We start from the raw sequence: 465,158 nt of genomic DNA, 5'->3' as shown, positions 1-465,158 counted from the left end.
CCCCTCCTTTCTCTACCCAGCAGAGGGACCCAAGGCGGCTTACAATGGCACATACAAAGTGCCTCAAAACATTTACTGCACTCCCTGCAAAGTACCAAGGCTCATATATTCATAGCTGTGAGTTGTAGAACATAGTTCAGGCATGGGCAAACTTTGGCCCTCCAGTTTTGGACTTCAACTCCCAGAAATCCCAGCCAGCTTAGCGGCTGTTAGAAATTGTGGGAGTTGAAGTCCAAAACATCTGGAGGGCCGAAGTTTGCCCATGCACGATATAGTTAAATAGTTTGCTCACAGACCCATTCACTTTCCTTGATTTCCTCAACCTTCTGCTCTCTTTCAAATCCAGGGACAGAGTACCTACTCAAGGCAGATTAAGCAAGTGGAAGATGACATACAGCAGTTACTTAAAAAAATCAATGAACTCACAGGTATGTGTTTATTAAGAGCATTAGCTAGGAGTTTAAAAATATGAACTTTCTGAATAATTGTGACTCCCTGTTTTTTCTTGTGTGTGACCTAAACGCTTGAGAGATGGAGCAAGCTTGGGACAAATGCCCCTCTCGCAAGCAGAGCAAGCATAGGGAGTGCCCATCGTTGTCCAGGAAATTGTTAGGACACTTTGCACAACGTTTGAAGGATGTTGTGACAGACATAGTGAGGCAGTAAGGCAATCCAAGACAGTCCTGGTCAAAAACAGAGAGGCAGAGGAGACAAAAAGTCCGAGTCAGGAAAGAGAAAAAGCGGAGTCAAACAGTCCGAGTGAAGTGCAAGAAAAAGGCAATCAGATCATAATCAAAGGCAGTCCGAGTCAAAAACAGAAAATCCAAACCAAGCTAGTCAGCAAAGGTTCTCCTGTTGCTGCTAAGGCGGCGGACGAAGAGAACTGGAGGCTGTAGCCCCTCCCACTAGCAACTTATACTATTGGAGGGGAGTGGGTGGGGCTACCACCAAAAAATGTTATTTGTCTTTCTAGAACAGGGGTCCTCAAACTTTTTAAACAGAGGGCCAGGTCACAGTCCCTCAAACGGTTGGAGGGCCGGATTATAATGTGAAAAAAGAAGAAGAATGAATTCCTATCCATACTGCACATATCTTATTTGTAGTGTTAAAAACACCTACAAACAATATAATAATTAAAATGAAGAACAATATAAACAAATATAAACTTATTAGTATTTCAATGGGAAGTGTGGCCCTGCTTTTGGCTGATGAGATAAGATTGTTGTTGTTGTTGTGTCCTTTCAAGTCATTTCAGACTTAGGTTGACCCTGAAGCGAGGGCCGGGTAAATGACCTTGGAGGGCTTAGTTTAAGGATCCCTGTTCTAGAAGGTTCTGAAGTTGCTCTTTTCGCAGGAATTACCATATGTGCGATTCACAGTGATCACGACAGGAAACCACAATTTTTCATCCTTAAGGATGTTTTAAAGGTTTCTAGAGCTTATTTGGCTCTTGAGCCAAACCTTTTAAAGTTTGTTTCTACATAATTATATTTATAGAACATAGGCCTGCTTTTATATACTCACCTGCTCCCATAAGGTTTGCCTAGTGCATATTCTATACCATATTATTCAGGATTAATATTATGTCGCATATCATGTGGGGTGGCTTTTCCTCTGGGTCCTGTATGCTTCTTTGCTGCAATGTATATAAGTAGAAATTGGGTTCTTTTTCTTCTTGTAGGCATTAAAGAGTCCGACACTGGCTTGGCTCCTCCTGCTCTCTGGGATCTAGCTGCAGATAAACAAACTCTTCAAAGTGAGCAGCCATTGCAAGTGGCAAGGTATGCATCTATGTCAGTTGGTCAGTCACAAGAGTAACGAATAGCATTCTGCCTTTCACACCTAATTGACAGTCTCAAGACTTTGATTTTTTTACAGTGATCTGGTGACTAGGAATTACTTTTATGCCTCATCTTAAAATAAATGTAATTTCCAAACATCAGCATTGCTGCAGCTGCCGCATACTGACACACAGTGGGTCCTTGGTCTTTGCTTGGGTCCCGTTATATACTGTTCTGTAGTAAAATAATATCCCTTGTATAAAATGGCAAAATCACGGTTTGCTTTTTGAATTTTGGGGGGTGGGGGATATTAAGAAATTGTGGATGGTTGAATCTATGGATATGGAGGACCAACTATATATATTTAACCATTTTAGTGATACTGATGATCATGTCTAGGTATTTGAGAATTACAGTTGAAAGTAATTTGGGTGTTATTTCCATGTTCTTGAAACAGGCAGTCCCTGGGTTACGAACAAGATAGATTCCGTAAGTTTGTTCTTAAGTTGAATTTGTGTGTAGGTCAGAATAGGTATATTTTTCAAAGTGTAACTCTAGTCATTTAAACCCAGGCAGTTAGTCAATGCAGGCCTTAATCTTTAGAATGGCATCTCCAAAATTAGTAAGTCATTCATTCATTCTTTCAGTCAATTCATTCATACCATATATCAAATCCACATTTATCATATCTGCACATTATATTTTTGTGACAATTTTCACCTCTGTTTTTAACTTGGAGTTGGATGTTTGTAACTCGGGACTGCCTACATTGTGGTTTTTTAGGGTAGAGTTTTCAGTTATAGTATCGCACAGCAAAAGAACAGAAATTTTTGTTTTGCTGAGTACATTCTTAGTTGGACTATAAATGCCACTTGGCTTGATATTCTAGAACGTACATTTCTACACTCTGGACTTATGGATGTCACTTGGCTTAATATTGATAGGTTCGATTTTCACTGGTTAAAAAATCCCTTTCTCTTCTGGTTAGATGCACAAAGATAATCAATGCAGATTCTGAGGACCCTAAGTACATCATCAACGTTAAGCAGTTTGCCAAGTTTGTGGTAGATCTTAGTGATCAAGTGGCTCCTACTGACATTGAAGAAGGGATGCGAGTTGGGTGAGTTTGAAACCAAGACTTTATTTTCCATACATTATGGAACAATAGCCGAGACTGTGTTTAGTAGCATACATGTTATATTTACTGTGCAGTGGGTGTTTTCAAATGCATTAGGTTATTATAGAGCATCAGAACAAAGAATCTATAGGTAGAATCAAAACATTTTCTAAATATATTAGAGAGGGTTATTCTAACCTTCAGTGGGAGTCCTACAGCTGGGATGCTGCCATTGAAAAGGCTTGGTTTGCCATGACTCTCTTTGCCGTGAAAGCAGAGTCTTTGAAGCGCATCACAATCCATGTGTAGGTTTAGGTATGAGGAGTCTGTCTCTCAAATAGGCTGGACCAGGATTTGGGATATAAATAGTAACTTGCATTTGGATCACAACAACAATGGCCTGAAGTATGAGAGAAAGTATTTCAGATAAACTGGGGCTGTATGTATGTGTGTATACAGTATTTTATTTATTTATTGCGGGGGTGGGGAGGGGTGGGGATTAAGGTCAAAGGTACAACTTAAGATCATAACATTTTTTTTACTCTTACTTACATTTGTTCTCTGCATCTCTTAGGTAGCTTTAAATTATACATTTTGGATTAGTTATCATCAACCATGTGAAAATTTTGTCCATTTCAGTTTGGGTTGTGTATCTAGGAGTGCTCTGCATTTTTATTCTGTCAGTCTTCATGTTGGATTGTGAGACTTTTTTTTTCATTTCACAGAAATATTTAGGCATAAACAGAGGCTGGATGGCCATCTGTCAGGGGTGATTTGAATGCAATATTCCTGCTTCTTGGCAGGGGGTTGGACTGGATGGCCCATGAGGTCTCTTCCAACTCTTTGATTCTATGATTCTATATTTCTTTTATTTATTATTATTTATTTAAAACATTTATATTCCGCCCTTCTCACCCCGAAGGGGACACAGAGCGGAGCACAGCATATATACGGCATATATTCAATGCCGGGACACAAATTCTTATATACATACATAAACATTAAAAACATTTATCAAAATATTAAAATACACCATTTAAAACCGTCCTAGTCATCCACGTCAAATCTAATTGGCCTGGTAATCTTTCCTATTGCTGCTTTATTGCCCTGTCCCGAAAGCCTGGTCCCACAGCCAAGTTTTTACCATCCTTCTAAAGGACAGGAAAGAGGGGGCCAAACTGATCTCCCCAGGAAGGGAGTTCCATAGTTGGGGAGCAATCACCGAGAAGGCCCTGTCTCTTGTCCCCACCAATCATGCCTGTGACAATGGCGGGACGGAAAGCAGGGCCTTCCCAGAGGATCTTAATCTTCCCGGAGAATCCGCAATGGTTCATAGGGGGAGATGCGTATGGACAGGTAATTTGGGCCGGGGCCGTTTAGGGCTTTATAGGCCAAAGACAGCACTTTGAATTGTGCCCAGTAGCAAACTGCCACTGTCCTCATTAATTGACAAATATCTCTGTTCATTTTTCATATATAGTTGCATACATTTACAGTTTTGTCAACTTTATAGGATACTGCCTGATGTTGAATCACTTCTCAGAAAGTTGGGAACTTTTCATATTCATGTTAAACAAATGTGATTTTTTAAAACCTTTTTTTTGCAGGGTTGACAGAAACAAGTATCAGATCCATATTCCACTACCTCCAAAGATTGACCCAACTGTAACTATGATGCAGGTGAGGATATTTGTTACTGTCTTATCTTTCCATTTTTAACTTTTCTCATCTGGTTCCTACTGTCTCGTGCTACTCTTCTTCCATAGAACATGTAAAACCTTTAATGTTGCAAGTAGTAAAAGCTGTTCATACTTCTGTTTTGTATTCCAGGTGGAGGAGAAACCTGATGTCACTTACAGTGATGTTGGAGGGTGCAAAGAACAGATTGAGAAGCTCAGAGAGGTGGTGGAAACACCCTTGCTTCATGTAAGTCTTCTAATGAATGTATATAAGTGCTTTATTTTCTTTATATCATTCTGTTTCCTTGGTCTCATAGCTTGTAAGGCAGCGTTTCTCAACCTGGGGATTGGGACCCCTGGAAGGGTCACGAGGAGGTGTCAGAGGGGTCTCCAAAGACCATCCAAAAACACAGTATTTTCTGTTGGTCGTGGGGATTCTGTTTGGGAAGTTTGGCCCAATTCTATCATTGGTGGGCTTCGGAGTGCTCTTTGATTGTAGGTGAGCTATAAATTCCCACAACTACAACTCCCAAATGTCAAGGTCTGTTTTCTCCAAACTCCGCCAATGTTCATATTTGGGTATATTGAGTAACAGTGCCAAGTTTGATCCAGATCCATCATTGTTTGAGTCCACAGTGCTCTCTGGATGTAGATGAACTATAACTCCAAAACTCAAAGTCGATACCCACCACATCCTTCCAGTTGATCGTGGGAGTTCTTCGTTCCAGGTTTGGTTCCATTCCATCATTGGTGGAGTTCAAAATGCTCTTTGGTTGTAGGTGAACTATAAATCCCAGCAACCACAACTTCCAAATGACAAAATCAATCTTCCTTCAACCCCACCAGTATTCAAATTTGGGGCGTATGGAGTATTTGTGCCTAAATTTGTTCCTGTGAATGAAAATACATCCTGCATATCAGATATTTATGTTATGATTCATAACAGTAGCAATGTTAAAAACTTGGCTGTTCCGTTGTGCCTTCTCAGACTAGGAATCCCCACCCCAAGTCCTAGTAGCACCTTAGCATAACTAATTGTCGCTGCACACTGCACTTTTAATCCCACGTGCCTCCTGCCATTTCAGCACTTTTAACCCTTGTACCCCAGTGCGCCGGCCGAACCAGTTTTAATAATGTCTTGATGTACTGCTATTGTTGTTATTTTGCTTATTGTTTGATTTGCTTAGCTATTGTGGTGTTATGCTATTTTGTTTATTGCTGATTTGCTTGCTATTGTGATGTTATGCTCTCTATTGTATTGTTGTTTTGAGGCTTCGGCCTGTGTAAGCCACATCGAGTCCTTCGGGAGATGCTAGCGGGGTACAAATAAAGATAATAATAATAATAATAATAATAATAATAATAATAATAATGTTACAGTTATGAACAAGCCACTAAAATAATTTTATGGTTGGGGGTCACCACAACATCAGGAACAGTATTAAGGGGTCGCGGCATTGGGAAGGTTGAGAAACACTGTTGTAAGGAGTTTTACAGATTACAAAATTAATTAGCAAAATCAGTTGAGTTTTTCTTCCAATTTTTTGAAGAAACTAAAAAAATCAGTAACCCAATTATTGCTGAATGGATCTGTTTTTGGAAACCATGTCAATTGTTTTGCTTGGTTAGATGAAGCTCTTTCTAGTTTTGCTTCCAATAGCAGTTTTATAAATCCCACTAGGCCAGGAGTGGGAACTCTTTGGACCTTTGGATGTTTTGAACTATAATTGACCTTATTATTGATCATGCTTATTGGGGATTCTGGGAGTTGGGGTCTAATACACCTAGAGGGTCAAAGGTTTCCCATCACTGCCATAGGCATTTGATGTGAACACAGCAGCTTTCTCCTGTCGTTTGTCTCAATACCACAGAAGTAGACTAAATATCAGGGACCAGTGTGACCCACTATTCTGCATTCTCCTCTGCCCCATACCCCTATTTTCTGCTTGTCCACTATGCCCTGCCTCATGTACAGAGGAAGAATTGTTGGAGGCTACAGACAATGCCATTGCTGTTGCCCGTTTTTGATAAAAAAAATTTAGCTGCCTGTGCTCTTTCTATTTTTATCAGTTTTATACTAATTTATGCAATGCTTATGATACGAAATAAATAAAGGGGAAAAATGTAACCTCTAGTATTCAGGGTATGGGATTTCATTGCCTTGTTCCACTGGTAGTAACATTCTCTCTCTTTTTCTGTGTGTGCATAAATATAAAAAGGTTTTCTATAGAGCTACTCTGCTCTCTACTCTACAATCTCCTAAAGACGGATTGAGGAATTCCCAGATTGTAGTCCAAAAAGTCACTTTTCTGAGCTCCCTCTCGGGCCCTTCTACACTGCCATATAATCCAGTTCAAATCAGATGATCTAGATTTTATATGGCAGTGTAAAAGAGGCCTTAGTTTGAGTAATAACCTCCTTAAAAATAAAAAAAAGTTTGCTAATAATGCACTAAACCACTGCTTCTCAAAGTATGGGTCTCAATCCCAAATGGGATCCTCTTAACTCAGTGTTGGAGTGGTGGAAAATTTGGCAACAGAAAATCTGTTAGCAAGAATGTGCAGTGTTTACAGTGGACTCTGCAGAAAATGCTTCATCTGTACTTGATAAAAAAAGAAAACCAGCCTGTTTGGTAGGCCTTGCAAATGCGAATTTGTTATCAGTAAATGTTTGATTTTATACTCATTTTATATACTTTTATACCTCAGGGTCATGTAAAAATTACCGGGGCAAATTAAAAAGGTTCGAGAAGTCCTGCACTAAAATGTTGTGATGCTGTGGCAGCCTTGGTCTACTTCATTCAAAACCTTTGGGGGCTTTTGGCCCCAGTGTTAGATGGTGACACACTGTTGCTGTGTGGGGTTTTAGACCTTGTGTTCAACTCTGTTATTTTTCTCTCCTCCTTCCCCAGCCAGAGCGATTTGTCAATCTTGGGATCGAGCCCCCCAAAGGAGTGCTTCTCTTTGGACCCCCAGGGACAGGCAAAACCCTCTGTGCCCGTGCTGTGGCCAATAGGACCGATGCCTGCTTCATCCGGGTGATTGGATCTGAGCTGGTGCAGAAATATGTGGGAGAGGTAATTATTTATTGCAGATTTGATGCCCCTGCACTGCGGGAGATCTAGGGTCTATTATATGTTTATGTGTACGAACCCACACGAACTCTTCGATCATCTGGAAGAGGCCCTGCTCACGCTCCCACCTCCTTCGCAGGTGCGATTGGTGGGGACGAGGGAGAGGGCCTTCTGTGTGGTGGCCCCCGACTCTGGAACTCACTTCCCAAGGACATCAGACATGCCCCAACTTTGGCAGTCTTTAGGAGCCTGAAAACGTGGCTGTTCCAGTGTGCCTTCCCAGAATAAGGAAAATTCTCAGCAATATGCCCTCAGAATGCACTTTACTACTGATGTAGGATTGACTGCGTTCCCTCATCTCTCTTTGAAAACCCTATACCAGTTATATCCTACCTTGCGTTTATTTTTTAATTTTAAACTTTTAGATTTGGTCTGGCCATAGTTTTTTAAATCTTTGTGTGTTACTGTTTATTGGTTATTGTTTATATTTGATTTATTTTAATTGTATTGTATTTGTTTATTGCTTTTATTGATGTACTGTTGGGCTTGGCCTCATGTAAACCGCTCCGAGTCCCTTGGGGAGATGGTGGCGGGGTATAAATAAAGTTTGAAATAAGAAACAACCTACAGAAAGCTTAGTAGGAGTTAGCATATAATGTGTGGCTGTTTTAAAAATATTTCTTAGTCGTGACTGCACTCATGTTGTGCAGGGAAGGGATTGCAACTAAACTGAGCTCCCAAGGTTACTTATGTCTGCTTTCTGGCAAATGTCATGGCCCTGTCAGGGTCATTTGGGGAAGTTTGTCTTATCTAAAAATAAATTTCTCCCTTTCTTTAAAATAGGGTGCCCGGATGGTTCGGGAACTCTTTGAAATGGCCAGAACTAAGAAAGCCTGTCTTATCTTCTTTGATGAAATAGATGCTATTGGAGGTTGGTATCATCATCCATATATTTGTTTTTATTCAGCTTCTTGGAAACACAGAATGTAGAAATACAAATAAAATAATCCTACCCAGTTCTTCCTTTCATCCTGCTACCTTTGTATCTTGATTTGCCTTTATTATGCTTCCACATTTAATATATGTTCATTAAACATGTCAGTACTTTTACAGATCCATTTATATCTAAAATATGAGATTAATTTTTTCCTGGATCATCATAAATATGTGAACATAGTATACAAGTCTTAACACAATGGGGTTTATCACCTCGGAAAGCACATGTGGAAAGGATGCTGTGATAAATTGCATACCTTTTAAGTCAGAGTAAGCTCAGGAAAGGGCCCAGGAAATTTGGCAGCCATTTTGTGTTATGCCTGGAAGGAGCAGCTATCTTAGGTTAGTCATTTCCTAGTAGAGGCGGAGCTTGGGAGCAGCCTGGAGGGAAATGTGGAGAGCTTGTAATTGGTTGGGAGAGTGGGTGGAGCTTAGCTTGAGTGCAGAGAAAAAAAAGCCTTGAAAGTGTGAGTTTTAAAATTCTGATAGGGAAATTCGTTCTGGGTGTTGAAGAGAGAGTTTCTGGTGTTTGAGGGAGTCAGATAGACTCTGGGTTTTGAGGAAGTTAGATTAGAGAAGTATTCAGAGAGCTATTAGAGAAAGAATAGCCGGAATACTGAAGAGGAACAGATGGTAGAGAAAGGGCTGTTTGAAGTTATAGGAATCTAGTCAGGAGAAAGTCTGCTAGTTTTCCTGAGGGAGTTAAGTTTAAGTGCAACCAAGAAGTGTTTTAAGAACTGAACTGTTTTTAAAGTAACCATACACTTCTATTCATTATTGCAACTGTTAAGCTTAAGTGCCTGTATTGTTAAAGTACTTACAAATAAACAACATTGTTCTGTGTTCAAACAATTGCCTCAGTGCGCCTCTAAAAAGAGAAGAATTTCTAAACAAGTTAGAGAAACAGATTATATACATTTGGTGGCAGCGAAGCCTTAAGATTCTCTATAGAATTTGCTGAGGTAATTCTATAGAGAATCTTAAGTCTTCGCTGCCACCAAATGTATATAATCTGTTTCTCTAACTTGTTTAGAAATTCTTTTCTTTTTAGAGGCACTTTAAATGGTGGCAGCGGCCTGAAGATTATTTTGCCTTTAACAAATTTAAGTTAAATGCCCTAAGTCTCTACAGATGCATTTGAAAACACCTCCACAAATAGGTTATCTGTCCATAGTCCTATTTCACAGATTGAAAGTAGACCAGGAAAAATGGTGGAGGTAGCAACTTGATCTGGTCACTGTGGTTGAGAAGTATTTTGCTTTCTGTAATAGCTAATTGTTCTTGTAAGACATTTTATTTCTTTAGGTCTTCTCCCTCATCTGTTATGTTTCAAACTGTTAAATTCTATTATAGTCTAGTAGACATTGAATACCTTTAAATCGTTCCCTATTGTTATATTTGACTTTTAGCTGTTTTTAGTCTGCATTGTTAAGCTAAATAAGCAGTTTGATTTTCTTTGACATCTTGTAGATGCCATTGGGCAGGATGGGGGCTTGAACTGCATCTTGCAAGTGATTCGCCTTTCAGAGGGACAATTGGCACAGCTTTTTGTTTGTTTCTCTACTGTCCCTTTTTAGGTGCTCGCTTTGACGATGGGGCTGGAGGAGACAATGAAGTCCAGCGCACAATGTTAGAACTGATAAACCAGCTTGATGGCTTTGACCCAAGAGGCAATATTAAAGTGTTGATGGCAACCAACAGACCAGATACCTTGGACCCTGCACTCATGCGGCCTGGAAGGCTGGACAGGAAGATTGAATTTAGCCTGCCAGATTTGGAGGTTAGGATGGCTTTGTTTTTTACTAAAGAATGCCAGTAGCAATACATTGGTATTTAAGTGAATGGTGTTGATATTTTTCTTTTCTGGTGTTTTGAGATGGGAAGAGTTCTCTGAGCTATATAGCTCTTACATGAGCATCTGTGAAACTGGATTGGATCAAATTGTTATTTTACATTAGGAGTAACCCTTTTCATCTGGGAGCTACCTTTCCTTAGATATGATCTTCCATGAGCTGTTGCCAGCAAGTGGGTGTCACATACATTATTTCTATGAGGGTCATTACCACCCTAAACAGCTTCTCTTTTTTAAGACCAGGTGACTGAGTGAATAGGCCCTTAAACTGAGATTATTTCTATTCTCTCACAAATACAGATTTTATTTTCTCTTATGGGGAGCTGGTGTGGCAAGACCAGTCTTCAGCCCCATTCACTTATCTAGAAAATTGGCAAGTGGCAATTTATGTTTTACTAGCCATCCCCTGCCACGCATTGCTGTGGGCCACTCTGGTGGTCATAGGGGTTCTGTGTGGGAGGTTTGGCCAATTCTATCATTGGTGGGGTTCAGAATGCTCTGTGATTGTAGGTGAACTATAAATCCCAGCAACTACAACTCCCAAATGTCAAGATTCTATTTCCCCCAAACTCCACCAGTGTTCACATTTGGGCATATTGGTTATTCATGTAGAGTTTGGTCCAGATCTATCATTGTTTGAGTCCACAGTGATCTCTGGATGTAGGTGAACTACAGCTCCAAAACCAAAGGACACTGCCCACCAAACTCTTCCAGTATTTTCTGTTGGCCATGGGAGAACTGTGTGCCAAGTTTGGTTCAATTCCATCGTTGCTGGGGTTCAGAATGCTCTTTGATTGTACGTGAACTATAAATCCCAGCAACTACAACTCCAAAATGACAAAATCATATTTTTTGAGTGAAGGACATACATTGGGTTGTTAGCTGTCTTGTGTCCAAATTTGGTGTCAATTCATCCAGTGGTTTTTGAGTTCTGTTAATCCCCCAAACGAACATTACATTTTTATTTATATAGATAATGTTGGCATCTCATGATGCTTTTGTGAGGCCGCTCTGAGTCCCCCACTTGGGGGTGAGAATGGCGGGGTATACATATAGGAAATTATTAATAATAAATATGCTCAGGCTGGTAGCTTACCAGCTATCTCTGCCTGGTGGACACAGGTGTCCCTCCCCAAAAAGGCAGCCAAGAAAATGGCTGAGGTTGTTTATTGCTCAGTGCCATCATTCCAAGAGAAGTCACAGTGCTGGGTATCTAGGTCTCTATAGACTAATTTGATTTACTACGTATTCATGATTGTACATTCCTCATGTTTTAGGATGAGTTCTCATATTTCTCCCCTGTTTTTTAGGGACGAACCCATATATTTAAGATACATGCTCGCTCAATGAGCGTTGAAAGGGACATACGATTTGAATTGTTGGCTCGTCTGTGTCCCAACAGCACTGGTAAGTCAAAGAGTTCTTGCCTCGCTCTCTCTCTGTTCCTTGTTTTGTGGTGTTAGTAGCTTCAGATGGCTCTTAAATGTTGTTGTTTTTTTCCTGACAAGGTGCTGAAATCCGCAGTGTTTGTACCGAAGCAGGTATGTTTGCCATCAGAGCAAGGCGGAAAATTGCCACTGAGAAGGACTTCTTGGAAGCTGTGAATAAAGTCATCAAGTCGTATGCCAAGTTTAGTGCTACCCCTCGATATATGACTTACAACTAATCCTGGGTCTCCCCAAGAAATCTCTTCATCATACTGATAAACCTTACGTAAAGTAATACCAAGATCAATACAGTGTGTGTATGTGTGATGTAACCGTAGTTGGACAAATTTAGAAATAAAAGAAACATTCCAAGTTGTGTGGTGGCAATTATTTGAAAGGTCACAAGGTTAGCTGTTTTGCATATTCAGTAGGGGATGCTAAATGATGCCTCCTGTTTTCAAAGTATAAACAGGTATTACCCTTCAGTAAATATTTCTAAATCTAATTTAAGCATCTTCACCTTGTTTGGGCATTGTACTCCTTTTCCATAAACTTTTGGGATATGCTGAAACAGCTCTGAAGCATGAACTGTTTTTCTTTGTGTTGATTTATTCACATTATGTCTGTTCCACAATAATAGTAGTACACATCAAGGGGATAAAAGGCATCAAAATGAGACATTTCCAGCAATAGACAGACTTTTGTCATCTCAATAATTCAATATACAACAGTTCTGAATGGCTTTTAATTTTGGATTTTTACACTTTAGACAGTGAATGACACATTTGTTTATAAAAAGAAACAAGTAGCACTGTAAGCAGGTAGTAGGCAAAGTACACTGTACATGGACACAAAAGGGCCATCAAAATCCATGTTACAAAATGTATCAAAAATCACCTGACTACATGTGCACACAATGCATCCCAGGGAAGGCCCAGGAATTCCTATCTGTTTCAAAAGTGTAGTCCTCTCAAATATAAAATGGAAAAATATTTCCTCTTTCCACTTCTATATAACAAAACAGCATCAGTACAAATGAAAACTAAATTGAATAAGTAGTCAAAGTTCTGCTTTCAGGAATCCACATTAATGTTTTATACTTTGTAAAACAGCTTTCTAAAGAGTTACTAAATAATTTTTTTTCACGTAATGGTCAAGGATACCAACGATGGATGATGATAGCATTGAGACTCCCAAGGGGGATTTTTGGTTTACACATACTGCTCTTTTTTAAAAAAAAGTAATACTAGTACATTGCAGGATTTAGCAAGATGATATTCCACTGATCCCTTCAGTTGGAATAATTTAAGATTATTCTCTTATTCAAAGCACTAGGTCTCAAAAGTAACTGCACTTTAGCTGGCTCATAACCATGGTCAGCATCCTGTCAGTGACATAAATGCAACTTTTGGCTGTGATGGGTAGAGGAATTGAGCACCTTAATGGTGCATCCACTTTCCTAAACATTCAATGGCCAGGGGAAGATAAGGAGCTGCCAGCTAGTTTATTTTTCCTGCAGCCACCCAAAGGAGAAAAACAAGTGTGGTCTGGCGTCCAGAAAACTGGCATCATCTACCTATAGTTGACTGTTCATCACCTTCCCTTGGCCATTGAACAACCATGGCTAAAACCTAACCAGATAATGGGGAGCTTACATGTGGGAGGGAAGGGGGATGAGATACTACAACATGTATTGCCCATCCATATGTGCTATTGCCTAAAATGACCTTTGTCTTAGGATAGCAGTTAAAAACAGCAATGAATGGCAAACAAAAAAGGTAGCTCTTTTTTATATGCCCCCCCCCAACAAAATATCTACAATAAATTTGCTGATCATTATCTGAAATGGATTTCTGTAAGTTAAATGTCAGATGATATAGGAGCTTGTTACTAACTCTGGTATATATGTTGCTGAATGTTATGTAGAGAGATACAAATTAAGGACCTCTTATCTGGAATTCCAAAATACAGGGTGTGGCAACATAACTTCCTTTTTTCAAAACTTAATAAAACCCATTGTATGAATTAGAATTTTTTTTTATAATGTAGGCGCATACCTAAAGTTTTGTTTTACGTAGTTTTGAAGATCAAATTAGGTAGGTGACGTCCCCCATTCTCCACACACTGAGTAAACCGATTTCTGGCGTTTGTCATGACTCTTGCCAGCATAGCAGGCGTTATGTTGGCAATTTCTTCCTGGATGTTGGTCTTCAAATTTTGTAGGGTCCATGGACGGTTCACAGAAACATGGGATTTCAAAAAACCCCATAGAAAAAAATCACAAGGGGCCAAATCTGGAGAGCGGGCTGGCGACGCCATATCCGCTCGAAAAGTAGGCCTCAACGGCAAAAGCACGCTCCTCAGTGTTCCAACGCATGATGGCGACTGAACTGTGTCAGGACAAAACTTTATACTCCCGCCTGTCGAATGAGACCACTAGCGCTCCGCTACATCTTCAACCGACTAAATTGGCAAATTTTTTAAAAGGAAGTTATGCTGCCTCACCCTGTAGTTCGACATCTTCCATACAAGTGGCTGAGATAGCGATCCTTCCTTTCTGATGATTTAATGTACTCAAGCTTTGTCCTATGTACAAAATTCTGAAAAATATAGTGTATAAAACTGCTTCCAGGCATGTGTATTAGGTGTATATGAAACAAATTAATTTTCTAGTTAGCCTTAGGTCCAGCTCGAAGACTGTGCATATCCAAGCTCTGAAAAATTCCAAAATGAGGCACACTTATTTGAAGCATTTTGGATAAGGGATGCTCAATCTGTACCCACCACTTTCTTGTGCAATGCTCCCCCATCTCAGCACAATGTACCCCCAAAGTCAAAGAACTTCCAAGGAAAAGCAAGTTAGTTGATGGGCGTGACCTCATGTAAGCTGCCCTTGGGGAGATGGAGGCGGGGTATAAATTATTATTATTATTATTATTATTATTATTATTATTATTATTATTATTATTGGGAGCATCTGCCCTTCGGCAGCTGGGTGGAAAGGGACATTTCTGACCCATTGGACTTTCAGTACAGAACATAATGCTAAAGGCCCTGGAGGATGAAGCCTCTTCCTATTTTTCCAAATGCACCTGGATGGTGACTGTACATCTCCCACATGCCCAGCCACTTCCTAGGAATGTGTTATATCCTTGACAAGCTGTGCCAAACAGCATGGTGAAGCTCAGCATAATAATGTTGGTGAAACTTTATGGCATGCCAGTGTTGCTGGTGGATTTTAGCCATGATATACATTTATGAGAGTGTATTAATGACATTTGGAAACTTTCACAGCATATTAAATAAAGACAATCCTATAAAGTTGCTCTAGTTCACAGAGGCGAGTTTACTGCCATTTGTTTCTTCAGCCTGGCAGCGACAGCTTCCTTTTGTTCACTCCCAGCTAGATAGAAGTCCATTTCAACAACTAACTTGCTTTACGTGGGAATGCTATCTTACATCTGACAAGCAAAAATAAATTCTCAATCAGGCTCATAATCCAGTGCATACATAAAACACACAAAATAGTACTCACACGCATCTTACTATTCAGCTTATAGTAATCTTGGGGCCTCTGCAGTGCAAATAACCTAGCTGCAAAAAGTTGTTCTTTATATATTTCTAAAAGCTATTATAAGTCATGTGGCACAAGCCTTTGTAAGTTAGTTTTAAATCCTTTAAGACAGCCTTTCCCAACTTGTTACTCCCTGCATGTGTTGCACTGCAATTCCCATAATTATTGTCGAAGACTTTCATGACCGGAATCACTGGGTTGTTGTAGGTTTTTCCAGGCTATATGGCCATGTTCTAGAGGCATTCTCTTCTGACGTTTCGCCTGCATCTATGGCAAGCATCCTCAGAGGTAGTGAGGTCTGTTGGTACTAGGAAAAAGGATTTATATATCTGTGGAATGACCAGGGTGGGACAAAGGACTCTTGTCTTTTGGAGCTAGGTGTGAATGTTTCAACTGACCACCTTGATTAGCATTTGATGGCCTGGCAGTGCCTGGGGCAATCTTTTGTTGAGAGGTGATTAGATGTCCTTGTTTGTTTCCTCTCTGTTGTTGTTGAACCACTTAAACCGGGCTCTACAGGCCAATGGATACTCCACCTCAGACATCAGAAGAGCTGCAAGACCGAGAACAAGCCACAAGAGCAAAGACAAAGATCCACCCAGAGGAAAAGTATTCTTGCCAGACATCAAGGGAACCACTGACTGCATAGGGAAGCTGATGAGGAAACACAACCTACAAACTATCTACAGATCCACCAAGAAAATCCAACAAATGCTACGTTCAGCAAAGGACAAGAGGGATCCTCTCACTTCTGCAGGAGTCTACCATGTACCATGCAGCTGTGGACAAGTCTACATAGGAACCACCAAACGCAGCATTGTCCAAACACGAATCAAGGAACATGAAAGGCACTGCAGACTACTTCAACCAGAGAAGTCAGCCAAAGCAGAGCACCTGATGAACCAACCTGGACACAGCATTTTATTTGAGAACACAGAAATGCTGGATCACTCTCACAACCACCATGCCAGACTACACAGAGAAGTCACTGAAATCCACAAGCATGTGGATAATTTCAAGAGAAAGGAGGAAACCATGTGAACAAAATGAACAAAATCTGGCTGCCAGTATTTAAAAACTCTAAAATTACAACAGCACAACAACAGAGAGGAAACAAACAAGTACATCTAATCACCTCTCAACAAAAGATTGCCCCAGGCACTGCCAGGCCATCAAATGCTAATCAAGGTGGTCAGTTGAAACATTCACACCTGGCTCCAACAGACAAGAGTTCTTTGTCCCACTCTGGCCATTCCACAGATATATAAACCCCTTTTCCTAGTGCCAACAAACCTCACTACCTCTGAGGATGCTTGCCATAGATGCAGGTGAAACGTCAGGAGAAAATGCCTCTAGAACATGGCCATATAGCTAGAAAAAACCTACAACAACCCATCCCCATAATTCCCAGTAAATTATCCATGGGATTCTGGGAGCTGTAATTCAACACAATAGGAAGGCACCAAATTGAAGGAGGGGTTTTAAGACACCTATACAGTACAAGCAGTCAGTAGTTGGTACAAAATTTCCAAATATCTGCTGTTCCCAGACAGGCATTTGGATATATTGTCAAGGAAGAGAGTAGGGACTATATTAGTACCACTTGTCTTAAATTAATATTTACTCTTTCCAGTAATATACTGTGCAGTATATTTTTTATTCATAGTGCACTATTATCTGCTGGCACATTTCTGAACAAAAAGGGGGGAAAAAGTCCAAAATATTTTTGGATACTGGCAGGAAAGGACATGCCTCCCCGATTCTATATAAACACTTGCACACTAGTTCAGGTTCCAAATGAATTCATTAAAAAACACATGTTTTGAAAGTATAAGGCCTCCAATTCCTCAGACTGTTCTGACAGAGTGCAAGCTGCTCCACATCTGTGTCATACCCGTAAGAGCGGCTAGTCTTAGGCAAATAAGAAAAGCTCTCAGAAGTCAGTGGATGCACCTCCATACCATTTAAGATGTAGACGTACAAATGACAGTGTCTAAAGGTGGCTGTAAGGCAGAGAGGCCTTTCAGTTGACTGGTGAGTACAGCATCATGGATACTGGGAAAGAGTAAGTCTTTTACGGCAGCTTTGTCCAAGAAGTGCAGTCTACAAAGGTTGTCCATAACAGATCCTGGGTGAGAAAGAAAAGAATTATAGGAGAATGCAGTTGACTGAACAAACTACACTGCGAGGGTTTGTGTTCTCTTGCCCTTGGCCAGCGGATGAGTGTATGTATATACAAAAGCTATGTCAATAAAGCTGGGGAAGGAAACATTTATGTAAATAAATGTTATTTGCACAGCACCTAATAAACGAATCCTTCTCTTCCCGTGCCTGCTGTGCTTATGTGTTCTGCAGGCTAAGATACTGCACACAGGATACGTGTGGGTGTTCATGATCATTTTGTTCATGACACATGCCTAAATCCTATTAGCCCTAACTAGAATAAAGTCACCAAGGCAAGGGATTTACCGAAGTATTGACTCACCATTTGACTACTTACTGCAGGGGTCCTCAAACTACGCCCCGAGGGCCGGATACGGCCCTCCAAGGTCATTTACTCGGCCCTCACTCAGAGTCAGCCTAAGTCTGAAATAACTTGAAAGCTCAAAACAACAACAATCTTATCAGCCAAATGCAGGCCCACACTTCCCATTGAAATATTAATAAGTTTATATTTGTTAAAATTGTTCTTAATTTTAATTATTGTATTGTTTTTTTTTAAATTGCACTACAAATAAGATATATGCAGTGTGCATAGGAATTCATTCATGTTTTGTTTTTGTTTTTTAATTATAATCCCACCCTCCAACAGTTTGAGGGACTGTGACCTGGCCTTCTGTTTAAGGTTAAGTTTGAGGACCTCTGACTTACTCTGAATACATCTACTCTAATTGGGACTAATCAACAGGATTCCAGGCACATAGTGACAAACTTCCTAACCTTCCAGCTTATTTGCCTTTCAGCCATTGAAGAAGGTGGTATTCAGCATAAATGTATACAAATGGCCAGTCTGGGTGAGTGACAACTGCCAATCAGCCAGCTTGAGAATAATGAGACGCCGATGATGTTGTAGTTCAGCATGATAGTAACGTTCCTACTACTGGGAAGCGCATTCGGGATATACTTAGCGCTCCAACGTCTGACGAGGAGTTCATGGGCTTTAATGGCAGTGATTGGTCTTCAAGTGAGGATGAAGGGGAACAGGATTTGGATTGGACCCGTGTGCAAGAAATCAGGGACATTTGTGCACAGCCTACTTCGAGTGAAGAGTTTGAGGGTTTCACGGGTGACTGGCAACCTGGGAGTTCCTGGCAAGACCTAAGTCTTGACAGACGCTGGCAAAGGTGGAGGGATGGGAATCTGGGTTCAGCTGCAGGGAATGGGGCAGCTGGGAGCGATGATGAAAGGGTGGGGTGCAGCTCATCTTCTGATGAGGAACTTTGAGATATAAGTGGGGTTTGTTTCTATGGGTCCTTTGCAGAAGGCAAAGTATCTTTTGGGGCGTAAATCTTTGTTTCTGCCACAATTCTCGAGCTTGGGTCCTTGGACTACAGATTCCTGTGTTCCTGTATTTCTGCATTTACCTCTTGAAACCCTGTAAGTGACGACTGCTACTCTCCCGCTTTTGACTCTGGACCGTTTGGACAACGCTTTTTGACTGTTAGACTGATTCATCTTGTTTGCTTCGTGCTTCGACCTTGGACTACCTCTGGACATTGCTTTTGTGCCTGTTCCAATTGTTTTTGAACGTTCTTTGGACTCTGTGTTTTTCAAGCGGATTGCTTCATGTCTTAGTTATACCGGATTATACATCAGGATAATCCGGATTATATTTTAGTTACTGTTTTTGCTCTACAATTGACACTAACTCTCAGTTGAAGCTTGAGACATTGAATTAAGTGTCTCAAAGTCTTTTTTGTGCACAATAAAACTGTGTTTGGACCTTCTACTCTGTGTTTGGCGTTACTAAGGCTTCTGGGTCTTGACAGATGATGTTTTCATTGGTTTGTGATGTCTTATACTGTTTAATGTTTTTTATCTATGTTATGTTTTATGTATACTGATTTGTTGGAAACCACCTTGAGTCGCCAATTGGCTGAGAAAGGCAGTATACAAATACAGTAAATAAATGAATAAATAAATAAATACATAAATCTCCCTCCACTAAAAAGCAAAAAGAAAAACCTTACCATTGCAGCCAGTTATGTACACCGAAACACCAATTTCTTCATATTCTTTTATAATCTACAACAGTTCGGAAGTAAATCAGCAGTTAATATTATTGTTTCCTGGTGTTACAGTATAAAATACAGACAAACAATGTTGGAAGCCACATTATTTTTCAAACATGAGCAGTTATGCTGGAAATAGAGGGGTCCACAAAAGAAATAAATAAGGACAAGCTATAGTGCTTAAAGGTCTCTAATGGCACACAACATCAGAAAGCCTTCCTGTGTGGAAATGAATGGGAGCTGGGCAAGAGAGTTTCCCACTGCCTTGGACCTTTCAACCTGGTACCTAGTTATTAAGAGCTTTCACCGAGATCTTACATCATGTACTAGTTAACAAATGTGTAACTAAGTATTGTCTCCTGGCCCAGCTCTCCAAACCTGCCTTAATAGCCAATAGCCACATTGAGCAAAGCAGCAATGAGGAATTGTGGGACGGGTCCTGTTTATGATTGCTGCAGGACTCCTGAACGAGAGGACTAGAAAGGTCACCTATTTTGTGCCTGACCACCAGCTGAAAAGACGATCACCCAATGCATCTGCTGGCTTTTAAGGTAGATTTGTGGGGCATTTATGATTGCAGCAATAGTGACACGATTATGAACATATAGTAACACTGAATACCAAGTTGCTAATGATTCCGTGACTCTAGGTTACAAATCCCTAATTGCAAGACAGGAAACCAGCCTTTATGTTTGATTTTGGTCTAGCAAGAAGATATCAAAAAAGGGTGGCATAAAGCAATAAGAGCAGGTACTACATACTGATTTCAAAGCTTTGACTCCAACAGAATCCACAAAGTTCACTGGGGAAAAATCCAAAATGATTGAATGAATGCTGGTCATTGGCTTCATAAAATGTTCAAGTTCATCTGGAGAGGAGTCTTGTGGAGCCGTTTCTGCAAATTTTCCATTGAGGGGTAATTCATCATTCATCACTTCATGTTTCACACTATTGTCCAGGTCATTAGTCTTAAACACAGGATAAACAAACACAAGGTTTACTTTTTGGGAGCATATACTTGTTTGATATGCTATCTTGACCCCATTCTATACACATTTCTGCCTGGAGATTTTTCACATTGGTATTTTCTCATTGGTGTGCAACAAAGATTAACTATCAGCTTTACAATGTAGTCCTAGACATGTGTGTTTAGCAGTATGCCAAGTAGGTAAGGAATGGATTGCAAATGATCTCCATCATATTCTTTCATTTCTATTTTGAACCACCTAAGCCCTAAACGGTTCTGGCCCAATTTACCTGTCCAAATGTGTCTCCCCTTAAGAACCATCAAGAACTCTAAGATCGTCTGGGGAGGCCCTGCTCTCGGTCCTGCCTTCGTCTCAAGTACGTTTGGCAGGGAAGAGAGACAGGGCCTTCTCAGTGGTGGCCCCTCGGCTATGGAACTACCTCCCTAGGGAGATTAGGTCTGCTCCCTCCCTCTTAACGTTTCGGAGGCAAGTTAAAACATGGCTGTTCGAGCAAGCGTTTACAAATGCAGAGTAGCTAATATAGGAAATCAAAGGATTTGACAATGGAACTGGACAATGCTTGATAATAATGAGATGCTAATGATGTTGCTTTTATTGCTTTTGTGGTGTTTTATATTGTTTAATGTTTTAATCTGTATTATGTTTTTATATGTATTGATTTGTTGGAAACCGCCTTGAGTTGCCAATTGGCCGAGAAAGGCGGTAAACAAATACAGTAAATAAATAAATAAATAAATAAACTATTTGATGATTCAAAGCTTAAAACAAGCACTCAGTCAAACAGTAACATACTAAAATGATTTTCTCAACCCAAAAGGTATTGGAAAATAAGCGTCATTTTGTGATGTAGAAAGTTGCTATTTTCCCATATGATCATTTTCATAATACCATGACATCTCTTCCCATCTGGACAAGAGTTGTCTGTATCAGTTTCAAGACAATTCTTATTCTAAAATAAACTTGTATATACAGGGTGAGGCAGCATAACTTCCTTTTTTAAAATGCACACCATTCAGATGGTTGAAGACGTAGCGGAGCGCTAGTGGTCTCATTCGAGAGGCGGGAGTATAAAGTTTTGTCCTGACACAGTTCAGTCACCATCATGTGTTGGAACAGTGAGGAGTGTACTTTTGCCATTGAGGCCTACTTTTCGAGCAGATTTGGAGTGGCCGGCCCGCTCTTCAGATTTGGCCCCTTGTAATTTTTTTTCTATGGGGTTTTTTGAAATCCCGTGTTTATGTGAACTGTCCAAGGACTCCACAAGATTTGAAGACCAACATCCAGGAAGAAATTGCCAACATAACGCCTGCTATGCTGGCAAGAGTCATGACAAACGCCAGAAATCGGTTTACTCGGTGTATGGACAATGGGGGACGTCACCTATTTAATTTGATCTTCAAAACTATGTAAAACAAAACTCTAGGTATGCACCTACATTATAAAAAAATTCTGATTCGTACAATGGGTTTTATTAAGTTTTGAAACAAGGAAGTTAGGCTGTCTCACCCTGTATCTTGTTTCCAAAGATCTGAAGCAAGGATGTATTTTTATGTATTTGTGCTTTATTTTCTGATGTCTATTTTGGGAAAAGCAAGAAAAGGAATGGCAATGGCAAACTGAAAAGTGTTTGATTTAACAGGGCTTTGAATGAAAACAACAGTGAGTTCTGTTGCGAAAAATAGTGCCTGTTCATAATGTATGTTCTACATTTTAAAATTTACAGTGGCTACAGGTTACAGGAATTATATCAAAAAATGACTGCACATTCTGTTTCCCACTTTTTTAAAAAGAGAAAACCATCTATCAATTAATCTCAGTTGCATTAAACACAGATCTAACTATGCCTATTTCAACAATATCTCTAAATGTATCACATAAACAATGAAACAAAAGCATAGCTTACATAGGGTGACTGACATTTTACTTACAGCAGTTATTTTCACCCAATTTATAGAGATCCTTTTAAGCCCCCCTAGGTTAATAACTACTGACAGAAAACAAAGTTAGAAGCCAATATTAGAAATAAGAGCCTTCCCTCCTCTTCCTTCTTTAATAGCAATTACAGAAATATTCAGACTGTCCTTAACCTTGGAGAATACTAATCAGAGCCCTATTTAGAAGGAGATTAAAGAAATTCTGGTTAACAAAAAGGATAGGGAGCTTACATCTCCATTGATTGCAGTTGTATGTGTATGCCAGGGGTCCTCAAACTTTTTAAACAGAGGGCCAGTTCACAGTCTCTCAAACTGTGGGAGAGCTGGATTATAATTAAAAAAAATATGAATGAATTCCTATGCACACTGCACATATCTTTTTTGTAGTGCAAAAACACCTGAAAACAATACAATTATTAAAATGAAGAACAATTTTAACAAATATAAATTTATTAGTACTTCAATGGGAAGTGTGCTTTTGGCTCATGATATAGGACTGTTGTTGTTGCGTGCTTTCAAGTCATTTCAGGCTTAGTTGACCCTGAGCGAGGGCCGGGTAAATGACCTTGGAGGACCATATTCGGCCCCCGGACCATAGTTTGAGGACCTCTGGTGTATGTGTTAGTGTGCTTGCCCATCTATATGGTGGTGGCAGAAAAAGTAACTCAAAAAGATTGCGGGAGGGAGAATACATTCTTAAGACTAGTTCTCAATGTTTTATCAGTTTCTAAGGAGCCAAACCCATATCTAGTCCATACACTTACCATCTTCATGACTGCAGTCTTCTTATGCTCACGTTTTAGTTCCTTGGCATGTCTTTTCTGTGCTTTTTTCCTTGCTGTCAATATGGCACAGGGATCAAGGCCAGTCTACCACAAAAAGAAAGGTGAACTCAGATAAGCACCATTTTGCAAAGGAATAACTGAGCTGCAAATTTGGAATGGAAAAGATTTTGCCATTATAAATTTTCTAGTATTTAAGGTGCTTTGGCTTTTTTGTCTGGCTTCTAAAATATCAGTGCAGAGAATTAAGAAAAATTAATTCACTAGCTAATATGAAAAAATAATGGGATTGTGATTTAGGGCAGAAAAAAGGAAGAGATTTTGCTTGATTGAAAAAAGTGCTTCTAAAAAAGGTAAAACTTCATTATAGAAGTGTTGGATGAACCAATTGTCATTCTCTCTTTAAGCACCAGATTAAAATCTAGAGCTCAGATCAGTGGTATGTTCTCGGTCTGCTGCCGTGACAGGTAACTTTCAAGTCTACCAAATCAGATTCTATGAATGCACGGAAAGCAACAAGTTTGGATACAAAGATGTGGATGTGAACAGTGCTACATTCAAGTAATTCAAGAATTAATGTTCAACTCAGATTAGCAGGATCAGAAGGCTTTGTGAACATAGCTTAATGTAGCTGGTTAAAACGGAAACACATGATCAACAGACTCACATTATGTGTCTGCAGCTTAGCTATTCCATTTCAGTCTGTTGGGTGAGAAACAGAGTATCTAGGTACCTTTAATCTTACAAGAACAATGAAACAAAACGACTCCACTGTAGAACATTAGCAAGTAGCTCAGATGAGAGTCCCACCAAATTCAACAAAACTTGAGCATAGGTAAGTATCACTGACCAACAAACATATTGGTTTCTGGGTATATTTGACCTGCTGATTTCAAAAATGGCACCCATTTTCCCTTATCAGTTGTAGCTTTTGAGATACAGAACATATGCCACCGACTCTGGAACTCACTACCTGGAGAAATTAGGAAAGCCCCTACCCTAGAAACATTTAAAAAGAACCTTAAAACCTGACTCTTCCGCTGCGCTTTTGATGAATAGGTCTACATCCTCACACTAGTGCATCAACATTTTGTCATTGGAGTACATGCCCCCCTCTTGTGGGAAAGCTTGATTCCGTAACCACCACTATAATGAGCCCTCCTCCGCAAATAATCTGTTTCTTTCTTATTTCACCTGAGTTTAATCAGTTTTTAATTAGTCTCTCTTTTAACCATTACGTGTAGCCCGCCCATTGTCATTGTGATTGTGCCCATTGTAATTTTATATTGCTATGTTTTCACATGTTCTATGTAATTATGTTGTTGTTGTTTATTGTTTGCATTTTCAGTTTTATTTTATTGTAATTTGTTGTTTGGGCTTGGCCTCATGTAAACTGCTCCAAGTCCCCATTGGGGAGATGGTTGTGGGCTATCAATAAAGTTTATTATTATTACTAGTCACCAGCTGTTTATTCATAAAAAACCATGACAATCATATCTGAAAAACGAGACCTAATGCAGTCCATCCAATGTAATTTTCTGAATTAACGCCCCAAATAACCCCAGAAACACTCTTAAATACAAAGACACCAAGATTTTTTTTTGTTGGGCTGTGTATTTATCGGAATGCAACATAAGAGGATTTTTCAACAGGACAAAAGATAGAAAGCATGTAATTCTCACCTTTTTCTTCAGTGCACTGATATATAAATCACTGTTGGCAAAATATAGTGATGCATTTGCTTGGAATATTTTGATTCCAGGGCATTCTTTCACCTAAGACATAAAGAGATTTTTTAAATAATAATAATAATATAAGCCCTCTCCCAGTGCCTGACATTACTGTTACATTGCTGGCCATAGGATTACTGGGAACTGACTGCAAGGCTGACCACAGGGTACATGGGTGTGTTACATGTTACTGGAACATGGTTACTAAATGCTTTGCTAAAGGTATATAAGCTCAACGGTCGTGCCATTAGGGCGTGGCAGCTTGGTATTGGCATACTACTGTGTATGCTGTCTGTCCGCCTTTTTTATTGCAGTTTGAAATAAACTGTGTTTTGCTCTAACTGTTTGGACTCCTGTGGTGATCCATAGCGACCTGGTAAGATCCCGGAGAGTCTAGGGACGGCGTTCCCTTACACTACAAGGCATTAGAACCAGCAGGATCATGCAAATCTCTTGGGAAGACAAGCGGACAAATATCAGTGTGCTGGAAGAAGCAAAGACCACCAGCATTGAAGCAATGGTCCTCCGCCGTCAACTCCGCTAGACTGGCCACGTTGTCTGGATGCCCAACCGACATCTCCCAAAGCAGCTGCTCTACTCCAAACTCAAGAACGGAAAACAGAATGTTGGTGGACAGGAAAAGAGATTTAAAGATGGGCTCAACCCAACCTTTAAAACTCTGGCATAGACAATGAGAACTGGGAAGCCCTGGACCTTGAGCGCTCCAGTTGGAGGTCAGCTGTGACCAGCAGTGCTGTAGAATTTGAAGAGGCACGAATGGAGGGCAAAAAAGAGAAATGTGCCAAGAGGAAAGAGCGTCAAGCCAAACCCGACCGGGACCGCCTTCCACCTGGAAACCAATGCTCTCACTGCGGGAGAACATGCAGATCAAAGATAGGGCTCCACAGTCACCTACGGACTCACCGCCAGTACACCGGTCTTGGAAGAGAATCCTACTCGGACAATGAGGGATCGCCTAAGTAAGTTAAAACTAGCAGCAGGAAAGTTTCAGCTTTCAATGCATTTATCATATAAACGTCTCACAGCAAATAAACTCTAGCACTGTGTCAAGAAAAATTCAATCCCAACTGATTTCCTGCTGTGAGTTTCTTCTTGTAAGGTATACAGGCAAACACACGGAAATTGGAGGTTCCTCAACCACAGTTTGAAATGATACCCTCCTTATTGAATATAGCTCTTCCTAAAAATTCATGATTCAACTATCTCTTTCTGCTATTTTTTAAGAAATAGCTTATCATTGGAACGATACTGGAATGGACTATGACTATGAGATTGACTATGACCCCAGGATTTGACGAAGCGGATTTTTAGCATAAGTACATGTTATGTAGTAGTCGTGTGTATGTACTGTCGTGATTTATTGTACACTGTCTTTTCTATGTTGTTGTTCACCGCCACGAGTCGCCCTAGGGCTGAGAGTGGCGGTCAATAAGTGCAAGTAATAAATAAATAAATAAATAAATAAATAAATAACATTTCCAGGAGGGAACTTTTTGTGATATCCTATGAGAAATAGCTTCTTCTTCTTACAACTGAAGTTTTCCTATTGTTCTTCCCTATCTTAATGCTTTCTTTGCTTTTCAGAGAGCACTGAAACACCTTTTATCTCCTCTTACCTCTTCATATTCTTCCATATCGCAGTAAATGTCTGTGTCAGGAATCTGGCCGAGAATTCTGTATTGTGGGCTGTAAAAATAGTCATCATATTAATAGGCTGCAAAAGCAATCTCTATGAAAGGTACCCTCTAGGATTTTACTTTGTCAAATGCCCTTTATCTAAAAATAGTCACTCCCAATATTCGTGCAAAACAGCCTGTAAATTACTTATGACAGCAGAAATAAACATGATTGGGAAGGTAAGAAAAATAGAAGGAATAGCAACTTAGCAGGCAGAAAATACGATGCATCCAAGATCCTTGCATGGTCCTTGGAAATGTTTACAAATAAATACTGTAACAACCTCCATGATGATGACAATGATAATGATGATGATCATCATCATGAGAGAAGACCTTTTCAGTAGCTGCCATTAATCTCTGGAACCCCCACCCAAGAGGGCTAGACTTGCTCCCTGTTTGTGGTCCTTCTCTTGGCAGTCTAATGCCTTTTTATTATTCTCATAGATTTTTGAAAACTGAAAGTTTATAAAGAAATGACATTTAAAAAAGGGTTGTACTATTGGAATTAATCAACTTTTCTTCAAATCATACCAATGCACATCTTAATGGTTAGGCCAAAACGTAGACCCCCCAAATCAAGTACTAAATGGTTAATAATCATATTGGTAAGTTTAACATATTCAATAGGAGCCGCAAGTGGTGCAATAGGTTAAACCCTTGTGCCGGCAGGACTGAAGACCAACACGTTGGACATTCGAATCCAGGGAGAGCGAGGATGAGCTCCCTCTGTCAGCTCCAGCTTCCCATGAGGGGGCATGAGAGAAGCCACCCACAAGGATGGTAAAACATCAAAACATCTGGGCATCCCCTGGCCAGCGTCCTTGCAGATTGCCAATTCTCTCACACCAGAAGTGACTTGCAGTTTCTCAAGTCGCTCCTAACACACACACACACACAAACCCAAACCAAACCATATTCAATGGGTGTACTCTGCAGTTAAAAATGACAGATTGACATTTTAACTGCATGTTTTCAATTATTTTTAAATGCTGCTAGTTTTATTTGATTTATGTTGAACCTGTAACTGTATTTTAATTTGTAAGCCTCAATTAACCCATTGGTAGGAAAATGCAGATTATAAATAAACAACAACATAATGATCATGGTGTAATAGTTTCAGTGTTGGACTATGATTCTGCCAACCAGGGTTTTATTCTCCTGTGTTCCTATGGAAACTTACTAGATAGCCACTGGTGTATCACATACTCTCAGCCCCAAAAAAACCCTGAGATAGATTTGCCTTAGGGTTGCTATAAATTGGTAATGACTTCAAAACACACAGCAACAACAACATAGACATTAAATGGCGAATTATGCCATAAGGAATCTGAAATTACAGCAAAATAAACTCCTACAACAAAATATTATATTGAAAAAATTTGCTGGATTGGGTAACAGTGTCCAAGTTTAGGCATATTTTTGGTGACTTAACATATACACACATTTTTTCAAATGTCTGGTACTTTTTGAGGGCTAGAATTGGGCAAGGACTTCAACTGTCGCAGGGCTCACCTGGGACTGCTCCATTCCTCATAAAGCAACCTTGTATATTCTGTTTACAAAGCTTTGTATATTCTGTTCTGGTCATGCTCAGCATTATTTTTAAAAATTTTAATTATTACATTTGGCCCAGCCATAGGTTTTTAATGCGTTGTTGTGCTATTGTTAATGTTTACTGCTGTTTTTTGTTTATGAGTTCCATATTGTTTTGTATTGCTGTTGTTGTTGTTTTTGCTGATGTATTGTGGGCTCGGCCTCATGTAAGCCGCACCGAGTCCCTTGGGGAGATGGTAGTGGGGTACAAATAAAGTATTATTATTATTATTATTATTATTATTATTATTGTCTCTGGTTTTTTGTGCATAACTGCTCAAGGGAAGATATGAGGGGTTTTCCCCTATTTATTGGTGGCATATAGTAATATAGTTTCCCACTTTTTTAAGGAATTAAGCCAAAAAAAATAAGCCAACAAGTTTCTTGCTGCAATAAGATTTCCACTTAGTCAGTGAGCATTTCCAGCCCTTGGTAAGATAAATAGCAAATGTTAAATACTAATTCAACATAGAATGAAAAAAGTCATGCATATAATATGTTTTCAAACATATAGCCTTGTACTGCTATGCAAACATTTGGTTGTTGCACAACTTTCCTTTGTGACATATTTCCAATTTCTCTTGTAGGGAATCAGTTTAATCTGAAAATAAATATTTAAACTTTGCCCTCACCTTTGTGTTCTGTACACGATGGTGATCATTGCAAAAGCAATTGCAGTGATCAAACCGTAGTCTAGTCCCAGAAAAACAGAGGCCAGAAAAGCTACAATCCAGATAGCCTAAACAAAACAAAACAAACAATATTCTGTCTTTGAACTGACTTCAACAAATCTTTACTTTGGATTAGTAAAGTACAAACATTCCGAATTTCTGTCATACCTTCAATAAAAATGAATGTTCTCATTTATTTATTTGTAGTGGGCAGAACAGGTGAGAATATAATAGGTCAGTACAATCTTTTGTATTTACAAAATCCTGTGACAAGTCTAAACTTGTAATGCAGACCAAGTGTGTATATTTGTACAGTTTGAGCAGAGGCCTGAATCTAATGTGAATTTCCAGGCAGAGCAGGCCCACTTAATTAATTTTTGAATGGTAAGTCAACACTTTAAAAAAATCATATTGATTCAGTGGGTTGGCTCTAAATAGGGCTATCAATGAAAATCATGTTGGGCTGGCTTGTGAGAAAATAAGAAGAAATTTGGAAGTCCCACCGTTGCAACCCAACACACACAATTGTTCTTTAAGTAGTAGAAAAAAATTTTTTTCTCCCCCCCCCCCCCCCCACACACAATCTCTCTTTCTTCATCTTTATTCCCAATGAAGGATTTCCCTATGTTCATCGATGTCTATGCAAAGAGAAGATAAATAGAAATATGGCTTCAGGCAGTTCTCTTCTCTGGCTTCTTAACACAAATTAGTCGGGGAACCTTGATTTGCCAAGAGACAAGCTTTGGTTAATGTTCCTGTATAGGCATGAATTATGTGTTACCCATTCATCCGGAGAGGAAATGAATCACCCATCATCACAGAATCCTTTTTTAAAAAATCCACTTACAGAAAATCAGAAAAGGATCCCTCTTTCCCACTTGCCAGCTCTTTCCACAATGTGCCTTGAAGTGATTACAATGTGTTCTAGATATTGTCCCACAGATAAAAATGCCCTGAACAACTTTGGCACCGGGTTGTTGTAGGTTTTTCAGGCTATATGGCCATGTTCTAGAAGCATTCTCTCCTGATGTTTTGCCTGCATCTACGGCAGGCATCCTCAGAGGTTGTGACCTCACAACCTCTGAGGATGCCTGCCGTAGATGCAGGCGAAATGTCAGGAGAGAATCTTCTAGCACATGGCCATATAGCTCGAAAAACCTACAACAACCCAGTGATTCCAGCCATGGAAGCCTTCCACAAAACTTTGGCATCTTTACTACCTAAAGATGTCATATGCATAAACAAACAATTCACATATTCACAGGTAGAAAGCCCCTACCCTAGAAACTTTTAAAAAGAACCTCAAAACCTGGGTCTTCCGTTGCGCTTTTGGTGACTAGGTATTCAATCCCACATTATCCCTCATGTGCAATGTTCTGTCACCGGAGTATACATTTCCCCCCCCCCCCCTCATGGGAAAGTTTGATTCCACATCTCCCACTATAATGAGCCCTCCTCCACAAATAATTTGTTTCTCTTTTATCTCAACCGATTTTTTAGGCAGTTTTATTTCATTCTTTTAATCATTACATGTAGCCCGCCCATTGTCACTGTGTTTGTGTTTATTGTAATTTTATATTGTTGTATATTCATATGTTTTATGTAATTATGTTGTTATTGTTTATTGTTCGTGTTTTCGGTTTGCGTTCGGTCATTCTTTATTGTAATTGTAAGCCGCTCCGAGTCCCCATTGGGGAGATGGTGGCGGGGTACAAATAAAGTTGATTATTATTATTATTATTATTATTATTATTATTATTATTATTATTATAGAAAGTATTGTTTAGTAAGACCAATGATATCTTCCACCATATTGTGGTCTTTTGCTTTAGGCAAAAGCTAAGACTCTCTTGCACATAGACCACATCTCCTCATCTAGATCTTAGATCTATCTGTTAAGTAATGCTGCTGCCATCATCATAACTGTTGCAAGTATTAGCCTGGATTTAACCTTTCTTTTGCAAGTCATATTTTTCTTTAACAGAGTTTTGTAGAGGAAAGTGGCAGTCAGGATTTAAAAAAAGGATCCTGTGATGATGGGTGAAGAAGTAGTTCTCTCTTGTGCAATATCTAACCCATCAACTGTTTCTGACAATAAAGGTCTCCCTAGGCTACCATTTGCCTTTGGTCCATTCTCAAGTTATCCAATTCTAGTGACATGGGAGGGGACAGAAATGCCATAGGAGACCATTTCCTACAAATGACGGCCATAGTAACTGATTACATAAATAGATATAAACCTGAAAAGCCTGTTAACAGTCTCACATTGTTCCTATCTGGGCCAAAAGTTATCCGTGGAAGGGGAGTGCCAAGGAAGACCAGACAAGGCACATAAACTTATCCTTCCTGGCTTTGTAGTTCTGAAGAAGAAGGGAATATCTCTTACAGAAATTCTGCTTACTGTATATTGTTGCCCTGTTCTTCATAACCTCTTTATAAAGACTTTTGCAACTGAACCTTTTCTTTTCAACATAGCAATGCAGAGTGAATGGTAAATAGCCTCGGAAGTTATGGAAAGAAACATTAAGCATGCATTTTGATCTGTATTATTAAAGTACTCACCAGTTCAATCTTGCTGGTCCTCCAGAAATGAAGAATATCTCCAAACTGTTTAAACATGCCTTTCAGGTTCACCATTACAATTGCTGCAAGCACAGCCTAGAAAAATATTTTGGGAATAATCTGATTTTCTTTATTCTGTTCAAACTCTGCTATTAAGAGGAAAAATCCCATGCCATATAACTAATATAGGATCTATCTAGATCAGGGGTCTTCAAACTTTTTAAACAGAGGGCCAGGCCACAGTCCCTCAAACTGTGGGAGGGCCGGATTATAATTTTAAAAAAATGAATGGATTCCTATGCACACTGCACATATCTTATTTATAGTGCAAAAAAAAAACCCACTTAAAAACAATACAAAAATTAAAATGAAGAACAATTTTAACAAATATAAACTTATTAGTATTTCAATGGAAAGTGTGGTCCTGATTTTGGCTGATGAGATAGTGTTGTTGTTGTTGTTGTTGTGTGCTTTCAAGTCATTTCACACTTAGGCTGACCATGAGTGAGGGCCGGATAAATGACCTTGGAGGGCCGTATTTGGCCCCCGGGCCTTAGTTTGAGGACCCCTGATCTAGATCATGTGTCCATACATATGCATTAAAAAAGGAAGTCAAAGCATAAATGTAAACATGCAGGCAGTCAAATGTCTCCCATTGATCTTTTGCCCTTTTTGCCATCTGTATCAAAAACCAATGTGATACCCTTATAATTATCACACTTTATTTCTCCAAGTACCTGTAGTTGGCTTTCTAAGTAATGTTTTTTTTTAAAAAATAAGTACTGTGGCACAGTCTACATTAAGCAATTATAAATCCAAACTTTTGTACAAGAGAAAGTTTGCATCTTTAATTCTTTTGCACTGGAATCAACAGAAGGTATAAACCACTGTACTATATTCATGTTCTATCTTCACAGAACTTCCCCCACCCTGTGATCCTGAACACAGAAATAATTGGGTTGTTGTAGTTTTTTTTGGGGGGGGGGGCTATATGGCCATGTTCTAGAGCAGGGGTTCTCAAACTTTTTAAACAGAGGGCCAGGTCACAGTCCCTCAAACCGTTGGAGGGCCAGATTATATTTTGGAAAAAAACATGAATGAATTCCTAAGAACACTGCACACATCTTATTTGTAGTGCAAAAAACACTTAAAAATACAATAATTAAAATAAAGAACAATTTTAACAAATATACTCTTATTGGTATTTCAATGGGAAGTGAGGGCCTACTTTTGGCTGATGAGATAGGATTGTTGTTGTTGCTGTGTGCTTTCAAGTCATTTCAGACTTAGGTTGACCCTGAGGGCCGGGTAAATGACCTTGGAGGGCCAGATTCAGCCCTCGGGCCTTAGTTTGAGGACCCCTGTTCCAGAGGCAGTCTCTCCTGACGTTTTGCATGCATCTATGGTAAGCATCTTCAGAGGTAGTGAGGATGTTTCTACCTCTGAGGATGCTTGCCATAGATGCAGGAGAAACGTCAGGAGAGAATGCCTCTAGACCATGGCCATATAGCACGAAAAAACCTACAACAACCCAGTGATTCCGGCCATGAAAGACTTTGACAATACACAGAAATAATTGTCGACTTTTAGAATGAAGATTTCTTCTAACAATGTGTTTTGACTGACTGGGCCTGGATTATTTATTTATTTATTTATTTAATTTATTTATCAGACTTTTATCCTGCCCTTTTCAGCCCGAAGGTGAGTCAGGGCAGCGTACAGACTAGCAACAATTAGATGCTGAACACACATAAATACATCGGTTAAAACAGGTTAAATCACATAATAAAATTCATATAAAAACAATTTAAAACTATAAAAATCAGTCACTTCTGGTTTTAACTCCAAGACAGCAACATTTTTTTTATTAAACTGTGTGAGTAAAATGCAAATTTATATAATTTTTTACATGTTCGTTCCTACATTTCTTCCTCCTAACCACCAGCAAATCAAGTACAAGGAACATGTATGATTTTATCCTGAAGGACACAGTATTCACCTAGTTAATGGCCTTCATAAAAGCTTCAATTTACTATCTTGTTGCTCCCTGTCTAATTTCTACAAGAGAACTGAGTAGTGCACCTGCTGTAAAGTCTTTACTTTCTTTCTTACTTTTATGTGTCCTGCTTTTTGTGTTTCTGTTTTCCCCCCAGAAAAATAATAAAGTCATGACCGGATTTCTGATGTTCTGGAAAACATCGTAATTCCTCCATGACAGTTCGAGGCCGAGGAGGAAACAAGATATGACACCAGGACATCTGGAAATACTTCTCATGGGAAAGGATTGATAAAAACTTTTGGGAGGAGGACTAGAAAGTCTTAAACTGAGTTGCGATAGATACGAGGGGTGTGTGTGCTGAAAAACGAGAACTTTCGGACAGACAGATCAATGACTTTTAGCTGGCTGTAGTAATATAGATAAATAAAAGCTATTTTCCAAGACTTCCCTTGTGAGAGGCCTACATTTACTAAAGAGGTTCTGTAGTTGCTTACAGACTTACATAAAAATTGAATTAACAAGCTTCCACTGATTCAGTTAAGAGTAACAACTGCTTTTAGAATTAGATCTGAATGCAAACATATAATTAAGGATTCCTTACCTGTGGCAAGGGTTCAAAGAGGTAACCAATGGCAACAATAACTAAGAAAACCATGATGGAGGACAGAGTGCCAGCAATCTGAATAAAAAAACATATTATTATTATTATTATTATTATTATTATCCCCTAAGGGAAGGTATGTAACCAGATGAGGATAAAATGAGATGGCCCTAATTGAGTAAAATGGATACACCATTCCCATCTTGGAAAGGCACATACCTGAGTCTTTCCCCCAGTGCCCTCTTGGACAAGACTCCGAGACATTGAGCAAGTGATAGCAAAGGTCTGGAAAAATGATCCTGTAGAGTTGCATATGCCTAATGCAATGAGTTCCTATGAAAAAGAAAATGCGATAATACATTAATTACACTGAATGCAATGAAAAAGTCTCACAGATTTAATTATACATATGAAGAATGGCTATACAGATGGAAAAATGCAACAAACTACTCTAACAATGATTTTTACAGAATATCTATGTGGTGTCTAAAATCAATTAGCACAAAAGCCCAATTTCCAAATCTTTATAAAGCAGCAGAGGTATGTATTGTGCTGTAGAATCTGCATCATAAGGATTATTTGCCTTGATCAGATGATTTGTATAAGCAATTCTTTCTTGCTAAGACAAACAGATATACAATGTTCTAGTTATCCGTAAACCAGATCAACAATTGGGTCACACAGTTTACAGAAAACCCACACACAGAGATAGGTATCTGCATAAAAACTCCAACCAAGTCAAAAAAGAAGCACCATTAAAGCCTTGGCAGACCATGCAAAAAGAAGAGAAGTCAGCCATAGCAGAGCACCCGATGAACCAACTTGGACACAGCATATTATTTGAGAACACAGAAATGGTGGACCACCCGAACAACCACTATGTTAGACTACACAGAGAAGCCATTGAAATCCACAAGCATGTGGACAATTTCAACAGAAAGGAGGAAACCATGAAAATGAACAAAACCTGGCTACCAGCATTAAAAAAAACCTCTAAAATTACAACAGCAAAACAACAGAGAGGAAACAATCAGGGACATCTAATACCTCTCAACAAAAGATTACCCCAGGCACCAACAAGCCACACCAAACAACTGCCAGGCCATCAAATGCTGATCAAGGTGGTCAGTTGAAACATTCACACCTAGCTCCAACAGACAAGAGTTCTTTGTCCCACCCTGGTCATTCCACAGATATATAAACCCATTTTCCTAGTTCCAACAGACCTCACTACGTCTGAGGATGCTTACCATAGATACAGGCGAAACGTCAGGAGAGAATGCCTCTAGAACATGGCCATATAGCCCGAAAAAACCTACAACAACCCAGTGATTCCAGCCATGAAAACCTTCGACAAGACATAGATACACAATATTCTCATTCTAAAGAAGTGGGCATAAAAGCAGCAGGAGGGCCTTTTTTCATATTCATGAGTCTTCAACTCACTGGAAGATGACCCACTAATTTCAATTGTATTTAAGCAAATGAAGAGATACATTTCTTCAGTCAAATGGGAATTACCTGATTTCCATCAACTCTATAGCCGTGTTTAAGAGCAAAGATTTTGGCCATTGAGATTGTCATGGAAAATCCAACAAGGGCTATTGCAACGGCATCCACAAATACTGTTCGGAAGAGGCTGATATCTGGTACCTGTGGGGGACGTAATCTGCAGCGATTAAAGAGAAAAGCAACTTCAATGCAGTGATCATATTACCTGATGTAGGCATAATAATGCAGGTGCAATTTTTTACTCTTACCCTTTAGGGATATTGCCAACAATATCTACTCCATACGTCTGGGATAAATTCATTCCGGCTGAAACTCCAGTGCCAATTACCACCTTGGAAAACAAAAACACAGGAGAAATTTTTAAAAAACCACACACACACACAGGTGACACTAGGAAACTAATCATATAAAAAATCTGGTCTAAATGCAAATTATAACTCATAGAATCAATGGATCTCATGTAAGTTTTGAATTACTAAGTCGCCATTGGTTCAGTGGATCTATTCTACTGAATGTAGGACTTTGTTTGTTTTATAGTGAAGACTATTTCAATGATAAGTAATAATCTTGGACTTACCACAATAATTTCCATAGGGATAGGAACAGGTAGCTTCTTCTTAAAGCGGCCATTGATTTCCTTACCACTCAGCAATAAAACCATGCAGATTAGTCCAACAACTAAAGCTGCGATGTTTGTTTTTGTGATGTTTGTGCACACAGCAATTAAACTCTGCAAGAGAACAAGCACAGAAAGTTTTCCCTCAAATGATACAGTCAAAAGAAGATGAAGAAGTGAATGATGATGGTGCAATGAAATATTGGATGCCACAAACATCTGTTTCCTATATATATATATATATATATATATATACACACAATCTTTATTCAGTGTTTTCCTAATAAAAGAAAGATTAGGCACAAGATTTAAAATCCAAGAAAGATAGAAAAACAAAGTAGAAAGAGAAGAGAGGAAGAGAAAGTAGAAAACGAGAAGTAAGAGAGAAAAGAAAGGAAAAAAACACCAGTTTTCTTTTTCTTCAGTCCGACTTCCGGGAAACTTCAAGGAGGGTATCTTCTTTTTCCTTCTTCTGTGGATTTTCCTTCCTTTTCTCTTTCATTTTTTTCCTTATTTTTGTAATTTATGGGGCGGTTCTATAATTATTCATATCCTTCTTTTTATTTCTTATTTTAAATAATCATTTATCAATGTCCAGTCTGTCTCTTTTTCTATTATCCCTTTATATTTTTGTAATGGATAGCTTAAATTACACCCATAATTTTCCTTTTCCTGTCATCAATTGTGGGTATTTCTTTTTTTTTTTTGCCATAATCTCGCATAACAAAGTCTACCAGAAATGTGGAAAGGAATAGAAGTCTGTCTATATTACTCTCAATTTTTTTGGTCTGAAATTCCCAATAGAAATATTTCAGGTTTAAGTGGTATATTAATCTTCAATATTTTGTGCAGACTTTCCTGTATTACTTCCCAGTAGCTTTTTGCTTTCTTACACTGCCACCACATATGATAGAAGGTTCCTTCCACTTCTCCACATTTCCAACATTTTGAGTTTATATTCTTATAATATCTCCCTAGTTTATGCAGTGTCATGTGCCATCTATTGAACATTTTTGTCCAATTTTCTTTTAGATCATAGGCACGCGTATATTTCAATTTCCTATATAAATATATTTCATACACACACACACACATTTCTAGACCATATTTCTGTAAAGGCAGGTTTGAGAGAAAATGGATCAGCATGGTGTTTTTTTTAGAAGCTGGAGTCAAGTGGGCTTCTAATTTCCCATGAAGAGAAAAAGTACAAAAAAATTGAGAAAAGCAGATAAATATATATATTTAGTTTGCACAGTTTATTCAGACCACAGAACGCAATTTACCATGGTACAAATGTTTAATACAGAAATTCTTGTTTTTTAAGATATATTACCCACCATGAGGAATGGTGGGTAAGAAATAAAATTATTATTATCCCACATTTAAACACATGGATAGCAAAATTCGACTTTAAATGTGCTGATCACAAGTATACACCAATACTGGAAACAAGAGAGAACTAGTAGGAGATCAGGTAGAGATTATTCTAAAACAAAGTATACCTTAAGTAGTATTAGAAGCAACAAAACATGTAGAGACAAAACTCTAAATTAGACTTTTATGAAATGGAGCAAGCTAATGACCTACCTGCTGCTGAGCTCTATTTAAAAATGTTAGTGACACATCAAGTAATTGAACCGAGACAACATTGCCAGCACCTAAAACACTGTAATTACCCTGCTCTTCATAATGATTTCAAGCCTTCTGAAACACCATTTCAGGAAGTCAAATCTGTTTAAAGGTACATAAACAGACCTGGAGACATAAAGCTACAAACAGATCTTCAGTGAACATAGTTTTAATTATGCAGCAGGGAATTTGTTGGATAACAGGTAGCAAGAAGGCTACTACTTCTTTCCTTAAAAATAGCTTTTCCTATTTGTTTTCTTGGTTGTAAGCCATAACAAAATGTCAAATATAACTATAAAAATCAAAAACAAATTGCTAATAAGTATATTGGCCTTGAGAAAACAGGACAGCTTCCCATAATATATTCTAGGGACGAGAACAAGCACTGCTAGCTCAGTAATCGCCCACATATAACATCTGAGAAATTCAGTCTGAGGTGATAGCCAAAAGAATTAGAATTCCCTTGTTGGATCAGACTAAAGATTACTATGCACCAGCTGTGAACAACCAGGTGTCCTTGAAAGTAGCTTTATTTTTATTTTATTGAGGATTAATCATTTTCTTTTCAAATGAGTTCAGAAAGCAGAAAGCAATATTAAAAGACCATCTGGTACTCTGAAGTATATTGCCTCTGAACACTGAGAATCCATATAGCTGTCATATCTAATCGCCAGAAACCGATCTATTCTCAGCGAATCTGGCTACTCATATTTTTGAAGCCATCTGTGGCAGTAGCCCTCACTAACATAGTGGAAGCAGAAGACTGACATTTTACAATGGACAAAATAATTTCAGAGCGCTGAAAAAGTTGTTTTGCTTTCAAAATAGGTCTACAAAGCTTCTCCCAGCCTGGCTAATAGCCATGCTGGCTGGGGATGACAACTCCAAAACTTCTGCCAGGCATCAGACACTGGTCTACACTATAAGCATAAAGTGGTTTTATCATCACAATTCATTTGCCTGGAAGGGTCTGCAAGAAACCGATCCCTGATTGGAGTTACTGAAGAACCTTGCAAAGCTATAATTCCTACAATTTTACTTGATTGATCAAATATGAAAAAAAAACCTTTGAAATTTCTGAGGATATAGACTGTGAATTTATACACTTGTATTTTTTATTTTTATTATTATTATTTATTCAGAAAAAATAAAAGAAAAAAATATATATAGCTACTCAAAAACAGAGCATACAAACAAGCTTTTAAAAGGTTCTATGATTTTAAAACTACACATCTACATTTAACCTACTAAAACTACAAACAATACAAACAAAAACCTTGTATTAAAAATAAAAACACCTGGAATATTGTCCAGCTCTGGGCTCCACAATTCAAGAGAGATATTGCCAAGTTGGAATGTGTCCAGAGGAGGGCGACTAAAATGATCAAGGGTCTGGAGAACAAGCGCTATGAGGAGCGGCTTAAGGAGCTGGGCATGTTTAGCCTGAAGAAGAAAAGGCTGGGAGGAGATATGATAGCCATGTATAAATATGTGAGAGGAAGCCACAGGGAGGAGGGAGCAAACTTGTTTTCTGCTTCCCTGGAGACTAGGACGCGGAACAATGGCTTCAAACTACAAGAGAGGAGATTTCATCTGAACATGAGGAAGAACTTCCTGACTGTGAGAGCCGTTCAGCAGTGGAACTCTCTACCCCGGAGTGTGGTGGATGCTCCTTCTTTGGAAGCTTTTAAACAGAGGCTGGATGGCCATCTGTCAGGGGTGATTTGAATGCAATATTCCTGCTTCTTGGCAGGGGCTTGGACTACACATTTGCTAAGCTAAGATACTCTATAAAAAGCAGGAACAGTCCTACCTGGTGTAAGTTCATTGTATAATTACTTACATAAAGAAAGGAGAGGGGTCCACTGAACCTTTTAGTCTTAACTCCAAGTAGGTACTTCAGCTGTGAAGTAAAGACATGAACAGCAGCTGCAGTGGTGAATCCTCGTACCAGGGGCTCCGTAAGATAAATGGCTACAAATCCAAACCGAAGAAGTCCTAAACACAACTAACAGAAGGAAGTCATGTTCTAAGATTTGTCTTTGAATCCACTTTAATTCAGCAGTATTGTTTTTTTCTCGATTAAAATATATCTATATTTCTCCTATTGTAAGACACTATTGATGTAAGACACACTCTAATTTTGGTATAAGACACACCCTAGTTTAAGTACTACCACATATAATACACATTCTTATACGCACACAATACATAGAATACAACAAAAATACATATAATACACTTGTAATTCTAAGACACATTTTAAGAGATGTTTATATAGGGAAAAGGTACATCTTAGAACTGAAGAAATACAGTAAATGTGTTACCTGTATGATCCCTGAAAGCAAGGTTACTGCAACAGCAACTTTCACCCTCATGTTATCTCTAGCTTCAAGGTTATCAGGATATGAGCTGTTGGTAGAGTTTGTGTTCATGATGTCAAACATTTCATCTGGTGCTTCTCTTACTGCAACTCCACCAATCATTAGGCTGATTACAGCAAATGTTCCTACAAGATAATTCATTTCAAGGAATTATAGAGAAGACTACAACTCTTCCAGATCTTACATGAGAAAAGATGAATTCTCAGTGCAGTGGGATGAGGGGAAGCTCGCGTGCAAAATGAAAACAGTAGAAACACACTTCCAAAGCCCTAGTTGCACATATTGATTGGAGGTGGGATGAGGACAAATCTAATTTCTACAGGGTTCATCCCTTTCTCATCACAAATTCATCCTAGCTCAGGATTATGTCAAAGGGGGCCCAATCTTGAGACATTTCTGCTGAATGGAAGGAATCTGAATCTATAGCAGGAATGGAGAACCTAGGGCTTTCCAGGCTCCATTCACCTTAGCAAGTAAGTCCATGACTTGACCATGGTGGTCCATGCCTTAGTTACCTTTAGACTGGATCACTGCAATTCACTCTCCGTGGGGCTACCCTTGAAGATGGCCTGGAAATTACAACTCGTTCAATGTGCAGCAGCCAGATTAATAACTGGGGCGAATTACAGGGAAAGGTCAACTCCCCTGTTTAAGGAGTTTCACTGGCTGCCGTTGGTCTTCCGGTCCCAATTCAAGGTGCAGGTTATCACCTACAAAGCCCTAAACGGTTTGGGACCCGCCTACTTTTGTGACCAGATCTCTCTCCATGAACCAGCCTGTGCTCTTAGATCCTCGGGGGAGGCTCCCCTTTTGCCCTTGACATTATCATAGGCTCATCTTGTAAGCACAAGGGAGACAGCCTTCTCCTCTATGTCTCCCTGACTCTGGAACTCATTGCCTGGTGAGATCGGAAGGCCCCCACCTTAGAGACTTTCAAGAGGGATCTCAAAACCTGACTTTTCCGATGCGTTTTTGGAGAGTAGCCGTATTATCATACACAGTTGCTCCCCCTCAATGGTTTTTGTCCCCAGAGTATATTTCCCCACCTGTATGAAGGTCTATATGACCCCGTTCCTTACGAGTTTCTCCCCCACAAACAATCTGCTCCATCCCTATCTCATCCTGATTTTAGTAGTTTTAGTATCTTAGTTTTATCTTGCACATGCTCATTGTTATGTTATTTTATTTTACTGTGTATGATTTTACTTTATCGTTTTTGTATTCATATGTTGTATGTATTTTACAGGGGTATTAAATAAAGATGATGATGATGATGATTACTATTATTATCATGATCAAGGATAACAGCAACTGTAGTCCAACAAGATGGAGATGACAACAGGTTCCCTCAGAAAAGCCACTTTATCTATGAATCCGAAAGTGTCTGAGTTTTGTAAAATACCTATGACAGACAGTGGTCAGAGTTAGGACTATTCTGTTTACCAAATTATTTCCTACAATAGATTATAATTCCAAAACATGCACTGAAGGCACTACCTAGGACCTGGTCTAATATTTTCTCTGATATCAATGAGAAGCTTTGAATTTCAGTAATGGATTACTTTAAATAAGGCCAAAGGTACCAATACTAATAACGCTCCTTCATGGTGTGGGCCTGACCCTGAGCTCCCGAAGGCAATGTCACAGGAACATGAGCTCTGACAGGTTCTTCCAAGTGGGAAAGGCCCTGCATATGGCTTCATTGACAGACTGCATGTCAAGCATCTGAGGACCACTCTGGCTAAGTACAAAGAATATCATCATAGTAAGGCTGTCTATCAAGTTTTCTAATTCACCACAGTAAAGTATGAATATGTTCACTGAGTGAAATAGTTGCAATCCGTATCAGTACATTTACTTAAACCAATGAAATTATAGATCTTCAAGGTATTAAAGATAATGTTGATGACTTATATAGTATCAGTGTGTTCAAAATGCAACATGAAAATCCACAAAATAACTACATAAGGTAGAGCAAAACTTGGTTTTCATACTGGCTTGTCTAAGTCCATCACTGACACTGTCATTTTGTGTTTGGAATTTTCTGGGATTAATTGGTGGCTCAAAGCAAGAGTTTAACTTCAGACTTGCTAGTTTATACTTCATTGTTCTAATCACAAAAACTTTCCTGGATTGATTAAAACCGAACTCATTGTACAGATGGAGAAATTAATAGTTATGGTATTATGGTATAGTCAAACAAAATGAGATTTACATTCAAAAATCCACAGATTACAATTTTTGTAGGTATGCTTTTGGAAGTGTTCGTGTATATGCTATAGATGTACCTCAGACGATATATATATATGTGTATGTGTGTGCGTATATGCACAATTTTATTGCAAAATTCAGAAAAGGCTTCCTGTAAAACGATGAAAGTTGGATAATACTCCTGATTCTCACCCAATTATACTTTGAAGACAAAATACAAAGCATTCATCTTAAATAAAATAATACTGATACTTTAAAAGGAATACCTATTGATATATGTCTAGACGTTCCAAAAAAAGTGTACAGAAAGACTGGATAAAATGAAGAATATAGCCCATAAACTGGGGGAACAGCTGCCAGCAATGCATATGCTAAACCTGGGAAGAAAATGCGGGGAGGGAGAGGGGAAAAGAGAAACAAAACATTAAACGGAAGAATTCAGACTCCAAACAAATTATCTAAAATGAAAATCGTTCATAAACTTACTTCATACAGTTCATAAAATTGTTCCTAAACTGGGAAGTCACAATTCACTGGCTGTTCTTGCAACACATCCTTAACCATGGACTTAATTTTTAGTTTTTCTGTGGACCCAGTGGACCCAGTCATTTTATAGTAAAGATAGTAGGCACAGGTTTACATTATCAGTGAAACTGAACCTTAATCTGAAATTTACCTGTTTTGAAACAATTCCTGAAGCAGGTATTTTTTCTTATGTCTGAATTCTTCCCTTCCCACCCCGAGACTTTACATAGCATATATCTGCCAAACACATTTTTTTGTATCTGAATTGAGGTTTGAGGTTTGAACCTAAGTTGTATATGGTCATGTTTACTTCCCTAGCAAGCATATTGGATTTCAAGTTTACTTTTAACAACCCCCGTTTGAATGAGCTCCCCCTCCGCAAATAACCTGCTTCTCCTTTATCTCACAGGAGTTTTTAATCAGTTTTAATTAGCTTTTCTTTTTATCATTACATGTAGCCTGCCCATTGTCACTGTGATTGTGTTTACTGTAATTTTATATCGTTATGCATTCATATGTTTTATGTAATTATGATGTTGTTTATTGTTTTCATTTTCGGTTTTATTTTGCTGTAATTTGTTGTTTGGGCTTGGCCTCATGTAAGCCGCCCCGAATCCCCATCGGGGAGATGGTGGTGGGATATAAATAAAGATTATTATTATTATTATTGAGATATTAGCTGTTTGATGCACGTCTTCACATACTTCTAGAATTTTCACATCTGTTTTGAGATAATTGTATATATTAAATCCTTGGCTGAGAGCAAAAATAGTCTTCCTGAAGTGGAAAGGCTTGACATAATTTTCATACAGTAGCACTTTCAAACAGCATAGATAGATTTGCTTATTGATTAGTCCTCTGACCATATCAACAGTAGAAGACAAAAGATGAGTATACAAAGACACAATAGACACAAATCCCTATCCTAACACTCTTGTAATGGTTAGCTAGTTTCTCTTCAGATTGTATAAATCTTTCCACCTTTCAAACAGGATTTTTCACAGGAAAACAAATGGAGCATCCCATGCAAATAATGTACTACTCTAAGTTAAAGAAGATTGACTATCAAAAGGATATGTGGCATTATACTTTCTGCATTTGAGCATGAGCTCACTGGTACAAAACTGTCTCTCATGGTTGTTCTAAAGATATTTTAAAAATTCCACTAACCTTGAGGAAGCTGCATGACTCCAGTACTTATCCCTGAGATAATGTCTCCCATTAAATACTCCCTCACTCGATAGCGGGGGAGCCATGTTAAAATTGGGAAAAAACTAAAGAGAACAGATCTTGCTTTCTTGGAAGAACATCTGAAAAGAGGGGGGAAATGCAAAATCAGGTGAAATACGCTCAAGATGTGTTTCTGTGGTGCAAGGCAAATGATACTCTTATCATAGAAAAGAATACCAGATCTATCAGCTCATTCTTCTTCATCATGGAACTCTCTAGATGTGGTGTTTTGCATCTTCTACCACAATCAGATTGATGATAAGAATAACTATGGTTCACAAAAAACCGGAGGGCAACAGGTTGAGAAAAACTACTATAAATTAAACGTGGCATTAACAACTCAATGTTAAACACGCTTATTCAGAAATACATCTTATTCATATCAGTGAAATTCACTCCCAGTGATGTTTACATAGGATTACAACCATATAGTGCAATCCCATGCATGTTTATGGAAACACAAGTTCCACCGTGTTATAATAGGAATTACTTTCAGGTACATAAAACTGTAGCTATGGTCATTCCTAATATTGATAGATTATACAAAGAAGACTGTAAATAAATAAATAAATGGAAAATTAGTATGGCATGCCCACTATACTGATATTTGCTTTTATTTGGAGGCAAAAGTAGTATGGAAGCTGGCATTCCTAACTTCTGTTGAATTTTGTTTTTAAAAAGCCTTAATATGGAAGACCTTATTTCATTTATCTTGTTTAGCATTTTTGCATATAACAGATTAGGAGCACAGAGAGGTTTGTTCAGTTTCTTAAAAACTGTAAGTTCTGTGGAAAATTATCTTTGTGGTTCAACAAATGAATGGAAATTGCCTGACGTTTGTTGTGCTTGTGGTATTGCTTCATGGCTATCCTGCACTATAGGTCACTGGAAGAAATAGGTGTGGCTGGGAAAGTGATGGTCCTGACCTTAGAGATTAGTCCAGCATGTTAAGCAATTGGTGTGACACAGAAGACAGAGTAACTCTGATCTCTCTCTTATCTCTCTGGTCTTTCTTCCCAGCTTGTTGACTCTACTACCCATGAATTGGTTTGAGAAGTGTTCTGATTAAGAAGTGTTGCAAGACTTCTTCATTTGTTTGCTTTGAAAGACAAGATCTGAAACATTTGAAGATCTTATCAGTGTTTTTGATGTTTGAGTAAGAACAACATGTAGTTCAAACTGCATGTGAAGAGAAGTTACAGTAGTTCATGGGTTAATGCAATAGAAGGGAGTAACATTGAAGGAATGCAAGCTATACAGTTTCCAGTATCAAATGGAAGAAAAGAGAATCGTGTATCTTTTTTTCCGCCATGATGTGACTGAGATCGGACATGCTTTTAAGGTTGTGCTATATATACTTTGTAATTAAAGCAAAAAATAACTGCTCTTTTTGGGAGCAGACTTTTGGAGTCTGTTTGAAGTGATTTACAAAACCTTTAAACCTTTAAGGACAGAGTTACTTTGAAGGTCGAAAAAGAGGAGGTAAAGCCGGCTGATTTATTCTCGCTATATCTCAATTTCCTGACAGACCTGAAGAGTGGGGATGTAATTTTCCATGGTGGAAAAAGAAAAATCACCTCCACATCTTCCTACCCTAGACTAGTTTCAACTAGTAAAATCACAGTTCTGGATTATAGTTCTTTTTGTGAAAGAAAAGGAAAATGTAGAACACAAGAAATTTAGATTATTTAATGAGGTCTATCACAATAGCTAAAATGTCCTACCGACAAGCATGTGCTATCTTCTGAGTGGGAGACAGAGGTGTCTTTTCCTTTTTGTGTAGCTGCTCCTGTAGGGTTCCTTGGTTATACACTCGCCTCTCCACACAATACCTATGATCTGAAGCATGGCATATTTCATCTTCTCCAGCATGTTCCATAGTACATTTCAGTGAAAAGAGACAGAAGAGCTGCTCCTGGAAGCTGCTATCAAAATAGACACACAAAAATAAGATAATTTAAGAATATATCACTTTGAGAGAAGACAACATATTTCAAAGCAATTGGTAACAACATCATTACATGTCCTCTATCCCTACCCCAACTACCCGCCATGCAAGACAAAAACAATTATGAATAGAACAAGGAAATGGAAGTACTGTGCTCAAGGTTCCCAATTCGATGGGACAGTTCCTTTCTCCACAGTAACTACAACAAACCACTGGTGCTGTGAAAGAGAAACCAGAAAAAGGAGAAAGTCAAGTAGAAGAAACTCCTTGCACCCTATTCAAATGAATTGCCCCTCCTCAGCTCAAGAGGCCATAATGAGACTAATTATTCTGTAAAAGAGACAGAAGTTGACGGAGAGAGGGCAAAGGCACCATCATACAATGGCCTAACTTCTGGCAGCACTTCTGTATCATGCAGTTAAAGTCAACTGTTTTATAAGGAAAAACAGTTTTCTTCTGATTCTGCTGAGATGCTTCCCACCCCAAGCCAAGTGATACTAATGGTTCTCAACCTGGGGTCCCCAGATGTTTATGGTCTACAACTCCCAGAAATCCCAGCCAGTTTACAAGTAACTTTCTTGTCCCTACTTGAAGTTCCATACTTTACACCGGCCTGCACTTTACACTGGCATACGTCTACCTCAACATGTGTTATGATAGTATTTCCTTCCCAGTTTACTGTATTGTTGCACTTTCCTGCGCTCCTGTAAAAATGTATTGCACTCACTGAATCTATACCTCAGCTATGTTTCTTTTAGCCGTATTGCTTTTATATTGCTTTCAATTGTGTTATTTGTTTTTATCTGATGTTTTAATTGGTTAAAGTGTTTTACATGTGTGTTTTATTTGTAATCTTGGGAGTGTCCCTTGTAAGCCGCCCCAAGTCCCCTAGGGGACATGGTTGGTGGGGTATAAAAATAAAGTTATTATTATTATATTATAGAATGAGTCACATTCCCTTGCTTTTTAGACTTTTGGCACAAATCAATCAGGTGCAATATAGCAATTCACAATGCTGTGTATGTGCACTTCTATATTTAGATTGTTTTCTCTGCAAGTTATAAGATGTTGGTTAAAAGGATTTTTTGTTGTTTCTTTGTCAGTGTTGATGTGGAGATTGTCTGGCTTGCCTACTCTGGAACATGCAACATATAATTGTACTTCTTTATGGCTCCCTTTCAAATCTATGATACTATATCCCTTTCAAATCCATGATACTATATCTCTCTGTGTGTGAATCATATATATATATCTATATCTATGGCTGGATAGCTCTTTGTCAGGAGGGCTTTGATTACGTTTTCTTGCCCTGGTGAAGGGAGTTGGATTGGATGGCCTTAAGTATTTTCTTGGTCATGGGGTTCTGTGTGGGAAGTTTGCCCCAATTCTGTCAGTCGTGGGGTTCAGGATGCCCTTTGATTGTAGGGGAACTATAAATCCCAGTAACTACAACTCCCAAATGTCAAGTCTATTTCCCCCAAACTCCACCAGTGTTCACATTTGGGCATATGGAGTATTCGTGCCCAGTTTGGTCCAGATCCATCATTGTTTGAGTCCACAGTGCTGTCTGGATGTAGGTGAACTACAACTCCCAAACTCAAGGTAATGCCCACCAAATCCTTCTAGTGTTTTCTGTTGGTCATGGGAGTCCTGTGTGCCAATTCCATCATTGGTGGAGTTCAGAATGATCTTTGATTGAAGGAAATTATAAATCCCAGCAACTACAACTCCCAAATGACTTTTTTTTAAAGTGATGGTCATTCCTTGGGTTAGTAGGTGTCTTGTGACCAAATTTGGCGGGATTCCTCCAGTGGTTTTTGAGTTATGTTAATCCCACAAACAAACATTACATTTTTATTTAAATAGATCACAGTTAAGTTTTTCATTCCTATAAAGTTTATTTTGAGTCACATGCATGATTTGGTAAGGAAGGATTTCCACCCATCTGTAATTCCCATAATGGAAAATATAAGCAATGAAAAACTTCTCTTGGACAATCTTTGTGCATAGTAGGAAAGACGCCACAGCTAGCAAAAGAGCTATAGCAAATATTCCTTATCAGTTAGATAAGAGCTACTGGATTTATATAAGAGCCTGAACACAAGAGACTTAAGTACTGCTTGCTCTTAAACCTGAGTGATAAAACTCAGGCTTCAAAAGGACTCACTATACTGCCATTATTACCTAAAACTATTAGAATAGACTGTATATTAAAGAATATTTTTTCTTGGCAATACACAGCTACAAATCACTACTGTGTATCTGAAACTCAAAAGTAAAAGAGCCTAAAGGCTGCTAGCTAAATATTCCCTTTTTTGACTAACAGTCCTGAATAACTGACTGGTATTCTATTAACAACATCTCTGGTTAGGTGATGGTCCCTTAATAGTTGAAGAAAATCTTTATTTTGGAATGAGGCGCCAATTAGAGGACGGAGAAAGTGACATTCTTCCACTTAAACAAGAAACAAATATAAATGTGAAGGATGGCAGCCAGCAATTTGGGAGATGGCAATATGGGGCACCAGGGCTTCTCTTGGGATCTGATGTATGCACCAGATCTTCTGCCACCACGTAAAAATAGCTCCATACATTTTGTTTTTATGTTAGTAACAGAGAGACAGTGGTTTGAGCATTGGACTATAACTCTAGAGACCATGGTTTGAATCCCTGCTCAGTCGTGGAAACCCACTGGGTAATCTTGGGCAAGCCTCAAAGGAAGGCAAAACCCGCCCTCCTGCCCCCACAAAACAAATTTTGCCAAGAAAACCCCATGATAGATTCACCTTAGGCTCAGTATGAATTGAAAACAACTTGAAGCCACATGCCAACAAGAAATGTTAGTAACTACTGAATATAGCACAAAAATATGGTAAGGTTCTACATATCTATCTTTAAGTGCAAACAAAACCTGGCTTTAGAATGCTCCGAGAGGTAGGAAGTGCTCAACAACATAGAGTAAAGAGTAAATCTATATAAATAAAAATGTAATGTTCGTTTGTGGGATTAACAGAACTCAAAAACAACTGGATGAATTGATACAAAATTTGGACACAAGACACCTATCAGACCAATGAGTGACCATCACTCATAAAAACACTGGAAAACACAACAGGAGAGACTTAAAAAGCCAAAAAAGCAAAATGACGCTACAGCGCATGTGTAGAAATTACTCCCCCCCCCCCCGGCAAACAAAACACAATAGCATATCTTTTCTGGACTACAGCTCCCAGCATCCCCTAGATCAGGGGATGATCCAAATGCACTGCTTCTAAGCTGCAAGCTTTCTTCTCCTGGGTTTTCTTTGAAGGCATCCCAATACCTACATATTTCCAATTTCCTGTTCCTAGATTGCAACTCCCAGCAATCCTCCAGATAGATAAGATAAATAGATTAGATAGAGATAGATAGGTAGGTAGGTAGATAGACTGATCAGGAGGGACTGCTGGGAGTTGCAGTCCAATAATGGGTAGAGAAGGAAGAAGGGAAAGAAAAGGGGAGGGAGTAAGGGAAGAGAAGGAAGGAAGGAGAGAATGAAAAAAAAAGGGAAGGAAGGAAAGAAAGAAAGGAGGAGAGAAAGAGGGAGGGTAAGTTGGCCACAGCAACGCGTGGTGGGTACAGCTAGTACAACATAAACCCTAGATTCTCAAATCATTCATATTTTTTTAAATCACATAAAATTCCTATAAAGTTTATTTTGTTATGCCCTGACATTTATCCTAGGTTATTGGGTCTAATTAGATCTAACTCAAAAACCGCACCTTAGGAAATTGCCTGGTGGCAGCATTTAGGATGTGCCATTTCATACTATAACATTTATTAAATAATTTTGTAAAAGGAGTTTGCTATTTTAGCACCTCAGCAGCACTGGAACTGGAATCATCGATATTGGAAGCATATTCAATATAAGCATGCCAATGACTTACAACAGCGTTTTCGTGTTAGAAAAGCCCTTCCCAATCCAATTCAAGCAATCTTCCAATCCTATTTCAGACAACGAGAAAGCGCAGAGGACTACCAGAACAGCCATAGCCATGTCATGCCCAAGTGTTTGTCTTTCCAATTCTTCTGTTCCAATTCCCAACAAACCTCTGTCAATCCATAGTGCCACAACCAGTGTGTCTGGCCATGCAAAATAAGGCAAACGGTCAGAGTATTAATACATTGGAAGTACACTGTACTTCCAAACCAAAGAAAGTGGGTGAAAAATAAATCTTACAGGAAACTTCCAGGTGCTTGCCTGAAAGCTACAATCTTCACCCTTCAGGTCACTGAAGAAGTTACCTGCTTTGATTGTTGGCCTTTCAATGAATGCTCTAGCAATTCCACCCCTCTTGTAACACAGGCTCTTCATTATGTAGCCTGAAAGACCTACGCCAATTATTCTGGGATTTGGGCCCAAGTTAACAACAGTTGTTTTCACAGGAAGAGAAGTTGAGTTATTATAAAATATAAGCTTTAAAACAGGGCCAGACAACATCAGTCTGTACACATGTTGTTGGGCTCCAAGTTAAGCAGCCCTGACCAGCACAGCCAATTGTGAGGAATGCTAGGAGTTGCAGTCCAACAATATATGGTGGGCTGCATGATCCCTACTTCTCCTTTAAAATGTAATGAGATCATAATCTTTTTGAGTCAATGTGTTCATGGCCGAAATCACTGTGAGTTTTCCAGGCTGCATGGCCATGTTCCAGAAGCATTCTCTCCTGATATTTCAGCCACATCTACGGCAGGCATCCTCAGAAGTTGTGAGGTCTGTTGGAAATTAGACAAGTGAGGTTTATATATCTGTGGAATGTCCAGGGTGGGAGAAAGAACTCTTGTCTGTTTGAGGCAAGGGTGAATATTACAATTGGCCACCTTGATTAGCATTGAATGACACTATCTTTATATACCTGGAAAAACCTAAGTAGAATATACTTCAGGTATGTCCATAGCTGTAGTGATTTTATGTTCTTCCATGGAAATGAATTTCTCCAATTAATTCCCATTAATATACAAACAAATTAAATTGAGATGTAGAGCAGACTTTCTTGCCCTGGTGAAGGGTCTTGGACTGGATGGTTTTAAGTATTTTCTGTCGGTCATGGGGGTTCTGTGTGGGAAGTTTGCCCCAATTCTGTCATTTGTGGGGTTCAGAATGCTCTTTGATTATAGGTGAACTATAAATCCCAGTAATTACAATTCCCAAATGTCAATGTCTGTTTCCCCCAAACTCCATCTGTGTTCATATTTGGGCATATGGAATATTTGTGCCAAGTTTGGTCCAGATCCATCATTGTTTGAGTCCACAGTGCTCTTGGGATGTAGCCGAACTACAGCTCCCAAACTCAAGGTCAATGCCCACCAAATCTTTCTACTGTTTTCTGTTAATCTTGGAAGTCCTGTGTGCTAAGTTTGGTTCAATTCCATCGTTAGTGAAGTTCAAAATGCACTTTGATTGTAGGTGAACTATAAATCCCAGCAACTACAACTCCCAAATGACAAAATCAATTTTTGGGGGGTGATGGTCACTCATTGGGTTGTTAGGCGTATTCTGTCCAAATTTGGTGTCAATTTGTCTCGTGGTTTTTGAGTTATGTTAATCCCACAAACGAACATTACATTTTTATTTATATAGATGAGAATACATGATTCAATAGGAAAAACAATTATGCTTGGTAAGATGGAAGGCAATACGAAAAGCGAAAGACTACGTTATAGGTAGATTCAATTTAAAAAGTTTGCCACACATCAAGCAGGGTTGTTGGTAACTGGGTGAGCTGGCATTCTTGCACTTACAATGTACCCATAAGATGAAGCTGACTTGACACTAACAACAAAACTAAATAACAATCTCATCAGCTTCTGTATGAGAATAGGAAGGGAACAAGATCTTGTTGTTTATCTCAGGCTGCAACATGTCTTGGACTAGCTCTGTCACATGAGTCACTTTAGGTCTGATATTTCAGTCAGCACTTTACCAATGAATTTGCACCTTGTGCTTAAGCACATATCTACATTCAACATATGTTCGACTATAAAGTTGCATTTTGATTAATTTTTTTGTCCCTGGATGTCCCAGTATACTTCCACAGTGCTTCTATTTGTTCTAAAGAAAGGAGCATTTTGAAAAGGTCACTAATGCCCATTTATGGATCACATGATTCTTACATGACAAGTTGATTAAACACTGCAATAAGAAGCACAGCAAAGTACTAAGCTTTTCCACAGTTCATTTAGGTAAGTGATGGCACCAGTTCTCAACACAAACGGCTTGCAGACTCCCCTGTGAGAGAAGTGCAACAGCTTTAATTTTTTGTCCTGACATTTCTGGAACATCAGGGGTCATTCCATGATGACATTGGCTTGAAGACTAACCTGACCAACCCATTTGGCTTGACAGGTTCATAAAGCAAATGAAGCTTTTAATCAATCTGACATCTCAGGGTCAATACTTGGGAGTTCACTGTCGAGATCATGTGGAGGTTATCTAGGTACGTGCCAATAACAAGATAGGAAGAAACATTTGGGTCAATGTCTCTAGCCACACTGATTTCTTGTTTCTGGATTAAAACAACAGATAAAGAAAATGGGCATACATTTCAGAGTATATCAGTTCCTAGAGCAAAGAGCTAGCATCTTTCCTCCAATTTCAGGATCATGCAATAAATACTTCCACAAAAGCATCCAACCACTTAGAGGTTTGGACCAAGGATAACAGTGGTTGTTCTGTGCAGGGGTTCTGGAATTCCTCTCAAGGTTAAGTATAACATCAATGAATCCAGGTGTGTCCTTCCTCTCTCTCCCTTGGAGTTATGTCACTATCCAAATATTGGTGCACAGAGGGAAGGCCAGGAAGAGTCCTTGATGAGTTTATTGTACTAAATTTGATGGACATGTTAGCACAGTGACAATCATTCTCCATAAAAACAGCTATGTGATTAACCTTCCCTCTATATAATCATTCTCCTATCAACAGCACTGTCACAGTAAATTTTAAACTATACTATTTGCTCAACTGAATAGAGTGTGCACTCCCTAAAGAAAATTTAACTTGTTTTATGAATAGGATAGCTAATATGGATTATTTATTTAAAACATTTACATTCCGCCCTTGTCACCCTGCAGGGGACTCAGGTCGGAGCACAACACATATATGGCAAACATTCAATGCCGGGACATAAAACCATAAATATATAAAAAACATTAAAATCACTTACATCCACTTTAAAATCAGTTGCTTAAAAATCACCTTAGGACACCATTTTATTGTTGTCTAATTGCACTGCCCCAAAGCCTTGGTCCCACAGTAAAGTCTTCACCATCCTTCTGAATAATATTGCCAGGAAGGGAATTCCATAATAGGGGGGCAATCGCTGAGGAGGCCATGTCTCCTGTCCCCGCCAAATGTGCCTGTGATGGTGGCGGGACCGAGAGTAGGACCTCCCCAGAAGATCTTAGTCTTCACAATGGTTCGTAAAGGGAGATGTGTTTGGACAGGTAAACTGGGCCGAGGCTGTTTAGGGCTTTATAGGCCAATGCCAGCACTTTGAATTGTGCCCGGTAGCAAACAGGCAGCCAGTGGAGCTGCCGTTAACATGGGAGTTTTGTGCTCCTTGTATGCTGCCCAGATATTAACCTGGCTGCCTCTCGTTGGACTATTTGAAGCTTCCGAATCATCTTCAAAGGCAACCCCACATAGTGCATGTTGCAGTAGTCTATCGTGGATGTAACGAGAGCGTCTAACCCCTAACTAGTCAAATTTGTGGCAAGTGAATTTAATCAGATTTGTACATATCGAATACATTTCCATAGTCTTACTGTTCTTCATCAATACGTGCATGCTTTTGCTGGATTTTCTGCATTCTCACATTAATAAGTTGTCCCTAAAATTTTAGCCTTGCTAGCCAATTTTGTGGCAAATCAATTTAATTCATCAGATTTATACAGATCTATATATTAAAAAATGCTCTGTGCATAATGAGTACCTTAAAAACAAAAGAACCAATAAACGAAATCACACCAAATTTGGCAACAAAACATCTCACAACACAAGGAGGGGCCATCACTTGAAAAATTATGGTTTTGTCATTTGGGAGTTGTAGTTGCTGGGATTTATAGTTCACCCACAATCAAAGAGCATTCTGAACTCCATCAACGATGGAATTGAACCAGACTTGGCACACAGAACTCCCATGACCAACAGAAAATACTGGAAGGGTTTAGTAGTCATTGACCTTGAGTTTGGGAGTTGGAGTTCACCTACATCCAGAGAGCACTGTGGACTCAAACAATGATGGATCTGGACCAAACTTAGCATAAGCACTCAATATGCCCAAATATGAACACAGATGGAGTTTGGGGGAAATAGACCTTGACATTTGGGAGTTGTAGTCACTGAGATTCACAGTTCACCTAAAATTAAAGAGCATTTGAACCCCACGATCAACAGAATCGGGGCAAACTTCCCACACAGACCAAAAGAAAATACTTAAGGCCATCCAATCCAACTCCCTTCATCAGGGCAAGAAAACGTAATCAAAGTTCTTCTGACAAAGAGCCATCCAGCCATAGATAGATACGATTCGCGCACACACAAATATAGTATCATAGATTTGAAAGGGACCCTTAAAGAAGGACAATGATATGTTGCATGTTCCAGGGTGGGCAAACCAGATACTCTCCACATCAATACTGACAAAGAAACAGCAAGAAATACTGTTTACCCACAAGCATAAAGAAATTACATATATGAGAAACCAACACTTTCTCATTACTTTATTTTCCAGATCAACAGACTGGGCCACAGCAATGTATGGCAGGAGACAGCTAGTAGGGTATAAATATACAGATAGGGTATAAATATACACTTTCATATTCTTACTGCTCTTCTTACTGCCCTTAAAATCAGCCTTGCTCAATACCGTTTCCTGGAATCAGCATATGCTTCAATACATGGATGAGTAATCTGTGGCACCCCAGATGTTGGACTGCAAGTTCTATCATGCCCACTCAGTAGATCCAATGCTCAACTTTCCCATCCTGGTTTCATGCCTTACAATCAAGGCTACTCAACTGACTATCTAAAGATTTTTCTGCACTCAAAACATGTACCAATCCAGTCCAATTTAACAAAGTAAACTTTCTATTGTGTGCACAGGCTGACCTTTGACAGAGTTGCCATTACATTCAAGAAACATCTAACAGGTTTCACTTTTATGCTCTGAGCTGATTTCCACAGAGCACTCTCAATATTTTGAAAATACTTTTTTAGGCTAACCAAAGGGCACAATATTTTCCTTCATTTTTCCATTGCTTTTAAAAGATAGATTTTAAGAAAACGGCATTTAAATGGCAGCAAAAATCTTCAAACACAGAAGAAAGCACAATCAATATTTGCTAGAGAAAGTTTGAAAGATAACTAGAAGAAACATTGAGAAAGAAATTGAATGTGGTGGTGAAGATAGCTTGTAAAATATTTCAAAGGCTTATAGTCATAAATGTTTGACTTAATTTTAGACTCAGTGACAAATGCAAGATACTCCACTTTGGCAGGAAAAACGAAATGCAAAGATACAGAATAGGGGACAATGCCTGGCTCGAGAGCAGTACGTGTGAAAAAGATCTTGGAGTCCTCGTGGACAAGTTAAACATGAGCCAACAATGTGATGTGGCGGCAAAAAAAGCCAATGGGATTTTGGCCTGTATCAATAGGAGCATAGTGTCTAGATCTAGGGAAGTAATGCTACCCCTCTATTCTGCTTTGGTTAGACCACATCTGGAATATTGTGTCCAATTCTGGGCACCACAATTCAAGAGAGATATTGACAAGCCGGAATGTGTCCAGAGGAGGGCGACTAAAATGATCAAGGGTCTGGAGAACAAGCCCTATGAGGAGCGGCTTAAGGAGCTGGGCATGTTTAGCCTGAAGAAGAGAAGGCTGAGAGGAGATATGATAGCCATGTATAAATATGTGAAAGGAAGCCACAGGGAGGAGGGAGCAAGCTTGTTTACTGCTTCCTTGGAGACTAGGACGCAAAACCATTGGCTTCAAACTACAATAAAGGAGATTCCATCTGAACATGAGGAAGAACTTCCTGATTGTGAGAGCCTTTCAGCAGTGGAACTCTCTGCCCTGGAGTGTGGTGGAGGCTCCTTCTTTGGAAGCTTTTAAACAGAGGCTGGATGGCCATCTGTCAGGGGTGATTTGAATGCAATATTCCTGCTTCTTGGCAGGGGGTTAGACTGGATGGCCCATGAGGTCTCTTCCAACTCTTTGATTCTATGTTTCTATTATTCTTGTTGGCAGGTTCTCCTTACATTTTTAGTTATGGCCACAAAACAGAGATGAGAGTCTCAGGTGTAGGGTTCCAAATGGAGACCCTTCATTTTTCTTCAGACAGTAAGTCAGTAAAACTGAACACTTGCCAGCCACTCCTCATTTGTACACCAGAACAGGCTGTAAATCTTATCCTTATGACAAAGCATGATGAAGCAAAGGTGATACAAGAACTGGAACAATTAGAAGAGGAAGTGAAGAAAACATTTTCAGAAAATGAAACCCAAAGGAAGAAGGCAGTGGTCAATGTAATCGGGTTAATGGGTAGGATCAAGAAAAGATCTCTAATGTTAGGTCAAGGACTTCTTGCCACATGCCAAGACAACGTAGTACTAAAAGCAGGTATTAAACTTACAACTTTTATGTGAGAAGGATGATTACATTCAGGCAACAGATAAATTGTTGGCTCCCTTTCAAAACAACTCCGGTTGTGATCAATAAACAGTGGGACAGACAGGAAGGCACCGTGTTTCCAAGGCTCTTCCTTGGGTTTTGTGAAACAGAACAATATATAAACCCATTTTCCTACTTCCAACAGAACTCACTACCTCTGAGGATGCTTGCCATAGATGCAGGCGAAACGTCAGGAGAAAATGCCTCCAGAACATGGCCATATAGCCCGGGAAAACCTACAACAACTTAGAACAATGTTACATCAAGCCGCGGTTCATAAACCAGTGTTGATCCCTGAAACATTGGCAGCCAGTCCTTAGTGAGTATCCAGAAAAGAAATAAATAACTGTAGGCAGTGGGCAAAACAAGGTAAGAGACACTCTGGCACATTTGGGGGGACGGGGGGACGGTGGACTGCTTGTCCTCCACATCAGAGTTGAGGAAGATTAAGAAAATACCAGCCTACAGCATGTTCAGAACAGAGGTTTTGCTTAGCTGGGCCCTCATAGAAACCATCCTAGTAGTTAAAAGCTAATTAAGCTAAAAGAACCAAAACAGTTTTGTTCTCCTGTACTTTGATGCTATTGCTTTAAGAGTTCCAAAATGTGACCCTTGTAAAATGTATAAAGTAGTAAAATTGTGAAAAAGCAGAGAAAGAAACCAAGCAAAATACTAATAAAAATAATGATAATTATAATAAAGATAATAAATGCTTGGTTAATAGATAATAAAATTGTCGTATTGTAGAATAGTAAAATAGTAAGTGGCAAAACTAGTAAAAATGGTAAGATCATCAAATTTATAAAATTACCTAATGCTAAAAGTTCCTAACAGATTTATATTATAAAATACAAAGGGGAGGGGGCTTTAAATGCTCAGCTAGAGAAGTCCTAGGTCTCACTAAACTACAAGTCCCAGAATCCTGCAGGAAGGAGGCATTCTCTTTGCCTACTTTCTCAGCTCAGGGCAGCCCAGACTCAGCACTACAATTTCATATTCGGATTTAAAATAAAGGACTGTTACTATGTAAAAACGGAAGCCCCTCCCACACTGCCATATAAAATCCAGATTATCTACTTTGAACTGGATTATATGGTAGTGTAGACTCATATAATCCAGTTCAAAACAGGTAATCTGGATGATGTGGTTTTTAAAAAAAATATTTTTTATTGGGTAAAGGTGATATACAGACTCCCACCCCCACCCATGAACCACCACCCATGACTTCTGACACCACTCAATGTGAAACTAATATCTCATAGAAACCTACCTCTTGTTGCTATTTTAAAGTCTACCTCTGTCTTCCTTTCTAGATATTCAAACGCAAGCCTCCATTTTTCTAATAAAATCTTCATTATTTCCTCCTCTAATGCTATTGGATAACTTGGCCATTTCTCCCTTCTCCATTTCTCCTTTTCTCCCTTCTATGATTTTGAATACATTTGAATACAGTCTAATAATTTTCCTCTCCAGTCCTTTATATCAATAGCTCCTTTTCTCCCTTCTATGATTTTGCTACTATTAGTCTTGCAGCTACAAAACCATATTGACAAATTTATGTATCTTCTTTACTTTTTTTGCCAAACAAACCAAAGAGGCACATTTATGGGTTTCTCTTAACCGTTTTAGTAATTATTTTGTTTGTTGATTACCTTTTGCCAAAAAGTTTGTACCAGCCTACAGGTCCACCAAGAGTAGAAGGTACCTTTATGTATTTTGCATCTCCAGGATTCCCACTAGTGGGTTTATCTATCTTGTTTATCACCTTGGGAGTCAAATAACTTCTATAGAACATTTTATACATGTTTTCTCTGATGGACCCAGCTATCGAAAATTTAAAACCTATTTTCCATAAATATTCCCATTTTTCCACCGGGACCAACTTTACTGGTTGTGCCAGAGTCTTTGCAGTTCGATTTTCAAATCCTCATATCGTGTCAGCTTTTCTAGTTGTTTTTCTTCAATCCTGCTTTCACCTGGGATTGCAACATCGACAATCCATACGTTGTTTTTTAACATGATCGTGAGGATCAGGAGTATTGTGCTCCAAAAACTCTGTCAGTCTGAATTCAGAAGTCCCAGAGGAGCTTGACGTGTTCATTCCATGTAACTTTTTCCAGCTTGTGATTCCATCAGTTCTTTGTCGCAGTCAGATGGTATTTGTGGCACAAGTCACAATGAATCATCTGAGCAACGGTGTTATGCCTCAGCTTGTAGTCTGTCTGCGTGATCTTCTTGCAGCAGCTGAGGATGCGATCTATTGTTTCATCTGCTTCCTTGCAGAGTCTACATTTGGGATCTGTCAACTTTTCAATTCTGGCTTTGATGGCATTTGTTTTAATGGCTTGTTCTTGGGCTGCCAGAATCAGGCCCTCCGTTTCTTTTTGCAAAGTTCCATTTGTGAGCACAGCCATGTTTTTTGTTGATTTGACTCTCAATTTTCGCCAGAATCTGTCCACGGAGAGCCTTCTTTTGCCAGTTTTCTCCTCTGGATTGTGTTTTTGCGGTATTCCCTCTTTGTCTTTTGCACTTGAAGTGGTTTACTACTATAGACTTCTCTCAATGTTGGCTCTTGACTGCTGTTCACATAATCTGCCAGTGCATGTTTCTCTTCTTGCACAGTATTATTATTTACGTATTCTACATCTACCTAACTGGCTATATCAGGTGTGGGGAAACTTGGGCCCTCCAGGTGTTTTGGACTTCAACTCCCACAATTCCTAACAGCCTCAGGCCCGCTTAAGCGGCTGAGGGGGAAAAGGAAGGGGCCTGAGGCTGTTAGGAATTGTGGGAGTTGAAGTCCAAAACACCTGGAGGGCCCAAATTTGCCCATGCCTGAGCTATGACATTGCTAGTGCGCACCACTCTCTCTTTTATTTTAATTCTGAGGGGAAAAAGGAGTCCTTCTTGTTTCATTTCCCCGCCTTGAAAGACCTGGGAAGGCCAGAAATACAGCAAAGCAGGTAAGCTCTGTCATGAGCCCACTCCTCCTGAGGAGAAAACTAGCGCCTCTGACTAAAACTGAAGGTAAAAAAAGAGGGATCGCGCGCGCACACGCACGCGCAGAAGCGTGTGTATGGAGGGGGTCTTCCTCGCCCTCCGCCGTTTCCCATTGGCTAGGGTCTTTCTCTCTCTCTCTCTCTCCCCTCACCCCCGCCCAAGATAGTAAAGATCCAAGGATGCCTTCACGCGCTGAGTCGCTCGTTCGCGCGCGCGCCGCCGGTCACGCGCCGCCGCTGCTCACCTTCTCCTCCAGCCTCGCGCCGGCCTTGAGGTCCGCTTTGGCAAGAAAAAGCCCGGTAGCAGCAACAGCAGCAGTTACACAGTAACCCGCCCTTCACCAGAGGAGTCCCCGCCTCGTCCCCAAAGCGGGCATTGCCAAGAATACAAGGGAGGCGGGGGGCGAGAGGAAGAGCGAAGGCAGCACCTAATCGGCTAAATGCTGTGCTTGCTGCAAGCGCTGCTGGGAGTGGTAGTTCCCGCCTCAATGCGCGCCATAGGCGAGGCGGGAATGTGGCACTACAAGCCCCAGCATGCAACGGGCCGCCTTGTTGCAGTTGCGCCTCGCTTGGATGAAAGAACGTCCCTCAGTCTCCTCGGCCTGGGGGATTTAATGATAGACAAGCGGCTGTTTTGGGCCCCATCTACATTCTATGGTCAGGGTAAATGGGGCCTTCCTCTTCCCGGCTTTTTCCTTTGGGCTTCGAGGCTACAAAGCAAACAACTCTTCCCCACCTAGACCAGTCTTTCCCAAACTCTGGTTGGACTTCATTCCCCAGAATCCCTGATCATTGGCCAAGGTAGCTGAGGTTTCTAGGAGTTGAAGTCCACAGCACCTGGCTGATCAGATACTGGGAATCACTGAATTTATTTATTTATTTCGTGTGCTTCTACCCCGCCCTTATCAACCCCCGAGGGGGGACTCAGGGCGGCTTACAAAAAGGCACAATTCAATGCCTACAAGAAATACACATACGTACAAAACAGCAGTTAAAAACAATTATCACAGTTAAAATAGTCGGTATATAACACAATCAATAAAACTAATCTCATGGTCAGCGTTCGTCTTTCAGAGTTCCACAATTCCATTCCACTTAGTCAATTCCTGTCCATCGTCAAGGTCATTTCTTTATCTGCCAGATTATCCGAATGCCTGGTCCCAAATCCATGTTTTCAATTTTTTCCTAAAGGCAAGGAGGGATGTCGCTGATCTAATTTCCCCGCGGAGTGAATTCCACAGGTGAGGGGCCACCACCGAGAAGGCCCTGCTCCTCGTCCCCGCCAGTCTCACTTGTGATAGATAGAGGCGGAGTCAAGAGCAGGGCCTCCCCAGACGATCTTAGACTCCGAGGTGGGACATAGAGGGAGATCTGTTCGGACAGATACACTGGGCCGGAACCATATAGGGTTTTGTAGGTCAAGACCAGCACTTTGAATTGTGTTCGGAATTGGATCGGCAGCCAGTGGAGCTGACACAACAGGGGGGTGGTATGCTCCCTGTATGATGCTCCTGTGAGTACTCTGGCTGCCTCCCGCTGGACTAGTTGGAGTTTCCGAACAGTCTTCAAAGGCAACCCCACGTAGAGTGCGTTGCAGTAATCTATTCGGGATGTAACAAGAGTGTGGACCACCATGGCCAGATCCAACTTCCCAAGGTATGGGCACTGCCATATAACACCCAGATCGCCTGCTTTATAGAATCATAGAATCAAAGAGTTGGAAGAGACCTCAGGGGCCATCCAGCCCAACCCCCTGCCAAGAAGCAGGAATATTGCATTCAAATCACCCCTGACAGATGGCCATCCAGCCTCTGCTTAAAAGCTTCCAAAGAAGGAGCCTCCACCACACTCCGGGGCAGAGAGTTCCACTGCTGAACGGCTCTCACAGTCAGGAAGTTCTTCCTCATGTTCAGATGGAATCTCCTCTCTTGTAGTTTGAAGCCATTGTTCCGCGTCCTAGTCTCCAAGGAAGCAGAAAACAAGCTTTGAGCTGGGTTACATGGCAGTGTAGATCACGCATGGGAAAATTTGGGTCTTCCAGATGTTTTGGACTTCAGCTCCCACAGTTCCTAATAGCCACTTTTTACACATTTACTTTGAAGAAGGTTAGAAGCAGAGTTGGACAGTCTTATCTTAAATTACAGTGTTATGTAAATATTCAAAAACATTTAATCTTCTGATGCCTCAGTTAATGTAATTTTATTGGTATCTGTTTTTATTTTGAAACTGACCAGTAGCTGTTGTATTTCCCACCCTAGGCTTATACTCGAGTCAATACATTTCCCCAGTTTTTGTGGTAAAATTAGGTGCCTCGGTTTATATTTGGGTCGGCTTATACTCGAGTATATACAGTATATAAAATCCACTGGATTAGAATGGACCTAAGGCCATAGACATGCCATAGACAAAAAGGACAACACCATTTTGTGAGTTAGTTTAACTTTGTCACCACCACCACTGAAATTGAAAGACAGATACAATGGAGGAAAGTTAGACATTGGTATGTCAAAGACATTGAATATGGCTTTTTAGACATTCTCACAGTAATATCTAAACTCTCCAAAAATAAAGAACAGGAATAAAGGCTACATTTATTCTCTTTTGTGATTTTGACCAGGGGAATAACTCTCAGAGGCAGGCATCATTTTATTTATTTATGTACGACATTTATATATAAGCCGCATCGAGTCCTCCGGGAGATGCTAGCGGGGTACAAATAAAGTAATAATAATAATAATAATAATAATAATAATAATAATAATATATGCCGTCCTTCTCACTCCGAAGGGGATTCAGAGCAGCTTATAAGATTTATATTCATATAATATATTATATTATTAGCATAGTACAATATCAGTATTATATATTACTATATTGTACTATACCATTATATTTTAATATTATTAGTAATATTACATGTAATATAAAATATATAATTATAATATCATATTATTAGTAGTATTATATTGTATTATATTATAATATTATAAATATTATATGTATATAGAATATATTATATTACATTATGAGCATAGCACAGGAGACAAGGTGGAACTGTCCCCTGGCCCCCTCTCTCTTCACTCTGGCCCAGAGAGGCAGATGTTGCTGGGGGGAGGACTCCCCAACTGGTGACATATGCAGGAGACAAGATGGAACTGTCCCCTGGCCCCCTCTCTTTTCATTCTGGCCCAGAGAGGCAGTTGGTGCTGTGGGGAGGACTCCCCAACTGGTGACATATGCAGTTGCCCCTGCCCTGCACCATTCTTAGCAAGGTCACTGGCAGTGTTCTCATTCTGAGCAAATGTCCGATGTGATTCTCATCTGTATTTCCAATCACTGGAAGTTTAATTAGAACAAATAATATATCTTTTGAAAATATTCCAATTGTCCTGTCCAAAATAATGAAAGGAACTAAGAGTTCAGGTTGGGTCACATGTATTTATATTAAACACACTAGATGTTATTATCCAAACATGAACTATGGACATTGCTCATTGGTTGTGTCCATCCTGTTCTAGGAAGAAATTTGTAAAGCCAAGTCAAACAACCTGCAACCTGTGTTACCATAGGGCAGCACTATGGCTTTGTTAACCTGTCAAAATGAAAGGAATAAGACATGCTTCTTATTTTCTAGAAGTTACAAAATTCTCTTTTTATATTTAATAAAATAAACATATCTATTCAATATTAATAGAAAATAGAGGCTAACCTTGCCACATCCTAATATCAGACGGTGATCCTAATCTGGATTGGGACTCTTTAGGTCTGGTTTGTTTTTTTATTAAATTTACTATGATCAATAAATGTACATACAGAAAATAGAGGCTAACCTTGCCACATCCTAATATCAGACGGTGATCCTAATCTGGATTGGGACTCTTTAGGTCTGGTTTGTTTGTTTTTATTAAATTTACTATGATCAATACATGTACATACAGGAAGTTCCCAACTTCAAGGTTGTTAAAGCGGTGAGAGTGTTCCTGAGCTTCACTTCTTTAATGGAAGTGTTGGTACCTGAGGAAGAATGAACATGGAAAGAACCAGGATAGGTCCCAACACCACGAAAAAAGAGTAGTTCAATACGTTTCAGCATACACTTTCTACTAATTTTATACTTATGTGATTGTGAATTTAAAAAAACTAGATCAGGTAATCCTTATGTACAAAAATGAAAACATATTTTAGACCAGGGGTCCACAAACTTTTTAAACCGAGGGCCAGGTCACAGTCCCTCAAACTGTTAGAGGACCAGATTATAATTTGGGGAAAAAATGAATGAATTCCTATGCACACTGCACATATCTTATTTGTAGTGCAAAACACTTAAAACAATACAATAATTAAAATGAAGAACATTTTAATAAATATAAACTTATTCGTATTTCAATGTGTGGGCCTGCTTTTGGCTGATGAGATAGGATTGTTGTTGTTATGTGCTTTCAAGTCGTTTCAGACTTAGGTTGACCCTGAGCGAGGGCCGGGTAAATGACCTTGGAGGGCTGTATCCGGCCCCCGGGCCTTAGTTTGAGGTCCCCTGTTTTAGAGACTAGTTGTAAACTTCTTCCAAAATGCACCCTGGCACAATTTTTGTTCTTCAACAACCTCCATTTTCCTTACGAGTTCATTTTGGTGGCAAAATGGATACAGCTAGGCTTTTTAAATACACCAGAGGTGTGGGGAAAGTACCGCATTTCACCACATAATAGTCATCTTTTTTAAAAAAAGGGGGGTGCAAGTATTATGTGTTGGAGATGGGTGAGGCCGTACTGGCAGCTGAGGAAAGCCTCCTAGTTCTCACACCTTCACCTGACCACTCACCTTTTCCTCGGAGCTACAAGGGCATTACTCAACTGGGAAGCCTGGTAGCTCAAAGGATCAGGTGTGTGGGCAGGGTGTATGACTATTATGCAAAGATTGATAAAAGATCAAAACTGGGAGTACAAAATCAATCAATCAATCAATCAATCAATCAATTAATTAACGACATTTATATGCCACCCTTCTCACCCTGAAGGGGAGCGGCTTACAAGGTATATATTACATACAATATATTATATTATTAGCATAGTACAATATCAGCATTAAACATTGCTATATTGCACCATACTACTATATCGTAATATTATTAGTAATATTACAAGTAATGTAAATATATAATTATATTATTATTATTATTATTATTATTATTATTATTATCATATTGCAGTGCATTATAATATTATAAATATTATATGTATATACAATGTATTATATTAAAATAGCACAGGAGAAAAGGGGTGTGTGACTATTTTGTAATGAAATACGGTGTTCCACGTTCCTTTCTGTCTTGCTCTTTACACCCACGGCTACAATAATATAATCTAGACTCAAACCACAGTTATCATAGTGAAAGGGTTTTAAAAATAAAATTTAAAAATATTTAAAACAGTTTTTAAAGCCTGCTACAGGATAAACTTGGCTCTTAACTGTTCCAATTTATTTTCTGTTGCTTGGCTGAAAGATGTTCTGCTTCTCTTGGCAAAACTATGTCTCTATTTATATTTTAAAATATTCTGTGGCATTTTATATTTTTGTAATTGGAGCATAATTACACAGGAAACTTGGAAATACACAAACAAACAAACCATGACTTGACGAATAAATGCAGCCAACTTCCTAGTTTCTTGGGCCAAGTTACAATTTATCAGCAGATAAGATTATCTTGTTTTATAGCACCCTTATTTTTTACAGTACTATCAATACGGGTATTATTACACTCTAGGAGCCAGTAGTATCACAGATATCACTGTTTATTGACCCTAGAGGAGGAAGAAAGACCACAAAGGTGCTGAGCAGAAGATAAGTGCCCAGGACACTTTTTGTGATACTAAATGTAAAACACAGACTCTTCTAAAAATGGGGCAAACTGTGTTGTGTGTCTTTGGCATTGAATGTTTGCCATATATGTGTACATTGTAATCCGCCCTGAGTCCCCTGCGGGGTGAGATGGGCGGAATATAAATACTGCAAATAAATAAATAAATAAATAAAAATAGATGAAAGCCAGCAACTACTGATTTGTCTGATCTATGCTAATGCTGGCTTTCATTTGCCAGCAATTACTTACATCTGAAGAAACCTAGAAGAAAGCAAGAAAAAGGCCAAGGATTAATGTAATACATTATTTAAAGCTGAAAGCCCCTTTTGCACTTATGTTTCCAAGAATGAATGCGTGCGTTAGACTTTAGGATGGAGCTGGGAAAGAAACCACAGCCAGGAGGGGGCACTGAACCAAATTTTTGGCATTTCTGACAAGCCCCAGGTATGGGGAGGGAAAGCAATCACTTATGAATGGAGGGCTTTTTTTGTTTTGAGAAAAAAGTTTGAAAGTGTTTTGGTATCCTTGCCAATTGAAAGGAAACTAAATTGAAATGCCCACCCATTATCCCTGATTGAGATTTTCCCACAAACCTCAAGTCATCAAAGCGCAACTGAACTCTAGCAACAGTAACACACTTCAAGTGGAAAAGGAAGTCCTTAATTATTTTTTGTGTTAACAAAAAGAAATACTTTCCAACAGGCAACAATAATAAAGGGACAATGTCACCTGATAAGGTCCATCAGAAGGTGCTGTTATCCGGGACTGTGGCGCAGCTTGCTGGGAGTCAGCTGCATTAAGATCACTATTGACCAAAAGGTCATGAGTTCGAAGCCTGCCTGGATCAGGGTGAGCTTCCGACCAATTTGTATAGCTTGCAGCCTGAAAGACAGTTGCATCTGTCAAGTAGGAAATTTAGGTACCGCTTACGCAGGGAGGCTAATTTACTACTCCATAAAAAAAATATCCAGCAAGCATACAAAAAATGAGGAAGTACTTCATCAGTGTCACAAATCGACGGTAAAGCGACAGCATCCCTGGTGGCCAGAATATCCTCATGAAAAAGCTGGAATGTTAAATAGCCTCTGTGTGTCTGTCTATATATGTTGTGTGTCCATGGCATTGAATGTTTGCCATGTACAGGGTGAGGCAGCATAACTTCCTTTTTCCAAACCTTAATAAAACCCATTGTATGAATCAGAAATTTTTATTTTTATTTATAATGTAGGCACATAAAGTTTTGTTTTACGTAGTTTTGAAGATCAAATTAGGTAGGTGACATCCCCCATTCTCCATTCTCCATACACTGAGTAAACCGATTTCTAGCGTTTGTCATTAGTCTTGCCAGCATAGCAGGCATTATGTTGGCATTTTCTTCCTGGATGTTGGTCTTCAAATCTTGTAGGGTCTTTGGATGGTTCACATAAACACGGGATTAAAAAAAAATCATAGAAAAAAAATTACAAGGGGCCAAATCTGGAGAGCGGGCATCAGCATAGCAGGCATTATGTTGGCAATTTCTTTCTGGATGTTGGTCTTCTAATCTTGTAGGGTCTTTTGATGGTTCACAGAAACACGGGATTTAAAAAAAAACATAGAAAAAAATTACAAGAGGCCAAATCTGGAGAACGGGCCGGCCACTCCAAATCCGCTCGAAAAGTAGGCCTCAATGGCAAAAACACGCTCCTTACTGTTCCAACACATGATGGCAACTGAACTGTATCAGAACAAAACTTTATACTCCCGCCTCTTGAACGAGACCACTAGCGCTCCGCTACGTCTTCAACCGATTGAATGGCACGCATTTAAAAAAAGGTAGTTATGCTGCCTCACCCTGTATATTTACATTGTAATTCACCCTGAGTCGCCTGCGGGGTGAGAAGGGCGGAATATAAATACTGTAAATATATAAATAATAATAAATTCTATAGCTGCAATTTACTTGCGTTGTGTATAAAGCTCCAAATTCATTTAGGTTTAAAAATCAGTCTCAGAGCAGACTCATTGTGAAAACTATTGATCTTAAATGTCTGTGAGGTGATTAAAATTCTTGATTACTCCCCATAATTAGCACTGAAAAAAAACGACACTTTTTTGGTTGACATTTTTATTGAAGCATGGAATTTCAGCTCAGTTCACTATAGAGTGAAACTTCTTTTATTCATGATAATAGACAGTTTAGGGCTGTTGGGGTCGCTGTTCTGTTGCTGGTGTTAGGCACAACATTATTAGAAACGAACATGACCCGCAATAGAAACAAACCACAAATAAACACGAAGAAACGTCCACTGTTTACAAATCACTCCATTACTACAGAGACCAAATGGCAGTTACTGTAAGTAAACCATCCACAGAAAAATTGTTTTAGTTTTGGACAGGGAAACGGGACTTTCTGTCTGGAGGGGGAGAAGGTTCATCCACAGCTGCTTAGTAGAAAAGGTTTAAATGTCAAGCATTTTTCTTGTCCACAAAACAACAATAACCGACAGACACATTAAAGAGTAAGAACAAATGAACATCTATGTTTTTCACAACAACTTTCTGCAGTTATTTTTTTTTGATTAGGCATTTGTCTGCTTTAAACTGTAAATAGCCCAAAAAATCAGCTGCAGACTGTTATAACAAGTCAATACAGTGCCAACATGTCAAGTTGTAGAAGAGAATACATAGAGGACGAACAATGATAACTTAATCATATAAAATATGATACAGAGCTGGCATACAGTGCATTTAAATATCTATGTGACAAAGATATTAATATTGTAGTTTCTGACATAAAATATGAAGAGTCTTTTGTGCTTAAATGTATGCGCATTTGTTTGTCATAAAAACAGAGCCGGTTGCTTACTTCCAATACTGCCACTGTAACTGGTATTACAACAGATCACAATTTTTCACAGACACATCAACATTAAAAACATTTACCTATGAGAAAATAAGTCACTTCTCATTAGATCACAGTGCGAAAAAAGTTGTGTAACGCTCTGTCTCGATGGAGGCTTTCGAAATTTTCATCAAGAAAAAAGTCCTGATAAACCAGACTGTAGTGCTAGATTGAAAAGAATGGAAAGCGACACATCACAGATCGGGAAGAAAAAGGAAAGAAATGTCTTGTTCTTCATGGGTTTCGCCTAAGTGACCTTCGTCTTCTGTTGTAGAAATGCCTGAGCCCATGTTGTCGTGAAAAATTCATCATGTAATTTTGTTTGCGAGTGCTGTTCAGTGGAAAGAAGGTGGAAGAAAACAACTTAAGGTCCTTTGGTATATGTGGCAACATCTGCAGCTTGAATTATTTTAATGCTATACATAGTGCCCTAAATGGCCATTTACATTCAGACAAATTATATATAATTCTTAATGTGAACTAGAAGCATTTCACATTCCTGTTGTTACCCATGGTGTCAGCCAATCCAGAGCCAGTCGGACTATTTTCGCTCCTATTCACATTAACAGCATTTAAGCATTGTACTGTTCGTTCCAGCATTGATTTTAATGAGGCCGGCATGCAAAGTTGGACCATACCGGCTATCTGTAGTGCAGACAATAAGCAACCATGGTTTTATTTTAATTACAATTCAGTTTAAGATAGCAAAAGCTTTATCTACATTAAGCATTGTCACTGGGTTGTTGTAGGTTTTCTAGGCTATATGGCCATGTTCTAGAAAACCTACAACAACCCAGTGATTCCAGCCATGAAAGCCTTCGACAATACATTAAGCATTGTCATGTTGTGCTTAGGTTATACTCAAGATTGCTTATAGATATACATACATGGGTTGAAGTACACTGGAGGATAAGCCAAGTTCTTAAAGTGATAATACTATGTAAGAAAATTTGAAATTTTTCTGCTCCTGATTTGAGAGTGTTATTCCCTGTTTAATTGTGTGGTACTTACTTTGAAAGTAGTTGTTATACTCCAGAAACTTTGTTTTTGTGGCTGCCACAAGCAATGTTGAATTGGGTTGCTGTGAGTTTTCTGGGCTCTATAGCCATATTCAACAACTTAAATCAATAAATAGTTTTCTAGAAAACATGCCACATCATCACGGGGTGTCTGCATCCTATACCACTGGAGAAATTACACTGTTTAGCCGGTATTGCATCACCTAACATCCGCCGGGAAGTAGCAAGAAATAGTGAAAGGACCAAGGCAGTGACATCTCCAGCTCATCCCCTATTTGGATATCAGGCAGCGCGTCAATGACTTAAATTAAGAAATAGTTTTCTAAGATCTACAGAGACACTCGCTGGAACACCCCAGCAAGCGAGAGTCCAAAAGTGGCAGGCTCAAACCCAGAACCTCAATCAATGGCTGATATCAAATGAAAGACTCCCCCCTGGGCACACAGAAAACTGGGCGACTTGGAAGGCGCTGAACAGACTGCGCTCTGACACCACGAGATGCAGAGCCAACCTTAAGAAATGGGGCTACAAAGTGGAATCCATGACATGTGAGTGCGGAGAAGAGCAAACCACAGACCACTTGCTGCAATGCAACCTGAGCCCTGCACAATGGAGGACCTTCTTGCGGCAACACCAGAGGCACTCCAAGTGGCCAGCTACTGGTCAAAGGACATTTTATCAACTACCAAGCTTCAAACTTTGTGTTTTGTTTGTTTGTTAAAAAATGCAATACAACTGTTTGGTTTGCTCCTGACACAATAAATAAATAAATAAATAAATAAATAAATAAGTCATATTCCAGAAGCATTCTCTCCTGGAACATTCTTCTGGAGCATGGCCATACTGCCCGGAAAACTCACAGCAACCCAGTGATTCCGGCCATGAAAGCTTTTGACAACACAATGTTGAATTGGATGAGATTCTTTGAGATATTTATTGAAAATCTATAGCAAAATATCCTGCAGGATGTCTCGCAAAAATATGGGGAAAGTTTATAAACTTTCCCCATGTTTTTATGGTAGAACCAATTAGGAAAAGACATTTATAACCCAGGAACAAAAATCATGTATAATGAGACAAAACACAAAACAAATGCTGATTACTGGACTGATAAACATATAATGGCCACAGGACACACACTAAGAAAAGACTATAGACCAGAGGTTTAGCACAGCTGGTAAATCATCAGCAATTATAAGATCTATCAACCAAAAAGGTTGCAAGTTCGAAGCCCCGAGTTGGCATGAGCTGCCAACTGTCAGCCTAGCTCATTGTTTACCTAAGCAATTTGAAAACAGCTTTAGCTCTGATTAGAGAAACTAGGTACCGCTAAAAAGCAGGGGAGATGTTTTACGATGCCATAAAGAAAAAAGATCAGAAAATGCTGGATGACCAAAAGGAAGGAAGAAGTCCTGACAGCTCTTCGTCATAGAGGATAGAGCAACAGCATCCTCTGGACTGGAGCCCAACCTTCCATGGCACCAAAAACAGTTGTGCACTGTTTCGAAACAAATCACCTCCTTCTCTTGTCTGTCTGTTTGTGTATTGTCTCTACAAAGTGGCACTGAATGTTTGTCGTGTATGTGTACTGTGATCCGCCCTGAGTCCCCTTCGGGGTGAGAAGGGCGGAATTATAAAGTATTATTATTATTATTATTATTATTATTATTATTATTATTATTATTATTCCTTTTCTAAACTCATAACCCATCAAGTTTGTTAATGAGGTAAAATTTTGCAACATTTTACTGTAACAGATCTTTGCAATTACAGGTAAATTCTTAACTCAGAGTTGGGGCTGTCCACAAAGATTTTAGATATTGGGTTGTTGTAGGTTTTTTCGGGCTATATGGCCATGGTCTAGAGGCATTCTCTCCTGATGTTTCGGCTGCATCTATGGCAAGCATCCTCAGAGGTAGTGAGGTCTGTTGGAACTAGGCATTGCTGTGTTTGGTGGTCCCTATGTAGACTTGTCCACGGCTGCATGGTATACGGTAGACTCCTTGGTGGGTCTGTAGATAGTTTGGATGTTGTGTTTACCCATCAGCTTTCCTATGCGGTCAGTGGTTCCCTTGATTTATGGCAAGAACACTATTCCTCTGAGAGTCAAGATCTTTGTCTTTACTCTCATGGCTTGTTCTTGGTCTTGCCACTCTTCTGATGTCTGAGGTGGAGTATCCATTGGCCTGTAGGTGGTTCAGTTTAGTGGTTCAGTTCATCTTGGAGGAGGTGGGGTTCGCACATTCTTTTTGCACGGTCTGCCAAGGCTTTAATGCCAAGGACAAGAGGGATCCTCTCACTTCTGTAGGAGTCTACCGTGTACCATGCAGCTGTGGACAAGTCTACATAGGGACCACCAAACACAGCATTGTCCAAACACAAATCAAGGAACATGAAAGGCACTGCAGACTACTTCAACCAGAGAAGTCAGCCATAGCAGAGCACCTGATAAATCAACCTGGACACAGCATATTATTTGAGAACACAGAAATGCTGGACCACTCTCACAACCACCATGTCAGATTACACAGAGAAACCATTGAAATCCACAAGCATGTGGACAATTTCAACAGAAAGGAGGAAACCATGAAAATGAACAAACTCTGGCTACCAGTATTGAAAACCTCTAAAATTACAACAGCAAAACAACAGAGGGGAAACAATCAGGGACATCTAATCACCTCTCAACAAAAGATTGCCCCAGGCACTGCCAGGCCATCAAATGCTAATCAAGGTGTTCAGTTGAAACACTCACACCAAGCTCCAGCAGACAAGAGTTCTTTGTCCCACCCTGGTCATTCCACAGATATATAAACCCATTTTCCTAGTTCCAACAGACCTCACTACCTCTGAGGATGCTTGCCATAGATGTAGGCGAAACATCAGGAGAGAATGCCTCTAGAACATGGCCATATCTCGAAAAAACCTACAACAACCCAGTGATTCCGGCCATGAAAGCCTTCGACAATACATTTTAGAAATTTCCTTCACTGTGACATCGTCGCACTTTAATGCTTTAATTTCAATTTATTTTGCTGCTTGAAGACAACAGATATAAAACCTGCCATGGTTGTCGCTCAGAGGTGGTGGCATTACATATATAAGCGAGCTCCCTTGTTATGGAGCCTCTTCTCCTCTAGATGGCATACAAACACTGCTACAGTGCTTTCCACCAGGTAGGCGCATGATTGGGATCTGTAGATGAAAAGGCCTGATGTCCCTGATATCTCTGAAGAGTGGGCAAAACCTATGCTTCATGATGGAGTCAAACAATGCGAGGCAAATACATCCCAAAATGCACATTTCTTCTTTATGCTATGGGAGGACACTCTGGTCATTGATGGCTATAGTGGAGAATGAAGGGCTCTCAAGGGTGCTGTTGGGATGAGAAGAAAATCTATTCCTTCCCAGTACAGAATAACTCATTCACTGCCTGCCTCCCAACAATGATGCCATGATGTGTGTTTAAAGAAAGACTGCATGTCTCATGGGGCTCCTTATAAGCCATAGGCTTTTCTTTCTAATGTTTGTTTTAGTCACTATCTTGGTGGGCAGTAGTTCTGTTTTTGAACATAAAAAGGAACATATTACTGTCTGCCACACATGAGCAATCTAAACTGGCCCTCGTGAACAAATCAAATGGGGAAACCGATAAATAAAAGATATAACCAGCAGCAATTTCACGATTGCAATGGCACATTCTCTAAGTCACCCCACAATCTCAAAGTTTGTAGGAGAGTGTATGAAGTATTGACTAGCTCATGTGTCATATTCATCCATTTAAGCACACACCTGAGGATGGGAGCAATTGGACAAAATAAAAATCAACACAGCTTTTCTCTGGAAAATACTTTTGAAAAGTTAAGTAGCTCATGTTGGCTAAAAAATTGCAGAGCAAAAAAATGGTATCATGTAAATTACAGAACAATTGTGTGACTGTAGAACTGTGGCCTGAAGTTTCACTTTTCTGTATCCAACAATAATATAATAATAATAATAATAATAATAATAATAATAATAAAACTTTATTTATACCCCGCCACCATCTCCCCAAGGGGACTTGGAGCGGCTTACATGAGGCCAAGCCCGACAACACATCAATAGAACAAAAAACAATAAGCAAAAGCAATACAATTAATATAACTCACATGTAAACAGTAACACCTCCAGCAAAGGGTCACCGCCTTGTTGTGGCGCTGGAGCTTGAGCACCTCAATGATGTCATGAGCGAAACCGTGAAGGGCCACCCAAGACGGGACGGTTGTGGCAGAGAGGTCAGACCAAGCGTGATCCCTGGGGAAGGCAACGGCAAACCACCCCAGTATCCTTGCCAAGAAAACTAAATGGACCAGTACAACCAGAGATATGTCGGTATGCCATTGGAAGATGGGACTCCCAGGTCGGAAGATGGCCAAAATGCTACTGGGGAGGAGCAGAGGATAAGTTCAACTAGCCCCAGATGTGATGACGCAGCTAGCTCAAAGCCGAAAGGAAGGCTAGCGGCCGACGGTACTGGAGGCGAACGACGAATCCGATGCTCTAAAGATCAACACACCATAGGAACCTGGAATGTAAGATCTATGAGCCAGGGCAAATTGAATGTTGTTATTGGTGAGATGTCAAGACTAAAGATAGACATTCTGGGGGTCAGCGAACTGAAATGGACTGGAATGGGCCACTTCACATCAGATGACCACCAGATCTACTACTGTGGACAAGAGGAACATAGAAGAAATGGAGTAGCCTTCATAATTAATAAGAAATTCGCTAAAGCAGTGCTTGGATACAACCCAAAAAATGACAGAATGATCTCAATTCGAGTGCAAGGAAAGCCTTTCAACATTACAGTGATCCAAATATATGCCCCAACCACAGCTGCTGAAGAAGCAGAAGTAGATCAGTTCTATGAGGATCTGCAGGACCTACTGGATAATACACCAAAAAGAGACATTATTTTCATTACAGGAGACTGGAATGCCAAGGTGGGAAGTCAAATGACAACTGGGATCACAGGCAAGCATGGTCTGGGAGAACAAAATGAAGCGGGACGCAGGCTGATAGAATTTTGCCAGGAAAACTCGCTGTGTATAACAAACACTCTCTTCCAACAACCTAAAAGACGGCTTTATACATGGACTTCACCAGATGGTCAGCACCGAAATCAGATTGACTACATCCTTTGCAGCCAAAGGTGGCGGACATCCATCCAGTCGGTGAAAACAAGACCTGGGGCTGACTGTAGCTCAGATCACGAACTTCTTATTGCTCAATTTAGAATAAAACTAAAGAGATCAGGGAAAATACACAGACCAGTTAGATATGATCTCACTAACATTCCTAGCGAATATACAGTGGAAGTGAAGAACAGATTTGAAGGGCTAGATTTAGTAAACAGAGTCCCAGAAGAACTATGGACAGAAGTCCGCGACATTGTTCAGGAGGCGGCAACAAAGTACGTCCCAAAGAAAAAGAAAACCAAGAAGGCAAAATGGTTGTCTGCTGAGACACTGGAAGTAGCCCAAGAAAGGAGGAAAGCAAAAGGAAACAGGGATAAGGGGAGATATGCCCAGTTAAATGCGCAATTCCAGAGGTTAGCCAGAAGAGACAAGGAACTATTTTTAAACAAGCAATGCATGGAAGTGGAAGAAGACAACAGAATAGGAAGGACAAGAGACCTCTTCCAGAAAATTAGAAACATTGGAGGTAAATTTCAGGCAAAAATTGGTATGATAAGAAACAAAGATGGCAGGGACCTAACAGAAGCTGAAGAGATCAAGAGAAGGTGGCGAGATTATACAGAAGATCTGTATAGGAAGGATAACAATATCAAGGACAGCTTTGACGGTGTGGTGAATGAATTAGAACCAGACATCCTGAGGAGTGAGGTTGAATGGGCCTTAAGAAGCATTGCTAACAACAAGGCAGCAGGAGACGACGGGATCCCAGCTGAACTGTTTAAAATCTTAAAAGATGATGCTGTCAAGGTGATGCATGCCATATGCCAGCAAATATGGAAAACACAAGAATGGCCATCAGACTGGAAAAAATCGACTTACATCCCCATACCAAAAAAGGGAAATGCGAAAGACTGCTCCAACTTCCGTACAGTGGCCCTTATTTCTCATGCCAGTAAGGTAATGCTCAAGATCCTGCAAGGAAGACTCCAGCAATACATGGAGAGAGAGTTGCCAGATGTTCAAGCTGGGTTTAGAAAAGGCAGAGGAACGAGAGACCAGATTGCCAATATCCGCTGGATAATGGAGAAAGGCAGGGAGTTTCAGAAAAACATCTACTTCTGCTTCATTGACTATTCTAAAGCCTTTGACTGTGTGGATCATAATAAATTGTGGCAAGTGCTTGGTGGGATGGGCATACCAAGCCACCTTGTCTCTCTCCTGAGGAATCTGTACAAGGACCAAGTCGCAACAGTAAGAACTGACCACGGAACAACAGACTGGTTCAAGATTGGGAAAGGCGTACGGCAAGGCTGCATACTCTCACCCAACCTTTTTAACTTGTATGCAGAACACATCATGCGATGTGCGGGGCTTGATGAATGCAAAGCTGGGGTGAAAATTGCTGGAAGAAACATTAACAACCTCAGATATGCAGATGACACCACTCTGATGGCTGAAAGCGAGGAGGAGCTGAGGAGCCTTCTAATCAAGGTGAAAGAAGAAAGCGCAAAAGCCGGGTTGCAGCTGAACGTCAAAAAAACCAAGATTATGGCAACAAGAATGATTGACAACTGGAAAATAGAGGGAGAAAATGTGGAGGCTGTGACAGACTTTGTATTTCTAGGTGCAAAGATTACTGCAGATGCAGACTGTAGCCAGGAAATCAGAAGACGCTTACTTCTTGGGAGGAGAGCAATGTCCAGTCTCGATAAAATAGTAAAGAGTAGAGACATCAGACTGGCAACAAAGATCCGCCTAGTCAAAGCCATGGTATTCCCTGTAGTAACCTACGGATGTGAGAGCTGGACCATAGGGAAGGCTGAGCGAAGGAAGATCGATGCTTTTGAGCTGTGGTGCTGGAGGAAAGTGCTGAGAGTGCCTTGGACTGCGAGAAGATCCAACCAGTCCATCCTCCAGGAAATAAAACCCGTCTGCTCACTGGAAGGAAGGATACTAGAGACAAAGTTGAAGTACTTTGGCCACATCATGAGGAGACAGCAAAGCCTAGAGAAAACAATTATGCTGGGGAAAGTGGAAGGCAAAAGGAAGAGGGGCCGACCTAGGGCAAGATGGATGGATGGCATCCTTGAAGTGACTGGACTGACCTTGAAGGAGCTGGGGGTGGTGACGGCCGACAGGGAGCTCTGGCGCGGGCTGGTCCACGAGGTCACGAAGAGTCGGAGACGACTGAACGAATGAACAACAACAAACAGTAACACACAAGGATTCAAAAAACCTATGGCTGGGCCAAATGTAATAATTTAAAATTTAAAAAATAAACGCTGGGCATGAACAGAGGAAGAATGTATCTGATAGAAGGGTTTTAAAAGAAATGAAGTGATAGCAACCCAACGAATAGTTAAAGTGCTTCTGAGGACATTTTGCTGGGGATTATTTCCTTATTTCCAAAATATGTTCCATCTTAAGAATTGTTGAGGTCCTTACGCTTCTACCAGAGGTTACCACCTTCCTAATGCCGCAACCCCTTAATGCAGTTCCTCATGTTATGGTGACCCCCCAACCATAAAATTATTTTTATTGCCACTTCATAACTCTAATTTATTACTGTTATGAATCATAACTGTCTGTCCAGTAAACATCTTCCCTGAATCTATAATTTGCGGATGGATCTGTGCATTGTATGTTTTTACCCTCTTTTCCATTCCGCTCCCTCACCCCTATTGTGCTTCAGTATTTATATTTTTAATGTATTAAATGTACTAAGTTTGTATGAAAATGTTTGTTTGACTTCTATTTCCTGTGCTGGTCTAGGACCGAAAGAAATGAATTGATGGATTTGATATGCAGGATGTATTCAAATCAAATCAAATCATTTATTTCGGTCATTGGATGGATTTGATATGCAGGATGTATTTTCATTCACTGGACCAAATTTAGCACAAATACCCAATACGCCCAAATTTGAATACTTGGTGAGGTTGGGGTGGTGGTGGTTTTGTCATTTGGGAGTTGCAGTTGCTGGGATTTATAGTTCACCTACAATCAAAGAGAATTCTGAACTCCACCAACAATGGAATTGAACCAATCTTGGAACACAAACACCACCACCCCTCATGATCAACAGAAAATACTTGAGAGATTTGGGAGTAATTGACAGTGATTTAGGAGAGATTTAGTTCACCTACATCCGGAGAGCACTGTGAATCTAAATAGCGATGGATCTAGACCAAATTTGGCACAAATACCTGATACGCCAAAATTTGAATACTGGTGGGGTTGGGGGGAGGAGTTGATTTTGTCATTTAGGAGTTGTAGCTGCTGAAATGTATAGTGAACCTACATTCAAAGAGCACTCTGAACCCAGCCCACAATGAATCCGCACCAAACTTGGCATTGAATACTGGTGAGGTTGGGGGGGGGGGGGGTCTCGAAATACATGTACTGAAAATACAGCATTTGCAAAGTTTTCCCTTTTTCTAAATGGATAACTTCAAGCCACACTTACATCTTTGAAGATGCAAAACATTTGGATCACCTCAAAGAATTAGGGTTCCTAATGCACGCAATAGCTCTTTTTGAGTATTACTACACACATTTAGTGTACTTATGCTCTGTTCTTCCTTTCAAAGGTTCATATTGTATGTGGTCCATAGGCACTCATCAGATTTAGCACTTAAACCACATTATGTAGCTTCTGGCCATTTACTAGGCCCTCTATATTTTGACGATACATAAATTGCCTTTCTGTCCCAACTATAAAAATGTCAGTAAAAGTGGAAATCTGGGAAAAATATTAGCCTGCAAGGAAGTAAACTAGAGTAATATCAAGGCCCCCATGTTATACCTAAAAAGCATTACTTGCATTTGGAACAATCCTTTCCCTAGAACGCCTTTATAATGAGACTAACATTAGGGCAGTGAGACAGAAGGGTGGCATTCTTATTTGGACTGCTGTTATTTTGCTAGTAAGTGCTATTGTAATTTTATATTGTTATGTATTCACATGTTTTATGTAATTATGATGCTGTTGTTTATTGTTTGCATTTTTGGTTTGCATTTTTGGTTTTACTCTCTTGTAATTTGTTGTTTGGGCTTGGCCTCATGTAAGCCGCCCCGAGTCCCCATCGGGGAGATGGTGGCGAGGTATAAATAAAGATTATTATTATTATTATTATTATTATTATTATTATTATTAAGTGTGAGGAGCTGATCCTGGTAAAATTAAGAAGGATATCCAGGCAGTAGGAAAAGAAAAAGGCCACATTACAGCTGAATTGACTTAATCAGAAAAACCACAAACTTGAGTCTGGAAACCCTGAGCAGGACTGCTTATGACACTTGGAGGTCTCTCATTCATAGAACTACCATGTCAAAGTAGACTTGACAACAAATACGGTGGTGGTTTTCAATACTGCAGCCTCCAATTTTTTTTTCCGTGTCAGAAGCGACTTGAGAAACTGCAAGTCGCTTCTGGTGTGGGAGAATTGGCTGTCTGCAAGGACGTTTTCCAGGGGACGCCTGGATGTTTTGATGCCTCCAAATAAACACCATCTTTAAGGGGAAACTGAAGTATCTTTTTCCTCAGATGAAATATTTCCTTTTGAGTGACATAATAAATTGCTGTATTTTCAAATAGATTATTTAAAAATAGCAACAAGTATCTTTCAGATGTTTCACTTGGAAGCAGATACAGCGCCACTGCTTAACTGTATTTTTTATTGTGTGTTTATTATGTTGTATTATTTTGGGCTTGGCCTCATGTTAGCTGGTGTCGAGTCCCCTTTGGGGAGATGGTGGCGGGTTATAAAGTGTATTATTATTATTATTATTATTATTATTATTATTATTATTATTATCAAATGAGATTCATTGGCTGATTCAAGAAACTGAGGATATCAAAGAGACATAGAGTGCTTGGCAGGCATCTCTGGACCATTCACTTATGGAGGTTCCACTACGCAGTAGATCAGCTCAGCCATCCAGGCTTGCTTTTGGTTGATGAATGGGAGCATGACACTCTTCATTTCCTTTCACGTATTATCCACGCAATGACTGGAAAGTTGGGGCCATGCTGCTAGGCCCACCCACATCCCTACCCTTTAGATGTCCATAGATAGAGAGAATAACCATAGAGAGAGGGGAAGTTATGCATAAGCTGTTGTAAAACACCTGATCCTGTCTGAGGGACAAGAAAGTAAGAGTGCTTTCTTTTCCCCAACTATTGAATGCGCCTATGGCATTTTGAATATGATATGTGTTCTTCCACAAACTGAACTCTCTGAGAATGAATAGTAAGCTTCAATTAATGTTTTTGAATGTGACTAACTTCTTGTTGCCTTTAAGAATAAAAAAGGATCAAAAGTTAAAGACAAGCTCCTTTCTATAACTTGACTAGCGGTCCTCTGCCATACATTGCTGTGGCCCAGTCTGTTGACCTGGAAAATAAAGTAATGAAAAAGTGTTTGTTTCTAATATATGTAATGTCTTTATGCTTGTGGGTAAACAGTATTTCTTGCTGTTTCTTTGCCAGTGTTGATGTGGAGAATGTCTGGTTTGCCTACTCTGGAACACGCAACGTATCATTGTATTTCTTTAGGGATCCCTTTCAAATCTTTGTCACTGCAGCTGTCATATACATATATGTGTGTATATGTGAATGGCTGGATGGCCCTTTGTCAGGAGGGCTTTGATTATGTTTTCTTGCCCTGGTAAAGGGAGTTGGACTGGATGGCCTTAAGACAGCATTCTCAACCTGGGAAGTCAAGACTCGGGGGGGGGGGGGGGGATCAGCAGGGGGGTGTCAGAAGGGTCACCAAAGGCCACCAGACAACACAGTATTTTCTGTTGGTCATGGGGGTTCTGTGTGGGATGTTTGCCCCAATTCCATCATTGGTGGGGTTCAGAATGCTCCTTGATTGTAGGTCAACTATAAATTCCATTAACTACTACTCCCAAATGTCAAGGTCTATTTCCCCCAAACTCCATCTGTGTTTATATTTGGGCATATTGAGTATCCATGCTAAGTTTGGTCCAGATCCATCATTGTTTGAGTCCAAAGCGCTCTCTAGATGTAGGTGAACTACAAGTTCAAAATTCAAGGTCAATGCCCACCAAACCCTTCTAGTGTTTTTTGTTGGTCAGGGGAGTCCCGTGTGCCAAGTTTGGTTCATTTCCATCATTAGTGGGGTTCAGAATGCTCTTTGATTATAAGTGAACAATAAATCCCAGCAATTACAATTCCCAAATGACAAAATCATAATTTTTGAGTGATGTTCACTCCTTGTGTTGTGAGACGTTTTGTTGCCAAATTTGGTGTGATTTCGTTTATTGGTTCTCTTTTTTTTAATGTACCCATTACACACAGAGCATTTATATATAAGAAGATATAGATAGTCATATTACACTGCTGAGTGTGAAGACCTTATGTTTGCCTTTTGGAAACGTTGTGAACATTTAAATGAGGGAACCATCCAAGAAAGCCCTTGAACACATATTGCAAAGGTCTGATTGGCTGCAAGACCATCAAACAACCCAGAATAACAGGATTATGTCTTTTAGGGGACTGAGCAATATGCACATCCTTGTTCAGGATACTCTCCAATAGCTTTCAGCTTGAAATCATCATGATCAACGTGAATAAAATGATAATTAAATATATATAATAGCTACACCAATAGTGCAATTACTTACCTTACTCTAGTGTAAAACCAATGACAGCAAATAATGAAATACAACACAAATTAGAAAATGTATTTCAATGCATGCAGCACTGTGATTAGTCATAAAAGCTTGATGAGGTTTAGAGGCAATATAGGATTTTTCATCTCTTTTGAAAATAAAAAATGAACAAATTACTTTCTGATTTTTAAAAAAGCTTTAAATGTTCATTTCATCATTATAATACTTTAAGAAGCATAAATGTAGTTCTAGATTCAATTCAACCTATATCACACTGAAAGTGGGCAAAATTTACAGGGCAGTTAGAATACGGCAATATTATAACAGTTTTTTTCCTGTGCTACAATATGCATCAGTCTTCCTAAACACATAAAATAGTAGTGAAGCAATGCAAGATGATTATCCAAATGAACACACTTTGTCACGGCTAGAAGATAATATCAAACAGTTCCACAAAAGAAAAAGTATATTTGCAACAAAAGAAAAAGCACAACTTATTTGTGCAAAAGAGAAAAGAAAAGAAATCATCTTAATCACAAAAAAGCATGAGGGTGATGATCATGGAAATAGTAATAACATGTCTATAAGCCCCAGTTCATAATATTATGGTTTCGGGTTAGGCTTCATGATAAAGTTACTACCACAAAAAAACAATGTTGAGGTACCTCTCTCTTTCATGTGCAATTCACATTTTAATAGGAGTAACAAAGGCAAAAGGAATAGGAGATCATGCCCCATCCTTCTGCCATTAATATAAATTTGATCAGAAACCAGTATTTCTTAATACACTTAGAAGGGGATCCCTCTATCCCGCCCACAAGGTTTTTTGAAGTGTGCATGCAGACAAGTGTGTGAGCTTGCAGAGTGCAGCAGGCAAGCTGGAGCTCTGATCAGGGAAGAACTGGCATGCAGTGGGTTGTTATTGTTTGTAGAGTAAACACAGGAATACAGAGAAAGTAAATTATTGGGTAAAAAGGATTGAATGTGTCTTCATCCTAAAACTGGGATTTTTTTGCTTCAACTGGGATTTTTGCCTCTATATAGTCTTCAAATCAACTAATCTATCAATAAAAGCAATGAATGAAAAATTTTCTGGTAAGTTCATCTGATGAGGAGATATTGGAAAAATAGATATTTATTTATGTATAAATTGTATGTACTTTACAAGCACTGAAATGTATAGAAAAATCAGGCTCTCTCTGTATCAGAAATCTAAGCTGCTGTCCAGGCACAGCAAGAGGGGGACATGTTATCTGAACATTCCAGAGACAGAGACTGGTACCGAGCCCAGCATCTAACTTCTAAGTAAGGAGCCTCATGACAGGTCAAAATAGGCCCCTTGATTGATGAATGTAAGCTGTATGCTGCTCTTCAAGAAAGAAATACACAGACATGCCTTTTATATGTTGGAAGATAGAATCTGATATTTCTGTGATGCTAAAGTGACGCAGAGAATGACGTCAATGTATGTAGAAGCATGTTCTTTGTTTGCCTGCAATTGAAGGGTATAAAAAGGCAGTCAACGCCTATATCGGGGTTCTGGATGCTTTTGGACATAGTTCCACTCCAGAGCCCCAGCTGGAAATAAAATCCGTGCTTTTGAGACCTCCGGAACTCTCTTTGTCTCTTTTCCTCAAACCTTCTCCCTGCCATTTCACATTCACTTTCAATTCACATTTAATTCAACGATTAACCGCCAAATTTAATTAAAACTACATGTGGAATGAATTATATTGTTCCTGGCCAGATTACTTGTAAGAAGTCATTACTTGTAGTTACTTAGAGAAGACATTACTTCTGACATTACTCATAGAAGACTTCCAGAAGACAAGCGCAACAGTTGTTGGATTAACAATTTCCCCCCATAAATTATAATACGACCTCATCACATAGAGGTCCTTAAGACAGGGAACAGAGGGGGAATCTGTTGGGCAGTCACAGTACTGCAGAATTGGAAGAGACTTCAAGGACCATCCAGTCCAAATCCCTTCTGCCAGACAATTCAAGTCCACCTGGCAGATGGCCACCCAACCTCTGTTTAAGAACCTCCAGGGACGTAGTCATTCGACTCCAAGGGACCCCATTCCACTGTCCATTCGGTCTCACTGTCAGGATGTTTCCCCTAAAGAGGAGACCTTTTTTTTGCAGTTTGAATCTATTGCTCCATGTCCTCAGAAACACTTTTTAAAAGCATTGTTCCGAAGAAGGTTCGCTAAGCTCACTCTACTGAGACTTTCAGATGGCACACTTTTCCATCCAGCTTTCTTTTCATCCTGAAATCACAAATTTGCTATCGCTTGCAGCTTAGTTTTTAAAAGTAAAAATACAAGAAACAAATGGAGCCTTGCAACAGAGAACTGCAGTATGTTCCCTCCTAATATACATGAGCTTTACCTAAGCTGAAAGGGCTGAGAAACAAAAGTAAACATCCAAGACAGAAACCCTGACCCTCAAGTCCCACTCTTATCTATTTTAGTTTTTGGCTATTTTCACTAGGGAGGAGTCAGAGATGCCATTTCGGTAGACAGACCTTTGTATCAACCGAAGAGATGTGAGTTATTTTCAAATGGGAGTCCAAACCTAGCTCCACCTCTGGCCTGTAGTATCAACTATGACTACCTTCCAGGACTACTATAAGATCTCTTTCTGCACAGCCCTCCAGCCTGAAACAGAAATACTACAGCAAACTACAAGGCAAGATTCTTGCCTACTAGTCTCTCAATGTGGGTATAAAAACAAATAATAGCACCGCAAGGGTGATGTAAATTACTAGTTCAGCTTTAGGCCTGAGGGTTGTATTGAATCACTAACAAGCCTGATCAGCAGTCTTCGTGCAAACTACCCTGCAGGTCTGTTTTAAGTAGTCTTTTTGTCCAGAGTCTACTATTGTGGAAACAATAAGCAGCATTTGCTTTGAAATTTGCATTAGCGCAGTTTAGTTGAATGCATTCAAAGCAAATAAGAGCTAGAGTAAAAAGGTGAAGAATTCTTCTCTATGTCATCTTGTTTGAAGGGTAAGGATTTGTCCCCAGTCCCAATTATATTACATTTTCCGGTTTTTCTATGAATTTCTATGGACAACTCCAATGTTTGCCCCCAAGGGCACTTAAAAATAGTGTCTTGGCATGAATCAGGAAATGATCTATTCACCCAATGAGACATTTGGCTCCACCCTTTTTTATGTTTTTCTTCTTTCTTTTCCAAGATATTCCATTTCATTTTCCAACCTCCAAATCAATTTTCTTTTGTGTTATCATTTCAATAATCAGTTAGCATTCAGTCCTAATTAAGCTGTTTGGGGAATTTCCTTCTTTAGTTTCCCCCCAAAAATGCTTTGTTTAATACTTTGGTTTCCCCCCTAAGCTTATTGATACCAAATGTAATATTATTATTATTAATAATAATAATAACTTTATTTGTACCCCGCTACCATCTCCCCAAGGGACTCGGTGCGGCTTACATGAGGCCAAGCCCAAACACAACAATACAAGCAATACAAATGTAGTCTGTGTATTGTTCATTTGAGCCACATAAGGAACAATAAAGTTAATATTCATATAAACAACCATATATTTATTGTGTAATTGAATGATTTTAATATATTTTATGATGCCCCTTATATTTTTGGCAAGCCACTTTGATGATCCCTGCAGTAAAAAATAAACAGATAAAAATAATAAAACAATTACATGAAATTAACTTTAGATAAAATGTGTCAACTGCTTTATTAATATCATCAATGAGCAGATGGAAGGGGAAATACAGAAAGAGATTATATTGAATTTTTTGGGAATACAAGAAAATCAAGTTAGATTAAAAGGAAAAAGTGGGGGGCAATATAAGAGATATGATTCTTTAAATTAAAAGGAAATAAAACTTGTGAAGATATTAAGGTAATAATCTAAAGATGAATGTATTACAATTGGTAAGAATTGGAATGCTAATCAAAATGGATACATTGTTGATATGAATATTACTAGTGGTTATGTATTAATTTTAAATACAGTGGTTTCTGTTTCGCAGAACCTAAAACACAAGTAGAACATTATATATGTGTGTGTGTGTGTGTGTGTGTGTGTGTGGTGTGTGTGTATACACATTGATAGTTCCCTTTGCTTGAGGAAAGGAAAAAGTCAGTTGTATTTTTAATATTTTCTTCTTTCCTGTATTTTTATTCTATGTTGGTAGGGATGGGGAGGAATTATGAGATGGGACATTATGGGAGTCTTATTTTAGAACTTATATTTGTTTTTCTTTTACTTTTAGTTGATTGTGAATTTGTAAAAATAAAAATAGTAGTAAAAAGTAACAAATCCCAACAGATTTTATGAAAAGAAATTTCTTCTGCTTTTATGTAAATGCTCTTTCTATTTCCCTTCTATTAATTCCTACACATGTGCCTCTTGTATGTACCCGGCTTTGCCTTGAATTTTCCCAACCACACATATTCTATTTTTTTTATTTGGAAGAGAAAAAGACCTTCTCAAATACAGTATTTTATTTATGTATTCCAAATGTGCAACTCTAGATGAGGTGCACCATGGCGGCCATAAATAAGGTCCATCCTCCTTCTGCTTCAAACATAAATTTTGATGTTATGGAGGCAGAGCCCAGCGAAGTGTGTAAAAGAAAAGGGAGGGGAGCCAAGCTTGAATAATAATTTAGTGTTGGATAAAGGCTATAAATTGTGGGAGCCATGGATGCCATGCAAGCAGGTGCCTTTCAGTGCAAAGGAGAACAAGGTTAACTAGTAATCTGAGCTGCTGCTGTCATCTTCATTCATTTAAATTAGGGCTGTCAACAGACAAAAGTGGGAGGTCTGAGTGTAAATTTTGTTGCTTCCTTTAAAACAGCTCAAAAGTAGCTTAATTGATGCATTAGTGAGATTGTTTAGTTATGGTAGATTTTGTCAGCTAAGTCATAGTCATTTTTCAAAACATAATTTTACACTTAATGGCTTGCTTCTGATTAATACGAGCAGTAAGTACCTGCCTCTTATCACCCACTGCAGCCCCATGATCTTCCTCCATCATCTAACCCAGGGGTTTTCAAACTTGTTTAACAGAGGGCCAGGTCACAGTCCCTCAAACTGTTGGAGGGCCGGATTATAATTTGAAAAAAAGCATGAATGAATTCCTATGCACACTGCACATATCTTATTTGTAGTGCAAAAACATTTAAAACAATACAATAATTAAAATGAAGAACAATTTTAACAAATATAAACTTATTAGTATTTCAATGGGAAGTGTGTCCCTGCTTTTGGCTGATGATATAGAATTGTTGTTGTTGTGTGCTTTCAAGTTGTTTTAGACTTAGATTGACCCAGAGCAAGGGCCGGGTAAATGACCTTGGAGGGTTGTATCCGGCCCTCGAGTCTTAGTTTGAGGACCCCTGATCTAACCCTTCAGAAGGATATACAGTGAAGCATTGGCATAGCTTGCTTTTTAGAATACAAATTCCATTGGCCATGTTGGCTTGAGGATATTCTGAGCTTTATTCCAAAAGACTATGGCATGAGCAGTGACTGGTACAAGTCAGGCAACCTCGGTTCCTTGTACCAAAGGGCCCTTCCACACAGCCATATAACCCAGAATATAAAGGCAGGAAATCCCACAATATCTTCTTTGAACTTGGTTATCTGAGTCAACTCTGCCATATATTCCAGTTCAAAGCAGATAATGTGGGATTTCCTGCCTTTATATTCTGGGTTATATGGCTGTGTGGATGGACCCTCAGTTAACAAAGTTGATGTGTTATTTCACATTATTTCTTTAATAGAAACTTTTGTCCCAGAGGCTGAAATAACACAGAAAGAACAGGTATGGGCCCCTCCACCACAAAAAAGGAGAGCAGTCCAACTTGTTTAACCAACCAGGCCAGGTAAGCCTTCGAATTTTCTAAAGAGCTCTTGTAGACTTTTTCCAAAATGAACCCATGGAAAATGTTTGATTTGATCAACCTTCATTTTTCTTATAATTTCCACTTTGCTGACCAAACATATACAAGATCTATGCTTTGTTTAACATGCTGGGTGTAACTGGTGAGGCAGGCTTATCAAGTCTCCTGTTTGCTCTTTGTGGGCCCTTCTACACTGCCATATGATCCAGATTATCTTCTTTGAACGGGATTATATGAGTCTACATGACCATATAATCAAGCTGAAAGCAGATAATATGGATTATATATGACAGTGCAGTAAGGGCCTCAGTTGCTGTTTTCCTTATCTGTTGTAGGCAGGCACACACAACTTCAGAATAGTTGGCTAGAGCAGAATCTCATTCTTTTCCAGTTCAAGCTCTATTGTCCTGTTTGGGATAGACTACCATATATTCCGGGGTACTAGATGACTTTTTAGGCATGTAAAACCTTATAAAATTTTGGGGGTCATCTAATATAAAATCAAAATAATAATAAAATTACAAAAATTACTCCTCCTCCTCCTCCTCCTCCGCTGCCTTGGCTCATGGCAGCCTCCGGGGCAGGCTCCCCATCCTTCCTCTCTTCCTGGCTGCTTTCCTTGCTCAGGCCCAGGCCTCTCCCTTGTTGGCACCCGGGACCCTGGGCTGCTTCCTGCGCTGCTCAGGCCGCTCTCCTTCTTCCTGGCCAGGCCTTTCTTAGAAGCGCCTCTTCTCCCGCAAGACAACGTTGTCTTGCGGGAGAAGAGGTGCTTCTTGCGAGGCCTGGCCAGGAAGGAGAGTGGCCTGAGCAGAAGGGCCTCCGACGCTGCTCAGGCCACTCTCCTTCTTCCTGGCCAGGCCTTTCGAGAAGCGCCTCTTCACCTGCGAGGCAACTTTGTCTCGTGGGAGAAGAGGAGCTTCTCGCGAGGCTTGGCGGGGCTGGGAGGCAGGGATGCCATGGCGGCGGAGTGGGGGCAGGAAGAAGGAGAGCGGCCTGAGCAGCGGAGTCTTCTTAAACGGTGAGTATATCCCCAACTTTGTGTGTCAAAGTTAAGGGGTCGTCTTATACCCCAGTTGTGTAGCACCCTGGAATATATGGTAGTTACTGCAAAACATGACTAAAAGTCCTGTGTGTTTCAAGCTCCGCTTTTCCATCCTCCCAATTCTGCCACAAAAAACATTTGAGGTAAACAGGAGGAAAAGCACTGGCAGGGTCTTGGCAGGCATAAAAATAATTTGTAAAAGAAAGCTTCTTTGTAGGAGGTTTTGTTAAGTGAGGTATGTCTGAACTTAGTTTTTGTATGAAACTTTTTCCAAGCTCAAGTCCATGCCAGGTATTTCCATCCATTGTTCTCCAATTTATTCTTTTGGTGCTTCATTTTCCCCCCTGTACTTCATTTCATGCCATTTCAAAGGGTTTGCTGCCCTTAAGAGGATTTTGGGGCTGCTGCAGTGGAGATGAAACAGAAGGAAATCTAAATCTAAGGTAGTGGTGCTAACCGAGCTCAGGTGAATTTTACCTATGATTAATTTCAGACTTAGCCAAAACTAATGGGACAGGGAGTAGTATCTGGACTACTATTTGAACATAGTGAGGAAAATATGGTAACAATTAATCCAATTAATATTTCAAGCCCTAATTTAAATGTGAATCAAGAAACGCATAGGTTAACAGCTGATCAAATTTGTGAGGCTGTAATCTAAGCTCCAGTTCCTATCAGGTTGACTCTACACGTTTTTCAATGAAATAACATTTGAACCTATCTATTGGGAAGGCACACCTCTCTCGGCCAACCACTGTAGCGATGAATCCCAGCCCGTCATGACACTAGAATTTCAGGAACTAAATTGTTAGAGAAAAAGGAGATCATCTTTCTGTGACGTAATAAAGCATACACTGATTATTTTGAGAGTGACACTGCTTTAGCGGGGGAAGAAAAATCAACAGGGCAAAGACATGTTTACTTTGTAAAACTATGGTAGGGGAATGAACATGATGCTTTCAGTCCATAGAAACCTGCTATAATGATCAATGCCCTGATAACTAAAATACACACACTCAAGGATAAGGCATTAGATAAGGCATCTGGAGCCCAAATTAAACATAATATTACTTTGCAGGAAATTACACAGCCTCACTGTTTTATAACTATGTCACAAGGGATGCAAATCATCTTGGCATGCCAGCTGAATTATTGACAGCATACATCCCTCTTATATTGTCAGGGCAAAGGCACTGATACATGAGCACACTAGCACTCAAAAGCCATTCAGATCCCATCCTTTCCCTCCTTTATTTCACATTAATGTCCAATGTATTCCTCTGCCTTACAGCTGGCCTCAAATTTTCCCACACCCTTTAAAATAAGAGCACTTGCTTACTAAATTGACCCTTTATTCAATGATGGAGTAAAAGGAATACTTCTCAAGATGGGGATAGTGGTGATGTGAAACAATGTTTTGATACTCACTGAACAACTTCTACGTGGTCCAGAGCCCATTGATCATGACCTGTGCCGTTGTGGCGGGGTTGCCACCAGCGAAGTAATACTCCTTTCATTCGTGCCTCCCTAAAGACAAGCCATTTCACACAGAGAAAAATAACATAAAGCATGAATTACACATTTGCCTTGAGGCGCTTTCTGTCCTCCTCAGACATTTGCTTTAATCATAAAAACAAAGCCTGGATGTAATAAAACATCTAGCTCTTGTGCTCCAATTTTTCTTATCTACATATCACAGTGCATTCTAAAAGAGGTATTCCAGTAAGTTTGAAATGTATTTGGCAATAAACAAAAAATAAAACAAAACAAAATAAAACTAAGCAAAAGCCAGACATATCATTTGAGCTATTATAGTTTTTTAAAAATTGGGTTGCACATAATAATAATAATAATAATAATAATAATAATAATAATCTTTATTTGCACCATCTCCCCAGCGGGAACTCGAGGCGGCTTACATGGGGCCAAGCCCAACAACACAGCAACAAAATAAAATCAGAACATAAACAACAACATAATCAATTACATAAAACATACACTATAAGAATATTACAACCCATATACAGTAAAATAAAACCATTAAAGACACAAAACAATGAGCGGGATGCATGTACAAATTAAAATATTGGGGATAAAAACAGGGAGTGAGATAGCAGTGGAGCAACTTATTTGTGAGGGAGAAACTCTTCCGAGATGGAGTCAAGAAAAAGGACCTTCGTATAAAGGGTGCACTGAAGACAAAATTGAGGGTAAATGGTGAGATGAGATTATATAGTTACTCTCCGAAAGCACAGCGGAAGAGCCAGGTTTTGAGATTCTTCTTAAAACTTTCTAAGGTGGGGGCTCACCTAATATCACCAGGCAGTGTATTCTATAGATGAGGAAAAGTCTCTCTCCCTTGTTCTCACAAGGCGGGACGGAGATAATGGTAGAGTTAAAAGGAGAGCCTCCCCCGAGGATCGGAGGGATCGGGCAGGTGAAGATGTTGGGTCACTCTCCTCCCAGTTAAGCCCATTTGTGTCTTTAAACCCTTCACACATTATTATTAAGCTATTTTTGTATGGACTATCTGCTGTAGTATTACTGTTACTTACAGTGGTACATTGTAAGATACTCTTTGGGCTTGTATGAAGTCCTTTGGTTGATGTTGTGCAATGACTTGCCATGTGATTCCATTATTTACACTGTACTGGAGCAAGACTGCTTTGTCCACAGTGTTCGGATCACTCAGATTGGTGTTGCAACTATCAGTTTGCGAAAGACTTCCAATTTGCAAAACAAACATTATTTTGCTGGGGTAAAAATACAAAGAGGGATAATGTTAAAAAGAGAGAAAATGCTTTACTTTCTGTTTAAAAGTTTGTGAATAACAATAACAATGATATAAATAATAACAACAACTTTATTTATCACCCACCCTATCTCCCTGAGGGGGACTCAGGGCAGTTCCCAACAACGGATGGCAAGCATTTAATGCCATAATACAAAATGAACTGGCTGGGATTTCTGGGAGTTGTAGGCCAAAACACCTGAGGACCACTGCTCTAGTGTGATAAGACTGGGTCCTATCTGAACTTGAAAGCTAAGCAGAGTCAGGACTAGTTAATATTTGGCAAGCAGAGGAGGCACCAAGGAATATCAGGTGCTTTAGACCAGAGCTTTTTTTAAAAAATCATTTTTATTAGTATTATTTCAAAATAACATAAAAAGAGGGGGAACAATCGGGTTGAAAGGAAAGTGGGAAATCAAGCGAGAAGTGGGTGGGCGGGTTAGATGAGAGAAAGGATATGGGGTGTGGGGAGGGGATAGATGGGGCGGGATGGGGGGGGGGGGGGTTGAAGGGACTTCCAGTTCATTCCATAGAGAGGTGACCTTTCTGTGGTAAGTTTTCTTGAGTCTCGCTGTCAAGCTGCCTCTTATGTCTTCCTTTTGTAACTTATTAGATATTGAGTTTCATTTTTGTCTGCAGATACAATTTAAGTGGTTTCCAATTGGTTTGAATCACTTCATTTTGATTTTTTAATAATTGTATCAGTTTGTCGATGTTCATGTACTCTGCTGTCTTGGAAAGCCAATCTTCAATTGAGGGAGGGTCCTTTTCTCTCCATTTCTGGGCTACTGATATTCTCGCCGCTGCCGACAAATAAAATATATTCTCTTCGTTTTCCCCTATCTCGAAATCAGTTATATTCAGTTATCTGACTGATTTAGACCAGAGCTTCTTAAACTTTTCTACTCGTGACTCCTTCTGGCCCAATAAATGTTTACATGATCCCAGGTATACAGGCATATAAAATAAGTATCAAAACCGAACATTTACTGATAACAAAACAGCATTTGAAAGATTCGCTAATCAGTCTGATTTTCTTTTTTTATGAAGCGCAATTGAAGCATCTTCTGCAGGGTCCACTGTAAACACTGAACAACAGATTCTTGTAAATATCTAAAACAGTTAGTAGGTGATGCCCAGAAATGTTTTCAGGACCCCAAGATTGAGCTAGGGGGACCTCATTTGGGGTCAGGACCCACAGTTGAAGAAGCTCTGCTGTAGACTACCTTTCAGAGGAGTGCAATACAACCCTATGAAATTAATGAGGTAATGATAAGTTGACAGGTGACTGGCACACATATACACAGAGCAAGCCTATTGTAACTTATCATTGGAGGGCATCATTAATCCCTCACACCCCCATTTCTCCTTCTCACACTATAGTATGAAATAGTTGGGTGGCAAGGGGTGCCCATCTATCCCTGATATGGTGTTTTGGGACCAGTCATCACACTCTGTTGACACTGACCCTCTGTGCTGTGAAACCTTTGATATCCCAAAGCTACAGTTCCCAAGGAGCAATTAAAACAGCTTCTTGCTTCTAATTAACATTTGAGAACCCTGTTTTTGTTGATCCTTTCACCACACTCCAAAATATATCTGATTTGCTATTTCTTCAACATGAGTTCAGAGTCACTTTCTCCCTTTTATTAATCTAGAAACCCTTTTCCCAATGACAATATAGACTGATTCAACCATTCCCTCACTTTGTCATACATCTCAGTTTTCAAACACAAGAATTCTACAACAACATTCACCACTGAGAAGGCCCTCTCTCTCATCCCCACCAATTGTACTTGTGACGGTGGTGGGAGCAAAAGGAGGTCCTCCTCGGAAGATCTTAGAATTCATGCCAGTTCATAGAAGGAGATGCGATCGCGAAGATAGGCAGGGCCCAAACTGTTTAGGGCTTTATAGGTCATGACTTGCACCTTGAATTTGGCTTGGCAACTTATTGGCAGACAATGAAGCTGTTTTAATAGGGGAGTTGTATGCTCCCTATAGTTTGCTCCAGTAAGGAGCCTGGCTGCTGCCAGTTGTACCAGTTGAAACTTCCAGGCCATCTTCAAGGGCAGCCCCATGTAGGTCACATTGCAATAGTCCAGTCTGGATGTAACCAAGGCATGGGCCACCCTAGGCCAAGTCAGACTTCATGAGGTATGGTCGCAGCTGGCACACAAGTTTGAGTTGTGCAAAGGCTCCCCTGGTCACAGCCAACACCTGAGCATCAAGTGACAGTGTTGAGTCCAGGAGGACCCCCAAGCTATGGACCCGCACTTTCAATGGGAGTGTAACCGCGTCGAGCACAGGTTGCCACCCAATACCCCGGTTGGCCCCATGACTGACTAGGAGAACCTCTGTATTTTTTGGATTAACCAAGAAAGGTGGGATAATAAATGTAACAGTAACACCTTTAATAATATTCAATAATAGATCAATGTTCTTGGCTGTCTTTAAGTGCAACATTTCAAATTCATAACATGAAATTACCTTGCTCGGGTCAAATCCAGGGGTTTAGTTACAGCTTGTCTTATTTGGCATCCATTGAAATACAGCGAATCTCCATGTGCATATGGTGCCAGCTGTCCACACCCATTTCCTATAACTCCACCCTGAATTGTTTCCCAGTTTATTTCCGTTACTCTTGCTGATTCAAAGTTGTCTTTGATATAACTGGGAAGGTCATGGCTGAAAACAGAGCAGTCATCACCTAAAAGGAATAAATGAAATTTATAATGCTGACAAGCATCAAGGCACTGTAACTGAAAATTTATGTTCATGTTTTAAGAACAGCCTGCACTACAGATGAAGTCCTTGAACCTGGGGAGAAGTAATGTGAAAGCTCAGAATGTGCTGTATGAAATACGGCCACTACGCTAAGGTCTTTCTCTCCTGACACTTTAGAAGTCTACACAAACACTCCTATACGATGTTTGTTTTCAAACACCATAAAGAGCCAAGTGGATTTTCACAATCTTTCTTTCCCAAGTTTTACCACCTTATAAAAACTAAGCTATAAATATATTATTTAAAAGGTAGTAGGCTAGACATCTTTCTTTGTTGCCCTGCAAATAGGGTTAAGAATATTGAATCATACTTGTTTTCATATTTTATTAAATGATGTTGTAGTTGCTAGTTAAATCTAGTAATTCGCAAAAGCATATCCTATATATCATAGCAAGAGTACTGTTGACATGCCATTGTTTATGTTAGCAGCAATTGGGGATAACGGTCAAAACCATGTTTTATTCCTAATAAATGAAAGCACTATATATACAAACAAGACATTTTATTATATTCAGAGCTCCCATGAATGCAGAAAAATTACTCCCTCATTCAATGAACTCTGACATTACTGATGTAAGAATTAATATATTGGGAAGTGGGGAAGAAATACCAAAGGTTTTGTTTCTTATTATTATGGCATTGGTAAGGGTGAAATCATAAATGTGACTTAAATCTGTATCTTGCTGTAAATACTTGGATATTTTTGGATTAGTAATGGGTGGCAGTGCCCTTCTCAGTTAAATAATGGAAACAGAAATGTTTTCATAAATATAAACTGCAAGCCAGTTTTAGGTTTGTAAGAAGTTGTAGAGATAATCTGATTTGCACAAAGAGATGCACATCAATTTCTCCTTTAAGTCAGGGATAGGGAACTTTTGTTCTTCTGGTTGCTGAAAAACTACTATTTCTATCAAGCGGTCAAGCTAGTTAATGCTGAAGAAGAATTTGCGGGAGTGGTATACATTAGTGTGGATCTAAACTAGCAATCCATGCCCTGTATTAGTGTGGAGTAGGGCCAACTATTTGTTTTTACAGTTATCTTCATATTGAGTTTAATCACAGAGCTTGGATTATTTCAGATTAGAACTAACTTTATTTTTATACACATTGTTTTCACTACACTCATCTTGGTACTGAGTTTCTTGAGTGTTTTTTGTTAATTTGTTTGGAGTTGATTTCATTTTTTTAATTATTTTTCAGCTAATTTGGCTCATTAATACTTGAAATATTTTGTCTAAAGGTTGGCCTTTATACATTTTGTCACTGGTGAGTAATATAAATTCATCATCTAAATTATGTAATACATTTATGTTGATGGTGGACATATTTTCTTCTTCTATTATCGATAGTTGTTATTCAGTTGGTTAGCTTGTTGGTACTAGATTTACTATATATGATTTATGAGGCTTTAGACAGATTTTCCCCTTCCCCATCCTTATTCATTTTCCCTCCTTCCCTCTTTCTCTGTTCTTTATCATTGGGGGATATCTTTGGTATATTTCCATTACCTTTTTGAATATTTTGAAATAGAGTATTTTGATATTATTACAAATAAACATGCATCATTTCTAAGTATATTACTATTTTTTAAATATAGTTTATTTGGAGCAATTTTTATGTTTGCATTCTTTTTGTGTGTGTGTGGTGAGGGTTGGAGTTCAACAACATGATAGACAAATAGTCCCTCTCGGTGTTTAGTTTACGGCGATGTGAAAAATAATTTTTGACAAGAAAGAGGTAATTTCTATGCTCATAATGAGACCTCTTCTCATACAAAGCCAGGTATAAGATGTCTTTGAACTGGGTTGCAGTTGGATTTTAATCTAGATAGTGCCTGTTTTTTTCACATACTGAACAGTCAACAGACTTTTAATTGCTTTTTTACTTTGTTTTGATTACTATACTTTTAAGAAAAGTATTTTGGGGGTGTAGATTGTTTTTATTGTTTCCGATTGAACTGATGTAAGTGAAATAGGATTAGATTGTTAAAACTGGAAGAGACCTTGGTATCCTTCATCGCAAATGCAAATGGCTCCAGTAGTGCAGTATCCATGGCCACTACAGAGTTTTGGACAAGCTTCTCCAATGTAGACGTGATCTATAGCCCAGCTTTGTTTTTCTGGTTCATCGCCTTTTTGAATCCATCGGAATTGAGTTGCACTACAAATAAAGCCAATTCAAAATGTCATGATTTAATTTTTTATAATATAGTGATGATTTTCATACATTTTATTATCACACCATAGACATTTAAGACAACAGGTCACCGTGGAAAGCTCATGCATTTCTGGGTGAAATTTCTCTGTTTTCTGTGCATGGCAGTTCTAATATTTCCAAATGTCTATTTCAAAAAGCTGTAGAATTTGCAGGACATTAAAACCACTTGCTTTGTTTTCCCCATCAATTCGTTATGTCATCTCAGTCTGGCAGAGATTGTCTGGTAGGCACTATTTATTTTTGCTAAGGCAAAACATTTCAAAAGTAATGTTTATTAAATACCATGCTAGACCAGACCAAAATATGATTTAAAAAATGTCTCTTCTTCTATGCTACTAACGTGCCAGCTAAACAGATGAAATTTTATAGCAACACAGTACAATGACCTTTTGATTACCTACCTGGATGAGACATGATCGGGCAGCTGGATAGTTATTCTCTTCCAAGTGGAGCTGTTGACAGAGTTATAGATGGAAGCTTCATGGAATTGAAATGGGGAACAGCCAACGCTATTAGAAGAGGATGGGAGACAATGTGTCTGGATGAGCTGCCACAAATCTGATCTGAAGGAAGAACAGGATGCAATATTGTTACGGCAGCTGAACACAGTAATAAAAAAGACAAGCATATACCGTAATAAAGGTCAAGGAGATCTCTGTGTTTTTAAAAATAACATTTTCCTGGTAAGGTTTTTTTTTCTTTAAAGAACGACAGAAGTTCTGTGCTCTTAACTCAAACATATATTTATTTCCCCTTTGACAATATGTAAAAGAATTGTTTAAAGCAGGGGTGGAGAAAGTGTAGTCCATAGTCCACAAAAAGTCTTTCAACTTCAAATTTGTAGCCCTTGGTGCTCCACGGGACATTGTTGGGTTTTTCCCTCAGGGCATTTTAGGCTCTAAAACAGGGGTCCTCAAACTTTTTAAACAGGGGGCCAGGTCACAATCACTCAAACTGTTGGAGGGACGGATTTTAATTTGAAAAAATAATTGAAAGAATTCCTATGCACACTGCACATATCTTATTTGTAGTACAAAAACACTTTAAAACAATACAATAATTAAAGTGAAGAACAATTTAAACAAATATAAACTTAATAGTATTTCAGTGGGAAGTGTGGAACTGCTTTTGACTAATGAGATAAGATTGTTGTTGTTGTTGTTGTGTGCTTTCAAGTAATTTAAGACTTAGGTTGACCCTGAGTGAGGGCCGGGTAAATGACCTTGGAGGGCCATATCCGGCCCCCGGGCCTTAGTTTGAGGACCCCTGCTCTAAAACAACCAAAGGAGATCAAAACTGCTGCAAAGTTTTGTCCTTTCGCTCTCCCTGATATCGTCTAGCCCAGTGGTTCTCAACCTGGGGTCCCCAGATGTTTTTGGCTTTCAACTCCCAGAAATCCTAACAGCTGGTCAACTGGCTGGGATTTCTGGGAGTTGTAGGCCAAAAACATCTGGGGACCCCAGGTTGAGAACCACTGGTCTAGCCCCACACTCACACTTAATGGCCAAAAATGGTTTTAAAATGAAAGCAGAAGTGACTGCATCGCTTCTGGTTTTGGCCTGCCATTATGTAGCAGTCCATTGAAAGTGCATAAAGTGAGGGGAGAACGCCTCTATCCCATCACAGTGGCACCCCACTGGCCTAGGAGAACTGGAAGGAAATTAATAAGAAATAAAGTTTTGTCTGAGAATTCTAAGCATGAGTTCCATGTGAATGTTCATGACTTGATTACTGCAATTACAAATGGCAACATTCATGTGTGAAATGGCCATCACAGACAAAACTGTCATATCATTTCATTTCCTATGCAAATTGGAGTGCTCCTCAATGGAGTCAGATCATATATACAGCAATAAGTAACTGAGTGATCAAACAATCTGTTTTTGTGTCTGAATCAGACTTTTCATCATATCTGATTGCCCATGTGACTCTAAATGCTTGAATGATCACATAGATTTAATTGTAATCATTCATCTAAGAACATTTTCAGATTCCACATATGCATGCCATGAAAAGTTATTAATTCAGTAATTCAGTTTATTTGTTTATACCATCATGTGAGGATTGCTCAGAATTTGCATGGTTTTAAAGGAATGTTTTAATAATTAATGTCTTAATTACTATTTAAACTGCAATTGTATTTATGAATTTGTTGATGCAGGCCCATAGGCCAGGATTTTGATTCGGGGGGGGGGGGATGAGTTTGATGGGGGGGGGCTGAGTCTGAGTGAAAGAGGGTCTACCCTAGCAAACATTTTGTATTGTTATTTATTTATTTATTTATTTATTTGCTTCATTTGCCCTCAGGCGACTCAGAGCGGTTAACAACCAGTTTCAACAACACAATACAAAATCATTAATCAATTAAAACAGTAGTATCAATTAATTAACACCAATATTGTTACCCCAATAGCCCCATGCATATGGGATATATTGAGCATGGTGATCAGATCATAATATGAATAAACATAACAGTTTAAATAATGCACCAGTAAGGCCTTGTCGCAGACCACCATGAGAATTTTGGTTGTTTTCGGGGGGGGGGGGCTGAAGCCCCCCAAGGCCTGTGTTGATGGCATCAAATCCTGTGCTGATGGCATCAAATGGTTGCCTACTGTAATCCGCCCTGAGTCCCCCTCAGGGGTGAGAAGGACAGGATACACATATGTGAAATAAATAAATAATAAGACATTATTTGTAACCCGCTCTATCACCCCTACGGGACTCAGGGCAGTTTCCATCAAAGTGGCAAACATTCAATGCCATAAAAACAGACAAAGAACAAATCAATCAATACAATAAATAAAGCAAGAAGAATATAAACAAAATTAAAAACAGAAATAAACATAATGTCACATTATGTCACAGTATGACATATACTTGAGGTATTTAATTGAGTGGATCAATATAAATGAATTTATCATTTACATATATTATGTTTGTATATATTTGACATAAATATAAAAAACAACAGGTTTTAAAAATGTTTTAATGCTTTAAAATTAATTCCCACTACACAATATTCTCCATTGTGAGAATCTTTTAAAAAATTACCTGGCATCCTTAGAGTATTCTAGCATTACAGAATGGAGATCTCCACAGGATGTTGCTTCACAGCCAACCACAATCTGTAACAGTTAGTAATAATTATTTTTTTCCTCCAATGTTAATATTCTCTTTTTTTGCCTCCTCCCTGACTGGGACCCCCCCCTCCCCCACAGTGCCCACTGAGAAGCTATTTATTATTTATTTATTTATTTATTCGCTTCATTTGTATACCGCTCTTCTCAGCCCTCAGGCGACTCAGAGCAGTTAATAACCAGTTTAAACAACACAATACAAAATCATTAATCAATTAAAACAGTAGTATCAATTAATTAACACCAAAATATTAATACAACAGTACAGCACCATAACAATCCATCACGTCTCATCAATAGAATCAGCATCCGAACTCATTGTCCATTATTCCATTCCAATAATCAATCAATTGCACTGCTTAGTTGAAAGCCTGTTCGAAAAGCCAGGTCTTCACACTCTTCCGGAATGCCCATAAAGAGGGGGCCAATCTGATGTCTGTAGGGAGGGCGTTCCACAGCCGAGGGGCCACTACTGAGAAGGCCCTGTCTCTCGTCCCCGCCAGGCGTGCTTGTGAAGCTGGCGGAACCGAGAGCAGGGCCTCCCCAGACGATCTTAACGTCCTAACTGGTTCATAGGAGGAGATGCGTTTGGACAGGTAGGTCAGGCCAGAACCGTTTAGGGCTTTAAAGGCTAAAGCCAGCACTTTGAATTGTGCCTGGTAGCAAATTGGCAGCCAGTGGAGCTGGCGCAACAGAGGAGTTGTGTGCTCCTTGAGTGCTGCTCCTGTTAGCATCCTGGCTGCTGATCGTTGGACCATTTTAAGCTTCCGAGCAGTCTTCAGAGGCAACCCCACGTAGAGAGCATTGCAGTAGTCTAAACGGGATGTAACCAGGGCGTGGACCACTGTGGCCAAGTCAGACTTTCCAAGGTACGGGCGCAGCTGGCGGTCTATTGCATGGACCGATCCAGACTAAAGGTGCATCTACACAGCAGAAGTAAAATGCAGTCTCATAATATACTGTCATGACTCAAAACTATGGAATCATGGTAATTGTGTTTTACAGGATCTTTGCCCCACCAAACTCCAATTTCCAGGATTCAAGAGCACTGAGCTGTGGCAGTTAATTCTGCCACATTAATTCTACAGTGGAGATGCACCCTAAAGCTTGTAACGTATTAGTTAATCACTGCCCTAGTAAAGGGATTATTTTGTATAATGCCAGTTCCACTTGTTAACAACATCATCGTAAACATCGCAAACAACAAGGGCTTCCATTTTGATTGGCAGAACCCATCAAGTTTGTTTTTTCCTCTAGGTAGTATTCTTTGAATATAGTAACACTATGCAGCATATTAAACCTTTACAATAAATATTTGAGAGAAATCTGAACTTGATATGCCATTAGACTTGGGGGCAAATCTTACTGAGTATTGGTTTAACACTTAATGAATAGAAGCTACTTCTTACTTTAAACTGTATCATATATCCTGGTTGTATAATGAGTTCCCGAGAGGACAGGATATTATGTGTCTGATCCTTCTTCTTATTTGGCCAGTAGAGATGAAATGACGGATTGCCGCAGAATCCCGCAGTCCTGACTGCATTTGGATAGAAACTCCAGTTTTCTTCATGCGAGATGCCTTCTATCAATATCAGTTAGACAAAATTAATTGGAAGTGTGGTAATGTTTGGGTAAATACTGCGCTTTTGCAAAATTTGACATTGTTGGAAAATACAAAGTTTAAATTATTCCATTCCATTCAGAATATGGTATGGATATCTATGTCTAGAAAACTTTCTTGTAGAATATTTATTCTTTGATCATGACTAATGACTGCTAAATGTTCTTCTACGATGTATGTGGGCAGAAATTTCAAAAACATTAGCTGAAAAAGTTTCCTGTTTATCACGCAAACTAAAATGCAATCATGGATTCCAACTTCCACCACCATCACCACATCAAGTTGAGGAAATGTATTTATTTATTTACTGTATTTGTATACCACCTTTCTCAGCCAATCGGCGAGTCAAGGCGGTTTCCAACAAATCATGTACATATAAAAACACAATACAGATTAAAACATTAAACAGTATAAAACACACAAAAGCAATAAAAACAACATCATTAGCGTCTCATTATTATCAAGCATTGTCCAGTTCCATTGTCAAATCATTCAATTTCCTATATTAGCTACTCTGCATTTGTAAATGCTTGCTCGAACAGCCATGTTTTAACTTGCCTCCAAAATGTTAAGAAGGAGGGAGCAGATCTGATCTCCCTAGGGAGGGTGTTCCATAGCCGAGGGGCCACCACTGAGAAGACCCTGTCTCTCGTCCCTGCCAAACGTACTTGTGACGAAGGCGGGACCAAGAACAGGGCCTCCCCAAATGTTTATCTATTTGACACTTACCATCATCAAACGTATCTACCAGCTGACTTGGGTTGATTTCTGCTCCTCCAATGAGAACATTATCTAGTGCCCACTGAGCACGATCAAAGCCTGAAACCACAATTCCATTGTTTATCACAAACGGCTGCCACCAACGCAGGCGGGTTGTATTGGTCAGTGCATCTTCTGGGAGCAATACGTAATCATGCCTTATGGAGATGTACTTTTGATAATCCATCTCATGAAGCAATGTCCAAGATATTCCTGTATCAGAAAAGAGTCAACGCAGAAGCAGGAAATTCATTAATATCTGATTTATACTGAAGCTGGACTTCAAATAGTAAATCCAAACACCTGGCACATTGTAATTCAGTGAGTCACTTTGAATTGGTCATAATTGTATCTGTCCTTTTAATAAGTCTAATTACCAGGAGTTCTTAAAATGAGCAAAGCAGAGACTATACACCACTTGCCTACCTTCATCTTGATTCTAAAATAGTGTATATGTGTTGGAGTTTGGCGTTTGATGCTTTCACAGCCTTATGACTTGTAGGAATGCTTTATTTTAACTATTTATTACTACTGAGGAATGTTAAGAATGTACCACAAAGGGCTATATAAGCCATGAAAAGTAAAGAAATACCCAAGTGATCAATATAAAAAATAAATATGACATCTCTGATTTTCCAGTTGAATAACTCTTGTCTCACAATAAGCAGTTCTTGATCATTTGACTAATTCTTAAAAATAAGCAAATAAAAAATGTCAGTGCAGCTAAGATCATTTCATCCAGGTTCCTTCTGGAATTCAGGAAAATATTGTTCAAAGAAAAGAATAATGTGGATATGAAAATATATTTCTGAACATGAAACAATTTTATTTGGAAGACATCCACAATATTTGGATAAGTACCAGATTTTCAATAAACCGACTTCTCTAGTCAGAATTATGCTTATGCATAGCATACTGCAGATTTAAGCTTTCCTGAGACTGTCTTTTTCATATTTTCAGCTATTATTTGTGTTGATACGGATATCAGGTACATGTACTGGATTAAGGGCTCCATACTGCAAATAACTTTAGGTGAATAGAACTTTCTGATAAATGCATATTCAGAGCAAGAGCTCAGCAATGTCCCGTCCCAGGCATGTAGCCGGGGGGGGGGGGGCTTGGGGGGCTTCAGCCCCCCCCCCGAAATTCTCATGGTGGTTCGCGAAAAGGCCTTACTGGTGCATTACTTAAACTGTTATGTTTATTCATATCATGATCTGATCACCATACTCAATATATCCCATATGCATGGGGGTATTGGGGTAATGATACAAAAGGTTTGCTAGGGTAGACCCTCTTTCACTCAGACTCAGCCCCCCCCCCCGAAACTCAGCCCCCCGAAACACCCCCTGAAAAAAATTCAGCCCCCCCCCCCGAAACAAAATCCTGTCTACGGGCCTGTCCCATCCTATAACTTAATAATAATAATAATAATAATAATAATAATAATAATAATAATCCATCTCCCCGATGGGGACTTGGAGCGGCTTACATGGGGCCAAGCCCAGACAACATAATACAGCAATAAAATCAAAGCATATACAACATACAACCACAACATTATCAAAATGACATGAAAGAAAAATAAAATAAAATAAACTTTCCAATAAACAAAATCACTATAGTGACGACAATGGGCGGGCCACATGTTCCGGATAAAAAACAGTTAACAAACTATGATGAGATAAGATAGGAGCAGGACGTTTATATGGAACTCAGAAAACACACAGAGTTGTGAGGCAGAACATCCTATTTGGAGGGCACGAACTCCATTAGCAGAAAACCCAGGAAGCCACAGGGAGGAGGGAGCAAGCTTGTTTTCTGCTTCCTTGGAGACTAGGACGCGGAACAATGGCTTCAAACTAAAAGAAAGGAGATTCCATCTGAACATTAGGAAGAACTTCCTGACTGTGAGAGCTGTTCAGCAGTGGAACTCTCTGCCCCGGAGTGTGGTGGAGGCTCCTTCTTTGGAAGCTTTTAAGCAGAGGCTGGATGGCCATCTGTCAGGGGTGATTTGAATGCAATATTCCTGCTTCTTGGCAGGGGGTTGGACTGGATGGCCCATGAGGTCTCTTCCAACTCTTTGATTCTATGATTCTATGAAAACGTTGAGGGGTGTAAAATATTATACTGTGCACCTACTCACCAAAGGCGCAGCGGAAAAGCCAGGTTTTGAGGTTCTTTTTAAATGTTTCTAGTGAAGGGGCTTTCCTGATCTCCCCAGGTAAAGAGTTCCAAAGTCGGGGGGCCACAGAAGAGAAGGCTCTCTCCCTTGTGCCCACAAGACAAGCTTGTGAGATTGGTACAAAACTTTGCCAGCGTTTTGTAATGTTAAGGTACATAAACATAAGCAAAAATATTTGTCCAGTTTCATTGAAACAGACACTTGCCTCCATCAGTTGAATAATCTAGCAGAACTCCTTCCTTCCGACATTTTGGTCTGTGACAAGTTGTCATATTGCTTTCACTCCCAATTCTTCCCCAATATTGTAAAAATCTGAATGAGAACATATTGGCAAGGAATTATAAAATGAACAACACTAAGAAAATATTTAGCATCATCCCCTGTCCAATAAAAATTAAATGTGTCTACAACAAGTACAGCTGATATGTATACAAGAACTATATCCCACAGAATAAAATGAGGACAGATTTGGAACTAAACTAAAATTATTATAATTACCGAACACAGCCATATCAGAATATGGATTATATGCCTATGAAAACAAAAAGCAACTTTTTCTCACTGTTCAGTGAACTGATTTATGCCTCAGTAAGACCAGCCTCCCTCCCTCCTTCTCAATTGGATGATTTAAAGGTGAAAGGGATGTTCCATTTCCTGTCCTCACGGCAATCTAGTTTGCTGCCCTGTCATTATTTAAAGACAATCTAAGTAGAAATGCATTAGCTCTATGCAATCTATTAAGCACCCTGACATACTTTGCACCCCGTAAATCCAAATCTTGAGTAACAGCCTGTCTCACGGCAGTGCCTCCAAAATACAGAGCCGTGTCTTCTGCAAGAATTCCACATTCCATGCAAGCAGTGCCTCCTTCCAGAGACATCCATAAATCTTGTCTAATTTCTTCATTGTCAAAGCGCTCCTTCAAGAAAGTCTGTTAAAGGAGAGTGGGATCACTAAAGAAATGTGTTTTGTAAGCAAGTAGTTAGCAAAATATGATTTCTCTCATAGTACACCAACAATAACTTTGCACATGAAATTGATTTTATTGGAATATAAATTTGCTTTCATTAAAGACAAAAAGTTGAAAATCATTCTCTATGGAAGTATATCTAGTTTTAAAAATATTTCCCAAAGTATTTTTGTTTAATGTATTTTTTACTACAATATGTACTAAACATGTATGTAGATTACCTTCAATGGCTGAGTCAAGTAGCAGTTGGGACCAGAGAAACCTGGATCACAGATACACTGTTCTTTTAGACAGTCTCCATGTCCTCTGCAGTTCTCTATACAACCAGGTCCAAGATAGAAATTGTCTATGGCCCATTGCATATCAGAATACTTCTGATAGAATCTAAACCGTACTGGGCTGAATGAAAGACATACAGAGAAACAGAAATCATTATACAGAACAAATAATATTATCACTATATATCTATCACCAGCAGTTAAGATAACTTAAATATTTTTCTGACAAATATGATTAAAACATGAATAGACCTGAACAAAAATTGACAATATTAGAGAAAGCACCCTCCCCAGTGCTGGAAACACGGTCCCCTTATGAGGAGAGGAAGGGATACATTTTGTCAAGGAACAGAAGTCTACCGGCAACTTTCATGAAGATATTTTGAAGACCTTATTTCCTTTTATCTTTGTTGTCTATTATATGGATCTTGAGAATGTGCTAAATCATAAAGTGTGTTAACGTGATCTCAAACATCCATCTGAACTGCTTGGCCACCTGGTCTGCCTCCAGCTTCGTGCCTTTTTTTTAAAGGACATGTTTGTGTGGTTAAATTCACCAGGCGACAGAGAGATTTATTTTCCCAGAGTTTTATGTACATAGGTAGACGGGGGGACACCTTGAGGGAAGGGCACAGCAAAACATAGGGTGAAATGACAGCTGCTACTTCTAGTAAGATTTGTAGCCCCCAGAGAAGGTGTCTAATTCACTCACAATCATGATGCACTTGTGCACAATGGCATCTATATATTAGGACACATATTCCATGCAACCAGGGGCATTTCTTTACCAATACATTCATATATAAGTACACCAGCCCTAGTTTTGTCTTACTCAACTGCTGAGTACGCCTGCCCTGTTTGGCATAGGTCTGCCCATGCAAAGCAGGTGAACATAGCATTGAATAAAACATGCAGAATAATCACAGGATGTCTTAAACCTACAGAATAATCACAGGATGTTTTAAACCTACACCTCTTGATAAACTCTACACACTAGCTGGCATTGCCCCCCCCCCCCCGATGTGCGATGGGAAGTTGCTGCTAAATGTGAGAGAAATAAGGCCGAACATTATGAAAGCCATCCACTACAAGGCGACCAGCCTCCTCCCAGTAGACTCAAATCAAGGAAAAGCTTTATGAGAACTACAACTCCTCTTGGCATCCCCCCAGCAACAGCAAGGGTATCCCTCTGGGAAGCTAGACCAGGAAATCCCAACTGGATGCCCCCCCCCCCCCGAGGTTCTTCCTCCAGGGGCAAACCAAGAATGGTCAACTTGGAAGTCCCTGAACAGCCTCAGAAGTGGAGTGGGCAGATCAAAAGACAACCTGGCAAAATGGCACTACCTAAAAGAATCCCACACCTTATGTGACTGTGGAGCAGAACAGGCAACTCCGCATCTGTATGTTTGTCCACTATGCTTTGCCTCATGTACAGAGGAAGAATTGTTGGAGGCTACAGACAATGCCATTGCTGTTGCCCATTTTTGGTCAAAAGATATTTAGCCACCTGCGCTTCTTCTATTTTTATCGGTTTTATACTAATTTATGCAATGCTTTTGATACAAAATAAATAAATAATTCCTAAATATATGGCACCAGAAACAGGAGGGAACTTCTAAATGTTGAGTTCATGAGAATCTCAGCTCTTTCAGGCCCCACTTTTATTATGAAATGGAATTTACAAGAAACAATGGCAATAATCTTTCAGTGAAGTGTGCATCACCCTAGGAATATTTTCGCACATTGTCAGTGTCTGTGGTGGAATGTAAAAGGTATTCCAGCAAGTTGGCATTAATCAGTTGTAAGATGTTCTAATATGGGGAAAGTCTGGTTAAACCACATACTGAGCATGAACCTGCAAGAGAGACTGAAGGTCGGTAATTCATTATTTAGCAGTGAAAATGGACAGGATTATACATTTTTAAAGTTGATTGACCTAATGTTTGCATTAGTTTATTAGAAAATCAAGATATTTACTGAGTAATAATCCTTTGATGAATGATCAAAATTTACAAAAGAGCAACTTTGTTGGACTTTCAGGCTGGGTAATGTTTTTAAACCAAGTAGAAAAAAGCAGGTGTTTGTACAACTGTAACTTCTGAATTAAAACAATCTTTTTTTCATGGCTCATAAGATTGTCTGTATGGGGTCAGGGATGGTGGCTTTTAGGTGGAAAGAGAGGTCTGTATTACAGGTTTGTACCAGGCCTCAGGTATGATATCTGGGTCTTGTTTGGGAGTGTAAAATTGTTTCTAAATAAAAGAACAGGAATTTCTTGTCTCAACACTAGAGAAAGGCATCCTATCCTGACCATTTAAAGGGGTTTTTCTTTCCCTGTATACAAAGAGACAGAATTATCACTCCATGAATCTTTTTGCAAGGTAAAAAGGATGTCTGTGTTATCGGAGGGCACCCTTATCTCATTTGCCCCCAGGAAACATTAACCGTTGGGCATCAGCCTGTGTTTGTGTTTCAGGATCCTGATGTGGGAAATGATGAGGGAAATGATGGTGCCAAGGCTGAGGTACAAGATGGAGATGATTTTCATACAGACAGTGGCAGAGATGCCCCAGTGCAAAGGGCAGTTTCTCATGAAAATATCCCTGCTGGGCCTAGCAATGATGGTTCATTCCCTCTCTCTGTGAGCTCTCAAGATTTGGGTTTGGAAAACAATCTGGCATCTGGGAATTCTAATGAGCAGCCAGATAGGGAGTTGAAGAATAGGTGGCTGGAGATCAGCCAGATTGACAGCAAACTCAGTGTTTACGTCGCTCTGAAAGGCTTTGTCTGATAAGGGGCAAGTGTGGGGGAAAGCGAAACCAATTTCTGGGTTTTGGGATAAAATATTTGCTTCAAGGGAAAACTGGTTAGACCAGGCATCATTTCTTCACTCTTTGTGTGGTGTGTTTTAAAGTCAGAGGGCTTTTCCCTGACCTGGAGTGCAACATTAACCCAGAAGGCTACCTGGCCTCTAGAACCAGAGCTGTTCCTCTCCCAAAACTTTGCCTATAAAACACACCCCGTCATATTAAATGTGGAGGAAAATTGGCAGCCTAGATACCATCTCATACTTACTTTCCAATTAGACTTTCAGGTAGTGAGTAGGTTATTCTTTTCCAGCCTTTTGTTGGAAAGAAGACAGATGGCTGTGATACAGTCCCAGAACATTTAGGGTTAGCAGGTAAGCACTGTGGTATTAGGTAGCTCCAACTCACTCCAAAGTCAGTAGAAAACTGCACATGGACTTGGTTCTGGGCAATCTTTTCTGAGGTTTTACATCCTACTGAAATCTAATAAGTGTAAAGAAAGAGAAAGAGTTGTTGTTTTGAAGCAATAAATATAATGTTGTGACTATGATGTATATTTCTAAGACAGTAAGCATTTTTATTCCAAAAAGGTGAAAATCTGAGGCATACAGAAGCTTTACCTAGGATTTTGTTGCATTCCAATGAGAAGAGAAAAAGAGAAACCTTTCTTCTGATTTAATAGAATGGTATCCTATCCCATAGTGTTTTTAATTTTACAGCCATCTCATGCAACACTGTTTAAGGTGTATATGTAAGCATACTACCATTACATCTACAATTGAAGCTTTCAAGCTGAATAGAATCAGTTTCTTTTAGAGAAGACAACACCTGAAGCTTGCAACTATTTTAGTTGAACAATCTGAAATCCGTAGTATGAATAATATTATATAATATTTTCTCACAAAGAGTATGTTTACAATGGCCCACTTCAATTTTCAAGCTAAAGTTGATGGATGGTTCTTGTCTACCAAGGGCTCTTTCTTTGTTCCCATTATCAGAAGTGGAAGTAAGATAAGAGCAAGAAGAGTCCCATATGGGCTGATGGTCTCTGGTTCTTTTTGTTTACTAGCTCTGTTGTTCACTGTTGCCCCTGTCCCCCAAATGTTCTCATAATGATGAATGCCTTCTGGGACAGGAGCACTGGAAGGGACCCAAGAGGGAAGCTCCTGTGCCCTAAATAAGGAATCACAGACTTGGAGAGTAGTCACATAATCTTAAGGTATTGCTCCCCTCAACGTTCTTGTCCTAGGAGTACACCCCCCCTTGTACGAAGGTCAGTCTATCACCCTGTCTCTCCATGAGTTCTCACTCACAAATAATTCTGCTCCTTTATCTCACCCTGAGTTATTTTTTTAAAAATCATTTTATGTACATGTGGCCTGCTCACTGTTATTATGTTTGGTTTTTTAAAAAAATGTTTTTTGTATATTGTTTATTGTATTCATATGTTTTGTACTTTATTGCGATATTGTTTATTTTATTGTAACTTGTATTTTATCTTATTGTAATTTGTTGTCTAGGCTTGGCCTCATGTAAGCCGCCCTGAGTCCCCATTGGGGGAGATGGTGGCGGGGTATAAATAAAGTTTATTATTATATTTATTATTACTGGCTGCTCTGAGTCTCCTTTGGGGGTGAGAAGGGCGGGATATAAATGAATAAATAAATACTGGGAAGCACATATTAAAATCTACACGCAAAAGGGAAAACAGGTCTTCACGTGCTTGTTTATGATTGCATTTTATAATTCAAACAGGTTTTTACTTATCCTATTTACAAAAAAAAAATGCTTTGGCCCTCATATTATTGATTGCTCTTATTCAAGGTGTACACTTTCAGTCTGTCAACAGCAGAAATTTCTAGAGCTGCTGACAATCTCTCTTGATATAACTGGACTGTTACACAACACATAGCCTTCTTTCCTCTAATTTTTAGTGTTTGTTATATTGTGTGAAAACTCATCAGTTGTCAGAACTAGAAAATAATGTAGCCTATCTTTAAAGCTGACCTTTGTCAATCTTTATTGCTAAAACATTGGCCTTTGTCGATGTTTATTGCATCTGCAGGAGTTTGTTCGTGCTGTGGCAGTGATGCACTGCTAAACGTGTCCAGCATTACTGTCCTCTGATGTTTGTCAATGTTTATTGACAAAGCTGGCTTTTGTCAATGTATATCGTTAGTCCTATTATTAGTTCTGATTTGAGTAGATAGTGGGATGTGCTGTTGCCTTGGAGTGTGGTAGTGTCCTTATTATAGGTTTTAAATAGAGACTGGATAGCATCTGTTGGGAGTAATTTAATTGTGCATTTCCACATAGCAGAATGGGGTTGGACTCATCCAACTCCATGATTCTATGGACTTTGAAAAGGTATTTTTGCATATGGTAGCAATATATGGTTAATTAAAAATATTTAAAAACCCAATGAGGATATTTGAGAACAGCCAAGAATAAATAGTTTATCAGGAATGCATCATGTTAGTCCAGTTTAGGCATTTGACCATTCTTGGAACATTCCATAGTGTTAAGGCAAGTAATCTTTCTTAAGGCTTTGTAAAGCAGAGTTTACCTTGAACTGCATAATCCAGTTTTCTGTAGGAGTCAGATCATGAGTGACAGCATAAACTTCTCTGCCATCATGGCTGCCACACATCATGACGCCGTCAGGAGAGTCACAGAATCTTTCAATCGAACAGTCATCATGGAATAGCCAATGCTCGTTCACTTAAGAAAATAAATAATTCAAAAATGCAATATTTGGTAATTAAAACAACTGATAGTATTAATTACTTGATTGTTGAAACATGACAGAATGTTGGACTTCATCATGCTAAGCAATGATCTTCAATTGAGTTCACCTTTGAAGGAAATTTTAGCTTTGCAATGGAACCCACATTTTCTTATCCTAGTTCCAGGACTATGCTGTGTGAGAGGGAAGGATAGAATTCTAGTACGTTTTAACATTTCTATATTGAGAAGAAATTCAACCAGTCAAGCATTTCCCATCATTGTATAAGCATACCGTATATACTCGAGTATAAGCCGACCCAAATATAAGCCGAGGCACCTAATTTTACCACAAAAAACTGGGGAAATGGATTGATTTGAATATAAGCTGAGGGTGGGAAATGCAGCATTTATGGGTCAATTTCAAAATAAAAATAGATACCAATAAAATTACATTAATTGAGGCATCAGTTGGTTAAATGTTTTGAATATGTACATAAAACTGTAATTCAACATAAGACTGTCCAACTCTGATTCAACCATTATTCTGACCTTCTTCAATGTAAATATGCTTATATATCCTTCCAATAATAATAAATAAAGTAAAATAATGATAATAATAGTAATAATAGAGTAAAATAATAAATGTAATAATAACAATCATAGAGTAATATAATAAATGTAACAATAACAATAATAAATAGAGTAAAATAATAAATGTAATAACAATAATAAAGTAAAACAACAACAACAAAGTAAAATAATAAATAACCTTGACTCGAGTATAAGCCGGGGGAGACTTTTTCAGCCTAAAAAAAGGACTGAAAAACTAGGTTTATACTCGAGTATACAGAGTATTTGTAAAAAATGTTGCTTTTCCAGTTTCTGAGAAAAGCCACAAAAGCCCTGAGAGAGACAACAACAATCTTGGTATCTCAAATGAACTCCTACCTGTTGTCCTGTCTTCCATAAACATATCAAAAGCAATCCTTCCCATGGGCCCAGCATCTGCAGGAGTGCGTTCGTGCTGTGGCAGTGGTGCACTGCTAAATGTGTCCAGCATTACTGTCCTCTGATCAGCTGACCCTGATATCAATACATTGTCAATGGCCCAGTCACTCTGATCTAAGCCATCATGCTTTGGCTGCCACCAGCGGAAACGGGTTCCTACTTCTTTGGCATCAGAAGGAAGGAGAATGTTCACAAAGCTGGAAGACAGCAATTAGATGAAGCCTTTTGAAACTTTATGCTTTCATCTTTTCACAAACTTTTTAAGTAATGAAAATGATTTTTAAAAATCCTGACAGATTTATTTGATCAAACCCAAAGAAAGCAGCGGTATTTCATGGATGTGGATACAAACATTTGGGCAATAGGTGAATTATTTGGTGTCTTACACATAAGGGGACTACTACAGAAATACCAGATCAGTCCTAGTTAGTATCTGGATGGGAGAGCACCAATGAAATATAACTGTCGGCTATATTTTAGAGGAAGGAACTGGAAGAACCACTTCTGAGTAGCCCTTGCCTAAGAAAATTATGTGAAATTTATGGGATTACTGTAGATCAACTTGAAGGCACACACACACACCTTGATGCTTATGATTTTGACAAATGCTGTCATAAAAGGAACATATATTCTGAGAAAAAAGTGGGGCATTACTTTTGAATGATCATCATAGATATGTTCTAGATAAACCTTGATAACTGTTGTGGATAATGATAATGGCATTGATAATAGTGCATGACTGTAATAATAAATACATAATAAAACTTTATTTATACCCCGCTCCATCTCCCCCAAGGGGACTCGGTGCAGCTTACATAAGGCCATGCCCATCAGTACAATACACAACAATATAACACAAGAACATAATAAAACCAAAAAATAAAATACATAAATGCAAACAATATAATAGCAACACAACAATGTAAAATCAGACATTAAAACACAAAAGATTTCACTGGGCAGGGCCAAATTCAGGATAAAATTTTAAAACACTGGGGGACAGGACAATGTCAAACATCGGGAGGGGGGATCCGGGGATGAGGAAGGATTTAATTGCATGAACCATAAATAAAGTGCTACTGAGGTCATTTAGTGCAAGGTTTTTGGTCAGGGAGTACCTTACATTGTACTCTGAGCTCAGAGCTGCCATGAAGTCTGTATGGTAAGGGGAAGGGCTGTATTTATAGTTAATTCACTCTTGTCTGAACAAACAATGATTTATTTATTACCCTGGCTTGCTGAACTGGTCATAAAATATTTCCATTAAGATGGTCCAGGTAATGCCGCCATTCACAGAGTATTCTAGGAGAACGCCTTGATTACGATTGTTGGGAGTTATCAGACATCCATACATGAAATAGAACTGGACAAATTCTGCATTAGTTAGGTTTAGATCCACTGTAACAAGCAAACGGCTGCATCCCTAGAGAAACAAAACAATGGACAAAAGGGTAATAATTGCTTAAAGAAAATAAACTCAACTTGTATTTATTTACTAGATTCCAAGTTTACTTGATATTTTTAATGCAACTAAGTCCAGGATTTAAAATGGGATGTATAAACCAAAATAAGAGGATGAGGAGAACATGCTACAAATACAATTTTCAATTTTGTAGTCGCCCTCCTCACTATTTGTATTGGTATGGACCCCATAGTAGAAATATCAATTCATGTCTTTCATATTCCAAATAATTGTAAGATTTCAATTTAGTTGCCTTCCATGATTTCAAAATTGATTAATTATTTATTTATTTATTTATTTACAGTATTTATATACCGCTATTCTCGCCCCTAGGGGGACTCAAAGCGGTTTACACATAGATAATGGCAAAAATTCAATGCCTTACAATAGTAAATCCACACTTTAAACATAAATCATATTAAAAACAGTACATTCCCAAATATCAAAACCAGTTATTAAAACCATAAAACAATCTCATCAGTCAAGTCGCCGTTCCAGTATTTGTCCCATTAAAAGCTGCAAAGATTTATTGTCCGAAGGCCTGGCCCCAGAAAGATGATTTAATTTTTTTTCTAAAGGTCAGGAGCGAGGGAGTAGATCTTACCTCCTTTGGGAGTGTGTTCCATAGGCGGGGGGCCACAGCCGAGAAGGCCCTGCTCCTCGTCCCCACCAGCTGCATTTGCGCTGTTGACGGGAGCGAGAGCAGGGCCTCCTCGGATGATCTTAAATTGCGAGGCGGGACATAGGGGCAGATGCATTCGGACAAGTAAGCTGGGCCCGAACTGTATAGAGCTTTATAGGTCAAACCCAGCACTTTGAATTGGGCTCAGAGATGGACTGGCAGCCAGTGGAGCTGGCATAACAGGGGGGTGGTATGCTCCCTGTATGCCGCCCCAGTTAGTAATCTGGCAGCCGCCTGCTGAACTTTACAAATGACATGATTACTAAGATGTTACTTTACATCTGGGGTCTGCAACACGTAGGACTAAGTACTCTGTTCATCAACTGATCACTTAGGACCACTGCAGATGCAATGCTTCAGGTGCTTTAATCATGATTTATCACTATTAATCCTCCAAAGCTGGTTTAAAACCATAACTGAAAATGATCCTTACTTAGCTTTGACTTATGACTTATCTAATCTAATATTACTCTTAATAAAGTGAGATGATAAGACCCAAATCTGCAGAATGGAGGAGTAAGAAAGAAGTAACTTGTTTCTCAAACTGTCTGTGAGGGCTTCACCAAAACTAAATAACTAGAAATGTAAAATCTGTAAAGGGCCAGCTGCATGATAACTATTAACAGGCCAAACACCCAGCCTGCACATGCTCAATGACTGTTAAATTTGTGTGAAATTTTCACATTTTGCACACCCTCTCTGTTTATAATGCTAATATGCGAATTTGTACTTCCTTTTATCTGAACTATACTTTGGAAATATAAAAAGAGCTTTGGTGTTATCCAAACAAAATACAAACCCCACTGAAATGAAGGGCCATTCCTGATGCCACAGCTCCACAGACAGTGCTCAGTTTCCCACCATTGACTGTTAACCAGTTTTGACCAGAAGGAGCACGATTGAAGTTATCTTTCAATTGGGTAGGAAGAGGTGTCTCTGGCTCATCACAGTACAGCCCACCCCAGTTTTCATCACACCTGTAAGTGACATCAAACAGATAGTTATGTTTTGAAAATATTTTGGATGCAATGATTCATTTACAGAAGGGGACTGTTTCAGCCACTATTCAAACACTCAAAATCTATATACAAAGAAAGGAAGAGGAATATGCATTGCTATGTCCTATAAGTGACCTTCCCATGTTCACTGGAAATGTCCAAACAGGAAGTGATATAGAACTCTACAACTATGTTCACTAAAATAAGATTACATTTTTTCAGACTTTCCTAGTAAACATAGCAAGTTTGAGGCTGCAGTAAAGTCTCTGTTTTCCTCCATGGATACAAATCCTGAATGTTCCAAAAGGTTCCTGTCTTGCGGAGAAATGAGTTTGTTGTTGTTCATTCGTTCAGTCATTTCCGACTCTTCATGACCTCATGGACTAGTCCATGTGAGAGCCCCCTGTCAGCCATCACCACCCCCAGCTTCTTCAAGGTCAATCCAGTCACTTCAAGGATGCCATCCATCCATCTTGCCCTTGGTCGGCCCCTCTTCCTTTTTCCTTCCATTTTCCCCAGCATAATTGTCTTCTCTAAGCTTTCTCTAAATGAGTTTACACAGCTCTTTTTTTCTTTGCATGAAAGAAGAAACAGTTATTCAATCAGGTATAATTGTGGTCTTAATTACACCAATACACTAAAAATATCCAAATTCATTATTTGGAAAATCCTTGTTTTAAGGTAAAAATAATTGATTTTCAGACAGTTATATGAGATGAGAGTAGAACATCAAGTTAAGCAAACCATTTTAAGGAAGATTTCTAAAACGATTCTCAAACTTATTCCTGTCACCACTTGGTGACTCCCTAAATGCTGCTATTTATTCATTTTCTCCAAAAGTCCCATAGAAGCCCTCAGATTTGTCTTTCATTTCCTGTTGCTATTGTGATACCTTGCCTGTGTCTCATTCTGCTTTGTAACTATTACAGTAAGCTGCCTAGTTCAACTTTTACTTGGCTTTCCTACACAAACAAATACAATTCACAATGACTGAACAGTAGAAGGAATGTTTCTTACATCATAAACGGCTGTATCTAACAAAATGGTGCCATACATGGTTGTTTAGGATGGCCAAAGCTCCCTTTTAAAAGAAAAAATATGTACTGTGAAGAAAAGTAATCTATAAATGACTTAGTTGAAGGGTTAGAAGGCATGATCGTCAAGTTTGCAGACAACACCAAATTGGGAGGGATAGCCAATACTCCAGAAGACAGGAGCAGAATTCAAAACAATCTTGACAGTTTGGAGAGATGGACCAAAACTAACAAAATGAAGTTCAATAGTGACAAATGCAAGATACTCCACTTTAGCAGGAAAAATGAAATGCAAAGATACAGAATGGGGGACAATGCCTGGCTCGAGAACAGTACATGTGAAAAAGATATTGGAGTCCTCGTGAACAACAAGTTAATCGTGAGCCAATAATGTGATGTGGCGGCAAAAAAAGCCAATGGGATTTTGGCCTGCATCAATAGGAGTCTAGTGTCTAGAACCAGGGAAGTCATGCTACCCCTCTATTCTGCCTTGGTTAGACCACACCTGGAATACTGTGTCCAATTCTGGGCACCACAATTGAAGAGAGATTTTGACAAGCTGGAATGTGTCCAGAGGAGGGTGACTAAAATGATCAAGGGTCTGGAGAACAAGCCCTATGAGGAGCGGCTTAAAGAGTTGGGTATGTTTAGCCTGAAGAAGAGAAGGCTGAAAGGAAACATGATAGCCATGTATAAATACGTGAGCAGAAGTCATAGGGAGGAGGGAGCAAGCTTGTTTTCTGCTGCCCTGGAGACTAGGACACAGAACAATGGCTTCAAACTACAAGAAAGGAGATTCCATCTGAACATGAGGAAGAACTTCCTGACTGTGAGAGCCATTCAGCAGTGGAACTCTCTGCCCTAGAGCGTGGTGGAGGCTCCTTCTTTGGAAGCTTTTAAAAAGAGGCTGGATGGCCATCTGTCACGGGTGCTTTGAATGCAATATTCCTGCTTCTTGGCAGGGGGATAGACTGGATGGCCCATGAGGTCTCTTCCAACTTTATGATTCTATGGATAGGTTTTGCCTGTTTATTTGAAATGACAAACTGGAATTTATTAAGGGTTGGCAGGTCTCAGAATGTGATCTGAGATTTCAAAGGAATAGGATGAATATTTTCAGCTTGTCATTAAATTTCCTGGTGTGCTCCTATGGGTATCAGATCCAATCTTTGGGGCATAAAGAACAAGAAGATTCTTCCCTAGTTTCCCATTAGCCATCTTTCATCAATATTAAGTGTGACTAGGCTCTGTCCATTCCTGCTAGGCTCTGTATGAGGCATCACCTTTCAACCTCCAAGTTTCTCCCCCTTAGCAGGATTTCTTCTACAAGGATGAAATACTTACATGCAATTCCCTTGAGAGCATCTTCCATGGCCACTGCACATATCTATACAGCCATCTCCTATGTAGACATTATCTATAGCCCATGTTTGCTGCTTGTCAAATGGAGCTGGCTGATACCAGCGGAAACGAGTTGCCTGGGACCTTTGAAAAAGGAAAAACACATGAAACAAATACCTCCAGAGTTAAACCATGACAAGCATCAATTTCCATATCCCAAAAGCTCAATTTATCAATAAATACAGGGCTTTCTCTGTAGCAGCACCATGACTGTAAATGTGATTCACTACATAAAGCTGATTCCATCTCAGCTGTCTTTCTGGGTTATGGTTAAAACATTTTCTCTGGCTACCAACATTGCTTTAAAACTGGCCTTTAAGTTTTTCTGCCCAGTTGTAAAACAAATAATTGCTTAACACATTTTACATGTTGTTCTGAGGGCCACAGTGGGTGTGGAAGAGATTAACATATACAACTAATGAATGAATAAATACATAAAATACATAACAATGTTCTTAAATATGTAAACAGTAGATGGCAGCATTCAACTTGCTAAGCTTCCATTCCAAGTGCTCTATGGCTTATTTATTTGCTGAATTTATAACATGTCACCACTATCTATGAAGAGTCAGTGAAACCTTTGATTAGAATAAGCTTGTCTTGCAAATCAAGAAAAAAAAGTTATGGTTCTATAGCAGTTTGATTTAAGTTAAAATTTTCAGACTAATTCCATAATAAGCCAATGAGTGTAATGTTCTCTGTGTAGCATCATGTGGCTTGGAGTCAGCTGCATTAAGATCACTACTGACCAAAAGGTCATGAGTTTGAAGCCAGCACGGGTCGAAGTGAGTTTCCGACCAATTTGTGTAGCTTGCTGTCAACCTTTGTAGCCCAAAAGACAGTTGCATTTGTCAAGTAGGAAATTTAGGTACCGCTTATGCGGGGAGGCTAATTTACGACACCATAAAAATCTCCAGTGAGCATGTAAAGAATGAGGAAGTACTTCATCAGTGTCACAAATGGACGGTGAAGTGACAGCTCTCCTGGTGGCCAGAATACCCTAATGAAAAAGCTGGAATGTTAAATAGCCTCTGTGTGTCTGTCTATATATGTTGTGTGTCTATGGCATTGAATGTTTGCCATGTATATGTACATTTTAATCTGCCCTGAGTCCCCTGCAGGATGAGAAGGGCGGAATATAAATACTGTAAACAAACAAACAAATAAACTTCTGTAGAGCAGACACTGTTTCATGTTCAGAGCAGTACGCTAAATCTGTTACATCAGATGCAATTTACCTGGAATAAGGAGGAAGTGGTAAAACAATCCTTGTCCATTTGTTGAATGTATCTGATACCAGAACCCTCTGAAGGTGATATTTACTGCATTCTACGTTAGTGGGAAGGCAGTCTCTCATTACTGGGTGCCAAGTCTGGCCAAGATCGACTGAGTACTCTAGCTCAATAGCTGAAAATATTGAAATGATTGAGTTAGTATTACAAATATACGATCAGAATGATCAAAAATATTCCAGCAATATAATACTACTACTACTACTACTACTAATAATAATAATAATAATCTTTGCATGAAAGAAGAAACAGTTATTCAATCAGGTATAATTGTGGCCTTAATTACACCAATACACTAAAAAATCTCCATATTCATTATTTGGAAAATCCTTGGTTTAAGGTAAAAATAACTGATTTTTAGACAGTTATAGGAGATGAGAGAAGTACATCAAGTTAAGCAAACCATTTTAAGGAAGATTTCTAAAACGATTCTCAAACTTATTCTTGTCACCACTTGGTAACTCCCTAAATGTTGCCATTTATTTATTTTCTTCAAAAGTCCCGTAGAAGCCCTCATCTTTATTTATACCCCGCCACCATCTCCCCCATGGGGACTCGGAGCCCGGCCAACATATTACATCAAAATAAAACCAAAACATAAACAACAAGCAACATCATCAAAATTACATTAAAAAACAGATGAATACAATAACAAAATAACATTACAATAAACACAATGGTAAAATGGTTAGTGTAGGTTTGTGTAAATTCAAATGCCCTACCTATGGCCTATGAATAAACACTTTGACACATATTTGTTATGCTTCCCACTTAAAGCAATGCCATGTGTAGCACTTGTAGTCATGGGGCTTTCAGTGGTGTATGCTTTATATGCAATGAACTGCTTTTGAAAAAAATGGGTACTTGGACATGTAACTGGCTGCACAGCTGAGTGTGCATTCTGCTGAAGGTAACACAAAGCAGACAGGCCATCTGCAATGGGATATAAGTTTTGATTGATCAAAGACAGATTAAAAACATTCAGGCTGATAAAAAAGAGAATGTCATGCTGAGAGATATGTAATTATTGAGTATAACACAGAGCTGATGGCGTAGTAAGCACATATTTTCAGTTCAAATTTCCACTCAACTACAAATCTTCAAGATGGCCTTAAGCAAAGCACTGCTATCTCCACTTGAGACCCTCCACTGATTCTAGCAAATGGATTGGTCATAGAATAGATTATGGAGACAATGTAGATGGAGGAGTTTAAACAATGCAGAAAGAATGTGAGGGAAAAGAAGAAAATATTTATTTGCAAAAACTCCTCTGGAAAGATATGATCTTACTAGGGCTAGGTCATGTATGCATTTGCATGTATCGATTTCTCATCACCAGTTAATTATATGAATTGTCTCACTTGTAAAAACTCTGTGCTTAAACAACAAAAGTGTTTGGGAGTGTCACTGTAGCATGGAAAGTTATGCATTAAATCTGTGATAACTCATTCACACTTGTAAATCATTACTTGTATCTGTGATCACAAAGTCATGAACATAGATGTGAGAATTGGCCTCTGGTAACTGCAGATCTAACTTGTCAGTTCTCAAGAACCTAACCTTTAATTTAACACTTAGACTGTAATCCTATATAGACTCTTCTAGAAGTGAGTCTCATTAAATTCAATGTGACATACTTATTAGACATGCATAGATTTGTACTGTTAATTGGTGAACAAGCTGACTGCACAGAAAGATTTACGATTAAAAACACTGTTTGGGAATGGAAGCCCTAAAAATACTATATACGACCAACATCATTGTGAATAATTTCATATAATTTTAAAACAAGCTAGTATGTATAATGTTAATATTATCTCCTTCTTCTAAATTTGACAACGACTCTTAATCAAAGATTTTAAGTGTTCTGATTAATGAAACTCCAAGTTAAAATAATGATTGGATGCAACCAAAATGAAGATGTACGTCAAGAAACAGATCAAGCACAGCTATTCTTAATATTACCAACTGTAATGAATTGCAGCTCTAAAATGAAGTGTAATGATTATGTTTTGGGCTAGTAGTTAATTTCTAGACTTAAATAGCTTCACTACTTATACGCAAATTGGCTAATCTACTTTAAGGATTTTCTTTAAGCCTCATTTCCATTTTTACACAGAATTTTAAAGTAATTGCCTGCCGTTAACTGACACACATGATCAAGTCTTGGTGTGGTTTAACTTAAATCAGCTCATGCTAGTATAATTTACTCCTAATTTAGAGAGGAACAAACATAATGTAAGGCAGAATTTTAATCTCTGGTGTTACAAGAAACACGATACACGCAACAAGATGTGGAACCAGTATCAGAACAGGATAATTACCTAGAAATGTCAAGCTGCTTTGTCCTAGATTTGTGTTACTCAGAATAAAGAATGGCACTCATGCAAGCAACCAATGATGTGTGAATGGAAGCTCTCATGCATCTATAGACATAATTAAGGGATACTAAATTCATTGCATGAAATATCTAGTTCTTGTATTAAAGGACAGGAGTTTTTTTTTGCTATTTTAATGTTTTAATGTTTTAGTGTGATTTAGAATATGATGTTTTAATGACTGTCTGTAATATTGATGTTAGAAACCGGCCTGAGTCCCTCGAACGGAGGTGAGAAGACCGGTATACACAACTGCTAAATAAATAAATAAATAAATAAATAAATAAATAAATTTTGTGTTAAAATTGGGATAAAAATATATAGAATTTGTAAAATTTACATGCATCTCAATTTACAGATCTTGGGTGAAGTCAAGCTAAACTGAAATGGATGAACAATGTACTACTTTATTTGTTCCCACCCCACCCACTCCACTCCACAAAGTAAAACTATAGACCAGGGGTCCTCAAACTAAGGCCCGGAGGCCAGATACAGCCCTCCAAGGTCATTTACCCAGCCCTCGCTCAGAGTCAACCTAAGTCTGAAACGACTTGAAAGCGCACAACAATCCTATCTCATTGAAATACTAATAAGTTTATATTTGTTAAAATGATTCTTCATTTTAATTATTGTATTGTTTTTAAGTGGTTTTTTTTTGCACTACAAATAAGATATGTGCAGTGTGCATAGGAATTCATTCATGTTTTTTTTTCAAATTGTAATCCGGCCCTCCAACAGTTTGGGGGACTGTGACCTGGCCCTCTGTTCAAAAAGTTTGAGGACCTCTGCTATAGACTGTTAATATAGGAAACTGAGGCAGTGTCATCTATGTCTGGGAATTAAAACACTTCTGAAATAGCTATGTCCTGGTTTCTATCATCACTTGAGACCTATCAACCTGGCCCACTGTATTTATTTATGCACAGTTCTTGCAATGTAACATGGAGTAAGCAAAATCTGAAAGAACAAACTAAACCACGCTTTCCTTGTAGAGCAAATATCTTTATAAATGTTGACTTTTTAATTTATGAGTCTAGTTGAATTAAAAACAAGCAATGACAGTGTTAAAAAATGAGAAGTATGTGATCTGTGCAGAAGATTTTACCATAGCAAGAGTCAGTGACAGAGCAAGAAGCAGCAAAATCTAGCTGAAGGAAGGAATCCTCATTGACAGCAATGTCAGTGGTTACAACATAGCGGGTGCTAGCTTTCTCAATGAAGACCAGGGCATCCCCAGTAGAGCCACACACTGGCATTTTTGTCCCTCCAGGATGGAGAAGCCATTTCTTGCTATCCAGGGTATTGAAATCATCTTCTAAGACTGTGTTCCCAGAGATATTTCCACCAATAAGAATCTGCAAAACAGACAAAAGAGTTTCATTTACTGCATTTTAAAGCAAATATAGAATAAATAAATGAATAAATAAATGAAACACATACAGTTCAGGACAAAGACATATTCAATACTTCATGGCACCATAAGTCAATTATGCATAATATTTAAACTCTTCCAAATATATCCGAGTGTACATTAGATACATCCAAAATATATTAATAATAATCCTGTAAAGTGTAAAATTCTATCCAGTTTTTCAAGAGTTTGATGCCATTTTATGTAGCAGTTTGTAATGATTTTATTTCATCTATATTTTATTCTAAAAAGGATCTCTATTATGGAATAGCAACCCCACAAAGTTGGTGTGTTATACAATGGTACCAAAATAGTCTGGTTATCCTCAAACATTTCACTTTATTGCATTGAGGTTTTGTGTTGGAATCACAGATGCCTTAAAGGGCCAGACTCAAGAGTCAGTTCCAAAACAGAGTTTATTGAAACAAAGGAGAAGGACACAGAGACACTTAAATGCAATGCCTCTGGTCAAAACTCAAATGTAATACCAGACCTGGTTCAAAAGGTAAACAGAAATATAATCCGGATTAACCGGATAAAAGAACCGAATCAAACACAGTACTCCGAGGTCACACAAAGAAGACACAGAATGCAACTGGTTAACAAAGAAGTGAAGCCACGGGGAGAGAAGCATAGTCAGTCAAAGTCCAGGGTCGCAGCAGGAGGAATCCAAAATAGCGATGCTGAACACAAAACAGGCAGTGACAAGTCCAGACAGTACCCAATGCACGAACGTTCACCAACACCTTGCCTTCTGCAAAGATCATCTCTGAACCCACTTTTATCTACACATCATCATCAGAAGATGAACCCACCACCGCCCCATCATTATCCCTTGCAGCTGTTCCCAACTCTTAACATGAATCCCTACGTCCATCCCTCCATCTTCTCCATTACCTGTCAAGACTTAGCTACCCCCAACATTCAGCTAGATTCCCCGATTGCCAGTCTTCACTCCCAGAGAACCCCATAAATGCATCACTAGATGTTGGCTCCACACAAACAGCTTGCACTTCTCTTATCTTAGTTCAATCCACAATGTCACCACCGTTTTCTCCACTCTGTGACCCATCATCCCCAGAGAATCCCTCAAATGAATCCTCATCTGTAGGTGCTGTAAGTATATCCCGGATCCTCTTTCTCTGCTGCTCCCTTTTGGCACCCATACTACTGTTTGCACCGTTACTCACAGGCTCTACTGCAACATTTTGGGTTTCATTTGGATTTCTTTTGCATTTTTATCTAGATTTATGAACTAATTTTGACCAAATAGTATATTTATATTTATAAGTTGACATCCTAAACATTATTGTCAAAGTTCTGAACTGATCAGCAAGCAGATGTTTTAATATTGGTTAAGAGCAAAGTGGTTTATGGTCATCAACTATAATTTCACACATAGAAATGTGAAAAATTTAATTTAACATAGGTTCTCTAAACCTACCTAATGATCTGTTCACAATATTCCAGAGCAGAGTTTCTCAAACACTGCTCCTCCAGATGTTTTGGACTTCAGCTCCCACAATTCCTAACAGCTGGTAAATTAGCTGGGATTTTTGGAAGCTGAAGTCCAAAACACCTGGAGGAGCAGAGTTTGAGAAACACTGTTCTAGAGAATCAAGAAACACTAGTATATTGCTTTTATACCCCTAAAATAATCCAGATCTTCCAAAAAATTGTAACTATTATACTGAGTAAAATACTCATGATTTTATTCTCACATTTGCTCATCTGTACATATGCTTCCAGGATTAAATGAACAGTGGGAAAATTCCTGATGTTATTATGATTTAAATTAAATCTAGCTTACTTCCCCCTCTGCCAATTTAATAAATTATTTATCTTTCTTTGTAATTTAGTTTAATATTGTTTATTCTCATAATAGCTAATTAACAATGAGTAATTATGAACTTTTGAACAATATTGTTTCCCCTTTAAGCAAATGAAAGAAAATAGTTTTTTTTTTCATTTCTGGCATTTCTTTCTACAGTACCATGAATTATATTTTGAAGCATCTTAACCCGAGGCAAATGGTTCAAAATTAAACATAACAATAAAAACAATATGAAAAGTAATTATTCTAAGCCTCACACAATGTGCCCAGATCCACACCCTTCATAAATATTGATTTTATGAAGTTTTATACCACTCCTTACTGTATACTGTGCTCCAAATCGAGGTACAAGAGTTGTTTGATTATAACTCCCAAGCCTGAAAATGCTTGGGAATCATGATGAACCAAATCCAACAATATCTGCAGAGCCCCAGGTTCCTCATTTCTACTTTGAATAAGAAGATCCTTTCACCTGGTCATGCTCAGCATTATTTTTTTAAAAAAAAATATTACATTTGGCCCAGCCATAGGTTTTAATGCGTTGTTGTGCTATTGTTAATGTTTACTGCTGTTTTTGTTTATGAGTTGCATATTGTTTTGTATTGCTATTGTTGTTTTTGCTGATGTATTGTGGGCTTGGCCTCATGTAAGCTGCACTGAGTCCCTTGGGGAGATGGTAGCAGGGTACAAATAAAGTATTATTATTATTATTATTATTATTATTATTATTATTGCATACAGCAATGTGATATGAGTACATATCAATTCAATCTATGGGAGTTCCCGGTGGCGCAGTGGGTTAAACCCCTGTGCCGGCAGGACTGGAGACTGACAGGTCGCAGGTTCAAATCCAGGGAGAGGCAGATGAGCTCCCTCTATCAGCTCCAGCTCTTCATGCGGGGACATGAAAGAAGCCTCCCACAAGGATGATAAAAACATCAAATCATCCGGGCGTCCCCTGGGCAACATCCTTGCAGACGGCCAATTCTCTCACACCAGAAGCGGCTTGCAGTTTCTCAAGTCACTCCTGACACGACCAAAAAAGCAAAAACAAAAAAACAAACCAAAATTCAATCTACAATTAGCACTGTCAATTTCAACCACTTGTTTGAGGAAAACAGAGTTCTTACTTTTCTAAGGATTATTGGGTTGCCAAAATTAGAATAAGTCTGAATACCTGATATCCAAGAAATGTCCATGTCTTGGGCAAGCATTGACCAGAACTGTTTTGGACAGCAGAGAATCTGTGCACGGCAGATTTTTCTTGAATTGGTCAATAACTCAGGGGAAACAGTATTTTACGTTGATGCTGTATTTATTTATAACAATCAAAAGCTTCACCTCTGCCCTGACCAGAGTTTTAATAAATAAAATAATTTTCTCTAGGGCAGTGGAAAGTTGAAGAAAAAAGATGCTCTCTTGAGACATAGTTACGTTGCATATAGAGGATCCCAAATTCAGTCTCCAGCAGCTCCCATTACAAGTCCCTTTATAGCCTGCTTGATACATTTGCTAAGCACTTTGAGAAGTTGCTTATACTTGCTTAAAACCTGATGACACAGTTACTGGAATATTTAGAAAGGTATCCAGCATGCCCTCTGGTCAATATTCTTGGTGTCAATTTTAGCTGTTGCAGCCTGATGGTGGACAAGATGGTTGATATGTTCCATTCCACTCAATGCAATCATGATGTGCATTTAATGGGCTGGATAAGGGCCAAAACTTGAAGCTGAATCCTGATAAAACATGAGATTTGTTGAGTGGTGCTTCTGAGATCTGGGAATTGGTATCCTACCTCCCCTGAATGGGTTGAATTTTCTCTGAAAGAGTAGGTATGCAGCTTGGGTCTATCTTTGTTTTTGTCACTGGATGCCCAAGTGGATTTTGTGGCTCAGAATGCTTGGGGCCCTTTGATTGGCTCTCCAGATATAAGGAATAAGTTAGCTAGAGTACTCCATCACTTGTAACTTTCCAATTAGACTACTGCCATGCAATCTACGTGGAGGCCATCTCTGAAGATAAGTCAATAGCTGCAGTGAGTGAAAGTGCAGCAGCTAGACTGCTGACAGAATATATAACCCTGGTTTTAAAGGTCACTCGTAATCAGGTGACTGAATATCCATCTATTTAAAAACATTCAAAACAACTCTGTGAGGTATGTCAAGCTGATAGAGAGTGATTAATTTGAAATAAGTATAGAAGGAAATGTTTCAAGTTTTTGCATTAAAATGTTTTGTGTGTGCAGAATAGAATGAATTTTGCACACATTAATAATAACAATAACAATAATAATAATAATAATAATAATAATAATAATACTTTATTTATACCCTACTCCATCTCCCCCAGGGGGACTCAGTGTGAGACCATGCCCAAAATACAGTAACACAATATAACACAAAAGCATAATAAAACCAGAAATAAAATACATAAAATGCAAAACCAATACAATAAATGAACAGCAAAAGCAAATCAAATACTAAAACACAAAGGATTAGGCTGGGCAGGGCCAAACTCAATGATAAAAATTTTAAAATGCTGGGATATAGGACAATATAAATTATCGGGAGGAGGATCTGGGGATAAGGAAGGATTTAATTGCACGAACCATAAAATAAAGTGGTTCTGAGGTCATTTTATGCAAAGTTTGGTCAGGGAGTATCTTACATTCAATCACTGAAGGCACATTGGAATAACCAGGATTTTAGGTTCCTCCTGAAGATTGCCAGCATGGGGGCTTGCCTAATGTCTCTGGGGAGTGAGTTCCAGAGCTGGGGGGGGGGGCACCACAGAGAAGGCCCTCTCTCTCATCCCCACAAGTCGCACTTGCGATGCAGGCGGGAGCGAGAGAAGGGCCTCTCTGGAAGATTGAAGAGGTCGTGTGGGTTCGTAGATAGAAATGTGGTTGCGCAGGTCCCAAACCATTCAGGGCTTTGTAGGTCAAAACTTGCACCTTGAATTGGGCCTGGAAAATAAACGGCAGCTCTCTGTAAGTCGCACCAGTTAAAAATCTGGCTGCCACCCGTTGGACCAATTGGAGTTTCCGGGCTGTCTTCAAGGGCAGCCCCACGTAGAATGCATTGCAATAGTCCAATCTAGAGGTAACTAAGGCATGGACCATCATGGCCAGATTCATTCTATTCTGCACACACAAAATGTTTTAATGCAAAAACTTGAAATCTAGGAGGACAACCAACCTGCATTTCTGTGATTTAAGGGGAGTGCAACCCCATCATTCTGCGTAAACTATTTTTGTACAATTTTAGAAGAAATACTTCACAAAAACTGCAAAAACACTTTAAAAAAATTCCAGAAATAAATCACCCCATGAAAAGCATTTTAAATTGTTCATTTTTGCAAGCAAGAATGAAATAATCAAAGAGTTACATCCCTGCATTCAATGCCTCCTACATTCTAACTACAACACCCCACTGACATAGTATATTTCCACAGAAAGTCATGACTGCCATCTCACCTGAAGTCATTATAGAAAGACAAACTGATTTTGCCCTTTAAAATGTGTATTGTTCTGCATATCACAAGAAAGGTGAGATGGTATTTTCAAACCAAATACTTTCCCCATTATATCTCGTGTAGTAAAATCTATACCATATATTTGCACTATCATGATATACACCTCTTCCTTTACAGTAGCCAACTAACTGACAATCAATCAGGAAACTGTTCAGCATTATGAGATTTGAATATTTTTACGAAGGGAAAAAAGAGAATCTGACACCAAGATATTATTTTTAGCAGTAGCTCCATGCTAGCTGGAATTTTTCTCATAATGTGGATTATTGTGCTACAGGTAACATTAAGAAAAACAATTGCATAAGCTATTTATGTCCCAAAAAAGAGTTACATACCTGATCAATTACCCATGGGCTGTAGAAATGTCCATTTTCAGATGGCTGCCACCAGCGCAGACGGGTAGAGGCAGAGCGAGCTTTTAAGGGGATTTCAAGGGCAATGTACCGTCCTACGTTGCTAGAATTGCTGAAGAGAAATTCTTGAAGAAGGTTCCAAGTGAGACCCCCATTAAGAGAATACTGTAGCAATACAGGTTGGCTTCTGGGATCTGGCACTGCTTTACCACACCCGAGCCTCATGAAGAATTGCACAAACCTAAAGTGTTAGAAGAGTTACAGTAATAGATTAATAACTGGAACAAATTATCGGTAACATCAATACAGTTATCAATCAAAAGAACCTTCAGGAAAATGTTATCCATAACTGCTGTAACGAATAATATTGAATTAGAGTATCATCATCATTCTGAGTATGGAAAGCAAAGATTCCATTGTTATGTGGCTCCCTTTTAAAGGTCAGAATATTAAGTAATTTACTCTTATGATTATTATGTATTTGCTCTATTCACCAAACCCACATCATAGAGTGGAACAAAACGACTTATTTATCCTTTAGGCATTTGCATAGAATCAATAAATAGATGGATATGTTTATATAATGCAAATCCCCCTATATTTAATCCTCAGTTGAAAAGTCAGTCTTAGCTCAGAGCTCAGATTATAAAAGGCAAAAACTCAGCCTTAGGCTACAATCATTTTTACTGCCATAAGAAAGAAAGAGAGAAAATAATCACAGTCACTCAAGTTTTCCAGGATTCATGATCTGCAAAATAGCGATTTGCAAAACACAAAAAGTGATAATAATGTTATGCCTTTAATGTTACTAAAGCATTCCTGAACCAGGAAGTTGGAATTTTATTGCAATAAAGACACAGTCGAATGCAATAAAGACACAGGCCAATGATAAACATTCAATACATGAACAACACAAGTGTGGATACTGAGAATGTATGTTAGCCAGGGTTTTCTAACTAGGTTTAATGTTGGTTTCTTTGTCAAACTGGATCCTTGGTTAGTTTTAACATATTTGACATTTGTCTCATGGTATATTTCCAAATTGGTCCTCAGGGTTGATCAAGCTTCCTTGTTGTAGCACAGCGTGATAGTAACGTTACTACCACTGGTAGAAGGGAGAAGAGGGCTACGCAGGTGTTGGAGGAGGAGCAGCAGCGAAAGTGGATTAGAGACATATTCATGGCTCCAACTGATTCTGAGTCCTTCAAGGGTTTCTCAGATTGTGAAATGGGGGAAGGAGAGGAAAACAGGGGAGTTAAGCGGGCTATTCAAGAACAAGAATCAGATGAGGAGATCCAAAGGAAGCGTATCCGTGATATACTTAGCGCTCCAACAAAAGATGAAGACTTTGTGGATTTTGAAAGGAGTGATGGAAATGGGAGTGACGATGGGGAGGAAGATGCTTTAGACTGGACCCGTGTGCAGGAGATTAGGGACATCTGTAATCAGCCTACATCCAGTGATGACTTTGAGGGGTTAGCAGAGGACTGGCAATCTGGGAACACTTGGGAAGACCTAAGTCTTGAAAGATGCTGGCAAAGGTGGAGAGATGGGAGGCATTGCTCAGCTGCAGGGAATGGAGCAGCTGAAATTGATGATGAAAGGGTGGGAAGCAGTTCATCCTCTGATGAGGAGTTATAGGATATAAGTTAGCTTGGTTTCAATGGGTCTTTGCAGAAGACAAAGTGTTTTATTGGGTTTGGATCTTTGTTACTGCCATTACTCTCAAGTTTGGGTCCTTGGACTACAGATTTCTGGGTTTCCGTGACTTCTGGCTGGAACTCCATAAGTGCTGACTTCAACTTCCCCTTTGACTCTGGACTGTGTTTTGATGACGACTTCGCTTTTTGGACTGCTTCATCTCATTTTGGACATGCCTGGACTTTGGACTGTTTTTGGACTTCGACTTTGCATGCTCCCACCTTGTTTTCTTGTGCTTTTTGGACCTTTTGAATTTCAAGCAGATTGCTGTAATTTTTTGTTATCCCAAATTATACTCCGGTATAATCCAGATTATATTTAAATTGAGTTTTTTGCTTAGCGGTTGCTATAGACTCTTAGTTTGTGATAGAGACACTGAGTTAAGTGTCTCTAAGCCTTTTTTGTGTTTAATAAACCTTTGTTTGGACCTTTTATACTGTGTTTGGCATTCTTGAGGCTTCTGGGTCTTGACATTCCTACTGTTCTGGTACAAAGTTACAAATAATGTTATCAAAACTCTTATCACTTTGAAAACAATGAAACATGCCAATGAAGTGAATGATTTCTTTTTAAATAACTAGCTGAAGAATTCTGGGAATATTTGTTTCTATTACTGTGTGTCTGCAGACATTTTACAAAGAAATGGAGAGAAAGAAAGTATAAAACTATAGCAGGTTTTTCAAAGAGAGTTGGTGATGATGGAGGTAAATGTCCAGATGTTGCCTGTCAAATAAGTCAATGAATGAAGTCTTCAAGGATATTGTTTGTTAGTTCTTATCACTACCGTGCACACGCTTTTCCACACAGCATGGATAGTATCAAGCACCCCATTCCAAAGAAATCTATTATGATTGAAGTAAAACAACATTGGGAAGCCATGTGGAGCAGCCTGTCTTTTGGGAATACGCTAGTTTTACTGCAAGAAAGCCCAGGAAAACTGTCCACAGTATTTTCACAGTATGTCCAAGAAGAAAGGTGACCATGTCTCTTTCCATGCTCATTGTTAAAAAATTACAAAGTTTTCTGTACAAATATGAGTCTAAAACTAAATTTCTGTAGAGAGCCAAAGCCACAGTTTAGTACCAAATACCATGTGTATAGTGTCACTTGAAATAAAAAAGCCTTTGTGAATTGTTTGCATTATGTTTTTTTGTTGTTGTTCATTCGTTCAGTCGTCTCCGACTCTTCGTGACCTCATGGACCAGCCCACGCCAGAGCTCCCTGTCGGCCGTTACCACCCCCAGCTCCCTCAAGGTCAGTCCAGTCACTTCAAGGATGCCATCCATCCATCTTGTCCTTGGTCGGCCCCTCTTCCTTTTGCCTTCCACTTTCCCCAGCATAATTGTCTTCTCTAGGCTTTCCTGTCTCCTCATGATGTGACCAAAGTACTTCAACTTTGTCTCTAGTATCTTTCCCTCCAGTGAGCATTATGTTTTTAACTGCGTACATATTATATGAAGGTCAATATTGTTAACTATTTGATCAAGTGTATAATGAAAGTGTATAATGAATGTATAAGTGTTCAATGAAAAAACAAAACAAAATTTAAGAAACACATACTTAGTTTGAGCCTATACATGAAATTTCTCATCATTTAAACATATTTCACATTCATCCTCACATATTTTTAGATTTGACGAGCATAAGCTTTGCATTCAATAGATCCCAAGTTCTGACTGTGACATCCTAGATATCAAGCTTGGGAAAGCCAATTGTTTGAATTTTTGGAGATCTGCTGCCAGGCAGAGCAAAAATACAAACAAAAATACTAGGCTACAAGACTCAGTGGTCTAACAGTGGAAGGCAAGTAGGAATTGAAGGGAAATTAATCATTATTCATTTTCAAGCTGAAAAATGAGTTTGCATGAAAACTGTGGGCATTGAATGGCCAAAAATAACTCTTTTTTCAATGCAACCCCCGGTTGGTTTACAGAAAGAGGGAACTGGCCCGTAGTGCTGGTGTGCCCCTGCTTTATCAGCACCGGCAAAACAAAGCGAGGGCCATGTGCAGCTGATCCAGGTGCAGGCCGGAGCAAACTCAATTGGCTGCCTGGCCAAAAAGCACAAGGTGTGGGGGCTCCTGGGAAAGAGAACCCCAAAGAGAGGATGACTGGTGAGGTTTGCCAGCCATCGCAACCTCCTTGCCTGGTAAGTCAGGCAGGGCATTACTAGTAGTACCTTTTTGGAAAAATATCTGAGCTGGTCATTGACTGTGATAAAGTATTTTTTAAAGTATCAATTAGTGTTTATTCATCAAAGTCAAAAGCAATACCATTTATGTATACATCAGAATGTATACTTAAAAGTGTTAATACAAAGATACTTAACTGAATAAACCATTTCATGACATGGCACTGAATGTATGGCAGTAGTTAAAAGGGGGGAAATAATAATAATAATATAAATAAATAAATTTTATTTATACTCCGCTACCATCTCCCCCAACGGGGACTCGGAGAGGCTTACATGGGGCCAAGCCTGAGCAACAGATTATAATTCAAAAAAATACAAAATTACAATAAAATAAACAATATAACATTAAAGTATAAAACATCAAAGCATATAAACAATATACATAGAACATAAAAACCGAACATAAAGACATAAAATGATTTAAAAACTCCAGGTGAGATAAAGGGGTAAAACTAATTGTAGGGAGAACTCATGGAGAGACAGGATAATAAACCTAAGTACAAGGGGGGGGGGGGGAACTCCTGGGACAAGAACGCTGAGGGAGCAATAGCATGAAGTTGTGTGACTACTCTCCGAAGACGCAACGGCAGAGCCAGGTCTTGAGACTCTTTTTAAAGGTTTCTAAAGTAGGGGGATTTGCAGAGCAGAGTGTATAATTAGCCTGACATGATGGCGTGAAACAGAATCACCCCATTTTTCACCTGATAACCCAAAGAACAGAAACATCGTAATAAAGTAAATTTGAACTTGAATTGGAAAGGTATGTTTCGAGAACCAATGTTTTTGTGTGAAAAATTGGGGGTTTCTTTACACAACCCTCCATAATTTTTTTACAAACAGAGAAACAGTATCTCCAGAAACACATCTGGGGATTCTGTACCAAAATAATGTATTTTTGCACATAACACAAATCTTGAATTAAAAATGTGTTTTTGAAAAGAGTTTTGTGTGTGTAAAAAGTGTTTTTGCACAAGATTTCATGATTTTTCACATACAAAACCTGTGTAAAAATTGTGCTGAAATATTGTCTCCCACAACTGGCAGAAAATTACAGATGTTATTAATCCTTGAACAGTAAGACAAAATAATCAAAACATAGGCAATTAATCTAGCAACACTTCAAAAAACATTTCATAATTGAGATATTGAGGTCACCAAAATGTTTCTTTATTTAACCAACATCCAAACCTTGCCCTCTTTGGTTGGCAATGAAGGTTATGAGAAACACAGGAGAAGAGGCAGCCCTTCTCAGTCTGAAACAAATATGCTGAGTATGAAATATTGGTTGGGATTTTGAGACACAATCAAGCTACAGCAAAACAAGAGGCATACCTGGCTGTCTTGGTTCTTTGCCTATGTACTATCTGATTTGTCTTGATTCAGATTGGACGCTTGCCTTCATGCATGTCCAAAAATGGGTAATTACCATCATTGTACAAGTACAACTTGCTACATACTAGGACAATTAACTATTATAAAAAAATAAAAATTTCTGCAAAATCAAAATTTTACTAAGTTTTTAAAAATAGTATCTATGGCGGTGTTTCTCAAGCACTTAATTTAAATGGATTCAGTGGAATTCCACTGTGGTTTGGTATGATTCCTTTTAATGTTGCCTCCTCATGCAAAAGCCACATTTTGTAGATGTTTCTCCCATGTCTCTAATGCCCAGCTTTGCTATGTTGCTCAGCATGCTTGAGTGACTGTGTTACCTTGATCCAATATTCTGGAATCACTGACCTAGATCAACACAGGAGTAGAACTAACTGAAACAGTCAAGACATTTTCCATATATTGTAAGTGCTATATAACTGGGGCTAGTTCACTAACTACATTACAACTATCTTCCATTCCGGTTTTGCTACACATTATATGCCTAGTTGTCCCTGATTATGGTAGTATGTTTTCTCTTCTTTTGTATCAAGTCATGTTCCTTTGCTTAGTGTCTCTAAACCACTGAAAACATACAATCATAGAATTGCTAGGTTGTGAAGATATGAAAAAGGGTAACTTTCTCCAACTCTTTGGCAATGAAGGAATCCACAGTAAAGAATCCTGACATATAATACATATAAATTTAGAAACATTCCACCATGAGAATGACTTTAAATCAATTATGACATTATAAGAGGATTATTCTATGCTTTGTTATCAAATGTTGTTAATTTCAGAATTTCTCTGAAAAATCTCATTACTCCAGGAATATTTATTTTTTGTGTTTCTGTATCTCTAAGAAAGAATTCTTCTTGTTTTGACGTGGGTAACATGAAAATGCAATGTAAGTGTTCACATGACATTATGTTTTTTGCAGTGGTTCATCTTAGAGTCATGGCTTATTGTTTCTCTGGTGAAATGAAATACGTATAAATTAAGCCCCATAGCACGAGATGTGAGTATGCCATAAAAAGACTCAATTTTAAGCCTTTAATGTTAATAATACCAGTTCAAAAGAGACAGAGTACATTAAAATGTAATTTCCATAGAGTGTTTAATCAGTTTTTCATTGCAAAATACTCACGGCGAGTTAATACACAAGTTGATGGAAAATAGAACCTTCAAAAAGGTCAAAAGATGGAAGTATGATTGTCAGCCATCCAGTGATTAGTAAACAATAATTTAATTTCAAACTCACTTGGGTTCTTTTGCTAGCTGAATGTTTTAGGCACATATCATCTTGCATTAAATATGTTTCAGGGAGATCCAAATAGATAAAATGTTATTTTTAATTTTTAAAAAGTGCCCTTTAAAAAATAACTTGGCTCCAATTAACTAATGACAGCTTGATTAGAATCTGCCAATGAAAGGTTGTAAACAAATGGATGCAATTCAAGACAATTTTCAGACACTACAGATCCAGAATGATGAATGAAGAGTTGCCCTGGCAATGTACATTGCAGCTTCACAAAAGGTTTACTATGAAGCTGCCTGCTTATAGAGCAGTTAGAATGAGATTAATATGCTATTTGTGTCCTAGACAATCTAGCATCCTAATCTTACAGTCCACTTTTTGCTGTAGTACAAAGATTTGTCAGAAATGACAGGTTATGGATCACAGGAATGGCACAAACCATGTTAATGCCTGAGGCCAAAAAACAAACAAACAAACAAACAAACAAACAAACAGAAACCAAAACCAATAACCTGAAGCAAAACCCCAAACCTACAAAGCACTACATAGCCCATGTAGACTCAAAACTTATAATATAAGAAATATATATATTTAAAATAATATAAGAAATATTTCTTGGGGTTTATTATCCTGCCCAACTGTAGGCTTCCTTTTACAGCATTTTATATTATCCAGCGAATGCCCATTGCTGTAAAATTCTCAGATTTAAATGAATTACTATCCTTACAGTACTGGCTAAAAGTATAGAATTAGAACTTGTAGCCTATTCTTGGCTTTCAAAATTCCATCACAACCAACTGTACTTGGTTTATTTGGGATAGCATATAAAAAGTCAATACACATGGTATTCGACATGCCAACAGTAGGCAAATTACCCTTTCAGTACCGCTCTGAATGAACAGGGTTTATTTCATTTTGGATATGACTCAGTCCCAGATTTATTCTAGCTCTCACGCTAAAAGTGGGGAACCTCTTTCTGATTGTTCAAATTTAAAAAGTTTTGGGGATCCATTTAAGAGTTGGGCCAAGTGGGACTAAAAATTCAAACAAACCAAAATTTAAAATGCTTGTTTCCAATAGCAATTATTTTATATCAGGTATATAAACATTGTAGAATGGGGAAAAATCCATGCAAAGCCTGGGAAGCCATGGGGAACAGGGCACAGCAGACAGAAAACCATTAAGGACCAGACTGGGATCAAAGAAAGGTCAGATTTGGCTTTTAATAATAAACTTTATTTATATTCCACTCTATCTCCCCAAAGGGACTCAGGGCGGATTCCAAACATAAAAGGCAAACATTCAAAGCCCAAATACAACAACAATACATCCATATTAACAAAATTGATACAACCCAACACATAAATACAAATTATAACTTAACAAACTAAAATTAAATAAAAACCACAGCCTGTTATAACAGACATAAGACAAAACATCAAACATCAAATGGAAACAATAATTTCCTGATTAATCATTGCTCAAGATATCTATTGGGCTGGTGGGGTGAGCAGGGCATGGATACGGATGGCACCTATTAATCAGAGGTATATTGGTAGTATTACCAACTACTATTCCTTCTCCTCCTAAGCCAGTGAACAAAGGTATGTCTTCAGCTGTTTTTGAAGCTGGGGAGGGAGGGGCCATCTTTAACTCCTTAGGAAGGGAGTTCCATAGGTGGGGGGCAGCCACGGAGAAGGCCCTTTCTCTCCCCACCAGCCGTGCTTGGGATGGGGTGGAACTGAGAGGAGGACCTCCTCCAATGACCGCAGTGTCCAGGTTGGTCTGTGGAGGGAGATGCTGTTTGTCTATACTCTTAACCCACAGATGAGTCTATACATATTCATCTCATATATGGAAAGCATATAATATCATTTTTTTCAACAAAGGACATTTACTTTCTCAGTCTTAAATTATAAACAAGAAGAAAATATTACCTAGCTTGTGACAGATCCAGATCTCGTGTCATCAGCATGCGCAATCCTTCCTCATTAAAGAAAAGATTGTTTCCTCCAGACAAGATCCCACATTTCCTGGATGGTTTCCCACCACTCACCAGCAAAAATCTATCAGATTCTAACTGACCTGTGTGCAAGAAACAATTATTTTGGGTTTATTCTATAACATTTCTGCCTGAATGATTAGACATAACATGAACAGATATTAGTAACACACTTCTCAACTGTAATATCAAATGCCTAAGTATCAAATGTAGTCCTTTAATTCAGATCAGGTAGGAGTCAGAACATAGTATCTAGCTCAAGTGTCAATTTGAAGATGCCCTCTTTCTCCATGTATTGTGTATTATTGTGAGATTCAAATGCCTTTCTTTTGCAGTTGTACATTGGAAAGAAATATACAATATTATGACATGTAGGCCTTTGGTTGACACCTTGTTCCACCACTAACAAGGGGCCTATTGGGTGACCACAATCAGAGATACAGGGTGGATTCTAAAAGAAACTTTATAAATAGGATTAGGGAATCCTTTTTGATGGAATGCTTGAAAGCCTGATGAAGGGCAGCAGCTGGGGCTGAATTAGTGTTGGTTTCGACTTGTTCCCATTGCTGAAGAGTCTAGCATGAGCAGTTTGTGTGGTCATATTTTGTTGAATACTAGGATGTTTACTGTATAATCTGAATGGAATGCTAATTAAGTACGAAATTTCACATTAAGACCTAATGTTCAAGGTACCTTTTTTGTAAGTGTAAATACAGAACAAACACCCCTCACAAAAATACGATTTCCATTGTCCAGTAAAAGCACACAGAAAGTACTCTCCAGTATATTTGAACTGCTCATTTTCTGACATTTCTGAAAAAAAAATCTTTCTCTTTTCAGCCCCTGACAGGTTCTAACAAATCTGCCTGGAGGAGAATGGTCCATCTATTTGCTTGCTGATATTAAAACATCAATTACCATACATCAAGGGAACCACTGGCTGCATAGGGAAGCTGATGAGGAAACACAACATACAAACCACCTACAGACCCACCAAGAAAATCCAACAAATGCTACGTTCAGCAAAGGACAAGAGGGATCCTCTCACTTCTGCAGGAGTCTACCGTATTCCATGCACCTGTGGACAAGTCTACATAGGGACCACCAAACGCAGCATCACCGAGACACGCATCAAGGAACATGAAAGGCAATGCAGACTACTTCAGTCAGAGAAGTCAGCCATAGCAGAGCACCTGATGAACCAACCTGGATACAGCATATTATTTGAGAACACAGAAGTGCTGGACTACTCTCACAACCACCATGTCAGACGACACAGAGAAGCCATTGAAATCCACAAGCATGTGGACAATTTCAACAGAAAGGAAGAAACCATGAAAATGAACAATACTGGCTACCAGTATTAAAAAACTCAAAAATTACAACAGCAAAACAACAGAGAGTAAACAATCAGGCACATCAAATCACTCTCAACAAAAGATTCCCCCCAGGCACTTCCAAGCCATTAAATGCTAATCAAGGTGGTCAGTTGAAACATTCACACCTAGCTGCAGCAGACAAAAATCCTTTGTCCCACCCTCGTCATTCCACAGATATATAAACCAATTTTCCTACTTCCAACAGACCTCACTACCTCTGAGGATGCCTGCCATAAATGCAGGTGAAACATCAGGAGAAAATGCCTCTAGAACATGGTCATATAGCCCGGAAGAACCTACAACAACCCAAAACATCAATTGCTGCAGAAGAGGAACTGGTACCTGGTAAGCATGGGAAGGGAACGGACTTGTACAGGATGCTGAACTGACAGAATAAGATTAAGATGGAGAGTGCCTCTTTGAATTTAATGTGAGACTAATATTAAGAAAAGAGGCAATTTGGTATGGATAAGACCATATTTCCTAATGGTGCAAAAGCAGAAAATAGATTGTCAATTAGGATACCTTCAAAATCATCCTTGAGAAAATCAGGGTTCTTGGTACTGATTTTACAGGTTGGTCCAGAATAGCCAGGATCACAGATGCATTTTGTCCCATTGACACAACTGCCATGTCCATTACACATTTCCTCACACTGTGGGCCTATATATACATTGTCAATAGCCCAGGTTACAGGTTGAGAACCAGTTGGATAAAATCCCTGGTACCATCTGAATCTCACCAATCTGAAAGAAAATAGTATAAAATTGGTTAGCTGCAATTTTATTGTAATGTGTATATATAAATTGTCCTGATGATTATTTGCTATAAACATGTTCGCAAGGAAATATAAATAATCATACCCCCCGATATTGAAACTGCATAACAAATGTTGGCTGAAAATGAACAAAGTTATGCAAGGAACAACAAAAAGCCCTAATCTCTTCCCATGACATTTGAAAGCATAGGTGTAAAACAGAGTTATTACACAAATTCAGCCCACGAAACTCCCCAAACAAAACCAATTAAGTGAGCTGAATTCAATTTACCATATCCTTTCCCATATCATCTAATCCCATGCCACTAAGGGAAGACACAAGAAATAACTATTTGTCCTATGCAGTTGTAGTTTTCACAATTAGCTTAAGCACAGTTAATGTAAGACAGTTGCAGTGGGATTGAGGATCTTGTCTGATTTCACAGCAAACAGATTTTGACTCAGTGTGGCTTCTGGGAGAGAATGAAGTAGTAGGAAAATTAATTATTCTACATTCACACTAGGGAGTTCATCCCTCGGTCTTTGGGCCTCCATGCACTTAGAAAATGGAGCCCCAAAGAAGTCCCACAGAGGCCACCACATGATGTGAGGACACTTCTGGTGGGACTTCATGGTGCTCTGTTTCCTAGGGACATTGAAAGGGAGCCCTAAAATCGTCTTCAGAAGTTCGATGTTACTATTGGGACTCAGCCTGTGTGTGAACCTAAGCCTGAATCTCTGATTGTATTGCCTAATGTTGATGCCAACGTTGATGTTAATGTTGATGGACCTAATTTGGATAGTGAGGCTGAAGTGATCAATGATGACGAGGCTCAAGATGGAGACACTTTGGGCAGTAAAAATCCTACAGGCTTTGATTTAGAGGCTTCAAGGGAAAAGTCAAGTTTTCATGAGAAAGTTTCTGTCAGAGTGAGAGAAGAAAATTCACTCCCTTTTCCTCCTTGCCTGAGCTTGCAAGATAACTTGACACCTGGTCGGGTCAACGATAATAGCTGCAGTTTGGAGATAAGCCAGAACCACAGGGAGGCACAATGTTTATGTAGGTCCGAGAGAATCCAACAACTGAAACCAAAGATTAGAGTTAGCCGGAATCAGTTTCTGGGATTTAAGAATGCACGTGAGGGAGATTTCCTCAGATTAAGCATAGTTTAGAATCAAGTACAAACCTCCTGGGTTTTCCAGTTTCCAGTGGTCTGGTCTCTAAGGGAATTTCTGGCTTCAAGTGAGATTAGCAAGGGCTAATCTGTTCATGGATTTCTACTGAGAGTTTTCTGGACATAACTGCTTTGGATTTCCTGCAAGATTTCTGGACATTGCTGTTTGCTGTTTCATTTTGGCCTTTTTACCTGTGGACTTCATTCTATTTTATATTCATCATTCAATAAAAAGGATTGCATTTTTCCTAAACCAAGGTGTGGTGTATTAATGACAAGAGGGCCCTGTCTCCTGATCTGGAGTGCAACAGTTACCCGACTCCAAGCAGCAGAATTCGGGGAATAGTAGGGAGAAGATGGGGGAATGCATGGTAAGCACATAGGATGGCTGGCCATCCCTGAAGAGTGGAAAGATGGGAGGGAATGGTGTAAGACAGTTCCCTTTATTTTCCCTGGTTTCCCTTTGCCTGTCTGATGAGGTCCTAGAAGACAGTCAAAGAGTAAACAGGAAAGCAAGCAAGCAAAAAATAATTATTAAACAACTCACCAAGAAATCTGTGGTATCTGTATGATTTTGATATATTATATGTCACAGACTGTTTCCTATCCGAAACTCTTTCCCAGAAGCATTGCTCAAAGGTTGGGAAAAACTATTGACAATCAAATAGCAGAGATGCAGAGCTAAAGGTTTTCACTCATTTAGGGGTTGATGATAACCAAAGGTGCATGTTCATATTTAAAAATTAAACCTTTTGTTTAATTATTCAAGAAATGTTTTTTTTTTTTTCAGATTTTGTTCCAGTTTTTCACATAAGATCAAATTGGCTGCTTTACTTTGCTCCTAAAGATGAGGCCACAAGCCCAATGGGAATGGTTTCTCTTGTTGCAGTTTCAAAGCTACTTATCACGATATACTTTAAAGATACAGGGTGCTTTCCATTAATTTTCTCAGCTGTCTAAAATAGATTATGAGTTTCCTGGTTGAGTAGTATTATGGACCACAGTTGAATTTTTTTTTGTCGTGTCAGGAGTGATGGCAAGTCGCTCCTGGTGTGAGAGAATTGGCCGTCTGCAAGGACATTGCCCAGGGGACGCCTGGATGATTTGATGTTTTTATCATCCTTGTGTCCCTGCATGAGGAGCTGGAGCTGATAGAGGGAGCTCATCCACCTCGCCCCAGTTTTGAACCTGCGACCTGTCGGTCTTCAGTCCTGCCGGCACAGGGGTTTAACCCACTGTGCCACCGGGGGCTCCACAGTTGAGATGAACCTTTGGCTTCCAGAAGGGTTTAGTTTAGTAATTCACCATATGTCTCTGAATTATACTGACATTTGGACATCACAGCTCCATGGCATTTTAAATATGACAACTGCTTAGTGATATTGTCCCATATGTATTATTTATTTATTTTCATGCATTTCTACCCCATCCTTCTCCCCCCAAAGGGGACTCATTAAGCATAGATTAAAACCAGATCCTATAAGACATTTTTGAGTTCGCTTATATATTTTATTTTAATGAAGAGTTAGAACCTACAACATAATGTTGCAGCATGAAATTCTAATATTCCCTTTTCTTGTCAGTGATCCATACCTTGAGCCAGGATACTCCATTCTACTCTTGTTTCCACATCTTTCCCACCAATAGTGGCCGCTGAGCATATTCAAGTTTCATTGGGTTGTTTTGAGGTCTTCCCCCCCACCACCAAGGGTCCCCTCTGCCCCATTTTTGCAAATTTTGCATTCTTCCCAACCTATTATTTATGAATGGGGGCATCTGGGCTACATAAACCACAGCACTAACGTCTTATTGTTATAAATATAGTAGGTAACATTCAGGATAGTTATAAAATCTCTTTTTCTGAAAAGAGAAAAAAAATGAAATAAAATCCAAAAACTATAAAATGAAGTAAAGCAACTTATGGTAAAGTTATGCATGCTCAAGAATCCCAACGAAACTGGGAGAAGTCTCTTTTTGAAATCAGTGCTGTAAAAATAAAAAATAGCATTACTTTTCTCTATCATAATATCAGTACAACTATTGAAAATGCTCTGTTCTTTTTGACAGTGGTTACTCAGGGAAAAAGTGTTCTCCAATAGTTCTTAATTCATGAGAAGGTTCAAATGGGAGTTCAGATGGGAGAAAGGGAATAAGTGTTATACACATCCTACAATGTACTACTGCTAATAACATGGGTTTTGTAGCAGTTGACATTTCCAAGCTGTCTTCTACAATTGACAGTTACCGAAGCATGTACAAAATTGGCTATATCCTTAAATTACAGTTTCATTCTGTTCTCATGAAAGTGGATAGTAGTTTTTTTTATCCGTATTTAATGTCAAATCTGACTCCCAAGCATGTTTCATTTCTTTGGAGTTGCCAGATTTAGCCTCTTTTAATACTCAATATAATTTTGATGCCTGTCCTTTTAAAGAAAATGTTACATATGCTATCAAATATAGCTAGAACTCTAGGTAGGCTTTCCATTCTACACAATTTAGCCCGAAAGGCATTTATGTATTTGCATTAATTGCAGCCATTGTGGTTTTTCAGGTTCTAATTTGATTTTAAATTGGTCAGATCATATAAGTTTATCCTTTGGAAATAAATTGATTATTCCGTACAATCCTCTTTCTTTCTATCCCTTAAACTGATTATATTTCTCTTCCTGCCATTTTATTGGAAAAAGCCTACCTTACAGTTCAAATGAGAGAGAACACACTAAAAGATATAAATAAATGGTATTATTATCCACTCAAGAATGAATACTGTAGTATCAAAATTATCCTGAAGAGGATGTAGAGTATTAGGAGATTGGAACCATGTCCAAAGATACTAAAGTTTTGGAAAGGGATCTTAACTTGGATAAGTCAAATAACAGGAGAAAAAGTCTACTTTAGAAGGGATTGCTGCTCATATCCTGATTTGAAGACAAAAATGAAAATCTACTAAAAAAGACTGTATGGTATTTCTGGTATGCACTACAAGGATAGATATAGCCAAAGTATGAAAGAATTAGAGAATTTATTGATAAAGAATTGGTTAAACAGAATGGCTTTATCTAAAAAATTAACATTCATAGATATAGGAGGTAGTTTTATCTTAAAAAATAACATACAAAGTAAGATTAGAGAGAGGAGAAATAAAAAAAAGAATTTGTTTGAGCTTATATGGAAATCATTTATCAGATTTATGTGCCAAAGCAATAGGAAATTTAAACCACCTTTAGATCAGGTGAGATTTTGGATAAATGACTAGGGGAAGATATGACTGGTACTAATAAAATAAAAAACAGACTCCCTCCCTTTTAAATCCATTAATTTTGATATACTCTTGTCTTGATGTTCTGGAAATGATGCCCTTGTGGGGTTTTAGAGTTTTAAAGTATTGAAGTTTTAGAGTTTTAAAGTTTTAAATCTCTCAACCCTTAGACCTGATGTGTTTGTGCGGGACTGTGTCCCTCTTCTCATGAGCTGGTCATTGACAGTAATAAAGGGAATTTGAATTTGAACTTGAACTTGAGGCTAATTTATTAGTAGGAGGATTCACAGTGAAGTAGTTTGTTAACGTCTGTGACTTGGAGGGGAGAAGGAGAGTGAATGTGATAAGGCAAGGCTGTAGATTGCGATTTGTTGTAGGGATATTATTTATATTGTAGAAATATATATCTATATATATACATGCTAATAAATATAAATATATAATTAATAGAATGATAAAAATATATACAAATGGAAGTGGATAGTAATTCAAACCTCATAGGTTTGACTTACGGTGCATCTACACTGTAGAATTAATACCGTTTGAGATCACTTTAACTGCCACAACTCAATGCGATGGAATCCTGTGAGTTTTAATTTTATAAGGTCTTTAGCCTTATCTGTCAAACTGTGATAGTGCCTCACCAAACTACAATTCCCATGCTTCCATAGTAATGAGCTGCGGCAGTTAAAGTGGTGTCAAACTACATTAAGTATACAATGTAGGTGCACCTTAAGTTCCATTGAGATTAACGGCACTTTATTAGAGTAATGGGATCTGATTTAGGTTGTTATGTGTGTTCTGAACACTTAATCTTGAAGCATACTGCAGTGAAATTAGTGTAATTTACTTTCAAATAACTATACTTACCACAACGATGTCTGCATGTGTGAAGCCATTGAATTGTGTTCTAACCAGTAATACAAAAAAAAAAAAGTATACAGAGAGATAAAAGCTAAGTGAACATTCAGACAATTACTTACCCACATAAGTGTAGCTTTCCAAAGTGTATGACCTCTCTTCTCCAGCCCTGGGTTGTTCCAGCATAATACGTGCTGCTTGGATGATGCTCAGTAGAGCAGAGAGAACTGAGGTAACTACTGCTACTATAACATAAAGGAAGAAGCAGGTGCCAGGTTGCCCCCAAATCTCGTGAGAATTCAAGTTTCACTGGGTCAGCAGATGAACTATCCGTGGTGCATCCAATATTAATCTGAAACAGAATAAAATAAAACCCCAAAGGCTGCATGGTCCAAATGTATGGTTGTTTAACCACTAGTTAACTATAAAAGATTGTTTTGTCAGTATGAGATTCAGAAATGATGTGACTCCAGAACATATATTCCCTTCCTCCCAATCATGGGTTGCTACAAGTCAGTGAAATAGTATCATATATTCTACAACAACAGAAAAGAAAGAGAAAATTGTGTAGGATTTCTTTGTGTATTTCTATTGGATAGATAGATGATACATGGATAGATAACCAGGGGCCTAAGCAAGAATAATCAAAAGATATTATAATGTTCTAATGTTAGACAAGAACTAACCACTGCATAATCTGAACCACTAGCAATCTTTTTTTTTTGTGAAATCTTGGGTAATAGTTAAAATGCCAAAGGACTAGGAAAACCCAAATATTGTCCCTTTCTTTAAAAAAGATAAAAATGAAGAACCAGGAAACTGCAGACCAGCCAATTTGATCTCAGTATCAGTAAAAATATGAAAATTAAAGGGGGAAAGTACATTTAAGCTATTTATTAGATAAATTACTACTTCTAGTAGAAATAAAATAACAAGATCCTTTATCCACTCATGGAGGAACTATAACCTTGTACATTCAGCCCTTCTTACTTTCTAAAGCAGGGGTCCTCAAACTAAGGCCCGCAGGCTGGGTACGGCCCTCCAAGATCATTTACCCGGCCCTCATTCAGGGTCAGCCTAAGTCTGAAACAACTTGAAAGCACACAACAACAACAACAACAATCCTATCTCATCAGCCAAAAGCAGGTCCACATTTCCCATTGAAATACTAATAAGTTTATATTTGTTAAAATTGTTCTTCATTTTAGTTATTGTATTGTTTTAAAGTTTTTTTGCACTACAAATAAGATATGTGCAATGTTTTTTTTAAACATAATCCGGCCCTCCAACAGTTGGGACTGTGATCTGGCCCTCTGTTTAAAAAGTTTGAGGACCCCTGTTCTAAAGTATTCCCTCTACTGATTTACAAAGGGGATAATAACAATACTTCTGAATTCCAAGGAGAAACTGTGATCTATAAATGAGATAGACAGACAGACAGATCTGAACATAAAATCAAACTATTTCTGACTGTAAATAGTGAAAACATAACATTAACTTCCATAATGCAACTTAGTTTCCTAAAACTAGGTCAACTACCTACTGGTATGGCGTCTAAAAGACATGGTGCAGCAGATCTAGTTCTTAGAGTCCAGGAGTGTGGGATGGCAACTTTGGTGCATTATGTATAATAACTCCTTGTTTATCAAGATCTTCCAAGACCTCAGCAGAAGACATTTAATTTTTAAAAACAGCAAAATGCCTTTGCCAGATGCCAAGATGTGCGTGTAGCAGGTCTTACACAGTAAACACAGTGAAGCCTCATTTCTGTCTGAATCTGACCTCAGAGTGATTTGTTGAACAAGCTTTTAATCTATATTTTAAAACAGAAAACAGTTTGCTTGCTATATATTATTAATTAGTTGTCATGCCAAATTGAAATGTGCATGAATACACAGCTAAAGCAAATTTTCTAGGAATGCACACAGTTTCCTTATTAGCAGCTTCTTATAACCACAGAAAAATCTTCTGTGAATATTTTGCGTGTGTTCACTAATATATTTGTGACATGTTTTGAAATAAGCTGCTTTAAATAAGGGAAAGCTGCTGTAGTTGGATGGAACTGCCAATTAAGATCAGGATGGGATGCTGGCTTTCCTCTGTACATATAAGGCATAGAGATACTTATTTATATCATGACATTATCACATTGTACTGTAATTTTTCCCACACTTGTCAATAGCAGTCAGTAATGTGGAAGAGAAAAACGAAAAGCACAGCCATTGGTAAGATTAAAAAAATAGACCTCTTTCCCTTCCATTTTTCTTGATGGCAATTATAATACAAAATAAATTGAAATGTCATGCCCTTCTTAGGTTTTATAACCAATTTCTAGTACATATAAAGCTTATCTTTCGCCTCTTCCTCTATCACAGGCAAGACTTGTGGGAATGAGGGAGAAAGCCTTCTCCGCTGTGGCTCCCCGTCTTTGGAACTCACTACTGGTGAGATTAGGCAAGCCCCCTCCTTAGTAGACTTCAAGAAAAACCTGAAAACCTGGCTCTTCCTATGTGCCTTTATCCCATTTCTGTTTGCTCTATCTATAGTGTTGCCCCTATGATGCACTTTCCCCCATCCTAAACTGAAGGCCTTACCCCACTTCTTGGGCTCCCCTCACTCACATATTTTGTATTCCTACCTCACCCAGGGTTTTATCATTTCATCTCGTCCATTTGGCCTGCCCATCTTGTTCAATTTTATATTGTGTTAATTTGCTTTATTTATTTTATTTTGCTACTGTAACTATTTTCTGATGTAATTTTTTGTTCCCTGCATTCTGTATTTTATTGTGCTGCACTGTATTTTTGGGCTTGGCCTCATGTTAGCCGCCCCAAGTCCCCATTGGGGAGATGGTGGCGGGGTATAAATAAAGTTTATTATTATTATTTATTTGTATCTCAGTTAACAAGGCAGATGTGTTCATAGGCATTATTTCTTGATAAGAATATTTTGGTAACATGGGAAGAAAAGGGCAGCTTTCTACACCATAAGGAAAATACTTCTAACGTTTCAAAAAACTCTTTATTCAAAACTAACAATGCATATATGTGAAATCAAACAACCAAGTCGGATTAACCTTGGTAAGTAAACAAAAACATGTGAGCCTTCTGTAGACCACTTGAACATATCTTCCAAAATGCATCCAGGGACCACTTTTTCATAGACCAACCTCCAATGTTCTTTCAATTTTTATTTCGGTGGCCAAGTCTAGCCTTATAAAATCAAGGGGAGACCTAGTATGGCAGGCTGATCTCCTTTTCCCTCTTTGTTTTGCTCTTCATGGATGTTCAACAAGGGATAGTTGCAGGTTTACACAACTACAGTAAGGTTGCTGAGAGTCTTTCCCATTTCAAATTTTATTGAATTGTTTACGCATCTCCACCTATGAACCGACTAGAACATTAAGATCGTCTGGGGAGGCCCTGCTCTCGATCCCGCCTGCGTCACAGGCGCGCTTGGCGGGGACGAGAGACAGGGCCTTCTCAGTGGTGGCCCCTCGGCTATGGAATGCCTTGCCGGCAGACATCAGACAGGCACCTTCGTTGCTGACGTTTCGGAGAATGGTTAAGACCTGGCTTTATGAACAAGCGTTTGGCTAAGCAATGCAACCAATCAAGGAAGACGGTAAATGGAACATAGGAACGGCACATGGACTATGAGAACGGATCTGATTTCAACTGAGGCGTTATATATGTTGTTTTGTTGATTTGTCCTGTCTGATTGTTAATTGTTGTGGATCGATGTGTTGATCCTGTTGTTGCATTGTGATGTTTTAATTGCACTGTAAACCGCATTGAGTCGCCTGTTAAGGGCTAAAAAATGCGGTATAAAAATGAAGCAAATAAAATAAATAAATAAATACAGCAAAAAGACACAAAACGTCTTTATTTCTCTAACCTTCCTTCATTATCTCCCCAATGCTGATGCTGCAAAAAACATCTAGACCAGTGTTTCTCAACCTGGGGGTCTGGACCCCTGAGGGGGTCGTGAGGGGTGTCAGAGGGGTCGCCAAAGACCATCAGAAAACACAATTTTTTCTGTTGGGCATTGGGGTTCTGTGTGGGAAGTCTGACCCAATTCTATCATTTGTGGGGTTCAGAATGCTCTTTGATTGTAAATGAACTATACATCCCAGCACCTACAACACCCAGGTGTCAAGGTCTATTTTCCCCAAACTCCACCAGTGTTCACATTTGGGCATATTGAGTATTTGTGCCAAGTTTGGTTCAGATCCATCATTGTTTGAGTCCATAGTGCTCTCTGGATCTAGGTGAACTACAACTCAAAACTCAAAAGGGTCCGTGTTCACCAAACCCTTCCAGTATTTTCTGTTGGTCATGGGAGTTCTGGGTGCCAAGTATGGTTCAATTCCATTACTGGTGGAATTTAGAATGCTTTTTAATTGCAGGTTAACTATAAATACCAGCAACTATAACTCCACTCCCACCCCAACCCCACCAGTATTTGGACGTATCAAGTATTTGTGCCAAATTTGGTCCGGTGAATGAAAATACATTCTGCATATCAGATATTTACATTACGATTCATAACAGTAACCAAAATTACAGTTATGAAGTAGCAACGAAAATAATTTTATGGATGGGGGTCACCACAAAATGGGGAACTGTATTAAGGGGTCACGGTATTAAGAAGGTTGAGAACCACTGATCTAGACAGAGGCTAAGGAAGTAAGACTTGGGAAGAAGATTCTTTTTTAGAGTTTTGTTGACTGAGGTATGACTATATATGTGTATATGTGGAATGGCACCAGGGTAGTCATATATATATATAATGGCCTATTCTTAGTCCTGACTAGAGTATGAGATTTCATTTCATTTTCTGTTGTCTCACTCCCTCTCCATTCTTAAATATGGATCATATGTAAGTTGGATGCCTGTAACGCAAGGACTGTCTGTATGCTGACTCACTATTCACCACAACAGACTGAGCGGGTCTGCTCTCTGTGCCTTCAAGTCATTTCAGATAAATTTCTTTTTTGCAAGATTTGTTCCTTTGAGGCAGAAATAGTGTGACTTGCAGATGTCACTCAGTGGTTGCGCTGGGATTTGAATCCTGTTCTCCAGAGATGCACTCTGATGGTCAACTTACAGGGTTGACTCTACTTGGTACTAATCAATAGGATGCCAGAGATTTATATTTATATGAGAGAGAGAGAGAGAGAGGGAGGGAGAGGAGGAACAACATAGTGATACCACAGTCTAACTTTGATAGTAATAACATATACAATTAATGTAAACTGTTATACCTACTGCCAGGCATGAAGCCCGGGGGGGGGGGGGAGGGAGGCTGAAGGGGCTTCACCCCCCCCCCCCAAATTCTCACGGTGGTCTGCGAGAAGGCATTACTGGTACATTGTTTAAACTGTTATGTTTATTTATATCATAATCTGATCACCATACTCAAGGAGCCCCGGTGGCACAGTGGGTTAAACCACTGTGCCAGCAGGACCTAAGACCGACAGATCGCAGGTTTGAATCCGGGGAGAAGCGGATGAGCTCCCTCTATCAGTTCCAGCTCCTCTTGCGGGGAGATGAGAGAAGCCTCCCAAGGATGATAAAAACATCAAATCATCCAGGCGTCTCCTGGGAAACGTCCTTGCAGTCGGCCAATTTTCTCACACGAGAAGTGACTTGCAGTTCCTCAAGTCACTCCTGACACAACAAAAAAACCCCCATATATCCCATATGCATGGGGGTATTGGGATAATGATACAAAAGGTTTGCTAGGGTAGATCCTCAGCCACCCCCCCAAATCAAACTCACCCCCCCCCCCGAATCAAATTCCTGGCTACGGGCCTGTCTACAGCAATATTATTTGAAGGCATACTGTGTAGACAGGTGCCAGTTTGTGAGTACATGGCAAGTTCCTGGAGATGGGGAAAAGAAACAAATGTAGCGTATGGCCCGAAATGTTGTTCCAGTCATTGGCGTCTCCCCGCCCACCATCCCTCGGGTATCCTTTAGCTTAAGAAGTACGGCTCTACAGCAGTTCCATAGTATAAGAGTTTAATAGTCTTGTTATGTCTTTATGGATTGAACTAATTCTAGCAATCCATATGGAATAACTTCTGTTAACAGGATTTCCCTCTTTCCTTTAAAATGCAAGACAGGCAAGGACATGTTAGAGCAAAGCTAAGAAAGGATTGCAGTTGATAAGCAGGAAGAGAAGGATACAATGATAAGTACCTCAAATTGGATTATGGTGTTTTCATTCACATTCAAATCCCTTGTTGTAATGGAATGTTCCCCAACTTCATTTGAAACAAAAACCATAGCAGAATCTTCCTCCCTATTAGAGAAACAAAACTGATAATTCACAACTGAATTATTAACATCTACTAATAAGTGACCCATTTAAAGGAAAAGCTCTGGTTGGGTATTTATATATATACACATATTTAAATACATACGGTGCTCCTTTGGAAGAATACGGACAATAAAGTCCAATGTTGCCACCAGGATAGAAAAACCAGTTGTCTTCTTTAGGACCAAAGTCAAAGGTATCAAGAAGGATAACAGGATTCTGAAGGTTGTTTCCAGCAATAATAAAATCATCTAGAATCCATATTTCTTCCTTCTTACCTAGGAAAATCAAGACATTTATTACTACTGATTTAATTCTGGAAAAAGATAATGGATAATCAGCATTTCTCAAAAACATGTTAAGAATATGAAACATATTGGCAGCTGTAGCCTGATATTAGGATGTATATTTACAGCTTTCGCTATAGAGCAGGGGTCCTCAAACTAAGGCCCGAGGGCCCGACGCGGTCCTCAAAGGTCATTTACCCAACCCTCGCTCAGGGTCAACCTAAATCTGAAACTACTGGAAATCACACAACAACAACCACCACCATATCTCATCAGCCAAAAGCAGGCCCACACTTCTCATTGAAATACTAATAATTTTATATTTGTTAAAATTGTCCTTCATTTTAATTATTGTATTGTTTTAAAGTGTTTTTGCACTACAAATAAGATATGTGCAGTGTGCATAGGAATTCATTCATGTTTTTTCAAATTATAATCCAGCCCTCCAGCAGTTTGAGGGACTGTGACCTGGCCCTCTGTTTAAAAAGTTTGAGGACCCCTGCTATGAATTCCATCATGTGAGACGGGAGAAAAAGGTAGGATAAAAAGTATTATAAATAAATAACATTTTAATAGAAACAATAAATACAGTATTGAATGATTCATCTATACCATTGTTATATGGTTGCCAGAGCCTGAACCGTGTCGCATTAGTTCGTGCTGTGTATGGCAATGGGATATTAATGAAGAGAACGTCTGTTGTTTGAGTGAAGTAGAATTCATCTATCAGGTGCCAAGTGATACCTCCATTAATAGAATACTGGAGCAGAACAGAATGTGATCTCTCTGGAATACCTAGAACAAATGGAGACAAATCATAGCAGGGAAGTAAAAGTCACTGCGAGAATGAGTCATTAGGCACAGAAGGTTAGTGAGGTTGCAGAGATGCGAAGATACAGTAAAAATGAGAAAGCAGAAAACAAACCTATTCCCAATAGGCTTATCATTAGTAATAGTCTTCTTAATCTGCCAAAAATATCACAGGGACATTTAGAAGTGTCATAACTTGAGGTAAACAGACTGATTGTGGAAATAAGTTACTTGTATGGAGTTATCTACAACAGTTTACTTTGGAGATGGTGATAAACAAAGTGTACATATCTGAATTCACATTTAAATAATGTAATAGGAGTGAAAATACCCTTATATATGTAACAAGCAGTGGTTCTGAGCTGTTTTTAAACATTACTTTGGAAAGTTGTTTTTAGAAACTTTCTAATAAGAATTTAAAAAATTCTGTGCTGTTGAGATAATAATTATTTTCCCTAAAAATGTAATGGAATAATATTGGCAATCTAGCAATTCAAGAAGCACTTCCACAAGTTACTTTCCTAACATTGCAGCAACAAATAGTAATGGATTACTTTATGTATCAGATAAAGGGAACAACTTTTTAAAAAGTAGATTTACAAACTCTGCATAGACCTTGTTCCTGAAACTTTCCTAAGCACTAATTGAGCTAATGCAATATCAGAGAAATCTTGGAATACACAACAGCCAGGTTTGGGCTATTTAAAAAAAATGTTTCTGAAATTCATTAGGTTTTATGGAGCCCTCAGTGGTGCAATGGGTTAAATCCTTGTACCGGCAGGACTGCTGACTGAGAGTTTGGTGGCTCAAATCAGGGGAACAGGGTGAGCTCCCATCTGTCAGCTCCAGCTTCCCATGCGGGGACATGAGGGAAGCCTTCCACAGGATGGTAAAACATCCGGTTATCCCCTGGGCAACGTCCTTGCAGACGGCCAATTCTTTCACATCAGAAGTGACTTGCAGTTTCTCAAGTCATTCCTGATATGAAAAAAAAGGTTTTATGACTGATAAAATTATTTCTCTTTGGGTGAAATTACCTTTAAGAAAAAGCACCTTCAAATTTCCCACCAAAATTAAGAGAATACTTCATTAGTATTAGTATGTTGGAATGTCTGCCAAGTTGGAAGAGCCACCATGAAAATGAGGCCAGGCACAAAGATATGGGTCATTTAATTGAACTAACTTGTAAACCAAGCTCTCCTACACAACTACCAAATAATTGGGGAGGAGCAACTAAATGTGAGCCAGATGTCAACCCATGACCATCTCTTCCACACACTGTCAAATCACCAAATCCTGAGTGCAGGTCCAACTCACATGGACTGCTTGTTACTATTGCAAGATCCATATAGGAAGACCCTCTTGGTGGGATCCCTACCTAGCACATATAATCTTAGAGGAGTCCCCAGCCTCACAAGCTGTACAACCTTGATGGACCTTTCCACGGACCCTCCCTATACCCAAAGTAGGAGGGTTTTGATTATGTTTTCTTGCCCTGGTGAAGGGAATTGGACTGAATGGCCTTAAGTATTTTCTGTTGGTCATGGGGGTTCTGTGTGGGAAGTTTGCCTCAATTCTGTCATTGGTGGAGTTCAGCATGCTCTTTGATTGTAGGTGAACTATAAATCCCAATAACTACAACTCCCAAATGTCAAAGTCTATTTCCCCAAAACTCCATCTGTGTTCATATTTGGACATATGGAATATTCGTGCCAAGTTTGGTCCAGATCCTTCATTGTTTGAGTCCACAGTGCTTCTGGATGTAGGTGAACTACAACTCCCAAACTCAAGGTCAATGCTCACCAACCCCTTGTAGTGTTTTCTGTTGGTCATGGGAGTCCTGTGTGCCAATGATTCAATTCCATCATTGGTCGAGTTCAGAATGCTCTTTGGTTGTAGGTTAACTATAAATCCCAGCAACTACAACTCCCAAATGACAAAATCAATTTTTTTGAGTGATGGTCACTCTTTGGGTTTGTAGGTGTCTTGTGGCCAAATTTGGCGAAAATTCATCCATTGGTTTTTGAGTTATGTTAATCCACAAACGAACATTACATTTTTATTTATATAAGATTTTTTAAGGTGAAAAGAATTGCTACTCAGCCCCTAAGGCAAACAGCATATTGCTCATATTGAACTGAGGACAACTGGGTGGGTCGCACTGTATAAAGGAGAGACTGTTCAGAGGGGCGGCCTGCCTTAAATAGGTTAAGCCATGCTCCTCTGGCAGGCCAAGGCTTGGCTCACACGCCAGCCTCATATGCTTCCACTCTGGCCTCTAACTGTGGAGGCTTCAAAAGCTCTCCCTCTGACAAGGCTTCTTGCCTTCGCTTCGTGGGACCCTTCTCCTGATGCAGGACAGCTACATCTATAGTCACTTCTTTTCTCAATGGCTGGCTCTCTAAAGCCTTTGAAGTAATTACAATGTACATGAAATGACTTGGGAAATCCCTTTTCCTTTTTGACATGTGATTTCCCAATTCACTTAGTGCATATTGCCTTGACTGTCACAGAGTGAGAAACTAAAGAAAGAGGACTTTGACACATCTGGTCTATGTTGAAAGGTGTATGCCAGGTGGCTCTCTATTCCTCGGGTGGGTGGCTGAAGCTGCCTGATGCTGTTTATTTACCACTGACGCTCACTGTCACTTCTTTGTTTATGTAGAGAGATATTTTCCTGCATGAGTCATGGACTAAAGAGGAGGAAAATACTGTATATTCCGGGGTATTACACGTCTGGGGCTATAAGATGACCCCCCAACTTTAGCACACAAAATAGAGAGTTGGGGATATACTTGCCATTTAAGATGACTCCGCATTTTCTGTCCTTTTTGCCAGGTGGTTTCTGTGCTCTACGCCTGGCGTGCGGTTGCCTCTGGGCCTCTGGGCTGCTTCCTGCGCCGCCCCCAGAAGGGCCTCCCGCACTGCTCAGGCTGCTCTCCTTCTTCCTGCCGCCATGGCGTCTCTGCCTCCCAGCCCCAGCCTTGCGAGAAGCGCTTCTTGCGATGCCTGGCCAGGAAGAAGGAGAGCGGCCTGACCAGCGCAGCAGCCAGGAAGAGAGGAAGGACAGGGAGCCTGCCCGGGAGGCTGCCATGAGCCAAGGCAGCGAAGGAGGAGGCGGAGGCGGAGGAGGGGAGCACGTGGCCAAGGCCCTCCACACCAAGAGGCTCTACCGGTAATTTTATTATTATTTTAATTTTATACCCGGTATACTAGACAACCCCCAAAATTTTATAAGGTTTTACATGCCTAAAAAGTCATCTAGTACCCCAGAATATACAGTAATCAGTTACAGAAGTGGGAAGCACCCATCAGCCTTATCTGGCATAGTCAGTGATGAGAAATGTTGGGACTTGGATTTCAACTATATCTAGACAGTTGCAGTTTTGTGGGAGCCTTCTCCTGACGCAGGACAGTTGCATCCCTATGGTGTAAAGAAGATATTTCCCCCTTTCGGGGTGCATCAATACTGTATAATCAATGCAGCTTGACACTACTCTAACTGTGATCATTGAATGCTATGGAATCACGGGAGCTGTATTTTTACAAGATTTTTAGCTTTCTCTGCCAAAGAGTGCTGGAGTCTCACTAAACTACAACTGTCATGATTCCACAGCATTGAGCAATCACAGTTAAAGTGTTGTCAAACTGCACTAATTCTAGATCAGTGTTTCTCAGTCTGGGGGTCGGGACCCCTAAGGGGGTAATGAGGAGGTGTCAGAGGGGTCACCAAAGACCATCAAAAATACAGTATTTGCTGTTAGTCATGGGGGATCTGTGTGGGAAATTTGGCCCAATTTTATCATTGGTGGGGTTCAAAATGCTCTTTGATTGTAGGTGAACTATAAATCCCAGCAACTATGATTCCCAAATGTCAAGGTCAATGTTCCGCAATCTCCACCAGTGTACACATTTGGGCATATTGAGTATCCGTGCCAAGTTTGGTCCAGATCCATCATTGGTAGAATCCACAGTGTTCTCTGGATGTAGCTGAACTACAACTCCAAAACTCAAAGTCAATGCCTACCAAACCTTCCAGTATTTCCTGTTGGTCATGGGAGTTCTGTATGCCAAATTTGGTTCAATTCCATCATTGGTGGAGTTCAGAATGCTCTTTGATTGTAGATTAACTATAAATCCCAGCAACTACAACTCCCAAATGACAAAATAAATCATACACCCTCCCCACCCAACTGCACTAGTATTCAAATTTGGGTGTATCAGGTATTTGTGCCAACTTTGGTCCAGTGAATAAAAAAGACACCTTGCATATCAGATATTTACATTACGCTTCATAACAGTAGCAAAATTACAGCTACGAAATAGCAACAAAAATAGTGTTGTGGTTGGGGGTCACCACAACATGAGGAACTGTGTTAAGGGGTTGCAGCATTAAGAAGGTTGAGAAACACTGTTCTAGATGCACCTTCAGCATCTTGTTGCAGGCTTCTAGAGCTATCGTCATTATGTGTTTAGCCATCTTGTAGAAATATCAGCTACTTGATTCCTTGGCTCCCAATCTTGGAAGAAATATTTACATAACATAACCAAGCAAAACACATGCTAGTGTCTTTCTGATCATCACTGGATTGAGTGTCTTCTTGGTTTGGCCTCAGAAGTGACGTAAGTCTGAAGTATCCACATTTATTAATATGTTATAATTGCAGTCAATAAATAATATTGCTGAAATAATAAAAAGAATTCCTTACCTTTGGCTAAAAATTTAAAAGAAAACTGGATATACATTGTATGAGTACAATCCAAATCCCTTGAAATAAGCATTCTCAGTCCTTCCTGGAAACAAAATACAGAGAGTACTTATTTTTTCTAGGACAAAATAACTGTTTTTTAAGTTCAGTCTTGTTAAATAGTTCTAAGTAGCTGTTATATAGGTTTATATTAAAATAATTTGCCAATCTAACAAAATAATATGACCAATATGTGTATGGAACTTATTGCATTTCTGCATGCATGTAAATCTACATCAGGTTACAATAAGTGAACCTACCAAGTTGAATACAGCCCACAAGTTATGCATTTTGTAATTAAGCATCAGTCATTGCCAGTGTGTTTTTATAGTGCTAGATAAATGTTAAGTATTAGATGGTTTGCTGAATTCAATGGCTAGTCCAAGACATTTTGTGACATAAGACAGAACAGCAAAGGATGATCACACATTCCAATCCAGTTGAATAGCACCAGTGGCTGAGACTGAATTTCAGAAACTGAGTAAAACTACAGTAACAATAAACTAAATAACTGGGTTGTTGTAGGTTTTTTGGGCTATATGGCCATGTTCTAGAAGTATTCTCTCCTGACGTTTTGCCTGCATCTATGGCAAGCATCCTTACAACCTCTGAGGATGCTTGCCATAGATGCAGGCAAAAGTCTGGAGATAATGTTTCTAGAACATGGCCATATAGCCCAAAAAAACCTACAACAACCCAGTGATTCCAGCCATGAAAGCCTTCGACAACTAAATAATTATATGCTACCCTTCCATAACTCCTAAAATGATCTATCACCATGATTTATGATATGTATTCTTCTAACCAAGAATGAGTTATGTGGACCACAACTTCTCTTGGGGGAGGTTTTGACCTCCTCAAGCTATTGGCCAAGTGCCACACAAAGTTGTGCCATGATGCTGGCATCAAGCCACTTAATGCCATTTTATTTGGTTGTGTGTTACTTATGTCAGAATGGGCAAAATGTGGGCATTTAGTTTCAATTAAATATCTTTGAAGGCTTTTGGTGGCACCACAAAGGGGAAATAATTCACCCATTTACCAATCATTGCTGACTAGCATGAGATATGTGATGTGTCTCAAGGTTTCTCAGGAAAGGGTGCTAACCAGTACCATTTGGAGATCCCTTGGGATCCTCTGATCCCTTCATGGTAAGGCTAGGAGAAACCACAGGATCTATGTCCAGGGTTTCAAGCTTGGATGTCGCTAGTGGGAAGATCCAGCTTAACCCATTTCCACATACTAATTTGGGGTCAAGCATTCTATTGGCTGTCATGCTGCAGATTCCTGAAGTTAATAAGTTTTATTGTTTTACTGTTACTGCTTTAATGTTTTTTGGTTTGCTTTATGAGTTTTATTATGTATTTGTTATGCTGTTGTTTTATTGAGGGCCTTGGCCTTTGTAAGCCAAATCGAGACCTTTGGGAGATGTTAGCGGAGTACAAATAAAGTTAATAATAATAATAATAATCATCATCATCATCATCATCTTGTGGCCTTATTTCACAAAATGGATGGGAAGGCAAATTTATTTAGTTCCATAAGTATGGAGACTTTGAATCAAACAATGTCCCTGCCATAAAGTATTCACAATCTATATTTTATGTCATAGCTGAGCAATTTCGTGGCTTTCAATGTATTGTTATAATTCCATTAATCATATTTTGGATAGTCAATAAGAAAGGATTAAAGCTTTATTCAAATCACAGCCGGAGCACAAGTTGCTCACTGCCATTTCTACATATAGAAGAAAATTGATACACAAAGGAACAAAAAACAAGAAAAAATTCTGAATTGTAGTTATTGGTATGATAAAAGATGTAATAAGAAAGGAGAAAGTGAAGTTAATCAATCAAGAACATAACAAATGTGAAAGGTGTGAGAAAAAAAATGAATATATCAAATGAGTGGTGTAAGAGAACACCAGTGAAAGGAGTTAGAAGATTCAAACATGTTTTACTAAGGCAATAAACTCCTTACAGGGGGGACTGTATAGCAGATCTGTTTTCACCTTTCTGATTGGCTGAAAGCACTTTTGTGGTAAAACCCCGAAGAAGCTCTCTGTGATTTGATTAATTTTACAGCATGAACTCAAATGAGTTGCCCATACCCATACCTATAAAAACTGAGGTGATAATTCTCAATACAATATATGTTAGTTTATTGGGTGGAAATGAATAGGATAAAAACAAATTATTACAAGGGAAAAATAGAGCAGCTAAATAGGTACAGGTAAGATGATAAAAAAGAAAATTTCAATAATTTGGAAATGTCCACAGAAGAACATTGATATTTTAAAGATATAGCAATTTTTATTCAAATAATGTTTAGACAATTTAAACAATGTCTAACCCCTTTAAAGATGAGAGTTGTTCCAGATTTGATAGTGTCACCATTTAGGTTTCCTCTCTCAGCTCCATACACCTCAGGCCAGAGATCAGGATGTAGGTTACCATTGAAGTCATCTTTCAGGACAGAAGGGAGCGGAGCAGCAGGAACACAATAGGGGCCTCCAAAACCTCTGTCACACCTAATAACACATTGTGAAGACTGGTTGGAAGAATATTCCACTGCCTGATTAAACTGGCTACATTCAGATATAACAACAGGACAGAATTGCTAAAAAAATCTGGCTTCTTGTTTGTGAACAGTATCTTCACGCATAGTAATATGATGCTCAAAATAAAGCACAGCACAAACCAGCCCCTGAACCATTCCTCTCTCACAACTAGCCAGACCAAACTTCCAGAAGGGTAAGACTATCCCTTGGAAAGTTCCAATTGAAACATAACTTTGTTATGACCCATTTTTTTTGTTTTGTATTTGTGAGACACAATTAACCATAAGCAAGACCTGCTAAAAAGGAAGCAAAAACTTCCTGTTATATCTGGTTTACCTCAACCCCAACAAACCTGAATCTGAAGCCTGGATTTGATACCAGTTTTCTATTCCTAGTTTGTTAGTTAAGAACAGAGATAATGGGAAACAAGTGCTTCTTCATTAGTTTCTGGTTCAATTTAGCACTCCTGCAACCATTGACAAATGGTATAAGTAATATGCATAAGGGAGACAGGTTGTGAATGATGACACATACCTCTCAGTGCTTTTGGCTAACTGCTACAGAAAATTGTTCCAACCTAAAAACAACTCAGTACTCATGAAATACTTATTCTCTTACACACAACGGCCTGCATCACAGATTCCATGGCCTGAGCACATCCAAGGGCATCCGGTAGAGAGGATGACATTATCAATAGCCCATGTATCTCCACCAGGAGCATATTCATATTGGATCCACCTGAAGCGTGTTCTGGGAGACCTGGTAAAACACACACACAAGAAATTATTATTATTATTATTATTATTATTATTATTATTAATTTTACTGACACAAAAAAACAGTATGACACAGCAAACAAGATATATATGCTGGATTTCGTATCACAAAATCACAAGTTGAACACTTCCCAAGCGTTTAGGACTGTGTAATATATTTTTGAATGATGCGTGCAGATCCAAGTAAGGTAGCCTTTTGCAGCTGACAGATTGTGATTTTGTCAATGTTTATTGTTTTCAAATGCCGGCTGAGATCTTTTGGCACAACACCCGGTGTGCCTATTATCACTGGGACTTGATCAGGATTTGATCAGGAGTCCTCTGGCACTACCTTCTGGGTACAGCCCTCCTGGAACGACTGGACCCACTGTAAGACAGCGCCTCCCAGTCCCATTCTAGTAAGACGACCCAGAAGGATACAATTGTTTCAAAAGCCACTGAGAGATCCAGGAGAACCAACAGGGACACCCCCCCCCCATCTAGCTCTCTCCGTAGGTGACCAGGGTGACCAAAGCTATCTCTGTTCCATAACCAGGCCTGAAACCAGATTGAAATGGATCTAGACAATCTGTTTCATCCAGAAATTCCTGGAATTGGGAGTCTACCACATGCTTCAGAACCTTGCACAGAAATGGAATGTTGGACACTAACTGATAGTTGTCCATTATAGATGGGTTCAGAGATGGCTTTTCGCAACTGCCTCCTTTAAGCAAGTTGTAACTTTGCCTTGTTCCAAGGAGGCACTGATCAGCACCTTCACCCACTCTGCCAGTCCCCCTCTGGTCTGTTTGATAAGCCAGGAAAGGCAAGGATCTAGAATACATGTGGTAGTCCTAACGTCTCCAAGGATCCTGTCCACGCCCTCAGGCTGCACCAACTGAAAAGTATCAATCAACACTGGACATGCTTGAGCAAATGTTACAGGGGTATTAACCCTTCCATATACTATCCAAAACTAAAAAAACAACAACTTTTTTGGCTGGAGTAACACTAAAAATGTATGCCTGTCTGACTTACATACAAATTCAACTTAAGAACAAACATACAGAACCTATGTTGTTCATAGCACGGGGACTGCCTGTATTGATCTGAGCGAAGAACTGTTCATAATGGCAAATATGAGTTTGTCACCAAAACGGTGACCACTAGGCTTGGGCGGTTTCATTCGTTAATTTCGTAATTTGTTATTAATTCGTATTTAAATTAGCTTACGATCCGATATTGAGCCATGCAGGAATAGTGCGAGGAGTAAATTAGATTCGAAACAATTTTTTCAATTTATTTCATTATTGTTTCGTTATTGTTTCGAAATTATTTCGTAATTATTTTCGCATGTCTGGTGCAAGTTTTATAGTTGTTGTTTGTTTATCACACCAACAGTCAACAACAGAGGGAGAGGGAAGCTTCAGAAGTTCCCCCTGTCCCATTTGGAGGTTTTTTTTAGCATATTACGCAATCGCGTCCGCCATTAACGAATCGATTCGTAATTATACAAAATTTCGTATATTTCGAAATTTTTCAAAGGAAAAATTCGGAATTCTTTAAAAAAACGAAACGCGATGGCCCCGTTAAAATGAAACGAGTTTAGAAACAAATTTTTCCGTTGTTACCCAAGCCTAGTGACCACATAATGAGCCTCTCTCTTGTTTCCCCTGCTTTTACCTGTAATAAATGGTTATGGAAAGTGATGTGGCATATGTGGCATATGTTTACTCATCTACATCCCTTACTGGCAATTAATACGAGGGAGTGATCACAGGGAAATTATGATATCAAGATAACACTCAGGGCAAAAAGAAGAAGAAAACAAATCAGTGTTTATCACCACCCTTTTTGACATGGGAGAGTGCCTTAGCTTTGAAGATTAATGATGTGACAGCTTGATTTGTCCGCAATTTATATCCTTAAATCTGAGGATAGAGAGAAAAATGCCTTTTATCTAGGGTGGTCCTCTTTATAAGCATGCCAATGAATTAAAAAAGCCATCTGGTTTAAAGCATCCAGCAAATCATTCATTCACAGCTTTTTGTTGTTGTTAGATCATACATTTAGTTAAATGTTTCTTTCACAATAAAATTTCAACAAATGGTTCTCACATTGTCGCAGGTGGAAGGTAGAGTATAATTCTCCTCCAGTTCTGGAATCTTTCTGAAGTATAAATTGAACTTTCAGTATAATATTGGCAGCCAATCTTGGGAGGAACACACTCCTCAGTCACCAAATGCCAGTCTCTCCCATTGTTTATGGAATACTGGAAATGAACCCCATGGGAATCACTGAGTGGCTTGCTGCAGCCCATATTCAGCTCAAACTGCATGAAGGTGGAGTCAGACACATGGAAATCCCAAGTCTCAGCATAACGGGGTTTTCCTAAAGTAGTACAGAAGGGAGGAAATCATTATTCTTTTCATTTGACTTCTGAACAAATGTTTCAAGTCATTTTCTCATTTACTCAGCTTCAGTACTTATTAAAAACTAAATCTTACCTATATTTTGACTGAATACAAGAGCTGTATCCATAGACAGACAATCAATGTCTACTTGACCGCCTTGGATCCTGTACCAACTCGCTTGTAAATCCACAGATCCATCAAATTTATCCTGAAAACCAGTCTGAGAACTGTCATTCATTCCTATAAGGACATCATCTAAAGCCCATTGTGCTGAATGCTTCCCTATAAACAAAAAAGGTATATTTTTATTAGACTTTATACTTTACATCAAGAACCCACTTTACTGATCTATGGAACTTAACAAGTCTAGGTAGGTAGCACACAAAAAAGTGTTACCCTAGTTTGTCAGCTTGGTTAGGCTGAGTTTAGATTACTATGGATGCAAAACATTGGTGTACAGTTTTCGTCTTAAAGAAAAAAAAATTAATATAAAATATCACTGTTCAGAGAAGTTATTGTTTTGAATAATAGTTTTTTTTTTACTCCAGCCTGCCATGTTTGATAGTAAGATTCTAGGATTTGTAGTCCAAAGGCACGTCTCCTTTTGTAAGAAAGTGTTTGGACTGAACTTGACTCCTTCCAACTTTAAATTACCATTTAATTCACCGGCATGTCTTAAATGCAGCAGCATTTGTTTTAACTATGGATCAGCGAGTTATTATTTCTTTAGGATCAGAAAACAAATAAATCTCAAATACTGCATTGATTCAACAAAGCATACCTGGAGTTTCTCCATAAACTTTTAAGTGTATGTTTTACTCTACCGTAACCAACAATGCACATATGGAGATCTGGCCCCATTCACAATACACAAATATAACACTATTATTCCATTTTAACCACCATGGTTCCATTCTATAGGTTGCTGAAGTTCATCATTTGGAAAAGCATTTTGGCAGAGAATTCTAAATCCCAAATTCTGCTCCTCCCAGAAGTCCACAGGATGGAACCATAGCTGTTAAGGTTCTTGTAGGTTTTTTCGGGCTATAGGGCCATGTTCTAGAGGCATTTCTCCTGATGTTTCGCCTGCATCTATGGCAAGTATCCTCACTACCCCTGAGGATGCTTGCCATAGATGCAGGCGAAACGTCAGGAGAATTGCCTCTAGAACATGGCCCTATAGCCCGAAAAAACTCACAAGAACCTATTGATTCCAGCCATGAAAGCCTTCGCATAGCTGTTAAATTGGAATAACGGTGCTATAATTGTACATTCAATGGACCCCAGGTCTATAGCTTAAAACAAAACATATTATACTAAAAACACCGACTGTTGACTGTTTGATTGTTTTTATACCGTTTTATACTGTGTTATTGCTTTATTGTTATTTAATTTGTATATTTATGTTTTTGGTTGTGAACACCATGGAGTGCCGGTTTTTAGCCACCCTGAGTCCCTCTGCGGAGGTCAAGATAGAATGGGATATAAATGTCCAAAATAAATAATTAAATAAAATATTAAATCAATCAATAAAGAATTCAATTTGTGGGACATAAAGAAATGATATCGATGACCTCAGTTTGAACAAGCAGAGAATATATCTTGTCTATGGTGGTGGAATAAGCATTTACCATTAGAATGTCCTGATTCATTACTCACCAAAGGATAACGTAAAGGTTAAATTGTAATGTTCATGCTACAAACCATGTTGAGGTTGCCACCATCGGAAAGCAGTGGCTGGTGTTTTGGCCTCACGAGGCAGTTCGATTGACACTATCTGTGGTTCTAAGAAAGACATGAAGTCCAGTTCACGTAGCAGATGCCAACTTATTCCGTTGTCATTTGAATATTGAACAACAAGCCCTGCAAATGAAAAAGGAAAAAAAAACCACTCCTATAGAAATAGTCCAGGTTATCCTCTGGAAAAGATACGAAAGAAAGGAAAGCTTAGAGAAGACAATTATGCTGGGGAAAATGGAAGGAAAAAGGAAGAGGGGCCGGCCAAGGGCAAGATGGATGGATGGGATCCTTGAAGTGACTCGATTGACCTTTAAGGAGCTGGGGGTGGTGACAACCAACAGGGAGCTCTGGTGTGGACTGGTCCATGAAGTCACAAAGAGTCGGAAACGACTGAACGAATGAACAACAACAAATCCTCTAGAAGCATATGTCTGGTTCTATGTTATTAGTTATTAGCTCAAACTAAACCTAATGCCTCTCAAATTAATCTTCATGAGTTTATTTGATTTTTTCCTCTGGCTATTCAGAAGAAATGCAACGTTTTCATATTTTGGATTTTTGAAAGCCAGATAAATAATCAAACCCGGCATTTTATGTATATAGATATTGAATTTGTAGAAGTGGTTTATTTCTGCATTTGTTTTAAAGTAAAAGGTAATTTGAACCTTAGCAAGTCTGTTATTTTGAATTAATATAAAATGAGTCATAGTGTCAGTGCATGGTCATATACACAAAGTACATATGATAAATAAAGAGGCTCTATTATGATGTATTGAGATTGAATAACTAGTTACAGTTCAAGTGCCATATTAACAGAAAAATAGCGGGTTTTTAATACTCTAGTTTTACTTTCGGAAGATACAGATATATTTGATATATTTCTCTCTATACACTGGAGTTCCTTACCATAAAAAATTAATGTCACATTAGTTGAGTTATAACATGTATAATCAGTGGACCTCAAATTACAAACTTATATAATGTTAGCAGGATGCTACAGTAGATATTCATTAGCACTGCTTTGTTGCTTGTAATGGAGCTAATAGTTCATCCAGATGCTACACGAGGATAAGCATTTTGTGAATTTCCAGTTTTCTAGCCATATTGCGAAATAAATCGATTTTCTGCTCGCTTGCAACAGCTGACAAGGAAATGTCAAGAACTAGCATGGAAATTTATGACATGCTGGTCTTGATTCATTCATTTCTGGCTAGCTGTTTCATTCAGAAATAGCTCCATAATCTAACTGGCAAAGGAAAATTTGCTGCAGGAATATCAGTTCTTTGGGGGTAAACAACAAATAAGCAAGGTCTACATAGCTTTACATTTGGCAGTGCTGTGTGCTCCTGTTTTTCAAAGATTAGTTATATTTCTCCCCTACTTACACAAAGTGTCAAGAAAATGAAAAACAATGAGGGCATAAGAATTTTAAAATAAACTAACTGGTTCTTTAAAAATATCTTCCTCAACTTCAGTCTTTGTGAGGGGAATCAAAAGTAATGGACTGGTGCATTTGAGAAATATATGCATATCTCTGTCTAGTCCTTTCATATCTATATAAATAAAAATGAAATGTTCGTTTGTGGGATTAACATAACTCAATAACCACTGGATGAATTGACACCAAATTTGGACACAAGACACCTACTAACCCAAGGAGTGACCATCACTAAAAAAAATGGAGTTTGTCATTTGGGAGTTGTAGTTTCTGGGATTTATAGTTCACCTACAATCAAAGAGCATTCTGAACTCCACCAATGATGGAATTGAACCAAACATGGCACAAAGAACTCCCATGTCCAACAGAAAATACTAGAAGGGTTTGGTGGGCATTGACGTTGACTTTGGGAGTTGTAGTTCACCTACATCCAGAGAGCACTGTGAACTCAATGATGGATCTGGACCAAACTTGGCACAAATATTCCATATGCCCAGCTAGGAACACAGGTGGAGTTTGGGGGAAATAGACCTTGACATCTGGGAGTTGTAGATACTGAGATTTTTAGTTCATCTACAATCAAAGAGCATTCTGAACCCCATGAACAATAGAATTGGGGCAAACTTCCCACACAGAACCCCTATGACCAATAGAAAATACTTAGGGCCATCCAATCAAACACCCTTCACCAGGGCAAGAAAACATAATCAAATACTGTTTACCCACACAAGCATAAAGAAATTACATATATTAGAAACCAACACTTTCTCATTACTTTATTTTCCAGATCACCAGACTGGGCCACAGCAACGCGTGGCAGGGGACGGCTAATATGGGAATAAACCCTATTGAATTATATTGGAAAAAGCAAGTACCACAATCAATGTAAATACAGTCACTGCCTATTATCACCCCTTGCAGTCAAACACATGTATGTACATCCATACATATGTATATATGACCCCAATTCAAGACCCAAATTTCACTCAATATAGGCAAGAATTTATCTTACTCTCATCACATGCCTCCCATTTCTGTTTATTATCTACTTTGTTCCTATTTGTCTGAGAAAGATATAGATAGGTTAACAACTGTGCTATAGAAGTCAATAAAATTTTGAAGTGTCACATCAACATTTTGCAAGGAATTTGGCCATTATAACCAATCCATCTCTGCTTGTGGATGTCCACAAATATTATCCAAGTGTCCACTATGAGGAGGTCTTCGCAAATTGTGTTGTATGGAAAAGGCATCCTAATGCTCACAAATACCAGCCACGCGAGGTTTGTGTTTGCATATATGCAAAGGCTTCTTCATTGCAGATGTATGTACTTTCTGCATGGATATCAGGGGCAGGGAAAGCTAACAGCATGCTTCCCACTCATACACTGGTGGAACTCAAGAGCATTTCCACAGGCTTATATAAAAGTCACAGATGCATAACACTATCATTGTCATAGATCTGCCTCTCACAAAATATATTGAGTTCCCAACATTTTGACTCTCTGCTGTGAAATGTTAGACTGAATAGGGCTCTGAAGAAAAGAGAAGCATGACTGATTCAGTGGTTGAATAGATTAGTACCTCCCCTCATGTTCCATTGAATGTGCTACTTCCTTTCTTAGAAGTGGCTATTTTCTCAAGAAACAAAATGCTGCAGTCATTGCTATGTTGTCCTGATGATTCAGCCACTGAGGTGTATAATGGGTGCAATGGACACTTGCTTTATATCCCCATGGACACTATTGATGACCTTTTTTTGCCAAAATAAGAAGCAAGGAATAAGATGTTCTTGCCATACATCAAGGGAACCACGGACCGCATAGGAATGCTGATGAGGAAACACAACATACAAAGTATCTACAGACACACCAAGAAAATCCAACAAATGTTATGTTCAGCAAAGGACAAGAGAAATCCTCTCACTTCTGCAGGAGTCTACCATATACTGTGCAGCTGTGGACAAGTCTACATAGGGACCACCAAACGCAGCATTGCCCAAACACGAATCAAAGAACATGAAAGGCGCTGCAGACTACTTCAACCAGAGAAGTCAGCCATAGCAGAGCACCTGATGAACTAACCTGGACACAAAATAATATTTGAGAACACAGAAATGCTGGACCACTCTCACAACCACCATGCCAGTCTACACAGAGAAGCCATTGAAATCCACAAGCATGGGGACAATTTCAACAGAAAGGAGGAAACCATGAAAATGAACAAAATCTGGCTACCAGTATTAAAAAAAAACCCTCTAAAATTAGAACAGCACAACAACAGAGAGGAAACAAACAAGGACATCTAATCACCTCTCAACAAAAGATTGCTCCAGGCACTGCCAGGCAATCAAATGCTAATCAAGGTGATCAGTTGAAACATTCACACCTAGCTCTGACAGACAAGAGTTCTTTGTCCCACCCTGGTCATTCCACAGATATATAAACCCTTTTTCCTAGTTTCAACAGACCTCACTACCTCTGAGAATGCTTGCCATAGAAGCAGGCGAAACGTCAGGAGAAAATGCCTTTAGAACATGGCCATATAGCCCAAAAAAACCTACAACAACCAGGTAATAAGACAGTAATTTTAATTTTGAAAGGCAACAATAGCTTACTTCCTTTATAAAAAATATAATGTCAACAAGATATTTTTAATTATGTTAAGCTGTTGAAATTAATAGAACTTTACCTTCATTCCTAGTTTTTGGTTTGTTGCAGCCTATGCCAATTGTTTTGCTGCCGATCTGTACATAAAACTGAACCAATCTGTTAATAAAAATATTAAAAATTGATCTTAGATAAAGCATGGAAGGCAATGTTATTAAATGCTGTTCCCCTATCACATGAAGATTTGGAAATTATTTGAAGGGAACTTCTCTTCAGCTATTCATTTTTAGAATAGAATAGTATACCATATTTCATTGCATAATAGTCATACTTTTTCTCCTTGGGGGTGCAACTATTATGCGAGGAAAATTTTTGCAGCTACCCTTTGCTACCAGCTGAGGGAAACCCCATAACTGCAAAGCCACCCATACACCTGCCAGGCGACAGCTAAGAGGCCTCCCTTGGCTGCCACCAGACGAAGAAGGCCTCTCAGCTCTCTCCGATAGGTGCACGAGCTGGTGAAATCTATAAGGATTCCCTCAGCTGGCAGCTCTGTAGCTCTTGTTTTCCCAGGTGCACCAGAAGGTGAGAGCTGCAGGGTTCACTTTTGATGACAGCAGCTGAGGGAGATCTGACAGCTCTTGCACCTTCACCTGGCCATGCAATTGCCCTTCAGAGATACAGAGCTACAGGGGCTTCTAGCACATGTCTGGCTGAGAAGGCGTGACTATTATGTGAGGAATTTGAAAATCCCAAAACCAGAACCCCCAAAAGGGGGGGGGGGGTATGACTATTATGTGATGATGACTATGATATGATGAAATCTGGTATTCTATTTTTTAAAAGTTTAGAAAGTTCCTTCATTTGAACTACAATCCTGTACATTTTGGCTGCGGTTCTATATGTGGGAATGAATAATGAGTTCAGTGAGAAACTACTAAGCAGGAGAGCCCTGTATAATTACGTAAAGCACTCATAACTTTTAAAAAATAGTATAATATACAATACTTACATAATAAAATAGTCTATTTTGCTTGAACCTAAATGATATCAAATCTGCCAAGCCTCAGTTTATGCGGAAAGTATGTTATCCCAATTCTCATCCATTTGATAATTTTTTTTCATCACCATTCACGCACAAGACATGGCAAGACACAGTAATCCTGCATGCCTTTAAAAATGCATAGCAAAATATAAGATTGACCTGATGTTTGTGGTATCCAGAGGATAAGTTCTTGCTTCTCTTTTACCAGGTCCATTGAAGTAAAGGGATTTTCCATCACTAAGTATTCCACAGCCATTTCCAACTTGTCCTCCAGTTATCTTGTACCAAAGAGGGCTCAGCTTTCTCTCAAACCGGTCAAACATCTCACTGTGATTTGGCACATTGGACACACAGGTCCCATGTGAGGCTTTGAGAAAGGAAAAAAAACGTATGTGGGAAATATTCATTGAAACTATATTGGTTAGCAAAAATGAGTAAGCAGTATTTCATAATCCATACAAAATACAGCCTCAAAAATCTTGGTGTCTTAATTTTAAGCCTGTTTCTGGAGTTATTCAGGGTGTTGATTCAGAAAATTGTATTATCTAGAATGCATCAGCTTTCGTTTCTTAGATATGGTTATCCTGACTCTTTATGGACATGCAGATGGCAACTGGTAGATGCTGCCAGCAAACAGGCCTTTTTCCATCTACGACAAGCAAGGCAATTGGCTCCCTACCTATCTGACGAGGCTCTGGCAACAGTCATCCATACCACGGTCACATCTAGGCTAGGCTATTGCAACGCCTTGTATGTTGGCCTTCCTATGTCTACGACCCGAAAGCTCTGTATGGTTCAGAATGCGGCAGCCAGGTTACTCACAAGAATGCCCATGAAATGTCATATAACACCAGTGCTGCAACATTTACATTGGCTTCCAACTGAGTACCATGGCCTGTATAAGATGTTAGTTCTGACCTTTAAAATTATTTACAGTCAGGGTCCATCATACCTTAGGGACCGCCTCTCCTTCTCCTATCATCGGAGGCCGCAACGACCAGCACAACGCGACTTACTCTATATACTGGGTCCTAGAGAAGTGCACTTGGAAAGTACCAGACGCAGGTCTTTTTCTATTTCTGCCCCTGCCTTGTGGAATTCCTTGCCACCCTACTTGACTTAGGGCCTTTTACTCAAGCACTTAAGACCTGGCTTTTCACTAGAGCATTCGATCTATGTTAATTATTAATTTTTGTATGTATGTATTTTTATCTTTTACAATTTAGCTTGTAAATCGCCTAGAGCATCTCGGATGGAGGGCGATTAATAAGTAATTAAATATGATGATGATGATGATGATGATGATATGTCCTGTACCTCAAAAACTAGAACAGATAGGGGAAAACATTTTTGGAATCATTAGGTCAAACATAACCAGAAACATTTGAGGCACCCAAATATGCATTGACCAGTGTTAGCTTCTTTTGGGAAAACTTAGGGGTGAACCCAGTCCACATAAATGTCAACCCTTTTTCATTTCTCTATCAACCACCCACTTTGTTTGCAAACACCTCATGCTACTATCTTGCTACTATTGAAAGTTTCTCTCTAGCTCCGTGTCTTCGTGACTGTAGTTGTCATGTGCCTTCAAGTCATTTTTGATTCATAGTGACCCCAAGAAGTCTAAAAGTATGTGACCTCCCAAAGGTCATCTACTGGGTTTCCATGGGTAAATGGGGAATTGAACCATTGTCTCCAGAGTCATTATCCAACACTTAAGCCATTACACCACACTAGCTCTCTCCTATGAGATTATTAAAATGGAACAGTTTTTTAAAAACATCAGTTATGTAATATTAAAGGGCTATGCTACTGATTGATAATCTTTTAATTTTAGAAGAGCAATTATATGGTCCTTTAGATGACATTCTGGGTGCCATAGTAATATATGGATGCTTTCAGGGCATGGCCTATGAGGCTGGAACTCCAACTTAAAAAAATAAATGTTACTGTACGAACATATTATGGAACTCTGACTAATATATTCCTAGGTGGTCAGGGAATTTACCTGCAGAATTTACTATCCTTTCACTTCTCAACTATGTCTCCTACATGAGGGAAGATACAGAGTTGGTTTAAATGATTTGCCACACATTGTATATATAGGGAGATCAGGTACTGCAATAGGAGAATATCCCATCCTTCCCTATATGATAGCTCTCAAAGTTGGGTTTATTGTTGGTGAGAGTTAGGAGAAGTACCTCAGCTATTTCTCTTTTGCAGAAAAACACCTAATGATATATGTGTGTGGCACTAATTGAAGCAGAAAACCTGTATGAAAATAGTGCTATGGGAACATCATTCATAATGTGTTCCAATTTTCGAGATTGTTATGAGTTGGAAAAATGGCAGCAGTACTGATAACTGCTTGGCAGGAGGTGAGGTGGGCTGGATTTCTGTTCCCTCTCTCTGTCAAACAGTCAATGCAAATGCTGACTGCTTGGGCACTAGTCCACTTGCTGTGCGTATGAACAATTGGTTCAGGATCACAGTGTGCTGCCAGACAGTTGCCAGTTGAAATGTTCAGTTTCATTATACTTTCACCAGCTATAAACACAGTCAAATAAATGAATGATATCCACAAGAATTTTGTACAAAATATAAGGCCTTACCTGTATAGCCCAAGTCACAAAAACAGACCCCAGAAATACAGTCTCCATGGCCGTTGCAATAATTGGTACATGGCTCCGAGATGTACACCCCATCCAAGCCAAAAGGAGGCACACTCTTCTGTGAATTGCTTTCTTGGATCCAGCGGAACCTGGTCTTACTGGAAAAAGAAAAATCAGAGGCAGAATGCTAATGCTGGGTTCTTTCTTTTTTTAATGCTGTATTTAATGCATTTTCAAATGAGACACTAAATTTCCAGAATAAACTTTGTAATAAACATATGGCCACACAGACATCAGACTTCATAAAATTAGAAATTAATGTCCAAAGAGACATTTTAGTTTATATGCTATCATTACTTCTATTAAATATTTAATGTTAGGTAATGGTATTCCACAGTTTACACATAATGTGTGCATAGATACTTTGATAAGTGCATGCACAATAAATGCCCACAACCAGTATAAAGTAAATTTATATTGTGAACCATTAAAAGGATGGAGAAATATTTTAGAAGTGTATAACAAGCCTCAACAAAAGCATACATGCTAATTGAAAATGGGATATTTCCTTGGTCTGATTCAAACAATCTTCTTGAGATCATATATACTCATGTATAAGTCATGCTGGAAATACTCGTATTTGACTCAAGAGGCTACTGAGACCTCATATTTAGCTTTCTTACTTTGGCTCATTTGTTCACAGCCAGGACCTTGTCTGCCTGCTGTTCCTCCCCAATATCTCTGAGGAAGCAAGCAGGCTAATTTCAACTGAGAAAGGCAGAAAAAAAATGAGAACTCAACAGTCTCTGGAGCCAAATATTTCTCAACACCACTGGTGTTTTTTTGCGCACCATTCAGACTGATTCCCTCTCCTTTCTGCTGCAGTGGCTCCAGAGACTGCTGATTTCTTTTACTTGCAATCTCTGGCTCCACCATCCACAGCTGACCTCCTCACAGAAGTTGGGGAGGAGGAGGAGACAAGCGGGGGGGCTGCAGACAACCGTGCAAGTGGGTACAGGCAATTGGGTCCATTTGGGAGAGCCTACTATAGAAGCACTGACCTTCTGTCAGCCCTTCCTGCCAAGGAAGGTTAGTGCCACCATTGCTGCCATTTTCCTGCCCAGATATTCAAAAACTTCAGATGTGGTGGCAAAGCACACAAGTTACTGTTTTGACCTAAGTATAAGCTGATTTCTGTTTTTGGGGTCAAATGTTCTGGCAGGTAGGGTGAACCTCTGCTCCTCCCACCCCTTACTGTGCCCTTGGGCATGCTTATTCTGCCTCCAGACATCTTCTTAATCTAAATTTTGCATATGGGATTTATGCATAAAAGTTAACACTAGCCCAAATTATATGGTTGACACCTTAAATACAACCTTATGATTCAAGCCTATATACACTGATTTATATACTCCTATTCTGTGTAATTCCTTCTATGCATAGAAGTGCAGCAGGCCCAAAGGTCAAGCATTTAGTTGTAACCATTGTCTCTGTTCTCCAACATTAGTTCAGGAGATCACCTAAACTAATGTGGATGCTTTATTTAGATTTATGTTAGTATAGAATTTTGTCTGACTTGCTCTTTTTATCTAATTCTATTACCATTTTATCATAACATATCTCCTGCCACGAACCATCACAAAGTTTAAGATCTTCAGGAGAGGCCCTACTCTCGATCCCACCACTATCGCAAACACGGTTGATGGGGTTGAGAGACAGGGCCTTCTCAGCAGTGGCCCCCCGCCTATGGAATGCCCTCCCTAGAGATATCAGTTTGGTCACCTCCGTCTTGTCTTTTAGAAGGAAAATCAAGACCTGGTTATGGGACCAAGCGTTTGATCAGTGAGCAGCAAGTGGAAGAAGATCACACAACTTATAGCAATGAATTGACCCGGACTGGTTTTTGGATTTCGATTTTAATGGATGTGTCTTAATTAATTGTTTTAATTGTTATTTTAATTTTTAATATTTTGATTGTACTGTGGCTGTTCATATGATGCTTTTGTTAGGCTGCCCTGAGTCTCCTTTCGAGGGGAGAAGAGCGGGGTATAAATATAGGAAATAAATAAATAAATGGTTTTTATTATGATTTTGTTATTTTTTATTTCACTACGTTATTACTGAGTATTTTATTTGATGTTATTGTTTTGTTTATATGTTCTTTGCTACACTGTAATTTCGTTTGGGCTTGGCCTCATGTTAGCCGCCCTGAGTCCCTTCGGGGAGATGGTGGCGGGGTATAAAGTTGTTGTTGTTGTTGTTGTTGTTATTATTATTATTATTATTATTTTAGGTTTTAATGTTACTTTCTGGGATTTTATGTTGTGTGTTCTATGTAGGCATTGAATGTTTGCCATGGTTATGTTGGAATCCGCCCTGAGTCCCCTTGGGGAGAAAGAGCGGAATACAAATAAAGATGTTGTTGTTGTTGTTGTTGTTGTTGTTATTATTATTATTATTATATGAAGGGAGTACTGTATTTGAGTCCTAAAAATAAAGAGTTTTAGAGAACAGTCAATGACACCAGTTGTGGTATAATCCTTGACATTACATGGATGAGCCTGGTCTGCACCTGGATGGAAGAGAACTAACTTGAATGTCCATCCATATTGCTCTGAGCAGTTTGGAAATGAGATAAATATTATAGAGCTGTAATCCTAAAATGCATTAGAACTAATTCTAGTATCATTAACAGAGCTAATTCTGAAGTGGACAGGTTCAGCATCAAGATATAAATCTGTCAGATATGTGTTAGGCTTGGGTGGTTTCGTCCGTTAATTTCGTAATTCGTTATTAATTCATATTTAAATTAGCTTACGATCCAATATTGAGCCATGCAGGACTACTGTGAGGAGTAATTAAAAATCGAAACAATTTTTCCAATGTATTTCGTATTGTTTTGTAATTGTTTCGAAATTGTTTCGTAATTGTTTCGTAATTATTTCCGTATGTCTGGTGCAAGTTTTATAGTTGTTGTTTGTTTTATAAGTGATAAAAAATAAATTATCACACCAACAGTCAACAACAGAGGGAGAGGGAAGCTTCAGAAGTTCCCCCTGTCCCATTTGGAGGGTTTTTTAGCATATTGCGCAATCGCGTCCGCCATTAACGAATCAATTCGTAATTTTACAAAATTTCGTATATTTTGAACTTTTTTAAAGGAAAATTTCGGAACTCTTTAAAAAAATGAAACGCAAGGACCCCCCTAAAAACGAAACGAGTTTAGAACCAAATTTTTCCGTGGTTACCCAAGCCTAATATGTGTACAACAATTACAATGTGGACACCCTGGGAGGCACACAATGGTATCCCATCTGTACTGGCAACGAAATAGAATTATGATTATTGGCTTTCTTTTGTGTTTGGAATTGTTGCTTCAATTTTGCTGCCTATATTATAGAACATAATGCTGAACTGGCTGCCTCTATTGATTTGAGGCTGTTTGTGTTGGACAAAGCAAACTCGTTAGTGTCAGATTTGTGTGATTTGGCACTTGCATTTGTTGTTTAATTAAGGGAAAAGTACTTAAACTACAGTACACAGTGATTATCTGATTTATTCTCACCATGAAGACATCCGTTCCTCCCGCTACACAGTATGCCGTGTACTATAAATGTTTGTAAAGGATAACAGAAGGAGGCAGTCTGAAAACATGTACACAAGATAACAAAATAGCTTGGCTGTTCTGCTGAAACAGAGAGGTGCAGAAAATAAAAACTCATTATATTAGCATGCACAGCATCTGTTTGTGTTCTGGGATAAACTCCCAGCCCAGCTCTAGGGCCCCCTCCTTGCTGTCCTTCTGTCAGCAGTCAAAGAGTTGTCTATTCTGACAGGCTTTTGAGAACTGGATTAAAGGCTTTTAAGAATACGCTGTATTGTTTGTAATCCCACTGCTTTCAAACTGCTTTTTATCATTGTAACTTACATGCTTTTATTTGGGTTTTTCTTTTAAATAAAAAGGTATAAAGGAATCTAACAACACCTTTGAGACGGAAGAAATGTCTACCTTTTTTTGCATTTTATGAAGTGGACTGGAGTCCATGAAAACTTCAGTTAAATATTTATTTTTTCTGAGTTAATTTCAAATATGTTACATGATTCCTTTATTTTGTTTTTAATGTTACTGATAGTTTAATTCTGTTTCAACGCTGGCCTTTCGTGCATTTTAACCTTTTTTTTAGAAACAACTGATATAGATATAATTGATGTAAAAGTAAACTTTTGAAAAAAAAATCACATCAGATTATCTACTCTGGATAGAGATTTTGAGAAGAGTGGGGATTATTATTCTTAGTGTTTCTATTTCTGTTTGCAGCTTCAACTGGGTTTGACTACGCTGGACTAGAAGAGGTGCCTTGCACAGAGGAACTGCCCTAGCGCTTGACAACAACATAGCAACATTGTACAGCTTGGTGCCCTTCTGTTTCTTCTTCAACCAAGACCAATTGTTTATGAATTTAATCCTACTGAGATGGTTTATTGATATCTTTATCTTGATAAAATAGTGAAGAGTAGAGACATCACACTGGCAACAAAGATCCGCATAGTTAAAGCAATGGTATTCCCCATAGTCACCTATGGATGTGAGAACTGCACCTTAGGGAAGGCTGAGCAAAGGAAGATAAATGCTTTTGAGCTGTGGTGCTGGAGGAAAGTTCTGAGAGTGCCTTGGACTGCGAGAAGATCCAACCAGTCCATACTTCAAGAAATAAAGCCTGATTGCTCATTGGAGGGAAGAATAGTAGAGGCCAAGATGAAGTACTTTGGCCACATCATGAGAAGAAAGGAAAGCTTAGAGAAAAGTATGATGCTGGGGAAAATGAAAGTGAAAAGGAAGAGGGACCGACCAAGGGCAAGATGGATGGATGGTATCCTTGAAGTGACTGGATTGACCTTGAAGGAGCTGGGGGTGGTGACGACTGACAGGGAGCTCTGCCGTGGGCAGGTCCATGAAGTCACGAAGAGTCGGAAATGATTGAACAAATGAACAACAACAATGAGATGGTTTATGTGGTTCCTTCAGTTGAAACTCTCTCAAGCCAACCTTTCTGAACCAACTGGTCAAACTAAAGAAAAATACCATATTAATAGTACTGAAGTGTTTGCTGCAGTATGCTGCAGTTAACACATCTGTAAATTAATTTTAAAAACAAAATCCATCACATTTCTTTATTACAATATTTGTTGTAAGAATACTAAAGTAATATGATTTCTGAGATTTTTCCAACAGTGTAGAAGTTTGTAACCTGAAAACTAGGGAAGTTCCTAGATAGTAATAAAAATAAAACCACTCAACATCCAAGAAATGCAAGAGTACCTGGCTGCGAGAGATCTTGGGATGACAATAGTAATTCTTGTCCAGTCCTCAAAGTCTCCTGTGTAATACATAGTTGGCTCAGTTAGTTCTCGGGAGCTTCCTTCACATCCTTTGACCCCAGGGGATGCAGGGTAACAGCCCTCCTTCACCAATGACCAGAACAGGCCAGCATCATGGGAATATTGAAGGAGCACAGGAGCAGAACCAGTGAACTGGTCTGTACAGCCTATGTTTAACTGCAAAGTAAAGGGAATTAAAATAAAAGCAGTGAAAAGGGGTGTAAAGGTCACATGTGATATGCCCTTACTTATTGAATGATTTGCAGTTCATGTCTGCAAACTGGTTCCTGTGGGTTCTGCATATATTTATTTATTTAGAACATTTATACCCCGTCCTTCTCAACCTCTGAAGAGGGACTCAGGAGGGCTTCCAACAGGCAACTATTAGATGTTGACACAATATAATAACATAACATAAAATACAATTAGCATACATTAAAAACAGTTAAAATATACATTAAAACAGTTTGGTGGTTCAAATTGTTATCCAAATTAGTCCATTGCGGTCCACTAAAACATTATCTTCACCAGTAAATCAGTCTATTCTGCAAACGCTTGATCCCACAGGCAGGATTTGAGTTTCTTCTGGAAGGTCAGGAGGGATGGGGCAGATCTAATCTCATTAGGGAGAGAGATCCACAGGCAAGGGGCAACCACATAGAAGGCCCTGTCTCTTGTCCCCACCAAACGTGACTGTGATGGTGGTGGGACCAAGAGCAGGGCCTCGCTGGAGGACCTTAAGGTCCTTGGTAGTTCATAGTGGGAAATATGTTTGGACAGGTAAACTGGGCTGGAACCGTTTAGAGCTTTATAGATTAAGACCAGCACTTTGAATTGTGCCTGGAAGCTAATGGGCAGCCAGTGGAGATGGTGTAACAGGGGAGTTGTACGCTCCCTGTACCTTGCTCCCATGAGCAACCTGGTTGCCCAGCATTGGACTAGCTAAAGCTTCCAATCAGTCTTCAGAGGCAACCCCATGTAGATTGCATTGCAGTAATCTATTTGGGATGTAACCAGAGCATGGACCACTGTGGCCAAGTCAGACCTTCCAAGATACTGGCGCAGCTGGCAAACAAGTTTTAATTGTGTGAAAGCTCCCCTGGCCACTTCTGAGACCTGGGGTTCCAGGCTCAGCAAAGATGCAAACCTGCACCTTCAGGGGGAGTGTAACCCCGACAAGCACAGGCTATAACCCTATATGCTATTCGGCCTTCCAACTAACCAGGAGGACCTCTGTCTTGCCTGAATTCAATTTCAATTTGTTCACTCTCATCCACTCTGTTACAGCCGCCAAGCACCGGTTCAGGACCTGAACAGCCTCCTTAGTAGCAGGTGACAGAATTGGATATCATCTGCGTACAGATGACACCGAACTCCGAAATTCCAGATGATCACCCCCAACGGCTTCATGTAAATGTTAAACAACATAGGGGGCAGTACTGAACCCTGCGGGACTCCACAGTACAATGGCTGTGGGGCTGAGCAGGTGTTCCCCAACAACACCTTCTGGGAGCAGCCTTCCAGAAAGGACTGGAGCCACTGTAAAACAGTACCCCCAAGGCCCATTCCTGCAAGGCCTACCCCCTGGAAATCAATTTTTCTAAATCTTCTCTTCTTTTTTATGCTTTCACTGCCCCCTTACAGTTATTCATCACCCCCAAATGCACTTGTGGCCATTATGCCCCCCCCCCCGGATCGCTGCAGCACCCACCAGGGGGCAGTAATGCCCACTTTGGGAATCACTGGTCTAAGGTATCGAAGGCCGATGAGAGGTTCAACAGAACCAACAGGGACACACTCCCCCTGTCCAGTTCCTGGTGTAGATCATCCACTAAGGCGACCAAGGCTGTCTCCGTACCATGTCCTGGCCTAAAGCCAGACTGCGCCAGATTGTGATAATATGTGTCTTCCAAGAATCCCTGGAGTTGAGAGGCCACATGTTCCAGGACTTTGCCCAAAAAAGGGAGATTGGAGAATGACCGATAGTTGATGAATTGAGTAACCACATTTAACTGAAAGTATGGCATAATTTTCTGCTCTAGATTGGTATGTGTGGTGTATATCTGGCTGTGCCTCAAACCTGGCCAGGAGAGAGATCTCACTGGAAAGTGGAGAGGGTGCAGAGAGCAGAGGGATTACATTAACCCACTGGCAAAGCAATGAGATGGCTGGGACATTTTCCTAGCTCATCCATCTGGCTTCCAGACCTCTGGGTGAATCCCTAGATTCTAAGTTTTTATCCTGCCCTTCATTATCTGTGTAATCAACTAGTTCAAATAGGTCTTAATAATCACCATGCTTTTTTAGTATTGTATAATGAGAGACACCAACTGAACTGAGTAATATTTATTAGTTAGGCTTCAGCTACATAAGGCAATATCTGCAGCTTGATTTAACTGGCTATTAACCCTGTGGAAATTCAATGCTAACGCATGAGTAACCTGTCAAACACAGAACAAAGAAATATAGATCTGAGTGAAGCTTTCTTGCTGTTTAAGTCAGTGCTTCTCACTGTACTGTGCATCTTTCTCAAACTGTGGGATTCTCTTTATACTCAATTCTCTATGAGGTGGTAAACCTGTGTCTAGATGGTACTACACAAGACTATATATTATATAATTCAAAATGTAAAACACAGTAAGGATATCAAACAGGAAATACATTTATTAAGACCAAGAAAAACCAAATATACACAGAACATTTAGAATTCTCACCATACTGCAGTCCCAAGGATTTCCAAGTCCCGAGGGTTTCACAGGATCAACCATACAATTAAAGAAGACTATAGTGTAGGGATATCCCCATACCAAAAAAGGGAAATGCTAAAGACTGCTCAAACTTTTGTACAGTGGCACTTATTTCAATGCCAGTAAGGTAATGCTCAAGATCCTGCAAGGAAGACTCCAGCAATAAATGGAGAGAGAGTTGCCAGATGTACAGGCTGGGTTTAGAAAAGGCAGAGGAACGAGAGACCAAATTGCCAATATCTGCTGGATAATGGAGAAAGGCAGGGAGTTTCAGAAAAAAAAACATCTATTTCTGTTTTATTGACTATTCTAAAGCCTTTCACTGTGTGGATTATAATAAACTGTGGCAAGTTCTTGGTGGTATGGGCACACCAAATCACCTTATCTCTCTCTCCTGAGAAATCTGTATAAGGACCAAGTAGCAACAGTAAGAACTGACCATGGAACAACAGACTGGTTCCAGATTGGGAAAGGCGTACGGCAGGGTTGTATATTCTCACCCAACCTATTCAACTTGTATGCAGAACACATCATGAGAGGTGCAGGGCTTGACGAATACAAGGCTGGGGTGAAAATTGCTGGAAAAAACATTAACAACCTTAGATATGCAGATGATACCACTTTGATGGCCAAAAGCGAGGAGGAGCTGAGGAGCCTTCTAATCAAGGTGAAAGAAGAAAGTGCAAAAGCTGGATGGCAGGTAAACATTAAAAAAAACAAACCAAGATTATGGCTGTGCCATAATCTTGGTTTTTTAAAATGTTTAACTGCAACCCAGACTGATGGATAACTGGCAAACAGAAGGAGGAAACATGGAGGCAGTGATAGACTTTGTATTTCTAGGTGCAAAGATTACTGCAGATGCAATGAATCTTAAGAGAGCAAAAGAGATAAACCAAAAAGTTGACTTATAATTGATAAGAAGTGCCCTTCCTGCAAACTTGCATCTGTTATTGAGTTAGGACATCATGGATGCACTTTCCAGACAAAGGGAAGAAAGAGTAAGAAATAAGCAAAGGTAAGAAATAAGCAAAAGTTTGAGGTTTTTGCTATGGTATATTCCTTTCCAAAAGCAAATTATACATGCAAAAAGCCCCAAGGAATGTTTAAATAATAACATTAGGAAAAATCTACAATAAAACATAGTGATTCTCAGTGTATATACCATGTTGTCATGATAATGTCAAAACAGAATGAGATTATTTTACAGATCCCCATACTACTTGCCCACTTCCCTATGTATAGAATGGTGGGGAAAATATTTGAAAAGCTGTCTGTAAACATATTATATCTTTAATAATTCTGTTTGTAAATTATTCAGTGCCTGTATCCACCATTTATGTAAGGGCCGTGTATTTGTAGCAAACTCATTAAAATTCTATTACAGTTGATCTCAAGAATTCACAATGGGATTTTATTATAAACTCCATCAAATTTTGATAAGAATTTAAAAAAGCAACCCATGAAAGTGAAATGTGTCAAGTATTACATTATAAGAGTAAGTAACCATTCCCTTTTGACATCATCTTGCTCATCCAATAACACATTTTGGTGAACATGTGAGATGGATAGTGAATATGGTTATATCTAATTTCACTTCAGATTTTATTCCATTAATGTACTATTTCACAGATTGAGATTCTGCCACCTCTTTGGGCCTGAACATTATGTCTGTATATAACAGAGAGAGCTAAAGGAAAAGGGTTTGCTGTAACCGAATTCCAAAGAAAGGGGGTGTTCCATTTTCGGGTACAATCAGATAAATGTTTTGCAAATACAACATTAAGAGCTCCAGGATCCTGTGTAGTTAGTGAAATTAGTTTCCTCTTAATTCCTACCTTAAACTGAAGAACATATCCTGGTTTTAGTGTTAAGTCGCGTGTCACTGCAAAGCGATCACCGTCTGATCTCCCAAATATCATTGCTGATGGAGTGGCAGAACAGTAGGTTTCATTTTTGGGCATCCCTTCATTAGCTAACATCAGCCAGACACTGAGCTGATTCATAGGATAGTCAAATGCTGGCTTCTCATAAAAGTTCTGATGAAAACAAAAAACAAAACAGAGGCAATATGCTTCATCATTAATATTATAAGTAGAACCTTAGTGTCTGGCCCTCATATTACGTAAGCTAAAGTGCTTGGATTTAAACAGGTTCAAGCTGTGATCTTCAACACCTTTACATGGTAATTACTAAAACCAATTACATTTGGAGCTGGTTCAGAGTCCTTCCATGTTGATTTCTGCGTATTGAGTTACTATACATTGGCTGAATGACGAACTGATCAGATGCAAAGTACTGTATTAAATTAAACCGAAAATTCTGTTTAATAAATAACCACAAGAGAAATAGCAGGTTAGTGGCAGCCTGCATTTCCAATGATAATGTCATGTCAAATTCACCCCAGGTGTTAGTCTGAACTTTAAAGAAGCTATCTGAATTGCTGAGTGTAATGAATCTCTTACCTTGGCAGGCTAGCTTAGGCCTAGGAGAGTTGGCCTGGTGAAGCCACGGCATCCATTTTAGAGAAGGGAGACAAGGAGATGCCATCTTAGGTTAGGTTTGCCTTAAGGGGGCGTGTTCTAGTCTTGGAAGGAAAATTAGACCACTAGGATTGGTTAGAATGATTGGGGCGGAACCTACGCGATCTGAAGGAAAAAAGTGACTTTTAAACTGAGGCTGGAGTTCTCAGATTGCGAGTTGAGAGTTGGAGCTTGGAAAGGGTGTTAGTGAGAGCAGTTTGGGTTTTTGAAGAAGGACTTTGGGTCAGTCTTTTGTTTAGATTTCAGGATAGCTATAGAGAAATATAGCTAGAATACTGTGGGAGCAGCACCCCGTCAGTGGTCTGTTCTTTTCCTTAAGGAAGGCTAGTTCAGGTTTTTGTCTAGATTCCTAAGGGGGATTTTTGTGGGAGTTTCTTTCAGAGATTCATTTCCTGAAGTAATTTTCTGTGTGGAAACTTTAAGATTTGTAACCCAGAAGTTTTTAAGATCACTTTTCCAATGTAACCACAAGTTTTGTATGCCAAATTTTTACTGAAACCATTAAGCTTTTGTACCTGAATATTTGAAACCTGTTCAATAAATGTTCTTCTTATTTTTATCAACTAATACCAGCCTCAGTGTGAATACCTTTGTGGTAAAAGTGTTATTCAAGTCAGCTTTTTACCAGCCTCTAAGAAAACTAGAGTCACACAGAGTGTGCTCCTGAGCAACCTCTCAATATTACCTCGGCCTGTTCTTTAGTAATATGGTGGCAGCAGAAACCTTTTAAAGAATCATTTCTAAGTCTCTCAGTTCCAGTGGTTCCCAGTTCCTAACTATTAAATAGATAGTTGGTCCAACAACGATTCTCCCTCTATAGTTTTGATGAGCTATTCTGGAGTGGTGTCGTCATTATAATTTGGTAGGCTGCTGTGTGGACGTTATAATTTTAGTAAAGCAGCGGTGTGATCTTTATAATTTGAAAGAGAAGTAGGTCGGTTCGTTATACTGAGCCTATTTGGGGAACCTTGGATAATGTTTTACAGCTCAAACTAAAACCCAGAGAAGATTTGAGAATCTACTATCATCAAAATCATCAGCCACCAATGCAATTGATGAATGTCACAACTGCAGATAATGCAATGTGTCTATGTTTTTCCTTTCTTTTAGTCCCAAACAACATAAAATCTAATAAGTAACACCCAATATAGATTCATTGCAACTAGAAAACTACATCCCACCCAGCATTTGTGAAAACAATTTGATGTAGTGGATGAAGAAATAATTGCAATAGCCCAAGACAATTGCTTCAAAAGTGAAAGAATGTTCAGCATTCACCACATTTTTTCATAGTTATGTATTAAGTCTCCAAAATTATACAATATTTGGCACATGAAGGCAGACCTCCATTCTTGCCAATACATGTACATTAACTGAAAGAATCAGATCTAAGAAGGAACTGAAATACTTACTGTATTTACTAAAGTACTGTATAATGTGCCATCGAATGCAATGTGCACCTCAATTTTGAAGGTGTGTATTACAAAAAAAAAAAAGGAATTTGCTGTTGAGTGAAATGTGGTACCGAAGTGGCTTCATTCATGAGGTCTTCTAAACCCAAGGGGGCCTTGTAAATGAGGCTACTTGGGAGGTGCCTGCTCCTTGCTCTTTTTCTCACTCTTCACTGGGTTCCTCCCTGATGACAGGCCCAATGTAGTAGGCAAGGTTGCATCAGGAAGGCAGGTAGCAGAACAGCTAACAGGTAAGGGGAAGCTGCACTCTTCCATCAGGCTGTGGGTTTTGGAGGGAAGGTTGAGCCAGGCGAGGTGGGGCAGCTGCTGAGTGAGTGACTGACCTGACAGGAGAGGGAAGATGAGGATGAGGAGTAAGGATGGCAGCCGCTGCAAGGAATCTGCCTTCCCCAGGGTGACACCAACAAAGAAAGGGCGAGAGAGCAAGAAGTGGGCGGGATTACGTGCATGATTCTAATGTGTCACCGAATGTAATGTACACCTCATTTTTGGTGTTTTAATTGAGTCCAAAAAGGCGAGCATTAAACTTAAGTAAATATGGTATTTACTTCCATCTGCAGTAATAAAATTTACACATTGGAAATTGAGGCTGGATGTTTGTTCTGGCTTTCCTGTTTAAAATTGTGCTAAAGGTGTCTTCCATTTTGACATGGGACTTGAACTAACATGTTACCTGTGGTAAAGTGGGGTTAACAACCGGGATGATCTGTTTCAGTTTTTCAGACAGAATAATGATGTCATCAATAGCCCACTGGTCGTATCCTTCCCCTGAAAACACTGGCTGCCACCACCGGAATCTAGTGCACAGAGTCTTGGCAGCAGCAGGAAGCTCAAGGTAGACAAATCTAGAGGCAAAGATTTCCAATGTCTTTAAGAAGGACCAAAACACATACAAAATATAAATATACCAAGGATACTCAGGGTGAGCATATTATCCACAATACATATTTAAAGTTTCTCTGACATAAATAATGGCTACTTGCTACAAAACAAAACAACACAAAGCATGTCACTTGAGACATAATAGTTTAACTGACTGGTAGAGATAGTTTGAACAATGAAGCGTATTTCAATAAGAGTACTTTTAGCACACTAGTCTAATTAATTGGCCATTATTCCTTACTCTTTTTCTATTTCAGCACTGGAATTAATGGACAACAAAGGCACAATGTAATTTACAAATGTCCCACCATAGTCTGAATTGTTACCTGGACTTGCTGAAGTCAGAAAAGTACATTTCTGCCAACAGATGCCAGTTGATACCTCCATTGTTACTGTATTGTAACAGTACACCTTCTTCTCTGCTATCTGGCTTGTTGCAGGAAGGACTCTCTCCACCGATCTGCATGTAAAACTGGACAAAATCTACCCACGTTGTGTCCAAATCCAGGCTCACCAATTGCCTCTTTCCGGCCTGTGATGTACAGGAGAGAAAGACACACAATAAATCTACCGAGATTCCTATTATTTGTAGAGCCAAATTTTGTTGAACTGGCTTTTAATTTTAAATGTGTATGATTGTTATATAGTTCTATGTTTATACTTTTTATAATGACTCTTTGTATGTTTTTATGTCAGTAATTGCAATGTTTTACCATGCTCCCCTGAGTCCCCTTGAGGAGATAGAGTGGTATAGAAATAAATATTTATTATTGTTGTTGTTGTTGTTGTTGTTGTTATTATTATTATTATTATTGACACAAAAGCACAGTATGTTACAGCAAATGAGATCTATATGCTGGATTTCGTATCACAAAATCACAAGTTGAACACTTCCCAAGTATCTAGGACTGTATGATGATGATGACGATGATGTTTATTATTATTAACTGAAATACAACAAGATGAATCCACAGCAGACATTCTGCTGGCTGTTGTATTGGATCACACATCAGACACTTCCCAAGTGTCTAGGACTGTGTGATGTATTGGCGAAGAATGTGTGCAGATCCCAGTAAGGTGGCCTTCTGCAGCTGGCAGAAGGTAATTTTGTCAGCGCCATTTGTGTTTAAGTGCAGGTCAAGGTCTTTAGGCACTGCACCCAGTGTGCCGATCACCACTGGGACCACCTTGACTGGCTTGTGCCAGAGTCGCAATAATTATTATTATCATTAATACTTATACCTTTTGGAGACCCTCAGGTGAAATTGTCATGGGAATTACCTGGTCATATTTCTTTGTGTGTTTGCCATTTCCTTCTGAAGCTGAGAGAGTATGACTTTCCCAAGGTCACCCAGTGGATTTCATGGTTTAGGGATGATCAAAACCCTGATCTCTTGACTCCTAGTTCAACATTCAGCCACTACAAAATGCTAGCCAAGTTACTAGTTATTTATTTAAAAAGCATGGGATATTTAAAAAGTTGAATTTTCACATGAAATTATGAACTATGAGACCATGAAGTACAAATATGAAGATTAAATCCATGTGACGTGACATTGCCAGGATGAAAAGGGTGTCTACAGATGAAGACTAATCTTTTGAATCCCAGTTTCCCAAAGAACTATTATTTTATAGGATGTCAGGATATGTTCCAAATGGCAAGGGCCCCTGCAAGCAAAAAAGTCAATGATATTGCTGACAATTGTCACTTTGAATGTGATGGAGCACATGTGTTGCCTGTCCTAGGTTCAAGCATTGATGACTCCAGTTAAAATAAAGAAAGAGCTACAGTAAGACATAGCAGGATCAAGTGTGTGTTAAAGAAAAACCCTTATGATGTTAATTATTATGTACAGCTGGTAATGTAGGTCAGCCAGCATGGTTGGACCACACCTGGTGGGGTATAACCATATGGATTTCAGAATACAGTTTGGAGAAGCAATATGCTGCATGCTGCTAGGCTCTAACAGCGATGCTCTTTGCTATGGTGGAATAGTTATTTACTATTTACTCAAGGTTTATGTTTTGCTCTCTCATTTGAATGAAGATGAAGAAGCCTTATTCTGTGTTACTTACAAGGACTATGTAAGTTTGTTGCACTATTTGATTTTGTATGTAACATTACAAGTTTACGCCTCTGCTGATAAGAGTAAAGTTTTTCTGTTCCTTTTTTTCCTCTTGTTTGTGTTGGTCATGACTTCCACAGAGATCTATGCTTAGGATACAAAATCCTTATTCAATCATGATTCTAGCTGTTACGATGTATGCTTCATTCACATAGTTGAACATCACACAGACAATCTGGGCTATGAGAATGAGTACTCCACTATGCCTCATTTTTAATAGAAAATACAAAATTTTGATGGAAGTGAGTCACATATGAGACTTCAGTGGCTGTTTTCAATGTGTGAGTAGTCTGCATTTCCCATAGCAGAAATGATTCAGTCCCCATGTAAAAAGCAAAGCGTTCTAGAGAGAATTGCTGTCTCTGTCATACTTCTAACATGAAATCCATTTCACCAGTGGGATAATTTACTGCATAATTACATTTAATTAAAAAGGGCCTCCAGTTATAGAAATCACAAAGGACACAGAGAAGGCAATTAAATGAGTAAAATTCAGCAAACAGGACTAGAACAATTAAAACAGGATATATCTACAAATAAGTTGGGTCAGTGGTAGTGCAAAACTGGATTTGATGTCAAAGTGAAAGCTTGGTCAGATTAATATCAGTGACATTAAGACACAAAAGTAAAATACACTTAACCCTCTCCATACAAATAACTGGATTGCATCTGTTACACTGCTGGCAATGGTAATGGTCCCAGAAATCCCAGCCAGTTTATCGGCTGTTAGGAACTATGGGAGTCGAAGTCCAAAACACCTGGAGGGCAGAAGTTTGCCCATGCCTGGTTGAAACAAATTTTATACCTATACACCTGAAAGAAGGCCTTGTTGGAAGGTATTTGTAAATGAAGATATCTATTTTAAGAATATGTGCACCTTCATAAATATGAAAAAGACTAGCTATCCCCTGCCACGCGTTGCTGTGGCCAAGTCTGGTGATCTGGGAAATAATGTAATTAGAAAGTGTTGGTTTCTAATATATGTAATTTCTTTATGCTTGTGGGTAAACAGTGTTTCTTGCTGTTTATCAGTGTTGATGTGTTTGCCCACTCTGGAACGTGCAACATATAAATGTCCTTCTTTAGGCGTCCCTTTCAAATCTATGATACTATATCTTTCTCTGTGTGTGAATCATATCTATCTATCTATCTATATGGCTGGATGGCTCTTTGTCAGGAAGGCTTTGATTATGTTTTCTTGCCCTGATGAAGGGAGTTGGACTGGATGGCCTTAAGTATTTTCTATTGGTTATGGGGGTTCTGTGTGGGAAGTTTTCCCCAATTCTGTCTTTGGTGGGGTTCAGCATGCGCTTTGATTGTAGATGAACTGTAAATCCCAGTAACTACAACTCCCAAATGTCAAGGTCTATTTTCCCCAAACTCCACCAGTGTTCACATTAGGGCATATTGAGTATTCATGCCAAGTTTGGTCCAGATCCATCATTGTTTGAGTCCACAGTGTTCTCTGGATGTAGATGAACCACAACTCCAAAACTCAAGGTCAGTGCCTACCAAACTCTTCCAGTATTTTCTGTTGGTCATGGAAGTTCCGTGTGCCAAGTTTGGTTCAATTCCATTATTGGTGAAGTTCAGAATGCTCTTTGATTGTAGGTGAACTATAAATCCCAGCAACTACAACACCCAAATGACAAAATCAATTTTTTTGAGTGAAGGACATACACTGGGTTGTTAGGTGTCTGGTGTCCAAATTTGGTGTCAATTCATCCAGTGGTTTTTGAGTTCTGTTAATCCCACAAATGAACATTACATTTTTATTTATATAGATATAATTAGATTTTAAGGAAAAAAAGTTGAAACATTATAATCTGAGATTACAAATAACCCAATATGATGCATCCAATTCTGCATCTTGCTTTTAAATGGTCCACTAACAGGTACATTATCGATTCTCTATAAACCGTGGTTCACATTTTAACCATGAATGTGAAATCTAAGTTTTAAATTGAGTTGCCACCTGGTTTGTATCATCCAGGTTCTGATGGAGTTGATCAACTGTCAAAACCGCTTACATCAGAGCAACAGAAATGAGAATGGTTTCCTCTTCCTTCTTTCCCAGTATGTCTTCAAAACTTGTTTGCTTCAAAACTTGTTTCCTCACATATTAATGCCTTGCAGTATCAAATTATACATGACTATTCAGAAATCAATCCTATACTGAACACATTGAGGTCTTCTTCCAGATAGGTGGGGACAGGTTGAGGGATTCATAAATAGATTTTCACTTGGCTGTGTGCTGAAATATTTAAGGGAGGAAAATAATATCTCACCAAGCTAGTGAAAGATGCCTGCAATTCCTTGGATTTAGGCCATTAAGCATAAACGGCCTCAGTAGTGGCTGGCAGCTTCCATTTCAGTGGGACACCAATAGTTCACAATTTAAAGGAGCTATCCAAGGTGCTGAAAACCCACAATATAGGTTCAACACCTTGGATCTATCTTTTTGAATATGAACTGAAACTCAGAGTGGATTCACAGTCCCCATGTAAATGGGAATCAAAAGCCTGTATTACATGGCACTAAATCAAGATTAAAGGGCTGTGGAGGGGGGGGGGGGGGGAGGAACCTGTAACTGAATTGGTACAGAAAACATGCTTGCAAAGCCAGTATTTCAATGAACTCTTTGTGGGTGCTAAACCTCAGGGATGGGGGGTTTGATGAAGAGTTCACAACATTGGAAAACTGGTGGACTTTTTGTCATTTATTGAAAAACTAGTTTTTCCTGGAGTATTTTGATTGCAAATTCCTTTCCAATATAAGATACAAAATAATATATAATTTGAAAATGATAGTACATTATGTTTAATGTTACAGTAGGTATGAAAATTACCACTTATTTTTTCCCATAATTCTATGCAAAATATCTCTGTTGGAACTTGCCTGATGCAATTAGATGTTTCTTTTATCGTTAACAAACATGAATTCTTATAAATACCTGGATTAATTATGACTTCAATATTAAGATATTTTCAGTATAAATTAAAACAATGCACTTAATAAGTTAAACCTACAATATACATTATAATTTTTAAAAAGTAGACCACAAAGATAGTAAGCGGGAGGAGAGGGAAGAATAGAAATAAAGTTTATTATTAAAAATTCAGGTTTGAGCGTATATAATTCCGCTAATGTTCTTTGTTACAGGAAATTCAATTTAACTATATATTTACTGATTGAATGATTATATCCTTCTCTTATAAAGAGATACAAATATAGATACACACCTTATTGAAATAGAGGGAGGATCCAGATGAGATAACCCCACAGCCATCTTCTGGTTTTACAATCTCTCCACCAATCACTTCCTGCCATTCTGTTTCCAAACTGTTTGGATTCTCAAAATCAGATATGATTGTTGAAGGCAGGTTATTTTCAGGATGACATTCATTCCCTCGATACCCAGAATCACACCTGCGGAGTAAAAGAAACAATTTGTGTATTCATATATATATATATATATATATATATATATATATATATTCAGTTGGCCTTCATGTTTATGGGTTTAAACTTAATGAATTTGATTATTTGCTGGTGCTTCCATTGCTACTCTACATTTTGAATTTCATATTGAGGGATTTGGGGGGGGGGGGTGATAAAAAAACAAATAAAATGATTACTAAAAAGGTTAAGAAAAATCCAGAAATGTGTCTCTTAAGTTTATTTTGTGAAAGAACTAGTAAAGAAAATGTAGAAATCTGTCAATACAGCTTTGTTGCTACAAGACTAATAATAATAAAATCATGGAAAAAGAGTTACTTATAAAGGACTGGAGAGGGGAATTATTAGAATATATCCAAATGGTTAAACTCTTCAATAGTATTCAGGGAAGATACTATTGTGTGTGTGTGTGTGTGTATGTGTGTGTGTGTGTGTGTGTATATATATATATATATATATGGAAACAATGTTGAGGGAGTAGCAGATACTTCAAAACTGCATTTGAGATTTATAAATAGTCTCCAGGAAGAGGGAGCAGGTTTGTTTTCTTGAAACTAGGACTCGGAGCAATGGGTTCAAATTACTGGGAAGCAGATTCCACCAGAACATTAGGAAGAACCTCCTGACCGTATGAGCTGTTCAACATTGGAACTCTCTGCCTCGGAGTGTGGTAGAAGCTCCTTTCTTGGAAACTTTTAAACAGAGGCTGGATGGCCATCTGTCAGGAATACTTTGATTGTGCTTTTCCTGCATGGCAGGAGGTTGGTCAAGATGACTCAGATGGCCTCTTCCAACTCTATGATTCTAAGCACAGTAACCCATCCTCTATTGAAAGTGAGCATGAAATACCTGCAAACACCATGATCACACCAGCCATGTCCATTACACATATTTGGGCATTGCTGTCCAATGTAGATGTTGTCTAAAGCCCACTCATCCTGTATGGTGTAGTAGCACTGGCTCCAACGGAAGCGCGTAGCACTGGACCTGAAGAAAATTTTAGAAGTTAGGAATATATATTCATGCAATTGAGAAGTCTTGCAGGAATGTCCCATGCAGTTTATGTTCTCTTAAAATGAGATTCACTTTCTGAAATAATATTTTCACAGATAAAGTAGTGTCTTCCATCCAGTATAATTTCTGAAAAGCTCAAACAACAACAAAAACATTTCATTAAATCCTACACTAGTATAACCACTGAAGTGTTTTCTGCCCACTGTATATTTCTAAGCGGTTTTATAGTTACATATCACCAATGGCTATATAGGTTGATCTCTGTCTTGTGATAAAAGTCTGTTTTAATCATAAATAAATAATAGTTTCAAAGGAAAAATCTGAGCAACGAATACACGAAATTTTTAAATCTTAAGGGTATAATGCAAAATTCATTAAAAGCAAAATAATCTAGTGTATTCTTCTATAGTCCCAGGATGAAGTTGCAAGTGAGACTGAGTTCTTAACCCAAATCTCTTATCTCAAAGCAAATATGCCCATTGAAATGCACTGAAATCTGTTCTACTCTCCATTTTTGTTATGTGCTTTTAAATAAGAAAATGTACTTTATAAATAACAAATAATGTTTAAATGCACATTCACATGGAACAATAAAAAATCCAACTTTAAAACGGTAGAAGCACAAAGTTGTGACACAATGATAGAAGTACAAAGTTCTGCCAAGGAAGCACAAAGTGAAGAGACAGAAGCACCATTCTTGTCATGTTGTATTCATTCCAGCCTCCTTCCCTCTCTTGCTCCCTCTCTCTCTTCATGAAGCAAAACATACCAGTATTAAAAGGAACACAACATCAATTAATTGAAAGTTCCCCAAAGCAGACAGAAATCTCCCAAAGTGGACGAAAGCAAAGCAGACAGCAATCTCCCAAAGCAAACAAGTGCATAAGGCACGAGGCACGGAGGCTCCTGCTTTGAAGTCCTAAAGCCCTGAACTTTTCCACTAGCACTCCCTCTGATGATAGCTCTTAACTCAAAATGCTGCTCGCATGTCAAAGACAAAGCCAGGTCAAGTTGAGGTTCCACTGTACATTCCTTTCCCTAATTAATCCAGAATAATCTAATTCAACTGATTTACGATGCCATAAAAATCTCCAGCAACCATGCAAAAAGAATGAGGAAGTACTCCATCATTGCCACTAATGGACGATGAAGCGACAGCTCCCCTGGTGGCCAGAATATCCTCATGAAAGGTGGAATGTTAAATAGCCTCTGTGTGTCTGTCTAAATACTGTAAGTAAATACAACACCGCCTGAGCTCTGCAAGTGCAGCATTTTTCCAAATGAAGCAGAGAGTGTTTGAGGACCGGGACATCCGTAGGGATACCAAGGTGCTTATCTATAAAGCTATTGTCCTCCCAACCCTGCTATTGTCTGCGAAACGTGGACTGTCTACAGACATCATATGCAACTCCTGGAACAATTCCATCAGCGCTGCCTCTAGAAAATCCTGCAAATCTCTTGGGAAGACAAGCGGACTGCATGCTGGAAGAAGCAAAGACCACCAGCATTGAAGTGATGGTCCTCCGCCATCAACTCTGCTGGACCAGCCACGATGTCTGAACACCATCTCCCAAAGCAGTTGCTCTACTCCGAACTCAAGAACAGAAAATGGAATGTGGGAGGAAAGGAAAAGAGATTTAAAGATGGGCTCAAAGCCAACATTAAAAACTGTGGGAAAGACACTGAGAACTGGGAAGCCCTGGCCCTTGAGCGCTCCAGCTGGAGGTCAGCTGTGACCAGCAGTGTTGCAGAATTTGAAGAGGCATGGATGGAGGGTGAAAGAGAGAAACATGCCAGGAGGAAGGCGCTAACCCCGACCGAGACCGCCTTCCACCTGGAACCCAATGCCCTCACTGTGGGAGAAGATGCAGGTCAAGAATAGAGCTCCACAGCCACCTAAGGATCCACAAGAATAGTGATCATGGAAGACTATCCTACTCGTCCAATGAGGGATCGCCTAAGAAGACTGTAAGTAAGTAAGTAAGTAAATAATAAATACTCAGCCTCTCTTAGTATCCTCATTACAATTAAGACATGCATACAGCAGGCTGCTTCAAAGATGAATATGAAAAGGATGGAAATACAGTCTTGTAACATTAATTCTGATTTTTAGCACACAAATTAATAAGTTAAGGACACCCAATCCATATAAATATATCTTAATATATTTCAAGAAAAATCTGGCCCATCATTGAAAAAAACCTGACGCAACTGTTCCTAATGATGTTCCCCATATCATTACTTAACAATCAGTACAAATCATTTCAGTTTACCTCTAATGATCCCAACATTTTAAAAGTGAAATTAAATTAAACTGAACTTTTCACCCTCAGCAGCAATTTGCTGATACTTCTTCAACTGCTGTTTTTCCCGGCGAAGTGTTTAGTGTCCTTACAATAAGCAGTGTGAACGTGTATGGGCACTCTGCTAGATTTAAAGCTCCCTGAGCAAAGAATGCTTTCACAGAGTAGTTCAAATGGTTATGAATGACTCATTATCACGTTACTCATATGCTAAAGAGTCCCTAACTACACATAGACACAACACACCATAAACATCCAGAGTCAGCCTTTAGTGTTTATTGTGTCAATGATGAGGAGATAATGGGTCATTGATTCCTGTCCTGGAAATCTTTTACCATCTGAGAATGGCAGTTATTGAAGTCACTGTGGTATACCAAAGGAAAGACACAGCTGACTGAACAAGCCACAAACACATGGCTGAAGTTAAAAAAGACCAAGAGCAAACGGCATCATTTTAAGTCCAGTGAGGAGCATTGGTGTGTCTGCCAATGCTGTATTTTAGGGTTTATTTGTTATTTTAAATTAGAAGAGAAATGCTTTGAATAGTTTTAAGCTTTTACACTAGGTAAAGTCTCGTTTATTTTAACTGATGGTGACAAAAATTATACAATATTTAGAAATGGTAAGAAACTCAAATGTACAAAATGTATTGTGAACAGAAGTTATATTTTTAGATTTAAAAAATGTGTTTAAAACTTTGGAAAAACCTTATTGACTAGTCATGTGGAAAGATTTTTCCAAAGTTAGTGATCTTTCCACATGAATATCAGTTAATAAATTTTCAGTAGCACAACATAGAGCAGGGGTCCTCAAACTTTTTAAACAGAGGGCCAGGTCACAGTCCCTCAAACTGTTGGAGGGGCGGATTAGAATTTGAAAAAAACACAAATTCCTATGCACATTGCACATATCTTATTTGTAGTGCAAAAACATTTAAAACAATACAATAATTAAAGTGAAGAACAATTTTAATAAATATAAATTTATTAATATTTCAATGGGAAGTGTGGGCCTGCTTTTGGCTGATGAGATAGGATTGCTGTTGTTGTTGTGTGCTTTCAAGTCGTTTCAGACTTAGGTTGACCCTGAGCGAGGGCCAGGTAAATGACCCTGGAGGGCCATATCCGGCCCCGGGCCTTAGTTTGAGGACCCCTGTCATAGAGCATATAGTCAAGATGCAAAACAACAGTTGTAAGTTATCAACAAAGGCAAACATTACTAAGGAAAACACACAAAACTACTACTTTAAGCAGATAAACACTGGAATGTATGTACCTTAGGAAAGTGTGCACACACATCAAGGCTAACAACAAATATAGTATTACATAATATGTCTTATTGTGTTTTCTAGATTTTGTTAAGCTTTCTCCCATGGGTTCTTTCAGATCCATGGTAGTCATTGGATGGCCTCTGTTTCCACGCCCATACTTTTTGCCCAATGTGTGCAAGCTTCCCCTGTACAAAAGCTTAATACTTTCCGGGGGGGGGGGGGGACAGTCTTAAGAGCATCCAAGACCTTCCGGGGGAGAACAGTCTTAAGAGTCTCCAAAGATTTCCAGGCAAACAGCCCTAAAGACCAAAGAACTCCAGCTGGAGAACATCTAAGCCTTTACTGGTAGGTCCATTCGGCGTTCGAGAAGCAGTTCGTCCCGGTAGCGGAGCCCACATCAGTAAGGGTTAGATTACAGTCAGCCTGGGAGAAGTTAAAAAGGGTATTTTCCTTTAAAGTAAAGAAGAAGTTATTGAAGACAATTGCCTGTCCTTCGTGGGCAAGTTTAGGAAGCTACCAGTTGCATAAAAGCCTGGAATCATTTGTTTATCTTTACTGAAGACAAGAGAAGTTTCTGTTTGATTGTTCATTAATAAAGGACTTTGTTATACTTCACAAGCCATCTAAAGATCATTTGTGGTGGAAAACCTCTGAGAACTTCTCTTTGGGCCCCCTGGCTTCCCGCTGGGCAAAGGTTGCATGTCCTGTCTTAAAGGAAATTCTTTATAGGCCTGATGCGGAGCATCTTCCCCCCAAGTATTTGTAGTTCGCCAAGGGCCGGACAATGGACTCTGTTGCTTCCTGACCCAGCACACATAACTGGGTTCCTGTTTCCTCTCTGTGAATTCTCTGGCTTGTGCACTGGACCCTGACCCCTGATCAGGGAAATGTAGTTTCCCAAAGGACATTGCCCCACTCTCCACCATTTGTGAACTCCTTGCGGACCTCTTTGCCCTCACTGATTGACTTGATGCCCCATCGTCATGAATTTCCTCCGCAGGCTCCGAGCCAGGCCTCTTGGAGAGAATGGTCTCCGCCTGTGTGTGCGCCCTTGCCAAGAAGATCATACCTCAAACTCTGATGAATTGCTTTTATCAATTGCTTTGCCTCTAATAAACTTTTGCTGGGTTGGGATGGGGACCCCTTTTATGAGATATATGAAGGATGTATATGATATATATAATATGAAATCTATGAGATGTACCCTCTTTTTCTTCCCTACTTTTCCCCTCTGAACTTTACCTTACTAAGAAAGGATGTGACCTGAGGCTACAGTTGAGGAAATTCAATTTCCTCAGAATAACCCCATTCATATTGACATTTTGCATGGATCAGGGTTGACAATCACCTCAAGGTTTGTTTTTCAGAGTCTGACAAACAAGCCAGAGGTGGGTCAACCGAAACCCGGAAGACAGACTGATTAAATCAATCATGGCATTTGTGTAAGCTCCTTTGTGACTAAGGGTCCCCTGGTCTACAGAGTTTGAGATCCAAATGCCACCAATAGCCCCTTTTCATGTCTATACACATCTGCAATCAAGAAATCAGGAAATCCTTTGTTTCTCCTGTCTGCCACCCCTTGACAGACACAAAGGCTCGGAAATCAGCTGGCAGGATGCCTCCCGGGCATTCCGCCCCCTCTGAGCTGTCTAGCCATGTCCCGCCTCCTGGCTGCTGATTGGACCATCTTCGGAGGCGCTAGGGAGGCTCCGATTGGCCCCCTGGAGGCAGCAGCGCCCGCTGGTTGGTTGAGAGGCGGGACATGCAGCCAAGCCTCCTCCCAGCGGTTCCAGGGCCAGCCAATCAGGGCAAAGCCAGCTGAAGGAAGGCGGGCGGAAGTTTCAAACTGTTTTTCCTTTGTTCTGTCTGTATAAATATGCCTGAAAATCACTGTACTGTATGCTTATGGTGGAAATATCCCTGTAACGCATCCTTTTCAGCTGAATCGCAGAAATAAACGCTTCGGTCACTGGATACCTCTTCAGCCTCTGGTGGGATTAATTCTTAATATTTTGCGCTTTGGATTGGCGTTCGCTGGCTGCTCACCAAGGTTAAGGACCCCCTTGGCGGTCCCCTGGGGCCTTCCTCGCTGGGAAAGCCCCCCAAAAAAGAGCTCGATATCAGGCCCAGCGCATGACAGAACAGTAACCTATGTTAATTAAGAAACAGAAACTAAAAGGAAGAGTTGTCAAAGGCTTTCATGGATATGCATTGGGTTGCTGTGAGTTTTTCAGGCTGTATGGCCATGTTTTGGCAGCATTGTCTCCCAATGTTTCACCTGCATCTGTGGCAAGCATCTCAGGGAAAGAGTGTTGGCTGCAATATCAGTGATTAAATATTATTTCCTGGACTGTCACTATGTGGCTACTTCATACTACAAGGTTGCCTGACAATATCCAGGTCTTCTTAAAGAAAACATTAACTATAATAACCTGTTTTCTAGATAGAAGTATTTTATATAGCTAACAATGCATTTCCTACCCAGGATAAACTTCTCTTGGCCACATGCTATATTTCATGGTGAGTCAAGTCAATGTCACTTTCAACCTTTCATTACACCTTTGCAGCTACGAGATCTTAAAGGAAATTATCTCATTTAAAAAATACAATAAATAGTCTTAATTTCAAGTGTTTTTTCAATAACCTTTCTCGGTAGTGGTTTTAACATAGGATAATACTTGTTCCTTTGAAGCTATTATGAAACCCAAGGCCGACGAAATTATATTTTCTACCTTCTGAGTTACTGTTAATTACATTTACCCAATTATCCTGCAACTCAGTCATTAGGCGTTGATTTGTTTATGAAGGCAGCAACTGGCAGCTGTTTATATCTCATTAAGCCTGTTCTTATGTAAATGCCTTCCATAAAAGTGAAATTAATTTTCATCAGTGTTCGAAACATATAATTCATGTACAATACAGTCCAGAAAGCAGGTGCATCCAGCTGATATTTCCAGCACAAGTCACCCATACACGTATTTTCCAACACAACAGACACAGAATGAGACAAGGACACTCTAAAACTTTGTGATCTCCAATCCACCACCACATTTATAGGTACTTACACTGCTGAAAAAACAAGAGGGCATTTAGGTTAACTTATAGTAAGAATACTGATTAATTAAATGTTTTCAATTGTAGGGAAGAATGTATTTGGATGTACAGAGGAGCACACAAATTATTTGAAGCTGTAACCTCTCTAAACCTGCAAGTCAGTTCAGGACACAGAGTTTTTTATACGTATTATTTAAAAACCTCATTGATTCATTTATTCAGTTGTTGGGTTGTTGTAGTTTTTTCGGGCTGTATGGCCACGGTCTAGAGGCATTCTCTCTTGATGTTTCGCCTGCATCTATGGCAAGCATCCTCAGAGGTAGTGAGGATGCTTGCCATAGATGCCTCTGAGGATGCTTGCCATAGATGCAAGTGAAACGTCAGAAGGGAATGCCTCTAGACCATGGCCATATAGCCCGAAAAACCTACAACAACCCAGTGAAAGCCTTCGACAATACATATTCAGTTGTTCCCACAGTGAAAGGGACATAGGAGGAGTGTGAACATACTAGTTTTACCCATATTTGCACTTTTTCATTGTGGAAAACTGAAACCAAATCAGACTCTGAGAAGTTACAAATTAAGAGCCAAAATGCAAGAAAGGTTTTAGCATAGGATATGCATTATAAAGGGGTGGCCAAACCATTGCCTGCAGGTGGCATGCTGCCCTGCTGGGTTGTCACACTCATGACAGAAAAAAATAATACTTTTTTTAGAGCAAAAATGGTGAGCTGGCTATGAAAGCCTTCCTACCAAAAATGGATCCAAACTTATCGAAGTTGTCCATTCATATATTGTAACATATGGCAAGAGTGGAAAAAAACCCACACTTAATTGATTAAGAAAATAATGGGAAAGTGGAACATTCGAATTACTAATGATAAGAAAAATGTCAGAAGACAGGTAAATCAAACCATATTTATCTAACTTGGCCTGTATTCTAATTACGGATGTGCACTGGGTTTGAAGATAAAGAAAGAGCACTGCTAATTGGTTCATTTAATTCTCAGCAGAAGGAAGCCATAAAGATTAAGGATATTTAATCACAGTATACTGTATTATGTCAAGGGTTTGTTATACTGAAAACTACCAATGTAAACTAAAATATGCAACAAAATTGTGATTTCAAGACAGAAGAATACAGATAGAATAAGTTTGCTTTAGAAATGGAAAAATGACTCTTAACTGCAAAATTTGAAAATGTAACATAAAGAATGTTACTCATTAATAATCATTTTTAGTGTGTAAATCATTGTTTTTATTGTTAATTGCATTAATCAGTAGTGAATAAAATGTGTGTCAATGTTTTTCAATCATTGTATTTCTTTTATTTGTTTATTTAAATAAATAAATAACTATATCCCACTGGCAGCGGATAATATTGTAACTTTGCATCTACAGACCAGAGGGGAGCAGGCATCAAGTATTTATTAATCTAAACTTCTATTATTTTGGTCATATATTAAAACTAAGACTTTAATGGTTGTGTGTATCATGCCTCAAGTTGATAACAAAATAAAGCTCTATGTAGCTCCACTGAATTTAATTAATGTGCCAAACACCTGCTTAAACAGATTTTTAAAAAAAATTTTAAATATGCCATGGCAATTGAGAAGTACTTAAACTCCACTAGATTGTTCTTATATTATATAAAAATCTCCTTCTCAAAAAGGAAAAGGCACTGATCAAGCAGGGCATTAAAAATTCACATCTTTGCAGAGAGGTTCAGGACTGTAATAAATGATATACAAAGGCAAACCCCCTCTGAACAAACCTTGCCAAGAAAACATGATAGATGTCACCGTGAATCACACATGACTTGAAGGCAAAGAATAACAAGGTAGATAAAGCAGTTAGAAAGCAAGTACGTACACACTAGTAGGCTCTAAGGAAAAATTGAGTATCTGAACATCCATTGGAAGCTACACAGAGTTAAGACTGCCTTCTCTTGTCCAATTCAAATCTATATCAATAAAAAAATTTGATTGTGGGATTAACATAACTTAAAAACCACTAGATGAGTTGACATCAAATTTGGACATAATACACCTATTAGATCAATGAGTGACCATCACTCATAAAAACACAGAAAAACACAGCGGAGGGGACTTAAAAAGCAAAAAAACAAAACAAAAAAACAAACAAAAACAAAACAAAAAAACCCAAAATTACAACGCATGTGCAAAACCACACATATATATGCAAACATACATATATACACATATACACAAATATATGCAGAAATATATACACAGATATATGCACATGCAAAACACATACACAGAAAGGGGGGAAGGAAGAGAGGGAGGGAGGGAGGGAGGGAAGGAGGAAGAGAAAGAGGAAAAGAAGGAGGGAAGGAGAGAAGGAAAGAAAGTGAAAGAGGGAAGGAGAGATGGAACAAAAGAGAGAAAGAGGGAGGGAAGGAAGAAAAGAGACAAGGAAGGATGGAACCAAAGAGCAAAGGAAGCGAGGAAAGAAACAGGTAGAGAAGGAAGAAAGAAGAAGGGAAAGAAAAATAGGGAAGGGAGGGAGGGAGGGAGGGAGGGAGGGAGGGAGGGAGGAAAGAAAGAAAGGAAGGAAGGAAGGAAGGAAGGAAGGAAGGAAGGAAGGAAGGAAGGAAGGAGAGAAAGAGGGAGGGAAGGTTGGCCACAGCAATGCGTGGCGGGTACAGCTAATATTCCAGGTCTCATCATCTTCATGCAAACACAACCAGTACATTTCAGAGACTCTTTCATTCATGAATTAGCACTTACTATCAATGGCCAAATGAAAACTAAAACGGGATTTTAATTAACAGGGTAGCACAGCTCATATGATACTACTAAATGTAATTGGACATAAAGGTCATCCAGATACTTCCCATGTTAACTGGCAAGGATAGCAGGTTCTATTTTAGTGAGGAGAAGAAGCAAGATTTTTTTTAAAAAAAGCTAAGCCATTATTACCATGTTTTCTGAGGTAAAAGAACGGTGATCCTCCTCCATTTTGTATATTCAGTGGAGTGGTAGATACTTGCTGGTGTAAACTCCTGGCAGCTAGGCATACTTGGAAGGCATTCCTTGACAAAGACAACAATACCACACCAGGGTTAATGTGAAAACACTGCAATGAACTAGATTTAATATGAAGAATCTTTAATGCACAGATGCTCAAATGGATAAATTTACTCCAATCATTCTGTCATGAAGGCATATTACCCATGGTGATAAAACAGTATCTTTTCATCCAGGGATGACCAAATTATAGTCTGGAGGCCATTCTATACTACGTTTTGGGTTAGGGTTAGGATTCGGGTTTAGCCATTCTATACTACGTTTTGGCATCAGACAAAAAAGGGTTCCATAGATACACCTATAATAAAGTTGGCATTGGTGGTGGGATAAAGTTGTTATGGAAGCTAAATTCTGGACATAAACCATTACTGTAGTTCAGAAGCTGCCTTCAAAAAGAGCATGCAATCCAGAAAAAAATTAATCATATAACATTATTCTGCTATCAAAAGAGCTTAAGGATTTAAGGAAGAGCTTGTCTCACAGATTCCTACAGGATGCAGACATTTCTCTAGGTTGTACACCTAAAGGTACAATTGTATAAAGGAAAGTATGCAGCATGGTTTTATTGTTATGTCTGAGAAATATAAATTATGATTAATTTAAACCAGAGGTAACCAAGTGTAGTTTACAGATTACTTTGGACCCAAAATCCAGCAATGGTCCTCAGAACACCTGAATGTTTTATTTGGCTTTATTTGGATCAACCATGTCCCCTGAAAGGAGGATGGGGAATAATTTCATTATGTTCCCCCCCCCCCCCCCCATAATTTTGGAAAAAGCTCCTTCCTGGGCCTAAAACAGTACCAGGCTCAGTTTTAAGCAGAGAGTCTGCTTAAAAATTGGGAGAAGTCGGGTAACTCTCTCTATATCTGGTCCCAGAGCTCTGGAAGTTGTTCAGCCCTGGATTCTAGTATTAAATTTTTTGTTTATTATCAAACCAGGATTTTAAAACACTGTGGTTTGATACTAACTTGTTTAAATTACATTCAGGATGTACTTTTTAAATACAACAACAAGCCAGTGTTAAATGGGAAGCATATATTTCCAGTTTCATTTTTGTGCCCATGCCTAAGAGGGTGACGCATTCATGTGACACTAAACTATAGTTTACTATTGTTTCTCTTTATGAGAACTACCACTCCTCTTGGCATCCCCCCAGCAACAGCAAGGGTATCTCTCTGAGCAGCTAAACCAGGAAACTCCAACTGGATGGCCCCCTACGAGGGTCTTCCTCCAGGGGCAAACCAAGAATGGGCAGCTTGGAAGTCCCTGAACAGACTAAGAAGTGGAGTGGGCAGATCAAAAGACAACCTGGCAAAATGGCACTACCTAAAAGAATCCCACACTTTATGTGACTGTGGAGCAGAACAGACAACTCCGCATCTGTATGCTTGTCCATTATGCCCTGCCTCATGTACAGAGGAAGAATTGTTGGAGGCTACGGACAATGCCATTGCTGTTGGCCGTTTTTGGTCAAACGATATTTAGCCACCTGCGCTCCTTCTATTTTTATTAGTTTTATAGTAATTTATGCAAAGATTTTGATACAAAATAAATAAACTATTGTTTCTTAACCAAGTTGTGACTATTTCTTTTAATGGAGGGATAAGAATGAATTATACATTTTTAGCCACATCCTTCGCCCTCAATTTATTAGATAGGACAAGCTCATCCACCTGTACTTAGGATTCCTGGAAAAGAAGAAAGCAGGCCTGTAGCGAGGGGGGGGGGGGGGGTTAGGGGTTCAACCCCCCCCCCAAATGTTTCAGATTTTTAAAAAAACCTGGTTTAATCATGAATTTTAACTGGTTAACCAAATCCTCACGCTAAGTCTATGAGATGCAAAAAATTAAGAGTCCCTCCAGAACTGCAAGCACTACCTCAGGCAAATATTGACAATTTATTCACACTGTCATTACTTGTAGTAATAGCCGATGTAGTGAAGCAACTAAGTTGGGGATGTGTGTGTTCAATGCTCTCATTAAGGAGGCCAAACTTGGTGGAGGTGGTTGACAGGGGTGGAGCTGCTGGCTATTGAAGGCTGCTCTGCCCCCTGCTGTGCTCTTTGTTTCAGCGTGAAATAGGAGGCAGGTTTCAACCACCCCCCTGCACAATTTTCAACACCCCCCTCCCCGGAAAATTTCAACCCCTCCCGATAATTTTTTTCTGGCTAAGGCCCTGGAAGAAAGCATTCCTTTCAGCCCTTTAGGTCACTGACAGGTAGAGTTCACCAAGTGTCTGTCTTTTTCCAATCTATTTAACATATACATGAAACCACTGGAAGATGTTTTCTGGAGCTTTAGGGTAAGGTGCTGTCAGTATGTTGATGAGACTCAATTTTCTTTTTCATCTAGCTACAAGGAAATTGTTTTAAATCAGGACCTGGCATGGATGAGATGAGGGCAAACAAACTGAGGGTTGATCCAGAAAGAGGTGTCCTATTCAGGTGACAGACAGATTGGGAATAGGGATTCAACCTATTTTGGGTGGATTACACTCCTCCTGAAGACACAAGTTCCCATTTTTTTGTGTTCACCTTGATTCAGCCCTGGAGTTCCGTTTCTACAACTGCCTTTGCACACTTACAGCTAATATACCAAGTGCACTTGTTCCTGGAAATGTCTGATCTACTGTTTGGATTACTGTAACATGATGCATGCAGGGCCCTCTCTGAAAAGTGCTCAGAAACCTCATATAGGCAAAAAAAAAATTCAACCAGATTTTAAACTGGTGTTGCCTACAGTGGTCATACATCTTGTACATTAGCTCCAATGCCTCCAGACCCATTTACAGGCACAATTCAAAGTGCTGATGATGACTTATAAAGCCCTATATGGCTTAGGTTGAGATTATATGAAGGACTCGGTCTTCCTAGGCAGGCCTGCCTAGGCAATAAAATATTCCGGGAAAGCTGATGTTTTGGTCCAATCAGACTTACCTCTTGTACCAGATGCCAAGTAAGGCCATGGTTAGTGGAATATTCCAATTTCACCTGGTTGTCCATGTGAGGAGTGTACTGCTCCCCACAGCCCATCACTAAGTTGAACTGTATCATGTATGATGCTCCTATTTGCATAGATTGTGTTTCCACATAGCGCATACTTGAAGCTTGCTTAGAATCCCCTGTAAAACTGAAAGAAATAGGGAGAAAATATGAACTCACGTTTTGAGTAGTTCAGAAGCAGTGACTACACACAACTATGGCACTTTTATAAGTTATTTATAAAGGTTTTATATAGGTTATTCTCATGAAATTATCTGTGTATGAAGAACCAGAGGTCAGTTCTTTTAAAAATGTACAAAATTCAACCAATACTTCAGTTCAGGAAAATAATTAGTTTTTGTTATAGGTAATTTTCCAATAAAATCATAATAAGTTTTATACATTGGAGCAGTAGAAAAATAACTATCAGACAGAAAACATTAAAAGGCTGGTATACTTTATCTACAGGGTAAAAAAGAGAGAAGTGATTTTATATTGACACAAAACTGAAATATTTGTGGTAATAGACAGGACTGGATAACATATGTCTCCTGAGAGGGACACCAAGATTACCTCTCATATGCCTGTGTGGGCCCTGATCCATGGCAGAATTACCACTGGCTAATTTGGCATGTTCTAAGTGGTGTCATTGTTTGTAGTTGTGGTATTTTTATCCTTCATTCAGATGTTTTGTCACTGCATTTGAAATTGCTTCTAGAAGCACCACTGGAACCACAGTTATTTTCTTTTCCCAGATGCTCAAAATCTCCATTTGTTGGTTTCAATATTTCACAATATTTTCCCACTTTTTCTCTTCAATTCTGCTGTCCCCTGGAATCACCACATCTATAATCCAAGCATTCCTATCTTTGTAATTTATTGAAAACGCCCCCAGTGCTCTCTAGGGTCTGCAGAAAGCACAACATATTGAGTAGGTCAATAGCTTTGCCAATTTACCCCAATGGTTCCTTAGATATTAGTAGCTTTTCATCAAAAGTTTAACTGGGGGCTTTAGGTATTCCTCCAGCACTTCAGATTTTGCAGATTATGAGTACAATTCCCAGACGTTGGGAGATTGCCCACCCTGTGTCATTACTCGCAGTGTGGAGAGCTTACTAGTTCCTAGTAAGGTTTATCCCCACACATTTTGGCAGTGCTCTCCATCTATTTTTAGCAATCTCAGACAAATATACATGAAGGAATTGAAGGAATCATTCATCCTTCCAAGTAGTTATTGATTATTTATTATCAATCTTAAAGTAAGATAAGAAATAATTACTTCTGACATTTTTCTGCACCTCAGGGTTTGTGCTTGAGAATTTCATATTTCAAATGACAGAAGGTGGTGTTTTGCAACCCCCCCCCCCCCCCCCCCGCTTGCAATGAATGAATAGTATAAAGACATTTCCTCTGGAGAAAATCAGCCAACCAAGGGGTATCATTCATTTGGATTTATTGGGATAGATAATTTCTATTGTGCACACTCCGGGATTTCAGTGAAATTTTGTTGTTGTTGCTGCTGCTTTTGTTGCAAATACTCATATCCAATTTGGGTTTCAAAACATTTGGTCAAAAGAGGCATTTTTGAGAGGCACTATCAGAAGTAGTCAAGCACAGTCTGCCCTTTTCCACCAGCTCATGTTGCAACATTGAGGAAGAGCAATCTTTGGTCCTGTTAATTCATCTCTTTGGAATGAATTGCCAGTGTATTACTATAGCTATTTTCAACTTGGCAAATTGGCATTTTATCATTGAACTGCTATTTAGTTTTGGTTTTGGTTAACTGAATTTTTTTAAAGGTTAGATGGCATAGTGTGTGCCAAGGTGAGCATGGAAATTTAAACTGTCTGAAGAACACTATTAAGACAATGTAGGGTGGAGAATCTGTCAACATGGGGTGGGGTGTCCTCATAATCCCATTCAGTGAGCAACCTTTTTTGGGAACATATCCTTTGGGCGGGGTTGCATCAAGGGATATTACCACAGCCCATCAGGAAAGATCCCTCCTCTTTGTATCTACTCCAGGACTGACTCTGGTGGGATACAATGGGAGAACATCCACATGTTTTGCCTCTAATCCCCGAGCATCACAGATCATTTTAGGATGCACTCATTCCCAGCCCTACATATGACATGCTGATGCCAAAGTACTCAATGTAGATAGAGGTAACTTAGGCCTAATTCAGCTATTGAATGTAATGAATAAAACTATCCTTGTGTGTGACGCTGGGAATTTTGCACTTGAGTCTACATCAGGTGTCTTCAACCTGTGGCCCTACAGGTGTTTTGGACTTCAGTTCCTGCAATTCCTGACCATTGAACAAGCTGGCTAGGGCTTCTGGGAGTTTGAGGGCCAAACACCTAAAGAGCTGCAGGTTGAAGAGTCGCAGTAAATTACACCCAAGTTCCTTCAAAGTCTATGTGGGATTGCCCTTAGAAAGTGTTCAGAAATTACAGGTGCTGCATAATGCAGACTGTTGCTATGTGAGTGCTCTAGAAACCATATAATATAAGTGAATGCATTTCCAATTTGTTTCAAGCTCAATTGCTGGTTTTGACCTTCAAATCTTTTCATGGGTTTAGATCAGGAGATCTGAAAAACTGCCTCTTTCCACATAAGCCGGCCTGAAATTTGTGATTCTTGAGAGAGACACAGGTGTGTATCTCACCATCTTGTGAGGCTATGGCAGTGGGCAAATGTAACAGAAATGTTTTTGAGTAGCACCTTCATTGTAGAACTCCCTCCAAAGGGATCTTAAGAACATTCCAACTTTTTGACACTTCCAGAAGACAACGAACGACCTCATTGGATGTGGAGCCAGAATTGCCACCCACCATGGCAAATCTGGTGGTGCACATTGGGGGGCATAGGAACCCATTGCCCCATGCCCCACTTCTCAGCCGCCCGGCTTCCCCCCGTTGACTTCTATTCAACGCAGGAACTTCCCATGTTGCGGCTATGGTGGTATGCACTGGTTCGCATCTTTAACTGTCTTTGTAATTTTAAAAGTAATGGTTTTAGTCTATTTTAAAACATTTTATTTTGCGGATTTAATGTTTTAAATACTTTCATTCAATTGCCTCAGGGGCCCTGATGGAATCAGAAGTCATAGAAAAAGACACAATAAGTAGGCAAATAATTAAATGAGAAAAATCACCTGCCACTCAGCCCTTGCTTATCCAGCAGTTGCGCACAGGAGCTTTCAAACCCTGTTCCTGCATCTTTTGTGCTTGAGAACATGTGGCACACACACTTTCTGCTACTATTTAACACATGCATATCCTTTTACATAAAGGGCAAAGCCAGAGGGAAAATTAGCACCAAAGGGATCGACGCTCCTGAAATTTAGCTCAGATTATTTAACCAGACTGTCTTTTGCTGAATAGCTCATGCCATAAAGCTTTAGAAGATAACACCAAAAACTGACATTTTAAAAAAAGTATCAAATTTGCTAGGGGTTGTATCCCCGGAAGCTTAAGAATATGTGCTTCTGTTTCCTCTTTGACCTTTCTTTTCTGTCACAAAGCTTCATTTCCTCCAGGAATATTCTTTATGCCCTGTTGTATAAAATTCTGTAGTCTTTATGGATCAGCATCCACATTAAGGGTTTTGAGCTGAAGCAGAGAAAGTGAACAGAGGGATGGGAGCCAACAGAGGTTTTTCAAACATGATTTTACAATTCTGCTAGTATTCTGTGATATACCGGCATGAGGAAGAAGCTGGCCGAAAAGGTAAACCTTAATTCCATTTTCTCCTTACTTGGTCAGTTATGAGGATTTATTTTCAAAGCCTATTTAAAAAAACCCAGTGGTTCTCAACCTGGGGTCCCCAGCTGGTTTTGGCCTTCAACTCCCAGAAATCCTAACAGCTGGTAAACTAGCTGGGATTTCTGGGAGTTGTAGGCCAAAAACATCTGGGCACCCCAGGTTGAGAACCACTGAAATGAACAGTGACTTGACTAAAACAGATGAGAATATTTAATAACCTAGTTTTTAATGATGATGATGATTTTTTCTTTTTTATCCCCTCTCCCCAAAGCATGAGGCAAGTATATAACATAGAATTAAAATGCAATATATAATCAGTATATAACAGAAATACATAAAATCATTTTAAACATAGATTAAAATCCCCACAAACATAAGATTAAAAAATACTACCCATTAAATAATCCAAAACTATAAATGTCAATTTAAAATTCATAGTTTACAATGGACTGGGTAGATCTGTTGGAAGAGGTAGTTCTTTAATGCTTTTTAAAATTCAGAAAGCATGCTTAGCTGTTGAATTCTTCCGGTAGGCCATTCCTCTGTCTAGAAGTGGGTGTCTGACAATAAGCACTCTTAACCGTAATCTATCTGGATTGACATTTGGAGAGATGGATCCAGGAGCACTTCCAAATTAAGAGCGGAGTATTTCAGGGGGAGTGTAAATGCACTCAGAGCAAGTTTACACACCTCCAAATCCCATGTTAGTTCCGTTGATAGTCAACAACTCTGCCTTGCTTGATTAAGTTTCAATTTGTTTTTCTTAATCTAACTCATAGCCTCCTCCAAGCATTCATTCAGATAAGACACACTACCTTCAAATAAAGCATGGTATGTTTGAAGATTGGGACATTTGCACTGATACCAATATGCTTGTTTATAAAGCTACCGTCCTTCTTACTCTATTGTACACCTGTGGAACATGGACCATCTACAAATGTCACTCTCAAGTTCTGGAAACCTTCCATCAGCATTGCCTTCAAAAACTTCTGCAAATCTCTTGGGAAGACAGGTGGACAAATGCCAGCAGTCTGGAAAAAACAAAGTGATTGAAGTGATGGTTCTCCACCATCAACTTCACTGGACTGTTCACGCGGTCTAACTGCCCAATCCCTGTCTTCCAAAACAGGTCCTTGACTCTCAATTCAAGAACAGAAAATGGAAACTTGGTAGACAACAAAAGAGATTTTTGAAAGATTGGCTTAAAGTGAACCTAAAAAGATGTGGTTTACATACCAAGAACCGGGGAGCCCTGGAACTCAAGCCCACAGCCAGAAAAAAAAAAATCCAGGGGAGGGGGGTGAGTGGTGGGTTTGAAACCATTTTATTTTTTTAAGCGAATCATGAAGAGTAGATTCATAGCACAAAATAATTTAAATTCTATTACTATTTCTATAGCTTTATATAGACTTAATTACATCTTGTAAGCTACAAAGTTTCAAGTCTAAACCCCCTCCCCTGAAAATGACTCTTAATTGGTAATTTAGTGGTTACAAAAGAATACTACAACACCTGTTGGAAACACTTGAAAACTGTGTCAATACACCTCGACAGAAATCAGGCTCCATCGATAAATGTCGACATGTTACAGACTACAGACTACAGAAAAGGTGTATATCTACTCTTTGTAATTTTTTGCTGTGCTAAAGTGATGATGACAGAAGCTTTCTTAAGATGTGTATGGTTACTGCAAATTCAGAACAGCTAAAAGAAAATGTCCAGCTTGGGAAGAAGTTTCACTGTTGTATAGAGACCTCCTTTTTAGTTCTTCAAGTGTTCTCACCATCACACCGTTCAACAAAATGTGAAACTGCATCATATCACTCAACCCAGAGGTTTCACAAAGTGGCAACAGTTTGTTTGCTCTTAATTCAGGAAAACACTCTTCAATTCTTCCAGTCTGACGGATGATGCTCTGAAGAAATTACACACAGATGATATTGTTCCTTGGCAGTTTCTGATCAATGGAATGCTGCAAGTCTTTGCTAAGACTAGATTTAGTAATGTGAATGTAGACAGCCATGAGATACTTCTGCGATATAATTGCCTGTGCACCACTCATACTAGCAGCTCCACCATAACTCTGTTCATACAAGTACTGCAAGTTCAGCCCAATTTTTCCTAGTGCTTTCAAAATAATGCCTGCAAGTCCTCCACCTGTCATATCACTTATATTCACAAAACCTATAAAGTCTTCTCTTATTCCTGCAGCTTCAAAATTAATGTACCTTACCGAGAGTGATAACTGTTCTGGGGTACACACATCTGAAGTTTCATCTGCCAAAACAGAGAAACACTGCGATACATTGTGTTTCAACAATGTTTTGGACTATCTTGTCACCATTAGTTCATTCTATTTGAGGACTAGTATACTTACTGGGCATTCATAGCAGCAGTTTTGAGATGACTTTTCAGGTCAGTGGCTCCTGATCTGCCATGAGATTTCAACAAGGCACTGAAATTTCCATCATTGTGCAAAAGATTTTCACAGGTAATAGATCCTCAATTATTGCTCTCTTAAAGTCATTTCTTGTCAGCCACAAAGGACAATAGTTTCCACAATTGGCAGAAGTTTCTTTCTGTTTTCTTCTGCTTTCCTTTATCATGACCGGTTATGTCAGTACATTTTTCACTATAAATTAACAAGAAGTATTCATTCAAGCACAAGTTGTTCTGGTGATACTCTGTTTTTGGTGTCAATTGAAGACTTGTATTGCAACCAATGCACCAAGCTTTTGATGACTACCTTTACCCCAAACTTTTCTTCCAAACACCACCCAGTACTTATAGAGTGTACCTTGTAAATGAAATGTGTAGGCTAATCAGGGAAATCTGTTGAAGCATTTAGGTTGAAATCTTAGCTGCCTCTTCTGATACACAGGATATGCATATCCTTGCAATGGAATCTCTGGATTTTGTTTTAATTGAGCTTTCACTTGGTCATCAGAAACAGTCTTGTTCATATAAAGTCCAAGGTCTAACAGTGACACAGCTTCTTGTCTTTGTTCCTGTTTCATAGGGTTTTTTTTGTAGGGCTTGCATTAGATGAACCAGTGATAGACTCCTCAGTTTCCACAGTTTTCTCAGTTTTTCTCTGCAATCCAGGTGTACATTTTCTTGTGTATTCATCAGTACCAGCTACCTTCTTGGTCTTCAATGGTTAGACTTCACAACCTCTGAGGATGCCTGCCATAGATGTGGGCAAAACATCAAGAGAGAATGCCTCTGGAACATGGTCATACAGCCCGTTCACTCACAGTTTTCACTCACACCAACCTATTTGTTTTTTCTTTCTTTTTTGCCATGAACTCAAAAACATTCAGTTGCTTTGATAGATGTTTAGGCATCTTCTGGAGTCAGGTGCATGAAAGGAAACACCAACAGCAACTAACAGGGCTTTAAGTTTCAGAATAGCAACTCAAGCTAACAGACAATTGCACAGTAAGATAGCTGTACTTGGAATTACCTACTGCTGCTTTCGTGCCTTCCTTTTATATCCCAGTGGGAGGAGCAATAAGACAGACATAAGAGAGAGCTCTGAAAAGGGCAAGAGCAAGAGAGCAGTGATGTGACTACTTTCAGGTGTTTTTATAATATAATATCTATTAAAGATAATTAAATGGGGTAAAAACAAATGAAACTACATAAAAAGCTATAATCGCATTCAAATTTTATGAACAAAGTTGATTAGAATCAGAGATAAATATTTTGAAAGATTGCTTATACATATATTTTCACCTTAAATTGGAATATATTATTACATTTTTAGAAAATACATGAAATACCTTCAATCCGGTACCTAGTTATTCAAAAAATCTTTTATAGTTTAGGAGAAACTGAAGTATAAGCTTTTAAAACAAATACAACTTATCATAGTTGTTAAATACCCAGAAACTACTGAATGCATAATCCCACATACTGTTTAAGAAGTGACTTAAATCTCATAATGAAGCTCACCTTCATGTACTGTAATTTAACCTGTTATATTAATTCTATTGACTCCATATCTGCTTAGAAATAATTTTGTTTTTTTGGAAAACAATCAAAATGTTGGGAGATTGTTTTAGGATAGTTGAGATAAAAGCTTAATTGATATGTGGCATAGATTATTGTTTATTTAAAAAATATCATTTTTGCAAGGAGTGCAATGAATAAGATAAGCTTTAAGCACACATGTGCACACTAGGGGGGATTCTTCATAGATTCTTTTTATTTTCAGTTTGCCTGTAGCAATAACTCAATAGCATTAAAGATATTAGCTCTTCTTCCTTTACCACTGCTGCCTTTAGTAATTCTCCACAGTATTGCTATTTTTATGGGCAGAATCCCAATTCTTTCTTTCTTCATGTGCCTTCCCCCATTCTGCCACCCATATGCTTTGCATCAATTTCAACATTGTCAAAAAGTAGCCTAATATATTGGCTCTATCATCAAAGAATAGTGATCAAATTGAGAGGAAATTTGTTTAAAACAGTCTTCAGGGAGCGGATTCTACTTATACTTTAATTAAATGATGTGCCATTTCAGAAACAGCCAACCTCCATGGGTATTCCCCATGTAATAAGTCCTCCTGCAAGTACTGTAGACTAATTGGTACACATGGGAATGGCCGCATAGTAAATGTGATTGTTGTTGGTAAGGCATAGTGGGACATTCACAATTACAGCATGCTCACATCCATTGCTTCGAGCAACAGTGGCAGCCTACATGGATACAGATGAATTGCATGGGACAGACCTCCCATGTTAACCAACAGGCAGAATCCAGCTCCCCGCAGTGAATGCAATCCTTCTGCCTGAGAGAAGAGTCTCCCTGTCATATCAGATCTACTTTGATTAATCTCCATGGGATGCAATGCATATACAGGACTTAACATAGGCGGTTGCGTTAGTTAATATACTATGTGAAATTCAACCAAAACTATTGCATAGGTACATGCACATGTTTCTCCTCCTGCCACTACCAAATCAACCATTAAAGTAAGTAATAGATAATACAGTTGAATTGTAAGCGTTACTTTTAAGTCAGGAGTGGTATCAAATCACCCTTGCTAAAACACATGTTCTTTAAAACAAGGAAATATGTGGCTCAATCCCACACAAATGAAATTTACAGTACACCAAATCTATAGTTTTAATTTATTTCTTTGGACTGATTCATAGTTATGTAATACTATGGTGCAGCTGGCTGGGAGTCAGCTGCATTAATATCACTACTGATCGAAAAATCATGAGTTCGAAGCCAGAGTTAGAGTGAGTGTCCGACCAATTTGTGTAACTGGCTGTCAACTTTGGCAGCCCAAAAGACAGTTACAGCTGTCAAGTAGGGAATTTAGGTACCGCTTATGTGGGGAGACAAATTCAACTAATTTACGAAGCCATAAAAAATCTCCAGCAGGCATGCAAAGAATGAGGAAGTACTTCATCAGTGTCACAAATGGTTGGTGGAGGGATAGCTCCCCTGGTGGCCAAAAGAATACCCTCAAGAAAAGCTGGAATGTTAAATTGCCTCTGTGTCTGTCTATATATGTTGTGTGTCTATGGCCTTGAATGTTTGCCATGTATATGTACATTGTAATCCACCATGAGTCCCTTGCGGGGTGAGAAGGGCAGAATATAAATACTGTAAATAAATAAAATATATAAATATTTACAGCTATATAAATGCTTCATGTTCCTTCACATAAATAAATCCATCTAAATAAAGAAAATGGAACACCTTCCCAGTTTGTACACATTATACATATAGAATGAAGAATGGCAATCATTTTCTTGGTGTAAATGACCCACTCTAGATTAAGAAGGTTATTGGCCTGTTTGCTATATTATCACAGACCTGTCTGAAATATTATTGAGAAACTAATGTAACAAGTTACTTCTTTATTGATTGAATTAACATACAGCAATAAAACAACAGACAGGGAAGGAAATGCACCAGCAAGTATATAAATAGACAAATAAAAATTTATAAACAACTAGCTGTCCCCTGCCACGTGTTGCTGTGGCCCAGTCTGGTGATCTGGAAAAGTAATGAGAAAGTGTTGGTTTCTAATATATGTAATTTTTATGCTTGTGGGTAAACAGTATTTCTTGCTGTTGATGTGGAGATTGTCTGGTTTGCCTACTCTGGAACATGCAACATATAATTGTCTTTCTTTAGGGGTTCCATTTAAATCTAGGATACTATATCTGTGTGTGTATGAATCATATATATCTATCTATAACTATGGCTGGATGGCTCTTTCTCAGGAGGGCTTTGATTACGTTTTCTTGCCCCGGTGAAGGGAGTTGGACTGGATGGCTTTAAGTATTTTCTGTTGGTCATGGCGGTTCTGTGTGGGACGTTTGCCCCAATTCAGTCATTGGTGGGGTTCAGAATGCTCTTTGATTGTAAGTGAACTATACATCCTAGTAACTACAACTCCCAAATGTCAAGGTCTATTTTCCCCAAACTCCATTTGTGTTCATAATTGGGCATATGGAATATTCGTGCCAAGTTTGGTTCAGATCCATCATTGTTTGACTCCACAGTGCTCTCTGGCTGGAGGTGAACTACAACTCCCAAACTCAAGGTTAATGCCCACCAAACCATTATAGTGTTTTCTGTTGGTCATGGGAGTCCTGTGTGACATGTTTGGTTCAATTCCATCAATGGTGGGGTTCAGAATGCTCTTTAATTGTAGGTGAACTATAAATCCCAGCAACTACAACTCTCAAATGACAAAATCAATTTGAGTGATGGTCACTCCTTGGGTTAGTAGATATTTTGCGGCCAAATTTGGTGGAAATTCGTCCAGCGATTTTTGTGTTATGTTAACCCAACAAGCAAACATTACATTTTTATTTATATAGATAGGACTTAAATCTTGAAGCAGAAATAGATTTTGGTTTACAGATTCATGTCTACAAAGGGAAAGCTACCATTTAATTACAATTTTTCTCCCCCTCCAGAAACCTGTGCTCTAAGACAACATGTTGGGAAATGATTTATAGCATATTGACTACAGTTCTTCTAATGAAAAAGCAATTGTCAGCATATCCCCGGGAGAACACTTCCTATGCCATAGCAATCCACGCTTATGGAAAGTCATGAGTTAGAAAATGAGAAGCAAATGGACTCACAGCTGGGAGAAACCAACAGTAATTAATTTAACTACCAGCCATTTGTGCAGACCTGATATCAGGTTTAAAAATTTCCCTTGAGAGAAGCAAGGTCATTGAAGGGAATAGTTCATATTTCACAAAGCACCCAAAGAAGATTTATGCACCCCAATAACTTAGGTGTTCACAGTTTTGCTCTATATAATTCAATGAAAGATAGTGGAAACAACAAGGGAAGATTGTAAAGCAATTTTTTTCTGATTTGGATTGATAGGCTAAAAAAGAAAGAAGAAAGACACCAAAACAAGGAAAAGAGGATGTTTTACATTGCCATCCAACCTTTAAAAAATACTCAAAATCCACATACTCAACATATGCTATGCCAAATTAAAGGGACCCGAGGGAAAACAATAGCATTAAAACCCTTTCATTCAAGTTCTTTGATGAAAATGATGCAAACAGTTTGAGCCTGGTGATGTTGTTTCATTTTAATGAGCAATGAGTACTTCCATTGTCCTTTCTAAAGTGCTTAATGCGGCTTCAACAGCCTTGTTATCCCTGCCAGAGTGCATTCTGTGTTCTTCCCAGAACTCAGTCAACCCCATTTAGTTCGAGAGTTGATCAGAAAGTCAAATCAGACAGTTCTGAATGTACTTGTTAATAAAAGTCCCAGGGCACTGGTTCTTAGTGCCCTTGGGGAAACCGTATCATTATTTACTATTCTCTCATAATTACAATAATTGGAATATTGCAAAGCAAATTATTTATACATAGCAAATTCATGGTAAATATTTGATTGGACATGAATACATTGTTTAGTACAATGACAGCTATAAAATTAAAAGTGTTATTATTATAGTTGAAATCTTGATGTTTTAACCAGGACATTTCTCAATACTGTTTGGGCAGAAGAAATATTACTTTTCACAAATCAATCTTGTTGCCTTTATTATACTGTATTCGTAAACCTAATGCTAGTTCTGTGTCCATATACAAATGCCTTCAAAGTACAATACAAAGTACAAAGTAAAACCTTCAAAGTATAATACTAGTGAATTTAAGATCCATTATCTTGATATAATTGAATATAAGATACTCCCTGACCAAACTTTGCACAAAATGACCTCAGAAGCACTTTATTTTATGGTGTGCAATTAAATCCTTCCTCATCCATGGATCCTCCTCCCCGACAATCTACACTGTCCTATCTCCCAGTGTTTTAAAAAGTTTTAAAACTTTCTCTCCCAGCCCAGTGTAATCTTTTGTGTTTAATGTTTGATTTTAGATTGCTGTGTCGTTATTATATTGGTTTTGCATTTTATGTATTTTATTTTCTGGTTTTGTTATGCTTTTGTATTATATTGTGTGTACTGTACTGATGGACGTGGCAACATGTAAACCGCACCGAGTCTCCCTGAGGGAGATGGAGCGGGGTATAAATAAAGTTTCTTTAAAATTATTATTATTATTATTATTATTATTATTATTATTACATTGTTTTGTTTCATTACAATATATCTAGGTTATAATGTGAAAGAATATATGGCTATACTGGAATTTATGATATCAACCTATGTTTTCTCAATAGTACTATTTAATATGACTTACTCACAACATTAATAAAATCAATGCAATGATTCATCAAAAACAGTTGTGGGCTTCCCTAGATGGGTGACTGCTTTGGGAGATTGTGGTATTTGTTGCTAGAGTGTTGTTAATAATAATAGTAATAATAATAATAATAATAATAATAATAATATAATTATTAAAATACAAATGAAGTTTCTTCCTCCAGTTCCCAACACCAACTTTTTATTCCCACCATGAAGTAGATTCCTTTCTAATTCTGAAACATATCAAAACAAAAGGGTTTCATTCTCTTTGTCTCTTTTAAATGGTATTTTTAACTTATGATGATGTTTTAATGAATGTATAACTGTGTTTTTATTATTGTTGTTGGCATCTACCGTATATTCTGGCATATAAGACTACTTTTTAACTCAAGAAAATCTTCTCAAAAGTCAGGGGTCTAATATGTGGGAATAGTCTTATACATGGGAGTCGTCTTATACGCTGGAGTAGCCTTATGCATGGGAGTCATCTTATACGTGGGAGTAGTCTTATACGCCGGGAGCCATCTTATAGAGCGGGTGCTGAAACTTCCAATCCAAATTGGGGAATCTGTGGTTGCTGTATATTGTGGGGCGACCTCAAAAATGGCAGTGGCTGCATCCCCGCTGTATGCAGCGACTGTATGAAAGCATTAAGGGCAACGCTGTACAAGTATGGTAGAAGAAAATCCATTCATCAGGATTCATGTACTTAATCCAGTTCTGATGGTGAGGTGAAGGGGTACCTCACTGGGAAGGTGAGAGTGAAGGGCAGAGCAAGCTGCATGCATCCGGGGTGCCCGGGGTATGGAAAAAAGAGATAGAGTGGCTCTGGGCCCAGACAAACACACCTCTTTTACCTGTCTGGCCCGTCCTTGTTACCGTACCTCCTCCTCTGCATCTCAGATCTTGCTGCTGAAGACTGCAGTGAAGTGGTGCATGTGCGCACATGCGAGGTCTGAGAGGCAGAGAAGGAGGTACAGTAATAGGAAAATAACCATATTGAAATCAAATCTGATGCTTTAAAAAAAATTATTTGGTGTGTGTTGGAAGAGGGGTAGTCTTATACGGTGAGTATATTCCAAACTCTATATTTTAACTGGAAAAGTTGGGTGTCGTCTTATACACCCAGTCATGTTATATGCCGGAATATATGGGTATTGGTTGCCCGTTGTAAGCCGCCCTGAGTCCCTCTCTGGGGGTGAGAAGGATGGGATATATGTCTGAAATAAATAAATTCTCCTCCTTTCTCATCCCTCCTTATAATAACACATTATGGCCCCTTCTACACTGCCATATAATCCAGAATATCAAGGCAGATTATCCACATTATCTGCTTTGAACTGGATTATCTGAGTATACACTGCCATATAATTCAGTTCAAAGAAAATAATCAGGATTTTATACAGTTGGGTAGAAGAAGTTTATGACACATCAATAAGCAGTGAAATGGCACTTTTGTGCTATAATACTACAATTCTAATTTTAACTACCCTTTGAATCACATGTTCGCCTAACAAACTGTGCTCCCTTTTTAAATATTCTTTGGAAAAGCTAAGGTGGATATCCAATAAGCAGCCTCCCAAAGGAATGGAACAAGTGGACAAAGAAGTTACAAAAAGTGGCAAAATCCAAGAAGCTACATGACAATGATGCTTCTTTAGACCTGCCTTGAAGAACCTCACTTCTTCATTAGATCTTAGAAATGCTTCAATTTGCTTCCTTTAACCAAAACCCAACTAAAGCAAGATAACTGCAGTAGAGAACACACAAAAAAATCTGTATTAATCACAGTTAAAATGTGTCAGGTAGTGTCCCACCACCCAGCTTTAATTTGCATGAATTAATTGCAAGTGAAGGAAATCAGAGCAGCTAATTATTCTTTAATTTACATCTGTAATCAGTTCAGGATAAACTTCCAACATGTTGCGGGCAAAGAAACCATGGGAGCACAATCTCATCGTCAAGCATAAATCACACTGCACTGCAGTGTAAAATTTACCGCTCATTACATATAGGTCAGTGAACACATTGTTGGTCATGTTGTGTGCCCAGGGGGAAATTCTAATGAACAACAACTGGGAAGAGAGTTATTTGCAGAAATCAATTAGACCTTTTCAGCACTCATTAGGATGAACAGAACCACAATCATGCTATTATGCTCATCACTTAAAAGGTCTGCAGTCCTATCCCCTTTACTTGATAACAATTTCTGCTGAGTTAGTTAGGGATTATACCTAAGTAAATATGTATATGATTGACAGTTTACTTTGGAAATATTTTCCCATAAGAAAAGAAAATAATTACTCACCAAAGTGTCCAGTCATGGCCGCAGTATGGTTGAACGTTTCCCAAGTAGAATCCAAGAGATTGTGTTACTTCCACCAAGTTTGTGAAGTCTAGGCTAATGCTATTGAAAAGCACAGACGTCATGATGATTTCATCAATAGCCCACACATCTTCACCTTGAGAAGAATGATATGGTTGCCACCATCGAAACTGAATGCCAAATTGTCTTGCATCCTCTGGTAGTTCCACGGAAATAATCCTTTAAAAATAGTATCAAAATTAACTTGTTGGCACTGTCATGATAAAGAAATATTTTAAATTATTCCATCTATGGTCTCTTGTAACACTTTCTTCAAACAGTTGCAAAAGCTTCTCCTCACACATTGTCTTCAAAGCCTTCCTAAAAACAAATCTTTTGTTCTCTTCAAATCTGTCTCCACATGTTGTGGTTTGGACTGAGGCAGTTGCTTCCTTTCTCCATATTATCTACTAGCCGTCCCCTGCCACACGTTGCCTTTCTTCCTTCTCTACCTCTTTCTTTCTTTCCTTCTTTCACTACTTGGTTTCATCCTTCTCTCTTTCCTTCATTCCCTCCCCCTTTCTTCCTTTGCCTTTCTTCCCTCCCTGTTTGCTTCCTTCTTTCTCTTTTTATTTCCTTTTATTTCACCACCATCATAACAATAACAATAATGCAATGCATTGCCTCTGGGACCTGACACCTCTCCCATTCCCCCTAAAAGGGTCTCATAGGAATAATAGTATAATAATAATAATAATAGAAATAACAACCTTTACCCGCCACGTGTTGCTGTGGCCAACCTTCCCTCTTTCTCTCCTTCTTTCCCTCCCTCCCTCCCTCCCTCCCTCCCTCCCTCCCTCCCTCCCTCCCTCCCTCCTTCCTTCCTTCCCTCCCTCCCTCCCTCCCTCCCTCCCTCCCTCCCTCCCTCCCTCCCATCTTTCCTTCTCCTCTTCCTTCTCTATCTCTTTCCTTCCTTCCCCCTTTTCCTTTCTCTTCTGGTCTCTTTTCTTCCTTCTCTCTTTCCTTCTTTCCTTCCCTCCCTCTTTCTCTACATCTTCCCCCTTCCTTCACTCCCTCTTTCCTTCCTTTATTCCCTTTTTTCTTTCCTTCTCTCCTTCCTTCTTTCCCCTTTTTTCTTTCCCTCTCTCTGTCTCTCATTTCTTCCTTCTCTACCTCTTTCCTTCCTTCCTTCCCCCTTTTTCTTTCTCTTCTGCTGTCTCTCTTTTCTTTCCTTCCATCTTTCCTTTGATTTCCTTTTCTTCTTCCTTCTTTCTCTAACTTTCCTTCCTTCCCCCTTTTCTTTATCTCCCTTTCTCTTTCTTCCTTCTTTCCTTCCTTCCTGTCTTTCCTGGATTTTGACAGGGCGGGAAGGGGCGGGGTGGGGTTTGGAGGTGGCGTGAAGTAAAAGGAGGTAAGATTGGGGCAGGCGAGTGATGGAGCATGAGGTTGTGTGTGTGTGTGCGGCAGCGGGGGGAGTGATGGAGCATGGGGTTGCGTGTGTGTGTGCGGCAGCGGGGGGGGAGTGGGGTTGCGCGTGTGTGTGTGGCGGTGGGGGGAGTGATGGAGCATGGGGTTGCGTGTGTGTGTGCGGCAGCGGGGGGGAGTGCGGTTGCGCGTGTGTGTGTGGCGGTGGGGGGAGTGATGGAGCGTGGGGTTGTGTGTGCGTGTGCGGCGGGGGGAGTGATGGAGCGTGGGGTTGTGTGTGTGCGTGCAGCAGGGGGGGTGTGTGTGCGGGAAGCAGCGTGGCGGGGCTTAGAGCGGGCATGGCTCCCGCAGAGGGAACTGTGTGCGCGCCAGGGAACTTGCGGCTGGGCACCAATGTGCATGCTCAGTTGTTTTGCCGTTTTGTGAGTGTGTTGTGTTGTTTTTCATTTTGAGTAGATATGTTTGTACCTTATGGGTTGTGTTATGGGCATGGGAATTCTGGTTAAGTTTCATTGGGGGGTTTGTGAGTTTTGTTGTTTTGCCGTTGTGTGAGTGTGTTGTTGTGTTGTTTTTCATTTTGAGTAGATATGTTTGTACCTTGTGGGTTGTGTTATGGGCATGGCAATTTTGGTTAAGTTTCGTTGGGATTTTTTTTAGTTTTGTTGTTTTGCCGTTTTGTGAGTGTGTTATTGTGTTGTTTTTCATTTTGAGTAGATATGTTTGTACCTTGTGGGTTATGTTATGGGCATGGGAATTTTGGTTAAGTTTCGTTGGGTTTTTTTGAGTTTTGTTGTTTTGCCGTTTTGTGAGTGTGTTGTTGTGTTGTTTTTCATTTTGAGTAGATATGTTTGTACCTTGTGGGTTGTGTTATGGGCATGGCAATTTTGGTTAAGTTTCGTTGGGTTTTTTGAGTTTTGTTGTTTTGCCGTTTTGTGAGTGTGTTGTTGTGTTGTTTTTCATTTTGAGTAGATATGTTTGTACCTTGTGGGTTGTGTTATGGGCATGGCAATTTTGGTTAAGTTTCGTTGGGTTTTTTTTTTAGTTTTGTTGTTTTGCCGTTTTGTGAGTGTGTTATTGTGTTGTTTTTCATTTTGAGTAGATATGTTTGTACCTTGTGGGTTATGTTATGGGCATGGGAATTTTGGTTAAGTTTCGTTGGGTTTTTTTGAGTTTTGTTGTTTGCCATTTTGTGAGTGTGTTGTTGTGTTGTTTTTCATTTTGAGTAGATATGTTTGTACCTTGTGGGTTGTGTTATGAGCATGGCAATTTTGGTACAGTTTCGTTGGGGGGGTTGTGGAGTTTTGCTGTCCGGTTGAACCAACCTAACAGATTTATATATATAGATGGTCACTCGTTGGCCTGATAGGTGTATTGTGTTCAAATTTGGCGTCAATTCGTCCAGTGGTTTTTGAGTTATGTTAATCTCAAAAACGAACATTACATTTTTATTTATATAGATGATATACTACATTTTTTCTACAAAGTAGATGCACCTTTGGACTTTAATCTCTAATCTTTGCTTCCTAATATACTCAAGAAAATATTCCTATTTCTGTTCATGCTCTGTCTACTTTCTATTAAAATTTAATTTATAAATTCTTTAAGGAAACATTTTTTGGTAATGAAATTTTGCAGAATGTATCATTACATTGGTTTTTTTATGTCATTCCTCTACAATCAATCAATCAATCAAGTGGTTATTGCTGTGAAACCTGGGCTGGATCTACACTGCCATATCACTCAGTTTCAGAATGCAGATTAATTGCATGATATGGCAGTGTAGATTAATATAATCCAGTTCAATGCAGTTAATTTGCATTCTGAACCTGCATTACATGGCAATGTAGATCCAGTCTTGGTGAGAAACCTACAATTAGAGGAAAAAACTTTGGATATATGTGACAAAATGTCAATGAATAGAGAAGATTTTGTATAAGCTTATGGTTACAACTGATAAATAAATTGGCAACTTCTCTGGGAGATCAAATATGCATGCAAGTGTGGATTGTCTTTCTACATGGACCTCTAGGGTCACACAACCCTTATCTTAGAGTTTGTATGACCCTATGGATTCAGCCCTCTGTGTATGGAACACAAATTCAGGAATGGGTACTGCATCCCATATTATTTTACTCAGGCATTAAGCCTGGTAGAGAAACCTTTCTATAAATGGGATAAATGCATCATCAATTTACCAAAAAAGGGATTTTCTCTGTGGTCGTTCCCTCAATCTGGAATGCCCTCAGAAGAAAAAATATAATAAACACCAATTTCTTTGTGATTCCCAATTAAAGGGCTAATTCCAGTTGTTAGTCTGAACTGCCTAATTGAATATATGGACCCTGTTACAGGGTTCAATGCGAATATCCTAATTGGAAGTGATCATTGGATTAACCTCAAAGTATTTATTTGACCAGGAATTTAATATTTTATAATAAAATTTAAGATTAGCTTAAATCTATTTTAATTAGACTTTTTTTGTCATTTGTATAGTTTTTATGACTTCTTTTGTGCTAATTTTATTGTGGGAGCCACTGTGCAGAAAGGAATAGTTTAAAATTCGAAAGCATGCTTTAAAAAAAAATCCTTGTGGTAAGACTAGAAAAAAACTTATTATGATTACTAGAGGTAAAAGTATTATACAAAAGCATTTCTGGAACACTTCAGTGCTTAAAGTACATATATTCATTAATGATTATAGTTGTCTTAAGGTTGGTCAAAGCCCTAACATTCTCCCCATAAAGTATGGAAGTGAACACCAGAGATGAGATGTTGCTTCAGGCTGGGTTACTATACATTTTTGGGCTGATTTAGGGTGCTGTTTTGGGGAGGGGGAATTTGTCTCCGCTGCAGTTGGCCAGCTCTGCTATACCTGCTCAGAGCTTTGTTACTGTTGAACATTAAATATAACCAGGTAGTAGTAAATCACTAGTGCTCTTCTTACCTTCAGTCACTGCCTTTGAGGTCAATTTCTATTTCTTGTTTTTTAAAACATGTCTTTGCATCTGGTTTAATGCCCAATGTATGTTTGATTCCAGAATGTAGCATATATTTCATTCTCTGATTAAACAATGGATTTTGAGATGTGTTTTTGTAGTAATACAGAATTAATTGCTGGACACACATTAGATCTAGTTTTCTGTCAGGGATGGAAAGAAGGTGGCCTAAAGACATCAGGTTGGCCATCTCCCTCCTGTCCTTTAGAAGACAACTGAAGACCTGGCTCTGAGGCCAGGCGTTCAACTAGAGGACAGTGGCAATCGGAAAAGAAATTTTGGATTTTAGTGACTGGATTTTCCTGGCTTGGTTTTGGTTTTACTGGCATGTTAATTTATTGTTAAATGAATTTATTGATGATTTTTAATAATGTTTTTAAACTGATGTTACTGTTCTAATTGTAATTTTTATGGTGTATATGTTGTTAACATCATCCAATGCTTATGGTGAGGCTGCCCTGAGTCCCCTTGTGGGGAAAAGGGCGGGGTAGAAATATACGAAATTAATTAATTAATTAAATAATAAATACCCAGCTTCAGTATTTTTGGTAAATCAATCCCTATAAAATACTCATTTTTACAAAAAACAAAACAAAAAACAACAACAACAAAACAACAAAACAAAACAAAACAAAAAAAAACCCACCCCACTATGGTATGAGGCTGTGTGCATGCTTAAATTGCTTACAGATTTATTTTGCAACCCAGTCTCAAGAGTCTACCACTGTCTTCAAGGCCACTTGATTACTCATGGCAGCTGTGACAACAAAACCTGTACTTGACAAACTGTGAAGAAAATTAAGAATAATATCGAATTTCCAGGAGCAATTACAGTACACAGCCACAGGGAGCATACATTAATTGCCATGGCAATGACATCTTCGTGCATGTCCCATAGATCAATATTAACAGATGCCAACATGCAAGGTAAGATGTGGGGCAGGACAACATGGGGAGCATTTGTTCCCATCAATGTGGAATTAAATATTGGCTAAGGTGTTTGCAATATATTCCTACTGAGACTGTGTCTGTGAACTCCTTTTTTTCTCTTCCTTTTATTCTTCAAAGGGGATGTGTAAATAAGCTGCTATGGCAAGTGACTGGGGGGAAAAATCAATTCATACATTTAACATCACATACTTTCTTTTTCTCCTGCTTGGGCTTTATGATTACCCAAGGTATGTGCTGTTGATCTTTGATTCCTCCTATATGTGCAAAACTGCTTTGCATCTTCACTCATATCAAAAAGCAGCACATTAAAAAGTGCTTGCTAAGCTGTATTTGTGAGCCTTAGTATATGCATTCAAAGTGTCTTTGTGATAGCACATTTATTTTTGCAAAGCGAATGTGCTAGCTGATTAGCAGGAAGACATCAAATGGTGCCACTAACAAGTAACTTTGGAAATACTGGAAGAGTCATTCTAAGGAAGAAAATTGCTCTCATCTCTAAATTATTGTGATTCAGTTTGTTCTTTTCAGAAAGTATTTCATCTCATCCCAATATTAGGAAGAAGTATGTTTTTCATAAGTAGGGTTTTCTCTTCAATAGTGAGAGACCACACATTTCATATTAGAGCAAATGGTAATCTTATACCACTTAAAGAGAAGAGAAAACCTGATAAACTGAGTGACCCTTATTTCTGAGTAGAAATGTCTTTAGGATGGCACTGTATATTTTCTATGCTGGGAATGGGGCTCAATTTTCTGCTCCTGGAATCACAGGCTGTCAAAATGTCATATGGAATAAAACAAAAAGAAAAACTGGGATTTAAAAATGTGAAAACAAATGGTAAATGGTACCAGGATAATTTTTTTAATTCTTTGTTGTTCCTGGAAGACTGTAGGAGAGACACTTCTGTCTTGGCTCATATTTGATCAAAAGTAAGGTAGCCCAGGAATATGTTTTATGTCCAGAAATATTCATAGAATCATAGAGTTTGAAGAAATCACCAGAGCCATTCATGCCAACCCAATTCTGCCATGCAAGAACCATCAAAACACTCCTGACAGAAGGCCATCCAGCCTCTGTTTAAAATCTCCAAAGGAAACTCCTCCACATTCCGTTGTATTCCACTGCTGATCAGCTCTTCCCACCAGGAGGTTTTCCCTAATATTCAGGTGGAATCTCTTTTCCTGCAGTTTGAATCCAATGCTTAGTGTCCTAGTTTTTAAAGCAGCAGAAAAGAAGCTTGCTCCACCATCCTTTCAAGTATTTAAATATAGGTATCACGTCAGCTTTAAACCTTTTCTTCTCCAGAGCAGAGAAGTCCCTAAGCTGTGCCTCATAGGGCATGGCTTTAAAACCTTAAATATTTTTGGTTACTCTTTACTGGACACATTCCATATTGTTAGTTTTTGGTCATATAATAAAATCACACATTGGAGTTAGCTTTTGCTGGGTTCTTGTGACCCCAGGACTGGGCTTAATCCACCCCTACTCTAAGGAGAGAAGCTGGAACTCAATAAAAGGTTGTTAGGTCATATCTAGTGTAATATTTTAGTTCTGGTCTTACTTGCACAAGGGGAAGTGCCTCATCATTGTCTTGAGAGATAAGGTAAAGCTCAAGTGGTTTCTTATCAGTAGAAAGCTAAGGGTGATGGACCAGACCAGGGGTCCTCAAACTTTTTAAAAAGAGGGCCAGGTCACAGTCTCTCAAACTGTTGGACGGCCGTATTATAATTTGAAAAAAACATGAAAGAATTCCAATGCACACTGCACATATATTATTTGTAGTGCAAAACACACTTAAAAACAATACAATAATTAAAATGAAGAACAATTTTAATTAATATGAACGTATTAGTATTTCAATGGGAAATGTGGACCAGCTTTAGACTGATGAGATATGATTGTTGTTGTTGTTGTGGTGGTGGTGATGGTGTGCTTTCAAGTAGTTTCAGACGCAGGTTGGCCCTGAGCGAGGGCCAAATAAATGACCTTGGAGGGCCATTACTGGCCCCCGGGCCTTAGTTTGAGGACTCCTGGACTAGACCTTTTTTTTCTGTTGCAGAACCAAAACATGTTTTTACTATTGTTCCTGTATGTCATTACTTAAAAAGAGCATGTATATAGTTGAGAACTCTATTTTGAATATATTATTTCAATACATGTATATAACTAATGTCCAGTGGCTCCTGCTGTTTTGTAGACAAAAATATTCCTGTCAAATGGAAGAGGATTGAAATAATTTTATCAACAAAACACAAGGAACACGGGGAATCCTTTGCACAGAGGATTCCCACATAGTTGAATTTCCACCAATAAAAACATGCATGGTGCCAAAACATGGCGGTTTACACAGGCCAAGGTATAAAGACAATTTTAGATACTTGCTACCTTCTGGAGAGTCTCCATCTGCCTCCGTTGCCCAAGAGTAATAAACTCAGGGCATCCGCATTCATCTAGAATGATCCAATCGGTGGGACATCTGCCGGAAGTTTTTCATTGTTCTCCTCCCCCCATGTACAAATTTTATATAAAATAAGTCCCAAACTGCTAAAATGATCATCAGTTTGGTATTCTTCATGTCAATGTTTTTTAGTCATTTTAAAAACCAGTTCAAAAATTATTTGGAATATTCTTTCCATTTCTAATTGCCTTGTCTTTAATTAGTGAGAGTTCCTTATCCAAAAATATCCGAGGAACACCAAATTAACCAGAAAAAAGTATTATAACACATCTATTAAACCTGAAGGAAACTTGCAAGTAAATTGAAATATTAGTACATTTTCACTGCAATATCTTGTTGAAAGATTAACAAAAATTAGGGTGAGTCTGGCTCTCTTTAAGTGATTCAGTTCAAATGGGTTGCACACAGACAATTCATAATAGGTGCACCTGCATTATTCAACATTGAAACAATCCATATACCTTGGTTCATGATAGCTGAGATAGGAATAATGTTCGAGCAGCTTCCATGTAATCCCATTGTCATATGAATAGTGCAGTAAGACGCCTTCTCCGGGTTGGTTGGGTGCTTTGCAAGTGCTCAAGACTGATTTGCTTCCAAGACGTAACGTGAACTGGAGGAATCTAGTTAATAACAGTATGCATCATTGTAAATTACAAGTTTATGCAGGAGTCACTTCCTAAAGCAGTTGTTTTTAATCTCAAAAATCTAGGCAAAGTACACAGTATTTATGGGGTCTTTGTGTAGCTGAAATTGTTTATTCAGTCCAGCAATGCAATGTGGCATATATTGTTTTAAAATGCCAATCATTATTGCATTCAATTATTTATTAGGAACCGGAGGGGTGGAGGAGATATCGAATAGATCTAATCAGCTGCCACAAGCTGTCAAAATAAATACAACCTCATAAATAATTAATTAGCACTTGGCTCCAACACTCATTTTTGATATTAATGTCGCATGCTTGCAAACTCAGACACATAATACTTCCTCCCAAATGTATTAAATACCTAGCACTGCAGATGAAGCATTTTTTTTAAAAAAAACATTTATTTCAGGCAACCCAAATTATATAATGTGTAGATTAAAAAAACAAGAAATATATAACATGTGTTTCTCTACCAAACAGAAGCTTTATGTCTATAATACATGATACAGTGCAGTCACTCCGATGTTAGTTTGTTCAGGAGTATTTCAATGCCTATATAGTTTCTATTCATCTTTTTTTTTACCTGGACTGTGAGCTATCCAAAAAAGAAGTGATAAGTTGACGCCGTCCTTCTTTGTTAAAAACCAAGGCTTTGCCACTGGCTAGAACTCCACAGCCAAAGCTGACTTCAGCACCACGGATAGAGTAAAAATTGTGATAGGAAGAGAGTCTAGAATTGCCAAAACTCTCAGAGATAAACATAGGGAAGGTTTGAGAAGCCATTTCGCATGCAGGTCCTGAATAACCTGGATCACATCTGTATGAAATGCAAAACAAAACCATCTTATAGTTAGCTAATTATTGTAAAAATCTTGGGGAAATCAAGTTTTGGATAAAGTTTTCAGACATGAAATACATCATACATTAAAATATCTGCCTAACATTTCTCTTTAGCTTTTACTCACTGCATTGAATTTGTTTTAAAATCACACAATAATACTCTGCAATAATGATTACAGAAATGGTCCTGTTAGCCTACTAGATCCAAAACACCAAACAATCAAACTAAGAGAACAGTCTCAAGGGAAGATTAACCTTGGAAGGCATGAAAGCAGATGTCCCCTATTACTTTCTATCTGTCCCAATCATATGTACACAAAACAGAACATAGTTCATTATTCTTGTCTGGTTACTCTGATAAGAAGGTAAATTAGTTACTATCCAGCTCAGAGTGCCCCTTTCTCTTCATAATAGTGACAATCTGTGAGATGGCCATAAGAATGCTCTTTTCTCAATATAAAAGAATATTCCTGTTAGTTAGTGGGTCAATAAAATCTTAAGAATATATTGCAAATTGAACTGTCAGAAGTGAAATGATTATGCTATTTCTGAAGCCCCCTCCTTCCAAATTTAATGAATCTGTTGTATGTTCTGGCAGCATAAAAGCCAGTATGTTAGTTCTATTGGTCTCTACACAAAAAGTTTGCATACTATTTGTATACCAAATACAGACATACACATGCATCCATTAAATAAGTAAATTAAGTCTTAATAATAATAATAATTTATTTATTTATACCCCACCACCATCTCCCCAAGGGGACTCCGGGCGGCTTACAGGGGGCCAAACCCAACAACACATCAGTAAAAACAAAACAGTAAGCAAATAAAACAGTACCATTAATATAACTCACATATAAGCAATAACACAGATAATTTAAAACCTTATGGCTGTAATAATACTTTCAGAAGAATTCAAACTATTCAAATTATTTCCTATAAACCATGGGAGATCAGATTGGTCAATGTTGCTCTAGCTTCACATTCACTATCCAGAGGAAAAGGAAGGAGCTTCTTTCCTTCCTCTGAAGCAATTGGCCAACCTAGTCACAATAAAAAATAAAAAAAATAACTGTATTGGTTTACAATTAGAAACTAAGAGAATCCGGTCCCCTTTCCATTTAAAAATTCAAAAAAGATTTTAAGCGCTGAAAAGCCTAAGAGCTCTTTGACGCCGAGACAGGTCTGATCTATGTGAGGCAGGAATTCTCAGTGGTTCTTTTTAGAAGACCCCCATCTCTCAAGGAAGAAGGCCAATCCAGAAAGCAGACTGCCCTAAAATCTTGGAAGAGCACAGAATAAAAAGCAAAGCATAAATGGAATGGTTAATGATTTATTATCAGACTTACTTGCAACCTTTTCTAGTGCATTGTCCTCGCCCCGAACAAAATTTGAGACAAGACGGTCCAATATAAACTGGAGACAAAACAAACGGATCACATCAAAGTTGAAATTTTGACATGACAAAAAATAAACATAGATGCAGGTACAGAAAGAGTTCATAACATTAATATTTAATATCAAAATATTATTTTATAAATGAGTAAAGGATGGTGTAAAGGTAAATATATGAAGGGAGATGAGTTTGTCAGTTATGACTGATACTAACTTACCCTTTAGCATGGATACCCTCTTAACTATAATGTGCTGTTTAAGCTGAATATATTGGATATCAACATTGGATGCGCTGAATGTATTGGAGACCAACATTTTGTCAATATTATAACCTCCAATCACAAGTCTGATTAATGTCCTCCCTTGGCCAAACGTAACACATAACGAGAAGGAATTAAGAACCAGATTTCCTAATAGCTTTGTCCAGAACCAAGAAGACTAAGAGTTCAATCCTATGCATGGATGCATCTACATTGTAGATGTTATGAAATCATGAAACCTGCAGTTTTACAAGCCTTCCCTGCTAAAGAATGTTGGTGCTTTACTAAACTACATACAAAGCCTAACTAGGAATTTGGGATGGTGTACAAACTCGAGGATTATGAAGATTTTTCTGCTTTCCTATTCTAAGCAAATAGATTTTTAAATTCATCCCAACATTTTGGTTTTCTATGGTTTATTAAGATAACAATTAAATCAAAAACTTTGGTTTGTTCATTCTCAATTGAGATAGAAACATAACTCAAGAATAAATGAGCACCAGCTGTATAATCCCGTTCGGTAACAAGAAGGCATGGATTGGGTCTACTGAATTGTTTGGTAAATAGTACTATCCGAAGGAGCCAAAAAGGAGCAATCAAGCAGCATATAGCAGCATGAATCAAGATAAATTGACATTTTTAGCAATTGTAGCTGCCAATATTTAAATGCAGGTAGAGGGTGAGTGTGCAGTTCATACATGGGAGAAAAGGAATAAAGAGGCAGCATGTGGGGTTTTTCTTCTTTTACGTCCAAAGCTAACTCTAAGAGTCATTATGTACCCCACAAGTATTAAGCCAAATGTTTATTTTAAATAAAAATAACATATAACATAATATTGCTTCCATAAGTATGACAACAGAAATGCTTTGAAAAAATATTGGCATTTTCATCTGTTTGCATGTAATAAATAATTTTTTTGTCTAGATTATTTCATTCCTTTTTATCATGGGATTCTCCAGTGTATTTAAACTATGACATTGTTTTTCAGTTTCATTTAATGAACAAAGCAGAAAAAAGAATACTTAAAAAATTTGAGTTCCAAGCAGGATTATAATACTGAGAAATACAAGGGCATTCACTGAGAAGAGATATTAAGTACTAATGAAACACAATGATGACAGTAATGAATACTACTAACTATTGTCAATTGCCCACATGTTTCCAAGGATCGGTCCCATTTGTCTCCATCGAATCCTGGTATCTCTGGTTAATGCTGCATTTGGAAGGGGAATAGTTATTCGGTTCCACCTGAAACAGACATACAAGCCCACATGCTTTTAAAGTTACAAGCTGTTTTAAAATTACAAAATGTCAACACTTCAGTTACATGGAAGACAAAACACATAACAGCATTTGAGAATCATAGTAGTTTAAATGATACACAAATATGGTTGAATACTGTAATATGAGTTCATATTTCCCTTTTTATATTTGGACTAGCCGTCCACTGCCATGCGTTGCTGTGGCCCAGTCTGTGTATCTGTGTTTTGTGGGTTTGCGTTATGTGTATATGTTTGTATATGTGTATATATGTGTGTTTGTGTATATATGTGGTTTTGTGCATGTGTTTTAATGGATTTTTTGTTTTTTGGCTTTTTAAGTCCCTTCCACTGTGTTTTTCAGTGTTTTTATGAATGATGGTAACTAGTTGGCCTGATAGGTGTTTTGTGTCCAAATTTGGTGTCAATTCGTCCAGTGGTTTTTGAGTTCTGTTAATCCCACAAACTAACATTACATTTTTATTTATATAGATAATAGTTCTAGATCACATTAGCAGGGATGGATCTTCAGACTGGATCCAGAGTTTCACTCATGAGACTCTGCAGTTGGAGGAGGGTTTCTGCTCATTTCCCAGCCCTCTAGTTATTTTTCAGGAGGTCATGATCTTAAACAGCATGGGAAGCAATCCTTCTTCTTTTTCCAATGGAAACACCACCTCCTTTCCTCTGCAAATTGATGGCACCCTTTTGGTTTCAGTAAAGTATGAAGAAGGGCATTTGTGTCAAGCTCCTATTTTAAGGTATACCAAGGAAAGGCCAAATACTTTAAAGGCACCAGACCTCATGTAGATCTTGGAGGCTAAGCATGGTCAGTCTTGATTAGTACTTGGATAGGAGACTGTCAACAAATATCAAGTGCTGTATGCCATATTTCAGAAAAATGAACTGGCAAAACCTGCTCTGATGATTCATTGTTCCATTGGAAACCCTATGAAATCCATGGAGTCACGATAAGTTGGATAGGCAACTTGAAGGCACATATGTACACTCAGACCAAGGATTGATAAGTAAATCTATAAAATCTTTTCAAGAGCCTGGAGTTTTTTTAAAAAATGTATTTTTCATACAATGAAAACAACTTGATGTGAATAAAATTTCTCAGTGTATTATATCATCTCAATTTGCCTTCCTCTGTCACAGAGCAGAGGTTACTTGGGGACATTAACTCAACTGCTTTACAGAGCCAGGAACAATTTATTTTTGCATCATTCTTGTCTTAGAGCTATTTTGGGGAGAAATTCCCTTACCCACTGTAGTTTTCCGACGCGTAGATTGTACTGTGAGGAAGGTGAGACCCAGCACAGATCTCTGGCAGGCATTCTGAGTGAAGTAATGACCAAGTACGGCCATGGTTGGTGGAAAACTCCAAGCTGACACTGGCAACACAAAGAAATAGTGATATAAAATGAAGCTATTCCAACTTGCGATAACTATTAAATGTAGTAACTTGATGTGTGTAGCAAGAACAGGTAAAATTTTGATATAGCTTTTTAAATAATTGACCCCCCCCCCCCCCCAAGCAAATATGAAAATATCAAATGCCTGGGAGTGACTGCCAAAGATGAAGGAATCACAAAGCACAGTGTTCTAAAAGACAAGGCAGCAACACATGCCAGAATGTATTTAGCTAATGGATTGTGAGGGCAGCACCTGAAGGCCTTACTTACCAAGAAGGCTGTTATGTTTACACTGGATTCAAAATAGATTGATGTAGTACTAATGTTTCAAACACAGAACAGACTAAAGGGAAAGTGAGAGGAAGACCCTATATGCTTCTTACTGTCAGTAGGCTTCTCATACCATTTTGTGGAGAGGTCAGTTGACCAAGTTGGGGGTTGAGAATTAGGTTATTTAATGTATTGTTGAAGGCTTTCATGGCCAGAATCACTGGGTCGTTGTAGGTTTTTTCGGGCTATATGGCCATGGTCTAGAGGCATTATCTCCTGACATTTCACCTGCATCTATGGCAAGCATCCTCAGAGGTAGTGAGGTCTGTTGGAACTAGGAAAAAGGGTTTATATATCTGTGGAATGACCAGGGTGGGACAAAGGACTCTTGTCTGCTTCACACCTAGCTCCAGCAGATAAGAGTCCTTTGTCTCACCCTGGTCATCGAGAAATGATGTTTTAATCTGTTTTATTGCATTTATATGTTTTAACTGTTCATAATTTGAAATGTTTTATTTATTATTTGTATGTATAATGAGGCTTTGAATTTTGCCACAATCTGTAAGCCACTCTGAGTCCCCTTCGAAGTGAGAAGAGCGGGATATAAATTTAGTAAATAAATAAATAAGAAAAGGGGAATTATGTGTTTCACCTGTCATTTTGTGGCCAAGAAAAAAGGCATCCATTCAGTGGCTGTTAAAATTTGTGGGGTATCTGAAAGACATCTAAATGCTGCTGTAAAGAAGGAGTATTAATCTCCCTCATGGATCTTCAGTGAATTCAATGGGGGGGGGGGGGGGAAGGATAAGTATTGTTTGCTGCCAGTTGCAGTCAGATTGTTCCTGGGTCCCCAACACCTTATGCAATTACTAAGTGGCTGATATAGGTGCTCATACCACGTTAAACAGACATATATATGTGAAACACTAGTAGTCAGGTAGAACTGCACAGAAGGAGCATGATCCTTTGACTTACGCAATGCAGAATGTTGAACATGAAGATCTTGACACCCTTCAACCCCAGAATATTTTGAAAAATTTTGTGTGCATGTTATTTCAACATGAATGCATTTTCCCCTGATCTCCGTAATGATTTACTGTCACTCAATATTAAAAATGAAATACCACCAGTATATCTATCAGTCTTCTTTCATCTTGAAAGAGTTCTACTAATTTAGGATATATATTAACATAAATTTAGCTTTTTGAAAAATAGTTTAATTCTAATAACTATCTTAAATTGTGCAAATGAAGTGTTAAAAATCAAATTATGAGCTATTCAGAATAATTTAGTTAGACATGATTTTAGTAAAGGTGTAATCCATCTGCATGGTTTTTCAATTTATGATACTTTAAATTTAAATTAAAGGTTCACATTCACTTTATATATTCTATATTAAGTCTTCTACTGCATGGTAGCGCCATTATGGTGCTTTTGTGAACAAAGAGATGTGTACTGCCACATGATTTTTGAAATGCAGATGCAGTTTATGGAAAGTTAGTATTTTTTAAAAAAAATAATTAAAGAAAGCAAATTCCTTGTGCCTAAGGCACTTTCTGAGTTGGAAGAAAAGAAAATATTTCAAAAGAGATCAAAGAATGAAGTAGGAAACCCCATTATTAAGCAGAAAATCATTATTATACATATACTTCAAAAAGAGCTTCCCTTTACAATGATTGTTATAAGTTTAAGTCTCTACGGAGCCCACCATTAAACACACAAATACATAAATGCGTATCACACAGATGACCAGAGAGAGAGAGAGAGAGAAACCAAAGAGAGAAAAATTATGATTAGCTGCTACTCCTCTTCTTGCTGTGAAAAAAGGGTATTTTAAAACTGTTAATCACTGTAGGAAGGGGGCTTGTGTCCTATTTGAAATCCGAGTCACAGCTCCTGGAAGTTTATACTAGAAGAGGCAATTTTACTACCATTGTTTTGTAGAAAATGATCAAGAGAATAGATGGATGTTAGGGTTTTATACCCAGCCTGGGGTTGAAGTGTGGGCTGCAAGGTTTCACTCCTACACTAGAAAGTGAAAAAATAGCAATAGATGATTGGGAGGGGTCTGAAGGAAGTTTGCTGATCTAAATCCTCAAAATCTGGCTAGTTTTCTTTTGTGGCTTTTAGCAATAATTATACAACAGTCCGTGCACAAAACTAGAATTTCTAGACATACCCATTGCAAAAGTCTCTGTTGAGCCATTCTATCACATATTGTGAGTCTTCTGTCACAATATGCGTATTTATTTCACATTACCTATTTTCCTTTTCTTCCAGGAAATACGGAAAGCAAACTATAGTTGTATACAAGCAAGGGGTCTAAAACTGGAGGAACAATTTCTGATTTTCACGTCTCCTACCTGTTGCCTGGTTGGTGGGTTCCACAACCAAGGTTAAGAGAAAACTGGATCATGTGAGTTTCAGGGGAAGGGAGCACAGGCAGGACATGGAAGTAGTCAACTGCCCAGACATTTTTGTTTCTCCCTTGATGATTCTTCTGCTTGAGACAGAACTTGGTTGCTGGAGTCTGTAGTTCTGGACTGATGACAACTGAAACTAAAGCTGGAACCTTCAAAAGAAAAAAATTATATTTATTATTTGTTTATTAGATTTACACGCATTTTGTTAACTGTCTTAAGGTTGTTGTGAAAGCTATGCCATATGTTAGTGGTTCCCAACCTGTGGTCCGTGGACCACCAGTGGTCCGCAACAACTAAAATACGGTTTATGGCCTCACTGTTAGTTACAACACCGTTCCAATGAGAGTGACTGGTCTCGCAAAACCCTCTTATAGTGCCAAGGCTTATTAAATATGGTTTTCTGTGAGCAAGCAGATGGCAACCACTGGATGGCATATGTTCTGTGTCAGAAACTAGAGCTGATGTGGTCTATCCAATGCATTTTTTCAATTAGTACCGCAATTAACCAGACCAAATCTAGAGTTGACCAAAAACTCATTTGTAACCCTTTTGGTACTAATGTTGGAGAGTGGTTTCTGGTCAAAGTGGTCCCTGGACACAAAAACCACTGCCATATGGAGTAAGAAAGAAAATGAAAGTGTGTACGTTTGAGGGAAGAGGAACCAGATTAGCAGATTATTTGCCATTTAAGACGATTGTGTGGCTCACGCTATCCCATGATGATGGTTTAGCTTTACCATTACAGGCAGTCCCTGAGTTACAAACATCCAATTTATAAATAATTCATAGTTAAGAACAAGGGTGAGACAACAGGAAGTGAGAGAAATCTACCCCTCTGAAGGGAAATTCACTGCTGAAACAGTTGTCATGGAGAAAAGGTGACTCCAATGATGCTTTCTCACCAATTCTTGTTTCCACAACAAGTCATTCAAAATCCAATGAACACAGCGCAGAAAGTGAGGTGAAATCTTCTGAAGAGGGATGCAGACAGCAAAACTAACACGACAGGGGTGTTAACTCCTATGCTATCCAAAGATAATATATCTAAATTTTTGGCTGGAGTTACACTTAAAAATGCACTTTTTTTGACTTACATACAAATTCAACTTAAGAACAAACCTACAGAAATTAACTTGTTCATGACTTGGAGACTGCCTGTATATGGAATCTCACCATTGAAATGAGTGTGCGATGCACTAGCTATTCTATGCTTCAGAATGCTATCTTTGTAGACTACCACTGGTATGACCTCCAGGAATCAAAATGTATGCAAGTTGTTCATTTTTGGAGGCATTCCGGGCACATCCCAGGGGGGCATGATGACCCTGCTTCTACTGTTGGCGCCTCTCCCTGCCAACAGAAAGATGCCTCCACTCCATCTCAACTGTCCCCAGATAGCGCCTCTGGTAGTTAGTATTGCCTTGTAAGGATACAAAGCAAATAAATAAATGGTGAAATAGAAATTTTTCCAAAAGAAATCGCAACATTCCTCAGTTGCAAAATGATTATACACCTTCCATAGAATCATAGAGTTGGAAAGGGCCCAAGTAGTCATCAAATCCAACCTCCTGATAGTGCCGGATCTAATAGCTAAATCATTCCCAGCAGGTAGCTGTCCAGCCTCTTTTTAAAGACATCCAGAGGAGACCCCATCACCTCTTGAAGCAATTGGTTCCATTGCCAAAGCACTCTCATTGTCAACGTTCATTCCCTCAACCTGGAAACCATGCTACTGTTAATGCAAGCTCAGTTACCATTTGCCTCAACTGCTGGCTCATGTTCAATTTCTCATGTTCAGTTTTGCCCTGAACTGCTGGCTCGTGTTCAATTTATCATCAGCAATAATAATCTCAAAGCCCTATTCACATGTATACTCCTGAGCCAAGTATCCCCTATCATCATTATCATAATCATCACTATTGTAATTAAGATCTAAAGAGTCCCTTGCTATCCTGCATTTGTGATCTAGTCCTCAGTCTTTTCTCTCCTGTCTCAAGTTGAGATTTTGATTCAACAGACATATTATTTAACAGACATATTATCTGTGACAACTCACAATCAGCACTAGATATCAAAAATGGCATTTCTGTCTGAAATCAAGACGATATTTGCTTATTTTTTCATATATATATGAATGTTTTTGAAGTTTCTCCCCAAAAGCTGAGATTGAGAGAGCACATTCTAATTATTTTTAATTTTTTTGATATTTTGGCTAAAATTGCATTAAGAAAGGCATGAAAAATATTTTTCTGCCAAATATTGATAGATTTTGCACAAAGACTACCTTTTTGCACAAAATATATTTTTGCGAATGCTGCTGCTGAAAAACAATTGTCTTTTCATCCTCCTGCAAGAGTAAAAATTTCATGTTTGATCATTATATCAACAAAGTGTTTTAGCATTTCAGGTTACCCTTTTTAGTCAAGCATGATAAAATTGGCAGAGTCTTTATATCCTCAGAAATCAATTGGAAATGCTCAGACATAGCTAAATACAAATAAAATGAATATTAAATTGCACATTGTATGTTAATTGCAGCATTCGCTCTGGAATGTATAACATGGATACAATTTTCAGGATTTCTCCTGAACACTTACTCTGTAAGAAGTGTAGGTCATTGTATCCAGTATTAGATGATCCTTTCTTCCTTCAATCTTTGCATACAATATAACATCATTTTCATGGGCTTCACCAGCATCACAACTCCCACCTGATAAAATGTGCATATTTAGAGACGATATTTAATCTATGTTTATTTGTACTTTGAATGCAGTCATTTACATTTCTAATAATTATGACAATGACAGTCATGTGTTTTATACTAACAGGTGTCAGTAGTAGAAACAAAAGGTACTAATCACAGTCAGCACTCTATATTGACTTCCGTTTGGGGTACAGGATCCCCGTGAAAGTGAAAAACTGCAAATAAAAAGTGCTATTTTTAACCTGAGAGAACACCTCTCTAGGAATCTATAGGTCTTCCAGTGTGACTTTATAGTTAATGTCTAGGTTTTCTTCAAGGAGGTGGAAGGTTTTCTTCAAGGAGGTGGAAGAGGAGGCGGCAGAGGGAAGAAGGCCTACTTCCTCTTGGGCGCCGCCCGCTTGCCACCTAATGTCTAGTGGAATTTGAACACAGAGTAGCACTGGAGAACCTAGTGATTCATAGAGAGAACATTTTTAATCAAATCTGAATAATCAGATCTGCAAAACTGAAACCTGCAAATATGGAGGGTCAATTGCACACCTGTTTTAAAAATTGAAATTACAGAAGCATAATAAAATACACAATACGTAATATTTTATTTAATAACATCTGTATACACACAATGATAACTCTCCTTTTTGACTGCAAAAGATGTGGATGCTAAAGAGGTTCAATTCCCAACACAACTTCAAAGCCTTCTTTGTAACCACAAAGATGGAAAAGCCATGTATCGTAAAATAGGCTAAGAGTCAACTATTCAAATGATTCACGATATTGATAAGAAATTATGTAAGAATCCTTTACTGTATAAAATCTTTCCACTTGTTTCTACAAATATTCCATCTTGTATATTTAGTATTCACACATTTTTTTTATAAAAAGCAATGTTTGAATAGATTAGTACTATCCTTATAACATATTGTATATATCCACCAATGTATACTTTCCATTCAGAAAAAACAAAACTGGCTTTTATGGATTATTCACATGTAGGAACCGAGTGGTCAGACCTGGTCTACACAATCACATTAGATTAAAACCATTTGCTATTCCCAACAACATAAATGCCACTCAGCAACTGATTTAATGGTTCTGTTCTAGTTGAGTGTTCAATTAGTTTTAGTCCACTGTTGGCAGCAATTCTGTTGTGGTTGTGCCATTTTTCATTACAGAGGAAAGGCTACATGCTTTGATATTCACCTGCACTTTAAAAAAACCAGAAAGTCCATTTTCATATGGAATAGCAGGACAGACAGAATTTTTTTACATTTTGCCCTGTTAGCTATCTGGTTTGCAGCACCGACAAGACCATATCAGAAGTTACAATTTTAATCCAAATTAAAATAAGAGTTCATTCTCCTTTTCCCTGATTTCCTCTGCAACTAGTTTTGCCCAATCAGTGTTTTCAACACAATCATACAAGTTTACAACTGCTCTTGCTGAGCCATCAGCCTTGCCCTATGAGTTCAGAAGGTTGACAAAAGTATCTTTCCTGTTTTTCATGCAGGTGTGGTTGTCCTGGAAATAGAGCAATTTCCACTTCCTGTGCTTTTCTGATCCATATAGAGATGTGATAATTGAGTGTGGTGATCAGAGAACCTTCGCTTCAATAAGAAAGGGTTTTTTTTTCTTGTTGATATGAAAGGCTGTTTCTCTGGGAAAACAGTCTCTGTTTCCTCTACTGTTTTTCCATTTCTCATGAACAAAAACAATGTGTTGAAAGAATAAGTTTCACATACAATCTACCTGGTCTATGGACTTTGCAAAACAACATTCTTGGAAAGAGTGTTGCAAAGAAAAATGCATGATTTTGCCAGAGTCATTTAGAGTTTCTTCTTGTTTGTGTAAATGTTGGTTTCCATTGCCGGAAATATCTATAAAATTCCAGTGATTACAGCTCACTTATTCAAGGAAGCAGATGGTTTAGCTTTTGTATCTTTTTGTATCTTCCTTTGCTATCCCATGTTCCATCTCTACAAAACAGTTAATCATGATAAAATTCTCACATCTGTGGAAAGCCCATGCAAGACTCCCAGAAGCACTTTGTCATGAATAAGCTGTGGCTTATTCTGCTGATAAACCTTAGGGTTTTTATAGTTTCAGAAAATAATAATAAATAAAAAAGAGGAAGCTATCCAGTGCAGGAAAAACCATGGAAAGGAAGGGATACTACCCTACTTGCAGGTAAAAAAGAAATATATTTACTGCTAGAAAACCAAGCTTTAACTCCAAAGCCTTTTGCAAAATTTGCAGGAAATGGGAGGTTTAAGCATGCCCCCTAAGAAAGACAGAGGCTCAAAACACAATGGGCTAAATAAATATAGTTTTGTGCACCGGGATATTTTTTTCTCACCAATTCAATACCAGGTACAACAAAAACATTTAAGAACTGTATTTACTAACTACATTTTCTTTTCTGCCCTTGATAAAAGGATCCCAAGGTTCTATGAACTGTTTTTCTCAACCCATTGTATTCTAATTAGACTAGATTACTAATTACAATATAATTGTATAGTACAATATAGTGATGTATAGTGCTGATATTGTACTGTGGTCATGGTATAATGTATTGTATGTATGTATGTATGTATGTATCTATCTATCTATCTATCTATCTATCTATCTATCTATATCTATATCTATATCTTGTAAGCCGCTCTGAGTCCCCTTCAGGGTGAGAAGGGTGGCATATAAATGTCGCAAATAAATAAATAAATAAATAAATAAACAGATTGATCCAAGATCAACCAGAAAGCATACTAGCTGAGAAAAGGAATTCTAACACGGGTCTCCTCTATCAGATGCCAAAACCGCCATTCTGGGGAGAGCCAACTTTGCTACTGGATTTGTCACTGAAATGGCTTAGCAGGAAAGGCAGCATTTCTTATGGTCTGAATATGATACGGCATTCTCTTACACTATAGTTTTGTGAGACACCAAAGCAGAATTTATGAAGTTAACATGTTGCCTACCTCTACACTAAACCACATTCGTTCTTCAAAAATCTGACTTCAATTTTTGTAAATCTGTTCCTTGTTCATACCGCCTGTTACTCATAGTACAAGGTCATATTTCTCCTGCCCCGCTGAAAGTTGATAGATAGATAGATAGATAGATAGATAGGGGCATTTTGGAACTGAATTTCAATCTTAATAGACAGCATTTTCCAACAGCGATGCTGAAAAGATCTTATCTTCCCTAGTTGTTTTTACTTCTATCAATTAAGAGATTATTTAGAAAAATCCAGAAAATGTTGTTTGTAGACACCAAAGCACAAGAAAAAAACCCCAAAGAATTCTAATGAGTCTATAATTAAAGGTATTGTTATCACAAGAAAGAAATGTCCTTAATCCTAAAATGTCCAGTCATCCTTGGTTTGATTAATCTACTGCATGGACTCAGCAAGGCCTATATGGTGCTTAGTTGGCTTATTTGTTATACAGTAGTTGGCTTTCTTGTTACAGAATACATAACCTCCTGGTGTTGCTGAATTCTGTTTGTGACTTCAAGCCATCAAACTTCCCCAGCTATAGTACTTGCCAGGAGGGATGTTGGGAATAATCCTCTGCTTTAAGGAGTGCTCCCTCCCCTCGAAAAAGGAAGAAACAGAATACAATTTCATAATTTAAATGCTAGCTGTGAAAGCACTTTAGATTGATCTTGAATTGCAGATGGGCTCTACTTATAGTATGAGTGTGGGTGGGGTGGATCTTCTTGTCGTTGTTATATGCATTGAAGTCATGACTTATGGTGACCATAAGGAAAATCAGCATACAGTATATGAATTTTTAATGTAAGCCATTCTAATGACATTTGTATGTTCTTCATAAGGTGCTTGATTCTATTTTAGTTCGGTTCTATGACTGCATACTATTCAGGTGTCATCAAAGGTGCATATTTTTCCCTTGTAATGCAGAAGGTAGATTGAGTCAGGAAAATACACTGAGTGATGACAGACGCAACGCGATTTCCTTGTCCAGGGATGAAGAACAACCAAAGAGTACTATTTTCAGTGACAGTTACATGTTTATTGTCATGTCTTGTTGTGTCCAAAGTAAAGAGAATATGGGAGGAAGAACTAGTGAATGTAAGGGTGTCATGAAAATATCATTGCAGATTTGATAAATGTGAATTTAATGATGTGTGGGAATGAATGGAAGAATGGAAGATGAATGTATGGATGGGGCTAATAATTTTGGAGAAATCAGTATAATATTAAGGCCTGCAATGATTAACGATCTGTTTGCTGGACTGTAATTAAAAGTTGCTAATAGTAAACTCTGATAAGAATGTTTACAATGTTAAGAAGGAAGTCAACATAAGATCAATACCAATCAAGAAGATCAACATCTGGCCAGGAAAATGAGATGGAGCCAGGATGGAAGACGTTTATCAATCATTTACAACTTTGGGACTATATCTGCAGAATATTCCTATAAAAGATTCAGTCTAATAATGCTCAAAGTGTGGCAGTCCTGAGGAGTCACTTCCACCTGCTATGCTCTGCTCCATGGGAAGGAGAAGATAGTGTACCTGTGGAGAGCGTCAGATATGCCATGGAAAAGCAGGATTCTGGTGACTTTGGGGCTTCTTTCTCAAGGGAGGAGGAAGAAGTGCACTTTTGGAGTCTTAGATTTTGTGCAGGGAGTCAGGTGCTGCTGTATGGAAAACAGAGATCTGGTTCTTGGCATTGTGCTTAGGGAAGAAGTTTAGCATTTTTAAAGTTAGTTTTGGAACTATACGCTTACAGGCTGCAGGAAAGCAGGATCTGGCCTAACAGGTGCTTCTCCAAGGAGGAAGAAAATGATATGGTAATATTTGAATGCCTGAGGATGAATGTGTGTACATGTGGTGTGAATGTTGACTGAAAATGTAATTCCCCTTTGTTTGTTTGTTAATCAATGTAATTGTGAATCAAATGCAGTTACATAGAATCTGTATGTCTGTATGTCTAATGTCATTCTTTGTCTCAATGTTTTCTGTAATCTGATATACCCTCTCACACTGGAAATTGCAATAAAAAGAACCTATGCTTTAAAATAATTGAAAATTCATTCATGACAAGGGTAGTATCTGACAATGAGAAAGTGTAGAGAGGAAATATTACCAAACAAGAATAACTAACAGCTCCATTAGCAAATGTTAAATAAGCCTTCAATGTAAAAATACTGTTTTCTCCCCTAGAATGTATGGGGTCATTTGATTTAATACAAATGTGTGTAAATTTAAATGCTGTTAAAACTTGGAAGATTATTTAATATATTTAGCCCATTCTTGTGTTTTGTTTCTGCCCTACCCTAAGTTCCTCACTTATAGGGCAGGATATAAATATTAACTAAATTACTTTTTCAACCTTTGATTATGAAACAGTTTCTAGAGGGCATCTTCACCTTCTATGATCTGGAGTATGCATCACAACATATTCCCTGGAACATACTCACCCATGCTGAAATAAAATCTTAGATTTCCATATCCAGTAGTATCCATATATGGAGTACATAGTTTCCTCTCTCCATCTCTGAGAAACACAACAGATGAACCTGATTCCAGGGTTCCACACTCAGTGCCAATGACCGCTCCAAAGAGGTCCCACCTAAAAAACAGAGCAGGTACACTTCAAGTACATTCATTTCAATGAAATAATAGAAGTTGAATATGAAAAAAAACCTGAAATCATTAAGTACATCTATATGATTTGCAAGGTTTTTAAGGGATGGATTTGTCCTGTCTGTTTGACAAACCATACCAGGCTCCTAGTAACAGAATCAACAAAAGCTTAATGGGATGGAAAGAAGCATGTAACTGGAGGAGCATCATAGGACTCAGAAAAAGATGTCTTCACACCTCTTATTATCAATTTTGATGACATATAAAAGCATAAATAACACTGGAAGGTTCTGAAACACACATGCATATCATATTGTTGACAACACAAGTATGACTATTTTATATATAAATGAAATTGCAACAATTACAGTTATTACTGACAAACTGTATTACAGGACTTATGGAAAAAATTAATATTGTGTGTATATATATGTGTGTGTGTGTTTCTGTAATTAACTGCAGTGATTATATAATTACAATGTATATTATAATAATCATAATACCGTGCCTAGGAATGAATATATGTTTTATCTTTACTTATGCATATAGTTCCTTTTAGGGAAAACTAAATGTAAACTTTTAAAAGTGATGATTTCATGAATACATCCACATGGCTTCAAATAATACCCCTATTGGAGGTTTATTTCTTTCTCAGCCTTTTGCCACTGTGAGAGGCACCTGTGACACTTGTCCTCCAAAACTATATAACATTCCCCTGTAGGGGATGGCTGGTCATGTGAGACAGAATTGGGTATAGAAGTTGGTACAATGCACTGTATAATAGTGGCATTGCAATAAATGTGTTCACTGATGGGTTTATAGTCCGTAATAAATATTGTTGTTGTTGAATAAAGAAAAAGCCCTCAAACAAATACAGTAAAACCTCAATTTAAGAGCATCCAAACTGAAAATGTTTTGAGTTAAGAGCTATCGCTCATCTTCATTTTGCTTTGACATAAGAGCAGATTTTTAGTTAAGAGCTAGTGTAAGAGGGAGTGTGAGAGTACAGGGCTTTAGGGCTTCAATGGAGCAGCCTCCGTGCCTCTTGCTCTTGTCTACTTTCAGGAACTCTGGGTCAGTTGATTTTGTGTGGTTTTGATTCCTGGTATCCTTCCTGAAAAGGGGGGGGGGGGGAGAGACTGGAATGAGTACAGTATGAAGAAAATGATGTTTCTGTCTCTTCATTTTGTGCTTCCTTGCAACAACTTTGTGCTTCTACGATTCTGCCACAATTTTGCTCCAGGTATACATGGGAGTGTGTGGTCCAAGGAGAAGAAGCTGCTATATCCAGCCACTATGGGATGAGCCCCCCACTGCTGCTTGAGCCACAGGATGCCCATGTCTGGGAGAAAGTTCAAATAATATTAGCTGGACTAGTTTATTATAAGAACTTGGGTTGGAATGACCATTGTTTAAAAAATCATTCTAAACTTACTGTGAATTCCAAATACAGTAAGAAACATGAGTTTCCAGATCTTCAACATACTCTTGTTGCAAATATAAAGATTTCGAGAAAGTTAGCAAATTCCTTCAAATACAAGTCAGAGTGAAAACGACTTGCTCCAGGTGGCACCTTAAGGCATTGTTCTGATGCTATTTTTCAAACTGTTGTATAAGATTTTGTTCCTCAGGGATGTTGGGATGCCATGTATGTTCATCTCCTAAAGAAGGAGTTATCAGCTTCAAAATGCACGGAACAATTCATGAGTCATCATTGGAAATTTCTGACCAGAAGCAGGAGGCTGAATAGAGCAGTACCACTTTTTGAACTATTGATTTTAGTGCTAGAGGAAAACTTTGGGGATTCAGAAAAGCATCCTTATGTACAATGAGAAAGGAATTAACAGAAAAAGTGGTGTATGTAAAATCAATTAGTTGAAGGCATTCTGTGTCATAAACTTTGCTAGTATTCTGCTGGTAGGATCAGCCCTATATAGAAATACATAGATATCTTTAGTAGAAGAATTTAAGGATATTAATGTTCAGATACAAAATTTTGACTAATTATATATTTTATTATAAAGTAAGTATAAAATGAAATATAATTATAAAAGGAATTAAATGTGATGGTAATATCCCTTTACACGAAACAGGCTACACAGACACTAATAATATAATAGTTTCCCCCATGATTTTCCATGATGATTAAAAGGTACAATGTGAATACTGTCCTCACTAGTTTCCCAAGGTGTAATTAAAAATGCTTACATGGTTGCAATTATGAATTCCTCCAATGACAAGCAGTCTGTGAGGAGCGACTATGGCCCTACTTAATCACGATTGTTACTTTATTGGGCAATCTCCCAAGAAACCAATTTAGCCCAGTGATAATGAGTAGAAGTGGTTGCTATTTAATTGGAACAGCAGCCACAAAAGGTTTACTTATTAGAGACGTATCCTACCACTTAAAAGGGGTTAATTGGAACTGGCATGTATCTGGATTTTCAGTAACTGGTTAATTTCAGTTACTTCATTCTGGCTAAAAGCTTGAGAATGCCAGGCCGTAGGGCAAGTTTAAAAGTTCACAAGAAAAAAAAAACCCAATGATTTCCCAAAAGGAGTTTGGCACCTCAGACAAAAAGGACCGCATAATGGATGTCCTTCAGTATTGCACGGAAATAAAAAAGGAACACTCTCATATGCTTGCAACCTCCCTATTGTCATACCAAGGATAACTGCTTGAGCACAGTGCTCATCACACTTCAAGGCAAACTCTTCTATATCCAATATATCTTACATTCATTTCTTCTGCAACAGCTTGTCCTCTATTGGATTCTAAAGCAGATGTGGTAGCAAGAAGATTGTAAGAAATTATTTGTTTTAAAATTTAAAGCTGGTTAATTAGCCCCCCCCCCCTTTATAAAATAGCTGCAGTTCAATCATTTCCTGCATTTTTAATATGTGAAAAAAGTAGTTACAGGGAAGGGAATATTACACTTATATTTGTGCTATAATTTCTAAAATGATGTATCTGCCCCATTAAAAATCTAGAAAGAAAAAAAAGTGAGACCAATAGAATTTTAGTAGGCATGTGTTCACTCACTAGCCATATTTTAAAGTAGAATCCACAGCCATTTCTTGGTGCGGTTCAAAACCAACCAAATAGAGTTAGAGTTAAGGCAAGGAATCTAAACAATCAGATGACACCTAAGCAGTTTATAGGTTTGTTGTAATTGCTCTATAATGCATTGCTTTCAACACAGAATCTTTGGGAATAAACCCCACTAAAACGGTGAGAATAATATTTGAGTAAACATGTATAAGAATGCATTACAAACTGATGCATGCCTTTCTGATAAACTACTTCACAGTATAGATTTGGGTGGGGAATATGAAGCTTTCCAGATATGCCCTTGAACCCTAGCTCATCTACTGAAATGATGGAAAATCATGGAAGTTATATTCCAGCAACCTGTGGAAGGCTGGAAGACTTAAAATGTACTGAAAACGTCATTATACTGTTGTACCAAAACAACACATTTGTCAAGGCTTTTCTTCTAATTTTTTTAAAAGAAAGAAAACAAACATATACTGTATAGTCCAATTACCAGGTAGCGCATAATTGGCAGAGTTGGCAATTGCAGTGAGTGTCCCAATTTTATATAACATCTACTGTTGTGCTGAGCAAGCTACAACGAGTAGTAGAAGGGCAAAGAGGGCTGCTCAGGTGTTGGATCAAGAGCAGCAAAGAAAGCAAATTAGGGAAATATTCAAGACACTTACAGATACCGAGTCATTCAGAGGGTTCACTGACTCTGAAATGGAGGAGGGGGGAGAGGAATGTAGAGGTTTGAAGTGGGTTACTTAGGATCAAGAGTCAGATGAAGAGAGAGAAAGGAAGCGGATCCGTGAAATACTTAATGCTCCAACTGAGGAGGAAGACTTCATGGGGTACACGGGGAGTGATGGGACTGGGAGTGATGACAGAGAGGAGGATGGGTTAGATTGGACCCATGTACAAGAGATCAGAGACATATGTACCCAACCCACATCAAGTGAGGAGTTTGAAGGGTTTTCGGGAGACTGGCAACCTGGAAATACATGGGGTGATCTAAGTCTTGATAGACGCTGGAAAAGTTGGAGGGACGGGCGGTGGCGAGCAGCTGTGGAAGCTAAGGCAGCTGAGAGCAATGAAGATAGGGTGGAGTCCAGCTCCACCTCTGATGAGGAGTTATAGGATAAAAATAAGGTATCAAACTATTGGAACTTTGCAGTAGGAAAAGTGTTGTATTGGGCTTGGGACTTTGTTGCTGCCATTACTCTTGCCTTGGGTCCTGGGACTGCAGATTGCTGTGCTTTTGTGCTTCTACTGACTAGAATCCTGTAAGTGCTGACTTCGGATTGCTTTTGGGACGACGACATCGCATATTGGACTTAACTTCTGCTTTTGGACGTGCCTCGACTTTGGACTGTTTCCTTACTACGTTTTTGCTTGCTCCTACCTTGCTACATTGTGTTTATTGAACTCTGTGATTTTAAAGCAGTTTGCTTAAAGTTTTTGTTATCCCAGATTATATTCCTGTATAATCCGGATTATTCTCCAAGTTGCATTTTTTGCATAGCAGTTTGCTACAGACTTTGTTTTTTTGCTAGATCACTGAGTTAAGTGTTTCTAAGCTATTTTTTGTTACTTTAATAAACCTTGTTTGGACCTTTTACTTGTGTTTGGCTCCTTTAAGGCTTTTGGTTCACAACATCTACATTTTAATTGTCTCCTGGTAGTTCTAAACTACCAAGTAGTTTCATTAAGTAAGGAAAAAATTCTAGACACAGGACAATGCCATGATAAAACTGCATCTGAAACCACCCAGAGACACAGAAAAGCTACAGCTGATTATGAAATCGACAGTGGTTTTAGAAGGAAACAATATATTATTTGTTCCTGTGCAATGGGAGAAAAATCACGAGAGCAAATTTAGAGAGAGAGAATTAGATATATAACACAAATATTTTTTAAAAATGAGAGAATAAGATGATACGAACTTTACATAGCATGTGGATACCAGTACAAGTCAGGTCAGACCATGAAAAATGAAAGGATTAAGTTAGGGTCAATGTCTCAGGAAGCAGAAAAACAACAAACCTAAAACTACAGATCAGCAACTGTAGTTACTGCATGATACACTCTGAAATGTAGGCCATGGCACAGGAGAATCAGACAAGCAGAAGTTTCTTATGTGGTCAACAAAATAAAGCAGAGAGGAAAAAAATAAGTGAAGTTTAAGAACTATTTTGGTTCAAGCTAAGGAGAGTGGGAAAAGTTGATGAATCTGCACCATCAATTTTTTTCAGCTGCCTCCTGTCCTGTGCAGTGCTGTGCCCTGGATGACACTTGTGAGGACAGGAAGTATTTCTACTCCTCTCATTCTTGCTTGCCTTCAAGACAGTATGAATTGCATCACTAAGTTGTCACTCTCATGTTACATTGGTGCCCTAAAATGCTGTTAGCTGCTAAGCATCATTGCAGGTCTATGAGACTAATCTAGATTGAAGGGCACAGCACAGAGACTGAGTGCTAAAATCCCAATACGGAGCATTCGTTTTTAAATAAAGAAAAGAGAGAGCTGCTAACTACACTGCAAGCCCAGTTGTTGGTGCTGAGTACATTAGATCCATTAAATCAATATTAACTTGGTAAATCAGCCCACATATAAATTCTATTGATCCAATGAGTTTATTCTAGTTGGCACTAACAACCAGATTTAGGCATGTGTCTTCAAAGCAAAGTTTTCTCTGGCTATTTTATGTTTTGCATCCTTGTGGGTATAGAATAGCTTGTCTTCCTATTTCATCCTACTTTGTCCTGTTCCTCTAGCCCAGGCATAGGCAAACTTCAGCCCTCCAGGTGTTTTGGACCTCAGTTCCAAGTTTGCCCATGCCTGCTTTATCCTTTAATTATGCCTCAATTACATATATACATATATACACACAAGGTAGGTAGAGAATTTCCATCCATGATATAAAAAGAATCTGAAAAATGAAGAATTTAAATTCCTCATACATTCATTTGTGATATAAAGCTGGTGTTATACAAAACCACCACCTGCAAATAACATGATCACATCCAATTCTTAGCCGACAGGATCACTTCCTCATAATATATGATAGACATGAGTCCTAGAAGCACCAGAGAAAGGAAGGATAGGAAAAAAAAATACTGAATAGCTACCCATTATCTGAACATCGTCCATCCTGTGCATTGAGTGAGGCAGTGATCCTGTGAAAAAAACATTGTGTGACCACAGAATTGAAGTATTCATGAAACTGCATGTGAACAATGGGTCAACAATGAATACTGATAACCACCATCCTGGGAATACAGTGGAGGAATTACATTCAGTAAATAATTGTTACCCATAAAATAAGTCTATCAATGTTGATGATGCCAGAAGACTAACACATGACTAGTGGACAAACTCCACAGCCAGTCAAATGCTTAACATAACATGAATTTAGAGAGTGATTATGAATACATCTCTATACACTTGGGTACTTGCATCTTATTTTTATCATTTAACTAGAAATTTGCATTTTGATTGGACCAATGCATTTTAAATGTATCTACAAAATATAGTAGCCTGATATCACTTTAAACTGTCATGGCTCCATCCTACAGAATTGTTGAATTTGTAATGTACTTACAAATTTCTATGAGAAAACACAACTGTTTTCCTCTGATTTAGAGCTCCCCAGCAGTGATTTTTAATGATGGAGCTATGGTAATTAAAATTAGAACATAGCTGTGCAATGTGTTCTTTTGGTTTCTAAATGAAGTATTCAAAGTAGGATAAAATGCAACCTAACTACATATATTGATGACAACAACCATCTGAAACCCAGAGGACAGCTGAATCTTGGTAACTATGGTTGTAGAAAAACTATACACTACAATTGTGATGACTACAGCATTTATTTGCTTCTGAAAGTTAGTTTACATCATATGTAAACCAGCTAATCTAATATACATAAACTAGCTTGCATAATCCTGATCCTATTTTTGGAGGCAGACTCTCTTCGCTTCGGTAGAAATTTTGTTTTTTAGATTTGTTTAGGATTTGGAATGTTAATTCCTTAAACATGAGTGAGCGAAAAACTGTGGTAACTTCTAAAAACCTTCATTCTGGGATTTTTCATGGGAGTGAAAGATTTCAAAATTTATCACCAGTATAAACATGTTGCACCTGATAGCAATGATTTCGTAAAAGAAAGGTGGATATTTTAAAAGTTGCTTATACATCAATCTGGAACCATTGGTCCATCAATCAATCAATTTGCTACATAACAATAATAATAATAATAATAATAATAATAATAATAATAATAATAATAATAATAGCAGCTTTATTTCTATTATGGCTCGATGTGGGATACACCATTACGAAAACATAAACAAACACAATAACTTTAAAACACTCCATAAAATACATACATTAAAACATATGTCCATAAAATATATGTTAAAATACACAATACACAAAAACCGGGCATACAGTGGAAGTTTAAAATTCCTAACTGAAACTGTCTGGGTAGGCCTGCCAGAAGATATAGGATTTCACTTGTATCTTAAATTTCTATACCTGATCCAGGTCATTCCACAGTCATGGAGCAGCTGATGAAAAGGTCCTCTGGGTGATGATTTCCAGTCGGGTTCTGGCTGGTTGGGGGAGACACCCCCCCCCCCCCAGAGGACCTAAGTGTGTGAGGTGTATTATATGGAAGAAGGCTGGAGTTTCCAAATTTGGTACAAGAGCAGCCCAATATAAAGAACATTGTAGAAGTCCAGCCTTGAGGTTACCAGTGTATGCACAACCATCTTCAGGTACTCCATTTCTAGGAAGGGGCGCAGCTGGCATATCACCTGAAGCTGATAGTAAACACTCCTGACCACTGCATCTATCTAGGCTGACATTTGGAGAGATGGATCCAGGAGCATTCCCAAACTGTGAACACAGTCCTTCAGGGGGAGTGTAACTCCATCCAGGACTGATTGACACACCTCCATCCCCAGCTTAGGATCCTTGATGGCAAGCATCTCTGTTTTGTCTGGATTCAGTTTCAATATGTTTTTCCTCATCCAGCCCATTATTTCCTCCAGGCATTAATTCAGAGGAGACACCACATCCTTAGGTGCAACTGCTTTTGAAGGCATGGAGAAATAGATTTGGGTGTCATCAACACCTTGCCCCACGCCTATGGATGATCTCTCCAAGTGGCTTCATGTAAATATTAGAGCATTGGGGATAGAAGGGCACCTTGTGTGATACCACATAGCGGCTCCTTTTTGGAGGAGCAGCTATCCCCAAGCACCACTCTCTGGAACCTGCCTGCAAGATACGACTGGAACCACTGCAACACAGTGCCTCCGATTTCCAGCCCCTCCAGGCATTCCCGAAGGATACCATGGCTGATGGTATTGAAAGCTTCTGAGAGGTCTAGAAGTACCGAGAGGGACACATTCCCCCCTGTCAGTGTTGAGACAAAGATCATCCATAGCAGTCTCAACTCTGTATCCTGCTCTGAAGCCGGTTTGAAAAGGGTCAAGGTAGTGTGTGTCATCCAAGACTGCCTTAAGTTGGAGGGGAAGTGCCTTCTCAATCACCTTGACTAAAAAAAGGAAGGTTAGACACTGGCCTGTAGTTATTAAAATCCAGATGATCCAGGGAGGGCTTTTTCAGCAGTGGTCTAACTACTGCTTCTTTTAAACAAGATGGAAAAAGTAGGACTCAAGTTGTTTCTGGACTAGGACTTCTTGACTAGTTCTTTACTTAGAAAAAGCTTTCCTTACAGAGTTTTACCAATATGTATATGTTGTTAAAAACAGAGAATGGGGTTTAGCAGAAACGTTTTATCTGCTCAAATCTAATACCACATGCATCCATATACCTCTTTAGTACCATGATCACTTACCCTTTGGGCTGGCTTTCAAACTCTTCAGCCCATTGCTCCTGGGCATCTTCAGTAGAAAGGTCCACATCTCGTGTTGTGGCAAAATTCAACTCACTTCCTTCAGTTCCATGGAAGTAAATTGCATTCCCGTCTGACTGACAGCTATGCTGCAGATAAAAGGAATACACAGGAGGCATCTATTAAGCCAGTTTTGTAACAGCAGCTTTCAACAACTCTGAGAAATCCATTAAATTATTTAACAACTGTTTGATTACAGAAGCCAAATCAAAAAGGGAAAGAGACCAAACTTTTAATTCTTCTATATTGGTCTTGAATAATTCATCATTATTAAAAACTGTCAGTTTTCAGTCACTTTTAGGATTGCTCCCAACAATATAGTTTTTTACCTCAATCTTTCAGAAAAGTTTAACATTAGTGATTATATTCTTGTTGAATAAAAATCGTTCTGAAGCACATTATCTGCTGTATTGAAACACATATATAATACACTCAAGATTACAAATCACAATGCACTCCTAAGCTATATGTATGGTCAAAACTTAGTTTTGCTCTACTGTCTGCAAACTCATCAAACCAGGCAATTATTATATGGTGGCAAGACCATACTTATCTGATGAATTAATGCATTCACATTGTATTATTCCCCCTATATGAAATTTGAGATGTTCAAATAATAGACGAACAAAAATCACTTTCTTATTTGAAAAGCTTGGACATTGAATGGTAAGTACCAGTGCATGCCATTTGGTTCAGTCAAAGGTTTTGAGATCTAGCAAAGGATCACGAAGAACTAGAAGAAGACAGGAGCAGAATTCAAAATGATCTTAACAGATTAGAGAAATGGGACAAAAACTAACAAATGAAGTTCAACAGTGACAATGCAAGATACTCCACTTAGGCAGAAAAACGAAATGCAGAGATACAGAATGGGGGACGCCTGGCTTGAGAGCAGTACGTGTGAAAAAGATCTTGAGTCCTCATGGACAACAAGTTAAACATGAGCCAACAATGTGATGTGGCGGCAAAAAAAGCCAATGGGATTTTGGCCTACATAAATAGGAGTCTAGTGTCCAGGGAAGTCATGCTACCCCTCTATTCTGCCTTGGTTAGGCCATACCTGGAATACTGTGTCCAGTTCTGTGCACCACAATTGAAGAGAGATACTGACAAGCTGGAATGTGTCCAGAGGGCGGCAACTAAAATGGATAACAAGCCCTATGAAGAGCAACTTAAAGAGCTGGGCATGGTTAGCCTGCAGAAGAGAAGGCTGAGAGGTGACAGGATAGCCATGTATAAGTATGTGACAGGAAGTCATAGGGAGGAGGGAGAAAACTTGTTTTCTGCTGCCCTGGAGACTAGGACGTGGAACAATGGCTTCAAACTACAAGAAAGGAGATTCCATCTGAACATTAGGAAGAACTTCCTGACTGTGAGCGCTGTTCAGCAGTTTAATTCTCTGCCTCGGAGTGTGGTAGATGCTCCTTCTTTGGAAGCTTTTAAACAGAGGCTGGATGGCCATCTGTCGGGGATGTTTTGAATGCATTTTTTCTGCTTCTTGGCAGGGAGTTGGACTGGATGGCCCATGAGATCTCTTCCAACACTATGATTCTATGATTCTAACTACTACTGACATGGGCTGAACAATTGTGGAAAATGGCCAGGTAAAAATCAAGATTCTTCTGGCAGGGGTAGAAGATAGATAAATAGAAGCAACACAATTTGATCAAAATTTCTGCAGCTGTGGACAAGTCTACATAGGAACCACCAAACGCATCATCACCCAAACACGAATCAAGGAACATGAAAGGCACTGCAGACTACTTCAACCAGAGAAGTCAGCCATAGCAGAGCACCTGATGAACCAACCTGGACACAGCATATTATTTGAGAACACAGAAATGCTGGACCACTCCAACAACCACCATGTCATACTACACAGAGAAGCCATTGAAATCCACAAGCATGTGGACAATTTCAACAGAAAGGAGGAAACCATGAAAATGAACAAAATCTGGCTACCAGTATTTAAAAAACTCTAAAATTACAACAGCAAAACAACAGAGAGGAAACAATCTGGGACATCTCACTTCTCAACAAAAGATTGCCCCAGGCACTGCCAGGCCATTGTATGCTAATCAAGGTGGTCAGTTGAAACATTCACAACTAGCTCCAGCAGACAAGAGCCACTCCGGATGATTGAAGGGATCGTGCGGGTTCGTATACAAAGATGTGGTCACGCAGGTAGGCGGGTCCCAAACTGTTCAGGGCTTTGTAGGTAAGAACCTGCACCTTGAATTGGGTCCAGTAGATGAATAGCAGCCAGTGGATCTCCTTGAACAGGAGGGATGACCGCTCCCTGTAAGGAGCCCCAGTTTAACAATCTGGCTGCCGCCAGTTGGATCATCTGAATTTTTCAGGCCGTTTTCAAGGGCAGCCCCATGTAGAGTGCATTGCAGTAATCCAGTCTAGAGGTGACTAAGGCGTCGACCACTTTGGCCAGATCCGTCTTCCCGAGGTACGGTTGCAGTTGACGCACGAGTCACCACCAACGCCTGAGCCTCAAATGTAAGTGAAGAATCCAGGAGGACCCCCAAACTGCGGACCTGTGACTTCAGTTAGTTAGCGACAGCACCTCTGGGCTTTCAAAGTATTTGCTATGTCCTCTACCAGCATTTAATTAGGCTTAAAAATAGCAAAATAAAAGATGAACACTGACAAACCTTTCTGTCACATCTCTCAGTAGCCTAATGGACACTATGATTCTTTCAGACAGCGGTAGTGTCACAATTTATTTTTTGGCGACCCTGTTTACACTGGAATAAGTATATCAGGCACTGGGCAATGCCAGCTTGCAAAGGGCTGGTGGCAGATGGAAAGAAATCTGCCCAGTGTGCTTGCACCTTTACACGAGTGGAGAGTCATCAATTTCCTCCATTAAGAAGTTGTCATTCAGCCCACCCAGCTGGAATAAAAAGGTTGCTTTTTTAAAACAATAGACAGGCTAGCTGGTTGCACAAAATCAAATGCAAAGTGCACTTCACAATTGAACTAAACTATCATTTTAAGGCAAGCTGAAACTGTACTGTTCTGACTACAGCCAATTTTTAATGGCTGTAATATTTTAAGTGATTATTTTGGCCACTGCAGATAGCTCCTTAGAGAGGACAGTTTTTTTTAATTAAAACGTAAGTAATGCAAACAGATTAAATACGAAAAGGAGAGGACAGGAAAATTAGGATGGAGAAAATTAATTAAAATGGTATTGTCTGCAGAGTTATAAATGAGATACTGTGTCTTGCTGAGAATTATTTATGCTAGTGCTTGAAATGCTTAGATTTTAAGTGGCAATCCTATATCCACTTAAGTGGGAAGAAGCCTTCCTGAATTCTGTGAACATTTTCCTTATTAGATACATATAGGACTACATGGTATATCTGACAGCTGACTGATGGAAGGACTCAGTGTTGATAAATGTGAATTTATGCATAGCAACACATTTAACAGTAATTGCCATCATTCAGAATTAAATGGTTACCATGTAGATTTGGATGAAGCTTTACAAAATGAAGCTTCAGGATGAAGTTCTTTCCATAATTAGAAGAAACACCCAGCGAGGATTAGAACCTACTCTGCAGGGAGTAAAGCAAGATTTGATTATATTCATGCATTAGGTTTATGCATAATTTAATCCTAGAAGTAAAGCTGAATTTTTGTTTGCAAAAATTAATTGTGGATTGTTGTTGTGTGCCTTCAGTGATGCAAATATAACCGCTCTGAGTCGCCTGAGGGCTGAGAAGAGCGATATACAAGTAAATAAATAAATAAATAAATTCATGTTGTCTCTGGTTTATGGTGACCTTAAGGTAAACCACAACACCATACTGATTCTTAAAATGGATACTATTTTTATATTTTCCTAACAGAAAACATAGCTGTCAAAGTGTGTTGATTTGAGATATCTGTATTATATGGGCTCTATGTGGATGCTGGGTCATGTAAAGTAGGTTCCTACACAACTGCTCCCATTGAAAGGAATGTTTTCATGCTGTCATTATACTTCCTTAGAAAAGCACAGCAGTAATATAAGAATCTTTCACAAGAAAATCTGAGGAGTCTTCCGGGTCCTATGATTCTTTCTAAGGGTGACATGTCTCCAAGCTTGAGGGATGTCCACATCTGAGGTGATCTCCTCTTGAGCCTCCCCATAATGTTTGTGTGCTATGGGCTGCGTGTCTAGGACAGTGTGGTGTGTGGTGTCTAAGAACAGCTCAAGTTCCTGAATGTCCTTAAGGGTCCTTAAGAGTGCAGGGATATACAGTGATGCAAATATAATGCATTTTCTGGCTGGTATCAGGATAAAAGGAGACATTTTTACTCTGTGTTTTTTGTCTGTTGCAGCAAATCAGTGCAGATTTACTACTAGCATAATGTAGCCACCCCGCTTTTTAACGCGGGAAAACCTGTGTTTTAGGTGCTGTGTAGATGAGCCCAGAGAGTTTCTCCAGAACTCAGAGCATCTGTGCTCTCCCTGGCTCTGCTAATCTTTCTCTGGGATACGCTGCTGCAGGGGAATATAGTGTTTTCTGAACAAGCCATAGCAAGAGTACAGCTAAACTATCATATAGCCATCTCCCCGCTTTAATGAACTGTAATGATTCTATCAAGAATTCCTTTAAACAAGTCCTCAGGTATTATTTTTTTTGGTTTTAACCATTGCAACCTTCTTCCTAGCAGATTGTGCTCCTCGGCCATACTGAACCCAGCAGCTGGTCCTTGTGCCCCTTTCCTCTGGGTTGAGCTGCTTTGAAATATACCTGCTATAAACAGTCAGTTTATCTGTTTTACTGCAGATTTTTTTTTTCAGTTCTGGATTAAAGGGCATGGCCAAAAGGAATGAAGCCTCAACATTAGGGGAAGCCCTGCCATGATGAAATATATGTCCAAAAATTCCTTAAACAAAAACAGCAACCTCTATACTACACCAGGTGTAATGTGGACAAATGTCAGATGGGGATTACATTGACAAACTCATTTAATTTTTCCTCTAAAATCGTATGCAGGCTTAGAGAGATGAAAGGTTAGTAAACTAATCCGCTATCTATCTGACATATGCATGCTTTTTATTCTGTTGCTTTTGAAAGGGAATTTTGACAAGCATTTTATGAGACTTTTAGAACATATCTAATCTCTTATTCACCCACTTTTCCTATAAGCTTTTCCTAGAGTTGCATGCGACCGCTAAACAAGAGCAATTCAACTAAACAAAGCTAAGCTCTACTTGTTATACATTTATAGTCTGCTAAGGGTATCTTTCTATATGGTTGCATATGCCTTTAACAGAAATGTAAAAAAATTAAAGCCATTGTAAAATAAAAGGTATTATGAAGGGATTTGGCAAAAGAAATTATAGCAACAGACAAGGCTGGCAAAATCGGATTTCAAAATTTCATGTGCTAAATATTTCGGTTGATTTGCACAGCCTTCAATGCTTGTTACAACAACACACTATGTATAGATTGTACAATACAATGTAAGGGGGCGGCATATTGCTGAAAAACTATTTAGGGAAATCAATATGTTCAATTTTAAAGGGTGGTGGGAGGGAGAGAAGAAACATCTACATTGTACTGCAGGCAACATTTGTTTCCTCCAAACTTGTCAAAAACAAGGTAAAACTAAATAAATCTCAATAATATTGTTTGTATGTACAAATGCACAATCACTATTGTTAACAATTTGATTTGCTGCACCTTTATGCTTTCGTTATATAAAATAGACAGTGAACTCTGAATGTCTGCTGGTCATTAACTATTTATATCTCAGAGAAAAGGCTGAATAGGTTGCAAATTTGGGTTTTGCTGTGATCTTACTATATTTGGTCAGCACTGTCCATATTAATTTATTTGGAAAACATATTGTGTGCACTTAAATCTATGGATGATGATGATTACTATTATGTTTATTTATACCCCACCTTTTTCTCTCTACAAAAACCAATGCAAAACAATTTAAAAACTAAAAATATAGAAACATTAAAATTAAACATAAACAGTATTAAAAACTAACAGTTAAAACGCTTAAAACCGATTTAAAAAAATCTAATCGTGTAGCTAAAACCACAGCATCCCTTGATTGATTCTTAAAAACTCCCTTCTTTAAAAACCTGACTGTCACTTGAAGGACAATAGGGGGAGGCAATTCTGGTTTCTCTGGGAAGAAGGGGGTTCCAGAGTCGAGAGGGAGCCACTGAGAAGGAAGGCCCTCTCTCATTCCCACCAACAAAGCTTGAGATGGAGGTGGGACCAAGAAGAGCAGGTTCGGACAAGGAGATACAGTCAGCCAAATGGCCTGGATCTGAGCCATTTAGGACTTTAAAGGTCATAACCAACACTTTGAATTGTGTCCAGAAACAAACTGGCAACCAGTGGAGCTGCTGCAACAGGGGGGTTGTCCACTCCCTGTAGCCAGCCCCAGTTAGCAACCTGGCAACAACTCTTTGGACCACCTGTTGTTTCCGAAAACTCTTCGTAGAGGGGGGAAGGAGGCCAATATGCGAACTGGTTAAAGGGTAACTGGGTAAATAAGGTGGATAGAAACTTATAATAGCATAGGAGATATCATGGAAACAGAGCAATTAAGCAGGATCAGGATCAATTCAGCTTAACATACAAATATGAATACAGGTTGTTTGTCATAGGAGTTGTCAGTTGAATGCACAACGAAACATCTACATCTTTAATTCCTTTAATTCCTTGAGGAATGTGGCTAGGGAGGGTACCAGCCTAATCTCCCTAGGGAGGGAGTTCCAGAGATGGGGGGGAGGGGGCACCACCGAGAATGCCCTTTCTCTCGTCCCCACCAGCTGCACCTGAGACGGGGGCGGGAGCAAGAGAAGAGCAATTCCAGAAGATCTTAGGGAGTGTGTAGGCTCATAGGGGAGGATGCGATCATGAAGATAGGCAGGTCCTGAACCGTTTAGAGCTTTATAGGTAGGGTTTGTAATAATAATAATAATAATAATAATAATAATAATAATACCATCTGAATATTGAGAATAGGGACCGGAAACTTATCAGCAGCCAGTGGAGCTGTTTAAACAGTTAACAATCTGGTCGCCGATCTTTGCACCAGCTGTAGTTTCCAAACCGTCTTCAAGGGCAGCCCTACATAGAGTGCATTACAGTAGTCCAATCTTGAGGTAACTCTGATTCAATATAACAGAGATTTCTTCTCTTAAACAGCCTGTGGGATGTTAACTCATATGCATGTAATATCAAGGTACTGTGGTGAGACATAATTATTAGACAAAATGCAATAATTATAGGGAGACATGCTTCTTCCCACTCACAAATCTCATCCTACACTGTGGAATACTTAGCAGGCTCAGCAGACAACTAAATTTATATTTTAAATGATATGGTCAAAATTGACTAATCAATAAAGAATTGTTGATAAATGAGTATGATTTTGCTTTTATGTTAAGCCGCTTTGAGTTCTCTTCAGGGGAGATAAAGCAAAGTATATATAAATAATAATAATAATAATAAATCCTATGAACTAAAATGCTGGCGAAGAGGAAACCAAAATTAGGCAAACCTTAACGGTGGCTCCAGGGAAAAACAGCCAGTTGCCAGTGTCCACAGGATCAAGATTATCTTCTAAAACAATTTGTCTATGAGCTGCATTTATGATAAGAATGTTGTCCAATGCCCAGCAGGCTTCATACACTTCACCAGCATGCATATATTCCTGCTTCCACTGAAACTGGACATTTTCTCCTTTGGCTTCTGGAGGGAGGTACAAAATGTGGATGATGGTGCTAACATTGGATGGAGCTCTGTAGGATATGAAGATACAAACATAAGTATTGTAGTCATTATGTTACATCACTTGACAAAAAAACTTACTTCAACAAACCAATAATCTACTTTTCAATAATTGCTTGACAGTACTATAAATCAATTTCCTAAAATTATGCAATTTTTTGGAATACGTTTACCTTTAGACTGCTACTACAAAGCACAAATGCAGCACACTTCCTTTCTGAAGGAAGATATATTGTAAGTCCCACAGAAATTAACTGGGCTATGGTGGCCCTGGTCTTTATCTCAAATTTAGAAAAGGAGTATGACCTGGTGGCATTTAAGTTGCTGTTCTGCTTGCTGGGGAACTAGATTGGAGTTCTGACATTTGTCACTGGGTGCTCAGTGAAACTAGTACCAAGATAATCATGAGTGACTTCCTCTGAACCCATAGGTTATAAACCTCTCACACAACCATACCTGCCCAGTGGTAGAAGGAGTTTGCCAAAGAAAGAGAGAATAAAAATAGTGTTGGCCCTTTAAAGTCTTGATTCTTTAAGTTTCCACAAAATTGGAATCAGACACCCACAAGATCCTAATTCAAACCAACCATAACGAAAGCAAGTTGTTCAGTTGACATTGTCTGTAATGCCTGTGACCACCAATCCTGCTTGACTATCGTGCTGCCTTGCTATCTCACCATTACGCTTTATCACCTGGTGTATCTACTTGCTATACTAACTCATAGTTTCACTACAGAAAGATAAGATTAAAACAGCAGTCCTGTGCACTTGGAATGCTATATGCTCATGAGCATACCACAGTGTCACAGACTCTTATGAATGACTCACTGAAGGGTTTTGCAACAGACCTACCATTTCACCACTGGGGCTGTATGGACCTTATCACATTGTGTTTTACTCCATTTCTGAGACTGGTTGAATGCGATTTCGAATGGGTACTATCACATGGTGTTTGCCCCATTCCATCAGTAATTGTTTGTATTGGCATCATATCAACGCCCCATGTAAGGCATTGAATTTTGCCATTATTTATGTGTAAACCGCTTTGAGTCCCCCTAGGGGGGAGAAAGGCAGTATATAAATACTGTAGATAATAATAATAATAATAATAATAATAATAATAAATCCATTTGATTCTATCTACAAAATGTCACAGAAATTGAATATTTCCACATGGGATTTTAATTGTGTTTTTTATTTGCTACTTGCTTGGGGACCCGGTGGTTATTTGAGAAAGGCACTGCTTGTCTGTGATCCAAATTGAGTCTAGATCCAGTGTCAGCTGGTTCAGTGTGTGCGCGTAAACTACAAATCCCATATGCAAGTCCCATTGTAGATGATCCATCATCCTCCATACTGCACCAGGATGTAGAGTGGATCATGGGGGTTCTGTGTTCCAAGGTAGGTCTTGATCAGTCATTGGTCTGGATTGCAGTGGTCTCTGAAAGTAAGTGAAGGTACTGCAAGTCCCACTGTCCATGGTCTGTCATCCCACAAACCACACCAGGATGTAGAGTTGGTCATGGGGGCTCAGTGTGCCAAGTTTGATCTTGATCAGTCATTGGTGTGGGTCGCAGTGGTCTCAAGAAACAAGTCAAGGTACTGTAAATCTCATCATCTATGGTCCACACTCTTCCAAACTGCGCCAGGATGTAGAGTGGGTGATGGGGTCTCTGTTCACCAAGTATGGTCTTAATTGGTCATTCATGAGGGTTGCTGTGGTCTCAGGAAGTGAGTGAAGGTATTGCAAGTTCCATCATCCATGGTCCATCCTCCCCCAAACTGCATCAGGATGTAGAGTGGCTCATGGAGGCTCTGTGTGCCAAGTTTGGTCCTGATCTGTCATTATTGGGGCTCACAGTGGTTTCAGGAAGTGAGTGAAGGTTCTGCATCTCCCATGATCTGTTGTCCGTCATCCTCCAAACCTCACCAAGTCGTACAGAGGGTCACGGGGGATCTGTGTGGCAGGTTTGATCCAGGTCTGAGATTTGTGGGGGCCACAGTGTTCTGTGGGAAGTGAATCAGTTGAGGGTACTGCAAATTCCATAATCCATGGTCCATGGGGGGTTTTGTGCCAAGTTTGGTCCAGGTCTGTAATTTGTGGGGTTGTTGTGGGCTCAGGATTGAATGAAGGTATTGCAAATCCCATTACCCATGGTCCATTCTCCCCTTAACTGCAACACAATGTAAAATGGGTAATGGGGAGGGGGGTCTGTGTGCCATGTTTAGTTGCGATTCATCATTGGTGGCGGTCGCTGTGGCCTGTGGGAGCTGAAGCAATTGAAAGTACTGTAAATCCCATCATCCATGCTCCATCCTCCCCTAAACCATACCAGGACGTAAAGTGGGTCATGGGGGTTCTGTATGCCAAGTTTGGTCCAGGTTCATCATCCATGGGTGTTGCATTGGCCAGTGGAAGTGGGAGCCAATCAGAAAACCGCCACATATACACATACATACAAACATTCACTTTTATTATATACATAATGAAAGTGATGGTTCTGAAGCACAGTTTTTACGTGAGATTCGAAAATCAGTATGAATCCCATCAGATAAAATCTCACAAGAATGGTAGTTTGAGACTTCCAGGCTCCATCATTATGCAATATATATATATATATATATATATATATATATATAAGTGATGTATGGAGGCACTTGAACAGATTGGGAGGAGCCAGGCTTCCATGCTGTGGTGGGTCACAGTATTTTCTAAGCATAAGACTCGGGTGTGATGAGGTCAGTATGCATCCTGTCTGAATACAGTATGCATCCAGTCCTAAAAAATTACAAGATGCATACTGATATGAATGGAGTCTAACCCAATGTGATAAGGTCCTATGTTCCACTCATTTCAATGAGGATTGCACAGAAACGCCTCCTGCAGAATTTTCCTAACAGGCTCATTCAGGAGGCTTTGGATCTGAAGAAGAGAGTTTTTCTCTGCTATGGTCCTAAAACAAGAAGCTTCCCAGAACTATTCAATGCTAGTTAAAGCAAACATTTCATAGATCTTCATGCTGCTGTAATAACAACTGATTTTTTAAAAAGGAAATATTGTGCAATTTACAAAAAATGTTGATGCAGCTATAGGACAGGCCATCAAAATGAAAACATAAACTACGGTGTCCTCTATACTATTTCAAAGCATCTAGCTGCCATGCTGAGAATTACTGCTCTCACTGAGATTAAAAGTGGTTTTAAAATGCAAACAACAAATACTTCTGGAATGAAATAAAACCATAAAAAGACAATGGCAAACTCATACATCTCTTCTATTTGATGGAGAAGATGGATTGATAAATATGGTCATAGGAGTGTTATAGCATGCATCTAATTTAGATTTTTATAATTCAATATCTCTAGACTCTCAAACTGAAATGATTCAATCTAAGGATAAAATAACTACTGATGAAATGTGCAACACAATAAATCTTCATATGTGATGCAATGGAAGTGATAATGAAAGATAATAAAAACTTCACAATATTCTTATGTACTACATAAGTATTCTTTATATAAAATACATTGTTCTGAATAAGGATATAATAGAAGCTGCAGAGAATGATTTCACAGTCAAGCATATGAGCCCGATCATCAGAAGAGTGGCCTGCTTAGATCCCCACTGTATGTAGTGCTTGCATACCTGGAGTTCCAGTTACTACTAGATTCAAAGGTGTATTATATATAAAGAAAACCATAGGGTCGTGACTACAAAATCAGCTGAATTTTGTAGTTAAGGTCAAAGTGTTACGTGTCCTGTGTATGATTATAATGGGCCTATGCACAAACTATGTACATGTGCTATTCTAATAATATAATATAATGTAATATAATATATTGTATATACATATAATCTTTATAGTATCATAACGTAATGCAATATAATACTACTACTAATAATATATTATAATTATATATTTATATTACATGTAATATTACTAATAATATTATAATATAATGTTATAGTACAATATAGTAATATTTAATACTGCTATTGTACTATGCTAATCTATATACATAAAAATGTAATGTTCGTTTGTGGGATTAACAGAACTCAAAAACCACTGGACGAATTGACACCAAATTTGGACACAAGACACCTAACAACCCAATGTATGTCCTTCACTCAAAATAATTGATTTTGTCATTTGGGAGTTGTAGCTGCTGGGATTTATATTTCACCTACAATCAAAGAGCATTCTGAACCCCACCAACGATGGAATTGAACCAAACTTGGCACACAGTTCTCCCATGATCAACAGAAAATACTGGAAGGGTTTGGTGGGCAGTGTCCGTTGGTTTTGGAGTTGTAGTTCACCTACATCCAGAGATTACTTTGGACTCAAACAATGATGGATCTGGACCAAACTCTACACGAATATTCAATATGCCCAAATGTGAACACTGGAGGAATTTGGGGGAAATAGAATCTTGACATTTGGGAGTTGTAGTTGCTGGGATTTATAGTTTACCTACAATCATAGAGCATTCTGAACCCCACCAACGATAGAATTTGGCCGACCTCTATGTGGGCCACAGCAACGCGTGGCAGGGGACAGCTAGTAATAAAATATATTCTGTGCATATATATTTTGTAAGCCGCTCTGAGTCCCCTTCAGAGTGAGAAGGGTGGCATATAAATGTCATAAATAAATAAATAAATAAATAAATACAGTACAAGAGTTATAAGGTCTCTAAATTGCAAAAAAGAGCCCTCTGTCCATAAGGACCCCCAGTTTAATTCAGTAGAGGTACTTGTTCTGTGCACACAAATAATTTGTGCACATAATGACCCCACCGGAACATGGTAACATACTATCAAACTGCACAAGCTTTTTAAAAATACAAATGTTTTACATAAATATTTACTAATTTTCAAAATCTAGTTGCATTCAATTCAGACAGAATGATTATTATTTATTAAGATTATCATTTTACATATTTATATCTCATCTTTCTCTAAATAATGAGACTTGAATAAAGTAGCATACAACACAGGTTTCCCTTATTAATGACTCTTTCTAATGAGTTACTCTTTACTATCTGCATTATCTATAAAGCTACATTTTTCATTAAAAAGTCATAATATCATAAATAAATAACAGAATAGAAAACTTAACACCCAACATTAAAAAAATACAAGAAAGCAAACACTGCAAAAACATATAAACAAACCTAATTCTCTCCAGCTGAATCCAATCTGCAGAATTATTCTTCGAGTAGGACACAATTATGTTGGGATCTGAGTAACTAAACCGACATGAACCTGACCCTGTGAAGAGCAATAATATTAGAAGTGTTATAACACTGTCGAGTAATACATTATTCTTCAGAGCTTTTCACTTTTGACTGAGATCTTGCCACCATTATCACTTTTCCATATTTTAAAATTCTTTGATTGATGATGAAATTTGCTGTGATCTGTTGCTGAAGGAAAACGCATAATAATGCATGCTCTCTGAGTCAGAAATAATGTGGAAATGATAAATCACAGCAGGGCAATATAATCTGCTGTAGATTTCCCTAGGGGAGCTATAATAAATTACTAAACATCTCCTATTCCAAAAACACACAGAAGTAACACACAGAAGGAAGCGCCATGTACCACATTGGCCAAAGTAAACACTCAAAGGCTGCTATACATAAAGACATTTCTTAAGAAAATATGAAAGTCTTTTTGTAAAATGACTGGGCTTAAAGTGCATTTAATTCAATGACAGACGAGGATCCTCTTTTTTTGTTGTGAAAACGCGAAGTTCTTCTGGGAGCTACAAAGAGCTAGTGAAACCTAAGTGGGAAAATCTGAATATTTATTAAATATATATTCTTGCTTTTGAACTTTTCACTAACTAGAAGGAGCAACAAAAAAGTAGAAAAATTAACTCTCACTGAGGATATAGGACACAATGCATCCCTCTTCCAAGACAACCTACTGTACTATGCTATAAAACATGTCCTTAGTCTTGTACCTCTCTCCGTATATGGAAGAGACAACTGTCACCTTGAAACACACAGAGATTATGATTTCTGGGAATGTATTTTGGACGCATGATGAGGTTTATTTCTTTTAAATTACTTATTTGTCTGGTTAGTCATTATAAGTTTATATTGATACTATTTTATTTATTGTTTTGATTTGGTTTGTCTGTTTATTATGGCATTGAATGTTTGCCACTTTCTGCCTGGAAACCACCCCCCAGGGAGACAGGGTGGGTTACAAATAAAGCTGTTGTTGTTGTTATCTTGTCTCTTACTAAAATTCAGCTCCAGGTCATGCCAATTCCAGGCTATGACATTCTGCTGCCTGAAACAAACTGCATCCCCTCTTCAAGACCAAAATATTAAAAAGTTTTAACATGTCACTCAGACTTTATTTTTCCCTACTTGCTCCACCGTTCATGTTGTCACAAGAACGGTTGCTTTCCCCTAGTTCGCAGGAGAACTAGATCTTTGGTCAGTACCAATAATGAGATGTCTTTGTGCCCCCCACCCCCATCCATTATTATCAGTGAAGGGATGGTGTAGCGAGGGAGAGAGACTATTTCCTCTTTAAAAACCTCTTTGCTACCTTATACTGATTCAGTTTATTTTTTTATATTGGCTGGGACTTTCTGTGTGCTGTTAAACCTTTGCACTTGATATCACAGGCAATGAAACACTCTTGTGTATAACAAAGTAACACAGTTTATTTATAACTTCTGGCTCCAACGCTTGTGGTTACATTTGTGTTTTGTTGCAATCTTGAGGCTTTCAGTCAGTACCATTTACTTGGTTAACTTTTCTGAATAAACTATCAATGTTTCACATTCACAAACATGTTACTTGCTTTACACACTCTTGGCTGAATTATATTCTGAACTAAGGCAACACTAGCCTTCTTTATGTTCCTTAAAACTCGAGCTCTATTTAACTAACTGCTTCTCTATATCAGAAGTCTTTAACACATCTTCATAACTGCTTATTTCTATCAGCCACTCAAAAACCTACTCTCCTCTTCACACACAGTTTCCTAACTGTCATTTTCAAACTCCCTCACTCTAACTGCCTCTTTCAGAACCTTGGCTCCGCCCCTTTGGAATGTTCAGCTCTGCTCTCCTCAACTGTCATTTTGGCCTAGCAGCCTTTTCAAATCCTGGGCCTACACTAATCTGCATATGACCAATCGGCTTCCCATATGCAAATGAATCCTATCTCTGCTGTGGCTACCCTGTCTGTGCCTATTCTCCCCTGTCTGCCATATGTAAACATAGAGCTATACACCAAAACCTTAACATAGAGTAGCAATTTCACTACAGATGGGCATGGTGCCCAACAGGATTCCCAACGCACTTCCCAAACTCTCCCAAAGCCTTCCCAGTTCTCAATATCTGTTGGGAATCAGCCTGTGTTTGTGTTCCAGGATCATGCTACTTCTGATGATGTTTCTAATGTGGGCAATGCTGTGGGAAATGATGAGGGGAATGGTAGGGCTGAGGCTGAGGTGCAAGATGGAGATGGTTTGGTCAATGATTTTCATGCAGGCAATGACAGAGGCCCCAATGCAAAGGGCAGTTTCTCATGGGAATATTCCTGCTGGGCATAGGGGTGATGGTTTACTCCTTCTTTCTGTGAGCTCTCAAGATTTGGGTTTGGAAAGCAATCTGACACCTGGAAATTTTAATGAGCAGCCAGAAAGGGAGTTGAAAAACAGGCGGCTGGAGTTCAGCCATGACCGACAACAAACTCAAGGTTTACTTCGCTCCGAAAAGGCTTCGTCAGATAAGAGCCAAGGGTGGGGGAAAACAAAACCAGTTTCTGGGTTTTGAGATATAAGCTTTGCTTCTAGGGAAAACCTGTTAGATCAGGCATCGTTTGGAAATCAAATTCATGTGCTATGGAAATCCTGTTTTAAGGGGTCTTGTTCCTGTGGATACTTCTAGCCTTTTGGTGTTGATTAGCAGCATCTGGATTGTCTTTGCATCCTGTTGATTCCTATCTGGATAAATACTGCCTTGGATTGCTTTTATATCTTTTGTGGACATTGCTTTGAGTTGCTGCATTTTACTGACCTTTTACTTTTTGGAACTTTCCTCTTTACTTACAAGCATTTCTTCTACTGGCTATTTTACTAAGTTTCAATAAAAAGGATTTGTTTCTTCACTCATCGTGTGGCAGGTTTAAAGTCAGAGGGGTTTTCCTGTTCTGGTGTGCAACAATATCAAATCAGAAGCCTTGAAATGGGTTCAAATTAACATTTAAATTCAATTCCTGCTTCTGAAGCCTCTTCTACATGCCCACCAAAGCCTTTAGAAATGGAATAGCTACAGTCAGCAAAATATCACTCAATATCAAATGCATGTAGACTACAGAATGGGATTTATCCTGGGCATGAACTCATCAGCTAGTTACTTGAATTGTGCTACTTTCACAGTCTCAATTAGTCTCGGTGGCTGTTTATGTGCACACATATTTTCAACCATTTATGCCAAGAGATGACAGCAAGGGATAAATTGCGTCCATGATCTGCATGGTCCTTTCTGTCCTACTACAGCAGTGGTTCTCAACTTTGGATCCCCAGATGTTTTTGGCCTACAACTCCCAGAAATCTCAGCCAGTTTATCTGGGGACCCCAGGTTGAGAACCATGTACAACATCATGTACAGCAAAAATGGCTTGTCCAGTGTTCTGGGGTTGATACAGTCATTTGGATGTCATTACATGTTACTAGTTTTTTATGCATGTCTAAGATGGAGGAGTCTTTAGGAAGGACTACTGAAAGTGACAGTAAAGCTGGATTATATGGAAGTATAGACTAATATAATCCAGTTCAAAGCAGATAATCTGGATTTGATATAGCAGTGTAGATGTAGCCTTTAATTAAACTTGCTCAAATACCTACAAATATGATCAAACTTCCTTTTTTCCTTCCGGTAAAGAGTTTCAAACATATGTGGCTCCTGGATAAAGTAAAATATTCCATTTCCATGGTGGTTCTACGTGGGTCTTCTTTTACTTTCATGGTATTCTGGTCAAAGACTGAAATTTCACACTATTTTTTCGTATGGGAGATATGTATGGAAGATACCTGATACCTGATACCTGAAAGCAACCAATCATGCCTGATTGGTTGTTTTCAAACACCAGAAGCTTTACATTAAAGAAAAGGCTATGATTCAGGGATTTGCAAACATTCTCTCTTCCCAACTCCTGCAAAAATGCTCCCTGGTTCCATGTCTGTCTACTTATCAAGGTTCCAATCTTGGAATAGAGGAGGAATCATTTCATTTTCAAATTCAGAAAAAGGAAAACACAGTAATCTGAAAAATGTCATTTTTCTTTCAAAGAAGTCATTATACACACTGAATTAGGTTTTTGGTTTAAAGGTGAAGGGAGTACGTGCCTTCACGTTAAGTAGTCCTAGGCTTCAGTAATTCCACATATATACACATTTTTCGTAGTTGTAATGACATAAATATTTATGGCATCATAGCCATATAAGATTCAAAAAGATATGTGTTGTGAGAATCTCAATTAAACTTAAAAGTTTTCAATTACCTGGTTTTGAATTTGAAAAGAAATAAGTAAACAAAATGTTTTTGCTAAAAAAATACATGCCAGAATAGAAAACAGAATCTGTGACAGAATCTTTTGTTTCTTCCTGTTCTTTATACCATCTTTTTTTAAAAAATGGAAAATATAATGATGCTAAAGATAGTTGTTCAAACTCTTACAAAACATGTACAATATGCTCCAACATTTTATTTTTGCGAATATAACGGCAAGAGAGCTGTGATTAACTGATGTTGCACCAACACAGATATGTTACATTCCCAATTAAGCTCTTGAAAATAAATTGACCGGCAACTGCCACTAGTTTATTTTTTTACTAACCCAGCTGTTTGATTTTTATAACATTAAAAGCAAAAGAAAAAAAAATATTATAACCTATTTTTGCCCATCTGGTAGATCAACCACTTTAACTGAATGGCATCTGTTGTTACATTATGTATTTCTAGTGTACACAGATTCCATACTGCAAACCAGGGCTGTGTTTTGAAGGGTCCAATTGGAATAACTCAACCAGGATCTCCAGTAGTTAATTCTCATCACTCAATTTTAAATCAACAAACAAGTCATTTTGGTCTTTCTGGATCTTCCTTAGAAAGCACTGGAAAAGTGTGACAGTAATAGTAGAACAGAAACATCAAATTTCCTTTTCATCGCCACTAGCTGCCCCAGACAGAAAATGTCCTTCTGCTGCGGTTCAATGGGATACTTCAATTGCCACTTAGCAGACTCAAGTGATACAGCAGACATGATTTAGCAGACTTGAAAGGGGGTTGGTAGCTCTAGTGTTGTGGCTGTCAGAAACGAATGAATCGTTTTTGAGACACATAATGACTTGGAGTAAAAGTTCAATTAATTTTAGGGGAAAAAATGTTTTCCCCCCTTCCTGGCCTCTTTCTTCTTAAATTTCATTGGAAAATTAAATACATTGTCAGAGCAAGGTTTAAGAAGATTTCAAGTGGTGTGCCTATTTAGAGGTAGGCTAAATTCAGTTTAGTTATAGGGACAGAACTGCAGCCTTAAAACTGTTCTCACGTAAACACAAGGATATAAGGTAAATCTACACTACAGGATTAATGCAGTTAAGTAGCACTTTGACTGCCATGGCTCAATGCTATGGAATTATGGGAGCTCTAGTTTTACAAGGTCTTTAGTCTTTTCTGTCAAAAGGAATTGGTGCTTCAACAAACTACAAATCCCATTATTCCATAGAAATGAACCATCACAGCTAGTGGTATCAAGCTACATTAATTCTACAGTGTATGTGAACCCAGAGAATCAGTTGCTTCTAACTCTTGCAAAATGCTGAAGCAGTTAAAGACATGTCATACAGGCAAAAGGGATATTTAGAATTTGGGATGAGTTATTGAATCCAGATTGCTCTGCATTTCAGGAGTTACTGACAATTCTACTGCAAGGTAACAGCAAATCTGACCAATAGGCAACTCTCAAATGATGAAGTATCAATCCTAGCAAAATGAGTCAATTTTACTGTTACCACCATCAGGATCCCAGTAGAAAACAAAATTGCCAATGTTGAATTAGCTATTTACTATCTCCCTGAGGAAGAAGCAGAGGAAGTAAGAGGGGAAACAGTGAGGATCCTGAGAAGGGCAAAACTTCACCCAACAACATAACAAGGAAAGAAAGAAAAGCCATCAAAAACCTGAACTCAGATCCAGAAATCATCATTCTTCCAGCACACATGGGGAATGCCATGGTAATCATGAAAACAAAACAATACAAAGAAAACATTAGATAACTTCTGCATCCTACAACATACAAACAATTAAAACAGGACCCAACCAACAAAATCACCAGAAAAACCAACACTTTGATTAAGAACTCCTCAGTAAATCTTAACATATGCCAACAACTATGCAAATCGGAAGCTCTCCCTCCTAGGCTTTATGGACTCCCAAAAATCCGTAAGGACTCCACTCCATTCAAACATATTGTGAGTGCCATTGGATTCCCCACATTCGACTTGGCAAAATTTCTGGCCACACAACTACACACCCATATGGGCTCACTACACATTACATTAGGACTCAGCCCTATTCATAGAAAAAATCAGCAATATCAAACTCAGTGCCAATGACATACTGATCAGCTTTGATGTGGTGTCTCTATTCACCAAGGTAGCAATAGCAGACACCATTGGCCTCATTATCCGGAATTTCCCAGAAGACATCACAGTCTTGTTTCAACATTGCCTCATGACAAGCTACTTCCAGTGGAACAATGAATTCTAGAAGAGAAAGATGGAGTAGCCATGGGGAGCCCTCTTAGCCTGCTCATAGCAAATTTCTACATGGAACACTTTGAGAAACAAGCCCTGGAAACAGCAACAAAAAAGCCCACTATATGGATCAGATTTGTTTGACACCTTCACCAGTTGGAGCCATGGAGAAAAAGAACTAAACAAGTTCCTGGACCACATCAACAATATCCACCCAAACATCTAATTTACCATGGAAAAACAAAATGAAGGAAAACTACGATTTCTAGATGTCCTAGTCATCCACAAACCAAATCAACAATTGGACCACACAGTTTTACAGAAAACCTACACACATGGATAGACACCTATATAAAAACAATCATCACCCATGTAAAAAACAAAAAGCACAATTAAAGCCCTGGTAGACCATGCAAACTGGATCTGCGATCCCCATCTCCTCTGAGATGAACAGAACCACCTAAACTGGAGTCTATAGGCCAATGGGTACTCTACGGCAGACATCAGAAGAGCTGAAAGATCGAGAACAAGTCAGAAGAGTAAAGACAAAGATCCACCTAGACGAAAAGTGTTCTTACCATACATCAGGAGAACCACTGACCACATAGGGAAGCTGATGAAGAAACACAACCTACAAACACAACCCACAAATTATCTACAGACCCACCAAAAAAATTCAACAAATGCTGCATTCAGCAAAGGACAAGAAGGATCCTCTCACATCTGCAGGAGTCTACCTTATACCATGCAGCTGTGGACAAGTCTACATAGGGACCACCAAACGCAGCAATGGCCAAACACGAATCAAGGAACATGAAAGACACTGCAGACTACTTCAACCAGAGAAGTCAGCCATAGAAGATCACTTTGTGAACCAACCTGGACACAGAATATTATTTGAGAACACAGAAATGTTGGACCACTCTGACAACCATCTTGTGATACTTCAAAGCGAAGCCATTAAAAATCCACAAGCATGTGGACAATTTCAACAGAAAGAAGGAAACCATGTAAATGAACAAAATCTGGTTACCAGTATTAAAAAATATCGGATTCAAGACAGTAAATAAAGAATGCCTTAAGCCACAACAGCCAGGCTACCTCTACACAAATACTCTCCCTGATTGACATTGCAGCTGCAAGGTTACTGAATGCTAATCAAGCTTAATAATTGCAACATTCACACTTGCTTACCCAGGACATTCCACAGATATATGTACACTCCACTTGCCTCATTTCCAACAGACCTCTGAACAAATCTCTGAGGATGTTTGGCATAGATGCAGGCAAAACATTAGGAGAAAATGCTACTGAAACATGGCCATACAACCTGAAAACTCACAGCAATCCAGCAATCCTCAATTATTAGTGCAAGAAAATAAGGCAATATGTCTGTACAAGTCAGAGGATTGCTCTCACTTCCTGTTGACTAATCCCCGTTCCTACCTATAAGTCCTTTGTAAGTTGAATGCTTGTAACTCGGGGACTGTCTGTATGTCATCAAATTATTTAAGATAGTTATGACTAGCAAATGCTTGTGCTTATGTACAAACCACAATACTAATCACTTTGAGCCAGGAATGCTAGTTTAATAAAACATGAAGTGAGTGAGCTGTGAGCCCCTCATTCCTTACTCCAAATTGTTTATGAATAAGTTAATAGCTCAAGAGCCAACACAGATCCCTGGGGAAAGTAGTGCTTACTTACCTTTGATGTGAAAACAGTCTGATTATTCCTGCCATGTATTTCCTGGTATTTGACCAGTAACCAATCCAGAAGCAAACCTGTTAATAAATTTCATAACTGCTATGCTTACTCAGGAGAATTTGGTGAGAGATTTTTAAAGTTGGGGTTTATCCTATCTACTAGAAAACTTTATTAACAAATGTGTAGATCAGGCATTGGGACTTACGTTGTATTAGATATTTGTCTGGTGCTTGTGTGACCCTTCATCTGCCATTCGATAACTAAGTAATGCATGGATGAGGGGTTACACTCTTGTGACAGAATCAAAGGTATGTCTCTTACATTGTCCAGCTCTGGAAAGCAGCTTCACTCACCTTATGCCATTCCCAAATGGAGAAAATAAATCTACAGGAGTACTTCTGTAGCAGTGAGCATCTGGATTAGCAGGGCCAACTTCACTGTGTATGGGCTTTTTATGAATGGGAAAAGTTCATGCACAGCAAACCTATCCTAACCTAGTCACCAGTTGCTGTTTGGATTCATTTCGCTGCTTTGGGATCAAAAGACCTAGGCCCCTTCTACACTGCCATATAAAATCCAGATTTGAAATGGATTATATGGCAGTGTAGACTCAGATAATCCAGTTCAAAGCAGTTAATGTGATTTTTTTCTGTTTTGATAATCTGGATTACATGGCAGTGTAGAAGGGACCCAAGATAACTGAAGATTTCCCACACCTACATACTCCTGGTCTTACCAGCTATGTAAGTGTGACAGCGTGAGTGGCGCCACCTATGTGTAGAACTGTTAGTTGCAAGATTTAAACTCTTACATCATGCTTAATCCTGCCTTTTTATCCTGTTTATGTATAGTTGGATGGATTGGTTACTTATAGCTGTCAATCAGTACTGTTTGGCTCCACCTCTTCCTGCAGGAGGGGAGTGCTTCCTTTCTTTTCATTCTACCAGATGGATGTGAGTAAGAGACTTGGCTCTAAAAGACCCTGATTTAAATTACCTCTCAGCACCAGTTCTGAGGTTTTTTACCCTTGAGACTTGTGCTTCATGTTCAGACCAACCTGAACAACGTTAGAAGTCTCAAGAGCCTTCAAACCGGTTCTTTTGGCACCAAAGGAAGATCCTGAGTCTTCAAACATAGGCCACCTGAACTGGGGTTGTGGTTTGCTCCAGCATTCACAGCCATTGAGGAAAGAGGAAACTTGGAAAGGCTTCTCAGCTTCAAGCACCTTGGAACCAGGACTAACTGAGACTGTAACATATATTTTCCTTCGCCCCTCTGAAGTTTCCAGCTCATTGCTTTAAAGAAATAACTCTTTGTCAACAATAAAACTTATTTTGAGTTATTTACAGCGTTTTGGGTTTTTGGGAGTTCCAGTTTCCTATAGGAGGGCAAGAAGCAATCCCCCGGGGAAAGATGCCGCGTCCATCCCTCCTTCATTAAGAATAATAGCCCCAGGCGCGACGGCACAGTAAGTAACCAGCAATGTGATGAACCTAAGGGCAACTCCAGTCAACAGGACCCCCACCCCACCTCTACAACCCTTGGGAAAAAGATCTGCATTGGAGGAAATCTGGGTGTGGGCAGAGGTGGTGGCTTATGGATGGAACCGGATTGGCAACTCCAGGGAGACTTATCAACTTAGACTTAGAGAGCCATAGGTTGTGCAGGTCTGCAATACAGCACAATATTCACCCACTTCTAAGCACCTGGATGTCATGAAAAAAACAAGCCACCTATTACTTTGAATCTCCACTGAACAATTTTTTGAAAAGAAAATCCAAGATAGATTTCTTTATTTCTTTATTTGCATCATTTCTATCCCGCCTATTTCAGCCCGAAGGCCCCAAATACCTGAGAGTCACTCTGGATCGTGCTCTGACCTACAAGAAGCACTGCCTGAACATCAAGCAAAAAGTGGGTGCTAGAAACAATATCATACGAAAGCTGACTGGCACAACCTGGGGATCACAACCAGACACAGTGAAGATATCTGCCCTTGCGCTATGCTACTCTGCTGCTGAGTATGCATGCCCGGTGTGCATCAAGATCTACAGAGACACTCGCTGGAACACCTCAGCAAGCGAGAGTCCAAAAGTGGCAGGCTCAAACCCAGAACCTCAATCAATGGCTGATACCAAATGAGATACTCCCCCCTGGGCACACAAAAAACTGGGCGACTTGGAAGGCGCTGAACAGACTGTGCTCTGGCACCACGAGATGCAGAGCCAATCTTAAGAAATGGGGCTACAAAGAGGAATCCACGACATGTGAGTGTGGAAAAGAGCAAACCACTGACCACCTGCTAAAATGCAACCTGAGCCCTGCCACATGCACAATGGAGGACCTCCTTGCGGCAACACCAGAGGCAATCCAAGTGGCCAGCTACTGGTTAAAGGACATTTAATCAACTACCAAACCTGCAAATTCTGTGTTTTGTCTGTTTGTTTGTTTCTTTGTTTGTTTTTTGTTAAAAATGTAATACAAATGTCTGGTTGCTGATGACACGATAAATAAATAGCCCAAAGGCGACTCAGGGCGGCGTACAGACTGGCAACAATTAGATGCCATATATATATGTGTGTGTGTATACACACACACACACACATACATATATATATATATACATACACACATACATACATATACATACACACACACACACATATCCGTTAAAAGCAATTAAATCACATCATAAATACATATAAAATCCATAAAAACTATAGATTCCATAAAACTATAAAAATTACAAAAACCATAGATTCACCGTAGGGTTGCCATAAGTAAAAAATGACTTGAAGGCACACAACACCAATCTTATTTCAAAAACAGGATTTCAGTTCCATATCCCAGTCAGCCTGGCAGTCAAACTTAATTTTAAACAAAGTTTAAAAGTTTGTACTCAGCAGGAAAAAGTTTGAAATTGACCAGTTCTTCTATTTCAGACTGTCAATAAGCTTACATTGGGTGTGTTTCAATACTGTAAAATTATTCTTGCTCTGTCAAAAAATTGTGCTTGGACGCACAATTAAATAGCACCGGTAAGGAGACAGAAAATAAAACTCCAAGAAAGGACATTCATTCAAGCGAGTACAAAATTAAATGATGGCCACTTAGGGAGACTCTTCAAAAGAAATTGCACATGTAGCTTATTCTTAACATAGCTAAATCATATGAGCTTTATACTTCCAGGTGCCTGAACGCCTTTGAGACAACAGGCAGAGGCACTTAATTAGAGTCTCATTGGTAGGCGCCCAAGGGAATAGCCTTTGACTATGCCTTGTTTATGGAAAGCAGATACACTACCAGCAGTCCACACTATCAAATGGAAGCTTGTGTTTTACTCAGATAAGCAGGATGTCATCTGTGAAGACAGCAATTTTATGTTTGTTACCATGGGCTGTGATGCCCTGAACCCCTTGAGAATAACTGCAAAGTGATTCAATTGACTAAAAAAAAAACCGTGAAAGAATTGGCTTTGTACTAATCTTCAAGGAAAAGAAATCTTGAATCAGGAATTTAACAAACAGCATACAATGTATCTAAAACAGTAGATTGTATTCGGGGGGGGGGGGAGATATTACAAATGCCCACTCAATATTACATCATCACTGCATGTACAGATAAGACTGATTATTGGACAGTTATTTTAAATTAATATTATGGCTTTCTGTTACGCCATCAATTGACTGGCATTATTTCCTATTCTTGTTCACATTCTTATTTACTTGGCTACATCTATATCCATAATAAACATGAAAATGTGTATGTATGTGGCTGGAGTGCTCATTTCCACAGACAGGCTCCCACTTCAACAAACCCACGATGCTGAGGAGCCACCAAAAGCCCTCCCTCCAATGACATTTCAGGTTATAGGGAGCACCATGAACATGTAGCCCATCCCTGGCCAATGTCCTCCCCAAGTACCACCCAAGGAATGCTTTCATTTGGGAACAATTTCACCCTAGATTTTATGTTTTTCCTCCACCACAGTAAGTGTTTCTTACTCTCTCCATTGGTGTGGAATTTGCATGATCCCAACCACTGCCTCTCCTTTAACCCTTTCCTACTCTTTTCAACTCTGTCTGCACAACAAACAGAGCAGAACTAATCAGCAACTAAACACACTGGAGATGTTTGAGTGATTGCTTCCACGTGAAGGAATTTGTAGTTCATCTTGCACAGAGGTAGGTAATTTTCAACAGTAAGCAAACAGTATTTTGGCGCCCCACCCCCCAACCAATCACTGATATATATTTTCTGTTCGCTGTGGGAGTTCTGTGTGCCATATTTGGTTCAATTCCATCATTGGTGGAGTTCAGAATGCTCTTTGATTGTAGGTGAACTATATGTCCCAGTAACTACAACTCGCATATGTCGAGGTCTATTTCCCCCCAAGAGTGCCTCAAGAGTGCCCCTGGGCAAAATCAATTATACTGCAAATGCTTACTTTGTGCAATGGGTTGAGCCGCCCCTGATCCTGCATCAAGTCAGAGCACTGTGCCCCCCACTGACAATGGACCTGAACCACATTTGGCACACAGAACTCCCATGACTAAAGAAAAATACTGGAGAAGTTTGGGGGAAATTCAGCTTGATTTACAGCTGTTGTAGGTACTGGGATTTATAGTTCATCTGCAATCAAAGAGCACTCTGGACCCCACCAACAATGGTCCTGGGCCTCACTTGGCAAACAGAACCCCCATGACAAACAAAAAAAATACAGGAGAGCTTTGGGGAAATTCATCCAGATTTATAGGAATTTATAGATTTATAGTTTCACCTATATCCAAAGAGCCCTGTAAATGCACTAAATTTGGCTTGCATGCCCAATATGCCAAAATTTGAATACTGGTGCATTTTGGGGGGAATTAGTCTTGACATTTATTAGTTGTAGGTAATGGGATTTATAGTTCACCTGCAATCAAATAACAGTCTGCACCCCACCGATGATGCATTTGGACCTAACTTGGCACACAGAAAACCCATGACGAACTGAAGGTACTGGAGAGAATTGACGAGACTGATCCACCATGGTGAAAATTGTACTTCATCCAGCAAGAGAGCACACTGAACCCCACTGATGCTGCATCTAGAGTAAACTTGCCCAACACGACAAATTTTAAGTATTGATGGGAGTTTCAGGGGGTTAACCTGGCTTGATGTGAGTTGTAGTACACCCACAACCTTATGCATTTTGTCAAATAAAAAAATACTTCTTCTAATAACCCAGGCAACGCCGGGTACCCAAGCTAGTAATAAATAAAACAAAGAAAATGTACACCTGCATTTTTCAGTTTGGCTAATGTAATGCCCCCGGTGGCGCAGTGGGTTAAAGCACTGAGCTGCTGAGCTTGTTGACCGAAAGGTCGCAAGTTCGAATCCGGGGAGCGGCGTAAGCTTCCACTGTCAGCCCCAGCTTCTGCCAACCTAGCAGTTCGAAAACATGCAAATGTAAGTAGATCAATAGGTACTGCTCCGACGAGAAGGTAACGGCGCTCCATGTAGTCATGCCAGCCACATGACCTTGGAGGTAGTCTATAGACAACGCCAGCTCTTCGGCTTAGAGATGGAGATGAGCACCACACCCCAGTCAGACACAACTGGACTTCATGTCAGGAGAAAACCTTTACCTTTACCGTACCTAATGCCATGTTCTCTGTCCCAAGCTCAAACTGACTAAATCTTTACCTCCTAGATAATTCACATGGTACTCAATTATGTGTCAGAGTCTTTATAAAACTTGCTACTTTTTTCATAGAAAAAAAGAGACTGTTTATGGTCACTAAAGGCTGTTTTATGGTCACTATCACATTCACAATTAATCCCATCTATTTTTTTTGACAGGCTGACATCAGTCTCTAAAACCCTGCACTGCAAATGGGATTTCAATTTCAGCTGACAGCCAGAGACAGCCTGGCATTAGAATTTCAAAACTTGCATGGGTCACTGATGTAGAATTGGGTACCTGACATTTCACAGGCTTTGGTAACAGATGGGGGTCCCCGTCCTCCTTCCCAGAGACTCGGGGTATGTGAAATTTAATGGCTTGCAAGAACAGGCTCGCCGTCTGCACATCTGGACCCTCACATGATATTCCAAAGACTTTGAGATTGGCACATAACTTTGGGTTCATCGATCAACATTGGGTTGGTTGATGCCTGAATCCAGATCCATGTATGCACTTGGTCTACAGCTGCAAGCAAATAAAGCTGTGGCCTATTTCTATCCAGAAAAAAAGGCTGTCTGGTCTGTGCAGAGTGGAGCAGACCTTGCCCCTAGCCACTCAATATCCTTCCTATTGGTTCCAGAGTGGAGGAAATATAATCAAAGGCTGAAAATCCTGCGAATCTTGGAGAAAAACAACTCAGACAAATATTTCTGCTCATTCTCTTCCAATTTTCCAGCATATATCCAGGATGAATTTGGATTAAATGGTTCACCTATCATTTGTTCCACTGTAATGTGTCAAAGACTGGAATTTTCACCAGGATTTTGAACATTCAGAAGTATCAGAATATGAATGAAATTCATGTAAATAATGTGCTCCTACAACTGTGGTTCAGTCTCCTCTGTCTCAAATTACTTACAGCATTTTCAACACCACCTTTCTAAATCACCATTCTACGACCTCCTTATAAATCATTTTAAAGGAAAATAATACTTTTTCTTAATATTTATAATCAAATGGCTGGTCACATTTTAATTAAACATAATGTTTTCCAATACAATATTCCTGTGAGGATTATTTTAAAAATCTCTGTATAATCCATCGTTTATTATTTTAAAAACCCACAACTAATTTCATAATGGCATGTGCTTCTGTTCTCAAAGTATCTATTTGTTGAAATATTAAACTAGAAGGTTGATTTCTTTCTCCTTATTCTCATTGCTTTACTCTTTCTCTTAAATTTCCAAAAAGGCATAGGCACACTATAAACCCACATTATCAATGCACCATTTTACTATTTTCCTACTATTACCACAGAAATACATGCATCCTGCAACTCAACTTTCACTGCAGTCATTGGCAAACAATTTTAGTCCATTGGCGGTAAATTCTAAATAGAAAGAACCTTTTTGGCAGAGTTTGGAAACATAATGTCTCTGGACTGTTCCTCCCAAAATCCTTCAGGCAGCATGTGCCCTATAAACATGTGAATAGCCAAAAAAGTAGCCGCCTCTTAAATCTATATAAATAAAAATGTAATTTTCCTTTGTGGAATTAATATAACTCAAAAACCACTGGACGAATTGCCACCAAGTTTGATTTTGTCATTTGGGGGTTGTAGTTGCTGGGATTTATAGTTCACGTACAATCAAAGAGCATTCTGAAAGATTTTCTGAAAGATTTGAAAGATTTTCTGTTCTTGGTTGGAAAGTGTTATTCTTGTTTAATTGTGCGGTACTTACTTTGAAGATAGTTGCTATATTCCAGAAACTTTATTTTTGGGGCTGCCACAAATTAGGTTGAATTGGTTGAGAGTCAATGAGATATTCATTGAAAAACTAGAGCAAAATGTGATGTAGGATGTCCACAAAAACAAAAGTTTTTTTTAATTTAATAAACATTTCCAATTTTTTATGATAGAACTAATTAGGAAATGACATTGATTACCAAGAAACAAAAAATGTGTTACTTGGTGTTAAGAAGTTACCTTGAGAATATCAAGGTCATGAAAGTGGCTAAAATGTATTAAATAATTAAGAGAATAAATAAAACATGTCTGTTTATTGCCTTAGGAGCAATGCCAATAAAAGGGCTGAGCAGGTTTTGGGCCATCTAAACAAAGGACACGAGTTTAAAATTCATGCTTAAAAACCATCTGGGTAGGCCTGCTGTGAGAATTTGGTTTTTTGATGGTTTTTAAATTCTGACTGCTGATCTAGCTGTCAGAGTTCCTCCAGCAGGTCGTTCCACAGTCTTGGGACAGCTGATGAAAAGGTCCTCTGGGTGAGGACCTTTTCATCAGCTTGGGTTCTGGCTGGTTGGAGTAGCTGCCCTCCAGAGGACCTCAGTGCTCCTCATAATGTCATCCCATGACATCCTAAACAAACGCATTCCCACATATGACTACATGCAACTACTTCCCACATACATATGGGAAAAGTGTAGCCACATGTTCTTGTATGTAGTTCTCAACACCCTTTACCATGGTCTGTGATGGCTAGGGCTTATGGAAGCTGCAATGCAGCAACACCAGCAGGGCTACATCTTAACCGTCTCTAGCTTACATTTTCCTATGTATTTAACCCAAGAAAATCTTCTCAAGAGTCAGGGGTCGTCTAATATGCGGGGTCGTCTTATATGTGGGAGTAGTCTTATACATGGGAGTAGTCTTATACATTGGAGTAGTCTTATACACTGGAGTACTCTTATATGCTGGAGTAGTCTTATAGAATGGGTGCTGAAACTTCCAATCGGATTGGAGAATCTGTGTTTGCCACATATGATGGGGGGAGCTCAAAAATTGCAATGACCGTGTCCCTGCCATATGCAGCGACTGTATGAAAGCATTAAGGGTGACGCTGCACAAGTATTGTAGAAGAAAATCCATTCATCAGGATTCGTGGACTTAATGCAGTCCCGATAATGAGGTGAAGGGGCGCCTCACCAGGAAGGTGTAAGTGAAGGGCGGAGCAAGCTGCAGGCGTCCAGGGCACCCGGGGTATGGAAAAAAGAGATAGAGTGGCTCTGGGCCCAGACAAACACACCTCTTTTACCTGTCTGACCTCCTCCTCTGCCTCTCAGATCTCACTCCTGAAGACTGCAGTGAAGCAGTGCAGGTGCACATGTGCGAGATCTGAGAGGCAGAGAAGAAGGTACAGTAATAGGAAAATTACCATATTGAAATAAAATCTGATGCTTTAAAAAAATTGGTGTGCGTTGGAAGAGGGGTAGTCTTATATGACGAATATATCCCAAACTCTATATTTTAACTGGAAAAGTTGGGGGTCATCTTGTATGCTCAGTCGTCTAATATGCCGGAATATACGGTAATGGTTTTTCAATATCACTTATTAAAAATACAGTAATATCAACTAGTAAAAAGTAAATACAAACAAGTAAACAACAAACTAATACAACAGAAACAATAGACACATACAAACTCCATATCTGTAACAGAACAACTATGATTTTTCTTCTTGCTGTTAAGTTTTTAAAATTCTATCGACTACCATTGATTTTATGTGTGGGAGAAAGTTATTTTTCATAAACAATATATATTTTCCCCAATCTCCTTCAAAAGTATTAAAAAAAATATTTGTTACACTGGCCAACAGAGATTTTGGTGCCTCAAATGTTTGCCTTCTTTCTGTGTATATTTGACCTGCTGTTTATAAAACTGGCATCAGTTTCCCCCATTAGCTCTAGTTTTGAGATACAGAACATATGCCACGTACCAATCGCCATCTGCTCACCCGTAGAAATCATGATAACTATATCTAAGAAACTAGAACTGATGGGGGTAACTGATGCCAGTTTTGGAAACAGCAGGTCAAATATGCACAGAAACAAACCTAAAAAAAGCAAGTCACCAAGATGTTTTTTTGTTGAGCTTTGTTAATCTATTGACTTCTGTATTATCAACATAGTTAATTTATACATTTCTGCCATTTTGAATAAGTTTAGTATCCAGCTATCCACCGAAGGAATCTCCATACTCTTCCACATCTGAGCAAATGGTATTCAAGATAGAGCTCTACAAATAAACGGCTCCTATAAAAATATACACACTCACAAACTCTCTGCCTTTTATTTGACATTAACATGTCTTTCTACACATAAGGAGCTCAGACTCTGCTTTTCTCTCTGCTATACCCCTTCCCTCCTCTTTCCTGCTGTCTGCATCCATGCTCCCTCTAGTCATTAATCCATCATCATTGCGAGTCACCTTCCATTGATGGGCTGTGAACCATCATGTTTGTGGGAAGTTCAGGGACATATCCAAAGGGAGAAGACAAGCTTGAGCGTGAGAGATGCAGATACTATTTTAGCTAATGAAGCATGCTAATATTTCATGGCAGCTGAGCTTTAAAACTCTCGTGTGATCTTCTGCAGCCCTAAACTGTGCAATTAAAAAAACCTGGCTGAAAAGATCCCCAAGGTACTGCTTTTAAATATCTTAATTAGGAGTAATCCCATTGCACATTATAGTAACTCGGAGCATTTAGTCTTGCTGAAATACAGCTATGTATGAGGACTGAAATGTGAAATTGCTAGAAATTATGTGCCACTAGGGTAGATAGTAAGCAAAAGCAGAATACCATATCAGTTTTGAATTAAGGAACATCAATAATAATAATAATTCAGAATGAACATGCCTGTTCGCCAGAATCTATAGGAACTGTGGTGTAGTGTGGAATTTGGCTCCTCTTTTTTTTGGAGGATAATAACCATTAAATGTATCATTAAGATCACATATAAGTAAACTAACAGAAATAACTGCTTATTTCTAATAAATATAGAAAGCTACCAGTCACTTGGGACTCTGGGATCTTGTCTTTAATACGGCCCAGCAGTAATTTGAACATGTGGTACTACTTGAAACTGCATTTAACAAAATTGTCTCACAGAAATTATCCTTTCAGATACGTGATCTAAGAAGCTTTTCGATTTAGCATGAAATCTGGGCCATTTTTGCTTAAATCCTTCATCATTATCCATTCCTCTAACTGAAATTACTCGATTCATGCGTGGTGTTTTGGCAGTGGAAAAGAGCTGGATGAAAGATGAGCATTCAACTCCTGCCCAGGGTTTTCAGTATACAGTCTGTTACTGCCATAACGTAAGGCGCATTAGGATCTTGACAAATGATTTAAAGCAAGCAGAAACTAAGTGTTAGGAGCTGAAAGACACCATGATAAGCAATCTTCTTGGCGTACCTACTGCTGGACTGCATGGATTTAGGAGTGACTATCTGAACACTCCCTCATATTTCTAAAAACAAAATAAAAAACTCTGCAAATACTAAAGCCAGACAGCTATAGTTTACTTTCCACTTAAATCTTTCAATAGTTTCACTTTACTCGTGCAGTGCTGCCTATAGAGGAAATTACATAGTGCTTATAACTCAGTCCTCTAAAGTGAATAGGGATGGAAAGAATATATTTAAAAGGGTAAAATAGTTAAAAAATATTTCTCAAGTGACAATAAACCCTGATTTTAAAAAAAATAACCGATGAGAATCTTTGCAATTTGGGACATTCTCTACACAAAATGTGTATGTCGTTGCATAGAAAGTAGTATTTTCTACACAGAAAACATTTATTCCTATAAAGAAAATGCTTTCTGAGCAAAATAACTACATATGATTTTTCCCCCAGGATCAGTCCAGAGACTGTTTTGAAAGACTTTGTCACAGCAGAAGAACTGCCAAAATTATTCATGGCTTCAGCTGAAAAGAAAATTAGTAAAGAATTATATCATGAAAAGTAAGTATTTTCCTCCTTCATATGCATGCCAACATGGCTGTTCTATAGGTTTGGCATAAAGCATAACTTTTAAAAGCCAACGTAGTAACATAATTTTTGCTGTCGTTGTGAACATTGTTTTGGTTCCACATTAGCTGTTACTTATTTGGTTACAAGTAATTCATTACTTTAAAAATATAGCCTTGTAAAAAAAGACAGAAAGCAATGAAAATCAGATTCAGATGGCTACCACTTCATCCACAATTAGCCCAACAAAGCTTGGAAATCCAAAGGAAAGTTATTTTTTTTATACCAAAAGTAATAATAACAGAATTGCAAGATGTGTCATCACTTCATAGAAAAAATGCTGTTATGCTCTTCTTATTACAACAGGTAGGATCTTACAGGTGTTCTAACTGTAAAACAATTCTACCAAGCTTTCTCTACAAATATTCATTCGCAGGACTGGCTATCTGACTTCTCAAGGATAGAATAAGAAGCCTTGAAATTTATAATGTTTTAGCTCTATTTTGTTTTGTTTTTTTTGCACTGTAAGCCAGATCCCATCTGATTTTGCAAGCTAACCAGGGTCAGCCCTGATTAATACTTGGGTGGGAAACTATCAAAGAATACTAAGTGCTGTAGGCTATATTTCAGAAGAAGGAACTGGCAAAACTACCTCTGAGTATTCCTTGCCTTTAAAAACCTGATGGAATGAATGGAGTTGCCATAAGTCAGCACATGACTTGAAGACACACAAACTATATTGGGTCTCGCATTGAGATAAATGCAGTCATGACACGGGGCTGGCACAAGAGTGAAATGTCATCCCACGTCCCCAGGTTGTCCGATCCTGGAGAACACAAGACGGCAGTGAAGACAGTTGTGGCTGGTTCCACTCAGGAACTAGACCAACTGTCTTAATTGTCCCTAACTTGGATTGGGACCCTGAACGGTTTGGGACCCACCTACCTACCCGACCGCATGTCCAACTACGAACCCACACGATCTCTTCGATCTTCTGGAGAGGCTCTTCTCTCGCTCCCGCCCGCATCGCAAGTGCGACTTGCAGGGACGAGACAGAGGGCCTTCTTGGTGGTGGCCCCCTGGCTCTGGAACTCACTCCCCAGAGTGAGTGAAGCCCCCACACTGGCAATCTTCAGGAGAAATTTGAAAGCCTGGTTATTCCAATGTGCCTTCAGTGATTAAATGTAAGATACTCCCGGACCAAACTTTGCACAAAATGTCCTTAGAAGCACTTTATTTTATGGTTCGTGCAATTAATTCCTTCCTCATTCCCCGATCCTCCTCCTGATAATTTACATTGCCCTATCTCCCAGTGTTTTAAAATTTTATCCTTGAATCCGGCCCTGCCCAGTGAAATCTTCTGTGTTTTAATGCTTAATTTTATATTGTTGTGTCACTTATTATATTGGTTTTGCATTTTATGTATTTTATTTTCTGGTTTTGTTATGTTTTTGTGTTATATTGAGTGTACTGTACTGATGGGCATGGCCTCATGTAAGCCGCACCGAGTCCCCCTGAGGGAGATGGAGCGGGGTATAAATAAAGTTTTATATTATTATTATTATTATTATTATTATTATTATTATTATTATTATCAGGATTTGGGCCTTCTCCCAAATTTGTTTAACTCGGGGCAAGTCTATATTAAGGTGGCCTTGCAGCTGATTCAACTACACAGCAACTGAAGTAGTCAGTGTAGATGAGCCCAATGTTTGTGAAAATTGAGCCACCAGTAAGCAAAAGTGTTATTATCTCAGCCATGCAAGTTGACAATTTTGGAGTATTCTGGATGCTCAACCTGTATTTTAATGTCACAATGAATAGCACTAATGAGAATGGAAAGCTATGTAGTACACCTAAGACATATCTGAAGCAGACTATTTTCCTCTCAGTTGAGTTATTTAATTTCAATACTATTACTTTCCAAGTGGTATAAAACACATACATTAATCAAACTACAACTCATTTCTAGAATCTTTGGCATTGCATTTTATTCAAAGTAGTGAAGGAAAGGTCCCAATGTCATTCTAATTGATAGTTTTCATTTCTGGTAACGAATTCCACCGTTTAATCACATCCCTATAGAGGCATATCCTGCTAGAAGAATTATTTGTTAAAGATGAGAATTTAATTTGGAAATACATTTCTTGGATTCCGTAGGGGCTGCAGTCATCATTGCTTCTTCAGAGTTATTGAATTATCTGTACACTAAAATGGTTTTCTTTCATGCACACTTAATAGAATCATCATCTCTTCAAAAATAAATATTTTCCATTCCTACCAAACACTATATCTACCATGCACATTTTTTTCTCCTGAACATACCACACATACATGCAGTAATTCCTAGCAGGTTTTGACTAGCTCTGCATACAATTCGAGTACAATGAGACTTCAGCTTGATTTCTAAAGCGATATCATTGGAATGACAGGAAGGATTAAAAATTGTTGTATAGAAACTACAATATGTATAATTGAAACAATTCTACATTACGTTCTTGTGCAGTGAAAGAAATCATACATTTCGTTTCTCATAACTTCTAAACATTTCTATATTTCCAGCATGGGTGAGCTGCCTAATTTATAGCTACTTTTACTTATCCTTTCATGACAGATATATTTTTAAACAAAATTATGAAGATGAATTGTATGGTTATATTACTTTTTTTAGACTGAAGTCACTACAGAAAAACTTACCAATAGAAAACTGGAGTACAGAAGCTGTGGTTGTGTTAAGGCCATTAGTGGTCTAGAGAATAAAGATAATAACAATTGTTGAATTAAACCACAAATGAATGATTGTATTTTAAATTGAAAGAAAACTGTGTCTGTTGCATCAGCCAATCCCAATACATTTCTGTATTTTTTTGTTGATATAATTACTTTTAAAATTTGAAGGGAGCAATTTTCTTTCCTTTTACAGAACAGGGAATGCTTCTTTCAGGATGATACTTGTGTAATATACAAACACCCTCTTAAAAGCAAGGGTTGTATACTTTCCTTCATTTCAATACTGTTCTTCTAGTCCAGGATGGATACAGAACAGCTTTATCTATGACACCATCCATATTCCACATTGCCATTTTTTTTACTATATTCCAGTTTAAGACATGGAATCAAAACCAGTAGTGACAGATCATCATTTGTTTTGAAAATGGATCTAAATTAGGAGGAAATATAGCAGTACAGCTAACTCCTAGAAGGTAATGATTGGCCTTTTGTACCAACTGGAGGGCTTTTATAAAATTGGACAAAAGAATAGGTATAACTAGGTGAGACAGTATGTGACCTCAGTTCTATGAAAATCGTTCATCCATGATCTAGGCATATATCTGGATTTTGAAGAGGCAGAAATAGAGGCTGAAAGGGAGAAACATTCCAAGAGGAAGGCACATCAAGCAAACCCTTGTTGGGACTGTTTTCCATCAGGAAATGTATGTCCTCATTGTGAAAGACCATGCAGATCCAGAATAGATCTCTACAGTCAATTGCGGATCCACCACTAAGACTACACTGGGAATACAATCACACTTGGCCATGATTGATAGCCTATGGATGTACATGGATATAGATTTCTGTAAGTGAGTGATGATAAAACATTTCATTAAACAGTTACTGTTTCTTACATCAGGTGATAAGCCCAATAATAACGTCATTAGCTGCTGCTAATGAAGGTGCCAGACTTGACATTGGCTTCCTCCACATTGCACCTACATCCCAGGATCTGATCACAGATTACAATCTTATCCCAGATTATCTCACAGTGGAAACTCGTATAATCCATTTTAAGCAGATCCTGGGATGTCATCATTATCAGCGATCACTCTTGCCCAAGCAGGATGGCCTTCCTAGTGTAGGGTCTTGGTGATGGGTCTGTAGGTGACTGTGGAGACTATTCTTGGCCCACGTGTTCTTCCACAGTAAGGACATCAGTTTCCAGATGGAAGTTGGTCCCGGTCAGGGTTGGCTTTATGCCTCTTCCACTTGACATGTTTCTCTCTTTAGTTCTCCATTTGTGCCTCTTTCACAGCATGTTGGTAACAGCTGGCCTCCAGTTAGCGTGCTCAAGGGCTTTCCAGTTTTTAAGGTTGGCTTTAAGTCCATCTTTAAATCTCTTTTCTTGTCTATCAACATTCTGTTTCTCATTCTTGAGTTGAGTATAGTAACTGCTTTGGAAGATGGTGATCAGATATTTGGACAATGTGGCCAGTCAAGCAAAGTTGATGGCAGAGGGTCATCACTTCAATGATAGTGGTCCTTGTTTCTTCCAGTACGCTGATGTTTGTCTGCCTGTCTTCCCAAGAGATTTGCAGGATTTTTCGCAAGCAATGCTGCTGGAATTGTTCCAGGAATTGAGTGTGACATCTGCAGATGGTCCATGTTTTGCAGGCAAATAACAGGTTTGGGAGAACAATAGTATTATAAACAGGCATCTTTGGTCTCCATATGAATGTCCCAATCCTCAAACACCTTTGAAAGAATGCTACTTTCCAGAGCTTAGACAGTGTTGTATTTTAGTGTTGATGTTGATTTTTGTAGAAAAGTGGCTGCCAAAGTAGCGGAAATTGTCAACTTTTTCTAACATTATACCATTAAGCTGTATTTCTGACATTGCAGAGGTATTGGCTAGTATCTGTTGAAAGAGCACTTTGGTTTTCTCTATGTTCAGTGAGAGGTCAAGCTTTTCATATGCTTCTGAAAATGGGTTTAAAGTGACTTGTAGGTCTTCTTCTGAATGAGTACAGACCACATTATCATCACCATATTGGAGTTCAATAACAGATGTTGTTTTGACCTTGGTTGGGGTTTTCAGTCTGCTGAAGTTAAATAGTTGAATTCCTTTGCAAGGTCAATGAATGCCATGTACAGAAGTTGGTTTTCTTGAAGTTTCCACATTCTGTTCTTTCCCCCTTTTTGAAAAGGGTGATGATGGTGGCATCTTTGAAGTCTGCTGGGATTTTCTTGGTTGGCCACACTTTTTCAATGAGCTGGTGGAGTTGTTGTGTCAGCACAGGTCCACCCTCTTTAAAGATTTCAGCAGGGATCACATCAGGTCTGCTGACTTTGTTGTTTTCAGTTGGGTGATGGCTTTGTTGACAACCTCCTAACTAGGCGGTGCTGCAAGCTCATCCTTGGGATATATGGCAGTGTAGAAGGGGCCACTATGTTTATTTTGGAAGAACAACTGGCATAGTACTTTTGATTCAAATTAAGAAATCTTTATTTTCTGCTATGTTATTCTAATGTTGCATTATTACACTTTAAATTTAATTAATTTAAACCAGGGAAGGCAACTATGACCGTGCAGGTGTTTCTGGCTTACAACTCCCAATAACCATAACCAACAGAACAAATGCAAATGGATAATGGGTGATACAATATAATCAACTGCTGAAGAGCAACAGTTGATTTAAACTATGCTATTTCAATGTATTTACCAATTATCCTAGTAAATTAGGTTAGTTTGTTAGCTCAATGAGAATTTGCAAGTGACCTTTTTTAGGAAAGGAAAGTTCTTCATACATAGAAGGGAATTTAAATTGTAATGTTGTAAATTAATTACAAATGTACATTTCAATATTATATTGTGCTTGCCATATTTATGATTTTGTTTTGCTTTGTTATGTGAGTTATATTTCAGAGGAGTGGAAAGGCAAATAACTTCTTACCTAAGAAAACATATGCAATGGATGGGATTGCCATAGGTTGACTAGAACTAAAGGACACATACACATAGAGCTGTGTATTGATTGATTTACTGTTATTCTGAGCGGCAACATTTGGAAAATATTTTTCAGTAATGGCCTCATTCTTTTATATAGAGTAGAATTTTACCATACTGCAATTAGGCATACACTATCCTTATCCTACTAGACCTCTATAGCTGTTTTCAGGAGCCAGAAGGGCATGGGTTCAGTATATGTATGATGGCACTCACATCTCCAGTGAACCTGTCCCTATCAACAGGTTGCATAATTGAAATGTGCTCAATAACATGGAGCAATCATGTGACAGGGAGATACAGTGAATGGTGGAGATGACTTTTTGCCTATAAGTAGCTTAGCAACCCCTGATAAAGGCCTGGAAGGCTGAGATAACTCACCTGAGAGAGCAGGTGTGTTCGACAGGGGTGTCAGGCTTGATGTTAGGGAGAAAAACATCAAGCTCAGGAAACCCAAAAGGCTCCGTGAGAAGGAAGTGCAGAGAAAGTTCCACAAGCCAGAAAGTGAAGTAAAAGAAATGTCCTCATGTTTTGCAGCCCTTAAATTAGAGAGCATCTCTTTGAGAATTCAGATCAGGCAACACTGCTAGATAGTGAGGATCTCAAGTCCTGTTTCCAATTCAAGTTTTAGCTTAAGTTCTTGGTTTTCCTGAATTCATGTTCATGTTTTGACTCTTTTTTCCCCTGGATTTATGCTCATGTTATGACTCTTGTTTTCTTGTACCTTTTGGATTATTTGGTTTATTGCCTTTGAAGTGTTTTACTCCTCACCAGCTTGGTTGGGCTTTTTACTGATTGACTACTTTTTCTGATTACCTGTTGGATTTTGCCTTTCTTATCTCTTTTGGTGATTTCCCCTTTTTATTTGTACTTGCTTCAATAAACTGCTTTATTACTGCTTTTGGAGTCCTGGTTTGTGCTAAGGGTAAGGGGTATTTTGGCTGGTGTGCAACATCAATACTCAACAATATGTTAACTATATGTGTTAAGGTTGAAAAGAAATACTATTAACTCAGATGTTATATGTAACTGTGGAAAAATGAGCTAACCTGGCTGACACTTTCTTCAAAACCTTTGACCTAATTTTAATAGAGTTCATTAGTGGAGTTAGCAACTTCAGTGGAAAGGGTTTTGTTGGTGCCCAGTTCATGACAGCAATCATCAAAATGGTGTTAACACACCTTTCCCATCTTAAAAAATTATATTCAACCATTAAATAGCTCATCTTCAGTTGATGTCAGTAATACCCTTGTGGTGCAGGTGATTAATTCCACTTTCCAAGCCTAATGGCTTGAACATTGAAGCAAAACAAGAAAAATACCCAGAATATTTAAAGCAATTAAATCTAAAAGGTAAAATTTTGGAAGAGTAGTTTGGAATGGACTGAGATTTAACTATTTGAGGAGATACACAAATAAGACAGAGGGCCAAGGAAAGGAGGCAAGATCATGTTATGTTAAAGGCGAAAATGTAAAACAAATTGAAAAGCTCTAAACAGAAAAAGTGAAACCTCACAAATGTTAAATTAGGAAACAGTCACTTACCAATTCTCTTGGCCCGTATGGCTCACAGAAAGTGACAGCGCTGCCATGCATAATTACACCACACTGGTCTCCAACCTCGCAATTACTACATTCAAACCTGCAGGAAAATAGAGCACAGTCAACTTGAAAGTGCTGAATAACAAATGAGAGACTCCCAACATTCTGACTTTCAGAAGGAAGGGTCTGTTTGAGAATTTAAAGTTAACGAATAAATTACCATCCAAATTAGCAGCATTGTTTGGCTTTCAAAAATCCGAAGTATTTCACTATGCCCCAACTCCCAAACAAAACATATTTCATAATATAGTTTAAATAAATGAACAGTTTTTTCAATGACATCAATACTATGGTTTTCAAATATGAGAAACATCTGTGTTGTATTGCAGTCAGAAAAACTTTATAAATATTATGCATTTCAAACAGCAAAATACATCTGTAAGTAGGCCTTGCCTCAATATGAATGGATGGCAAAAAAGGAGAAACAATCCTATTATCAACCTGGCTTCTTGCCTTGATTCTTTTTAAAAAGCCTATGTAATAATTTCAGTTCTTTTTGCTCAGTCTACCTGTGCTACTAGTATTCTCCTATTTATCATGCATTAAAGGTATACTGAACTTATACTGTGTATTTAGAGATAGAGGAAATTCTGACATCCATTAAGAAAAGCCAAAGCCACAGCTGAATTCACATTTCCTGGACTGGTGTTAAAAACAATTAAAATATTTTAGTCATTACATTTGCACAAAAAAAGGAATAATGTACACAAATACAATATGGATTTTCTTATTGTTGTTTAAAATATATAGACTGGTATAGAAATTAGAGGAAGTAGATTTATTACTGAATAAGTACAAAGTGACAAGAGATTCACTGTATGAGTATCCCACAGAAAGCTGTGTTGAGTTTGGTTTCTGCAATATCCCAGGCATCTATCCATGAAAGGGAGGTTGCCTCTGAATATGCACTGGGTACATTTGTATATATAGGATAAGCTATCTTCTATCTTGCTTCTGTTTTTCTTCCAGATATTTCTACAATTTTCCCTTAACTAATTTGAATGCAAATTCAATGTATGTCATGCATTGTTCAAAAATATATACATACGTTATATGTATGACGTATGAAGGACAGTAGTCACACTTCTTAAAAATAGTTTTGTGACACCTTAAAAATGAATGAGTTCTATTTGCCACAAACATCTGTGAACTGTATTTCTAAAGACTTCACCAGGATATTCAACTTGAGCATCTTTTAATCTTGGTTTCATGAACTTGGTTTCATGAACAAACAAAATTATTAAAATATTATATAAAATTACCTTCAGACAATGTATATAAGGTGCATATGAAATGTAAATGAATTTTGTGTTTAGATTTAGGACTCATCTTCAAGATATCTCATTATGTATGTACATGCAAATACAGATACTCCAAAACTGGGGGAAGGAGGGGCGGGGGGTGGTGTGACATCCCAAACACTTCTGGTTACAAGCATTTACAATAAGGGATGTTCAACCTGTACTTTCCTTCATGTCTAACTCTTGGTTGGGCAGCATATTTTGCAGAGTGCTGGATTAAATTAATGACAATACCATATATACTCAGGTATAAGCCGATCCAAATATAAATCAAGGCATCTAATTGTACCACAAAAAACCTGGGGAAATGTATTGACTTGAGTATAAGCCTAGGGTGGGAAATGTAGCAGCTACTGGTAAATTTCAAAATAAAAATAGATACCAATAAAATTACATTAATTGAGGCATCAGTAGGTTAAATGCTTTTGAATATTTACTCTATTTCAAAGAAAAACAGTAAACTAGCTCTATAAGTAGAAAAGCAGGGTCAACAAAAACAATATGGTATCAATAATAACCTAATAATAATAATAAGTGCAATTAATATTAATATCAGTATCAATATTATTAATAATATATACAATTGTTATTTTATTGTTGTACAATTGTGATTTTAATGTTTATATTAATATATTTTAATGCTTGTTTTAATGTAGTTATATTTTATGATTTAATTGATAATTTTATGTTAGGTTTTCATGTTTGTAAGCCACTGAATTTTCCCGTGAATATGTTGGAAACCGCTTTGAGTCCCAGGGGTGAAAAAAGGGGTATATAAAGGAAGCATATAAATATAAATAAATAAATAAATAACAATAAACTTCATGTGTGTCCCACCCTATCTCCTCATGGGGACTTAGGCTGGCTTCCAACATAGTAACAGTGAAACATTCAATGCCTATATAAACAATGCAGAGCTAGATACAGATCTATAATTATATATACTAATTTCACATATGCATTTCCCTCTGAAACATTTGCAAATTCTTTCCTGTAATATTTGCAAGCCCTATATATCTATGTTTATATCTCTCTAGACATCTCTTTCTCTATATGTGTGTGTGTGTGTGTGTGTGCTTTTCCCCTGTAATATTTGCATGCCCTGTATATCTATATTCATCTCTATCTATACATGTCTCTATATTTTTGTGGGTGCATTTCCCCCCGTAATATTTGCAAGCCCTATATATCTATATTCATATATATCTATCTAGAATCTCTCTCTATATAGATAATTTTATCTATATAGGATTTGCAAAGACCTGCAAAGATATGAGAGGAAAATTCATATATAAAAATAATGTAGATAGATAGATAGATTGATAGAGATAATATATAGGTTCGTAGGGATTGCAAAGGCTTGTGGGGGAAAATGCCTATATATCTGCAGGAGAGATTAACAACTATTTCAGGGGGAAATGCTTTTATAAGATTAATGGATATTCCTGACTTGCAAGGGCTTCTTTCCCTCTCAAGAGAGGATTTGGAAAAGAAGAGAGAAAAATAAATCATATATTGCCAGCAATGCCCTCCACGCTCCGCTGCCTGGCTTGACCCCATTATAACCTGAGGGAGGTTTTTTTCCACCATAAAAAGTGCTGAAAAACTTGGCTTATCTTCGAGTATATACGGTAATTCAAAATTTGGCACAAATTTGGCACTAAAGACTTTCTTTTCTTTTCTTTTCTTTTCTTTTCTTTCAAACCTAGAATTTGAATGACGGGCATTCTAGACTTCCTAAATAGCACCTAGTAAGCATGGACAAATATGAAACAATTCCCTGCTGAAATAATTACACTACAGTTGCTAGGCACCTAGGTCTCTGCATAAAGACTCGATCAATTCAAAAATAGGCAGGATGCCATTACAGCAGATGGACTCAAAATAAAAGTAGACTGCCAAAAGACTACCCATGAACATGAGGTTGTAGATGTGCAGTTATTAAAATGACTGTTCGTTGAGGAAATATGCCCTTCTCGATCCAAATATTTTTAAAATACTGTCTTAAACATATTTTTTTTCAATCAGAAGATAGTTCTCGTTTACACAAATATATTGCCATATGGGCTCCTTAGTCTTTGTATGTTATGTTGGAAATGTTTTGTTATACCAGTTTGCATTGCAAGTTTTTGCTATGCTTTAGATTGAAGAGTGATGATTTCACAATGCCTGATTTTGAAGTGCTTTTCCTTGAAATAGTATTTGTGCTATCGCACGCTGGGCCTGTGCATAAAACTGTAGACAGGACATAAATTCTGTGTGTCCAACGGGATGCCGGGGCTGCCTCAGATTAAAGGCTTTTGGATTTCCTTAAAACAGAGTCTCTAGATTGCTTAAAGGTTCAACAAAGTTCTTTATTAATGAAAACAAACCGGTACTTTAAGGCTTTCTTAACAGTCTATTGGCTCTTTCAATCTTGTTCACAGGGAACAGGCACTATCTTCTTAACTGTAACTAATGGAGAAATCCTTAACTTCTAATCTGGGCAGTCTGTCTTTGCCTCTGATGGTGTGGAGCCCCTACACCCGGTACCAACTGCTTCTGGCTTCCGCGAGTGACCCTTACCAAGCAGAGCTTTGTAGACTTCCAGGGGAAAAGGATTCAGGCTTACGGTGATGGCTGGCTGAAGTCCCTCAGCAAAGGAGCTGTAAGACTGTATGATCCTCGGCCAAGCTGTGGGCTGTATAACCCTGGCCAAGCTGTAGAAGACGAAGCTTTCTACAGGAGCTCTTGATATTATGTCCTGCATGAAAAGCTTCTCTGTGTGGACTAAACTCAAACTCGCTCCAAAACCCAAAAAGGGGCGGGACCAGGGAACCTAACTATAATTGACAGGTGGCTTGCCCTATGATTGCAGCCAAAAGGAGCCACCTATCTGCAGAGATCCTGAAACTTAGGACTACAACAAACATTCAATGCAAAGCAAACAAAATTGGAGCTCCTGGTACAGCTGTACCTGCACAGTATTCTAGATCCCTTTATATGTTCAAGTCTTTGGGAAAGAAAGAAAAATCTTAATGGATAAAGTAGCAAAATTATTTTGCTTGCAAAGAGCATATAAAGCAGTGGTTCTCAACCTGTGAGTTTCCAGATGTTTTGACCTTCAACTCCCAGAAATCCTAATAGCTGGTAAACTGGCTGGGATTTCTGAGAGGTGTAGGCCAAAACACCTGGGGACCCACAGGTTGAGAACCACTGATATAAAGGATGAGAGGGATCGAGATCATGGGGTCATTATAAGTCGGCACGCAACTTGAAGGCACATATTAATGTTTATTTGTATCCTTAAAAAATATTGTTGTGAGCTACCTTGAATTCCACTTTTAGGAGAAAGGTTGGCTATGAAATAAATAAATAAGATATGACGTATTAAGAATATGTATCTCTGCTGTTTTTGTATTCTTGTTTTTTAATCTGTTTGTAGATTTTATGTTAGTTTTTCTGAATAAAAATATTAATTAAAAAAAGATATGCAACACAAATTTATTTATTTTATATCTAACTTTTTCCGAACAATTGGTTAACATTATCATGTGCCACAGTCAGGAACTAGTGAATACGTTTTGGGGATGAATTTGGCTAAAGAATATCCTCTAATAAAATCTGGCTTTATTCTTTAAACATGTGCTCTTAGACAATCTCAGTTTAGTCATGTTATCTAGGGAGTGTTTAGGCTTGATTTGCTTATCCACGGCATCGATAGAACCCTTCTCCAGCACCACATTTCAAATTAGCTATTTCCCTTCCTACAAGCTTTCTTGGCTGTCCAATTTTCACAACCATACATAGAAAATGGAAATATGATGGCATGGACAATCCTAACTTTAGTCTTCAATAATATATCTTTATACCTCATGATCTTGTTATAGGTGCTCTTCTGATTTAGAATTATAGAATCATACAATAATAAAGTTGGAAGAGACCACATGGGCCATCTATTCCAATCTCCTGCCATGCAGGAAAGGCACAATCAAAGTACCCCTGACAGATGAACATCCAGCCTCTGTTTAAAAGCCTCCAAAGAAGGAGATTCCACAGGGAGCTTCTTGACTTCAGTCCATTCTGTTTAACGACTGTGCGGTAAGGAAAATCTTGAACTATTTCAATGTCTTAATTGTCTTCTTTGAATTTATGTAAATTGTCTGTGGTCATTAAGATCTTCTTGCAGCAATTAAAAAAATCTTGATTTTTTATCTGATATGAAACCATACAAAATAATTATTGGTGATTTAATTTTTAATAATATATTCGGTTCTGTTTTCCTTTCTTTTGTCTTTCTGAATCCTAAATTGAGGAGTTTATTTTGCAGACCCACAAGGATGCAGTGGAAGTACACCACTGGATCCTGGGAACTGTAACAATGAAGTAAATACAGTGGTATCTGCTGAGGTTTGGTTCTAGGGACACTCATGGATACCAATGTTCATGGATACTCTCAAGGTCTATTCTATACAATGGCATATTAACATGAATTAAAAAGATATATTTTCATACTGTGGATGGTTGAATTAACCGATACAGAATTCATGGATACAGAGAGTAGACTGCATATTAAGTCATCTGACAGGTCCCACCCCATGTGTTTTCCCCACAGGGAGAAAGGCAGAGTATAAATGATGATGATGATGATGATGAGAAGCAACTGGAAAAGCTCACACAAAAAGAGGATCTAAAGATGGAACTGCAAAGACTCTGGCACAAGCCAATAAAGGTAGTCCATGTGGTGATCGACACACTGAGTGCAGTGCCTAAAGAACTTGGCCTGCACTTAAAAACAGTTGGCGCTGACAAAATTACCTGCAAAAGGTCACCCTACTCAGATCTGCACACATTATTCTCTGATACATCACACAGTCTGAGACACTTGGGAAGTGTACAAAAGCCAGCAGAATGATTAGAGTTGGATAGGTTCATTCGAAAGAGCCTGAGAGTCGGAAGAAAACTTCTGAATTTGGGCTTCCGAAGCAGTTTTGAACCATGCAGGAAAGGTGGGGGGAAGGGAATCTGAATTTGAATCACTTACCTCTTTGTTTGGAAATATTCCATAATGTTCGGATGTCTCCCAAAGTTATTTTAATTTTCAGAACCATTAAGCAACTTTGGTAAAGCCTAGAAAGTTTTAAAATCTCATGCTTTCCCTCTCCCGGCAACGCAAGGGAGGGATGAGGTGGTTGTGGCTAAGCACAGCCATTGTTGTAGTTTGTGAAGGCCAGGCCCCCAATGGTAGAGATTGCAAAAGGTCCTGCACTATCCGGTTGCTCATTAGTCAAAATGGCTGAAGGACCCAAAAATACTATAGCTGTCTTTAGCAGTCTTCGTCTAAATATAAAATAATCTGATTGAATCTACAAAGGTATTTAAAGTAGGCAGCAAAGCAACTTTTGCAAAGCCAAGAGAACATAAACTGCTTAAAAACTAATTATTTCACTTTGGTCTGATTGCCATGGACAAGGCACTGGGTAGCCAGCCACAACCACCTAGCCCTTTACATCAGTAAGTAATGATAAAATAAAATGATTTATTGCATCTGCAAATAGGAATAAATGGATAGATTTTGAGGGTCCCTTCCAACTCAGTTGAGGGTCCCCTCCAACTCAGTAGAGGAAGCAAATGGATGTCAGGAGAGTTTGGATGGTGCCTTTCTGCCCAGAAGAAGGGGGTCAGTCTAGATGTCCCTTGATGGGGTCTGTACTATGATTACTGTTCTCCACCAATTTAACACAGTTTGTGCCACACAAACAAAGTTTCTGGAGTAGAACAACTACCTTCAAAGTTTCATCAGGATTGGTCTTAAAATGAGGGAGGAAGAATCCCCTGAAGTTTCCCCAGTGACATTGCTGTTTTGTTCCTACTACGTACACGTATCTGCCATTAACAAAGCGATTTGGAAGTCTCTGAAGTTTCGGAAAGTTTTGATATTTTTTTTAAAAAATGGAAGTGACTTTAGAATTGGACCACCAGTGCTCCCTGCATCTGAAACGAGTTTTGAATCATTGTTTTTGATCAGCCAAGCCTAATAGTGATCTTGTTTGCTGTGTGCTAATCTTGTTATGCATCAAATATAATAATAATAATAATAATAATAATAATAATAATAATATAATTTCTCCTGTTTCCACCCAAATTGGGAGCACTCATAAGATGATTTCTCCCTGTCTCATTTACCCCCACTTCTCTACACTTCTACTACATTTCAGGAACGAAACGCAACGGATGACAACCAGAAGTAGTTTTATATTGTGTGGACGTTTCCGTGGCACTTTGTCACTGAAATGTCTTAGAAGTGTGTGGAAATGGGAGAGGATTTGCATCTGATGAGGTCCTAGGAGTCTTATATCACTTTTCAGCTTGACTATCACTATCAATTTAATTTTCTTTTCCTTATTTCTTGCTTTTCCGAATAGTAAGGACAAAATAAAAGCTCCTGTTCTTAGTTCATGTATGTATACTTTAGTATCATTCTCTGTAAATATAGCAAAGGGGAACCCATGCACTGGTTATAGGTTAATCTGGAAGACCTTATCAGGCTTCTTCCTTATTTTTAATTTCTCCGATTCTCAGCATATAAAGTGGCTTCGCAGCTTGGTTACTTCTCCTTTATAATCTGTTTTCGAAAATACCGTGAAGAGCTGTGGATAGCTGGAACATCTCTTTTTATTATCTTTCATCTCCTTTAGGATTATACCCTTTATAAAATGATGAACAGCTTTGAGTAAATCCCAGTTCCAAGCCTTCATGTCGCCTTTGAAATTTATTACTTCAAAAATTAAATGGCTTAGATTTAGTGCCTCAAAGGGAAAAAACCAAGAAGAAAAGAACGACAGCAAGATATTAGTAGTGTCATTAGGGCATCAAAGGAGAAGGAAGAGACTCTGCAACCATGAGGTTCTTGTCCTCTTGACACCATTTGCAGTTTATACAGCAAATGTGTCTGTAAGCAATGCTCTTAATTGCTGTTGCTGCTTATCTCAAATATCCTGCATCTCAAACGATGAAAACATATTTAATTGACTTTCTCCAGGTGTTTGATGCTGCTAGGAGCATTCTATTGATGCAGAAGCTATTTAGATGTTCATCGGCTTCCATAAAACCATAAAGCAATCACATGGGAAACTCACAGTCATGCAGCAAATGCCTACTGCAAATAGGCTTTTCTTTTAGCCTTCTACACACATGAAAGTGCCTGAATTCCATATGTATTAGGTTTCTAATCCAGCAGTATAGAACATGAAAGAAAGTTTAAGCACATAGGCAGATACAGAGGTACAAATACACAAGCAGATAAGTACAAAAGAGAAAATATTAGGAAATCAGATTGCTGGGAATTCAAAACAAAATGTACAAAGAGATGAAACATAATATCTTCAGGGTGCATAGAGTATTAGCCTGTGTACATTTACAGTCAATTTCAAGTACCAAATTATGAGAAACGGAAGGCAGAATATTCTGAGAGACCCAAAAGCATGTAATTAAGAACAAAATATTGGCAAAAGCAATAATAGAAATGTGTTATGCTTTTTCCCTATATAAATATAAAAAAAACTAAACTAAACTTACCACATTGCAGGATTCAGTCCTTGCTGGTGATAAGAATCAAAGTCATCTCGTAATATAATGCTGTCACTGTGCATCTCAGCTGAAAAAGAAACAGTGAAAAAAAATCTGATCCATTTTGTTAAACTTATTCTGCATTGCCAGCATAATGTAAAGATCATAGAACTGAAGCACATTTGTTGAAATTTGTCTTCATTTTCTAAAGTTATTCTATTTCATTGAAGCTCAAACCTTCCTGCATATGTTTGAATGCAAAGGCCCCTGGGTTCAGTTCCTCAAATCTGGAGGAATGACCAAGTATGACCAAATCTAGAGGTATGTCCGACTTGACCATGGTGGTCCACGCCTTAGTTAACTCAAGACTAGACTACTATAATGCACTCTATGTAGGGCTGCCCTTGAAGATGGTTTGGAAACTACAGCTGGTGCAAAGGTCAGCAGCCAGGTTGTTAACTGGAGCAAGTTACAGAGAGCAGTCAACCCTCCTGTTTAAACAGCTCCACTGGCTGCCGATAAGTTTCCGGTCCCAATTTAAGGTGCGGGTTATTACCTATAAAGTTCTAAATGGTTCAGAACCTGCCTATCTGTGTGACTGTATCCTCCCCTGCGGGCCCACACGGACCCTAAGATCTTCCGGGGTCTTACTCTCACTCTCAGGCGCGATTGGTGGGGACGAGGGAAAGGGCATTCTTGGTAGTGGCCCCTCGTCTCTGGAAATCCCTCCCCAGGGAGATTAGGCTGGCCTCCTCCCTATTCACCTTCCGTAAGGAATTAAAAACGTGGATGTTTCACTGTGCCTTTTCTGACTGACAACTCCTATGACAAATGATCAGTATCAGGACCTTAATTTTGATCTGAATGTGATTTCCTATCTTACATCACTATATATATATTTAAGTTTAAGCTGAACTGATCCTGTTAAATTGCTCTAATTCCATGCCATGTCCTATGCTATCATATGTTTTTATCCACCTTACTGAACCCCTATTCTTTAACCAGTTTGCATAGTGGTCCCTTCCCTCCCACCAAAATTAGCTTGATGCTGATTATTGTTATTGTTATGCTGTTTTATGCTATTTGATTTGTTATTGTTTTTGCTTTTAATTGTATTTTGCCTGGGCTTGGCAACATGTAAGCTGCCCCCAGTCCCTTCAGGGAGATGGAGGTGGGGTAGAAAAATAAAGTAGTTCTTCTATGTGTGAGAAACTATATAGACTCAGTTTTGTATATTTCTTATCATTTTGGAAAGCTAACAGAAGTTGTGCTATATGTGGGATTATCACATAATACACAGAATTCCCGTGGTCTGGCTCAGAATGCACCAAGTATAGCTAACTCAAACACTTTCATCTACATATTCCCATTGGCCATCCTCTATTTTTTTTGTTTTGAACAGTTGCTAAAGGAATTGAATCCACTGTACTAATACATATTTTACATTTTTAGTATTTTTGGACTCAACACGCACCATTACAGTATATAAATATAAGATCACAGCAAAGGTTTCGTTAAGAACATAAATAGACCTGTGCTTAATTGTGCTTATTTTAATTCCAGTGACCCTAGAAATGTTGAAATTTTAATCATAAGCTGCTTTGCATTGCCCTGTATTTGTTTTATATAGCAAATAAAGTTCATTTCTGCCCAAATAAAATCTGTCGATTTCTGCTTGTGTGGCAGATGGTGATATTTGGCCATATTTTGATCTCTTTCCACAGTGCAGCTTACTTTACACCTTACTTCACTACATCAGTGGTTCCCCAAAAATATTCAGCCAGGGAATCCTTCAGAAGACTTCTCCCAAATGGAATCCTAACTCTGTGCCTGATTTTCCCACAGAATCCTAACTCTGTCCCTAAGCATCCAACAAAGTGTTTCCTTCTTCCATCTACTCTTTTTGTCTAGGTGTTTTGTATAATGTAGTAGGCTTGGAAATAAAGAGATTCAAATGTTTAAAGCAGAATTTCAATATAATGAATGGGAATAAATTCTTCATAATCTGGAACAGGCTTTTAAAAATCTTCTTTTATTTTTATTTATTTATCTATTTTTGGCGAACCCCTATAATGGTTTTGCAGAGTCTAAGATTCGGTAGAACAAAGTTTGGGAACCACTCTTGTATAAGTCTAGAAATTTTAGTCAAAAAATCAACCCAATTTGGGTTGACTTATCCATGGTCAATGTGAGTACTGCACCTTAATTCTTGTAAAAAACAAACAAACTCCCCCTTCTCTGAGTAGAGTTGTGAAACACAAGAGCTTAGTCCATTCCAGGCGAATCTAAAAGATGCACCGATCTCCTCTATTCTCTCTGCTGCAGTGGTACTTCGGGCTTCTCTGAATGCCTGGGTAGGGAAAGGACAGCAGCGACCAGGGGCGGCTCAACCCATTACGCGAAGTAAGCACTTGCAGTATAGTTGATTTTGCCCAGGGGCGCTCTTGAGGCGCTCTTGGGGGAAAATAGACCTTGACATATGCGAGTTGTAGTTACTGGGATATATAGTTCACCTACAATCGAAGAGCATTCTGAACTCCACCAATGATGGAATTGAACCAAATATGGCACACAGAACTCCCACGACGAACAGAAAATATATATCAGTGATTGGTTGGGGGGGGGGGCGCCAAAATACTGTTTGCTTACCATTGAAAATTACCTAGGGCCACCTCTGGCAGCGACGAGGGTGTCTTTCCACCCCCAGGCAACAGTGGTGCTTTCCCCTCTCTGCGGACTTATCCAATCATATAAAAATCCATAATTTTGACCTCATATCTGTCCTAGATTTATACACGAGATTGCTTTCTACATGACTATATATGGTACTTTTGATGGAAGAAAATGTTTGTTCACCAAGTTGATGATAAAATTATCCACAATTATTAGAGACAATTATTATTGCACTAATGACGAGTACACAATAAATATTATAGTAGTACTATAGCAGAAAACAAAATAGAAAAATGCAGTATATGTATACACAGGTTAAAGATTCAGATAATGTTTAATTAATTCCAAATCAGTTGGGATATTTTTTGAGAAAGCTCTCATAATAATCGCTCACACCTGACTTATGACATCACAACTTATAAAATCTATGTTCCTTTGGACTTTTACAAAACTGATCAGTAGCCTACTACCATCATCAGATAAGACTCTCCCTCCACCCGCCGCAAGGACCTCATATCACATTTACCATCCCCCAAGAAGGCCCAGGACTTTTTATTTTATCCTCCCCATTTTGTATTCAATCTGTACCTAAATAACTTTGTGCCTGTAGATGGGGTCTACATTGTTAATTGCAGCAGTAATATGTTTTATGCTTATGTCTATGTTTGATTTTTTAAAAATAGTTTTAATGGTTTTTAACTAAAGTTATATGTTAACGATTTAGATATGTGATATTTTATATATATACGTGAGACGTTGAATTTGCCATTGATTATGTTGTAAACCGCTTTGAGTTCCCCCCAGGGGTGAGAAAAGCAGTATAGAAATATAGTTAATAAATAAATAATAATAAATAGCCTATGCGTATGTATCTATTTTACACAAGGGGGAGGGGCTTGCCTATTAATGGGGTGGAGTCATGTTTCTCTTTCCCTCTCTGGCACACACGCGCGCACACACACACACACACGCACACACACAAGCACTGTCTGCATGGTGCTGATGTAATAAACAAATGAGCTCAAACATATTTATAAAGAGACAGAGAGACATCTGTTAGGTTCATCTGTCAGTTATTTTACTAAGCATTTAAAGGATGCAAAATGAGCTGGAAAAGATTCGGTTATGATTTTGAGTACAATCTGGGATTAATCTAGAAATAAAGTAACATCCCCCTTGCTGTTTTGTCAAAGCTTGATCTATGCACCTGAGGACAAGAGATTTGAAATGTTATATATTTAGGATGTGGCAGTTTGAAATCTAATAAGCAAATGCATGACCAGAACTAAGTATATTCCATTTTCCAAAAATCTCTAACTTATATCCAAATTCTTTCAAAGCTGCAATTTTGTTATTGCTTTACGTTATAAAAAGGCTCAAATGTCAAACATAATAACATAACATGTCAGATGGGAAGCTAACAATAACTGTAACAACTTACCTAAAAGAGGGTGCAAAGGAGCTTCTGTTGGAGCTGCAAAATAGAAAGAAAAATCATATTTAAATAAGTCTGAAAATAAATACTATTTTAATGCTTCAATTATTCATTTGCACTCTGGATTTTCTTACATGTTAATAGTGGCTGTTGGCTGCAAACAGATATTTGTGCAGGGAATAAAAGGTATTTAAGGAAATAACACAAAATGAATGGCATTAATTGCTCATTTAGGAAATATTTTTTCTCAATTCCTAATTTATTCTTTTCCAGTATTTGTAACTAGGGAACTAAGCTGAAGATTTCCTCCTTTGGAATCTGACCATTAGGCAAAATATAGGGCACACAATTCCCCGAGATTGAGGGTATTACTGTTTTTTCCTTCATAGTTCTAGTATGTTTTAAATGACTGAGAATTGGATTTTTAAATGAATTCATACTTAATGGAAACTTCTATTTGGTCATTATATGCCTTCAAAGGAAGTTCTATAACATGTGGAGAACAAACATTACTGAAAAATGAAGAAAACAAACACCAAAATCTGTGTTTTAGAACTGAGTCAAAAAATCTTGGGACCTGACAGCAGGTCTACACACCTCCCAGCCTTCTTTTGAAGCAGGTCAAGACGGAGGGTGAATGGGGGACTCCAGTGGAAGTTTTAAAAAAATCTCTCCTTTACGCAGGTGGATATATGTGTATATGCGAATATCTTAATATAAAAACAAGCAGATTTGCATGTGTGCATATGAAGTCCAATGCATAACAGAGATTTAAAGAAAAAAAACTTCTGTTGGATCTTTCTATTCCTACAATTGTTAATTCAACATCTGTTTAAGATTATAAAGTGTAAAATAAAGAGTTTCAGAGAGTTCTAATTGCTTTCCATTTGAGCTTCCCTTGAACCACCTGTGTGTCCGTTTGACAGTCCGATCAGTTGATAAGTTGTTTTAAAAAACACACATGCGCTGGAGCAGTCTACCCGGGGGAGGGAGGAAAGCACTTTTTGCATGAATGCAGAAATATAAAGACATGCAAAGGTGTGATTTTTAAATAATAATAATAATAAAAACTTTATTCTTCTATCCCATCACCATCTCCCCAAAGGAAACTCGGGGCAGTTTACAGATGGCACAAAGTGCCTAAAAACAAACATAAAGGTGAACACAATATAAAATACAATACAATAAAACACATGCACATATGAAAACATCATTTCAGACTCAATCAAGCTGTGATCCTCTTTCAGGCTGAATCGAGTTTTAAGCGCACCCTTTTTAACACATGATTTTAACCTCTAAACCCGATCCCTCCCAAACTTTGGCTGTCATTTACACCCCCCCCCCCCAGCTTTTAACCCGGTGTAAGGGCCCAGTGTAGAAGGGCCCAGAGTCCTAGCCTACAGGGCACCCGAAAACAATCCTGCTCCCTCTTCCTTTCAAATATTTAATTATGACTATCATGTCTCTCTCAACCTTCTCTTCTGCAGGCTAAATATAGGGCCCTTCCAGACAGGGCCCATATCCCAGTCCCTGTTGGATTTTTATCTGAGGTGTCCAGGTAAAAGCAAAGTAATTTGAGACCATTTCCCCCAGTGTGTGGGGACTTAAACTTGCTCCAAAGGGGTTTAATTTATGTCTCACACAGTTCTTTAAGCCACTTTTCATAGGGCATTGGTCTACCAAGCTCCTAAAGGTATTGAAATCGTATTCATATTTCACTTGGCAATCCTAATTCAATATCAAGTCGTGGGTTATTTATTTATATGTTTATTATACTTATATAATCAGTGCCGTGGAGGTGGGTACATTTTTGGTCTTCCAGATATTTGGCTTAAAACTCCCCAATCCCTTTTCAATGGCCAAACTGGGTGAAAGTAATAGGGGCTATAGGCCAAAACATTTGGAGAGTTCATAATTCCCTATCCCTAGAAAAATGTTTCTTCTCATACCCATAGTATGAGAAGTAACATAGTAAGAAATGGTAAAGGTTTAGAAAGGTTACATTTTAGGACTGCAACTTCCATAATCTCTGGGCAATGCATATGGGCTATTCTAAGAGTTGTACTAAAATCTTTTTTCTCAAGCTCCAAGACAAAAATGTTCATGTTTGCCTAGTTTAAGAAAAAATGACTTTCCTAAGACAACTTACTAAACTTCATGGTTGAGCGGAAACCTCAACCTGCGTCTCCAGTGGAACAAAACAGCACAGATAGAATTTCACATCACTTCTGATAATCCCAAACCTTGCAATTATGGCGTATGTTCATACACACAGTTGCATTTGTGAACCAGCCTCAGGATTTGGCCATCCAGTCATAATATATGATGCTGGTTATTCATAGTTCATCTGTTGCTTGCTTTGTTCTCTTGGCAATATTTTGAGACATTTTTGGTATGATTCATAAGAATCACATATGTATTTTAAAAGCAATAGAAAATAAGTAATGAATTATTGTTATAATTCTGGGTTTTGAAATTAATTATTTGTAAGGTTGAGCAAGTATTAGATATCTAATAAAAGGTAGTTATTAATTTCTTAGCCATAAAAATTGGATGTTAAAGATACATCATTTCTCAAATTTCTAGAGTGTCTGAGAAAGCTAAGGGAATCTTTGCCTGAAGTGCCTTTAAACTAATTTCAAATTCCAGTCCTTCATCTCAGAAATCATAGACGAACTCTGAGGTTGTCATTAAACGAGTGATGAATATACTTTCATATCGCCCGGAATAATTTCTTTATTACAATTTATATTTTATTGCACTAGGGTACAGTTTTGACCTTCACATATTATAATTAAGGTCAAAAATGTCATACACCTAGAGCATCATATAAAATAGTCATAGCATTTTTCAAAGTATTTCCAAGTTGATAATTTTACCAGCTCCAAAAGATGATGGGTACAATGAGAAAAAAGTTTCAAACTTACTGGTTTTAATTTGGAAAAAAACTCATCAGACATTAATTTCTCACTAAATAAACAAATGGTGGAAGGAGGTGAGACAAAGAAGAAGTGGGCAGCTTGAAGGATCTCAAGGGTATTAATTATGTTACGTTTCATGCTAATTCTCATGAATTTCGAAACAAGTGCTCACTGTTAGAGCCTTCAGATATAAAGGTTTCCGTCTTAAGCATGTGTGACTTGGAAGTAAGAATTGTGGAAATCGTCCAGTCTTCCTTTCCAATTAAAATAAAAACTGACAACTTAAACTAAGACTGGATAATAATATAAATGGCATGTGGAATTTTGAAACAAAATGATTTTAAAATCTTGAATTGCCTCTATTGTGGTCACAATATTGTATTTCTTACATTTAAATCTAATAAACACAGAGCAATGGCTATAGAATGAGAACACATAGTTGGCAGCTTGCATTGGGGTGAAACAACAATCAGGACAGTTATTCTGGTGCTATGAATTCATGTCTCAGGTGCCAAACATTTTTCCTAGACCTTGACATGAAGGAGTCAACAAGTGACTAAGAATGGCTGCCTGCAGGAGCCTTCACTTTCATGCCTGTGAAAAGAAACACTCCCCATGCACATGGAGTGTTTCCCATATCCCACAGTTCATGCAGAGCATTTCCTTTCACAGATAAGAAAGAGAACCCCTGATGTATGTACGAGACTCTGTAACGCACCACATGCATATCTGTATTATGTGGGTCAATGGCTACCTTTCTTTATAATCTCTTCCTTTTTCCGTCAAAGAAAAGCAAAAAGCCCACCAAGGAAGTCATGCTTGCTTTGCTTTGCTCAAATCTAAATCTAAACAGCATGCTTATTAAGGAAGACAGATGTTAATTGTTCTCGGCAGCACTTCCCTCTATTCATGTAGCCATGCATTTCTTTGTAATATGGTTGAACTCCTCCCCTGTCATGAGAAGCACTTTGAGACGTTGGATGTAACTGAAGAAGCTCTTGGTGTGAACTAGTCCAGATTTGAGTTTAATCATAGTTGTAAAGCCTGCTTGAAGCATTGTTTGGAATACACAATGTTTTTCTTACTGTGTGGCACCAGTCACATTGCTTTTCCGTGCATTTAAAAAAACAAAATTCTATGCTTTTACTTTTAAAAAATATTTAAAATATTTTATAATAGTAATACACATTGTTATTACCATCTGCAAAGAAAAGAAGTAGCTTTCTGTGCCAGCACTGACAACATTTGACAGTTATACTGATTTACAATGAAATTAAAATGGCAAAGAAATACAGTTGTGAGAACCTCTAAGTGAAAGGAAGAGATCTTAAAATATTTCATTATTTTTTTTAAAAAAAACCCTCCAAAGTTGCTACATAAGTTTTAATTCTTCACATTAAGTTAGTTAGCGGGAGATGTGGCTTGTTTCTCAGGAGTCACTACGGTTTAGCTGAGTACTTTTTGAGAATTAATCTCTATCGTTTACCTAGTGCAAAGAAAACAGAAGTTGATAGAATGATATCAAGGAAATCCCAGAATCCATTTATCTACACATATCATCTATCAAAGAAATATATGGGTAAGAACTGATACAACAAAGGACAAGAGGGATCCTCTCACCTCTGCTGGAGTCTACCGTATTCCATGCAGCTGTGGACAAGACTACATAGGGACCACCAAACGCAGCATTGCCCAAACACGAATCAAGGAACATGAAAGGCACTGCAGAATACTTCAACCAGAAAAGTCAGCCATAGCAGAGCACCTGATGAACCAACCTGGACACAGCATATTATTTGAGAACACAGAAATGCTGGACCACTCTCATAACCACCATGTCAGACTACACAGAGAAACCATTGAAATCCACAAGCATGTGGACAATTTCAACAGAAAGGAAGAAACCATGAAAATGAACAAAATCTGGCTACTAGTATTCAAAAACTCAAAAATTACAACAGCAAAACAACAAAGAGTAAACAATCACGCACATCAAATCACTCTCAACAAAAGATTCCCCCCAGGCACTTCCAGCCATTAAATGCTAATCAAGGTGGTCAGTTGAAACATTCACACCTAGTTCCAACAGACAAAAGTCCTTTGTCCCACCCTAATCATTCCACAGATATATAAACCCATTTTCCTACTTCCAACAGACCTCATTACCTCTGAGGATGCTTGCCATAGATGCAGGCGAAACGTCAGGAGAAAATGCCTCTAGAACATGGCCATATAGCCTGGAAAAACCTACAACAACCCAACTGATACAGATCTTGTGTCTTTGTAGGGTGATTGCCAGAAAATTCACTTTCGCAACTGTAATAGTTGTACAGCAAAGGGATTGGGAACACATACCTCTTGTCATCCAGGCATGGCAAAAACTATATTATCTGAAATGTTCTCTTCTATACAATTATCAAAGGTAAAATTATCATCGCTCCCTCTGTACCCAGACACCCTAGTGCTTGACAGACATTTAGAAAGCTGGGAGTTAAATTACAAGCAAAGGCAATTCAACTTGCCATTTGCCAAGCTTAAGGAAACTAAGCCAGAATTTTTGATCCTTTAACTAACTAACTAACTAACTGGAAGGGCAACACAGCATTCTGAAAAATATCTTATCCTTGTATGTCTTATTGATTAGATAAAAAGCTTCTAATTTAATGCAAACAGATATTGAAAATTAACATTTTTAATGAAAATAATCCTTACCTCCTTGCTCACACAATTGCTGTGCTAAGGCATCCTTGAATATAACTTGGCCTCTGTGAGTAGCTGTAGCCCTAGAAATATGAAGAAAGAATGAATTAATGAATCAGATGCAACATACAGGACAAGATTACGGTACTGGTGGAGATAAGAAAACCTATATGAAATGGAGTCAAATGCCAATCTGAATTTTGTTTTCCTACAACAAAGCAACTGGAAATATCCTGAAAAGTAGTTATCTGAATTTAGCATCCAGCCACTTCATGAAGCAAGATTTACAATACCTTTGGAACCAAGTAGAAATATAAGTCTGGAAAGTCATGTTGAAACAAACAACCCTGTCAGGTGGAACAAATGAACAGCTCTCCACAGATTTGCAGTCCCTTTCCAATGATGAAGTCTTTGAAAATATATGTACACATCATGATTCGCATATTTGTTTGAATATATCATAAATATTTTTGTTTTCTGCAACCAAAAGCTAAAACTCTGAATGAACTTCCAGCTAAAAGCGTAAGATAATGACATCAAATATTCAGTCAATAGTAAAATTCAAAACATAAGAGCTTTGCCATGATTTGTCCTGCTTCACTCACGTGAAAAAATTACAAAGAAAGTAACTTTAACATTTTTCTTCTCATTTTGGGAACTATTCACAGCTCTGGACTTAATTTGCACATACTTTGTACATAATTGTTTTGCACAGAACACAACATTTATGCTCAGTAAAAAATATCTGCATAGAAAATGGTATTTTCTGTGAAAAACAACCACACACGAATTTGGCACAGAATAAGTCCTGAACGACAAAGTTTTCAGCACTGCGTGATTCTTTTTAACAGAAACATGTTTTTCAACCATTTTTTCAATTCTCTTCTAATATTCTTTCAGTTCCCAGGCCTGATCTAAGTGAGTTGCAGGTAATTTGGTGTTAAATATGATTAAAAATTAAACTGTCAGACATACAGAAAAGGGGTTTATAACCTCTTTTGTATACCTGCTGCCAAGACCCTCAGATGCTCCCAAGAATACTAAAACCTCTTTCTCCTCCAGCAATGCTGATGAATATTTGGGCTTTTATGCTGTTGATAGAAGCATGAACATAGTGATGCCAGCTGTTTTGGGGACACTGAGGGCACATCGACACTGACCACTTAGGTTGGTGGGCAAGTGATTTGCCTGCAGTGGCTTAATGCTACACAGGGCTAATTTGCATCAACCTGAAGGAAAGCCACTTGATGAAGCTTTCCACCGGGTTAACTTAACATGGGGAAAACCCAAATCCTGACGCAGGACCTGTGAAGACAGCTGGTTTGGTTCCTAAACAAAACTGGTCTCAGCTTTCTTAACAGTTTTCCCACACTCCCTGGGTTTGGGATCCCTGTCTGCAGCTATGACACAGCCACTTATCTTAGAGGCAGAGGTCCGGCAGCCTGTACTTGGCCTTATACCTAACCAAGGAGCTGGAAGGAGTTAGAAGGGATTATCTCCTCCACTTCCTACCCTCCTTAGCAAGGCTCAAGGCCTACCAGGAGGTTGCCAAACCTCAGTCTGAAAGGCAAGTGTCTGTGTTGCGGCTGAGGACAGCTGTGACATGTTGGGGAGGGGTCTTTGTAGGGGTCCCTGCCTAGCCACACTGAACCATGTTTAGAATGGCTGGGTAGAGGGGTCCCTGCCACCATAAAATCTTGATTTTAATGTGAAAAAGGATGGACACAAAAAATGATCTCTACTTCCATTTAATGTTGTAAAGTTAGAAGTGACTGCACATAACCAAAGCAGAATTGACAAAGAAAAACAAGCGACTCAGCTGGGAAACATGCACCCGTATAAAACAAAACAAAACCAACACCTTATTCTTCAAAACCACTCCTAGTATGCTATATGTGTGACTTTTTGAGATTACATGCTATACAGTATAAGAAAAGGCAATGTATGAGGAAAATCACAATCTATTTCCTCTCCACGAGCTGTAATATTGCATAATTGCTGAAGTGCACCTTATCTAACTTCAAAAACGCAGACAATACCATTAATAGCACACCATGTTATTTCATGGCATTATTAGAAGGATTAGCAGCTAGTCATGAAAGGGAAACATCAGCCAGTTGCATTAGATCACGAGAAATCATCACACATTGTAATGCAAATAAAGATATTTTTTCAAGTAAACCTTTATCAGATGTATTCTTTGTTACCATTTTAAAATTCTCCCTCACTGCCTTTATTTATTTATTTATTTCATGCATTTCTACCCCGCCCTTCTCAACCCCTGAGGGGGGACTCAGGGCGGCTTACAAAAGGCACAATTCGATGCCAACACAAGATAAAAACATATATCAACATAAATTATAAAGCAATAAAAACAATCAATTCCCTTTCCCTTCAGTTCTAGGGAAAACAAAATGTAACATTCCTGGTTGTCTCCTTATACGAGGGGTATTTTTTAAGTAAGTAAGTACACAATGAAAGTAAGTACACAATGAAAGTTTATTTCAAAAAAGTAAATTTATTTTCAGAAAGTACATCACTCTATTTTTCGACATAGTTGCCAAGTTTGTTCAAACACTTATCATACCTCTGAACCAATTTTAAAATACCCTCTTCATAAAAACTTGCCACCACCAAAAGCCACCAAATCGTCTGTAATCAAAGAAGGGCGACCAGAGCAGTCCTCATCATGGATGTTGCCACGGCCATCTTTGAATTGTCATATCCACTTACGCACTTTGCTTTCACTCATAACAGTATCACTGTACACTTCACAAATCTGTTGATGAATTTCTGCAGCAGGCAGGTTCCTTGGTGACAAAAACTGTATCACTGAGCGAACCTCACATGCGGCGGGTGAGTTGATAGTCTTAAACATTTTTAAAGCACAGAACAGAACCGTACAGGTTAGCTACAGAGCGGAAACTGAGCACAGTTGTTCCCGAGGCATGCCGGTACACGACGCACACGCTCGTTGCGGTATGCGCGCGAACTACTAGTATCTACAACAAAACGGACCTTACTTTAAAAATACCCCTCGTAATATCACCAAGAAACATACCCTCAATGCAATTTTGTTTTGAAGAAACAAAACATTAATCGTCAAATGTATATTATTCTCACTGTTCTACTTTTAAATTGCTTTTATCTTAGTTTTGTTTTAATATTATAACCTATTGTGTTTAGTAAGAATCCAGCTGATAAAGGTAAAAAATGAGGGCCTTTGCCCCCCCCATAAGAATGTTGCTGTACCAAAAAAAAAAAAAAAAACCACCTTCTTCAGCCCCCAAATTGCTAGCTTTGCAGAGACCTAGACACTGGAACTTATTCACATCAAAACATCTTATTGTATGCCCTGTTTTTGTATTCACTTGCGCACTTTGCCTGCACCTTTTCTTTGGATGTCTAAACTACAATTCTAAATGCTTAACTGAAGTTTATATTCTCCCTCCCCCATAAAAATTATGCCTCTCAAATGAAATTTTTTCTTTACTCTTTAAAGTTGTAACTTTAAAGAGTAAAGAAAAAAATCATTTGGGAGGCATAATTTTTATGGGGGAGGGAGGATGCCCTTACCTTCCCCCCCCCCAAAAAAAACCCATTTGCATCCCTGGTGTCTAGCTGTATCAGTTTTTTAATATATTGATTTTTTAAAAAATAAATGAATAAAATAAAATAAATAGTTAGATGAGACGGGAAAGTGATATAGGATAGGATGGTGTGGGGAAAGCGGGAGAAAAAAATTGAAAATAATAGATTAGAATAAAATAAAATAAAAAGGAAGGAAGAGGGAGAGGAAAAAAGGGGGAAATTTTCAGCTTCCATTCTTCATCTTTGCATTGTGTATTCTTCTTTTAGCTAGTCTTCAGCTTTCTATTTTCAGGACCAATCTTTTGTTGAGTTCTTAATTCTGTTTGGATAAATTGTCTCTTTCTTCATTTCTTTCTACATATTCCATGAAAAGTCACCAGTTGGTGGGTATTATTGGTCTCCCTGAATGTCTTCTCATTAAGAATATTCATTTGTCCATGTCCATAATTTCCATCACTTTATCTAGCCATTGTTCTGTTGTTTGGATTTCATCTGTTTTTCAAAATCTCGCATAGACCATTCTTGCTGCCGTAGTCAGGTATACGAACAAAATATCTTAATTTTTATCTAATTGTATTTCTGTGTTTGTTATGCTCAGTAAGATTCTCGTTTCATTTGTATTTTTGTTTTTAGTATCTTTTGACAGGCCTCCTGGATTTTTTTCCAATAGTTAGTGGGGTTTTTTTTTGCAAGTCCACCACATATGGTAGAATGTGCCTTCTTCTATACCGCATTTCCAGCACTTACTTTGAGTATTTTTGTACATACTACCTGATTGTTGTGGAGTCATGTACTATTGGTACATCATTTTGTACCAGTTCCCTTTTAGGTCAATTGCATACATGTATTTAATTTTTTTATTCCACGTCTGTTCCCATTCACATAATTTTTATCACTCTGCCAACGTTCATTGCCCATTTTTATCATACAATGTTAATCAATTCTATTTCTGTAGAGCATTCAAGTAGTCTGTTATATATCTTCATTATGCTCTTTTTAAAATTAGAATTAATTTGTTCCAAAAATTTACAATGTTGCTGAACCCTATCTTCTTGTTGGAACTGTAATATTCTTTCAATTGCATATATTGAAACCAGGAGAAGTTTTTAAAATTTTGGATTATCTCATCTTGTGTTTTCAGCCGGAAGGTATCTTTTTGCACAGTACTTGTTTGTATGTAGGCCACTTTGTCCAACCCATTAGTCTTCTTTGATCTGCTTCTAATGGGGATACCCACACTGGAGTTTTTGAATAAAACTTTTCTTTGCATTTTTCTGATGTCTTTAAGAGTGCTGATCTTATAAAATCATTTCCAAAATTTCTTTCTATTTTTACTTGGCCATACCATAGGTATACGTGCCAGCCTAGTCTTAAATCAAATCCTTTCAATGTTAGCATCCATTCTTTTTTCCCCGCAGAACCATTATTTTGCCCATGATAATGCACTTGTTTCATAATAAAGTTGGTGATCTGGGAGGCCAAAACCTCCTCTACTTTTCACATCCGTCATATTAACAAACTTTATTCTGGGCTTCTTTGCTTGTCGCACAAATTTTTGTGTATCTTTATTCCATTCTTTAAAACTTATAATTGCTAGGAATTGGAGGATAGTAGCCAATCCCATGCTGGAAGGTATGGAACGTAGCCTTAAATGATAAACTATTAATGGAAATGATGGTGCTTAAGGGGGAAATTAAAAGATCAAAATTTGATTCCTATTGGTCGGTTTGCAATAAATATATTTTAGAGAGTGATAAGAGAAGACACAATGCAACTCTGTTGATCAGGAATTTCGGGTATGATATTTGTTTATTGGTTGACTCAAAAATTTATGGCATTGGTGGTGGGGTGAAGTGTTTGTAAAATGTTCGCTATTTTGTATTCAGTGTACACTGTATGTTGTTAATGTACGTAAACAAAAAAATTAAAAAATGATGCAGTGACCTCAGATCATTTTAAAAAGAAGGAAACACATGGTTTACTACTGCCCACCACTTTCAGTTAATGTTTAACTGGGAAGTTTTATTATTCGAATTATGTATTTTAAAGAGTCCTCTCATGGTGGTAAATGAGTCCATACGCTAGGTGGATTCTCTAAACTGAAGAGCATATGCTTGAGAAATCCCAGTAGAAGCAAAAGGAATAGCAGTTGTGAATTCCAGTCAAAAGCCAACATGCCAGGAAATTTCAAAAACAGCTGTTAACAGAAGTGTGGCATCTTTCAGATTTCATTCTGTTTTCACTGAATCAAAGTGATAATTTTACTTGCTCCTGTGAAAAAGAAAGGAAAATTACTGGGCTACAATGAAGCAGATGCCTTTTTGTAGTTTCTGCAGTTTTTCAGACTTTAGAACTTATTTGAACAAAATCTGTAGTGAGGAAGAACTATTTATTCCTACAGCAAAAAGGAAAACTCATATATTAAACAAGTCGTGCAGACTCACTGGGTGATTTCCTGATAGATCATTTATATTAGAGACCTTTTATTTCCCTTTCCTCCAGATGCCTGAAGCACCAACAGCAATAGTTGCTGTTTGCCTGGAGTAACTCCTGCCATGTCCATTTGTAATAAACTACTTTAGTGAACGAATTGCTTTTCTACGTTGTTTTAAGAGCTCTGATTAATTCAGCACTTTGGAAACCAATGGACAGAACCTGCTGAAGGAAAAGACATTAAGGTACTCAGCTGGTATCTCCCACTGAGATCTACTACTGTTGCCAACTCTTCCACTGATCACAGCTGACACACATTAGCATTGAAAAAAAATTGTTTAACTTGCTAACTTCTGAGAATCAAATTACTGTTTGAAGCACAGGACTCCCCCCCTTGGCGATTGGCCATGATGATGGGCATTCTAGGTGCTCTAATCCCAAACTAAAAGCTTCCCCAAACTCTGCTGAAGCCTTCTCCCATTTTGTCAGAATTTTGGAACTGGCTTTGTGTTGGCAATATAAATCAACCCAAGAGTTTTACTTATAGCCTGGGACTACTAGAGTGATGTCTTTCAGCACTCATTCTTCATTCTGGGAGTAAAGATGTAATGGAGACTGAAAAGTAGTCTCAAAGGGTTTGTTGCAATGACTATAACTATGAGTACCATCAAAGCTGCCTGGACTATCTTGTTGGTTTCCAAGTTTTGTTTTGTCTCCAAGATGTGTCAGGATTCAATACATAAATAGGCAGATGAAATACCATCCTGTCTCCTCCCCCACCCCCCAAAAAAATCCTGCCTACAACAAAGTTAGCATTAAAATGATTTTAATACCAATAATCTCACATGTCTACATAGGGACCACCAAACGCAGCATTGCCCAAACACGAATCAAGGAACATGAAAGGCACTGCAGACTACTTCAACCAGAGAAATCAGCCATAGCAGAGCACTTGATGAACCAGCCTGGACACAGCATATTATTTGAGAACACAGAAATGCTGGACCACTCTCACAACCACCATGCCAAACTACACAGAGAAGCCATTGAAATACACAAGCATGTGGACAATTTCAACAAAAAAGAAAGAAAGCATGAAAATGAACAAAATCTGGCTACCAGTATTAAAAAAAAACTCTAAAATTGCAACAGCACAACAACAGAGAGGAAGCAGGCAGGGACATCTAATTACCTCTCAATAAAAGTTTGCCCCAGGCACAGTCAGGCCATTGTATGCTAATCAAAGTGGTCAGTTGAAACATTCACACCTAGCCCCAGCAAAGTCCTTTGTCTTACCCTGGTCATTCCACAGATACATAAACCCTTTTGCCTAGTTCCAACAGACCTCACAACCTCTGAGGATGCTTGCCATAGATGCAGGCGAAACGTCAGGAGAGAATGCGTCTAGACCATGGCCATATAGCCCGAAAAAACCTACAACAACCCAATCTCACATGTGTTTTAATCTTTTAAATTAAGGAAATATCTTTTGATAAATTAGTTTGAAATACAAGGGACTAACAAAAAGAGCTAATGATCCCTCCAGACTAACCTATATACAGCTATATCTCAATTCTTTATGGGAAATCCAACAACAGAACAGAAGACACAAACTCTTGTCTAAGGACCCACCTACATTACCATACAATCCAATTTCTGAATCCAGATTATCTACTATGAACTGGATTATATGGCAGTGTAGACTCATATCATCCAGTTCAATGCAGATAACCTAGATTCAGAAACAGTTTATATGACAGTATACATCCAATCTAAAATGGCTGCCATGGATATGTTTCCAAAACCAGCATATTTAGGAAACACAAAATGTTGAAGAACAAAGAACTATTACATAAGAACCCCAACCATCTGGAGTGGAATCTAAGGATTAATACCATAACTAAGAATACATGTTTGTCAGAGTAGTAATAGATTTTCCAATGTATTTAAAATTATCCATGACTTTTCACAGCTGACAATGTGGAAAGATGCCCAGGTATGTGGGAGCTAAAACAGCTGGCGTGATTATCATTTTAGTACATAAATTATATTTTGCTGGGATGGAAAGCATCAAGGATTCTATAATATTTCACTTGTGCTGACATATAGATGGGTAGATAGATAGATAGACAGACAGACAGACAGAGAGAGAGAGATGGTTGATAATAGCTGGGAAAACAATGACAGTATCAGCGAGGAACAGAACCTTTGTAACTGGAGGTGAAAGAGTTTTAATCCACCAATAATCCCTCATGTTTTCCGGATTTCTGATTAAAAATGATAGTTTGCCAATTAAGGCAAAGTTAGCAAGAAGATACTATTCTGTGAAAGAGTAGACAAATTCTAGACTCAAAGGGCAACCTCCTCAACTCACTGGAGCCTACAAACATACAAATGTGTCACTTCAGTAGCAAACCACATCTCTAAAATTCAGGAACAGTCTTGAGTGGGGGGAGGTAACCCTTAGAAACAATAATTTGTTATCAGGTTAACCAACTTTCCATTAGAAAATTAATCCTGCACCTCAAATTGCTACTAAATTCGGTGTCAGGCTTTGCCACACAATTTTGCTTATATGGTGGTAGAGGCAGGTTGCAAAGGGTTTGCTTCCTTGCTCTTTCTGAATCTAAAATTTACGGGGTTTTTTTTTTAAAAAGAAAATACATGGTTTCCAAGAAACTGCATAAGAAACAGGCCTATTTCTGGTGAAGGCTCCACTAAGTAGAGGGGGGGAAAGGGAGCCAGGGAGGGAGTCCAGACAGAGCGAGGGAAAGAAAACTCTTATTTTTTGGCAGTGCAGGATCACACACACATGAAGATGTGGTTCTTTTGACCAGAAATGGGATAAAAAGGGAATTTCCCTTCTTTGTAGTGATTCCTCGTGTGTTTTCAGGGAACATCGTTTGGCCACCTTCTAGGGTTCGAGTGCTCTTTGATTGTAGGTGAACTATAAATCCCAGCAACTACAACTCCCAAATGTCAAGGTCTATTTCCTCCAAACTCTACTAGTGTTTACATTTGGGTATACTGAGAATTCGTGCCAAGTTTGGCCCAGATCCATCATTGTTTGAGACTACAGTTCTCTCTGGATGTAGGTAAACTACAACTCCCAAAACTCAAGGTAAGTGCCCACCAAACCCTTCCATTTATTTTCTGTTGGTCATGGGAATTCTGTGTACCAAGGTAAGTGCCCACCAAACCCTTCCAGTATTTTCTGTTGGTCATGGGAATTCTGTGTGCCAAGTTTGATTCAGTTCCATCGTTGGTGTTCAGAATGCTCTTTGATTGTAGGTGAACTATAAATCTCAGCAATTACAATTCCCAAATGTCAAGGTCTATTTCCCCCAAAACTCTACTAGTGTTTACATATGGATACATCGAGAATTCATGCCAAGTTTGGTCCCGATCCATCATTGCTTGAGTCTACAGTTCTCTCTGGATGTAGGTAAACTACAACTCCCAAAACTCAAGGTCGGTGCCCACCAAACCCTTCCAGTATTTTCTGTTGGTCATGGGAATTCTGTGTGCCAAGTTTGATTCAGTTCCCTCGATGGTGTTCAGAATGTTCTTTGATTGTAGGTGAACTATAAATCCCAGCAATTACAACTCCCCCAGGACAAAATCAATACCCTACCCCAATCTGTTACTATTCATAACAGCAGCAAAATGAGTTATGAAGTAGCAATGAAACTAATTTTATGGTTGGGGGTCACCATAACATGAGGAAGCGTATTAAGGGGTCATGGCATTAGGAAGGTTGAGAAACACTGCTGTAGTTGGAATCTGAGTGCCATTTACATGATCTGGACACTATCACAAATGTTATTACCAAACTTCCATATTGCAGGATTTGCATTTTTCAGTGATTTTTGATAGGCGAAGGTGTCTAGGGATATGAAATGATTAGTTTCACAGATTCTAAAAAAAAAAATGCAATGTTGACCCTGTACACAGAGATTATGAGAAACCTACAAGAATTTGAACAGTGCTGAATGAAACCTCCGGTTACACAGAAAAACAAATCCTCCCTCCAGTCTTCTATCTATGCTATCATGAAAGGGTTACTGTAGTGGCATCTGCCAAGGCAGTCAATTCATATAAATAATAGAACAAACCTCTATTGTTTCTTTGCTGACACAGAACCAATTAGATCCTTTCCAGCAGAGAAATCCCCTCTAGAAACTCCCTTGTTTTATTTTTATTTAGGTTACCTATGGAATATTGATTATATATCAAACATCAGTAAGATGAATTTTTGATCTGATATGTCAAGTATTTCATCTCATATCCTTGCTGAATGGCTTTGATGAAACAAAAGGTGACCCTGATAAATTGCCAGAGCAATACAGCACTTGGAAGTATATCCAACAGGCTTGCTCCCTGGAAAGCGCACTCAGAATCACATGCTTCAGGTGTAAATAGTATTTTATTCTTTTCTCCTCACAAATTTCTAGGTTAATGAGAACAGAGCAATACAAACATACAGGGGTAGAAGGTTGGATGGCAGAGAGATATGCCTTCTCCAGCATGGTGGCCACAATCACCCTGAGGGGAAAACATCTTTTGTATAACTATGCAGAGCTTATTTGGAGGAGGGCATAGGTTGAATGGAGGCAGTTATGGATTCAGTGCCAATAAGAAATCTGGCAGGAAATAATGCTTGTATTTTTAGTTTAAAATAAACAATGTATTCTACCTAGAAAACACTGGTTGTAGGGCAGCATAGAATTATCTAAAGTATGATGATGATGATGATGACGACGACGATGATGAACTTTGTTTATACCCCACCTTTCTTTCTCCTTTGGAAACTCAAGGTGGCTAACTATCCCACACTTTAATCATAGTTTAAAAGGCTCAATACAAAAGTTTTTTTAAAAAACCAATGTAATAATACAGTGTGGTAAAAACAGACTAAACACAACACACTTAAAATAGTCTTTAAAACCCACAACCCCTGCCCCTCCCCAATTCCAATTCATACTTCCCCAGCAGCCTGCCCCTTATTCTTCCCCAAGTGCTAGCTGGCAGGTCTTGACCTCATTGCGAGAGTCAAGCAGGGATGGGGCCATCCTAGTCTCTCTTGGGAGATCCACAGCCTGGGAGCAGCCACCGAAAAGGCCCTCTTCAATGTTCCCGGGTGGTGGCATAGAGAGAATCATAGAATCATAGAATCAAAAAGTTGGAAGAGACCTCATGGGCCATCCAGTCCACCCCCTGCCAAGAAGCAGGAATATTGCATTCAAATCACCCCTGACAGATGGCCATCCAGCTTCTGTTTAAAAGCTTCCAAAGAAGGAGCCTCCACCACAGTCCGGGGCAGAGAGTTCCACTGCTGAACGGCTCTCACAGTCAGGAAGTTCTTTCTCATGTTCAGATGGAATCTCCTTTCTTGTAGTTGGAAGCCACTGTTTCGCGTCCTAGTCTCCAGGGCAGCAGAAAACAAGCTTGCTCCCTCCTCCCTATGGTTTCCTCTCACATATTTATACATGGCTATCATATCCCCTCTCAGCCTTCTCTTCTTCAGGCTAAACATGCCCAGCTCCTTAAGCCGCTCCTCATAGGGCTTGTTCTCCAGACCCTTGATCATTTTAGTTGCCCTCCTCTGGACACATTCCAGCTTGTCAATATCTCTCTTGAATTGTGGTGCCCAGAATTGGACACAATATTCCAGGTGTGTTCTAACCAAAGCAGAATAGAGGGGTAGCATGACTTCCCTAGATCTAGACACTATGCTCCTATTGATGCAGGCCAAAATCCCACGCCTTCTAGCCCTTCATCTAAGTCATTAATAAAGATGTTGAACAGGACTGGGCCCAGGACGGAGCCCTGCGGCACTACACTTGTCACTTCTTTCCAGGATGAAGAGGAAGCATTGGTGAGCGCCCTCTGGGTTCGTCCATTTAACCAATTACTGATCCACCTCACCGTAGTTTTGCCTAGCCCACATTGGACTAGTTTGTTTGCCAGAAGGTCATGGGGGACCTTGTCGAAGGCCTTACTGAAATCCAGGTTGATCATAGATGTCTACCAGGTTCATAGAAATCAATGCAGTCCTTCAGATAACCAGGACCAAAGCCATACATCAAAAACAGCACTTTGAATTGTGCTGGAAATGTAAAGCTGTTGCAACAGAGGAGCTGAACACTCCCTATAGCCAGCCCCAGTTATGGAGTATGATCCCATCTAACACAAGCTGACTCCCTATTTTCAGATCTGTCCTATGATTGACGAGGAGCACCTCTCTCTTGTCTGGCCACTTAGAAACGAATGCAGTAATTGCTAATAGCCAACATGGATTTATCAAAAACAAGTTATGCCAGACTAATCTGATCTCTTTTTTTATAGAGTTACAAGCTGGGAAGATGCAGGGAATGCCGTGGATGTAGCGTATCTGGATTTCAGTAAGGCTTTTGACAAGGTCCCCCATGACCTTCTGGCAAACAAAATAGTCCAATGTGGGCTAGGCAAAACTATAGTTAGGTGGATCTGTAATTGGTTAAGTGAACAAACCCAGAGGGTGCTCACCAATGCTTCCTCTTCAACCTGGAAAGAAGTGACAAGTGGAGTGCCGCAGGGTTCCGTCCTGGGCCCGGTCCTGTTCAACATCTTTATTAATGACTTAGATGAAGGGCTAGAAGGCAGGATCATCAAGTTTGCAGATGACACCAAATAGGGAGGAATAGCCAATACTCCAGAAGACAGGAGCAGAATTCAATACAATCTTAACAGATTAGAGAGATGGGCCAAAACTAACAAAATGAAGTTCAACAGGGACAAATGCAAAATACTCCACTGAGGCAGAAAAAATGAAATACAAATATACAGAATGGGAGAGGCCTGGATCGACAGCAGTATGTGTGAAAAAGATCTTGAGAGTCCTCGTGGACAAGTTAAACATGAGCCAACAATGTGATGCGGTGGCTAAAAAAGCCAGTGGGATTTTGGCCTGCATAAATAAGAGTCTAGTATCTAGATCCAGGGAAGTTATGCAACCCCTCTATTCTGTCTTGGTCAGACCATACCTGGGATACTGTGTCCAGTTCTGGGTACAGCAATTGAAGGGAAATGTTGATAAGCTGGAATGTGTCCAGAGGGGGGTGACTAAAATGATCAAGGGTCTGGAGAACATGCCCTATGAGGATTGGCTTAAAGAGCTAGGCATGTTTAGCCTGCGAGGAGAGATGATGGCCATGTATAAATGTGTGGGGGGAAGTCATAAGGAGAAGGGAGCAAGTTTGTTTTCTGCTGCCCTGGAGACTAGGACGCAGAACAATGGCTTCAAACTACAAGAAAGGAGATTCCACCTGAAATGAGGAAGAATTTCCTAACTGTGAGAGCTGTTCAGCAGTGGAATTCTGCCCCAGAATGTGGTGAAGGCTCCTTCTTTGGAGGCTTTTAAACAGAGGCTGGATGGCCATCTATCAGGAGTGCTTTGAATGCAATTTTCCTGCTTCTTGGCAGGGGGATGGACTAGATGAACCCATGAGGTTTTTTCCAACTCTATGATTCTATGAATTAAGCTTCAATTTGTTTGACTTCATCCAGTCCATTAAAGCCACCAGGCACCAGTCAAGATATATATATACAATCCATCATATTGGATAGTGTTCTGGCATGCTGTTGCCTATGTGTACTGGGAAGGAAAACTAAAAACGGAGGCAGCTGTTCCTACTTTGGGAAAAACAGGGTATTGATATTCATGAGTTTAATTTGTCAGCTGACTAACACAGAATGAAATATGTTTTTTTTTGCCTATAGCAATGCACTACATTCTCGTTTTTAAGAGATATCATAAACTGAGCAGTTTTCGCAACATGATAATTTTTCTTTTTATTTATTAATTAAAATAGGCATATAGTTGTGTTTTTTCATACAGTGCAATATTTTCCAGCTATTAGTGTTCCATAATCATTTCTAAGTCTTCTGTTTGATAGTAAATACATCTAATCACTTCTCAACAAAAGATTGCTCCAGGCACTGCCAGGCAATCAAATGCTAATCAAGGTGGTCAGTTGAAACATTCACACCTAGCTCCAGCAGACAAAAGTCCTTTGTCCCACCCTGGCCATTCCACAGATATATAACCCCCTTTTCCTAGTCCCAACAGACCTCACTACCTCTGAGGATGCTTGCCACAGATGCAGGCGAAACGTCAGGAGAAATGCCTCTAGAACATGGCCATATAGCCCGAAAAAAACCTACAACAACCCAGGTATCATAGGCTCTAAATTAGTATCCGCTTCCTCCTTGTCTACAGTCTTGTAGGATCCCCTATGTACATTTTAGTTTAATTTTACATTGAGATGTTGAATCACTGGTTTCCATTCTTTAACAAAGTTTTCTAATAGTTCTCCTCTTACATAGTAATTTTTAAAAAAGTAATGTATTTTCAGGCACCATAGGTCTACCACTATTTTGTGTATCCTCACATGGATGCCTTGGCAGCAGGCATTGTTTTCTGCAAATGCAAACTGTAAGAGCCCTAGCAAACTAGGTTCCTGCGGGAGAAAACCTTGCTAGCAAGTCCCTGACGTCATGAGCCTGCGCCTCTCTCCCCGTCCCTTTCTCCGCCCCTTTCTCTTTGCCAGCGTGGTTTTTCCTTTGCTAGGGCAGCATTGCCCGCATTTTCTCTCAGTTGAATTCTGCCAACTGAGAGAAAATGCGGGCAATGCTGCCCTAGCAAAGGAAAAACCACGCTCGCAAGGAGAAAGAGGCAGAGAAAGGGGCGGGGCGAGAGGCGGAGTCTCGTGACGTCAGGGACATGCTAGCAATTTTCCTCCCGCAGGAACAGAGTTTGCGACGGGTCTTAGACACCTAAACAAGGGCAAATTAAGCTTGAACTTTCCTGTTGATTTTTTTTATGACACGAAATAGTAATAGGTTTCCTTTCATAGACTGATGCTATACTTTCTTCTGATGTTACCTCGATCAATGCATCACCACATGGGTTTCTGATTATGAAGAACTTTGGGATTAAATTCTGGGATCCCTGGCTGAGTATTGGACTAGATTGCTCTTGGCATTCTTTCGAAATGTTGATTCTACTAGATGTATACTGTAGAGTAAACTATAAATTCAGATGTCTTGTTTTTCATCAAGCAACCATATACTTTGAGTCAGCTGGGAAATTACCCATTCAACCAGCTGTTTAATAAGACTCTGGGCCAACTAATTCCATAACTGCCCTGGAATGGCCAAGCTGGCTTGATCCCAAGCTTGCTTTCTACAGAGTTCTTTCTTGGTGCCTTGCTTTGCCTTCCTCAAACTTTCCTATCACTTCTCTGAGCTCCCAATTGAGTTGTTCCTCCTTGAACCTTTGCATGATTTGTTCCTTTCAATGTGTGTGTGTGTTTTTTTTTTTTTACAAAATTCATTCTCTATCTCTTTAACTTGTCTTCCCTCTGTTTTTCAAACTTCAGTCTCCTCCTTACATATGCCTCTGTATAGTTGCATCAATGATTCTGCAGCCATTCTTTCTCTTCCTCTGTTCAAGGGCAGATCCAGACAGGCCTTTATCCCAGGAGAATCTATGTTTAAAAAATGTGGATTTTCCTGGGGGCCTGTTCACACACACTCCAGAAGACATGTGCTTTCTGGGGTGGTGTCCAGATGTTCTCCTGGGACTAGAATGGGAGAACATCTGGAGGCCCTACCCCACCTCCCTCGAAGCCCCCAGGCCCCTATGAAAAGTAATGAAAACTTACCTGGCCTCCATTACAGGCTTGGAGCAGCTCTCCTGGCATGTAGAAATGACATGCCAGGAGAGCATGTCATTTCTACACAGGAGAGGTGCTCCAAAGAGAGAAACATGCCAAGAGGAAGGCACATCAACCCAACCCCGTCCGAGACCGCCTTCCACCTGGAAACCAATGCCCTCACTGCGGGAAAAGATGTGGATTAAGAATAGGGCTCCACAGTCACCTACGGCCCCACCGCACACTGCATACTGACCCTGGAGGACCATCCTACTCGGAGAATGACGGATCGCCTAAGTAAGTCTCCAAAATATATCATTACATATATGCAACAAATAAAATAAATCAGAAGTATAGAACACTTCTGGATCAAGCCATTTTGGAAAAGGGATACTTTACCACAGATCTGCACAGTTCCTGTTTGGAACTTTAGCTCTCAGAATACCTGACCATTGAACAAGCTGGCTAGGGCTTCTGGGAGTTTGAATCCCACAAACCTGGAGGGCCACAGTTTTACTTATACAAAGAATACTGTATCCTTGAACTTACATTTCACAAACAATATCTATCTCTAGGAAATCTTCAGTGGAGTCCCACAAAGTAGGCTTTTTAATGTTATTTGGCAAATGACCCAATAGACATAGATGGCTTCTGGATGGTGAACCAATAGAGCAAGTTTGCACTTTTACATACCTAGGTGTCGTTTTCTCCGAGACCGGTTCTTGGCTCCCACATCATCAAAGGAGCTCAGCCAGAGCGAGAGCACGGGCAAACCAACTGCTAAAATTAACAAACCATAGCCAACCAGGTTCCTTAGACCCGCTTCTTAAAGTATATAAGGCCAAGGTTACCCCCATGCTCCAGTATGGAGCGGAGGTCTGGGGCCTAAACCAGGTATCATTATTAGAGCAATCTCAAGCACAGCACCTGCGTCACTTTCTAGGAGTGGATAAAAGGACTCCAGCTGCAGCAGTGAGAGCAGAAACATGAGTATATACAGTCGATGGTTTATCCAAAATTAGGGCATATAAATATTGGATAAAACTAAATGCCATGGCAAATGATAGGCTACCAAAATTGTGCCTGTTAGAGCAGACCAAAAACCAACATCAGTCCTCTTGGCTAGTGCAACTGACAAAATACATCAGGACTTGTGGACTTCCAAATCTATACCCAAATCTACTAGAGGAATTAGATCCAAAAATGGTGGCACAACGCATACAGGATATAGGGGCTCAGAAAGACATTGCCACCCTTAGTAAAGCCAGCTCACTGAAATGGTTAAGTCGCTTTAAACATACTTTTCAAACAGCCGAATACCTAAAGACAGAAATGCCCAAACATCTAAGGAGGGTATTCACTAGAACCCGATTCGAACAGACAGATACAATGGTTAAACATGGAAGGTTTAACCAAGTTCCATATAATGAACGTTTCTGTATCTGTGGGGCGACAGAGGTAGAGGATATTACACATGTACTGTTTAATTGTATTTTGTACAACAAAGAGAGAAATCAATCCCTCAGACCATTCATCATACAGAAGACTCACTGGGATCCCCATATCAAAACTACATTCTTAATGGCTGGCCAGAATGCTAAGATAACACACCAAACAGCCCTTTTCCTTTATAAAGCAACGCAGCTGAGAACTGCGTATCTGGAGGCGATTGGGGTAAACTGTAGGGGTGACGCAGATATCTGAAGTGGCTTGGGATTGTGTAATAGCTGGCCTATTTTAACCTTCATTTTAACCTTCATTTTTAATTTTTGTGGTAGGGGTGACGCAGATATCTGAAGTGGTTCGGGATTGTGTAACAGCTGGCCTATTTTAACCTTCATTTTAACCTTCATTTTTAATTTTTTGTGGTAATTTTTTATCTTGACATTTTAATGATAATATTTTTAGTTATCTTTTAACCTAATGTGTGTTGGTTCGCTGTTGTGGGGGTCTTGGGATGGTGATTGTTGTCTGTTTGTGCACGTGTCTGTTTTTGTTTTTAATGTTGATGCGGTCAATAGACTATTCAATAAACTTTGCTTTGCTTTTTAAGAAACATACCCAATTTCAAATTAAATTTATTTTTATAGTTGTTCATTTTTAAAAAATAATCCTTTACTTGCCTTTTTCACATGTAAATACTTCATAAGATTTCTAACCACATGAAATATGACCTGTTCTTTCTGCATCTAGAACAGCATCTATGGTCCAGAGGCTGGAAGTAAGTGCAGGCCCTGGAGGACTGATCTAATGCATTCTTAGTGACAGACACACACACAAATCAAAAAGCAGGTCAACAGCCTCTGGATAGTTTTCAAGGATATCCTAACACCATTCATACTGTATTTGTCAAGTCTCAAAGTTACATAAACATCTGTGTTAGCTGCAGGACTGGATCACCTCTCATGCCTTTTTTTGGTGGTCAAGAACAATCAGTCTTTTGCCTCTTTCCAGCAGTCAATGCTACTCTAGCTACCTGATTATCTCCTCCTGCCTTGGACATGGAGGAAAATTTAGCAAGGCAAATGCCTCTTCGTTCCCTTTAGAATCGGTGGATGTAAAGAGGGTGGGGTGTTCTTCACAACATTCTGTTCTTGCTGAAAGACAACCCTGCTACTACTTCAAAGGCTGGTGGCTTCACAAACATTAAAATTAAACAATACTAAGGCAATCTTCTGTCCTCCCTCCCCACAGCCTCCCCCACCCCTGTATCTCCTCCTTTAAAAAAAAGAAAAGAAAATACAAATAAAAAAATATAAAAGAAAAAAGGCATTGAAAACAGTTGACTTCTCCCTCACTTAAACCAAGGTATAGATTGTAATATTATAATGTACTTCTAGTATTTGTTCCAACTTCTGATAAACATCAAATCAAATCATTTATTTCGGTCATTGACCAGCACAGGAAATAGAAGTCACACTTTCATACAAACTTGGTATGTTTGGTACATTAAAAATATAACTACTGAAGCACAATATGGGTAGGGAGCGGAAGGGGAAACAGGGTAAAAACATATAATGCACAGATCCATCACCAAATTGTAGATTCAGGGAAGAAGATAACTAGACACACAGTTAAATTTTGGGACTAATCATTCCCTGACGGATTTTGTATGCTGCTGCACAGAACGTTGCAACATTGTAGGTTGTAGCTGAATTAGTATCTGCAAGTAGCAGGGAGGTATAAAATTGTCCTGAATGGCCTGGGTGCTTGTATAATAAGCCTGGTAAGATAAGCTTGGAACAGATATCCCTGTAGGGGCAGAGTCTCTCTGGGAAAGGGATCTTTCGGTAGCACCCTTCGAGTACAGCTGATGGGAGAGCGTGGCATCGAGCCAGGGTGAAAGCCCTTTGATGAATAGGAACCTCTAAGTTTGTTAAATATGCCATAGGGGAGGCAAGATATCTGCTGTCTTCATTGATAAGGAAGGTTGGAACAGAGGCCAGATCTAGTTGTCGCTCTGTGTCTGTGATACGTTGTTTAATAAGTGCTTTCGCTTGATTGTAATCCATAGCAAATAGTAGACCTGGAGAAAATCCCAATGAGGAGATTTTGGATGCTACCGCCTGCTTCCAAGTGGATTGGAAGACATCCTCCATGGTTAGTGGGGCAAGGCCAAGGGGTGCACGGGATAGTCTGAGCCAGAGGTTGATTATGGACTCCCACACCCTGGCCTCCACTCTCATAAAGCCCATCTCTAGTCGCAGGGTGGCATTAGAAATGCATTTAGGGACCTGCAAGGCCGATCTCAGAAACTTTGACTGAACCAGCAGCTCTAATGGGCCAAAACTGGGGAAGGGGCCCAGCTGAGTGCCATACAAGAGTTGGGCTAATGACTTAGCTTCAAACGGCTTGAGCACTGCCGGTGTAAAGTGGCCCCCTCTTGACTTAAGATATTTAAGAATGGCAATTGAGCTCCTCTGCGCAGTGTTGGATACTTGATCCCCATGAGCTCTTCTGCTACCATTAGATTGGAAAACTACACCTAGATATTTGAAGGATGTAACTTGTTCAATTTTATGATCATCTATACTCCAAGAGTAAGTCTTGGGCCTATTAGCGATAAACATAAAGAAATGCAATTAAGTAGGAATGAGTAGTACCAACACAGACAATTTGAAAATTTTAACTAAAATTCCGTTCTTGTAATATCATCTACCCCCACTCATTTCCCCTCTTTTAATCTAAATTCTAACTTTTTCCAATATGATATCTTGCTATCTTTCCCTCTTCATTTTATATATTCCACTTGCATACAGATATGTATTAATTAATTTAAATTTTTTGATGAAAGTTCAATTCTTAGTCATGTATCTGTAGTCAGCTGACCCCAGCATTCTCTAGTTAGCAGACAAATCATCTGTTTACTAAATAATTTCTATTAACTGAAGATGGTCTTTGGAGCCACAAAAAAAACAAAAAAGCCAAGAGAAAGGGTTAATCAAGAAGATAATTCCTGGACATGAATACTCAGGTGGTATATATGTAGACAAACAAGCCAGTGCCTTCCTCCTATCTATATATATTTAATTTTCAACATCTCTAACACTACTATTCACATTGCAAGCGAGGTCTGGATGCTTCTGGAAATAACGCTATGTTATTTAAAGTGAGAACTAAAGTTGTTTTTTTAAAAAAAATGAAAACATCTCCAACACTTCATCTAATTGTTAGTTCATGTGACTCCACATAAGGCCTTCTTCACTTTCAAAAGGAACAAATGATGGGAGAGAGTGAAGCTCATGCTACCTGACTTTCTATGCATAATCCCCACTGCTCTATTTTCTACTGTAGTGTTCAGTGAAGGTAATGTATTTGTATCTATCCCTCCAACAGTAAACCACTTCCAAAAGATTGCTGCTTTTCACTTCTGTTCTCGATATTCCTCTGAGGCTGCTAAAGTACATTGGGTCTTTCTTCACAGAAGCCCTGCTTGTCACAAGGACCAGTATCTTGCTCTCAGTCAGTGGTTCTCAGCCTTCCTAATGCTGCAACCCCTTATTACAGTTCCTCAGGTTGTGGTGCCCCCCCAACCATAACATTATTTTCTTTGCTACTTCATAACTGTAATTTTGCTACTGTTATTAATTATAATGTAAATATCTGATATGCAGGATGTATTCTCATTCACTGGACCACATTTGGCACACATACCTGATACGCCCACATTGGAATACTGGTGGGGTTGGGGGGGGGGGGGCGACGACTGATTTTGTAATTTGGGAGTTGTAGTTGCTGAGATTTATAGTTCACCTACAACCAAATAGTATTCTGAACTCCACCAATGATGGAATTGAACCAAACTTGGCACACAGAACTCCCATGACCAACAGAAAATACTAGGAGGATTTGGTGGGTATTGACCTTGAGTTTTGGATTTGAAGTTCACCCATATCCAGAGAGCACTGTGGACTCAAACATTGGACCAAGCTTGGCACAAATATTCAAATTGCCCAAATGTGAACACTGGTGGAGTTTGGGGAAAATAGAGTTGACATTTGGGAGTTGTAGCTGCTGGGATTTATAGTTCACCTACAATCAAAGAGCATTCTGAACCCTACCAATGATAGAATTGGGCCAAACTTCCCACACTAAACCCCCATGACCAACAGAAATGACAGAGTTTTCTGATAGTCTTTGGTGACCCCTCTGACACCCCCTCATGACCCCCCAGAGTCCCAACCCCCAGGTTGAGAAACGCTGCTCTAAGTAATCTTTAGAGTCTGTTTTCTGTCTGATTATTGCGATTCAGTTGTACATTGCTAATTTTGAGTATGTAAAATATACTATGAGACTATGAGTGTTGTCTGAAGCATATTAAAAGTATACACATGCCAACTTGGATTATTGGTAATTAAGAATAATTGATTAAATTAAAACAAATGGCAGTGTCCTAAAAAAGGATATGTTCTATATTCGTGTTTGATATGCTCATGTACCACCAGAAAGTATGCCTTATGTGACATTTCAGTTGGCTTACCCAATGCCAGGATGTTATGTTATTAGCAACAATTATTCTGTGAATGACTACTCTTAATAATATAATTCTAACTCTCAGCACTTTCCAATTTTCATTTCCTTGTAATTGCAGGATTTATTACAACACTCCCTTCTCTAAGTGTGTTTGCAGTGAGCCCCCAATTTCCACTGGGGTTTGATTCCAGGCCTCAACCTGATACCAAAATCCATGGATGCTTAAGTCCCATTATATACAATGGCACAGTGAAATTGTATTCTTCAAACTTTGTATTTGGGAATTAAAGCAACTGAAAAAAAATCAAGGCCTTGATGGTTGTACCCATAAATGCAGAATCCATGGACCTGGCAGGCTGAGTAAGCACCAAAAATACAGAAGAAGACTTCATTTTCATAGCGTGAGATGAAGGTGATTGTAATCCACAAAATCTTATATGATACATTTCATAGTCTCACAGGACTTAAGTATTTCTTCATGTAATTTTTAAAGTGAACTTTAAGTTAAAATCACTATGTATTAAACATCATTCCTTATTTATGATTGACTATGTTTTGATTGCAAGCTATAGTTGCAGATCACCTTCAGTGGAAGTATATTTCATGACAGCAGTAAGATTCCTAATGTAAAATGGAATTAATAGCATTAATATCATAGTTTTCAAACCAATTTTACAGAACAGGCAGTGAACAAATCATTTATTTCCTCTACACTGCCCAGAATGCTTAAAATATGTCTCAGATTGCATTTAGCTGTTGAGGGTGGCTTTATTAAAACATGCAATCTGACAGAACTCAGCCACCAGGTTTACCTTTTTTGAAATGTGACATTTTTCCTCCAGATGTTTGTTTTAAAAAATATTCTCTATAAATTAAGTGTTTCAAATTTCACTCAATCCATAGATAGTTTAGATAATGTTTTGGCCTGATTTTCCACAATTAAAAACCAAGAGCTACCTTGGGATCCCATTCTGGGTGAAATTAAAAAAAAACAACAACAGCAGCAGATACGTTTTCATCCTACTCTGAAAGACAGAATGATAATTTTCTGTATTCATGTCTTTATTCTCTGTTTCTTTCTCCTAACTGCTGGGCCTTCTGATGATAAGCAGTTAGAAGTAACTTCAAGCCTCCTAACCCTGTGAAGCCAGGAATAAGGGAAATAGAGCTGGAAAATATGAGAAAGGATGGTGGAAGGTATGACATATGGGAACTGGATTTAAGTAATATTGGCTTCTCTCATACCAATAATATCATGCAAGTGGACAAAATACCCAATATAAAATGGATGCGATGGTTGAGCATGATCCAGGACATGAAGACCTTCAACCAGAATAATCTGCATGGGTTTTGTCAATGGTAAAGAGGGTATGACTGGATCCTACAGCACTAGTGAAGAGCTCAGGACATCTGCCATAGATAGCAGTTCTGATTCAGGGGTTCATCAGTTCACCAGAACAGAGGCACTGCTCAAATCCAATGGATCAGTAGCTCTTTAGGTCAAGAACATTCAACCAGGAGTCCATACTTATGCATTGTGTCCAGTGGGGGGGTGGGGGGGTGGTTTCTCCATTCCCTTGCCAGTCCAGAAGCCTGGAAGCACCTTTCAGAATGGAGGAAGCATGCTAGGCTCCAAGGTGGACGGCTGTTCCTTAAGGTTTCCATTCTTCACAGAAGCTTCAGACCCCTTCTACGCTGCCATATAACCAAATTATCAAAACAGATAATCTAGATAATCTGCTTTGAGCTGGATTACATGAGTCTACACTGACATATAATCCAGTTCAAATAAGATAATCTGGATTTTATTTGGCAGTGTAGAAAGGCCGTCAGTGGGTTGAAATGTCTCTGGGAGCCATCAGACTTCTTTAGAAAAAATTTCTTACATGGAGCTGTCCATAGTGCTAGCCAGCCTTTCCCATTGTGTCTGCAGCATTTTTCCGAATGAAGCAGAGAGTGTTTGGTAGGGATACCAAGGTGCTTGTCTATAAAGCTATTGTTCTCCCAACCCTGCTATATGCCTGTGAAACATGGACTGTCTACAGATGTCACATGCAACTCTTGGAACGATTCCATCAGCACTGCTTCCGGAAAATCCTGCAAATCTCTTGGGAAGACAGGCAGACAAACGTCAGCGTACTGGAAGAAGCAAAGACCACCAGCACTGAAGCGATGGTCCTCCGCCATCAACTCTGCTGGACCAGCCACGTTGTCCGGATGCCAGACGACCGTCTCCCAAAGCAGTTGCTCTACTCCGAACTCAAGAACAGAAAACGAAATGTTGGTGGGCAGGAAAAGAGATTTAAAGATGGCCTCAAAGCCAACCTTAAAAACTCTGGCAGAGACACTGAGAACTGGGAAGCCCTGGCCCTTGAGTGCTCCAGTTGGAGGTCAGCTGTGACCAGCAGTGCTGCAGAATTTGAAGAGGCACGAATGGAGAGTGAAAGAGAGAAATGTGCCAAGAGGAAGGCGCGTCAAGCCAACCCCATCCGAGACCGCCTTCCACCTGGAAACCAATGCCCTCACTGTGGGAGAAAATGCAGATCAAGAATAGGGCTCCACAGTCACCTACGAACCCACCGGCAGGACACCGAACTTGGAGGACCATCATCCTCGGACTACGAGGGATCGCCTAAATACTGGGCTCTTTGTCAGGAGAGAAGAACACACTGATAAAATGGAAGAGAAACCATCCAGATGAGGAGGAACAGAAGTTTCAGTTACAGAAGTGCTAAATCCCAAGTTTTGAATAAGAACTGATCAGGACTCAGAAGTTGTGTTGTGCTTTATTCATCAAAATTAGTGACCATACCTTCCTTCTGAAGCCTCTGAAAAATCAATTCAGAGGGCGCATGAATCAGGGTAAACTGATTCTGCTGAAAGTTGTATAATCCAACTTAAGAATCAAATTGACCAAGATAATAATGACTTTTTAAAAGACTTGCAATAGTTTTATGCATTTTTTCTGATATAGTCACAATTTAAGTCAGAAATATATTTCACCATCTCCTCCTAGAGAACTGTTTCCCATAGATGTACATGGCGAACTAGTTTCCTCACCCAATCTTGGTGTTTCTTCAAGCAGTTTCCAATAAATTCTAGAATATTATATGGAACAGACAGAATATATAAAGAGAAAAAGCATAGTTCAGCTGTTCTATCCCAAGCAATGGGGTGTAGAGCTTCCTACAGAACTGAGCACATGGGTTGGATGGAAGGTTTCTAGAGATCTCTTGATCACTGTTTGTGGGGCCCAGCTGTGATGGTATAATGGTCTTTCTATGATCTAAATATTTATTGCATCCATTAATAAATATTATTTCTGTTCTTCAGCTTTTTAGTTTTGCCTCATTGTAATCATCCATGAACCAAGTTAGCATGGCAACCTTCATTATGTCTCATCCATGTCAACAGCAAATATGACTTAACCAACACAAAAATATATCAAAAACTGGAATACAGAAAGTGAGCCACATTTCCAGCTAATGCAAATGTTCTGGTTTAACCAACTGGTCAAGATATAGTAAGAACACAGGCTGCTCGGCATGCAAGATAAGTCATTAATACAACCTGGGAAATGACTTTTTAAAGCCCAATGAACCAAAATAGAAGTCTTCTGTCATATATAGGTATTCGGAAATATATGGTTTAAGCATTCCTATACCTCAGTTGTGGAGCCTCCCGGTAGCACAACGGGTTAAACCGCTGAGTTGCTGAACTTGCTGACCAAAAGGTTGACAGTTCTAATCCGGGGAGCGGGGTGAGCTCCCGCTGTTAGGCCCAGTTTCTGACAACCTATCTGTTTGAAAATATGTAAATGTGAGTAGATCAATAGATACTGCTCTGATGGGAGGGTTACGGCGCTCCATGCAATCATGCTGGCCATATTACCTTGGAGGTGTCTATGGACAATGCTGACTCTTCAGCTTAGAAATGGAGATGAGCAACACCCCCAGTCAAACATGACTAGACTTAATGTCAAGGGGAAACCTTTACCTTTACCTATACCTCAGTTGTAAAACTCAACCTGTGAAACTATAAGATAGGCTTATATTGCTTTTCCAATTACCTATAATACTTTCAGTGCTATAGAGGTAATAATTTAAGACATCTACTATCAGTGAGATGCATTTTGGTAATATGGCTGTTGATATAACTTTGTCCATATAATGACCTCCTTCTCATATCTGCAGGACCAGTACCCTCAGATTCCCCACCCATTTAAAAAAAATGGAATTTCTTAGTAATTTACTAGTTCAGTTCTTGTGGGTTTTTTCGGGCTATATTTACTAGTTCTTCTAGGTGATGCTATGATATGCTTCCACTGAAAGGTACCATACAGCTGTAACTGAGGACTGAACAATTTCCAACAGAGGACACTCAGAATTCACTGTTATCCACGGTTTCCTGCTTCCCTGGTAACTTCAGGAATGTAACTCTGTGGCTTTTGGGGGGGGGGGGGGATGAACTGTACTCTCACAATATAGTGTGGATTCATTCCAGCATGCAGTCTTCAGCTAGAGAATATTTTCTTTTTCCCAAAATCTAATTGTGCTTAAAATTGCTTCCTGCTTTTGGCAAGACCTCTCTTAGTGAGTGTTAATCTGCAGGAATGCAGAAGTATAAAAGGTGTTGTTACACTGCTATTTGTTATGCTAACTCTGTCAAGGGTTTGCAAGAATATTGTAAATTTTGTTTTTTAAGAATGTACATAAATCAGCCATGAAATATATTCTGAAACTAAGCTTTTTACAAGAATAAACTCTAGTAGCATGTTCCGCCAAATTAAAACAAACTTCCAAGATCCGTCCAACACAGCTAAATTTAGGATTTATTTATTAATTCAAATGAAGAAATTCAAATACAACTGAAGGATCAATTAATGTTTTTTTCTGAATAATCCCTCCAATAAAATGTACATGGTAGTCTAGCAGCAATTTATAATCCGGGGGTTCTCAAACTTTTTTAGTTGCAGAAGCAAAAGTTTCTCTTGGAGTCCCAAAATGTTTATATGTTATGTATTATATTATATAATGTATATATCTCAGGAATGGGCTGGGCTAGTGGCAGATAGATGCAAAGTGTTTGTGCGAACTAATTCGCATAGTGCAAAAAAAAAAATGAATGAAAGAAAAAAAAGAACAATATAATATTTAAAATGAAGAACAATGTTAACCAACAAATACTTAACAGTAGCTCAGTGGAAGACCCCTGGGGTCAGCCAGTCCAACCCCCTTCTGCCATGCAAGAAAAGCACAATCAAAGCACTTCCAACAGATGGTCATCGAGCCATTGTAACAACAACAACAGCAGCAGAAACCTCAGAGGTCATCCAGTCCAACCCCCTTCTGCCATGCAGGAAAAACACAATCCAAGCACCCCCTGAATGGTGGGAGGGAAATAAGGTTTTGGAAGCAAAGAAAGTGTGTGTGTGTGTGGGGGGGGGGGGGGTGTCTGGGAAGCAAGGCAAAGAGTATAGGCAGAAAGATGGTGGCTGGAAAGACTCTGTGCCCCATGAGGATACTACTGCTGAATTGCCCTGCATTTCTCAGGAGGAGGAAAGAGGAGGACACAGGAAGCAGTATGGCGCTGCGGAGCCCCTATCACCCATGGAGCCCCAAGGACTCTACAGAGTACATTTTGAGAACCCCTGTAATCATTCCACAATTATGTGGATCTACCTCTATCCTCAAGATGGGATATTTCATCTATTGTAGCATATCTGCTTTCAATCTGAATACCAAGCACCAAGTAACATAGCCAAATGGATAAGTCAAAATATTGCATCAGTGGAAACAAGATGAAACTTGCCATGCACTGAAGCATTAGAGTCCTCGCTTCCAAGTGCACACAGTTCAAAAAACATCAGTAAATGTGCACTGAAGCAACTGCACAATGACTTTGACATTTAGTCATCTATACAATTTATATCTCAGAGCAATGTCAATCAACTACACAGAATAGCTCTTGATGTACACAGTAAAGAAGCCATCTTAGAGAGAATAATTTAAAATGACTGGCATGTGATGGGTGAAGTTAAACTTCATCAAGTACTGGGCAAGGATCACAGTGTGGAGTGCCAGAGGTACTACCTTGTGTTTCACATTAGATATCAAAAAGTCTTAGACTTTCTCTGACAAGTAAAGCACTTTTGTTAACAGAAAGCATCATTCATACTTTGCTCTTTTTGACATATATGATTCTAAAAATTAAACTGAAAAGATAAGCAAGGAGGACTGGTGGGTAGAAATTAAAGATGCTTATAAAAGCATGGGACAGAGGCAAGGTATCAAAATATGACCCCCATATCTGTGGGGGCACGTTCCATGACCCCTGTGAAACTACTGATAATAGCAAACCCTATATTCTGACTATATTTTCTGGATGACTCTCTAGATCAGGAGTCCTCAAACTTTTTAAACAGAGGGCCAGGTCACAGTCCCTCAAACTGTTGGAGGGCCAGATTATAATTTGAAAAAGGACTTGAATGAATTTCTATGCACACTGCACATATCTTATTTGTAATGCAAAATATACTTAAAAACAATACAATAATTAAAATGAAGAACAATTTTAACAAATGCAAACTTATTAGTATTTCAATGGGAAGTGTGGGCCTGTTTTTGGCTGATGAGATAGGATTGTTGTTGTTGTTGTTGTTGTTGTTGTTGTTGTGTGCTTTCAAGCCATTTCAGACGAATTTTAACCCTGAGCGAGGGCTGGGTAAATGACCTTGGAGGGATGTATCCGGCCCCTGGGCCATAGATTGAGGACCCCTGCTCTAGATCCTCCAGAATCACACTGAAGGACACAGAAGGGCCCACAAACACTTCTTGAAAGGAGGAGAGAAGCAAATGAAACCATGGAAACCATGGATATCAAGCTATGGATAAAGTGGTTATACTATAATTTAATGTAATGTTGTAAAGAATATTTACCAATGTTCTCATTCACAAAAATAAATGACGTCTAGAGATAAAAATGCTTTCCTACTGTGAAATATTTCATATTTGGCAAATTCTTAAGAAAAAGTTGTTCTAAAATCTTTGCTTTGTACAAAATTGTGTGTAATATTTTTTCCACAAAATATACTGCTTTTGTGCAAAAACTGTTTTCTGCAAAAGCGAACATTTTGCAAAGTCCTCACATGCCAAAACTGCTGTACTCACCCTGAGACAGAGGAAAACATCTATTTGCATTACTGCATACAATAATGAATTAAATGAAGATTTAAATTCATACCCTATAGGAATTAGAACTTCACAGAAGTAAATAAATGGATTTTATTAGCTAATGAAAGACCATCAGTTTAAACCAAGTAAAAAATGGCAGACTGGCAGACACTGCTTAACTGTTTTTAATGAACTAAAACAACTGGACAATAAAGAAAGACTATTTATATGGGTTTACTTCTCCCACCTCCCCTGCTATTTAAAGCACAATGCAAGTTTCAGCTAAAAATATTTGTGACCTTTGGGCACTGCCAGCCCCAAGACACTAATGGACACTGATCCTAAGAGAAAGGTCATCTGCTATGGTCAGCAGAAAGGAATAAGCCAAGGCTTGGAATGGCTGAGAGGCCCAGCAACAGTACAGAAAGAGACCGTTTATTTGTGTACCAAAGTGGAACACAGCAGAAAACACTGTCATGTTCCCAGAAACTCCTCTGTCAACTCCAACTCACAGAATGAAAGCACCATTGTACAAGCAGTCCCCGGGTTACAAACACCCGATTTACAAATGACTCATAGTTAAGAATGAGGGTGAGACAACAGGAAGTGAGAGAAATCTACCCCTAGGAAGGGAAATTCAATCTTGAAAGAGTTATCAAGCGGGAAAAGTGCTTCAATTGAAGTTTTCTCACCAATCCTTATTTTCACAACAAACCATTTTTTTCAAGTCTTCTGAACAGGGACATAGACGGCAAAACAAACACCACAAGGGTGTTAACCCTTTCCTATGCTATCCCAAACTTTTATATATATGACTGGAGTAATACTTTAAAAATGGAGTTGTTCTGACTTACAAACAAATTCAAATTAAAAACAAACCTACAGAAGCTATCTTGTTTGTAACTTGGGGACTGCCTGTACATCAATGGAAGATTATTTCCAGGGTCTTAATAATCTGGAGTTCTTGACTGTCTAGAATTTTAGGAGGCTCTCTCTCACTTCCAAATTTTCTAGACCTTGGAGTTGCTGAGCCTGATGAAACCTCCTCCTTGTGCATGGCTCTTGTAATTTTGACTACATTTGTGTAAGCACAAGATTAGATGGATCAGAAGCAGAAACCTGGGATCCTGATTTTCACTCTTCACAAGGACTAAGCATTTATGAAATATTTTTAAAAATTTAATAATTTATTTTATCAGCCTTTTAGTGTTTTTTTAATGCAGTCAATTATTATTATTTGCTATCACTTGAATATTATTCAGTATTCTAGAACATAATTTCTTTGGTTTTTTTAATATTCCAAAGTTTGGCAAGTGTATGTTATTGTCTCTCCAACCAATTTCCTGTATTAATAACACAATCCTTTTTCTGTGCTGCTAAAGTATTGGCACTTATATGGAAAGCTTTTAAAAACAACATATTTTCGCTTACAAGTGCTGACAACCTTTCTTATTTCTTTTTATTAACAAGGATTGATTAAAACAAACACTATCCATTAAGTAACACTAAATCAATGCCATTTTGCACAGAACATCTTGGAAGCAAACCCGACAGTTGCATTAACAGTAAATGAATTCACTGTGATCAATTCATAATGATTACACTGAACAGGAAATACATATTACATGATAAAAAGCTTTATTTTTTACGCAGAGCAGGATTTGACAAGAAAACCACTTAGCTATGTTCTCCTTCACTGCACTACACCAAGACCTATTGATGCATTCTTATCCATTTCAATGAAAAGTCCTTTTGTTACATTCTTATTAAATCATCACTATTATAAGAACGTTTGCAAGACCATTTTCATTCCTCATCCAGAAAGATTTAGCTGCCCAAGGTACTGATATATAGGACAAAGAGTTCCTTACTCTGATGAGACATCTTTGCCCAAAAGGTTTTTATAGATTTTGGAGAAAAAAAAATATCTATTTATTTCCAGCATTTCTAGCCCGTCCTTCTCACCAACCCCCCCCCCCCCCGGGAGGGGGGGGGAGACCCAGGACGGCTTACACAAGGCAGAAATTCGATGCCATACATACAACAAACAACAATATAACAACAATTTAAAACTATGGATAAGTCATTACATTAAAACAATTACCAGTAAAAGCATTTTGTCAAAACCATAGCGCCATTCCAGTTCAATTCCATAATTTGTCAAGACCATAAAGCCATTCCAGTTCAATTCCATGACCAAAGTGCTGCTACGTCTGTTGACCAAAGGCCTGGTCCAAGAACCATGATTTCAGGTTTTTTTCCCTGAAAGACAGGAGGAAAGGAGCCAACCTGAGGAGCGAGTTCCACAGGTGGGGATCCACAGACGAGAAGGCCCTGTCTCTCATCCCCACCAAATGCATTTGCGAAGCTGGTGGAGCCGAGAGCAGGGCCTCCTTGGACGATCTTAAGTTGCAAGGTGGGACGTAGAAGGAGACACGTTCAGACAAGTAATCTTCGACATTCTGCACCAATGTCATACAGATTCTGAACTGGGAATAGTTTATACAGATTATAGGAGTTTTGGCTTCAGCTCCCAGAATTCCAGAGCATTTTGGAAGCTGGAGTTCCAAACACCTGGAGGGCTGCAGGTCATGCAAGCCTGTCCTAATAACAACAATTTGCAATGTGTGCCTGGGGTCTGATCATCCTTGTTTTTATAGGCTCTAATGCTCTGATGAGTCAACTTCCTTAGCATTGCAAGATCACTGAAACAGAGGCAGCATTCCATTGATACCTTACAAAAAACCATACAAGCATATCCATATCAAACCCAACTACACACACAATTATATATGCCCCAGTCAGCCATCTGTAAGATAGTTTCAGCACTCTCAGGGTGCTTCCAGACAGCAGTAAATCACGGGTTTTAAACAGGGGCAAAAAATCCCGGGGGCTTCAGAAAAGGTTCACATAAAAACCTGTTGGTCCTGGGATTTCTGCCTCAGTTGTACAGATTTGATGCTTTGCTGTGTGATTTAGAGGCTCCCAGATGGCCACCATGGGACTTCTGCCAGAAACTTTGGCTTTTATTTTAAAAAACCCTCAGGATTTGAATATGCGGATATGCAGAGAATCACTGCAGTGAATCACTGCAAAAGTTCCATTCTTTGTTCTGGCCAGAGAAAATGTGTCCTCCACACATTTCATGAAGTTTCTGGCACACAAACAAAGGTTTTGCCTTCTACTCAAGTGTCATCTTCTTTTTAAGAACTGACTAATCAGGAACAAATATCTAAAACCCGGGAACAAACTCAGATAAAAAGTCCTGTGATTTCCGATTGCAGGGACATAAGGACATGCGAAGATCCGCGTATTCAGCTCAAAACCATGATATTCCCACACCTGGAAATCTTGCGTTTTTTGCCCTTTGTAGTGATTGCTTCCGCATTTACAGGTAACGGTGTCTGGCCACCTTCCTGTTTGCTGTGGAAGTTTCTGGGATAAATGCACTGTCTGGATGGGCTCTCAATTAATTCAGCCAATCAATATCCATATTTTAAAATGTATGTGTATTACATTGGTTAAAAATACATTGGTTAAAAATACAAACATTGGTTAAAATACAGAAACAAAGTTAGTAAACCACCATTGGCAACTGAAACCAACTCACATCATATCCTAAGAGCAGGCATTTATAATGAGAACATGCCTCTGATCTACAAATTAAATATACGAAGTTCCGTTCATCTATTAGTTTGTAACAAACCAATGTTTATTAGAGCAGGTGCATGGTTATTACTGTTCAAGTATATTCTTTTGTATATTTTATTTAGTTTTGGTAAAAAATAAGACAGCAAAAATGGATTTTTATGAAGCCCTTTAACTTCTACATTTTAACTTGGAGATTTTAATGCGCATGTTAGCACCTCTAAGGAAGCTATTCTCTAGGGACCACTTGGAGAAAAAACATGACATTGAGTCCATAATGAAAATAATCTCTTCCCAGGCAGATGCCTCTGTTGGCTGTATTATCACACAAATGGCATCTAGAGGCTCATAAAATGTGCAGCAAATGGCTTTGGAGAACAGCAACTGTAATTTTTCATCTAATTTTGATCCACAGACATGTAAACACCACATTGCCAAGTTTGATGAAAAGTCTGAGCAACTATACTGATTGGTGGAAAAAGCCATGGCAATACCCAAAATAGAAGAGCATGCCCATTTTTTTCTTAGTCAAGAACAAAATGAACCCACACACCTTTACTAAATGTCTCCCTCTGGAAAATGGACATTGTGCAGATGGCATTTCTCAGTGATGCTTTCAGCTTTGGAAAGATGGAAAGGGACTGACAATTATTTCATGCTTGCTTTGAAAAACAGCCTCAAAGATCTTTCCATTTGAGTCTCTCTTTCTCTTTCCTATTCTAAACCACAGCCATTTCTTGTTACACTAGATCACACAGCCCTATATCCCAGAATATCAAGGCAGAAAATCCCACAATATCTGAGCATGGATTCAGATAACCCATTTCAAAGCAGATATAGTGGGAATTTCTGCCTTGATGTTCTGGGATAAGGACTGTGTGGAAGGGCCCCCTGTTGATCAGGAGGTTTGGCTTGCAGCAACTTTTGCTCATAAGTAGGCCTTTATTCCCATCCAAAGGATATTCATCACTACAGGTTGTGGCAGCAAATTGAACCCTGGTCCTTGTAGCCCTAGGCTCCTCTTCTCCTGAATTAACAAACATAAAGTTATAGACACCCATGTTTCATCCAAGTCATTCCATAGCTTCTTTCCTTGGCAAAGACCCAAGTGTCCAATGACCCTGATGCAGTGGGGAAGCATCCCCTTCTTATCCCATTCTGCAACGTTATTCTATAATGCAACTGAATTGCAGGATACTAATTAATTTGACAGTTAATGTAATCCTATGCAACTTACTCTGAGCCTTCTGTCTTAATTGGTTATTATAGGAAAGTTATTGTTCAACCTATACAATTTCACTATGTGGTGTTTCATGGAAATGTTTACCATATAGTATCTTCTGTATATTGCTTGGGGGTGGGGAGGGCATTGTTCTTGGGAGTGTTTTCCATAAAGTTCTGCTAAGTCATTTTTTTAGAACATTCCATAATCCTTTCTATAAACATTGAGGCTGATAAGGCAGGGGTGAAATGTAGAAAGCACATTGGGGGTAGGGAGTGGGGGTAGATTAAGGCTGGCTGTAACCAAAATTTGACCTCCAATTAGTAAGTTACTGGAATAAGAGAGTGGCCATATCTTATTTCTTTTAGGAAGGGAAATAACATAGTTCAATATAGAGCTATTTTATTTTCATAAGATGTTAAGTGTTTATAAAAGAAAAATAAAGCTGTTTACATTTTTGAGGTAAGAAAAATGTACAAAAATGGACAACAAATTGCTAAGACTAAAAACATTATTTGAAACAGACGGAATCAGTGAGCTAGGAGTTCAGAGGAAAATTTATTCCAAGCTAAACAAAGTCAGAGGCATGTCCATTACATTTTCTTGTTTGAGATACCATGATGCCACCTAAGACTGGTCCTGACAGCTCAGTCTGGGCCTTCACCATTTTCTCAATTCATATGCATAGTATTACTCCCACAGATTCTGTTTGTCTGTATGAGTCCTGCTGCTTTTTCATTTGGCTCTTATTTTTGCTATATGATAAAGTTGCCAGTATGAATCATACTGCCATTTATGAGGTAGTCTAGGTGACCACATCCACATAGAGACTCAGAACGAGTAAACAAATAGTCACCCAAACAAAAAAGATTTTGCTATTTTTGCTACCCTCCAACATAAGCTGGCTTCCATAACTATCTGCCTGCTTCTGTCAGGCTCCAGTTCTAACTGATCAAGTGTCCACTTTGGTCCAGATGTGGGATATCTGGCTCCTGACAGATTTTCATACTTGCTCTTTTCCCTGGTCTGAAGTAGAAGTCATTGTTTTTGAAATTGTTAGCCCCACACTAAGAAGCACTTTAACATGTGTATCATCATCATCATCATCATCATCATATTTAATGACTCATTAATCGCCCTCCATCCGAGAATGCTCTAGGCGATTTACAGCTAAATTGTAAAAAATAAAATACATACATAGAAAAATTAAAAATTAACAGAGATCGAATGCTCTAGTAAAAAGCCAGATCTTAAGTGCTAGAGTAAAGGGTCCTAAGTCACGCATGGCTCTCATATAGGGTGGCAAGGAATTCCATAAGGCAGGGGCAGAAATAGAAAAGGCCCTGCATCTGGTACTTTCCAAGTGCACTTATCTAGGACCTGGTCATAGAGTAAATCACGTTGGGCTGCTCGTTGTGACCTCCGATGATGGGAGAAGGAGAGGCGGTCCCTAAGGTACGATGGACCCTGGCCGTAAAGAATTGTATATGTATTAAGACACGTATTATTATTTTTTATTAAGACACGTATTAGTATTTTTTATGCTCCAAGTAATTTGGGAAATGAATAGGTTCTTCATTAAAGTGTTTTTTTAATCAGATTATGTTCTGAAATAATTCTAAACTTACATTTTATAAAGGAGTTTGAAAGCAGACTTTCTTTTGGTGGAATATAACAAAGATTGCACACAAAGATCTCTCTATCAGGGGGAATGGACAAAACAACATTCAAAATGAAATATTCAGAGTAAAACCTGTGACAAAGAAGAACTTATTTAAAAGAAATCCTTAACAGGCAGTACTAATAAAAGCCTATCTAATTCCATTCTCTTCCTACACAACAACACTCCTAACATCTTCCAACTAACTAAGGGCTGATCATGAAATAAATTTCATGCATGACAATTTTATTAGAACTGTACAATGGAAACCCACTTCACCACAATGATCTTTATTTTGGCATCCTGCGATTTCTTTAAAAGAAAATAATGTCATTCTTTTTTTTCTGATTAGGGTCATGCAGTAGCCACCGACAGAGCTCATGTTTGAGCCCAAGTGACTTTTTGACACATTGCAACAAAATATTTCAAACACTGTACCCAAGGACTTTTTTTGTTGCTGAAGACAATGTCTAATTGTTATCTGGAATGTTTCATTCTACATGTCTTGAGACGGGTCAATGAAATGTGACACAGAGTATTAAGTGGCTTTTGTTTTTCTTGTAATGACTGTTTAACAGACAGAAGCAGCTATTCTAGATGAACTAAATTTGTACTTTTCTGTACTTACGCTTTCAAAGACTGCAAAAACTCTTAAGACAACAGCTTTCCTGTTTTTATACTGCTCTTATTTATTGTTACTGAAAGTTTAGATATTCAGACATATCCCTGTTGTAACTGTTGCAACTTGTAGTTTAAATTATCCCAAAGAAGGTCACATTTATAATGAATCCTTAAACTGAAATTATCTTCTTCATCCTACACATTGGATGTCAAATTCATTCTTTATGCTGGTCATGAATACTAAGAATCTAGGTTTTCTGGAATGCCATCCCAGCACTGAGCATTACCAAGAGATGAACAGCAATTGTTGGGCACATTTCAAGCGTTCTACTACACTGACCATTTAGGTAGGTGTAGATAAGGATTAGCCCTACAGCTGCCCAACATCACATGAGGCAATGTGGGGCAAGGCCACGTCAAAGTGGCCTTGTCCTGTGTTAGTCCAAGCCAGGTAAAAGTCTGAATTCAGCCCCAGAATTTGGGCTTCTCACTGATTTAGGGACAGCAGGGAAACTTGGGCAAGCTCCCAAACTGGCTAAACAAAACTATTTTTGAAACATCTAGTGCATCTGGAAAAAAACTTCCAAACAGAAGATTGGACCTTCCGTGCACATTTGTGTCCCTGCATTTCACATATTCAAGACATAGAACATAGCATAGCAACCATTAAACAATTTTCCAATGCAGTGGTTCTGAAACTGTGATCTGGGGAGACCTTGGGGCTCCCTGAGAGGTGCTCTATTGGGGGTGCTTTGATTGTGTTTTTCCTGCATCACAGAAGGATGTTGGGCTGGATGGCCACAGAAGTCTTCTACTGAAATACTGTTACATTTATGTCAGTTAAAATTGTTCTTCATTTTAAATATTGTAATTTTTTGCACTGTGTGAATTAGTTCACCCAAACATTCTCCATCCATCTGCCACTGGCCTATACCATGCCTGATATATATACATTATATATAATATAATATATAATATAATATATAAACATTTTTTGGGGTTCCACAAGAAAATTTTGCTTCAAAAAGGGCTCTAAGGCTGAAAAAGTTTAAGAACCTCTGCTCCAATGGAATAGTCACCTTACTATTTTTAACAAGCCTGAGAGACATTCTAAGCTTATTGGTTTACCATGCAAATGTGGTTTACTAGGACAGCATGTCACTTTTCCACCACAGGTTAAAGAATTTGACCAGACCTTGTCATCTTGCTGGATGTTTCTATAAATGTTTTAAGCCACTCAATTCACATTACAGATGGTTTGACCAGACACATCTGTTAGCACAGTTGTCATGCACCAGAAACAGTCCTAGACACAGACATTCAAATTACATATCTGGGACATTTGGGATTTCCTCCAAACTGAAATGCTCTAAAACCATGTAAACAAAGTTTATATTATTAATTATAGTGTTATAACAAAATAAGAAAAAATCAGAGTTTGAAAGGTTTTTAAAACTATAGCACCCCAAATCCTCATACTATGGGCACTGTTATTTTAACACACTATGACTAAGATTAACCACAGTTTGGAGCACAAAAAACATGGCAAAGTGTGTTTAATTTAGAATGGAAGCACAAGTGTTTGATCGTATCTGCAGCAGAAGACAGCAGAAGGGAGTGTATATGTCTGAGCTTACAACTAATTCCCATAATAATAAACAATACTTCAATTCAAATGCAACAGTTATGTTTTCCCATTAAAAAAGCAAACCAACAGACAATGCGACATATAATTATGTAAATCCTTCATAATTTGCTTTAATTAATATATATAGAATTGACTTTAGTAGGCAATTAATTGTTGGAAATGTTTCAAATGGGTAGGGTTAATTTACCCAGAACATGTATATTTGCCATTGGATACTTGCTATTAGAAATGGAGGCCTTCTCTGTAAAGTAATAGTATACTTTTAAAAACTGTAAGCTTAGAAGGACCATCAAGCAAGAACAATTGGCTTTGACAGTCAATAAAACAATTCTTTGCAAACCAGCACATGAAGGCATTAACAATCAAAAGATCTAAAGACATCTATCTTTCTACATAAGAGTCATGCTCATTGTCAGTGACAAGCGGATCTGGACACAAAGAATCAAACCATAATATCAATATCTAATTGAAAACTATTAAGTATAATCCTATGTACGTATCACAATAGCACATGTTATTGGTGAAAGAGCAGCCTCACCAAGAACTCTGAAATCTTAACTTCCTAGCACTCCTGCTGCAAAAATCCTGATCCTAAAAACTCTGAAGTATATACTAGGGATCTAAAAATATGTGCATATGTTCTTGTTCCTCCAAAAGAAAGGCACCCTATCAGGTCATTCTCCAACAAACCCTATAAAAAATGGTCAACGTTCACATTTTGTGACCTTTTTACTTCCTCACAGCCACACAAAAGCAGAAGGGGAGAGGACAGAACTCTGTCAGCCTGAGTGAAAAGTTCACTCATGCAAAAAAAAATTGTAGGTTTTGTGCAAAGGTTTGCTTTTTTTTTTTAAATTTTTTAAATTAACCACAAAATAAATGCTATATACATAAAAAGTGGTGGAACGATATAGTGAAAGAAAAATAGGAAATAAAGATGTATGAGTCTTAACAAAAACTACTTCATTCTTTTCTTTAAGCCAGGTTCTTTACAGCGATTCAACTTGTTCTCCTCTTTTTTTCTAAACATCTAATAATTTCTATTGCATTTATATTCATTTCATTACAAAAACAATCTCTATAATTCATAATTCATACTTTTTTTCCTTTCCCCTTTTTTATTTTAAAGAATGTTTTTGTGGATTTTGTGCATATAACAATGCACTTGCTGCAAAATGTATACTGTAGTTTTTCTGTAAAAACATTTTTTGTGGAAAAAATATTTAGAAAAAAGTATCAACATGTGAAGAAAGCTCAAATAGACTATCCTATGGGAACCAAACTTTGGAAATTATTCATTCTTGCACACCAAACTCAAACAAATTAAAATGTAAATCCTAAATGCACATTCACTAAAAGTTCCGGAATTCCCCACTATTTCCATGGAAGAGGCAATGAGGGAGAATCAGCCCCATCAGACTTTCCCTTTTCCAATTGTCCAAACAGCCTGAGATCAGAGGAGGGAAAGTATCACTGTTAGGGGAGTCAAATTCATTTTTCTGTTTTGCCTGATAAACTATCTGAAGTATGTTAGAGATTTCTACTGAGATTGCCTGTTAGAAATGAAGAAAGAGCATCCATCATTGCACAGATTTTCCATCTTATACTAGGGAGCAAGTAGTACTTTAGACTAAACTTCCAGCTTTCACCAGCTTCAAGAAATGCAATAGTATAAAGACATTACTTATATTAGAAACCAACACTTTCTCATTACTTTATTTTCCAGATCATCAGACTGGGCCACAGCAACATGTGGCAGGGGATGGCTAGTGTAAAATAAATAGCCTTCAAACATTACCAGAGGGATTCGTATTAAGAGAATTGTCAAAGAAACACAGCACAGTCATGACCTGCAAATATTTCTCAAGATCAAAGCCCTTGATTTATTTATTTATTTATTTATTTCCAGTATTTCTAACCTGTTCCTTCTCAACCCCCAAAGGAGGACTCAGGACGACTTACATTTGGCAACAATTTGATGCCACTACATATAACAAAGCAATATAACAACAATTAAAACAATAAATCATTAATTAAAACAATAAGAACAGTATTAACAGCCGTATAACCATTCCAGTCAAATTCCAATCCAAAGTACTATCCATGCCTGCTGTCCAAAACCCTGGTCCCAGAACCACGACTTCAATTTCTTCCTAAAAGACAGGAGGGATGAAGCTGATCTTATCTCGGTGGGAAGTGAGTTCCACAGGTGGGGGGCTACAGCCGAGAAGGCGCTGTCTCTTGTCCCCACCAGATGTATTTGCGATGCTGGCGCGAGTGAGAGCAGGGCCTCCCCGGATGATCTTAAACTGTGAGGTGTGACGTAGAGGTGATGCTACTGTGATCAAGCTGACCATCAAAGTACATGGCTCTCAATTAATGGAGCATGTGAGCATATGTTGAAAAATGTGAACACAAGAATAAACACCAGCAATTTAGATCTTTGCCATTGTAATCATTTGTACTTATACTTTCTAGTAGTTAGACAGCAGTAACAGGCAATCCTCCCGACAGAGGCAGCCCTAGGTAAGCAAACAGTATCTCCCCCCCCCCCCCACCAATCACTGATATATATTTTCTGTTCGTCGTGGGAGTTCTGTGTGTCCTATTTCGTTGAATTCCATCATGGAGTTCAGAATGCTCTTTGATTGTAGGTGAACTATACACCCCAGTAACTACAACTCACATATGTCAAAGGTCTATTTCCCCCCAAAAGTGCCTCAAGAGCGCCCCTGGGCAAAATCAACTATACTGCAAATGCTTACTTTGCGTAATGGGTTGAGCTGCCCCTGCGTCCTGATAACATCCAGTATAGCATTTTGGTACTGGGAGACGGTTATCTGTTCAAGCTTTCAGGGATAGTTGAGTAGCATCTGTTTAGTTCTTAAATACCAGCTTTATAAAATACCAGGAACTAATTAGCAAACCTGTGAACTATTTCAGTTGAAAGGCTCAAAATGAATTAATATGTGGAGTGAGCTGTCTCTTCTTTCCAAAGACTGAATTGAATCACACTCGTATCATTATCAGTCGAGAAAGGCCTATTTTCCAGTCTTGTTAATAACAACTCTTTCACTTTCCAAAATGCTAATCACCTCTAACTTGAACAATTTTTACACATCATGTCAATCTTAGCTGTTTCTTGTGTGGTTGTTTTTTATTAGGGATGACAGCACTTTCCCTCAAAGTATACTTAAAGGTTCTAGGTGTGTCATTTAGGGTGAGAAATATAATTTTTTGTTATCAGAAAAAAAAGGTACTATTCCATCAGGTGGAGGCCAAAAAAAGGGGGGGGGGTAAACAGACAAGGATAGTCCATTTCATGGGGGGGGGGGGGGGGAGAGAGTTGGAGAAAACTATTTCCCTCATTTTTGCTGGTTATTCCACCTCCCCACTTCCCATTTCATAAATGAGGGTTGTTTCTATGAGGGCGACATGGGTGGGGGAAATAACAGCAACACAGGGGGAAATGGTTTACCCCTTCAACCCCCCTCCCCCCAAAATGGATTATCCTTCTCTGTCCAGTCCCCCTTTTAGGCTCTGCCTGGATAATAGATTTAACACAATAACTGTGATTTTATTTTACGTGCAATTGCCATACACACACATCAATGGCTACAATATTTTAAATGCAGCCATCTAATATAGTCTAATAACATGTCTTCTGCAAGCTTCTGTACAAGCATGTTGTTTGTGGTATAAAAAAGAGCTATAATAACTGCAAGTTTTTGGCTACATTTTGACCAGAACAGCTGCTGTCACTAACCAAGAAACCCCACAGCTATTACAACTAGTGCCCATATAATTTTGGTATAGACATGATTTTGTCTGGTTTATTCATTTGGAGTCTGGGAGTATCCCATTTTCAGTTTACAGGAGTAAGTTCTTTTGAAGCTTCCTACTTGTTCACATACTGCATATCAAAGTAAGTTTTGCCTGCTTACTTTACTTGCATTTGGGATGCAATTTAGAATATAGAGAATTCAATAAATTAGCATTCTTCCAACAGAATAATTTAACAGACATGGGCAACATTCTTGTTTCTGAAAATAAATAAGTGGAAAGTAGAATATAATGATTTCTCTCCATAAGTTAAATTTTTCCAAAAGTTTTTATCTATCTAGAGATGATGATCCTTGAAACATTTATTATGTTCTATGTCAACATCTGCATCTGGAGAGTATCAAAAGTTGTCAATTGATAAAACCTATAGTATAACACATGAAAGAAAGAAAGGAAGAAAGAAAGAAAGAAGCAGCAAAGGCCACTTTATGTTTGAAAGAGAAGGTAGAAATCTTTTATGCTAGTATAATATTGTAGTTAAAGGTATGTGTGTATAGTATCTTGGGTCAAATCTCAGCTGAGCTGTAACCATGAGAAAAGCTATAATGCCAGAATAAGTGTGTATGGATGTAATGTTTTGAGTGTTAAACTATGCCTCTGGAGATAAGGGTTCTAATCCCCACTCAGCCATGTAAAACTACTGTGACCTTAGGCAAGTCACACTCTCTCAACCTCAGAGGCAAATCCGCTCAGAACAAATCTTGCCAAGAAAATCTTACGATAGGTCCGTCTCAGGGTTGCCTAACTTATGTTAGAAATGACTTGAAAGCACAACAACAAAAATAAATTTATCAAGTCAACAGGAATTTAGCAGATTATGTTTTTTCTCATAACTGTGCATAAATCTTCGCATAGAGAACTTTAGACTCATGTTGAAATGAATGCAATTGTAAAGCAGACACCTGTTTACATAAAACATCCATACTATTTTATTCCTTGAAATAGTTCTTCTAGTTCTACTGTATCTTTAAAATAGTTGTTTGTTCACAATTGTTATACTATGTCACTATGTCAAACCATTAATAATTTAATACAATTTAAAAAGGGGAGTAAGTGAAGAGGAGATGCAATCCACCTCTGCTGGGGTTAGGAGTACAGGATCCCTGCAATTTTTTTAAAACTTGAGAAACACTTTCTTAGAAGCTGGTGACTGAGACAGTCAAGTTCAGAACAGTGGTGGCCCCCCATCTGTGGAACTCACTCCCGGGGGAAATCAGGGCTTCAACTTCCCTCCTTGCCTTCAGGAGGAAGGTAAAGACGTGGCTCTGGGACCAGGCCTTTGGGCACCCTGACAATTAGACATGGAACCAGAATGATAGGACCAACAATGTGTGGAAAGTAGAACCTAGCTATGAGTCGGTTAAACGCTGACCAGCAATGAGGTTTGTATTGCTTTTATTGTTTTAATTGTTTTTACGGGTTTATAGCTTTTCCTGCCGATAATATTGATTGTTTACGTTAATTGTTATCAGTGTTAGAATTATTGCTGTTTTGATGTTATGTTTTTGATGTTATGTTTTTGTAATACAGGCATCGAATTGTGCCTTGTTTGTGTAAGTCGCCCTGAGTCCCCCCGGGTGTAGTTTTACCCATGATATGCCAAATACACTTAATGATTGCAAACATGAATAAAGATAATGTTGTTATTTCAACAGAGGATTGGACTAGATGACTATGAAACATAAACCCCAATTCCTATAACTTGAGATATATTGCTGCAGATTTGTCTGTAAATATTGTCTTCTATAATCACAGCACAAAAAATTAATTCAACATTACCAGTATCAATACTAGAAACTTACATAAAATTCACGCAGCCTGTTCCTGCAGGTGGGGCAATCCACACAAAACTGAGATTTGTAGTTGGTAGATGGCTTACATGCGATGCAACCACACTGCACATGAACTGATTTCCAAACTGGTGATCTGCCATTATTCCTGCAAGGAAAACATTTTAAAAGCACTATGAATCACGTATTCATTTAGACACAAAACATTCATTGCACTGCATCAAGAAGGATGCATAAGAAATGTGTAATATATTCAGTTGTGTGGCAATTATATTTGCAATTTCCTTTTTTTAAAAAGGTATTTTGGACATGAACATTGTTAAAGGAATAGAGTGACCTTGATCAGAATTCCATCACTATGATTTTGTATGTAATATTTAAAACTCCCCCCCCCCCCAAATATTGGCTGCACTTGCATGTTTTTCTTGTATTTGTGATGGTACATCCATATATTCACATCATCATTTAATATTACAGTGAGTAACCTAATGAGGAACTTATGGATGCAAAGGAATTTAACAGCAGCAGCAGCAGCAACAACAACAACAACAACAATGTTTGTGTACCCTGCCACCATCTCCCTGAAGGGACTCGGGGTAGCTTACAAAACACTCCGAAGTGCCACACATAAAATGAACATTACATAGAACTGAAAACAATAAGAACATGAAATTATGATCACCTGCACATATAATCATCCAACAATCACCCACACTTATAAAATCACATCATTAAATTAAAATTCATAAAATGCAGTTATAAATGCAGATAAAAGTGGTTGCTTACGATTAACAAACCCAGTCCTGAAGTGAAGCCAACACTAAATCCTCAGACTGTCCTTTAAAATCTATTCAAGCTCAAAGGCTTGTTTAAAAAGTCATGTTTTTAAACTGGATCAGAAAGCTTGGAAAGAGGGGGGCAACCTAATCCAGAGCTGGGGGCCCACCACTGAGAAGGCCCTCTCTCATCCCCATCAACTGTACTTGGGATGGTGGTGGGACCAAGAGAAGGACCTCCCCATCAAATCTCAAAGCCCGTGTTGGTTCATAGAAGGAGATGTGGTCTCGAAAATAGGTTGAACCTGAAGCATATAAGGCTTTTATAGGTGATAACCTGCCCTTTGAACTGGGCCCGGAAACTTGTCGGAAGTCAGTGGAGATGCTTTAATAAGAGTGTGATGTGCTCCCTATAATTAGGTCCACTTAGCAATCTGGCTGCCGATCTTTGCACGAACTGCAGCTTCCGAGCTGTCTTCAAAGGCAGCCCCACATAGTGTGCATTATAGTAGTCCATTCTGGATGTAACTAAGACATGGGCCACCATGGCTAAGTCAGGCTTTTCAAGGTACGGTCGCAGCTGGTGCACCAGTTTTAACTGTGTGAAGGCCCTCCCAGCCACTGCCGTCAACTGAGCTTCAAACGTCAGTGCTGAGTCCAGGAGGACCCCCAGACTGCGGACTTGTGTCCTTAGGGGGAATGTAACCCCGTCAAGCACAGGTTGCCACCCTATACCTCGATCGGCCTTGCGACTGACCAGGAGGACCTCTGTCTTGTCTGGATTAAGCCTTGACTTGTTGGCCCTCATCCAGTCCATCACAGCTGCCAGGCTCTGGGGAGCTTCCATGGAATGAGGTAGAAAAGAATAGTAAAATAGTGTGTCATCTGCGTAGAGATGGCACCCAACTCCAAATTATATATATTCTTTCATTCACACAGGCACAAATCAAAGAAATGAATATGCATTAGGGACATAAAATTTAACCTTATTATTCTGCACAGCAGTTGTGTAAATAGTGTAATAAAGAACAAATGTACTAGTAAAGCTTTTTTTCTCTCCCCTGGTGTTCAATTGGATTTGGACTACATGTTCACTTTTGCTTCACATTTATTTATTTGAAAGATATATATACCCAGCCTTCCCACCATTGCTCCTTAAGGTATATTGCAACCAAATTAAATAAATTTGCAGCATTGTCAGCAAATAGACTGATTGGCTGTTAAGCAGTCAGGAAGAGCAGACCCTTCTAGATCTTCTAGACTTGTATCATCATAAAAATGGTCAGGAATGCTCAAAAGGTGAGTTTAGCACCACAAATAGTAAAATGTCCAACTATCCAGCCATCTACCATGTTTCAATAATCACAATGCATTTTGAACAATGATGTGGTTGTATGTAGGAAACAGGTACACTGTAGAAACCCATCCAGAGGTATTGTGACAATGGAATGGATGATGGAATGGAAAAAAAACCCATCAACACCATAGTTAACATCATACATTTGACTCCATACATTCCCAGTTGGATGAAACAAGTCTAATTGGAGACTAAAATGCTTGATGAAGTTTTATTGTGAATGCACCCTGCTTCATTCGTGGAATTACATGGGAGGGCAGATGATACTGTCTTCATTTTTAGCCCTGCCTCCCTCCTCCCACATACTAATTTTTTTTCTAATAAAAAAATCAAACCAGATCCCATAGTAAGAAGGCTGGCTGAACATTTCCTTCCAACTGATAGCATTAGGAGCCCTCTGACAGAAATCATCCTTGGAATATAGCCCTTAGTTCAAGTCATTGAATTTAGCAGCTCAGGTGAAATACAGGAATGCTTGGTTTATTCATGTTGTGCCCATATAGCAAGAATATATGCTTGGAATATAATCTTTAACAAATAAAACCTTCTTTTAAATTATCAAAATTCTCAATTGTGTTTCGGTTATCAGAAAATATATCCAAGGTCTACAGCAACTGAGCATCACTAAATCATAAATCATCTTAAATGTGAGGAAGAACCTCTCTAAACTCTCCTTCCCTTGAGTTTTATTGTTTGTGTTCATTGTGTTGGAATAATTTATATGCCACGCTACCCAGTTATGTCTCTCTCTCTACTGTATATTGCTTTTCTGTGGAACTATTAGGCTTACTGGGATATATATCATGCCTGACCCAAAGCCACATAAAAAGTACTAGTAGGAGTAGAAACAAACTGCTTAGACATATAACAATAAATAACATAGCCTACTCTCCAGCATGCACTGTCAATGTCTATCTATCTATTCATCTATCCATCCTAACCAAGTCAAAGTTACCTGTAGGAATCTGATCTCTTAAGAACTCAGCACTGCCAGAGAGCTAAAGGCAGAATCACTGGAGCCCTGTAATCACGTCTAATATTGGGATTAAAGCTCTTATAATAATAATACTTAGTATTTACATTGAGTTTTATAATCCTTACCAAAAAAATCCTGTAAAATTGATCGGCGTTATTATTGTTATTTCCCATGCCACAGATGGGAACTGACGTTAAGCCACTGAAAGAGTAGTGTAAAGGCAAAAGCTGAACTGGGCATTTCTTTAAACATAACTCAGTTATTCAGCCAATTATGCCATGCAAACTCTCCAAAGAATCCAAGTTCAAGTGGAAAAATACAGATCAGAAAAACCATGATTTAGAGCAGGTCTCTTCAACCTGCAGCCCTTCAGGCATTTGGACCTCCAATTCCCATAAACCCTAGCCAGCTTGTTCAAAGGCCAGGAATTCTGGGAGTTGAAGTACAAAAGACCTAGTGGTTCGCAGGTTGAAAAGATCTGATTCAGAGTGTCCATGTACCCATTCTAGCTATTCCCTGCTCTTTTTCTACCATGCCATCATTCACTGTAGGAGCCCCCGGTGGCGCAGTGAGTTAAACCCCTGTGCCAGCAGGACTGAAGACCAACAGGTCGCAGGTTCAAATCCGGGGAGGGGCGATTGAGCTCCCTCTATCAGCTCCAGCTCCTCATGCGGGGACATGAGAGAAGCCTCCCACAAGGATGATAAAAACATTAAAAGTCATCCGGGCGTTCCCTGGGCAACGTCCTTGCAGATGGACAATTCCCTCAGGAGTGACTTGCAGTTTCCTAAGTCGCTCCTGACATGACAAAAAAATCATTCACTGTTTCCGGGATATTTGAATAAGGTTGAGAGAAGATGAGATTAGAGATTTTATCATATGTTTCCCTTAAAATAGTACCTAAGGCTTCATCTACACTGATCATATAATTCAATTTCTGAATGCAGATTATAGGCTTTAAACCAAATTATATGGGTCCACACTGCCATATAGTCTAGTTTAAAGCAGACAATCTGCATTCAGAAACTGGCTTATATAGCAGTATATATGGAGCTTAAGACAGCTAACATCATTAAAATAATGTAAAACTATTTCACACTAAAATTAAACAAAACAGTTTATTTCATTAATTGATCAATTGTTTTATTTATATCCTGTTTTTTCTCTCTAAAAAGAGAGAAAAAGGCTGTTCTACCATAACTCAAGCACAAGGCTGGCTAAATCCTCAATGCCATCCAGGATCAAAGTACAATTTGCAATAATAGTTTGTAGTCAACATTTTTAAACCATAGTTTCCAATTAAGATTTGATAAGAAAGCATCACTTGAAACTGCAGGGGAAAGAGGTTCATGAAGGAAAGAGGAAAATAAGGAGTAGACTCTATAAGCAAAATGTCCTATTGGGAAACAGAAATTATGCAGAAATACTTTATATTCTCAGAAGGAAAAGTATATTCTATTCCTTTGATTTGTAAGTAATTGGGTGGTCCAGTGGGCACACCTCCATCCACACTGCAAAATTATCACAGGTTGACACCAGTTTAAGTGCTATTGCTCTATCGCAGAGTTCCTCAAACTGTGCTCCTCTAGGTGTTTTGGACCTCAGCTCACACGATTCCTAACAGCTGGTAAGATGACTGGGATTTCTGGGAAGACCAAAACACCTGGTGGAGCACAGTTTGAGAAACATTACTCTATTGTATGGATTTGTAGTTTGTTGTGGCACCAGAGCTCTCTGAAAGAGATAAATATGTCACAAAATTACAAATCTTGGGATTCCATAGCATCAGTCTATTACAATGTATATGATAGTCAAACTGCTAAAATTCTGCAATAAGGATATAGTCCATTTATTCTTTTGTAATCTCATCAACATAATACACCACTTTAGAGGTTCCTGTGCATGTTATAACCATTGCATTTTGTGTCAACAGGCTATATTATTAGTTTAATGTAGCCTGTTGGCACAGAATGTTGTATCAGGAAACCGATCCTGCTGTGATCTTACCACTTTGATTTTTATACTCCTTTACCTATTCAAAGACGAGAATAATGCATGGAATGATTCTGTCACCAACTCTCATATGATAATCACATTAAAGTCAGCAGAACTACTCAATTAACAACCACCCAATGGCATTTAGAATGAAGGCCTAAGTGAACTACATTCGTATCTAACATACAGCTGCTGATTGATTTTTTTCTGGGTGATTACATTCTGTTTCACAGAGAAAAAACATCCATCTTGATTGATAGAATGGAAGAGACATCTAAAACACTTGCTGGCTTTTACAATCAATTAGGGGTTAGCAAGACTTAACACAATAACACAAACGGAGAGAGAGTATACAGTACTGACAATTCAAAAAGACCTGCTTTTTTCTTGCTCAGGAAGTTGTGTCAGTTGTGGCTTATTTCATATGAAAATATTTTGTTTCAAAAATGAACTTTACTTTAAAAAACAACAACATCAGAGCATCACAAGACGGCAAAGATAAAAGATACCTTTAAAAATAAATAACTTTTTATACAGATTCTAGGCATTTTTAAAATATATATAGAATATATTTTAGTTGGAACATAAGGAAAAGTATATGTTGACTACTAAGTTGATAAACATACTGAAATATCTGCTGAGATTAGGCTACAAGTCAGAAAAAGATTGACAAAAGCATTTTCATATTGGTCACAATTCAAAAATGAAAAAGTTCAAATATTGAGCTAATTTTATTAACTTTTCTGAATTGAAAGTGGTAAAAAATTCAAGTCCATGAACTGCATTCATTCTGTTTAAATCTGTTTAAGCAAGAAACTTGTGGCTACAAATATGGCTAGAAATAAGACTTTTCATTTTATTTTAGTTTCACTTACCAAGAAAAGTTACGCTGAATTTAAAAAATCTAGCTTAATTGATCTAGCTTAAGCTATGTGGCTTATCTTCTCAACAACAACAACAACAACAACAAAAACTTTATTTGTATATCGCTCTATCTCCCCTTGGGGACTCAGAGTGGTTTCCACATATGCAAAATAATACAAGAAAATACAATATAAAACAAAAACATAGACATAAACTGTTAACACAACATATACATTAAAATTAATTTAAAACCAGTTCCACTCTCTTCTTCATGCTAGTTAAGCTGCCAGGGGTAACGATTTCAATAAAGGACCTGGAGTATTTGAAATGGGCTGGGCCAAGGAGAAGGGAAAAAATGGGGTTGGCTAATACTATAGTACAAGGTGTCAGCTCACAGCGGCTGCTCCCAATGAAAACACAGGACCACGCTCTGGTATCAATGAGAAACTTTACTTCTGAAAACATAGACATTCAGAAAGCTGGTGCTCCCTTATATACCCTCCCCCTTATTCAAACATGTCTCTCCCGCCAAGCACAAAAACTCTGCATAATTCGCCCGCCCAAACCGCTGGCTGTTTTCTTTCAGGATCAGCAGCCGCAGGTGTCTTATCAGTGTCTTACATCAGAACCCTGGTTCCTGGTGCCAAAACAAGGCCCTGGAAACTGGGTCCTGACACAAGGTCTCAGCAATGGCCCTACTAGGGGACCGGGGCCACCCATAATTATGGGGGGGGGGTGGAGAGGGACCCGATTATGGGTAGCATCCTCCCAAGAATAGGAAGAATTCCCAAGAATTGTTGAATAGGAAGGTGGACTTGGACTCTTCCTCAGCTAATCCTTCTGATAGGTCAGCTGCTGGTGGATCATGGCTTTGTGCCTCCAGATGCTGCTGTTCAACAGGGAGAGCTGCTGGGATCTCTTCAGATTCTGAGTCCTGGCTCAGACCTGGATTCAGGAGGTGGACCATCTGGTCAAATTGATGGGGGGTGGAGAGGGACCTGATTTTTGGTAGCATCCTCCCAAGATTGTTTCTTCATCTCATAGCCTTCCCAGTTCATTAGATACTGCAGCCAATGTCCACACCAACAGTAGTCAAGGAATTGTGCTACTTAGGATTCCATTTTGCCCTCCATTAAAACAGGGGATGAATGTGAACATACTGGCGGGACCTTCGGGGACCAGCAAGGACCAATGGAAGATTAGGTGGACCTTTGAAGAATACTGGGAGTTTGGTTTAATAGGCTACAGAGTTAATTATATATCCCAGCAACTCCCAATGCCAAGGTCTATTTTTCCCAAGCCTCTCCAGTATTTTTTGTTGATCATGGGAATTCTGTATGCCAAGTTTGAGTCAATTCTATTGTTCTTGTAGTTCAGAATGCTCTTTGATGGCAGGGGAACTATGCATTCCAACAACTCCCAAATGTCAGGAAAATAACCCCAAAACTCTCCAGTAACTTCTGTTGGTTATGGGAGTTCTGTATGCCAAGCTTGTTCAATTCCATTTTTGTTGGGAGTTCAGAATGCTCTTTGATTCCAGGAGAACTATAAATACACGCAACTGCATCTCCCAAATATCAGGGTCTATTTTCCCCAAGCTTCTCCAGTAATTTCTGTTGGTCATGGGAGTTCTGTATGCCAGGTTTTTTTTCCCCAATTCCATTGTTGTTGGAGTTCCGAATTCTCTTTGAAGGCAGAGGAACTATAAATCCCAGCAACTGCAACACCCAAATGTCAAGATCCATTTCCCCCAAACTCCACCATTGTTCAAATTTGGGCATATTGAGTATTCATGCTAAGTTTGGTCCAGATCCATAGTCATTCGGGTTCACAGTACTTTCCGGATGTAGGTGAACTACATCTCCCAAAAATCCCTGTCAATTCCACCCAACATCCTCCAGTATTTTCTGTTGGTCATGGGAGTTCTGTGTGCCATGTTTGGTTCAGGTCTGTAATTCGTGGGGGATCTCTGTGAAAGTCAGAGCTGAATTGGTTGAAGGTACTGCAGATCCCATCATCCGTTGTCCATACTCCCCAAACATACTGTTTTTGTGATTAATCACTATGCTTTAATTATGCTCAACTTGTAACAATGAAAATACATCCTGCATATTAAATATTTGCATTAGAATTCATAATAGGAGCAAAATTATTTATGAAGTAGCAACAAAAATATGGTTGGTGGTCACCACAACATGAGGAACTTTATTTAGGGGTCGTGGCATTAGAAAGGTTGAGAACCACTGAGCTAGATTGTTTACAGCACGGAAGCGGTTTTCCTCCACTAGCTACACTCACTGTATGCAGATCGTCTCCCAGCAGTATGTTGGGGCAATGAATCAAGGCTGCGGTGAGTATGCAATAAAAGCAAAAAATTCTGATTTGGGAAGACAAAAAGGGGGTTGTGACTATTACGCCGTGGCAATGATTAGGTGGTGAAATATGGTAACACACATATATAGAATGTACTACCAGATTTTTTATTGCCACCATTTTGCTTCCATACAGTTTCACACTAGAAGTTCAGTATTAGTTGGAATTTTCAGCCTTATCTAGGCTGGGATCAAACGGGACAAATTAGAAGAGATAAAGTATTAATAAGCCTGCCCTTTCCACTGTCGTTGCTATCACATGAAGAACAGCCATGAGGATTAGAGCCCCTACTCTACACATGCCCATTGAAATACCTTCTTGATCATTTTTTTCCTTCATGCATGTTAGTAAGCCAATGAACATAAGCACTAAACGGGCTTTATGCTTAATGTTATTATATTCCATTTTTATGCAAGATGGTTATAAATGCTGCTCCAAGGAAAAATCAATGGACTTCCCTTTATTTGAAAGACACAGTTGTGTCTGGCCCACAATATATGAATTTAATACTTTTCTTTAATCTTTTAAATGACCTGAATTTGATGGGTAGTTAATTAACATTTTAAGCAAGCTTTTTGTCAGAATCCACTAGAGATGTATCTTCATCTCAGGGATTTATGAGTTCAAGCTGACATAAGTTACATATATGTAAATGAGAACCTACTGGGAGGAGAATATAGCCTCTCATTTGCATAATTCCCCAAGACACTGAATAAGGTTCTTTGACAATTTATTAAGCATGAGTATTTGTAAAAAGGGAGGTCAGAAATGGATACTTGGATTTTTAAAGATGTTCACTGTCAATGAGGGGGATACCCAGAATGCAAAAGAGGAGTTAATTTTCTGAAGACAAAGAAATTTAGTAAATACAGAAAAAACAGTCAATACACATCAGAATTATCAAGCTGTTACTAAATTTTCATTGATGGGAAAATGGAATCCTTATTGAGATAATCCTCTTGTGAGCAAAGCCTGTTTGGAGTTATCCATTCAATGTGCATGCATATATCACCTGGTACTACTACTAACCCTTTTGTTATATTATTCCCTCTAAAATATTAACATTGTGTGAATAGACACAGGCAGAGAAAGGAGGAAGGGAGGTTAGACAGAGAATCAAGGCTGCTTCCATGGGGTAAAAATTCCAGGTACAAGCCAGGCCATAGAAAAGGGAGGCCGAGAGAGACTACTCAAGGCCAAAGGAATGCTTTCATGCATTGCTGTCCTTAATTAGAGAAAGAATAGCTTTCGGTTCTCAGATTAAGAAACGTAGCAGATAGAGCAAGAAGCTCCTGCCTTGTTCCTCGCTGCAAGTCATGTCCTGGTCATGTTTTGCTATCAGTCTTGGGGATTTTTCTATGGAATTAAGCTCATGTATTGTTCTTTGATTCTTGGGCTACTCAAGTTGATGTTTTATTCCTTGAGTTTTGAATTAATCAAGCTCTTGAATACACTCTGCACCTTGGATTAATGTTCATACTTTAACCTTTGTATTGGAGATTTATCTCTGGCTTTTGGGATTCTTTATATCTTACATTGGGATTTTTTACTCTTTTACTGTGTGTGTTTTTCAATAAATCGTTTATTACTACGTTTGGCTTCCTGGTGAGTACTTGAGCAAGGTGAACCGGTTCAGGACCTGAACAGCCTCCTTAGTAGTAGGTGGAAAAGAGTGATAGAGTTGAATGTCGTCTTGACTTATACATATTTATTTGTTTACTGTATTTATATACCGCCTTTCTCAGCCTTTCGGTGACTCAAGGCGGTTTACAGGCAGTAAGTCAATACACATAATATCAAAATGCACATAAACACTTTAAATACAATATAAAACCACAACAGAAACAATAAGCAACAGCCAGGAGACAGGTGTTTTTAAAGTCTCCTCCTCAGTCCCCTTTCTCCTCTTAGCTGACTTGGGGCGAGGGAGAAGCAGCAGGGCTTTCTCCTTCTCCTCCCGAGGTGGCAGGCAGATGTAGTAAGCAACAGCCAGGAGACAGGTGTTTTTAAAGTCTCCTCCTCAGTCCCCTTTCTCCTCTTAGCTGGCTTGGGGTGGGAGAGAAGCAGCAGGACTTCCTCCTTCTCCTCCTGAGATGGCAGACTGATGTAGTAAGCAACAGCCTGGAAACAGGTGCTTTTAAAGTCTCCTCCTCAGTCCCCTTTCTCCTCTTAGCTGGCTTGGGGCGGGGGAGAAGTGGCAGGACTTTCTCCTTCTCCTCCTGAGGTGGCAGGCAGATGTAGTAAGCAACAGCCAGGAGACAGTTGTTTTTAAAGTCTCCTCCTCAGTCCCCTTTCTCCTCTTAGCTACACATATTCATGTATAGTATGTATATATAGCATGCAGAGTTATCAGGAACAGTGGGAGAAGTCAATGATGGGAAAGTGTGGGTGAATCAGACCTCATGATCAACCTATTTTTTGTATTAAAAACTAAAAAGTCCACCTTATTTTAAAAAGATTATGCAGTCAAAGTGAAATTTGAGCCAGCAGTCTGCAATAGCAGCTCTCCTTAGGCTTTGGATTTATGACCTAACACTAGCTACAGCCTAAACACATCCATTTCTTCCCAAGAGCTCTTTCTCTCCTCTAGTAGCAAATTAGTTCACTGGATAGCCATAGGCCCGTGGAAAGCAGTTCTCCATTTAGCACTGCCTGAGTTAGCACAGAAAGGCTGTCTCATTGTACCATTAATGGCCAGAAAAATACTGCAATTTGGTGGTTTCTTCATGCTGAGATAAAGTGAAGAAAAGTGTGTGTGTGGGGGGGGGGGGGGGGGAGTTATATGTAGAAATGAAAGGAAACTGTTTTATCCAGCCAGTCAATGTTTTTGTAACCTATGCAAGAACGAATAGGTTTCTGAAATTGTTAACTGGGACAAAGGAATTAAATATATTAGTCCAGAGGATATGCCACAGGATAAAATATTAACTTGAAAATAATGATATAATGGCATGTTTTCTATCAGGGGACAAAAAACCCACCTAGAGTATATTTCTTTCAAAGATGGCAGCTCCAGTGCTTTATATTATCTTTGTAACATTCTTTACTTATTTATAAGTTGAGACTGAAAATGCCTTCATTTATTCAGAAACAGCGTGTATCTTTAGAAAAAAGTCTCTCAGTTTCCCAAGACTTGATTTTCAAAAACTAACAGGCAAAGAGTTATTCAAAAGTTTTTTTCAATGTTGCATGAGTTGTAACTAACTTAGGTTCTACAAAACCTTTTACCATATTGAGCAATGTTTGATCTCATGAGTTTGCTCCAACTAACAAGACAGTGATGTGCTAACTCTCCCCTAATGCTACAATAAACTTTTAAAAATATGTCACAGGATTTTTTGTTGTTTGTAGTAAGACTGCAGATGTGTTTTCACGTTAAAGTTTTTTTTTCAAAAGAAATAAATCTGAACTGAAGCAGTACCTTGACTGGTGATGTTTGCTTGTTGAACACAATCAAATGGGGAAAGGTGTCACATGGTAGCAGATGTGGTACAGGGGCTGATACGTCAGCACTCTGCAAGTAGCAGTAAGTATGTGGTAACCTTTGGCACAAAAGGTGTATGGTTCATATAATAATAGTTGGAAGAGACCACTTCTAGTCCAACCTCCTACCATGTAGGAAAAGCATAATCAAAGCACCCTCAACAGATGACCACCCAGCCTCTGTTTAAAACCTTCAAAGAAAGCGCTTCCTGCATACTCTGAGGCAGAGAGTTCCGCTACTGAACAGTTCTTATGGTCAGGAAGTTCTGTCTAATGTTCAGGCAGAATTTTATTTCCTGTAATTTGAACCCATTACTCCGAGTCTTAATCTCCAAGGCAGCAGAAAACAAGCCTGCTCCCTCTTTCTTATGACATGCTTTCAAATATATATACATAGCTATCATGTCTCCTCTCAACCTTCTCTTCTGCAGGTCAAACATATCCAGCTCTTTAAGCCACTCCTCACAGAGCAGGTCTCCAGGCCTTTGATCATTTTAGTTGACCTCCTCTGGACATATTCCATCTTGTCAATATCTCTTAAACTGTGGTGCTTCTTTCCAGGATGAAGAGAAACCATTTGTGAGCACCCTTTGGATCCGGTCGCTTAACCAATTACAGATCCACCTAATAATAGCATTGCCCAGCCCACATTGTACTAGTTTGTTTGCAAGAAGGTCACATGGGACTTTATCAAAGGCCTTACTGAAATCAAGATATGCTACATCCACAGCATTCCTTTCATCTACCAAGCTTGTAACTCTAATGAAAAAGAGATAAGATTAGTCTGGAAAGACTTTTTTTTTAGAAATCAATTTTGACTTTTAGTGATCACAGTACTAGTGATTGCTTCAATGGCTTGCATCAAGGATCTGGATAGATACGAAGTAGAACAGAGGTCTTTTTTAGGTTTGTGATACCCTCAAGTAGTGACATGCAATCATTCTTCTCCACTTAGAAGTAGTTCTTCACCACACTGCTATGCAAACTATTATTATGTGCATATATGTTTTGTAGGATACAGAATAAAAGTGTTTTTCTTTCACTCTTCCTTGTGTGGTAACGCCCTTCTACTGTAGTCCTGATATTACAAAGCAAAGGAAGATCTCACAAGAATACTGAAACTATACAACTATACAATTGTGGCAAAACAGATGGAAGGGAAAATAGAAGAAAACACAACACACATATGCTAGATAGGGCAAACACAAGTAGGAAATGAGGCTTTGCAGATAAATGTATGATTACTGTAATTCACATCAACGGTGCTAGCATTGTGCAATTGCGGTAAGGTATGGAAGCGCTTATTCCAAAAACGGTGCATTTCTATTTGCTTAAAGGATGTGATTGCGAAAAGACAGCAATCTGACGCAATAAAGTCCATAAAAACAACATTAGTAGCTTGGAGATTCTAGGATATTGAACTGACTTTTCTGATCTTTTACCCCGAAAAAGAGAATGATTAGATTTACCTTTAAAGGCAGGAGAGAGCAATGCTAAATTGTAATGTGTGTTAAAATTGTCACTTTTACTACAGAAGAAAATAAATGAATGTTAATACTTCACTGTAGTGATATTAAGATTTATTCCAAATGTGTCTAAGGTCACAATAAATAAAACTGAGCAACCTCAAGCAGGAGGCAAAAAATAATGGGTAAAAAGAGGGGGGAACATCTCAGCTTCTGAGCTGTCAATCTGCCTTTAATGAGAGAAAGTGTTCTCAAGAGACATGGAGAATTACAGCCAAATTCCTCCCTCTAAGTAATATTTGTGCTACCCCATTGATTTCCAAAAGGAACATAGGTAAGTAGGGGGAGCATGGTGAGCCTGATATGGCTTCTTAATTGTTTTTCTTGTAAAACAGATTAGCAGATCAGAAAGCTTAGGGGTTTTTTAACCTTCATTAATCTCAGCCCCCTAGTAGTATGTTAATGGGACTTCTTTCTCCCTGGTATTCCTATTCCGCTGCATAATCACTTTATCAACTCCAGATGCTAGAAGTCACAAGTCAAATCACAGAACAATAACAGGATTGACATTAAAATTATGCAAAGAAATCCTTGAGCCTTTAGGGGCACGTGGCAATTCTGCTTTTAGAGTTTTCTCCATTAATGATGAGCAGCACATAAAACCAGACTTTAAAAAAACATATAAACTATGTTTTAGAACATCAGTGGAAAAAGATACCAAATGAGAAGAAAACAAAGCATAACCATATCCAGAAACTGCTCATAATTTATTATTAATAATTTCACCATCTTTTTAAGGAGTTTTAAGTACTCATTGGAAAATGGGTCAGGTCTTTATTTAAATTATTTTCACTTTTCCACAGGCTATCATATAATCTGGATTGTATAGTTATCACATCCTCAACACAATTCTTGATTGACTTTAATCATCCATAAATCTGAAAAAAGAAAATATTTACAATCAAGGAAACAGCTATGGTTCAGCAATGAAATCCACAATGTGGCCTTGGGCAAGTCGCACTCTCTCAACCTCACAGGAAAGCAATGGAAAACCTTCTCTGAACCAATATTGCCAAGAAAACTGAGTGGAAGGTTTGTCATAAATAGGAAATGGTTTAAATGCACACAGCAACAACATGTCTTAGTTATTATATAAATATTTATTGAGTTTTATAATTTACAATTGACATTACGAACTAACACACATAACAAACAACGAATAACATCTACAAAACTGATGAACCGAACACCATATAACAACCACATACAAAACATCTAATCTGACATCCTCCCTCTAACTTCCAGCTACCTCAAGTGAGCATTTGTCTTCTTTCTTCTACGATTAAGTGTTAAACTAAAAGCTATCTTATAGCCTATCCTAACTTTGCCCAGAAGTTTCCATTTTTAGATAATTTTTATTTGTTCTTTTTCCATAAAGCTAGTAAATTTCTTCCAATTTGTCCTGTCGGATATTGATCTATTTTGGGATATTTTCTGGGTTAACAGATCCATATTCATTATGTCCATGGTCTTCTCAATCCAGGAGTTAAACGTTGGTACTTCCTTACTTTTCCACTGGCGTGCTATTAAGATTTTTGCTGATGTGGTGAGATTAAAAAAAAAAATCTTATTGTCGTTCTTGTTTAAGTTGGAGTCCATCATTCCCAGCAAAAAAATACTCCGGTTTAAACTCAGTTTGTAACTGGAGAATTTCTCCAATCTTTTTATGTATTTCGTGCCAGAACTTTTTGACGGCTCCACAGTCCCACCACATATGTCCGAATGTACCCACTTTTTTCTCGCACCTCAAACATTTCTTGTTTGTTTTTCCTTTGCTATACTTAGCGAGCTTCTCTGGCGCGTGGTGCCACTGATAGAACATTTTGTACCAGTTCTCTTTTATCTCTGTCGCATATATGTTTTTTAATTTCTTCGACCAGATCGTATGACCTACTATCTTAGCCCATTTTACAATTACTTCTTTTACTTGCTCTACTTCTGTTTCCCAGGTTAACAGTTGTTGGTAGATTTTCTTTATCACTTTAGAATCTGTTTTTATAATCTTATCCCACAAGTTTTCCTTTGTCGCAAATCCTTTTATTTAACATGACTTAGTTATTGATGAGGGAACAGCTAATAGTGTCCCATAAGGTATGTTCACTTGCTGCTCAACTCTTTATTAGTAATTAAATTATATTTTAATACAATAACCACAAGTTGCTCATAGACTGTGAAGTCTTATCTAGAAAATTTATACTTAGATCATCTATCAGCTTTTGAATCCATCTGGTTTTTCAAAGCATCTTAATTATGATTTGCTATATCTGCTCGGATTCCTCAAAATACTAAATACAGCTCTCTGAATGAGGTATGACTTTTTATCATATGCCTGAATTTCATTCTGAGAGGTAGGCTAACACAGTTTTGCATGCACAAACTCAAAACATGCTTGCATCTCTTCTATTTGTTGTATCCTGATCAGCTCCAAAAGAACTAGTCGACATTGTGAAGGTTACATAGTAGTTTGTTCCCTGTGATACCAATAGACTGGGCAAAGATGGTTAAGATTACAGTGGCTGTACATAACAATTTGACCTCTATCACATTTGTTTGTGTTGAAGAATTATATGCCAGTTTATCAAGCCTGTTTATGGAACAAGATAGCACCATAAATCAGCTTTCTTCAGCAACAGCAACTTCCTCAAGCTTTGCATCAGAAGGCCCTAATTCTTTCTGCCCTTCAAAAAGATATGGCAAAACATAGCATCGACACTGCAGGCAAATTGTTTGCTGCCACCATGGCAATTAGAAGACATGCATGGCTGTGATTTTCTACCCTGTCTGAGGAAGGCAGGGCTATAGCTGAGGACCTTCCCATGAAACAAAATGGCATTTTTCATCCTGACACAGACACTTAATTAAAGAGCTCCCATGAATTTCGCTAGGCGGCTCACAAATTTGTTTTTTTTGCTGCAGTATTCCTATCCCCCAAGGTCTAGATGGCCCTCTTCATATTCACCCACTTAGTCACCTGGGCAAAATGCTAGGAACTCTCTGCCTGGAAGTGTAGTAGAAGCTCCTTCCTTGGAAACTTTTAAATAAAGGCTGGATGGCCATCTCTCAGGAGTACTTCGATTGTGCTTTTCCTACATGGCAGGGGGTTGGACTAGATGGCCCATGTGGTTTCTTTCAACTCTATCATTCTATAATTCTATGATTCTATTCAGAGAATCAACATTAAAACAAATACTGGATTATCTCTTTGGCTCACCAGCTGAGAAAAAAAGCCTAGAGCACTGGCACAGCTCCAAAATGCCAGAACTTTTTTTGAATTCTAGCTCATATAGTGCCATCTATATGACTTTACAGCATAGCATTATATTGTGACAAGCAAGCCAAAAATTAGAGTGAACAGCCTCAGGCAGATTTTGTGGGTATCATGAACACTGCATTATTAGTCAATTAATTATTGCTTTATTTTGATTTCCATGAATGGAGAACAGCTATTTGTGGGATTATACCAGAGTCACTCAGGTGACCCTAGTAGTGAGATATGGCTGGGTCAGAGGCATCATTTTCGCTCCATCTCAGGCATCATATTGAATCAGGTCAGAGTGGTTTAAGACGTGCCTTTAGTTGAGCACAAGTATCTTTTACAAAAATATTAAAGTTTTCAAAAATCCTTCAGTAATACATTTTCTATGTATAGTGCATTTGGATTGTGTGTGACCTCACAGAATTTAAGATGAAGAAAAGTGTAGTGTAAAAATTGCCTTTTTACAGGAACTTAAACTATTATTTTAGTGGGTGCTGTCAATTCACTAAACACAGCAACATGCGGCATGGTGTAATGACAGAGTACAATATAAAAAGGAATGCACTATAGCAGTGGTTCTCAACCTTCCTAATGCCGTGACCCCTTAATACAGTTCCTTATGTTGTGGTGACCCCCAACCATAACATTATTTTCATTGCTACTTCACAACTATAATTTTGCTCCTGTTATGAATTATCTTGTAAATATCTGATATGCAGGATGTATTTTCATTCATTTGGCACGAATACTTGATACGCCCAAATTTGGATACTGGTGGGGTTGAGGGGAGTGTTGATTTTGGCATTTGGGAGTTGGAGTTGCTGGGATTTATAGTTCACCTACAATATAAAAGAGCATTCTGAACTCCACCAATGATGGAATTGAACCGAACTTGGGTCACAGAGCTCCCATGACCAACAGAAAATACTAGAAGGGTTTGGTGGGCATTGACCTTGGGTTTTGAAGTTGTAGTTGACCTACATCCAGAGAGCACTGATGTTTCTGGACCAAACTTGGCATGAATACTCAATATGCCTAAATGTGGACACTGGTGCAGTTTGAGAAGGATAGAAATTGACATTTGGGAGTTGTAGTGGCTGGGATTTATAGTTCACCTATAATCAAAGAGCATTCTGAACTCCATCAATGATAGAATTGGGCCAAACTTCCCACACGGAACCCCAATGACCAACAGAAAATACCGTGTTTTCTGACTGTCTTTGGTGACCCCTCTGACACCCCCTCACAACCCCCCCAGGGGTCCCGACCCCCAGGTTGAGAAACACTGCACTATAGTCAAATACATTTACATTCTCCCATTAGCACATTCATCCCTAAACTTTAAAAATAAAATAAAATAAACCACCACATTGCTTTTTGAGACTTACAATTTACTTTAGGAAAAAAAATAAATTCAGAATTCTTTTAAATCTGACACTTCATCAGTTAAAATGATTTGCATTAATTAATTTCCTGAAGTACAAACTTTTTCAATGCTAAAAGTGTATATTTAGTATTGGCAAATTGACCGGATCATCTACTTGTTTGTGTCCTGTCATTATTTTATAAAGACCCTGCCTCCTTGCAACTTTATTCCATGCTGCCCCCCACCCCCCAATTTCTAAACACGTATAATCCATTGACGGAATGATGTATGATGGAGCCCATCCAATGACTATGGGGAACTTTTTGTTAGCACTCATCATGCTTCATTAGGGAAACATCAAAAAATGAGGGGAAAAAGATGGGCAGAGATTATTTTCTGGACTCAGAAACCGGGTTATAACTGGAAAAATCACCCAAAAACACATGGGATGGGAACTGTCAGAATCAAAATGATGATTTGGGAAAATGGGCTGTCCTTTGGGTGGTGTCCTACTAAGCAGTGAGGCCCCAGTACTCTGCCATAATGCAGCCACCCAATCGTTGCACATAGTTTTTTAAAAATAAAATAAAATAAGAAATAGTGCTAATTTAGGAGATTGCAACTTTGCCTTTAATGTTAGCTTTCGAAATAGTGGGGATTTCTGCCTTTTCTTTCCTTTTAAAAAGTTGATATCAATCTCCAGAAAAGCCATGGATGGATAGTGTTACTGTTTTATGTCTGAATGAATATCTTTTCTCTGCAATTTTTAGAAATTTATATCTTTATTATTACAATATTAGTATTACAGTATTACAAATCTCGAGAAATCGCAAGTGTTCGAGCCTTAACGATATTGACACCTTTTTTAAAGAAAGGGAAGTGGGCAGAGAATCCACTCACTCGTGGGAAGAGGATAAAAATGGATAATACTGGTAAAAACAGCAACTTCAGACAACAGGTGATAAGGAATGAATAATGGAACTATGTGCTTTGTAACATTACAGGACTACACTCTATGGTAATATGACTCCCCCCCCCCCCCATAGCATAAGGTCCCTAATGTCAACATTACTACCTCTGCGGCATTGCCAGTAAGATGAGTAAAGACAGTAGCAGAAATAAAATGTAATTTCTGCTACTGCCTTTCTATTCACTTGTTTTAGTAATATATAATAGGCAGTATTTATATGAGTGCTTAATACTGCAGGCTTTTGTGCTCTTCAGTCTTTTTGTGTATTTTAACATATTTATTAAATTTGTTCCATTGCTGTTTTTATTTATATTGACTTTTTTGCTGCTGAGATCTGTTGGTAGTGACCTTTGTTAGCATAGTTAAATGAACTGTGATAACTTGCTATTTAATGCTCTAATTACAGCCATATTGTTTGTTCTAGTTTGTCAGGAACTGAGTGTTATACAGCTTTTAAAAATGGTTTGCTTTATTGTTTTTGGACAATTTTGATTATAGTAGGATATGCTTATACTTATATTCTTCCAAAAAAATGGGGGGGGGGGGAATTGAAGCAGAAATATTGTGTGGTGATGTTTCATAACAAAATTCTTTGTATTGTCTTTATTTTATATTTTTATTCTGCAACGTTGATCCCATGTGCAGAAGTAATCAACATATTTATGCAAGAGTATGCCCCCACTGTAGACAACATAAACCAAACACAGGATTTTGATAAATTAAAAAAAGAAAATGTCTGAAGATAATTTTGGGGACTATGTTTCATAGACACTTTGACAATAATAAGCCACTCCAGAATAGCAGAAATCAAAAAATGCATCCAGCATCTATGTGGGCACTGCTGTCTAAATTAATGTGTCTAACATCTGTATCAAAAGCAGTATTTTTGTTGTTGTTAACACTTAAGGGTAACGCCTTCTGCTGGTACCAATAAGAGATTAAATTATGATTTTATGACAGGAACAGTCCCTCTCGTCATCATAAGCACAACCCTGGTACTGTTATTTGATTTTTAAGCCAGCATATTAAATGTAAAAAACACATTTGTCAAATCTATTTTGGTCAATAACTTGCAAGGGGAAATGGTGATAACCATTATCCAGTATCCTGCACAAAATGATTTTGACTTCTAATTTTCTAAAATTGTTTATTATCCAAAGTGGATATGAGAAGGGATCCATTAAAACTGCAACCTTGCCACAAAGTTCTTAAGATTAAGGATGGGAACTTAATGCTGAAGACTTTAAAAAGAGATTGCTAACATCTTTGTCCTTCTCATTTCCTACATTTTTATACATTTAACTCTCCCATTTCTTCCAAGAAGCTCTAGGCATTGAGAGTAATAATACTAAAATAACAGCCACAGAAAAATCCTAACTTGGTTGAATTCAGAAGGAAGACCAAAATTGGTTTGATAAGATAATGACTTCAACTGAAAGTAATTGACAAACTGAAATTAAAAAATAAGGCTTGACATTTTTTGTTTCTTGTTTTTTGAAATGTAAATAGTATAGTAGTTTTCAAAAGAAACCATGTTCCATTTCATAGCCCCAGTTTCTGGATGTTTATCCTAAAGGATTCGTTCCATTTGTCCACGGCCAAAGGGCTTGTTTTCATCGAAGGCAGACTTCATTACAACTCATACACTTTATCCAGCAACTAATGTTGTCAGTATTTATTGATTCATTGTAATGATAATTATGTTTTTATGATAGTAAGTCAAAACTTCTCACAGTGATTATGATTTCATTTGACTTTGTGCATCCGTAATGTCACAAGGCATTTGCACTTGCTATGTATCTGAAGGCACATATATAGGTAAAGCCCAAGAAGGCAAAAAGCAGAACTTTGATTTCAGAACAATATACTATGTTACATTTCATTGGTAACTTTCTATGACATAAAAATGTCTGATTCCTTATTCTGTGTGCCAAAAGCTAGAGGGCTATTTTAAAAAGTATTTCACTATGCAACTCATTACAAAACTTGTTGTTTATTCATTCAGTTGCTTCCAACTCTTCGTGACCTCATGGACCAGCCCACACCAGAGCTCCCTGTCAGCTGTCACCACCCCCAGCTCCTTCAGAGTCAAGCCAGTCACTTCCAGGGTACCACCCATCCATCTTGCCCTTGGTCGGCCCTTCTTTCTTTTTCCTTCCATTTTCTCCAGCATCATTGTCTTCTCTAAGCTTTCCTGTCTACCCATGATGTGGTCAAAGTACTTCATCTCGGCCCCTAATATCCTTCCCTCCAATAAGCAGTCAGGCTTTATTTCCTGGAGTATGGACTGGTTGGATCTTCTTGCGGTCCAATTACAAAACTTGCATCACAATAATTCATTTCTGTTAAAATTTCAAAACATGACCTCAGTTCACTGCATTAGATGGTGCTACTCTTCGTAGATTAATAGAACTGTACATATGGACATTATCTAGTTCAACCTTTTGCCAGTGCAGGAATCCACAACTACAGCATCCCTGATAGATGATCATTGAATCGCTGTTTAAAAACATTCATTAAAGGGCATTCCACTACCTTTCAAAACTGTCTGTACTGTTACTGAACATTTTTACCATTGAGACTTCTCTTCATGTTTTGTTTAAATCTTCTTTCTTCTAATTTGAATACCCTTATTTTTGTTCTACTGTCTGAAGCAGCAAAAAACAAATTTGTTCCACCTTCCACATGCCAGTTAAATATGGCTTTTATTGGTATTATTGTGTGTCTTCAAGTTCTATCTGAGCTATGGTAATTCTATCACAGGATTTTCTTTTCAAGTTTAGTTGGGAAGAGGTTTGCCATTGCTCTTCTCAGAGCCTGAGAGAATGTGACTTCCCCGAGGTTACCATGTGGGTTTCCATGGTTTAGTGGGGATTTGAACCCTGGTCTCTAGAATCCCAACCCAATGTTCAAATCACTTCAATAATGCTAGCTCTCAAATTTGATGAACACATTGTCTGATCCTTCATCCAAGTCATTAAAAACATTGAACAGAACAGGGCTCTAGACAGAATCCAGGACATCCAACTTGTTACTTCCTTGCAGGCTAATGAGGAATAAATGGTGAGTATATATTTGGGTTCAGTCTGTCATCTAGTTACAAATCAACCTATAAGTGGCATCATCTAGATCACATTTTTCTATCTTGTGCATGAGAGCCTTACCACCAATCTTTGTTTCCATAACAAGCTTTTTTTTTTTCAAAATCTAATTATCATAGGGACACAGAATGTGAGCTGAAATCTTCTGAACTGGGGGACAGACAGTACAACAAACACAAAGGGGGTGTTAACCCTCCCTATGCAATCCAAAGTATGCATATATATATATATATATATGGAGTTTCACTTTAAAAATGTGCCTGTTCCAACTTACATACAAATTCAATTTAAGAACAAACCTACAGAACCTATCTTGTTCGTAACTTGGGGGTGGCCTGTATTCCTCTGTCAGTTATCAGGCCATGGCTTCAACATGAAAGAGTGAATAACCTATGCCTAAGCTTCTTGCTTAGACCCTCTTAGACATTATGTCTCAAAAGCTATCTAGTACTATAATTTGCGTGTAGATCAGATTTTAGATGATGGTATGATGGTCTGATATCAGAAGCAATTAAGCCTAGTCAGGGCCCACCTTCACAGCTATATAACTATTCTTAGGTACTCGAGTGCTGAATTTTGTATTATATTGTGCATATGACAAAGTAGATTGCAATCTAGAAGAGAATATGCTAAAACGTGTTCATCTCAGAATGTCTCTTTTTCATTTAATACTGAAACAGAGATAACACAGCTACTACAGTATTTTGAAAATTGCTGGGATCAGTTGAGGACCCAATTCTATGATAATCGTGCATATAGAACAACATTGTCAAAATATTAATAAAGAAAATGGTCATGAGTCAAAGCAAACAGATCATATTCAGACTATTTAAGTTGTTAATTAGCAATTAGAGTACTGGGCAGAATTGACCTGTAATCAATAGCTTGTTCAACCATGAACTTCACACACTTAGCAAGTCATTATTTCAAAGGAATTCACAATGTAAATGGTATAGTTCCATGAACATCTATTTAAAGTCATTAGAATAAACAAGTATATCTAAAGTATTTTTTAAAATAATGAACTTTATATTTTTATAAATAGGTTCTATAATAGTTGGCTAAACCAAAATGTCATTTAATAATTGTCATTAATTTTAACAGGTATTTGCAAGGATGTTATATCTCTGGCAAATATGATAAAAATTACATTAGATAATTGCAAGACATTATATTAAAACAGCTCATTCCCCTTGTTACTTAATGCCACACATTAAAAAATGTTGTAACAATAAATGTGAATATCTCTACTTGTATCGTTGCCAATGGAACAGAGAGAGGATAATACAATTGTTTTTAATAAATATTCTGATTTGGAAATGTTTATTAACTAATTTATATAAACTTTGACAAAGTTTATTATTAACTAATTATAGGGTTTAAAATATAGATAAATGATACTACCACTCCTTAGTATAACACACAGCATACAATGAAGTACACTAAATATCAAGGTCACATTTTCAACAAAACTTGACTGTATCATAAACCTTTATCTTTCCATGGTTCCTTTGGAGTCATAAATGCTGATTATAGTGGGAGAATTTACAAAGTAAGTCTGAAATGTAAACTTTACTGACCAATGTCAATTTGGCTTCCATTTGCAATTTAATTAACTGTTAGCAAATTCTCCCAGATATGATGCTATACAGATATTTTATCTCCCTGTTAATTAGTAATTATGCACTGGCAAGAAAAACACTATTTCTTTCCAATTATTCCAGAACTCAGCGATTATTTAAACTAATTAGCAGTGGAGGGCTGGTACATCTTCTGGACAAATTGTATTTGATAATCCTTATTAAAATATACATGACAGTTGTTGACTTGTAACAAAAAAGTGACAGTTCAAAGGGTATTAGATACAGCACAAGGCAAATGGGGGCCTATTAAATTTTTCCCAACTGTTCTAATGAGAATGCCGAGGGTCATTTTTCCTAGTTTACCATCTGTTTGGTTCCTGGCAGGAGTCTCTGCTGCAAAGGGAGGGTCCAGGAGCCCATTTGGTTTGTCACAAAGTAAACCAGGGACACGAAGCAATCCCAACAGTTCACAGAGCAACATGTTAAGTATATTGTGATACATACTCAGAAACTTCCTTTAAAGGAAGCAGCTACTCATTATAATTCTTGCTTTTGAAAGAGTTTTGAGAACAAAATTCACAGATGTCAACACAAATTCGACTGCAGAAGTCTACTTTTCTTCCCCCACTTCTCAAACAGCGCAATAGCGGCATGCCTTTTCACATAAAAGTGGCTTCCCATTTAAATTAGTTGGGGGTGGAGGCTGCTATGTAGTATCTAGAATAAATCTTGCACTCCCTCGATGGTCAGATATTTTGAGGCAAGTCTGTGGGAAGCTTTTTAAGAAATCTGATCCAGGGTGCATCCAGACAGCCCCTTTCCTGTGGTACCTCCTGCAATAAACAAGGGGCTGCCCAGAAGACTTCCTGGGCAATCCCAAATTAATTCACCACAAACCAGGAAAACCCTGGTTTGTAGCGAATTAATTAGATAGCGGGTTTATTCTGTGCCTTCTTAGAAGGCGTGGGATAAACCCACTATTTCTGGTTCTGGACTGCAGAATACTGCAGTCCAGACACCATTCCCACAGTTTTCTGGATTAAATTAGTCTGGAAAACTGTGGGAATATCCAACTCCCTCCCCCATAGCCCCCAAACCCCTTTGAAAAGTAAGGGAAACTTACCCAGCCTTCAGTAGCCTGTAGCCAGCTCTCCTGGCGCATAGAAATGATGTGACAGGAGAGCAGGGGTGAGGGAGTGGGGGTGGGGGAATGACTGTAACACAGCTACTACAGTATTTTGAAAATTGCTGGGATCAGTTGAGGGCCCATTTCTATGACAATCGTGCACAAAGAACAACATTGTCAAAAATATTGATAAAAAGATGGCCACCACAGGACTTCCACTGGAAATTTCAGCATTTTTTTTTAAACCCTCAAGATGTGCCATCAACACATTTCATAAAGTTTTTGGGACACAAAGAAAGTTTTTGCATTCTACTCAACTGTTACCTTCTTTTTAGAAACCGATCAATTGGAAAGAAACATCTAAAACCTAGGAACAAACCTAGATAAAAAATCCCATGATTTTCAAGTACAGAGACATCCAGACATTTGAAGATGTGAATATTTGGCTCAAAACTGCGATATTCCTTCACCAGGAAATCTTGCATTTTTTGCCTTTTGTAGCAATTGTTTCCGTGTTTACAGGGAACGGTGTCTGATCACCTTCCTGTTTGCTATGGAAGCTCCTGGGACAAAAGTATACTAGGAAGTCAACAATGTAGGAACAATTTTGGATTTTTGCTGTTCCTTAATTTACTTTAGACAAGAAGTCATCTGACTAAAGTAAATTGAGAAAGAGTAAAAGAAATACCAAGATAACTAAATATACACAAAAGGGAAAAATATTAATAATATTTATAGGAAAGTATCCAAAACATAAACAAGAAACATACCGCAACATATGTAGACAAATTAGTACACATAATGACCATGGACTTCTTTTATCTATGGAGATTGGCAAAGTCCTAATTCCCCCATCAGGAATATTTCTTCAGTGCGCAAATTCCTAGCACTGAAATGTGATTGTGACACTAATCATCATTTGCACCTACAACTATTCCTTGTTTTGTTCACATTCTTTTGGTCACTTTTCCTGCCCCTTTTCTATGGATGTATAAACTTTACTTCTAAATGCTCAAGTGAAGTTCTAAATGATCAAGTTGAAATTTTGGTAGGGAAGGAGAATTAGAAATAGAATTCCGATTGGAGTAAACAACATTCTCACCCCCCCCCCCCCCTGCTAGTAGCTATACCCCCAGAATGACCTTAAGAAAGTTTCATGGAACCGTTTCATTTGTGACTGGAGGTTCTGGGAGTTCTAGTATTAAATAAATACATTTTCCCAAAACTTGTTCTGTGCCTCTACATCAGACTTTAACAGAGGGTGGATCTACATTATCATATAATATAGTGTCAGAATGAAGTTTAACCATGTTGAACTTGATTATATGAGCCTAAACTGCATTCTGAAACTTCATTATTTGGTAGTGTAAATCCAGCCAGAACCCCTGGACTAAAATTTATAAGAATGCATTCAAATTTCAAAAGGTTCTGCAAGGTTTTATGGCACCATTGATAATGACCAGTCAATGCAACTTCAAGACAACTTGAAACTGCAGTGTCTACAACACACACACCATCAATGTGCACTGCAGAATGGATTAAAGAGTTTACAGTGAATTAAAGAAGTTGCAGGAAAGTCTGAAGGCACTTCTACACTTAACTAAAACCCGCTTCCGACCAAATTTCAGTCCCCACTCCCTCCCATAACCCTGGGCTTTCCCTCATTGGGTAACCTGATGCCATCCCGAGTCAGCCTTTGGTTAACCCAAGGTGGCATTCAGCCAGCCTCCATTCCCCTCAAAAGACATATCCAGTTTACTTTGGATTAATCCAGGTTTACTTGCGGCGTCATTTGAACACCTCAGTTAAACCCATTACCTTTGACTGATTTTGGGCATGTGTAAAAGGGCCTTGAGATAAAGCCCTTTAGTGCATTGCAGCAGATCCCAATATATCCCAGATTGCAGGGTGAAATCAGCTCTGCAGGTAGAATATGAAGATGCAGGTTATAGGATCATTGAATCATAGAATCACAGAGTTGGAAGAGACCTTGTGGGCCATCCAGCCTAACCCCTAGCCAAGAAGCAGGAAAATCACATTTAAAGCACCCCTGACAGATGGCCATCCAGCCTCCAAAGAAGGAGCCTCCGCCACACAGAAAGAGCCTCCACAATATTGTGGTGGCAATCTTGTTGGCATACACATCTCTGAAGACAGAAGTATTAAGACAGCACTGTTCTCTTATCAAGATTGTATTGCTCCATTTTCTAACTAGCAGTGAATACCATCATACTTTTTGACCAAAGGGGACTATGAACAAACTTAAAGAGGTAAGTGCAATCCTGCTTGTTTACTTGAATAGTTAAAGAGCCTGTGGGTTGAGTCACCTCCATACACAGTTACAATATGCACTCAATCCCAGAGTGGTGCTTAAGTAACTATTTAATGCAGATCATGAGTAGGCAGATTTAATACATAGTGACAAGATTTAATACATAGTGTTTTACCATCTCATAATCAGTTAAAATCTACAGTAGCTCAATGTTTTCAATCGATGCTCTTCTCCTGACAAGTACATGTGCTAGGCTCTGCCTTTGTAATCTTGGTCACATTGCATTCTTTGCATCCAACAATCCTGGTTAATTTTGAGAAAACGTATTCATTTATTTAGGGGCATAGCATCCTGAATAAAGTTTGTGTATCAACTAGAGACAACACTTTGGGCTGCAGCAATAGTTGTTATATCACTCTTGATTTGTTTTCCCCCTGGTATAGCATACAGATTACCCAATCCAGTGAAATAGAGAATTAAAATTTTAGCTCTCTACCTGACCCACAGCTTCTTTGAATTAGTGGGATGTTTTCAAGTAAAGGTGAAATACACCTGGGATGTATATACCTTGCTGTTCTTATTAGGAGTGACAGATCCATATGTGTTAAATATAAAATAAATTAAGATAGATATGAAATGCAAAAGATGCAATCAGGAAGTGAGCATTTGCCAACCTAATTTAGCATATTCATATTTATTTATGTTTAATGTTTGCTAAACTGTAAAGCCTTGGAGAGCAAAACACATTAATTTAATTGACTGAGCACTACTGGTAGTACATGAAAAAAATCTAAATATTCTTTAGTGTCAGCTTTTTCCTGGAAGAAATAGGAGCTTCAGGGGGAAATCCCACCTTGCACACTGCAGCCCTGGATTGAACATCCCTGTAGTTGCTATGTTAAAGAAATATGTATCATTTAATTTAACCCTCAGGTAGGAGAACACTGAAATATCAACATAACTTAACATACAAATAATTGTTTCTCTGAATATAATAGAATTACTACGAGCACAGGCTCAACTTTCACTCAAGTACCAGTGAATAACTTGCATTTTAACTATGTGTATCTTATTTTATGCCTTTCAATAGTGTTTTATCTCTTGCTGTATCATGCCTCTAGCCACAGGAAGGGATGGGTAATACATTATTATTATTATTATTATTATTATTATTATTATTCAAGTAGGCAACAGTTCTGTGAGCAATGTTGAGTGAATGAGTCTTCTGTTTTTTCTATGCATCTTCTCTCTTTGACATTGAATTTATGTTTTATCAGATATGGATCAGTGTTTGAAAACTGGTACAGTAATAAAAGCTGAAACAGAATGTGGATACTGACCAATAATTTTGGTACACATCTAATAGTTTAATGCAAAACAGTGAGAAGGCATAGTCTTCGGTTCTTTGAACAGATAAAAAGGGAAAATACTACAATGAATACATGAAGTATAGATTCTCATATATAGAAGATAAGGACTGTGCCAAGCCCCAGGTTGAAGTGAGGGGAAGTCTTATCCAGTGGTACAGTGAAACCTACTTTACTCTTGTGGTTTTTACAAACAACAAATTAAGAACAGGTGATGAAAATAAACATTATGTCTCTTCAGAACAATACAATATCAATACAATATTTCTGTATTACTTGTTATTGTGAGGTATGTGAAAGGCAATGAGTTGAAGAAAACCTTTTCCTTTGGCATTCTCTTTCAGAGCATACAAGAGGTGAGGTCATAGTTAACGCTATTGATTATTATTTCAAAGAAAAAGACATTAATAGATTTAATTGTTGCATGTTATGCACTGATGGGGTCACGTCTATGTCAGGTTTTATGCTAGTCTCTGCAGTGGTGGCATGAAGATAGCCCCCGATGTAATCTGGACTCAATATTGCATTCACAGGCAAAGCCTTGCATCTAAATACTTCCTTGGTGCATCATTCTTGATAAAAGTGTCAAACTGGCTAATTTTATAAAATCAAAGTCCACAAACCCAATAATTTTCAAAGAGATTATGATTAGTTTTCATTGTATCCTGCTCCTTCATACAGATGGCTCTCTCTCATGGAAAAGGCCTAACTTGGCTGTTTGAACTTAGATATATGGGCCAGTTTGTTGGTTTTTATACAGTTATTATTCAATTGAATGGCTTATTGGCCTATGCATTTTGACTAACCCTGTATTACCATTCTTTCCCATTTCCCTCCAAGACAACAAAACTGTGGTTCATTTCAGGCTCTTGCAAACTTGGCAGCCTTTTTTTTCTTCAAATAAACAATCTACATTTGGCGCTTGAGAATAATTTGATAACGATGTGACAAAATTTTCAGACAAAATTGAATCTATGATTTTAAAATTAGATTTGGTACAGGGTCATGCACTGAAAAAGGCCAACCTAAAATAGTTGAAACTTTATAAAACTTCTTATCGTAGAACAAGCAAATGCTCTTCTAGGAAACTTGAATGGCTTAAAGTCATTTTTGAGAAGTACAGACAGTACCAAAGTTATGAACAAGATAGGATCTGTAGGTTTGTTCTTGAATTTGTGTGTAAGTCTGAACAGATGCATTTTAAAGTGTAACTCCACCTATATATATATATAGAGAGAGAGAGAGAGAGAGAGAGAGAGAGAGAGAGATTTGGATAGCATAGGGAAAGGCTAACATCCCTGTAGTGTTTGTTTTGTTATCTGCGTCCCTGTTCAGAAGATTTCACCTCACTTTCTGTCCTTGTGATTATTGGATTTTTTAAAAAATAATTTTATTAGTTTACAAACCAAAAAAAGATAGAAAAATATTACAGTTAAAAAATTAAAAAGTTAATAGGGTGGATAAGATGTAATTACTGGATTTTGAATAATTTGGCTTGTTGTGGAAACAAGGATTGGTGCTAAAGCTTCTGTGGAAACCCCCTTTCTCCACGATAACTCTTTCAGGAGTGAATTTCCCTTCCAAGGGGCAGATTTTTCTCACTTTCTGCTGTTTAACCCCGTTCTTAACTGTGAGTTTTAAGTAAGATGTTTGTAACTCAAGGACTGCCTGTACTTCAAAAAACCTAGAGAAGAGAACAACTGGATTGCAAAATTTCCAAGATGCCAGATTATCAGTCAGGGAAAAGAGAAGTTGATCAAACTTTAAACTGATACTACTTTAAAAGCCAAAATAAAAAAAATCCTTTATTAACTTTTGTTCAAACATCAGCAAAGAATACTGACAGGGTTTATTGGTAAGATACTTACATTTCTGTTGCCATTTACAATACTGAGCTGGTGGAGAAGGCTTTGTCTTATATGTACGTTTATTTAAAAAAATACCATAGTAAGTTGAATGCAGTTCTAGTTTTAAGACTGTGGGAAAATGGGAGGCTGGGGGTGGCATCTAGACACCCCCAAGGGAAAGCCCAGGGTTTGGGTTGGGGTGGGGACAAAACTCCAGGAGGAACTGGGTTAAAATAACCAGTTCCTTTCGGATTTCTAGCCTGTCTGAAAGAGCCCTAAGTTGGGTGGAAAGGAAAAATAAAGCTGTCATCACATTGATGGCACTAAACTTCAACCCTTTGGACAACCTATCTCAAATGTTTCATGTAAATGTTAAATAGGATGAGAGACAGAAAAAAGCCATGAAAAAATCTCCAGGTTAGTACTCAAGGAATCAGACAGGAATCTCTCAGTATCATCTTTTGAGCTCACCCTGCTGGAAGATCCAGAATTACTGCAAAACAATGCTTCTAAGTCCTATCCCAGTGAAGTGGCACAGCAGATTACTTTAGTCAATGCAATGATACCAAAAGCCATTAAATGTTCCAGACACACCTTCATTTTTCTGTAACCAAAGCAATCTCTGTCACATAATTAGGTTTGAAATGAAGTTGAAATGGATATAGATAGATTCAGAACTTCTGAAGCTTGAAGACCACCATATGTTCTTATACCTTGACTAAAATTTGAATGTTGGAGAGAGGGCTATAGCTAGTCAATGTTGTATCCAACAAAGCTGTTTTCAAATGTCTGTCAATTTCCTTCAGGCATGTTGGGATCCTGCCTTGTAAACAGACATTAATTGCTTCCCTTATCCACTCAGCCAGTTCCTCTCTGAACTGAATCAGGAAGGACAAAAGTCTAGTACACAAATGGTGACTCTCACCTCTTCACAGATCCTGTCCACAGCCTCAGGCTGCACAGACTGAAAGGACAAGCAAGAGCCAGGTTATATCCAGTAGAACTGTATCACTCACAGCATCTAAGCTGGAGTGGATATGAGCAATTTAATCTGCAAAGCAAGAAGCAAATTGTTTGCAGCAAGCCTTCAAGTACCATATTTTATCACATAACAGTTACACTTTTATCTCCCCTTTTTAAGTGAAAAACGGGTGCAGCTATTACACTGAAAAAATTTCTATCTACGGAGCTTCACTTGGTTGGCAGCCAAGTGAAACCCCCTAACGCCAAGGAGGCAAGTGCGGGTGAGTGAACTAAGGGTGCAACTATTATGCAAGGAATATTAAAATACCAATTTGGACATCTAAAAAGGGGGTGTATGACCATTAGCAACTATTGTGCGATGAAATACGGTAGTCTATATTTTCTTTTTGAGGACCAATGGGCAATAAACAATAAGCTTCTAACCACTTGAAACAGCTCTGCTTGATGCTTCCTTGCAGATGAAACCATGGCATGATAGAATAATTTCTTTGCTGTCAACATTGCCATGGAACAGGCCTTCAAATAATCTCTAGTTTATGTTCAGTCAAACTTATTTCAGGTCCTCTGCTAACATTGCTCTAGTCTGAATGTCACACACTTAGTAACTGACAGTTCCCTGGAAAATCAGACGACTGGTTTGGCTCCAGTTCACAAGAGGCAACATACAGGTGTGGTCATGTTCACCACCTATTCAAGAGGTCAATCAATGCTTTAACTGAGTTGCCTGCTGCAGCAACAGAAAAATCTTCAAAAGCCACCAGGAAACCATCCAGATTCATTAGCCTCCTGAGTGGATCAGATGACTCTAATGCAAAGGAAATATTGATTTGGTTGTGACAAAATGTTTATTCACACTAAGATCACCATCATCCCATCCAGGTCTGAAAACAAGATCCAGGATATGCTCAGCAGCATAAGTAGTGCCACATTCCATTTAGGATAAACCCATGTTCTCATTATGAGCATGAAGTCCTGAGCCATCCCAGAAAGGGCAGTCTCAGCATGGATGTTGAAGTCCCCCAGCACAAGCCAAGGAAGCTCCAGTACAAACCCCATGACCACATTAGCTGACTCAGGAAGGGAAACTATTAAATAATTGTATTTCTGTTGTATTCTGGCTATATAGAAAAACGTACTCAAACTCTGGAGATTGAGGAATAAGTGACCTGATGACAATGTGATAGACTATTGGAACAAAAAAAAAGCCAGTGGAAAAAGTTGATAGAGATTAACCCCTTTGCCTATTCCATCTGTGATTCAAGTCAGGTTGGCATGTTCATCCAGGATCATCCTAAATAGCAGTAATTTTCACATTCACTGACTTGGCATTCAAAAGCAAAATGTTCAACCCAGGAAAACCTTTACTAAGACTATTCAGGCTATTCAGCTTGAAGAAAGTTTGGGGGCAACCAGCACACCGTAGCATCCATTTATCTTAATAACATCACTATCGTCCTCTTCTACATATCACTTTACCCTCTACCACACTGCTGATTGCTCCACAATTCCCCGTACCTGCCCTTTTGTTTTTAACACATCTTTCCTTTGAAAAGCAGCTTTGTTCTCTAAAACAAATAAAAACTATATTGAAAGGCCAATATTAAAAACAGCTTCACTAAATGACAGATGAAACCCTTTGAGCAGTTAAGGATACGCAAGAAGCAAAAATAAAAGGGGACAGAAATAGGATCAGAACTCTGAATGCAACTGTTAAGCAACCTTTGCACATGGATGTAGAAAGCTAAGCTACTATACAATCAATGCAGAGGAATAGATGACGACGACAAAGAAGTTAGAACAAGAGACCTCTTCCACAAGATCTAAGAAATCAAAGGGAAATTTAAATCAAGTGTGGGGATGCTCTATGACCAGAATGGGAACACACTATATGCTCAAGAAGTAAAAAGATTATGAAGAACTGTAAAAAAGAGATGAAAGAATAGCAGATTTATTCAAGGAAGAATCATTTGAAGATGACTACACGATTTTAGAAAATGAAGTGAAAGCTGCACTCAAAGCACTTGGGAAAAACAATTTACCAGAAATAGATGGCATAACAATAGAGCTGTTTCAAACTACAGAAAGCACTTCTACACTGACTTGTTCCCCCAAAAGTGGGGTGAATCAGCTCTGTGGTGGCTGTAGGATTGTTGACATGGACCAGTTATTTATTTCTTTATTGCATTTCTATACCACTCTTCTCACCTCTGAGGGGACTCAGAGTGGTGTACAACATGTTAAAATGGCAAAAATTCAAGGCCACCTAACCGTGTTAACTCTTCAAGAATCTGGAGCAAACTGCAGCTTTCTGGGTTCATGCTGCAGGACAGTCAGGACACCTTCCCGCCTCCTCAGTAGCCCAGGGCTGGTGGTCAAAACCATTTGTCACTCTGGATCAGCCCCAGGATAAAGAATCTACATAGAGCTGCTCAGAAACATCTTCTCAAATTCTATCTAAAATCTGTCATCAGATACGGAAAAAAAATGACACACGGTTTAAAAATGATCAACATTCCAGTATTTCTTCTGTGGTCCTTCTCTCTTCAAAGCACCCTAAATAAGCCTTGCTTTTATAGTCCTAACACTCAGGGACTCAAACTATTCTAACCTATTCTGGTCTTTCGTGGCTTACCAAATCCATATTTAATTGGGAATAAGTGCCAATGATTCTAATAGGACTTATTTTCAAATAAGAATTCATTTAATTGCAGAACTTGCCGACAGAACTGAATCATTCAATAATTCCAGTGCCTAAATATTTAGATATTTTGTCTATAGCTCCAGCACCAGCAGATTTTTGATAGGAATATAGTAGCAGAATGATACTCTGGTGTGTTCTTGCTGTTAGACCCAGTCATCACTGAGGGCCTAAGCAGGGTGGTGTCAGAACTGTTAGGGAAGAAATATAATCTTAAACTGTGATACAAAGCTGCATTAGGTAGAATCCCAACACACTATGAGATTCCATTCCCTCTCTTTCCACTGGCATAATGTTGCTCAGAAAAAAAGGTGGCATAACATGAAATATTCCCATAGAATTCAATGAGAGCCAAAATGCATGCCCCCTGCCTCTTGCTCCTTCATGCAAACAGCCATGATGAAGCACCATACTCTGATTAATTCAACAAGCACTTGTACCTCACTTGCGGGCAACAGTACGTATAAACCCTGGAAAGAGAATCTATAACTCAGATGGGAGGGCTGAGGAATGGGTCATAACTTTCTGTACTCAGGCTGTGCATGTGTAGACTACATAAAAGGGAACTATAGTGATGGGAACCATGCTGAAAAGCCACTTTGTACAAATGACCAGTGTGAGTCCATTTGGTCTTTTAGAGCATTGCCAATTTTCTTGTTCCAGTGGATACTCAGGCAATTGATTTCTCTTATATTTCATGGAATGAAGTTTAAATGGCATCTTTTTAACAGAAGAGAAAGCTCCTGTTTTGCTTTCAACACATTCAGTAGAAACGTGGCAGAGCAGTGTTCCATTTCAGGCTGGTAATTGTCCATTTACACAGATCACCAAAGCCAAGTCATTTCTCTCCATAGCCAATAATGCTAACCAAGTAGATGTCACATTGCAGTCAATGGTCTTTTCTCTTTGCAAAGCCCCCTCAAGAAGGGCAGTTTATATTCAAGGGATAGCCACATTAGCCATGCAGCAAAATACAACCTCACAACCTCTGAGGATGCCTGCCATAGATGCAGGTGAAATGTAAGGAGAGAATGCTTTTGGAACATGGCCATACAGCCCAAAAAACTTACAGCAACAGTAATTCTGGCCTTGAAAGCCTTCGACAATACAAAATACAACCTAACCCAATATCGACAAGCACCAATACCATTTGGGGGCTAACTCTAAAGCATAAAATACACTTTTTTGCAAGCTTTTGAAGCTTCATTAGCTTCAAGGTTATTAAAAACCACATAAGAGAAAATGGTGACAGGCCTACAGTCTGTCTGAGATATTGTCAGTTAAGATAATATTGAGGGATTTCAATGGAGGCAGAGGCCACTCCTATTATTATCAGTAGCAGTACTGGGAAATTTGTATCACACAAAGGGCAGGACACAAGGTAATTTTTCCACTGAAATATCCTCCCCAGCTGTATTCTCCTTCACTTGTGGGCATGAGGTGAGTGGGATGGTCCTCCTCTCACCACCACCATTGGTGGTGATCTCAAAAGAACAGCACCACCAATGCCACTGAAGCTGGAACTACACTGCTCTATATCCCATGATCTGATTCCATATTAACTGCTTCTCCCATATTTTCTGGTAGTCTAGACTCATATAATCCAATACAAAACAGATAATCTGGGATCAGATCCTGGGATATAAAGTAATATAGATCCAGCCTAAGAGGGTGATGAAGAGAGTGCATCAATAAGGAGAGATGAAATGCTCCTCCCTCCTTCCATCTCACAACAGAGGCAGGTAAACAGCGAGAGGTAAATCAGGTAGAAGGAGGAGGCTAGAATCAAAACGTTTCAGTTATTGGAGGTTTTCAGATATTGGATTTACAATTAGGCATGCTCAACCTGTAAATGAATAATTTGTGAGGATATTTTTATATGTTTGACAAGGAATGTTAAGCTCTTGCTAGTTTGTGGTTGGATGTGGTATTAGTTGTTGTTCAGCTCACACCTTCTCAATTTAATTACCCTGATTGAGAGTTCCATTAAGATGCCTGACAATGTGAGTTTGTTTGTGAGAGAGAAAGAGAGACAGAGACAGAGAGAGCTCATTTGTTGAAATAAACTGGACTTACCAAATCCAAAAGCACTGGAGCCAGCAATACTCTGTGAAGCTTGAACACTGGTAGATGTATAGAGTCCTGTGACCAGTAAGCCATCAAAAAAGGTGCTTGTTGAAATAGTCACTGAAATGAGGAAAAAAATATAAATTATTACCCATTCCAAGATAAAGTTTCACCCCTGACCTCACAGCCTGTCATTCTATTCCTAATGCACATATACATTGCACAAAGTTTGTAGTTATTTCTTAATTTCATTTTTGAAGGGAAATATTTCTTCTTGCAATTTCTTGGGACTTATGCAAAAAAAATGCACACAAAATAACATTTCTGCAGAAAATGCTTTTTTCTCCATCCACATAAAGTGCAAAATTATGCAGACTACCAAACTGAAAAGAGTCTCACTAGTACAAGATTTGCCTGACACTTGAAAAACACGCTTTAAAATATTTCAAATATTATCTCTATTCATATAAAACATACTGTATACACCTGTATAATACTTCATGCATCAAATGTCCACATATAGTCCACAAAAACTAGTCCCATACATTTTGAACCCTTAGCAAATTACAAACACATACATGCTACTCTGTACTCACAAACTTTGTTAGGAACATTCTAAACATTTGTTTAAAATGGAAGTTTTACCAATCTAAGAAAACCACCTTTCCATTTTTACAAGTACCTACTTCACAGCATAGCAAGAAGATATTCATATATGTTAACTGTTCCAATTATTTATCATCATTAATGAATCAGAAACAATTGTTATCCTTAATTATCTTTCTACCATGAAGTGGACACACATTGTGCATTACAGCAGCAGGAAGGATCTCAAGGTAGCAATGAAAGATTACTAATTTCAATCTGTTTCTGAAAGACATTATTTTGTTTTGATATAAACAACTCCCTCCACTTGAGAAACTGAAAAGTTATATTCCCAATAAACCAAATGGTTTGTAACCACCCTCCTGCCATGGCTGGTGGTACAACCATCTCTGCAGGAAAATGTTTATAATGTTGTGCCTTTCAAATTTATTTTCCACAACAATTTTAACACACATTAGAGTATTAAATTATTAAATCTTACTCATTGGTGTCTAATAAAATGAGAAGATTGATACAATCTATTGGCTATAGTCTTGTTCTTATTTATACATTCACACCTCACCTTTCCATGAATATTGGAATTAAGGACCTTGTCACATGGCCGCCAACGGCCGGCACACCTCTTAAGGGTGAGCCCTTATTTTGGTTTGTCTTGCCGGCTGGCAGGCCACTCACATGGGGGAAAGCAAGGAGCGCATGTAATGCCCACAGGTTCACCCCAAGGAGATGGCATGAATCTGGCAACACAGGAAGCCTCCTGTGTTGCCAGCTCCATGGGGGGAAGCTGTGTGCACTACTCACTTCCATGTGATTGCCCTGCCAGAGAGTTCCATGTTTATTGTTGTTGTGGTTTAAAAAAAGGATAACCTCACTTTTATCAGACAGAAGTACACTGAGGGCACTTCCATACAATGTTAAAATGTGGGTCAAATAAGTGGGCAAAAAATGGGACCTGATAGCAAGTACAAACATATACTTGTCACTCCTGGTAAATGGTCCCCCGCCATCATGACACCTTGGTTTGTAGTGGATTTTAGAAATCCGCAAGGTGGAAGGAAAACATCCAGCAGAAGTTCTTTTTTAAAAAAATGGCTCTCTGAGATGCGCTGGACCTCTTATGCACTCATGCAGACACCTAAATGTGCACACACAAGCAGATTTCTTATTATCTCTCCTCACTCGACCGTAAATTCAATCTCTTTAATTTCATAAAGAGCAGGACAAAGTAATGGTTGCAGAGAATTCTCATTGAAATTGTTTTCCATTTGTGTTTCCATTTAGCCACCTGTATGTCTGTGGCTCAATTTGATTACAGCTCTCATCAGCTGTTTTGAATTTTAAAATGCGCACATGTGTTGGAATAGTCCACACCGGGATATATGAATGAAATCATGTGTTTTCCTTCACTGCAGGGATATACAGTAATGCGAATATGCACATTTTCTGGCTGAAATTGGGTTTAAAACACACCATTTAAACACGTGTTTTTCAACTGTTAATCCGAATCAGCGTCATCTAGCCAACCCTCATTTTATCCCAGTTTCATCCGCATTTTAGCGCATGTGTAGAAGGGCCCTGAGGCCCATTCTACACTGCCATATAATCCAGATTATCAAAGCAGATAATTCACATTATCTATTTTGAACTGGATTATATGAGTCCACACAGCGATATAATCCAGTTCAAAGTGGATAATCTGGATTTTATATGGCAGTGTAGAAAGTGCCTCTAGCTTCATCCACAGTACTGTACTGAAAGTGCAGATTGAACTGCATTATACGTTCAATGTAGACTGCTATATTCCAATTCAAAGCAAATACTGTGGACTATCTGATTTGATAATCTGGATTATATGACAGTATAGGAGGCCCCTTCTATATTGCCACATAAAATCCAGGTTTTCTGCTTTGAACTGGATTACCTGGTAGTGTAGACTCAAATAATCAAGTTCAAAGTATATAATGTGGATTATCTGCTTTGATAATCTGGATTATATGATGGTGTAGAAGCTTTTTTTCCCCTCTCCTTCCCCACTATCCAGATCCTTTCCCCCTTTGCTTCCAAACCCCTATTTCCCTCCAATCGCTCAGGGAATGCTTTGATTGTCCTTTTCCTGCATAGCAGAAGGGTGTTGGATTGGATGGCCCCTGGGATTGCTCCTATTACAAAGGCTGGATAGTTATGTTTTGGGGTGTTTTTATTGTGCTTTTCCTGGATGGCAGAAGGGGGTTGGACTGGATGGCCTCTGGGGTCTTCCACTAAAATACTGGTAAGTTTATGTTGGTCAAAAAGTTTGCCCATGTCAGATATATATACATTATATAAAATATAATATATAAACATTTCTTGGGGTGCCACGAAAAACTTTTGCTTCAAAAAGGGCTCCGTGGCTGAAAAGATTTGCGAACTTCTGCTTTATTTGATAAGCTATAATGCAAAATTCAATTGCAAGCGACCCATCTACCTCTGGGAGAAGTGAGTTGGTTTTTAAGACCAATTATGTTTCTGAACCAAACATGGGAAACCAGCAGTTTGCATTTTGTATGATCAGATATTGGTCAATTTCGATACCTGAAAACAGTATGGGTTCTTTATTGTGCCCATGGTAAATAGCCAAATGTTTCTAGTATGTTGCCATCCCCACCTCCAAAACCAATACCTATACACTGTTACTTAGAATGTGAATATATTTAATAGAAGAATCAAAATAATAATATTATGATTCTAAGATTTTAACAGTCCCTCCCTTTTATCTCAGCTTTTTAGAAGGAGCGAATCAGGTTGTATATAACAAACTGTATATAACAAACACAGACACACTGATGAGGATAGATTCTTTAAATATATATATATATTATTTTTAAATTCTGCCCAGCATCCTAAGAAGTAAGGTTCTGCCTGGCCTCACTTCAAATTATTGTGAAACTAAAACTAGTACTACTCTAGGTGATGATAGGTGTAGCCCTAGAGAGGGCCTATCAGAGGACGTAGGAGTACATCTATGGTCAAGCAAGATCAATGAGACATGGACTTGGTCAATCGGGAATGATGGGTGTGCAGTAAGGGGAGGAGAGGGGACAATTCATTAGACTGGTGAGGACCACAGGGCAGGGCAGATGCACTTCACAGCAGTCGGGTGCTTTCTGCATGCTGCCACTCAGCTGATTGCTGGCAGGCTGCCCAAAAACGTTGGCAGGCCGCCCAGAAGGGAAGCAGCAGGAACCAGCCGCAGGGGTTCCTCATCTGATTTCTCGTCTAAAGCCCCAGGGAGACTGATGTGAGAAAGTCAGTGGGGTAGCAATCTCACAGGAAATAGGTTGCATATCATTCACATGGCTGGGAAGATTACTTGGGATGCCAAATAGCCAATCTAGCAGGTGCACTATTAATGCTGTAAGAACTGAGTTGTGGTAAGATTAAAAATGTGGCAGATCATACCATTCATCATTACTGTCTTTTCCCTATGCTCTTCTCTCAGAGTTTTGGCAATAGCATATTCATGCTCCCGCTTTATTGATCTCTTTATATAAGTTAAGTCAATTGCAGGGCCTTGTCTATTATTCTTATTTATACCCTGTTTTATCTCTCCCAAAAGAGATCAAAGAGGTTTAGTGAGTCGCCTTGTTGAATGGGTTATTCAGAGTGACTTACAAAATCTTAAAAATCTTAAAAGTTACAAGAGATAAAATTAGCAAACAATACAAAACATTTTTAAAAGACCCGATAAACACAAAAGAGCTGTATGAGAAGCTACCAACAGAACAAGGCATAAATGCAACTGGCATACTGTTGTTTTCCAACATATAAAGCAAGTTGAAAATTTAAAATTTGTTTTTAATTATTTTAAAGGTGCCATTGATTTTTTTTTTTTTAGTTTCTGAACACAGTAGAAGAAAAACACAAGGCTAGGGCCATTTTAAAAGCAGACTACATTGCTTGACAGCTCTACCTTCTTAACTTCACCTAGATGAGAGTTCCACAGTTGGCTGCCCCGAATCCCACTTCAGAGGTGAGAAGGGCGGGGTACAAATGCATGAAATAAATAAATAAATATCAGAAGGTACAACTAATTATTGGTATCTAGATGCATGCTAATTTCTGCCTAATTCCAACTGAATGGTAGACTAGAAATTTGAGATAATATTCCAATAACTTACGCATGCCAGCTAGACATAAGCTCTTTAGAATTCTATAGGACTTGTTTAATAAACTTGTTTAAAATTGTGTACAGATTGAGCATTTCTTATCGGAAATTCTGAAATCCAAAATATTCCAAACTCTCCAACTGTCGACATGAGTGATTGAGATAGTGACACCCTTGCTTTCTGATCATTCAACGTATAGACACTTTGTTTCATATATAAATAGAAAAAAATTATTACCTTCAAGCTATATGTATAAGATGTATATTGAACAGAACTTTTTTTGTAGGCTGGGGTTCCATCTTCAAGATATCTCATTATGTACAAATATGCAAATACAGGTATTCCACCACACCCCTAATCTAAAATCCAAAACGTTTCCAGTCTCAAGCATTTAAGATAAGGGATACTCAATATATAATATTTTTCAGAATGGCAGGTGTCCTTGACTGTGTTCTTTAAAACGAGAAAGCTATTTTGTCTTTGCTGCTGGCATGTGACTCTGGAGGCCTTTTTTATATTGAAATTTGCCCCCCCCCCCCCAGAAATAGAGAAAATTCCTCTCACTTTAACGCTATCATAAATAATCCCTTTATCATAAATAATCTTCTTCATGCCAAGCCTATGAGATGAGTAACTTTATCTAATAAGCTTCATGGCTGAGTAGACTGGGTCTCTCCAATTGTACCACAACACTGAGTACTCTGAAGACTATCAACCTCATTAGATGAGGTACTTTTCAGCGACATGTGCCAGTTTGTCTTTACTTTAGCAATGGAGCCCGCTGGCTTCCATCCCAAGATGTAGAGGTACCTCCAGTAGGGCTCAGTCACAAAACTAATGACAACCTGGCGCATACCGCCATGGCTGCAACATGGGAGGCTTCCTGTGTTGTACTGAATCAATGGGGGAAGCCGGGCAGTCAACATTTTCCCCCATGGGATGGGGCAACGGGTGATACAGGGTATGGAGCAATGGGTTCCCTTCACATCCCTATGGGCACCATCAGATTCACCATGATGCATGGTGATTCTGGAAGCCCATATGATGAGGATGTTAGACACACAGGTACAACCTCAGTCAACAAATGCTGGGAGAAGGCCAGAGCTGTGGATGCCAAGCAGCCTGTCCTGGATGCTATGGGTGGTTCCAGACAGGCAAAAGATCCGATAGAGATCTCTTGGGATAGAGACCACACAGCTTGCCTAAACCCTGGGGCTTTTCAAGAGGGTGTCCAGATACTCACCCCTACTTATTCGAAATAAGCAGAGGTGGGCATCATGGACACTGCCAGCCTCCCCTGCCCTTCCCCCATTCCCCTCTGCACTTACTGGGAGAAGACTTTGACGAGACCTGAAGCCTTTCTCCCTCACTCCCCGCTCCCTTGAAAGAGCTGAAAGAGGGCTTTGGGTAGGGGAAAGGGGATTTCTGCTCCAAGCCCCACTGTTGGATCTTCCAGGGAGGAGGGAGAGAGGCAAAGGCTTCAGGCTTACTTCTGGTGAAGGCTCCGGTAAGTTGAGGGGGGGGGGGAAAGGAGCCAGGGAGAGAGTCCAGACAGGGGGGAGGGAAGGAAAACACGAATTTTTTGAAATGCAGGGTCATACACACACACATGAAGATGTGGTTCTTTTCCCCAGAAACGGGATAAAAGGGGAACTTTTTATTCCGCGGTTTCCCTCCTTTGTAGCTTTTCCTCCCATGTTTTCAGGGAACATCATTTGGCCACCCTCTAGTTTGAACTAGGAGCTTCTGGGATAAAGGTACTGTCTGGACCGGCTCTATAAGCTAACCAGCTGCCCTCAAGTGTGATAAAGAATGCTGTTCTAGAACTCATATTGAAGTAAATTACTGATCCAGCTGGTTTCTGCATCTGTAACTGGAGTGTGTATATGTGGCATCGTATCCTTTGCTTCAGGACGCAAAATGTCTTGGATGATCTTTGTCCAAAGAATTGGAGAATCATGAGAGTATATGCAGCCACAACTGGCTTCTTTAGCCCTCCTAGTAAGAGATGCCATGTTCTGGCAGGGCTCATAGAGAAAAGATGAAATAGTGCAGAGAATATTGAGGCTGGGGCAGTGCTGGATTTAGGAAAAATGATGCCCTGTGCCAGTTAAGTTATGAGACCCCTTACTTGGGCCCTGAAGGAGGTGGGCTCACACTGCCTGCCATAGACTATCAGCTCTATCATTATGTCTGGAATCACTCCGAAACAGAAAGTCTTCAAAGATCCCCCACACAAGTCAAAGTGGCTCTGAGCTTAAGCATACCCAAGCACAATGGTAAATCCAACACTGAGCTAGAGTGAATAGATGTTCCCCATTTAACATGCAAGCATTATTTAAGTAACACGACATTTGAAACAATGTGCAGAAGCATTAATAATGGAGGGCTAAGATAAAATATGACAGCACTGCTGATGTCAGTGGATAAGCATGAGTTAATTCTTTATTCAACATACCTAACACAATTGCTTTCTCCCTTAAGATAAATCCAGAATTTTCACAGAATCTTCAGAAGGACGTTTTGATCTAATAGGCACTTTGACATCCACTCCCACCTGCTAAATTAGGTATTCACCAGCCACATTAATCTAGTGAATGCGTAACACCAAGAACAGCATTGTTTTTTAACTCTGGCATAGAACTATCATCAACGTAAGTTAGGCGACGTGATGATAATAGTATTGCCAAGTACTCATCCAATAGGAAAGTTATTAAGATGCTTAAACACAGTATGCACCACAATTTCAGTGGTGCAAATTGGACAATAAAGAAATTGCTAAGGAGTGCTAAATCTCCCTCCCCCCTCAGAATGTGTAAGAGTGATAGTTTAAGTGGAATTATATGGTTTTGTAGATCTGTTTTCTGCTAGAAGTAGTTGAATGTTTACTATATACAGTAAACCACAAGGGCTATTTTTGAGGAGAAGTAACTGTGGTCATTGGCAATCTCCACAAATTTAGAGTATGAAGTTTTACGAAGTTAAGATCCACTTTATGAAGCTGGGACATTTTGATTATGCAAACAAACAAAAGAGTCTTCGAATCCTTTGTTTCTGATGTATTACTAGGCTTAGATTGTTTCCCTCAATGGCATCGCTGCACCCTATAAGGAGAAAAACAGAAGCCTATTATGAATAACTCCGGGAATTGTCATTCTTGTTTTTACTGCTAGATTTCATACTTGAAATTGCTGCATAATATCTGGCTCCTACTTCCTATTTTCTCTTTTATCCACAAAACACAATCTTTCCATATATTATGATGAACTACAAGTATATATTGGTATCAATTGTAATACAAATATTACAATATGTAATATTTGTACAATATTTTAAATGATGTATTTTATTGATATGGTTATTTTTAGTTCTTAGTTTGCTTTGTTTTTTATATTGCTGTTTATGTATTTATTCTATTTTTTTGTTTTGGTTTTGTATGTGACTTTATTTTTTGTAAGCCACCCCGAGTCCTGTTTGGAGAGAGGGCAGGATATAGAATCATAGGATGATGATGATGATGATTATGATGATGACGATGATGATGATTACTATTATTATTGGCATCGTATCGGTGTCCAGTGTAAGGCATTGAATTTTGCCATTATTTATGTGTAAACCACTTTGAGTCCCCCCAGGGGTGAGAAAGGCAGTATATAAATACTGTAAATAGGTAAATAAATAATAAATTATTACAGCATTCAACTTAAAAAAAGAATACAATGGGAAAAAAAGACCCAAGTCATTGACTTTGACTTTGAAGATTCAACCCACTATAGTACCACTAAGAAAAAAGGGAGACATCAGCATGTTCAGAATAACTGCAAGATTTGCAGAAGTACACAAAAATATTAGTGAAGAGGAATAGCAGAGGGACATAGTGTGCCTCCAAAGCCTAATGAGGAGTAGATATGCTCCTTGTTTGGAAAGTGCAGTGTATTTGGGAGAGCAATGGAAGTCAGGCTAGAACAGAAGTTATGATACCTCTGGCTGGCTGACACCTTAAAAATGCATGCTTAACACTACAGCATCTTGGTGGCCCCTTGATTAGTTACATTTCGGAGTGAGCTCCAGTCCTTATGCAGCCAAAGAATACTACACAGGCTCAAAAGTTAGATATAGCTGGGTATGTCCAAACTTAAATCTATATATATAATAAAGAAGAGTGTTTGTTTGTATAGGACAGAGGAATTGTGGAGGGAGGGCGGAAGTGTATGTGCCAGCGTTCTGATTGGCTGCCGCTGTGCTGCTATTTGCATATGGTCTCTGATTGGCCAGCTTCAATAGGAGCCCCTGGTGGAGAAGAAGGTTCATGGCAGAAACGGGGCATGACAAGGAAATTTGCATATGGTCTCTGATTGGCCAGCCTCATTTCCAACATTCCGAGATGACAAAGAGAGGAAAGGAAAGGCCGGGGGCTGGGTCAGAACACTCCCAATACAGACCACACTTGGGACACAGAGCCCCCATCACCCACTCGACATCCTACTGCAGTTTGGAGGAGGATGAACCATGGATGATGGGACTTGCAGTACCACCACTCACATTCTGAGACCGCTGTTAACCTCCTCCGATAACTGATCAGGACCAAACTTCGCACATAGACCTCTCATGACCCACTGTACGTCCTGGTGTGGTTTGGCCGGGGATGGACCGTGGATTATGGGACTTGCAGTACCATTGCTCAATTCTTCAGACCACTGCAACCCTCATCCAATTACCGATAAAGACCAAACTTGGCACACTGAGTCTCCATGACGCACTCTACATCCAGGTGCAGTTTAAAGGAGGATGCACCATGGACGATGGGACTTGCAATACCTGCACTCCCTTCCTAACACAATTACAACTGCCAACAATGATGGATCAGGACCACAATTTACACTGAGAGCCTGCATGACCCACTCTACATCCTGGTGCGGTTTGGAAGAATTTGGCAATGGATGATGGGACTTGCAATCATTTCACTCACTTCCTGAGATCACTGCGACCCTCGCCAATGACTGAACAACACCAAACTTGGCACATAGACCTCTCATGACCCACTTTATGCCCTGGTGAGGTTTGACTATGGATCGTGCATGGATTTTGGGACTTGCAGTACCTTCGCTCAATTCCTGAGACCACTGCAAAACATCATCCAATTTCCGATAAGGACCAAACTTGGCACACCGGATCTCCATGATGCACTCTACATCCTGGTACAGTTTGGAGGATGATGCACCATGGACGATGGGACTTAGAGTACCTTCACTCAGTGAAACCACTGAGACCCTCATCCAATGACTGATGAAGACCAAACTTAGCACACAGAGCCCCCATGGCCAACTCAACATTCTGGTGAGGTTTGGGAGAGAACAGACTATGGATGATGGGACTTCAAGTACCTCCACTCACTTCCCAAGACTGGTGCAACCCTCATCTAATGACCAATCAAGACCAAACTTGGCACACAGAGCCCCCATGAGCGACTCTACATCCTGGTGCTGTTTGGAGGAGGACGGACAATGAATGATGGGACTTGCAGTACCTTCACTCACTTCCTGAAACCACAGTGACACTCATCCAAATACCAAGAAAGACCAAACTTGGCACAGAGAGCCCCCATGGCCAACTCAACATTCTGGTGATGTTTGAGGGAGACTATGGATTATGGAACTTGCAGTACCTTTACTCATGTTCTGAGACTGCTGTGATCCTCATCCAATGACTGATCAAGACCAAATTTAGCACACAGAGCCCCCATGACCCACTTTATGTCCTGCTGCAGTGTGAAAGGGGATGGACTTTGGGTAATGGGACTTGCAGTACCTTCACTCACTTACTGCCACCACTGCCACCCTCATCTAATGACTGATAAAGACCAAACTTGGCACACAGAGCCCCCATGACCCACTCTATATCCTGCTGCTGTTTGGAGGAGGATGGGCCATGGATGATGGGACTTCAAGTACCTTCACTCACTTCCTGAAAATAATGCAGCCGTTATCCAAAGACCAATAAAGACCAAACTTGGCATACAGAACCACCATTACCCACTTTCTCTAATAACCCGGGCAACGCCGGGTCCCCAAGCTAGTATAAAATAAAACCCAGGAGAGGAAAATGATCAACAATTCTGATGAGCAAAACAGTTAGCCTTTTCCCACAACACAGTTATAGCATTATGATTTCACTTCAATTGCAATGGCTGCACCCCATAGAATCCTAGTATTTGCAGTTTTCTGAGTAACTGAATAATGAATATTTATCCTTAAACTTCTAATACCAAACCTAATAGCGATACAAATGAAAGTAACATCCTTCAGCCAATGCTAATAACTATACAAGTTGATGCGATACTACAGTTTTTGAAGACATACTCTTTTTGAAGTTACTCTTTTATGTCACAACTGCAGTGAATAACAAATTCTATGTAATATAAGAATAATGTCAGAAATGTAATGATTATGCTTCCTAAATCTAGTCTTATTGCTCATGCTTTTCAGGTTTATGTGTAGCTGGCTGCTTGATACCAATACATAAAAATTTCATACTGTTGGCACTGCTCTAAATAAATTATTAAGCAGATATGAATATGAGTTTTGTGTTTAGATTTCCAGCATTGTTTTGTAAATCCCTTTTATTCTGTTTCCATCATAAGGTATGTCTTTACCATAAACAGAACCAGTAATGGCATTTTAAATACACGCATGCTTTCTTTTGCTAGGATATAAGAATCGTTGTTTGCTGAGTATTTATTATAAAAGCTTGCTAGACATTAGGTTTATTTTTAGATTAGAGGGCATACTAGCTAAACATGGGCTCCTGAGCATAGTGACCCCAGTTCAGTAAGATATAAAACCTCTTACATTGTGAATTATGATAATACTAAGCAAACTGAGTGGATAACTACTCCAGTGACACTAAAAATTAAGGGAACATCTACAAATTAAAATATCACCCAATAACTTTATACAAATATTTATACAGAAGTGTAATTTCATATCAGCATTTTTCAAAACGCTCATTGTTCCTCATTTACAAAACAAGAGATACTCTTCTTACTCTATGTATTGAGAACCCTTTATATTATGGATAACAGAGAGCAACATTAAGAACAAAAATAATGATTGCTAGCTGGTGTATTTCGTAAGTAAATCAAATAAAAATTACAGCTAAGAATCTGGACTGGGTCCCAAATTAGATGCCAAAATGTAACATCAATTGTTACACAAATGCATTTCCTGTGTACTTTTTGAAATTGGAACTAATAAACTATAGTATCACCTAAATCTGGAATTTGCTTGTCTTTTACAAAGTACATATAACATAACTAATGTAAAAGGATGAGTGAAATGTGCCAGTCCTTCAGCAGATTTCTGTACAGTTCTAAGACTATTTCACTGTTGTACAATTGTAGATTTTTTTGCTCCTTTCTTTCTTATATGCAAGACTTATTAAATGCGAAAAGTGTTTTCCACACAAAGTACAATTACAAGATCTTTTGTTCATTATCAATTCTTTTGCATTTCAAAATGTTCATGAAAATTTAATACAGTTATTTATTTATGTGTATATGTACATGTGAGCAAAAAGTTTAGATTTACACAAAATACATTTTAATGAAGATATACATATTATGCAAATCTCTCCCCTCTCTCTGTCTTTCACAAACACACATATCTTTTTCTCTAGTAGATGACAATACTGGTCTTTGCACTCTTATACAGACACAAAAAGTCTCAAAGTGTATCATAGGTATTTTTAACCCCTTTTGTTTATATGGACATTAGAAATATTAAATATTAAGAGAAGATAGACATATCAAAGAAGTGAAGATAAAAGGGCAAGAATTTAAAGTTAAGGCATATGCGGATGGCATGGTGGTTATTACTGAAGATCCTATAAAGAGTACACCACATTTGATGGGAATAATTAGTAAGTATGGAAGTGTAAAAGGTAAAGGTAAAGGTTTCCCTTTGACATTAAACCTAGTTGAGTCCAACTCTAGCGGGGGGGTGCTCATCTCCATTTGTAAGCTGAAGAACCGGCGCTGTCCGTAGATGCCTCCAGGGTCATGTTGTCAGCATGACTGCATGGAGCGTTATTACCTTCCCACTGAAGGTGGGAATACATTTGCATGTATTCAAACTGCTGGGTTGGCAGAAGCTGGGGCTAACTTTCCCCATATTTGAATTGCTGACTTTTTGGTCCGCAAGTTCAGGACCTCAGCAGTTTAACCTGCTGTGCCACCGGGGAAGTGTGGTAGACTTTAAAATAAACAAAGAGAAAATGATATTTTTAACAAAAAACATTTCAAAAATAATATTTATAATTTGGAGAGCATTTTAGCATGCAAGGTTACAAGGAAAGTTAAATATTTAGGAATATGGATAAGTAATAAAATAATAATTTATATCAAAATCACTATGGGAAGGCATGGAAGAAGGTTAAAAAAGGCCTGGATAGACGGCAAAAGATTCAATTATCCTGGTTAGGAAGGATAATTGTGCTAAAAATGATTATTTTACCAAAAATGCAGTTTTTATTTCAAAATTTACAAATAATTAAGGGAGTGAATGATTTCGAGAAATTGAGAAACGAATTTGTTAAATTTATACAGAATGGATGTACAGCTAGAACTACATATAGAAATCTAACAGAAGCAAAAGATTGAAGAGGATTGGTGCTTCCAGATCTTAGATACTATTAGTGACAAATGCAAGATACTCCACTATGGCAGAAAAAATGAAATGCAAAGATACAGAATGGGTGACGCCTGGCTCGAGAGCAGTACGTGTGAAAAAGATCTTGGAGTCCTCGTGGACAACAAGTTAAACATGAGCCAACAATGTGATGTGGCGGCAAAAAAAGCCAATGGGATTTTGGCCTCCATCAATAGGAGCCTAGTGTCTAGATCTAGGGAAGTAATGCTACCCCTCTATTCTGCTTTGGTTAGACCACATCTGGAATATTGTGTCCAATTCTGGGCACCACAATTCAAGAGAGATATTGACAAGCTGGAATGTGTCCAGAGGTAAAGGTAAAGGTAGTCCCCTGACATTAAGTCCAGTCATGTCTGACTCTGGGGTGTGGTGCTCATCTCCATTTCTAAGCCGAAGAGCCAGCGTTGTCCGTAGACACCTCCAAGGTCATGTGGCCGGCATGACTGCATGGAGCGCTGTTACCTTCCCGCCGGAGCGGTACCTATTGATCTACTCACATTTGCATGTTTTCGAACTGCTAGGTTGGCAGAAGCTAGGGCTGACAGCGGAAGCTCACGCCGCTCCCCGGAATCGAACTTGCGACCTTTCGATCAACAAGCTCAGCAGCTCAGTGCTTTAACCCACTGCACCACAGGGGGCTCCCGTGTCCAGAGGAGGGCGACTAAAATGATAAAGGGTCTGGAGAACAAGCCCTATGAGGAGCGGCTTAGGGAACTGGGCATGTTTAGCCTGAAGAAGAGAAGGCTGAGAGGAGATATGATAGCCATGTATAAATATGTGAGAGGAAGCCACAGGGAGGAGGGAGCAAGCTTGTTTTCTACTTCCTTGGAGACTAGGACGCGGAACAATGGCTTCAAACTACAAGAGAGGAGATTCCATCTGAACATTAGGAAGAACTTCCTGACTGTGAGAGACGTTCAGCAGTGGAACTCTCTGCCCCGGAGTGTGGTGGAGGCTCCTTCTTTGGAAGCTTTTAAGCAGAGGCTGGATGGCCATTTGTCAGGGGTGATTTGAATGCAATATTCCTGCTTCTTGGCAGGGGGTTGGACTGGATGGCCCATGAGGTCTCTTCCAACTCTTTGATTCTATGATTCTGTACTTGCATTTATACTTATATTTTAACTGTTGAATATCGAAGATTGTATGTTGTTGTTTTCTCATATATCACAATAAAACATTACACAAAAAAGAGAAAGTATTTAAAAACACATAGGATGAAATCTGTCAGATTTGCTCATGCTGAATCATTTCAGTGATAATGGAGGAATGGGCATTCCTATGGGAGGTCTCCTATGCTCCACTTCTTTTACAAAATCCTTCTGCATTAGCCTGGAACAGTAATTTTTTTAATTAATGCAATCATAAGGAATAGTGCAATTGTAAGATACCACCACTTTGCTTTCGCTGTATTTTCTCCTTCATGGTAATCTAGGCTTTCGAAATGGTACTGTTGCTAGAACTTTTTTGAAAGTGTTTGAACATACCTTTATAAGTGCTCACATTACATTGTTGCCCAAACCTTTGTTTTTAATTGTGAAATGAGTGTTCAAAGTGGAGGGAAGACTACATTGAAAGAAGTGTTAAAAGTTAAAAGTGGTGGGGTTCAAAGGGAGGATAGATCATGGTAAAAGGGATTAAAATTGCATTGGTCTAATGCAAGGCAGGAAGGCATGAGTGGAATGGATTGTGGCAAAGGGGTTTAAAATAGTACTGGTTCGGGGCAGGAAGCACAAGGAGGACATTGTGGCAAAGAGGTTTAAAATTCCCCCTGCTCCCCCCCCCCCCCAAATGGGCAATCCATGGTAATCTTGGATTTGAAATTGTGCTTGTTGACTTTGTTTTTCTGTGATTTCAAAGTTTTCCCTGATTAAAAAAAGAATACAGATTGACTGCACTCACTTTTGTGATGGTTCAAAATGTGGGACAGAATGGGAGAAAGGCTGGAGAACATAAAGTGTTTGATGGTATTTGGAAAGTGAAGGGGGTGATATGATTTGTTTCTGCAACATGTTTGCTGAAGTCCTCGGTCTGCTTTTCTTCAGCTAGCAGCCAAAGATCTTATTTAGGGTGCATCTACACTTTGGAATTAATGCCATTTGATGCTACTTCAACTGCCGTGGCTCAATGCTATGGAATACTGGAAGTTGAAGTTTGACGAAGTCTTCAGCCAAGACACCTAGTGCCTCACCAAACTACAATTCCCGGGATTTCCCAGCATTGAGCCATGGCAGTTAAACCATATCAGTTCTACAATGTAAATGCACCCTTAAACTGTCTTTACTTCCTGGTTGCTGCAGAAGTATTCTTTTAAAACAGAGGTCTACACTTCTTTCTAGTCTGATATATTGCAATTGCCTTTAAACTGTTTTAAATTAATTCAATATTTTTAAACAAGATGATGCAATTATTTTTAATTATTTAAATGTTATTGTTGATTTTGATTGTGTTCTATTTTAATCTGTAAGCTTGCGAAAAAGCTGAACAGGTGGCCTACTGTTAGCATCTTTCGAAGCTTATGGGGATATAGGAAGTGGATACAATAGTTCTGTCAAAGGGCATGGGACTTATTTCATTTCCCTGAAGCAAACTGTGCTTGCCAATGATAAACAAAATCATTTTACAAAAGGGACATCATGCCAGCTGCTTGGTCTGGCCACAAAGCAATTTGTAACTAAATAATACAAGGACCACCCGTGGTTTCCAATTTATTTAAATGAGAATCCTCATTGTGTTTATGTCACATTGCACTGTACAATTCTAGAAACTTGTATACTGTACCCATTTAGAAGTCCAGGTGGGGCAAAGCAGGAATTCATAAGAAAGTCTACAATCATAGGGTTATAGAAATGTGACATAAATAGTTCTGTTATAGAAATGGTTAATACAATAGCTGTCATTTAGATTCTGGGAAATAACTATGCATTTTTCCCTGAAGTTCATATATTCTGTTTTTTTATTCAAGCAGGTAATGGGAAAAATACAGGCTTCTAGAGTTTCTTAATAAAAAGATTAACATTGGTGGATGAGTGTTGTTTAAAACAAATGTATGTTACTAAATTTGTTCAATGCTGTCAGCCCCGACAAGAGGAAAGTCTTGAACTCAACGCTGTCAGGTAAGGTTTTGACAGTTTTTTTTAACATGAAGTCCCTTAACCGAAGATTCCAAGAACTTAACCCGTGACCTTCTACAATCAAAACATAAGCTATAGAACCATACAAACATAATTTACCATAATGTATTTAAAATAGATGAATTCCTTAGACAAAATTCCTCCTAACTAAACAATAGATCCTTGCTTTTTGAGAAACTCATTGTTGCAGGATTCCAGTGCTAAGGCTGTCACACCAAATTATGAAAGAAATCAGTGAAAAGATTGGAATACTGGTTGGCAGGCTCCATGACCTGAAAGAACTGGGTTCACCAGTCACTGACAGGTTCAACCTCTACTGGTTACAGAGACTCCTATGTCAGAGTGTTTCCAGACCTATAAGGAATATTCTCTCTCTCTTTCTCTCTCTCTCTCTCTCTATATATATATATGAATAACAAGATACACCACTAGGAATAATTTTCACCACCACCATCTGGGACAATGCTGCAAACCATCCTGACGTGGTAATCCTAGCATAAATCAATTATATGATCATAAGTATGAAGGCTGCACTGTGGTTGATGTGCTTATTCATGTTTTGGAATATTTGGGTGTAGTACAGAGGCCACATTACCCAGTAGGCTATACCACCGATTGTGAACACACATAATATCCAAAGTGTGAGCTACACGCACAAAATTACTACTTAGGTGTTTAAAACTTATAAAAACTTTAATTGTGTTGACAATAGAAGTCAATTTTCTTTGTCAGCAAAAAACAGAAAGCTTCCTTATAATGAATCAGACTATTAGTCCACCCAGGCCAATACTATTGATACAGACTGGCAGCAAAATCTCCAAAGTTTTGAGCAGGAGTTTTCCTAGCCCTACCTGAAGATGCCAAAGATTAGACTGGGGCAGGGTAATTAGCCAGTCACCTCAGACAGCAACAGCAAATCTTTATGTTATTAATTTTTTCTGCATGGCCTCAAAGTCCTTTCCAACCTACAGCAACCCTAAGCAAACCTATCACAGGGTTTTGTTCGCATGCTTTGTTTGGGGGGGGGGGTCCCCATTGCCTCCCTCACAGATTGAGGGAGCATGAGTTGCACATGGTTGCCCAGTAGGCTTCCATGGGTGAGCAACAATATTAATCAACCTGTGTTGAATCCCATACTGGAAGAAATGTGAGATATAAAATAAAATAATTTAATACATAAAGCAATTATAACTAATGAAACAAATTCAAATTAAACAGGCAAAATGCAACACTTTCATATATACTTAAACAGTTTGAAAACAACTTGCTGGGTTTTTTAAAAAGTGTCTCAGGGAGATCGCATTCTGGTAAAAGGAGGACTGAACTCTCGACAAGCAGATGGATCAGCAGGAAAACAAGAAACAAATGAGCCAGACATTTTTGGCCAAATTGTGAGTATGTTTACTCCAATTTCACCAGCCATTCATTCCTTTCTTACAATCTACATAAATACCCTTGCCTGAAAGCTGCATACACCAATGCTCTTCTCATTTCTGCTAACCTTTCTCCAAGCAATAAAATTACTGCCAAGTGGTAGAAGCAGTAAAGGAGGCAAACCAGTCAAGAAGTATTGCAGCAGTGCTACTTGGAGATATCACTGTCAAGTCCACTTCTAGAATTGTGAGCTCCAATTAGGTGGTTTTGAACTAGTGTGAATACATGCATAGCTACAACACATACACACACTCCCCCTGATCAGACCCAGATAGCAATCTTACTGCAGAGAGTAATATGCACATGTACCAGGAGAGTTGCCCACAGCTTTGAAGACAAAGATGGCAATTGTGGCATGGAGCTATCACTGCAATAAGGCAGGCAGAGCTGACGGAGCAGAGGAAATAGAGCCATGGATGTAGGAGAGCTAGCACATAGTTAGATGAATAGGAAAGTTTGCTTCCCAGTACTCTTCCTGCAATGATCAGAAAGACATAATTCTTTCTTATATGTTCACTACACAATTCTACCTATCCCAAGCAATAACAGAAGACAAAAGCAGCAGGAGCAAATAGGATTGTGCCAGGTAGGGAACAGAGCCACAGGAATATTGAATGAGTTTTGCATTAAGGTTAGAACTTGTTTATCTACAAGCTGACACAAATTCAATTCACCTGTAGTGAGTTGACTCTTCCTACTACTTTGCACTTTACTAGAACACTGTAATAAATTTAGGCAAGCTTCTCATTATTGTGTGCCTTCAAGTCAAGTCTAACTTATGGACACCCTAAAACAAACCTATCACAGTTTTCTTGACAAGATTTGTTATTTAGGGAGGTAGACTGAGGCTATCTCTTAGCATTCACTGACTCCCCATGGTCTTATTCTATTCATTGGGGGAGGGAACACAGCAAAGTCCTGCTTTTCCTTTCCTTTCCTTTTATTTTTTTTTTTTTGAGTTTGAGGCTGCATTGTTGTACTGTGGTTTATATGCTTATTCAAGTTTTGGTAGTTGGTGTGGAAAATGGACCCCATCATCCAGAAGCATCAATGGGATTCAAGTATCTCATGAAGTATTTTTATTCCACTGTGTAAAGCTTACAATAAATCGAAAGCGACACAAAGATAATCTTCATAGACAATTTCCCATTGCTACCTGGTTCATAGTCTTCCCCCAAAATCAAACTTGGCTTTAATACTATCAAGATCCTAAAGTGATATCATTATTGCTGATGTTATTTTTTACATTCTTTTTTGTTTAACTGTTCTGTTCCGTTTGTTTGTTTTAATTTTAATCAATTCTATTACCAAGCAAGATGTATATAATGAAACCCTGGGTATGGGGTGTCCTTTATATAGATATGCTGACATATGCCCTAGCATCATATGTGACTACAGATTATGATTTATTGAGTGAAAATTTCTTGCCATCTACCTTCGTATAAACCAAGTGTCATTATTGTCTTGACAACTGATGAGGAAAAGCTTACCATCCCTTTCCTACTCTAAGCTTCTAATTCATGCTAATGAACTAGTATAAGTATAAGAAATATACTTATATATTCTTAGTATAAGAAATAAAGGTTTGCAATTTTGAATACCTAAATTTATTTTATCATGCACAGAAATGAAGCCTTTGTCCACAGGGGAAGGCCCTTCTTTACTGTGGCGCCTCATTTTCAACACATCTTCTATAATGCAATCTTACTGTATTTTTTGCACTCTTTCTAGTTTGTCTGTGCATTTTAAGTTTGAAAAAAAATCCTGGAGTTTTAATATTGTTTTTCTATTCTGATTAAACACAGCTTCAATATGTTTTGGCAAATGTGGCTAGTAAATATGACAATAAATAAATATATACAAATACTATATGGTATATGGTTTATTGAACTGTGGTGCAAATTATTCATTAAATATAATCTTTTCAAATATATTTCTTAGTGGATTATACTGTAGTCATGGTACACACTGAATCATATTTAAGATAAGATTAATGCTCTTAAGCATCGACTCCTGCTTAATCCAGTCTGGAACAAAGAAAGATCTGAACGAACTGGTTCTCATTCTCTCCAAAACCGGGGTGCAAAAACAACTGTAGGAAGAAATAGTGTCACTGACTTTTGGGCGGGTGAAAGCTGCAATAGCTTGGCTAGAATGCTGATATTGTAGTTCGCTGTTTTATGCATACAGTCTGGCTGACAGGAAGCTGTTTCAAATCCCAAAGGACACAATTAGTATGAAGAAGTACCTTGCATGACAGAAGGTGACATTCAACATGCCAACATGTATTACAAGATTGTAGTGAAGTTTTCAAAAAACAAAAGTTATTTCCTAGAACAAAAGTTCAACCACTTTCCCTTTGGTGATTTATTTATTTTTAAAAACATTTCTCAAATTTCCCTCATGAATAGGTTACTATTATTTTTCTACCACAAAGGACAGGCAAATTATGAATTCCTTTTCAGGAACGAGATACCATGAAACTCCAAAGCTAAGCAATCTCTTATAAAGAAACAATTCCAAGTTAAAAGAAATATACTCTCTCTCTATATATATACACACACACCTGTCTATCAAATCTCTTCATTATTTACTGGCCTTGCTAGAAAAAGTGTAGAGAACATGTGATAACAAGAACATTGACTACTGTAACTCAGCTTTAAAATGTTTTAAAATAGTAGACAATATTGAAGCAGTGAATTAGAAAAAATAAATAGAAGTCCACATTGAGTCACAACAATCTTCTATACACAAGGGACCTTGGTCATCACAGAGAAAAACAATCTGAATATTACCACTTTTCTGATAAATCTTCTAGAAGTTGGTAGTTTTTAAAGAAGTAACTGTGTTAATCCCTTGCAGCATAAAAATAAAGGGGAAAGAGAGAAAGGAAACATGGCAGCATCTTTAAAACGAACTGGTTTTGATTTTAGCATGAGCTTTTGTGGACATGAACTCACTTCCCTAAATACACATCTAAGCTATATTAAGGCCTCAGGTAATATTACCATTGGACAAGATGATGCTAATAGACATGGTTAGGTCCAGTTGGAACTGTCATTATTTGGAATAAAGTCAGAAAGATTTCCTTTTTGAAGCGATTTTGAAGTTTTTAAGAAAACCTGGAAGTTTTTTTTTTTTTTGCTATTTTTTAACTACTCATCAAGTGAGTCGGAAATGATTCAATGATTAGGCTTCCCCCTTATAACTCGCTTCTGTGACTTCAAAACTGGCCGCCTTCAACAGTTTGAGGAAGAAGCAGAGCAAATCTACGCCCCTCCCTTATAACCCGCCTCTGTGACTTTAAAACTGTCTGGCTTTAATGGCTTGAGGAAGAAGTGGAGCAAATCTATGCTTCTCCCTTATAACTTTCTTCTGTGATTCCAAAACTGGCCGGCTCCAATGGCCTGAGGAAGAAGCGGAGCAAACCCACATGCCCCCCCCCCCCCCACACACACAATTCGCCTCTGTGACTCCAAAACCAGCTGCCTCCAACAGCCCGAGGAAGAAGCGGAGCAAATCCACACTTCAAGTGAGTTATAAGGGAGAAGCATGGATTTGCTCCGCCCTTCCCCCCAAGCTGCCAAAGGCAGCCAGTTCAAAGTCACAGAAACAAGGTATCACCCACTCCTGGAGTAAAACAACTACATTCAAAGTAGAGACCATGCAATGAAACAGGAAATAACACTTTCAAACTATTAAAGATTCGGAAGTCTCTGAAGGTTCGAAAAGCTTAGAACTTTTTTTTCTGTGAAAATAGGAATTGACTTTAGAATCGAACCACCGGCGCCCCCTACATCCAAAACAAGTTTAAAACCAATATTTATTTATTTATTTGATCAAACAAGCCTAGATGCTAAACATGGGGTTGGGAGAGAAGTGGGCAAAACAGGAGGGAAAACAGCCAGCTTATACTTAGGGACCATCTTTTCTCCCTTGGCTCACTGCAGGCTGGCAGGAGAGAGCTCTGTCCTTCCCCTCTTTGCTAGATTTCTTTACAACAATTCAACTTGCTCTTGCCCCCTATATTGTGCGGCCTCAGATGGACTTTCCGCCAGTCCCTCCCCCCTTTCCCACACATTTACAAAAATCCCAGTCTATTTGATACAAGAATCCTCTCTGCTCCACATATAACAAAATTAATCTTTTCAGAGAGAGGGCTGAATCCTGGGGAAACTGATTTTTGGTCAGCTTTCACACATCATCGCTGACTGACTACTGTAAAGATCTGAAAAGGTTGTATAGCTTACCTAGTAGTCCTTTGATGGTTTAAAGCAGGAAACATTATTTGCATATTTCTTGATCCTTTTACATTTTGTTCCACACCCACAACTGTATATATTTTTATGCATTTAGTTCTGTATCCGAAGAAGTGGGTTTATTTCCCCAAAAGCTCATGTTAAATAAAAGCAAGCTACTCTTAAAGGTGCTGCCATATTTTGCCCCCCCCCCCTTTTCTTATTCAATTTCAAGATGCCCCCTATTCCTACCTCCTTCAGTACAACTACTGGCTAGTGAAGGGCCTGGATCAATTGCATTAACTGAACCAGTGACAATCAAACGTTGTTGGAGGCGCTGTCCCACCAGCAGTGCTGAAACAATATACAGCTCTACCTGACTTCTAAATATGAATTAAAAAGAGATGGCATTTACCTTTTCCCTCAGAAGCACAGCATCTTGGACCAACCATATAGCTGTTACATTGGTAACAGCACAATATATTACATGAGAATCTTAAGGCAAATTTACACAGCATACATATTCACTTATACCTGAATAATCACACTTTTCATCAACAGTCAATGCAAGATTGGGGCAGATGAAAAGGAAGGACTAATTTCTTAACTTGTAGATTCTGGAATCCTATCTGTATAATGATAATGTCATCACTTTTCACCTTTTTCTCCCTATTTCAAGTTTTGAAACAAGATTCACTAAACATATTCTTCTTTTATGCCTCCCAATATAATATGAAACTGCCCTAATACAGCTCATCCTGAATCTTTGCATGGTATATTCTGCTGTGGCCTTACTTAAACACTTAAAGACTGCTCGGTCTCATCTGTCCTTCCCTCAATAAACAAGATTCTACATTACATTAGCTTAGGTTATATAGTAATTAAACCTCCAGAAAAGAATATGTCAGAAATAAAATATACACTCTTACATAGCAAGCAAAGACCTATTTCATTTGAATCCAACAGTTTGCACTTACCCAGTGGGAAGTCTTTACTGTTTTTCTTTGAGTAGCAGACCACCATGCAATATCATAAAACACTTTGAAATTCCCCACCATTTTAAAAATAGCTTGGCTTATTATGTATTATGACACACTGTTTGGCAGAATTTAATGTGGTGGAAATTGTCTCATCTCTTCTTTTCTTTCATTCTCTTTTCCTTCTAGAGAGGAGACCCCTAGATTTGAAATCAATTACTATGAAATGGCTTCTTTGAAGAATGTGGGCTTTAAAAACATGTCTACCATCCCCATTTTTTTTTACAAGTTGTCTTCAAATGACTTATTCTTACTCTTCAAATGCAACAAGAGCAAAAGTTTGAAGAATTATTGTTCTAAGAATCAAGTCCATGCTGTGTTCCTTGATACAACGAACATTAAAAAGGATGCATTAGTATTAACAACAAAAAGGCATGAAACATTAAATTAAATATTGAATTTATTTTGATAAAAGAAAAACCTAGTACGGGACACTATTCAACTGCAGTAGGTTTTTCTTTGTATAGTCGAAGGCTTTAATGGCCAGAATCACTGGGTTGTTGTAGGTTTTTTTGGGCTATATGGCCATGTTCTAGAAGCATTCTCTCCTGATGTTTCACCTGCATTTATGGCAAGCATCCTCAGAGGTAGTGAGGACTGTTGGAACTAGGAAAATGGGTTTATTTATCTGTGGAATGACAGGGTGGGGCAAAGAACTCTTATCTGTTGGAGCTAGGTGTGAATGTTTCAACTGCCAGGCCATCAAATGCTAATCAAGGTGGTCAGTTGAAACATTTATACCTAGCTCCAACAAACAAGAGTTCTTTGCCCCACCCTGGGGCAGATCTGGCATGTATGGTATTTACAAAACAACTCCCACTGAGATCTTTGTGGACTGTGTTGCCACCATTGTTTGCCCTGCAAAACATATCTCTATCAATATCCTCATCTAATAGATCCTCATTAAATACTTTTTGCCATTTTGAGTCTCCTTAATCAGAGAAAAAGCAGAATATAAATACAAATAACAATAACAGTAACAGGAGTAATATACTTTCTCTACTACCTTGAGGTAGTACCAATCAGGAGGTTGCAGGAAGGATGCTGACTGATGGACATATTAGTGGCTGAGTTCACACCTTTTGCCCAAAGTTGCCTCATTTATTGCGGTTTGCTGGAAACATGTGTTTGTTTAACCACTGCTTTGTTCCTCCTTGCACACAGGTATGAAAAATTCGAGAAAGCATTGAAATATTATGTCCAAGTCTTAGCTACTAGTTTCTTAACTTCCCAATAAGCATGTTCATAAACAAGTGGTAAACGTTTATTGGTTTCTAAATCTTGACATTTTTGGAGTTCTAATGATACTAGGTGATTTTGGAGCTCTAATGATACTAGGTTGAGATACCACAATGAGCTAAAACATCTCTGTTTGCTTGAGAAGAAACAGTGAATTAGCTACATGTGCCAGCATGTTACCTGTCCAGAGTCAGTCCAAGTCTGGGGCACCTTCCATACAGCTGAATAAAATCTGCTTTGAACGGGAATATATGGCAGTGTAGACTCAGATAACCCAGTTCAAAGCAGATATTGTGGGATTTTTCTGCCTTGATATTCTGCATTATATGGCCGTGTGGAAGAGCCCTGAGTAGTAAACCTCCCATCTTGTAAATATTTATTTATTATTTATTTGGTAGTTTTGTATACAGGTCTTCTCACCTCCATTCGAGGGACTCGGGCCGGTTTCCAACATCAATATTACAGACCGTCATTAAAACATATTTCTAAATCACACTAAAACATTAAAAGCTATCTGAGGCACGATCTACACTGCATAGTTTAAAACTGTATACTCATATAATACAGTTTAACTGCATTACACAACTCTACATTGACCATATAATGCAGCTGCAAATTGCATTATATGGCGGTGTAGGTGGGGCCTGAAGGGCAGCCTCCAAATCAGTAGCAGCTCCAGAAGGAATGTGGGAAAGAAATGGAAACATCACTGCATAAACTCAAACCAGTGTTATATATTTAAGGTGTTGTCTATAATCCTCACATTAAGTCTGAAAACAGGAGTTTTAAATGAATAGAAATATAATATTTTCAAAACATCCTAGCAGCTGTACATGAAAGCACAAAATGAACACAAGTTCTTAGACACGACTATTGTGTCAAGTAGCATTTTTTCCTGTAATTTTCAGGGTTATGGAAATAATGCCTTTGGAACAATTGTAGAGTATATTGGAAAGGCAGGTGCTGCTCTTCATTGTTATGCTAAAAAGAAAACTCCTTACATTTTCTATAGCAACTGCAGCTGTCTTCTTTTCTTAAAAGAACTGCATAACAATTATCTTTCTGATTAGCAAGTGAAACCACCAGCAGTTAACTGGTTTACTAGTCAAGCTCCTTTAAGAGACAAGATATATCTTTAGAATAAGGCATCTGGCATCTTTTGACAATATTGGTTGAAAACAAAAACTGCATTTTTAAAATAATGCAGACTATAGTTTTGTAGGACAGTCCTACATACAGTCTTTCTGTTCTGTCAATCTGCTAAAGTTGGCATTATTGTATCTGTTACAATATAATTTGAAAGCCAGAGAATCAATGCTACATTAAATGTTGAGGGAGGAAAGGATTCAACATATTTAACCATTTCTTATAAAATCTGAATTTTCCCATTTACCCACAGCATTTGAAATTTTATCAAAATGTTGGGAATTTTAAAAATTATATAAAATATCTACCTAATCTCATAAATTCTAAAGAGTCTATCTACTTAGGTCTAACAATACATGTAGCCAGGAATGGCCAAACCGCTCACCTTCACCTGTTAGGCTGTACCTCCCATCATTCTTCAATTTTAGCTATACAATTATACGTCAGTTAATAAAGCCTCTGACAAAGAAGCTCCTTTTTAAAAAATCTTTTTTAGGGGACCTCAGCCCCACTTTTCCTATTTCATGTCCAATTGCATTGTGGGGTGGGGGGTGCATTGGGATTGGGAGGATGGTGGAGGAAGTCTGGAGGGCTAGATTTTCAGTGTCGAGTTGCATCAGTGTCCCTGCAGCAATGCACGCAAGCTTGACCTGAGGAAGGATTGTATTCTACTCCAGGTAATCCTACTGTAGCTGTGCATGCTTCTGTTCAACAGGCAAGGTAAACAATTGTGTCCAGAATCATTACTGAGCATGCAGTAAGAGAGAAAGAGAAACAAAAAAGAGAAAGCAATTTGGCCTGCCTTGTTAGCTAACTATGGATGTTGAAAAAAACGACTGATAAATGGAAATCATAAGAAAAGTGGAGGCTATTAAATGAGGAAAAAAATCATCTCAGAATGCATTTTGGCAGAAACTTTCAAGTGGTCTCTTTAAAATTCAAGATATATTTCTTTACTAATGCAAGGTTTACCAGACCTGATTATCTCATTTGTATTTGTATATCTTAAATATCTGAAATAGTCATATTTAGTTATAGTTTAAGATACCTAACTGACTGTCTCTCGGCCTATGAGCCCACGAGGACTTTGAGATCTTCCGGGAAGGCCCTGCTCTCGATTCCACCTGCGTCACAGGCATGGCTGGCGGGGACGAGAGATAGGGCCTTTTCGGTGGTGATGCCTCGGCTGTGGAACACCCTCCCTGTGGACATCAGGCTAGCTCCCTCCCTGTTGATATTCCGCAGGAAATTAAAGACCTGGCTATTTAAGAAGGCATTTGAACAAGAAGTGCAATGATTGATAAATTGACCATTGGAATGTAACAACGGAGATGATATCGGATTGTGCGTTTGACGATGAGACGACATGGAATGGCTTTTGTAGTAATGTTGATGTTTTGATTAGGATGTTTTTGATAATGATGAATTGTGGATGATTTTTACACTATGTCTTGTATTTTGCACCTGTTTTCTATGTTGTACACCGCAATGAGTCGCCCCTGGGCTGAGAATTGCGGTATATAAGCGCAGTAAATAAATAAATATACAACCATGGAAGCTTTATCCAAACTCCTAGCCATTGCGGACACGTTTGTTGATGTAACAAATCTGTCACTCCTTTTCACCTGTTACCAAGGAGGCTGTCCAAACCTTGAACTGGTGCTTGGCTGCTGTGTCGGACTGGGTGAGAGCTAACAAATTGAAACTGAATCCAGACAAGACAGAGGTCTTACTGGTCAGTCATAAGACCGAACAGGGCATAGGGTTACAGCCTGTGTTAGACGGGGTTACACTCCCCCTGAAGATGCAGGTTCGCAGCTTGGGAGTGCTCCTGGACTCATTGCTGAGCCTGGAACCCCAGGTCTCGGTGGTGGCTGGGAGAGCTTTTGCACAATTAAAGCTTGTACGCCAGCTGCGCCCGTACCTTGGGAAGTCTGATCTGGCCACAGTGGTCCACGCTCTTGTTACATCCCGAATAGATCACTGCAACGCGCTCTACGTGGGGTTGCCTTTGAAGACTGTTCGGAAACTTCAATTAGTCCAATGGGCGGCGGCTAGATTACTCACCGGAGCATCATACAGGGAACATACCACCCCCCTGTTATGTCAGCTCCACTGGCTGCCAATCCAGTTCCAAGCACAATTCAAAGTGCTGGTTTTGACCTACAAAACCCTATATGGCTCCGGGCCAGCGTACCTGTCCGAATGTATCTCCTTCTACGTCCCACCTTGGAGTTTAAGATCCTCTGGGGAGGCCCTGCTCTCGCCCCCACCTTTATCACAAGTGAGACTGGAGGGGATGAAGGACAGGGCCTTCTCGGTGGTGGTCCCTTGCCTGTGGAATTCACTCCCCGGGGAAATTAGGTCGTCAACATCCCTCCTCTCTTTCAGAAGGAAGTTAAAAACCTGGATATGGGACCAGGCCTTTGGGTAAGTTGGCAGATGGATAAAGGACAATGACAACCAGAGTAGGAAAGGACTATGATGATGCTGGATGGACTATTGATTTATGAATTGGCGAACGTTGACCACAAGATGATTTTATTGCTGCTATGGTATTAATTTGATTGTTTTAACTAGTTATAATTGTTGTTGTTATATAGTATTTTGTATATTGTATTTTGTGAATTGTTAGGCATCGAATTGTGCCTTTTGTAAGCCGCCCTGAGTCCCCCCTAGGGGGTTGAGAAGGGCGAGGTAGAAGCACTCGAATAAATAAATAAATAAATAAATAAATAAATAACATTGGGGTGATTGTTTCAACAGCAAGAAGGAGGTTGGCAGTCTCCTCTATTACTTACTGGCCATGCAGGCACCCTTTTCTGACCTCAGCAAAGGCACTCACAATGGTCAAGAGCTTGAATGGAGCTCTATGGCCAGCTAGGACTAGCGGTGGCAGCAATATGGGCATGATCCATCCTCTGTCCCACACTGAGGAGTACAGGGAAAGGGTGATGGCACTGGTATTTAGTCTGGACAGTGAATCGGTCCATATCAGACCCAATCCCACTCTCCAGATTGCCCGAAGTCTCAGAATATGCAAGAGTTCCTAGCAAACTCTAGAGCAGGGGTCTACAAACTTTTTAAACAGAGGGCCAGCTCACAGTCCCTCAAACTGTTGGAGGGCCAGATTATAATTTGAAAAAAAAACCATGAATGAATTCCTATGCACACTGCACATATCTTATTTGTAGTGTAAAAAAACACTTAAAAACAATACAATAGTTAAAATGAGGAACAATGTTAACAAATATAAACTTATTAGTATTTCAATGGAAAATGTGGGCCTGTTTTTGGCTGATGAGATAGGATGGTTGTTGTTGTTATGTGCTTTCAAGTCGTTTCAGACTTAGGCTGACCCTGAGCAAGGGCCGGGTAAATGATCTTGGAGGGCCGCATCTAGCCCCCGGGCCTTAGTTTGAGGACCCCTGAACTAGAGTGTCCCCCAACCTTACCAAAAGTGGCAAAAAGTAAGATCTCCCACACTAGTGGAAGCCACTGTAAGTCATTAAGAAAGCAAATGGTCCATTTGTTGTGAGTACTGAGTTTGGGGGCAGTGCAGACAAGCCCTGAATCTAGGAGAAATTGGCTGCCATTGGAAACAACATAGCATCTTTCTTTACCTCTTTCAATAATGTAACATAATACGAAACATATACTGTGTAAGTGAATTATACATTTTGGAAGACATTCTACAAAATAGAGTGTAAAAAAAGTAGGTATTATCTGTGCTTGCCCAAAGCCCCAACTACATTGCCATTAAAATGCAGGCTGAACTGCATTATATGGTCAGTGTAGACTCATATAATTCAGTTCAAAGTAGTTAATCTGCATGACATGAGTCTTTACCAGGCATTGGAAAACTTCAACCCTCCAGGTGTTTTGAACTTCAGCTCCCACAATTCCTTACCGCTGGAAAACTGGTTGGGATTTGTAGGAGATGAAGTCCAAAATACCTTGAGGGCCAACGTTTGTTCTATGCTGACCATATAATGCAGTTCAATCTGCATTATAAAAGTAGTGTAGATGGGACCTGAAAACATTTATTATGTTAAATGACTTGAAATCCTACATCCTTTTTGTCTTCAACACATTAAGTTAAATAAAAATAGTAAATATAGAATTCTCACCCTTCTTACAAATGTCTCAGTCTGTTTTATTTATTGCTAGTTAGCAACTGAAGCAATGCATTTGGCAAGTGCTCTTACAGTTTGCCCTACCTGCAGTATGCTTGAAAGAGCAGCTGAAAGCACAGCCTGAGGTTGCAAACTGGAGTTTACAGTCATTGCAAGTCAGTTCTGTAGTTCACTAAATAGCTCCACTGAAGTGATCATGTCTGTGTTTCCTTTCTGTCAATAGTTTTGAGAGATTGCTGATTTTTCCCTGGAGGATGAGGCATTTCTCATCATAGTGTTCTTTCAGTCTTCATCTAGGATTTGGAGGGGGTGGCAAGAGTTTTCCACCATCAATTTTTTCAACAGCACTCCTACTTTGTTATGCGTGGTGGTGGTGGGGAGGTGATTGTGTGTGTAAGTAGTTCAGGCCTTTCCCATCATATAGATAATACAGTTTTCTACATTAAAGACTAAAAAGTCACTCTTTCAGGCAGTTTCATTCAATCAACCCCAAATCTCATGGCTTTGTTGTATGTAATAACAGTGATTCTTCTTGCAAATAGCTTACTCAAAGGATTACAGGTGAATTTTGCTCTTTTGCAAAAACTATTAATATAACTTATATAGTCTGCAGTTGTCAAATTCATAAGGATTGCAGACAAAATTAATGAAAGCAGTCATATCCTAGGGCACCCAACTAATTTACTGTGGCATAAGCTTTTGGAGGCAGGAGCTTATATTATCCATTATGTTACATACATGGTTAAATAATATGAAACGGCTGTATACTTCAACTCAGAGGTAAATCACACCGATTTTAACAGGTAAGTGTGTTTCAAGTAAGTAGATTCTATATTTTGAAGTTCATCAAGTATTTTCCCTGTTCAAGCATAGTTATGGTGGCCTATAATTCACCTACATTCTGCCTTCAAGAGACAAAGACAACATTTGTAAAAGACCCAGAGACATGCCCAATGATTAATGAAATGACTGACCTTTTCCCACACCAAAACAAAGAATCTCTACAATAGAAAAGACCAGCAAACTAACAAAAGAAGGTTCAAACCATGCAAACACAAATGCAGAAATGTCGGATCACTTCCAGCAGGTTTTTTTCCCCCATTGTCAGGAGCGACTTGAGAAAATGCAAGTTGCTTCTGGTGTGAGAGAATTGGCCATCTACAAGGACGTTGCCCAGGGGGTGCCCAGATGTTTTGATGTTTTACCATCCTTGTGGGAGGCTTCTCTCATGTCCCTGCATGGAGAGCCAGAGCTAACAGAGGGAGCTCATCTGCGCTCCCCAGATTTGAATCTGCGACCTGTCGGTCTTCAGTTCTGCCGGTACAAGGTTTAACTTATTGCGCCACCGGGGATCATTACACAGTAAGTAAATACACAGTTTAGGCACAGGTGATGAAAAGATCTTCTGGGTGACAATTGCCAGTTGAATCCTGGCCATTTGAAGCCAATGTCCTCTTGAATGTAACTGTGTGCGTGACTTTGTCTATTGACCTATGGTGACCTCATGAATTTAATATTCTGGGGTGGTTCTTCCTGCTGGCTCTGAAATCCACAGGGAAAAGAGGAATTATTATTAAGATTGGCATAGAAGACGCTCAACCATCTGTAGGAATGAATTGAATATGCTCTTCTTCAATTGGGTGCTTTCAGTTTGGAACCCTACTTTAGAAGGAAAGCCAGATCACGGTTTGCCAAATCAGGTGTACAGGCTGTCCCCAAGTTATGAACAAGATCGTTTCTCTGGGCTTGTTTGCCCCAGAGTGTAGTGGAAGCTCCTTCCTTGGAAGCTTTTAAACAGAGGTTGTATGACCATCTATTGGGGATGCTTTGATTGTGCACTGCAGGACTTTAGACTTAAATGGCCCATGCAATATTTTCCAATTCTATGATGGAGGGAATTGGTTTTAAGACTGAGAAGAAAGTTACATATTTAGGTATTTCTAAGCTGAATATGAATTGTATGGTATTTCAAAATAATTATGTTAAGAAGTAAGATTAGTAATTTTTCATTGTTGACATACCACCAGATTTTAATCATGATAACCACAGTTGCTATTTTGATTTTTAATAGACACTCAAGTGATATGAAGTGTCTGATTCTTAAATAAAATTTGTTGGAGGAACAAGTGGCCAGAGCCTATATACCGTATATAATATTGAACTGAGGGCCAATGGTTTGCGCTTTTGGAGATTCTTAATAAGGAAGAAAAAGAGGAGCTGGAAGCAACATAGCAGAAGGAAAACAGTCAGAAAAACAGGGCTTCGAAACAAAGTATTTCAGAACGAATTACATTTTTAAGATCTTTTCCTTTATTTATTTATTTATTTATTTATTTTGAACATTTTTACCCCGCCCTTCTCAACCCCTAGGGGGACTCAGGGCAGCTTCCAATTGGCAACAAATAGATCAAAATTATGACTGCAGCAAAATCTCAATATGCAACAGGTGTATGACTATTTTTCGTTAGAAGAAATAAATGTCAGGCTAAGTTCACACCTGAATTTATTTATAATTTTAAGAACAGCAACTGTTTGAAATTGAGAGTCTTGTTCACTGAGAGTTATTTAAATCACTTTTGTTGGTTTTCTACCTTTGTGATATATGTTGTGCTGTTCCCTGTGGTAGCAGCAAAGCAAACTTTACTATAGGTCCTGGAGGCCACCACTTTTCCATTTTGTACCATGCTGTCATAACACAGCATCATTTTGGAAACTGACTGTCACCTCAGCAACAAATAGTGTGTGCTGCCATTTTTATCATGGAGGTGTAGCCATTTTCCCCTTAAGTGCCCCCAGAAAACAAAAACATGGCATTCTGAGACAGAAAAAAGGGAAAAGAGGAAGCTGTCAGGATCATTCGTTGCTCTGTTTCTTTTTCTATGGATCTACTAGTCATTTCTATTTTAAGCATCTCAGGTAATAAGGCACAGAAAAAGAAATGCCTGAAACATATGAGACTTTCCACTAAACCATGTTGAAAATGAGGGATTAGACTTAGACCATCTGGGTCAAGAAATACAACATGTTTTTTTTAAAAAAATGGCTTGGTGCACTAAATAAATGCTTTATTAAGCAACTGGCTAACTGCCAAATATTCAGATGGTTTGTCAATTCAAAATGTAAGTGCCCATTGGGATACAAATAAAGTAAATAAATAAGAATAAACAATCTTAAAATAAATAATCCAAATTAATTTGGAAAATTCCAATCAGGCTTATGACAACTGTGAAAACATCCACCTAAATATCCAACACTTTCTAAGCCAACTCCATAGACCATTTCAACACAGATACACACATGAAGGGGGGGTTGGGGAGAGAGCATTCTGCGTGTTTTGAAAAATTCTGATTATTTGTGACATTTTCATTCCATCCAGTTTCACCTGATAAGAAAAGAAAAGATTAATATTCATAGAACTAGAACATATTGATAAGTAAAATCACTGGTGCTAGTGGGGCAGTGAATCTTAGTTTGAACTTTAAGGAAACTAGAGTTTAGATTAAAATCCAGTCTAGATTCACTGCCTCAATGACATCAGAGCTATCACTCACCACTAAACTGCAGACAAAGTATTTTTGCTCTACAACTTAAGGTTTAATGTTAAAGAATCACATATACACTCGCAGCATCATTTTTGTGTATGATCAAAAGCAGATTAGTCCAACACAAGCAAGAAACATGCACAATAGCATTCTATGACTCTCTCCCTCATTGGTCTTCACAGGCATTTCAGAAACCCTTGATATTTGCAGAAATAATCAGTAGTAGCCATAAATAGTCTCATCTTCCATGAATGTGTTTAATCTCATTTCAAAACTATCCAAAGTAGATGTCCATTACTATGACTTGAGGCAATGTAATAGAACTCAACTATGCATCTCACCCTGTTGTTGGAATTAGCATGACTTAATTTTATTATTATCAACAGGATATAAAGGTTGACTGAATGTAGGGTAAGTTCAAGCGAGTGCATGTGCTTTTAGCCTTAAAAGTGCTTCATTTGGCAGGATTATGTCAATAGTATCCAAGCTCAGTGCGGAAAGGATGAACTTTCTGACTAGCAATTATTTAATCCAAATCCTCTTTAAAAAGTAGCATTAATTTTAAACATTTAAACTTCTAATGCTAACATAGTAGTGGATACCCCCCTCCTCTGCAGAAAATTGTTGAGCTTTATTATAATGGTTTTCTTGAAAAAACAGAGCTATAGATATAACTTTGTATTGCATCTCGTGTCTTTAGAGATTTATTAGACATGTGCATGAAGTTATTAAAAATGGATTTGGACATACTTATGCTGTTGGCTACAACCAGACACTTACAATTGTGTGGAAAACAGAAGAAGCACATGAATCAAAGGTGGGTAAAGGTAAGGTAGTCAGGGCCGTAGCCAGGAAAAGAAAATGTGTGTGTGTGTGGGGAGGATGAAACTTTTTAAGCAAATCTGAAGAGTAGTTCCGTAACACAAAATAATTTAAATTATATGGTTCATTCTACATTTTTATAAAGGCTGAATTAAATCAAATTTCTATTTTAGTTACAAAGTTTCAAATCTTAAAATAACTGAAAATGACTGTTATTTGGTAATTTATAGTTTCAAAAGAATAACACAAAACTGTCAATACACTTTGACAAAAATCAGGCTTCATCGATAAACTTCGGTGGACACGCAAGAGTGCAAGTCCAGTCAGTCTTTTTTGTCCCAAATGGATGAGACTGTAGAAAATGGCACTCCCTATGGCAGCAAGGCAAACATGCAGCTTAGCATGAGGTGAAAATACAGGCCTTAAGGCCAGGATATCCACCCTAAACTAGGCAGGATATCCACCCTAAACATAATGAAGATTTATTCTTCCAATAGTGTGTTTGTGCCTTGCTCTGAGGCAAAGACCGTATAACTGTACAGCTTCCAGAACAGACCGGATCTGATGCCTTCTACTTTGTTAGGCCATGACCCTGACCAGACAGAAGGCCTTTCAGATACAGGAGAAGACCACATGGCCCCCCTCCAGAATGGTACCAGCTTGAGACAACAACAGTCCAAAGGCATGAAGCCGGGCAAGAGGCCTAAACAAAACAGAGAACTCCAAATGAAGGCTTCCTAATACACTGGCAAAGGCTATAAAGCTGAACACAAGGCCTAGAACAAGATGAATGCCTCCCGATATAACTCTGCTTAGTACAGCCACTCAAACTTCTAGCCCAGCCCTTATGTTCTGCTGGGAATCCCTGCCAATAAATGCCAAGGGCAGAAACTGCCCAAATTGTAGGGTAAATCCCTAGTGCAAAGGCATAGCAATGGGAACCCTAATTTCTGGAAAAGGGGAGGAAGCAAGGAGAGAAAGGCCTAATTTCCTATTAGGAACCTTCCTCCTATCTCACTCTGAAGTAAAGAGCAGAGTGGGGGGAGCAACCTTAAATAGCCAACAGCTCTGCCCCTGTCAACTGCTCCCACCAAGTCTAGTCTCCTTCATGAGGGCCTTCAAATCTCCCCTCCCCCAATGCCTTAGGTTTTTGCCTGCCAGTTAAGGGTGAGCCAACTTAGTTGCTTCCACTATAACAGCTATGCTGCAAGTAATGACAGCGTGAATAAATTGTCAAAATTTGCTTGAGATGGTGCTTGCAATTCTGGAGAGACTCATTTAATTTTTGCTTCTCATAGGCTTAGTATGGGGATTTGGTTAACCAGTTAAAATTTGTGGGGTTTTTTAAAACTGAAAAATGGAGGGGGGGTTGAACCCCTAAATCACCCCTCTCCTTTGGCTACAGGCCTGAAGGTGATTACTCAATCTTGTTCATTCCCTGTACAGGAAGGCAATGTATGAAGGGAATAATAGTATCTAGCTAATCACTTCTGGACTGTTATAGTAAGACAGCAAACCTTATATCAGTGAACAATTAAGAACCTTGCTATGAAAAAGCATGGGAAGTGTTAGGTCTGGTTAAACAAACAGATCAAACCCCCTCTTAGGCTAAACATACTGAAATGAATTTCAGAGACTGCTCTGGACAGAAGCTGAAGCTATTAAAGCTACAGTTCATGTAACTTTCTGCAATTAGTATATTAATTTTATATCCCACATAATTTTAAAATTGTATTGCATATTTTGTAAGAATAAGTTATTACAGATGTAAGACGATAAACCAGGTTTCATGGTGAATCCTTAATAACACCATACTGAACCCAGTGCTTTTCTCTGAAATCAGACATAGGTAGGTAAAATGGGACCAAAAAGAGCAAAATCCAGTACACACTGAACATTTACCCTAAGCAAAGTGAACAAGCAGGAAATGTTTACAGAAAGATAGGAAGCATGTGGGACAGTCCTCAAAACAACTGCAGCCTTTATTTGGTGCTATTGAAATTCTCATAACAACTTCCAGATCACTACGCAATATTCCACATGACACTGCCGGAGGTGAGACAACTCTCCTCTTTCCTGGTTACCTAACGTGCTATAGTGACACATCTCGTTTGGCTTCAGAACACAAGCAAGAGAAACTGAAATATATAAACTAGACATGATAAAAAGAGGTGAAGCTAGAGTATTTGACATACAGGTATGTTTTCTGATTTTAACCAACTATACTTCAAGGTAGAGAACTGAAATTATTTTAGTGATTTTCAAGTTGTAATAAATGAACACTAAGTTATCAAATGGTATAATATTGAATCGACTCACTATCCTTTGTATGCATAATTTCTGCAGGTAATAAAACAAAGCTGCGCTTTCTGTACTTCATGTTGAAATTGAATATGCTAGCTTTGCTCTGTTACCATTCTCCTTGAAGATGAACTTCTGCAACAAGAAAACCTTATAAGGTATGATGGCTGTCCGTGAGTACTTCTCCCAATCCAGAACTGCAGGTTAAATTGGCAGCCTCCATACACATAAAATAGTCCTCGCTAGTGGTGTCATTCAACCAGTTCACATTGGTTTTTACAAACCAGTTGTTAAAGGAGGTTGTGGCAATGACAACGAGAGGGAGCAGAGAACCTCGTCCCCAAAGCCTGAGGTGCAGTGTTTCAGTATACAGACTTAGCATTGGTTTCTTTACACGAATCACAGATTAAAATCAGTCAGATAAAGTAAGCAGACCTCCAGATTGGTAAGTGTGAAATTATACTGGACTGTTACCCAGTTTCCACACAAGTTATATGTATTACTTTCACAGTGGCAGAGAGCAGAAATCAAACTAAAAATCATACTCCTTTTCAAATGAACTCCTCACATTTTGGTTACAACCAAGAATTTTATTTTTTTCCTCTTTCCGTCTTCTGCTCTCACTGATGTTGGAAAAGAAAAGAAAATCAAGAATTGCATTTTCACTATGATTTTCACCTTTACGAAATGTAAGTCCTGATTGGTTGGGAGGCAAGCAGTTTAGGCTGTGCATCCCAGCAGGTGTACTTTCACCCAAAAAGCTTAGTCAGACATCCAAATTGACTTCCAAGCTGTTGATTTCAATGGCTCAGGTTGATTTGTATCTAAAGGGGACTTCCAACTTGCTAATTCCCTTCAGAATCCCGTTTGGAGGTCTGAAACTTTTGACTTCCGCAACTTCCGAACGAAATCGCCCAGGCCTATTAGCTATATGTAAATGTAAAATTCCAAAAGCAGGATAAATTTCCAAGTCGCAAGGAAACATATTAAGTTTAAAACTCAAAATGTTGGAGGGTATTAGATTGCAGTTTTCAAAGTTAAAGGCACTTCCAAAGGAATTTCCAGATCCATCTTGTACCAAGTGAAAGTATAATTTAAGTTAGGTAGAATAAAATGCCTGGCATTCATGTAATTGTAAAATAAATCTGTTGTGAATCAACGTGAAATGAAAACTGCTCAAAGTGCGCTTCAGTTTAATGTCACTCATTGAATCGAAACAAGAGAGACATAATAAAACAGTCAGACATGAAAAGAAAATGCATTCCGTCTAAAGCACAGATCTAAGGAAAATTAACACATACAGTACATCTGCAGTTTTCTTGGGGAAAACCCAAACTAAGCAGACTTGTATAAATATGCCTCTAAGTTGCATGCCTCAAACATATTACCTTATTAATTTGGATAGGTTCTTTAAAAGTCATTAGAGGAAGAGATTTTAAAAACATCTGTCTCCTGGCTGTTGCTTATTATTTCTGTTGTGGTTTTATATTGTATTTAATGTTTTTATGTGCATTTTGATATTATGTATATTACTTGTTGCCTATAAACCGCCTTGAGTTGCCGAAAGGCTGAGAAAGGCGGTATACAAATACAGTAAGTAAATAAATAAATAAGTTACAAACAGCCTGAAAAGCAGTTGCACTTACAATAAAACTATTCCTGCTTAATTGAATTTTCACTTTTCAAAAGTAATTAAACTGGTCACTTTTTAACTTACTTTGGGGAGGAAGACATTGCATTTTTTTTCAGCTGCTAGCTACCATTACAAAATACATCTAAGTAGTAAGGCAACAAATCTCTGTAACTATAAAATGAAAATGAAAGCTACTTATACTTACTCCTCCAAAGAAATAAAGGCATTTTTGTTAAATTACAATGTAGGTTAGTCATTGCAAAAGGAAATTAAATTGAAATAACTTGACATTTATGACTCATCACTACCGAACTTTTGACTTATGCACATAGTGGATGCTATGCAACAGCCCTTCAAACTCAGTAATATCAAAGGGTATACAGGTCTTGTATTTTGTGAGAATGAAAAAAGACCCCACATTCTAACATCTATTGCTGAAGAATGCATCTGTACTTCAGAAGTGCTTTTGACAAACAAAATTGTTTGCTTCTGATTAATTCATAGATTATTCTTTAGACTGCTGTGTTACAAACAATAGCAAAATTAATTCATGTTTTTTGCAAATACGTTTCTGGTTTTATTGTACACAGTCAGAATTTGGGATCGTATACAGTTCCATTTATCCTTCTTTTTGCAATTAGATGGCACTTGTCAGTTATCAAATGTTCAAATTGAGCATGCTTGCCATAGATGCAGGTGAAACATCAGGAGAGAATGTCTCTAGAACATGGCCATATAGCCAGAAAAAACCTACAACAACCCATGCAGAGCAATCTTTTACTTGTGAATTTGCCTTGGGTTTCAATTTGAACTTTAAAGGAGCTATCCAAGGTACTAAATCTATTTGAGGTACAGTTCAGCCATAGGATAACTCATTTAAAAACACAGCAGGTTCATTGCCATTAGTGACATGAAAGCAAGTTCCATGTTCAAGGGAGTTACTCAGTTATTCTTACATTCATTTCTATGCCCCAAATTTCCTCCTAGAAACTCAATGCAACATGAATTGTGTCTTCTTCAAAAATCTTGTGAGGTAGATGAGTCTGAAAGAGAGAAATGGGCCCAAAGTCACAAATAAGTTGTGTGGGTATTTGGGACTTGTGTATTTTATTTAAATATTTATTTATATCCTGCCTTTTTCTAAGCCCTGTCACTTGAAGTGCTTTGCAAATATGAAAGCAGATACAGCTGAGTATCCTTTGTCTGAAATGCTTGGGACCAGAAGCATTTGTGATTTCGGTTTTATCACATGTACTTATATATAAAGGGATGGGAACTAAGTTTGAACATGAAATTCATTTATGTTTCATATATACTTTATATACATAGCATGTATGTATATGTATGTATACATAGCATGTATGTAATTTTATACATGAAACAAAGTTTGTGTATACTGAACTATCAGAAAGCAAAGGTGGCCTTATGGTCACCCATATAAACATTTTTTTTTATTTTGGAAGCGTTTGGGATTTCCAAATTCTGTTTAAGTGATGCATAATCCACAAAATAAAAAAGCAACCTGAAAAATATGGTTTATTAAATGTGACAAACATGGACAATGTGGCACATAATTAAAAGCCATTTCCCAATAAACAGCTCCAAAGAATCTGTCAAAACAAAATATCTTCACATGCTGCTGGAAAGACACAACAGACAGGGGCAGTCTGTCTTCTGTAGGAGCCTGGGAACAGTCACCAAGAAAATAGCTCCTGTATACCTATGAACAGAGAGTAGTGAAAAGAGAGAAGAGCTCTCTGAAAACCTTCAAACTTGAGAAGATGTAATATGGGAGAATGTGCTCCTTCAGTACACCTGTATAGATCTTTATAGGCCATAGCCAACACTTTGAATTGTGTCCAGAAACAGGCTGATACTAATTGAAACTGTTGTAACAAGGAGTTGTCTGCTCCCTTAGCTACCTAGTATACCTAGTCCTAGCAAAGTATTCTTACATTATGCGACACTGGCTCAAGTAGGTTTGCATAATCTTCATCCATTTTATTTGTTACCTGCTTCTCCTAACAGCTCGAGGTTGGGTACAACAAAGCCAAAACATATCAACATAAAATACATACTATATTAATATACAGATAAGAACAAATGATTATTTAAAAATACACCAAATACACAAAAATCAACATATCGCGGCAACAGAATGCAGATTCAAAACTCGTGGTTCAAAGTTGACTGGGTAGGCCTGCTGGAAGGTCTTCATTTGAGTCTTAAATTTCAACAGCTTGTTCAGTTGTCAGAGCTCTTCCAGCAACTCATTCCACAGTTTTGGGGTGGCCTAGTTTACCTTATCCTTAAAATCCATGGTGATCCAAACAAGTGAGATGCCTCACCCCAAAGTAACAAGTTCACACACACACACACACACACAATCTGTTGCAGGTCATGGGCTGCCAGTGTGTTTAAACCGGTAGTTCCCAATCTGTGGTCCATGGACCACCAGTGGTCCACAAGAACTAAAATATGGTCTGCCACCTCACCATTACTACACAGTTGCAACAGGAGCGACTGGTCTCGTGAAACCCTCTTATAGTGCCAAGACTTATTAAATATGGTTTTTTGTGAGCAAGCAGATGGGGGACTACTGGATGGCATATGTTCCGTATCAGAAACTAGAGCTGATGTGAGTTTTCTGAATCAGCACCACAAATAACAAACTGAATCTAAAATTGACTGATTCGTAACCCTTTTGGTACTAATGTTGGAGAATGGTCCCTGGTCACGTGATCCCTGATCAAAAAAAGGTTGGGAACCACTGTTTTAAACTATAAACATGTCATAAGCAGCAACCTAAAGGTAGTAACAATAATTTGCACCTCAGGGCGCTTCCACCCAGGACTCAAATCCTTGTCCAAGTGAGTTAAAAAACCCGCTTCCGCATGGATTTGAGTCCCCACACTGACCAAAAAAAGGGGTTTTTTCTGGCAGAGAAAAAAATTAAAACCAGGATGACATGCAGCCACCCCAAAACCTCCCAATTTACCTTGAAAAGTTAAGTAAAATGTACCTGGCCACCATAAGTTTCATCCTTGCATCCTTCTGGTGATGTGCCAGGAGACCGGGTGGGGAGGGGGCAAGGAGGGATTTTCCAGGAGCCCAAAAGGTGCAAAATGACAATAGGGACCCACCCCCAGAGACTCACAGCATACCCGGAAGTGAGTCCCCACAGGCCCAATACACCACTAGACCTGGGACTTTCAGGAAAACCCAGATCTAATGGGGTATCTAATTAATTTAGAACAAACCAGGGAAGCCTGGTTTGTTCCGAAGTAATTCGTTTTTACTTGTTTGAATGTCTCCGGTAAAAACCGAGGCAGGTCCCAGGATCTTGGCCTGTCTGGATGGGCCCTCAGAGTCTCATTTGCTCTGTGCTGACAATTACAGTACAAAGAAGAGTTTAACCAAAAAAGCATATATTTCAGTTGACTTTCTCAATTTCTTTGTTTTTCATTCTGAGCTCCCTCTGTACTAAGAAATCCATTTTAGACCATCATCTAATCCTTGTGCCTCAAGAGATTTCAAAAGAAAAAACTAATGTAAATTACTGAAGTTGTGGGTTTTGTATTCATTTTTGGAATAATTTAAAATAAAGTTGATTTAAATCTCATCTGTGAAAACTATGAGTTAATTTATTATGCTCATCAGAAACTTCACTTGGCCCATGTTTATTATTTGGGTATACATAAGCATTCACCGCAAGATAGTGTTTAGACATTAAGATATAATTCCGTATACACACTTTACCTTTTGAAAACTTTCCTTGCCTAAAAAACTCTATGAAAAATTCATGAAGTTGCCACAAGTTGACACGTGACTTGAAAGCACATGCGCACATTTCTGTATATTCTGTTTAAGCCAAAATGGTCATAGCTTTTAAAGGCAAAGCTATAAAAGAAACATATAGTCAGTTGAGTAAAAACATAATTAGTTAATCAAATACATGCACATATAACTGACAGCACCTCTTGACATTATTGTTATTAAAAGTAATCTTTTTTCTGTTTCTTTCCATAAATCTCTTGACATAGATATAGTGTTGCCAAATTTTCAAAATAGCTTATAAGGGACAATCATGCAGAGTTGACAATCAAGAAGTAACCACTAGGAAGTACCTAACACAAATTATTGGTTTCACTTAACTTAGCTACACATTTCCCTGTAATATTAATATATTGTCCACATTCACAAATTACATGATATACGCACATCTGCTTTACACCCCCCCCCCCCCGCCTAAATAATAAAACAGGATTTGGGGGCATCCAACTCTCAACAATTTATATCCCTTGTAATATGAGACAGTTGCCAGTCCGATAAGAAGCAAGCTTTTTGGAAATCTAATAAGGGACATCTCTTACAATACGGTAGCTCTGGAAACTTTACATAAACTTCAGTATTTGTTTAAACTGCTTGTTTTTAAAATGGAATTGGTGATGAAAGTAATGTGCCTGGTGTTTTAAATAGGCAATAACAACAACAAATCCTGTATATGATCAAGATTTTGAGAGCAAGGTTTTTATCACCATCCATTAACTATTTAACTAATTTCAAAGTTATCTTTAACTTTACTTATATGAAGATGGATCATGAAAGTAGTGAAATCAACAGAGTTTGAAAAGTTTTATGGACTCTTCCCAATCACTCAGCCAAACATGACTAGTGGCACACATTAATGCCAGCATTGCTTCCTCTCTATCCCACTTCTCTTTCTCTCACATATGTTACATCCCGTATAGACTACGCAACACGCTCTACGTGGGGTTGCCTTTGAAGACTGTTTGGAACCTTCAAATGGTCCAATGGGTGGCAGCCAGATTGCTCACCAGAGTGACGTTCAGGGAGCATACAACCCCCCCATTTATGCCAACTCCACTGGCTGCCAGTTTGCTACCAGGCACAATCAAAATTTCTGGCTTTAGCCTAGAAAGCTCTAAATGGTTCAAGCCCAGCTTACCTGTCCGAACATATATCTCCCTATGAACCACCTAAGAGTTTAAGATTGTCTGGGGAGGCCCTGCTTTCGGTCCTTCCTTCTTTGAAGGCGCAATTGGTGAGAGACAGGGTCTTCTCAGTGGTGACCCCTCAGTTGTGGAATGTCCTCCCCAAGGATATTAGATCAACCCCCTCCCTCTTGACGTTCTGGAAAAAAGTGAAAATGTGGCTATTTGAACAAGCCTTCGGAGTCTAATGCAACAGTCAAACACGGTATTAGATGAAAGTGACCACTGGAATGGCACAGATGACAATTTATGGACAATGAGACTAACAATGAAGTCATTGGTTTTATACGTTTTATTGAATGTATTTTAATTCTGTTAATTGTATATTGTTAGGCATCAAATTGCTGCCTGGCTGTAAGCCACCTTGAGTTACCTTTGGGTTTGAGAAAGGTGGGATAGAAATATCGTAAATAAATAAATATATAAATAGTTCCCTCTCTCCCAGTCTCTGAGGCTGTATAGGAAATGTGGCTCTGTCAATGCATTTTACGTACATATGTTTAGGATCAGTGTACAGTTAATCCTACACATTTGTGGGTGTTATGGGCACTGGACCCCTGTAGAAGTGAAAACTGAAAATAAAAATCTGCTTTTTTAAACACCTCTCAGGGAATCTCTAGGTCCTCCAGAATGACTCTATATGCAATTTCTGCTGGAACTTGACCACAAAATTGCACCAGAGGATCTACAGGTTCCTTGTGAGGTGTCTAGCAGAAGTTGACCACAGAATCACACTAGAAGACCTATAGATTTCTAGAGATAACATTTTATAAAATCTGTGGATAATCAAATATGTAAAAATCAAACGCACAAATGTGAAGGTAATGACTGTACTAGGCAATCTCTGTCTTTATCAATGGATGAGCTGTATTGAGAGAGTATAGATGTCTATATACAGATGTGCACACATAGACACACAGATCTGAGGAACACTAGAAGCATATCCCAAAGCAGTAGTTTATATTAAAACTAAAGATAATAGGTCATAGTGATAAATATTAATGATAATGTAAACATCTTATTTCAAGCTTCAAGGGGGAAATAATGAGACTGGTGGTGCTTGAGGTAGTTGGTGTGCTTGTTGCCAGCACAAGGCAATTTGCAAGATCTGGGTGGTTATGAACATATATGCTGCCAGGAGAGGGCAGTGGAAACAGGACAGAATAACGTATCCAAGTTGTCATCACAGTTTACCTGTGATGCACAGTAACCAGCCCAAAGCATTTTGCTGCTTGTGGTGACCAACATTCAAAAACTGAGCAGACTGCATTTGTCTCAGTAGTGGTGAAGGAACATTGTTTTCCATCACACTTGATGGCAATAAGCTACCTTGATATGATTGCATGTGGGAGGTGGTTTTGACAAAATCTGCACAGCACATACCGTCCTGGCCTCCCGTATATTTTTTGCACATTATTCCCTGGCCACATCTGATGCATGCCTCCATCCTGTTTATATCAGGATTACTACTACCACATTCCTTGGCTTGCTACTGACAGCCACAACCTCTCTCCTCTCAGTGCTCTTCTGTTGGGTCACCCAAACAATGCTCCCATTCCTACTACCAATAACTTCTGGATGACAATCAAGAGATAAATTACAGTTAAAAGAAAAAGCAAAAAGGAACAAGGCCAGAAAAATGCTAGGAAACCGGTGAGAAATGGAATGAAAGAACAGCTCAACAACAAAAAAGCATATTTCACTCTTTCAGGAAAGAAAAGGAAAACACACATTCTATGAGAAATCCACTTCAGACTAGCAACTAGAGCTTGTCCATTTCCACAAAGGAGGTGCGGGGGGGGGGGGGGAGTGTAGAATTAAGAACAATGCAGGATCTTCCAATAAAACTTGATTGGTTCACTGAACTCAGCTTTCAGTGCCTGACCTAACAGTCTCACTTTCAGCATTTATAGTCAAAATGATTCCCCTCCTTGAGGTCACACTGAGTGACAAAGCTCAATCACTTCTGGGGTCAAGCTTATGTCACAATCATATTGGCTGATCATTCTTATGGAAGTTAATGGGTGACCTTCAAATGGCACCACTCAACTCTTTCTGTGTGCATTTTCCAAGCAAAGGAACTACTTTCTATTTAGGAGCAGCGGGATGAGGGGAGATAGCAAAGGCCACTGAAGAGAGTGGTAAGTCTCTCTTCCAAATCCTTAGAGCTTTGGATTAGCTCTTGCATGATTCTCCTGAAGTAGAATTTCATTTGAACAATAGCTACATGCATCCCAAGGGAAAGGTACCAGTGAGTTTCACATACATCAGAGTAGTACAGATTTTAACACACAGCTGGAGACAAGAGAAATAAAACCCACTCTAGGCTAGTCGACGTCTGCTACTCTTGATGGAATGGGAGCAAAAAAGAAAGGAGCCCGCAAGGATTCATTCATCTTTGTAATTTCTGTCATATATAATGCACAATCTTTACTAGTAATAATCATTTATTTCCCTTCTAGGTCACAGTTAAAGCAAACAGACAAGCTTGAAATTACCTACAGGCAACACCAACCAACAGCTTCTATCGGAGCAGGTCCTCAACAACTAAATGTTTTTAAAGTTCTAATTAAATCAATCAAATAATAATGTGTTAAATCTCTGTCACAGGAAAAGTAGCCAACGGCACCTGTCTCTTTATTTAAAATTAACATTTGAATCCCATTCTCTTATGAACAATCTGGGTAGATCACAATATATAAAATGCCTGCCCAAACACAGCCATATCAAATGTTTAACATCATTCCATACTTAAAACCAACAATTAGGCCAACAGAGTGCAATCTTAATCATATTTGTTCAGACACAAATCCCACAAGCTTCAGTGAAATTTCCACCAAAGCAAGCAGCACCAGGCTCAAGAATGAATTGCATCCAACTCAGTAGCATTTACTTTTGAGTAAATGTTTTAGCCTCATGTTCCACAGCTTTTAGAATAATTCGAACCCATCACTCCTTCAATCTGTCTTTCAGATTGTTGTATGTCTCCTAGTCATTTCAGACTTATCACAGGGTTTTCCTGTCAAGATTTGTTTAGAAGAGATGTGTGACTTGCCAGTGGTTTTTATGGCCCAGCGGGGAATTGAACCCTGATCTTCAGAGTCATAGTCCAAAACTTAACATAACATATCTGGACACATTATAGTCCTACAATTAAATGTTTGAACAATTATTAACCAATAGTGCATTTACAACTCCTTCCACTCCACCCTTTTCTCAAGGTGTCCTGAGGTTGGGTCTTCATTTAAACAAGACACTCAGAGGCAGCTTAGGCTAAGAGATAATGGGTGGTCCAAGATAATCCAGATGCAACCAGCATTTGAAGAAGCATTTGGACCCAGGTCTCTTTGGCCTTAATCTCTAAGACTCCAAAATCTCTCCCTGTCAGTCCATACCAGCTTTTGAGTGGATGAGTGTTTGGAAATGGATTGTCATGTTGGTTTTAATAAATGCACCCAAAACAAGCCTCAAGTTTTAGACCTTATTATGCTTTTAAAAAAGTTGTAGCCCTATGTATGTGAAGACAAAATGTTTTCTTGCTATTGCACAACACTAACTTCTCATAACACCACCCTTCTCTGCACTAGACAAGAGCTCAAACTTTGTCAGCCAAATTGTTGCCATTTACAGGCAGTCCCCAAGTTACAACCAAGATGAGTTCTGTAGGTTTGTTCTTCAGTTGAATTTATATGTAAGTCAGAACAGGTGCATTTTTTAAATTTAACTCCAATCGTGTGTGTGTGTGTGTGTGTGTGTGTGTGTGTGTAAGCTTTGGATAGCACTGGGAAAGGTTTGTTTTGCTGTCTGTGCCCCTGTTCAGAAGATTTCACTTCACTTTCTGTTCCTGTGATCATTGGATTTTGAAATATGTGGCTTATAGTGGAAACAAGGATTGGTGGGAAATCTTCAGTGGAGACACCTTTTCCCCACAATAACTCTTTCAGGAGTTAATTTCCTTTCCAAAGAGTAGATTTCTCTCACTTATTGTTGTCTCATCCCTGTTTGCAACAATGAGTCATTTGTAAATCAGATGTTTGTAACTCAGAGACTGCCTGTATTGAAAAGGTTTCAAGCGACAAAAACAAAAATGCCTCGTTTTCATGTAAAGAGCAGATGCACAAAACTCTAAAGACTGTGTAAGACTCAAGCTACAGGAAAAAATGGGACAAGTGAAAACAGTTGGCCCTTCCACACAGCCATATAACCCAGAATATCGAGGCAGCTAATTCACAATATCTGCTTTGAACTGGATTATCTGAGTCCACACTGTCATATATCCCAGTTTAATGTGGATTTTAATAATAATAATAATACATTTTATTTATATTCTGCCCCCTTTCCTGGAAGGGACTCAGGGTGGCTTACAGCAAGTAATAGTTAAAACAATACAAAAAGGACATAGGTCAAATTAACATAAATTACAATAGAACCATTGCAATTACTGAAAACATATAACGTCAACATAAAAGCATTAAAAATATTATAACCATTGATCTTACTAAAATACCTCAATTTAAGACTGATTGTCTCCAAAAGTGGAAGGGGCCACAGAAGGAGAGGTAATGACTTTCCCTTTAAAATGAAAGGAGGATGACACTGGCCCCTTCCACACAGCTGTATAAAATCCACATTACATGCCAGTGTGGACTCAGATAACCCAGTTCAAAGCAGCTATTGTGGATTATCTGCCTTGATATTCTGAGTTATATGGCTGTGTGGAAGGGAGTGTACACACAAAAGCTCTAAAGATCTTGGAAGAATCAAGCTACAGGGAGGGGAAAGGGAGAAATGGGGACACAGAAGGGCGGGGAGGGGTATTGACTTTCTCTTTCAAAGGGGGGGGGGGGTTACATTGAGGGCCCTTCCACACAGCCATATAACCCAGAATCCCAAAGCTGATAATCCACAATATCTGCTTTGAACTGGGTTATCTGACTCCACACTGCCATATGTGGATTTTATACAGCTGTGCGAAAGGGGCCTGAGAGCAAGGGATGGAACGGATTCTCTGGCAAAGGAGTGGGAGTTCCTTTTGATTCCCATCTGTAAATTAAGAGTCAACGGGTGGAAAGAGCGGGGTATACATGTAAGACTAACAAGCGAACAAAAACACCTTTCTTCCCCAAAGACTTCAAAGGGCCCCTTCCACATAGCTGTATAAAATCCACATTGAACTGGATTATATGGCAGTGTGGACTGAGATAATCCAGTTCAAAGGAGATATTATGGATTATTGGCCTTGATATTCTGGAGCCCCTTCCACACAGCTGAATAATATCCCACATTATCTGCTTTGAACTGGAATATATGACAGTATGGGCTCAGATAATCCAGTTCAAAGCAGATATTGTGGGATTTTCTGCCTTGATATCCTGGGTTATCTCTCTCTTAGGCGATCCCTCGTTATCTGAGTAGGATAGTCCTCCAAGATCAGTGTACTGGTGGGTTCGTAGGTGACTGTGGAGCCCTATTCTTGATCTGCATATCCCACAGTGTGGGCATTGGTTTCCAGGTGGAAGGCGGTACCGGTTGGCTTGACACGCCTTCCTCTTAGCACGTTTTTCTCTTTCACCCTCCATTTGTGCCTCTTCAGATTCTACAGCACTGCTGGTCACAGCTGACCTCCAGCTGGAGCGCTCAAGGGCCAGGGCTTCCCAGTTCTCAGTGTCTATGCCAGAGTTTTTAAGGTTGGCTTTGATCCCATCTTTAAATCTCTTTTCCTGCCCACCAACATTCTGTTTTCCGTTCTTGAGTTCGGAGTAAAGCAACTGCTTTGGGAGACGATGGTCGGGCATCCAGACAACGTGACTGGTCCAGAGGAGTTGATGACGGAGGACCATAGCTTCAATGCTGGTGGTCTTTGTTTCTTCCAGCACGCTGACATTTGTCCGCCTGTCTTCCCAAGAGATTTGCAGGATTTTTCAGAGGCAGCGCTGATGGAATCGTTCCAGGACCTCCAGGTGGAGCGCCCAAGGGCTAGGTCTTCCCAGTTTAAATCTCTTTTCCATCTTTAAATCTCTTTTCCTGTCCACCAGCATTCTGTTTTCCGTTCTTGAGTTCGGAATAGAGCAACTGCTTTGGGAGACGGTGGTCGGGCATCCAGACAACATGACCGGTCCAGAGGAGTTGATGACGGAGGCCCATCGCTTCAATGCTGGTGGTCTTTGCTTCTTCCAGCACACTTGTCTTCCCAAGAGATTTGCAGGATTTTGTGGCTGTGTGGAAGGGACCAAGGTTGACTTTGAGTTTCCAGGTGGTCCCTCCACACCATATAAACCAGAATTTCAAGGCAGATTTTTTTTTTGTCATGTCAGGAGCAAGTCGCTTCTGGTGTGAGAGAATTGGCAGTCTGCTAGGACGTTGCCTAGGGGATGCCTGGATGATTTGATGTTTTTATCATGCTTGTGGGAGGCTTCTCTCATGTCCCCATATGAGGAGCTGGAGCTGATAGAGGGAGCTCATCCTCCTCTCCCCGGATTCAAACCTGCAACCTGTCGGTCTTCAGTCCTGCCGGCACAGGGGTTTAACCCACTGCGCCACCAGGGGCAGATAATAGTAATAATAATAAAAAAACTTTATTTATACCCCGTTCCAGCTCCCCCAGGGGGACTCAGTGCGGCTTACATGAGGCCACGCCCATCGATACAATACAAACAATAAAATGAGCAAAATACATAAAATGCAAAATCAAAACAATATACAACACAACAATATAAAATCAAACATTAAAAACACAGGGAATTTCACTAGGCAGGGCCAGATGCATGGATAAAATTATTTAAAAAAATATTAAAAACACTGGGAAATAGGACAGTGCAACTTATAAGGAGGAGCCAGGATTTCAATTCGGGAGGGGGGGGGGGCTGAGTTTGTTTCGGGGGGGGGGGGTTATTTATTTGTTGTGTCAGAGCAACCAATCCATTATATTACATTTCTAACAGAACAAAGCAAACAAACAGACAAATACAAAACTTGTGAGTTTGGTAGTTGGTTAAATGTCCTTTGACCAGTATCTGGCCACTTGGAGTGCTTCTGGTGTTGCTGCAAGAAGGTCCTCCATTGTGCATGTGGCAGGGCTCAGGTTGCATTGCAGCAGGTGGTCAGTGGTTTGCTCCTCTCCGTACTCGCATGTCGAGGATTCCACTTTGTAGCCCCATTCTGAAGTTTGGCTCTGCATCTCGTGGTACCAGAGCGCAGTCTGTTCAGCGCCTTCCAAGTTGCCCAGTCCTCTGTGTGCCCAGGGGGGAGTCTCTCATTTGGTATCAGCCATTGGTTGAGGTGCTGGGTTTGAGCCTGCCACTTTTGGACTCTCGCTTGCTGAGGTGTTCCAGCGAGTGTCTCTGTAGATCTTAGAAAACTATTTCTAGATTTAAGTCGTTGACGTGCTGGCTGATACCCAAACAGGGGATGAGCTGGAGATGTCTCTGTCTTGGTCCTTTCACTATTGGCTGCTACTTCCCGGTAGATGTCAGGTGGTGCAATACTGGCTAAGCAGCGTAATCTCTCCAGTGGTGTAGGGCGCAGACACCCCGTGATAATGCAGCATGTCTCATTCAGAGCCACGTCCACTGTTTTAGCGTGGTGAGATGTGTTCCACACTTGGCATGCATACTCAGCAGCAGAGTAGCACAGTGCAAGGGGGGAGGGGCGAGTCTGAGTGAAAGAGGGTCCATCCTAGCAAACCTTTTGTATTGTTACCCCAATACCCCCATGCATATGGGATATATTGAGTATGGTGATCAGATCATGATATGAATAAAAATAACAGTTTAAATAATGCACCAGTAAGGCCTTTTTGCGAACCATCATGAGAATTTCGGGGGGGGGGGTGAAGCCCCTCAAGCAGGCCCATAGCCAGGATTTCGTTTTGGGGGGGGGGGGGTGAATTTTTTTCAGGAGGGGTTGGGGGGGCTGAGTTTCGAGGGGGGGGGCTGAGTCTGAGTGAAAGAGGGTCTAGCCTAGCAAACCTTTTGTATCATTACCCCAATACATAACAGTTTAAATAATGTACCAGTAAGGCCTTCTCGTGGACCACCATGAGAATTTGGGGGGGGGGGGGCTGAAGCCCCTCAAGCCCCCCCCCCCCCCCCCCCGGCTACATGCCTGATGATGATAATTTTAGAGTTAGAGAATACTGGTAGCCAGATTTTGTTCATTTTCATGGTCTCCTGAGGAAGGATTTCTTTGCACAACCCATAAAATAAAGTGCGTCTTAGGACATTTTGTGCAAAGTGTGGTCAGGGAGAATCTTACACTCAATCACTGAAGGCACATTGGAATAACCACAGATCATCCACAATATCTGCTTTCAGGGCCGTAGCCAGAAAAAAAATTCAGGGAGGGTTGACAATTTTGGCAAGGGGGGGGGGGTGTTTGAAAATTTCGGGGGGGGGGGGCTGAAACCTGCCTCCTAGCTCACGCTGAAGCAAAAAGCACAGAAGGGGGCAGAGCAACCTTCAATAGCCTGCAGCTCTGCCCCTGTCAACCACCTCCACCAAGTCTGGCCTCCTTAATGAGAGCATTCAACACACACACACACCCAACTCGGTTGCTTCACTACATCGGCTATTGCTGTAAGTAATGACAGTGTGAATAAATCGTCAATATTTGCTTGAGATACTGCTTGCAGTTCTGGAGAGACTCTTAATTTTTTGCATCTCATAGACTTAGCATGGGGATTTGGTTAACCAGTTAAAATTCATGAGTAAGGTAAAGGTAAAGGTAGTCCCCTGACATTAAGTCCAGTCATGTCTGACTCTGGGGTGTGATGCTCATCTCCATTTCTAAGCCGAAGAGCCAGCGCTGTCCGTAGACACCTCCAAGGTCATGTGGCCAGCATGACTGCATGGAGCGCCGTTACCTTCCCACCGGAGCGGTACCTATTGATCTACTCACATTTTGCATGTTTTCGAACTGATAGGTTGGCAGAAGCTAGGACTGACAGCGGAAGCTCACGCCGCTCCCCGGAATTGAACCTGCGACCTTTCGATCAACAAGCTCAGCAGCTCAGTGCTTTAACCCACTGCGCCACCGGGGGCTCCAAAATTCATGAGTAAACCAGGTTTTTTTTAAAAAAATCTGAAACATTTCGGGGGGGGGGGTTGAACCCCTAAAACCACCCCCTCGCTACAGGCCTGTCTGCTTTGGACTGGATTATTTGTGTCCACACTGCCATATAATCCAGTTCAGTGTGGACTTTATCCAGCTGTTTGGAAGGGGCCTGGGAGCAGGAGGGAGTCCCTCACAGTTTCAGAAGACCCAAGAGAGGTGTTTTCCACACAGAGAGACCCCCTCCATTCCCCTCCCCACCCGCTGCCCTTTCCCCCGCCGCTCACCGTGATACTCTTGTCCCGGCACATAGAAGGTGGGGTTCCCGGCCAGGTGGAGGGAAATGAGCACCTCTCCTTGCTCGCCGTCGCCGCCCAGCTCCCCGTGGTGGGTGCAGAGGAAGAAGAAGGGCGAGAAGCGCGGGTAGTAGCCCGCCGAGGCCGGCCGGGCCCCGCGCGAGGCCCCCAGCAGCGCCCCAAACAGCAGCAGCGACTGCAGCGCCCACCTGGGGGTCCCCCGGCCCCCTGCTCCCATGCCCCCGTCTCCTCCTGAGGTGAGGAAACGCGGGCGCGGCATGCTCTGAGGGGTGCGCGGGGCTCCTCCGGCTCCTCGGGGTCATGCAGAGCCTGGCGCGCGGACGAGGCGGGGCCGAGCAGCCCAACTTTGAGGCGAGAGAGAGAAGTTTGCCCGCTCCGGACGCTCAAGTGGCGCGCGCCGCGGAGGGCCACGCGCTGCCTGCCTGCCCGCTGGCGCTCCTCAGTCTCTTTCAGTCTCCTCACACCTTCTTAAAGCCGGCACGGGGGCGGCAGGCGGCTCCTCTTTCCCGCCCCTCTCTCTCTCTCCCTCTCTCTCTCAGTCTCGAGGGCAACTTGTGTGAGGACTAGCCGGGCAGCGCCTCGGGTGACTGACAAGGCTAGAAGAGGCGCGCGCCCGCTCTCTCTCCCTCCCTCCCTCACTCACTCACTCCCTCGCGCGCGCTTCCTCCTCCCTCCCTCCTCCCTTCCCCTCCCCGTCTGTCACTCCGGCGGGAAAGATGAAGTGAAAAAGGGAGACAAATTGCTATAGCTGGGAATAATTGCTCTCTACGCCCCTCCCCCTTTGGTAGGAAGACTCGGACAGTGAGGAGTCCTTTCTTTCTTCCTATTTTTTCTTTCTTTCCCTGGTTGCCAATCCAGGAGCTGGTAGGGGGACTTCGGCCGCGGGCTGCTGCTTTGTCTGGATTGGCTGCGCGCGCGCGCCTCTCTTTCTCTCTCCCTCGCGCGCGGCTCCCGCTTTCCCTTCTCTTCCTCTTCTCCGCCTTTCCCTGCCAGGCTCCCTATTAGCTGCTCTAATAAACGAGGTGCTCCGCGTCGCGCGAGCGGCTCGGGACTGGTTCCCTCACAGTCCTCTCAGGCGCTCCAGCCCAAAGCAACTTCAGGAGGAGGAGGAGGAAGCCTGGTACCACCCTCAGCCTTCTCTTCAGTGCCATTATCATCAACATTGTTATTAATAGCGTCCTCTCAACAACAATAACAACGCAGGCGCTGCTTACAGCTTTGTTTTGGTTCACTCAGAAGCTGGAGCACATGTTTACCTGGCTCTTGGCTTTTGTTTCTTTAGCACTGTCATAGACTCTTCTATCTTCTTTCTATCTTTCTTCTATATATATATATATATATATATACTAGCTGTCCCCTGCCACGCGTTGCTGTGGCCCAGTCTGGAGATCTGGAAAATAAGGTAATGAGAAAGTGTTGGTTTCTAATATATGTAATTCTTTATACTTCTGAGCAGGGGCGGCTCGTCCATTACGCGAAGTAAGCAGTCGCAGAACACTTTTATTTGCCAGGGGCGCAGAGGCGCCTCTGTAAATGCCCCTCGACCACCACTTGAGGAGCGCCCCCTCAGCTCACAACAGCCCTAGCAGTCTGGGGGGAGCCTCGGCTTTCTTGCCTCGCTGCCAGGCGAATCTCCTCCCAAAGGGGCCGGGCCCTTGAGCCTCACCTAGCCCCTCTCATTCCTGCTCCACCCAGCCACCGGGTGCGCGAGCAGAGCCGGCGCTCAATTGTTCTCCGCGTTCGATCCCTTCCTCATGACCGGCTCCCTTTCCCGATCCCCCGGTGCTCCACCCGCCTCCTCTCCTCTCCCCAATCTGCGGGTGGGCCAAGGGGTGGAGCTGCTGTGCCTGGCCCCACTTCAGGTCCAGAGGCATGTCTGAAGATCCCAGCGTGTGCACCAAAAGTCGCCTCTTCTCCTGACTTTCTCTTCAGCCATTGGGACCAAGAGAGAGAGAGAGAGAGCCCCTCCGGCTGGAGGTATCTCCCACCTCCGCTCCCTCCTTTGTTTTTGCGCCTACCTTCAGGAAAGGTAGGCGCAGGGCATCTCCACCTCTATCTCTCTCTTTCTCTCTCTCTCTCTCCCTCACGCGCGGCTCCCGCTTTCCCTTCTCTTCCTCTTCTCCGCCTTTCCCTGCCAGGCTCCCTATTAGCTGCTCTAATAAACGAGGTGCACCACGTTGCGCGAGCGGCTCGGGACTGGTTCCCTCACAGTCCTCTCAGGCGCTCCAGCCCAAAGCAACTTCAGGAGGAGGAGGAGGAAGCCTGGTACCACCCTCAGCCTTCTCTTCAGTGCCATTATCAACAACCTTATTATTAATAGCGTCCTCTCAACAACAATAACAACGCAGGCGCTGCTTACAGCTTTGTTTTGCTTCACTCAGAAGCTGGAACACATGTTTACCTGGCTCTTGGCTTTTGTTTCTTTAGCGCTGTCATCAGAGGCGGCCCTAGGTCATTTTCAACAGTACTTTGGCATGCCCCCCCCCAACCAATCATTGATATATATTTTCTGTTCGTTGTGGGAGTTCTGTGTGCCATATTTGGTTCAATTCCATCATTGGTGGAGTTCAGAATGCTCTTTGATTGTAGGTGAACTATACATCCCAGTAACTACACTTGCTGCACTTGCTCCCTTGCCTGGCCCGCTTTGGATCCGGAGGCATGCCTGAAGACCCCAGCGTGTGCACCAAAAGTCACCTCTTCTCCTAACTTTCTCCTCAGCCATTGGGACCAAGAGAGAGAGGTGGAGAGGCCCACCTTTCCTGAAGGTAGGCGCAAAAACAAAGGAGGGAGTGGAGGTGGGAGATACCTCCAGCTGAAAGGGCTTTCTCTCTCTCTCTCTCTCTTGGTCCCAATGGCTGAAGAGAAAGTCAGGAGAAGAGGCGACTTTTGGTGCACACGCTGGGGTCTTCAGACACACCTCCGGACCCAAAGCGGGCCAGGCGCTGCGGATCTGCCCCTTGGTCCACCCGCGGATTGGGGAGAGGAGAGGAGGCGGGTGGAGCGCCGGGGGATCGGGAAAGGGAGCCGGTCATGGAGAAGGGATCGAACGCAGAGAACGATTGAGGGCCGGCTCTGCTCGCGCACCCGATGGCCGGGTGGAGCAGGAATGAGAGGGGCTAGGCGAGGCTCAAGGGCCCAGCCCCTTTGGGAAGAGGATCACCCAGCAGCGAGGCAAGAAAGCCAAGGCTCCCCCCGGACTGCTAGGGCTGTTGTGAGCTGAGGGGGTGCTCAAGTGCCGGTCGAGGGGCATTTACAGAGGCGCCTCTGCGCTCCTGGCAAAAAAAAGTGTTCTGCGACCGCTTACTTTGCGTAATGGATCAGCCGCCCCTGGCTGTCATAGAATCTTCTATTTTCTTTCTATATATATACTAGCTGTCCCCTGCCACACATTGCTGTGGCCCAGTCTGTTGATCTGGACAATAAGTAATGAGAAAGTGTTGGTTTCTAATATATGTAATGTCTTTATGCTTGTGGGTAAAAAGTATTTCTTGCTGTTTCTTTGTCAGTGTTGATGTGGAGAGTGTCTGGTTTGCCCACCCTGGAACATGCAACATACCATTGTCCTTCTTTAAGGGTCCTTTTCAAATCTATGATACTATATCTCTCTGTGTGTGAATCATATCCATCTATATCTATATCAGTGGCTGGATGGATCTTTGTCAGGAGGACTTTAATTACGTTTTCTTGCCCTGGTGAAGGGAGTTGGATTGGATGGCCTTAAGTATTTTCTGTTGGTCATGGGGGTTCTGTGTGGGAAGTTTGCCCCAATTCTGTTGTTCGTGGGGTTCGGAATGCTCTTTGATTGTATGTGAACTGTTAATCACAGTTACTACAACACCCAAATGTCAATGTTTATTCCCCCAAACTCCATCTGTGTTTGTAGTTGGGCATATGGAATATTCATACCAAATTTGGTCCAGATCCATCATTGTTTGAGTCCACAGTGCTCTCTGGATGTAGGTGAACTACAACTCCAAAAGTCAAGGTCAATGCCCACCAAACCCTTCCAGTATTTTCTGTTGGTCATGAGAGTCCTGCGTCCCAAGTTTGGTTCAATTCCATCATTGGTGGAGTTCAGAATGCTCTTTGATTGTAAGCAAACTATAAATCCCAGCGACTACAACTTCCAAATGACAAAATCATAATTTGATGGTGAGATGTTTTGTTGCCAAATTTGGTGTGATTTTGTTCATTGGTTCTTTTGTTTTTAAGGTACTAATTATGCACAGAGCATTTATATATATATAGATAGCATCCTCTCAACAACAATAACAACGCAGGTGCTGCTTACAGCTTTGTTTTGGTGCTCTGTGCATAATGAATACCTTAAAAACAAAAGAACCAATGAACGAAATCACACCGAATTTGGCAACAAAACGTCTCACAACACAAGAAGTGACCATCACTCAAAAAAGTATGAGTTTGCCATTTGGGAGTTGTAGTTGCTGGGATTTATAGTTCACCTACAATCAAAGAGCATTTTGAACTCCACCAAGGATGGAATTGAACCAAATGTGGCACACAAGACTCTCATGACCAACAGACAACACTAGAAGGGTTTGGTGGGCATTGACCTTGAGTTTGGGAGCTGTAGTTCACCTACATCCAGAGAGCACTGTGGACTCAAACAATGATGTATCTGGACCAAACTTGGCACGGATATTCCATATGCCCAAATATGAACAGAGATGGAGTTTGAGGGAAATAGACATTGACATTTGGGAGTTGTAGTTACTGGGATTTATAGTTCACCTACAATCAGAGAGCATTCTGGACACCATCAATGACAGAATTGGGGCAAACGTCCCACACAGAACCCCCATGACTAACAGAACTCCCAGAAATCCTGACAGCTGGTAAACTGGCTGGGATTTCTGGGAGTTGTAGGCCAAAAACATCTGGGGACCCCAGGTTGAGAACCACTGGATAGATATGATTCACACACACAGAGAGAGATATAGTATCATAGATTTGAAAGGGACCCCTCAAGAAGGATTATGGTATGTTGCATGTTCCAGAGTGGGCAAACCAGACACTCTCCACATCAACACTGACAAAGAAACAGTAAGAAATACTCTTTACCCACAAGCATAAAGAAATGACATAGATTAGAAACCATTACTTTATTTTCCAGATCACCAGACTGGGCCATAGCAACGCGTGGCAGGGGACGGCTAGTATCAACAATAAAACATAAAGTGGACAAGATGATAAAAACCAACTTTCACCTCCCCCATATCAGCCCCTCGATAAATAGTCGTAAACCTTAAAACTCAACCCATACCTATGGCACATGTCTTTGTTAAAGGCCTTCTTGAAAAGAAAGGTCTTTTACCCCCTTCCTGAAGCTTAGGATGGACGGAACCGATCTTATTTCATCCGGGAGGGAGTTCCAGAGTGCTGGAGCTGCCCCAGAGAAGGAGCCTTCTATCATTTTGTGTAAACACATTTTTGAATAGGACCGAGTAGCGATCAGGGTCTCCTTGCTGGACAACAGCTCTTAACCAGGAGTGTAAAGGAGGACACAGTGTTTCAGGTAGCTTTGACTGAAGCTGTGTAGGGCTTTATAGGTGAGAACCAGTACCTAAATCAAATCCTGAATCCGGCACTGTCTGCCAGCATTTTGTTTTGTTTTGAAGTCCAAAAATGGATTGTTTTCACTTCCAAGAGGAATGATTCCCTTCCTACCCGCACCCCCTTCTTGACTCAATGAAGGAAGAAGAAGGAGCGTGCATCTTGTGGCTGGCCTACATCTTTGCTCACTCACAGGCTGCCTCCCTGGCCCGTCTCCCATGCATCTGATGTGCCTTCCACACGACGGGCCCAAGGGAGGTCAGGGCCATCTGTTTTACCAGAACGCACTGCCAAATCCCCACCACAATCAACACTCACCTGCTACAACTTTCCTGAGAATACTTTTCTGTTTTCTCCAGCTGTGTTGATTGAGGGGGTATTTTTAAAAAAGAAACACTATTATTTTTGACAGCACTGGAAATTGCAGTCCAACACCAGCATTTCTCCTACCGTGAAGTAAATGGGGCATCCTGTAGAGAAGGTACAGCTCATGGGTCTATTCCAACAGGCTAATGCCTTGGAAACAAAAACTTTTGAGATCCGCAGATGAAAATCAAGCTGTCTTTTGACCATTACAAAAAAAATGCCTAAAAATAAAATAAAAAGTCAGTTCCATCTATCTCAACACTCATAAAAATGACATGCTAATAATAGTACTCTTTTACTGGCAAACACCGTGACAGCAAGTGGCCTTTTCATACCCATTTTGAGCACATTCCCTTAGCATACTCACTCCCCATTTGACCACTGCATCCTCGGGTGATATTCCAAGGAGCAGAGCAGATAATGCACAACTAATAATAAATAGGGGTGACAGCACATGAGAATTGTTGGTGGATTTCTCTCAACATACTTAATGCAGTATACACTAAAGTGAACATGCAGCCAAGGGAGGAGGGAATTTCTGGGGCACCACCTGCTAACACAGCAGCAAGAGGAATGGACTCAGCTGCTTCTGCTAGGATTTGTGCAATCTAGCTTGTGTTATCTCTCTTTAACAGACAACCCAACAAATAAGACAGAGGCAGGGCTATCAGAAGGATGTTAATTTCTGCTAAAGTAAGTGGGAGGGCTTCCAAAGATTTTTCCGGGGCTGTTCGCCTCCATTTTCCGTCTTTCTCCAGTTGATCTGAATTCACCCCCAGCATTTCTACCCCACACATCTTCTCCCTTTGCTGTCAATTTTTCTTTTTTTTAATCTTATATTTCTCTTTTCATCTTATATCCTTGGTGTGCAAAAAAAGAATCTTCCCCCAAGTGCTCCATGAGGTTTTGAATCTGCAAGCTCTGACAATCTGAATTTTAGTGAAAAAGAATTCCAATCTAACCCAACTCCTTAATGCATATTTTAAAGATGATGCCAGAACGAACACATTCAGAATAGCCAACGTAGGCAAATCTCATTTGGGCCAAATCCGCAACTTTTACCAGACTTAGCTCTTATTTATTTCATATGCTGGCAGGATCTGCTATTAAACTACCTTTAAACTAATGAATATATTTTTACCAATTATTTTCTTTCATGTCTGCTTTTGAACAGTGTACAGTCCATTTAGAGATGCTTTCCATTTTAATTTTATTGTTTTTTATTTTTAAAATAAGTTTTGATTAAAAAATAAGAATCAGTGGTAACCCAATTAAATATAGTGAATTAAATTTAGGACTTAACACTGTCAATATGATATATTTCACATGTGCCTTTTTATGGAACTTGCTGAATACGAATGATTATTTAACGACTACTCAATCTAGTGTATTTAAACATACCTGAAAAGAAATATATAAACTGGATAGACGAACAGATAGATAAAATAATATACAACGCAAGTCACATACCTTTCTTTACTCTTAAGGTGCTTGCTGTGAGACTACCCTCCGGGGTGAGAAGGGCAGGTTACAAATGCAGGAAATAATAATAATAAATAATGGACACTGTCCTCTTATTGTCCTCTTTCTTTTGTTATTCTTGATACTATATCCTTGCTTACCTTTCTGTCTTCTATTGATGATTTTCATGCCATTCATCTCTCACTCAATAATAACATCAGCACCTCTCTGTTTATTAATCTATTTTCTAAAATAACAATAAAAATAAATTATCAGATAATTTGTTGTTCTGTATTTTGTAAGAAGACCTTGATTTCTGTGAAAATCAAAGTCTTTGAAAACTATTTTTATTTGTTTACTTTTAGGCTTTAATAATTTTAATTTGAAAAGTGGTATGGGATAATATTGGTTTTCTCCCAAGTTTAAAATGTGATCTATATTAGGAAGTTTATGCTCAGTCCAGAGGTCATTATAGGATGTTGACAAGGCAAGAAATATATCTGATACTTTGTACTTTTCTGGAAATTAAGTGAAGAAGTAAAATATTTATTTTATCTATGAGTGCAAATGGCAGCTATAAATGTACACAATCTATGGTAGTCATCCTAATATTTAAGAATTAGATGCATGGGCCACAGTCCAATACTTAAACATGTTTAAAGCTGTGATTCATCTCCTTTTATCTAAGCCTGCTAAGAATTTGATATCTTCCGAGGAAGCTTCCTTACAGGTCCCAATACTTCATGGAGTTAGGTTGGTAGGTCTTGACAGTGGAACTCCCTACCACCCCATTTCCACTCCATTTCATTTGAGCTTCCAGCAGACAGCCAAAACAGTTCTGTTCTGCATGGCATTCAGTTTTTGAAATTATTGTTTTAACTGTCCCAAAAATGGATTCTAGGATTGTTTTAAAAATATTTTAATTGGTTTTAAAAACTATTTTCTCTTTGTATTGATTTAATTGGTTTTTATTTGTTCTTCACCTCAGGAGTCCTTGTGGTCTGGGAGGCAATACAGAACTACTGTAAGTAAGTAATTAAGGAGATTATCACATGAGGGTTAAGGCGTGCATTAGGAGCAGGCATGTAGCCGGGGGGGGGGGCTCGGGGGGCTTCAGCCTCCCCCAAATTCTCATGGTGGTTCGCGAAAAGGCCTTACTGGTGCATTATTTAAACTGTTATGTTTATTCATATCATGATCTGATCACCATACTCAATATATCCCATATGCATGGGGGTATTGGGGTAATGATACAAAAGGTTTGCTAGGCTAGACCCTCTTTCACTCAGACTCAGCCCCCCCCAACTCATCCCCCCCCGAAACCCCCCCTGAAAAAAATTCAGCCCCCCCTGAAAAAAATTCACCCCCCCCCCCGAAACGAAATCCTGGCTACGGGCCTGATTAGGAGCTTCTTATCCATGAATGGAACACTCCTTAACGCATGACATTGTATCAGTCTCATTTCACACCATTTCTCCAGTAATTGTTTGGCCACCCCTTTCTATGGATGAGGGACTCCCATGAATAGCTTGCAGAAATCACTTTTTTCAAGTGTGGGCAGTGTTATTGTAAGTCAGAGGTGGTGCTGCACCAGGTAAAGGAGAATATGTATGTTGTGGACATCCCTTTCCACTTTTTCACTTCCCTGTTCCCAAGCTGTGGGCCATTCAACTTCTGGGGAGCAGACAGAGAGGACCACTACTTACATAGCCATAACTTCTCACTTTCACCCTGTTGTTTCATTTTTTTAAATGGTTATAGTATACATTGCTCTATAGGAGGGTAGAATTGTATTATGTAATCCATGAGTGTCAACTACAGGAGTTTTTAAAAGTTATTTCTTTCTTCTCTTCTCAATAACATCATGCATTTCCTTGCAACTCTTAAATTAACATTTTGCGGTATCTCATCAATTTCCGATTATAATTCTGATTATAATAGAATTCTGATTATAAAAGAATTCTGATTATAAAAGAGAAAATTCAAAAACCCACCCCAATCCCACTTTGAACTTTAAACCTGCCATATTCTCCCAATGGGACAAGCACTGCTGGGAGTATTCTGGATGATAAATTATTAATTCTTTAGGCAATTTTTGTCTATACAGAAAAATTATATTGAGCAACAGCAATCACATCGGCAAAATCCAGTAAAACCCAACTGTACTGATTGTAAAAGATATATTAGGCATACACTACAGGGATGCAACATGTCTCCATAGTAATTCTCATTTAACTTTTAGTATAAATCTATAATGATTAAATTTATACAATTAAAGCATAATGGCCAGGTTCCTATATCAGGATTGTGTAACAGAAATCTCTGTACAGAGATTGATTATGCCACATATTCCATTTGTTGAATCTCAATCAAACATGTGCCCAAATGCACAATTAAAGGAGTACTCCACCTTTTTCATAACGGCAGGCAGATATGTATTGCCCAAGGATGTGCAGTCACATGTTCAATGGTACTTCATGCACAATTTTGATTCTGTGTCATTGGACTGAATATGGACTTTATGCAGTGGGCACTCCTACAAGGGAATTAATTCTTGTGGGTAAGTCACCACTACACTTCCAGGCGTTATGTAAGTGTGATATCTATGCCATGGAAAAATGATGTCACTATTTATTAAGGGCGACAAGTACTGAGACTTCTGTTCTGACAAAAATCAAGATAGTGTATTGATGACTATCACATGGTCAGCTTTGCAAGGAGATTAGACAAACCCACAAAAGTAAAACTATCAGCGTCTACTAGTTTTTTTTAGATATATATTATTTCCAGTGTAAGAACAATATATTGCTCATAACTAGTTGATGGAGACTATAAGTAGCAAGTTGTTGTTTTTTTTTGAGGGGGGGGGGGAGGTAGTTGCATCTAGTCATTCCTTGCTTGTGGACTTCTGTAGACTAGTCTAGACAGATCTTTGGTCTGATCCAGCACATCTTTTGCCTTCTTCTTGTAATTTTTGACATAAATCTGATGGGAGAAAAAAAATTAACTACCAAGTAACAAAGTTCCCAGATTGACTAAATCAGCCTATTGGCTCAACGTCTGAATATTCATTAAGAAACAAAAAGCACTCCCAGTGAATTAATATTTTCTTTACTATGTGCTGGATTAGAGAGCATGGCTATATTCTAATATGAATTTATTTTAAATTTCAATTTGGCTTTAACATTTACATTTAGTTACAATGGTAACAAAAGACTGATTCAGTGTGGTTGTCGTATTTTTCTCCCTATTATTAACACCAAAAAAAAAAATTGGACGCCAATATTTCACCCGCTTCTTGGATTTTTATGTGCTGTCTAGTAGCATTATAATATTAAATTAGTAATTGCAGGATTTTTTGTGAATTGCAGGTTTAAGGAATAATTAAAGCCTTTGTATGCATGTCTACTGATACCCCTTTCATACATTTTTCTTTTCAAGTGCTTTTTACAAGAAAGGAATTATATTGAAAGAGTATATTTTAAGAATATTTCAATACCTTTGAATAATAAGAAATGCAAGTGCTCTTGTATAATGATAATGTGCAGTGCAATGGTGTGTCCTGCTAGACTTTCTCATTAGTTACATTGCTGTAAGTTATTAACATATACACAATATTTGAGACTCAGCAAACTGATATGGATGTATTGTGTACAGTGCTGGATTTACCATTGCACAGGGCCCTGTTGGCTGGGGGGAACCCATCTTTCTACCACAAAATAATTTTAACAATGGATTTTGCTTATGTGGTGTGATTCTAAATTTGAAAACATTATGTTTTGGAGCAATTCCAGACATAAATATAGAGAGGATAGTTTATGGGAGTGTGCCACAAAGGAGGCAGTGTAGGCCTACTGGACCTTCCTACTTCAGGGTCCAAGTAAGGGGCCTCATAACTTAACTAGCACAGGGCCGTATTTGTCTTAAATCTGACACTGATTGTGGATGCCATTCAAAGTATACTATAAATGAAGTTTGTTCTCCATCAGAAAACTTAAGCCAGTGCATAGAAGTAGTGGTAACTTCCTAAACTTTTGTTAAGTGGAAATGATTCTGGCCATGAAGGCCTTTCAACAACACATTAAATTGAGATGCATTTCTACATAGTAACTCGAGGATAAAATGCATGTGTATGCATCTGCTTTCAGTTTGCTTGTCAATCTATGACTACCCTATTAATTTCATATTTATTTATTTACAGTATTTGTATACCACATTTCTCACCCCGAGGGGAACTCAAAGCGGTTTACACATAAGTAATGGCAAAATTCAATGCCAGTACAAACAATTACAATTATACACTACAATTAGACATAAATCAAGTTAAAAACAGTGCATCCACAAGAAATAAAACAATCATTAAAAAAAATTAAACAGTCTTGTCCGTTGAATCGCTGTTCCAGTCATTGTCTTTCTGAAATGCTGCATACATTTACTTATACTGCCCATAGGATTTTCCTAGGTAAGGAATGCTAAAAAGAGATTATTTTGCCAGTTTCTCTAGGTTTTTCCCATTCCAGAAAATAAGACCATAACTTCTTGCTATATGATACTACTGTATGTTGAGTGTCCTAGGGAAGGAATTGCACATTTGGAGGAAGCTACTGAATACCTCTCTGCTTGCTCTAGTTTGGCAAACAGGTAAGAAAAGTAACATGTTCTCTCAAATTATTTCAGATTCCACAATAGTCATAAAAATGGAGGAAGCAGAATGCAGGGCAGAAATAAAATGCCGAAGCACAACAATAATCATTCACTTGAGGAAGAACTATAACATTAGTTATAGTTTGCAATATCCATGATTTAACTTGAAATTGTTTGTTATCTGGCATAAATATTGCAGTGACCGGCATTCATAAATAGGGCACTTTTCTTGGTTGATGTGTTCTGAACAGTTTTTTGTATTAGTATCTGAAGCTAGAAATCGTTTCATTGCATACATAAAACAAGACTATCAATGCTTTAAAGAACTTGCATGTATTTTATGACAGGCTAAATAACCTGAAGACACAAGTCCATTCTGATCTTGGGAGCCAAACTGAGTCAGCCCTGGCAGTACTTGGATGGGAAACTGTCAACAAAGTTATTATATGGAAATCTTTGGCAAAGGTAACTGGATACCAACAACAACCGTAAGCCTTAGCACAGGGATGGGCTAAGGCTTCTAGATAATGTTCAGTTGTAACTTTTATCAATTGAAGCCAGCATAAACAACTGTGAGGAAAGCTGGGAGTTGTAATCCAATATCAACTGGAGAGGTGTAGACACGACTCCCACTTTAACTCTCCCTGATATCACTGGTACCAAAATAATGATTACCGCACCCCACTTCATTTAACTGGGTCCAAGTACAGGGGAGTATTCAATAGTTATTCTGATCTAGCAGAAAACAATTGTTCCATTTGGTATATCCTGCTTTTGCCCCCTCAATGGACTGTCACCTTGACGTGGTGAGGGGGCTTGCTTGTTCCAATGAACCTGGGGGCACAACGACTGGAGACATGCACTCCCAGGAATGGCCGTGGGTGAGGTTCCAGACCAAGCACAGTCCGAAGACCCGAAGACCACAATGGTGGAGCAGGCAGAGGATAACATGGTACATGTTACAATGGCTGTGAAGGCAGAAGAAGACTGCAACAGATTGAGAAGCCATGGTCATCTTGGTAAACTATAACACCCGAGGAGCCTCACTCTGTGAAGACTGTGTGTTGATCAGTGTGCACTGACCTTCACACATTAAAAAAAAATCATGCACAGGTGTCTTCCAAGGGAAAATAAAAACAAACCAAAAAAAGTCCCATGGCGATCACCGAATGGCGCCAGGAGCAGTACTGTGAAATCTGGAAGCCCCTAGTCACAGACTGGCACATGGGTGGTGGATATGGACTCAGTCGTTCTACCTCAAGGTCTGAGGCAATTGAGTAGTTCGGCAGCAGTATCCATGACTGAGCAGCCCTTTTGAGGATCCACTCTGCTCACCCCACACAGGGAAGGGGCTAGAAAAGGTGCCCTAAACATAGTCTGCCTCTCTTATCCCTGACTGGACTGCCGCATCCAGTGGGGTCACCACCCTGTGGCCAAAAAAGAAAAATGGAGGCACAAATGGAGGGCGAAAGAGAGAAACATGCCAGGAGGAAGGCATGTCAAGCCACCTCCAATCGGGACCACCTTCCACCTGGAAACCGATGCCCTCACTGTGGGAGAAGATGGAGATCAAGAATAGGACTCAACAGTCACCTACGGACCCACCGCCAGGACACCGATCTTGGAGGACCATCATCCTCGGATTACGAGAGATCGCCTAAGTAAGTAAAATAAAGTAAGTAAGTATCCTGCTTTTGCCAGTGTCCCTTTTCATAGAAGCCTTTCGCATAAGTTTGTGTTAGGTTCTCAAGGACCCAGGGGAGTCAGGTCTGAGGAGATGGAGGGGGGCTCACATGGGGAGGCAAGACTGGATGCCCCAAACAGCACAAATGAAAACACTATCTGGAGTCATCCCTGTAGATTGTCAATTAACATCCCTGAAGGATACCACACTAATTTTTCAACCTCCAACCCATTCATCACTCCTTGTTAAATATGTCTTCTAGAAATTTACCTCATTAATTAGCTCACATTAATTGATCACCGAGCCAGTTGACTGATTAATGAAATCATAATAAAATCATGCTTTAAAATATTTTTTCTTATGATGCATGCGGCAACTTGCAGCAAAGTAACAAAATGAATATCTCTCCAGAGGATGGTAATTTCCACATGCCGTTTTTCTTGGTGTTCTCTTTTTGTTACATCCAATTAGATTTTTTAAAAAAGAAAGAAAAGCAAAATATAATCACACACAAACCACCTTAACAGCAATGTTCAATTATTTCTGACCTGGGACTCACCTTTACCATACATACTGGATCCCCAGTATGTATGCATTTATTGTATTTGTTTTATTGTGGCACTCCTTTTGTTCAGTCAGAGGTCCCAATGCATTAATTTCTAAATGATCATTGGCAGAAGGTTTCAACTGTATTTTCAAGCAATATTTAACCTTTCCTCTTGTTATTCACATTCACTCACTGGATATGTGACATATTTCAAGAACTGTCCCATATAGTAATGAAAAGTTCTGTGTTTTTTTCTGAGCTCAGTCTTATTGTAATTAAGTCCCTCTATCAGGAGAAAGGCAGGAGAATAATTAATGAAGTAATTAATTAATAGGTTATAATTGAAAAGAGCTGATTGAAGTCATTGAAACAAATCATTGTTTAGGATAATTTTTTTTGTTACAAATAGGTACATAAATACCAAATATTGCCCATTCATTGCTTGTTTATTTAAAATTCAATATGCCCAAACTTAGATTTTGCTCATTTAGCTATTTCAAATTACTATGATGGACTGAAAGGATACTGGCATGGGCCTGTCTATTTCCACTTTGCAAAGTTCTCAAAAGAACTAGGAAAAAGGATAAAAATGTAATGACCACTTATAACTGTGTATAAGTGAAACATACGTATAAATCGAGGGGAGGTTTGCAGGCCAAAATAATGCATTGTCATATGTTTTGTCGAAGGCTTTCATGGCCGGAATCACTGGGTTGTTGTAGGTTTTTTCGGGCTATATGGCCATGTTCTAGAGACATTCTCTCCTGACGTTTTGCCTGCATCTATGGCAAGCATCCTCAGAAGTAGTGTGGTCTGTTGGAACTCGGAAAAAGGGTTTATATATCTGTGGAATGACTGGGGTGGGGCAAAGAGCTCTTGTCTGCTGGAGCTAGGTGTGAATGTTTCAACTGACCACCTTGATTAGCATTTGATGGCCTGGCTGTTGTTTGGTGTGGCTTGTTAGTGCCTGGGGGAATCATTTGTTGAGAGGTGATTGGATGTCCCAGATTGTTTCCTCTTGGTTGTTTTGCTGTTGTAATTTTAGAGTTTTTTAATACTGGTAGCCAGATTTTGATCATTTTCATCGTTTCCTCCTTCCTGTTGAAATTGTCCACATGCTTGTGGATTTAAATGGCTTCTCTGTGTAGTCTGACATGGTGGTTGTGAGAGTGGTCCAGCATTTCTGTGTTCTCAAATAATATGCTGTGTCCAGGTTGGTTTATCAGGTCCTTTGCTATGGCTGATTTCTCTGGTTGAATTAGTCTGCAGTGCCTTTCATGTTCCTTGATTCGTGTTTGGCCATTGCTGCGTTTGGTGGTCCCTATGTAGACTTGTCCACAGCTGCACGGTATATGGTAGATTCCTGCAGAAGTGAGAAGATCCCTCTTGTCCTTAGTCTACCGTATACCATGCAGCTTTCACTTTTCGTCACTCTATTCGGAAAAAGGGGTGGTTACTTTTTTAAAATAACAATTAAGGTACAACATATATATTGACTCTGGATAAGTTGACTTAGGTTTTTTTTGCTGTTAGTTGTTTGACTAAAAGTTCTAGTTCAGTGGTTCTCAACTTGTGGGTCTCCAGATGTTTTGGTCTTCAACTCCCGGAAATCCTAACAGCTGGTAAACTGGCTGGGATTTCTGGGAGTTGTAGGCCAAAACATCTGGGGACCCACTGGTTGGGAACCACAGATCTAGACATATACATGAGCATATATAGCAATATCCATCCCTTCGGCACTTAAGCTCTCACTGCTAGTCCATTGTATTGCTATAAGCTTTTTATGGCTTCATAAAAACATAACCTATTGACTTGATTTTTATTACACACTAACATATTGTTACTAGAACTATAGGCTTTGCATTTAGGAAAGCAGCATTAGATAAACTTCAAACTAGCCCTAGTGCCGCTGTTGCCATTAATGACCAGCAGCAAATAAGTGGCGATGATGGGGCAAACAGAGCTGCAAGAAAAAAATCCTGAGACCTCACGAGACACCTCTCCTCAAGCAGCTGTCCAGGCTTTTGCAATCCATTTAGGTTTGCTTAAAAGCATTAAACTTGTGCCAGTCTTTTGAAGCTAAATGAGCTTCGTAAAGCTTTAATCAAGCAGAGCCAATGCAAAAGCATTACTCCACTCAAAGAATAGGAGTTACCAAATATCAGAGAAAGCCAGTCAACATCTGTTCCCACCACTCACATTCCTGCCAGGAACTGAGACCTCCATGCTTGAGATTTAAATTCGGGAGGATTAAACAAGTATCACAAAGTCGCATTTTCATCACTTATGAGATGCATAAATCTCACAGAGTTATCAGTTTTTAAAATAAGGATCAGTCAAGAGGGGAAATGTGTGGTGCATGATTGTTGGTCCTTAAAAACCAGTATCTCCTTTAATCCCAGAAACTTAGGTGTAATTACATGCTTTCAATGCGGTTCCTGATTTCACAAGCTACTACAATAATTGAAACAGCATTCCTGATGGAGTCAATTTTCTTTCCATCTTTAAGAAATAATAATAATAATAATAATAATAATAATAATCTTTATACCCTGTCACCATCTCCCCAAGGGGACTCGGGGCGGCTTACATGAGGCCAAGCCCAGCAGTACAATAAAACAATATACCACAGGAACACAGCAGAAAAAAATAAAATAAAATACAGAACCAATATAAATATACACATCACATAATATAAAAACAATATAAAATCAGAACATTTGAACACAGAAAATTAATCATAGTGGGCTAGGCCAGTTGCAAAGAATTAAAAATTTTAAAAACACTGGGTGAGAGGGCAATGTCATGTGTCAGGATAGGGGATCCGGGGGACAAAATAGGGTTTGATTGCATTAGCAGGAAGATAAAGTGCATCCGAGGACATTTTTTGCTGGGTTTGGTCAGGTCAGTGATTATTGTTCGTTTAGCATCATAGAGGTGACACGATAAATGGGGCAAACAGAAATGGAATAAATGGTCACTCTCCAAAGGCACATCGGAAGAACCAGGTTTTCAGATTTTTCTTAGTCTGCTAAGGAGGGGGCTTGTCTAATCTCGCCAGGTAGTGAATTCCAAAGACAGGGAGCCACAGCGGAGAAGGCTTTCTCCCTTGTTTCTGCAAGTCTTACCTGTGATAAAGGAAGAGGCGAGAGGAGGGCCTCCCCAGAGGATCGGAGAGGATGTGCAGGTCGGTGGTAGGAGATGAGGTCATGAATGCAGGCAGGTCCCAAACCATTCAGGGCTTTATAGGTAATGACCTGTATCTTGAATTGGGACTAGAAAATTAATGGCATCCAATGGAGCTCCTTAAACAGGGGGGTTGACCCCTCCCTGTAATTTGCCCGTTATTACTTTGGTTGCTGAACGTTGACCCAATTGAAGTTTCCAGGCCGTCTTCAACGGAAGCCTACGTAGAGTGCATTGCAATAATCCAATCTAGAGGTAACTAAGGCATGGACCACCGTGGTCAAGTCAGACTTCACAAGGTATGGTCACAGCTGGCGCACGAGTTTTAGTTGTGCAAAGGCCCTTCCAGCCACCACCGACACCTGGACATCAAGTGTCAGCGCTGAGTCTAGGAGGACCCCCTAGCTGCAGATCTGTGTCTTCAGGGGGAGTGCGACCCCGTCAAGCACAGGTTGCCACCCAATACCCCAGTGGGACATACGACTGACCTGGAGGACCTCTGTTTTGTCAGGATTGATCTTCAGCCTGTTCGTCCTCATCCAGACCATCACAGCAGCCAGGCATTGGTTCAGCACCCGAGGGGCTTCCTTGGATTCTGATGGAAAAGAGTAGTGGAGTTGGGTTTCATCTGCATAGAGATGGCACCAAGCTCCAAAACTTCGGATGACGTCTCCCAGTGGTTTCATGTAGATGTTGAAAAGCATGGGGGACCGAATGGAACCTTGCAGGACCCCACAGGTCAATGGCCAGGGATCCGAGCAGATGTCCCCCAACTTCACCAACTGGGAACGACCCTCCAGAAAGGACCGGAGCCACAGCAAAACTTTACACCTGAGATCCATCCTGGCAAGTCGTCCCAGAAGGATACTGTGATCGATGATACTGAAAGCCACTGAGATATCCAAGAGAACCAGCAGGGTCACACTCCCCTGTCCAGTTCCCTGCGGAGGTCATCCACCAAGGTGACCAAGGCCATCTTGGTGCTGTGCCCAGGCCTGAAGCCAGATTGCGATCGGTCTAGAAAATCAGGTGTCATCTAGGAACCCCTGAAGCTATGAGGTGACCACCCGCTTCCCTATGACGTTTGTTAATTTCGATCTTCACTTGCAATTATCAGGAGAGCATATGGTGCAGGAGTCCTATTTTACGGTTATAAAACCTAGGTCAACTAGAATAATTGCAGAGACATTGACCATTCAAAAGTCAGTTTTATGCCTTTGTTTCAAGATTATAATCCAGATGTTCACAGTTCATGTCCATTACATTCTTTCAAACATTGTGTGTGTGCCTTTAAGTCATCAGTCATGAATTTCATAGCGTCTTCTTAGACAAGGAATCTTCAGAGATGGTTTTGCCAGTTCCGTCCTTTGAAATATTGTTTACTGCACCTGGTATTTGTTAGAAGTCTCCCATCCAAGTACTAATCAGAGCTTGATACTCTCTGTATTGCTCTTTGCTGAATTAGTCTATCACTAGCCACTAACCACACACAATTGGCAGAACAATTTGGAAAGTGTTTTTTGGAAAGTAGAAGTCCAAAATATCTGGAGAGCGATAAGTTACCTATGCCTACTCCAGCTATCAGTCATCATGGCTAATGCTTTTAGTATAGCTGTGTCTAGTGGACATGGTTATCCTTAGCACATCTGTTTCTTGTAAAGGTTTGTAGCTTATTTCTTTTCTTATGCAACTCTGTATCAGAGATAGTCTTATGTCTATGGGTGGTTCTAAACTGCAATTTAGTGCAGTGTGGTGGTTGAATCAGCCTATGAGCATCCACAATCCACACAACCCTATGGGAGCTAATCGGGGGTAAGCCACTTAATGTGGTTGCACCCTAGGTTTAAAAAACACACCATATCCATCATTTCGGTACTGAAATCATGTTGGGCAAAAGCAAAGTGAAGCAAACAGTTATTGTGTTGAAGAATGTGCTTAGTCCTTCCATATGAGGGTTCAAGTATTATGCACAAGGACTATGGTGGAGCAGCAGTTGTGTAATGAATCTAGGAGATAATATAATCAGGAAGAGCTTTTGCCTTCATTTCATCATGACACAGAATGAACTCCTACACAGATGAGTTGATAGGACTTTTTACTGAGAAAATATATTAATACTTATTATGTGGAACAAACTGTTTTTAAGGATATGGCTAACCCACCGAAAAACCATATCTCCCAATCCAGCCCTCTGACACTATTTCATCACCTGCCCATGTGGTAATTCAGTTCATCATCAAACTTTGCTTAGTTTTATACTTAGTGACATTTTTGTATTTTCTGTTCAGGACTGGATGATCTTCATTTTCTGGCTTTATAAAATCTTCAGAGGGACTGACTCACCATAACATCTAGCAGCTTCACAAACACTGACAGATATTTCCAAACAAACCGAAAAAGCAGATGATTAGCCACAACGCGTTTAACAGAATGTCATACTGTTTATTAAATCACACAGATATATTGACTTCAGGCTTGTAAATAGGCTTTCTCTGTTCAAACAGGGTGAGGGCTAATATTAATTCATCAAGTGACTTGATAATTTCTGAGTTGCAAACCCAAAGAAATTGTGTTCCTCCATTCCCCTCAAAATAAATATCTCAAAACAACACATAGGAAACAACATGCTCTCCTTTTAGTGGACTCCCTTGATTTTAATTAGAGATTCATAAATACTTGCTGATACTATTTTCCTGTAGAAGCGTCAAGCTATTCTGGCAGGCTGAACACTTCCCCCCTTTAAGTTCTTAGCAACTAATTTGAATTGTTAAATGCTTACTTTCTATAGTTCTTGTGAAGAAGAATGTGGTTTTATTCTGATTATTAGCGAATAAATGCTTGCTTTGAAATCAAGTACATTTTTAGGAATAGTTCTATAATAATAACCATTCATTATAATACCTACATACATGTGTATATGTGTCCTCTCACTCTCTGTGGGTGTGAAGTTAATTCATGAATCATACTGAAATGTATTTAAAACTCCACATAAAATTTATATAAAGCAACATTTTATAATTCCAAAATGGGAACACAAATTACTGGGAGGTGGAATTAATTTAACTTCTTTCAGCACTAGCATTGTTAACATTGGTTTCGCCAAAATAGTTTTGCTATGGAATATTTTTGGATTATCCAGGAAGTATCATTTTCATTCCAAAATATCCTATATAACTTAACATTTTTCAACTGATTAAATGTAGACATACATTTGATCTCGGGAAGGAACAAACTCAAAATAATAATAATAATAATAATAATAATAATAATAATAATAATGTAAACTGCAAAAGGCCACCTTACTTGGATCTGCACGGATCATTCGAAAATACATCACACAGTCATAGACGCTTGGTGTAATGGCACACCAGGAAGATCTAATGAGAAACCTAAATGTGTCTGGCTATTTTCCCAGTGACCATCGATATGCCCTAATTACTATAATTCCCCCAAAATAGAACTCTATAAACAAGATTAAGTTTAACCAAATTGAGTTTACTAAACAAACAAGATGAATTACAACAATGTACAAAGGTGAAGATTGATTATGATGGTATAACTCTGAGGTAAATATAACTATACACTATGGGGGATGATGTAACTATCTATCTATGACAAATATTATCTATCCTTTATTACATATATTATCTATAAACTATCTATCTAACTATCTATAACTATTCTATGGCAAATACAACTATCTATGAACTATCTATTATAAACTTTAGGGCAAATACTATCTATTCTATCTATCTATAAGGCATTTACGTGATTAGGATGGCCTGTTCAAATTGCTAGGCCAGACCAGACACTATCTGGCAACTATAAGCTAAGACTAACAAAGAATGGGAAACGAAGTTCTATAACCAGCCCATTCTGGCTCTGAGTCAGAATGGGCTGCACCAACCGAACTCGGCCTCTAGGGGAACCTAAGCTCTCCCCTAAACTTGGTAAAATGGAACAGAGAAATAAACAGGCCGAGACATCACACTTGGGAAGTGTTCGACTTGTGATTTTGTGATACAAAATCCAGCATATAGATCTCATTTGCTGTGACATACTGTGTTTTGGTGTCAGTAAAATAATAATAATAATAATAATAATAATAATAATAATAATAATGTCAACTGCAAAAGGCCACCTTACTTGGATCTGCACAGATCATTCAAAAATACATCACACAGTCATAGACGCTTGGGAAGTGTTCGACTTGTGATTTTGTGATACAAAATCCAGCATATAGATCTCATTTGCTGTGACATACTGTGTTTTGGTGTCAGTAAAATAATAATAATAATAATAATAATAATAATAATAATAATGTCAACTGCAAAAGGCCACCTTACTTGGATCTGCACGGATCATTCGAAAATACATCACACAGTCACAGACGCTTGGGAAGAGTTCTACAAAATCCAGCATATAGATCTCATTTGCTGTGACATACTGTGTTTTGGTGTCAGCATTATTATTATTATTATTATTATTATTATTATTATTATTATTTATTTCTTTATTTATAGACCGCCCTCTCTCCCTGAAGGGACATTATAGATATTAAACATCATGGACATTCTCAAAGGATGTTTGTGTGCTGAATATTGGCACAATTGTGGGATAACAGACCAGAATGTATATATAATGTCTGAGTCTCTTTAGGCAATCGTTCATTGTTGACATCACAGTTCAAGGCTGCAAAAGATCTATTGATTTATGAGTTACACAGGACCTTGATGTCACCTCTTCGTAAAGTTTGTGTCTCTAACACTGCATAAAAATAGATGTTTTCTGCAGCTGAGATTTAGATATATTGCCCTTCAGTAAACCATATGCTAGAAAAGATTTGGAAGGTGAAGTAGTGGAGGAAAAAGCCTAAGTATTTCTAATGCTATTGGTAGATCCATTTAGTTTCGTTTTCCATGACCCCTTCAACCAATATTTGTACATATTGACAGAAATACAGTAAATCACATGGCATTATCTTCTAAGCATACAGTACACCAAGCTGGACAGGAAATGCTTTGTGGGGGGTCAGTGGGATCTGGTTCCTATCAAAGAGGTAAT

The 465,158-nt window shown here is 39.0% G+C and overlaps 3 protein-coding genes across 9 annotated transcripts in view; 1 reads left to right on the top strand and 2 right to left on the bottom strand.

The window, feature by feature from the left end:
* The window catches only part of PSMC2 (proteasome 26S subunit, ATPase 2), a 15,718-nt gene extending 3,421 nt beyond the window's left edge, over nucleotides 1-12,297 (top strand). The window contains exons 3-12 of the mRNA XM_060778332.2: nucleotides 347-428; nucleotides 1,682-1,781; nucleotides 2,770-2,901; nucleotides 4,506-4,578; nucleotides 4,729-4,824; nucleotides 7,489-7,653; nucleotides 8,494-8,581; nucleotides 10,224-10,426; nucleotides 11,809-11,905; nucleotides 12,007-12,297. Of these exons, the coding sequence (XP_060634315.1) occupies nucleotides 347-428; nucleotides 1,682-1,781; nucleotides 2,770-2,901; nucleotides 4,506-4,578; nucleotides 4,729-4,824; nucleotides 7,489-7,653; nucleotides 8,494-8,581; nucleotides 10,224-10,426; nucleotides 11,809-11,905; nucleotides 12,007-12,164 (1,194 nt within the window). The 3' untranslated portion in view covers nucleotides 12,165-12,297. The remainder of the gene's footprint in view (nucleotides 1-346; nucleotides 429-1,681; nucleotides 1,782-2,769; nucleotides 2,902-4,505; nucleotides 4,579-4,728; nucleotides 4,825-7,488; nucleotides 7,654-8,493; nucleotides 8,582-10,223; nucleotides 10,427-11,808; nucleotides 11,906-12,006) is intronic.
* Nucleotides 12,298-17,284: 4,987 nt separating this feature from the next.
* SLC26A5 (solute carrier family 26 member 5) lies at nucleotides 17,285-60,507 on the bottom strand. Of its 4 annotated transcripts, none has more exons than XM_060778333.2 (19): nucleotides 60,305-60,507; nucleotides 46,124-46,324; nucleotides 44,340-44,479; nucleotides 42,911-43,021; nucleotides 40,377-40,558; nucleotides 39,893-40,057; nucleotides 36,382-36,534; nucleotides 36,053-36,135; nucleotides 35,814-35,961; nucleotides 34,512-34,625; nucleotides 34,293-34,370; nucleotides 31,693-31,788; nucleotides 29,092-29,198; nucleotides 26,804-26,873; nucleotides 25,119-25,211; nucleotides 23,419-23,523; nucleotides 20,493-20,699; nucleotides 19,690-19,744; nucleotides 17,285-17,627 (listed from the first exon to the last, which is right to left on the bottom strand). In XM_060778333.2, the coding sequence occupies exons 2-19, from the start codon at nucleotides 46,276-46,278 to the stop codon at nucleotides 17,464-17,466; spliced, it is 2,226 nt and encodes a 741-aa protein (XP_060634316.2). In that variant the 5' UTR covers nucleotides 46,279-46,324; nucleotides 60,305-60,507; the 3' UTR covers nucleotides 17,285-17,463. The 4 variants fall into 4 exon arrangements, with proteins under 4 accessions (XP_060634316.2, XP_060634317.2, XP_060634319.2 ...); XM_060778334.2 differs by having other exon boundaries at nucleotides 46,124-46,321; XM_060778336.2 differs by lacking the exon at nucleotides 60,305-60,507 and adding an exon at nucleotides 57,023-57,043.
* Nucleotides 60,508-68,020: 7,513 nt separating this feature from the next.
* RELN (reelin) lies at nucleotides 68,021-443,283 on the bottom strand. Of its 4 annotated transcripts, none has more exons than XM_067468825.1 (65): nucleotides 442,600-443,283; nucleotides 390,144-390,254; nucleotides 354,160-354,295; nucleotides 310,861-310,931; nucleotides 305,234-305,266; nucleotides 301,129-301,207; nucleotides 292,214-292,310; nucleotides 287,645-287,696; nucleotides 265,189-265,285; nucleotides 259,782-260,022; nucleotides 252,186-252,331; nucleotides 243,113-243,264; nucleotides 237,565-237,677; nucleotides 234,908-235,116; nucleotides 232,125-232,253; nucleotides 230,736-230,845; nucleotides 229,291-229,357; nucleotides 227,685-227,918; nucleotides 226,914-227,075; nucleotides 218,625-218,861; nucleotides 203,791-203,983; nucleotides 200,745-200,857; nucleotides 191,008-191,145; nucleotides 189,942-190,128; nucleotides 184,900-185,105; nucleotides 184,365-184,536; nucleotides 181,515-181,715; nucleotides 176,871-177,106; nucleotides 171,551-171,708; nucleotides 169,098-169,305; nucleotides 167,976-168,052; nucleotides 163,811-163,969; nucleotides 162,200-162,388; nucleotides 161,810-162,083; nucleotides 159,556-159,696; nucleotides 158,730-158,907; nucleotides 156,339-156,423; nucleotides 151,432-151,614; nucleotides 150,639-150,810; nucleotides 150,415-150,517; nucleotides 144,331-144,560; nucleotides 138,680-138,900; nucleotides 136,711-136,858; nucleotides 128,233-128,491; nucleotides 122,224-122,473; nucleotides 118,687-118,855; nucleotides 117,392-117,532; nucleotides 114,815-114,992; nucleotides 113,101-113,294; nucleotides 111,812-112,068; nucleotides 110,703-110,857; nucleotides 108,405-108,619; nucleotides 105,273-105,450; nucleotides 104,837-105,012; nucleotides 104,287-104,393; nucleotides 101,867-102,109; nucleotides 100,923-101,098; nucleotides 99,428-99,501; nucleotides 96,775-96,936; nucleotides 96,159-96,316; nucleotides 93,860-94,079; nucleotides 91,134-91,331; nucleotides 90,007-90,105; nucleotides 81,648-81,665; nucleotides 68,021-69,131 (listed from the first exon to the last, which is right to left on the bottom strand). In XM_067468825.1, the coding sequence occupies exons 1-65, from the start codon at nucleotides 442,886-442,888 to the stop codon at nucleotides 69,035-69,037; spliced, it is 10,461 nt and encodes a 3,486-aa protein (XP_067324926.1). In that variant the 5' UTR covers nucleotides 442,889-443,283; the 3' UTR covers nucleotides 68,021-69,034. The 4 variants fall into 4 exon arrangements, with proteins under 4 accessions (XP_067324926.1, XP_060634322.2, XP_060634321.2 ...); XM_060778338.2 differs by having other exon boundaries at nucleotides 69,043-69,131; nucleotides 81,648-81,783; XM_060778339.2 differs by lacking the exon at nucleotides 81,648-81,665.
* Between the last annotated feature and the right edge of the window lie 21,875 nt (nucleotides 443,284-465,158).

Source organism: Anolis sagrei, chromosome 5 (genome assembly GCF_037176765.1).
Source record: "Anolis sagrei isolate rAnoSag1 chromosome 5, rAnoSag1.mat, whole genome shotgun sequence".
NCBI lineage: Eukaryota > Metazoa > Chordata > Lepidosauria > Squamata > Dactyloidae > Anolis > Anolis sagrei.
The sequence above is the reverse complement of the archived record's forward strand: the minus strand, read 5'-3'. Positions and strand labels throughout refer to the sequence as shown.

Bases quoted from the DNA above. Each gene is read 5' to 3' on its own strand.
- SLC26A5 (XM_060778333.2), bottom strand. From the start codon at position 46,278: ATGGAACATGCTGGAGAAGATGAAATATGCCATGCTTCAGATCATAGG. The intron at 34,626-35,813 runs GTAATTCCCATT...TCTTTTTCATAG, and splicing joins ATAGAGTTGATGGAAATCAG to GAACTCATTGCATTAGGCAT. The intron at 31,789-34,292 runs GTAAGGAATCCT...ATATTTTTCTAG, and splicing joins TCTTTGAACCCTTGCCACAG to GCTGTGCTTGCAGCAATTGT.
- RELN (XM_060778338.2), bottom strand. From the start codon at position 442,888: ATGCCGCGCCCGCGTTTCCTCACCTCAGGAGGAGACGGGGGCATGGGA. The intron at 184,537-184,899 runs GTAACAATTCAG...CTTTGCCTCTAG, and splicing joins TCTGACTTCAGCAAGTCCAG to ATTTGTCTACCTTGAGCTTC. The intron at 94,080-96,158 runs GTCTCTTCCAGT...TATTCCTTTTAG, and splicing joins TTGCGATGAAGGATACCAAG to GTGATGACTGCTCTGTTTTC.